This window comes from Dasypus novemcinctus, chromosome 5 (assembly GCF_030445035.2).
Source record: "Dasypus novemcinctus isolate mDasNov1 chromosome 5, mDasNov1.1.hap2, whole genome shotgun sequence".
Classification (NCBI taxonomy): domain Eukaryota; kingdom Metazoa; phylum Chordata; class Mammalia; order Cingulata; family Dasypodidae; genus Dasypus; species Dasypus novemcinctus.
The window spans coordinates 53,570,404-54,147,119 of NC_080677.1; the positions used below are offsets into that span (position 1 = coordinate 53,570,404).

The window sequence follows — 576,716 nt, forward strand, 5'->3', positions numbered from 1 at the left end:
GGGTTTTTAAAACTGAGCTTTCTGGACTGATAAAAATGTTCTAAAATTGACTGTGGTCATGGTTGTACAACTCTGTAAATACACTAAAAGTCATTGGATTATACACTTTAAATAGGTGAACTGTATGGGAATTATATCTGAATAAAGCCATTTCCAAAAAAAAAAAAAAAAAAAGAAACAGGGAAGAAGTGGCAGGGGAGCTAACTATATGCATTCAGATTCAAATGCTGGTGGGACATCCAGGTGCAGAAGCTGAGCTGTTTAGAAGGGAGGCCAGCGGTGGAGACCTAGCACTATAAATCATTAGCGTAAAGGATTCATTTGACAGACAGCAAGACACACTATTCGTTTAGTCTACATTACTGAAGTTGGATAGCTCAAGGGATGATTTCAAGCACGGCACCGTCAATATTTAATAGCACTCATCTGTCAGGGGTTAACACAGAATTAATGACTGAACCTTTTCTTTGTCATCCAAGACATTGTATTACTGAGACTGATGTCTCTCATATTTTAAACTAATTTTCTTCACCTCCTATAATAAAATATTTTGCAATAAGTGGCTATGGCAATGGCCCTTGAGTAATAGCAGAGTATTTCTGAATGACAAGTTGAAATTTAAGATTCTATCAATTTAAAATAAATATTGTTTTGTATACTTACAATCTAAATGGACTGGGAAGTCACTTACTTCCTCACTAAAGTGAAGATCAAGCCATGAAACCTAACTGGCTGTACAGGTCATCACCGTTCTGCATCCTGCTCTATCCTACACTTGTCATATTTCTCCCCAGCCTCCCCCAACATTACTTGGGAGTGAACAGGAATTCCATAATATGGATAATGACAGTCGAAAGGAAGAGACTAAGGAGACAGGAAGCTTTAGCTTCTGCAACAGAAAAAGAGCATTAAAGGAAAAACTGATGAACTCTGAATCTCTAAAGTTTGTAGTTTAGTTAATAGTGATATAATATTGTTGATTTTAACAAATTACCAGGATAATATAAGATTATAGCATTAAGGGAGACAGCAGTTGGGAAAGATGTATATAAAAACTGTAAACCTAAAATACTCCAAAATTAAAAATACTTTAAAAACAACAATCTCCAGAGGCTCCCTACCAACTAGATCAAGTCTACATTTCTACTGTTTGAAACCCTTCATGGTCTAACAATATCTCACCTCAGTCTCAAATCCTGTTCTCTTAAAGCTACCTTACAGCCACCCAGTCTGTCATTCCCAGAGCACATACCATTTAAGACCTCGTTATTTGCTCTGATTGGAATGTGTGCATCCGTGCCCAAAGGACAACTTTCGCTAAGCATTGCGTAACTTAGGTAAGTATAGTTAATTGGTCATTTTATGTTCTCATATTCCTTTTCTCATACCTCTCATCACACTTAACTTGCTAATAACCGTTTTTGTATATGTGTGGCAAAGGAGAGATTAAAAATACTTTTTCAATTTTTCATACACTACAAAAATCAGAAAGGAAAGTTCCCAGTGTCTCCCCAGAGACACTGGTATGGTTTGGTGTATAGCTTTCCAGAATTTTATCTACAAAAGATAATCTAGTTGTAGGACCTTAATATACTGTTATGCAACATGCTTTCCCCCCTTTAACATGCCTTGCCAATTGACATACAGAGCTATCTCATCCTCTCTAATTATTACAAAATATACCACTGTACCAGTGTTCCCTAATTTATTTTATTGGTGTTCTAGTCTTCCCTACTAAGCTGAGATTCTTGTAGGTGAGGGACCTGTACAGAAAAAAAAACCTGTCTTATTGGTATTCCAAGTGCCTAGCATAGTGCACAAATAAGTTAATCCCTCCAGCCTTATTTGAGAAGCTACAAAGCCGGGAGGAGAAGTGATGAAAGCCCTAAGCCATAATGGTGGCTGTGGCAAGGAATTCAGGATATATTATTAGTTCACTCGGACTCTCGTGATGCTAGGTACTAGACAGAATGAGAGCCTAGAATGAGGTCAGGTGGTGGTTATGAAACAACACAAATAAGAAGCTGGTAACCTCTTTGGTGAAGATGTCCAAAAGGTATTTGGAAATGGAGGACCAAACAGATTTGAGATATGAGAGACACTGCTAAAAGAAATACTTAAAGTAGAATTTAAGAAATCTATCTTCCATTATAGGCAATTTTGAAATGAATTGAGAACCAGAAGCTTATTCCTATATTTGGGGTAAAACTCCTTTGGCAACAAAACCTGACAAGAATCAATACAAGGTTATTATCTCACTTAGGATAATATTCATATGTTTCACTGCAAAAATATGTTTGATTACAGGGACTACCCCTCTCTCCATGAGGGATGTTGCATAATGCACTATGACCTTTTCTAAAATCCCCAAATTCTGAATTCTGAAGTACATTTGGCCCCAAGAATTCAAGTAAGGGATTGTGTTCCTGAATCAAAGGACACAGAGCATACAGAGTGAGACAACCTAGAGCCAACAACAGCACTTTTGTGGGCATGCTCTTTTAAGGAGCAAGTGTGGAAGAGAGACGAATGGGATGAGGAAGGCTAATCATTGAGTCAGGAGGGGAATCCTAACGTCTGGCACCTAGTAAACCCTCAATTAATTTTTTGACTGAAAGAATATGAAAGGCAAAAAAGAGTTTCAGGAAGTAGTCACAATGTTGAAAGCTCAGAGAACAAAGAAGATAAGATTAAGGATTAAACACTGATCATATTAATTTATATGGGGGGAGGGGGAAAATAGTAATTTGTGGTGTTCTTCAAATGATCATTTTTATTTTCATCTGACAAAAACAATTAAAATCTAACACTGGGAGGATCTCTTCACAGAATTATTTAAATGCCCTGAGTGATAAACTAGTATTATTATATGGCAATTTAATTTATAGAATTTTGATGATATCTTTTTAAGGAATTAATTTAATATTAGGTTGAATTATGACATTCAATAAAATTTTGTGTCAAATGCTAGAGATTCATGTTATAAACATGAACTCTGGTTTCTGAAATCTTAATATATGGCAGTTTAGCATAATCTTACTATTTCTCTTTTACTAGATTTGTAATATTTAATAGGTGTAAAGTTTCAAAGAAATCTGCTGTATTTAAGAACAGCCAAGTTCTGTCGGTTCCGTTTAGGGGAACTCCAATTTGGCTTCTTTATTTAATTTAGAGAGAATTTGATTCTGATCTGTTGCTGAAAGAATATTAATAATTCTGGCACCACAAGTTATCTTGCCTATGAGAAGATGAAGCTAAATTTAAAAGCATAATAAACCATGTGTTTTAAGTTACTTTCTAATAGTGAGGTTGGTTTTATGACCCCATTTGACCTATAGTATGGGGTTTTGAGATGACTAATCAAAACCAGAGGTGTAAAGCAGCTGGACTCCAAAGGATCCATTTAGAATGGGAGAGGAAACGTGGCTGAACTGCAAGAAGCAAGGAGACATATGAACTGACCAGCCTGTGTTGAGAAACTCATGTCTCTGAAATGTGGAATTTTCTTTTGCCTGAACTGCATTTCTAATTGGAAATAATGTGAGGGGAGTCCTTGAATCATCTTTGAGTTCCCTTTCACACACACAAAAACACACATACCCAAAACAGAGGTGTAGTCTATGAACAATTTATAATGTAACTTATCTTGACTGTAAGGATTAAAATTGTAATTGGCATGCCATTGTTTATTCTTTAAATATTACAGAATGACAGCAACAGGGCACCATGATCTGTAGTATTTCTTCATTTTTTTAAAAAGTTTGGACTGAAATACAGAGCCTTTGGGGTATGAAAATGCTTTCTCACCATGATTTTTTAATGCAAGTGGGTAGATAAAGAACAGCAATCTCCATGGTGTCTATATAATGCAATCAGTATTCAAGATGCAAGATTCAGGAAACTTTGAAAGAGGAATAAAATATGGATTAGAGTGGACTTACTGGTATTCTACTATAGAACTATTGTGACTCTAGCAATTGAAGAAACTATATCATTGATGTAGAAACTGTGGCCTCGGTAGTTGCTGAGGGCAGGGAGAGGGAAAAAGAGACGTGATGTGGGGGCATTTTTGGGACTTGTAGTTGTTCTAAATGATATTGCAGAGACAGATGTTGGACATTATACATCCTGGCATAACCCACTGAATGGACTGGGGAAGAGTGTAAACTATAATGTAAACTATAATCCATGCGGTACAGCAGTGCTCCAAAATGTATTCACCAAATGCAATGAATGTGCTACAATGATGAAAGAGTTGTTGATGTGGGAGGAGTGGGGTGGGGTGTGGGGTATATGGAAACCTCATTTTTTTTATGTAATATTTTTTGTGATCTATGTATCTTTAAAAGAAAAAAGGCAATTAAATTTTTAAAAATGAAAAAACAAAAACAGTCTCTTGGACATACACCTTCCAATTCTAGTACTAATTATAGGTTCAAATAGAAGAACAGAAGAGCTATGTGTAGGGAAACTACAACTGCATCCAATTCTGTCACCCTGGGGAGCATAAATTCCAAAGTAGGGCCCACTAGCAAGGCACCAAACTCCTGAGCTATCTGCCCCGACTATAGTGTCTGAATGTCTCTAGAGCCTTCAGGAGCCCACTATTTTGGGTAGTATGTACTTTGGCAGTCAGTGAGATCCTGCTGAGATGTAACCTCTGGAAATGACCTCCCAACTTACTTTGAAGTCTCTTAGCTATATAAATTCTTTTGTCTTTACGTTTTCCCCGTTTTGGTCAAAGTCTCTTCTTGTGCCAGTTGGGCCTCGAATATCACAGAGTTGTGACACCTACTCTCCAGTTCATTGGTCTCACCAGGACAACCAACAAGGAGGTGATGATGGACAACTACCATACCAAAGAACCAAGAGTCTACAACTGCAAGCAAGGGAGTCCCATTCATCAGCCCTATTGGATTGCAGCCCCCTCTCAATTAGAGGTGGAGTGTACATCACCGTCCCAGAATTCTCAGGATTGGAGAATCAACTATGGACTAAAGTTGACTTACTGATATTCTACTATAGACTTATTGTGATTCTAGCAATGGAAGAAATTATATCATTGATGTGGAGGCAGTGGCCACTGGAGGTTCTGAGGGCAAGGAGAGGGAAAAACAGGTGTAATGCAGGAGTATTTTTGGGACTTGGGAATTGTCCTGAATGACATTGCAACAACAGCTACAGGCCATTATATGTCTTACCATAACCTTCAGAATTGGGTGGGAGAGAGTGTAAACTACAAGGTAAACTTTAATCCATGCTTAGTGGTGATGCTCCAAAATGTGCTCATGAATTGCAATGAATGTACCACTCATGTGGGAAAATGTGGGAAGTGTGGGGAGCAGGGCATATAGGAATCCCCTATATTTTTTATGTAAAATTTATGTAACCTAAGTATCTTAAAAAAAAAAAAAATAGGTGTAATATGGTGGCTTTTTCCGGACATTGGAATTGTCCTGAATGATGTTGCAGTGATGGATACAGGCCATTATATATCTTGTCATAACTTACAAAAATGTGTGTTGGGGGGAGAGTTTAAACTATAATGTAGACTATAATTCACATTTAGTGGCAATGCTCCAGTATGTGTTCATCAATTGTAACAAAAGTACCACACTAATAAAGGATGTTAATGTGGGAAAGTGTTGGAGGGCTAGGGAGCAGGCATATGGTAATCACCTATATTTTTTATGTGGCATTTATGTAATCTAAGTATCTTTTTAAAAAGAATAACAAAAAGAAAAAAAAAAAAAAAAAACAGTGAGTGCCATAAGTTGGAAGAAAGGAAACATACGTGCGGTGCAAAAGTTTTAGGCAATGCCATAGATGACACTGTGACTTAATTTGCCCCTTTTTCTGAATGATTATTCATTTCTCACAGGAGTTTGAAATATTATCCAGGAAGATAAGGCATTTATTTTGGCTATGACTCTCTCGCTATAAAATATGTTAATATAATACAGTTTCTTTAGTCCTATGTTCAAATGAATGGTGTCATTGAAAGATCTTGGTATCTTGTCACCTTGAACCTTGAATAGTAATCAGCAGGGAGAAATTCTTCTATTGAATAATCACTAAGTATAAGATAATATTGCATTTACCTTAAAAAACTCACTTGGGAAATAAATATTACTTAGACCTTAATGTTTATTTTCATTAATTCAACTTCATTTAATATATAACGATTATTTAAAGCCAAATTGTGTCAAGTAAATTATTTAGTATAACCTCACAGAAAATTAGAAACAGTGCAATCTTTTACTTAAACATTTTAATATGTTTTCCTTAGCTTTTAAGAAGTTTTAAGTATTAATAAAAACATTGGGCCTGATAAGAGGATAGGATATTCTTGTCTCATTTTGAGAGATGCATCTATTTTTAAGTGATCAAGGTCGTACTTAGTCAATTATTTCTTCTACATGGTGCAGAAATGTCAAGGTCTTAGTTGGTTATATATTTGACCTTTTATGAGAGGCAGACAGTGGACCAGGGCTTGCCTCATTTTGGAATCTCCTCAGAAATGACTAAATGCTTTCCAGATGAACATACTGTGGCCCCAAGGAGGAGCTAGGAATTGGAATGCATTGCCTCCAAACTAGGGGAATGCCTGGACTTCTTTTGCTGTTGGAGCCTGGTGACTTGAAGGAATTGACCCACTGGGCAATTCCCCTCATTCTCAGCAGTATGACCTAGTCATGAAAAGAACTCAGGATGAGATAAATTATTTGTTTATTTCTACCTTGCTTGTTTCCAAAAAAGAATTTAAGACAGCTGCAAAGACTTCTATCCTTTCCCTGTTCTCTCATCATAAATTCATATAGATTGACTTTCCCAAATGTAAACTTGAGTTACCTATAGAGTTGGAATAGGGACAGTCAACTGATTACTGTCATTTGTCACAGGAACACTCATCTGCTAAAATTGGCACTAATGTCCTATTTTATCTCTCTTTAATGAAAATAAAAATAGTATTTCAAACCTAATAAAATATGCACTAAGTTGCTTTTTTTTTTTTTTTTTTACTCCTCCCCGCCTCCCCTCCCCTTGTCTGTCTGCTTGTTGTCTACTGTCTTCCTCAGGATGCATCAGGAACCAAACCCAGCACCTCCCAGATGAATGCCCAACTGCTTGAGCTACTTATGCTCAGGGCTTGTTGTGACCTGTTACACTCATCTTCTCTAGCAGGCACCCGGAACCAAACCTGGGACCTCCCATGGAGAGGCAGGTGCCTAATTGCTTGAGCCACATCTGTTCCCTGCTAAGTAGTTGCCTCTCTTTTATCCTCTATCTCATAGTCTAAAATATTAGAGGGACAAATTTAAGTATACATTTTAAGCATCACAGGGAGAATATACTATCCTATGTGAATACCCAAACTATACATAAACAATATTCGTAAGATTGCTTATTTAAATAAAAATATTGCTTCTCTCTTTAATCCACATTCAAGGTTGAGTCCTGTTAATATTTTTAAAAGGAATTATAAGCCAAAAAAAAAAAAAAAGACCTAGAAACATGGGTAAATTTCATCTAAAATAATTGGTAAAAAGCATTAATGATTCATTTATTGAAGGACTGGAAAGGATTTTAAGGAACCACATGCTTCTATGTATAACTGCCTAAACATCCTTGAATACATGACATTTGGCTTCTATAATTTTTAAAAACAGGATCTAGAGATAAGTCATTGGAAAAATTATCTCTGGAAATAAGGTAAGGAAACTGCTTGGATTTTGGGAAATAAAACAACAAAACAACCATTTCAAAAAACAGAATACTTTGAAATATTTTTCTAAAGTACATCTCAGGAATGGATGACTTGTTTTGATGCATTTGAACTTTTAAAAAATTTATGAGCTAAAATCATTAAATTCAATGACATTTAGAAACAGTAATGCTGCCTTCTGTGTTCTCAACAGATTCTAAATTCAGTTACATGTGTCTTGTGATCACAAGATATGGTTACAAATAGCAATAATTGTTGCAAAGCAAATTACTTGGTGGCACAGGAAAACATTCCCCCTCCAACAGAGAGGGGAATGGATTACCTCACTTACATAGTCTGCAGGTTATGTAATGAATATTACAAGTTTTAAAATGAAAAAGGAATCCATGCTAAAACAGAAAAATGACTTCATGAAAATATAAAGACAGATTTATTTGTCTAACTAGGAAAAAACATCTTTAGATGATTGAAGAGAAATTTTAAGTACAAATATTTAAGTGTTTATGAGCTATGAAAAACATTAAAATGAATTTATTCATTTTCATAGCTTCATAGAAATGAAATTATGAAAATAATACTTTTATCCATATACTTCTTGAATATGTTACAACTTGGAAGTGAATAATTTCTACTTAACAGGAGTCAGTAAAGAATAAGAATACACAAATTCGAGCCACATTTCCCTCCTGCCCCTATAATTCTGACTGAAATCTGTACACAGACAAAAGTATTGCTGTTAGTTTTAACCTATTTGTTTTAGTAAGCAGTGGCAAAAGCTTACTAAATTTGAACTACTTTAGGATACATTTTCATATAAGTAACCTCTAGGTAGGTTGCAACATTACGGATGGTTATTGCAATAGAGATTTTATTTCATGTCTGGCAGTTTATTCTCTTAACTCAGTGTTTTTCAATCATTTTAAACATACCTTTGATAAATATTAAATCTAATGGCTGAAACTTCCCAGCCCAGATTTCTGAAATGCCCCTTTACCTCAACTCCATCAAGAATCACTGATAATGAGAAGACAAGGTATACTATTTACTTATTGGAATTTCTTGCTTGTCTGCTTCTCCAACATACTGCAAATTCTAGGAGGGCAGGGATAGGATGGAGCAAACTCAGAGACTGGGGTGAAAGGAAGACTTTTTACTTTGTTTCCTTTTCTACTTTGTGATTTGCAACCACAGTTTAAGTGTTTGAAGTTATTTTAACAGACCCAAAAAGAAAAGAGATTATGTTCTTAAAGTAATCTATTCTTATGTGTATGGTACCATTTGACTGCAATAAATTCAGCTGCAGGGCCTTTTATTAGATTACTTTGTAAGATTGCTTTAGGGATTTTGATCCGAATACGTCAGCGAGACATGACTCAGGTTGAGTTTCCACCCCCTCGCTGTGTCTGATATAAATGGAGACACAGAGAGAGACCCAGACAGAGAAAAAGGGAGCTTCACTATTTGATCCTGCAATGTGAGAGAAAGGACTCCAGTTTTGCCTTCAGCTGAGCTGCAAGGAGAGAAGGCCCTGAGAGGCTCAAAGAACTGAGGCCCAGGGAGAAATGAGCCATATGCCTTATGCCACTGAACTTAAGAAGAAAGCAGAAGCAGCCAAGACTGATAGAGGAGGCCCAGAGAAGACAAGCCCTATGCCTGGTTGCCCACAGCTAAGCACTGAGAGATGGAAGATTCTGAAGGGGAAGGCAGGGAACCTGGTAGAGTTTGGCAGCCATCTTGCTTTGCCACGTGCATGGACAACAGAATCAACAGTAGCTGACTTTGGTGAGAAAACACCTCTTATGGTGCCTCAATTTGGACTTTTCATGGTCTAGAAATGTAAGCTTTTACCCCAAATAAATCCCCTTTATAAAAGCCAACCCATTTCTGGTACATTGCATTGCCCTTTAAAACATGTAAATAAAGACCTATTCAAGATTTAAACAAAAATGTCTTCATGATGGAGATTTGTTTCTGAAAAGCTAAACCAGGGGAAAACAGGATGTATTTTTCATTTTGATTCATTCTAACGAAATTAACCAAGTCCAGTCACTTTGACCCATTTTTTCCAGAATATAAGGGTATCATCAAAACAGGGAACTGTACATATTTGTTATCCCTACATCCCTGATCCTACCTATAGTGAAAACCACTGAGAAAAAAAAGATGACTATGGAAACCCACAGTAAGTGGCAACAAAGATGACTGACTACAGTATGTTAAGTGATGATCTGAACCAAGATCATCAGAGACTTTTGCAGAACTATTTGTCCTCCTCACCCTAACTGGAATCTGTGTCTTGTTAACTGAAGTGATTTGTGTGGAGAATCTGGTTAAAAATTGGAAAGAAAGATGATTATCTTAAAAAATAAATATATATGTAAATAAAATTTTAAAAGCCCAGACACTTAAACTTGCTACTTATTTCAATGATAATAGATATTATTATATTATTATAAGCTATACTTACACTTTATCTCATTTATTGTATCATAACCCTCATTTTGGTGAGAAAATCAAGGCTTTGAAGTATTATATAATTTGGCTAAGGTGACTCTAACAGTTTTTAAGTTAATCCATTTCTATGATTGCATTAGATTCTGTTAAGGGAACTTGATTATATCATCTGATTAAAGCACTTTCGATTGGACTACATCAATGAGGAGTCATTCAGGTTGGGTCTCTGCTCTCTTGCTGGACCTTTTATTAATTAAAATACAGAGGAAGAGACACACAGATAAAGGAAGCTGATATTTTGACCTGGCCATGTGAGACAGGATTCAAGGATCACTATCAGCCAAAGCTGAAGCATGAAGTTACCAACAGCCTGGGTTCACAGAGCAGCTCAAGACTGAAGAGATGAGCCATATGCCTGATAGCCCACAGCTGAACATGGGAAGAAAGCAACACAGCCAAGACTGAGATGGGAGACCCAGGAAGAGACAAGCCCTTTGCTTGGTTGCCCAAAGGTGAGTTCCAGGAGATAGTAGATTCTGGAGGGGAAGGCAGAGACCTCTACTGAGGTCTCTTTGCCATGTGTCAGGACCCCAGGATCACTAGTAGCTGACTTTGGTGAGAAAGCATCTCTGCTGATGCCTTGATTTGGACATTTCATGGCCTTGGAACTGTAAACTTTTGCCCTAATTAAAATTCTCATTATAAAAACCAACCCATTTCTGGTATTTTGCACTGGCAGCATTTTGGCAAACTAAGGTTCAAACATAGCTATTAAGTAGTAGTCAAATCTATGACTGACTTCAAAGATGTCATTGTCTGTACTGTGACATACTGTGTCTCTTGACAAGGGTTTAGTTTAGGTAGCTGCTTTAATTCAATCAGTATTTGAATCTCCCCAAGAGATGCAGGATAAAAAGATAATAAGGGAAGGTTTTCATTTTGGAGGGGGGGGGGGGGGGGGTGAGGGACATGATAAGGGGCACATCAAATAGAGGAAGACTGGTATCATTTTTAAAGAACATTAAAGCCCTGCCAATGGAGAAGCAGATCAAATGTAATTTTGAAATTTGTGGGCAAAAGGATGATAAGGAGAGAATTACATCTAATTCAGATATTTCCAGGATTTGATATTTTTTCTTCAAAAGCAAACAGCATTAAGAATAAACAAGGAAATGAACAAGCAGCCACTATAAATAAACACAGAGTGAATAGACATTAAAAAAATCTATGTTTAACCTTACTCTGAATTGAATATATGTTAAAAAAAAAAAAAGATATCTTCAAGATTTTCACCTACTAGATAGCCATAATTCAAATTTTTATAATGCCCAATGTTGAAGATGGGAAATAGGACTCTCCTATACCATCTAGTTTGTAGGGAAATAGTTGGTTCAACTTTTGTAGGCTATTTATCCTACAATATCCTAGGCAATATCTATCAAAATGTAACATGCTCATATCTTGGCTCAACAATTCCATGACTGTAAATTATCAGACAGACATATTTGTTTATGAGGATGTTCCTGCAGCACTTTTTGTAGAAACAACAAACTGGGAATATCTTAACTTCCTATAAATAAGAGATATAATATATATAATCACATACCATGCATTTAGGTTTTAGAAAAAAAATTAGGCTTAAATTGCTTACAAAGAAAACTCTACAAGATACACTTTTAGGTTAAAAAAAGGAATGTGGAAGAGAGTTTATATAGTATGATTTTAATTATGCAAAGAGAAAGGCAATGATTGACAGAGATGCAGCTAGATGTGGTTTATGTATAGAGCATTTCCATATGTATATGAAAACTTTAAAGCAAGTGTTTTAGTTTGCTGAAAGGCTGCCAGTGCAAAGTACCAGAAATGAGTTGGCTTTTATAAAGGGGATTTATTTGGGGTAAAAGCTTACATTTCTAAGACCGTGAAAAGTCCAAATCGAGGCACCATAAGAGGTGCTTTCTCACCAAAGTCAGCTAGTGTTGATTCTGCTGTCCAGGCATGTGGCAAAGCAAGATGGCTGCTGATCTCTTCTGAGTTCTCAGCCTTCCCCTCTGGGCTCACTGTCTCCTCTTGAGCCCAGTCTTTTTAGGGGCTTCATGTTTAAGCAATCCTCTAATCATCTCTCATATGGCAGGATCGAAAATGGTGGCTTACTTTTCCTGTGTCTATCTGACAACAAAAAATGCTGACAAGGGTGCAGAGCCACAGGGACTCTGATGCAAAATGGCACAGCTACTTTTGTAGACAGTTTGGCAGTTTCTTACATAGCCAAACATAGGCTTACTATAGGACTCAGCAATCTTGCTATTAGGAATTTACCTAAAAGAATTGAAAACATAAACCTGTATCTGAATGTTTATGGCAGCTTTATTCATAATTGCCAAAAATTAGAAGGAATTGAGACATCCTTCAATAGACGAATAAACTGTAGTACATTCATATAATAGAATATTATTCCGTGATAAAAAATGAGCTGTCAAGTCATGAAAACACATGGAGGAATCTTAAATGCATATTGCTAACTGAAAGAAGCAGTCTGCAAAGGCTACATACTGTATGATTCCAACTATATGACATTCTGGAAAAGACAAAACGGTAAAAAGATCAGTGGTGCCAGGGATAGGGAGGTGAGAGGGATGAAAAGGTGGGGCACTGGGCATTTGTAGAGCAGTGAAACTGCTCTATATGATATTGTAATGAACACATGACATTATGCATTTGGCAAAACTCATAGAACTGAGTGATGTCATCAACATGGACATGTAAGACATTCCCCGGAAAAGTCTCCTCTCAGAATCAACTAATAAAAGGATAAATCTTAAGAGTTAACTCATCAAAATAATCAGATACCCAGACATCAGCAAAAATTTACAATCCATACTAAGAAACAAGAAGACAAAGCTACGTCAAGGAAACAAACTGAAACTTGGAAGAAGACAGAATTTAGGGCAACTAATTAAAGAAATCATTAAAGGAGTTGTAGGGAAATGTGGATATAGAGTTAAAGGATATAATGGAGATAATGTTTGAGCACAAAGAAAAATGTTTAAAAAGAAACAACAGAAGTTATGGGGATGAAAGCTACAATAATGGAGACTAACAATACACCAGAGGCCCCCAATGGTTGCTTGGAAAAGCCATCTTTGCATTGTTCCCTGGTCCAGCTCCCCACTTGCCACAGCAACCTCCACTGTGCACTGCAGCTGCAGACACTGGCAGTTTTACCACCAGAGTCCCTGAGCACTCACTTTCTTTTTAATCTGTTGCATAGGATCACTGGTGTGCCCACCATGTCAGATACAACCATGAATACCAGCTCCGAAATCACCACCAAGGACAAAGGAGAAGAAGGAAGTTGTGGAGCAGGTGGAGAATAGAAGAGGTGCACCTGCTAATGGGAATGCTAATGAAGATAACGGGGAACAGGAGGCTGATAATGAGGTAGACAAAGAAGAGGAAGAAGGTGGGAAGACAAGGAGAAAGAGGAAGGAGATGGTGAGAAAGAGGATGGAGATGAAGATGAAGAGGCTGGGGTAGCTATGGGCAAATGGGCAGCTGAAGATGATGAGGATGATGATGTGGATGCCAAAAGCAGAAGACCAAAAAGATGACTAGACAGCAAAAGAGGAAAAGTTAGACTTAAAAATAAAAAGTCTGCTGTAACCTATTCACCCTCCACTTCCTGTCTCGGAATCTAAATGTGGTCAACTTGGAGTAGAGAGGCCAACCTGCCCATCTACTCCGGGCAGCCTCCCCCCTCACACAGATGACATGCACTCTCCACCACCACCCAAACAAAACCACAACATGAATTTGCAACAGGGGAGGAAATAAGAACCAAAACTTCCCTGCTTTTTTTCTTAAGAGTACTTTAAAAAAGAAAAATTTGTATTTTTAATTTACATTTTATAATTTTGTACATATTGTTAGGGGTCAGCCATTTAAATGATCTTTGATGACCAAATCAGCCTTCAGAGCATTCTCTGTCCTACTTCTGACTTTACTTGTGGTATGACCATGTTCATTATAATCTCAAAGGAGAAAAATCTTTGTAAAATAAAAAAGCAGAAAACAACAACAAAATACAATCTTATTCCAAGCACTCTGGTCATTTTTCTGTGTGTAGGTACTTAGCTGTACTATAAGTAGTTGGTTTGTAGGAGATGATTAAAAAGGCCAAAGATACAGTTTTCCTTTTTTCTTTATTTCTGTCTATGAAGTTGTTGCGTTTTTTTTTTTTTTGCCTCTTTGATGTATGTGTGAAACAATGTTGTCCAACAATAAACCAGGATTTTATTTTGTTGAGTTGTCCTTAAAAAAAAAAAAATCAGAGGCATATAACACCTGATCTGAATAGGCAGAAGAAAGAAACAGTGAGCTAGAAGACAGGACAATTGAAATCATACAGTCAGAAGAAGAAAGAGAAAAGAATATAAAACATTGGGCAGTCTCTCAGGAATGAAGTGAAGAAACATACTTATCATGGGTGTCCAAGAGAAGAAAAGAAGGGAAAAGAGACCAAAAGAATATTTGAGAAAAGGGTGGCTGAAATTTTCACAACTCTTATGAAAGACATAAATATAGATGACTAGATAGTCGAACAGAATAAAATATAACAGGCCTACTCTGAGACACATTCTTTGTTTTTTCATTTAAAAACAATTTATTGAAGTACATCATTCATAATTAACATATGTAACAATAAGTATACAATAAAAATTGTGAACTTACAAAAGAAACATGCATAACACCATGTAGGGCTACCATTTATCACCCCACCACAAATACCTTGTTTTTGTGAAACATTTGTAACAAATTATGAAAGCACATCATCAAAGTACTACTACTAACTATAGTCCATATCTTACATTTGGTATTTTTTATTTTCTAATATATCTTTTATTACAGATGCAAGCTTACAAAACAATCATGCATAACATGCAGAATTCCCATACACCACCCTTCCACCAACAGCTTGCATTGTTTGTGGAACATTAGTTTTAGATTATGAAAAAACATCATCAAAATATTACTACTAGCCATGGTCCATAGCTTACATTTGGTAAGTTTTTCCATACATCCTCCTATTATTAGCACCATGTATTAGTAATGTACATTTACTATAGTTTATGAGAGAATGCTCTCATATTTGTAACATTTGCCACATTCCATTATATACCACACAGTTCATGGTGTTATACAGTCCCATGCTGTATACAATCCATCCAAAGTGTACATTCAGGGGCTCTCAGTTTCATCACAGAGTTGTGCAGTCATTGCCTCAGTAAATTTTTTAATGCTTTCTTTAGTTAAAAGAAAAAACCCCAAAACCCCTATTATTGACCCTTACCATTAATATAATAGCACTTTGACATTGAACTAAGAATATTACACTATTGGTGTTAACTGCACTCCATAAGATATATTCACTGAATTTTCCCCATGCATCACCATATTCTTACCACCTTGTAATAGTCACATAATTTGCTTTAGGTCAAAGAACATTCTTGTATTCTTGTACTATTAAGCACAATCATTATCACCACAGAATTCACTATATTAAACAGTCTCTAGATTATTTTCTAGCTTTCTTTCAATTAACATTTATGTCTCTATACTACCCCCTTCAGCGACAATCACTTTTTTAACAAATCAATTTTATTAATATTAATAAAGACAAATCATTCAAAGTGTATAATCAATGGTATTCTGTAAAATCATATGGTTGTGCGTTCATCACCCTAATCATTTTAGAGCATTTTCATTATTCCAGTAATAATAATAATGATACTAATACTAAAAAACAAAAACAAACCAAATAGGGAAGTGGATGTAGCTCAAGTGATTGGGCTCCCATCTAACATAGCGGAGGTCCAAGGTTTGATTCCTGGAGCCTCCTGGTAAAGGCAAGCTGGCCTGTGTGGTGAGCTGGCCTGAGAAGAGCACTGGCCTGTACAGGAGTGCTGGCCTGTGTGGTAAGCTGGCCCAAGCAAAGAGCTGGCACAGCAAGATGACGGAAAAAAAGAGACACAGAGACAGAGACAATAAGAGATGCAGCAGACCAGGGAGCTGAGGTAGCACAAAAGATTTGAGCACCTCTCTCCCATTCCAGAAGGTCCCAGGATTGATTCCCAGTGCCACCGAAAGAGAAGACAAGAAGACACAGAAGAACACACAGCGCATGGACACAGAAAGCAGACAATGAGGGGTGTGTGTGCGCGCATGTGCGCAGAAATAAATAAATAAATAAATAAATAAATAAATTTAAAACAAAATCCCAACAAACTAAATAAAACTCATCACCTCTCAATCTCTCTATGCTTCCCTTGTCATACAAAGCTGATATTCTGTTTCCTTCTCTCTAGTATATTTGTATTTATATTTTGTAAAAACAGCCTTATTTATGCAATATCAACATTTGATATATTTTCCCCCAAATGACCATATTATTTTTCTGTTCTATGAACCATATAATTTATCTAAAATGTATAATCAATGACATTTAGTAAAATCACCAAGTTGTACATTTTTCACTTCAATCAATATTAGAACATTTTCATTACCCAAAAATAAAAACAAAAACAAACCATCACCACAAAAAGCAAACCACTATCATATGAATATGTTAGCACTAATAATTATAAATCCTATGGCATGCTTTCACCATTTCTATTGATTTCCAAACATTTACAAAAAACATTTTACATTTCTGCACAGATTTAACCTCAGTTTTCCATTCTCTAGCCACATTCTATTCTCTGGTAACTTGTATTATAGCTATTAATTCCATGAGTTTGCTCACTGTATTTAGTTCCTAATAACATAGTCATACAATATTTGTCTTCTTGTGGCTGGCTTGCTTCACCCAACATAATGGTCTCCAGGTTCATCCATGTTATCATATGCATCACAACATTTCTTCTCACATCTGGATAATATTCCATTGTGTGTATGTGCCATAGTTTGTTTATCCATTAATCAGTTGATGGACACCTAGGCTGTTTCCTTCTTTTGGTAATTGTGAATAATGTCCCTATGAACATTGGCTTGCAGATGTCTGTTTGTGTCACTGCTCTCAGCTCTTCTGGTATAAACCTAGTAGTGGTATTGCTGGGTCACATGGTAGATCTATATCTAACAGCCTTAGGAACTGCCAAACAGACTTCCACAGTGGCTGTACCTTTCTACACTCCCACCAGTAGTGAATAAGCATTCCTATCTCTCTGTATTCTCTCCAATACGGTTTTGTATTGTATTTGTAATTTTCTGTTTCGTTAATAGTGGCCATTCTAGTGTGTGAAATAGCTCATTGTAGCTTTGATTTGCATTTCCCTTACAGCCAGATATGTCAAACATTTTTCATGTGTTTTTTCACCATTTGTATCTCTTTTTTAGAAAATGTCTATTCAGGTCTTTTGCCCATTGTTAAATTGGTTCATTTGTCTTTTTATTGTTGAATTGTAGGATCTCATTATATATCATGGATATTAGACCCTTGTCGGATGTGTGATTTCCAAATAATTTCTCCCATTAAATAGGCTGTCTATTTATCCTCTTTGCAAAGTCTTCTGAGGTGCAAAACTGTTAATTTTGAGGAGACCCCATTTCATTTATGTATTTTTTCTTTTGTTATGCATGTTTTGAGCAAAAGGTTTAAGAGACCTACATGTACTATAAGGTCTTGTAGATGCTTCCCTACATTAACTCTAGGAGATTTATGGTCCTGGCTTTTATGTTTAGGTCTTTGATCCATTTGGAGTTGATTCTTGTATAAGGAGTGAGATAGGGGTCCTCTTTCATTCTTTCGTTTATGGATATCCAGTTTTCAAGGCACCATTTGATGAAGAGACTGTTCTGTCCCAGAAAAGTGGACTTCCTAGGCTTATCAAAAATCAGTTGCCCACAGAGGTAAGGGTCTATTTCTGAACTCTGAATTCTATTTCATGAATCAATGTGTCTGTCTCTATGCAAATACCATGCTGTTTTCACCACAGTATACACTTCTGGGCCAGGCATGTGAGTTCTCTTCTTTTTAAAAAAATTTTTTTAAATTTTATTTTTAAAAGATGTTTACATTATATAAATGTTACACAAAAAATATAAGGGATTCCCATATGCCATGCTCCCCACACCATCCACATTTACCCCATTAACAACATCCTTCATTAGTGTGGTACGTTCATTGTAATTGACGAACACATTTGGAGCATTGCCACTAAGCATGGATTATAGTTTACATTGTAGTTGACATTCTCTCCCACATAATTCTGTAGGTGATGGCAAGATATATAATGGCCTGTATCTGTCATTGCAATACCATTCAGGTCAATTTCCAAGTCCCGAAAATGCCCCTGCATTGCACCTGTTTTCCCTTTCCCTGACCTCAGAACCTCAAGTGGCCACTGCCTCCACATCAATGACATACGTTCTTCCATTGCTAGAATCACAATAAGTCTATAGCAGAATACCAGTAAGTCCACTTTAGTTCATAGTTCATTCTTCAATCCTGAGGATTCTTTGATGGTGATGCCGACTCCACCTCTAATTGAGAGGGGGCTTCAATTCCATATGGCCAATGGATGGGACTCTCTTGCTCGCAGTTGTAGGCTCTCTAGGTTCCTTGGTATGGTGGTTGTACATTCTCATCTTGTTGTTAGTTGTCCTGGGTGAAACCAGTGAACTGGAGAGTAGGTGTTGCAACTCCATTGAGACTCAGGGCCCAGCTAGCCCATGGACAGTTAAAAGATTCAAGTCTCTTGGTGGTATACCTACAGGTTCGAATAGAAGGAACTGAAGATCCATGTGTAGGGAAAACACAACTGAGTCCAATTCTGTCACACTGTGGAGCACAAACCTCAAAGTAGGGCCCACTAACAAAGGACCAAACTCATGAGCTATCTACCTTGGCCATAGTGCATGGGTGTCTCCAGAGCCCTCAGGAGTCCCACTATTTGGAGTAGTGTCTTATTTGGCAATCAATGAAATCCTGCTTAGACGTGCATAAGCATAACCTCTGGAATGAACAACCTACTCACTTTGAAGACTCTTAGCCATATAAACTCACTTGTCTTACATTTTCCCCCCTTGGGCAAGGTCTTTTTTTCAGTTGCATTGCTAGTTGGTGCTTGGTAGTAATCCCTCAGTGCCAGGGAGGCACTGAGAGTCATGTCACACTGTAGGTGGAAGTTATTGCATTTATATGCAGAATTCAGCTTAGAGAGAGGTTGCATTCATTTGCTCTTCTTTTTGAGGATGTTTTTGCCTATTCAAGACCTCTTTCCATTCTAAATAAATTCATTGTTTGACTTTTTTTTTCTGTAAAGTAGACTGTTAAAATTGTGATTGGTATTGCATTGAATCTATAAATCAATTTGGGTAGAATTGACATCTTCATGATGTTTAGTCTTCCAATTTATGACCACAGAATGGCCTTCCATTGTTTAGGTCTTTGATTTCTTTTAGCAGTATTTTGTAGTTTTCTGAACACAGATCCTTTACATTCTCTGTTACATTTATTCCTAGACACTTGAGTCTTTTGATTACTATTTTAAATGGACTTTTTTTCCTTGATTTCCTCCTCTGATTGCTTATTACTGGTGTATAGAAACACTGATTTTTGCACGTTGAACTTGTATTTTGCCACTTTGCTGAACTCCTTTTTTATCTCTATTAGCTTTGTTGTAGATATTTCAGGGTTTCCTAAATATAGGATCATGTCATCTGTGAATAGTGAAAGTTTTACTTCCTCTTTTCTAATTTGAAAGCCTTTATATTTCTTTTTCTTGCCTAGTTGCACTAGCTAGAACTTCTAGCACAATGTTGAATAACAATGGTGACAGTGGGCCTCCTTGCCTTATTTCTGATCTTAGTGAGAAAACTTTCAACCTCTCCCCACTGAGTATGTTTGTTGTGAGATTTTCATATTATTTTGTGACATTTATTATTTTGAGGAACTTTCCTTTATCCCAATCTTTTAATGTATTTTTATCAAGAAAGGATGCCTGATTTTGTCAAATGTCTTTTCCGCATCAACTGAGATAATCATGTGGGTTTTTTCCCCCTTTCATTTGTTAATGTTGTGTATTATGTAAATTCACTTTCTTATGTTGAACCAGACTTTCATACCAGGAAAACCTACTTGATTGTGATATATAATTGTTTTTATATATTGTGAGATTCAATTTGCAAGTATTTTGTTGAGAATTTTTGCATCTTTGTTCATTGGAGAGATTGATCTGTAATTTTCTTTTCTTGTGGAATCTTTATCTGGCTTTGGTATTATGGTGATGTTGGCTTCATAAAATGTGCTGGGTAATTTTCCCTCCATTCCAATTTTTGGAAGAGGTTAAAGAAGAGTAGTATTAATTCTTCTCCAAAAGTTTGGTAGAATTCACCTATGAAGCCATCTGGTTTTGGACTTTTCTTTGTTGGAAGCTTTTTGATGATTGATATAATCTCTTATGAATGGTTTGTTGAGTTCCTGTATTTCTTGTAGAGGAATGTAGGTTGTGTATTTCCAGGAATTTGTCCATTCCACCTAATCTGTTGGCATATAATTTCTCATAATATCCTCTTATGATTGTTTTTATTTCTGTGGTTTCAGCCATATTGTCACCCCTTTCATTTCTGATTTTATTTATTTGCATCTTCTCTTTTTTACTTTGTTAGTCTACCTAAGGGTTTGTCAATTTTATTGACTTTCTCAAAGAATTGGCTTTTGTTTTTGTTCTCAATTTCATTGACTTCTGCTCTAATCTTTGTTATTTCTTTTTTCTTTTTTTTACTTGCTTTGGGATTCATTCACTGTTTTGTTTTGTTTTTTCTAGTTTCTCCAGTTGTTCAGTTAGATCTTTCATTTATTTAAAATATAGGTATTTATGGCTATAAATTTCCCTCTCAGCACTGCCTTCACTGTAAACCATAAGTTTTCATTAGTTGTATTCTTGTCATTTGTCTTGAGCTATCTACTGATTTCTTCTGCAATTTCTTCTTTGGCACACTCATTGTTTAGGAATGTGTTGTTTAGCCTCCATATATTTGCAAATTTCCCCCTTTCCCATGTATTATTGATTTCTAGCTTCATTTCATTATGATCAGAGAAGGCACTTTGTATAATTTCAGTCTCCCTAACTTATTGAGAGCTGTGTTGTGGCCCAAAATGTGGCCTATCCTTGAGAAAGATCCATGAGCACTTGAGAAGAATGTGTAACTGCTGATTTGGGGTACAATGTTCGGTATATATCTGTCAGGTCCAGCTCATTTATCATATTAAGTTCTCTGTTTCCTTGTTGATCTTCTGTTTAGTTGTACTATCTGATGATGTGAGTGGTGTTTTGAGTCTCACACTATTATTGTAGAGATGTCTATTTCTCCTTTCAGTTTTGCCAGTGTTTGTCTCATGTATTTTGGGGCACACTAGTTATGTGCAAAATTATTTTTGACTGTTATTCCTTTCTCGTGAGTTGTCCTTTTTAAAAATATATAATGGCCTTCTTCATATTTTATCACTTTTTTGCATTTAAAGTCTGTTTTGTCTGGTACCAGTACAGTGTTATACATTTGTGCAGCACCAAGCATAAACTATAATGTAAACTACAGACTTCTGTTAATAGCAGTGCTTCAATATTGGTTCATCATCTGTAACAAATGTACCATGTTAATGTAAGATGCTAATGATAGTGGAAACTGTGTGTGTGTGTGTGGTTTATATGGGAACTTCCTATACTTTCAGTGTAATTTTTCTGTAAATCTAAAACTTATCTAAAAATAAAGTTTATTATTATAAACAAAAGATGTCTAAAATCTCTGTATTATATAAGCCTTGCCTAATAAAAGAAAATAGGCCAATAAGCCAACCCTCACTCTTTAATGTTTGCACTTAAGAACTTTCTTTATACTTGATTATAATTAATGTCTAAGAGTTATCTCCTGAAAACCTCCTTGTTACTCAGATGTGGCCTCTCTCTAAGCCAGACTCTACAAATAAACTCACTACTTTCCCCTGACATGGGACATGACTTCCGGGGATGAGCCTCCTTGGCACTGAGGGATTATTACCAAATGTTAATCTGTGATGTATCTGAAAAAAGACCTGAACCAAAAGAGGGAAATATCAAATAAATTAGAGTTTTTATGGTTAAGAGATTTCAAAGTGAGTCAGGAGGTCATTCCAGAGGTTACACTTAGGCAAGTCTCAGGCAGGTTTCACAAACAAACAAAACCTTGAACAAAAGTGCTCCTGAGGGCTGCTCTAGGGACATCTGGACACCACAGGCAAGTCATACAGCCTGATGAAATCAATACCTGCTTGGCAGGCCCTATCTAAGGATATATGAAAATGTATATTCCCAGTATAACCTGGCTATACTTATTTATAATTCCCCTAACCATGATTCTTCTACTCCTTCTATTTGAACCTATAATTTTCAATTTACCTGTTAAGTATATTTCCCAGGGACTTAAATCTTTGGAGTGTTCATATGCTGTTTCAACTTTTTATACTCACCTCATCTGTGCCCTGTATTCCCTAAAGTGGTTTCAGCTAAATTAGTTAATATATAGGTTATTTTTTTTTTAAATCATGAAATTCCTTTACTAGCCTGAAACCCAGCAAAGTTGCAGCTAACTCCTGTTTTCCAGTCCTTTGGACTTGGCCCTGGACTACTAACAAAATGATGATAATGCAATAGTCCCATCCCCAAAGCAAGAAGTATCTTTAACTGCAAGCAAAACAATTCCTTTCCTCTGCCCCATATCTACATCCCTTCTCAGCATGAAGCAGAGTGGACATCAACCCAAATCCTTCAAGATTGAAAATGAACAAAAATACAGGGAGTGTAACCATGGGCCAACAAAGATTCATTGTTATTATAATTATTATCTTATGTTAATGGAAAAACTTGTAAAATTGGTATGAAAAATAACAAAAAACAAAATTAAAAAAAAAACACGATACTTGCATACAGATACATATATAGACCGATGGAATATTGAATTGAGATCTCAGAAATGACACATCTAGAAAAAATGTAGGGAAGCATCTTCAGGATCTCGTGTTAGGCCTTCCTAGACTTTACATCCAAAGCACAATTAACAAAAGAAAAAATAGATAAATGGGACCTTAGCAAAATTAAAAACTTTTGTGAAAACTTTTTTGACTTTACATACAAGTGAGAAGACAACCCACTCAATGGGAGAAAATATTTGGAAACCACATATCCAATAAGGGTTAAGATCCAGAATATATATAGAAATCCTACAACTCAACAATAAAAAAGGCAAACAACCCAATTTAAAAGTGAGTAAAAGACTTGAATAGACATTCTCCCAAAGAGTTTAGACAAATGGCTAAAAAGCGCATGAAAAGATATTAAAAATCATTAGCTATTAGGGAAATGCAAATAAAAACCACAGTGATATATACCATTATATACCCATTAGAATGGTTATTATTTTTTAAAAAAGAAAATTATAAGTGATGAAAAGGATTTGGAGAAATAGGAACACTCATTGATTGCTGTTGGGAATGTAAAATAGTGCAGTTGCTGGGTAAGACAGGTCGGCATTTCCTCAGAAAGTTAAGTATAGAATTACAAATGAACTGGCAATCCCTGTACTAGGTTTATATACCCAAAAGGATTAAAAGAACTTGAACAGATATTTGAATACTGATGTTCACAGGGGCATTATTCATAATTGCAAAAGATGGAAGCGATCTAAGTGTCCATCAATAGATGAATGGGCAAACAATGGAATATAATTCAACCATAAAAAGGAATGAAGTTTTGGTTCATGTGACAACCTTGAAGATATTATGTTGTGTTACCTTGAAGACATTATGTTGACTGAAATAATCCAGACAAAAGGACAAATATTGTATGATCTCACGGATCTGAAATAACTAGAATAAGCAAACTCATAAGAGTTCGAATCTAGAATATAGGTTAAAAGAGAATGAGGAGTTAATGCTTAATTTGTACAGAATTTCTCTTTGGGTTGCTCTTAAAGCTTTGGAAATGGATGATGGTGATGGTAGCACAACATTGTGAGTATAATTAACATCCCTGAATTACAGATGTGAATGTAGATAAAAGGGAAAATCTTAGGTCATATATGTCACTTGAATAAAAATGAAATGACAAAAACACAGAACTGTATATCACATGGAACCCTACTGTAAATGATGGACTGTGGTTGATAGCACAGTTATGAGTGTTCTTTCATGAATAATAACAAACGTACTACACTGTAGCAGGGTGATGATAACTGGATGGTAAACGGGGAAAAATACACCCTAATGTAAACTATGGACTCCAGGTAATAATACAATTGTAATATTCTTTCATCAACTGAAACAAAGGTATCACACTAATGCAAAGTATTAATAATAGGGGGGTGGTATATGCCAACATTGTATTTTTTTTATATGATTTCTATAAACCTACAATACTCTGTAATTAAAATAGTAAATAAATAAACTTACTACAAATATACAGGAAGCAAAACTGTGTTGTACTGGTACAAGGACAGACGAATAGATCAGTGCAATCGAATTGAGGGTCCAGAAATGAACCCATGCATCTATAGCTGGTTGATTTTGACAAGACTGTCAAGTCTTTTCAACAGGAAAAGAATAATCTCTGCAGTAAATATTGCTGGGGCTACAGGAAATCCACATGCAAAAGAGTTAACTTGGACCTCTACCTCCCACCATATATAAAAATTAACTAAAATGCATTAATACCCTAAATACAAAGAAATATGAATTGAGAAAAAACTATGACAGCTCTCCTTTATTGTTTAACCAGACTCTGCTCTGAAGAAAATGCACATGCACTTCTACTTGGTGACTAATACAATGAAGTTCAGTTAGTTGTCTTAATTCAGAGGTAGATTAAGAAGTTGTTCACATAAAATTCAGAGGAGGGCTGAGAGAGGAAACAATGAGGAAATATGAGGGAATCTACTAAAGAGTGTCATACTGGAAGATGAAAGTAGATGAAGGGGGAATTTAAGCTCCATTATGTGGATAACCCAGGTGCAGAGGGAGTTGCTAAAATAGTTCTGAGTTCCATTCTTTTCCTTGGGTGTATCACTTTACCAAAACTACTATATGTCACTTTTTTATAGGTCTAAGCAGACTTTCAATTCTCTCCCATCTGTTTTTAAAATGCACATCACCCAGACATGTAGATGATGGTCTTATCACCTCATTCGCATATCTACTTGCCAAAATATAAGAAGAATTTAACCAGAGTATCAAGCGTCAATCCAAAATGTCTAAATCTATCCTTTTTTCTCTAATAGAAATTCTTTGGCAACTTCATTGCTCACCACTTCATGCAAATTGCATTGTTTTGTACATTTACAAAGTTTCATACAATGTGACGTGGGAAGATAAAAAGGATGGGAAATTTGGGAATCTTAGTTCCATTTCTTCCATGCTTTCATCCTCAAGCTATGGTTTTGTGATGGTGGCTAAAAAGCAACAACAAAATTTAAACCAACCAGGTTTGACAGTGTGACTTAGGTGCCATTTCTGTTATTTTTAAAGCCATGATGTAATTATTTTATTTAAATGCTAATCGATTGTCCTAGCACAACCCTCTAGTGGCAGAATCAATTTCAGTAATGATGCTGATGCCTGCAAGATGATCAACAGAAGACTCTACCTCTTGGTACAAAAGGAATGGAAATGATAGACAGTTCATTAATCATTTATCCCAGAGATGAATGTGTTCCGTTGCTGATAGGGGACAGTAGGTGAATGCTGCGAAAATGAGAAATGTCAATTGTCAGGACTCATGCATACTAACTGTACAGCTATTTTTAAGCTCCTTTGAAAATTAAAGTTATGCCCTTTCTCAAAGCCTATTGTTCTGTCACATATGCTTGGCAATTTTGTTCTGTAGGAATTAATTTTCACTCTAGTCAGATGTGTCTGCTTCAAAAATGTATACAGTCAAGATCTAGCATATTGTAAGTTATTTAGAAACTGCAGAGGTCCATGTATTTGGTAGTGAACCCTAAAAGAATAGAGGAGTGAAAGTGGAAAACCAGGAAAGCTACTGTGTAAATTTTTGGTTAAAATTTCCCCCTGCATATATTTTATCAGCAAGGATGATACAAGTTAATTTCTCAGGTTCCCCCAAAACAGACATATTCTATAATTCATATTATATTTTCTGAAGATAGAGATAGCAGACTAAAAAAAATATTGTTCATCAAACTAGGTAAACAATGTTTCTAAGTAAGTAATTGTCCCAAATTGGCCTCGAGAATATCTAAATTTCAAGGTAAGAAATTATGTTAGGGCAACATGCTTTTCATAAATTGAATGATGAAAGTTTGTATGCACAGAATTATTATTATTGCTATTTCTGCCAATACAAATAATTCTTTAGCCCTGAAGTTATATTTTTAACACAGCATTTTAAAACACTGTACTATTAATAAATCAGTTACATTTTGAAAAATGTATAAATAACCTTTACAACTTCAAGTGATTTCTAATTATAAAGCCCAAAATTAGAAAGTTAAATAAAATATAGACATTTCTTTAGCTTGCAGAAGAGACAAGACTCTAAAATGATACTCTTTCCAGCAATTAAAAATATTAATCCGAATGGATTTGAGTATGCCCAAAACTATGCCTATGCCTAGCTCTTCTGTTAGACATATGAGCCCTCGAAGGAAAGTATGGTGTTACATCCTTTAATCTCAGCACCTTTTAACAGTGTCCAGCCCACCAAGGCATGCAAATGCTTGGTAGTTTGTTGGAAAAATGGACATGCAGGCATATTCAGAATTCATAGTTTAAACACAAATAACTTACTCATTGAAACAAGTTCAGTAAAATGCACTCCGGATTGCACTTGGACAAATCAAACATATTCTTTACACAGAGAACAGGTTTCCTGCCACTTGCCCAGGGCCAAAAAAGAATCAGAAAATCTTGTGAGGAAGATCTACCAGAGAGAAGATTGAAATAGTCATTAATTATGTATCTCAGGGAAATCAGAACTATTTTATAAATCCATTTCCCAATGTGCTAAATGGAGAGAAAAATGCACTCCCTATTTCCAAATGAGAGTGGTCCTTAGGAGAGAGGACTACATCTTATATTTATATACTGTAAAATATGGAATCTAGCAAAATGCTTTCCAATTAGATGTGAATGCTAATTTTCATATCTTGTTGCAGTTTCTTTACCTCACAGAATAATTCCCAATATTTGATGGCTCCATTAAGGTAGTAACAAGATACCAGATTATAGATAACTTTTATAAAAGTCAGTAACACACTTTGGATAGAATGGACAAGGCATGGGACTGTATAACACAGTGAACCATGTGACAGAAGATGGACTGTGGTTAACATTACAAATATGACAGTGTTCTCTCATCAACTATAACAAATATACAATACTAACACATAGTGTTAATAATAGGAGGAGTATGGAAAAAATGTAACAAGTGTATGCTATGGATCACAGTAAGTGGCAACAGTCTGATCATGTTGTTTCATAATCTGTAACAAATGTTCCACAACAATGTAAAATGATGGTGGGAAGGTGATACATGGGAATTCTGCACATTACGAATGATTATTTTGTAAACTCACAACTTCTCTACTAAAAATTTTTTAAAAAGTAACATACATGCATAATATGAATATACATTTATTCATACAAAGAATACACTATTATTGCAGAAAAAATAGAGATGAGCAAGCAGAAAAATAAGTTACTAAAAATCTCACTCCTTAGAGATGGCCACGTGAAAGCTTTCATAAATATTCAAGTTTACCATTCAAATATGCTATATATACTTTTGTAACTTGCCCTTTCCTCCACTTACCATATATCATGAATCTTCCTTGTCAATAATATGTACATTATATGAATAGTTTTTTTAGTATTCTACTTTATGTATGCATCACAATCCTTTACTTGCTTTCCCATTATGAACATTTGGGTTTCCAAATTCCTGTTATAAACATTACTTTGATAAACAATCTCATGGAAACAAACATCTTTGTGCACTTATCCAAACATTCTCTCCAAGAATATTTCCAGAAGTATACTAGGCCAAAGGGTATGAATCTTAAGACTTTTAATACATATTGCTCAACTGTTCTTAAGACTACTTGTACTGATTTATACCTTCACAAGCAGTTACCTGGGAATACTGCTTTCCCCCACATCCATGAAAATGTATATTATTATTCTTTATCTATACAGACAGGTGAACATTATTCTACTGTTGTAGAATAATACAGTTATCTGTTTGTTACTGAGTTAACATTACATATTTATTGGCTGTTTTAATTTCTACAAATCCTTGATTTTTTTCAATTATATATTTTCTTTATTGGTTTCAGAATGTTCTTTATGAATTAAGGATATTAAATCTGTCATACATGTGCTTTTTTGGGGACTGAATCAAGTCCCTACAAAAGGCATGTTCAGGCCTCAAAATCATGTGGGTGTAGACCCATTGTAAATAAGAGCTTTTGAATATGCTAGTTAATGTGTGAACCAACTGAATCATATTGGGCTTTAAATCTGGATTACTGGAAGTTAACAGAAATTGGAAGAGAAGGGAGAAGTCCCACTATATGCATTGCCATGTGACAACAAAGCCTAAGAAACCCCAAAGATTGCCAGCCAGGCAGAAGTACTGACTGGGGAATAGCAAGCCTTCTAGCTTCTAAAACCTTGAGCCAATAAATTCCTGTTGTTAAGCCAACCCATCATATGGTATTTGTTTTAGCAGCTAGGAAAGTAAAACATAATTTATCACAGTTTGCCTTTTAACTGTGTATGGTATTTCTCTCATGCCAAACTTTAATGACTTAGAAAAGAAACAAGAATATATTTCCTTCCATTTTCTTCTTCTGCATTGCTATGTGCAAGACTAGTGGTGACAAAAGCACCTCATCTTGCTCCTGTCCACAATGGAAATGATTTTAATATTTTCCCACTAGGCATGATGCCAGTTGTTTGAGACAGCTAGCAAAACAAGAAGAAAAACATTTCCTTTGTATAATAGAAACTAAATCTAAAAAAAAATTAGGAATCATTTTTTGAATTGTATCAAGTATCTTCTATATCCAAGGAACTATTGATATGGTTTTTCTCTTCTGATGTATTACTAAATATATTCTGATATATTCCTAAATATAATTAAAATATTTCATCCTCATATTCTTGGAATAAATTCATCATAGTAAATTATTCTCTCATATACAGCCCATAAAGCAATATATAGAACATAAAGTACTAATTACAAGGGCAGAGAGGGAGGTCAGACTATCAGATTTAAATCTTGGCTCTACCATTTACTAGCTATATAACCCAGGGCAAGTGATCTAACATCCCTATGCCTATTGGCTCATATATAGTATAAAAACAATAATGGTACACCTGCCTTATAGGGTTACTGTGAGAATTAAATGGGATAATGCACAAGGTACCTGGCAAATAATAAGCACTAATAGTAACTATTATTCTCATTAATATACTGATGGATTTAATACTAATTTTACTTGGGACTTTACCATGTATATTCCTAAATGAAACTGGCTCATTTGTTTTGGTAATCTATGTTAATTAGATATCTGGGTTAAGTTAGCATTTAAAAACATTTGGGAAACTTTCCTTCTGTCTCTACCTTCTGGAAAAATTATTATGACCAGTAAAATAACCTACAGAATTTTCAGGAGTAGAGAAAATAGGCAGCATGATGTAATGCAAGTAGCAATAGTGCAAAGGGGAGCTGTTATCTAGCTAATCCACTTCTACCATTGTCATGTGTATCACAAGCACTCAATACAATCATGCTGAACTAACACTCAGCACATCTCTCCCACCTCTGACTATCTATGCAGATATTAGGTATTGTGGGCATCCTTTCCAACTCTATACACTTGAAAAGAAAGAAAATGTCATAATATATCTAGATCTGGGTAAACAAGCTCTTGGAAAATTTTCATTGCTCAGACAAATGCTGATTCATTGTTCTAATTATAACACATTCATTTAAAAAGTACTGACACATGAGTAATCAAGATTAAAGTAATAATGACTAATAATCACTAATATTTATAGAGCACTTACCATGTGCACGATATAGCACTTTGTATTTATTTCTTGGCCTAATACTGTTCTCACAATTACCTTAATGAGGTAGGCATTTCTGGACCTTTCTTTTAACTGACAATGAAATTGAAGCTCAAAACGATTGTTAGTTGCCCAAGATACTGGTGCTGGGAATTTAACGGAAGTTTCAAAGCCCATACTTACTTTATTTTTATTTTTTAGGAGGCCCTGGGGGTTGAACCCAGAACCTTGTACATGGGAAGCAGGAGCTACATCTACTCCCCAATGAGTTTTCTTTGGTGGTTGTTTGTTTTTTTTTAGGAAGTACAGGGGATCGAACCTGAGACCTCATATATGGGAGGCACTATATGAGGAGCTCAACCACTTGACTTTCTTCTGTTCCCCAAAGCCCATACTTTCAATGTTAGTGCAATCAGATGAGAGACTGAAATTAAATTTAGTTATCCAATTAAATGCAGAAATAAATTCTAACTCCAATATTTACCAAGTGTAGCACTGACAATGGGAAGCTACTTTTTAAATACAGCATTGTAAACAATAACCAATTTGGAAAGTGTATTCAACTAAAAACAGCTTAAAAGAAATGTGACTTCTAAGTTTAAGCATCAGATTGTCCATAAAAATAAGTACCAGGGGGAGCAGATGTGGATCAAGCAATTGGGCACCCACCTCCCACACGGGTTCAGTTCCTGTTGCCTCCTGCGGAAGATGAGCAGACAGATGAGGGAGCCGTGTGTGTGTGTGTGTGGGATTAAAAAAATAGTATCAATATTACTTTATATGGATTATTTTTATAAGTAGTAGGTAATTTCTATATTAGACTTGACTTTAACCAAGATTTATTCAATGTTTTTTTTAAAAAAAGGTTATTAAACACTTGTATTGAACATGTTTAGGTAAAATGTCTTGTTCAGTTTATAAACCCAAATATCAGTGACCTAGTATTAAAAACAAGAAAATAATTGAATCTATTTTCATAGTCTACATACACTAAACTGCAGAACAAACAGACAACTTAAAAACTGCATGTCTGGATTTCACAAAATATACTAGGAGGTTGACATGCAGGCACAATCTTAAAAATATTACCCTATATATCTTGACTACAAATAAGCAGATTATTTATGTAATAGACTTTATATTCATATCTCATTATATGGTACTTACAAAAATTAGATATAACCCTATTCTAAATATGAACTCAATATTATTTAATCCTTTTTTAGCTAAGGAGAAATGAAAATGTATATGGTAGAGCTTGACAAATTTGAATTTTCATATTTAGAATATAATTATTTGAAGGAACACTTCAACTGAAGTATTTTTAAAGACTGGAAAAATGTCCCCTTAACAGCAATCTTTGTAAAAAATTATAAATATTTCCAATTCATTCATTTTAAAAGATTGTCATCTAATTAAGACCATTTTTAACAGTAGATACATAATACTTAAGTGTTTTCCTAAACAAGACTCTTCTGTGTCATTCTCAAGTAAAACAAAAAATTTAACCCACTTATATCAAAAATTTAGGATGCTTCAAAATAATCTAAAAATAGATCCTTGTTTTCATCATGTAAAACTACTAACAAGGAAGCTCTTAAAAATCTTTGACATATTTTTTCTTCTGAAATCTAGAAAATAAGTTTTATGTTTACTTTCTATTTTATTTATGATCACTTTGACTACGAAATCCTCAGACCTCTGCATATGGCACACTGATAAACATGCTACAAATCCTCTGTATTTCTCTCGCAACTATCTAGGTGAGAAAAAGTAAATGTTTAAAGTAAAGTCCCTGAATTGGCTCCAATAAACTTACTTTTAGAAACTTACATCTAAATAAAGTTGTTTCCAGAGTGGCCCTATTACACCAACATTCCCCAGTCTACCTTGGAAAAAAAAAGGTTATTCTCAAAAAGGTGGGGATTTGACAGTTAAGAGATACTGACAATTACACTGAATGGTAGGTCACATATAATCTTGCATAGACTTTGTATTTAGTAAAATGCTCCAAGATGATGAGAATAAGGTGATGGATTAATATAGAGGGAAATCATTGAAGACAAATCAGGACATTGGAAAGCAAAGGATTTAAACAGAAAATTTTACAGTTCCCTAAATGGTCCATTTTTTCTTTGGAAGAGAAAAATTTGTAAGGTACGCACCCAATTTTGGCTTTTCTAGGAAGATAATATGGTCTATGCCAAAATATTTTTTTTTTTGAGGTACTAGAGCTGAGAGTTGAACCTGGGACCGTGTATGTGGAAAGCTGGCACTCAACCACTGAGCCACATCAGTTCACCTGAGTTGGTTTTGTTTGTTTCCTTGTTTGTTTTTAGGAGGTACCAGGAACCAAACCTAGGACCTACTGTGTGGCAAGCAGGCACTCAATTGCTTCAGCCACATTCACTCCCAAGATCTCTTATCTTAAAATTAAAGTATATGAGGGAAGGGCTCCTTAAAAATATGTATTAACCATACATTGATAACATTTATTAGCCAGTTTGGGAGAGGCTCTCCAATCCTAAAAAGGAAAAAAATCCACAATCCTTAATTTTATCTGAAAGCTATCTAAGCATAGATGAGCTTAAACTATCATTTGAATCATTGAATTGATAAATTTATTCTATTTTTAAAGTGCACAGATTTTATTGAAAGATATCCAATTTCAGTTCTGAAGCTATATATAGATTGAAGGTTGGTTCATGCTTATCTCAGAAACTGCTTGTATGGTGTTCATAATTTCAACAAAACCCTACAAAGTTCTTCTAAAATGAACTTTTTCAACCTATTGAATAGAACTCTCGCCCACACCTTGATGTTCATTTCAGCAGCATTTGTCTCTGAAGCACATCAAAATCACTCAAACGTCAAATTGCTGATCTGAGAGAATGATTTATTTTCCTATTACAGGAAAGTCATGAGTGACTTGTTCCGAGGTATGTTTTTGAGCTATGAAGGATATCTATTAGAAAGCTCCTCACTTGAAGGTTCCTCTTAAGGTGATAACATTTTATGGCTGGACATTCTCTGCAGGTACCAAATTCCCTGTTGTATCTAACTGCATACATTTACATGTGCAAGCAGACACAGGACATTCTGCATGGTCCCTGAAAAAAAAAGTCAAACAGCAGTTAAAAATTCAAATGATAACAAATAGCTATATAAAGCACATCCAAAGATGCTCAATATCATTAGCCATTAGGGAAATGCAAATCAAAACCACAATGATATATCATTTCACATCCACTAGCATGGCTACTATTAAAATAATAGAAAATTACAAGTGTTGCAGAGTATGTGGAGAAATAAGAAGATTCACTAAAAGCTGGCACAGCTGCTGGGGAAGACAGTTTGGCAGTTCCTTAGAAAACTAAGTATAGAATTACCATATGACCTGGCAATCCCTGTAGTAAGTGTAATTAACAGTACTGAAAGTTCAATGTGGATAAAAGAGAAATTTTTAGGTTGGTATATATTTAGTAGCATAAAAATGAAAAGATAAAACATAGACTGTACAACACAGTGTAAACAAAGGACTACAGTTAATAGCACAATTATAAAAATGTTCTTCCATGAATTATAACAAATGTACCATATCAATGCAAGGTGTTAATAATAGGGTGGTATACTTAAAAATATTACACCCTAATGTGAACTGTGGACTATAGTTATTGTGTATTATAATAGTCTTTCATCGACTGTAATAAATGTACCACATTAATGCTAAGTATTAATAATATGGGGAGGAGGGTAATATAGAAATGCTGTACTTTTTAGATGATTTTTCCGTAAACATACAACTCCTATCATTAAAAAAAAAAAAAATCCACGTAACACATACACACATTGATACATATCATGCAGTTTTTCAAAATGATATTTAGAAAAATATAGGAACAAAACACAGAGACAAAAAGCATTAACAGCATTAAAGTTAGAAATAACTGCCAAGCTGAACTTGGGGAGAAAGTTACTGAAATATTAATGGCTTTATTTTCTAAATATATAAGCAGACATATCATTTAAAGTTACGAAAGTGACAGGGATATGTGCAGAGTTTAAATTACCGCCAATGAGACAAACTGGGCATAAAAGTTATAGCTATGAGAAGCACAGAGTCACCAGCATTGTTCAAAATAAAAGTTAAGTATTGTCTTAAGAGTCTCCATTGCATAAAGTGCTCACTTACATAAACTACTTAGAAGATAATGATATAGTAATTTCATATGTACCCTATCAACTTATAGTTCAATTTCATAATAAATTATAGGATAGTTATAAAAATCTGTAAACATATCCTTTTCCCAAATAAATAAAAGTTAATGCTATTTCAAACATTCAATACATATAAAATATTTAAAGTATTTCTTATATAACTATTAATTTTAGAGTTTAAGATTACATGGGACATCTAATGATGGAAATGTTGACACCATCTTTGTAAACTCAAGTGACAGTAGAAAAGAAATTCCATCTTTTGGCTATTTATTAATAGCTACCTATTTAAAAGGCTTTATTTCTGTTAAATACAAGTCTATTAAAGAAGGAAAGTACTGATTACCTGAACCAACTAAGCATATGTCCAGCATGTCCACCGTGCCTGCAATTGTGACACCATGTAAACCAGTTGTTAAATTGAGCTAATTTTTTGTCCTTGTTCAAGTCTACTTTTTCATCTGATTTGGATCCACCTATGGGGAAAAGAAAATGGCTTGCATTAACTATACTTGAATATTTTATCCACAGTTTGTTAAAAGGTATTTCTAAAATTTTGTTCAAAATATAAAACATATATCATTATTAAAATAGCAATTCTGATACTAGGGTCTAGTTTAGATTGAATGAATACTAAATGACAGGAGTTTCCCTATATTTTTTTAACAGTCAAAAAAGTAGAAAAAATTTAAAGATCAAAACCCACTTAGAAACAATCTGAATTAAAAACTTTAGAGAATCTATCCCCAGCTCTGTGGATAGCCCAACCCATCCCTTCAACCCCACTCACTCAAAATCCTCAAGTAATGAACAAATTTAAAGGAGGAATTCAACCATGGACTAAAGTAGACAATAGTATTGTAGTAATGGAAAGACTTGTAACATTGATATAAAAACAGTGGTTACTAGAGGTTCTGAGGGGAGGGAAGAATAGATGGAACATAGGGCAATTTTAGGGCACTGGAATAGTTCTGCATGATACTGCAATGATGGATACAGGCCATTACAAATTTTGTCAAAACCTATAAAAACGTAAGGTGAAAAGGGTAATCTATAGACCTTGATTAGTAGCAATGCTTCAATATCGGTTCATCAATTTTAACAAATGTACCACACTAATGTAAGATGTTATTAGGGGACAATGTGGGAAGGGGAGAGAATGGGGTATATGGGAATCTCCTATACTTCCAACGTTAACTTTTCTGTTATCTAAAAGTTCTTTAAAAATAAAGCTAAAGCAATCAGGAAGTAACGTATAAAATGAAACTCTGATTAAAATTTAAATAAAAAATAAAACATGTTGCAAAACATTACATATTTTCCTTTATTAAAAAAAAAGGGCAATCTGATTAAAAAATAGTCAGCCAAGGATATCAGCAAGTCTCTCATAGATGTTATTTTAACAATAAAACAGACTACTTTCATGAACGTTATAGAACTGAATCAAGAAAGTCAGAACTAGGAAGTATTTCCCAGTATAATACCTCATATTAAAGAGGGCTAAAATAACTCTCAATGTCAGAGTGAATGTTACAGAGCTATAACTACAACAAACACAATGACACTCTATCCAGTTCTTTATGCGTTACAGCAGGGTGCCAAGTACTCAAAATGTTATTAATTAAAATTTTTGCCACAGAAAATTTTCTAAGTTTTATAAGGAGCTAAAGTACTCCCAGTCGCAGTGTACATTATTTATATTCACTTTTCTTTCTTCTATTCTAACCTTTTTCCTTCTGTTGATTTACTACAAAGAGTAAAAACAATCCCAATATTTCTGACCACTAAAAAATACATTTATTAAGTAACTGAAAGATATAGCAGAAGCAGCACCAAAACATAGAAGTCAAGAGGCCAGTGTTTCAGGGAAATATTTTCCCTATGTACTTCATAGGTAGATTTTGAAAATGAAATGACAAGAAACATGGAAATGCTTTGAGAAATCATAAAGCCGTTTATGATAGCAAGTTAGAGAATCAACTCTCTAGGAATAAATTTAACACAGAAAATTATAAAACATTGCTAAAAGAAATCAAAGAAGTCATAAATAAATAGAACATTTTGTGTTCATGGACTGAAAGAATAAATATTGCTAAGACGTCAATTCTACCCAAAGTGATTACAGATTCCATACAAACCCAGTAAAAATTCCAACAGCCTCCTTTGCAGAAATAGAAAAGCTAATTATCAAATTTATATGAAGGGTAAGGGTCCCTGAACAGCCAAAACCATCTTGAAAAAGAACTAAGTTTGTGGACACACACTTTCCAATTTTAAAATTTATTACAATGCTACAGTAATCAAAAGAGTGTGCTATTGGCACAAGGACAGATATACAGAACACTGAGATAAAAGAGCTTCGAAATAAACCCTCACTTCTAGAGCAAATGATTTTTTACATGGCTGCAAAAGTCCACTCGATGGTGAAAGAATGGTCTCTTCAACAAATGGTGCTAGGAAATTATATGCAAAAGAATGAAGGTGAACCCCTACCTCATACCATATACAAAAATTACCTTCAAATGGGTCACACACCTAAATATAAAAACCAGGACTATAAAACTCCTAGAATAAAGTATAGGGAAGCATTTACAGGACCTTGTGTTAGGCAATGGTTTCTTAGATTATTATACCAAAAGCATGAGCAACAAAAGAAAAAATTGATAAATGAAACTTCATCAAAATTGAAAACTTTTGTATATCAAAGAACTTTATCATGAAAATAAAGACAACCTACAGAATGGGAGAAAATATTTGGAAACCACATAATTGATGAGGATTTACTATCCAGTGTATATATAAAGAAATCCTACAATTCAACTGCACAAAGACAAACAACCCAATTAAAAAATGGGCAAAAGACTTGAACATTTTCCAACTGAAGATATACAAATGGCCAATAAGCACATGAAAAGATGCTCAGCATCATTAGCCATTAGGAAAATGCAGATCAAAACCACAGTGAGACACTATTTCACACCCACTGGTAACTATTAAAAAAACAAAAAATAACAAGTGTTAGAGTGGATGTGGAGAAATAGGAACTCTTGTTCATTGTTGGTAGAAATGTAAAATGGTGTCATTGTTGTGGAAAGCAGTTTGGCACATCAGAAAGTTAAGTATAGAATTACCATAAGACGTGGTAATCCCACTTCTAGGCATATATAGATATATCTAAAAGAACTGAAAGCAGGAATTTGAAGAGATATTTATACCCCCGCTCATAGCGATAATATTCATAATTGTCAAAAGATGGATGCAACACATGTCTATCAACAGATGAATGGATAAACAGAATGTGGTAGGTATATATAATGGAATATTACTCATCTATGAAAGGAATGAAGTTCTGATACACATGTGACAACGTGGATGAACCCTGAAGACATGTTGAGTGAAATAAGACAGACATATACAAAACAAATACCATATGATTTCACTCATATGCAATAATTAGAATAAGCAAATGCATAGAGCCAGAACTAGAATTCAGGTTACTGGGACCCGGGGTGGGATAGGGAATGGGGAATTAATACTTAATTGGTACAGTTTCTGTTTGGAGTGATAGAAAAGTTTTGGTAATACATAGTGATGACTGAGGCACAACACTGTGCATTGAAATAACACCAATGAATTATATATTTGAATGTGCATAAAGGCAAAAAAATTAGGTTGTATATATGTTACTAGAACAAAAACTTAAAAAAACAACTAGGAACTGTGCAACAGTGAACCCTAATGCAAACTATAGACTATAGCTAATAGTATGATTATAATATTTATTCATCAATTGTAGCAAAGGTACTATATTAATACAAAGCTAATTATGAGGAAAACCCAGTGTGTAAGGGAATATATGGGAACTCTACTTTTTGCATGAATTTTCTGAATATCTACAACTTCTCAAAAAAAGTTATAAAGTTCTTTATAAAGAATATAAGGTATTTGTTATTAGATGAGGGTACACTGACTATTAAATATGATATCTGAGAGAACTTCTCTTGGCAGAAATGATGAAAAAAATGTTTAATTATAAGATTACTTAATATTTAAGCTTCTCCCACAAACCTTAAATTGGTCAGCAGCATTTGTGAGATTACCCAATGTATCATGGATATAGATTTTGCCTTTAATGTAGATATTTTATCAATTACAGGGAACACAAAAGGTTTCAAGCAGTAAATGTGCTTTTTCTTAGAAATAATACAAACTAAGCTATTATGTATTTTATTTATAACATTAAATCAATTACATAGGAACAATTCAGCTTAGAAAAGGATATTTTAGAATTATATCATACCAGGACAGCTAGAAACGGGTGTTCCCATATTAATGAGGCAAAGTGCACATCGAGGAAGGGGTTTTCGACAGCCTGGGCAACTTGTGACCTTAGATTTTGTTGGTGAGCCACTGACTCCATACTGACTAAAACCTCGGCCCTGATGAGGCACAGTTGAACAGCTGTAGGAGATAGACTTACCACAGAAATTACAACTCACAAACACCTACAAAACAAATGAAAGGAGGAATAAAATGTAATGCAAGTGTTATGAAATGATAAATAATTCAAAGTTTAAGCATAAGAAATTTAAAAGTAATTTTACTTTAAAGTTTAAAAGAACTTATGTGCTATGTTTGACTAGCTCTCATTTAAAATCTCCATGTAGCTGTTATATTATTTGGGTTCTTGCTTTCGGTTACCTTTGTTTAATTACATATTCTTTCTGCTACCAGTGATGTAGCAGAAACCAAGAGAAATTGAATTCCAATAATTTTGAGGTAACAAGGACTTTAAAGATCACAGTGGGACATTAAAAAATAGCCCAATATGACTTCTAATCAAAAGTTAATTGAAACCATATCAAACAAAGTTTTCTTGTAAAGAAACCACTCTTTTCCTTAGATAAAAAAGGAATTAAAGATTCTGTAAAGGCAAATATTTAAAACTTCAGAATAACAGCAATAGAAACTGCTCATTTTCTTTAATAATAAACACCTAGGCTCTTAATCACTAATAATATAGTAACAAATTTGTCATGTAATCCTATTATACTAACACAAGAGTTGTTTTAATAGACACACTAATTACTATATTTCTCAAAGTAAGAGAATAGCACCATCCAGTGCTGACACTTAGGATATACCCAACACTTAATGTTTAAGCTAAAACACCGAGATTGCATATCATGTCCCTTATGATACCTGATCTGTTTTTAAAATGCTAAAGGGAAAAATTTTCCATGTGTAATTAGACATATATATGTGTATATACTGGGAAATAAAACAAATCCTGCATTCTTACATATAAAGAGCATAGAAAAACTTTATACACAAATGGAATTTATGAAGTCTCATACAATAGTTTAGACCCTAAAAGGACTCAGAATATAGTAGAAAACCTCAGACAGTCCTAGGATTGAATTAAATTTGCCTAAGGTCATCTAGGCTTGCTGTTGTTTGCTCTTTTCTCAGACTAAAGCTTGAGTCATTGTGATGATTATTTGGAAGTGGCAGGACCAGAGAACAGGAAAGATCAAGGGTAAAGTGCAGTCTGGGAGAGATAAAGACATCAGTGGGAAGACTTTAGCAAAAGAATGAGCTGGTCATGATGTATTAAATTGAACTCTAAATTTATCCTATATAATATGTTATGGACACTTGGTTGCTTGGCTGAAATTATACGCACATGTTACAATCTGATTCTCTCCAAAACAATGTACTTACCTGTGCTAAAGGCTTGGAACTGGGATCCAACTTACTCCTGTGAATATCAAATTCAGCTCGTTTGTGCCAAAACCTCCAGGCATCTAATAAATTTCTATAATTCTCAATCCAGTACTGAACCCTTTCATCTTTAAGAACATCTAAAGGAGAACCCTAAGAAAAAAACATGAATTACCTCAATTATTTAAAAATGTCCCAGCTATGCCAGAGAATTCTGGGTAACATAATTTTGAGTCACATGGAAGAAATATGCCTCCTTTTTGCCAAAAGCTGGCTCCTAATGAGGATATACATAAAATAATTGATGGAGGCTTCATTGATTTATTTTAAGATGGCCTGTGTTAATGACATAAATAAGTACTATATATCATTATACCTGCCCAGGGAAGAATAATTCTTTATTTCTTATTTAAGTTTAAGGAGCCAGGAATAAACAATTTACCCTTCCTGGATGAATGCAGTAAAAAGTGATATGAATATCCTTTATTCCAAAAATTCACACCTCTGGATTTTCAAAATCAATTTACTATCTAATCCAAACACACACCAAAATTGCTCAATCATACTTAAAACAATATTAAGCCTAGTCCTTTGTATCTAGTAGTATTCTTTTTTTTTAAAAAAATGAGATACCAGGGATTGTTCCCAGGACCTCATACATGGAAAGCAGGTGCTCAACCACTAAGCTAAATCTGCTCCCAAATCAGAGTTGGCTTTTTCATTCATTTGTTTGTTTTTTGTTTTTAGGAGGTATTGGGGATTGAACCTGAGACATCATACATGGGAAGCAGGTGCTCAACCACTTGAGCTACATCCGCTCCCCAAGCAGTGCACTTTGAAATGAGATGCTGTTTTTGTATCCTATATCTAAGCTACACCTGTCTATTCTCTCTCTCTTGCTCTCAAGTAAAACATATATTTACCTCCTTAAAAATTAAAAAAATGAAAAATTAAAACAACAAAGCCAAAAATATTCTTAGTTTTTTTTGCTTGTAGGCCATAATGAAAATCAATAATTGGTTTCACGTAATTTTCACTTTCACCTATACTTGCTTTGTGTTTTCATCGAAGGCTTTTATCCCTGTCAAGGATATGTTCCTTAACTTGACATGTTAGAGAAAGTAAGGAAAATCTCTACCTCCAGTAATACTATGGTTATCATTTTAAAACTCGGTTTTCCCCAATCTTGGTTGAGGACAGACAGAAAAGCAAAATGTTACAGAGAACTTAGCATGAATCTTACTTATTAAAAAGAGGGAGAAACTTGTAACAGTTGAAGACAATCTACTTTTAAACATTCTATTAAAAACAGAAGGACCATGTATCTTCCAGTTATTAAATTTGCTGTTATTTTCAATAACTGGAGTTGAATTTGGTTAAAAGAATATGTGAAAAACTCTTAATTGACAATTTAATTTTTTAATTTTTTAAGAAACCCTAAGAACTTTTAAAAAGGTTTACAAATAAAATTCATAGAAAAATGAGAAATCTTCATACTCCATTCTTTCCCCTTGAGATGTGGATATTATATGGCAACTCCCTAGTAAGGATTAACTACTAAGAATAAACTTGGGGAGCAGATGTGGCTCAAGTGGTTGAGCTCTTGCTTCCCACAGATTCGGTTCCTGGTGCCTCCTGAAAAAACAAAAACAAACAAGCAAAATAAATGAAAAAATCAACTCAGGGAAGCCCATGTGGCTCAGTTGATGAGTGCAGGATTCCCAAATACGAGGTCCTGGGTTCAATCTCCAGCCCTGGTACCTCAAAAAAGAGAAGAAACTTTTTAAGTTTTCTCTAGACCTACTCAACAAAGCCTAAAATCAAGTCCCAACAAGACTGCCAGAGAGACAAGAGACAGTTCAGAGATTGAGTCCAGCCAAATTAAAAGGGCTTGAAAAATACCTCAGGTTTTCTACAGATTCATAGTAGCAAAATATAAAATGAAAGGTAATCTGCCATTAACTGAACTGCCCTGAAACAATAATCACCACTCTTTAGAATAAGGTTAAAAAACCCCAGATCTTTATAAGAATCACTAGCACACAAAGAAACTGGTAAATGTGACTTATATTAAAGAAAAAATACAGTCAACAGAAACTAAACCTAGGTGGTCCAGGTGTTAGGGTCAGCAAAGACTTCAAAGCAGCTATTACAAATATGTCCAAAGAATAAAAGAAAATGTGCTCAAAGACTTAAAGGAAAATAAAATTTTAATTAGGGTACAGATAGGGAATCTTAGCTGAAAAATGTAAACTATTTAAAAAGTTGAAGTTCTAGAACTGGAAAGCACAATAATTGAAATTAAGAGTTCCCTGGAAGGTGTAACAGCAGATAGGAGGTAGCAGAGGAGTTAAGACACAAATCAATAAACAATATATAATTTGAAGAACAGAGAAAAAAGGATGGAAGGAAAATGAACAGAACCTGAGGGACCTATGAAACAAAACAAAATAGTTTAATATATGTGTCATAAAAGTCCAAAGAGGAAAAGAGTATGATTTTATCAGAAAAAAATATTTAAAGAAATAACTTCCTGAATCTGATGGAAAACACTGATTTACAGATCCAAGAAGTGAAGTGCAGGATAAAAGAACCAGAAATAGGCACATCAAAGTCTAACTGGTAAAAACCAAGACAGAGATAATCTTTAAAGCAGCCCAAGGAAAAACGGACCATTACATACAAGGAAACAAGGATAAGAACTGATTTCTCATCAGAAACAATGGTGACCAGAAGAAACTACATCTTTGAATGCTGAAAGAAACACAAGGATGAAATAGATGTTTCCAGTTAAAAGTTTAAAATTAAGGAATTTGTTATCAGCAGACCTGTACTATAAGAAAAACTAAAGAGAAAGACCAGTACCAGATAAAACTTGGATTTATAGGAAGGAATAAACAGTACTAGGAATGGTAAATTAGTGGATAAATATCAAAGTCTATGTTTTCTTTTCATAGTTTACATAAAAAGACAACTGACTGTTTAAGCAAAAATAACACTGTAAGTTGGAGTTTATAATATATGCATAAGAAAAAATATGATAACAACAGGACAAAGGATGGGAGGGTGCATAAATGGAATTACACTGCCAAGATTTTCACATTTGTGAAGAGTGAAATATGAAGCAAAAGTGGAACGTGTCAGATGGGAGCTAAGAGAAGGACATGATGAGGTAGGAAGCATAATGTGTCAGATATGAAGTATGAAGTATAAGGATGTAAAATGTTGACTTTGATGAGTTAAGGGTGCATATTGTTAGACTTAGAGCAACAATGTAAAAATAATAATAAAAAGATAAAATGCAACAGAGTAAATAAAGTGAAATACTGAAATATCTGATTAACCCAAAGGCAGGCAGGAAAGAACAAAAGGAGGAAGGAAAAACAAAATGGGAAATAAACGGCAAGATGTTAGACTTAACCATGACACCATAAATAATTATATTAAATGTAAATGGATGAAACACCCCAGTTAAAAAGCAGATTGTCAAACTGTATTAAAAAAAGAAAAATAACCTCTAAGTTACTTACACTGTCTGCATTTTAAATGTATTTATAAATCCTGGTAACAGGTTACTAACCCATTTGTACTCTGTAGCCATATAGCTACAGTTTGATTTACTAGATGTAATCTCATTACAGGAAGAAAAAAATGATACGTTATGTTACAGAAGGTCACCTTTTCTTCCATGGATCTCATACCCTAGGGTAAGTTTACATTGTGGGTTCACAAGATGACAGGGTTTACATTGTAGTTCTCAAGATGGCAGGGTAAGGGAGTGGACATTATTTTACTATGCTCACCCAGTAAAAAGCATGCTATCATATTGTGTGAAAGGATGTGGGCAGGAGACAGAAAGAACGGACTCCGTGAAGGATAAAATTAGCTGAAAGGCTAGATGAAATCTCAGGAAAATACTCTGGATTTTCACATATTTCCACAAAAGTAAAGTAGAAGGCAGCCTCTGCCAGGAATCTGTCTTTAACCAATAGATAGTAAGCTCACACTGAGAGAAAAATAGATGAAATTGTTAAATTCCAATTTAGCCTACTAAAAATGAGAAAGGAAAGTTAGAGTTAAGAGAGTTGTTGTATAAGTTGCCACCTGCACTTCATATGAAACTACAATTCAGAGAGGATAAAGGGAAACTCTTGCAAAAGGTGTAATTCTGTCACCAACTGCCAAAACTGGAGCGGTTTCTCTGTTCAATTTGAGCTTTACATAAATTCAGACACAGTCAAGACTGACACTTTCCAGAATGAAAGGGAAAACTGGATAAATTAGAACAGTTATATAAGGAAAAAGCCCTCTATAGAACAAGTGATTAGGTTAAAGCTAAATGCTTTCTAAAGATCCTAAGCAAGCAAAAGTGCATACCTACTTTCAACTGAAGGGAGAAAATACAAAAAATGCCTAAGTTTTTTTTTTTAAGCTACTGTCACACTGTACTGACCTGTAACATGCAGTAACTTGCTGTTTGGACATCTCCAGTTCTATCAACATAACTCTCCATTAAGTCCACTCCATCTTTAGTAAGGCCTGTAAGCAGAATTCCTTCCAAATTTCCAGCTTCTTTCATTTCATTGGTCAACTTTTCGATATATCTATTTAACTGGAAGATTCAAAGTGATTTTCTGAAGAATCAGTTTCACAATATATTTTGTACTTCAAAACTTGTACATTTGGAAAAATTTTATTCCTAATGGAAAACAATTTAAAACAAAAGCACTTACTAAAATCTAGATATGTGATCTAAGAAGTCTGCATCTATTATAAATTACAATGCAGCATCCACAGTCATTAAAAATATTTTAAAACAAGGAATTTACCGTATCTTGATACTTATTCTGTAAAAGAACAATAAAGGGCTTACTATTTTAAATTTAAAGAGAATTGTTTCCATTACTCTGGAAAGTTCCTTTGTCCATTATAGCAAGATGTAGAAGAATCACAGAATCTAAATTGGAAGGGAACTTCAAGATCACCAAGACCAACCAACTCCCCTAAAGTCATCGCCGACTTCATTCTGCCCCAAACTTTAACCAGGAGTCCTCTATACTCCTCCAGCACTCTATTGTTATTATAGTACTTATTGCATGGTGTTACTGGTTTATGTGGATTTCTTCCTCATTATATATATACTAAGCACTTTTGCCATCTCCAGGAAGTAGTACTACACTCACTAATAAAAATGAAAGAATCCCTTTTATGGTATCACCAAGTGGTAGATTTAACATCTCTATTTACTGATCAATCTCATTTCCCCAAACATAAGTGAACTAAAATATTAACTCAGCATACTAAAAGTAAATTTAGTTATGATAGACATGTCTACAATATTCTGATCTAATAAGGAAATTATAACTTCAGGCTTTAGAATTTACACATAAACTCATATATATTTATTCACGAATTTTAGTTTCCTAAAATAATTCAGACAGTGGATATTAATTATTTCAAGTACAGAATTAAGTAAGTTCTTACCTGAGTATCACTAAGGAATTTACAAGCAAATGCTACTCTGTCACGTACTGCAACTTTGTTTTCATACTGGAAAGAGAATAAGTAAGGAATTACTTTTAGTGATATGAGTTTTACATTTTGGCAGACTAAATATTTCATATACATAAGTTTATTTTCAAATGTATTAATAAGTTATTACCCTATGTATATTCGGGCAGAGCCACTGGTGGCCTAAGAAGCATTTTCTAAAAATTTATTTATTTTTTATTTATTTCTCTCCCCTGCCCCCATTGTCTGCTCTCTGTGTCCATTCGCTGTGTGCTTCTGTATCTGCTTGCATTCTTGTCAGCGGCACTGGGAATCTGTGTCTCTTTTTGTTGTGTCAGCTCTCTGTGTGTGTGGCACCACTCTTGGGTAGGTTATGCTTTTTTCGCATGGAGTGGCTCTCCTTGTGGGGCGCACTCCTTGCGCATGGGGCTCCCCTACGCGGGGGACACCCCTGCGTGGTAAGGCACTCTTTGCGCGCATCAGTACTGTGTGTGGGCCAGCTCGCCACACAGGTCAGGAGGCCCTGGGTTTGAACCCTGGACCTCCCATGTGGTAGGCAGCTGCTCTGTCAGTTGAGCCAAATCCGCTTCCCTAAGATGCCTATCTTGATGTAACTCTCAGGAACCTCAGTAATAAAGTTTTTTCTTTCAAAGTATATAATTATTTCTCCCTTAAACACTGTGCAAAAACAGTTTTTAAAAATTCCAGTTTGGCCTTATATAACTCCAACATATAATATAAGCAATGATAGCAATGATAAACAGTGTATCAAATTTAAGATGCTATGCAATTCTTCCATTATAGAAATTAACTTGGGATAAAAAGAAGATCTTCCCTATGCTGCTAAGCTAACAAACAAGTTTAGGAAATCTGTGAATTGGTTATACTAACAAAGAACAGAAAAAATAATTATACAAGTTTCTAAATACAGTGACAAGTTTTAAAAACACACCCTATTTTAATGGTCTATTCAATAAATAAATAGACTTTTGGGCTCAAGTAAAATGTGATTATATAGGTAGTTGGTTGCAGAATTTTCAGAGGCATCATGATAGTTTAAATTTTTGTATATCTGTCAATATCAAAAAGCAATATTTGGAAAAAAGTTTACTGTAAACATAGAAAGGTACCATTAATTCTGTAATTAGTAAAAAATATTTTAAAGGTGGAATAACAAGATCCAATTTCCATTGAAGTCATTCTAGGAAATATAGTTTTCTTCCATTCAGATCACTTTACTTGATACCTATTTTAAAGTATTTTCTCAATTATAAAATATGGTTCTGACCCAGGGAGTAACAAGTTTGGTGTAAATTTGATCTGGAAAAGGTTATAAATACTATCTCTCCATTTTACAGCTGAGAAAACTAAAACCCAAAACAGTTAACTAACTGGTTAAACTAACTGCGGCAGAGACAGGGCTCATGCTTTTATCTTCTGACTTCCGAATTTAGTACTTTTCACTATATTACTGCAACTTAACACTTTTAAAAAGAGGACATTAATTGTAATTATACATAAATTATAATGAGATATTTAATATATTCTTGGAACTTCCTACTTAGAGATCCCTTACATGATAACTCAAATTTAAGTATAAAAAAAGAAAGATGCTTATAATAGACAATTTAAATTAGATACTGAAATTTAATATTTAGCCAATGTACTTCTCTAGCTATCAATTCAAAAGTTAAAGGAATCTACTTGTTTTTCTACTCTCCATCATTCCTATTTCCTAAAAGTATCCTTTTATCTCTTCAAGATGTACCTCAAAGTCTCCAGCTTAATAAAAACGAGTAATAATAGTAAAAAAACCCACAAAAAACCAATCTTGGATATTAATTTGAAGTGGTTAGAAAAGTTCAACAGTAATTTATTAATAGCAATGGAAAGAATACATACAACATGGAAATTGTCAAAATGGACACTAAAACATTTATTAAAATTGTCACTGAAGTATCTCAATAAAATAAAATCTAATAAAATCAATAAAATCTAAAAAAAAAAGATTCTTAGGGACTGAAAAGCAATGCATATTTTATGAGACATTCTAGAATGGCAAACACAGATATAATCCTCATGTTAGAAAACTCTTCTCGGTGCTTGATTGAAGTCCACCACAAAAATTGTGGTATTGGGAGCAAATGTAGCTCAAGTGGTTGAGTGCCTGCTTCCCATGCACGAGGCCCTGGGTTGGATCCCTGGTACCTCCTAAAAACAAACAAACAAACAAACAAACAAACAAACACAAACAAACAAACAAAAACAGCTCTCACTGGGGAGCAGATACAGCTCAGTGGTTGAATGCCTATTTCCCATGTACGAAGTCCTGGGTTCAACCCCCAGTACCTCCTTAAAAAAAAAAATTGTTACTAAATAAAGCTTAAAACCCAATAACTGACATTGATAAACAAATCTCATTTCATTCTTTCTTTCTCCACAGTGCGTTAAAGAACCTACCTGGTAATGCTGGCGAAGAAAATCAGCAATGATAAGACTAAATAATGAAAAAGTAAACTAGTTCATGGTAAGTAGAATGATTGTATAATTTAGCTTTCCGAACTGGGACATATCTGAGAGTGACAAATGCTAATTCAGATAAGATGTATGATCATCCTGACCATAACTGATCATAAGTTGATTCACTTAAATATGAGAATATATTTTTATGTTTATATAGCTATATAGTTCTAGAGCTCAGTTCTTAAGCTAAAGGACACAATCCTTATTCTTTCTATGTTTGTAATAAACTATATTATTAAAACCATAAAAATCAAATTCAGTTTGATATCAGGTAGGTAACTCAAGGCTGGAAATCATATTCCAGAAGAGCTGCTCAAAAAAGTTTAAGATCTTTTAGTTTAAATTAAATAGCATGCCTCAAAATGTAACAACACTTTAAGGACTTGAAAACTTTAACGAAGTTAGATAAAAATTCCTATCCTAATTAAAAGGAGGGTGAAAGAGAAATTAGCTTACCAAAACTCCATCATAAGACCCTGTTTCACTTGTCAGAAAAGCAAACATGACACACAGGTATGGGTTGTTTAACTGTAATCGTAGAGTGCTGCACATTTCTCTCCAAAGGGAGTTCTTCTCATCCGTATAGCCAGATAAAGCCATTGCTACCACATTGAGATTCAGATCTCCTGCATATTAAAAAGTCAGCTAAACAAAGTGTTCAAAGCTTAATATCCCCTTCTTCCACATTTCTTAAACCATAAACAAATAATGCTAAGATGGTGGCTTTTACCCCAGAAAAATGAGCCTACTAGGATAAGGGTTTTAATTTCAGAATGAAAAACTTGCTTAGGACCACAAGCAGAAATTTCCATTATTATAAAACTCTTGCCCATATCTGAAATCCCTTGAAGGTCTCATTCTAGGCAAGATGGTTATTGCTTAGTACCTAAAGGAAGAAAAGTGAAGCAAACCTACCAGAATCACTGCCAATTTCATCAACACTCTCCTTTTATCTTGACATATTTCAAAGCACTGATAGGAAATATTTTATTTCAGGACTGCAATTTTTCAAAATCATTTTGTTTTCCTAATCCTAAATATATAATGCTGTGTGTATTAAAAATGATAGATATATATGTCTTATATATTTTCAAATGAAATATTTCTGAGAAGAAAAACCCTGTAACTTTTTGAATTAAAATTTCTCTGAGTTTTCTATGGCAAAGTGCTAGAGTTAAAAACTTTACATCAGTTTCTTCCTTTCCTTCCTTTTTTTTCCCTACAGACCTAAACCAAGGTATAAACAAAAAGGATGAGCTAGTATTTGCTTCTTTAGATACAGTATTGAGCTAATTTCTCTTTCAACAAAAAACTACATAAAAATACTAATTTTATTTTATTTTTAAAAATTATCAGCATCCTTTCTTTAAATGATTCTAGGAATTGCCAAAATCTTAGAATATAACTTAATACCTTTTTCTGAAGATGCCCCTTCGTTCAGAATTTGAATTGCTCGTCGAATATCCAGGTTGAACAATGCCACAGCAGCAGCTCTCTCCCATTCCCCTTCTTGTACAAGGGAGTTCACAAATGGCCCTACATCTACATCTGTTCCTTTCTTTATCCATCCACAAAGCTGTAAAGCTAAGATTCTTTCTTCACTTAAATTCTGATTATCAGTTTGCTTATCCAACCCACTCCAACTATGTCTGCTGCTTTCCACCATTCCTAAAAAAGAGAAAAGATTTTTAATGTTAACTGCTTTATTATTTTGAAATATATTTAGAAAATAAGTCAGTTTTATAGAGAAATATTTCAACAACATATTTTGAATACTTAACTCCTCAATTTTATGCTAGCATAAAGATGAAATATGCCACAATTAAAACCTATTTTATATGTTTCTAAATACAAGTTTCTTGAATTATCAAAGATGAGCTATTAGAAGAAGGGAGAATGTACTGGATAGACTAAACTGAGTCACTGCTTTAGAGAAGTCTTTCTGACCACCTAATCTAAAACAGATGCCAATATATTATTCTCTAACCCATTGTTTCCTATAGTTCCTTTAGCACTTAAAATATACTACTATATTTTATTCATTAATTTTTATTTCAGTCTTATCTCCCTCCCACTAGAACATAAGCTCCAAGAGGGCAGGGACCTTGTCTGTTTTATTTACAAGGTATCCCCAGTGCCTGAGATCCACTAACTCTTTCTCCCTCCCTCCTCCCACTTCCCTTTGTACACAGATAAGAAAAGATCCAAAAAAAAAAAAAAAGATAGTAGACATCACAGTACTTTCAAAGTTTAAGGAAAATAGTAAAGTTAAAATACAATAGGAATGCTCTGATGGTCTTTTTACCCTTACTAAATCAGGAGACCTCATTCCTATTCTCTTTTCATAATGAAAGTTTAATATTCTTGTAAGCATTATTTAGATGGCAGTCAAAGCAGTTGATCCTAATAGGTAATAGGAAGATAAACTTCACTTTGGATGATACTTGGTACCAAATAAAAGTAAAACTTATGGACTCTACTAATTGCAACTCAAATTCTTAAATGTTCTAGGAAGTTTTACCTTTGAAATGATCATTATATAATTATCAGTTATATAAACAAAAAGGACTTTCAAAATAAACTGAACTGAATTTAGCAGCAGAATGTCCAACATTATAAACTTTTTTAGTTACTGTAGTAATTTACATTTGTAATTTATACATAAAATGCATAATACAGTAATCATACATTTTAAAATATTGGAACAATAGCAAATAGATTCTGAGAGTTCTTAATTCAACCTGTTATGGAAACCATGATTCTCATCTCCTGGGACCCACACCCTCATATAAACCCCTCCCCTAGAGTTCAGGCAGAACTTCTGACTTGCTCCTAAACAACAGAATATAGCAAAGGCAAAAAGTATTGTGCAGATGTGATTAAGGTCCTAACTCTGTAGATTCTGAGTTAATCAAAAGGGAGATAATCCTATGGGGGCCTAATCTATTCAGATGAGTCCTTTAAAACAGGTTCTAGAGGCAAGAGGGAGAAGCAGAACAAAGAGTCTCCTCCTGGTTTTCAAGAAGTAAAAGCTGCCACACAGTGAGGTCTGTGAAGATGCCAAGTGGCAAGAAAATATGAGTAGTCTCTTGGAGCTGAGGGTGGTCCTAGCTGACGGCAACACAAAAAAGGTACCAGTCTTACAACCACAAGGAACCAAATTCTGGCCAACTATGGGAGGTAAGAAGAGGATTCCAATTTCCAGAGAGGAACACAGACTGGCTGACACCTTCATTTTAGCTTTGTGAGGCCCTGATGAGAGAAACTAGTTAAGCTGTGACCATACTCCTGACCCATGCAAACAGTAAAATAAATAAATGAATGCTGTTTTAAGCTGCTAAGTCTGTAGTGATTTATTAACACATCACAGAAAACGAATGCATTGTCCAAAGCTGACTTTAGCTATATTCAGCCTGGTCAAGGCATCAAAGTCATAAACACAAGCAAAAATAGGAAAACATTAAAAATTTAATGAATTGTCATTTGCAAGTCAAATATATATATAAAATAGAAAGCATTACTTATTAGAAATCATTTAATCTAAATACTTGGAAAGAATAAAAATGTGCATAGCCAAAGTCTAAATTCTCCATCATATATAATTTTGTGACAAAAGTCTAAAATACTACCCATGTTAGTATATATTTTAAACCATTTATCACTGCTTTTTGAAAAAGTTTTAAGATAAGTTGTTTTTACCAATTTTTGAAATTTAAAAAAGTTTAATGATTTACACTTGAAATTACTTATTTTAAAAATACTGAATTACCAATTCAGATCAGAGAGTTATGAGAAGGCTTCTGAAAGGAAGTTTTATTTTAAGAGGGATCCACTTCCTACCCACAGAAAAGAGGAAGCATGCTGCCTTACATGCAACCATAAAGGAAGCCAGTTGAAAGACAAAATCATGTTTAGTATGAATTTTTAAAGACTATAATGAGAAAACTTTAAAAATTACTTTTCTGAATCTATGAATTTAAAGTGTCCATTTAGGTAGAATGTAGTCAGTAGAATGTAGTCAGTAAATTTCATGTAGAACTAGCTGTAGATGCACATAGAAGGAGTTTATTTTTATCCCTTTCCTATAAATATTGGATTCAATGCTGGTATTTAATTAAAGGTAAGAATAACAGTTTTAAACAGGCAAACATAAAGCAGCAATATATTTTTCAAATTATTTCTTACAGTTTAATAATATTCCAATTTCATAGAATTTTATAGAAATTGTTCCATGGAATAGAATAGAAATGAATATATTCATGAATGCAAAGCACTCATTGCCAAGGGTGAAAATATATCTATCCCATCAAGTCAAGTGCATGGATAATGTATAATGCACTTTAGCTGCTCAGAGACCTTTATACTGCTTGATAACTGTTATAGGTAATTAAGGTTATCAAATAAGTAACATAATACTACTATGGGCTTTTGAGTGTAGAGCCATGTTATGATTCTTAGTATATATGAATTTGTAATATGATTTTGAACATATCCCTGAAAAATAATTTAAATCTTTTTATGCATGTATAGCAATATTAAAGTAAAAAAATTATATCTCCTAAATTTGAGACTGCCCTATAAATATTTATTAGTATGAATGTTTTATTGACAGTTGCAATAGAAACAAGTTCACTTAAATCAGGGGTTCTTAACTTTTTTTGTTTCATGGATCCCCTTTGCCTCTCAGGTGAAAACCATGGACCCATTCTCAGAAAGTAGCAGCAGGTTAGCATCGGGCTAACCATAATTTCCAAGTATGGGTGAGTGCAAGTGATATTCTGAGGCATGCAACAACTGTAATGTGATATGCAATGAACACTTACTGTAATTTATTGCATACATTCATATGTGAAGGAAATGCAATATTTCAGTTAGAGGTCAGAAAAATAAAGATAATAAGTTGATTTTTTTTCAATTCGAGCTCATGGACCCCCTGAAATCTTTCCACAGACCTGTGGTTATGAATCCCTGACTTAAATATTAAAAATATTTTTTTAAAACTTTGTTTCATGGGAGCAGATGTAAGCTCAGTGGTACATCTGCATGAAGTCCTTGCTTCCAACCCCTGGTACCTCCTAAAAAAAAAGTTTCAAACACTACATCAAAAAATCAGATATTATGTTATCTGTAGATACTGACCCATTGCACTTTTATATCTATATAATAACAAAGATAATTTCTTAAGAAAACCCTAAAATCACAGTTATTTTGCCCCCTGAAGTCATTCTGAAAGAGAAGTTCTCTAGAGGAAAGAATATTTTCTTGGCTGGAAAGTAAACACCATTTATTATAGAATTTTCTGCCATTTTAAAAGGTAGGAATTAGACCTATTGACACAGATTCCCTCAGTGTCCTTATCCTGGTTGACTTCAACTTTTTCAACATTTAGTTCATCTAATAAACTAACCTCTCAGTTGCTTTAGTTCTTTATTTCCAATGATTTTCACTTCCAAGACTTTAACTACTTCTTTCATGACACTCTCCAAATTGTTTCTCCTCCAAGAGCCCTATTCTAACCACAACCTCCTAGCCTTCCAGGAATCCACTTTCTCTATATTCTTCAACCTCACAGTCTTGAGTACTCTAATTTTTCACTTATCCGTCTTGTCTTCATTTTCCTCCCAATCTATATTAGATCCCAAGTGCCAAAAGGTAATCGCTCTCTTGCCCCACCGTCCTATATTCTACTGGTTAAAAAAAAAGTTAACCTGCAATCCTTCCACGTTTCTCAAAACAGCTCTCTTCTCCCTAACTTCTTCCTACAACCTCCCTGCTTGTTTAAAACAAGCAAACCTTCTACTACACTGAGAAAATAGGACCATCAGATGGAAAACTCCTAAGTTTCTAGTCACTGAACTTTATTCACCCTGCACAATGCCTTCACCTTTCTTTTCCTCTTTCCTTTTGGCTAATATAGAGGTGTAATGCCCTTTATCTAAAGCAAATCCTTTCACCTGTGCTCTGGATTCCATTCTTTCCCATCCCTAGGAACTTGGCTCTATTCCCCCTTTTCTCCTGAATCTTTAACCTCTTTCTACAGGCTTCCTCTAACAGCATTTAAGATTGCTTAACTTAATCCCATCTTGACAACAAAAGCAAGACAAAAACCCTTATTTGATCCCAGATTCACCTCCTACTACTACTGAATAATACTCAAAGAATTATTTGTTTTTGATTACTTTACTTTCTCAATCTACTCTAAATTTTAACCAACTATATTTGGCTTCTACCCCCACCATTGGCACCCTTTCTCTTGGTGCCTAGTAGCTGCCCTATTCCTAAACCCAAAGAGCACTTTCCACACCTTGTCTTATTTGACTGGATGTGAAGCAAAGTGCACGTGACAACTGACTTCTCTTCCCTTTTCCTCATGAACATATGGTTCTCCTTATCTTTTTCCTATCTGACTACTCCTCCTCAGTCTACTGTAAGCCTTTCTTCCTTAAGTCATTCTGAACACCTTTCACTCCTATGATATCAAATACTTATCTCTAGTTATATTACTCTCTGGAGCTTCGGATTCATATCCCATTGCCCACTGGACATCTCTGCCTAGCTATCTCAAATTTAACTTGCTCCAAAATAAACTCCACTTTCTTCTCAAGTGCATTCTTATGATATTTCTAAGTAAATGGTAACAACATTAACCCAGTTTCCCAAATACATGTGTGTAATCTTTTCCTTCTCCTACATCTCCTTCTTCCATTTATCATTACATTTTGTCCCACTCTCTAAATTATCCATGTTTCTCTAGCTCCTCTGCCACTAACCTTGGTAAGGCCAACATTATTTCTTCCTTGATTACTGTATACTTCCAGCTGATATCCCTGCTATCAATCTTCATTCCTCCAATTCATTCCACACACAAGAGTAAGAGTTCTAAAATACAAATCTATGTCTGTCACTACCCTTTAATATCCTTCCTTAGTTTCCCCTTGTTGCAGGATGATAAACTCCCTAAAAATTTTTTTTAAAGATTTATTTTGCTTCATTTATTTATTCTCCCCCACTCTTGTTTGCGCTGTCTGCTCTCAGCATTCCATGATGGTGCGGGCCAGCTTGCCTTCACCAGGAGGCCCCAGGAATTGAACACAGGACCTCCCATATGGCAGACAGGGGCCCAATCACCTGAGCCAACTCCACCTCCCCCTAAATTTTTAACATGATTTTTAAGCCCTTCCTGAATTAGCCAATTGCTTACCTTTCTAGCCTCCATTTTACTTCACTTCCTTTTTCACACTGTACTCTAAGCCATACTTTGCTCTTTCTCCTCTGGGCTCATCACATATGCTGCTCCCTGTTTGGACCTTGCCTTTGCCTTTACCTCCTCAAGGAAACCTCTAATCACTAAAACTAGAATGGGAATCCTTCCTATGTACAATGTTTTGTTCTGCTTCACATTGTGACTGCCTCTTTATTTGTCCGTATTCTGAACTAAAATGTAAACTCCCCCAAAGCTGGAATGGTATCATTCTTTTTCAAGCTCTGTGAGAGAACACATTTGTCTAGCTTATTCATAGTTAGGTCTCCAGTTCCTAGGGAAATTACTGGCACATTCCAAGCATGTAATATTTATTTACCTTATACTGCAGGTGTAATAAACAAACATGGGAAATGCAACTGACATCATGACTAATTCATAATAAGCACTCAAAATGTATTAATTATTTCTCACTAATGTTAATGTTTAGCTGTGTATGCTAATCAACTTGTGCATTAGATTACCATGGATAAGAGGTCTCAATGTGTTGACTCACTATGTGTTGAATTATTAGACATAGAATGAGAGAAAGAGGTATTGCCAGAAAAAATAAAAGGTTGAAACCTAGGAGTGCCATTTTTGACAGCACTTTTTCTACTTTCTATATTTGGGTAGTAGAAAGAAAACTTTCCAAACCAAACTTAACAAAAGGCTGAAAATCTAGCAATGAGGAAATGAGGACTTCTTTCCAACAGTGGTCTCTCTTCAGTCTGAGACGTAAGACATCCCTGTCTCCTGTCCTATTGGTTGATCCTAGAGAGAGTTTTCAAGTCTGAGTCAAAAGACTACTCTTGACTCAGAGGTGAGATATTCAAAGTTTTGTTCCTGTTGCACCATAAACTTTAAGATATTTCATTTTTCTCCTATGCTTTTGCTCAAAGGTAGTTTGTTACTTTTCCTCAAAATATATCAAAATACAATAAAAACAATAATCAACCTCAGAATAATTAAGAGTACAATGTGGCCTGATCTACTGCTAAAATACTTTAAATACTATAGACAATGTTTAATTCTTTGCATAGTGGTTCTAAAATCATGAAACACGGTCCTCGGGTTCATTTATGGGGTAATACACTATGTTTACCCTTTTATCTAAGTTAATAAAAACAACAGCCTGAAAGTTTCTAATTAAACTAATTTATTTTATTACTTAAAGTACAGGCAACATTTGTGGTGAAAGGCCAATGGAAGAACACTAAAATTAAATAGATAATTGGTCTATTTTAGCTCTCAACAATGTGAACCAAAATAATTTGAACATCTTTAAAAAGAAAAACCACAATAATTAAGTTTAAATGCTTAACCCATTCATTTTTAAAAAATGAGCATATTAATCTGTGAGTACTGATGAAAGTGCTATAAAAAACCAAGTTGGATTTATTACTTCTACTACTGTTCTTAGACTAGGTAATGTAAACTACTTTTCTAACGGCTTAACTTAGATCCAAATATGATTGCTATGAAAAGCTAAAATCTGAATCTTAGGTTAGAGAGATACTTATAACCCAAAATTCAATTTCAGTAAAATGAATAAGAACAACTGTTTAAAGCAGCCAATGAAAAAAATAAGTTTGGCTCTTTTTTCAACTTTATTTTATTCTTAGTTTGTCAATTTTAATCTTACATTAATTAATACATAAAGGAATATTTCAAGTATGGCTCCTTCAGGTAAGGTCGTACTTTGAGTCATAGCCATAGTCCTTGTCATTAGATGGCTAAATGAAAGTGTTTAAAAAATGTGGCAGTTTGAAATTATTTTATGAATCCCCAAAAGAGAAGCAGTATGTTTATAAATGAATTTATTCCTCTGGGTGTAGTACCCTTTGATTGCATCAAACTTAGCTGAGGGGCCTTTGATTAGATTATACAATAAGTTCATTTCAGAGCTTTTGATTGGGCTATTTCAGTGAGGTTCAGGATGAGTCTCTACCCTACTGCTTGTTCTGATACAAACAGAAATACAAAGACTCAGACAGACACAGGGAGAGAGAGCTCTGCCATTTTTGATCTTGCTATGTGAAAGAAAGGAGAGGCTCAAACAGCTGAGGCCCCAGGGAGAGATAAGCCATTTGCCTTGCCTGATAGCGTACAGCTGAACTTGGGAAAAAACAGACCAGCCAAGACTAATATAGGAGGCATGGAAACAAACAAGCCCTATGCCAGGAGAGCAAGGCTACAGGATTGCTTAAGCACAAAGCCCCAAGAGACTGGGCCCATGGAGAAACTCAAGAGGAAAGGGTGAGCCAGGAGGGGAAGGCTGATACCTGGGCAAAGATCAGTGGCCATCTTGCTTCACCACATGGCAACATGCCCAGATCACCAATAGCTGACTTTGGTAAGAAATTATATCTGATGGTACCTTGGTTTGGACTTTTCAAGGCCTTGGAACTGTACGCTTTTACCCCAAACAAATACCCTTTATAAAAGCCAACACATTTCTGGTACTTTTTATCAGCACCCCTTTGGCAAACTAAACAGGCAGCAACATAAAAAGTTGTCAATTAGACAACTTTTTAGTTTTTAAAAAGCAAAATATTGTGATTAATATCCTGTCAGCATTCTATAAACCACCTAAAGTAATGCTTCTGAAAATGGGTCTTCAAAAGAATAGTATTAAATAAATGATTGAATAAATTGAGAAAATCAGTATCATTTCAAAGAACCAACACTCCCTCCAGAAGGATTTTGGATATAATTACAAATAAGCATTTAATCCAACAATTCACTAAAATATCTAACTAGAAAAAGGAAAAAGAAAAAGAATACTTATGCACGCTATCCTGAAATAATTAGATAACTTCTGCCAGATGAGGAGGGAAAATTAAGAATACAAAGCTTAAAACCATAATGCAGAAAATAAAATGGAGTTTTCTTACCCAAAGATGATTTTACAATTGATTTAATTCCTGCATAAACCAATGATCCTTTGTTGCCTGGAGATTTCTGATCCATATCTTCTGTATGTTGCTTCATAAGTATTTAAATGCATAGGAAATACTAGAGATGATGCATAATAAAATATTTCAAAGCTAAATTCGTTTTCATTTGGAGCCAATTCATAATAAGCATCAGAGAAGATGGTTCTAGTCTATTGAAGAGATATACTTTTCTACCTCCTACACAATCTGCAAAGCAGTATTTCAAGTTCAAGAATTTTATAACACTTTTACACTGTAATTTTAGTAAAGGCAACTTGTATTTGCATATAAAACATTCAGCATATTTACAGACTAACCTTTTAACAAACATTAAAACTATTTTTACCTGATCTCATCAAATTGACAATACAAAGGATATAATGCAGAGTATACCAGAGTGACTTGAGCTGTGGATCTTCATTTCCTGCTAAAATGTGGTTTCTCCAAACCTGCTCGGTATCAAGTCCATACCTTGATAAAGCCCGAAGCCGCATCTTTGTTGCTATATCTTTTTCTAAAGAATTGTCATTTTCTTCTTCTGCACATTCGTAGAGATGACGACCACAAGCCCACATTAAAGATGTAATTGGACTCCAGGCAAGCGATATCCTTTCAAAAACCGTGAAGTCAGACATGGTTCGGTTGGGAGTTACAACTATCATTCGATTTTGACTTGATGGGTGCCAAGCAAAGGATGCAATGTAATTGTCACAAGGCTGCACACTTCTTTCAATTATTGTGGGTTCAGTTTCATCTCCAATGGGAGTGGGTGTATGCTGCATATCATACAATCTAATAATATTACTATCTCTTGTTAAAGTGGCAAGGAGACCAGTTCTAGTTGGACACCATGCTACTTTTGTTAAGGGTTTTGGTTGCTCAGTCAAAGTTAAAACTGGCTTTTCAAATTTTCTAAGATCCCATATTGCAACCTGACCTTCATAGAAGGAAGCAACACGATCATGGAAGTATGGGTCTACCGTGACCCCCTGAACAGCTTTTGTATTTACAAACATCTTTTGGCTTGTATTCCGAAGATCAAATATGGCTAGGTTACGATGCATACCAGCAAGGAGAAGTTTCTGGTCTCGTGGAAGCCAACAGAGAGAGAGACAGGCATCATTTTGTCCTAATTCATAAAGTGGTTTTGTTACTAACAATGTTGTTTCAGTTTCACCTGCTGAAAGTCTCACTTTCTCCATGGGAACTATATCAGGAGTATATTTGCTACAGATATCCCATATTAGCACTGAAAAATCAGCTCTATGTTTATCTAGACCAGCAGCAAGCCAGTTATTATCCAGTGGATTCCATGCAAGGGTATTGCATTGTCGTGCATGCTTTGGCACAAATTCTTTTCCTATCAAATCTTTGAATTTTGAGTTATGATCTTGACCAAGACTTGTAAGGACTACTCGACCATTTGCTTGTCCGACTGCCAGAAGACATTCAGGGTCATAATTGAGATACCAGGCAACACATTTCATATAGGGTGTATCTGAATTTATTGATAGTAATGTAGCTGCAGAGTCTTCAGATAAACGTAAAGATCCAGCTTTGAGTTCCGAATTCACAGTAGATTCCACATGATAAAGGCTCAGTTCTGAGTCACATACAACAAATCTATCAACCTGGTGTGGTGCCCACAAAATATCAGGTTTGGTACCACTCATGTTTATTGACGATCTCAATGAATACAGTCAATTCCATTCACTGAAAATCTGTAAAAAAATGAAAAGTTTTATTAAATATAATTCTTAAGTTGAATAAATGACTCAGAAAGCCAGGTAAGTCTCTAAACAGGTACCCTGTTTTTCAATATACTTCTTCTATCAATCTACTATGAATTGACAAGACAGTATTTCTTGAACAAAAACAAAGAAAAATCAACAACCACTTTCTCCAGCAAGATGTATTCGTAGGAATCTGAGAATCTTATCTTGGCTTCAATTCCTTTGATCACTTATCTTAATTGCATGTAACTGGTACCTTCCATTTAACCTGAAAGGTTAAGATAACATCAGTGTGGTGAGCAAATTAATAAGTATCATCTCTTTGAAAGGGGTAAAACTTTAAAATGTTATGACTCATGATCCTAAGCAATAGTTTAGAATAGCACTGTCTGCAGGGATAGAAATGTTCTATATCAGTGCTGTCCAATATGGTAGCCACTAGCCATGAGGATACTACTGAGCACTAGAAATGTAACTAGGACACATTTTAAATTTTATTTAACTTTAATATAAATAGACACATGCAGCTACAATAATGAATAATGCAATTTTAAAGTACAATGCCACTAATAATAGGTCTTTTCTTCAACTTTTTGATAAGAAAAAGACCTACCTGGCAGAATAAACAATGGAATGTATTGAGCAAACCTGAGTTCTATTTTTTGGTACGTAAGTCCACTTTTTACTTTACGGGTTCTAAAATGCAATTGGATAAAAGTAATTATAAATTTATGGTTTTGGACATAGATATATAACGTATAAAGATATAATCTGCAACAAATACAACAAAAAGGTGGGGGGATGGAGGGGTTTAAGAATGGTGTTTGTATATATACTGAAGTTAAACTGGTTATCAAATCAAAGATATTGTAAAAATTTAGGATATTAAATTTAAGCCCCACAGTAACCAAACTGAAATATATGAAAGAAATATAAAGAAGGAAATGAGAAGGGACTCAAAATGGTATACTACAAAAAATTAAAAAAAAAAATAAAAATAAAAGCAGGTATTAACAGAAGAATTGAAGGATGCAAAGGTCTAAGAATTATAAAGAACAAATGGGGAAGAGGATTTGGCCCAACGAATAGGGCATCTGCCTACTGCATGGGAGGTCCAAGGTTCAAACCCAGGGCCTCCAGACCCATGTGGTGAGCTGGCCCACGCACAGTGCTGATGCAGGCAAGGAGTGCTGTGCCATACAGGGGTGTCCCCTGCGTAGGGGAGCCCCATGTGCAAGGAATGTGCCCCGTAAGAGCTGTCCAGCACGAGAAATGTGCAGCCTGCCCAGGAGTGGTGCCACACACACACGGAGAGCTGACGTAGCAAGATGACGCAAGAAAATGAGACACAGATTACTGGTGCTGATGAGAATACAAGCGGACACAGAAGAACACACAGGGAATAGAAACACAGAGCAGACAACTGCGGGAGCAGGGAAGGGGAGAGAGAAATTTTTTAAAAAGGGTTATAAGAGAATACTATGAACAATCATATGCCCAAAAAAAAGAATAGCAAATGTGCAGAAGAAAGTTCTGCATTATCAGTAGTTAATTTAAATATAAATGGATTAAGCTCTCCGGTTAAAATGAAGAAATTGGCAGAACGGGTTTAAAAAGGCACACCCAATCTATATGCTGTTTACAAGAGACTCAACTCAAATTCAAAGACACAATTAGTTTGAAAGTTAAGGGACAGAAAAAAACATTCAATGCAAATAGTAAGCAAAAGAGAGCTGGAGTAGCTATACTAATATCAGATAAAATTGAGTAAGTAAAAAACGGACAAAGGAAAATACTATTTACTGAAAAGGGGGTCAATCCAAGAAAAAGAGATAACAATTATAAACAAAATATACACTTAAAGAGCTCCAAAATGTCTATGAAACAAATAGTGACAGATTTGGAAGGAGAAATAGATGGTTCTACATTAATAGCAGGAGACGTCAAAACACCACTTTCAATAATGGATAGAACATCCATAAAACTCAACAACACAATGAACCCTCATGTGAATTATGGACTAAAGATTATAATTATAATACTATTTTTCATCAATTATAACAAAGGTACCACACCACCGCAAAGTATTAATAGAGAAAAGTGTTTGTGAGGGGGGTTAAATGGGAAGTCTGTGTTCTCTACATGATTTTTTGTTAAACCTATAATTTCTCTAATTTAAAATAATGTTTTAAAAAACATGATATAAAAACCTGATGCTATATGGAAAAATCTTCCTTACAAAACACAAATAGAAAGTGTTACTGTAATTTTTAAAATTATTTGACCCTACATGATTCTCAATGGAGAATCACCAGAATTTCTGATATTAAACACTTAAAATATTTATATTATCATGTACAAAATTTGATCATAGTAACTTACACAGAATCACAGAACTAAAGTTAGAGATTGGCACATCTTTATTTCATGTAGGAGTAAAGTGAAACCCAGATATTTTGGTTCTTGTCCAAGATATCCTGACTCCCATTCATACTATTGCATAGAGATAGGATCAACTATATAATGTGCAGGACCCACTAAAAATGAAAATGCAGGGCTCCCTTGTTAGATCAAGAATTTCAAGATGCTAACAGCAGAGCATTAAATCAAGCACGGTGCCCTTCAAAGCGTGAGACCCTATGGGACTGTTCAGGCTGCACACCATAAAGCTAGCACCATGTAAAGAGGTGAGTCTATAACCATTCTCTCAAGAAATGTATTTCTTCATGATCCAGTACACAGTATGGATGGCTCTTCACTCATGTACACTGACAACTAGGGAACTTTAAACTTCAAGACCATAAAACAGAACTTTTCTTCCATCCATGTCAGAATGGTGACAATCAAATGAAATGAGTTCCTCACATCACACAGATGTTACCAAATAAGTTATTGTTTTCAAATGTTGAAGATATTGAAAAATTGGGGGTCGAGGAGGTAGAATTTACAATAATCAGGACTTTATTAATTTTTTTAAAGAAGCTTTATATTACATAAATGTTACATACAAAATATAAGGGATTCCCATATGCCCCACCCCATCCCCCTTCCACACTTTCCCACATTAACAACATCCTTCATTAGTGTGGTACATTTGTTACAATTGATGAATACATATTGGAGCATTGCTACTAATCAGTTTACATTATAGTTTATACTGTATCCCACACAATTTTGTAAGTTATGACAAAATATACAAAGGCCTGTATCCGTCACTGCAATGTCATATAGGACAAATCCAATGAACCCCAAATCAAGGCTTATATTTAGATCCTCACCTTCCAAGTTTAACAAGTGCTCACTTCCCCTCAATAGTTTCTAAGCAAAGGAAAGTCATGTTGATTCTGTGGTCTTCACCAGAACATCTATAACATGTATGCAACAAAAATATGGTGTGAGTCATATAATTTAAAATTTTCCAATACCCACTTTAAAAAAGCAAAAATAAATAAAATTCATTTAAAAACATATTTTATTTAACCCAATATATCAAAAGTATTATTCTTTCAGTATGTAATCAATACAAACATTAATGAGAATTTTTACAGTTTTTTTTTTTTTTTTTTTTTTGGTTACCAAGTCTTGGAAAGTACCCAAGCACTCAGCCCCAAGCGGCTATGAAGATCTATAACACTAAGTGTGTAAGTTAATCAATCACCCTTTCACATCCTATTTTGTCTTCCAACTTTCTTACCAGGGCATATTACAACGGTTGCAATTTCAAATTCTCATCGTTACCATCTTCAAGTAGATGTACTATATAAAAACAACTTTCTCTTAAAATATATTTATACAAAACGCCTGCAAGTGCAATCATTTGTTAGGAAATTTAGCAATGCCCATGACATAAGTGAGTGGCTTTATTCATCCTCTTAAGGAATCTTAATTACTCTTATTTGAAGAGATCAGAACTAAATGTCCAGGTGGCAGGCCCTTTAAGAAGTATCTAACACTGCACAACTGGAGCAGGGCTTGTTGCTATTCGGGTAAACCAAGAATCTGCAGGCGACTCCCACGTTCCAGACACCTGGCTGAGTCTCCCGTCAAAGGCGGAGACGCGGTTCTGGCGGAAGGTGAAGCGCGGCCCCGGCGCCGGCAAGGAGGGTCCCGCGCGCCCTCCGGCCGCTCGCAGCCCCGGGGCTCCCGCCGAGGCCCAGCGTGGCTCTCCCGCACAGGGGAACGCGAGTCTCCGCGCCTCGGCTCCGGGAAAGCGCAAGCGCCCGGCGCCCAGGGCCGTTCAACTGGGTTTCTCCAGACCCCTCGCGGGGCCCCCAGCGCTCGCGAGCTTTCTCCCCGGGCCTCACCCGCCGGAAGAGTGGAGACGCGGCCCGGGCCGCACTCACTGACCTGAGGTGGCAGCGCGGCCGCTGCACAGCCACTTCCGGCCTGGTTGCCACCCCTCCCGTCGCAGGAGCCGGCACGCGGGCAAGATGGCGGCGGCGCGGCCTGTAACCCGGGCGACTGGGCCAGGGTCCTCGACCCCAGGGCCGCACGTCGGGGACGCACCTACCGTGCCTAGGCCACCGAAGGTGAGCTCCCGATGCGCGAGCCCCGCCCTTCCCTCGGCCGGAGTCGCCCCGCCCCGGGGCGGGGCCACTGCGGGGAGGCCCCGCCTTCTGAGCGCGCGCTCCCGCTCACTCTTCAGGCCCCGCCCCTCTCCCGTCCCGTCGGCGTGAGGTGGGGGTCTTGGACTTGGACTGCTCAGAGCCCCTTAATAGATTTCAAAGCATGTTCATACATTTCAGTTAATTCACCTAATTTTCATTAATAATTTATTGTGGGTGATGTGGTAGAAAGTCCGAGATATTTGATTCATTACTTGGACACTCATTTATTCATTCCACAAGCATGTCATGAGCATCTGTTATGTACCAGGCTGTACTGCTGCGGATACTAGAGAAAACAAAAAAGGCGTGGTCCGGGCAGGAAACTGATCATTTGAGCGATGCCTTGTTAGGACCCCTGTGTTGGATGGTTAGGAAAGCTTTAGGGCACAGCTAGGCTGAGACAGAAGGGATGAATATGGGATCAATCGGGAAAAGCGGGAGGGCAGAGGGGGTTGGAGAGAATTTCCTAGCAGGAGGAAGAACAAGTGCAGAGCCTGGAAAGTATAGCAGTTGGGAAGCATGAGAGAATGTTTGGAGGTTAGAGAGGTTAGAGGGAGCAGAGAAAGTGAAGAGGGGGGGAATTAAGATGCTGCATCTAGAAGGCATTTGGTTTAGGTGTTCGAATGGACTTTAGGGCGTTTGACTGGACTTTTTCCAAGGGCGATATACTGGCATTATTGAAGGTTTTAAACTAAACAAGTATGGCATAATCAGTTTGGCTGGGGTGGATGGAGAAGAATAGGATAATGTGAATGAGAGATGAGGGTGGCCGGTACTAGTCAGGATGAAGAGAATTGGGTGGCATAGGAAATATTTAGAAAGCAGAATCAACGAGAGTTTGATGACTGAGGGAGAAAAAGGAGTCTAGGATCATGCCCAGGTTCTGGTTAACTGAGATACTGGTGCTTCCTTAAGGGCTACAAAACTGATGCAGGCTTTTTTTAGATGTCTGCAATCTGCTTATCGGTTCATCCTTAAAAGTGGGTGCTCTTGGGCTTCTTTTGATGACTAATGTAAACAGTCCTGATGAACTTCAAGGCAGATAGTGTTGCTGAGAAGATGAATTAGGGGAGAGTATTCCCTGAGTATCTGAAGCTCCTTTTCTATCCTGCCATTGGAGGAGTGGAGGCTGAAGAAAGTACTGTATTGAGGGGAAATACCCACAGGGTTTGCCATTTCAAACACTTTCTTGCCAATTTTCTCAATGGTTTTGGCTCTGGCCCCAAACCACCACCAAAATCTCAGATCAATACAAGACTCTGCCTTACTCACTCATACTATACATGCCTGAGCAAAACTTTTCCCCCTGAAACTCAGATCACTTCAGAAATAAAATTAAGAGTATTAGGCAGGCATTTCCATATTCTCCTCCTGTTTTCTCTTTCCTTCCTCCAATATATTACCTTTTTCTAGCTGACACAGAGGAAGAATAGGTACTGCATATGTTTCCCCTCTGCTGGGACCTTTTGCCGTCAATTTTCTCCTCTTCTATGTGTCTTCAGTCTCTCCATTTTTACTAGTTATTTCCCTTCAAAATATAAACATGGGGAAACGGACTTTGGCCCAGTGGTTAGGGCGTCCGTCTACCACATGGGAGGTCCGCGGTTCAAACCCCGGGCCTCCTTGACCCGTGTGGAGCAGGCCATGCGCAGTGCTGATGCGCGCAAGGAGTGCCGTGCCACGCAAGGGTGTCCCCCGCGTGGGGGAGCCCCACGCGCAAGGAGTGCGCCCGTGAGGAAAGCCGCCCAGCGTGAAAAGAAAGAGCAGCCTGCCCAGGAATGGTGCCGCCCACACTTCCCGTGCCGCTGACGACAACAGAAGCGGACAAAGAAACAAGACGCAGCAAATAGATACCAAGAACAGACAACCAGGAGAGGGGGGGGAATTAAATAAATAAATAAATCTTTAAAAATATATATATATATAAACATGTTCAAGTCACTCCCATTTTTCTCCTCAAAGGACCAGACTTGTTCTCTTTAATCCTATTTCCTATCTCTCCTAAACTCATTTCACCCAAGCTTTCATATCCATTGCTCCACAAAACTGCTCTTGGCAAGGTCACCAATAACTTCTATGCTGCCAATTCCATTGGCCAAGGCTTCACCCTTGCAGGTTTTGAAACTCTTGACCACTTCTCTCGAAATATTTTCTTCACTTAGTTCCATACCATCAATCTCCTTCTCTCCCTATGACTTTGTTATTTCTTGAACATGGCAGGTGTGCTCTTGCTTCAGGGCTGCTGCACTGGCTGCTCTTTCTGGCTGGAATGCCTTTCACTAGAAATCTGCATACTCTCACTTCATTGGATTTGGTTTAGTTGTCACTGACTATGTAAAAATTAACTCCTCTGTTTCTCTGGCTTAATTTTTTTCAAAACATTTATCACAACCTCACATACATATTCATCTCTTTCTTTGCCTGTAGCTGTCTTCTCCTTCTCGAATATATGCTCCATATTCCCAGGTTCCATTCTTTTCTTTTTCCTTTTAGTAATAGAACGTATCTCCACCTCCAAGTTCTAGCAGGATCACTTGGTGATCCAGATAGGGGCTACATTCCTTGGCCTCCCGTTTGGCTAGGCATGGCCATGTAAAAAAAAATCGTGACCAATAAGTTGTGGGTAGAACTCCTAGATCATATCCTTTAAAAAGGAAGCTGCTTGTCATCTGCTTCCTCTTCTCCCTTCATGTAGCCTGGAAAATGGCAAAACAAAACAGACCATGGACCAGTGATAAAAACCATTTACTGAGTGAGAATATATTGTATTTGTTGGAAAACAACTTAACAGACAGTTCTGTTATACTGGTTGCCTTTATCCAACACCTATTATGTAATGGATGTCAGAGTGGCTGTAGTTAAGTCTTAGTGTTGTCTTTTTTAATGAAAACTTTTGAGTTCCTAACATGATGTTATTCTTCTTAAGATCCTTTATTTATGTTAAGGAGTAGGGGATTTTGTTTTTGTTTTAAACCTGTAAAGGATTTTGAAGAAGGAGTCGAAGAACCACAGCAATTCATTTACTGCTGGAATATTCTGTGAAGTCTATGACTGGTTAATTCCAACTATCATTACTTCCACCTAGAAAAAATCAGTCTATACCTGAGAGTAAGTTTTATTCTTAGGTGAGGACTGAGTAGGCATCAAACTAAAATCAAAACCCTGTAAACATGTAACTGACTTTGGTAGTTGTGGTACATAGAATTGTGAACTCCAGCAAAAGATATATTCTTAATCTTAATCCGTGTTCCTTTGTTGTCAACCCATTTGTAAATGAGAACTTTCAAAAATGTTATTATCAGTTAAGTTGTGGCCACATTGAATCAGGGTAGGTCCTACTCTATATTATTGGAGGCCTTATAAAGAGAGGAAATTCAGATGCAGTCCATCAGAGAAATCCAAAGGAAGAAGCCAGAAGTCAGTGGAGACCAGAAGGCAGACACAAAAAGACAGAGATCACCATATGACAGGAGAAAGAGATGCAAGTCAAGGAAATCTAGTGATTGTAACAAGCCAGCCCCAGGACACTATAGACCTTGGGGTGAAAGCACGGTCTTGCTGACACCTTCATTTTGGACTCCTAGCCTGCAAAACTGTGGGATAATATACATACTTATTGTTTAAGCCAGCCTACTGACTTATTTGTAATAGTAGCCCTGGCAAGCTAAGGCAGTAATCTTTTTAAAAAGCTTGAGGATGAGAAGATCTGAGTGGTCTTAAAAGAGTGGTCTTTACAAATTTTTCTAGTGTAGCCCCAAATAAATTTTGTAAATCAATGCATTTTTTCTTACATTTTTAAGATTATATCTAACATTATTCATAAGTTTACATACTAAATTGTTGCTATTTAAATTTGTAAATCAATAGTTGCATCACACTTTAAATGTGTAAGAAGGAATTTAAATACCATAGGGAGTGACTTCCACTATCCATTTAAAAATTTGAATGAGCTATTCTTTTATTATCAGAAAGTTTACATTATTCTTCTAATTTTTCTTCTTGAATTTGTGTTTCCATTCTATTTTCTCCCACTGAATTATTTTTGTTTATTTGTTTAACAGACAATTATATAGCATCTACTATGTACCAGAGAACTATAATATAAACTTATTTAACAGTCTTTCTCAGGTTGGGTTTCCTGGGAACTAGACTCAAAGATGGCAATTGGGATGTAGAGTGTTTATCAGGGAGTGTGCTTGGGATCGACACTTTGTGGAAGGAGGGAGAGGAAGCAGGATTGAGCACAGGGAGAAGTTGAGCTGTGATGCAATTCTAGGAAAGGTCTTAGCCAACCCATCAGAAGCTCTGGAGCTGGATTCACCTTCAGTGTTGTCCTGAGTTGGGGCAAGAGACCCAGGCCTTTATTACCTCATTGATGTGGATGTGCCATGGAATTTATTACCTCATTGATGTGGATGTGCCCTTGAAGAAGGTGTGACTTTGAGTGAGGCAATTTTCTCAGTTAAGGTATTCCCCAAAGAACACTGACAACTGAGGGCTATCTGCTGGCAGCACTTCCAGAAATGGAAGGAATAAGTCTTTCATTCCTACAGGCGAATCTGGGAAGTACATCACGTAGTCTACCACATCTTCATCACAACTTTATGAAGAAGATACTACTAACTATCATTTCCCCATTTTACAGTTGAAAAACTGAGGCACAGAGAGGTTAAATAAATTGTCCAAGATCACACCTTTTTTGTGTGTGTTGGAGCTGGGATATGATTCCTGGTAATCTGGCTCTAGAGCCTGTAATTTTAACCATTGGATCATGCACTAGCAAATGGAACAGATATTTAACCTAATTTTATGCAGCCATTACAAATAATCTTTTAAAACAGAGTTGGAAAACTTCCTATAAAAGATCAGAGAGTTGGGAAGCAGATGTGGCTCAAATGATTGAGCTCCCACCTACCACTAGGAAGGTCTGCGGTTTGGCTCCTAGTACCTCCTAAAAAAGACAGTGAGCTGGTACGACAGGCAGGAGTGGCAAGCTGACACAACAAGAGACATGACAAGAGACACAAGAAGAAAAACATAATGAGAGACACAGCAAAGCAGGGAATGGTGGTGCCTCAAGCAATTAAGCACCTCCTTCCCACATCATAGGTCCCAGGTTCAGTTCCCAGTGCCTCCTAAAGATACAAAAAAGATGAACAGACTTAGCAAGTGTAAACAATGGGGGTGGGGGGTAGGGAGAAATAATAAAATAAATATAAAAAAAAGAGATCAGAGAGTGAAAATTTTCAGTTTTTCAGGCTATACCTCCTCTATCACAATTACTCACCACTGTCATTGTAGCACAAAAGCAGCTATAGGCCACACATAAAGAAGTAGGCATGACAGTGTTCCAAAAAACTTTATTTTCAGAAATGGGTGGTGGGCCAAATTAGTTTCCTGGATACTTTTCTAGAAACATATTTAAAGAGAAAGGAAATGCTCTCATGGTTTATTGTTACAAAAATAAAATAGTACTAAATGGAATAAACATAATGAATATAACTTTATTTTTTAAAGACTAGAGGAACTTACACCAAAAGTTTAACAGTTGATATTTCTGTGTGGTAAGTTTAAAAGTGAACATTATTTTCTTCATATACTTTTCTGTATTTTCTAAAATAAAGATGTAAAATTTGTGTAATGAGCAAAAGATCAATAACAATGAATGTTATTTTAAAGAACAGAATTGGAGAGATTAGGATACTAAATTCCATAGTAATAGACACATCATAATCCTACAGACTTAAGTCAGAAATAATAAAGTTCAACCAACATATAAGGTGCTTTATTATCTAGGCAGTTTTAGGATGATAACTGCAACATGTGTGATGCTAACATTTCCTTTTTTGCTCACTGCAGGGTAACTTAGCTCATCATCTCTTTGGAACTGAAACAGCCATCAAAATTAATGTCAAGCAGTTAAATCATAGTCATAGCGCCATAGTCCAGGGTTGAAACCCTGGGCCTCCTGACCTGTGTGGAGCTGGCCCATGTGCAGTGCTGATGCATGCAAGGAGTGCTGTGCCACGCAGGGGTGTCCCCCGTGTAGGGGAGCCCCATGTGCAAGGAGTGTGCCCCGCCAGGAGAGTCACCCCATGCAAAAAAAAGCGCAGCCTGCCCAAGAGAGGCACCGCACACACACACAGCTGATGCAGCAAGGTGATGCAACAAAAAGAGACAGAGATTCCTGGTGCTGTTCACAAGAATGCAAGTGGACACAGAAGAACACACAGCGAATGGACACAGAGAGCATACAGCTGAGGGAGGGGGACGAAGAGGAGAGAAATAAATAAAAAATAAATCTTAAAAAAAAAAATCAAAGCATATCTCATTGGCCTGAGTCAATAATTTGGGCTTTTTCTGATGTAATGAACAGTGTGTAGTATGAAGCATTTAAACGAATAAGAGATTTGTTTCTTGTCTTCTAAATCTTTGACCATTAGCAGTGTATTTGAGAAGCTAACTCTGATTTTCTTAGCTAAGTATAATTGTTACCCCAGGAAGAAAAAGAAGATGTAAGAAATCTGGAGCAAAAAGAGAATCGCAATTAGAATAAAAACAGGAATTGTGATTAAACAAATTTAATTCTAAAGCTTTAGCCTTTTGTAACACTTATACTAGTTTTATAAATGTTGCACTGTTGAGTATATTTTCTCTTCTTTTGTAAAACATTTAAAAGATTCTGCTATTTTAAACTTGGGAAGAGGGATTCAATTTTCAATACCATTTAAGAGTTTGGAGAAATATAACTTAAGTGAGTGTAATTTCAACTAGTTGTTACTGATTTTATCTAGGTTCTTGAGTATGCTGCAGAAATGAATTTCAAGAGCACGTTGGGTGAGTTAGGCCAGTAATTTACTAAGGTAGGGAGGGAAAAGAAATGGGGGAAAATAACAGATCATGGGGCCCAGGTAGAGAGGAAGGCCTGAAAAGTGATAAAGCAGGCAGATTTACAGACTACGATTTCCCATTTTAAATTACAAATGCCCTGGTTTTACTTGTGTGTTGATGCATGTTGGGGGAGAATGTGGCCAGATTCAGGGTCCGAAGGCAAGAGTATTCAGGCCCTGCACCTGCTTTTTGAATTGCTAATTATTCCATCCCTTTGCTAATGGCAGGGGAGGAGTTACAGCTGTTTGCTGTTTTGATTGATTATCCTACCTGTCAATCCCCTATGAGGGCCCAATGATAAAGTCCTTGGGGGAATATCCAGGACTTCTCCTGGCTTCCGGAGGAAATCTTTTTCTGAATTGTGGAATCCTGGGGGTGGGTGGGTGGGGGATATCTTTCAGCATCCATCTTGGGGTTATTGATGTCCATGTGGACTTCTTGCCAGTTTCCAGATCTATCTATTGATTCCTTATCTTACTAGTCGGCTTCATTCCCCTCAGAGAATTTATACCTTTATTCTTAAAATGGTGCTGAAGGACGATGATCATTCTTCTGTATCTACTTCCTGCTGGTTAGGGGCAGTAGGCCATACCTGACAAGGGTAAAACCCTCCTGCTAGTCTATCTCAGTTGGCGGAAGATGTGCAAAGCTGGATGAAGTTCTCATATGACCAACAAGATGTTGATTCTGGAAGAAATAAACTTGATTAGAATTTTGAGAATATATGGTCCCACTAAGAGGATACTGGAGCACAAAAGTAGACAAGACCAGGTGCATGCAAAGGCTGCATTTTCCTGAAGTTGGTGGGAAACAGTATTCTTCCTTTATTTATTTTATGCTGTTGGTTAATTCCAGGGAAAGATTGCAATGGGCAATGGGGTTAGGTATAAATTGCTAATCCTAGCTCTTATGGTAGGAGAGAGGAATGGGAAAAGGCATTGTCCTTTTTAGTTAAGTTACAGAAGATGATAACAGACAAAATTTTTAAAAGGGGTATCTGGTTTGCCTTCCCCCTAGCAATAGACATTTAGGCTAGAGTTAGAAGGAACAGCTGACTTTGACAATGACACTGCTTAGCTTTGTCTCTTGAAGAGGTATTTCAGGCCATCCAATGACTGGCATTTGTGTGTCCTGTCAGGTACTTCTTGTGAGCTGGTACTTTCTTGGGCAGCTGACTTCATTCGGGATTAGTGCACCAAGCTGGAAATTCCTTTAACTTTAATAGTTGTGGGAGTGATCAGAACTACAGTGTAAAGTTCCTTCCATTTTGGCTCTAATTGAGAGCAAGACTTGTGTTCTTGCCAAGTTTTGATCAGAACTTGGTTTGCAGGTCCTGGGTGAGGAAAGGTTGTCTATGGACCATCTCAAAGGGCCTAAGTTGAAGTGGGTCCTAGCCACCTTGTTTACTGTTTCCCTTCTGGTGGGAAAATGCTTAGTCCTGGTAGGATGGCATGTGGATCTGCCAATCCTCCCCAGGGTATGAGTGGGTCAGGTTCTGGAATAAGGGCTAGGGGGAGACATGGGCTAAGCGTATCTTCCACCTGGTATGGGATAAAGATGGAAAGGTCACCCTCAAGTTAACTTGGTAGCTTTTTAAATTAAAAGGGCTGTGGCCCCCACTGCTCTCAGGCAAGGTGGCCATTCCTTTATCTTATAGGTACGTTCATTAACTACTTAGAAAATGAATTTTACCAGGACTTTTAACATGTTTAGTATTTCTCTGCATATGATATAAAATAGAAAAGATATCACCATAATCGTCAGAGATATATCTAGAATAGGAGAAATATAGGTACAGTACTTAATACTAATTAATGCATTACCCAATGCCTAAGTTTCTCTTTGAGCTGCAATTAATAGATTTAAGTTCCAGGTTTGTAATATCTTACACAGTATCTCTCCATGGGAGCAGGCCATAAAGCCAATTGTATTTAAGTTCTATTCACAGTACTTTGGTGATCATTGCTCCACTTGTTATGTCCTTCACATAGCCAGCAAGCTGCAACACCATTGACCCTACAGAGAAGCTAGGAAGGTAGTTTCCAGTATTCCACCAGCCTGGTGCATAGTGCCCTTTGGCACTATGAAACAGTGCCAGTCTGGAGATGATATCCATTGTACATTTGGTTATATTGAGCCATTGTTAGCTTCTGCAGGAGTTTGAAACTGCAATGTAGTCTCCATCAACTTCAGGAGCACAATCAGTGATGTAGTAGATACATTTATTGTTTTAGGGGTAAGTGACCAACCTAGCCAAAAACTCAAATGGAGAGGCAACCTGTAGTGTAGTGAAGGCCTGGTTTGAATGTGCAAGAGAGTTTGACAATGCTGAAGTCTAGCTCTCCATTTTTAACACTTTTTAAACACTTTCAATACAATGTGTAACATTATTTCAGTTATTATCTTCTACTGTTTTATAATATAAAGATATCTATAAATGATCTTAATTCTTAGTTATAGTTTCTAGTAAGTTTTTACTTTAAGTTGAATTGGGTACCCTTATTAAGTAAGCCACAAGAATTTTATTAGGAACAACTTTGCAAAGTTTTTCTGCTTTTCCAGCAGTTGAATGAATTCCAGTTGTGATTTATACATTAAATCCACTTGCAAGACAGTATTAACATTTAAAGATTCATTTTTAGGTTATCTTTTACCATTATGCAACTTGTAACAGGTGAACCCCAAATCTGATTTCCTGGGCACAAGCAAACTGACAAAGTTAAAGGCAGATTTCAAAGTCAAACACAAAGTTAAGCATAGATTGAAACAGAAGAGAGAATTTTATACCTTCAGCATTTCTAGGGACTCTTTGATCTTAATTGATAGCACATAAGATTTCTTATTTTCCAGAAAAGATTTAGTAACTGATCTGGATCTTGATTTCTATTCACACCTTTTACAGACACAAATGAGTTTAAACTGAGAAGGCTGTTTCCAAAAGGGAGTTATTCAAAGTTTGAGGTTTATTTCCTCATTTCTTTAAAGAGACATGACATGAGGTTTCTGGGCCTCAGATCTATCTGTCCTCTTTTCTTACACTGGTTTAACTGGAATTCAGACTTCTATACAGAGGCTGCTCTTGGCTATACAGTGTCCACATGGACTAGTAGTAGGCAAATTTTCCTGATTCTTGAGAAGACAGTCCTATGGGACGTTTGCTGGTATGCTAGAGGTTGTGCCCATTATTCTAGAAAGAATGAAGAAACACTTTTTAGTCGACTGATCTGGCATCCCAGAGTCCAAGTCTGAGTAAAACATTCATCACTCCACATAATTTGGAGCTGATACTCTGCTCTCAGCATTTTGAGAATTTAATCCAGAGCACTGTCCATGGGTCTTCCTGTGGCTGACTTAGGTTTTGGGGAATGCCTGAAAACTCCAAAGTTCAGGCCAAAGTGCCCAAGACTGATTGGTGGGAGATATTCTGAACAGTTACCTTAAATCAAAGCACCTGAGATAAATCTCAGGGAATATTTGGCTGCCCTCTGAATGGAAGGGCCCAAGGAATGGAGGCCATTCAGAGTTTACTGCTCTGGTTCTCAGCACCCCGACATTTCAGGGCCTGTGACTGAATGCACTGTTTTCCAAACAGAAACTCCTGAGCTAAATCTCAGAGAATGTTTGGCTGCTTTCTGAATTGAAGTGCCCAAGCCTTCAAGTCTTGGGGGACATTCAGAGTTACTTCTCTGGTTCCCACCACCCTGGGAATCATAGAGACCCTGCTGCTGGTTGTTTCTGTTCTGGACTTGGAAGTCAGACCAAATAGATTGGATACTGTAGCAGTTTGATATGGTTATGAATTCCAAAAATGGATATTGGATTATGTTTGTAATCTGGTCTGTATCTGGGCATGATTGAGTTATGATGAGGGCTTTGATTCAGATAAAAGGCATGGCAAAGGACAGAGTTGAGGGTTTTTGATGTTGGAGTTTTAATGTAGGAGTTTGATGCTGAAACTGGAGTCCCAGGAAGTAAGCTCACAGAGGAAAGAGAAGCCAGTCCCAGGAAGAAAGAAATCTTGAATCCAGAGAGAAGCAAGACCCTGGAAGGGAGGCACTCAGGAAGCCTGAACCCTCACAGCCATTGGCAGCCATCTTGTTTCAACACGTGAAAATAGACTTTGGTGAGGGAAGTAGCTTATGCTTTATGGCCTGGTATCTGTAGTCTCCTACCCCAAATAAATACCCTTTATAAAAACCAACCAATTTCTGGTATTTTGCATCAGCACTGCTTTGACTGACTAATACAGATGGCTTTCAAGCCAAATATTGCTTCTTCCTGGAGAAGGGGCAGAAAGCTTCTTCCTCCTATTCTTCCAGACATCTTAGATGCAGTCCTAGTTTTATGACTTCACTGTCTGGTAGTTTCCCAGTTAGACCATCCATTAAAAGGCCATTAAGTGACTAGAGATCAATTGTTCTAGCTAAATGGCCTTGGGACACTGAGGCAAGCACTTCCTTGCTAGCAAAGGCATTTTCAGTTTTATAGTTTTAAGACATTCCAAAGCATTTTTTTCATTTTTAAAAAATGTATTGAAGTATGTCACTCATACATAAACAAACATAAACAATAAGTGTATAATTGTTGTGAACTTATGAAACATATATAACATCACACTCTCATAATTCACCCTACTACCAACAACTTACATTGTTGTTAAGTCTTTTTAACTAATGATTAAAGAGCATTGTCAAATTATTACTACTAAACAAAGTATTTTCCCCCCACCAATCCTATTATTATTATCTTTATATCATTTATATATGAACATACATAAACAATTAAGTGTACGGTAAAAGTTGTGAACCTACAAACAAACATGCATAACATCATACAGGGGCCCCACACATCTCCCTCCACCAACACTTTGCATTGTCATGAGACGTTTATTACAAATTGTGAAAGAATATTGTCAAAATCTTACTACTCATCATATTCCTTATCTTACATTTGGTGTGTTTTTCCCCAACCCACCCTATTATTATTTTTCAAATGTATTTTTTTATGACAGAAGTTATAAACTTATAAAACAATCATGCACATGTGCAGAATCCCCAAACAACACCCCTCCATCAACACACCACAATGTGGTGTGTCATTTGCTACAGATAAAATAATATTATCTGATTGTTACCATGCCCATAGTGTACCACTGACTCACAATTTCCATAATGCCTCAGTATCAACACAGTGCACCTTTTGCATAGATGCAAGAATATTACATAACTACTACTAACCACAATCCATAGGTCACTGCAGCCTCATTTTTCCCATGCTTCTCCACATTCTCAACACCCAGCAGTAGTGATATACATCTGCTCCAGCTAACAAAGGACACTCTTACATCTGTACCATCAACCACAATTCTCATCTACCTCCTGGTTCACTGTGCTACCCAGTTCCTAGATTATTCTCCAGCATTCTGTCAATTGGCATTTATATAACTAGACTACCATTTTCAGTCACATCCCCATTTATAAACCAGCTGTTACTCACTGTGTGTTACCATCCACTCTATACAATTTCCACACTTTTACAGTAAAGCTAATTAAAACTTCTACATACATTAAACATCAGTAGTCCACTGAGTCCTCCTCTTATCTCTTTTAAGAATCTATTACCTACCACCAGGTCTTGAAGATATTGTCCAATAATTGCTTCTAGAAGTTTTATGGTTCTTGCTTTCATTTTTAGTTTTTGATCCACTTTGAGTTAGTTTTTGGATAAAGTATGAGATAGGGGTCCTCTTTCCTTCTTTCAGCTATGGATATCCAATTCTTTCAGCACCCTTTGTTGAATGGATTGTTTTGCCCGCACTATGTAAGTTTGACAGGCTAGTCAAAAACCACTTGACCATACAAGTGAGGGTCTGTTTCTGAACCATAAATTTGGTTCCATTGGTCTACTGTGTCTGTCTTTAGGGTAGAACCATGCTGTTTTTACCACTATAGGTAGGTATTATGATTTAAAGTCTGGAGATTAGGGTTCACTTTTCCTTTTTATGATGTTTCTGGCAATTCAGAACTCCTTACCCTTCCAAATAAATGTGATGATCATGTTTTCAATTTTTTCTTTAATGCTGGTAGAATTTTTTATCAGGATTGCATTAAATCTGTACATTGATTTGAGTAGAATTGATATCTTCATGATATTTAGTCTTTCAATCCATGAACATGGAATGTTCTTCCAGATATTTAGGACTTTTTTGGTTTGTTTTAATATTTAGTTGCCATTTTCTGAATACAAGTGCTTTACATCATTGGTTAAGTTTATTCCTGACTATTTGAGTTTTATCTGTCATATTTTATTTTCACTGCTCTCTTTTGACACTTTTAGTTACTTTTATTGATATAATCTTCATTTCTAGACTCTCTTCCAGGCCCCTCTCTCCTGTCTTTTCTTTTCAGGCTCTAGCACACCCTTTAGTATTTCCTGAAAATCTGGTCTCTTGCTTAGACATTCTCTCAGTTTCTGTTTATCTGTGAATATTCTAAGTTTGCCCTCATTTTGGATATAAGATCCTTGGCTGGAAGTTTTCCTCTTGTAGTATCTCAGATATATCGGACCACTGTCTTCTTGCCTCCATAGTCTCTGGTGTGAAATCAGCACTTAATCTTATTGGATATCTTTAAATGTTATGCATTGCTTTTTTCTTGCTGCTCTCAGAATTCTCTCTTTGTCTTTAGCATTTGACATTCTGATGAGTGTGTGTCTCGGAGTTGGTCTTTTCGGGTTTTTTTTTGGATGGGAGTACGTTGTGCTTCTTGGACATGTATATCTATGTCCTTCAAAAGGGTTGGGAAAATTTCCACCATTATTTCTTCAAATATTCCTTCTGCCCCTTTTCCCTTCTCTTCTTCTTCTGGGACACCCATGACACATATGTCTGCACATCTCTGGCTGTTGTTTAGTTCCCTGAGACCTCATTCAATTTTTTCTATTCTTTTCTTCATCTGTTCTTTTGTATGTTCACTTTCAGAGGCCATTTCTTCAAACTATCCAATCCTTTCTTCTATTCCTCAAGTCTGATATTATATGATTCCAATGTTTTTAAAATTTAATTTATTGCATCTTTCATTCCTGTAAGATCTGCTATTTTTCTATGTATGCTTTCAAATTCTTTGTGCTCATGCAGAGTCTTCTTAATATCCTTAATCTTTTTAGCCATCTCAGTGAATTTATTAAGTCATCTGGATGCTTATCTTGTTCCTTTAACTAGGTCATAACTGCCTGTTTCTTGGTGTGGATTGTAATTTTTTTGTTGGTGTCTTCACATCTGGCTTACTAGAGTATATCTTCTGGGTGCAGTTTTTCTCTTTAATTTAGGGCTTCCTATCCTTTCTCCCTTGCTGGTTGAGCAGTAGGAGCCAAGAATGTAGTTGTTGCTGTAAGCTTTGGAGGTTCAAGCTGCTCTCATTGCACCAGGGACCAATGAAATTTCCGACTTTCTCCTTTGCCAGGGTAAGGGGCAGAGTCACAGCTGTGTGGAATAATCCAAGTGTAGGCCTAGACTATAGTTGCCCAGAGAGACTGATGATGCTTCACATCCCTTTCTCCCCTGCCTGGGGCATGGATAGAGGTGCAGGTATGGGTAGCCATTTATGCAATGTGGCTCCAAGATGACCGCAGTTGCCCTGGCAGTCTTCTGATTTTCAGTCTATGCCAGCCAAAGTTACCTTCAGTGACCTGTATAGACTGGTGCAGGGCTCCACAGCCTCCTCCCTGCCAGAGACAGGACTGAAGCCTAAGCTAGGGCTGCAAACTGATCTGCTTGAAAGAAACTGGTTTCTGCTGACACTGAGAGTTTCAGTCAGCCCAGCTTCCCCTCAGGCCTAGGGTGGAGTAAAATGGTGGCTACTGGCCTCTTTCTGACGTGGGCTGGTTCACAACCCAGTTGTTAGTTACCAGGGTTATATCTTAGCCAGCCAAGTCTACCAATCAGTAGCTGAAATCGGCAGCCAACTGTCTCCTCCTCCTCTGTTTCTGGGAAATGGAGCTTCTTATTCCAGCCACAGAAAACCTCCTGGAGTGACTCATGCCACGAGAGTAGGATAATCATTGACCTCCACAGCTTGGCTGGTAATTTCCCGGAGAAGCCAGAGTGGGTTCCCACAGCTTCTTCCCTGCTGGAGGTGGCACTGGGGCCTAGGCTAGAGCTGCAATATGATCTGGATGGAAAGAAGCTGGTCCCCACCAGCACTGGGATTTTCAGTCCGCCCCGCTTCCCCTCGTGCCATGCATGGAGTTAAGATGGTGGCTCCAAGCCTCTTCCTGACTTGGACACATTCAAACTTTAGTTCTTCTCTGGATTATACTGTAGCCTGCTGAATTTACTCATCAATAGCTGAAATTGGTGCCCAACCATCTCTTCCTGTTTTGGGAAGTGGAGCTTTCAATTCCAGCCATGGAACAACTCCCAAGGCGGCTTGTGCCTCCAGTGGAGGATGGGCATGGGCCTCCAGGGTGTGGAGTGCTCTACTTAAGAGTCTTCTTTGCAGATGGAAAGCCTCCTCTTTCCATTCCTTCAAGGATATTGCAGGATGCTCTTCTGGTTTCCTGGAGCCCCCAAACAGGTGCTTCAGCTAGCTCCAGAGAGCTCTGGGTGTTTGCTAACTGCCCTGTAGCAGGAGCTGACTGTAGGAGCTCCTTATTCTGCTGCCATCTTGCTGCACTCCAAAGCAGTATAACACAAACCTGTAATGAGAGATTCAGGAGCAAGAAGTAGGAAGGTAAAAACATGGAAAAAGTTAACTATACAAGGGTATCCTGGTGTGTGACCCTCCTGGGGAAGGAAACTCCCATAGCATCCCTCTTTGGCCCTGCCCACCACCTTCCTACCACAGGTGTGGTGGATAAAATGTTGGGCCAGCAAAGGCATGGACCTGTGAAACCCCTGGTTCTCTGGCTCTCCTTCACTAATGTGCAGCCCTGTAGGGGAAAGGGTGGGAGAAGGTAATGGCCGTTGGCCCTGAGGGCCGAGCCAATAGCTGTTAAAAGGGTTTGAAAGAGCAGAGCTGTGAACTCCTGCCCTGTACCCCAACCCTCCCTGCTGGGGTCAGATTTTATAAGCCTGGGCATGCTGCATGGATGCAGAGACTTCCCACTCCCTGGCCCCTTCCGTCCCAGGATTACATCCTGTGGGGGCTCATAGGGCCAACCCATTTAAAATGGAGAACCAAAGGAAGGCATTAAACAGGCTGTAGGCCATAGTTGCACTCACCAATAAGCTCCTGGCTGGCTCGCCAAATATGTTATCAATTTTGTTTAGAATCTTGACTATGCTGCAGAAATGAATTTCAAGAGCATGTTGGGTGAGTTAGGTCAGTAATAATTAAGGTGGGGAGGGAAGATAAATGGGAGAAAATAACAGATCATGGGGCCCAGGTAGAGAGGAAGGGGCTGAAAAGTGATAAAGCAGGCAGATTTATAGACTACAATTTCCCATTTTAGATTATAAATGCCCAGATTTTACTTACATGTTGATCCATGCAGGGGGGAGAAGTGGCCAGATTCGGGGTCCAAAGGCAAGAGTGTTCAGGCCCTGCACCTACTTTTTGAACTGCTAATTATTCCACCCTTTTGCTAATTGCAGGGGAGGAGTTCCAGCTGTTTGCTGTTTTAATTGATTACCCCACCCGTCAATCCCCCATGAGAGCCCACTGATAAAGTCTTTGGGGGAATATCGGGGGCTTCTCCTGGCTTCTGGATGGAATCTTGTTCTGAATGGAAGAATCTTGTGGGGTGGGGGGAGAAGGTCTTCCAGCAGCCATCTTGGGGTTATTGATGTTCACCTGGACCTCTTGCCAGGTTCCATATCTATCTATTGATTCCCTATCTTACAAGCTGGCTTCAATATTGGTAATATGACTAAGACAAATATTTATAGATATGTTAATTATTTAAGGATTGATAAATTGGCCATTAAGCAAATTACATATACTAGTGAACATTCTCCTCTATGTGACATGTACAAAAGCATACGGGATGTTTAAAAAAAGTTATCAGCATGAGATTCTCCCCATTTTAGCCCAGTATGTCTTTCCTAGTTGATCTTCCACATGATCCCTTAACCCACACTAGATCCAGCCCTACTGAAATGTTCATAATTACTTTTATAAAGCACTTTCTCTGTAACAGGTCTTTGTTCCATTGTTTATTAGAACACACTCTTTATAGACTTAGAAAAATTAAATTGTTACATCTGTGGTGGATGGAATTATGCACTTCAATTTAGGCATTTCTTAATCTTAGTTCACATTTCTGTTGATCTGAATCCATTGTAAATAGGATCTCTTGAAGATGTTATTTTTAGTTAAGATGTGGCCCAACTGAATGAGATTGGGTCTTAATCTGAATTACTGGAGTTCTTTATAAGCAGAAAAAATTCAGACACAGATAAAAAGCCAGGGGGATGAGTGGAAGCCAGAACTCAATGGAACCCAGAAGAAAAAGGAAAGGTCATTGCCGAGTCAAGGATACAAGATAAGAAACTTCAAGGATTGCCAGCCGCCAACACCAGAATGTTACAGACTTTGGAGAGAAAGCATCAACTTGCTAAAGCTTCAATTATAGACTTCTCTTAGCCTCAAAATTATGGGCCAATAAATTCCCATTGTTTAGGCCAACCCGTTGTGTGGTATTACCATAATAGTAAACTAAGGCACCATTCCTCAAGATAAATCTCAAACCCAACCCCTCCTTAAAGTCCCCCATATCTGGAAGTTACATCTGCCTTTTTGGACTTCCTGGCACCTTGTCTGCTGCACCTCTCTCAGAGTTTTAGTCTCTTTACCTATTTTATATATCCAATATTGTATTTTATAGTAATACTATTATCTATTACATTATAATAGACTATTAGAGTTTTACTGTGAATTCCTTGAGGGTGAGACACATGTTAAGGTCTTCATTGTTCCCCTGATTACTTGTTGAATCAAAACAATAACTGCGTAATTAAAAAACTATAGAAATACATGAACTATCCCTTTTCAACTCAAAATTTAAAAATATTATTGTTAAAGCAATAGTGAAAGGAATTTCTTAAAATTCAGAGATTCCTATAATGCACAGCTCCTTTCATTTCTCTGTGCTTCTCAGGATTTTTCCATACATTTACAGCATATTTGTTTATATAATAGAATGTTAAAAATAGGATTTGTTATCTCTAGTTTTGGCTAAAGCCACATGAGGCAGAAAATAGAACAATAGGTAATAAACACTCTCATATTCCAAAATTACCATCTATACAAAGCTGGAAAAGTAGGTTTTACAGCCTAAAGACCCACTACCCGAAGGGTGTAAACAGTCTGGGAGAAAGAGTTTTTGGAGAAATTCATTTGTTGTGAGTCTCATTCTTAAGTGAGTGAGAAAAGGCTGGGATGTGTTTTTCCCTGCAGACCGTTTGATCTGCGCACCTTAAAACAGGAATGGGGAATAGGGGATATGATGCACTGGGGTCTGACAGGCCTGAAAACCCCAAAGGGCAAGGCACTGTGGTTGGCAAGTTCTGAAGTCAGAGAGGTGATTGACATCCATTTTGAGGATAACCTCCATTCCCAGAGTTTGTCAGAGCATGCCCTGCAAACCAGATGTGGGCCACATGGGCAGGAGTGTCAGCCTGGAACAGTCAGCAAGAGCGCTTTTTATCAGGAGTGAAGTGGCCTCTGCAGAGATGCTGGAGGCGTCCCACTGGGTACAGGCTGGTATGGGAGTAGAGTGGAGATGGGGTGGAGGGAGGTTGTAATGGACATCTGCCAGAGGAAAGACCTTTTGGCCTTAGGAAAACTTGAAATGAGAGATTCCAAGTGGAGTGGAGTCTCCAAAGAACACATAAGATCCCCACAGGGAGAACGAGAGCAAGGTAGTAACCAGAAGATCCAGGTAAGTAGATCTTCTTTGCCCTTCTTGGATGAATCAGAAACTGCTATTCATGAATTTGGGGAAGCCAAAGAGGCATAAAGTAGGGAATGGAAAAGATGACCATGCTTCCTTTCCAACTGCAGGCTTCCAGCCTGAAGCAAGCCTGAACTGGGGAAAAGAGAAGCTTTAAGTTCAAGATTTTAGCTACTACATGGGAACAGACATTTAAATTCTTGTAATGAGATAGTTTTATGACCTAACTTTTTTTTTTTTGCCTCAAGACACCTGTTTATTGGGGACATGACTGCGACAGGGATCATACCAAAAATAGCAATATCTACAGGGCCCCTGATGGGGCTGGAAGAGTACAGTGCCCCCCACCCTCACCCCTTGTACAAAAATAAACTCTCATGCCTATGGACCAGCAAAGACTGGCAGAGCGGCTCCTCTACAGGGACACGACTCTCTCTGCCTGCCCTGAGACCTCATTCTGTGACCCTCACCCCTGCCACTTCTAAGGCATTGTGACTCTCCCCTGGGCTGGGTGGGTACCACCCTTCCACCCTTCTATGCCCGCCGCCCCCTCCACCTCTGGTCCTTGCGGGGCTGGGATATGGGTCCCACGCTGTCCCCTGCTGGCTTCTCTACCCAACTACCTCTAGTGTCCCCCCAAACCCCCCACTCCAGCAGGCTAAGCTCACCAAACTAAAGGCCCCTAAGAGGGCTCCCTACTGTTCTTGCCCTCCCTGTCCTGCCTCTCCAAATCTTGACAGCCAGGGGCCCTCCTCCCCTTCCTGCAGAAAATTAGGAGTGGTCTCCCTTGATGGGGCTTGGGTACAGGGCAGGGACGTGTCTGCCTGAGGTGGCCAGTGCCTTGAGCCAAGCGACTGTGGTGCACTTGCAAATGCAAGGCAATAGCTCAGGGGCTCCAGTGGTGAAGGGACAGAAGAGGCAACTGTGACATGAAAAAGTGATTTTTTCCTTTTTTGGCATCAAAGACTGACTCAAAGATTCATGACACCTGCCTGAGATTTCCTCCAGTGGCAAGGAAAATGCTGCCCTGAAGAACATATAAAAAGGCAGTAGGGAAAAATAAAATTGTTTTACATTGCATTCTATGAAGTTCTGATCTTTAAATGTAATGGTGACATTTTGGCTGCAATCAGAATTTACAAACAATTTTATTCAGCTTTTTACAGAGTTTGATAAATATAAGGAAAATTACAAAATTTAATATTAAGTATAGAACTTGTGGTAACTCTAGACAAAGATACTACTTGCATAAACAATGTGATGTTACACAGGGCCGAGGCTTACGCTTTTGGAAGTTGTATGCTAAACACCTCCAGAGAGGGCCTTTTGGACCATAGTTTTTTTTCACAGTCATTGCGCAGCAAATATCTTGAGGAAAGGACACTTTTCTAATATGGAGTAGTAAGAGGAATGCTGCTGTGCTTCATTAGGAGGATTGACAAACGGTGTATAAATTAACCAAACGTGGGAAGCAGATTTGGCTCAATGGATAGAGCATCCACTTACCATATGGGAGGTCCACAGTTCAAACCCAGGGTCTCCTGACCATGTGGAGCTGGCCTATGCGCAGTGCTGATGTACATAAGGAGTGCCCTGCCATGCAGGGGTGTCCCCCATGTAGGGGAGCCCCACGTGCAAGGAGGGCGCCCCACCAGGAGAGCCACCCTTCATGAAAAAAGCATAACCTGCCCAGGAGTGGCACTGAGCACACGGAGAGCTGATGTAGCAAGATGATGCAACAAAAAGAGACACAGATTCTCGGTGCCACTGACCAGAATGCAAGCAGACACAGAAGAACACACAGCAAATGGACACAGAGAACAGATAATGGGGGAGGAAGGAGGGGAGAGAAATAAATAAATAAATCTTTTAAAAAAATTAACCAAAAGCTCAAACAATTAAAAATGTTATGTGATGATAGATGCTTATGGAGTCAGTTCAAAGATAATCTGCTCCCCAGCAAGCAGCTTAGTTTTTATAAAATTGAATAAGAAGCACCCTTATATTTATTTAATGGCTTAAAAGTTAAAATTCAGATTCCTTTTTTTTATTTTTAAATCACACCAGCCAAGGGAATACATATCTGTCATATTGGCTCCTTGGCAAATATGCCCAAAATAAGCACATTGTGTATAAATTGAAAAGCTCCAAGAGAATTAATTGAACTGAAAAAAGGCCATTTTCAGTAGGAAGACACTCAATTATGTTTTTTTTAAAAAACTTATTTTATTTATTTCTCTCCCTTCCCCCTCCCCGCATTGTCTGCTCTCTGTGTCCCTTCACTGTGTGTTCTTTCTGTGTCTGCTTGCATTCTCGGCAGCACTGGAATCTGTGTTTCTTTTTGTTGCCTTGTCTAGCTTCATCAGCTCTCCATGTTTGCTGTATCACTCCTGGGTGGGCTGCACTTTTGTTGCGTGGGGTGGCTCAATGCAAGGTGCACTCTTTGCACCTGAGGCTCCCCTATGCACCCCTGCATGGCAGAGCACTCCTTGTGCATGGCAGCGCTGCATGTGGGCCAGCTTACCACACAGGCCAGGAGGTTCTGGGTTTGAACCAAGGCCAGGAAGACCTGGGTTTGAACCCTGGACCTCCCATATGGTAGGCGGACGCTCTATCAGTTGAGCCACGTCCACTTCCCTCAATTATCTTTTGTGAGCAAATTTAATCCCATCTCCCTTTTATTTTATTATCAAGACTGAATGTAATGTGAAACAGTGGAAACTACAATGTAAACTATTATCCATGTGGTGCAGCAGTGCTCCAAAATGTATTCGCCAAATGCAATGAATGTGCCACAATGATGAGGGAGGTTGTTAATGTGGGAGGAGTATATGGGGAGGTATATGGGAATCTCATATTTTTTAATGTAATTTTTTTAATGATCTATGTATTTTCAAAAACATACAATTAAAAAAACCAAGATGAGGTAAATTTTGGAAAATAAAGTTAGTTATGCTTTGGTACATGAGTTTTGGTATGTAAATTTTGATAGTCCCACCCCTTTCCCTGCAAACACATATAAATTATATATATCTCTGATGGAAGCTCTCAGCCATTCTCTGTTCACATAGAAATAATTCCTTATCGTATAAACTCCTGCAAATGTTAAGTTATTGTACCTGGATTTTCTTTCCTTTGCATTTATTTTGCAAGGTAAATTTTGAGGAGTACAGAGTATAAAAAGAATAAAGTAAAATTTAGTCACTTTTAATTATAATTAATTTAAATTATATATATTAACATATATACAGGGATATAGGTTTAAGGGTGATAATTATTCACAACATTCTTCCTTTGGGTTTGGAATTAATTGAGAAATACAGCAGATAGGGAGACATGGAAATCAAAACATCCGCATTATCACCAGTAAAGCTGGGTGTGCTTGGATCTACAATCCCATTCAAACTTCCTGGTACCCGCACCCATATTTAGATTCTGGGCTTTCTCATCCAACAGACTCTTCTAGCTCTAAAGGGCATCACTCACTGCTTTCCATCCTGGACCCTGAAAAGTATGGAGGGGACGAAGTCATATATGCATTCGACTTTTAACACATTTACTTTTCAAAAAACATGAACTAGTGGATATTAGACTATCACTGTCACCATTTAGAATAACTCACTCCTCCTCCATGTGGAGTTGTGAATAAGATTAGAAAGAGATGCCAAAAGTTGTACACTAGCAGAAGTATCATAGAGAAATGAAGGTAGTGACATAGAGTTCTCCTCACATACTTTGTGGATTTTACAAGATTAAGTTTTTAAAATATTTGGAAAGATAAACTTATTTAGGAGATATTTATAAAATGCTATAATAATTTCAAATGGTTACTCTTTCCCCAGATATTGAAGACTGACCACACATACAAAAGAATTTAAAAACACAAAATCTTGCCCTTAATTTAGTGAAAGCAATAATATTTAAGTATTATTTTGAAATATGAAATATTTGTATCTCAGTACAAAATAGTATTTTATTAAGTTTTGTTAGCTGAGTAGTACCATGAATGGTTGGAAGAATTCAGAGGGAGCAGTCTCTGTATGCTTGCATGCTGGTTAAGAAGCTTTGAGTTTAAGTCAATGCAATCTGGCTTAAACAGTAAAGGAGGAATTTTGCTCATGTTACTGTGAGTCCAGAGAAAGAATGAGCTTCAAGTTTGCTTTGAATCTGTGGTTCAGTAAGGACCGGGTTTCTTTTTCTCTGCTCAGGTTAGCATCATCAAAAAAGACCTTAATGAAAACAGAATAGCAGCTATGTATGACAGGGGAAAGCATAGAGAGATTGAGAGGTGATGAATTTTGTTTGTTTGTTTTTGTTTTTTAGTGTTATTATTATTACTGGAATAATGAAAAAGCTCTAAAAATGGTTGAAGTAATGAATGTACAACTATGTGATTATACCAAATAAATACCATTTTTTAAAAAAAGATTTATTTATTTATTTCTCTCCCCTTCCCCCCCACCCTGGTTGTCTGCTCTCTGTGCCTATTTGCTGCATCTTCTTTGTCCACTTCTGTTGTGGTCAGCGGCATGGGAATCGGTGTTTCTTTTTGTTGTGTTATCTTGTGTCAGTTCTCTGTGTGCAGCGCCATTCCTGGGCAGGCTGTACTTTCTTTCCCGCTGGATGGCTCTCGTACGGGGTGCACTCCTTGCACGTGGGGCTCCCCTACGCGGGGGACACCCCTGCGTGGCAGGGCACTCCTTGCGTGCATTAGCACCGCGCATGGGCCAGCTCCACACGGGTCAAGGAGTCCCGGGGTTTGAACCGTGGACCTCCCATGTGGTAGATGGACGCCCTAACCACTGGGCCAAGTCTGCTGCCTGAATAAATACCATTGATTGTATGCTTTGAATGGATTTATGCTTTTTAACATGTAGCAATAAAATTGATTTTTTATAACAAAAACAAAACCAAAAAAACACCTTGTCACAAAATGGCTGTCTTTAACTACAGAGAAAGATTTTCTGAAAACTCAGAAAAGTAAGACACCTTCTTTCTCAAAACCTCCAGCAAACACCTCTACAGTCTCACTGACCTGAATGGGGTCATATGTCTACCTCTAAATGAATAACGAAGACATGGAATTCCTCGATTGATTTGGGTTTTGAAGCACAAGCCATATGAACCAAATTTACCTGGAAATTGAGTTACCAGCCACTTAGGAGATGTGTTGACATCTGAACAAATATCTGGGTAATAGTCAGGAAATGGTCAGGGTTAGGGTTGACAGAGTTAGCAAACAAAACAAAATAAAACAGCAGCAACGAAACTATTCATTGTTTATCTGAAATTCTAATTTACCTCTGTGTCCTGTATATTATCTTAGTCAGGGTTAGTGAATCACAACCACAATGTCCACTTAATATAGAAATATTGGGGAAGCTATTGTGCAGAAGATGGGACATATATGAGCATTGATGTGTGGATAAGATGTAGATAGGAAGAAAGGGCAGAGGCAATATTCAGGAGGGAAACACAGTCTAAGGGAGGTTGGGTACAAGTATGGTAGAAATAGAGAAGACATTGTCTGATGAGGACAGGATGGTCAGATTTAGAAAAGGGTAGACTGACCATAGATTGTAAATAGTTTTGAATGTCATGTCAAACAGTTTGAACTTTATTTTGGAGGTCAGGGGTGGTGAACTTTTTCTGTGAAAGTCCAGATAGTGAACATATTTTCAACTTCAAAGGTCATAATGTCTCTGTCGCAATTACTCAGCTCTTCCTTTGCAGCTAAAACACAGCCATCAACAATAAGTATGAGTGGATGTGGCTGTGTTCCAATAAAGTTTTATTTACAAAACCAGCAGTAGGCTATATTTGGCCATAGTGTGTAGTCTGCTGACCCCTGTTGTAGGTAATACTGTTTTTGTCTGCTAAGTACTCCTCTTCCCTTTGGGAATTGCCCTTCTCTGCATTCTGTGGTTCTGATGAGGCTATCATTTTGGATACTCCAACCTCAAGGATGGACATGTGATCCACAGCTGGCCACTCAAAGAACCCCATTCATCTGGCTAGAGTGATTGATTCAGGGATGGACACATGATCCTGAGACTCACCTGTCAGATCTAGCAAGGAAGACAGTGTCTTGCCATTATAGGGGTTCCTAGTCCTGGAGAGATGGGAAGGTGGGGCCCTCAGTGGACGTCTCTCTTCCTATTTGGAGGAAGATTGACTGTTGTCAGAGAGAACAAGGTCAATACAAGAGAGCAGGGCTGAGAAATGGACTGGCAAAAAATGTTGTCCAAATTGGTTATGCCCTAGATTCAGTTCTAGGTATTTGCTACTCAAAATGTGGTGCTGGGATCAGTAGCATCAAGGTTACCTGGGAATTTGTTAGGCTCACAGAATCTTGGGCCTCATCTCAGACTTACTCAATCAGAATCTGCATTTTGGCGAGATTCTTGGTTTATCAGATGTGCTCTGAAATTTCAGAAGCTACTGATCTAGGTTGTAACCCATTTTTCCCATCCAATAATTTTGCCCTCCCTTGTTTGTTTGTTTGTTGGATTTCTGTATTTAGAGTTGAAAGAATCCTGGCTAAGACATGATAATATAGGATGAGAAAGGGACATAGTGAAAGCATTCTACCTTGGTCAGATGAATTTGATGTTCAGGATGGATTGTGGAGGGCTTGGGTAATGGACAACTAGGAATAAGAAATCCAGTTAGGATGTAATCTAGAACCTAAAGTGTGTCCTTTGCTGAGATTTCTACATGTTTGGATATGTCTAATGAGTTGGTTGGGTGGCCCAACATAACTTTATTTACTTTCATTCATTTGTTCTATGAATACTTAAGTGATCTATTTTTTAAAAAATATTTATTTATTTATTTATTCCCCTCCTTCCCTTCCTCCCTCCCTGCTATTTTTACTCTCTGTGTTGTCTTCTCTTCTCATTTTCTCTCCTCTAGAATTCACCAGGATTTGATCTTGGAGACCTCTGATGGGGAGAAAGGTTCCCTATTAATTATGCCACCTCAGTTCCTGGTTTCTGCTGCGATTTACCTTGACTCTCCCCTTGTCTCTCTTTTGATACATCATCATCTTGCTGCATGACTCACTTGTGTAGGGCACTGGCTCACCATGCAGGCACTCATCTGGGCACTGGCTTGCTGCACAGGTACCCTTGCTCTTCTTCTTTTTCACCAGGAGGCCCCAAGGATCAAACATAGGATCTCCCATATGGTAAGTGGAAGCTCTATCACTCGAGCCACATATGCTTCCCATTAAGTGATCTATTGTATTCAATATTCTGGATGTTAGTGATCTAGACTAGAGGTTGGCAAACTATGGCTTATGGACCAAATCTGGCCTACCACTTATTTTTATAAATCCCATTTTACTGGAACACAACCACACTCATTGTTTACTGTCACTGGCTGCTTTTGTACTACAATGACAGAGTTGAATGGTTGTGAAAGAGACCATAGGGCCTTCAAACCCTAAAATATTTACTGTCCCTTTAACAGTTGACCCTTGAACTAGATGGACAAGATTCCTGTTTTCAAAGGAAAAGACAAAAAATTAACACATAAACAAATAAAATTGTTTCAGTTAGTGATATAAGGCAATGTGATAAAGAATTACTGGCAGGGGAGAGATGTAAATAGGCAAGGAGGTCCTCTTTGAGTACTGAAGAGCTGAATAAGGAGCCACCCTTGCAATGATCTGTAAAGCATTTGGGGCAGCAGAAACGGTCAGACCAAAGGTCCCAAGGTGGGAATAGGTTTTATGGGCTAAGAAAGAGTACGGCCAAGTGGCTGGAGAAAACAGAGCAAAGGGGTGAATGGTTTGGAGCGTTGAATTCTTGGGGCATTTGAATTTTAAGTATAGTGGGAAACCACAGAGGCTATTCACCCTGCAAAGAAAGAACCAGGCATGAGGAGCTTGCCTTGGGATTAGATAGGAGAGCGACTGAGTAGGGTGTGGGGTTGGTCACTTGGACTTCCGTTAGTCCATTTCTCATGGATCAAGATTTGAGTCCTAAAGAGAAAGGGGGTGGGGAGCTTGTCATAGAGCTATTTCACTATAATCTCTGTAAAGTACAATATAGCTTTGGTACCTGTATCAGTCAGGAAAGGCTGGACTTTAATAACAACTCCAAGCTTTAGCTTACAACAAAAATTTATTACTGTGCTCATATTACGTTATCTATCATGAGTTGGCTGCTCTTCTCCTTTTTGTATTCCCTCTGGGATCCAGGGTGGGACCAAACTATCAGGAACATGGCTGATTTTTAGGACAGAGGGAAAAGAGAGCAAGATATTTCCTCTAAAGTTTCTGCTTGAAGCAACAAATATAATTTTCACTCAGATTTGTTTACTAAAGCAAGTCACATGAACATGTCTGACTTCCACGTGGCAGGGATGTATATAATCTTTCTACAGAGAGGGACTCTGAAAGAGGGGACCACATGTGGGTGGACAGTAATACAATCTATGACAATACTTCTCTCCAGACTGTAACAAAGAGGGGACCAGTGCATTCTTCTCCACTTTGTATAGAACATTAATGGCCTTGATAGCTCGGAGGCTCCAGCGCGTGGGAGTGGTGTTTGGCAGACACCTGGCTGTCTGGTGGAGAGACTGGGCACCTAGTCGGAGACAGTGGCTCCCAGCAGGGTCGGTAGGAGATGCAGTGTCTAACCAATAGAGGAAGGGGGAAGACCGAAGTAGAGGTAGGAAGGAAATGAATGATGTCAAATGGTAACTGATGAATTTTTGTATGAGTATATATAAGATGTCTACTGGGTACTTCTAGGGATACTTGGAGGGTGGGTACTGGCAGGAGCTAGGGACACAGGTTATTGAAGTGATGGAAGATCTGGTGGAAAGCTATAGGTATCTATGAAAGATGCTGCAAAATAAGAATCAACAGGACCTCCTGACTCAAGGAGTAGAGAGTTCAAGATGACTGATAAATGTGTGACTGGGATGCTATCAATTCTGTTTTAATTAATGCTGGTAAGTAGAAAGATTGAAAGGTTTTAAAAGTATTCTTTATTATTAAAAGCTTCAAAAGAATACATAAGGAATAATATGACAAATATCCGTGTATCAACCACCAGAATTTAAAAGCTTTAGATCTTTTTCTTTCTTTTTTTGTTTGAACAAATCATTAGCTATGGAGTTGAAATTCTTTTTTTATCCATTCCCAGTTCTATTCTCTTTTTCTCTTTTCTCATTGGCAGCCACTATCAGGAAGTTGGTGCTTAGTCTTTCTCTCTCTATTTGTTATACATTTACAACATATTAATATATATATAATAGCTAATAGTTTTATGCTTTTTAAAACTTTATAGAAGAGGTATCATACTTTTATATCATTATGCAACTTTCTTTTTTATTTAACATTATATTTTTGAGACATATTCCCAATGTTACATATTTATCTGTTCTATGCATTTTGATTGTTTCTTTTTTTTTTTTATCATGTGTGAATACTACATTATACTAGAATGTAAGATGCAGGAGGTCAAGAATTTTGTATTTTTACTTCATTGCTATTATTCTTGTGCCTAGAACAAAGTTGGTATTCAATATATATTGGATGAATAAATAAATGAATGTAATTATGCCACATATTATTGGTCCATCCTCCCACTGATGAACATTTAGGCTGTTTCCAATGTTTCTATAATAAACAATTCTCATGTATTTCTTTTGAATAGATATGCTAGAATTTTTTTAGGATTTATTCCTAGAAGTGAAAAAAAATATACATTTTCATCTGTACTAGATAATGCCAAATTGCTCTCCAATGTGGTTTTACCAAATCAATTCCCACTATTTTTGTTGCATTTCCTAACACATGTGGTAAACTCTTGCTATCGTTATTCTGAAAACTTGCCTATTTGTTGGAAGAGGTGTTATGATAGCTCAGTGTTGTTTAGTTTGCATTTCCATGATTACTAATAAGGTTGGACATTTTTTCATATGACTATGACTTAGATTTATTTTCTATAAATTACTTTTCATATCCCTTGCCTATTTTGTTATCGTTTTTATTTGCAGATGTGGAAACCGAAGCTTCAAGTGGGTATCTGTCTAGGGTCATAAAGCTAGTAGGTGGCAGGACCAATTCTTAGATCTATGTTCTGGACTCTTTTCAGGAGACAGGAGGGCACCACCCCTCCTAGAGTTTAGGTGCAATCACTGGTGTACTGGAGTCGGCTTGTGCCCCCCAATTATTAAATTTTCAGGAATTTTGTGAGCTGATTGCTAAAGACAGGTATATACATTAACTTGTATAAATTCAAAATCAAATAAATTATGTTAAAATAACAGAAATACTCAAAATTGATCACATCTTAATTATTATTATTTTTTAAAGATTTATTTATTTATTTATTTATTTATTTATTTATTTATTTATTTATTTATTTATTTCTCTTCCCTGCCCCCCAACCCAGTTGTCTGCTCTGTGTCTATTTGCTGCGTCTTCTCTGTTCACTTCTATTGTTGTCAGCGGCACAGGAATCTGTTTCTTTTTGTTGTGTCATCTTGTTGTGTCAGTTCTCCGTGTGTGAGGCACCATTCCTGGGCAGGCTGCACTTTCTTTTGCGCTGGGCGGCTCTCCTTACTGGGAGCACTCCTTGCACATGGGGCTCCCCTACGCAGGGACACCCCTGCGTGGCAGGGCACTCCTTGCGTGCATCAGCACTGCACGTGGGCCAGCTGCACATGGGTCAAGGAGGCCCGGGGTTTGAACCTTGGACCTCCCATGTGGTAGACGGACGCTCTAACCACTGGGCCAAGTCCACCGCCATATCTTAATTATTGTACTACATTTTACTATTGTCTATTCTCTTGAAACTATTTGCAGCCATTATACCTGTATGGAAGAAATCCTGTATAATAGTGCGCTGCTATATAAAGTCATAACTCTTCCCAACTCTGTGTTCAGTGATGTCACATTATAGTTTGAAGTCAGTCACATTTTGAGTATTTATATAACACGAACCTGCTACACATTAGGTCTTGAATTATTGTTTTGTTGATTGTTTAGACTTAAGAAACTGATGGATAAAATGTCAATGCAGATTATATCCAGAAGTGTATTATATCTGTAGTAATTGAGTAACACAAAAATTGAAGAAATATTCTTCTGTATTAAAAAATTTCTAATTCAGTAAAGAAGCTATTTCATTGACAAACAAGTGAAGTTTCTACATACATATATCTTTCTGTTTCACTTTTGTTTTACATATTAAAGTAAATGAAAACGTCAATCAATATTCCTGTCGGAACTATACACATTTGTCAATTGCAACCATAAGTTGGTTAAGGATACAAAAGTTTGGCAAAAGACAATGAACATATTCCGAGAGAATGAATTATTATAAATATGGAATTTTCAATAGAGAGTAATGTATTTTTATATTATTTATAAATTGTATACTACACATCCTTTATATCAGTACATTGATAATAAACTTATGTACTTGTATACACACACATACTTTTTTTTCTTTTAATCAGAGAGCCAGTTGTTAATACTTATCAGCAAAGCACTGGGTACAGTTTTCTTCCTTGTTCACTGTGACTTTGTGAGAAATTAGGTACTAAGCCCATTGATTCTGCCTTCTAAATATTTTTCAGAATTATTCACTTCTTTCCATTCCTACTGCTGGCATGTTGAAGCTCTATGTCTCACTGGCATTATAGTAAGTCTCTAAATAGGTCTCTCAGTCTCCATGCTTGCTTTCTTCCAATTAATTCCTCACACAGCTACCAGAGTGATTTTCCTAAAATAAGAATATGATCATGTCACTCTCTTGCTTAAAAATTTTCAGTGCTCCCCATTGTTTTAAATATAAAGTCTAGGGAAGTGAACGTGGCTCGACCAGTTGGGCGCCTGCCTACCACATGGGAGGTCCTAGGTTCGGGTCCTGGTGCCTCCGAAAAGAAGAGGAGCAGATGTGCTGCCTCCCACTACAACAAGCCAGCAGATGCCGCAGCCCGTGGGGAGCAGATGTGGCTCAGGCCATTGGGCACTCGCTTCTTATGTGGGAGGTCCCAGGTCTGGTCCCAGTGCCCCTGGAGAAGGCGAGCAAACAGTGAGCAGACAGACGAGAGAACCATCTGGGGGAGAGGGGATAAACAAAGAAAAATAAAGTAAAATAAGTAAGTCTTTAAAAAAAAGTCTAAACCTTTTAATATAGCAAAAAATAAGTCCCTTCTTATCCTCTCTGCTCCCTGACCTTCCAACCCCTGTGTCATTCTGGGTCCAGGTGCCCTCTTTGCATGACTCTCTCTCTTTTTTTTTAAAGATTTATTTTATTTATTTATTCCTCCCTCCCTTGTTGTTTTGCCGTTGCTGCCTGCTCTCTGTGTCCATTCGCTGTGTGCTCTCTCTGTCTGCTTGTCTTCTCTTCTCATCTTCCCTTTAGGAGGCACAGGGAACTGATCCTGAGACCTCCAATGTGGAAGAGAGACCTCAACTGCTTGAGCCACCTCAGCTCCCAGGTTTGTTGTGTCTCTCATTGTGTCTCTTCTTTGTTTCTTTTTTTGCACCAGCTTTCCGCGTGGGCCAGCTCGCCGCACTGGCCAGCTCGTTGCACGGACCAGCTTGCCTTTACCAGGATGCCCTGGGAAATGATCTCCCATAAGGTGGATGGGAGCCAAATTTCTTGAGCCACATCTGCTTCCTGCATGTCTCTTTTATAGATATTATCACACTGGATTGCCATTGCCTTTTTTGTCCAACATTTTCTTATGAAAGTTTTCAAATATGCAGAAAAGTTGACAGAATTGTACAGTGAACAAGTATATACACACCATCCAGATTCTACAGTTAACACATTTGTTTTATTAGATATTCATTCACCTACCTATCCCTCTATCCATCTTATTTTTTTATTATGCATTTCAAAGTAAGTCGCACACAGCAATACACTTTACTCCAAACACATCAGTATGGTATCATTAATAGAATTTAAATTTGACTATTTTGTGTTTTTTTTTGGTAAAATTTGCCATTGCCCTTTATATGACTAGCTCCTCCACTGGGCTGAAGTGACAGTGTCTATCCAAAACTTAACATATGATAGGATCTTAATGGTTGTTAAATAAATGAATTTAACATTTTATCAGATATTAACTAGAATTTCTTGATTCATATATAAAAGTAGTTTTGTCACACCTTTACTTAGTGAAGTTGTTGAAGGCAGCTTATATTTCACCAGTTCAGCATCATAGCCCATTGAGAAATTTAATCTGTTGATAGTAGACAGTTGATCACCACCCTGTCTTTCTACAAAGCTCCACAAGGTGGTGCCCAAATATCTTTTCTTTTTTTATTTTTTTCAAACAGTAATCCCTCAAGACCCAGTCCTCCTGAATTTGTGTTAGCATTTGGCATTTCTGAATTGGCCGATTAGCATAATAGAAAAATATATAAGAAGCAAAAAAGTTCTTACATTAAATAAAATTATGCATATGTATTTCCATAATCTGTAGTTTTGGATATAAACAATGAATAATGACTATAATAGTTCCTTATATTCATGAATATTTTTTACCTTATTAAAAGTTTTTCACATTCCCAAATAGTAAACGTATTAATTCACCTTAAGTCTCTTTTACCGTAAACTTTGTCATTCAATAATTTGCTCTTAGTATAGAATTTGAAAGGACAGAAAACTGTAGCACACTATTATACAGGAGAAACTATATAATTTAGATGTAAATTGAAAAAAACAGTTGACTGTTACCTTAACTAGGGACAAGGTTGTGCAAATCAAAGTTGTAGTCCGTTGACATAGGGTAATATGTTGCTTAATATTCTCAGAATGCTTTTGTTCCAGGGATTCAATAGTTATGTTAAAACTTTGTTGAATATTCTTATTAAATCCCAAATGGATGGACCAGAAAACTCAAATGGGTGTTGTCCTTATTTGTGCAGACGATGATATTTACTGGCTGTATTTTGATAAAGTCTGGATAATATGGGCCAAGGATCACTGAAATCAGTTTAACAATCCCCAGCTACTCAAGCAAACCTGCCCAAACTTGGAGGGAAAGTATTTGAGCTCAGGGTTCTAAAAAGTGGTGTTCCATGCCCTTAGTGGCCAGGCATTAAAATTTACACAATGAGATGTGAGACTCATTATGTGCTGGAATTTAGCCCATGAGAATTTGTCCTGAGCCTTTTGCCACTAAAGTTAAATCCACATTTTCCAAACATATATTGTTGACCATAAACCAGCCTCCTTTTTCTCCTCCTCTGGCACAAGCCTGAGTGATACAAAAGCCTAGAAACCTCCTGCAGTATCTAGGGGTGATGAAAGATGGACAGTTAAAACACAAAGATCTAAAATTTATTCCCTCATTAACTCATGGTATGACTGTGGGTAGTCTCAATACCTGCCCTCTGTCTTATCATCTGTGAAATGGAAGAATTGGATAAATGTGGCCTCTTATGATTCCTCCCAGTTCTGAGATACACAGTGCTATTATCTATCTCCCATACAAGAAAAGTTTAAATACCCTCTAGTGGGGAAGCCCAAGAATTCACCAAGATATGGTACAACATGCTCTATAATATCCTAGAGTAAAATCAACTGAATTAATAATAGGAAATATTATTCCCTTTAAAAGCAGGGTTTGGTGGAGGCTTACGTAGGTCTGGTCTTTCTTTTGGTGGGCTCTGTGTATAGACGTTGACTGCTCTATTCACTAGTGGAAGGGAATGGTTTTAAAAAATATCAAGCATTCAAACCTATAATAAAATTTGATTTATCCATTTTCTTTGGAAAGGAAATTTGTGTATTTTTTAAAATAACAGTCTGATTTCTAATTTGTTTGGTGTAAAATAATGTGCTTTTACTTAGGAATAAGCATGGAAAAGATAAATATCATTATTACAGTAAATTTTTAACTAAATATTCTAATACTGGTATAATGGAAGTTTCTGCTGTCACTGTGGTCTGGGAAGCATTATATGTTGTATATGTGGTGTGGTTACTTAAGCTGGTGACCAAATGACACACGAGGAAGCAAACTATATCAGGGAGTAAACAATAAAAAAAGATAGTTGAGTAGAGGGAATGTGGAAGGGTCAACTTGATTAGAATTTGGTGGGGGGAGCAGGGCTGGAGTCACTCTGCTCTAGACTTTAGCAATGCTACATTTCCTACATTTCCTTAACCATTTTATTACCAATGATAACTTGCATTCTCCTATTGTACTTGAATGCTTTTCATCTTTACCTTAGTTGGTTAATAGGACCAACAGTACTATTTTAGTGTTCCTCTAATTCACTGACAAAAGGCATGAGGGTGTGTCCAAGTCTTATTCTTGGTTCCAAGAAGGATAACAAAGTCCAGACACTTCAAAGTTTTGGGGCAGGAGTTAGTGATTCTACATATCAAGAGTGTACATGGGGAGGACTAATGCCATCAAAAAAGAGGGAACTGTATCTCTTGAGAGAAAGGGTGGCTCCCAGGGCATTGGGGCAGTTGAGCAAGTCAGGCCCTGAACACTGTTGCAAGTGTCTCTGGACGTGGCTCCTCGGGAAGTGGAGATTGGCTGTCACTGTGGGCCCCAAGGGGAGGGGAAAATGGATGTTGAATGGATGGAACCAAGGTAAATGTGGGGGTAAGAGAGGAGTTTCGCGAGAGTACACAAGGATAGATATAAAACATGTAATATTACACCAAAAACATATAGGGGACGACAGACTAATAATGTAAACCATAATGTAAAACATAGGATAACTAAAAATTTAGAAAACTGTATCTCCTAAAGTATGGACCACAATGTAAGCACAGATGTCACCTTGTTTGAAAGCTATTGTCTCAGAGTCTGTACATCAGTTTAAGTAAATATGATATGAATAAGTTATAAGAATACCGCTGTGGAAGGGAAAAGGTTTTATGGTGGATGTGTGGGAGTACTGTATATTGTATATATGAATTACTGTGATCTAAGGCTCTTGTGAAGAGAAGCTCAATAATTAGGAAAAAAGAAAAGAAAAAGATAGGATGTAGAATTTTTCCAAATCAATACGTATTCTATATCTAACCTTTAAACCCATCGCTATATTCCATTTTACTAGTAAGGGGTCCTGACATTATATTGGGCTTCACTTTTCAGTAAGTTTTGGATCACAGAGTGGTTCAACAATGGCAGCGGAGGAATACTGGTATAGGATGTTATTGACAGGTGATATATGGTTGACAGGCAGTTATACAGGGCATATGTCCAGGGTGCATGGTAATGTTTGGATATACTCATAGTGGCAACAATTAAAAACAACAGCTGGGGGGGGATACTGGGTTCCTGGCCGGGGGTGCTCTGTCATGGTCCCTAGGGGAGCAGCGGCAGTCCCCCAGGTGCAATGGTAAGGACCAGGAAGGAATGAGGGTCCAGTAGTAAGCCCCTGATACTAATGACTATGCTTGTGAGCCTATACGCCTGAAATAAGAACAAGGCCTAGAGCAGCACTGTGCCTGGGAGTTTCCTCCTGACAGCCTTCATGTTACTCAAATGTGGCCAGTCTCAAAGCCAAACTCAGCATGTAAATGCAATGCCTTCCCCCCAGCGTGGGACATGACACCCGGGGATGAGCCTCCCTGGCACCAAGGGATCACTACCAAGTATCAGCTGATGATGTAACTAGAAAATGACCTTGAATTAAAGGTTCAACGCGGACCAGCAGAATATCCCTGTCTACATATAATAACAGGAGTTTATTTATTTATTTTTTTTCCAAAGAGAAAGGTAACTTACTGAGTGTTTATTGCTTTTCAGCATTTCCCATTTGGGTCTGAGGTAATATGCTGCGGGCACGGAGTTCTCATCTCGACAGTACCACTCTTCCAGTAATTTGGTATCCAGCTTTGCCTCTACTGCAGCATCTAGAATCATTTCAAATTCTGAGGCTTCCACTTCTCCAGGGATTTGGATGTTTCCATATTTTTCACCTAATAGTCCCTCTGAAGCACCATCCAGGGCAGCTCCATGTCCCGAAGACGCCTCCACCTCTCATCTCTTCCTGCCTTTCCCCATACCCTTTGTCCATTATGTCCACTTTTCCCAATCCAATGCCACCTCTTCTATGTGGACACTGGATTGGTTGTGTCCATTGCACCTTTATGTCAAGAGGAGGCTCAGATTCCACCTGGATGCTGGATGCAATCCTCCCATTTTCAGTTGTAATCACTCTAGGCTCCATGGTGTGGTGGTTGTCCTTCTTCACCTCCATCTTAGCTGAGTGTGGTAAGTCCAATAAATCAGATTGTAGGTGCTGGAGTCTGTTGAGGCTCAGGATCTGGCTATCACATTGTCAGTCCAGAGATTCAAATCCCCTAAATATATCTTAAACCCCAACATTAACTGCACCTCCAGCACATTAGCATGAAAGTCTTATGAAGGGAGATCCCATCTGAGTCCAGATTCATCACACATAAACACCATTTCCAAAGAGGGGCCATCTGCCCTGGTAGTTAACCCCATCGGCCATGACCATAACTCCCATGGGTCTCTTTAGCCCTCAAAGGAACCAATATCTGGGGGTTGTATCTGCTTTATCTGTCTCTCTGACTCTGCTCAGTTGTGCATGAGGGCAAACCTTCTGCCAGCCTCCAGACTCTTTTTTAGAAACTCGTAGCCATATAAACTCATTTCTCCTTTCCATTTCCCCCTTACTTTAGGTCAAACAGCATTTTAAAGTCATGGTATTTTATGTAGACATGGATATTCTGCTGATCCGCATTGAACCTTCCGTATAAGGTCATTTTCCAGTTGCATCATCAGTTGGTAGTTGATAGTGGTCCCTCGTTGCCAGGGAGGCTCATCCCCGGGTGTCATGTCCCACGCTGGGGGGAAGGCATTGCATTTACATGCTGAGTTTGGCTTCGAGACTGGCCACATTTGAGTAACATGAAGGCTGACAGAAGGAAATTCCCAGGCACAAAGTTGCTCTAGGCCTTGTTATTATTTTGGGTTTATCAGCTCACAAGCATAGTCATTAGTATCAGGGGCTCACTGTTGAACCCTCACTCCCTCCCGGTCCCCACCACTGTACCTGGGAGACTGTCGCTGCTCCCCTAGGGACCACGACAGAGCACCACTGGCCAGGAACCCAGTACCCCCCCTACTGTTGTTTTTAATTGTTGCCACTATGAGTATATCCAAACATTACCATGCACCCTGGACATATGAATAACAGGAGTTTAAAATGCTGTTTGACCTAATGTAAGGGGGAAATGGAAAGGAGAAATGAGTTTATATGGCTGTGAGTCTCTAAAAAAGAGTCTGGAGGTTGTCAGAAGGATTGCCCTTATGTACACCTGAGCAGAGTCTCAGAGACAGATAAAGTAGATACAACCCCAGGTATTGGTTCTTTTGAGGGCTAAAGAGACCCACAGATTCTATGGTCATGGCAGATGGGGTTCACTGCCATGTCAGTTGGCCCTTCTTTGGAGCTGGTGTTTCTGCGTGATGGAACTGGACTCAGATGGATCTCTTTTCACAAGCCTTTCATGCTACTTGACTGGAATTGTAGTTGGTGCTGGGGTTTAAGATATATCTAGGGGATTTGACTCTCTGGACTGACAATATGATACAGGTCCTGAGCCTCAACAGACTTCACCCCCCTCAGCTAACATAGAGTTGAAGAATGTCAACCACCACACCATGGAGCCTAGAGTGCCTACAACTGAAAGCAGGAGGATTGCATCCAGTATCCATGTGGAATCTAAGCCTCCTCTTGACATAGATGTGCAATGGACACAACCAATCCAAGGTCCACAGAGAAAATGTGGCATTGGTGTGGGAAAAGTGGCCATGGTGGCTGCTGGGTGCAGGGAATGGGAGGAAGAGATGAGATGTGGAGGCGTTTTCGGGACTTGGAGTTGTCCTAGGTGGTGCTTCAGGGACAATTACGGGACATTGTAGATCCTCCCAGGGCCCACTGGATGGAACGTGGGAGAGTATGGGCTATTATGTGGACCATTGACCATGAGGTGCAGCGATGCCCAGAGATGTACTTACCAAATGCAATGGATGTGTTATGATGATGGGAGAGAGTGTTGCTATGGGGGGAGTGGGGGGGGTGGGGGCGGTGGGGTTGAATGGGACTTCATATTTTTTGAATGTAATATTTTTAAAAAATGAATAAAAAAATTAAAAAGACTGTATATGGAAAAAAAAATAGAAGGGGAATTCTAAGAATAAATTTCCCCAAATTTGGTAGGAAGGACATTGACTTGTCCTTTCTTAGTTGCTAGTATTCCTTTCTACTCCCAATCAGCATTATGAGGTGACTGAAATTTGGAAAGATTGTGAACCTTTGCACTGTACCTTAGTCTTGATCCAGATGTACATGAGTGTACTCCAGAAATCATGTTCTTAAAGCTAATCCATTCCTGTGGGTATAAACCTATTGTAAATAGGACCTTTTGATGAGGTTACTTCAGTTAAGATATGGCCCAGGGTGGATCTTAATTCTCTTACTGGAGTTCTTTGTAAGAGAATGATATTCAGACAAAGGGAGAAAAAGCCACAGAAACAAAAAGCTAAAAACAACAAAACCTAGAAGTGAAGGAGAGACTAGCAGACACCACCATGTGTCTTGCCATGTGGCAGAGGACCCAAGGATCACTGGCAGCTGGACTTTGGGAAGAAAGAATCACCTTGCTGCCTTGATTTGGACATTCTCATGGCCTCAAACTGTAAGCTAATAAATTTCTATTGCTTGAGGGAATTTAGTTTGCTTTGAGAAGCCTAGCAAACTAAAACTAGAAGTTTGAGCTTATATATTACTATTATCTCATATTTCTGAGATATACCAAGTTATACCAAACTTTGATTCCTTTGAAATGATCCTAAGATGACAAAATACCACCACTCCTGAAATGAGGATCTTGGTACAGGTACTAAGACTAATAAAACCAATGCAGATACTATGGTAAAGTATTAATAAATAATTGAAATGTTGAAAATGATTTCCTTGTAGCAGTGCTCTAGAGGAGAGCAATCTGTTGTATCATGGTACTCAGGTGATTGATGAACACTAAAAAATTACTTGTAATAATCATTCATTCAACAGTTACTTGTTGAGTGTTGACTCTGGGCTACCTACAGCAGTAATGATAAAAATAGTGTGCTTTCTCCTACAAAGATTTTGCTACACGACAACTTTTGGAAGGGCATGGACTCCAAGTTGCCTTTTTCTAGTCATCATGGTGATTCCTGTTCTCTTATTCAGTCTGGTGTATGTACAATTTCACATGAATTCAAGACCATCGGTTACGACTAAGACAGTGTTGTTTCAGTGCAAGGCTAATTGCCTTATTAAATTGATAGATCTCAAGATTTTCTTTTGAGTCCTCTACCCAATCATCTTAGTGCTAACTGCCATACCTGGGACTGAGAGGTGACCGATCTGGAGTTGGGTTATCCTATTTGCGATTGGCCTATGAGGGAGGAAATGAATGAGTAGGTAGGACTCCAACTCCCCACCAACTTACAACAGAACAGAACAATCAGAATAACTCCAAAGCAGGACAGCTTTAGTCCATTTCTTCTCTCCAGGAGTCAATGGATTGCTTCTTAGGCACCGTTATTCAAAATGTTGCTCATCTGTCCCAGGAAAAAGAGAGTTGGCTTTCTGAGGAAATGCTACTTCCTCGTCCCATGATTCTCATCTCCACTAAAGGGAAAAGTGGGACTAACATCCTGAGACCATTAGGTAACTGGTTGTTCCCTGGTAAATTCCACTCTTTCACTCCTGCAGTATACCTACCCTTTCTTCTATTACCAAGCCCCTCAAAATTTCCTCCATTCCTCAAAAACTGCATTGTGACAACAAACCTGGAACATTCACTTGCACACTTAGTTCGTTAAAACAACAGTTGTCAAAAAAGAGGCTCCAACTGAAATATAGATTTCAATGTGCTTAAAGGGGGCATGTTAGATTGTATATAAAGTAACTGAATAAAAATTAAAAAAAGAACAAAACCTGTGGAATTTCACTAGATGGCTTAGATATGTTAAACTATAGACTGTAGTTAATAACACATTTATAAAAATGTACTATCTTCCATTGTAATATTCCACACCAATACAAAGGCTAATAGGATAGTATATGGCAAATTCTGTATTTTATGTATGATTGTTCTGTAAACCTACAACCCTCTAATAAAGGAAAGCATCTCATTTTGTTCATAAAAAAAAAAAAAAGAGGCTCCAGGACCATGTAGACCTGGGTTAAAATTGTGATCTGGCTTTCTCTACCTTGAGTATGACGGTGGGCAAGTTATTGAATTCCTCTCTGCCTCAATGTCTCATCTGAAAAATGTAAAATCTTATAGTTCCTGCTCTAAATAGGTAGTTGTGATTGTGCAGGACTAAATGAAATAATGTGCATGAGGCATTTAGCATAGTGCCTAGCACCTGGTAACTGTTCATGAATGGAGGCTGTTATTGTTACAGTAAGGAAATCTATAAACATTAAAATGCCTTTCTAAGACAGCTAGTTTCAAACAATTATACCATTAGCGTTTATGTTGATTTCTCCTAGCATCTGGCTATTCTTTTTCTCAGAGGCAGTCCTTAGGGAACCCTGTCTGTCAGCTGTCAAGGAGTCAAGCGACGTCTTGGCGATATGTTTTACACTCATAAGCATTGACTTAATATGGGCTATAACCACAAGGTAGAAAATAGGACAAAAATACAGTGGGATATAATGACCTCCTTTCCTGTGCACAGGCTGCAGAATCTTGGCCATTGTGAACATACCTATCATGTTACAGTTCGACAGGATCTTAAGAAATAATTAAATCTACTACCTCATTTTATAAGTGGGGAACTGAGGCCCCATAGAAGTTAGGGGCAGAACCAAGACTACCCTCAGATCACGCTTTCACTCCATGTTTTATAAACTTACAACAATTTTTAAATGTCACAGAAGTAGGAAGATTAGAAGAATAAGGACCCATATACTCATCACTTGACTTCACTAATTATCAACCTGTTGTTTCTCTCGGAAAAACCAGTCTTGAATCTGCCTGTAGTGTCATTTATAGTTTTTCCCAGGGATGTTCAGAGCCAATATCTTACAGCTCATCCCCCAGGTAAAGAAATGAAGGAATAATAAAAGGAGGACATAGCATGAGAAAAAAAGGCAGGCTGTAAGTACTAAAATGAAGGACATTCACTCAAGGTGTTTTTACAGGAGTCTAGAAAACACAGACTTGCTCCTAAAGGACACTGTTTCTTTAAATTACTTACTGATCCCACCCAGATCTTGCACCCTGGCCAAATGCCTGACCACTCTTGCTTTAACTTAGTCTAATAAACATGAATAAAAGCAAAAGACCCAAAAGCAAAGACAATTTTTATTTCTAACAGAACAGAAGAATATCAAATAATAGCCCACTCTATCCTCAACAATAGTCTTTGCTGTTGGCATTTGTTTAACCGTCTTTAATTCCTGTTTGGCAGACTTTGTAAGGTAAGACATATCTGCTTTGTTTTCATCCCTTGAAATCAGATAGGACCATCTAGGAATTGTAGGAGAATAAGTGGCTTGCATACTGATTATGTGAAGAAAATTTGTCAAAATTTTTTATCCTTTGTTTTACTTTAAGTTACTAGGAAAATAATAATAACTTAAAATATAGAAATTCTAATTTTATTTTAAAGTAATTTTTTAATTGATTTTTAATCTGCAATCTATTACATAGCATTACAATAATGTTAATATCTTTTGGGACAGCTATTTCTTAATTTGGAACAGGTTTTTATAATTTAGGATTAATTGCAGAATACTTAATAATTTGGCTAGTTTGGCAATTTGAATAGTCTCCTTTTTCCTATCATTTTATCTTTAGAAACAGTAGTATACAAACATTGTGAATAAAATTGGTAAATTCTGCTGATGATTTTATTTTGAAAATTCATAAAATGGAAAGTCTTTTATATTTATTGATGCTTATATTCACCCAAAATAAATTTTAGTCAATCAAGTAAAAACACTGCATTTGATTAAAGATAATCATTGTTTCTGCATTTATAAAATAAACCGATAGTAAGCAAGAGTTTTTATATTTCTTTCATTTACCTAATAGCATTCTGTTCTGAAACCTTTTTTGTTTCTGTGACATCTGAGAGAGAGAAAACTAAGGATCAATAAAAAGCAAAGCAAAATAAAATACGGCAAAAGTGATTAGAAAGTAGGTGGGCTTTTGAGTTGCCAAACTAATGAAGAAGAAAGACTTCAGGAAGTCAGGAGATCTAAAAAACTAGAAAGAAAAGTAGAAAGGTGTAAACATGACCTCTGGATAATATATGGAAACAGAAATGAATATCAAAACTTTGGTTTGGGAGAGCTAGGTAAAAAAGCTCAGGACAAGTATTAATCAAATATGAAATACTGTGAATATTATTAATGGATAAAGTATATTTGTGAACACTGTATATGCTAATACAGAGATTCAGTTATGAATTCATGATTACATATCAAGCAAACTGTATGTGGAAGTGCTCAGGGAAAGATAAGACTTTATACTTAAAGCCAGTTTTTTTCAAAGCCCAAATGAGGCCTGAAAATGAGAAGAAAGTGATCTTTTTCCTTAGGATCCTACATTGAAATCACCTTCTTAAGATTTTTGAAGAGTTCTCTTGATCCCATCGCTTGTAAAATCTCTCGTTCTCAATGAAAATCAAATCTCTACCTCCTACTTTCAGAACTTCTGAGAAGTTCCTGATGGTATGGGCTCAACCAACGAGAAGAGTCATATGTAATACCAGAGACATAGTGTTATTCCTTTTCCCCTCTGAAAATGCAATAGCAGCTGTGTTTTTCTACATAGCCTTATCTTTATACTAATATTCAGATTAAACTTCAATATCCTCTATTCTTCTCTTTGGTGAGTAAGGGGATTACTTGGGGAGTCATGTTGGTTGTGTGTTCTATTTCCTTAGCACACCTCTTCTGTTTTGTTTTGTTTTGTTTTGTTTTTTTAATACCCAGCTGTTTTCACATCTTAGCATACCTTTGAAGAGCAGTTGGTATTTGGCCAATTGCACTTACACTTGTCAGTGGAGGAACTCAGCCATACTGATCTAAAGCTGCTTAATAAACGTGCTGCTGGACAATTCTATATGAGGAGCCGTTTATGGCATGGAGTCCTCTATTTGTCCATCCCCAACCCAACAGCTTTGCTTCACTTTGGAATTTATCCATTTGGCATTTATGGAAGAATTAAGTTTCCTATCTCACTCCTCACTGCTTTTGCATATATTTCTACCCCCTATTCAGAGTCTAGAAAAATCATGCTCATGATTTCTCAGTTCCCATTCCCTGAAGGCATAGTACCAAAGAAGGAATATGTGATTCTTTTTCCAGAGCTCCTAAAATCGGTGGAGTTTAAGCAGGCAAATATTTCCAAACCATGCCAAATATTGGTTCAAATAAGTTTTTTTGTTCCCATTCTCTTGGGTATACTGAACTAACAACACATGAGTCTTCTCTTGCCACGGGAGCTTGTGTGTTTAAACGTCATTTGGTCATTTGTATTTCCTCTTTGGCAAATATCTGTTCTTTTGCCCATTTTTAAATTGGATTGCTTGTCTTTTATTTTTTTTAATTTTGAAAAATTAAAATTTCTTATTCATTTGTTCCCTTATTTACTGTCTGTTTTCTCCCCTAGAGTAAGGGTTGGCAAATTAAGACCCATAGGTCAAATCTGGGCCCCCATCTATTTTTTTAGTATTAAAAAATTTTATTGAAGTATGTCACTCATATGTGAATATACATAAGCAATTTGTATATAGTAAAAGTTGTGAACTTACAGAAACAAACATGCATATCATTATACGGGTTCCCTTACATCACCCTACCACCAATACCTTGTATTGTGAAATATTTGTTACAAACTATGAAAGAGCATTGTCAAAAAACTACTAAATATAGCCCATACCTTATATTTGATGTATTTCCCCTCCACCTACCCTATTATTAACACCTTGTTTATTATTATATATTTGTTACAGTTCATGAGAGACTGAACTATACAGTATTTACTGTGTTTTACAGTCCCATGCTTTGTACAGTCCATTCGAAGTGTATACTCAGTGCTCTTATTTTCACAGAGTTGTGGTGTTATCACCTCAGTCAATTTTAGAACATTTTCATTATTCCAGAAGGAAAAATCTCATATCCTCCTATACCCCACTTTTGTTGACCCTTAGAACTGATAAATCTTTTTTTGCCATTGCTGCAAAAATATTTCAATATTACTGTTACTATTATCTCTAAGTTACATTATAGTTATGTTATAATTTTCCCATGTATCACCATATTCTTAACATGCTGTAAAAGAAGAACATTCTCATATTTATACTTATATTTATGCTGATAACCACAAACTTCATCCACCTCTGAAATTACTGTTATACCAGTCCCTAGATTATTTTCTACCTCCCTTTCAATTGACATTTATATCCTTAGACTACCCCTTTCATCCACAATCACATAGTATAACTAAATCAGCAATATTAGTTATATTTACTATAATGTGTTACAATCAAATCTATTCATTTTCACACTTTTTCAATAAACATTATAGAAAATTCTCCGTACATTAAGGATCAGCTCCCATTCTCAACCCATATTCTATCTCCTAGTAACCTATATTCTAGAGCAGGGGTTCTTAACAAGTGGTCCATGAGCTTGAATTGAAGTTCAAAAAACCTTTATTCTTGTGGGGATGTGTTGATGCAGATATGATATATTTATTAAATACACAGTATAGTGTGGACTTAGTATGGGATACATGGAACAAAAAAGATTGAGAACCCCTGCTCTAGAATTTGCCTTCATGGAGTTTACTCAACATATTTAGTTCGTATTAGTGAGACCATACAATATTTGTCCTTTTGTATCTGGCTTATTTCAGGAAGGTTTATCCAGGTTGTCATATGCATCCTGATTTCGTTTCTTCTTACAGCTGAATAGTACCCCATTGTATGTATATGCCACATTTTGTTTATCCATTCATTGGTTGATGGACACTTGGGTTGTTTCCATATTTTAGCAATTGTGAATAATGCTGTGTCTTTTTGTTGTTGAGTTGTGTGATCTCATTATATAATATGGAAATCAAAACCCTATTGTGTGGAGGGGATGTGGCTTAAGCAATTGAGCTCCCACTTCACACCTGGGAGGTCCTGGATGCAGTTCCCCCGTGCCTTCTGAAAACAAAACAAAACAAACAAAACAAAACAACAAACAACAAGCAAAACAAACGAAAACAATTTAGGGAATCCAATGTGACTCTGTTGTTGAGTTCCAGCTTCCCGCATGCGAGGTCGTGGTTTCAATCCCTGGACCCCGGTACCTAAACAAAACAAAACAAAACAAAACACCTTAAAACCTTATCAGGTATATAGTTTCCAAAAATTTTCTCCCATTGAGCAAATTGCCTTTTCACATTCTTAACAAAGTCATTTGAAGCACAAAGTGTTTAATACTGAGGAGGTCCCATTTATCTATTTTTTTTTCTTTCATTGCTTGTGTTTTGGCTGTAAGGTACAAGAAATTGCCACCTAACATAAGATCTTGAAGATTTTCCCCTACATTTTCCTCTAGGAGTTTTATGGTTCTAGCTTTTATATTTAGGCCCTTCATCCATTTTGAGTTAATTAAAAAAAAATAGGGAAGCTGATGTGGCTCAACTGATAGCATATCCACCTACCATATAGGAGGTCCAGGGTTCGAACTCAGGGCCTCCCGGCCCATGTGATGAGCTGGCCCACACGCAGTGATGCTGCACACAAGGAGTGCCATGCCATGCAGGGGTGTTTCCCACGTAGGGGAGGCCCATGTGCAAGGAGTGCACCCCACAAGGAGAGCTACCCTGTGTGAAAAAAGCACAGCCTGCCCAGGAGTGGCGCCACACACACGGAGAGCTTATGCAGCAAGATGATGCAACAAAAAGAGACACAGATTCTCGGTGCCACTGAGAATACAAGTGGACACAGAAGATACACAGTGAATGGATACGAGAGAGAAGACAACAGTGGGGGAGGGGGGCAGGAAGGGGAGAGAAATAAATAAAATATAAAATCTTAAAAAAATAAATAAATAAGGTGAGAGATAGGGATCGTCTTTCTTTCTTTTAGATATGGATATCCTGTTTTCCCAGCACCATTTGTTGAGTAGACTAAAAAGAACATGAAAAAATGCTCAATATCACTAGCTATTAGAGAAATGCAGATCAAAACTACATTGAGATACCATTTCATGCCTTACAGAATGGCCATTATTAAAAAAACAGAAAACTACAAGTGCTGGAGAGGATGTGGAGAAATAGTAACACTCTTTCAGTGTTGGTGGGAATGTAAAATGGTTTAGTCTTTGTAGAAGACAGTTTGGCAGTTCCTCAGGAAGCTAAATAGAGAACTGGTGTATGATTTGGCAATCCCGCTGCTAGAAATATATTCAGAAAGATCTGAAAGCAAGGATGCAAATAGATATTTGCACATGCATGTTCATAATGGCATTATTCAAAATTGCTAAAAGGTGGAAACAATTTAAGTGCCTGTCAACCGGTGAATGGATAAACAAAACGTGGTATATACATACAATGGAATACTATTCAGCTGTAAGAATAAATGAACTGGGAAAGTACATGACACATAGATGAACCTTGAGGACATTATGTTGAGTGAAATAAGACAGACAAAATAAGGAATATTGTATGGTCTTATTAATATGAACTAAATACGATGAACAAACTCGTGGAGTCATACTATAGAGTATAGGTTAGTAGGAGACAGATGTAGGTTGAAAAGGGGAGCTGATAGTGAATGTATGTAGAATTTTTAATAAGGTTCATTGTAAATGTGTGGAAATGGATAGAGTTGATGGTGGCATGTTATAATGAATACAACTATACAGCTGATTTTTAAATGTGACTGAATAGGGTAGTTTAGGAAAGTTAATGTTGATTGAAGACAGCTAGAGGATACTCTAGGGACTGAGTAATAGAGTGATTTTGGTTGCAGATGAGGATTGTAGTTAATAATGTAAATACAAGAATGTTCCTCTATTACATGGTGTTAAGAATATGCTGATACATGGGAAAAATACAACTAATGTAATTTAGAGACTATAGTTAACAGTTATAATGTAATACTTTTGTAGCAAAAGCAAAGAAGGTACTATATCAATGCTAAAGGTAAAAAAAATGATGGGATTTAATTTTATGAGATATGAATATAATCAAGCATTTTTTCCTCATTTTCTTTATTAACAAGGATACCTCTTTCTAAAAACTGGAGAAAAAATTGAGTTTGCTTTTAGGATTAAATAAGATAAATGTTCCTGGATAGAATTTTTTAAAAGTAATTCTTCCATAATTTGTTAAGCTGCCTTTTGTCTGTTGTTGTTGTTGTTTTTTAAGAGTTATTATTTATTTTTTTCTCCCTACCCCCTTGTTGTTTGCACTTGCTGTGTGCTGGGTCTTAAGGAGGTACCAGGAACTGAAGCCAGGACCTCTGATGTGGGAGGGAGGCACCTAATTGCTTGAGTCACCTTTATTCCCTCCTTTGTTGTGCCTCTCATTACGTTTTTTCTTGTGTCTCTTGTTGTGTCAGCTTCCCATTATCTGCCTGTCCTGTCAGCTCGCTGTCTTGCTCATTTTTTTCTTTAGGAGGCACCAGGATCTCTGCTCCCTGCTTAGTTGTGTCTCTCATTGTGTTTTTCTTCTTGTGTCTCTTGTTGCGTCAACTTGTTGAGTCAGCTTGCCGCCCCTGCCCATCACACCAGTTCCCTGTCTTCTTTAGGAAGCACCAGAAACAGAACCATGTGGTAAGTGGGAGTTCAGTCCCCTATTCCACATCCACTTCCCTGTTATTTTTTGAAGTTGAAATAAAGTTTACTTTTTAAAATATTTAAAAAAAAACTTCATTTGATGGATACTTGTATTCGTGGGCATATTGATTGATGAAGCTGACTGAGGATTTTATTTTATCGACAAGAATTAGATTTTTAAATAGTTAATCTATACAGAAAAATAGTTGTACAGGACTGTTTGGAGGAGATGCTTCTTGTCTTGAAGTCCTATCTTGATCCAAGTTCTTCCAGCTACACTGGAAGAACAATGCTGCTTTTAAGTAAATCTGTCTGGTTTTTTGTTTTTTTTCTTTCTTTCACTTTTGATTCATTAACTATTGCAGTCACAGGTGCAGTTTGGAACCCCCATGGAGACAAAATTTCTAAAGTAATTATAGAAAGTAGCAATGGGGGATTTAAGGAAACAGATGAGCTGTTTGATTTTTTTTTTTTTTAAGATTTATTTATTTATTTAAATTTCCCCCTCCCCCGGTTGTCTGTTCTCTGTGTCTGTTTGCTGCGTCTTGTTTCTTTGTCCGCTTCTGTGGTCAGTGGCACGGGAAGTGTGGGCGGCGCCATTCCTGGGCAGGCTGAACTTTCTTCGCACTGGGCGGCTCTCCTTACGGGCGCACTCCTTGCGCGTGGGGCTCCCCTACACAGGGGACACCCCTGCGTGGGGTGGCACTCCTTGAGCGCATCAGCACTGCGCATGGGCCAGCTCCACATGGGTCAAGGAGGCCCGGGGTTTGAACCGCGGACCTCCCATGTGGTAGACGGACGCCCTAACCACTGGGCCAAGCCCATTTCCCGAGCTGTTTGACTTTTAACTTGGTCTTTGCATTCAATGTAGTTGTGTGTGTAATATTAACAATGAAATGGTGGTGATTCTCTACAACCCTGTAAAAATAGTGGATTTGTTATGAGTCAGTTATAAAGGAAACAAATAAATTGACTATCCAATAAACTGAGTACACCCTGAAGAATCTGGAAATGTCAAAGCAGATCCTTGTGATTGAACTACTGTTATCCATATAGGGTGCTACTGAAATGTTTTTCAATGGGTCAGCCTTTCCCTGACTCCCCATGATGTAATGGGATATTAAGAATACTTGGATATAATTCTTTGAATATAGTTTAGAGAAATATTCACTAATAATTGGTTGTTGTACTATGATTTATGTGGATTAGAAACTTCTAAAATCTCAATGTAGGTGTTTTTCTAGAAATTTGAATGAAAACTTTCTCTACTCAGGCCACTTTTCAAATCTGCTGGCTTGAAATTCTAATATAGCAAATACCATATCTTATTAAAATATTTGTAACTAATTTTTCTTTTAAAGGTGCTGCAAGACAAATGACTTTTCATCATATGCCATAATGTGGAATAGATACTTTTTCTTCTGTCTCCTGCTTTTGTCAGCTTTAATGAGTCAAACAGCTAATGGACAAAGAAAGAGAGGACAAAAGTCAAATTCATCTGCAAGGAAAAATTACCTCCAGGGTAAGAGAATGCTCTGCTTTGTTTCTAATTATTATTAGTAACTTGTTAAGACACTCCCATGGATTTTTCTAAGTAGAATTACAAGTAAATAGCAAATCATATATGTATTATATATAAGTATATATGTAACATTCTATTTAGATACAATTTTGATATTACAATATCAACATAACTTTCTTCTAAGGTTTATTTTTTATTTATCTTACCTCTCCCCCCCAGTTGTCTGCTCTCTGTGTCCATTCGCTGTGTGTTCTTCTGTGACGGCTTCTATCCTTATGAGCGGCACCGGGAATCTGTGTTTCTTTTTGTTGCGTCATCTTGTTGTGTCAGCTCTCCATGTGTGTGGTGCCATTCCTGGGCAGGTTGTGCTTTCTTTCGCGCTGGGTGGTTCTCCTTACGGGTCGCACTCTTTGCGCATGGGGTTCCCATACGGGGGCTGGGGGGGACACCCCTGTGTGGCAGGGCACTCATTGTGCACATCAGCACTGCACATGGGCCAGCTCCACAGGGGTCAAAGAGGTCCGGGGTTTGAATCACGGACCTCCCATGTGGTAGGCAGTTGCCCTATCCATTGGGCCAAGTCTGCTTCCCACAATATCAATATAACTTACACACTTATATTACATCACAGTTTTCAGAGCATGTATATATTTATTGTCTCATTTGAGCCTTGCAGTAACCTGGTGAAGTAGGCAGGCCAGAGATTGCTACTCATAAATAAATTGAGGTTCAGAGACGTTAAGTGGCATGCCCAAGGGCATAGGCAAATCAACTGGTAAGACACAGAGCTAGGACTCAGACTTAAGTCTGCTTTTAAGTTAGGTTTTTTTCGCTCCCATTGTTGCTATACTGTGAAGTATATAGTAATTTTCTCCCTTGATTGCAAGAAAGTTAAAAAAAAAGTGTGAACTAACCAATATGACACACCTGAGAATTAGGTAGCATATTTACATCTAGACTACCTTGCCCAGTGCTTTTTGAATTTTTAAAATATGATGCATTCTTCTTCCCTTTGACCCTAAGCAGGTTTTACATTGAGAAGGTGTTCAGAATATATGGGATTTTGCTTCTTTGCTTTTGATTTGCATGATTTCACATAGGGCAACATAATTTATAGAGATCGAATTCTTTACAATCTAGGCCTGATCTCCAAGGTGTTTCTATTATTCATCTCCCTCACCCCTCAAAAACAAAACAAAACAAAACAAAATCAAGCACAACTCCTTATGTAAAGTTGTTTCATGAGTAGGGATAATTATTATGCCTTACCTGTTCTATTTCAGGCTCCACTTGCCTCATAGATGTTATCTTCATTGTGGACAGTTCTGAAAGTTCTAAAATTGACCTCTTTGATAAACAGAAAGATTTTGTGTATAACTTGAGTGATAAGATTTTCCAAATGACCCCAGCCTTCTTAAAATATGACATTAAACTGGCAGCCCTTCAGTTCAGCAGCTCTGTCCAAATTGATCAACCTTTTTCTTCTTGGAAGGATCTGCAGACTTTTAAGCAGCAGGTCAAGTTGATGAAACTTATTGGACAAGGTACTTTCTCTTATTATGCCATCTCCAATGCCACTAAGCAATTTAAGACAGAAGGGCGTAATGGTGTTCAAGTGGCTTTGCTCATGACTGATGGCATTGATCATCCAAAGAATCCAGATGTTCAAACGATTTCTGAACAAGCCAAAGCTTCAGGAATATCATTTATTCCTATTGGACTTTCCACTGTGGTCAATGAAGCCAAACTTCGTTTAATATCTGGGGATTCATCTGGAGCATCCATTCTACTGCTGAGTGACTTTAACCTTGAAGATAAAATTAGGGATCGCCTGGTAGGTACTGAATGGGTTGGTTATGTATATGTTTTTTCTTATTATAATGCTGATATCTTGGCCACAAATTCTGTAATGTTAGATACCAGATCAAAAAGTTGGAAAAAAAATTAAAGAGAATTACCTTCGGGAATGGAAAAAAGAAGAGACTTATCTGAAGTTTTTCTCCACTTCCTTGGTAATTTACACCAGAGAAGTGGGAGTATAACAGGCTCATTGCCCGGAATTGCATTCTTAGGTTTACTGCTAGGTAATACGAAGGATTTTGGAAGGATTACTTTCCAATCATATATCTAATCTTCCTGTTTATATATTTATATATGAAAACTGCTAACATATATTCAATTTGTGGTCAACTTGTGGTCTGTTTTGTTTGTATTATGTTGGTCTTTTCACACTCCATATCTGCAGGACTATTTTTTTTTTAAGAACATTTTTTTTTAAAATTTTTAGCCCCCCTGCCTTGTGGCTTTTTGCTTACTGTCTGCTCTCTGTATCCAATTCACTGCGTGTTCTTCTGTGTCTGTACTTATTTATTTATTCCCCACCCCCCTTGCGGCTTGCTTGTTGTCTGCTCTCTGTGTCCATTTGCTGTGCGCTCTTGTGTTTCTTTTGCTTGTCTCCCTCTTTTTGTTGCGTCACCTTGCTGAGTCAGCTCTCCATAGCGCTGGCAGGCCGGCAGCACTCTGTGGCACCTGGGCCAGCAGCTCTCTGCAGCATGTGGGCGAGCTTGCTTTCACAAGGAAGTCCAGGGACATGAACCCAGGGCCTCCCATATGGTAGATGGGAGCCCACCTGATTGAGCCACAGCCACTTCCCTACAGGACTATTTTTTATTCTATTTTACCTAGTGAGATAGTATGGCTACTAAAGCAAAGTTACAGATTCCCATTTCTTTATTATCTCCTTGTTTCTTAGGTGTTAATAAGCCCACTCAGTTTAAAATCAATTTAACATCAGCCAAAGCTTTCTCCCATTAGATCAACAAGTCTCACTTGATTATTCCAATTGGTTGTATCAGTGCTTTTCTTACTGACTAATCAACTATGTATGAGAGACATTCCTTGCTGCTTTGAAATACAAGGTAAAGGAATAAAAATGAAATCCTTCTTTACTACATTCCTTAGAGAGAAAACTCCTGGAGATAAATTCGTTGATTTGTTAACTGTTAAAATTTATTTTCTTTAAAATCCTGATTTTCTTTGATTTCTTAAGAAGAAGGCAAAGGTGACCTTCAGGTACCAAGCATTTGTTGTAAAGAAAACTCAGGCCCCATTTGGGTAGAGCTCCTACCCAACTGAGAACATAGGTTCTTGGCAGTGGACTTGAAGCAGAACTGTTTGTCTGTTTCTGGAAAACCAGAAAATAGCCAAGAGTTCCAGTGACGCTACTCTTCCTTACCATCCTGTGATTTTGGCTTTTGATTTGTATGATTTGTTCTCATGGAAGCTGTCTGACAAAACCACTTCTTGGAAGGAGGGCTGCTTTCTGACCACTTCCAGAATCCAAAAGTCTCCTTATGCTCTTCAAAGAAATGTATAGCAGAGTTGAATGTTTCGAATTGTCACCTTGTAGGAGGCAGAACTTGACTCTTGAGCAGACTATTGAAAGATTCTTCATCTAATTGAAATTAAAAATTTCTGTTTTGAAATAATTACATAGTTAACTTAAAAAAAAAGTTAAATAGGTATAATTTACACACAAAAACTGCACAATTCCAAGTTTTGACAGATGTATACACACATGAAACCACCAACCCAATCAGGATATAGAACATATCCATTACCTCCAAAAGTTTCCTCATGCCTTTTTGCAATAAATCCCCTCTCCCCTTGCTCCTAAGCAACTAATCTGACTTTTGTCACTCTAGGTTAGTGAATATTTTCTAGAATTTTATGTAACTAAACTCATACAGTATGTTCTTTTTTTGTGTTAGCTTCTTTTACCTGTAATGATTTTGAAATTCATCTGGGTTGTTTTTTGTGTCAGGATTTTATTTCTTTTTATTGCAGAGTAGACTTTAGTTGAATTTAATAGATATGAGCATCCAGAATGAATAGATTTTATAGGAGTCAAGAAAAATCAAGGAATCCTTGTACATTCCTTAACACTTCTAGCAGGAAGTATCATGTAAGAAACCAATTAAAACATTTCAGTTATGAATTATCCTATAAAGACCTGATGATTCCAAATTACAGAGGATATGTAAAATGTTTTTAGTGCCATTTTATTATGATTTACATAACAGATTTGAAACCTAAGAACCAAATCCAACCCAGTAAGAGATAGTATATGGAGATTTATGAATCTTTCCTATCACCTTTGATGTTAAATATTAACAAATCCTTTATGGTAATAAGGGTTGTGGCAAGTTGACCTCTCTCTCTGATGATTCTTAAGAAAAACAAATTTAGCATACCCCCTCCTTCACACATCAAGAAGGGAGCAACTTGACAATTTCTGTATCATCTTTAGAATTTTGTGCTTTATTAATGTACTACTTTTGTAGTTCAGTTCCCATTTTCCAAGATCTCCTTTGTTCAGAGCCTTATTTCTGCTCTCTTTTTGAGATTTTAGAGCTAGTATCTTGCTATTATTAAGCTGAAAAATGTTTGTCATAGAGTGTGTTACCCTTGCCTACCAAGTTTTTTACTCTCATCCTACCTTCTGTCCCCTTCTCATGGCCTTGACCTCAAACTCACAAAATTGGCAAATCCATCCTTGCTTTTTCCTTTCACATATATGCCATCATAAAAATCTTACTCCATTAGTAAAATTCACCTTCTTTTGCTCTAGTGAGGGTTTTTCTCTGCTTATCCTTTTAATATAAACTTTAGTACACACAGAGAAGCGAATTGAACATGCCTTCCCTCTGGCTTTGGCTATGTTCTCTTAGCTCTCAGTTTCTCAAATTGTCTGCCTTACATGAAAGTCTTCCATGCTTCCCAAGGCTTACAGCTCTGTCCTCATGGGCCCTTTTGTCCACTCTTTTCAAATGTCCCTACTCACTGCTTCCTTTGTCTTACTGCCCACGCTGGCCTCTATGACTCTTTTTTTCCTCATAAACTTTGACATATAGAACAGCATACCATCAAAAAGTTGGTTCCTTGCATTCCTCTCTATAAACCCACCTATTCCAAGAAGCCATCTTGTTTCCTCCAGTCTAGGATCTCCTTCCCACGCTGCTTTTTGCGTGCTGTCTGTTCTCTGGTCACTATAGTGCCCTTAAGCCTGGCCTATTATTCTTTGTTCGAAACAATCTTATCTATTGTGCAATTTTGTTTCCATAGAAATATAAAATTCCAATAAACACAAAACTACATGAGTTCCAAAAATAATTATTTGTGTTGCTATGGTTTTAAAACTTATTGCACATGTTTTAAAAGAGCAATGTGGCAAAGCAGAAATTGAGTTTTGAAAGGAAGAGTGGGAAAAAAGTGCAAAAGTACACATCAGGCATCAGGCTCAGTAATTCGTCACATGGGCTACTAGTTCTTAAAACTCCAAATATCTAATCTGCTTTCAACCTGGATTTACATTGACTAGCAATTGAAAATCATTAGTTGTGGTCGGGGTAGTGATAGGTAAGGCTCTGAATTTTGTAAATGGGGTCAGTGGCCAGAATTTGATAGCTCTGGAGACCAGATCATCAAACCTTCTAATTTTATGTATGGGAAAAATGATCTAGAAGGATTACATGACTTACCCAAAACCACATAGCTAATTAATGGTAGAAACAAGATGGAAACCCAGGATGACACTTAATCTCCCCCATTAAATCATTTAAGCCACTTAAAGCATTTTTCTGTCTCTTCACTCAAAATTAATAGTTTATATGGAAATAAAAAAGTAAAAAACAAGACTAATAAGGTGCAGAGTCCTTTTTAGAGGTTCATATCTTATCTTTAACTTTTTAATTAAATCCTTCATTTTTAATACCTTGCAATAAATATTCCAGTGCTTTTTCCTTCAATATTCTATTTTATCATATGTAGATTACCCTTTAAGATTCAATCATAGAGAGCCCATGTGGCTCAAGCAGTTGAGTGTCTACCTCCCACATGGGAGGTCCTGGTTCAGTTCCCAGTGCCTTCTAAAGAAAAAGCAAACAAATAATCAACAAACAACAAGCACACAATGAACAAAAAATGAGCAGGGAATGGATGTGGCTCAAGTAGTTGAGTACCTGCTTCTCACATGGTTGGTCCCAGGTTTGGTTCCCAGTGCCTCCTAAAGAAAAACAGAAACAGACAACGAGCAAAAACAATGAGCAAAAACAACCAGCAGACAACATGCAAAAACAGCAAGTAGACAACAAACAAAAATCAAGCAAACAATTAGCAAACAAGAGAAACAATGATAGACTCAAGTTTGACAGAATAATTCCTACCTTTAGAAAGTAATGATTACATTTGTAAACATAAGTCAATTTCTTATCAGTATTTAACTTCAGACATGGCCTTTGGTGCACTTATGAAGTAAATATGGTAGTGAGACCCAGATGTTGGACAAAAACTGAATTATGACATTTCTCTAAAATTATGAATCGAAATAGGTTTGAAAAACATTCTGGCTAATTCATCCTTTGCCTGAGTGGGTAAGTATGGAGTGTTACTAGATGGCCAGGGGGCCTATCCCTATCCCTGGCTCTCCCAAGTGTGTGATCTTGAGTGTAAGTCACACCACTGTGGACCCAAGTCTTCTCAGGGCAAAAGGAAAGATTGGATGTGATTGACTTCTAAGGTCCATTAATATTTCCTGAAGTTACAATTCTAAAATGAATATTCAATGCTGAGAGATAAATGCATGAATAGGGCTGGAAAAATAGAAGAAGGGAAAATCCACAATTATGTTATCTGCCTAAGTCTTTCTAGGTAAAAGTGAAAAATGTCTAATTATGACAGATTAATCTGGCCACCAAATTATGGAGATTATTGGGCTGGTAAAGGAAACAAACAATAAAACAAGTGACATCTGTAATACAATAAAGTTCCTAGGAAACAAAGAATAATTTTTAATATTACTGCCCCCTTCATGTTTCCTATTATTACATGGCTCAGAATGCTCCTTGTGGGGTTGGCTGGTAGGTTTCATTGCTTTTACAAGGTTGAAAAGTCTGAATTGCTATTCTTCTTGGAAAGTGCATATCCTAGAAGGAATAATTAAGACTAATAAGATGCTGGAAGTAGAACCATGAATCAAATTAATGTTTCATTCTTTTTTCTCTCCTAGGACACCTTATTTAAAGAAAAGGTAAGTACCACACATTTTGATTACTATGAATTACTGTAAAAGCTTGCATTACTGAATCAGCATTAGATGATAATTCACATTAGATGATAAGGTGTAACTAAATAAAAATGCTTAATTCTTTTAAAACTGAGTCAGTCTCTTTTGAGGCAGCCATCTGATTTCTCTTATGCCATCATATCTATGGTAGGTTAGAAATTTAGAAAAAGTAGGAAATAATATGACTTTAGAGAGTCAGAAATCAGTGATAACCCAACAGCATAGTTATTGCTTATTCTGATCTGGCTTCCTTTACTCTAAGCATGTCTCTCACAGCAGCTGCTGTGGGGGTCCTGCCCTTTGGTGGTGTGCTTGGTGTTGGCCCAGGTTGAGCGGGTGTTCCTGGTTAAGAGCCTGAGCTCTGAGGGCCCCTGCTGCCTGCAGGATTGACTTTATGCACATTCTCCTTCCTTTTGTGAAGAAAAGGGAGCCCTGTCATAGAAACCAGCATTCCAGGCAAAGAAAGCTGGTCAATATCAGTTGGATAGGACTTTGGGCAATAGAGGACTATCAACTTGCTGAGGACTCCTGTATGTGCCTTTTTAGAAGCATTTCTTTCTAAAAACTGTGGAAACCTGAACTTTGTTAGATATGCTGCTTATTGAACATCAGGAAATTTGCAAATATCATTGCATAAAATAATAGGGGCCAATCAAACCATGTATAGTACCACATTTCATGAATTATACATGGTCAAATACACCATTATTGTGTACTATTAAGAAAGTGAAGCACCGTCCTAATTAAACTATGATAGAGTACTTTCTTATCAATTAGAATTTTAACTTACACTTATTAAAAGAGTCCTTGTAGATTTACTTAGACACAGATTTTTAAAATCTTGTCTCACTTTTGTGCATACATGTAAGAAATAATGTAAACAAAGTAAACTGGTTATTTCTAAAGCTTGTTCACATTCAGAGTTTAACTCTTATAAGCCACTTTTTGACCCATAGTCTTTGATGTCCTTGCTTTTCTACACAATACTGGCTTCTGTGCCCCCAAAAGCATTAGTGAGTCAGTATTTCTTAAAAGAATGCTCTAAAAGTGTCTCTGGAATTTTCTTCCCAGCCACTGATACTCATTCTGTAGGTTTTAAAGTTCATGTGCAGAAAATAACTTCATCATGACTGGGTCTGGTCAACAGCTATTATAAGACTCTTCCTAATTTCAGAAATGTTAAAATGAGGAAAAACATTGGATCGGAGAATTGATAAAATACGGTATACGTCAAATATTTCTTTGTTGAATAAAGCAGTATTTGATATTTTGTATATCACTGCACTTTGATGTATCATATAAAGAAGAGAAGCAGCAGAAATTCCAAATGTCCTCTGAAAATGTTTTTCTCCCTTTTAACTGTCAATTATATGTTACTTTTTTTTTTTTGGTGGGAAGTCTATTTTACTTAACCACAACAAAGTTTAATGTTATTTTATTAGCTGGTTCCTAATAAGCTAGATTTTGGCTAGAATAATTTCACAGGGAGAGTAAAATCTCCATAAATTGATAAAATGTCTTAAAGGAGAGTTCCATTTAGTTATGATCGAACAAAATTTGAAATACTGTATTTTACTGTGTGTTAATAATGTATTTCATTATCGATACAGTGTGGAAACAAGATTTGTGAATGTCAGAAAGGAGATGCCGGTTCTCCAGGGCTTCCTGTGAGTATATTTCTACTTTGGAGTTAAGGTCAAGTTAGAAAATCCTAGCAATGATAGCTCTACTCACACTTGAAAAGCACTGGGGCTATTTTGTGCTGTCAAAAAGTCATTGTAGAAGAGATGTGATGTGGGGCATTTTGGGGATTTTGAGTTGTCCTAAATGATATTTCAGGGTCAGATGCTGGACTTTATATATCCTGCCATAACCCACTGAATGTACTGGGGGAGAGTGCAAACTACAGGATAAACTGTTATCTATGCAGGGCAGCAGTGTCCCAAAAGGTGCTCACTGAGTGCGATGAGTGTGCCACAATGATGGGGGAGGTTGTTGGTGTGGGGGATGGGGGTATACAGGAACCTCTTTTATTTTTTAATGTAATATTTTTTGTACGATGTATATATCTTCAAATATATATAATTTACAAAAATGATGTTGTGAGGAGGTGGGGAGTGGGTTATATGGGACCTCATGCTTTTTTCTTTTTTCTTATGTTTTTAATGTAACGTTCCTTGTGATCTATTAACTTTAACTAAAAAAAAATACAAGCAATAAAAAAAAAAGCCATTGCAGGGAAGCAGATGTGGCTTGAGCATTTGGGTGTCTGCCTACCACGTGGGAGGTCCTGATTTGATTCCCTGTGCCTCCTAAAGACGAGCAAGAGAGCGAGCTGGTATGGCAAGCTGATGCAACAAGCTGATGCATTGAAGAGACACAACAAGGAAACATAATGAGAGACACAACAAGCGGGAGCGGAGTTGACTCAAGCCTTTGGGTCCCTCCCTCCCACGTGGGAGGTCCTGTGTTTGGTTCCTGGTGCCTCCTAAAAAGAAGACAAGCACACAACAGGCAGCAAGTACAAACAACAAATATGCAAATAGCTGCAAAAGTGGAAATACTGTTTCTTTCTTTTATTCCTAAAGGGACACATCTGTCCTCAGAGATAAGCCTGAGATTTTAGTGACCTGAATTGAGGGTAGATTTGGTTTCATATGATGAAATTCTTCCCACAAAGTACATTTCGGTATCACTTTTTATGTGGTATTTTGGGCAGATATTTCCCAATACTGAAGTGAAAATGTAGAACAAGAAATAATACAAATCATCAGTGCTTTAGGCAAAAATTTATCCCACTGCACTTAGAAACAAGTGACTCCGACCTCTCAGGTTAACTGCTGTCATTACACTTATCATGCAGCGTAGCAGCAAAAGGTGTGCTTCAAGGAGAGGAAAAAGGTGTGCTTCATGGAGAGGAAGCTGGTCAGGAAGATTTGGGAGATTAGGGGAAATTCTGTGAAATGGAAGTGACCCCTTGACAATCAAAGGTAAAATGAAGGATTTACTACAATAAAGCAATGTTTAACAAAATAATCCAAAAAGGAGTGGTTCCTTCCCACAGGGCCCTTTATATTTTGGCCCGATGTCTGGTAGGTGCCACTTCTGTACTTCGAAGGCATTTGAAGTGACGTTGAAATGGCTGAAGATTCTGAACATTTCTCTAATACATCATCTGAAAGCATCCATGCTGCTCATTCAATATTCCATTTATTTATATGATTCCAAACATTTTCCTTAGAGTTCAGAGGCCCAGTAGAGATGTACAGATATTTTTTATTTCTTTGGATTGTTTCACCAACCACACGGATGAAGTTCCTGAACTAATGCTTGTATTTGGGGGAGGGGAAGTGTAGGGGAATGTGTACTATGATTGTAATGGAAGATGACCATTTTATCCTGAGACTTGGGTCCAAAGCCTTCTGTTTTTCAAACCATTCCAGGAAAGAAGCCATTAGAAATGGGGGATGTTTATTTAATTGTCTTTTTTGGTTTTTCAAAATGCAAAATTTGATCCATTACATGATAATGTGGCAGCCAGTTGAAGGTGACTTTGGCTAAAGCAAAGGTTAAGCCTTCCTGTCCTCTAAAATCCTAGCTGGACTTTTTACACTCAACGACTGCCAGGGGAAGGTTTATTTGGGGTATTCAATTATAATTTAGAACAAACAATAAGAAAGCTTACATTTGCTGAGTTAATCTGGCCATTTCAATCACTCAGTATTATCAGAGGAGATTACTGTACATGTTTTAATAGGGTTAAGCAATAGAACTAGGTTGTTTAATATTTATTGAGTAACCCCTCCAAAAAAAGCCCCCAGTTCTCAGAAAAGCAAGGTTTTTGGTGGCTTGACAATAGGAAACAAAAAGCCTTTCTAAAAAGTATTGGAGAACTCTTTTCTCCCATCTTTGAGAATGTCCTCTGTGTATCAGAACCTCTTTGACCATAGGCAAGTAAGCAGGCTGGGTTAATTTGAAAAGTGACTGAGGGATGGAAAGTAGCAGTGGTCCAGGATGAAGAGAGAACACATACAACTCCACCCTCCTTTCTGTCACAGACACGCTTCTATACCTTCTTTGTTTGAGTGTAAGTTGATTTGCAAAACTGCTGAGAATTAATTTGTTTGGGGAAGAAGTAAATGATGGGAAGAAAGAGAGAGACCTTATCTCCTTTTGAGCAAATCTAGAGATCTACCTACTCAAGACAATGTGGTTTTTCTCATGTGTAGTAACAGGGAGAATAGAGCTGAATCTCTGCCTGGTAGGTAAATTTATTTTTGTAATCCTCCCTCATTTTAAGTGAAAAAGCTAATCAAAATTATTATAAGGTATAGGAAACTAATAGAATTTCTGCTCAAAATAATTTTTTCCCCCATTGTCTTTAGGGTACACATGGAAACCCAGGTATCAAAGGTGAGCGTGGACCAAAAGGAAACCTGGTAAATGAATAAACAGATTTCTTTTAAACCAATAGAGCTTCCTCTAGATTTAATTAAAGAACAAAAATTAAGAAAGCAAAGAGCATTGTAGTATGTTGATGGCAAAAATCTGATCATTTTTGTGAAGAATATAGGAGTGCTCACTTCCTACATTATCTAACTAGTTTGTTCTTGCTTGCATTTTACATCTCTGAGTAACGTGAACATTTTAGTGAGGAAGTTTAGGAAACCTATGGACACTGAATAAATAGAAATTTGTACTTAAATAGTAGTGGCCCATTAATTAGTATAATGCTTCACGAACTATTAATATGGATTGACATAACCACTTTCATTTCTTATGGATCCTCTTTTTGAATAACTGACCTATAGTAGTAATAGAAAGAACACCAAATGGTCTCTTACTCTAAGTTTATATACAGGTTTTTCCCCAATTCTTTTCTTTGTGTACCCATCATGAAAATGTCCCAGACTTTAAAAAAAAATTGCCTATTCAGATCTTTGTTGAGATGATGGTGTTCCAAGTTCAAGAGTGACTGCAGGAATCACAAGGAGAAAGACCAGCAGATATAACTATGCAAAATCATAAGGGCAAAAACTCTGCAGAGCGGATTATAATTAAAATAGAGTGGAAGACTCATAGGGAAATGCTTGCAGCAAATAAATTTGATGGGTTAATTTCTATAGAACATTGGGTTAATTTCTATCGTACATAATGACCTTATAAAACTGATGAGAAAAATATCAAGCTTCTAATAATTAAATGGGCAAAGGACACAAACATTCAATTTTCAAAAGAGGAAATAGAACTATAAAAGTAAATAAAGAAAGAGAAAATGCTTAATTTCACAGGAAATGAAAGAAATTTAAATGGAGACAATGGAGTACCATTTAACACTAATTATTTACATTTTAGAAACTTTGGAGCCCAGAGGTTTTTCCTTTTGTTTTCGTTTTTATGGAAGCAATTATCTAGTTCACAGAGTTTGTTTTTTGTGTGTATTTCAGACTTGAAAAAACATTCTTTTTCGTATAGCAATCAATGCAGCCTTATTAAAATAATAATTATGATAGCTATGTTGTGATAAAACTGGTTTGTTCTTCATTGTCTGGAGGTAGACAGGATGCACTTGGCACAAACATTTTAGAAAGCAATTAGGCAATATGTGAGGCATTTACATATTCAAAATTTTAACCTAATAACCCCCTTTCTGACATTTTTTGGAATGTAATAAAAATTTAATAAGTTATACACATTCAAGTATTCCTCGCAATAGTGTGTTTGTCAAGGAAAGGGAATGTAAAGCATCTTTGGGTCACCTTACAGTACATACATGCACACCCTTAGATTCACTCGCCTTAGATAGGTCTGCCCTGATGTTGTCATGACTTCCTTTAGTTTTGTTAAATACCTGTTTTAACTCTATGTTCACATTTCATTTATTTGGCTTATAATTTTGAACCATATAATATACTTTCCTTAGTCTGGCTGAAATCAAGCAATCACTCTTGAGGACATTTTGGAAAACATTCCAAAGCCGTTTAGAGAAAAGCCAGTGTGGCTCTAAGTCAGTACAATGTTATATTTCAGAACAAAGGTCCTGTTGTTAAGCTGGTGTACAAAACTCAGCCTCAACTGTGAAAATGTACCTGGAGTCTGTACCCTACACATCTGGCTTCACTCCAAAGGGCAAAGGTTATCTCCGCTGCTATTTTCTTTCCTAGATTGCTTGGTGGAAATGTCAATGGTAAATTCTGAAGGTCCTTGCCTCGCCTTGGGTTAGTTTATTACTCTGGGAGTTCTGAATAATGTATTTTATTGAACAATCCGTCACTCTACAGGGCTGTGGAATTTTGACTGAGTTCTTTGTTTGTGACAGGGGGATGCTCAAAAAGGAGAACCCGGAGAAAGAGGCCCAGGGGTATGTACACAACTGGAACTTCTTCCTGAAAAGTAATCCCAGGACACTAAGATTCTGTAACTGAGCGTTTTCACCCTGCAGTGAAAGCACAAAAATGATTCATATCTACCTGTGCTCGGGGGATGTGAGGAGAAAATATACTCTGCTCCACAAGTGTCATGATGGCACCAGGGGTGGTCAACCCCACGACATTCCCTGAAGCTTGGTTTGAGATTTGTAACAGGCTCAAATGAGGGAAGTATTTTGTTTAATTCTTTACTCATTTTTCACAATAAAGAATCAGTTAGAATTTCAGGAACATGAGAATTATATAGTCTAAACTGCATTTTTGTAAATCCTTTTCTGCAAACAAACAAACAAAATCATTCTAATTGAGTTAGAAGAGATCAGAGATTGCCCGAGAATAATTACGGTGAATTTCTTCTTTTGTAAGTGAGTACAACAAATAGCAGGAAAGTGCTGTCTGAACAAAAAGGAGGCCATGTTACATAGCTCCTTCTTGCTCATCCCTTGGACATAAGCCAAGGACTCATGAAAACCTGTTCTCTTCATGCTTTTAATAAACTTCATGAAAAACTGTGATGGAAAGTTTGATAATGTCAATGGAAATGCTTTTAGAAATTTGAGTCATTCAGGATACATTTTTAAAATATCTTTTACATATAAGGCATACTATTGTGTGAAAATAAAATCAAGACAAAATTCTTATCTTTAAAAAAGCTTATTGTCTCACAGAACAGATAAGATATTCAAAATAGCTATAAAAGGAAGCAGAGTGCAAAAATACTTTAAGAATGGCATGAGCAAAGGGGTTTGCATGAGCCTTCTGAGGAGATTGGTGCCATCAGGGCAGGTTTTATGGGGTGAGTCTTTGAGAAGAGGTAGAATTGTACAGGAAAGGACTGGGAAGGGAGGTGGAAGGGGTCAAGCATTCAGATGAAGAGAATGCTGTAGGCTGCAACCTGAGAGAAAGCAGTGTGTTGGGGCGTGGACACAGTGGGTGCCTAAAGAGGAGGGTTTTCAGGAGTGACTTGATAGGTGGCTTGGGGTCCAAGTGGGTGTTCAGCACCAGCTGCAGGGTCTGGGCTTTACCATGTGTTCGGCAGCACCCAAGATTTTAGATGAGGTACATGACCCAGTCAGAGCTGTATTTAAGGAAGAGTAATATGGCAGTGCTCTATGAGAGTAACTGAAGTAGGATCAAGGAAGGAAGACTTGGAAGAAGGTTTGTTGTAGCCCATATGAAAAGTGACAAGGTCATTGGCTAGAGCTGTACTGGCCATTGAGCAAGCCACTAGCCACATGTGGCTTCTGAGCACTTGAAAGATGGCTAGTCTGAATTGAGATGTGCTGTAGGTACAAAATATATACCAAACTCGAAGCCTTAGTACAAAAAAATAATGTAAAATATCTCATTAATAATTTATTATTATTAATTAATGTTGAAATGAATTCTTTTTGATATATTGAGTTAAATAAAATATATTGTTAAAGTTAACTTCACCTGTTTCTTTTTACTATTTTTACTGTGGCTATGAGAGAATTTAAAATTACTTGTGTGGCTTGCATTTGTGGCTCACATTATGGACAACGTTTGACTCAAGTGATAACAAAATAGGAAGGAAGAGAACATTGTGAGAATCCTTGAAAGAGTAGAAATGATAGGATGTGGTGACTAACTCCTATATTTAACAAATGTTTGCTGAGCACTTACTATGTACTAGGCACTGTTTAGGTGCTGGGAATTCAAGAGTGAGCAAGACAGATGAGTCCCCATCTAATAAAGTGACAAAGAAATAAATAAGATAATGTAAGTCAGCGAGAAGGCTGTGAAAATAAAAATTGAGGTAATGAGAGTCTTCTAGGCAGAGGCAACAGCAGGTACAAAGGCTCTGAGTTGGGAACAAGCTCAGCTGGCTTGAGAAATGGAAAGAAAGTCATAACTCATTGATGAAGAGAGATGGGAGACCAGGCTCTAGGGGAAGGCAGGGCTAGATCACATAGGGCCTTCTTGGCCAGTATAAGGAGAGTAGATTTTACGTTAAGTGTAGTAAGAGACCCCTAGGGAATTTTAAACATTGAGTTAAAGGAATAGAAGATGTAAATAGAAGAGAGAGAAAACTAAGATGATTCCAAAATTTTTAGCCATGTAACGTGAAATGTGATGGGACCATTCGAGGAAATATGAAAGTGAGAAACAAAATTTAACAGAGACTGCAGTTTTGCACATTTTAAATTTTAGTTTTTTAAAATTAGTAATTAAGATATGAAGGAAGGAAGGAAGAAAAGAGGGAGGGAGGGAGGAAGGAAGAAGGAAGGAAAGAGGAATGGAGGGAAGGAGGGAGGGAGGAGATGCTGATAACATCCAAACAACAACTAGACCAGGAATTTCATAAAGAAAGGCAGAAGGAAAAAAAAACCTTTGAAAAGTAATATCCCTTTATTTTTATAAAATCATGTTGGCTCACCCCTAAATACATTTGTAACTCTTTTCAACATAAAGTAGCAACAGAATTTTAAATATTGTAAGTATCGTGGGTATTGTAAGGGGTGGAAGGTGCCCCAAGATCCTTGAGATTAGAAGCTTAGCCTTTTTTAGTATTTCAAACATGAATTATTTTAATAGAGAACCCCAATTTGACTGTCTATTATGTGGCCTTTAATTTTAAGCAATAGTAAAGATAAAACCATTTTATATGTGTGAATATTTTAAAAATGGATTAAATTGTAATGTAATAACTTTTGTCTTCTATTCTTCAGTGACCTCTCATTTGGAGACAGTACATTTCCTTAATGAAGTTGCCCTTTTACTTTTTGTAAAAAGCCAAATATAGAACAGAATTCTGTAGTCTGATGCACATGTAACTGCAATAATAGTTTTTTTATTTCGTTGGTTTCTCCAGTTCACTTTAAATATGTCATAACAATTCTATTTTCATACCCTGAAACATATAGTTGTATGAAAAAGACATGTATATCCCATTTGAAAAAAGACTTTCTGTTGCTTAGAGTTCATAATTTCCTAGTCTATTTGATATTTGGAATTGTAGTACTTAAAGGGCTTTTGGACAGCAGCACAATGGAGGAGGTTGTGCAGGATTCCCAAGAATGACACAGAAGACAGCACTGGTGCTGGCCCCTTATTTAGCAAGAGATAAATAAAGTAACTTAAAGGTCACTGTCTCATTAGGGTTGATAAAGGAACCATTCATTTCCTTAATGTTACATATTCTAGACCAAATCTGAAAGGAGCCCCATAATGGATACAAATATTTATGTATATTTTAAAGGCAGTTATGCCAGCTCATTTTCAAAGCCCATTTCTCTAAGAATCTCTGTGAAACATTTTCAGCTGCAATAATTCATAGTTTAAAAGTCAATACAACAATTTTGAAAGGAGCATTATAGGTCATCACTTCTACAATGCGTTTCAGTCAACATTTGCTTACCTTTGGCCAAAGGGTAAGAAAGTTGGCTTGAAAACATACCTGGGAATGAGAATGGAAAGTAATAAAGAGAAAAATAAGCTTCTTTTCTTCTTCCTAGTAAATGCACATTCCCCAAGAGCGAAGAGAAGCAGAATAGCTTACATTTACATGTTCTTATTTTCCAAGACTGTACAGATGTGTTTTCATTATACTTTATAAATGAAAAATACCTTACCCTCCTTCAACTATGTCTTCTAATATCACATTTTACTTTTTCTTTTCTTCTCTCTCTCTCTTTTAATTAGGGCAGTCCTGGGTACAAGGGTGACAAGGTAAGTTGATAACAAATAATGATAGACTGGGAGATTTTGGAAAGAAAAACAGAAACAGAAATATGCTTATTTACTTTTTAAAATTATTTTCCTTTATTTTTATAAAAAAGATTCCCTCATTCCTAAATATACTCTATTTATATAAAATAACAATAGACTATTAGATGGTGGATGATGGTGTAAAAGGTAGAGGGCATCCTAAGTGCCCTAAGATTAGAATCCAGTCTCTCTTATCTATGCAAATGTGAATTCTTTTAGTAGAGAATGCCTGTTTAACAAACCATGCAGCACAGGTAACCAGACTAAAAGTTTCTGTATATAAACAGATGCAGCAATACCATAATTAGGTTGTTCCCTCAGTGCCCAACTTTCTATGAAGACTTAAAACATTGAACATCTGTCACAGGGGAAAAGGGGGTGCGTTCTGACTAAGCCTGAAAGAACCACTGACTGCATTCAGTCAGGTGCCTGGGTAGTGCTTGCAGGAGTAAATTTGACAAACAAATAAAATGTATGGGTTGGTAGATTATTTTATAATTATTTGCAAATTGCAAGTTAGGAAATCAAACTGATGCAAGAGAAATGACCAAGTTGAACTGCAGCTCTGGAACCTCTGGGAATGTGTTTCAATGGTTCATTGATAAGACTATGCTATAGTTCTCTATTGTTAGATTTTCTGTCTGAAATGAGAACATATCCCTATCAGCCATTCCGTCCTACAGGTGATATCACCCTCAGACCTGGACAAAAGGTGCTTTCATTAGAGAGTCATGCTCTGGCTTTTCTTTAGTCTTCCAACTTCCCATGGAGCAAAGAGTCTGCAGGGCAAGAAACCTGTGCCATCTTCTTGTAGACCGTACTTTGTGTACCTAAGATACCAGAAGTCCCAAGCCTGTTTCTAGGGCGTTATCAAACCTCTCTCTAGGACTAGGAAACCAATTTGTAGTTGTTTTAGGGCAGGAGGGGGCCATGGACGGATCTTTGCTGTGCTTCCGGGGTGTCTCTGTGTGTGTACTCATGGCTACTCTTGCAGTGGAAGAAGCTGGAGGTGAGAAGAGAAGAGGCTAGGCCAAGGTCAAAGGCCAAGGGTATGCTTTGGCATGGATCTCTGAGGAATTCACAAATTCTAAGTTCTTCTGAAGTTACATTTTTCAAGGAAGGGAGATAGATTTTTCATTACTTTAATTGTCTCAATTTATAATTTTTAACTCCTTAGACACAGGGTATGTAGGATCCACTGGCATTCTTTTCCCAGGCCCTGCAAATATTAAGCATTAGCCTATACATATAGGCAGATAAATATATCCTCAATCACTGGAAATGTTAGGCTTAAAAGGGAAGAGAATAAGAAATCCCATGATTCTATACTTAATACCATAGGAAACTTGAGCAACTCAACATCTAGGACGGTCAGTTTCTTCACCTCTATCAACCTGGATTAATACAGGGTGATTGGAGGAGCAGATGGAATAATGGATGTGACAGTCTACTCTAAACTGGTGCTCTATAAATGTGAGGTGCTGTCATGAAGAGGCGAAGAACAAATGATGAGATGGGAAAGTTATGAAAAGTTCATGATTGTCCTATGTAAGTGAAACTGTCCTGTGTGTAGCTGAGGAAAATTATGGATGCCCTCCAAACTTACCTTATTCAACACTAGGAAACTTTATATGTTTTTGAAGAAATTCATTAACCTTCTGGGGAATGATAGATTCATTGGAGTAGTTCTCATTTGGAAAATACAAGCTGTCCGAGAAAAGTGACCCCAAACCATTGACATTCAAACCAGAATTGCACCAAGAGTAGAAGCAGCAGCAACCAGAGACCAGGAACAGAGCTGATCTGTTCATAGCTTTCTGAAGCACTTGCTTTCTGGAAGTGTGTAATTGTGGCAATTCCTCAGGGATTAATGAACCCACCAAAAAAGAAAACGCCTTTGCAGAGGCAAGTAACATGAGTACAATCTTCTCATTCACAGAAATCTTCCCCCAAAACAAATGCTGTTCCTCAGGACCCTATAACTAACAAATCTGTCTGGACAAATGGAATGTGAATTCTGGCCAAAAACTTTTGAAAGTATTTATGGGGATTTTCTGTTTTATATTTTGGTGGTTGACTCATTTTATTCCTACCCAACATTATTAAATTAAGTACTTTCTAATTGATTCTTCAAGAGCGATTTTCCATTTGTATTCAGAAATAAATGCTTAACTTGTTCTAAGTGAAAGCTCAGTTTTTCCTGGGTCAGTTCGACTTACAATATGATATGAAGAGGGAACAGATCGCTTTTGAATGGAAGCATAGCTGGCTCTAAGGATTGTTTGCCTCCCTCTTTCTTACTCTGATGCCAGCAATACTCCAGACAGTACCCCAGGCAGAAGTGACAGGTTAGTGAGAAATAACCTGCAGAATATTTCAGTGTGCCTTGTTCAGCTTTGGGTGGTTGATAAAGAACATGGTCTTGGGAGGATAGCAGACTTTAGCTTATGGCCATGAGCAAGCTGCTTAATTTCTCTGAGCCTTATTTTTCTCATTTATGATATGTATACCTTGCGAGGCTGTTGTGGGGATTAGCGGTAATGTGAAGGACCTTGTACATACTTCACATCCATAATTAGTGGCCAAAATTAAGATTTCTCTCCTTAGAGGAATGTTACTCAGAGTGTGGTCTCCAGACCGGCAATCAGCCTGGGAACTGTTTGCTGCTATTCTGCAATGAGACAAAGCTGGTACCAGAATATAAATCAACTACACCACAAAATACACTGTTTAGTTCAGTTGACAATTCTTCTTCATAGCAAATTTTCCTTGACGAAGGAAGCAGTGCATTAATTTACATTCTAGCACAGATTCCCATGTCACTGCGTTGGAGCACTTTGAGTAGCGTGCCCCAGAGCAGCACATGGATAAATAGTAAAGCAGCAGAAACAGCAGAAATTAGTAGTGAGGGCTCTAGACTGGACTGGGAGTCAGAGACCTTGCTCTGCCATAGACCACCATGTACATGGAAGTGAGTCATTTAACTTCTCCAACTGGATTTGCTTAAAAATAAGAATTGCTTTGAGGCTCAGAATAAATAATCTATGTGAAAGCCCTTTGAAAAATCTTAAGTGCTTTATAAGCAAGAGATACTATTATTATGATGATAAAACTTTAATAATTTTTCTGATTGACTTGGTTATTTCTTAGTTATAAATATTAGAAATCTTAAAAGTTTGATATAATGTATTAGTATTCAAAGGTCCCAATTCTCACTCTACCTGAGCAAATTACTTAACCTTTTGGAATCACATTCTTCTGTTATGGTTGAATATAATTTGGAATCATATTTTTCAGTCTGACTGAATAATAATATCTATCTGAGACAGCTAATGTTGGATTAACTGAGATAATATATGTAAAATGTCATTAATAAACTGTAAAGCATGGTTGAAATATTGGTATTTTTCATCACTACTTCAGGGAAGACTGGGCAGTAGAGTGTGCTGATGGCAAATCCATAGTATGATTGCCTTCATGCCACACTCTCTCCCACAGCAGACCTTCCTTATTCATCACAGCACTCCTTCCCCCCAAATCTCAACACTGTCTCGGAAACTTTTTCTCAAGTTCTCTAGGCAAACACTACAAATGGTCAAAGTTGGTACTAGTGTTGGAGCATGCAATAGTGGAAAAATAGGAAAGAGTAGACTATTCAGACCTTGGTTCTTCTACTTACCAGTTACATGATCGAGGTAAGCTGTTGAGCTTACATTTTCTTGCTCATAAATGAGAATTACAAACTGGATTTCATTGGGCTATTATGTGGATTCAGTGAAATCATATATGTAAAGATGGTCTAATATATGGTAGGTACTCAGTAAACCTTAGCTCCTTTCCTTCCAATATCATCCATCTCTTGAAGTTGTTAATCCTCATTTGCTGGTATCACTGATTTGATCCTCACAGGTAAAGGATGACTCATGAATAAGAATTCTCAGAGTTCACTGTCTCTGCAACTAACAGTATTGAGGATAAAATGGCGTAGAAACCATCAGAATGTTTATAACATAAGATTCTGCTGTGAATCTTAAAACAAAACAAAACCCTAACACCTTAATATTGAATGACCACAAATGTCCTCTTTATTTTATTTATATTTTAGGGTGAACGTGGAGAATGTGGTAAACCAGGAATAAAAGGTGACAAAGTAAGGAACATGTTTTAAAGTACTAACAGCTGTGATCCATTTTGGGGGGCTGAGTTTCCTTAAGAGGAAATTCCTGGAATGAATTATGTTGCTCTCACTACTGGTTGAAGAGTCAATGGTTCAATTTTCACATCTGTAAAACATGAAGTAGACAAAAAAGCAATACCTAACTTTAGTTAATGGATCCCCAAATGCCTTTCTTATGGACCATTAAGACTTTGTTTCTTGACACCCTAACCTTTGAGGGGAGGCCTACTGAGTGTTATTTTGAAAAGAATAATTTAACCAGCAAAGGCAATTCAAGCTCCAATCAGGTCAGAGTAGAATTGCTTTCCAGATGTAAACTCCAAGAACATTTCTAAAATAGAGTGAAGAATTCTATGAAATAGGATAATGAAGTAGTTATAAACAATGTGACAAAACCAGACATAGTGGTTTGAAATTTTGAAAATACAGCAAGTCACAGACAATTGGGTAGATATTTGCCTTTGGTTAAAATGTAAATATGGATAAACTAAACTGGGAACAATATTGAGTATGTTAAGGTGTTCCTTAATGGACCAGAAATATGTATAGAAGTACATCTGAAACATAGGGATAAGGGGTTAAAAAAAGTATAGATTAAAAGTAAATAATTTTCATTATAGTTAAAAACTATTAGTAAGTCACCAAGATGCTATACCTCTTCAATGTCTATATTGTGATTACGGGAGGGAGTGAAATAGAGAAAAATGAAGCAGAAAGTGAAAAGAAGGAGATAAATAATGGAACTGGCTAAGTAACTACATACTTTAAATAGATTCTCTGAAAGTTAAAGGTCAGGTATAGCTCTAAAATGTAGGCTAGGGAAATAGCTCTGAGCAAAATGAAAAGTGTGATAATGAGTGAGCTCTTCCTGGAGCATAATTAAAAAGGGTAGATGGAAGTGGATACTTGGAAGCTTCAGAAGAGGAGTCAAATACAAAATAGAATTAAATGAAAGCCAAATAATAACTGGGAAAACTATTTGAAATAAATATGACTAAAAGAGTTAAGATTCTATTATATTTCTTTATATAAGACATCAAGGATTGTTAAATGAACCAATATTTTTTGTACCAAAAAGAAAGAAAAGAACATTATCAATTACATATTTAAGATGCAATTGATTTAAGATGTATCCCAGTGACAGAGATGTAAAAATGTAAAAAATGTGTCTTAGAGATAATAAATTATAGTGTTCTTGACAAGGGGAGTTCACACAAACTTAAGAAATCAAGAAAAGCTTGAAAAGAACATAGAGACACTAAGGGAAATAAAAATGGCTAAATGAGAAAAATATCCACACATTAGCAACCAGAGAAGTAAAATTAAAACATTAAAATATCTTACCTATCAAAATCACAAACACTGAAGTAATATATGATAATTTGTGCTGACAGGGATGCTGTAAGATGAAGATAAGGTCTCTCATACTCAGGTAGTAGTAATGGAAATCTGAATAAACTTTATGTTGGGAAGATTCTCTCTCTCTTTCCATATATGGTGGGAGAAAAAACAGTAGAGTGAGAGAGAGCCTTAGATGTGCTCGAGTCTCTAATTCAGTCATCTTCTTCCAGGAACTACCCTTAGGAAGTAATTAGAATTGGCAAAGATTTGTACACAAAGATGTTCATTATAATATTATTTTAAAAAGTAATCAGAAAATATTTAAACATCAAAACTTGGAGAAATGACTAAATTATGATAGATTCTTATTTTTGAATATTATCCCATTTATGAAGAGTTTTTAATGACATGGAAAAAGATTTTTGGTACAACGGAAGGCAAAAAAGTATGATACAAAATTGGCTTATACTTTGTTCAAATCTTGGAAGAAAATATCTATTGGGAATAAGACTGGATGAAAATATGCCTAAAATTTTAGTAGCAGTTGCTTCTGCATGAAATTTTTTTCTGATTCTTTACCGTTTTTCTGTAATTTAACACTCATGAATAGGCTACATTTTTGGAAAGCAGAAAAAAGTGGGAATCTGTGCAAAGAGAGAACAGACTATCTTATATTCTCATAAAAATAAATTCAAAAGCGTTTTCTAGTAATAGAACATAATTGAAATATTTTCTACTAGAAGAGTATTCAGTATAAAGTGTTTTGCCAAGTTCTACATGGTAGAAGGTAGATGAAAGAGTGATTTGGACATCATGGAAACTCACTAAATATTAATTTAACTGACATTGCCCTTTTTGAAGTAAATGGCATTCCACCAAGTTTACTGCTTTCTAAGGAATCTTGTGAAATAAATCCATTAACCTGATCAAAATCTTAACATGTAGGCCACAATTGTACTTTAGTGGAATTTGTTTCCTAAAGGAAGATTTGACTTCCAGTTGGCTTGCTTTTTGTTTTTTATATTTTTATTGATGTATATCATTCATACATGAACACACATAAATAATAAGTGTATAGTAAAAATTGTGAACTAACAAAATAAACATGTATAACATCATATAAGTGTCCCATATGTCACCCCTCCATCAACATCTTGCTTTTGTGATACATTTTTTACAAACTATGCAAGAGCATCATCAAAATATTACTACTAACTATAGTCCATATATTACATTTGGTGTGTTTTCCCCCCAACCCACCCTATTTTTTTTAAACAAATCAATTTTATTGATACATATTAATAGAGCATACAATCCCTCCAAAATATACAATTAATGGTATTTGGCATACTCTAATAGTTGTGCATTCATTACTTCAACAAAAATTAAAGCATTTTCATTATTTCAACAACAACAACAACAACAATAATAATAAACAAAAAACCAAAGAAACAAGGAAATTCCCCCTCCCCCAATCTCTCTGCTTACCCTGCTGTACATAGCAGCTATTTCTGGCTATTCTTGCACATTATTTATTTGTTTATTAAGCAGTTTTATTGAGATATATTCATGCACCATGTGTTCTATCCAAAGTGTATAATCAATGATTTTCTTTTAGCTGTTAAAAAGAGTTTTGTTGTAAAATTGTAAAATAAATAGAAGAAATTATAAATTTTAAAAGAGAGTGCAAGGCCAGGTTAGATTTAATATAATCAATTATAAGAAATAGATAGTATAGCAACAAACGTTTTAAAATGTAAATAATAATTGTAATATAATAGAAATTAATTATAATGTAATTCTAATTTTTATATTACAATTCTAACTATTGGACATAATAATCTCTAAGAATAAAATAATTCCATTTTGTTCAGTTATTTAATTTCCATTTTGGCCATAATTCTTTCTGGATAATCAAATTCCTATTTGGGAATTCTTCTCATCTTATTTGAATGAATTACAGCAGATAACAATATGCCAACTCATAATTTCATGAGGCAGAAAAGCTCAAAATTTTTTCAACAGTAGTCATACTAAGTCATTATTGATCCAGATGGATTATTTTAATTAACAAGTATATATAAGAAAGGTTCAAAGAAAAATGAAGTATCCAAAAAAATATCTCTTCTCTAGTCCTCCTCAGTTAAAAGCAAGTGTTTATTTTGTATGAAGAAATTTACAGAATACTGATCACAAGAACAATTTGCTAGTTGCACTAAGTAATTATTGTTCATATACTATAATATTGTTTATTTTACATTTATCTGGTCTACTCCAGCCCTTTTTTGGTTACTATTTGCATGGAATACCTTTTTCCATCCTTTCACTTTTAACCTGGTTGTGTCCTTACATCTGAGAAGGGTCTCTTGTAGACCACATATAGATGGCTCATGTTTCTTACCCATTATATTAGTCTATGTCTTTTGATTGCAGAGTTCAATCCATTAACATTCAGTGTTATTTCTGTAAAAGTATTACTTACTTCATCCATTTCATCATTTGACTCTCTGTCATACTGCTTGTTAATTATGATCATTTCATTAACAATGAATTTGCTGGCTTTGATGTATGAATAACTGGAGAAGACTGGCCTTTAACCAAAACACACTCCTTCCCTTCCACCTAAAATCACTGCATTTTAAAGACGGCTATTAGAGCAGCTCACCGTACTTTTTGTTGCACAGGGACCCCGAGGGCCAGATGGACCAAATGGACCCAGAGGAATTCAGGTAAGAAGGCTAAAACCAAATCTAAGTCTGAGATTGTGGGATAGCAAAAACAAAGGGGGACAGAGAATATATTTTGGGGTTTAAAACCTCAAAATTGTGTAGTCAGAGTGGACAGAACAGCCATTTTTTCTTCCCAGCATTGGATCCTCCAGCATCTCTATCTGATGATAATTTGTCCTTTGCTTGCTTGTCTCCAGGGTCTAGCTTTTTCTGTCAGTAGAGTTCTCAGGTTTATCAGTGCCTAAGTAATTATTAAATAAAGCCCTGGCTTTCAGAATTAAAAATTTGTAATCTCTTTTCTGCATTATAATAAATGGAAAAATATGTGGCTATACTAACTTAGTGGAAGCAGATTCTAGGAAATTCATTAAATATTAGGCAATGGCAGTGAGCCTTTAATGCATTAAATCTATTTAGAGTAGATTCAGTAAGCAGAAATAGCATGTTCATTTTTTCACATATATAAAAATAATTATTTTTAATGAAGCTTTAGATTACACAAACATTACGTAAAAAATATAGGGGATTCTCACATGCCCCATCTCCTCCCCCTTCTAGCATGTTCATTTAATTTTTGCTTCTAAAAATAGCCAGGGTTTAAGAATGATTTCCTTAATTTTTCCGCTCAATATACCTTACCAATTTTTAAATTTGTACTAATAATATACTCTGTCACATCTCTGGCATCTAAAATTTGTGTCATAAAGTCTATTGTACAAAATGTAGAAAAATAAGTTAAGATTTATTTTGATAACCTCAAACCCTAAGATAACAAATAAAATTTTAGTGTATTTAAACAAAATACAACTGACTAGAATTCTAAAATATTACCAATTAATTGAAGCATATTACTCTTTCTTTCTTATTGCTCTTTATTAGCAGGAAGTATTCACTTTTTTTCAGTATTACATTTCTGGACATTTTGTTTGCACTATATAGCCTGCATTTATTATGTTTAGGTGCTAGATGAACTCTAACATTGATGAGTAATTTTATCCAAAATAGTGGTTTCTGAACTTTGCTGCATATTAGAAACACTTTGGGGAGCTTTTTAAAAATCCCTTTGTCCAGATGTACCCCCTACCAATTAAATCAGTGCCTAGGGATGGGAGCCAGACATCAATATTTTTATCAGTAAATCTGTAGGTAATTCCAATATGCAGGAAAGTTTGGGAACCAATGACCGAATATTTTGACAAATTGACTCAAGCTTCCCTAAAGTAGGTGCAAACAGGTAAGTCTACCTAATACATAGATGAGGTGACAAAAGATAAAATAATAGAGTCTGGAAAGATGGATGAAGTTCAAAGTAGTTAAAAACAGAAAGCAACTTTTTGCACTGCCACTATAAATATACCTGGAAGAGCTATACATATTATCTAAATGACACTATTTGTATTGTTCCATCACTGCAAGTAGTTAATGTGCAATAATATGGAATGATACTTGGAGGTACTTATTTTCTGTCCCATAGATAATTTTGAATCATGTTTTTCTAGGCTGGGGTCTTATCTCTTCTAAAATTGTAAGGGGGAAGGTGAAGAGTTAATTTCAATATTAAAAAAGTCTACTGAAAATCATATTTTACTGAAGATTTCTTGGTCAGCACCTAGTTAACTACCAACTTTGGCCTGGAATTCTGTCAGGGCAGGGCAGGAACTCTGATTATTACAGGTTTTTGGAAGCTCTAACCTTCAGCTACGAATGCTTGAGATACATTAAAAAAAAAAAGTTAAGTTGACAATCTTTTAAAAATAATAATGGGTCCAGCACAGGAATGAGGTTGGAAGACACAGGTGTAGGACACAAAAACCTCATTAATAAATGTTCGCTCCCAGTTTAAGTGCTATTTTAGAAGCTGCTTGTTTGACACAAGAAATTTTATCTCATCTCATCCTGTTTTTCAATCTTATGAAATGCCAGTTTAACCCTGAGTTATAATCTGATTTCTAACCCATCATCTCTGGATAGTGTAGAGAATGATCCATTCCTGGTTGGCCTTTTGTACATAGAACTAATTTTTGGTTTTTATTTTGGAACAGGGTATTAGTGGACCTCCAGGGAAACCAGGCCCAAAGGGATTTCAAGGCAATAAGGTAAGGTTATTTTTGGTTAAAGTCAGGCAGAATGCCTTTCCCCTAGTGAACTAGAGTAATGCAAAATTTTCAGGCAGAAATCAATGGACTCTGCGGAAGTATCTTTGGAAACTTTTCTGCATTTTATACACAGAATCATGTTCAAATACATGCAAGTTATCAGGGGCTTAGCTTTAGTATTTACTATTATGTATTATTCAGGGGACACTATTAAACATATGTTATTATGTAGAATCTTAGCTCTGTTTCTACTCACTCCTAAACTGAACAGCAGTAATAAGTAGCAAAACTCAAATCATTCTATTTCCCGCATGTAATAATGCCCCTTTAATATAAAGTTTATAAGGCAAGGGAATGTATTACGGTCATACCAACAGATATCAAGTGCTTTTTTTTCAATTTTTAAAAATTTATTAAAGTAGATCACTCATAGATAAACAAACATAAACAATAGGTATATAGTAATTGTTGTGAACTTACAAAACAAACATACATAACATCATACAGGGCTCTCATACCTCACCCCACCACCAACACCTTACATTGTTATGGAACATTTTTAACTAATGATTAAAGAGTATCCTCAAAATACTACTACTGATCAAAGTATCTTCCCCAACCCACCCTATTATTATTATTATATCATTTATACATGAACATGCATAAATAATTAAGTGCATAGTAAAAGTTGTGAACTTACAAAGCAAACATATAGGGGGTCCCATATATCAACCAGCCACCAACACCTTGCATTGTGAGACATTTACTACAAATTATGAAAGAAAATCGTTAAGATCTTACTATAAACTATAGTTCTTACCTTATTTTGGTGTATTTTCCCCCCAACCCATGCTATTATTATTTTTTACATATATTTTTATGACAGAAGTTGTAAACTTACAAAACAATCATGCACATGTGCAGAATTCCCATATAGCACCCCTCTATCAACACAACACACCATGGTAGAACATTAGTTACAGATTATGAGATAATATCATCAGACTATTACCAGGAGAATAGCATACATTTGGCACACTTTTTTTCATACTCCCCCATTATCAACACATTACATCTTTGGCATAGAAACATATATATTACATTATTACTTCTAACCACAGTCCATAGGTCACTCCAGTTGTATTTTTCCCATGCTTCTCCACATTCCCACCACCCTGCAATAGTGATGTACATCTGCTCTAGTTCACAAAGGACACTCCTGCATCTGTACCATCAACCACAATTCTCAACCACCACTGGGTTTACTGTATTACTCAGACCCTAGATTATTCTCTAGCTTTTTGTCAACTGACATTTACATCCCTAGACCACCCTTTTCAGCCATATTCCCATTTATCAACCAGCTGTTACTCACTGTAATGTGTGACCATCCACTCTATACATTTTCACACTTTTACAATAAGGTTAATTAAAACTCCCACATACATTAAACATCTGTAGTCCATTTCAGTCTCCCCTTACCTCCTTTAAGAATCCACCACCTACCACCAGGTCTTGAAGATATTTTCATACATTTTCTTCTAGAAGTTTTATGGTTCTTGCTTTTATATTTAGGTTTTTGATCCATTTTAAGTTAATTTTTGTATAAGGTATGAGATAGGGGTCTTTTTTCCTTCTTTTGGCTATGAATATCTAGTTGCTCAGGACTGTTTGTTGACTGGGCTGTTTTGCCTGAACTGGGTTGGTTTGACAGGCTAATCAAAAATCATTTGACCATAGATGTGAGGATCTGTTCCTGAACCATCGGTTCAGTTCCATTGGTCTATGTGCCTGTCTTTTTGCTAGTACTATGCTATTTTTACCACTGTAGCTAGGTAATATGGTTTAAAGTCTGGAAGTGAGAGTCCTCCAACTTCAATTTTCCTTTTTATGATGTTTCTGGTTATTCAGGACCCCTTACCCTTCCAAATAAATTTTTTTTTAAAAGATTTATTTATTTATTTCTCTCCCCTTCCCCCTCCCACCCCCCTGGTTGTCTGTTCTCTGTGTCTATATGCTGCATGTTCTTCTTTGTCCTCTTCTGTTGTTGTCAGCGGCACAGGAATCTGTGTTTCTTTTTGTTGTGCCATCTTTCCATGTGGGTGGCACCATTCCTGGGCAGGCTGCACTTTCTTTCAGGCTGGGTAGCTCTCCTTACAGGGCACACTCCTTGCATGTGGGACTCCCCTACGCGGGAGACACCCCTGCGTGGCAGGGCACTCCTTGCGTGCATCAGCACTGCGCATGGGCCAGCTCCACATGGGTCAAGGAGGCCCGGAGTTTGAACCGCAGACCTCCCATGCAGTAGACGGACGCCCTAACCCCTGGACCAAGTCCGCTGCCCAAATAAATTTGTTAATCATGTTTTCCATTTATTTGAAAAATGCTGGTGGAATTTTTGTCAGGATTGCATTGAATTTGTATATCAATTTGAGTATAATTAACATCTTAATGATATTTAGTCTTACACTCTGTGAGCATGGGATGTTTTTCCAATTATTTAGGTCTTTTAAAATTTATTTTAACAATGAATTGTAGTTTTCTGAATATAAGCACTTTACATAATTGGTTAAGTTTATTCCTAAATATTTGGGTTTTATCTATCATATTTTATTTTCACCACTCTTTTGACACTTTTAGTTACTTTTAAAAAATATATTCTCCATTTCTAGACTCTCTTCCAGGTCTCTGTCTCCTGTCTTTTCTTTTCAGACTCTAGGACACCCTTTAGTATTTCCTGCAAAGCTGTTCTCTTGGTTACAAACTCTATGTTTCTGTTTATCTGTGAATATTCTGAACTTGCCCAAATTTTGAAAGACAATTTTGCTATATATAAGATTCTTGGCTACAAGTTTTTTTCTTGCAGTATCTTAAATATATCATACCACTGTCTTCTTGCCTCCATGGTTTCTGATGAGAAATTGGCACTTAATCTTATTGGTATTCCTTATATGTTATGCATTGCTTTTCTCTTGTGCTCTCAGAATTCTCTCTTTTTGGCATTTGACATTGTCATTAGTATGTGTCTTGGGGTTGGTCTATTCAGATTTACTCAGATGGGAGTATGTTCTGCTTCTTGGACATGGAGATCTATGTCCTTCAATGGGGTTGGAAAATTTTCTACCATTATTTCTTCAAATATTCCTTCTGCCCCTTTTCTCTTCTCTTCTCCTTCTTGGACACCCATGACATGTATGTTTGCATGTCTCTTGCTGTCGTTTAGTTCCCTGAAACCTTGTTCAAATTTTTTCCATTTTTTCTTCATATGTTCTTTTGTGTGTTTGCTTTCAGAGGCCATTTCTTCAAGCTCACCAGTTCTTTCTTTTGCCTCCTCAAATCTGCTATTATATGAGTCCAGTGTATTTTTTTAATGCCCCCTTTGCAACTTTTTGCATGCTGTCTGCTTTCTGTGTCCATTTGCTGTGTGTTCTTCTGTGTCTGTATTTATTTTTATTTATTTCCCCCTCTTTTGAGGTTTGTTTTTTGCTGTCTGCTTTCTGTGTCCATTCACTATGCACTCTTCTGCATTTTTGCTTGTCTCCCTTTTTTGTTGTGTCATCTTGCTGAGTCGGTTCTCTGTGGCACTAGCGGGCTGGTGGTTCTCTGCAGCATGTAGGTGAACCTGCCTTCACAAGGAGGCCCTGGGACAAGAACCCAGGGCCTCCCATATGGTAGAGGGGAGCCCATCTGATTGAGCCACAGCTGCTTCCCAGTCCAGTGTATTTTTAATTTCATTTATTGTACCTTTCATTCCCATAAGATCTGCTATTTTTCTACGTATGCTTTCAAGTTCTTTGTGCTCATCCAATGTTTTCTCAATATCCTTAATCTCTTTAACTATCTCATTGAATTTATTAAGGAGATTTGTTTGGGCATCTATGATTAGTTGTCTCAACTCCTTTATGTCATCTGGAGGCTTATCCTGTTCCTTTAACTGGGCTATACTTCCTGTTTCTTGATGTGGATTGTAATTTTTTGTTGGTGTCTTCATATTTGGCTTACTAGAGTATGTTTTCTTGGTGCAGTTTTTCTCTTTAATTTAGGGCTTCTTATCCTTTTTCCCTTGCTGGTTGTGCAGTAGGAGCCGGGCATGTAGTTGGTGCTGTAAGCTGTGGAGGGTCAAACTGCCCTCATTGCCCTAGGGACCAATGAAGCTTCCCCCAACTTTTTCCTTTGCCAGGGGGTAGGGACAGAGCCAAAGCTGTGTATAATAATCCAAGTGTAGGCCTAGACTGTAGTTGCCCATAGAGACTGATGAAGCTTCATGCCCCTTTCTCCCCTGCCTGCAGCAGGGATGGAGCTGCAGGAGCAGACAGCATTCTTTGCTGTGTGGGTCCCTAGATGACCACTGTTGTCATGGTAGACTTCTGACTATTCAGTCTGTGCCAGTCAAATATACCTGAAGTCACCAGAGAGGCTGGTGGAGGGTCTGTCAGCTTCCTCCCTGCTAGAAGTAGGGCCAAAGCCTAGGCTAGGGCTATAGGCTGATCTGGATGAAAGAAGCCGGTGCCTACTGTCACTGTGATTTTCAGTCAGCTCAGCGTCCCCTCATGCTGGGGGTGGAGTCAAATGGCGGCTACCAGCCTCTTTCTGACTTGGACAGGTTCGACTTTAGCTGTTCTTAGAGTTATACTTTAGCCAGGTGAATTTACTGATCAGTAGATGAAATCAGTGATCAGTTGTCTCTTCCTCCCCTGTTTTTGGGAAATGGAGCTTCTACTTCCAGCCACAGAACAGGTCCTGAGGTGGCTTGCACCTCCAGGGTAGGATCATCACCAGCCTCCACAGTGTGGCTGGTATTTTCCTGGAGAGGCTGGCGCAGGCCTCCCCAGCTTCTTCCCTGCCTGAGGTGGGACTGGGACTTACACTGTAGCTGCAGTCTGATCTGGATGGAAAGAAACCAGTCCCTACTAGCACTGTGTTTTTAGTCATCCCTGCTTTCTCTCGTGCCAGGGGTGGAGTTAAAATGGAGGCTACCAGCCTCTTTCTGACTTGGACAGTTTTGTACTTTAGCTGTTCTTAGTGTTATGCTTTAGCCCGCTGAATTTACTAATCAGTGGCTGAAGTTGGTGCCCACCTGTCTCTTCCTCCCCCATTTTTGGAAAGTGGAGTTTCCAATTCCAGCCGTGGAATAGCTCCTGAGGTAGCTTGTGCCTCCAGTGGAAGATGGGCACTGGCCTCCATGGCGTGGAGTGCTCTACTTATGAATCTTCTCTGCAGATGGGCAGTCTCCTCCTTCTGTTCTCTCAAAAATGTAGCATGGTGCTCTTCTGGTCTCCTGGAGTCCCAAAACAAGTGCTTTAGATAGCTCTGAGTAATTACCAACTGCCCTACAGGGCTTGAGCTCACTCTAAGAGCTTCTTACTCTCCTGCCACCTTGCTGGTTGTCCTATATATCAAACTTTTTGATTTGACAGGGGTGTCATCTCAAGCACCAGTGCCGTGCTTGTAATTTCATTTCACAAATAAACAGGCAAGACAGGTAGGGAAGGTTGAATAAGAACCAAAAGATGCTAAGAAAAGGGAGCTTTAAAGACCTGATTATAAGACTCCATTTTGCAAAGAAAGTGGTCATTAGTTTGCTGAAAATATGCTTTTCAGTTCCTTTTTAACTCCTTTAAATATTTTGTAATTTTGTAGATACAGTAAATACCCAATAAGTGGTATTGACTCTGAAATTTGTGGCACTAGTAACAGCAGATGGCGATGTTCCCCACTGACCCTATATAAAGCCAATCTCTTAAGGGTGCTGTTTTAGTTAGCCAAGGCCTACTAAGGCAATATAATGGAAATATGTTAGCTTTTAAACTGGGAATTTATTAGACTAAAAGCTTACAGTTCTGAGGCTATGAAAGTGTCCAAGGTTGTGGAAGTGTACAAATCAAGGAATCATCAAGAGATGCTGTCTCACCAAGTTGCAGCTGTGGGCCTTCAGGCACTTGGTGGCATTTCTAAAGATGCTTTCTCAGGAATGGATGTGGCTGAAGTGGTTGAGTGCCTGCTTCCCACATGGGAGGTCCCGGTTTTGGTTTCATGCCTCCTCGAAAAACAAAAAGAAACAACAAGCAAAACAAACGAAAAAACCAAAGTCAGAGGAGCCAATGTGGCTCAGTGGTTGAACATTGAGTTTCCACATATAAGGTCATGGCTCAATCCCTGGTCCTTGGTACCTCAAAAAAAAAAAAGAGAGAAGCTCAGCTTTGAGCAATCAAGCATATGGCAGGCAAAATGCTGGTCCATTCATCTCTCCACTCTCTTCTGAGCCTCATCTCCTCAGCTTCGCTGCTCTGTGTGCTTCTTCCTGTGTCTCTGTGTTCTACTGATTCCAGCCTCTGGCCTACTTCTCCTTCTGTCTCTGAGGCTTTTTGCTGTATCTGCTTTCAGCTCTCTGTTTATAAAGGACTCAAGCAAGAGGACCAAGACTAGGTCACACCTCACTAAAGCAATCCAATCAAAGTCCCCCCAACTGAATCAAATCCAACCAAAGCGTCCCACACCCACAGGAATGGTTTAGTTTAAAGAACATGATCTTTTCTCCAATTCACAAAATCTTCAAATTGGGCCATGTGCTATTAAATTTAAGTTGTGGGGAGCAGTTTTGCTACTTGAGTGTTCTTTTTCCAGGGAGATGAAGTGACAAATATAGTACTTTTAATGAGATCATGGCAATGTATGATTTCCCAGGCAACTTTGAATGGGCAAATTAAAATTGAATAGGCTTCTCACACTGGATTATGCTTAAGCTTCATCTCGGGAAGCAGCTTTTTCCATTCCTTGCCCATGATTAATTCTCTCTGGAGCAAAGAAATGGCCTCTTTGAATATTAAATAGTAGTTTCCATAAAATTGCTTTGGCTATAGGTAAAATCCTGTAGCAAGAAAAATATATTTTGACACTTCACACATTTTTCTAGGATTCTTTGTTTACATAAGAAGGTAATTTTTATATATTTGAGAAAATGAGAGATTTAGAATGAGTGGTCCAGGTTGGGGTTTGCAAAATAGAAGAATACAGAATATTTGAGACATAGGGATGGTAGAGATTACATTTGCCCAGTGTTATTTGCAACCCCATGAACTCATGAGTTACCATGCTACAATACACATACACACATATTCCTTTTCATTTTAGGAATTGATTGATGAGGCCTGGAGATCAAATGACTTGCCTGAGGCAAAGGCATAGCTAGACTCTATCAGCTCTGGAGGACTGGCATGGGGATAAGACCAGCCTCTTTGGGTGATGGTACTAGTTGCAATGTGTGTGTGTGTATTTCCATTAGAAGGTGCCATTATTACCATTGTTTTGTTAGGTTTCATAGCCTGGCCACTTAGGTTTTTTTTTTTTTTTCACTTTGAAATATTTTCGAACTTACATTACAGTTACAAAAATACAAATCCTATAGAAAGAACTCTAACATACCCCTTCCCTCCCAGATACCCAGATTCACCAATCTTATTTTTTTGCTACATTTTCTGTATCATTCTATCTATCCATCTATTTATCTATTTATCAGTCCATTTTCTGAACACTTGAGCATAGGTTGTATACACCATGCTCCTTGGACATTTAAAATTGTCATGCACATTTCCTAAGAATGAGGATATTCACTTGTATAATCACCTTAAGTGAAGTAATCAAGTTCAAGAAATTTAACACTGATACAAAGCTTATAGTCTATATTCCAATTTTTTCATAGCTCCCAATAATATTCTTTTGAGCCTTTCCTCCTCACCTGCTAGATCTCATCCAAGATCATGTATTGCCTTTAATTGTCATTGTCTGTTTAGATGCTTTCTTTCTTTTTTAAAAAAATATTGAGACATAAATGCAACGTAAACTCTCCCATCTCAATCACTCCCAAGCATACCATTCAATGGGATTAATCACAGTCACAGCATTGCAGTATTCTCATCACCTTCCACTATTAAAATTTTCCCATCTCCCCAAACAGAAATCTTACCCCATTATGTATTAACTCCCCATTCCCCCTTCTCCTTTCCCCTGGCAATAGATACTCTAATTTTTTTCTCTATGGGCTTGCATAGTTTCTGCTATTTTCTTTGTAGTTACCATGGTGCTTAAATTTAACATATTAAATATGTAACAGTCTTGTTTGCTTTGATACCAGCTTCACTTCAATGGTATACACAAACCATTCCTTCACCTTTATGTAGTTCTTATCAAAACCACATTTTTATACATCATGAGTCCAAAGCCACTGATTTATCATTACTTTAATGCCTTTTAGATCCTGTAGGAAGTAAAAAGTGGAATTACAAACCAAAAATACAAGAGTACTGGCATTTATATTTACCCATGTTGTTACCCTCACTGGAAATCTTTATTTCTTCATGTCGCTTTAATCTCTTATCTATTATTTTTTCCTTTCTACCTGCAGAATTCTCTTAGCATCTCTTGTACGGCTGATTTAGTGATAAAGAACTCCCTTACCTTTTGTTTATCTGGGAATGGCTTAGTCTCCCCTTCATTTTTGAAAGACAGTTTTCCCAGGTATAGAATTCTTGGTTGACAATTTTTCACTTTCAACACTTTAATTCTGTTCTCTCTGCCTCCTTGCTTCCATTGTTTCCAATGAGAAATCAGCATTTAATCTTATTGAGGCTCCCTTGTATGTGACACGTTGCTTCTCTCTTGAGGCTTCCAGAATTCTCTCTTTTCTTTTTTTTTTTTAATATTTAAAAAAATTTCTCTCCCCTTCCCCACCCCAGTTGTCTGCTGTCTGTGTCCATTCGCTGTGTGTTAGTCTGTGTCCTCTTGTATTCTTGTCAGTGGCACCCGGAATCTGTGTCTCTTTTTGTTGCATCATCTTGCTGCGTCAGCTCTCTGTGTGTGCAGCGCCATTCCTGGGCAGGCTGCACTTTCTTTTGCGCTGAGTGGCTTTCCTTAAGGGGCGCACTCCTTGCACATGGGGCTCCTCTATGCGGGAGACACTCCTGCGTGGAATGTCAATCCTTGTGCACATTAGCACTGCGCTTGGGCCAGCTCATCACATGGATCAGGAGGCCCTGGGTTTGAACCTTGGACCTCCCATGTGGTAGGCAGATGCCCTATTCATTGGGCCAAATCTGTTTCCCTAAAATTCTTTCTTTATCTTTGGCATTGGACAGTTTGATTTCAATTTGCTGTACCATGAGTCTATTGGGTTTATACTCTTTGGAGTTCATTCAGCATCTTGGATGTATATATTCATGTCTTTTGTTAAATTTGAGAAGGTTTTAGCCATTATTTCTTTGAATATCATCCTCTGTCTCTTTCTATTTCCTCTTTCTCTGGGACTTCTACAATGTGTATATTGGTACAGGCAATGGTATTCCACAGATTCCTCAGCTCTGTTCACTTTTCTTCTTTCTTCTTTCTGCTCCACAGAGTTATTTCAATTGTCTTATCTTCAAGTTTACTAATTCTTTCTTCTGCTAACTCTAATTGCTATTGACCCCCACGAGCCCAGAAAATTTTAATTTCTGTTAATATGCTCTTCAGCTCTCTTTGGTTCCTTTTCATAATTGCCATTTCTCTATTGATATTCTCTTTGTGTTCATCTCTCACTTTTTTGATTTTCTTTAGTTCTTTGTTCATATTTCCCTTCAATTCTTTGAGCCTATTTAGGACCATTTTTAAGTCTTTGTCTGGTATGATCAAATCTGGTCTTCCTCATTCATGGTTTTTAATGCTTTAATCTTCTCCTTTCCTGAGCCATCATTTCCTGCTTCTTTGTATGTTTTGTAAACTTTTGTTGAAACCTAGATGTTTTAATATTTTAATGTGTTATCCCTGAAGTTTAGACTCTGAGGCATCTCATGCCTTAAGTTTGAATCCAACTAGTTTTATCACAGAGTTTTCCATGAATGCCAAGAATGAACAACAACAACAACAACAACAAAATATGAAAAAAAAGAGAATTTTCCAAGTCTTTGCAGATTGACCTGTAAAAGTGCTGTCTTTCAGGGTTTACCCCTTCAGGGAGTTTAAAGAAAAGTTCCAAGCCAAAGAATAGGGGCCTTCATGATCATATTTGCATGCACATGTGACCCTAGGAATTCCCTTGTTCACACCATTCTGCATGTTCCCTCTTCCCTAGGAAGTTTCCCCAAGGATTTAGGCACTGTACTATATTCCTACAGCCAGCAAGCTCTTGCCTCAGGCAGTGTGAGTTGACTGCTCTCCCACAGCACCTTGTAGGAGTGGTTGGTGAGCTGCCTCAGACACCCAAGGCAAGTTCTGGGACAGCGAGTCTCTCAGGCCACAATCAGACAGATAGAACCATACATACATGCTCCTAGTACATGCACAAAGATTACCCAGTCCCTCTAGAAACAGGATCAGGAATCTGCACTGGGAGTGTCAAGCTGGGAGGGATGGGAAGGAATCCAGCCAGGGTGTCATGAGATTCAATTGTTTTTAAGTAGCCTCTTTCTTGATTCAGGCTTCACCCTGTTTTTGCAGTCCTTTAACTATTTTCTGGACCTTTGAGAAAGATGTTTCTGCTGGTTCTCCTTTCTGCTCCATAGAAAGTGGTTTTAGCCACTTTGAGAATGTTGGGGGCTTAGGGGGAGGGGGTGAGGTGGGAGTGAGTGTCCCCTATTCCCTCTGTTATATTTCTGGTTTAAGGTCACGTGTTTAGTGGTCTCTTGACTCTACTTTGAGGCTTTTACTAATCCTAGATAATTTCTACTTCCCTTTGTATCTGTCAGCAAGGGATCCATATTGCATTGGTCACTAACTACATTATTTTTCATTTTATATATTTATTAGTGTATTGTCTTTCAAGTCAGGTTCTAGGGAATGATTTCATCTTGCCTCCCAGAGTGTTCTTCTCAAATATGAAGACATGAGAAACTATTTTGTTCTTCAGTCTGGAAAAAATGTTGGGTGACTTATTTTTTTCATCCTTTATCATTTTGTTAGAAAATGTTTTTAAGATATTGCTATTGCAATTTGTGAACAAAAAACCCTCTAAAATCCATTCATTCTATATTTTCTACTTAGGCACAAGGAGCATTATTTATTTTGAAATTTCTATCATAATAACTAACAATTACTTTTTATTTATGTACTATATACACATTCAGTTCTTAACACTCATTTAATACTATAACTTTTCGGGCACGATCTGTTCTTAACCCCATCGTACAGATGTGTCTGAGGCACAGAGAGTTTAAGCAACATGTCCAAGTGTGTATAGCTAATAAAAGACATAGCCAGGATTCAGACCCAGCCAATCTGTTCTTAATTACCATATGATAGCTATTCTGAGAGGAAAAACACACTGAATTTTCTGGATATTTGGCATGAGATAAATGTATTTTTTTCTCCCAGAGGTTCCAGGGGTTGAACTCAGGACCTTGTTCATGGGAAGCAGGCCCTCAACCACTGAGCTATATCCATTCCCCAGTGAGAATTGTTTTTTTTTCATTTGTTTGTTTATTTTTAGGACCAGGGGTTGAATCCAGGACCTTGTCCATGGGAAGCAGGTGCTCAACTGCTTAAGCTAAATCCGCTCCCCATTTCTTTTGAAGAGTATGGGAATTGCCTTCATTTCCCCTTCTAGTGTATTCTGGCTGGGAACAACAGTGTGTTGAAATAAATATAATTTCTATTTGATTATATTTCTTAATGCAAGAAAAGAAGGAAATGAATCATGGTGAAAAAGAAAATTGTGATGCTAATTGTTGTGTTTTCAAAAAGCATGTCTCATATGGGACTTTAAAATAAAACCTTGCAACATTTGCAAAGATTCCATGAGTTTCTAAATGGGGTCTGCCTATGTTTTTGAATTTATGAATGGTCTCTCTCATAAACTATAAGCACTTTTTTGTTGTTGCTTTAGTGGTTGGGTTTTCTTCTTCAAAGCATATGTAGAAAAAGTGGCCAAAGAACAGTAGGGAAAAATAGCATGAGTTATATCAAGGAAAAAGTGAGTCTGGCCAAATTTATCAAATCAGTTCTGTTTAATATTTTCCACTTATATAGTAGCTCCTTTTCTGTCCTGGATGCCTTTGCCTTAGAAACAAAACATAGATGTTTCTCAGACAGCCAATCTCTCCCATATAAGAGTGCCATGTAGCAGCATTCTGAAGAACAGCACATCTGCCTCTCAAATCCTTAAAATGTAACCAGTCAAGTTTCCAAGAAACATTATTCTTAGGACCAAACCAAGATGCAACTCAGGACAGAGGACATTGCTATGTGTGAGTAAAGCTTGAGTCCCCAAGAGACCTCTGCCAAGCCCTATGAGGTTGCTGTGTGGCTCAGGTTGTCACATCTGTCTGTGGACTGGAACCTCTAATAACTACAAAGGAGGCCTCAAGGTCAGCCACTCTTTCAAATTGTGGAAATAAGTTTCCAAAATTAGATTTGAACAAATAAACATAGTAGAACACTGGGTGTGCCAAGCCCATATTAAGTCATTTTTGCCATTTCCTCATGTCTTTCTGACACTATATCTGAAGGGTATTTCCTTCTCAAATATCAGGCAAATCCCCTTGTTCCAAGACTCTCTGTGCCTCTGGGAAAAGGGCCTGCTCCTATGGCATGTGCGAGAGACAGCTGAAGACTCTTTGAAGTATCCTGGCACTAAAACTTTGGTCCTAGGACCAAACACACATGAGGAAATATCCCTGATGTGTCATTTATTAATCCTCAATTCTAAAATATTGTGATTTTTATTTAATTCATCTTAATAAATGAATTGCCTTCTTTCTTCTAACTTCTCCATTGTTCTCTTGAATGATGATCATAATATTTCCTGCAGGTATTTTGCCTAGGTGTTTTCTCCTTGCTCTACTCTCAAGTGTAAGAAACTCAGAATCCTTTTACATATAGGAATTGCTTTTACTTTATGTTCAGTTTACTTTCTGAGACATTAAGAAACCCCACAGAGAAAATGGAGATGCTCCAGTGAATTAAACATCCATCCTATTTATAAGCAAATGACCCCATATAAATGAATAAACTGAAACTACGTTTCAAGAGGAGTTAGTGGGGATAAATTAAATATTTAGGCCCCCCCCTCAAAAGTTCTGCACCACCCTACAATTCTTGGATACCATACCAATGTGTCCTTAACTTACTCGCCTCACCTCATTTTTTGAGGTTTCCAAGTAAAGGAGATATTTTATAAATAGCTAGTATGCTGATGAAGGGATTAGATAAGCAATAGCTAAACGTATGTACTCTAGAATTAGAGTTGTGGACATAGTAAAATCCCTACACAACATCCTGTTTCCTTCAAAATACTCTTTTTAAAGAGATTAGTTTCAGCAAGAGAGCTGCTTGCCAACCTTTGTCATATGGTGTAAGGTGTGCGTGTATAGGTACTTGTTACTGGCAATATGCAAATCGAGTTTATGTCTTATTATCTCCCATGTGTTATACCTTTAAATGCTGCTAACCTTCTTTCAGATATGAATTACTGGCAAGAGAATTGAACAGGTGTTTGCAGGTCCATCACTGATCCAAAGCAGAAGACCTAGTGAGAGGGGATCTGGAACACCATTCTCATATCTGAGAGACCAAAATTATTATATGCACATGCATTCACACACAATTTAAGATAAGCAGCAAATAAATATTTGTTGAATGAATGAATGAACAGATAAAAGTGTAAATGGAATGAATGTTCAACAATATCATACTTCAGACAAGTTAAACAGGTAGGAGTCTAAGAAGGGGCCACTTAATTTGGCAACTTGAAGGTCACTGGAAACCTTTGAGGGAGCAGTTTCAATAGAGACATTGAGGAGATGGCCACGGGTTGTGGAGGAATCAAAGAGAAAGGAGCAGCAGCCAGGAATATCGACCATTTTTTCTAAGATATTTGGGTAATAAAGAGAAAAGGACAGTGTTACCATAACTCATCAAAAGCTTCTTGTGCATTAATATTTAATGTGTTATTTATACTTGAGCCTTTTTCTAAGAGCGGCATGAATACTTGGGACTTTTAAAAATTACAGTTTCATATGTATAACTTAGAATCTCATGTTTTCTGTAATGTTAATATTTCACTGGAATAGAATAATCACTACTAAATATTTAGTATTTTTTGAACACATTCTTGTTTTGGTCCTTATTTAAATGCTTCATTTGGCTCAAAGGTCTACCTACTAAGCATAATATTTCTACTGGGGTTTGGAAGTAGTTCAACAGTGCAAATACATACTATAAAAAATTTAAACCTTCTGTACAAACAAGTGTCTTGTGTAGCTTTAATTCATATCTCAACTTTTTAGTTATTAAGTATTTTTATACTAAAAATATCATACCCTCCCGATGTTGCTTCCATAATTTATAACTAGGTAAAGTTCCTTATAACTTGAAGTGAATTAAATCAGGTTATATATATGTGAACGTCTATAATTCCTAGTAAAGAGTAATTAATCAAACAAACAATTTTAAGTTCACAACTCTCTTAACAAAGTGACTATGTTCTTGGCTTCATATAAAGTATTTTAAGTATAGGATGCTTGGAGAACATGTCAGCTTTCCTATTTGTCCAAAGACAATGATATACTTTCTAGTTGTCCTGGCAGGCTAAAAACTTTGAACAAGATTGTAACTGCTCAGTGTATAGGAATAATCCCTTTATAATTTTAATTGTAAATATCTGTTCAGTGAAGAAACAGAGGCAAACTGCCAAACTACGTGAATGTTTTTCATTCAGAGATGTCAAAGACTAATACTATTTCTGTTCTGGACCTAATTAGAGGGAAAGATTGATTAATAATCCAGTGATTCTTGTTGTGGAAAGAGCTTTGCCCTACATGCACATCTGCCTACCAGAACACAAAATGAGCTCATTAACTCATTTGACATGAGACAGCTGATAGTGACAACTTGAAGTGGCTGCCAGAACATGTGGGATGTCAGCCAGTGTTTCAAGGTAGATGATTTCCATTCCCCAAACTCTGATACATGTATCTCAGCAGATGGGGTATGCTATGGTGTGTGTGTGTGTTTAGAGACTTGCCAAGGAGAAAGCCCTGATGAACCAGAGAATCCAAAATACTGCCAACATTTCCCATAAAGTTGCTGGGTCTAACCCACATGCCCAGCCAAACTGAGCACTAATGTGGAACAGAGTCAGCCACTGCCATATCTCAAGAGAGATGCCAACTTCTTGCTTATTACATCAGTCCTTTATTATTTTAAGTAGCAACATTACAACAGGGAAAATTAAATTTATTCTAATGATTAAGTTAAGACACATATCACACTGTTATATCAGCCCGTTTCTTCTCATTAATTGATGTTCTAGGTCTCTTGTTTATGGGGAGAGACCACCTGAATATTTCCAGCTATTCATTTTGGACTGTAGGAGCCCAGACCGTATCCTCTGGAGCTGTGATTATGCTCAAAGTCCCTACTGCTGGACTGGTTTTTCCTTTTAGGGGAAATAGCACACAATTCCGTAGACTTTATTATATATGATGAAACATGACTGTCCTATTGGATTGAGCCATATGAGATTGCCATTTTTGTAGGTCAAACATGGTTAAATATTGTCAATTTCAATGGACCTAATAACTATGTTTAAACTAATAATAGTCTAGGAAGTGAGTTGTTAAGAGTTATTTAAATCTGGTACAATTACAGTTTTCATTACATTTTTCAATTTGTTATGGTTTTTTTTCTTCTTTGGAAAGCACAAATAGGTAAAGTATGTGGACTTTGGCCTTTTTCTCTTACCTAAGAAGATGGTACTCAAAAAGTTTTTAATTGGAGATTTAAAATAATGGTGGTTCCAAACTGAGTGCAGTTTAATAACTAGTTTATGCATAGAGTCACATTGTGTGATCACAATACTGCCAATTATAATTTATATCACCTTTACCACTAATTCAGTGACAACACTGATCCAGGTAGAATTTGTGCCTGAAATGGCATGTAGATCAATTTGCAAAAGTAATATTTCCTCTTCTTGGCTTACATTTTTTATTGGGGGCTCTTTAACTTCATATGATGGATCTTCAACTTGGGTGGGTTTTAATTATATGACTTTCATGTTTTTCATCCAGTAACAAAGTTGCAAATTTAGATCGTAATCAAACGATTTTTTAATACCTTAAGAAAGGAATTGAGAAGTCCCAAGAAGCAGTTTGGCATAGAGGTTGAGAACACAGACTCGACTCAGACTGCTGGGGCTGACACTCAGTCCTACATTTTATTAGCTGTGTGATTTGGGCAAATCACTGTGCCTGTGCCTCAGGTTTCTGACCTGTTTAATGGGTTAAAAATAGGACTTACCTCTTAGAGTTGTTGAGAAGATTAAATGCGTTAATATATGGAAAGTGCTTAGACGCGCTTGTCACATTGTAAGTGTATATGTGTTGGGATTATTATTCAGCAGTTAAGCATTTTGAAAACTCTCTTTATACTAATATAGACTAAGTCTAGCCTAATATGCATTACAAGAAAAAAGAGACTTTTTAAAATTACAGAACACGTCCTCTGAAACAAGAGAAATTAGGTACTAAAATAGAGCTTGATTTGGCAAGTATTTGATATTCCTTCTCCCACTCTTTGTACTTTGAAGTAGAGGCTTTTCTTGACTTTTCTCTCAAGACCCTGTGTATAGTCATCAGGCCACTGAGTTGTAGCTGAGAATGCATCCTGGCATGCTTGTACCGTTCTGCACCTACACAATCTCATTCAACATTTTCTTCCCTTTGGAACAGCTGAGACTATTTGCCACAGGACTTAATATATTAAAGTTGGCTCTAGACATACCTGGGAAATAATTAAAAGGAGTTTCTAAAAGATCTTTCTAATGTTAAAAAGAGCCCAAGGTATGATTAAATTGTTCATAATTGTATTATTTAAAATCAGGAAAATGTCTGTCTTCATGCAATTCAAAGATTCCTGAGCTCTCATCCATTATTTATTGTCTATGTCTTGGGGAAAGAAAGGATGTGGATCTTGGCTAGAACCAGTGCCAGGAATGAAGAATGTCAATGTCAATACTCTCTTGAGCTGAGCTTAAGGGAACCTTAGGCCATCTATTGTGCTTTCATTACTCCATTAGCTGAAAAAAAATTGGTTGTGTGTGTCTGTGTGGTTGTGTAGGAGAAGGTATGTAATAGGTGCTGATGTTACTATACTAATTTATATATAGTTGTTCCTGGTTGAAAACCCAAATGAGCCAAGGGGAACTCCAGGGGATTGTTGTGAGATTCCCACTCTCTTAACTAGACCAGGTTTCCTGTTTTGTTCAATTCCAGCAGCTAACACAGCTCCTACTCCTTCATCTCTGTTCAGTAAATATTTGACTCATGGAGGGCTGATTGAATGACAGTAATTAGCTAAGCACTGAGAATGTAAAGATGAGTAAAGTCCCATGGCATCATCCTCATGGTCTGGGGGAAAGACAAATTAACACACTAGGAAATGCAAACTTGCAACTGTAGTGAATGCTCAAAAAAAAGAGGAAAATGGTGCTATCAGTGCCTGGAATAGGGATTTGACCTGATCAGACAAGCCTCTACCACTTTGCTTAAAATAAGATCCAAAGTAAGAATTAACTAGAAAAAGAGGGAGCTAAAAGTATCCCAGACAGAGGGAAAAATATGATCCTGTGGTAAGAGGGAGGGAAGGATGGTAAGTTCAAGGAACTCAACAAAGACAAATGATGCTAGAGCAGCCAGTGAAGAAGTGACTGATGAGAGAGGCCACAGGGCCACACCACACAGGGTTTTGCAAGTCTTGTAAGGAGCTCTATCATTATCCTAAGAGCAAAAAGAAGGGCCCTGAAGGATTTTACTCAAGGAATGACATTTCACATTTGCATTTTAAAAGATATTTCTGGCAGCCATGGAGGAAAAAATTAGAAGGCTCTCTAATGGATGGAGATGGAGTACTAAGGACTTTGTCATAGTCCAAGAAAGAGACAATAGTAATTTGGTGTGTACTCTAAGGGTCTGATAGAAGATTGGAGTGGTGGATGGCTCTGAGAGATGCTGAAAGCATATTGTGATGAATTACACATGGTGAGGGAGGGAGTAGGAGCTGTCAAGAATGACTTTCTTTCTGGCTGAGCCGTGAGGGACGAGAGTACCCTTCTCATCTCATAAGAAAGAATACTGGAGGATGACTGGCTCTGGAGGGGTAAGAATATGATGAAGAGTTCCCTTTGATACTCTCTTCTTCCTAACTTGTTTACAATACCTTTGTCAGTTCCCATTTCATTTTCTCTGCCTCTGTCTTTCCCAAAATGCCTCTGTGTACTCCCACCCCACTTAAATCTTGATCTTCTCTACAATTCTGACCTGAACCTCCAGCAGCTTCACTAATCATTCGAAGCCTTTCCTGCCCAATAAGATCACCACATGTGGCTTTTGAGCACTTGGAATGTCGCTAGTCCAAACTGAGATGTGCTTGTAAGTGTGAAATACCATTGGATTCTAAACATGTAGTATGAAGAAAGAATGTAAAATGTACCAAGACTTTGAAAATATTGATTATATATGTATGGAGTACTGGGGATTGAACCCCTGTCCTTGTACATATGAAGCAGGTGCTCAACCACTGAGAGTTCCTTGATTATATTTTAAAGTGATAATATTTAATACTGGGTTAAGTAAAATATATTATTAAATTTAATTTCACTTATTTATTTTTACTTTTTTTAATATGGCTGCTAAAAAATGAAATACACATGTATCATTGTATATTTCTGTTGAGCCGTGCTTCTCCAGGCAGCGATATTGTTGTGTCCTCGTTCTTGGTCACTCAGACCCATAGCTCACTGTTTCCAGAACATTTTGCATCATTTTTTACCTCACACTGTTTCCTCCTCCTGAACATCCCTTCTTCTCCTTTTCTACCTAATTAGATATGATTCCTACTTCTTTGTTCAGATCAAATATTTCCTCTATTCTGAAACTTTCCAGATTTCTGAGGGCAGAATTAAACATTTCTCCTCTGAGTTCTCAAATGTTCTGTCAATAGCTTTGTTAAAACTAATTCTTGTACTTTGTATTTTGTTTTATATTCATCTGTCTCACTAGCTGGATTATAACTTTCTACAAAGTGCAAGTGCAATTTAATTTATCTCTATAATTATAAAACATAGTATGTAATTCCAGGTTGGTGCTCAATAAAAGCTGGTGAATAATGAATTTACACATATTAAGCACTCACTGTGTGATTAGTTATGACATAAATGTTTTACGGATATTATCTTGAATCCTTTAAAGCACCCCACAAGAGAGATATAATTATTCTCATTTTGCTTGTGGGGTACGTGCAAAAGCTCAAATTTTTAGTGAGTTATAGAGCCAGGATTCAAATCTAGACTGACTACAAAGTCATGTTTTTGTTTTTTTGTTCTCTCTGTGTTTCCATGCATGCTGAAAAATAAATTAAAAAAATGGAGATTATATTCCTAGACCATAAAATGGAAAAATAATATCTATTTCCAAGAGTTGTTAAAAGAGTAAATGAGGTAGTGTATATAAAATATAAAACAGCACTTGGAAACAGTAGGCTTTATTAAACATTGACTTCCTTCCCCCTGAGGACACAGGCCGAGGGCCTTAATTTCTGAGGATGGCCACAGTAGCCTTCCTAGCCTCCTCCTGCCCTCCACATGCTCATACTCACATTCACACACGTTTACACCCATCAAAAAAGATCAAAAAACCAGACCCCTTCTGGGGCAATCCACTTTAACCCAGGCCTCTTTGTTACACCCCGCCCTTGGTGTATGGCTCTGACCATTGGAGAGAGTCAAGTAGGGGAGTAATCAGTGGTACCATGAACCTTCAGTCTGTGTGTGTGTGTGTGTGTGTGTGTGTGTTGGTGGAGGTTGGGGCAGGAAGATCAGTCAGGGCTGGAGTCTTACCAGGACACTGTGACCTTGGTGGATTCCCAGAAAATCATCCCAAGCAGAGTATGCCTCTTCTCTCTGTTCTGCCTCCCCCAGATATATTTCTCCATCAGGATCAGCTTCTTTACTACCGTGGAATCTTTGTAAGAAAGGAGAAAGGGCAGGGGAGAAGGGGAGGGAACGAACAATTCATGTAGGACAACACTGGTCTGTGGGTCATACATTGAGGAGCCTGGCTCCTGAGAAATGAATTTAAGCAAGTTAAATGTGAAGCTATATTGTTCAGGGCTATGTTCAGGGAAGAGAAAGCAGTCCCTCTGTAATTTACAGGTCCCTATGATTCCCCTTGAAAAAGCAATTTTAAGATATAGCTCAGTTACTATTGGTGCTTAAAAAAGGCTGAAGAGGGCTCATGGGCTCTAGAGTAAGATGATTGTTTCTCCTCTTGATTCTCCTGAGTCGTACTTTTCAAGATAACAACTGAACCAATGTCCGGACTGTAGATAGAGAAAACCTTCTTCCCAATCTGTTTTAAGTAAGGCAGAGCCTCAACTACACAAAAACCTCTGATTCTCCACCAAATATAGAATTTAAAAGTCTTCCCACCCATTATGGATTCAAAGCTACATATAAAGGGTACAGGAAAAGAATACATATCCTTAGGACCTTTATTATTATTATTATTATTATTATTATTTTGTGGTATATTTTAGCTCCTTAAGTTTAGAGATCAGGTCTTAACCTTTTCTGAATTTACTTCACTGCCTTTCACATAAAAGTACTTGGTATTCATTTATTGAGTGATGGAAACAGTCACACAATGCAGTGTAACTGGCAAGGAAATTCCAACTTGAGTGGAGAGCACAGCAGGTTGCAAGGAAAAGGTTCTTAGAGGTGAAAATTTGGAATCTCTTGGAAATTTAATGTTCTCTAGCACTCAAACTTTGAGATTAAGAAAGCAACTTTAAATTTAAGGAAAACTTTTATGTCTGATTTTCAAAGAGAGAGAAATTCCATGCGCGGGAACATGGAACATAAGAATGGTATTACCTGTCTGCTCCAGCAAATTTAATTTACATAGAAAATTATGTATAACCTTAGAATTTTAAAGGGCAAAATTCAGGTTATTTTTATATGCCAGATTGACTTGTAGTCAAAAGAATGAAGGGTAGGTACATTTGAATTCAATCCATTTAAATATCCAAAGCACCATAAACACTGATAATCAACTGATTTTGAGGCAGTCCTTTGATTTGATTAATTTTGAAGCTGGAAATATCTTTCAGAGGAACTGATTTGAATTTGTCTTTTCTTTTTGTCCCGTCTCTTTCCCCATTGTGACTGGTCCAATTCAACAAACTTCTTTAAAGTGATGACTGCTCTGTTCACAGAACTCTGCTCTAGTTACCAGGTGCCCTCTCCCAAACCACAAACCTCTAGAGTGATTTGAGACTTTAACATTAGTGAAAATGCCTTTATTCCCATCGATCTGGAGGAGGACTGGTCTTATCTTCCTGTTCATTTTACTGTTAGTACAAGACTAAAAAGAAAAATTCCAAGTTGAACAAAATTTTAAATAGTACACATTTGTTGTCACAGAGTATTCAGAAATCTTCCTTAACACAAATTAAAGGTACAGGTGTATATAGAAAAAAGACTGGAAGGAAACACAAGAAATTAACTGTAGTTACAGTAGTTTTTTATATGTGTGCTTTTATATATAATATATAATAAATTTTCTACAGTGAAGATGCATTATTTTTATAATCATAAAAAGTTAGCATTTAAAATAAAACAATTACTATCAATAGTACTCTCTATCCCCCTGTCATCATGCCACAGGGCCAGAAGCTGGAGAGAACTGAAGAGCCATCTCTCTGGGTAATACTGAGACGTGAGTTTGGGCAGGCCAAGTAACTTCTCTGGTACTCCTGTTCCTCACCACTGAAATTTAGGGGTTTGATGCAATGGTCTTGCCTAGTTCTATAATATCCCAATTTTGAGATGGGCCTGCAGCATAGTAGGCTGTCATAATCAGAAATGCTTCTGACTTCAATTAACAGAAATCTTGACTAACAGTGGCTTGAACTGTAAGAACCCTTACTGACTTAAAAGAACGTTTGAAACTAGGTCACCCAGAAATGAATGAGCAACTCAGAGATGTTATCAAGGAAACAGGTTCTTTTACATTTTTTCTGTGTTACCATCTTCAGCTGTCGATGTGTCATCCTAGAGCTTGTTGCCTTACAGTCTCATCTCCATGCATCACATAGTGTCCCACACAGGAAAGAAGTGGCAGAGGCCAAAAGATTTCTCCTTTGTATCCATTGTTGCACTGAAAAGAAAATGGACAGACTTTTAAAAGGGCATAGTCAAGTGTTCTGAGCTAAGGTAACATTATGCCGAACAGCACCAAAAGAGGTTTCTGCTCAAAAGGCTGAGGTGGGAAAGCGGCTTATATGGTTACTTGAGATAAAGGGAGTGTGTGGAGAATTGGGGAGGGGCGAGGGAGATGTGGGTTGTGAGGGGGGCGTGAGTTGCCAGGGGCAGGATATTCTTGGATCCCAGTCTATTAATCAGCAAACTGTACAAGCAGGATGTTGGTGCAAGATTGTGGCCATCTGGTGAAGATGAGGAGACTCGCTAGCCTCAATTGATTAGTTTGTTACAGTTGCTCTTTTTGAGCAGGCGCAGGGGTCTTTATCAGCACCGCAAAGGATCATTGGTATGTCAGGCTGCTTCAGGTAGCCTCCATTTCTTCTTGTAATTCCCTGGATAAAATGGAAGCTCAAGCAAATTAAGATGGTTGGTAAAATTATATATCGTCCCCACTTCACACAAGTATGGTCCCTCACATTGCATTTGTCAGAACTAAGCCACACGATCACCTATACAATCAATGGCAAAGGGAAATGAGATTCCAATCTTGCTTTCAACCACCTGTCATTCATCCTATATTCTCTGAGACAAGGAATATTTACCAATTTACCTGAACAGATTAGAGTTCTATTAGCAGGGAAGGAGAGAGGAGGGAAAAGGTCATAGGATAGGAAACAAAATATGTCTGCTTAAAGCACTTAAAGATTTGTCGAGTAAATGAGTGAGGACTGTGTTATGACTTTTGTGGAGGCTTTGTGGATCCTTTTGTAGGCCCCTTCCTCCATAAAAAATATTTAAAAATATATTTACAACTGAGTAGGTATAAAGACAAATAAAGTCCAGGCTGGATTCATTATTACATGTTCATTATTATTATGTTTATTTTACTCTGATACAAAAATTAAAATTGAAATATTTTTGTGGACCCCGAAAAGAATTGTGAGCCCTATAGGTCGAGCTTATCATGCCTAGTGGATGTCACCCTGGATCTACTTTATCTTGCTGATTGAAGTGTAGACAATTGAGGGCAAAGACTATGTCCTAGGTTTCCTCATTTCCCTTGTTTCTCTCAACTATAAGGAGAGTTATTAGGATAAATAAAATGTATGTAATACATACATACATATATACATACAATGGAATATTATTCAGGCCTAAAAAGGAAAGAAGTTATGATACATGCAACAACATGGATGAAACTTGAGGGCACCATGTTGAGTGAATTAAGACAGATACAAAAGGACAAATATTGTCTGATCTCACTGATATAAAACACGTAGAAGATGCAAATTCATAGACTCAGAATCTGGGTCATAGGTTGCCAGGCCTGGGGTGAGGGTAGGGAATGGGAAGTTAATGCTTGATTTGTACAGAGTTTCTCCTTGGGTTGATTGCAATGTTTTGGTAATGGATGGTGGTGATGGCAGCACAACATTGTGAATGTACTTACCAGCACTGAAATATATATATGAATGTATTAAAAAGGGGGAAATATTAGGTTGATGTATGTTTCTTGAATAAAAAATTTTAAAAAGGGGGAAGCAGAGATTGAGAGGTGATAAGGTTTTTTTGTTTGTCTGCTTTATTATTATTAGAATAATAAAAATAATAATGATTGAAGTGATGAATGCACAAATATGTGATTATACCAAATACCATTGATTATACACTTTGGAAAGACTGTATGCTTTATTAATATGTATCAATAAAATTGATTTAAAATTTAAAAAATAGGACTGTACAACACAGTGAACCCTATTGTAAATGATGGACTATAGTTAATAGAATTACAAAAACGTTCTTTCATGAATTGTAACAAATATCCCACACTAGTGAAATGTGTTAATAATAGGGTAGTATATGGAAACTCTATATTTTATATATTCTATACATGACTTTTCTGTAAACCTACAACTTCTCTAATTAAAAAGCCAATTAACCGTAAAAATTATAATTTCCCATTAAGATAATATCTAAATTTCATAAATAAAAAGTGAGTACACACACACACATTCTATCGAGTTGACCTAACATATAACTGTTTCTTTTTCTAGGGTGAGCCTGGTCTTCCTGGTGTTTCTGGTCCTCCAGGACCACCTGGACTTGGACATCAAGGGATGAAGGTAAAGATACTTGTCTCTTTGGCCATTGTTGGCTATTGAATTTATTTAGGTCCAGGGGAGCTCTGGTAGGAACTCTACTCAGCCAAACCCTCGTATACATAAGGAGACTGCCTGCCAAAGATACAGTTTGAATGCTTGGATACTGCAATGCCCTGGTAAGGGTCAGTTACCACAAAGAATAAGCAATATAATTTCTCAGCCTGTTGAAATGAAAAACTTGCTTGCCTCCATCTACCCACCCTCTTGCCAATGTATATATGGTTATGTTGAGATTTCATATACTTGAAGTGTAAACATGGAAAAACGTTATTGGGACATGCAATACCTTAATTTCCACCGTGCTCGTGTGAAATAAGGACAAGGAGGCAACCCAGAAGGACCAAGTAAATAGGTGTTAACGAAATAGCTTGTAGGGAACTAAGACTGGCTAGAACAGCCAACACCTTACGGTGCTCTACATCACCCAGCATGTAATAGAGCAGAAGTGCCTATTTTAAATGGATTTTCTGTGTTGTTGGGACAATAAAATTTTGGTACAGAATGAAAATAGAGAACAGTATCAAACAGTGCACTTTGAAGGTAATCAAGTGTTGACATGTATGGCATTTTGACAATAAACACATTGAGACTTAAGGGAAGATGGAGTTTATTTTGGCAGAATTATTGGAGAAGGGATCCGGAGGAGTGTGAAACAGAGCTTAAGGAGAGGGGAAGTGAAACAGAAACATGATGAGAAAGGGGCAGCTTTCCAGGCTGGTGGTAGGCGACAGGGAGAAGCACAGACATTGTTAGCTTGACCATCTCAGTAACCAAAGTGAATTGCCACACTGTCCATCCTGCCAATGACTACTTAGTACTTTGTGGAAGCTGAAAGCACTGTATTGCATTTAGAGAAGAAGAGATGATGGACTGTTTAATACTTTTACAGTTAAATTCACTTAAATTTTTATGGTTTCAACCCCTCTAGAGTTTATCTTATGAATATGAAAAGCCTGACTATTTTGCTATTTATCTTCGTTGAAATTCCCATAGTATCTTGTGCTGTTTATTTTGTCTTAACCTATTTTCTCTTGTGTGTTGAGTAGTAGTGTGCTTGAGTGATTTTTAAAATTCGACAATTTTTTTCTTTTTTACATATAAATTTTAGGATTTCTTCATTTAAAAACTCAAACTTTCATTCTATTGTTTTTTGTCTTAGGGAGAAAGAGGCCAAGAAGGAAGAACAGGAGCTCCTGGACCTATTGGAGTTGGTGAGCCAGGACAGCCAGTAAGTCCCAATAAATATTAGATAGAACAAAAAGGACAAATATATATTTTGGGTGCTCTTTCTGCTTGGAATAAATAGTTAAATTAAGCCACTTTATTTTTCACCACACTTGAAAGAGAGCTAAATATACATGATTTGTACTATTATCTCTTTTTTACTGACAACCAAAAGATTAATTGACTTACCCAAGAAGAAAAGTGTTCTCATGTGCAAAATTTCCTAGGAGATAAGAGATTAGATTCAGGCCTAATTTCTGTATTTTGTTATTGCCTTTCTTGTAAATATGAGAAAAAAACTGGGAATGAGGATCTTGCTCATTACCTAATTCATGAATATACTCTAAAGCTAGGGTTGATGATTAGCTTCTACCTTATGGAGCTTTGAAATATATTATTGTTGGGGAAAAAAAGAAAAATATGTTTCTATCAAAACAGAACTGGAGAGGAAAGGAATAAAACATGGCAATTCTAGTATAAGAAACTTCTTAACTTTTCAAGCAATAATTTTTCTCCTAGAAAAGAACTGTAGCTGATTTGTTGACATACAAATAAAAATAACTGATTGTGAAATAGTTGATTTCTCCATTTGGTTTTGCATTGTATAGGTCCTCACATATAAATATTAGCAGAAATATGTGCTTCCTTGCTGTGATCTGAGTGAAATGACAACATATTGTTTGAGGATTAGGCTTATCATAAAATCTAGATGCACTAATTTAAAAAAAGAAAGCATTGCATAGAGGGGGGAAAAACTCCACTGTCAATTATCCATAGGTCAGTGGTCTAGTCTAAATTTCCACTAACTAGGTAGTGACCTTAAAGCAAATTACTAACTTCTTTGGGTACTTGTTTTGGTTATGTATTGCTGTGTAACAAACTTTCTCAAGATTTAGTGTCTTGGAGCAACAGAAATTTATTATTTCTCATGATTCTGTGAGTTGATTGCATAGTACCACAAAACAGATACTGGCTGGGGCATTGGAATGGCTGGAATGCTAAAAAATGATATCACTCACATGGCTGGCAGTTGGTACTAGCTGTTGGCTGGGTGCTCAGTTGGGGCTCCTGCCCGAGGAACCTCAGTTCTTCTTCACATGCACCTCTGCATGTGACTTTTTGGACTTCTTCAGTGTGGCTGCTGGGTTCCAAGATGGAGTATGGAACTCAAGTAGCCACAGGTCTCTTCAGGCTCAGCCTCAGAGTTATGCAGCATTACTTCTGTCATGAAATTGGCTAAAATGAGTCCTAGAGTCAGGCCAGATTTGAGCAGAGGGGAAATGGACTCCATGTCTCTATGAGAAAATTGCAAATCATTTGTGAGATCTTCAATATACCATAGTCTTGATTTTAACTTTTATCAAATTAAAACATTGAGTTCTCTCTAGTTCTATAATTTTCAGAGGAAACATGGAGTAAAAATTCTGAAAATATCTGGTAAATAGTTGCAACTTTCAACTTTTTAATATAAATTGATGCTTATCTTGTTCAGATTGAATGTTGTGCTTTGTTATTATTTACACTTTCCAAATTCAGCAAAAGATTTAAGATTGAGTTTCACTTATTCATTCTAGTTCTTTTTAAATTATTCTTTTTATTTTTAAAGATGTTTTAGATTGTACAAATGTTACATAAAAAATATAAGGAATTCCCAGATGCCCCACTCCCTCCCCTTCCCATGCTTTCCCCCATTAACAACATCCTTCTTAGTGTGGCATATTTGTTACTCAACTGATGAACACATATTGAAGCGTTGCTACTAACCATGAACTATAGTTTACGTTATAGCTTATACTCTGTCCTGTGTAATTTTGTAGGTTATGACAAAATATATAACGACCTGTGTCCATCATTGCAATGTCATGCAGGACAATTCCAATGTCCCGGAAATGCCCCCATATTACTCTTCTACAGACTTATTACTATTCTAGCAATGGGAAAACTCTTATCATTGATATAAAGGCAATGGCCACCAGAGGTCCTGAGGGATACTAGGGAAGGATAGGTGTAATATGGGGACATTCTAATTCTTAAAATGTTTTTCTTTTCAATTAAGGAAATATTTTAAGTATACTGAAAAGCACAGAATAATTTAGCAAACCTCCTTTAGGTAGACAAATCTTAATATTTGGCCACATTTGCTTTAGCTTTTCTTTAAAAAACAAACAAAAAATAATGGATATGGTAAAGCTATACAGTTTCTTCCAGAAAATAGAAGAGGGAGGATCACTTACCAAATCATTTTATAAGGTCAGTTTTGCCCTGATACCAAAACCAGACAGTGGCAATACATCAGAAGAAAACTACAGGCTAATATTCCTCATGAATTTAGAACATAAGCCTCCTTAAGAAAATGGTAAGTTGCTTACAGTTCTTTACTATTACAAAGAGTGCTGCAATGACTATGTCTCAGGAACAGTTGTTAATTTCTCTTGGGTATTCTCTTTCAAACCTTTCACCATGGTCCAATTATTTTTATATGTATATATAATCTCTGTGTATAAATGGCAATGCCTATAATTTTCCTTTTTTCTACTGTCTCTAACCAATTTGATTATTGAGATTTTATTTGCCTCACAAAATAAGTTTATTAACATTCCTTCTTTTAAGATTTCCTGGAAAGTGTGCTAAATGTTTGGATTATCTGTTTCTTGAATTTCTGGAAGTATTTGTCTATAAACCTGTTTAGGCCTTTTTTGGGTTGGTGGTGGCAGTAGATTTCTAGCAAATGATTCAATTTATTTGATTGTCATAGGTCTATTCATGTTTTTAATTCTTGGTGAGTCAGTTTTGGTAAGCCATATTTTTCTAGGAAATTCCCCATTTTGTCTAAGACATTGCTCTCCAATAGAAATATATGAGCCACATAGGTCTTTGAAAATCTTTTGGTAGTCACATTAAGAAAAGTAAAAAGAAATAGGTGTGATTACATTTAATATGTTTTATTTAACCCAGTATATCAAAATATTATTTCATATGTAATCAATATAAATTTATTAATATATTTTATGTTCTTTTTTCATATTAAGGCTTCAAAATCCAGTGTGTCCTTTATACTTACAGCACATTTTAATTTATACTACCTATATTTCAAGCACTCTAACCACATGTGGCTACTGACTTTCACGTTGAAAAGTAAAAATTTTTTGATTTGAAGTTTCTCATGTAAGTTTTTTTATGATTAAAACATTCTACAGTGGGAAGTAGATGTGGCTCAACTGATAGAGAGTCAGCCTACAATGTAGGAGGTCCAGGGTTCGAACCCAGGGCCTCCTGGCCTGTTTGGTGAGCTGGCCCACGCACAGTGCTGCTGTGCGCAAGGAGTGCCATGCCACACAGGGATGCCCCTGCGTAGGGGTGTCCCACATGCAAGGAGTGTGCCCTGCAAGGAGAGCCACCCCATGCAAAAAAAAGCTCAGCCCACCCAGGAGTGGCGCCGCACACAGAGAGCTGACGCAGCAAGATGACACAACGAAAAGAGAGACAAAGATTCCTGGTGGTGCCAAGAATGCAAGAGGACACAGAACACACAGCGAATGGACACAAGAGAGCAGACAATGGGGGGGGGGGGGAGTGCTTGGTGAGAGAAATAAATAAATAAATAAACCTTTAAAAGCAAAACAAAAACAAAACAAAACAAAACATTCTAACAGTGACCATGTTACATTTTACATTTTTAATATTGATTATTTGCACCCTCCCCCTTTATTTTCTTTATAAGTCTGTCCAGGGTTTTGTCTGTTTTTTGCAGGTTCAGGATTTGGTTTTGTTCAACCTTCTGATTGTTTCTTTGTATTTATTTTATTAATTTCTGTTTTTATAGTTACTATGTTCTTCTTTTATCTTTTCTTAGGTTGACTTAGTTGTTCTTGGTTTAAATTCTTTTTCTGTTTTTTGTTTTTTTTGAGGTAATGGGGCCAGGAATTGAACCCTAGACCTAATATGTGGGAAGCTGGTGCTCAATCACTGAGCCACTTCGGCTCTCCTGAGTTGATTTTTTCATTTGTTTCCTTGTTATTTGTTTTTTTGTTTGTTTGTTTGTTTCTGGAGGAACTGGGGACTGAACCTAGACATCCCATGTGGGAAGCAGGCACTCAACCACTTGAGCCACATCTGCTCCCTTGCACTTGCTGTCTGCTCTTTGTGCCCATTTCGCTGTGCATTCTTCTGTGTCTGCTTGTCTTCTCTTCTTGTCTTTAGGAGGCACTGGGAACCAATCCTTGGACCTCAGACACTGGAGAGAAGTACTCAATCACTTGAGGCACCTCAGCTCCCTGGTTTGTTGTGTCTCCCATCGTCTTTCCTCTGTGTCTATTTTTTGTTGTGTTATCTTGTGTCTGCTTGTGGTGCGTGTCAGCTTGCCTTCACCAGGAGACCCAGGGAACTGAGCCTGGAACCCCCCATATTGTAGACAGGAGCCCAGTTGCTTGAGCCATATCCGCTTCCTGATAATGCTTATTATGTGGTCTAAGATGTGGTTACTTTTTGTAAATTTCCTAAGTGTATTTGGAAAAAATAGTTATTATCTAAGGCAGTAACCCGCAAATTTTTCTGTAAAGGACCAGATAGTAAATATTTTAGACCTTGCAGGCCACATATGGTCTCTTTTGTATATTCTCTTTCTCCTCCTCCTATTTTTCTTTTTTTCTTCCTTTTTGACCACACTTTATACAATTAAAAACCATTCTTCACTCCTGGGCAGTAGAAAAATAGGCCATATTTTGCCCTGCTCTAAGAGGTTAACAGCAGTGTTAATTGTATGTTTGTTTTTTTTAGATCAAGCTTTTAAATTGTGCTTTTCTTCTTAGCAATTGTTTATAGGCTTGCTCTATAAATTATTGGGAAATGAAAGTTGAAATTTCCTACTCTGGTTTCAAATTTGTCAATTTTTATTTTTATTTCTTTCAATTTTTACTTCATATTTGGTATATGCCAGTTCAAAATTGTTATATTGTCCTAGTGATTTGTTCCTTTTATCACTATGTATTCACTTTTTGACTTAAAGTCAATTTCATCTGATACTAATTGATACTTGTATTAATTTCATCTTTTTGTTGTCTAATATTTGCATGATATACCCCCCACATACACACCTACACACACTAAAAACAAAAAGAAATAAAACGTGCAACTCCAAATATATACATTTTTGTATATATTTTTCTGCTAATAGAATGTGAATGTATCAGATTAAAAAATATATATATATACTATTAAAATATATATGCTTGGAGTTGTATTTTCTATTTCTACTTTTCATTGGTTCCTGATTTTTACATGTATTACAAGTTTGAAATGTCATCAATATTGCCACGCACTCATGAAAAATATGTGACTATAATAGGATTTTACTCCAATCTTCTCTCTTCCACTTTCAGAGTATTAGTCTTTTTTACTTAGTGTTACCTTTTTTCTTTTTCTTAATCCCCCCCTTGTGGCTTTTTGTGTGTGCTGTCTGCTCTCTGTGTCCATTTGCTGTGCGTTCTTCTGTGTCTGTATTTATTTATTTAATTTCCTCTCCCCACTTGTGGCTTGCTTGCTGTCTCTCTGTGTCTGTTTGCTCTCTCCTCTCTGTGTCTGTTTGCCGTGCTCTCTTCTGTGTTTTTGCTTGTCTCCCTTTTTTTGTTGCATCACCTTGCTGAATTGGCTCTCCGCAGCACTTGCAGGCTAGGAGGCACTCTGTGGTACCTGTGGGCCAGGTGGCTTTCTACAGCCCACAGGTGAGGCTGCCTTCACGAGGAGGTCCCAGGATGCGAACCCAGGGCCTCCTATGTGGTAGACGAGAGCTCAACTGATTGAGCCACAGCTGCTTCCCATACCTTTGTTTTAATATCACCAAGTTACTTATTATTATTGTTGTTGTAGTAGTTTTTTCAGTCAGTATTTGTTTAGTTGTATTTACACATTTCTTGGCTCACCCTGACTTCTCAAAATTTCCTTTTTTCCTTTTTGGTTAACTTCTTTATTCAAGAAGTACTTTTGTAAGTTTGTTTTTATTGACAGTATGTTAGAAATAAACTCTTTCAGTCTTTGGGTGAAAATGTCTTTATTTTGTATTCTGTATAATAGGTTAGCTGGTATAGAAATCTGCATTAAGTATTAATTCCATTCACTACCGACATTCATTATTCCAGTTGAGATATCTGCAGTCAGTTTGATTATCATTCTTAGTAATTTATATTTTATCTCAGGCTACATGTGCAATTTTTTTTTCTTATCATTTTGATTCTTACAGAGTCATAATGTACATAAGTATGTTTATATTTCCATTTGTACTGTTTCAGGGAAATGTATTTAATCAATCTGAGGTTTCAACAATTTTTGAATATTCTTAGCTATTAGCTTTTTAAATATTTTCTTTCCACATTCTATTTATTTAGAAGTCCTATTAGATATTTATTAAAATATCTTGTATTTTTTTTCTTTCATGTTTTACCATTTCTTAAAACCTCAATTGGTTGCATTTGATAGTTTCCTAAAATCTAGTTTATAGCCAAAGATTTATCTTCATCTTGTTATAAAATGTCCTTTAACTCATCCATTGTATTTCTGATTCAGTGAATGTTTGTAAATTTCTTGAAGTTTTTAAAAATCTGCTTGTTTCTTTTTACTATACTGTTCTCTTTGCTTCCTGTAGTTTCTACCTTTTTCCTTTAAGCCACCAAGTATTTCAAGTATACTCTCCCCCTCCCCCACTTTCTTTTTCTTCATTTATTATTTTTAGGCTGTATCATATTCTGAAGTTCTTCAGGGCATTTATGTTTGCTGATTTTTACTTGTTAGGAATTGTTTTCTTGTATGTATGTGCTTTAAATCTACCTGAATTAATCATATATTGGCCTTTGTAGTTGAGATAGATAACTATGATTATCACCATTCTGATGAGGGTGATGAACTTTCGAGAGATTAAATTACTTGTTTAAGCCCACACTGCTAATATGTAGCAGAGCTGGGACTTGAACCCCAGTCAATATGACACCAAAGTCTGCTTTAACTATCTTGCAAAATTGTAAACTCCATGAGAGCAGAGAGCATGTCTGTCTGCTGTTCCTAGAACCCAGTACAGTGCCTACTGGGTATAATTGTTGAATGAATGAAAAATTGGAACGAACTGGAAAAAATTCTTCTTTTGTTCATTTTCCATTGTTATATCATTAGGGAAGAAGAATAATTTGTCAATATTTTCTTTGTTGAAGTATCTGATTTTTAGCTTGGCACTTGTCTATTTAGTTTTTAATCTGGCATTCATATTGATATTTATTTTTCTCCTAGGCAGTTGTTCTGTCATTGGAGTACGCTGTCATAGATATTAGCACTTTGATTAAATTCTTGGAGTCTTAAAAGCTAAGCTTCTTATAAACATAGAGATTTAACTTTTATTCAAATTAAATGTTAACTTTTCCTCTTAATTATGCTAAAAATTAAAATCTTTCCTCAATTGGCTATGAATAAATACTAAGGAAAACTCTCTTTTAAATAATATTAGGGAAAGGCAAAAAAAAAAAAAAATCAAACACTGGGATAAAGTTAGATTTCTTTCTTCTGAATCCATAATCATGACCAGTCATTGACGAACAAGTTCTGAATCCCAAATCTGGTTCCATGCTTGAGCAGAAAGCATATCTGAAATCAATGGATTACTGTACCCAAAGCCAAAGATTGTAAGTGAGGGTTAAGAATTAACAAATAATTATGATTACTGAATCATTATATAAATGCTTTTTTTTCCTTACTTTTCATGTATATTATAGAATATTCAAAAGTTAATAGCTGAAATTAGTGAAACTGGCTAGACTCATCTCACCCTTGTTTATGATTATTCCATAATCTACTTGCTCTTGAGATGGTAATAACCACTCTACCCTCCCCTTAGGCCCATAGGCCATCTGATCTCCTTGCTATGTGCTAGTAATAAAGACTGTCTTTGAAAATCTGATGTCTCAGGAATAGGTCATTTGAAGCACATTGGACAGAAAAACCCACACTTGCTCAGTAACAAGATCATCCAGTATTCTGCAGTGTGCTGCCTTTGGTGCTTATGGACTACTTGATAGACCTTGTTCCATCACAGGTTTACCTCCCTGGCAAGCAAAACCTAATTATTATTATTATTTTTTCATATTACAATATCTATATTTGACTAGGAATAATAGTATTTCTATGGAACATTTACAAAATTATATTTAAAAAAAAACAATAAAAAGTAAACATTTTGCAGGGTTGACATTGGGGTGGGGAGGAGTTTTGGGGAAGCCAGAGGAGGTGTGCATGTGCAGGTGGCTAAGACAGCCGTCCTGGGGGCTCTTCTCCACTCCCAGGGTACTTGTCAGTTTGTGTTCTTTCCTGTTTCCTTGGGAAACCAGGAAGAGATCCCTGCTCACCAGGTGCTTGTGTGGCCTCTCTGGGCTTGCAAACAGGGCTGAGGGCTCAGGGAGGCCATGGGATCGCTGGCCTGAGCAGAGATAGTCTCTGCCACCTCCCCAAAGCATTCACACCTGCCTAATTATCTATTTAGATCCCTTAGAAGAAAAGTTCCAGTTTGTGTTTCTAAAATTCTTATTAAGTCCCTTTTCTATTTTTCTAGTCTTCTGGCTATGAAGAAAAGGAAGGAAAATTTGTAACCTTTAAAATTCCTGGTTTTAATGAAAATCTTGCGATTGCACTTTGATAGTTTTTTTCTAATTTGTTTTGTTTTCTGCCAGTCCACTTCAAGGTCTGAAACTGTCTTGTTTTTCTTTACTTACATGAGAAATCATCTTCTTTCCAAGTGTCTTTTTGACCAATTATTATAAGAATTACTTAAAAAATCATGTTTCCCCTTAATGAGGATTATATCAAGATTTCTCTTTGTTCCTAAACCTCCAGTGGATTCAATTAATTCTTGAAAGAATTCAGGTATTAGTCCAAGCTTGTCAGATCAGAAATTAAAATGCATGTAAATAGCATCCAATACCTTAAAACAGCTATACATTGATTTCTTCCCATGGCTTCCCTGATAATTAAATTATTAAGACACTCTGCATTCCTCTCCAGGTCACACAATCCCAGACTTTCAGGCTTTCTTCACAGGGTTTATTTCTTAATCCTTTCTGAGAAACATTATGTTTGCCATTTTCCTCTTATTTGAGGATACCAGAATATCTGTGCCAGTCACATAGAACCAGTCCCCAATCCCACTGATACAGTATGGAGCCAACAGAAGGATGCTCACGAGTAACTAAAATAGGACTCTATCATTGCCAAGTCCTTGTGAACTGAAATATGACCATTTCTCTCTCTTCCCCTCTTTTGCCTTCTCTTTCCTTCACCTCCCCTTCCTTCTCCTTTCCCACACTGAACTCCCTCCTACCCTTCCCAGGGTCCCCGTGGTCCTGAAGGAGCACCAGGAGAGAGGGGCTTACCAGGAGAAGGAGTCCCAGGACCAAAGGTGACTTCTGCACTAGGAAAGAGAGCGTTGTCCTGCTTGTTTATGAGCTGCAAATTTTAAAAATGTGTCCCTGCCAATTATTAGACATCAGGTATTTTCCTGACCATCTTTGCCTTACTAAAATGAAGGAGTATCTACATTTTCCTTAACATGCAAATGCAATGAAATTCACAGTTGCTAAGTTAACCAATTATATACATTTGAGATTATAAATAAGTAATCAACAGACTTCCCCCTCATGTAATTACCAGTCATGAAATTAGAAAATTTCTAGAAGTATTTTGTAGTCATGAAAGCCTCTGTGATAAATAACAATTTTATATCCAGAAGTTAAGATATTGAGTGTAGCTATAGCAAAAGCTTTATGCACAGCTTTGTTTTGTGAACCAAAGATAAGAAACAGTCTAATAAATCAAGTTGTAATACTATTGCCACTGATATAATAAAAAGGAAATATGGGTGAAAGAGGGAACTGGAATTTACCATTAGGAGCAGAATGTTATCAAAGGCCAAACTTTTACTTGAGAATTTAAGCTTTTCCACTGCTTCTCCCTTATAAGTCTTGGAGCTCAAGTTTCTCTAGACCAGGGGCTGGCAAACTTTCTGTAAAAGGCCAGATAATAAATATTTTAGTCTTCACAAGTCATATGTTTCCTGCAACTACATAACTCTGCTGTTATAGCATGAAAGCAACCGTAAATAATACACAAATGAATGTAGCTGGGTTCCAATAAAAATTTATTTAAGTGGGCTGGATTGGGCCCATAGCTGTAGTTTGCTGACCTCTGGTTTAGGCTGTTTACCCACAACCAATGGCACATTTACCAAAGGCCACACAGGAGACAATTTTCCAAGATATTTTGGGTAGCATGAACAAATTTCAGAGTAAATGAAGAAAATCTTTGGAGTCCTTCTTCCTTCTTTTCTAAAGCCTTCCCCAAAACACATACATGCATCCACACACACTGCCCATGGGACCACATGTTGCTTTGCAAGTGTCTAAGACTTCCCACTTCAATTATTCAGCAAGGTCACCCAAATTTTACTTCCTCAGTAAGACCTCATGCTCAAAAATTGCATCTTATTCCTTCTAGGCTTTCTCCACCATAACTAATACTCAATTACTTATGAGAAAACTGAATTACAGATAGAGGGAAAGCAGTTAACCACAAGAAATAATTCATACAATATTGTGAGTGACTGCTAGGTTGAATTTTTAAAACACAAATTTTCATTTGTCGTAATCAATGGAAATATGCTGGGGAAGGGAGATATTACTACTGTGTTTGGTTAACCAAAGTATCACTATTGGAAGACAGAGGACAGCACTTTGTCACTACATTTCAGAAAGTTTTGCTATAAATAGTTTCCTGATTTTTTTTGTCATATATTAAATTTCTATTTATGTGTAGCTTAAAAAATCTGGAAATTTCAAATAGCCAGAACTATTCCTTTCTTCTCTTTATAATCTGTGTTTTTTTTTTTTTTTTACTTTAAAGATAAAGAAACAAATGAGAAATGAATGAAGCATATTCCAGGGCATGTCTTAGGGACAGTTTCAACATACTCTGATATTGTGTAAAGTAAGATATAATGATTTGCTCTTGTTTATAATAACCCAAGGGCACTGCATTGCCTTCCATCTCATCAAAGAAAGAATGCATTGTATATTTGGTGTTATTTCAGGGTATAGTGAATGTGATTATACTCTGTGGTAATAATCAAGAACCCTTCATTCAGAATACTTTTTTCCCCAGTCAGCCAGACAATGGGAGTTCTTTATTTGTGCTACTTGCTGCTGCTTGCAATGATGTAGGGAAAAAATGAATAAATTATGGCTTTGAAGGCATGGATAGGTAAATTTTCCTGTTTCCTAAGTTTCTAGAAAATGATCTTTGATTTTTCTGTTTCTGATAAATTCATAAAGTGAATGCCATTTCTGATTACATGGTTTATTTTTAATACAAATGCCTAAAGTGTTATGACTTCATTGACTTTATATTAATATCAGAGCTGTTTATGTAGCTTGTGTTACTATTGAAGCATATCCAAAAGGTTTTCCATGAATTATTTTAAACCTAAATTTTCAATAAATATTTCTAAATTTGAATTAAAAAAACACTTAAATAAATAATTCAGTCTTAGCAGGTATTAGTTCACATACTAATACGAGAGACAAATTTTCACTGTGTGATGAATCCAGTTTCAGCAATATTGAGGAAAGGGAAGATTGATTCAGTTACTTCGTACTATGTGATTAATTAGGTCCATTATTTCTAGGTATTTCTGGTTAGATTTTTTCCAACTTCATTGATGATACATATGTGTGCTGCTTAGACAGATTCCTTCTTGTTCAAGAATGTTTTAACTAATGTTTTTTGAAAATTACAAATCCTGGAGTCAGAATTATCCATTTGCAATGAACAGTGAGTTTGGATGCTTAAAGAAGTAGGTTTAAAGCATAATTTGTAGTAATTATAATATAAGGTAAACTGTTTTAAAATCCTGATTTTTAGTAGCACACTGATATCCTTTCCATGTACTTTCAGGGTGAAAAAGGTTCTGAGGGACCAATTGGCCCACAAGGATTACAAGGCCTGTCAATCAAAGGAGACAAGGTATATAGGGTATAAACAGAAAAAACGCCAATAACACTTTCTGTCATTGCTCTTTATGTATGTATACTACATTTATGAACTGTATGCAGCATGACAACCATGTCATATGGGTGTCTGGTTGATTATAAATTCAGAGTATTTATTAGGTATATTAGGTATATTATTACTATGCAGGATGAATTATGATCTAAGAAACCCATCATGTATATTTATAGTAATGTCTCACTTATTTGGTTTCTGACTTCCAGTGACCTAAACCATCAGCAAAGCTGCTTTGAAGCCAGGCATTTACAAAAGAGACCTCTTCTTAGTAAAGAAAATAGTTGTTACAAAAATATTGACTTGATTCCATTATAGGAGCATATACGTATCCTTAGAACCTCACTCAAAAATATTGCCTTAAAATGGGGTTCCCAAAAGGGAACTCATTTAAGAAAAATAGTGTTGATGTCCTCTAGCAAGAACCAATAGGAACACACCTGTAGTGGAACAAAGTTGGGGTTTTTGACTCATTGCAGTAAGGGAGACCACATACTATGGGAAACCAGCAGTAGTTCAATAAGAGGATGTAAGATAATACTTACAGGATTTGAGCTTCTGTTAGATAATTTGCGGATGGGTTCAAGGAAGCAGGGGTTGGCTCTGAACTGGAGGCTTAAGAAGTGAGGGGTAATTTTATGTTTGAATATTTTTATGAATCTTATTGAGGAGAGGTGTTTCTTGTTTTTGTCTGTGCCCAGATATTATTACAGTGTGATCTTGCTTATGTTTTAGTTCCTCATGGTCACAGAGTGGCACTGTCTGATACTGGTCTTCAGTGAAATTGTTTATGTTCAGCAAGAGAATGCCATGGCCTAGCTCTTAGGGTCTGCCTTTCTCTTTCTCACTATTTACTTGTTTTCTTTAAAATAACTACAGATTATGCTCAGACTGGGAAGAAGGAGGGGTAAAATGAGGCTGGTGATAGAAGCTACCAGAGGGTAATAAAGCCCTAGAGAGTAGTGGCAAGTGACAGCTGCCAGAGGGGGAGGAGGCATAGAAATGTGTGAAAAACAAAGACCTCATATTGACTTGGAGTCATTTATATGCCAAACTCTAAACCTATCTTTACATTATATATTATATTAGAATTAGAATTGATATTTATGATTCATCTAGGTGTTAGGTTTCAATTTTGAATTGCATACTCCTTTTATTGACTAGTTGTCTTTTCTGGGTATCTGTATTTAAATAGTAGAAATAGTGGCAAATAGTGAGTTACATAAAATTTAGAGGTCATATAATTCTTGGTTCAAACAGCTCACTTCTAGTTGTAGCTACAATTCTAAAATACTCAAAAAATAGGAACTTTAATACATAATGGTTAGTTCATAATTTTATAATTTTGAAAGGAAATATTCCTTTCAAAATGGTTATACTAAAAACATTTTTGTTTTAGTGTAAATTATCTGGAAAATTCGTTTATTTGAAACACTCACTCTTTCAACAAATATTGGAGTGCCTAGGCTATGCTGTACACTTTTCCAAGTACTAGAATATTGGATTTCTGGGGACTGGTAGATAATTTACACACACAAACAAACATGTATCATATCTGCTAGAGCATATCTGCCAGATCGTTTAGTTGATTTATCATTTTTTCCTTGGTTCTTTTTTGTGTGTGTGTTATATAGATAAGGAAGGTATAATTAATAGAATTTTAGGTAATAAACAAATGGAAACATAAAAGTGACTACCACACATGCTCAAACATTGTTGTTAGATTGGGATTTGAAATGTAAAAATTGATGTTAACAAAAAACAGTGAAAGGATCATGTTAGGTTCTTTGGAGAGCTTAGGAACCTGAAAAAATGCTCTTTCTTTCTCCCTTTGGAGCAGTGAGAACTGTGTACAACAGAACCATTGTTTTGCGAGTTTGGTAATTAACTTTTTCAACTGTTGTAACATGGAGTTTGTGTTTTTTCACCTGGAGCTCATGCTAAGAAAACACATGGAACTATTGAGTCATTATCACATAGAAAGTACAGAGCTTTTATTCTGCTATTCCCTTACCAACTCAACACCACCTTCCCTCCTCTTCCCTTTTTTGTTCTTCCTTTCTGATCCTTTTCTCTTTAACTTTAGGTCCAGAAACTTTGGTTTCTGTGATTCAGGTGATAAGATAAATACCCCTATGGTAAGGGCTCTCAAATACATATAATTAGTACCAAAAAAGGAAGTAGTTCTGAGACAGATACTTAAAGGTAAATAACACTGGAATCTCTCTACTGTGCTTACGGAATTTTTGAAGACTGGTGCTCATGAGTTGGGGTCTGGAGTCAGAGAGAGTGATCTTGAATCTTGCCTCTGCCCTCTAACAGTTGTTTTTTTTTAAATTAAATTTTATTTTATTAAAAAATGTAAAGATATCTAGATTATTTTATTTTCTTAAAAATTTTTAAAGATACTTACATTTATTTTATTTTATTTAAAAATTTTTTTAAAAAATACTTAGATGACATCATTGACATAGATGACAAAAATATAGGGGATTCCCATATGCCCCACTATTTACCCCTCCCACTCTTTCTCATATTAACAACATCCCTCATTAGTGTGGTGCATTTGTTACAATTGATGTACACATATTGGAGCATTGCCACTAAGTGTGGAAGTTTACATTATAGTTTAAACTGTCTCCCCTACAATTTTGTAAGTTATGACAAAATATATAATGGCCTGTATCTGTCATTGCATTGTCATTCAGAACAAGTCCAATGTCCCAAAAAAGTCCCCATATTACACCTATTTTTCACCTCTCCTTCCCCTCAGAACCTCTGGTGGCCACTGCCTCCACGTCAGTGATAAAAATTCTTCTGCTGCTAGAATCACTTTAAGTCTATAGTAGAAAAAAGTAAGTTCCTCTAGGCCATTATTCATTCCCCCATCCTGAGGATTCTGGGATGGTGATGCCTACCTACCTCTAATTGAGAAGGGTCTTATCTGGAAAAATGGGGATGCCTATTTTAGAGGGTTGTTGTGAAGATTAAATGAGAAAAAAATGTGAAAAACAGTATAGCAACTGCCACATAAAACCATGAAAAACATTTAGTATAGCAACTGCCACATAAAAAGCAATCAAGTTCTGATAGAGAACAACCAATCCAGTTCTGAATCAGAACTTGACTCCATTCTCATTTTCTTTGCATGGCGTTTATTTAGACTAGGGATTGAGACACATGGAACCATATTCTAGGGCAGTATTAGTGAAAGTTTCAACAAACTTTCAAATTCCCTAAAGTCTGATGTAATGATACACTCTTATTCATAATAACATATTTATTTAGGCCAGGGGTTGGCAAGCTATAAGGCTGGCTTCTTGTTTTGTAAATAAAATTTTATTAGAACACAACCACACCATTTGTTTACCTGTTATCTATGGCTGCTTTTGCACTATAAAAGCAGCAATGAATAGTTGCAAAAGAGACTTTCTGCCCCTGAGCCTAAAATCTACTATCAAACTGTTCTAGGAAAAGTTTGCCCATCCTGATGTAGTCTAAAGACAATTGCCATTGAAATGAGCGTACTTCTCCATGTTGCTAAATCCAGTGATGGATTCTCAGATGTCAACTTTTTTGGCCTATCAGTAGCATTTGACAGACTGATCCCTCACCTGCTTGGAATACTCTCTTGACTTGGGTTCCAGGATACCACACTTGGCTGGTTTTCCTCCTCTCTCTTTGGCCCCTTCTTCTCAGTCTCTTCTTCTGGTTCTTCTTCCTCTTCCTGACCTCTAATCATTGGAGAGCCCAAAGGGCTCAGTTTTTGGACCTTCTCTCTTCCCAGTCTGCCTGTTAAACTCACTCACTCAGGCCTTGAAACACCATCTATAGCCTGAGACCTCCCTGAGCGATGTCTTCAGCCCAGACCTCTCCTACCTCCTTATATCTCCACTATGATATCTAGTTTAAACATCTCAAACTTAACATGTCCACACTTGAGCTCCTGATGTGACTTAAATCTTGCTTCTCTTTCAGACTTCTCAGTCAATAACTAGATTCTTTCCCAAACCTCAGAAATATCCTTGATTCCTTTCTCTATCTCTTTTTCAAACTTTTACATCCAATCTACAGTTAGTCCTATCAGTTCTACCTTCAAAATACACCCAGGATCTGAGTGCTCCCTACCACCTCTACTGTCACCCCCCAGTCCCTGCCACCATCCCCTCTCATGTCCCTTCAATACAGCATCCTGATTTGGGTCTTTCGAAACTAAGATCATTCACTACTCTGCTCAGAATCCTCCAGTGGCTCCTCATCTCACTCAGAGAAGAGCCAAAGTCCTTAAAACGGCCTAGGAGGCCCTGTTGCTCCTTCTTGCAACTTCACTGCCATATTTTCTGGCATAACCTTCTACACTCTCCCTCATGCACATACACTCCAGACACACTGCCCCCTCGCTTTTCCTTACACTGGCTGTTTGCTCTGGTGGGAATGCCTTTCCTCCAGGTTTCCCATGGCTCGTTCCCTTTCCTTAGTGAGGCCCTCTCTGGCCACCTTCTTCAACATGGCAACAGCCTCCCCTCTCCCCTGACTGATTTTTCTTCTCAGCACTTATCACTACTCAAAAAAACCTATCTATTTTATTTATTTGTCTTGTTTATTGTTTAATGTTTCTCTCTCTAGAATTTGAGCTCTATAAGGACAGAGACTTTTGGCTATTTTGGTCACTGGCACATAATGGGCACTCAACAAATATTTGTTGAAAGACAGAGAGAGTGAATGAAATGTTATTGCATTTCCTATGGGTAACTATCACTTCCTTTCCCAAACTTCTTTCAAGGAGGATGATGGTAGGACCCTTTAACTTTGTTGCATTTACCTCAAATAGTCTCTTTTTTTTTTTTTTTTAAAGATTTATTTATTTATTTAATTTCCCCCCCTCCCCCGGTTGTCTGTTCTTGGTGTCTATTTGCTGCGTCTTGTTTCTTTGTCCGCTTCTGTTGTCATCAGCGGTACAGGAAGTGTGGGCGGCGCCATTCCTCGGCAGGCTGCTCTTTCTTTTCACGCTGGGCGGCTTTCCTCACGGGCGCACTCCTTGCGCGTGGGGCTCCCCCACGTGGGGGACACCCTTGCGTGGCATGGCACTCCTTGCGCGCATCAGCACTGCGCATGGCCAGCTCCACACGGGTCAAGGAGGCCCGGGGTTTGAACCGCGGACCTCCCATATGGTAGACGGACGCCCTAACCACTGGGCCAAAGTCCGTTTCCCTCAAATAGTCTCTTAATTTTCAAAGTGCATACTTAATAAGATTTGGAGGGAAAAGGTATTTAGAAAATTTTAATACGTTTTTCTTGATTTTGTCTCTCAAGTCTTGGTTTTCTTGCAACCTATGAATTTTATGCTTTTAAATATTTCTATTATGTACCTAACAGAAAGCATTGCACCATTTTAATAACCATACAGACATTTTTGGTCCTTGTGAGGAAAATGGCAATAAAAACTGATGTAAATGTTCACCAATTTAGACTAATAGAAAAAAATATCATTTTCTGTTTTTGGTTAACTTGAACTATAAACTGTTCTAAAGAAATAGAGTTTTATAACTCTTCGGTGCAAACAAGTAGCATTCTTTGGTGAACTTTCTTTTTTTAAATTAATGTTCTATGATTAACACTTGAATTGCTTAGCATAGTTGGATATTTCATTGTTTGTTCATTATTTATACCTCTTCTAGTAATTAGGAGAAGCAGATGAATAGGAACCTCTAGCTTTGTATGATTTGTAAAACCACTTAAAGTCTATTTTCTTACATAAATTAAGCAACCCTGAATTGTTTACCCAATTAATTTCCTTTTGGACTTTTATTGTAGTATATAGATAAGTTTTTAATCCAGCTGAATTCCAAATTAGCAAAGTATGTAAGAATGAGATTTTATTGTATTGTTACATTTCTGATTTATTTTTGGTACAGGGAGATTTGGGACCTGTGGGACCCCAAGGACCGATAGGTATACCTGGAATTGGCAGTCAAGGTGAACAGGTAATCAATGCTTCTTTCTTTTCCCTTTGGTACAGAATATTCTGGCCCAATCTTTGTGTTAATTGGAGGTCAGTCCTGCAGACATCACCGAGTATAACTATCCGTGAAGTTGCACTGGCATGTTTGTCCAAAAGTGAATGTAGAGAAGGACAAGATGGATTCATGAGAAGATTCTATTCTTTAGAATTTCCAAAGACTTAAAAAATAAAATGTGTTCCTTGTTGCTGCGACTTTTAAAATTAAAGCCTAATTAATAGGGTGAGAGTTTTGTGGTAATATTTTTTTTATTTTGTAGTTTCCTTTGGGAGCAATGGTTTATTTGTCTGTTGCTTTATGTATTTTTTTTTTCCTCTTGAGCTTTTGTGAATGATTAAATTATTCTGTTTTCCAATGTTAGTAGAGGAGTCATCCCCAACCCCTAGCTACATACCAATCTGAAAAAGCATTAGATTTAAAACAGGGACCAGAATCAGAGGAACTGCTTAATTTAAGGGACACCCTTCTTGAACAGAGGCGCACCACAGGTAGGGTTTTAAAATGATGACTAACCTCTCTTGGTCAGAAGAAAGGAAAACCTCTGAGGATATCTCTACATTCATTATTGAAATTGCTTCCAGAATACTTTGACCCTAACTTTTGAAAAACCTGGGCAATCATCTTAGATACAAACAATGTGAAGATAATAGTATTGTCCACTTGTTGTTTACCATATGCTTTTCCTCTATAATCTCAGTTGATAAAAGTGATCACTGAATACAGATTTATGCCTCCTCTGTAAAAAACCACAAATCAATTTAATTAAAATTTATGATTAAGGTTTGACTTATTCTGTTGCCTGGAGAATGAACAGTGCCCCATTTATCTAGAGTAGTGGAGAAGAGAAGGACAAAAAAATGGGATAACTTCAAATTAACTTTGAGTTTCTTTCTAAACATCTGCAAATTAATTAGTATTTTGTTGTTGTTAACTCAAGTGCCAGCAATGTTGGATATTATTCCTTTTCCCATTTCCGTCCCCTTGGCAGAAGTCCTAGTGTAATACGTGGGAGGATGAAGGTTCAGGAAAAGTCAAGATAAATCTGTAAATAAATAATTTGGATAATAATTAAGAGCCAGATATTTTGACTATTCAAGGATCATGGCTGGGCTATGGCTTCAGTGCATTCTCAGGCATTGTAGTTTATTTGCTGGTTTCAGCAGGGCCTGCAATCTGATCCTGGAAGTGGCTGGCAGTGCTGTCATATTGTGGGACGTGTGGTGCCATGGTGTTCAGTCACCACTATACCAATGAAAATGAGGTGTAAAGAAAGCTACTTCTATCCAGATGGACTGTGTACCCTAGACTGCCCACCTTTGACTTTTTATTTCCTTTAATGCTGGTTTTTGGTGGAGGTTATTGTTCTTCAGCCTAAAAAAATTCCCTTTCACGTCTTTCATTCATCACTTCCTTCTCTTCTTTTCCAAGAGAAAAAAATTTCTGGTAGACGTGGCCATTTATGGAGCTGACCCTTTATGGATAGGAGATTAAATGGAATGTACTATTTTTAATCTGCATTGACTAGAAAATAATCTGTTTACCTTTTAAGACAAATGATTCAAATTTTACTTAAATTTAACCTCTGCTTATGCAGTTATTAATTTTTCTTTTATCCTCAATTTAATGTTTTTACCCACTAAATTCCTGTTATTATTAGATGTTCTTATTTCTTTTATAGAAATGAACTTTCCCACTCATCTGTTAATGAGAGAACTTATGTTTCCAGCCCTCTAGTGGCCTGAAGATTTACTAAATATTTGGAGCATTGACCACTTCTAATGTTTTATCAAATAAAGTGGAATAGAAATAACCACATATACACATGTGCACCTGCATATGCACACATTTCATGGAGTTTTTTGGTTCTTTGTCTCATTGCCTGCTATTTGTGGACTGCTGTGTGAGTAAGGAAGGATTACTTCTTGTAACTGTTCAATATTTATAGTGTTGCAATCTTTACTTCCCTAAATTGTTTAGATTGCTTTATCAACCAGAGAAAAGAGGAATAATCTTTGGAATTTAAAAATAACAAGCAATTGCATCCATCTCATTAGAGAAAAGGGGTTTATGACACTTGTAATAACATTATAACTTACATGTCACAATTATTTGAACAACCATGACTTGTGGGATATAAGCAAAACAGCATTTTGGTTTTTTTTCTCTCATCATCCCTTTAAATTTTTTTCAGTGGGGGAAGATTTCTTCCTGTTACAGAAAGAAATTTCTAGCAGGCTTTAGACTTTTCTGGTTACTTTTAGGTAACAGAAAGTTGTAGCATCATTATATGTTGCAAATCATTTCGATTCTGTAATTGAAAGTATTCAATCCTTATGTTATTCATCCTTTGAATCTTCATTTACCTGATATGAGCTGCAGAGAGAACTTGAGGTCCGGGAGAGGGAGTGTTTCTCGTGCTGCCAGGCTGAACCAAGGATGGGGGGAGAGGGGGAGGACAAGGAGTCTTTTCCGTGGTTGATGCTGTTGTCAGAGGCGCTGGGCGGAGGTTTGAGGCTGACCTTCCTTGTGGGTTCCTCCACTGGCCCCTCTGCTCCTCTCGGGACAAGTTTGAAGGACTCTCTTCCTCCAGCTGCCTCTCCCCACCAGCCTCTGTTTTTTCCTGGTGTTTACTGCACTCTTACTCTCTCTGTTGAAGTGCCATTACCCTTCCTGATCAGGGTAGGAGTCAAAAAAGTTCTGGGTTCTGCATTTTAGGTATGCATTTTCTGTAAAGCTGCAAGTTCTCCAGCAAAAACAGAGATAATTAACAAAAACAGTTCAAGGCCAGCTATGCCTTGCATCTAGAGTACATCTGGTCTACAGAAAAAACTCACATTGCCTTTGCCCTGAAAGACTGTGGGTGCAGTGGCTGCTTCCCCACCACAGCCCTGGCTTGGATACCACAGGCCATTTGAACTTTCTCAGCCACGAGTCAGGCATCGGGCCCTTGTGACCCCAAAACAAAAATCAGCGTCTTCAAATGATTTCTAGTCTGGGATGAAGAAAGAAATAACCCAAACTCCTTTCATTTTCTCAAAATAAAACTGTTTATAAGGCCACTTTCTCCAAAGAAGCACTTTATAAATGACGTCCTTTCCTTTTTATACCCGCAGCGTGGGTGAAGGTCTCAGGAGTCATGCAACTAGTTCTCGTTTGAACGTTCTTCAGTTTGGTGCCTGCTGGTTCTTGCTTCTTAGAGCCTTGGTCACATCTCCGATTTTACTTCCTGATACCCAGCTATCGGTACCGCTAGGATAGAGGTTTCCCTGTCAGTGACAGAGATGTGAAATGAGTTAACAAGATGGAATTTTCTCTCTTATTCACAAGTCCGAGCTGGCGCAGTACCTCTCTTCACCAGTGCCATCAGGGTTTCGGGTTTCTTCCTTCTTGCTGGTCTGCTTGGCCATGGGTGATGTCCTCATCTGCGTGCTCCAGGAGGACTAGCCAATGGGGAGGAGAGGCAGGCCCACCTCCTTTTATAGTGCGAGCCAGAAATTGCACACAGTCACTTCTGTTCACATCCCATTGGTCAGAACCTAGTCCCATGGCCACATCTGGCTGCAGTGGGCACTGGGAAATGTGATCTTTATTCAAAGCAGCTTTCAGGGCCAGATAAAATTTCTATTACTATGGGAGAAGGAGAGAATACATATTATGGTTCAATTAGCATCCCATCCCATTCAGCAAACATCTATTGTGTATAGTAATCTATTTGGGAGTATGAATTTAACTTTTACTTTAGAGGAAGTGAAATTACTCTTATACAGATATGTTCTTAATCTCACTAATACAAATTTTATTTTATTTTAAAGGGAATCCAAGGTCCTATTGGTCCAACTGGCCCTCAGGGGCCCCCAGGACAGGGCTCGCCTGGCCCCAAGGTAATTTTCTCAATGAGAGCGGAGTCTGATGTGACTGTTTTCTGGTCAGCGGCCAATTCATTTAAAAAACAACACATGAAATAATTTAGAAATCAGAAATCTCTACTTAACATAAAATGTGATGGCTATTCCTAAAAGTTGGGAAAAGGAATATCTATTTCTGGCTTTAAGAAGTGACCTCCACATTCCTCCTCACTATTTTCTTTGTTATTTTCGCTTTTGAGTCTATCTTAGCAACTCAAGCAGGAATATCAGTAGATCAGTCTGCATGCCTCCCTGGGTTGGTTCGTTTTTATTCTCACCTCCACGGTAGATCCAATTACTAAAATATTTAGTTGAAGAAATGGAGTCAGAAATGACCTAACATGAAATTTCTTTATGAAATTGGGAATCAAATCATCTCCTTCAATGGAACTATGACTTATCCCTTGGAGTGAGGCATGGCATTTATTATTTGGCTAGTTGTCTTTAACGTTGCTCTGTGTTAATGGTTAAAATATTTCTTCGAGACACCTCACTTTGAGCACACTCTTTAGAGCTGCCCATGTGAGAAGCAGCTCAATAGAATATAGTTACTCTTCTTGTGATTTCGATTTGGGGCTCATAATTGGAAGGTCATTTGTGTTCTCTTATTATGTTGTCATTCTTGATCAGCATTCACCATGGCTTCTCATGACTCAGTTTAATGGTTCTGGAAGATGAGCAATTGCCTGTCTATTTTAGGTGCCCTGTACAGAGACTCCTTAAAATCAATATTGAGTAAGCCATATAGCCTATATTTTAAAGTCAGACTATTCCATATATATATCTGTATCTATATATGTATTTCAAATTTGGCGAACGTCCATCCACTTGCTTTCATCTGTGGTGATTTCAGGCTAATAGAAAAACTAATTACATGTGTATGTGTATGAATTAAGCACTGAAACTCAGTTTAACACTTTGTTGGTATAAGATGCTTTTATGAAGTTCGGAAGCAGGTATATATTATTTTTCTTTTGTTGCCACGTTCAAACAATCTTTCCTTTCTAGGGAGAAGTAGGCCATATGGGATCTACAGGCCCTAGAGGACCAGTGGGAATTGGAGTCCAAGGTCCAAAGGTAAATTGACTCTGCTGCTTAACGTATTCAGATAATTGACATCATAGATTGTAAGTTTAAACTTATATTTAAAGGCAATCCTGTCATCTATTATTACGCCAGAGTAGAAAACTTATTCAGAAAAGCATCTAATGCTCAATAAGAACTCTTATTGTTTAAGAAGAACCAAATCTTAGTTAATGCTAATGATTCCCATTCATTTGGTAATTTTAAAAAGTCCTTTACTTATTAGATTCAGAACCCCTCCTTTGGCACACAGTCATTCTGTATAAACATTAAATACCTGTCTGATCATGAAAAATTAAAGCACCCACCTAGGGAGCAGTTGTAGCTCAGGGGTTGAATGCCTGCTTCCCACGTACGAGGCCCTGGGTTCAATCACTGATACCTCCTAAAAAAAACAAAACAGGAAAACGGATGTGGCTCAGCTAATTGGGCTCCCATCTACCATATAGAAGGTTTGGGTTCGATGCCCAGGGCCTCCTGGTGAGGGCAAGCTGGCCCACATGGTGAGCTAGCCCAAGCGAATTGCCGGCCCATGTGGGAATGCCACCTGGTGAGGGAGTGCCACCCTGTGTGGCTGCCCAGTACAGGAAAGCTGCCCTGTGCAGGAGTGTCAGCCTAAATGGAGAGCTGGCACAGCAAGATGATGCAACAAGAGACACAGAGGAGAGAAAATAAGAAGACATAGCAGAACAGGGAGTTGAGATGGCACAAGAGAATAATCGCCTCTCTCTCACTCTGGAAGGTCCCAGGATTGGTTCCTGGTGCTGCCTAATGAGAATACAAGCAGACACAGGAGAACACACAGCGAATTGATACAGAGAGCAGACAATGGGGGAATGGGGGGAGAAATAAATAAAAAATAAATCTTAAGAAAACAAAACAAAAAAAGGCTAGTGGCTGGTACATATGGAATTTCAGTAAAAGTTACTTTCATTCTTCCATTTTGTGGCTGGCTCCTTCTCATACATCAGCTCTCAGCTCTAAAGCTACCTCCTCAGAAATTCATTCCCTAAGTCTGAAGTATGTCCACCCTGTCCCTCCTCTTACCCACATATATTTTATATCTCAGCATGCCGTTTCCCTCTGCTTATGCCACTTAACATAATTTGCATGTTTTAAAAATCCTTTTACATCTTACTATAACCTCTATAACTACACTGTTCAATATAGCAGCTACTAGCCACATGTGACAATTGAGCACAATTACCACACAAGGTGCTAAGTGCTAAGTATAATATATATAAACACACCACGCAATATACACTTAAATGTGTGTATGTCAATTTTAGGGAGGCAATACAGAGTAGTGAGGCTTAGCATTTTCACTACCTAAGTTCAAATCCCTGCGGTGCTGCTAATTAGACGTGTAATCTTAAACTTCTCTCACTTAAGAAAATGAAAAACTTCAAATATACTCAGTGGTCTAAAGAATTATAACAAAGAATATCCATGTATTCCACAATCAGCTTTACCAAATATTAACATTTTGCCACATTTGTGCTAGAGATTTTTTAGAAGAAGAGAATGGTGGATATAGCTGTAGTCCACTGCCTGCCTGCCTCCTTTCCCTCCCCAGACATAGTCACTATCATGAATTTGGTGTTTATCATTACTTCATAGTTTTTATACTTTTTCCACATGTGTTTATATCCATAAACCATATATTGCTTTTTAAAAATCTTTTTATAATGTACCAGTATGCAAAATATTTTTTATTCTACTTTATGTTTTGTTTGCACTATTATATGCCTCTAATTCATTCATATTAATAGCTCTATAGTATTTATTATATAAAAATACCAAATTTTATAGTTATCTATCTTTCTGTTCATGGATATTTATTGCTTCCCATTTTTCCCTTTTACCAACAATGCTGCCATAAACATTTTATGGGTTTCCTTTTGTATAATTCAGTTTCTCTAACTTATAGAAGATAAATACTTAGAAATCAAATGGGATTATCACAGGGTATGCAAGTCTTCAATTTTGATATTGCCAAATTCCTTTCCAAAATGTTTTGCCAGTTTTCTCTTCTGCCAGCAATGTGTGACGATGTTCCTTTCTTTATGTCCTTGCCAGTGTGAGATGTATGAAAGCATATTTCATTGTTTTAATTTTTATTTGTCATAACTAGTGAGTTTGAACAATTTCAAAGCTTTTTTCTTTTGTGAATTGTTGCAGACATTCATTTTCTTTTTAGGGCAGTTTGTCCCTTTATTATTAATTAATAGAAGTTTGTTATATATCTGTGTAGTAATTCTTTATTATTTGTGTTGCAAATACCTTCTCCCAGATGGTGGCTTGTCTTTTTCTCTTTACTTAAGGTATTGTTACCGGATTTTGTCTAGGTTTTTGACTATGCTGCAGAAATGAATTTCAAGAGCTCATGGGGTGAGTTAGGCCAGTAATTTATTAAAGTAGGGAGGGAAGAGAAATGGAAGAAAATAACAGATCATGGGTCCCAGGTAGAGAGGAAGGGGCTAAAAAGTGATAAAGCAGGCTGGTTTACAGACTACAGTTCCCCATTATAGATTATAAATGCCTAGGTTTTACTTGCTTGTTTATCCATGCAGGCGGAGAAGGTGGCCAGAATCAGGATTCAAAGATGAGAGAGCAAATTTAGGCCTTGTGCCTGCTTTTTGAACTGTTAATTATTCCAACCCTTTGCTAATAGCATAGGAGGAGTTTCAGCAGTTCACTGTTTTGATTGATTACCCCACCCATCAATCCTCTAGGATGGTCCAATGACAAAGTCTTTGGGAATCTCCAGGGCTTCTCCTTGCTTCTAGAGGAAATCTTGTTCTGAATGGCAGAATCTTGTGTGGGGGGCTCTTCCAGCAGCCATCTTGGCCTTTTTGATGTCCACATGGACTTCTTGCCAGGTTCCAGGTCCATTTATTTATTCCCTGTCTTATTAGCCAGTTTCAGTATCTTTTAGTGTAAAGAGGTTTTAATTTTAATGTATTCCATTCCTTTATTATTTGTGCTTTTTGGATATTATTTAAGAAAAATTTATTGACTGTAAATTCATAAAGATATTCTTCTGCATTTTCTCTTGAAATTTTAGCATTTTGCTTTTCTTATTTAGGTCTTTAATCCACTTGGAATTAATTTTTGTGTATGAGGCAATGTCTGGATGTGTTTTAGTTTGCTAAGTTGCTCAAAGCAGATGCCATAAAATGGGTTGGATTTTTTTTTTTTTTTTGTATTTTAACTTTCTATTTTCCTTTTTAAAGAACCTTTAGATTATATAAATGTTACATACAAAATATAGGGGATACCCACATGCTCCACCCCCTCTCCCTCCCCACTTTTCCACATTAACAACATCCTTTATTAGTGTGGTACATTTGTTACAGTGATGAACACATATCGAAACATTACTACTAATTGTGGATTATAGCTTACATTATAGTTTACTATCTCTCCCGCACAGTTTTGTAAGTTATGACAAGATATATAACTTGTCATGCAGGACAATTCCAATGTCCCCAAAATGCCCCCATGTTATATCTATTCTTCCCTCTCCCTCCCCTCAGAACCTCTGGTGGCCACTGCCATTTTATGAATGATAAAAGTTCTTCCATTGTTAGAATAATAATGTCTACTTTGGTCCATTTTGTTCATTCCCCAATCTTGAGGATTTGGGGATGATGATGCCTAATTAGAAACAGAGTTTCTAATTGAGAGGGGGATTAGGTCCCATGGGGCAGATGGATGGAACTATCTTGCTTGTAGTTGCAAACACTCTGTTCCTTGGGATGGGCATTGTCCATCATCATCATCATCTCCTTGTTAGTTGTCCTGGGTTAGTCCAATGAACCGGAGAGTAGGCATTGCAACTCTGTTGAGATTCAGTGCTCAACTGGCACATGAATGGACTAATGACTTAAGTCTCTGAGACATATAGTTAACAAGTATAGTGCTAATTATAGTTTCAAATAAAAGGGAAAAAGACCAGAAAAAAAATCAGGAAAAAGACCTTGACTGAAAGGGGAAAATATTAAAACAAATGAGTTTTTATGGCTGAGAGATTTCAAAGTCCAGTTGGGAGGTCATTCCAGAAGTTATGTTTATACATGGCCCAGCAGGATCTCATTGAGTGACCCAGTAAACAGTACCTCAAACAGTGGGGATACTGCAGGTTCTAGAGATATCCAGAGATTTCAAAGTCCAGTTGGGAGGTCATTCCAGAAGTTATGCTTATGCATGGCCCAGCAGGATCTCATTGAGTGACCCAGTAAACAGTACCTCAAACAGTGGGGATACTGCAGGTTCTAGAGACATCCAGACACTATAAGCAAGGCAAACAAATCAGGAATTTGTCACCCTGTCACTGGGCCTTACTCTGGAATTTATGCTCCCCTGTAACAGAGATAGAATCATTTATAGTTTCCCTACACATGGGTTGGTTTTTAACAACGGGGGTTTATTAGCTTACAAACTTACAGTTTTGAGACTAAGAAAATTGTCCAAATCAAGGCATCATCATGTTATGCTTTCTCCCTGAAAACTAGCTCCTGGCAATGTGGGACTCCTCTGTCACATGGCAAGGCACATGGTGGCATCTGCTGCTCTCTCCCTTCTCTTCTGGGTTTCATTGCTTTCAGCTTGTAGAACCATGGCTTTCTCTCTTCACACACACATACTCTCCCTCTTTCTTTCTCTCTCTTATTCTTGCTCTCTCTCTCTCTCCATGTTCATCCCATTTATAAAAGACTCCAGTAGAAGGATTAAGACCTACCCTGGGCCACCCCTTAAGAGGTAACCTAATCAAAAGGTCCTACTAAAAATAGATTTACATGCACAGGAATGGATTAGCTGTTTTTCTGGAGTCCATATAGCTTCAAACCATCACAGTCATATATCACATTTCTATACTTGTAAGGATCACTTTTGAGCTCTCTGTTCTACTCCATTTGCCTATTTATCCCTCTCCGTGCTATTCTCTCCCTGCCTTGATTATGATATATTTACAATAAGTTTTGACATCCAGTAGCAAAAATACTTTCATCTTACTCTTCTTCATTCTTAATTTTTCTTGAATCTAACATATACATTTTAGGTTTGGCTTGTCAAATTCAACAAAAATTCCATTGGTATTGTGCAGGATATCACATTGAACCTATAGATTAAATATTTTCTTTCAAGTTATACACATAGTAAAATTCTCCAGTTTTTCCGGAAAATGTCATTTTCTCCATCAATGACTTGTACTTCTTTAGTTAACTTTATTGCCAGGTACCTTAGATAATTTTTTTGCAGTTGTGAATTTTCACTTTTTCTACATCTCCTAGTTATTATAAACTTGTTGGAAATATATTGGTTTTTTTTTTTTGCATGGCTATGTTTAAAATTGAGCAAACAATGTAATCTCTTATTTCAGATTGTTTTAGAGTCTCTTGATTTTTTTTGCCACCATATGCAGAATCACAGCATCTGAAAATAAAAGCAGTTTTGTCTATTCTTTTTTTTCAGTTTTTATTTCTTTTCATCATTGTGCAGTTATAATTTCCAGGACAAATGATCAAAAGATATGACTTCAAAGGAAAAGCTTTTAAAATTTAATTTTGTGTGACATTTGCTATACATTTTTTATATATACCCTCTCCGAATTTAAGGAACTAATTCTCTTTTAATTCAATAGTATCAAAAATTGTTGATTAAGCATAATTGAGTGTTGAATTTTATAAGATTCTGCATCTGTTGAGATAATTATGTTTTTCCCCTTTAGCCCATTAATATAATGTGTTACATTTATAGTTTTTAGATGTTGAATCATCATTGCATTCCCAAGATAAACACAACTGAGAATGATATATGCTTTATTTTACAATAATTCAATTAACTACTTTTTATTCAATTTTAGCATCTATTTTTAATAGCTCTAATGAGGTATGATTGACCTACAATAAAGGCATGTTTAAAATATATAATTTGATAAGTTTTGACATTATGTTTATGCTCTCGAAACCATCACCACAACCAAGATAATGAAGATATCATCGCCCTTAACGTTTCCTAGTGCCCTTTGTAATTGCATCCTTCCATCCTTCATTAACCCCTCCTATTTCCATTAATCTGCTAGCAACTAATCTAGTTTCTGCCATTATCGATTAGTTTGTCTTTACTAGAAGTTTGTATACAATATGTCTCATTTTTTCTGTCTTCTTTAACAAAGCAAAATTATTTTGAGATCCATGTTGTAGTGTAGTGGAATATGTTTTTCCTTTTTCTTGGTGAATAGTTTTCTATTCACTTGTTTGTAGACATTTCAGTTGTTTCCAGGTTTTTAATATTACAAACAAAGCTTCTTTGAACATTCATGCACAAGTGTTTGTACTAAGATATGTTTTCATTTCTCCTGTGTAAATACCTAGGAGTGGAATGGCTAGGTCATGTGGTAGGCATACATTTACCTTTTCAAAAAATTGCTAAATTCTTGTTTCAATAAAAAGTCAGTATTTTGCCTTCATACTAATTGGGTATAAAATTCTAGGTTGAAAAGTTTTTTTTTCCCTTTCAGTATTTAAGATGTTGCTTTACTGTCTTCTCACTTGCATTGGTTCTGATGAAAAATCTGTGTCTTAGTCTTTTGTATATAACATGTCTTTATTCTCTGGCTGTTTTTGAAATATTTTCTATATGACTGATTTTGAACCACTTGATTGTAATGTACCTTGGTTTAGTTTTCTTCATATTTTTTTTGTGCTTAGAGTTCATTTCTCTTCTTGGATCTGTGGGTTTATAGTTTTCATCAAATTTGAAAAAAAAATTGGCTATTTATTTCTTCAAATAGTTTTTGCCTTCTTTTCCGGGACTCCAATTTCACTTATATTCTATTGAGGTTATCTCAGAGTTAATTGATCCTGTACTTATCCTTTTTCAGTATTTTTTCTGTTTTACGTTTTGGGTAGTTTTTATTGCTATGACTTTCAGTTTACTAATCTGTGTGTATGTGTGTGTTGTGTCTAATCACTGTTAATCCTATCCATGTAATTTTCATCTCACACATTTTAGTTTTAATCTCTCGAAGTTCAGTTTGGGTCTTTATTGTATTACTCATGTCTCTTTCTAACATGTTTCAATTACCTTTTAGTTTCTTCATTTTTTTTAGGTACTGGAGACCTCATAAGTGGGAAACTAGCACTCAAACACTGAGCCACATTGGCTTCACTGAGTTGTTTTTTTTGTTTGCTTTGCTTGTTGTTTGTTTTTGTTTTTAAGAGGCATTGGGAACTGTACCTGGGGCCTCCCATGTGGGAAGCAGGCGCTCAACAGCTTGAGCCACATCTGCTCCCCCCTTTAAGTTTCTTGAACATGTGGAACACAGTAATAATAACTATTTCAACATCCTTATCTATTAATTCTGTTGTCTGTGTTTTGGGGTCAGTTTGTATTGGTTTATATTGGCTCACAAAGGACTGTATTTTCCAGATTTTTACCTGTCTAGTAATGTTTTTGTTGGATACCAGGTATTATGAATTCTAACTTTTTATGTGCTAGATATTCTTGTATTCCTAAAAAATCTTCTTGTGCTTTGTTGTTGATTGCCTTTAAGTTACTTGGGAGCAGTTTGAGTTTTTTAAGTCTTGCTCTTAAGTTTTGTTAAGTAGGAGCAGAGCAGCATTTAGTTTTTATTTAGTTTTTCTCCTCTGTGGAGGCAAGATCTTCTTAGTACTCTAACTTATTTCCCTGAATTATGCAGTTTTTTTCTTGCCATTAGGAGCAATAGCTATTCCCAACCCTGTCTCTGTTCTAGTCCTTTGAGTTGGGCTTTTCCCCTGTGCTTCATACTCCTGTGCTCATTTGTACTATCTAGATATTTCCTTCCTCTATGATAATCTGCCCTGTAAACCCTTGCCACCTTGGTTTACCCAGATTCCCACCTTTAGCTCCTCAAATTAGGGATACTGCTGGACTTTGCTGGTCTTTCATCTTCCTGCTCTGTGGCCTGGAAATTTTCTCCAGAAAATCTAGAGCACTTGTAGGCTCTCTGGTATCACTGTCCTTCATTGTCTATTGTCTAATGTCTGAAGAGACATTGTTTCATATATTCTTTTTGGTCTTTTAGTTGTATCAGGTGGAGGGAAAATCTGGTTCCTGTTACTCCAACTTTTTCACATTAGACTGGCCTGTAATTTTTAAAAAATCTTATCATTGTGTGATTTTGCACCAAGATTTTATTAGCCTTATGAAATAATTGCATAGACTTCCCTTATTTTTTCTATTTTTTCAGAACTGTTTGTGGGAGATAGGGAATAGCTGTTCCATAAGGCTAAAAGGTTTGTAAAACCAACTAGACCTGAGAGCTTGGAGACTTTTGGTTATTGATTTAATTTATTTAATGACATTGATTTATTGAGGTTGTCCATTTTATCTTGTCATTTATATATATTTTTAAAGATTTTTCCATTTTGTTGTTTCCCAATATATTTGTTTGAAATTACAATAGAATTTTAAAAATAACTTTTGAGAATTTTATGATTTTTTTGAAATCTATTATGTCTATTTTATATCTCCCTTTTACTCCTAATATTGTTATTTGTGACTTTTCTTTTAAAATATTAATCAATCCTACTAGGAATTTTTATTAGTTTTTTTTAAAGTATCATCTTTTAATTTTGCTACTATTATATTTTATTTCAAATTTATTATTTTCTACTCTCATCTTTATTATTTCCTTCTATTATTTTAGGTTTACTATGTTTTTTTAAAACTATTTTTTGGTTAAGCATGATAGCCAAATATTTTCAGTATTTTTTGTTCTTAATGAATATATGTAAAGCTATAAATTTACTTCTAAATTCTTCTTAAAAGACAGTTCTCAAGTTATAATAAGTAGTACTTTCACTGCTATTTAATTTAAAATAATTTGTTATTTTGATTTCCTCTTTAGCCCAAAGAATTATTTATAAGTTTAAGCTATTAAACACATACATTTTAAAAATTATTTTTGCTTGTTTACTTCTTTTTTTTTAAATTTTTTAATTTTTTATTGACTTTGTAATAATATTACATTAAAAATATATATGTGAGGTCCCATTCAAACCCATCCCCCCACCCCCCCCCTCCCTCCCCCAACAACGCTCATTCCCATCATCATGACACATCCATTGGATTTGGTAAGTACATCTTTGGGCACCTCTGCACCTCATATACATTGGTTCACATCATAGCCCATACTCTCCTCCATTCCATCCAGTGGGCCCTGAGAGGATTTACAATGTCCGGTGATTGCCTCTGAAGTACCATCCAGGGCAGCTCCATGTCCCAAAGACGCCTCCACCTCTCATCTCTTCCTGCCTTTCCCCATACCCTTCGTCCACCATGTCCACTTTCCCATTCCAATGCCACCTCTTCTATGTGGACATTGGATTGGTTGTGTCCATTGCACCTCTATGTCAAGAGGAGGGTCAGATTCCACCTGGATGCTGGATGCAATCCTCCCATTTTCAGTTGTAATCACTCTAGGCTCCATGGTGTGGTGGTTGTCCTTCTTCAACTCCATCTTAGCTGAGTGTGGTAAGTCCAATAAATCAGATTGTAGGTGCTGGAGTCTGTTGAGGCTCAGGATCTGGCTATCACATTGTCAGTCCAGAGATTCAAATCCCCTAAATACATCTTTTTTTTTTTTTGATTTTTTTTTTATTGACTTTGTAATAATATTACATTAAAAATATATATGTGAGGTCCCATTCAACCCCACCCCCCCACCCCCCCTCTCCCCCCCCAACAACACTCGTTCCCATCATCATGACACATCCATTGGATTTGGTAAGTACATCTTTGGGCACCTCTGCACCTCATAGACAATGGTCCACATCATGGCCCATACTCTCCTCCATTCCATCCAGTGGGCCCTGTGAGGATCCACGATGTCCGGTGATCACCCCCGAGGCGCCATCCAGGGCAGCTCCACGTCCCAAATACGCCCCCACCTCTCATCTCTTCCTGCCCTTCCCCATACCCATCGTCCACCATGTCCACTTTTCCCAATCCAATGCCACCTCTTCTATGTGGACATTGGATTGGTTGTGTCCATTGCACCTCTATGTCAAGAGGAGGCTCAGATTCCACATGGATGCTGGATGCAATCCTCCCATTTTCAGTTGTAATCACTCTAGGCTCCATGGTGTGGTGGTTGTCCTTCTTCAACTCCATCTTAGCTGAGTGTGGTAAGTCCAATAGATCAGATTGTAGGTGCTGGAGTCTGTTGAGGCTCAGGACCTGGCTATCACATTGTCAGTCCAGAGATTCAAATCCCCTAAATATATCTTAAACCCCAACATTAACTGCACCTCCAGCACATTGGCAGGAAGGTCTTATGAAGGGAGATCCCATCTGAGTCCAGATTCATCACACATAAACACCATTTCCAAAGAGGGGCCATCTGCCCTGGTAGTTAACCCCATCGGCCATGACCATAACTCCCATGGGTCTCTTTAGCCCTCAAAGGAACCAATATCTGGGGGTTGTATCTGCTTTATCTGTCTCTCTGACTCTGCTCAGTTGTGCATGAGGGCAAACCTTCTGCCAGCCTCCAGACTCTTTTTTAGAAACTCGTAGCCATATAAACTCATTTCTCCTTTCCATTTCCCCCTTACTTTAGGTCAAACAGCATTTTAAAGTCATGGTATTTTATGTAGACATGGATATTCTGCTGATCCGCATTGAACCTTCCGTATAAGGTCATTTTCCAGTTGCATCATCAGTTGGTAGTTGATAGTGGTCCCTCGTTGCCAGGGAGGCTCATCCCCGGGTGTCATGTCCCACGCTGGGGGGAAGGCATTGCATTTACATGCTGAGTTTGGCTTCGAGACTGGCCACATTTGAGTAACATGAAGGCTGACAGGAGGAAATTCCCAGGCACAAAGTTGTTCTAGGCCTTGTTCTTATTTTGGGTTTATCAGCTCACAAGCATAGTCATTAGCATCAGGGGCTCACTGTTGAACCCTCACTCCCTCCCGGTCCCCGCCACTGTACCTGGGAGACTGTCGCTGCTCCCCTAGGGACCACGACAGAGCACCACTGGCCAGGAACCCAGTACCCCCCCTGCTGTGGTTTTTAATTGTTGCCACTATGAGTATATCCAAACATTACCATGCACCCTGGACATATGTTCTGTACAGCTCCCTGTCAGCCATATATCACCTGTCATTGGTACCCCATACCAGTATCCCTCCATTGCCATTGTTGCTTGTTTACTTCTAAGTGAACTGAAAGTGGTAAAAGAGTGGGGCCTCTATAACACCAATTCTTTAAAAGTTTTTTAAATTCATGAATTTTCATCTGGGGATTTTAAAAAATTATTGTTTTTTGAGTTAGTGCTTCTTTGATAAAGCAGTTTTCATTCATCTATTTCAATCCATCTATATAATCTAGCATCTGTATCTCTCTCTCTCCCCACTCATCTCATCATCATTGTCTATTTATCTAAGCTATTATTTTGGATTCTGTTCCCAGGTAGGCATATTTAATCAGGTAGAGATTTTTAAAAAACCTTTTATGATGAAATAATTATAGACTCACAAGAAGTGGCAAATATAGTACCAAATATAGCACCAAGAGTCCCATGTACCCTTTACCACGGGTACATGGTATACCATCTCTATAGTTATGTTATGTTAAGAATGCTGTATAAATGGAAGCCTACAGTATGTAACATTTTTTCCTGGGGATTGAACCAGGACCTCATACCTGACACATGGGAAGCAGCTGCTCAACCACTGAGCTACATCTGCTCCCCAGTGAGAGTTGGTTTTTCCGTTTGTTTGTTTTGTTTTCAGGAGGTACTGGGGATTGAATCCAAGACCTCAAACTTGGGAATTGGGTGCTCAACCACCTGAGCTACATCTGCTCCCCAGTATGTAATATTTTGAGACTGACTTTTTTCAATAAGCATAATGCATTGAGGTTCATCCTCAATGTTGTGTGTATGAATAGTTCATTCCTTTTTATTGCTGAATATAGTCCATTGTGTGGATGTATTAGTCACTTATTTTTAAAAGTGTTGTGTTGTTTTCGTATAGTCTTCTCTACTACCTTGGAGATAGATGGATTTTTAAAATCCAGTTTAAAAATGTCTATATTTTAATAGTCAATTTTGTGTCTTCTGTTTTTCAGTATTTCCCTTGGCTTATTTTTCTCTTTCCCTCAGTTGGATTCATAAAGTTTTCTAGATTTTCTTTCTTCCTCTGCTATTTGTGGAGACTAATTTAAAAATACATACATAATTACGCATTTTTCTAACAATGTCTAAAATGATTCAGTATTTCTCATACACGTTTCTTATATAAGTATAATCTAAAGTCTAAAATTGGCAAGCTTGGATTTACTGTACTGACTGGTACTTGGAGGCTACTTTGGATCTGAGGAGTCATGGCTTTTAATCCTGAAAAATTCTCTACCATTATCTCTTCAATTTCTTCCATTATATTCTTTTATAATACCTAATATACAATTATTTTTAGTCTTTTTATTTTCTTCTTAAACTTTAGATTACATACATGTTACATAAAAAAATGTAGGGTATTTCTGTATACTTCACCCCTCCCCCTCCCACATTTTCCCCTTTAACAACATCTTTTATTAGTATGGTACATTTGTACCAATTGATGAACACATATTGAAGTATTTCTACTAACCATGGTCTATAGTTTACATTATGGTTTACACTTTGTCCCCTACAATTTTATAGGTTTTGACAAAATGTATAAAGGTCTGTATTAGTCATTGCAATGTCATGCAGAACAATTCAGTCAATGTTGCAAGTTCTTCCATTACTAGAAAAATAAGTTCTCTTTAGTCCATTGTTGCATTCCCCCTTATGTCTGTTTATTCCTCAATCTTGAAGATTTTGGCATGGTAATGCCCACTCTGCTTCTGACTGAAAGGGGGATTAGAGCCCATGGGGCAGATGGGTGGAGCTGTCTTGCTTGCAGTTGTAGATACTTTATGTTTTGGGGAGATGGGTGTTGTCCTTCATCATCCTTTTGTTAGTTGTCCTGAGTAAGTCTGATGAACTGGAGAGTAGGTGTTGACCTCAACTCTCCTGAGATTCAGGACTCAACCAGCATGAGAACAGCCGGGATTTTTAAGTCTTTAGGACACATATTTAATGAGTATAGTACTAATTATAGGTTCAAATAAAAGGGGCATAAGGAACATGTGTAGAAAAATCGTATATGAGTCTAACTCCAATAAATTGGGGGGATAGGTTATCATATATTCCAAAGTAAGTTCTACTTTTTTGTCTTTTAAATATACTTTCATATATTTCAAATTTCTTTATATTCTGGGTTAATTTATCACTACTTTCTCCCAGGTCATTAGTTTACTTCTCTATTATGTGGAGTCTAGAGTTTATCCCTGTTGGTTAAATATTTTATTTCAATGATTCTTTTCTCACTTCTTTGATTTCAAATTAATAATTTTCATATTTGCCTGTTTTTGTTTCATTTCTGTTTTTGCTTCATAATTTTGTTCAATGAAAATTATGCTTTTTTTCTTATGTTTTTATAGTTCCTGTCATACTTTAATAAAACTGATTTTATTTGAAATAGATTTCTTTTCTATGTTAAAAAAAGATTTGTTGGTTCTCTTCCTTAATATCATAGATTTATAATCTATGATTAAATTTCTTTTTAAGGAAAAAGTCAATCCACTGTCCTCCAAATCAGAAGCAGGTTTGCCTCTGTGGTGGTATTAGGGATAGCATAGATACATTCTCCAAGCCAGCAGAGGACTCAACTCACTTTCTAGGGAAGAGATGGCTGTATCTCGGTCCTTTCATCTTCTAGTTTGAAACTTAAAGTGATAGCACAACTTGAGGGTCACAGAAATGTTTCTCAGCCCCCTTGCCCAAGCCTGTTCCTCTCTGCTATGCCTCTCTCCCACTTCCACCATGGCTTATTCCAGTCAACCTTGCTTCAGTCAACCTTGTGCTTCTCTTCCATTTCTGCTCTTACTGAGATATTTGTCTAACATTTGAGTCCAACTCTCACTTCTTTCCTAGAGAATGTATTATCTTTATTTTTTACTCAAAACTCATTGGTATGAGTTGAAAATAGATATGGTGAGTCAAAGCATAAATGCACTGTGTCATGTTGTCTGGAATCTCCCTCCTCTCATTTAGCCTCATCAAGCCTCAGTATCTTAAGCTGTAAAATAGAAACTTTAAGTGGATTAAAAGAGCCTGGCAATAAAGAATGATAGTGACTATTATTAATAAAAATATTGTAGCCAAAAAAGGAAAATGAAATTAAGTGTTTTGTCTATGATATAAAGCTAGGAAGTGTCTTTTTTTATGGTTTTATTTATTTATTTTTAAAATGTTACATTCAAAAAATATGAGGTCCCTATATACGCCCACCCCCCTCACCCCACTCCTCCCACATCAACAACCTCTTTCACATCGTGGGACATTCATTCCATTTGGTGAATATATTTTGGAGCACTGCTGCACCGCATGGATAATGGTTTACATTGTACTTTACACTCTCCCCTAGTCCACCCAGTGGGCCATGGCAGGACACACAATATGCAGCATTTGTCCCTGCAGAACCACCCAGGACAACTTAGGAAGTGTCTTAAATGGGATTTGAACTAGGTTTGTTTGTTTCTAGGATCCATGTTGTTATTTTACATACTATTCTTTAAAGCAGATAATAAAAGGAAATTAATTGAAAGAAGCCAATTTTTCATGTTAAAAAACATGTATATAAACTGAGTTAAAGAAAAATGCTAACTAGCTATCATTAGGACGTATATGAATAGGAATTTATGGCTAAAATAGATAATAATGTTTAAAAATATAAGTAAGTTAGGAATTTTTTATTTTATAAAAGATATTTTATCGAAAGAATACTTTAAATGAAGTGTGTCCCTAATTAATATAATGTGATTCTATTTACCAAATTTAATAATGTAAGTATGACTTTTAAATACAGTAAGGAAAATTTTATATTGTTTGAAAATGGCATGAATTTTCTCTTAATTTAAGTGAATTATTATTCTGAATTATAAATTAACCCGAAAGCAAGTAGAGTTACTGCATATTAGAACTGAAAGTAATGTTAAGGTCCCAATTTTTCATTTCACCTTTAATCCAAAACTGAGATTCAGTGAGGGTAGGTAACTTGCTCCAGTTAAAATGACTTAATTACTATTAATTACTAATCAGATTTCTTAGCGCAGGAGACTTTTCTGAAACAACATAAGATACACCCAATTGCAAGTATCTCAAAATCAGGATGCATAATAAATATGAAATAAAATCTTTCTCTGTCCACCAGGGAGAGCCAGGCTCAATAGGGCTCCCAGGACCTCCAGGAGCACCAGGAGAAGATGGAGCTGCTGGGAAGAAGGTAACACTAATTTTCATATTACTGGATTGAAAACTATTGAATCAAATTGATATCTAAGTTCTGTAGCAGTTCAGATTAAATCATCTAAGCTAAATGTAGTCTCACTGAGGAAAAAGACAACCCTACCATTCTAAATTTCCTCTTTAATTTACCACAGATAGAAAGAACACCAATTCCAAGGCTGAAGTAGTGTCCCTTGTTCTTTGCATTCTCTCTGGTGTTTTGGACAATTGTTCTCCAGCGACCTGGTTCCTTCAGGATTTCTAAAAAGCATTTTAATTTAACCTTGGAGAAAAACACATTTTTTCCTCCCTAAAGGAGAGCCTATAAATGGATTCAGGAAGTAAGGCCATTATAATGATTTCCTTAGGTATTTTGAGTTATTAGAAATACTCATTTTTCAATATAAGTAGTGAAAAATAGCACATGGAAAGGCTGAAGGTCTTGTTAAAAAAAGAAATCCATGAAATGTAAATGAAGAGCCAAAGGCAAGTATGCTTATTACGTTTGGAAATTGGCTGAGAAATTGGACAAGCTCATGCCTTTTCATATTTCAGTTGCTCTGAGTGAAACTGGAGTTGATGCTAATTAATTCACATTGGTAAACTTTCAAATTAATTTTAAGGCTGGAGTGAAGATCTGACCTGGTTTGAAGAGTCTCAGCCTAATCCACTGGCAAGAAGAGAGGGACAGTGTGGATTTAATACATACTTTCTAAGGAGGGTCAGATAAGCGATCACTTTAATTTTCTTTAGGGAGAAGCAGGGTTTCCTGGAGCTAGAGGCATAGAAGGACCACCTGGAAGAGGACAACCTGGCCCCAAGGTATGGCATTGTCAGAGTATGGAGCAAGCAACCTGCCTTTGTTCTGGTCTTGATACTAAGGAGCCAACTTAGAAGAAGTTTGTTATTCTTCTGTCAAATGTGTTTATACCTTGCTCAGAATTTTGGATACTAGCTTGTGAGTTTTTGGAAAATAGCAAGAATGTATTATGTATTTTTATTTTTCTAATATCTATCATAATACTTGGCCTATAGGAAGAGTTCAAAACATATTTTTTCAGTAGTCAGATTAACATTTAAAAGACACAGAGCAATGGAAGAAATTATATCATTGATGTGGAGACAATGGCCACTGGAATTGCTGAAGGCAGGGAGAGGGAAAAGGAGGTGTGAAATGGGGGCATTTTCGGGACTTGGAGTTTCCTGAATGATATTGCAGGGACAGATGCAGGACATTACATATCCTGACATAACCCACTGAATGAATTGGGAGAGAGTGTAAACTACAATGTAAACTATAATCCATGCTGTGCAGCAGTGCTCCAAAATGTATTCATCAAATGCAGTGAATGTACCACACTAAAGAAAGAAGTTTTGATGTGGGAAAAGTGGGGGGTGTGGTGAGTGGGGCATATGGGAACCTCCTATATTTTTTAATGTAACGTTTTGTCTGATGTATCTTTTAAAGAGAATAAAAAATATATTTAAGAAAAGATATATAGGAAGGAAAAAGAAACCTTGAGATACATTATTGAGACTTGACAGTCCATAAATTTGTTCTAATATTTATGGAATCCCACACAATAAGAAGAAATATTCCACTTTTAAATAGCAATTTCACTTCCACAATGTGGTGTAAAGTTATTTTACACACTGTAGTAATGCTAGGTAAAAAACGTCTTTGTATGTCAAGATGAGAAAATCCAGATTCATCAATAAGACCGACAGTGACATAATCCATAACTTACAGCCTCTAAGTTGACAAATACCTGTAATTGTTACAGATAGTAATCAGTGACCATATAAAGATTCTGGTTTATTATATGAGTAAAGTAAAAATTAAGTCTGTGTACTCATTTATGTTCAATATACAATTTTATTAAAATAATAATTAATAGCATAAGGAGTCCATATCTTGTGAAAACGTTGGCTAAAATTAAGTCCTTATCTTAAAAATGAGAATATGACATTTAAATATATTTACAGAATTTTAAGCATATTTATTTATTGGCTTACCAGTATACCATGGGGTCCTTTTTGGAGGGGGTAGGGGGCAAAGAACACCTTTCTAACATCATGTGAAATATACTTTTAGAAACTAGTATTTTCTAGAATAATACTTTGAGAAAATTAGATAGTTGGCATTAATAATTGAAGAACTAAGAAGGAATGGTATCTCTGATAGAGAGCTGAGATAGCCAGAGAAGGAGCATTCAGAAGAGCATGAAGATAAACAGAATAGTACCATATCAGGAAAACCAAGGAGAAAGGGGTTCAAGATGAAGGTAATGGATGGTGTCAAATGGTACCTATAGAGCAAGGAGAAGATGCATTAGCAAGCGAAGCCCCTGGATTTGTAGGTTTCAGGTAATTTGTGGCTTATGGAAGGCTGTTGGATAAGAGTGGCAGGTATACGCCACAAGACCCAGATAAACCACGGTTCAGTGTTGGCACTTTCTTACATCTATTTGAGTTCCTGTTGTGTTCTGGGGTGTCTTAGGTCAATGTATTAAATTTGATAGTGAATGGAAGAAAATAAACCATTGTGATTAGGTTTTGCCTATATTAAAAAATGATAAAATAAGTGGTATTTGGACATTCAACTGTTTGCTGTTTTTTAAAAAAATAATCTATGTCACTACTACTCTTTATTAGCATGGACCATGAGAAGTTAATTACATTTCCGTAGAGATGGAAACTCTGTAGCTGGTAGCCCTAAATTATTACTTCTTTGTTGAGCTGGGCTCATAGCTGGAAATGGTGACTTGCAGATGACCCTAGTTAAGGTTAGTTTTTGTAATGCTCTGAAGCTTTTGTGTGACCGTAACAAGATTAATTCTTTTTTTGAGAGAGTATTGCTATACACAGCCATGTTGGAGAATAGCCTGTAGGCAGTTTCCAGCTTTGCCCCAGGTTAATGCTCGAGCTTTCTATCCATAGAATTTTATTGGCCCACTTTGGGAGAGAGAAGTAGCCTCCCTACAGAGGAAGAAATGAGGCTGGATTTGGAAAATGTCTTATTTTATGTTTTAACACTGAAATAACATGAAAGCTGAAAAACAGCATGAAAAAGTGTACAATAGCTCTTTTCTGAAATAGTGAATATCTCAGAACTATCTGTTAATAGATCCAGGATGAAAAAAGAAGTTCCCAAAAGAAAAATACTGAATTTAGATAATAAAAAAAAAAAGTAAAATCATGTTTAATAAATGGGGAGGCCAGAGACATGAGCCTGAGCAATTCTGAAGTCATCCAGTCTGCTCAACAACACTGACTAACACTGTACCAGTGAGATGTGCTTGGTGCTCTTCACTTAACAACTGACGTTAGCTGAGAATCTGACTTTGATACTGGTTGTTATTCGGTTGGGGAGGGTCAGTTAATACAACTTGTATATTTTATAACTATTTTGTCAGGGTGATGAAGGACAAAAAGGGAGCAAAGGAAATCAAGGACAGAGAGGATTTCCAGGGCCTGAAGGGCCAAAGGTATGTTTGTTATATTCTCATTTATGATTTGCAGATATTGTAATTGTGTCTGGTTTTAATAGAATATCAGATTTCCACTGAAAATCTGATTCTCTCTTTCTTTCCCAACAAATATAAAGCACAAGAACCTGAAATAAAAAAGCCCTTAGAAAACATACTATCCCCAGACAGTAATAGAATGGAATAAAGAGAATGCACAAACTTTGTAACTTTCATAGTAATATTTATGGATATAAGAGAGCAAAGGGGTGGAATAATTAAAAGTTCAAAAAGCAGGCACAAGGTGTGAACTTGCTCGCTCTGGCCTTTGGACCCCTGTTCCTGCCCTCTGCACCTCCTCTTGCTGTTTGTCCTTTGCCACGATGGCCACACAAGTAAAACCTGGGCATTTATAATCTATAATGGGAAATTGCAGTCTGTAAATCTGCCTGCTTTATCACTTTTCATCCCCTTCCTCTTCACCTGGACCCATGATCTGTTATTTTCTACCATTTCTCGTCCCTCCCTGCCTGAATAAATTACTGGCCTAACTAAAAAAAGAGAGAGAGAGAGAGAGAGAAACTGTATGCCAATCCTCTTGATTACTAACTATTTAGAAGTTGTTCTGTTTTACCCTGAAGCTCTTGGAGCCTGTCACTTCGATTACAAAAAGAAGATAATGCTGTTACCTAATTCGCATACTTGTTGTGAAGACTGTAAGAGTTAATATAGCACTTAACACAGTTTCTGGCACATAGTAAGTGTTCAATACCTGGACGTGTTCAGAAAGAAAAAATCAGTACTGTGAAATGGAAAGTAGGGCATATATGTCCTGATAAACTGTCAAGAACTTAATTACTGGCGAGTAGTTAAGTATTGTCCTGATTTAGCAGGAGAGAGTATTGAGGTTATTTGGAGATGTTAGGAAACAGAAACTACAAACCTAAGAGGGTTTGTGCCTTTAGAAAGTTGCTGTGAAGAAAGAGACAAGGTATATGTTTAAGGTCAGATTATTAAAGAACATATTTTAAAAATAGTACATGGAAGATAAGAGCAGGTTCAAATAAAGCATCACCTTGGTCAAGTGACTCTTAAACTTCAGTCTATTCGTATCAGCTGGGGAGCTTGTTGAACATCCAGATTTCTTGGCCCCATTCCCAGAGATCTTTATTCAGTAGGGGTCTGGGGTGGGAGAGGTCCCAGGAATCTGCATTTTAAAATAAGTGTCCTCTGACTCAGGTAATGCAAAGAGAACATTATGAAAAATGTTGCTACATAAGAAATTTATTGTATTAGTTCTCATTCAGTGGTAATTCTTTATGTCTTTAGTATTCAAAATAAATATTATTCTGTATTTTGAAATAAAGCTGGCTAAATGAAGAATTGCCATATTTTAAAGCACAACCACACCTCAATACAGGGTCTATAAGAAAATTGTATACTTTTTTATAATACTTTTTATATTTTAAAGCAATTTTTTAAAAAAAGCAACTGGCTTCCTTTTAAAACTATAAGTAGGACAGATTACATCTCAAACCATAATTTTGCTTAACCCCTGGTTTTCATGAAGAATTTTCACAGGTTAGTGTTTTGTTCCTTTGCCATGAGATGGAATAGGATGGTTAATTCTGTTGCCAGGATCCTGGCTGCATCATGGGTCATTGCCTTACAGGTTTGGATTTAAGGACTGGCATATGCATGTCTTGGCATGAATGGGGCTCCATAGGCTGGGTGAGCCATCTGAGGGCCATATTGGGTAATCAGCATGGCGGGGGCCGTGGGTGTGAAGATGGGCATGGCTCTGGCAACATTCATGGGTCATTACCGGTCATTAGGGGTGAATCTTGTTGAAGAAATCCCTCCCAGAGGACGCAGGCAGACACATGAAATGGTAGGTCATACTACTGAGTTTTTCAGCGGTCCTGTGTTAGGCAGAGGTGGAATTAGTCAGCCATCTGTGATCCCAGAGGGTCAAGTTCAAACATAGCCTAGAAATAATTCATTTTCTAGAGCAGGGGCCAACTAATTTTTTTTTGGTAAAGGGCCAGCTGGTCAATATTTTAAAATTCAAGGTATTGTTTAGAAGCCAAGAGACAAAATAGAGGATATTTAACCGTTTAAAAATATAAAAACCGTTCTTAGTCCACAGGCTGTACAAAACCAGGTGGCAGGCCAAATTTGGCCTCCAGGTAGTAATTTGCTGACCTTAACTCTAGAGCAGTAATTTTCAAACTCCTTTGACAGCAAACCCCTATCTGTAAAAAAAAAAAAAAAGCAAAAACATTTAGCCATGCTCTAATATACATTTGTCTGCTTCTTTATTTCTAATTGTAGTTTTCATGCCTATGCTCTTACACAAATATGTTATAGAATTTACATAAATAATTAAAAGTTCAAAGGATGTGATAAAATATATAGAGAAGTCCTAAGATTTTCTTCTAATATCTAATAGCCTTACTTTGAGTACCTCATGGGGTGTGTGTATCCCGTTTTGATGATAATTGCTTTGGAATAGTGCTTTTCAAAGTGTGGTCCTGCTGTCTACATAAGAATCACCAGGGGAGCTGCATAAAAAATTTATATTCCTCCCCAGCCCCTAGAGATACTGAATCAGAATCTCTGGAGCTAAAACCCAGGACTCTGCATTATACCAAACTCCTGTAATGATTCCTCTACTCCCTAAAATGTGCAAATTACTGGTCTAGATCCAGGTAGGACAGACTGATTTTATTGAGACTCAATATTGTTTCCTAGAGCTGCTGTAACAAAGTACCACAAGCAGGTGGCTTAAAACAACAGAAATGTTTTCCCTCACGTGTCTGGAGGGCAGAAGTCAACCTCAATGTGTCGAGAGGGCCGTGCCTCCTCTGAAGGCTCTAGGGAACAACCCTTCCCTGCCTCGTAGAGCCTCCGGCGGCCCCAGATGTTCCTCGGCTTGCGGCAGCATCACTTTAATCTCTGCCCCATTTTTACACGGCCTTCTCCCCTGTGGCCACCCCCCCTTGTCTCTCTGCCTCCACATCTTCCTTTCCTTGTGATGACACCAGTCATTGGATTTAAGGCCTGCCCTGATCCAACATGACCTCATCCAAATTTGGTTACATGTCCAAATAAGGCATATTTTTAGGTAACAGGGGTTAGAACTTCAACATATCTTTTTGGGGTATAGACCTATAACAGATTTTTTAAAAATGAGAAATGTTTTAATTTTTCTCTTCAAAATTTCATTTTTACCATAGACTCTCTATTTCTAAAAAAAATTTAAGGATGTCAGAATATAATGGGAGACTGACATAGGATGAGCCATTAAAACAAAACAGTAAAGAATTATGAACTACAAGGTAGAGGTTGAACATTACTACCTACCATTATCCAAAAACTTACATGGAAGATTTGTTTGAATTAAACAACAACAACAAATTTCATAATTTTTCTTAGCTAGTAAAAGAATGCACAAGAGATAAAAATTTCCTAATATTTGGGAATTAATTGAACGCATTTATTTAAAGTCTCTGAAATCTGTGGTTTGACAAAGATGTTCAAGTATTTTCTCATTGGTCTTTGAAATGGATAAAGGTTGTGACATCAATTTAAAATGCTGCAAAGACATTTCTATGGCTTTCCTAATATAGTCCCCCATATATGATCTCTCTGTTTGAAATGTATGAGTGTTTTGTCCTTTTTGTAGGGTGAGCAGGGCATTATTGGACCTATTGGAATACCTGGAGCATCAATTCCTGGACCACTTGGGGCAAAGGTATATTTTCTTAGAAATAAATTTTTCTTTTACTTGTATGAAAAGAAATTTGGAATTTGGAGAAGAAAAATATACCTTTCATACGAAGGAACTGGAATTTTAGTTTTGGAAGAGCCCCAAGGAATTATTTAATTCAACCCTGGTATTTTACAGATAAGTAAACTAAAGGGCAGTGGCAGAATCAGGACTAGAACCCAGGACTTATGCTCCTGGGCGAGTGCTGTTCATCACCCTGCACTACCTCCCCCCAATTCTAGGTCCCAATGCAGGTGAATTTATTGTTCTTATTTAGAAAATTCTGCTATTATTCATAATCAGAAAGTCTGGCAGAAAATAAATGTACTCAGATTTATAGAGCATTCCCTGCCATTCTACATAAGGCTAAATATTTGAGTCTGGAGAGCCACCTATTATTTCAGTGGACTTTCTAGAAACAGCTGTAGCAGTCTTTACTGACAGGTTTTATTTGTTTAGGATTTTAAATTCATCTTGAATATATTAGAAGAATCTGCTGTCTCAAGTTGTGAGACTAATAGATCAAGCTCTTTACAAATTGGCCAATTTCTTTTATGCCCCGTGCTTTTATGGTTTCTCATGTAACCTATAGCCTGAAACTGTGAATGTTATTTGAAATGTACAGGGAGATAGAGGAGGACCTGGGGTGCCTGGACCTAAAGGAGAACCTGGACTTGCTATTCGAGGACCAAAGGTACACTTTATTCATGTTCTTTTTCTTTTTTCTGTATGTGAGAGAAGTGAGTATAGATTTAATGCCTAATAAATTGATAGTCTACTTGCAAAGTTTTTATATTGACGAACTCAAATATAAGAATACAGATATTATCTTTTCTAAAAAATCAAGCAGAGTGTTTATTTTTCATAAATGTGGGGTCAGTAACTTTTGCAGTTAAAATTCTGTTGATTAAATGATAGTTTGAAAATGTTCTTTTTGCAATGTCTGTGATACAAGGGATTCTATGGCCTCTAGCCCCTTTCATTCACTTTTCTATGCAAAACAACACAAAATATTGTCCCAAAAGTTTGGGTTTGGAAACTTTATTGAATCAAATTTCTCCTGCTTTGATTATCCATCCTTCAGAGTTATTTTTAATGAAAATGCAAACAATTATCGGAGAAAGTAGTGTTAAGTAACCATGTCTATTTTTCAATGGCAATGAAACACCATTTCTCTTTTCACACAAAGCCCAGCATCACGGCAAAATTTAACTTTCCTAGGTGGCAAAAGCACATGTCTGTTTATGAGAACAGGCTTGATGGACCCATAATCAGCACCTATTAGATTGACAGCATGTTTTTATGTAGCTTTGGAGCTGGCTAATGTGCTTTCCTATCAAATTGTCTTTTCTAGATGAAAGGGCTCAGGAAATTTCAACAGAGATTTTCAAACTTGGAGCCATCTTTTAAATACAATATAATGCAAAGCCTATTATATAAAACTGATGGAAGTTGGAGTGGTTCTTGTCGAAGGGGCAGGGAGGATCCTGAGCCTCCACTGCTCTTGATTACTTTAACAATCCGCCCCCCCTAGGGTGACATCTGTCTTGGATTGTCTGGGACTGAGCAGATTCCCCGGACCTGGGACTTTGAGGCCTAAAACTGGGATGAGTTGGTCTCCTTACTCTCTGGACCATGAGGCACATGGGAACCCAAGCTTTGTAGAGAACTCTCTGTGGGAATCCAGGTTACATAGATGATTCAAGGAGAAAATTCCAAATTTCCTAATGCAAAAACTAGAGATGATAATTTCATATTGTTTAATAACTTCCTGAATTTGTGTACTCACAATTCTATGACTTATAGTTATCCCTGCCTACTTATACTGTTCTTTACAATAGGAATAAATCAATTCCATGTGCTACTAGAGTTTATAAGACCTGCCTGTTTCCCCTTGATCATTACTGGGTGTTGTTGGTGATGATATTTATAGTTATTTTCCCCTTCATGCTGAGCATTTTCCTGATCCTTTGGGCTCTTTCTGCCATTCTTCTGTAATTCAATGGTTCTTAAATTTTTGAAGGGTCTATACCCCTTTGAATGACTGATGGAAATTGTGATGCATTAATTCAATTTCATGTACTATTTTGGGAAACTTACCAGGCATCCCCCCTCCCCAAAGTGCATTTCAAAACACCAAATTAAGATTTTTACCCCATTTTCTGTTGAATGAGCTACTTCAAATGAATTTAGTCGAGAAATACCCAATGGCAAAATTCCATCTATAAAAATATTGTGAGGAAGCCAAAACAAAAATCTGAGAGAACAATTCACTTACCCCTGTCCCCTGATATTTTCTGTTAACATTAGAAGTAACAGGCTAGCTAAAAATTTTGCAGGAGAGAGGATGAAGATCTCTGGGAAAAACATGTTTTCCTGTGAGTGTACTGATCCCCCCCACCCCACATTCCCACCCCTGACCCCCACACACCCCAGTATTCCTCATCCCCTAACCCCCACCCCCCACCATGGACGCTGGAGTTTAAAGAGGAACAGCTGCTGATAATATGTTAAAGGCTTGGAACTTCAAAATAAAAACTGAAAAATGAATTTGGATTCCAATTGCCTTTTTCTTTCAGCATAACAAGAGAGCAGTTACGCTTTGGTTTTTGTTTGTTTGTTTTTGTTTTTTCCTTGGCCCTTTCCTTGTGTAGGAATGGAGAGAAATGGGTATCATATTTGGGGATGAGTTCCATAGTGAATGTTTAGAGTTTTAGTCGTAAATTTAGTTGGAATAGCATAAGAGTGCTTCTGAGAAGTTGCCAGTTCCCTGTAGTTGGGAATATACCAAAATTTGCCTTTCTAGAAGGTCTTCTCTCACTCTTGTCACACTTTAAGAAATCATCTTAGGTTTTTTTTTATAATAAATATTGCTTTAATTTTTACAAGTGACCACATGTTTTCTGAAGATGATCATTCTTAAGATGAGTGACCACAAAATGCCAGACTTTTAGGTTTAATAGGGAAAAACAGCTGTTGCATTTATGGTTTTCAAAATAATTTTAACTATTTTATTGCTCCAAGGCTATGGAGTCTTTGGTTTAAACAGTCATTCATTCATTGGAGTAGAATTGGGAGCTGGATTTTGGGCAACTTTTTGGCTTGGAATAATAATGGAAGTTTGATCTTAGTACTTACTTGCATGTAAGGAAAGTACCAGAAGTCCTGCTCCCTTTTCCAACCTCAGAACACTAAGGTCTGATGGTTATTAGAGTTTATTCTAATGTGAAAAAACTATAAATATTTAAAAATGTGAGCAGCTCTTTACCAAAATAAGCAATGTACTTTGGCAAGGGTCTTTGTGAAAGTTATCACAGTAACAGAATGGAATATTACACTTACGTTTAGGAAATATTTCCTAAAAGTGTCTTCCTCATTTTTTCCTTCCGTTTTCTCCATTTTCCTTTAGCAAGCAATTTCTTTGATTTCCATTGGGAGCAGTGTTACACACGTCAGAAAACTGTTGTCCAATGGGACAATAATCACTTTTTTACCCTCTATCTAACAGGCTAAAGATTGCTCTGAAAAGTTTTTGATATCTAAGGTTATCACTGGAAAGCAATATTTCTAACTGTATCTAGGTTCCAAGATATAAACCACAAACACTCAACATTCTATCTCTTCATAATTAATGCTATTATTTTTATTTGGGCTTATTTACTCCTCACATAATTGGATGAAGACAATAAATTTACTGTAACAATTGGTAGCAGACAGTTTTCTTATTCCACAGTAAATTTAAAAATTGCTATATATTTGTTGCTGGTCTTCCTTTCACACCTATGCTCACTAAATATTCTCATTTTTATATTTCTCCCTGATTTAGATGCACTAAAAATTTGTGACTTTAAAAATTAAAACATTAGCAATAAGCCATTTTCTAATCCCTGTGAAGTATGTTTCCTATAGAAGACTTTGTATTGGTCCAAATATATTCTTTACATTCATTCTATATGCCCCATTGTACTGAAATAGATAAGACTTAGGAAGAGGTAATGAGTACCCTATATGGTAGGATTTCCTCTAAAAATTTTTAAAATCATTCCTTTGCAGTTACCTAATTCACCTTTGGTATATTGAGTTGTTGTGCTTAAGTTTTGCCTGATGTTTCATAGTTTAGTCTCACAATATCACCTGGTGTTGGAATTTATCCAGGGTGCCCAAGGCCCGCAGGGACCAGTGGGTGCCCCAGGAATCAAAGGCGATGGTTATCCAGGTGTGACTGTAAGTGTGGGCATTGATTTTCTCCCTCCCATCCCCTCCCCTCCCCTCCTCTCCTCCTCTTCCCTTCCCATTACCTTCTCCTCTCCCTTTCTTTCCTGGTGACTTTTCATACAACACAGATGCTCACCTCCTCCTTTATTTTGCCGTCTTAGGGACCTCGTGGATTGCCAGGACCCCCTGGACCAATGGGTTTACGTGGAGTGGGAGACACTGGAGCAAAGGTAAGATTTTAAAGTAGACAACATACTAGCTTCTAAAATTGTACCTAGGTAAATGACTCTAATAGAGGTGAAATTTTTCATCAGAAAAGGTACAAAAGTAGAGGGTCTGAAACAATTGATAGGGTTATTTATCCTCCTAATGGACCTCCTGGGGAATTTGCAATAATTTCAGCATTTAGATTCCCTTTGTGGCTTTTCTTCTACTTCTTCTAGCAACAGCTCTCCTGCTTCTTTGCTGCTTCCTCTTCTCTAGCGAGATCCAAGTTCCGTTCTGAGCCCTCCTCTCTCTTCTATTCACACTCTTTCCCTAGTGCTCATCCAGTCCCCTGGCTTTAACTACTACCATATTCTGGTAGCTTCCACATTTCTTTTTTTTAATGTTCAAACTTTATTTCAAATTGAAAAAATAAAACAACATGCAAAAGGTAACTCAAGAAGTTAGGGAAGTATTACTCCTAAAAAATTCTGTTCAGGCACTCTTTATTTTTAGGTACTGGGGATTGAACCCAGGACCTTGTAAATGGGAAGCAGGTGCTCAACCCATTGAGCTACACCTGCTCCCCTGTTCAGGTACCTTTATCTCATTTAATCCCAACAGCAACCTCAGTTGTTCCTCAAGTATTCAGAAAAATACACAGATGAACACAAATTAGTTAAATGACATAGTCAAGGTCTCCTTGTTAATGAAAAAAAAACGAGGAAGAGAAAAAATGCTTAATCATATTCATATCTCACAAAACCAGACTCCATATTCTTTTTTTTTACCTTTAGCATTAATATACTACCTTCTTTGCTTTTGCTATAAAAACATTACAATCTTGTTAATATAGTCTTTATGTTACATTAGTTATTATATATTTTTCCCACGTATCATCCACATTCTTAACACCTTGTAGTGGAAGAACATTCCTGTATTTATGTTATAATCATAACCCTTGTCTACAGCCATAGTCACTATTATACATTCCCTGTATTATCTTCCAGCTGTCCTCCAACTAACATTAACCTGCCCAGAATACTCGTTTCAGCCACAATCACATTGGATTCCACATTTCTATCTTCTGACCTGACTTTTCTTTCCCCTAAACCCCAACTCACATATCTAGTTTCTTACCTTTGGATATATCCAAAATAGAGCCCTTGGTCCCTGCACTCCCTAAGCCTGTAAAGGGCACACTCACCTCCCCTCGCTCAAACCAGAAAACCTAAAAGTCTTCCTTGGAACCGTCCCTTCCTTTTCCTCCCTCTAGGTTTAATCCTTCAGTAAATTCTATCAGTTCTACCTTCAAGATGTATCTTTTTTTTTTTTTTTAATTGACTTTGTAATAATATTACATTAAAAATATATATGTGAGGTCCCATTCAGCCCCACCCCCCACCCCCCCTCTCCCCCCCCAACAACACTCGTTCCCATCATCATGACACATCCATTGGATTTGGTAAGTACATCTTTGGGTACCTCTGCACCTCATAGTCAATGGTCCACATCATGGCCCATACTCTCCTCCATTCCATCCAGTGGGCCCTGTGAGGATTTACAATGTCCGGTGATTACCTCTGAAGCACCATCCAGGGCAGCTCCATGTCCCAAAGACGCCTCCACCTCTCATCTCTTCCTGCCTTTCCCCATACCCATCGTCCACCATGTCCACTTTTCCCAATCCAATACCACCTCTTCTATGTGGACATTGGATTGGTTGTGTCCATTGCACCTCTATGTCAAGAGGAGGCTCAGATTCCACATGGATGCTGGATGCAATCCTCCCATTTTCAGTTGTAATCACTCTAGGCTCCATGGTGTGGTGGTTGTCCTTCTTCAACTCCATTCAAGATGTATCTTGACTTTGGCTCCTTCTGTCCTTCTGCTTCCAACTGTGCACATCACCATCATTTCTTGCCTGGGCTATTAAAATACCCTTTTTCCTGGTCTTCCTTTTTCTACTTTTGCTATCCTATAACCTAGCAGACAGAGTGGTCTTTTAAAACCATAAATCAGATCATCTCCCTGTCCACCTTAAAATCATTCTGTTCTGGTGGCTTCTCTTTGCACTTAGAATAAACGTCACCAGTTTCCATAGTGACAAGGCTCTTGAAGACCTAACCTCAGCTCCTGCCCCTCTTTCCCTGGCTGCCTCCTCCAGCCACCCAGGCCTCCACTTTTCCAGCTCACTTCTATTTTAGGACTTTGGCTTGCCAGATTGGCTCATTCTTAAGGCTTCAGCGCAAATCTCACCTCCCTGACCACTCATTCAGAAAACAATCCTCCTTCTCCCACCACTGTCACTTCACCCTGTATATACCCTATCTTGCATGTATCACTTTCTGAAATCATCTTGCTTAGTTCTTACTCTGCCTATTCTACTAGAGTGTAAGTTTTCCTGAAGGCAGGTTTTTTTTTTTTTTTCTGTCTGGTTCACTGCTGAATTCCTGGCACCCAACAGAAACTCCAAACATCTGTTGAATGAATGGATAATAATTAAATGATCAATATTCTCTTAAAGAGAGAACTTTTCCTTAGAAATGGATCTAAATCCTTGTTTTCTCCAATGCTTCCAGGTCATTAGAGAGAGATGTTTATGTGCTCTTTGCCAGCTTCTTATCTTGATTCTTTGGTCTCTGTCACTGCCCTTGGGAGGGATGACACGTTGAAACTGCTCCTGCCCCAGGGCAGGTACCCTTTTGCCCTCTTCCTTGAGATGAAAAGATTGAGGATCCATTGTACTAAATATCATCACTAAAAAGAGGTGTTAATACTGGCTGTGTCTGTGTCTTGGGATAATTTTAAGAGTTGAGTGAAAGGCCGCATCAGAAGATGCCGTGGAACTAAAGAGGAAACAAATCTGAGGTGCTTTTATCAAGGTGCAGGGTTGGTCTGACTCAGAACTGATCAGATCCTCTACTATGCCTCCATCGAGTCATGTAAACCATACTGAATTTGCATAGTAAAGTCTTGTTTTTTGTTTAAGGTATAGTATCTGTAAAAAATGTTAAAATTAAAATATAGACGCTCAGTACATAAACCTCGGTATTTTCTGCTTTGAGTGAAACATTGGTAAAAACTTTAAACTTGTGTTTTTACCAATGTAGATTTTCAGATATATGTAATGTAAATAAATATTATACGATTGTTTTACCACTTTGCATTAGCAATAATAAAAAAGATATTTAGGCACAGATAAAGAATATTTTTCAATTTCTTCCTTCTTACCACTCAGATTTTTAAAGATACATACTACAAAATTTACTAAATGATTTCATGTACTACTTTTTTCCAATAGTCCTTTGTATTTGCTTTCATATTCATTTTAGGGAAACATATCAAGAAAAAGGGTGTTCCTTGCAAAATCATATCCTGCCTTTTTTTTTTTAAGTAGCCAATATGTTGCCAGAAGAGGTGGTAAGTGAAACTCATAATCTTTGTTAGCTCAGGTACTGTGCAGCAGTACTGTACAGTTGCACCCACCTCTCTCTCAGATGCCTTTTCTTTCTTTGCATTAGTCTCTTTTCTCTTTGTGTGGGTGCTGTGAACGCATGTTATCTAGGATATCTCCTGTTCCCGAAAGAAATGGCAGGAGTATGAGCTGGTCTTCTTGAATCAAAGGAACTTGAACCATAAACTTGAAAGTAAAAGAAATTCTAAAAGCAAATACTAGCTTTTAAATAACTTTCAAAATCCTCTCCTTTGTAGAAGCCTTAAAGTCTCTATGTGAACTTTTTTCTTGGGAATACTTTTAACCACACACACACAGACAAAAACTGGCAAATCATGGGAAAGACTTTGTAAACTCTAGCTCCAGGTAACTTTGTTCTTGTGGCTTGGTAAAGAGAAAGTGAGACCCAAAATACTGAAAGTTGGCAATGGTAGCAAAGACACAAGACCCAAATGTGTGCAAAATTCCTCCACTTCCATTTTGAGTTAAATTGCAGACAAATACTAAGTATGTGGGGCTATGTGGGAGTGTGTGTGTGTGCTATTTATATATATATATATACACACACACACATACACACACTGATATGTTTTTCATTTAAACTCTGTGTAGTCACTTCAGATCTTGGCCTTAGGGCATTAACTTGCAGAATGAATGTGTTTTGAAATGAGGAAACCATTAAGGTTGACTATTAATTTATGGTGGGTTTTGTGATATTTAGTTAAAGTCACATGTGTTTAGCATATGACAAAGACATTAGAATCAAAGCACCTATGATTCAAAACATATAAAAAGTAGTTCCTGACATCTAGCACCCTTGTGGTATTTGACAGCTTTTTTCCAAATGGAGAAAAATTCCATATGATATTATAGTCCTTCTATATACAGTTACCTTGAATTTAATTCTAATTTCAATAAGGACTTCTGAGAGTTCTCTAAAATTCTTGTAAAAACTACAACTTCCAAGGAGGTAGCAGATATAATTTTAAAAGCCACTTTTCAGACATGCTGGGAAATAGAACTGACAATTTAGACTCTTGCTAAATGGCAAGGGCTCGTTTAACACCCTGACTCCTAGACCCAGATTTTCAGTTTGTTGATGAGTAAGGCAAGCTCAAGGACCCTGCCTAACACTGCCTGCGTTTCTTCACTGAGCTCTCTAGAGACTAGGAGGACCCCTTCTGATTTGAGGACATCATTATGTAAATCTCACCACCCTTTGAGAAGCTGCCGATAGCTCTTTGCTCCTGTATTTTCATTGCCAAAGGAGCATAAGGCCATATAACCCAGGGGACGGATTCCCTGGTGCTCCTGAGGGTGAGAGTTCCTTCCTGGCCTCAGAGAAGATACATGGGGGCTCTCCTGAGCTCCGTAAGGGCAGGTACATCCTGTTACACATCTCTTTAGCTCTCTCAGCCCTCTCAGCATGCTAGCTCATAGAAGGAAAAACCTTAGGCTTTTTGTAAATTCTTGGACCAACTGGGTTCAGGTAATGCTTGCACAGAGGAAATCTGTTCTGGCTTTATGGACTCTCATGGGACCTCTTAACCACCTGCAGTTGAAATAAGGTCTGTGGGCAGAAAAGACTTGTTGGATGTGTTGTTGATGTTATTGTAATTATTATCTACTACCCAAAAATTTCCAGAATATTGTAGAATTTTGAATGACATCCTTTTTATATAGATAAGGAAATCAAGGACCCCTTTACAATGTGTCTTTGATATGATTTGTATTTGTGTATAAGGAGATCTGAATATGGATGAATGAATGAATGGATGACTAAATGGATGAATAGATCAGAGCAGAATGAATGATTTGACCTGATTCACAGATGCTCAATCTCCAGTGCTGTCAGCACGGTTTAGAGTATGGTTAAATTCAGTTTCTCTTTCCATCCTAGTTTTCCCAGTGTAGAAACTTAAATTTTAATGTAACCATTAAAGAGAAACATGAACCCCAAACCCAAAAGAGTTAACCATTTCTCAAAAGCTTTATATGTTTCAATATTGTAAATACTTGCTTTATTTGACAAAAAATGGCCCATAGTCATAAATTAAAATTCTGTGTGAAATTCCACTGAGTATCATTATTCTAGAAATGTTCCCAGCATCTGAATCGCCCCTCTGTTCTCTGCGATGGCTCACATATGTGCACACCACCAACAGGCAGTGGTGGAACAGAGGCTCAATTCACAGAGATTCATTAGGAATTTGGGGATTGCATTGGTGGATATGGACGGGACAAGGAACTCCATTTTGAACAGTGCCTGACAAGTAGGGTGGGCCTAGGACACAGGACTTAACGATAATGAAGTTAAGGGTGTGCCATTCCAAAGTGGAGTTGAAGAAACTCACCTCCCCATAAAACAACTGCAAAATTGCTTCAGGTGGGACAATTAGCTCAAAACATGGCAAATTAAAGCCAGACCCATATAAAGTTTGAAACTCTCAAGCTCCACAAAAGGTCACGTTCAAGACCAGGAAAATTGACTAGGTGACTTTTCAAGGTTACCCCCCAATTCAGTTCTATGCATGATCTCTGAAATCAGTGGGGGGCTCCCGTCTGTCCTATCACTTTCAATGGTGCTTTCCTCTCTCCTCTTCTGTTTTTCTAGCTCTGCATTTCTCTTCCCAGAAGTGCATACATACCTTCTCTTCAGCTTTGAATGCACACACCAAATCCCTCTGACTTTCACCTCCCACATAACCATCAACACATTTGTATTTCTAATCATGCAGACTGGAGGAAATTTCCCCCAGTGGAAAATTACATTCAATATCAGCACAAGAGAACCTGCTTTTCTCCCCATCTTTAGGGGCACTTTCAGTGTTTCTATTTTCCAGATAAGAAGAAACTCTCACTCTCCAATGAAATATTCTTGGTACAGGGGAGTCATTACTTATCTTTGATGAAGTGATTTTGAGAAAAAGGAAGAAATGATCAACAACAAATCTCCCTAAGTTGTAAAGCTGATTTTTAAATTATCGCAGACTATGAGATACTGCTATTTTGGCAGGTCAGTATTAAAGTTCTGGGAGATAAATTGATTTGAAGAATTGAAAGTATTTCAAATATTTTGAAATTTATAGCTGGAAAAACACCTGAAAGGAAATGTTATAGTAATTGGAGTAATTTGTTTTCTAGCATCTTCATCTTTTTTTTCACTTCTTGATCATTTCCTTATCCCCTTGGTAATCATGCTGCTAATTATTACTGTCTCCCTTTTCATGTTAAAGGGTGTCAGTGAGGAGTGTCTGAGTGATTTGGCAATGGCCAATCAATGATCAATACACATTATCAGTATCTGGGAAGGGTTGTTAGTCCATAAGCTTAGAATAAGGGCTTTAAAATTTCCACTGACATTCTGGCAACCATAAGCGAAGTAGACAAGAGTTACTAGACCAAGTTTGTGGTATTTGGAGGTTTAGTAGTTATATTCTTAATTTAAAAGCCATAAAGAAGCATTAAACAGCTGCTGATCATCACTTTGACTTCTACCTTATTCTAAAAGTCAGTCATTCCTTGGTGTCATCACTTTGTAGAATCTTTGGAGTACTATACTTTGGAAAAAGTATAAAAGGCTTATTCTTTCCACAATGAATTCAACTTGTTTTTTTATTGTACCCAAAGTAGAAAAGCATGAAATCACTTCTAGAACAACTGTAATCTGCTTCCATGGTCCTCTCAAAGAGTGGCAGGTACTTAATTGACACCAACAAAGGGAGAGATTGTGATTAAAGCCTCATGTGTGATTTGTGGGGAGAAGGGGATAGTCTAATGTGTTGTATTTTCTTTTAGAGGACTATTTGCTCAAATATTGTATTTAAACTTAGTAAATGTGTAAAGTGTAATAGGTTGCTTCTTTCTCATAACTCCACCTTGAAACCTCTGCTACTTACTATCTGTGTGACCTTAGCTAGTCATTTAATCTCCCTGAGCCTTCATGAGCCTTAGTGTCTTCATCTGTGATTTGGGATAATAGTACCTACTTCACAGAATATTCTGAGGAATAAGTGAAATAATATGAATAAAACATATTTATGAATTCTAACCTACAAAAGCATTGTAGTAGCAGTAGTTATGGTGAGGCAGGCTAATTTAGGCAGTAAAAAGATGTATCTCGGGAAGTGCACTTGACCCAGTGGTTAAGGGCGTCTGTCTACCACATGGGAGGTCCACGGTTCAAACCCTGGGCCTCCTTGACCCGTGTGGAGCTGGCCCACGCGCAGTGCTGATGTACGCAAGGAGTGTCCTGCCACGCAGGGGTGTCCCCACGTAGGGGAGCCCCATGCGCAAGGAGCACGCTCTGTAAGGAGAGCCGCCCAGTGCGAAAGAAGGTGCAGCCTGCCCAGGAATGGCGCCACACACACGGAGAGCTGACACAACAAGATGATGCAACAAAAAGAAACACAGATTCCTGGTGCTGCTGATAAGGATAGAAACAGTCACAGAAGAACACACAGTGAATGGACACAGAGAGCGGACAGCTGGGGAGCGGGGGGGAGGGGGAGAAGGGGAGAGGGGAAAAAAAGATGAATCTGGGACCTTGCAGAAAACCACGGCCGTGAAACACATGGCCTTGGAATCCTACCCGGAAATCCTCTGAGAGAAAGACCTCCCCACTCCCTAGGAAGCTTCTGGAAGAACCCATGAGAATTTTCCTTGATCATCTGGGATCAGAGAAAAGCCCTGGGTATTCTCAAGGGGCCTTATCGGTGGGGCCCTGAGAGGAAATTGACAGGTGGAGTAATCAATCAAAGCAGCAAACAACTGGAACCCCTACCCTGAACATTAGCAAGTGGGAGGAACAATTAGTGGTATAAAAAGCAAGTGCAGGGGCAAAATCACCCTTTTTCTATTCTCTGCCAGCACCAGCCTGCAAGTATACCTGGGACCCATAATCCATTATTTTCTCCAATTTCTGTTCTCTTGTCTCATTTCCTTAATAAACTACTAGCCTAACTAAAGCAACATGTTCTTAAATTCTTTTCTATGACATAGCTAAGAACCTAGAGGGAATCTGGCAACAATGGTATGCATTACTCTGCCAAATCAAGTACATTTTAGGATGGATGGGTGAAATGAGAGTTTAAGAATTTGTGTAGGTAGTAGCTCTGGAATGAGACCAATTAAAACACTGGAATAAACCACAAAACTGAGGAATGGCAATGCAAGGAGAAAGGTGAAAAGGGAAGCTTTAGACAGTTGGGTACTTGTTCAGGTCATGTGGGAATCTGAGGACTCTTATAACCCAGGATGCTTGCCTTCTTCTCCTTGAAAGAGTGTGATTGACTCAACATAAGTAAGTGACTTTCAGAGCCACACAGCCATTGTCTTTTATTAAATGGCAGCTGGATGAAAATCCATGACATTAATATCGTACAAGTAGTCCTGTCCCACAACGAGATGCAAGGTGGGCTCTGAGTCAGACCTGGGTTTGAATTACTTCAGGCTAGGTGGCCTTTAACAAGTCATGTATCCTCTCTCCCTGCAATTTCCTTAACCATAAAATGGAGTAACTTGATGTTGATAGGATCAAATAAGATAATGAATGTGAAAAGTTCCTGCCACATAATAAACTTAACAAATGCTATTATTTATGTTGTTAATTGTAATGGTTTTAACATGAGCCAAAGCAAAGATTTACTAATAAGAAAATTAATGAATGTGATAGTGTGAATGCCCTCTCATTTTTCTTTTTTCAAGTGAAAAGTTCAATGAATGATTACTAGGTCCATTATAATATTATGTATGTTTGTAAAGGGGTTAAAATGAGCTACTTTGCAAGAGTATGGTCTTAAGTAAAACCTTCACTGCATCATTTGTTAAGTTCACATGTACAAGTTCTGCTGATAGACCTAAACTTGGCCATTTCCCATGAAATTCAAAGGAGTATTTCCTGTCTAGAATTCCCTTTATGGGCCAGGAGGAAACAGTAGGCAATTTAAATAGCTATTCTGTTTTGAAAGAGTGGGGGCTGGAGGTAGGGGTAGGGCTTAGGTTGTGTGCGATTTTAGGAAATAGATGTAGGTAAAAATGGCCACTAGAATTTGCTTCAGTCCTGTTAGTTGTCTCCTAGTGCAAGAGCTCCCTCTGCAGGCTTCAACAACCCTCAGCTCCTGTGCGGGAATCTAGGTCCAGCTAAGCAACTATCTATATGTGTGAATGTTGCTCTGTCCAATGCCAGTAAAACTGCATACCATGTGTAAGAGCACTTCTTCTTATGTGTTGATGGTTCTACTTTATGGTAGAACTGGTGTTACTGGGTGGCGAAGTGAGTCCTGGCCTCAGGCCTCTTGTTCCTATTCAACAGGTGTGGCGGCCTGGCATGGACACATGGCCCATGGAAAAACAAAAAGTGTGATGCTTTTTCAGTGCCCCTATACTGGTGGACAGACCCTATCTCTGGATTCACACAGCTAAGTGTAGTGTCTAATAGTCCCAAGTATTGAAGGTATGGTGCAGATACACTGAAACAATCCTAACACTACGTGGTAGACCAACTCTAATATCTGCAAAAAATGTGTAGATAAGATTTGATTTAAAATCTATCAGATTAACAAGAATATGTATTAGATTCCATTCACATAGATTGAAAGATACGTAGATTGTTTTGACAGACAAAATATGGTCATATGTCAACAACTATAAGAAGAATGATGGATGACTTGGTTGAGGTCAATATCACAGCTGACATGGGATCACACCCTTAAAGCTCATGGGCCAAGGCTCAGAAATGGAAAAGACAAAAAGATGTCTGCAGGATCAGCTCTTCTACTGCACTTAGCTTTCAGACAGTCCTAAATGGTGAAGGTTTGGGGGAAGTGAATAAAAGAGAATATTAAGGAGAAAATGAAGAGCACTGACAAGCTTGATCTAAAGTAAACCCAAATCTGTTTGAACAGTTGTGCTCCCTTGTTTTCCTGTCTGGTGTACGTACATATGTGTGTGTTAGCACAATTAATACTAATTAATTGAAAAGGAGATGGTAACTAAAATCATCACAAGAAAAATATCACTATTAAAAAGTAGCAAATGGAATTCTTTTTTTAGTAGAAGTACTACTTTATAAAAAAAGAAATCTTCTGCCTTCTCTCTAAATTCATAATTTAAAAATATCCTGTAAGATTTGGAACGTACCAAGAATATATGAAACACATACATTTTACTAATGATGTTGAATCTACCTGTGTGCTCCTCCACTTTGCCCACTTTTCCATTCTTTAAATCTTGTATTCCTCTCCATATTAAGGGTAAACCACATAGCATCATTTCCTCACTCTCACTGGCAAGATTTTTGTGAGGTTTTGTTCATTTATTCATATGTTATAAAAAACATATTATTATGAAAATCATTGAGCATATGCAAAAGTAGGAATGATAGTATAGTGAAGTCCCATTTATCCATCACACTTCTTCAACAATTATCAACACATTGTCAAGCTTATTTTCTCTGTATTCCCCATGACTTGTCTTCCTCCACTACTGGATTATTCTGAAGCAAACACCACACGTCATTGCTATAAAGCTTCAGTATTTGTCCCTCAGATATACTCCTCCCCGCAGGAGTGGATGTGGCTCAAGCATTTGAGAGGTCCAGAGCTCAGTTACCAGTGCCTCCTAAAAACAAAAAAAAACAAGCAAACAAATGAAAAACAACAGATCAGAGAGCTGATGAGACTCAGTGGTTGAGTGCCAGCTTCCCACAAATGAGGTCCTGGGTTCAATCCCAGGCCCCCAGTACCTTAAAATATATATATGTATGTGTGTATATATATATATATATATATATATATACACCCCCTTTTTAAAAAACATAACTACAGTACATTTATCATACTTAAAAAATATTAACACCAATTCCTTAAGATCAAATATTTGGTATTCAAATCCCCCAGATTGTCTTTTAAATTTGCTACAGTTGTTTGAATCAGTAAACACTGTCCACAAATTGCAGTTGATTGAGGTGTCTCTTAAATCTCTTTTTTTTTTTTTTTAAAGATTTATTTATTTATTTAATTTTCCCCCCTCCCCTGGTTGTCTGTTCTTGGTGTCTATTTGCTGCGTCTTGTTTCTTTGTCCGCTTCTGTTGTCGTCAGCGGCATGGGAAGTGTGGGCGGCGCCATTCCTGGGCAGGCTGCTCTTTCTTTTTTTTTTTTTTTTTTTTTTTTTTTTAAATCACCAGAGCTCTGGGATCTTTTTTTTTTTTTTTTTTAAAGATTTATTTATTTATTTAATTTTCCCCCCTCCCCTGGTTGTCTGTTCTTGGTGTCTATTTGCTGCGTCTTGTTTCTTTGTCCGCTTCTGTTGTCGTCAGCGGCACGGGAAGTGTGGGCGGCGCCATTCCTGGGCAGGCTGCTCTTTCTTTTCACGCTGGGCGGCTCTCCTCACGGGCGCACTCCTTGCGCGTGGGGCTCCCCCACACGGGGGACACCCGTGTAGCACCGCACTCCTTGCGCGCATCAGCGCTGCGCATGGCCAGCTCCACACGGGTCAAGGAGGCCCGGGGTTTGAACCGCGGACCTCCCATATGGTAGATGGACGCCCTAACCACTGGGCCAAAGTCCGTTCCCTTAAATCTCTTTAAACTGAAAGTTTTTCTCCCTTATTTTCACTTTGTGCTTTATTATTTGTGGATGAGTTATTTGTCCATGAGGATTTTTCTGAATACATCCTCATCATGTTGTTTACGATGTTCCTCTATCCTCAGTTTTTCTGGCCAGGATACATTATAAGTGGGGTGTGTATTTCTTATCATAGCACATCAGGAGGCACATGGGGTCTAGCTATTTCTAACTTCTTTCTCTCACCATGGAAGGCAGAGGTGAGCAGAAACACAAGAGTGGAGCTATTGTATCTGGGGTGAGATTGAGGGTGTTGGGCAAATAAGACTATTTTTAATAAAATATTTAATGATTCTGGGTCAAACCTGTTTACTTATATTTAACTCTGTCCTGCTTTGTTGAAGAGTATTAAAGTGGAAGGGAAAAACCATGTGCCTTTTAAGAATTAGCTTGGGTGTGGATCAGTTGGGTGTAACTGGAAGCCCTCACATGGTGAACTTATGGGCATTTTCTTTAAAGGTACTTCAGAGGCACTCAAGCAAGGAGAAGTAATAGAAATGTGTATAATTCTGTTTTCTACTTGCTGGAGCTCTTGCTGGTAGGAGTGATTATTTAAGCTGAGAGAAACCTGGGGTTACTTAAGAGGTGGGAGTCAGTAGGGGAGAGGCATTAAAGGGATAATTAGTACCTGTATTCTCAAAAGCAGCTAAGTACTAAAGGGAACAGATGAAGACGGGACACTAAAATCACAAAAGTGGCCTGGAAGCAGAAGAAAAATGCATAATTATGAAAGTAGAGATTAGAAGAATTGTCAGTAATAAAGCATAGCTTTTAAGAGTTTACCCCCTAGAGTAGACTTAATATTATTCTATTATTTTTTTTAAAGATTTGTTTAATTTATTTCCCCCCTCCTTGCAGCTTGCTTGCTGTCTGTGTCCATCCTCTGTGCCTTCTTCTGTGTCTGCTTGTCTCCCTTTGTTGCGTCATCTTTCTGCACCAGCTCTCCACGGGTGCAGGCTGTCAGCTCTCCACGGGTGCAGGCTCTCAGCTCTCCATGGGCGCAGGCTGTCAGCTCTCCGCAGGCGCAGGCTGTCAGCTCTCCACAGGCATGGCCCAGCTTGCCTTCACAAGGAGGCCTTGGGATGCAAACCCAGAGCCTCCCATATGGTAGACAGGAGCACAATCGATTGAGCCACAGCCGCTTCCCAATATTATTCTATTATAGACATTATTATTATAGCAATGGAAGAACTTCTATCATTGATATAAAGGTAGTGGCCACCAGAGGTTCAGAGGGGAGAGGGAAGAATAGGTGCAATGTGGGAGCATTTTTGGAACACTGGAATTGTCCTTCCTGACATTGCAATGATGGATACAGGCCATTGTATATTTTGCCATAACCTACAAAATTGTGCAGGGCAGAGTATAAACCATAATGTAAATTATAGTCCACAGTTAGTGGCAATGCTTCAATATGTGTTCACCAATTGGAACAAATGTACCACGATAATGAAGAATGTTGTTAATGTGGAAAGTGGAGAGGGAGAGGGAGTGGGGCATATGGATATCCCCTATATTTTTTCTATGTAACATTTATGCAATCTAAAGCTTCTTTAAAATATAGTTTTTTTAAAAATCAGGTAAGGTCTTTAAAAAAAGGGTTTTCCCCATTCTTTTTTTTTTTAATAAGTAGAGATATTTCAGAATATGTAAGCAGAAGTAAAATTAATTAAAAGATGAGCTGTTTTTCCAAATAAACAATTTTACTCTTTCTTATAATGCATGATTTTTGTACTGTTGAATGTTGCCACCTGTTTTGTTCATAAAAGGACTTGGGCAAAACTGGACCTCGGGCAGAAAGCAAGGGAGATCTGAGTGAAAGCCTGGCCCTACCTCTCTTCCTTTTTTTTTTTTTTTCCTTTATAACTTTATTGAGGTATATTTTATATATCATAGAATTCACCCATTTCAAATATATAATTTATTAATTTTTAAAGTAAGTCCACCAAGAGTTCTCACTATAAATCAGCTTTAGAACATTTTCACCACCACAGTGAAAGCCCTCATACCCATTTACAGTTAATCTGCATTCCTATCCCTGGCCCCAGGCAACCAATAATCTACTTTCTTTCTCTATAGATTTGCCTTTTCCAGACATTTTTTGGAAATGCAATCCTGCAATATGTGGCCCCTTGCATCTAGCTTCTTTCATTTAGCATAATGTTTTGGGAGTTCATATATATGTTAGCATATATAGAACTTCATTCCTTTTTATTGCTAAATAGTATTTTATTTTATGGCTATACCACATTTTTTTCTATCCATTAGCCAGTTGATAGATGTTTAGGTTGTTCCCAGTTTTGGGTGATTATGAATAATGCTACTAAAAAACTTTTGCGCACAAGTCTTTGTGTGGGCATGTGTTTTCATTTCTCTTGGGTAGACACTTAGGAGTGGAATTGATGGATGATGTGGTAAATTTTATCTTGAATGTTTTAAGAAACTCCCAAACTTTTCCAAAATGGTTGCAACAGTAATGTATGAGATAATCTCCACTTCCTCCTGGCCCTGCCTCCTAATAGCTATGCAGCATTGGGCAAACTTTGATTTTCTCTTTAATAAAACAGTTGGTATGGGGAGCTAGCATTTACTAGGTGCCACTCCATACTAGCCACTCTGATAGGAACACTTACCTGCTACCATCAAGCTTCATTCTTACTTTTTTTCGCTGATTAGAAATTCAATATTTTAATGAGGTCAGGTTTCCCCTGGAATATCAACAGATTCAAAACAATCTCAATAAAGATTCACAGTATTCATAAGCTATCATTCTAAATTTTAAAGTGTATAAGGAATTTTAAAATGTGTAGGCTAGTAATAGTCAATGAAAATTTTGTTCTTTATTAGAGAAGTTGTGAGTTTATAGAACAATGATGCGTAAAATATGGGATTCCCATACACCACCCCACTACTAACACCTTCTATTGGTGGTCCCACTTCATTCCTATCCCCTTGAAATGTAACTACAGTTTCTTGCATATCTGGTGATTTTACTGACTTTCAGAGAAGTTAAGTAAATTACTCATCATTGTAATGCAGGATTGTTGTGAATATTCAATTGTATCAAGCAACATACACAAATATTCCTAGCCAGCGTTGGAAACATGAAGGTGATTGATAAAGATTTTATTTCTCTACCTCTTCCCATCATCCACATCTCAGATAGGTCTAACCACAGGGCCTGACCGTCCCTAATCAAATCCTACCATTTTTCTGGTGGTTATTCTCTGCTGTGAAATTGCCATGTCTTGGAGAAACCAAAACAAACAAACAAACAAACAAAAACACATAACAGAGCTTACCCTGCCCCTCTAGTAGCAGAAATATCATAGAGCCCACCCCTAACACACTAGCATATTCTTTGTTGCATAAATTAACAAAAACAGCCTAGTTCAGATGTGGTTATCTCCTTTTCTAGCTCTTCTCTGTTTGGGGATGAAATTCTCAAAGGTGGTAACTATTTTTACAAATTCCAGAGAGGGGAATTATGAAAAAAAATTAAGGTTGCTGGATTCATCAGTGTTCTCCATAAAAAACAAATCTGGCAGGATATTTATTATAGGAATTGACTCATACAACCATAGGGATTGGCAGGTACGAATTCCTTACGGCAGGCTGCTAGTTGGGAACTCTGATGAAGGTTTCAGTGAACTCTCCAGGAGAAGCTGGCTGGCTTGGCTGAAATAGAGATACAAATTCTTTCTGTGGTCTAAAATCCTGAGTTTCCCCTTTAAGGACTCTCAAATGGCTGGATGAGGAAACTTGTTTCGTTGCTAGTAGATATCCTCTGTTGATGGTAGATATGACTAGATACAGATGCAATCAACTGACTAAATCCAGGAAATACCCTCACAGAGACAATCAGGCCAGTGCTTGCTTGACCAAATAGCTGTACACCATAACCTAGCCAAGCTACACAGGAAATTAGCCATCATAATTTCCAAGAAGTGAATTGATTTGATTGATTTGATATCAAGTGGTTTGAAGATTACTTAACTGGCAGTAAAAAAAATTAAAACAAAGGGTGATTGCACAGTGTCAAGTGTAAGAAAGGGATTTGGGAGAAAAGGGCTCAATATCTTAGTCAAATTCAAGGGTTTTTATATAAAATATATTTTTGGAGATATATTTTAATATGAAATATTATATAACATAAAGGTAAAAAAAGTAAGTAACTTGTCAGTCACTGTGTCTTTTCAGGGAGAGCCTGGTGCCAGAGGACTTCCTGGCCCCTCTGGGCCTCGGGGAATAGGAACCCAAGGGCCAAAGGTGAGTCTCAGTTCTAAAATGCTCTGTGCAAGGGTCAGATCCCATCAAGTGACAGCCAAGTCAATATTAACATCACAATGAGAGTTTATTTCTGTGCTGACTTATTTTTCCTTGATTACTGGTAAAAAGTCTAATTTTGTCATATCATGGAACCTTGAGTAAAATAGAAAATTTTTGAAATTTATGAAGCTATTAGTTTCCCTAAAAGAAATGAAAAGCTTTGTCTTTCTTTTAAAAGTAGTTGCAAAGTGCCCAAAATATTGTCAGGTTTCTTTGAAGCTGGGCCATCATTAAGAAGCACATCTTTACTTTGGTCAGAGGTGCCTGCAGTGGCCCTTGAACAGGTCACCAGCTAATGTATCTACCCTGCCATATGTTTGTCTGCTGTCAGGGCCCCTGTGCAAAGGTCTGGTTTTATTGTCCCTGTAGAATATAAGAGGAATTTCCTTTTGTTCCCCTCTGCTCTCATTTCTATTTTTCTTCCTTTTACCATGTTCAATTTGGTGATTATTCATCTTTTTATTATTTTAATCCAGTGTTTCTCATTGAGGACAATTTTGCCCTTCTCTCCCTGGAGACATTTTTGGGTGTCACCATTGGGGAAGTGGGGTAGAGGTCAGGGATGATGCTAAACATCTTACAATGCACAGGGCAGCCTCCAATAACAAATAATTATCCAGCTCAAAATGTCAATTGTGTTAAGAGAAACCTTCTGTTTTAATTGTTTAAATCACTTGTTAAACAAATAGATCTTTGGTTTATTTGAAGAGTAAGATCAAGAATTATCAGGCATGTTCATGAGAAAAACAGGTGTCAATGAGTCATCCATCACAAATTCCAAACCCAAATACGTTTATTTGCACCCAGAATGTATAGAAAGTTATTAGTACCACATTATGATAGAAGGGAAAAAGTTTAAGGATTTTACTGAAGGTCCTAGAATTACCAAGATTCTCAATTTATCTTTTATTTTGTCCATCAACTCTATCTTGGCAGTAGGCTATTTTTAAACTTATAGATCACTTTATATGAATGGAAATCTCCCAAAATGTTAGTAGTAGTTATCACTGGATGATGGGAAAATGGGTATATTTTATTTTATTTGTTGGTATCTTCATTTCTGATTTTTTTTTTCAGTGATCAGGTATTCTACTTACAGTCAGAAAAAAAAACAAAGCTTTTTTTAAATACTGGAAAGAGAACAGATGGACTGATACAGGAACTTATATTAACCCAGCCTTGCCCTAAAGCTTATTCCATCAAATGTTAATTTGGGAACTTCTTAGTTAAATAAAGTTAAAGTAATTTTCTCTATTGTGGAACTTCTTAGAGGCTTCAATGTCTTAATGTTCAAGGGGAGGTACAGACTAGAGTGTAGACCATTTTCCAATCTTATTTGACCACAGACATCAAAGGTTACATTGGAAAAACACTTACTGGGGAATTCTACATTAGCCTATTGCATCTACAGATAGTCTTAAAAATTCTAACCAGACCGACCCACATCAACAAGCACTAAATCTTTAAACCCAACCCCAGTGAATTTGCATAAAATTTGCTATTTAAATGGGGCAACATAGTAAAGCCTATGAAGAATTGTGTGTCAGTGGTTTTCAGACTTGGTGCTATGCGGCCCTGGTTTTCCATGAGGCTCCTGGACCTCCACTCCTGCTTACACCAAGCAGCTCTGACTTGCCTCTTTATTTATATTTGGATTATAGATAAGGTTTTATTTTCGAAGGGTTGATTTGTTCTGTGACTTAAAAATATTTGAAAAACACTGCTTTATTTAAAACATGATTAGCTCATAGGGAGTGCCGGTGAAGGTCCTGATCAGACCGAAGTTGGGACAAAGCTGAGAGTAGTAATACTTTGGTGTTTGCTTCCTAAATCCTCTTAAGCTTTCTCTTCAACTTCTCCCCATCTTCCAACAGGGTAACATGGGACAGAAAGGCTTGCCTGGCCCTCCTGGTCCCCCTGGCCAGGGCGCTCAAGGAATTAAAGTAAGTGACATGAACTTTCTAGAGTCACGTCTCTATTCACTAGGGTGCTGATGAGAAGAGGTTGTGCATAATACAAAATGTGGCTATCCGGAACTGGATTTAATGTAAACTGAGCAGTTAAAAGGGCATCCAATATTTGGAGACATCATCCAGAACTGTACAGATGATATAAGTACAATAGTTTCATAAACACTAAACATTACGTAAATTGCTTGATGAAAAATTTAATCCTAACAGTGGTTGTCACTCTTGGTGGTTTCAAGCTGAGCTGCCTGGAGAATTTCTGCTGGGCTGCATGTTCTCTGTCTTACCTTCCTCATCTGTATCTTCCCGCCTTAGTCCAGGGCATCTCAATCCTAGTTCACAATGAAATCACCTGAGGAGCACTTAAGTAATACTGACGCCTAGACCCCACCCCAGAGGAAGAGAATCGGAATCTTTGGGGGGTAGATTTTGAGTACTGTAATTTTAAAGACTGTGCAGGTGATTCTCATGAGCAGCCTGGGTGAGAGCCGTTGCTCTAGGCCCCGAGTCAGAGTACTGGACTTTCGCAGCCATCAACATTCGACTTTATTTTTGCTTCAACAGTGGCAAGCCCATTTAGCAAGGTAGGACTCCAAGGGTCTCCCATATCTCAGTAAAAAAATGTGGTGTCAGTACGTTATCACATATTTTTTTTTTCAAAGATTTATTTATTTATTCTCTCCCCTTCTCCCCCCTGCCCCAGTTGTCTGTTCTCTGTGTCTATTTTGCTGTGTGTTCTTTGTCCACTTCTGTTGTTGTCAGCAGCACGGGAATCTGTGTTTCTTTTTGTTGCATCATCTTTTTGTTTCAGCTCTCCATGTGTGCGGTGCCATTCCTGGGCAGGGTGAGCTTTCTTTCGCGCTGGGCGGCTCTCCTTACAGGGCTCACTCCTTGCGCAGGGGGCACCCCTGCGTGGCCCGGCACTCCTTGAGCACATCAGCACTGTGCATGGGCCAGCTCCACATGGGTCAAGGAGGCCCAGGGTTTGAACCGCAGACCTCCCATATGGTAGATGGACGCCCTAACCACTGGGCCAAGTCTGCTTCCCACCATGTATTTTCAAACAATTCTCTCTTCTATTTCTAATATGTTGATTTTTTTTTTTTTTACTGACTCACTCTCATTTTATTTTTTGTCCAAAAATAGACTTATTTATTTATTTATTTATTACCACCATTACACTTAGAAAAGGAGTAATTCATCCCTGGATAATAAAGATTGGCTCTAAAAGTGTGGAAACATTCAAAATAAACTCCTTTTCAAATAGCAGAACTTCTTAGTGAGTAGGAGACAGTAGCAGCTTAAGAGAATAAATGTGAAAATCTTGTGTTGAAATTAAACTGCCTACTCCTGTGAAGAGAGAGTGAGGTTATTCAAGAGCAAAACTCCTGGAATGTGTGTTAAGCCTTCCAGTCTGTCACACAAAGTCTAGGGCTTCCACAGCAGGCCTTTTAAATAACGGTCATTCATCTGTCTGGCTGGGTATTTCAGCAAAGACCAGACAGTTGACATATTGCCAACAGCGAACTTGGCCTGGAAAATGCAGCAAAGACCTGCTTCCTTATAAACCCCATCATTCTCACACTCAGTCTTTAAATTCTACAGCTAAAGGAGGGATGCACATGGTTTTGAATGTGTTTGCTTTAGCAAGATCACCGGTCTTGTCACCAACATGAGCTCAATCCACATGTGCCGTTAGTTCAGTCCCTCCATCTCTTTAAACTGGTGCCAGTTTTCTGCTCTTTCTTGTCTCAGAAATACTTTCCTTTTCAGAAAGGAACACCCTGGGTTGCTTTTAATTAGTCCTCACCAGCTGTGACTCACTTGGCTTCCTGCCCTTCCACAGGCCCTCATGTTCAAACTCCATCCTGAGTGAAACTAGGTCGTAAAGGCTCCCATCATAGGGAAAGAACCAAAATGAAGGCTGCCACAAATCCAGTCCAGCAGACATGAGATAAGCTTTTCCTCTATTCAGGGTTGTGGCCTGATAAAGCTTGGCAGTGAGCCTTGACCAAGTCTGACTCATAAAAGCAATATAAGAAACAGCAGGACAGAAGTAGTTCTCTAAGGACTAATTCTTCATTTTCTTGTCCTGTGCTTGTACCAGCACTGCAGAAGGGATGCAGCCATCACAGTGCTAAAACATTTGGATGACTGTGTTCTTCTTGAGTAAATTTAAGGCTATATGATCAGTGGAATTTCATGTCTTACATTCATTCATTAACTTATTTCTCACCCCTTTCTAAAAAACATTTGAATCAGTAAAACTTGCTTCTGTTGATCTGTCTGCTTAGTAGGTTTCGAGGGAAGTCCTTCTCGTGATGAAATCCCTTTAACATTAGAGCCTGAAGTGGACTGTCTCTCTACCTACACCATCACAACCATGGGGAAAATAAAGGCTTCGGCTGCAATTGCAGAAGTGGTTTGTTTCAATGTCCACCTAACTTTGTTACTGGTATATTGGTTCTTCAGTTATTCATTCATTCATTCAACCAATTAACCAACAAATACTGATTGAGCATCTTCTATGTCAGGTAAATAAGTGTTGGGTATAAAATGGTAAGTGGAAATATATATGAACCTAGCCCATATGGAGTTTAACAGGTTATGAAACAATTCCACTTTGAGCTCCAGAGAGTATGGAGAAAGATACAATAGAATGAAGTGGGGCTACTGAGTAGGCAGGGCTCCTGCAAGATCCCATAGCTACAGTAATGAGTTTCGTCTTAATCCTAAGAACAACTGGAAGTTAGAGAAGGGGTGACATGATCAGGCAGGTATTTAGAAAAAACTCCCTGGCTGCCAACTATAGAATGGATGGGGGTGTCTGTAATGAAAGAGGGGAGCTTCCTTTCTCATGCCCCTTTGTGTTCTCCTGATCCTCCATGTGAGAGAGCGTCGTCTATATAGAAGCCCCTCTACCTGCCTTTCTTGGTGTTCTGGGACCACCTGGGGTCACTGCTGTGGCAGTATTGGTTCTGGGCAATCCTGAAAGCTTGGTGAACTCACCTCCTGTGGTACCACATCAGCTTCCTGCACTTCTTGGCCCTGTGGCTCAGCTGGCTTTGCATTATGGAGGAGCTCCAGCTCCTCCAGAGGCCTCAGTGCTTTTTCCCAACCACACGTGTCTGTTGAGTGGATGGGTGAATGTGGGACTATGGTTCCATGGCCTCAAAGCAGCCTTGGTTTTCCAGGTTCCCGGTTCCTGATTTGGTGTAGGTCAGGAAGTTGTACGCCTCCATCTTGTCTCACCATAAGACTCCAGCACTACCTAGCTCCTAGATATAAATTCTAGATATACCAGCAATCTCCCAGGCTAAAATCAGGAGGGAGAATGGAGAGGGTTGAATTTCCTGATAGGCCAGCTAGCCCCTGAGGGGCCAGAAGAGTCATAATGAGTGGGTAGGCCAGTCCAGTTAAAAGAGCCAAATATGGGGATAGACAGAAATGGCTTCTCCCCCCAGTCTTCAGACCTACTCAGAGCAGTGCTAGTCTCCCTCTCACCATCTTTGTTCAAGTCAATTCCAGTGCCCTGGTCAGTCTTGAAATCCCCTTAGTACTCTCTCAGAGGATCAGGAAGTCCTTATATAAATAAGATTCCTGGTGTTTGGTCTTGACTTTCAGGAGTTTCTAAGGTGGATTTGTGGACCTCTCTCTATTGTAATTCTTACTATACACAAACCATTTACTCATTAAAAGAATAACGTCCATGCCACTGGCTTCAGTTCTTCCTTTAAGACTGAACAAGACTGATCCAACTCTGGCTGATGGGCTAAGAATTTGTGCCTCACCAGTTTGTTATCAGTGTTAAAAAAAAAAAAAAAGCGGTGACATGCTGGGGGAACCCGGTGAATACTGTCCAACAGAAATTCCATTATCTTCAAAGCTGAATAAAAAATGGTGATGACTGCGGAGACCACGTGGTCCCAGAGCTAACAGATCAACCAATGAGACATCAGGGGTCTAGAAATGGAGGGAAATTTAGCCTATGTGGCCCCTCCCTCTTTCTGCATTCCGAAACGTATGTAGTGGTGTAGTGGAAAGAGAATGGGCTTTGATGTCACTCAGACCTTGTCCTGAATCCTGGCTCTGATTCTTTCTAGTGTGTAACGTTGGATAAATCATTTATCTTTGTTGGGCCTCAACTTACTCCTCTTTAAAACTGGGATAATTAAGTAAATTTTGTAAGGTGTGGTGAAGATAACATTATATAGAATGCTGCATACTTAGTACAAAAATGCCTAGCTTGGGCTGAATCAACAGATATGAATCATGGCCTCTCCACTTCCTGAGTATTAGATCTCTGTGCCTTAGTTTCGACACTTGAATAGTACTATTTCCTAAAATTGTTGCGAGGAATAAGTGAAATTAAATGAGGTAGTATGTGCAATGCATTTAGCAAAGGCTCAGCACATGGTTACATATGCAGTGAATGTTTGATTTATTCACATTACTATCCCTTCCTACTTCCCTTCCCTTTCTGCAAGTCCCTTTTGTATTTTCTGGGAACATTCTGGAATATCATAATTCTGAGAGTCAAGTGATTTAATGTTATAAAACATAGAAATTGGTTGTGTTATTAGTGTAGGCCTGGCTACAATAACAAATAGACTCCAAAATATATAATGGCTCAAACACAATAAAGGGTTTTGCTCACGTAACAATTCTATGTGAGCATTCCTGGTTGGTAGGCAATTTTCTTCCACATAGGATTTCAGAGAACCTGGTCTTCCATTTGTGGTTCCTCCATCTCTTGGACGCCTTAATCACTTTCAACCAGTGGGCAGAAAAGGAGACTGTGGAAGAGGCACATCTACTTCTTAAAAGTCTTGGCTAGTAGATGACACACATCACTTCTGCCCACATCTTACTGGTAAGAGCTAGTCACATTGTTACACTTAATCGCAAGAGAGGTTGGGAAAGATGGTCTGGCTGTGTGCGCAGGAAGAAGAGGAACCAGAGGATTGGTGAACAGCTGGAAGTTACCACACCATGTAATTTAATCTGTTTCTAGGAAAGATGGAAATTTTAAAATTATTGTTCTGAAGTATGTTGGTACTTCCATAATTAATGCCAGACTGGATCTTTGCCATTTTGGGCTTAGTCTGATTCCTGAAATCAAAACTTCTCACATAATGTGAGCATTTTGCCTTCGAAGGTTTACAACAGAAGAGGCAACGAAAATAAGCACGGTCCCCATGGCAACTTCTAGAGTGCCTGTCACTGTCTGCTGGGTTTACAAGGACTGGGTTCAGCCCCATCATGTGTTTTATTCCATCTTAAAAAGAAAGCCTTAGAGCCTTCATATATTCTTACTTAGTGCAAGCAACATCAGGAGTATCAGAGGATGACTTAGAAATTGAGTAGACAGAGTCAGAAAAGGAATAGGGGATGCGTACTCAGGTAATCAAGAGCCAGAGGGTGAGGGGCACTGGAAACCTTGTAGATAGCTGTGGTTCAAGCTGCGGAGAGATGGGCAGGGCACCAGAGGAGGGGGACGAAACTGGCATGAAGAACCCAATTTCAGGAGACAAAGAGGAGCCAGCAATTAGTCACAGGCAGAGAATAAGGAAAGGGTTAGTGTCATGGGAGTTACCTGGGATACCAGTAGGAATTGCCACCTGTAAGGTGTGCTGGCGGGTGGGTCAGTACAGCTGGCAGGGTCTGGCATGGGGGCTGCTAGAAAGTGGCTTCTCTGATTTGAGAATTCAGGGAAGAACTCAAAGCTTTATAAGATTTTCCTCCCAGTGTTTAAGGTTAATGTCATTCCTTAGGTAGATTTCTTTTTGTTTGTTTAACTTGTGCCAAAGTAACTGTGTTTCCATAAACTCCAAGCACAATCTTAATATTGCAGGTATTTTGACACCTTCTGGTTCCCCTCACTAGAAGAGCTAAAGAATTAAAGAATGTCAGGATTCTGTAGTGGAAATCTCACACGGAGTCTGTCAGTCTTCTGTTTGCTTCCCAATTGTGATCTGACGACTTTGAAAGTGTTTCCAGAATCCTTTTGACTAGATTGTGGTTAGAGGGTGCCTATTACAGCATGGAAAACTGTTACCCTTAAAGACCAAATAGAAATGATTTATTCGTTGAAATGTAGTTGATGTAAGGAGCCAAAGGGTCCCAGTTTTAAAAACTCAGGGGTCAGTTTGATATACACTAAGTGGCAAATACCTGTAGAGGGATTAATAAATAGTGACATTAGGAAGTTTTATGTCCTTACGTTGTTCTTGGTCAAATTAAAAAGAAAACTGATAGGATTTTATTTTCTAAACTCATAACCATCCTGTATAATGGGGCTAATATTACCAAGATAGCAATATATATGATATTTATATATATGTTAGCTTTCTGGTATTTAAAATTTTCTTGTCCATGTACACTGAAAGTATTGTGTCCAAGGGGCATGGTATACAAACTACTTCCAAATGTTTAAAAAATGGATAGATAGATAGATAGATAGACAGTCAGACAGACTGATATAACAAAGATGAAAATTGATGGTTTGGGGTTTCTGGGAGTTAGGGGGCATGTATTGGAGTTTTCTGAATGGGTTTTGTATTATTTTTGCAACTGTCCTGTCAGTTTGAAAGTATTTTAAAAAAAAGTTTAAGGCAAAACTTTTTTTTTTCTTTTCCCCTTTTGATTACAAGCAAACAGCAGCAGCAACAAAGATAGAAAGCAGAATGAACCTTGGTAATCGCACACTCGCTGAATTCTGCTTGCACAGGTCTGAGACGCTAAACTGGGACGACAGGCAGCAGAGTTAACAGCATGGCATGGACTGTGTGTGCTCATGCCAGAAACCATGGTGGAATTGACTACTGAAATTCCCGGGTTGTGTTTTTTTCGGATACCCACAATGATTCCTCCCAATAAAAAAAGGAGAAATTGAAACCATGTGAGGGGTTTAAACGTTTACATAGTTAGGTGTTCTGAGATAACACGGTCAAAATGCCTGTGGCAGGGGAAAGCTAGGACTAAAAATGGATCCTGGCCATCAAATCCACCCACCTAATTTTAGTCATTCAAGGCACTCCCATACCTTGCCTTTTTATATTTTTAAATCAAACTGAAAACAGTTGTATGGGTTAAAAAACGAAACTGAATGTGCTGAATCCACAGTATTCTCTGTACAGGTTGTACAAGTCAGGAAAAGTTAGTATTTATTAACTGGGGCTGACTCTGAGACCCTTTGTATTTCTCACTTCCTGGCTCCCACTTGCATTTACATCCTGTTCGAATGGTTCTCATTCCTTTAAGCCAATTAGGAGAAAGGTACTTTTTTAGCTTCTTCCTGAATCTGAAACTGAAGATATTATAGGGTGTTTTCCTCTCTCAATCTTTTATTATTAAATTTACTTTTTAAAATATCCAATTCTTCAAATCAGAACTGAAGTGAAAACTGTAGGCTCTCAAATTAGTGGGGTTTGAATCAACATTAATTATCACCAACTTATATTTATTGTTTCTTTACCATGAAAAAGTCCCTGGGCAATGGCCAATGACCATCATAGAAATTTGCTGAACTCTCACCACACTCCTTATGCTGCCACTAGCCTAAAAGGAAATTAAAATTTCTAAATAATTTTCTCCAAAGTGAATATTGTACCCTATCCCAAAGTTTACTATGGTTTCCCCAATTCCAGAAAGAAACTCAAAGACAATGTCCAATCTGTGTGCCAAATATTTTTTTTAAAAGGATTTAAAATAAAATATCTCCAAAAGTTAGAAAAGTTATACGAAAGATTTCATTTGAGTGATTACATACTAAAACTACTCACGGTGCTATAATAGGACATAATTTATCACTATAGTAAGCATGCTGTCAACTTTAATTGGTCTAACTCTTCTGCCTCCATTCCGTCACTCCTTCCTTCCTGCCTTCCTTTCTCCTACCCACCCATTCATATCTGTCTAATATAGAAAGATGCAAATACTATATATTTATTCCTCTTCACTCTTATAACAGATATTGTACAGATTAAACCAAGTCAAGGATATGGGTAAATTACTCTTAGCTGCTGTTAACATCTTTATAGCCTGGGAATATCACTGTTGAAAATTTGTAAAAGCCTTTTTGTCTTTCTCCCACCTATCAATGCTTAATCTCAAAAGTAAATTACTAGTATTTGTTTTCCCTCTTCTCTTTTCAGCAAGGTAAGAGGTACCTTCACTACACAGAACCTTGAGATACTGAAGCTAATTAGGATCATTGACATGCTTAAACACACTTTTTTTCATTGAAAATTCTTGAATATTTAAAATAAATTTTTATTAAAATAAAATAATGTACATGTATTATCTTAACCAAGCCTCACCATCCTATGAAGTAGGCCCTGGGAAACTAAGGCACAGAGATGCTAAGTAACAATGCACAGTGCCAGTCAGCTAGGAAGTATTTGAGCAGGATTTGAATCTGAGTAGTCTGTTATCAGAGCCCAGGCTCACAGTCAATCTTTCACACAGCCTTCCTGAACTAATCATGTCTTGGAATTCCAAGTTAGGGTAGATGTCAGAAAGGGAAGACCAATCATTTTAAGGTTTTACAAAATAAATGTCACTCAAAATTTTTATTTGGGAAAGTGAACTTGGCCCAGTGGTTAGGGCGTCCGCCTACCACATGGGAGGTCTGCAGTTCAAACCCGGGGCCTCCTTGACCCGTGTGGAGCTGGCCCACGCGCAGTGCTGATGCGCGCAAGGAGTCCCGGGCCACGCAGGGGTGTCCCCGCGCAGGGGAGCCCCACGCGCAAGGAGTGCGCCCCATAAGAAGAGCTGCCCAGCGCGAAAGAAAGTTCAGCCTGCCCAGGAATGGCACCACACACACACGGAGAGCTGACACACCAAGATGACGCAACAGAAAGAAACAGAGCTTCCCGTGCTGCTGACAACAACAGACGCAGACAAAGAACACACAGCAAATAGACACAGAGAACAGACAACTGGGGCGGGGGGGTGGAGAAGGGGAGAGAAATAAATAAATAAATCTTTAAAAACAAACAAACAAAAAAATTTTTTATTTGTATCTTGAAATTAAAAGTCAGCATTTTCAGGTATGAGATATATGCTATGAGGTATTTTCTCCTGATAGTCTAATATTTTGAAAAGGAAGAAGTATAAAAAGCAATTCTTTTTCCCCAACTGCAGTTCTGTCAGAAGACACGGGTTGGTCTTAGTGACCTTTCGAAATCAGTGCTAGGCTCACAACTAGTAATTCTGGTAGGATCCAAATGGGTAGGATCCAATGGGGTATAATAACCCCTATGTCTGTCATATGTTCAAAAGCTACTAAATCCTCTCAGGTTTTGCTGGTTGAAGGGCATCCTCTTTTGTACTGCAGTCCTCAGTGACAAGACAACTTCTCTAAACTGATTTTTATTATTCTTATAAACATTTCAAGAGCTTTACAATTAGTAGATTTTATTCTCTGCACATTTCCTTATCTAATTAAAATGATGTCTTCTTCTCATCTCCAATATAAGAGATGAGGGAAAATGGGGGTAAAATGACCTCTTCAAAGTCTCTCAGAATTTCTAACAAAGCCATGATTATAAGGTTCTGTAGTATTTGTCACTCAAACTGACAGGCCCTGAAGATAGCCTCAGAATAATCTTTCTTTCATCCTGTGAAAAATTCTTCTGTTAGTAATTCTTCAGAATGGCTTCTCATGTTACTGGGGTGAGACTCATGGGCCAAAATCCAACAAGGAATTAGTCTTAATTATGCCCTAAGAAAGCTAAACCAAAGGAGAAAAGCAAAGAGTACCAAAATGGAGAGAAACAGAGACAGGGAACTAAGGAGAAAAAAGAATGGGAAGTAAAAGAAAGAGGAGGAAATCAATTTGAGAATTTTGGTAGAGCATTATGTATAGGAATACTTCTGGCCTTAAAGTCTTTTTATTATCTGAAATTAATATATTTGTGTCTTTTGGTTAAATTTTACTGGTGTTCTATTTCCATACTTTTACCTCAGTCTTTTATTTTATACATTTCTTTTAAACAACATGTATTTGGATTTTTAAAAACACAGTTTGACAATCTGTGTCTTTTGCTAGGAGCATTCAGTTTGTTTACATTTAGTGTAATTGGTGAAATATTTTGATTTATTTCTCCCATCTAATTTTGGGCTATTTATCTCTACTGTTCTATGTTTCTTTTTTCCCACTTTCTTCCTATCTTGAGTTAGTTTGATTTGTTTTTTTTAGAAATCTTTCATCATTAAGTCATTTCATCTTTTTCAGATTGAGCATAATTTACAGAAGTAAATTATAATTTACTATAAATTATAATTTATAGACAACTTTTTACTGAACATTAATATTTAGCAATTTTGTTTGGCTGAAATTGTTTATCAGTTGCAAAAACTCACTTCAGTTATGAAAAAATAATCGGAAACCTTACTGGATTTAATCTGCTTTTACAAATGTCCTAAGAAGTCTTAACTAAATAATATTTTAAGTAAGAAAAAAACCACCAATTTTTAAGCAGTTTGGTATATAATTTCTGTGGTTTATGTACATATATTAATTGATCTCTTTTATGGGAAACCCTAACTAGAAGTCTATCTCTTGTACATTAAGTATTGTAAAATAAAGGCGAAGCTAATCTTTTAATGAAAATACTCTCATATGTAACAATTCCAAGTATTAAAGGTATTATTTAGTGGTTGATAATTATATACTACAAAATAATAAATAAAATATATTTACTGAATTGTTTTTCAGGTTGCAGCTTGTTCTGGCATTTTCCAGAAACAAAAGCTGTAGTGTAATTCACTTGGAGGTTATTTTATGTCAATAATTTCCCCCCCTTTATTTTGTATTTTCCCAGTCATCCCCCACACCCTGCAATGGCCCCATATAATTAAAAACATTTTGATTAATTTTTAACTCATATTTTTCCTCTTCTAGTTTGTAAGCTACACATTCTTTTTTCTTATTTTTTAGGTTTACTCTTTAAATTAAAACATTCACATTTATCTTATGAAAATCTAAAGATTATCAATAGCTTTCCTAAATTCCTGGTTACACAATAATTTAGAACACTTTAGTTCCTTTTACCTTAAACCCTGATACTAGTGTTGTTTTGTATTTTAATCAATTTTAACCCCTCAAGGCATTATTTTATTTTTCTACAATCACTGTTTGTTCATAAATATACCCACATATTTGCTACTCTCTGATCTTTAATCCATTTTGCATCTCAGATTGAAACTACTTTCCTTCTGCTTGAATATCTTGAAATTCTTCAGAATTTCCTTTGGTGAGAATCTCCTAGAGCTGCGTTATTAACTAGGGGCCCATGGAACCCCAAAGGATCTGAGAAGAGATTTCAGGGGTCCATGAACTTGAATTGAAAAAAGTCAACTTATCATCTTTATTTTCTCTGACCTCCAGTGTTGAATGTCATAAAACTATCTACTGCTACATTCTGAGAAGGGGTCTGTGGTTTTCACCTGACTGGCAAAGGGGTCTGTGGAACAAAAAAGGTTAAGAACCCCTGTCCTAGAGTAACCTCTCTTCCTTTTTATTTGTCTGAAAATATCTTTATTTCTCCTTCATTCTTAAGAGGTAATTTTCAGAGTATAGAATTCTAGGTTAATCATTTTTCCTTGCAGTGCATGGAAACTTTTCTCATCATTTGGCTTTCATTATTGTTCTTGGGAAGTTACCTGTTGGTCTAACTATTCCTTTGATGGTAATTTATCCTTTTTCTGTAGCTTTATGGCTTTCTGTTTTTATTTGGCATTTTGTAGTTTCACTATAATATGTCTTTACGTGATTTGTTTTTATTTGTTAGAAGATTGTTTAAGAATTATTATTTGTTAGAATTCCTGATTCTGTGGACTGGTAATTTTTATCATCTCTGGAAAATTCTGCAACTTATCTCTTTAAAGATTGCTTCTGACCCAGTCTTCTGCTTTCTCTCTTTATCTGGAACTCCAGAAACTTTTAATTGTTTCCTCTCTCTGTATCTTTGTCATATATATATATATATATATATATATATATATATATATATATATATATATATATATTTTTTTTTTTAAACTCTTCTTATTTTTCTGGCTACATTATGGCTTATTTTTTTTTTTTTTGTGCTCTAATTTCCAGGCCACTAAATCATGCTTTGGCTGTGTCTAATCTGTTGTTTAACCAGTCCATTGAATTTTTAGCTTTTTTTTTTTTTTTCATTTTTAGAGTTCTACTTGATGTTTTAAAAATTTACATGGCTATACTATATGGTTACAGAGTATTCTTTAGAAAAAGAATTCAGAATATATAACTTCCTTGCTAATAAAGAATTAAAATTCTTCCTATAATATTTAAAAATAATGGACAACATTGTGAACATAATTAATAGCACTGAGTTATATATTTGGTTATATATGTGGTTAAAAAGGGAAATTTTAGGTTGTATATATGTGTTACTAGGGTAAAATTTTTTAAAAGACCCATAGAACTGTACAACACAATGAACCCTAATGTATATCACTAGTAGTACAATTATAAAAATGTGCTTTCATCAGCTGGAACAAATGTACCACATTAATGCAAGGTGTTAATAATAGGAGCAATATGGGAACTCTGTATTTTCTGCATGATTTTTCTGTAAACCTACAATTTCTCTAATTTAAAAAACAAAACAAAACTGCTACAAGGCTGTTTATGATCTGGATGCTGCCCACCTCTCTGACTTTATTTTGCATCTCTCTTTATGTCTCTCAATTTAATCCAGGAACAGTGGTTTTCTTCCTTTTGCTAAAAAACAAAGATGATTCCTTCTGTAGGGCCTTTGTACTTGTTTCTGCTACTTGACATGTCACATGGCTGGTTTCTTATCATCATTTAAGTCTTAATTCAGTTGTCATATCCTTAGAGAGGCCATCCCTTACTACATGACCCCATCCCTACCCAATTCTGTCATTCTATTATATGATCTTTTTGTATTTTCAGAGCACTACCACAATCTGAAAATATTTTTCTTTGTTTACTTGTTCATTGTGTATCTTCATAGTAAAAAGAAGCTCTGTGAGAAGAGGGACTTTGTTTCCTTTATCCATCTCAAATTTCCTAACACCTAGCAGAATGTCTGGCATATAGTAGGTGCTTAATAAATTTTTGTGGAATAAATTTAAAAAATTAATGAATAATTGAATGAATGCATGGAGGTTGCATGGCGGGTTATGACAAAATTATACCTGCAACCATATTGTTCAGTCTGAAAAAGGATTCATTCATATATACTTTCATTCAACACATGATTATTGAATTCATCATTAAAGAGAACCTTAAACTTATGAAATGATTAATTCTTTTCAAAACATTGTGTTTCATGGTGGAAGTGCTTCATTCTTACAGGTTGATAAACTTGGTTGTCCTGAAAGATAGAAATTTACTTGGAAAAGTAAATTTCTTGGCTGTAGAGCTGTGTCATCTTGGCTTTAGAGCTGTGTAATCAAATTAGCTATTACCACATTACCACAGGATCACAATGGAAACCGTAAAATTGAATATATTCATTTGATATGAATAAACTTGAGGGAATTGTGTCTGATGATTCTTTCATTGTTTACTTGGTCAGGCCCTGTGATAGGTTATGCTCAATAAATTCCTGATTGACTGACTGAGGTCCTAATTTCAAAGACTTGTATTAATGAGTGAAAGAGCTAAGGGGGAGAAACCTTAGTCTATCATTACCTTTCATTACATCAGCCAGTCATGATGCACTGCTGTTACATTTTCATAGTTCTCTTTGGTTAATAATTGAATTAGAAGTAAATAAAAGACCCAGTGCTACCTAAATGTTCACAGCTTTGTAGTTTTTACCTGGTAGTTTCTGCCTTGAAAATTGACAGGCATTTCTGTGGATTCATATTAGTTGAGAAGACATGTAAAGAGTAATACTTGAATATTCATTGTCAATTCTTAGTCATTGGCATAAAGATAGTAAGCTTTTATAAGACTTTTTTTTTTAGAAATACCAAGGATTGAACCCAGGACCTTGTACATGGAAAGCAGGCCTCAACTACTGAGCTATAGCCACTCCCCAGTGAGAGTTGTTTTTTTCATTTGTTTGTTTTTAGGAGGTACCGGGGATTGAACCCAGGACCTTGTATATGGGAAGCAGGTGCTCAACCACTTGAACTACATCCACTCCCCTTATAAGACTTTTTGGCATATATGATTATGTCTTTAAATAGTGGCTCTTAAATTTCAAAGCAGAAAATAGATTGTTAATCCATTAGAGTACTAGTCTTCTGAAAAATTTCCAACTGGCTTTTGTGGGTTTTAAAAAATGAAATTTGATGAGTCAGTTGTTCCCACTGTGGTTCTTATGCCAGGTTTAGAAAGAAATAAATCTTCCACAGACCTCAATCTGTCGTTTACTTCTTAAATTACCTTACTGTGGTGATTTTGTAAAATAAACCATCATATTTGCTATGTTTTCCTACAAAGTATATACTTATGTAAGAGTGCACACACAGCCTTTGCTGGAATTTTGAGATGAATAATACTAATGTGCCTTTCAAAATAGAATCTGCTCTTGTTTTGTATATAGGAAAATAAGCTTATTTACAACTCTTTAAATCTGATCTTTTTGCTCAAAATGAAGGATACCAACTGCAATGTTCATTCTTGGCTAGTTGTACACAATTCTATTTCAGCAGTTCATTCAATAAATATTTATTGAGCAAATATAAATATTCCAGGCCCTTTTCTAGGTGCTTGAGATGTATTATGAACACAAGAGACAAAAAGCCCCACCTTTATGGCAACTGCATTACATTGGCAGTAAATGTAATAAATAAGTTATAATATGCTTAAAGATGAAAATTGCTATAGCAAATAAAGAAAGAGCAGGATAAGGGGGATGAAGGGGTGCAATGCAGTTTTAAATGGGATGGTCATGGAAGACCTCATGAGAAGATAGCATTTGGGCAGAAACCTAAAGGAGGTGAGGGAGGGAACCGAGGGACTTCTGGGAGAAGAGCACCCAAGGCAGATGAAAGAGCTCATGCAAAGGCCCTGAGGTAGTGGGAGGGTGCCTGGAAGGAACTTTCAAAGAAAAGCAGAGTGCCTAGCATGGCTGGAGATGAGGTCAAAGAGGTAACAGGGATGAGGTGGGGGAAGGGCTAGATCACAGATGGCCAGATAGGCCCTCCTTGAGAGTGAAATGGGGGGGCTATTTTCAGGGTTTTTACCAAAGGCATGATATGGGCTGACTTACTTTCTAAAAGAATTACTGTGACTCCTGATTGAGAATAGATTGTAGCAGGGCCAGGATTGAATCAGGGAGGCTGTTGCAGGAATCTAGGCAATTGCAAATGGCATTTTAAAATCCAAATTTTATAATCTAGTCCACATAAATTTAACTCCCTGGGAAAGGATTTATATATAGTAGCCTGTATCAGAAAGCAGACACTTGTAATAGAAAACATCCCATAATGACAAAATTAAAGCCAGATATATAAATTGGATGCCATATCTACTGACTGAATTTTAGGCTGTTGAGCCAAACTGAACTCAATTTTCTATCTGGACTGTGGCACAAAAACAAGAGGATCCAATCCTAGATGCATATTTTCATTAGGCATTTGGAGAGAGCGAAGGTAGAATCCCTCCTTTTCCCTCCCTCCTTAATCTGGTTTATTGTATGCTCAGACATAAGTGAGATTACAGGGCTGAGTGCAAATGCATCATAGAAAGGCCACTCATCCTTGCCTAACAACCCCGCCATGGTTCAGTGAAAGAGTTGTCTGTCTTCTACTGTCCTTTAAAAACATTCTGAAATGTATCGCTTAAGAAACTAAACCCTTATTATAGTAAACCCTAATCATTTTATCTAAAGCCTATTGTACAATTTTAAAAATTTTATGTATTTATCAAGAAAACAAATCTAAAGAATGTTTTAATGTGTACCTGAAGAGATCAACTTCAAAAATTAGTAAAGTCTTGTGAAATCTGAGCACCCCATCCCCAAGTCTTCTCAACCCTCAGCTCTCCCTAAAAGTCTTTCCGTTCACCTGAACGCCATATTCCCTGGCCCCAGTGTTTTTTGCATATGCTGGTATCTCTGCTTATAGAGTCTCCCCACCCCACTTCCACAGGCTCCCTCTTGCACATATATCATGGCTCATATTAGACAGCACTTCCTCCAGAAGCCTTGCCTGTCTCCTTGCTTAGTGTTTTTGTTTTGTTTTCTTTTCTTTATTTTTGTTTTAGGAAGTATTGGCAATTGAAACCAGGACCTTGTGCAAGAGAAGCAGTTGCTCAACTACCTAAACTACATCTGCTGCCCTTGCTTAGTCTTGTTTTTTTTTTTTTTTTTTAAGATTTATTTTCTTTATTTCTCTCCCCTTCCCCCCCATTGTCTGCTCTCTGTGTCCATTCACTGTGTGTTCTTCTGTGTCCACTTGCATTATCAGGCAGTACTGGGACACTGCGTCTCTTTTTTGTTGTGTCATCTTGCTGCAGCAGCTCTCCATCTAGGCAGTACCACTCCTGGGCAGGCTGTGCTTTTCTTCATGCGGGGTGGCTCTTCTTGCATGTGGGGCAGCCCAACTTGGTGGCACCCCTGTGTGACATGACACTCCTTGCACACAGCAGCACTGCGCATGGGCCAGCTTACCACACAGGTCAGGAGGCCCTGAGTATTGAACCCTGGACCTTCTATATGGTAGGCAGACACTCTATTAGTTGAGCCACATCAGCTTCCCCCTTGCTTAGTGTTTTGACACAATATTTTTAAAACTCCATATAGAACTGGTTCTGACATTTTCCAAATCACAGTGTAAACTGCAGTCTATATAGTTTGATTTCTTAAACATCTGTACGAAGCAGTTTTCTTTAAATCTGAGACAGATGCTATAAATATTCTTTTATAGGCTCTTGAAAACTGTGTTTTTTTGGTAAAAGTCTTGCTATATGAGGTAGATGAGAAGAAATCCAGAACCAGAAAAACTGAATCCGTATACCACATACCAAAATGAGCCCATTCCATTGAACCACAGAATATGTGTAATTATAACTTATCACTTCTCATGTCATAAAATGGTGGGATTGCAACCAACCTCGACAAAAAGAAGCAAAATGTACTGAAGTGCACTTTGGCACTTTGTTGATTAAATCTGAACTGGAACTAATGTCAACCCTAAAAACTTACGTGGAAAACAAAGTTTCCCATTGTAACCAATTGTATTGATGGTAGATTTTAAAGTATGAATTAAAGAAACAAAAGATTTGGCATCACCTCTTCCACTGGGAAGAACCCATTACTGTATGCTTTTGCTTGGATTTTGTCAAGTCCATTCCCTTATCAGCAACATCTCTTGTCCTTCTTCACTCTGCATTCCTGGCCCTTGACATTCGTGCAACATGTTTAAAAGTAGGGTAGAAGTTCAGGCAGAGGGTAGGAAGAACTTGGGGGAGAAGTGTACAGTTCCTAAATGGGGATTTGAAATAAGACCCTACCCTTGGCGTGTCTGAACAGCAATAAAAGAATGGCTAGAATGCAGTAAGCCATGGTATGAGATGAGAAGCCACTGAAGGGCTTTATGCAGAAGAGTTACCTGATATAAATCATGTTTTAAAAGAATGGTTCTGGCAGCAGGTGGCAAATAGACAGTAGGATGGCCAAAGATATGTAAAGAGATGATATAGGAAGCTGTTTCAAAGTACAGGTGAGAAACGGTGATGGTCATAGTGGAAGGGGTGTTTGGATTCTGGATCTCTTTTGCACATAGATGTGATAGGTTGACTGTGGAGTGTAAGATAAATAGAAGAATCAAGGATGACTAAGGTTTTTGGCCTGAACACTGAAAGTATGGAGTTGCCATTTTCTGAGATGTAAAAGACTATAGACAGAACAGGGGTGCCTAAATGTGGAAGAAATCGGAACTTGGACATGTTAAGCTAAATCTTCCAAAGGAGATATTAAATAAGTATTCAGGGATAGAAATCTAGAGTGCAGGGGGGAAGTCAGGACAAGAGGTAGAATTTGATTTAACAAATATGTTAAATCACATGGTGAGAACACCAACCAGTTTCAAGGAGTGAGTGTGACTAGAAAAGAGAAGCGGTCCAAGACTGAGCTTTGGGCACTCCAGCATTTAGAGGTTGGTATGGTGAGGAGAACCCCACCAAGGGTCTAAGAGCAACCAGTCAGTGAGATAGGAAGAGAACTTGGAAAGAATGGTGTCCTGGAAGCCGAGAGGAGTATCTCAAGAAGGAGGGCATGATCATCTGATTTAAATGCAGATGGTGGATAAGAACTATCTCAGTAGATTTGAAGACAAAGAAGTCATTGGCAAGCTTGACAAGAGCTATGTCAGATATATACACTGACACACACACTGGGACACACAGAAACACAGAAAGACAGAGACAGAGAGGAGAAAAACAAATATGGAAAACTCAATTGGTGAGAGGGATATGAGAAATATTTGTATTATTCTTCCAAGTTTTCTCCTGGAATTTTGAAATAAATATTTTAAAGAAACCTTAGATTACATAAATGTTACATAAAAAATATAAGGGGTTCCTAAATGCCCCACTTCCTAAACTTTCCCACATTAACAACATCCTACATTAGTGTGGTACATTTGTTACAACTGATGAACATGTATTGAAGCATTGCCACTAACCATGGATTATAGTTGACGTTATAGTTTACACCCTGTCCACACAAATTTGTAAGTTATGGCAAAATATATAATGGCCTGTATCTGTTATTACAATGTCATACAGCACAATCCCAGTGTCCTGAAAATGCCCCCATATTACACCTATTTTTCCCTCTCCCTCCCGTCTGAACCTCCAGGGTCCCCTGACTCCACATCAATGGTAAAAGTCCTTCCTTTGCTAGAATAACAATAAGTCTATAGTAGAATAACACTAAGTTTACTTTAATCCATTGTTCATTCCCCTATCTTGAGGATTGTGGGGTGACGCCCACTCTGCCTCTAATTGAGAGGGGGCTTATATCCCATGGGGCAGATGGAAGGAACTGTCTTGCTTGCAGTTGCAGACTCTCTCTGTTCCTTGGGATGGGCATTGTCCATCATCATCACCTTGTTAGTTGTCCTGGGTGAGTCCAATGAACTGGAGGGCAGGTGTTTCAACTCTGCTAAGATTCAGGGCCCAAGCTGGCACATGGATGGGCTAAAGATTTAAGTCTTGTGGACATACACCTATCAAGTACAATACTAACTGTAGATTCAAATAACGGCAGAAGGGCCATGTGTAGTGAAACCACAAATGAGTCCAATTCTTTCACATTGGAAAGCATAAATTCCAGTGGGTAAGGCCCACTGGCAGGGCACCAAACTCCTAAGCTCTCTGCTCTACCTGTAGTCTGGATGTCTCTAGAGCTCTCAGGAGCCCTGCTATTTGTGGCTATATTTACTGTGGCAGTCAATGAGATCCTGCTGAGATGCACATAGCGTAACTCCTGGAATGACCTCCTGACTCACTTTGTTTTTGTTTTTAAAGATTTATTTATTTATTTATTTCTCTCCCCTTCCCCCCCGCCCCTTTCCCCTCACCTGGTTGTCTGTTCTCTGAGTCTATTTGCTGTGTCTTCTTCTTTGTCCGCTTCTGTTGTTGTCAGTGGCATGGGAATCTCCGTTTCTTTTTGTTGCGTCATCTTGTTGTGTCAGCTCCCCATATGTGTGGCACCATTCCTGGGCAGGCTGTAGTTTCTTTCACGCTGGATGGCTCTCCTTATGGGGCGCACTCCTTGCGGGTGGGGCTCCCCTATGCGGCGGACACCCCTGCGTGGCAGGGCACTCCTTGCACGAAACAGCACTGCACATGGGCCAGCTCCACACGGGTCAAGGAGGCCCGGGGTTTGAACTGTGGACCTCCCATGTGGTAGACAGACGCCCTAACCACTGGGTCAAGTCCACTTCCCTCCTGACTCACTTTGAAATCAATGAAAAGAAGAGAGAATGGGCAGAAAGTAAGGGAAATGGAAGCAGTACAGGCAGCACTTTTAAAAGGGGAGAATAAAAATAAAACAATAGAAGGAGATATATGTGTGATTAAGGATTTTTTATAAAGATCTGCAATATTATAGTTTGTTTTATGCTGATGGGAATAATCTATTAAACAGGGAAAGTTCATGATGCCAAAGAGAAAGGTGACAGTTGCTGAAAGGATATCCTTGATCTGTAGAATTAGAGGGGGCTTCTTCTAATTCACCTCATACCCAGCACAAGAATGAATTCTAGGGGAGCGGATGTGGCACAAGTAGTTGAGCATCTGCTTCCCACATGGGAGTTGCTGGGTTTGATCTCTGGTGCTCCCTAAAAACAAATAAAACAAACAAAAAAACTAACTCAGGGGAGCTGATGTGGCTCAGTGGTTGTACACCGGCTTTCCCACATACGAGGTCCCAGGTTCAATCCCCTGCTCTAGTACCTCAAAAAACAAAAAAACAAAAAAAAAAACAAAAAAAAAAAAAGAAAGAAAGAAAGAAAGAAGAAAAGACAATTGTTTAAAGGGCATCAGAACATCTGACCATCTAGATTCTGCTGGACACTCCAAGGAGTGGAAGTTATCTCCCTTTATTGTATGTTCTAGTATCATCTTGTAACATATTCCAGAAGCTTTGTTACTTTTTAAATGAAACAATGTTTATTTGTATCAAATACAGATACCTCAGAACTATGAGTAGTTGTAAAGTTTCCTTTCTCCCTTTCCATCCTACCCCGTAGAGGATGCCACTGTTCAGAGTTTAGTGTATAGCTTCCGTTCTTTTGACTAGATGCACATATGCATGCATATATAACACCCTTTGAAATCAGCCTATGCATAATTTCCCCAACTTACCTTTTCCTCCAGTTAATATATAGTATGGACAGCCATCCAAGTAAATATATATTCATTGCCTTCTTTTCAGCATTGAGGATGAGTCCAGGCTTATAAAAATTTGTGAATACAATTTCATTAGACACATTTTTTTCTTTTACTGTTAAATTTTTCACTTGTGTGTTTTCTTGCTTTATCATTGACATTGATGCAAGCATAATACAATTAAAACCTGAATTAACTTTAATAACTGAATTTATAGGAGATTGACTCTCTGTGGGTATTTTTACATTGCTTCTTTCTATTTCTTGGCATCAGATGTGCTACCCAGTAAGTGCTTCCTATAGTAAGACCAACTCAGGTTGTTATTAATTAGCTTATAAAGACAATCTAGAAGGGTTTTGCTGGGAAAATAAAGAGAAAAGTTTCCATATGTGAGTAAGGTCTGCTCATCTGAACCTGGCATTTGGGTAGTGCTTATCCTGTTAAGTCGGAATCAATGAGAAAGGAAAGCTGGGCTTATTCATGGATGTGGAAGCATTAACCAGAAGGCTCTATCATACTTCTGTTTAAAGATTTCATAGGATTTTATAAATATTACTTCTTTAATCCCCATAACATAAGAAAGAGGTGTATAAAGAGCTTACATTGTGAATGCTTTGATGAAAGACATTCTCTGAGGTAATTAATTGGTAGTCTTTTTTAGGCTGTTAATTCCTTGTGGAGAGCCAACAGTTTATAGAATGCTACTGTCTTTCAAAGTTAAAATCCTTTTTGACCAATGATAAAACTAAGAGAATAATTTGGAAGCACTGTTTCCTATAATTCACATCTCAAATACAACATTTAAAAGCAACGTGTTTCCATTTTGGCCTTTTGATGTCAGTGTCAATCACGCCTTGAGAATTCCTGCATGGGAGGCGCAGCACTTTAGGTGCCAAGATAACTGGGGCCTGATCTGGAAGCTGTGTTGGCATAGAAGGCACGCTGCTTAAAGTGGGCTCGAGGTCACTGGTGTATAAGTACACACCTGTAACGGAAGGAATAAAGCATGGGAGTAATCCACCTTGGTCTGCTGTTTATTGCACAACTTAACATGCCTCACCAAACTTGCTGACAGGAAATAACTTAGGCCCAAGGGAAGATCTGACTGACTAAATATCATGCTGGAATATCCTTTTTTTTTTTTAAGTTTTGCATTTTTTAAGTTATCTCTTTTTTATTTTTAAAGATACATAGTCACATACAATGTTACATTAAAAAATATAAGAGGTTCCCATACACCCCACTCCCCACCCCACCTCACTCCTCCCACATCAACCACCTCTTTCATCAGTTTGGCACATTCATTGCATTTGATGAATACATTTTGGAGCACTGCTACACAGCCTGGATTATAGTTTACATTGTAGTTTACACTCTCTCCCAGTCCATTCGGTGGGTTATGGCAGGATATATAATGTCCTACATCTGTCCCTGCAGTATCATTCAGGACAATATGAATTAGAGTGGACTTAACTGGTATTCTACTATAGAAATATTGTGACTCTAGTAATGGAAGAAATTGTTAATGTGGACAGTGGCCATGGGAGTTGCTGAGAGCAGGCAGAGGGAAGAAGAGGCGTGATATGGGGGCATTTTCAGGACTTGGAATGTTCTCTTTTATTATAATTATAACACGTAACATATGATCAAAACAAGTTTCCTTTTATCCCAGGATCATATGGTGATGATATAAAGTAAATATCATTTTTACCAACCTTCATACCTACAAGCCTGACAGTCAGGACACATTCATTCTGACACCTGGAGCTGCTACCTTAAGCTCGTGTGTAAAGCTGCCTGCTGTTACTTTTCTGTTCATCTTAGTATGTACCAGTCTCTCACCATACCAGCAAGAGAAGCTTGTTATTTCTGAGGTTTATGAAGACCAAGTCTAGTTAGCTGTTGTTAGAATCTTCTGTTAAGCCATGTATCCAAGGCTTTATGGCTTATATATTTTGATGCATTTGGAATTTCTAGGTTTATTCCTCATGAATATTGTTGGGCTTTTCCATTACTTTTTCTTCATGGTCCATATCTCAGGGATTTGAACAACAGCTATGATTAGCACCAGCTTTTTCAAGAAGCAGCTACCTGTTTTGTGAAATGATAGGGTACTGCGGTAGCCCATACCTATTCAATGGTTCAAAAACATTAGTTGAACATCTGCTGGGCCAGGCACTGGGCTAGACAATGGGAATAAGTAATTGCCCAATATATGACCTGAAAGTATGGTGGAACTAGACTAGACGATTACGAATTAGGATGGAGGGTGAGAGAAGCTGCTGTAATAAATTACCACAAGTGAAGCAGGCTGTCAAAATGGGCAGAGCCAAATTGTGAAGGGTCTTTTTGTCCAAGCTGTAGAGCTTCAGCTTTATCCTCTTGATCAGAGGTTCTCAAAGTGAGGTCCCCAGATTAGCTCTATCAGCGTCACCTGGGAATTTGTTTGAAATGAAAATTCTGGAGCCCCACCCTTGACCTAATGAATCAGTAACTCTGAGGGTGGAGCCCAGTCATCTTTAACAGGTACTACAGGTGTTTCTCATGTACACTAACATGTGAGAGCCATTGCTCCGATGACGGGGAGCCCTGGAAGGGTTTGTTGTTTAAAACAGTTTTATTGTGATATAATTCACATATCATACAAGTCACCTACTTAAAGTACACAATTCAATGATTTTTAGTATATTCATGAAGTTGTACACCCATTACCACAGTATAATTTTAGATGTTTTCATCACTTCAAGAACAAATACCCTGGGGAGTAGCTGTAGCGCAATGGTTTAGTGCCTGCTTCCCATGTATGAGGTTCTGGGTTCAATCTCTGTTACTTCCTTAAAAAAAAAAAAGCCATATTCATTTGCAGTCACTTCCCATTCCCTTCCTAGTACATCACCCAGGAATCTACTCTCTATCTCTGTAGGTTTACCTATTCTGGACATTGTGTATAAAGAGTGTTACATAATATGTGGTCCCTTGTGACTGACTTCTTTCACTTAGCATAATATTTTCAAGGTTCATGCATGTTGTAGCATGTATCAGTACTTCATTCCTTTTTATGGTCAAATATAATATTGTGTGGATATACTACATATTATTTATTCATTCACCAGCTGATGGACATTTTCAAAATGTAAATATGAATAAATTATAGAGATGGAAATAGATTATCAGTTATGTGTGGTGGGAGAAGGATAGAAAGATTGAGAGGTGACTGCTAAGGGGTAGGGTTTTTTTTTCTTTCTGCTTGTTTTAGTTTTTTGTTCTTGTTTTTTTTCTTTTCTCTTTTTTTGTGGAGTAATTGAAATAGTCTAATATTGATGGAAGTGATGAATGCCTAACTGTGATTATAGCAAATGCCATTGATTATACTCTTTAGATGGATTGTATGGTTATCAATACGTTTTCAGTTAAATTGATAAAAATTAAATCCTTATATTGTACATTTCATGAGAATATATTTTTTTCAATATATCTTTATGCATTTCTGAAATTTTAAAAATAAACAGTGAATGATGGGAAAAAAAAAAAAAAAGAAAAGATCCTTTTCCTTTGAAGGTCATATTCCCATGGTCCAGGGATTAGGACCGGGATCACTTTGGGGGCAACGATTCAGGCTACCACAGTATCAAATCAGCATGAAGGAGCTGCCCTTTTCACTGCTTCTGAGTCTGTTCTTGGCTGTTAATGCACTGATACAATGGGAGAGAGGAGAGTAATTTGAAAAGGATTTCATGGAATTCTTTCATCCAACAAAGCTCTGCACAGGGATTGACTACTGTGTGCCAGGAGTCTCCTGAGCAGGCAGCCCGTTTCCTGCTGCTATGGCTGTGGTCAGCAGCCTCACTGTTCTTGTGTCCTGGCAGCACTTCTCAAGTGGCCTGTGCAGTCAGCAGAATGGTTCTTACAGGAGCTGCTCCTGTGTTCTGGCTTGTGGTAAACCCCATACCTGCTTGGGTCAAATGTCTCAGAGGCCAGTGCTGTAGGAGCTTTTATTTATTTATTTTTTGTCTTCATTTTTTTAATGTTACATTAAAAAAATATGAGGTCCCCATATACCCCCCACCCCCCTCACCCCACTCCTCCCATAACAACAACCTCCTCCATCATTATGGGACATTCACTGTGCTTGGTGAATACATCTCTGAGCACTACTGCATCACATGGTCAATGGTCCACATTATAGTTTACACTCTCCCCCAATCCACCCAGTAGGTCATAGGAGGACATAAAATGTCCGGTAACTGTCCCTGCAGTACCACCCAGGACAGCTCCAAGTCCTGAAAATGTCCCCACATCACATCTCTTCTTTCCACTCCCTACCCTCAGCAGCTACCATGGCCACTTTCCCCAAATCAATGCTTCATTTTCTTCGATTACTAATCACAATAGTTCATGAATAGAATATTAGTAAGTCCACTCTAATCCATATTCTATTTCTCCATCCTGTGGACCCTGGAATGGTTGTGTCCACTCCACATCTATATCAAGAGGGAGCTTAGATTCCACATGGATGATGGATGCAATACTCCTGCTTTCAGTTGTAGGCACTCTTGGCTCCCTGGTGTGGTGGTTGACCTTCTTCACCTCCATGTTGGCTGAGTGGGGTAAGTCCAATAAACCAGAGTGTAGGAGTTTCAAGTCTGTTGAGGCTCAGGGCCTGGCTATCACATGGACAGTCCAGAGATTCAGGTCCCTTGGGTATACACTAAACCCCAGCACCAACGACAGGTCCAGTAAAGTAACAGGAGAGGCTTGTGAACAAAGATCACATCTGAGTCCAGCTCCATCACACAGAAACACAGACTCCAAAGTAGGGCCAACTGATATGGCATTGAACTCCATCTGCCATGACCCTAGAAGGTGTGGGTCTCTGTAGCACTCAGAATAACCAGCACCTGGGGTTGTATCTACATTATCTGTCTCTGGGACTCTGCTGAGGTGTGCATAAAGGTGGACCCTCTGATAACCTCCCGGCTCTTTTTTGGAGACTCATAGCCATATAAACTCATTTGTCCTTTCCATTTCCCCCTTTTATTCAGGTCAAAAAGCATTTTTAACTCCTGATATTATATGTAGGCTGAGAAATTCTTCTGGTCTGAGTTGACCCTTTTATTCAAGGTCATTTTCTAGTTACATCATCAGCTAGTAGTTGGTAGTAATCCCTTGGTGTCAGGGAAGCTCATCCTCGGGAGTCATGTCCCACGCTGGGGGGGAAGGCAATGCATTTACATGCTGAGTTTGGCTTCGAGACTGGCCACATTTGAGCAACATGGAGGCTCTCAGGAGGTAACTCTTAGGCACCCTGTAGCTCTAGGCCTTGTTCTTATTTCAGGCGCACAGGCTCACAAGCACAGTCATTAGTATCAAGCTTTGGTCTTTGCTGTTGCACTTGGGGGATTGTTGCTGCTTGTAGGGCTTTTAATAACGTGGTCCTGGTTTCAGCTCTAGCCTCCAGCTGCAGAGAACCTGGTTGTAACTCTTTCCCTGGTTTCCCTGGTTGACCTGTGTGATGAATTTTCTGCTGAGCACTTTTCCATAATTCCCCATTTATCATCCCCTTTTCAACCGATTCCTCAAAGATTAGCATGAAATTTGCCTTGAATTAAGCTACCATGTATCTGGAATGTCCCTTATTTCACCGGTGATAGGTTACTCCTGTCATCCCTCAGGGGTGAATTCAGATAGCAGTTGTTGAAGCACATGCCTCTGAAGTGTGGATCACTGAATATGGAATTTCAAGTGTTAACCAAGCACCTCTATGAGCGTAAATTAAGTGGCACTGGGAATCTGTGTTTCTTTTTTTTGTTGCATCATCTTGCTGTGTCAACTCTCTGTGTGTGCAGTGCCATTCCTGGGCAGGCTGCACTTTCTTTCGCCCTGGGCAGCTCTCCTTATGGGGTGCACTCCTTGTGCACGGGGCTCCCCTACGTGGGGGACTCCCCTGGGTGGCACGGCACTCCTTGCGTGCATCAGCACTGCATTTGGGCCAGCTCCACACGGGTCAAGAAGGTGCGGGGTTTGAACCGCGGACCTCCCATGTGGTAGACGGGCGCCCTAACCACTGGGCCAAGTCCGCTTCCCCACACATTCTTGATAGTGTCTAAACTGAAGCATACAAAGGCAAATTACAGATAATCTGAAAAATTATCTTATGAATGAAAAGGGCAAAGGCCATAGTAGCAGGCTAAATAAATAGCCCACAAGGATGTCTAGATAATATTATCTTATATGGCAAAAGAGACTTTGCAGGTGTGGTTAAGTTAAGAAACTTGAGATGGGGAGATATCCTGGATTTTCCAGCTGGGCCCTAAATATAATTACAAAAATCCCTATAAAAGAGAGACAGTAGGAGATTAGGTTACAGGGGAGGAAAAGGCAGCATGATGATGGAAACAGAGATTAGGGTGATGTGCTTTAAGAATGGAGGAAAGGTCACAAGCCATGGAGTACAGATGATCACTAGAAAGTGAAAAAGTGAGGAAATGGATTCTCCCCTCAGAGCCTCCAGGAGGCATGCAGCACTGCCAACATGTTGACATTAGCCCCATAAAACTCCTTTCGGACTTCTGGTCTCCAGAACGATAAAAGAATACATTTCTGTTGTTTTAAGACACTAAGCTGGTGGTAACTTGTTACAGAAGCCACCAGTATTAATGTCAGCAGTATCATGGTCCAGTCCGTGGACGTTCCCATGGGTGCTGGTTGGAAAACCCTTGATGCACACATCTAACAGTTTTCAGACTATTAACTGAGTCCCCATTGAGGACCATGGGGAGAGGTGGAGAGGTACAAATGGTCCAGGTTTTAAACGTTTTGAAGAAACAGACTCAACCTCAGCCAATGGATCTGCAAAAAGTAAACCATTTTCCTGCCTTTCATTGGATACAATGGGACTAGATCACCATTTGAATGGATATCAGATGTAATGAGGCCATGTTGTTGTCCACTGAGCCCACGAGGGCAGGATTCTGGCCAGCTTCCAGGAGAGTCAGGGCTATGCTTCAGTAATGGCTCACCTGATAACAATGGCTCATTGATTCTGTTCCGAACCAAATGGGCTGTGTTAGAGAATGTTAACGTATCAAAATGGAGCATCGAATTCGTTTCCTAGGGCTACCATGACAAAATAGCACAAATTGGGTGACTTCAAACAACAGAAATTTATTCTGTCACAGGACAGGAGGCCAGAAGTCTGAATCAAGGTGTCAGCAAGGTTGGCTTCTTCATAGGTGTTTAGAGGGAGAGGCCGTTCCATGCCTCTCTCTTAGCTTCTGGAGGTTGCCAGTATCCTTGGCATTTCTTGACTTGTGGCAATGAAGCTCCGATCTCTGCCTCTTTTGTCACATGGCATTCTCTCAATGTGTTTCTGTATCAAAATTTCCTTCTTATAAAGGTACCATTCATTGAATTAGGGCCCACCCTTATACTGTGTGACCTCATCTTAACTTGATTATACTGTAAAGGCCATATTTCCAAATAAGGTCACATTCACAAGTACCAGGGACTTCAACAGGTCTTTGGGGACACACAAGTCAACCCACAATGGAAAGTAAGTTTGAGGATTCATTTCCATAAAATAAAAAGTTTTTAAGAAATGGGAAGATATTGATTGTCAAGTGGGAGGTAGGAAAACTGTCTGGCTTCTACTCTATGCCAAGATAGTTTGAGAAATGGAAATCTCAGAGCCACTGTCTGGAGGAACTGTCAGCTTTGCCTTTGGGGATAGAGTAGCAATTCAAAGCATTACTGTGAAATAAGATACAATTGGAGATAATAGGGAATAATTGCTAGAGCCTTGGTTTTATCACGTATGTACTTGCTTCCAGGGTTATTATAGAAATTAAATAAACATATACATTTAGTTCTACTATTTCCTAGCTCAGTCCTTAGCACAATAAATGGCAGTTGTGAGTTATAACCAGACATAATGGGGGAAAGAAATAAATGCCCAAAAGACTTTTGGGTGTTGTAGAGGTTGCTGGATAAGCACCTTCTATCAACTTGTACAACTGTATGTGCTGTGAATGCCACCGGGAAAGTACCAATTTCCTTCTGAAGTTAATTATCCATGTCCATGAAGCACAATAAAATAATTCTTTTCAATAAAAGGCACTTCCTGGATTCCAGACCAAATATTAATACTAGATGACTATTCGGGCAGGTCAGGGCATCTTGGTAACTCTACCATTTAACCGCTAAGTCAACATCTTAATAAGACTACTGGCTTCCCATTTTCAAAATTTATACCTCCCCCCCAACCACAACCCCTACCCCACCCTCCCCACATTTCAGAAATAATAAAAGGGCAAACAAGAAGAGAGGTGGAGGAAAGAATGATACATTACTTATTCTAGGATAATTTAAGGGTCATTAAAAAGTGATGAGGATAGGTTTAGAGTTTAAAATACATTTGTATGATTTGGCATCCCAGCAAAGAAAACTCTATACAAGGTAGCCGATGTAGTTAAAGTGGTTGAGTGCCTGTTTCCCCTTGTATGAGGTCTTGGATTCAATCCCCATTATCTCCTAATAAAAACAAACAAGCAAACAAACAAAGAAACCAACTTTCATTGGGGAGCAAATGTGGCACAGGTTGAGCCCCTGCTTCCCATATACAAGATCATGGGTTCAATCCCTGGTACCTCTTAACAAACAAACAAACAAACAACAACAACAACAAAAATAACTCTACACAAAAGTAATATTTCCCAATGTAGTAGAGCTTCTACCCCTAGAGGGTTCTGGGTGATCTCTGACTGAAAGTTAACTAGAGGTTTCATTTGTTTTCAATACCTAACAAGGCCTCTGCATTTTCTCAGACAGAACTGAAAATTTTGATGGAAGAGAAACACAAGCTTCTGATTGAGTTGGAAATATTGGATACCTTTCATAATTATTTACTTTAGCCCCCTCCTTTTTCAGGAGGTACTGGGGATTGAACCCAGGACTTCATACATGGGAAATAGGCACTCAACCACTAAGCTACATCCGCTTCCCTAGCCCTTTTTATTTTAGCAAAAGATGGAGAGTAATAAGGAAGAAAGCAACTTAGCAGTAAAATGAAAAGGATGTGGTGATAAAAAGTAAAATTGCAAAGTGGTTTTATTGAACGGAACCTGATTTTGAGCCAAGGTCTTATTCAGGTACTATCATAGGGTATTTTCTCTTACCTTCTGCATTTCCGTCTCAGGTAATGAGTGCTGAAATCTCAGAACAACTCTTTTCTTTTTTCCCTTAGTAGTGGAGCTCTGAGTACCCTTTCATAAATGTGAAACGAGCATCTCTTCTAAGAAATAAGTATCTCTATGTTATAAATAATTATGTCTCTTATTACCTAGGAGATACAGAGGTAACTTGGGAGGCATTGACTTAAAAAGAGAAAATAGTAGTTGAGGACTCCTTATCTTGCTGTCCAGCCCCGTGTCCCACTTTCTCTACTAGCTTTTATATTAGCCTGATGTAGATGAAAGTCCCAAGTAAAAGGGTTGGACAATAGCACCCAGGTTAAAAATTGGCTGTGTTCAAGTGGGACAGTGCCACTGCTTGGTGGCTTGAACACAAGTTGTTGAGAATGTAAATCCTGGGGAAATATAAAGGTTTTTGGTAACAGTGTAATCCTTCTGAATTCAAAGAGAAGATGTTTCTAAGTAGGAGGAAATCCACACCTGAGCAAGCACTTTATTTTGGATCTCTTGGTGCTTTTATTTTTTTTCAGGAGCTACTGGGAGTTGAACCTGGGACCTTGTGTATAGGTAGCAGGTGCTCAACTACTGAGCTACTTTTGCTTCCCTCTTGGTGCTCTTTTAGCCCATGGGTTTCCAAACTTAGGGTAGATAAAGTACCTTATAATCACATTCTTCAGCTGCTGTAGTATTGATAGCTGACATTTTTGCAACCATTTGATTCATTTGTTCGTTTGCTTACACATTCATTTTATATATTATTTTAACTTTTAACTTTTTATTTTGCAATAATTTCAGATTTACAAAAAAGTTGGAAAAGTAATACAAAACTTTCCATTTACCCAGAATTTCCATTACCCAGATTCCCCAAATGTTAATACTACCACATTTGTTTTGCTTTTATCAGACTGTGTGTATTTGTGTGCATGTATATATTAATATATGTACAAAATATATATAGGTGTGTATACACACATTATTATTTTTCTGAAACACTTGAGAGTAAGTTGCAGATGTTTTGCCCCTTTGGCCCTAGATTTTTCAAATGTTTCTCCCACAGACATAGCATAGTACAAATGTAAAATTCAGAAAATCATCATTGATAAATACTATCTGATCATGGACTTTATTCAAATTTTTCTAAGTGTTTCATTAATTCTTTTTAGTTTTAAAAGATTTCCCCCCACATATTTGTAAAATGTAATTTACACACAGGAAAATTCACCCTTTTAAGTTATAGTTCTAGGAGTTCCAGCAAATGCATAGTCATGTAACCCCTGCCATAATCAAGATATTAAACAGGTTCTATCACCCATAAGAAATTCCCCCATACTACCTAAAATCAATCGCTTCTCACAACCCAGGCTCTGGGAACCACTGATATGACTTTTTGTCCCTAGAGTTTTGCTTTTTACAGAATGTCACATCAATGGAACCATAATAGTGTGTGGTCTTTTGAATCAAAGAAACTTGATGCATTTGAGATTCAGTCATTTTGCATGTATTGGTAGTTCCTTTCTTTCATTGTTGAGTACTAGTCCATTGTATGGCTTTTCCTCACGTTTTTTATCCATTTCCCAGTTGAGGGACATTTGGGTTGTTCTCAGTTTGGGGTGATTACAAATAAAGCCACCACAAACACTTATCTTCAGGTTTTTTATGAACATAAGGTTTCATATCTCTTGGGTAAATACTTAGGAGTGATATTGCTAAGTCATATGGTAAGAGTATATTTAACTTTAAAGAAACTGCCAGACTCTTTTTCAAAGAAACTGCTAAACATTTTGGCAAAATCCTTTTCATTTCAGTCAACACTGTATGAAATTTCTAGATGCTTTGCACCTCAACAACAGTTGGTATTGCCACTAAAAAAATTTTTTTTAGTCAATTTAATTGATACTCAGTGAGATCTCACTGAGGTTTTAGTTTGTATTTCCCTTATTTGCCATCTACAAATCTTATTTGATGAAGTGTTCATATTTTTTGCCCATTTTTTAATTGGGTTGTTTATTTTGTTTTAAATTGCATTTATAAATTCTGGATACAAGTCCTTTATCAATCAGGTGATTGACAAATATTTTCCCAGTCTATAGCTTGTCCTCTCATTCTCTTAACTTCATTGAAGTTCTTAATTTCAATGAAGTCCAATTTATTATTATTTTCTTTTTTGGATTGTGCTTTTGATGTCACACCTAAGAAATCTTGGCCCAACACAAGGTTAAAAATATTTTATGCTGTGTTCTTCTAGAAGTTTTATAGTTAGAGATTATATATTTAGTTTTATGATCCATTTTTAGTTAATTTTTCTATAAAGTATGAGGTATGGATCAAGGTTCATTGTTTTTTGCATGTGATGATCCAGTTGTTCCAACATCACTATAGTTTCTCCATCATATTGCCTGTGCACCTTTGTCAAAAATCAATTGACCATGTATGTATGGGTATATTTATAGGCACTCTATTCTGTTCCATCTATCTGTATTGCTTTCTCAGGTACTATACTATCTTAATGACTGCAACTTTATAGTTAGATTTGAAATCAGGTAGAGTAAATTCTCCAACTTCAGTCTTCTTTTTTGGAATTGGTTTGGTTCCTTTGGAGCATTTGCCTTTCCTTATAAATTTTAGAATTAGCTTGTTGATTTCTAAGAAAAATTATCTACTATGATTTTGACTGAAATTGCATTACTTTTATGGGTCAGTTAGGGGAAAATTGATGTCTTAAAAATCTTGAGACTTCCAATACCCAATTGTGGTCTATCTTTTATTTTATTTACGTCTTCTTTGATTTTATCATATAGATCTTGCACATACGTTGTAAGCTTTATACCTAAGTATTTAATTATTTTTACTTATATTGTAAATGGTACTTTAACAAATTGCAATTGCAATTGTTCCAGAATATTGTTGAATATGAGTAGAGAAAGCAGACATCTTTGTCTTGTTCCCAATTTTGTGGAAGACCATTCAATCTTCCAACATTAAGTATGATGTTGGTTAAAGTTCTTTTGTGTAGATGCCCTTTATCAGGTTGGGGAAGTTCCCATCTATTCCAAGTTTGTTGAGAATATTTCTCATGAAAACGTATTGGATTTTGTCAAAGACTTTTTTCTGCATCTCCCGAAGGGGTCATATGGCTTTTCTTTTTCAACTGTTGATTTTGCTAATTTTCAAATGTTAAACAATCTTGTGTATCTTATTTCTTTTCTTCTTCATCAGTCTGACTAGATATTTATCCATTTTAATGATTTTAAAAAAACAGATTTTGCTCTCATTGATTTTTTCCTATTATTTTTATGTTTGCACTTTGGCAATTGGTTTTGAAAATTTAGCTGAGTTCTTACCAGATTATATGACATCTACTATCTACTTCAGTTAAGCTCATGTCTTGTGTCTCCTTGGTGAAGTCTGTGTTTCCTTAGATTTCAAGCTAGGTGGTTGCTCTGTGTTTTACTTTCCTAGACTGCTTAAGCAAATACCATGAAATGGGTCAGGTTAGATAATGGAAATTTAATAGCTCATGGTTTTGAGGCTGGGAAAATGTCCAAATCAAGACATCATTAAGGTTATGTGTTCTCCCCAGAATTGTGGCATTGAGGCTGGCTGCTGGCAACCCTCAGTCCTTTGCTTGTCATCTGGCAAGGCACATGGCAGCATCTCCTGGTCTCTTCATTTTCTTCTGGGTTCCTTTTTAGCTTCTTGCTTCATGTGGCTTTCTCTCTCTTTCTCTGAATTTCATTCTCCTATAAAAGACTTCAGTTATAGGATTAAGACTTATCCTGATTGAGGTGGATTATACCTTAACTGATGAACCTCATCAAATGGTCCTACTTACAATAGGTTCACACAGGAATGGATTAACTTTAAAAACATTTTTGGGGGTACATACAGTTCCAAACCATCATACCCTGCAACACATTGCTAAGATGGACTTAAGAAAAGGGATTTTACAAATTAGTTAGCACTTTTCTTGTTCTTTTAAGAAAGAGAACAATATTCTTACTTGCTTTCTATACCCTAAGTAAAAAGCTAGAAGTCCATTTTACATTTTTTGATCATCTATGAATTTTTTTTCTTACTGTACCTTACTTGAAAAAAACATTTGTAAAGAAAAACTGTCATTTCCTAACATATCAGCAAGGCCAGACATCTATTAAAATATTCAAGTAGTACATTCTCCTTAGAAATTTCATTCCAGAGAACAAGCAATCATCTGAAAAAATTAAAATGACCACATTGTTAACAGGACAGATCTAAGAATTTAGCAGCTGGGTTTGAAATTTGGATTTAATTATACCTTCAGATAGACAAGTTCTTTCCTGCAGTTACTTCTGATGAGTACTGAAATCATTGTCTATCATTTTCCTGACACTTAGAAAAAATTCTGGCTGGATAGCATTCACCTCTGCCAAGTTAAATATGGACTTATTACAGGCTTTTAGCTAGATAGATGGCTCTGAAAGTTTTACAAAGCCTTCAAGTAATTTGAAGGAAAACAAGAGATTAAAATGTATATATGTGTATATATATATATATATATAAAATTTGCTTTTATTATATATATAGAGAGATATATATAATTTGCCTTTATTATAGGGAAATTAAGCTGTCTAGAGTGGCTATGGTACTAATAATTATGTATAAAATGTCTATATGGTGGGAGGTTATGTTTCAGAAAGGGCAATAAGGAGGGAGAAGAAGGAAGAGAAAGGGCTCAGTGCCTCCCTGCCAGGTGGTGGACCAGAGTGGCAGCTTTGGCAGGCAGGGAGGAGCGCTGAGGACCTGGAGAAGACATCCTCCCTATTGCCATGGCACAGCCCCAGGGCATCAGTCCCTCAAAACCAGCATTGAGAGGTAGCTACTGTGGATGAGGCTCCTGGCAGAGAGACTGGACTGAACTTGAGGGACCTTGGATTGTCTGAATTAAAATTGGGCAGATTAATCAACTAGTAGACAGTCTACTTCCTGGGTTTTGTAAAGGCAGAAACGTTTCTTCCCTTCGACATACATCTCCAGTCTCTGCACAGCTCTTCTGTGAAAATAAATATGGTTCCTTAGATGTATTTACTACTTTACATTCCTTTTGCTTATACAGACAGCACCCAAGAACTTCTCAAAGCATTTGTTCAGATCTTCTGTATTGGCCAGTTTTTATACAGTCTTGGGGTTTTAAAACTTTGAAAACAAGGACATGGTGTCTACAGACCACTTTTGAAAGATTAGCAGAAATGCAGCATATAACACTGTCTTTTGTGAAGAGGTTTCTTTTGCATGACAGGGGCTCTGACGTTGAGAGTTTGAACAAACTCATGAAAACCGAAAACATACCTGAAGGTCACCAAGATGCATTTAAAACTTGTTTTACAGGGGGTTTTCTGAAAGCTCAAGCCCTAACAGAAAAAAAGCAAAGATTCCCTAAGACAAACTTGACTGTTTCTCCTTGTTCTGCTGCTTGGCATTTATGAACTCAAAAAACCCACATTTTTGTCTGTCTACTTCCAGACAAGTGGGGTTTGATTCTGCAGTAGATGCTGTCCAGATGAAAAATGTCACATTTGACCATATTAAAGGAGTGAACAAACTAAACAACAATTACAGGATGCTGCAATCAGCTCACAATAGGTTGGCTCGAAGGGAAGGCGATGCAGAACTTAATGAAATAAAAGAATAGAGAGAGAGACACAAGAGAGAAGATAAAGATGGGACCAGGGGACTCAGCTTCTGGAACTGAGAACTTCGACCCTAGTTTCCACCTTGTATTTATTGGAAACTACCAAGCGGCTGTTTGCTATTAGAACTGCAACATCATCTATAATAGGGAACAACTGCAACATCTACAATTGAACAGGTGTAACATTTACAATAAGGAACAGGTAAGCCAGTTTCCTACAACAGGAAGTTGTTGAATTCTTGAAAAGTCCACAAAAATTTACTGTGCTTGGAGGCAAGCTTCTAAAAGGAGTTCTTTTAATTGGACCACCAGGCATGGGAAATGACACTTCTTGCTGAGCTGTGGCTGGAGAAATTGATGTAGCTTTTTATTCTGTTTCTGGATCAGAATTTGATGAGACGTTTGTTGGTGTGGGAACCAGCTGCAACAGAAATCTTTTTAGGGAAGGAAAAGCAAATGCTTCTTGTGTTGTATTTATTGTCAAATTACATTCTGTTGGTGGGAAACCTTATAAATCAACTTCTTGCTGAAATAATGGTTTTAAGCCCAATGAAGGAGTTATCACAGGAGCTACAAACTTCCAAGAGGCATTAGAATCTAATGCCTAATCTAATGTTTAGGTGATACCTTAATATGTCCTTGTTGTTTTGATATGCAGGTTACAGTTCTAAGTCCAGACATGAAAGGTTGAGCAGAAATTTTGAAATAGTGTCTCAATAAAATAAAGTATGAACAGTCTGTTGAGCCAGAAATCATAGCTTGGGGTACAGTTGACTTTTCTAGAGCAAGTTGGAGAATCCTGTGAACCAACCTGTGTTAAAGCAACTGTTGATGGAAAAGAAATGTTACTTTGAAAGAACTAGAGTTTTCAAAAGATGAAATTAAATTTTAGTGGGGCTTGAACATAAAAGCATGGAAATTGATTAATAAAACAAACAAAAACAAAACCATCAGGAAGCGGCTGTGGCTCAATCAGTTGGGCTCCTATCTACCATATGGGTGGCCCTGGGTTTGCATCCTGGTACCTCCTTGTGCGGACTGCTGCCCGGCCTGCAGATGCCGTGGTGTACTGCCCAGCCCTCAAGCGCCATGGAGTTCCAACTCAGCAAGGTGACACAACAAAAAAGAGAGACAAGCAAGAACACAGAGGAGTGCGCAGCAAATGGACACAGAGAGCAGACAGCAAGCAAGTCACAAGGGGGGAGGAAAAATAGAATAAATAAATATAGACACAAAGAATGCACAGTGAATGGACACAGAGAGCAGACAGCATGCAAAAAGCCACAAAGTGGGGGGGGCGGTGGGGATTAAAAAAACAAAAAACCACAAAACTATCACAGCATATCATGAATCTGGTCATACTATCATTACATATTACACTAAAAAAGCAATGCCTATCACCTAAGCTACAATCATACCATGAGGGTCAGGACTTGGACATGTGTCCCTGTTGCCTGAAAATGACAGGTGGAATGAAACTACAGCCCAGCTACTTGCACAAATGGATGTTAGTATGGGAGGAAGAGCAGCAAAGGAGCTTATATTTGGAACTGACCATATTACAACAGGTGCTTCCAGTGATTATGATAATGCAACTAAAATTGCAAAGCAGAAAGTTACCAAATCTGGAATGCATGAAAAGCTTGGCATTATGACCGACAATGATGCAGGAAAACTGAGTCCCAAAAATCAATGTGCTGTTGAACAAGAAATAAGAATCCTTCTAAGGGACTCATATGAAAGAGCAGAACACATCTTTTTTTTTTTTTTCTTTTTAGGAGGTCCCGGGGCTTGAACGTGGGACCTTGTACATGTGCTGCAAAAGAGCATAAGAGTCTAGCAGAAGGTTTATTGACCTATAAGACTTTGGATACCAAAGAGAATCAAATTGTTCTTGAGGAGAAGAAATTGGAAGTGAGATGTTAACTCCCTTCATATAAATGTTTAGCTGGTTTTATTGCAAGAATATAAGTAGCACTGCAGTAATCTTCATACACAAAGCTCCTCCCACCCTTGATTTGGTAAAATTCAACGTTGTGAAACACTTTGTCAGATTTGGTCACATTTATCTAATTTTGGTTATTATTATTGACATCTAGTGCAAATTAGCAACACATAGCAAATATGTTAAAGAAAATAAAGAGTTATCAGGAAAATAAACTAACAGCTTGTTTGAGAAATATCAATCAGTTATTACATTGAAAATAATGATTTTTATGGTTGATTACTATTAGATATGAATAAAAATTGGACCTTTAAAAAATGTCTGTCTGGTGAAGTATGCAAAATATATTCTTGAATATGGAGCTGATTCTAACATGATATTTGGCTACTCTGCAGTTCTTCCTTGGGGGCATGGCAATGAATCCACACCAGCTTGTAACTGTTAGAAAATTCTGTCATTTCTTAATGACAGCTAGTTAGTCTTAAACACTTATTGGGCATCTTCTGTTTTAGCTGTGGTTGGAACTTAAAAGGTTAGAAAAGAAATAATTATTCCGAAAAATTGTCGGAAAGGTATCAAGTTCTTTCTGGACCCACTTTGCCTAAATACCTAATTCCCAATGATAATTCACCATTGCACCCAAGTCCCAGGTCCTTAATTTGGGGAACAGAGCACACCATGGATTTCCTGTTAGTGTTTTTCGGTGAGCCTTCAATTTCCCCTGTACCTGGACCCAAACCCTCCTAACTCCCCAGTTAGGTACCTGTGGTACCCGACTACCCAAAGTTACCTTTCAGTCATGCCTGACTGAATGAAAATGCCCTCATTCACCTCTACAAAAAATCTGAGAAAGCTACTTTATACCGAAGCATCACTTATTAAGACACTTTTCTTAAGAGGATATCTTTCTTATAATATTTGTTTTTTATTTCTTTGTAATTAGAGGAGAGAATCTCAGATGTGTATCTCCCCAGGGCCCTTCATATCACTCTGTGGGAAGGTCACCTAATCTGTATGCAGGGAGAGCCTTTATCCTTCACATTCCAAGATGAAGCTGTAGACTCACTCCTAATAGAACTCATCTTCACTAAGTGTAATGAGGTTGATCTTCATTTTCCACATACTCCCACCTATTCCTCTTTGTGGCACCTGTGTTAGGAGTGTCATCTTTGGAAACAGAACTGATTTTTCTCCTCTCCTTTCATTCTTGAATCCCTAGCTTGGAATCTGAGCTTGATTTACCATGGAGGACCCATATAACTGGTGTTTATCTTATTCTGTATAATTTTTGTATGTGTGAAATATTTCATACAACTAGTTTAAAAAGAAAGGACTCTGTTGGTTTTTTAAAACCTTGAAAAAATGAGCTAGGACACAGAGACATGCTGAAATAATCAAAATTAGTGTCCCCCAAGCATGCCTCTGTGGCCCCTTCCAGGAGTTAACTTGTAGAGCCCATCATACCTTCTGGAGTAGTGGCTCTCAAGCTTTAGCATCCTTATGGTAAAATGGATAATTTCCCCTACCAGCATCCTTGATTCTCACATAGTTCGTCTGAAGTTGGGCCTGGGATTTGGAATTTTTATCAAGCGTAACAGTGATTCTAGTGGGGGTGGTCAGGGTACCTTTGAGAAATGCTGCCCAAGGTAAGCAAATCAAACCCTAGAGTCCACGTCCTTCGAATCTTTGCCACAGTCTGGTTGTTACTAATGATCCAGACTTAAGTAGGGATGGAGTGTTGGAATACAGGCAGTATCAGCACCATGACTTTGTATTCTTGTTAGTAATTATTCCTATTTCATGCTTAACAATCACAAAAACCCTCAAAATGTGTAATTGTTGGGGGGCAAGAGATAATGTTAAATTATTATGGGCAAGGTTAAAAACAAGTAGTGAAATGAAAACATTTCAACTTTCTGAATGAAGCAAGGTTAACTTTAGATTTATAGATTCATATTGCTACAAATTACCAAGGATGGAACTAAGAGTCCATGGTGAATTATAAAAGCATCTCTTTTTCTGATTCCTTGGCATTAATTAGGGAGAGATAGTATTATAGACCCTTTTCCCCATTATTAAGAAAATGCATACTTTTAGCATAGCAGAAAATATAGAAAAATATTAAAACATAGTCAAATCACCATTAACATCACAATAGAAGTAACAGCTATTTATTTGTGATCGGGATGATACCATGTATAAGCCCCCCATGAGGGCAATATAGCCAGGAGCCAATCACCATCGGACAGCAACCCCTAACCCCCTAAGAGAATCAAATCGCCCAGGTGAGCTCCCCTGATTTGTCTCAAATAAGCCAATCAGTATAGACCCTGGAGTCCTGTACCTCCCCCCACCAAAAAACAAAACAAAACAGGACACCAAGGCAGAAATTGCCCACCTTATACTCTAAAGGCATATTTCTGTTCTTCTTGGTGTACCCATCCCTACCCCCAATAAATCCTGTGCTTGCCTAATTAATTTATGGCTTAAATTCTTTCTTTCTATGAAGTAAGAACCTAGACACGGTCTCTGTTCCTGACATCAGGGCCCTACCCCAGAGTCAGTCATTAAACATTGACTTGTAAACCATTGGGCCCATCTATTCCACCCCCCCAAATTTAGTTAATAAGCTAATGCAGAGTTGAAACCACAAGTATGTTTCTGACCCACAGCACATTCTGTGTTATCTTGGGAATTTAACATGAGTATCCCTGTCTCCTGTGTAGGGGGAGCAAGGACCTCAAGGCATTCCAGGTACCAAGGGCACAATGGGCCGTGGCCTCCCAGGCCAGAAGGTAAGAATTTCAGGGCCCTAGAGAGATGTGTAGGCTTTGGGTCTCAGTGTCTTTAACGTTTGAAGAGCTCTCATATAGTTGCCACTCTGTTCCTTACAACTCTCAAGGGGAAAAGATTCCATCTGAAAGTGAGTTCATTTGCCTTTTCTACCTACAGATACGCCTAACTGAAAAATCCCATTTTTGCCATTCTCAAACATCAGCTAATACAGAAATAAATACAACCCATCATGTAGGAAATACCAGATAACTGGTAGAATTATATAAGACTTGAACTTCCTGAAGGCAGTGAGCTGATTAGATGGTTTCCTGAGGTCTCTAGAGCTTTGAGATCTCTGGTGCATCATGAATTAGATAATGGTGGTTGGGGAAATTTACATGAACTGCCCCAAAGTTTTTTCTTTTTTTCTCATGAGTATATTATACCAATAAGAACCAGAGATACCAGTTGTGAATATACCACGTATTAGAATTTTTCTTGTTTGTCTTTACTATTCTCATTCTGAACTTATCTTTTGCTATGTCATAAAGGGAGAGCATGGAGAACGGGGCGATGTGGGAAAGAAAGGTGATAAAGGGGAACTTGGAGACCCTGGCTCACCAGGAAAACAGGTGAGAAGTGATTTTTGAAGACTTGCTGTAATTTTATATATTCCTGGTTCCAGCGGGTATTGACTGTTACTCTTCTTCCACTAAGTAGGGGTTACAAGGACCAAAGGGAGACGAGGGACTCACAGTGAGTATCAGGGTCATTGAGGGGTTTGTGTTAGGCAAAATTACTGCTTTAGATTTATGAATTCTTTTGATGCAGAATTCCAGTTGCTATTGAAATAGTAGCAACCCACAAGCCCAGTGTTGACTTGGACGCATGAGGTAATAGAATATGAATGTTAGGGGAGAAATGAAACCTGGCAGCCTGTGTTCAGCCTGGAGGAAGTGTGTGGCTACTCCCCTCTGACCACTGGTAGCGTTGGTAACATTGATATTATTGGTAACAAAGAGATGAGCTGTCTACAAGAAGTCAAATGACCAAGTTATTATTATTTTTTTACCAATATTTTTTATTTTACATGGTTCTTGGCATTTCAGAATGGGGGCTCTTTTTTTTTAACTGAACTAGTTCCTTTAGGAAGTGCTCTGAGGAGAACAATCCCAAAACTAGGTCTACTTTCATGTATTTGTTCACTCTTTCAACAAATATTTGTTAAGCACCTATAAAGTCTTTCCTATTCTTCCCACACCTGGGAAAACAAAAGGCAGTTTCTTTCTGTTCCTACGGGGTGGGAAAGTTCCTGGATTTCTATAACCAGGTCTAATTCTTCCCTTTTGATTCAAAAGCATTATATCGCCTGGGGCTGGAGAGAGAAAGGAGACCTTGTCTTTCTCCCCTTTTGATATTTTAGAGTGTCTGGGGATGCTGACCCAGTGGACTGTGCCCAGCAAATCCAGGTGTGAGGGATGGGGGAGTTCAGGTGGTGAGGGCCGGAGCAGAGCACCGGGTGTGTGACAAACAGAACTGCACACATTTGTTATGGCCCATCTGCCTTCTTTCTCTTTGTTGTTCCCCAACACATCAGACCCTTACAGAGGCCTCCAATACACGAAGCAGCTACATATGTAGCAATTCCTCCCCCCAAAGTAGGGAAGAGTGTACCTAAAATGATCAGAGGCAAGTTTCCCAGAGGTTTATACCAGCCCTTCACTCCCGACATGGGGAGCAGGACTGGTTTCTTTCCTTCCTTCCTTTGTTCATTTATTCATTCACTTCACCATTTATTGAGTCAGGCTCTGAGTCAGGCACTGAGGACGTAGTAATCAATAAGAGAATAGGTCCCTACTCTCAAGCAGCTCACAGTCTAGTTGGAGGAAAGACAAGTAAATGATGCTCGCCTATGCGTGATAAAGTCCATGATATGGATATGAGAAATGAGGTTGGGTAAATCTTGGGGTCAAGGTAGACTTTTACTTCCTGAGCTGAAAGTCGAAACCAAGAGGCAGAAATCTTTGGAAATGGGGTCATGATCCACTGTCCTTAGCATTCTGTATTCTAGAAAAAAGGACTAACAGGAAGGGAAGTATGATGAGAAAGAGAATACACATTAAAAGAGCATCTAGTATGTGCACTGTGTTAGTCTCTTTCACATCTGTACCATCGTTAGCCAGTACTGCATGGCTAAATGTGGGTCCATGATTTGAGGCCCCACTCTGGACCTCTAAGCCTTTTTCAGCTGTGTGCACTTACCCTGGGATGGGGAGTCCTTGGGCCTTGGATCATGCCCAGCCTGAACACATGGCCCCTCTTCTATACCACATTCTGGATACCTGAGTCTCCTAATTCCCTGCTAAATGGCCCTAAGTTTGAAGAGGTGACAGCACTGGCTCATATGGATGGGTTCACCCAACTGGTAGCCAAAGAGCAGCTATTTTCAGAGCTGAACAGAGCTTGGAAGTGAGGACTGGGTTCTCGGCATGAATGCTGGCCCAGGCCCCACGTGGCGTAGGACTGGTTGGGATGAGATGCAAAAAGAAGGAGGAGGCTGCAGCCACGGCCCTCTTTTTCCCAAGACTCTACATTTAATCCTCATGATAGCTACATGAGGTAGGTAGTATTATGACCATTTCAAAATGAGAACATGTTAAGTCAGGGAGAAAGGATGAACTAGTTACCTGACTAGCAACTAGTAGAGCCCTTAGAGTTGAAGTTGTTTTCTCTGATGCCAGTCCCTGGTTACTCCTGTGTGAAAGCTGTACTGTTCCAAACAGCTATTAATTGCAGATTCTTTCCAGACTGACAAACTCCTCTTTTAAGAGTTAAATGTTTTAATAATTGACACCAAATTATTTCAATAAAGCCTTCTTTCTCCACCTGTTCCTGAAATGGTGGCATTTCCCAGTCTCTGTCCTCCATCTTCTCTTCCCTGCCTTGATACTCTCAGGAAGGGACAGCCATTTAAGGTAGTTTGAAAAAGCTAATTTAATATCACAATAAAATTTCATAAGAAATGAAGAGATATTGTTTTTCTATTATAAACATAGAAAAGAATATGTTTATCAGACTGGGAGAGGGAGAGGAATGGTTTTTAAAAGGCTAAGAAACTCCAGGCAATCTCATTTGTGATCCCGACATCAACAGCCCATTTTGCCGGCATTTCTTAAACCTGCTTGCAGCTTGGACTCTTCCCCTGAGCACGAGTCCCTATTACATAAGGCTGCCTATGAGACAGCTCCAACAGGCTGTGCTGTAGATGCCTCAGACACAGTAAGGCCCAGCTGAGCTCATGATCTCCGCTGGCTCCCAACCTGCCTCTGTTCCACTTCTTCCCATCCCACAGTGTGGCATCACCACCATTTACCACATGCTAGGATCCTTCTTTCCCTCGTTCTTTCTTCCAGTTACTCACCAACCCCCTCATTCTCCCTCTGAAATGTCCCTCCAGGCCAGTCCTTCCCTTCCATCACTACCATTACTGCCTTCTGGTCTCATTATTCATAGCTGATGAATACTTAGCAAACTCAAATCCCCCATTTGCTGCTGCGATCATCTATTTTAAATGCTCATGTGATCAGATCTCTTCTCTCCTTGGGGATCATATATCTTCCCACTGCTGTGAATAAAGTCCACACTCTTCATCGTGATACAAAGACCTGCCGTAAGCTGTCTGTCTTCCAAATTTCCTGTTGTTCTTCCTGCTGTGTACTCTGAGTCATCATTCCACTCAAATATTGCAGTGCAATGTTCTCCCACCTGGAATACTCCCCGCACCCTGCAGCACACCTGGCACTGGGGACACATGCAGCCACTTCTAAGTATATGACAGCAGGCAGGGCACCAGCAGATTTATTTCCAATATCCAGCTAATCTCAGCCTTTCTGATGGAGCCGATGGGCAGCAGGGAAGGGATGGTTCGGGAACATGGGGACATTTCATGGAAGAGCCAAAGTGAGGGTATTAGGAAACTGGGGAGGGGATTCAAAAAATCAGGGATTAGTACAGAAAGAGAGGAGGGACAATGGCATAGAATGAATTCTCGTTCTGGTTCTTGTCTTGGTCCCTCATCAGATGTGGTTTAAATCATCTCTCTGAAGGCACACACTAAACCACATCATTGTAGGTGGTGCTGAGTGGTGCCAGACCCTGAGCTAAGAGTTCTGTGTGTTGCTGTGGTGTGGATTAAAACCCTAAAATATAGATAGTGTCAGTTTCCTAATGCTGAAGGCCACACAGCTGGTAAATCCTAGAGCCACAAAAGTTTAAGCTATTAAGTTTCATAACTCAAAATAATTTCAGATATGCTATGTTATATCCAACATAAAATTCTGGGCTATTTTATTTTCTGCAGTGGAGGGATTAAATCAAATGATCCAATGCTGATTGTAATAAGACATATCCTTTATGATTATAAGAAAAAATATTAACATCTTACAGTTAATATTAATATATTTATTTCCTTCCCCCCCAGAGAGAAGACATTATTAAAATTATTATTGAAATATGTGGTAAGATTTGACTATCAAGGGAAAACCATCACTTTAAAGTACTGACCCCACTGTGCTAACACTGGGTTAATCAAGATATGTGTATATTTTATAGCCAGTGGGAATGTTGGAAGCTCATTTGAAAAGTCAGTGGGAGACTGAATGGAAGCAGTGAGAGGGACTGTAGGAATACTGATGAAAGAAATGAAAATCATCTTCCCTAGCTGATTAGAGAGGATAAAGGCACAAGCCTCCAGTCTGTGAGCATCCAGGCCCTTTGTAAGCACAGTGCTTACTTGTATTCAGTGACATTTACCTGAGTTCTGTGCTTTGGAAGAAAAGCACAGTGAAGGAAATAGGATTCAAAGGACCCAACTGATATTTGAGCCTCGCTAGTTAGCAATTATAATTTCCACATTTTTCCTAAAGTCTTTGAGTTTTGAGTATTATTTCAAGAGCTATACTCTACTCCCACAGGCAGGAAGATGCAGCCAGGAGTTCAGCTTGCCTCACAACTATATCCAAAAGGCTTCCATGGCTAAACACCTTAGGTTTAAAATAGAGTTACCAGAAAGAGGAAGGAAAGAAAGGAGATTAGCCAAAAGGCAAAAGATTAATGGAATAATGAAGTGAAGAGAAACTTTATTGTTTAAACTGGACAGTTGTAGGGGTATCATTTCCTTTCATATGGAGAATTCCAGAAAAGGCTTGTCTCCCAAAAGTCTCTGGGCCTTAGGGAGCAGATATGGCCCAGGAGTTGAGCACCCGCCTCCCACATGGGAGGTCCTGGGTTCAATTCCTTGTGTTTTCTGGAAAAACAAAACAAAACAAAACAAAACAACAAGCAAAACAAATGAAAAAGCCAATTCAGGGAAGCCGATGTGGCTCAGTGGTTGAATGCCAGCTTCCCAATACAAGGTCCTGAGTTCAGTTCCTGGTCCCTGGTTGACTCTGGGCCTTAGGAACCAGCATAGGATTCAAACTCTATGGTAAAAGGCCAATTTAGACATGGCTTCTGAGTTCTAGAAGCCCTGTAATAAGAACATGGTGGTTTCCTGACGAGTTCCTGTAGTATGGTTATTGAGCAACATGAGGATATGAATAAACAAATGGAACTCTGATAAGTATTATTGCCAGATGACTCTGGCAACTTCTTTGAATGGTAAACTCTATAGAGAAGTTGTTTGTTGATCAGTGTTCTCTGGAATTACTCCCCTCAAAAGTTTTCCTAGGATGGATGGACCCAGGCCTCCTTAATAGTAAGAGAACTGCTATAGTTGCCATTGTGGTGACTGGCCATCCCTAGAGTAGCTAAGGGAAGCACCTCTTGCCCACAGTTGGGAGCCCCAGTCCTTCCCCACATTAAAAGATTTCCATCCCTTTACTCCACCCATTGGCCATGCAACGAGCAACTCTCCATTTTCATATAAGGATATAGTAAAGACAGAAATATCAGCTTTCAGATTCAGATTAAATATAAATGGCAGCATGATAAAGAGCAAATACAGGATAGTGGTTACTTCTTGAGGAAAGGGAGGGAATGTAATTGGGAAGGCATAAACATTTTTTAATCTGAGAAATGGGCATATGGGTGTTTATTATTTTATCCATTAGAGTGTTTTCCATATTTCTGCACTATATTTGAAAAAGAGTCCAATATAGAAATCAGAAGGGAAACGGTTGTCAGCTGTTCATAAAGGGAGGTAATAATCCAGGTCTCAGTTTCACCCTTGTCCCTCTCTCCCCATCCCTCACTGATCTGATGCCCCTCCCTTATGCTTTGACTTTCATGCCTGCAATGTTTCTGTCTCAACATTCGCCCTTTAGGATGCGGGCGCAAATGCAAAGAGATTCCCGTGGAGCTTGTGTTTGTGATTGACAGCTCAGAAAGCGTGGGGCTAGAGAACTTCCAGATCATCAAAGATTTTGTGAAAGCTCTCACTGACAGGATTGCTGGGGACCTTTCCACAGCCCGCATAGGTGTGATCAACTACAGCCATAAGGTGGAGGTGGTGTCTGATTTGAAGCTCTTCTCTGGCAAGGACAACTTGAAGTTGGCTGTGGACAGCATGCAGTATCTGGGGGAAGGCACCTACACAGGCCTCGCCCTCCAAAAAGCCAACCTCATGTTCCAGGATGCAAGGTCAGGAGTAAAGAAGGTGGCCTTGGTCATCACTGATGGACAGACAAATGACCAAGATAAACAGTTCCTGGCAGAAGAGGTGAAGAAATCCAGTGACATTAGTGTTGAAACATTTGTGATTGGGGTGGTGAAGAAAAATGATCCCAATATTGCTGTTTTCCGCAAAGAAATAAATCTAATTGCTACTGACCCAGATAGTGAGCATGTCTATGAATTAGATAACTTCTTTGCTCTGCAAGGTAAGGCTGTCTGCCTCAGAGGGTCAGAATTGATCTTGTTTTTCCAAAGCCCACATCACTGGATTATCCTGGCCAAAAGTGGAAATCGGAGGCTAGTGAGGCTTGTGCCCAAATATACATTAAATTGTAACACATAAACTCCAGAGGCATGAAAAATTTAGTATCATCCAGTTTGGAGTTAATCCAGTTTGTCATCCCTTGTCTCTATTCATTCATAATAATTGTTGAGTTGACTTTGGAGTTGTTCCACTGGAGTATTTAAGGTCAAGGATGTTGATGAAGAGAAAAAATAGGACTTGGGGATATAACTAAGACTGGGTAATGTTCAGAAAGTTACCTTGCTTGTATAAGGGATGGATCCAGCTGGCAGCCAGGCAGAAAATTACCATAGAATCAATATGAATGAAGAACATTTTAAATTTTAAAAAAAAGGATGGTAATTAAAACAATGAAAAATGCCAAGTAGCTGGGATTATTTAAACAATATATTCTATTCTCTGCTTTTATGAAAACAGATAATGATGAGCAAAAAGACTGATATCAGGAATTTATCTTAGAGATCAAACTTTTGGCCATTCATCCTACAATGCTATGCTAATCTTATGGACTTCCCTATGTTACATTTCCTCTCTCACATGATCTGGTATTTTCTAATCAGGCACCCTATGGCCCTGACGTATCTATGGGTTAATTTTGGTCATTATCACTTTATAGTGAATCAGGTTCCAATTATTTGGAAACTGTTAACTCATTCAGGCAGGGCCCACACTGGGCAAGCTTGGGAAGCAGGTAAAAGTTATGCTTAATTTAGTTCTAGCCTTCAGTCTGGCTCTAACCTTTGTCCTCCGCCGACCTGCGAATGGGTCTGATGTGGCCTGCCATGGGCCTCCATGCCTCCTGCTGCTTCCTACCCCCTCTGGGTACTAGCACAGCCGGCCATAGGATAGCATCCCATGCTCAGAATCTTTCCATGTTCTATTTCCCCCTTTCTCTAGAGTTTTCTAACCTCGAGTCCCATTTCCACAAAACCCTGCTGTGAAACTGGTGGGTTTGTCTGATATATTCAATCTTACTGGCTGTTAATGGGTCAGAATGCCTGAAAATATTATACTGTTCAGAAACAAGTTATAGTTTAATAAATGATGATCATTGTCATGTCATCCAAAAAAGTCAGTAATTGGTTACAGCCAGTGAGGGATATAGTTTTGGACTGGCAGAACTTTTGCTATCCCTAAAGTCAGAGGTAATGCCTATTCAACTTCTTAAGCTGTGGCTTGTCCCTTGTATATAATAGTTCACAGTATGACACAGTTAAATAAGCACTTACAGTCATTCCTTTGCCTATTTGGATCATCGTGTAGTATTGAATTAAGTACAATTATTTTAGCTAACCTTTTATACAAAAGGTAAAATTGCTTTATAACTTAGTTCACTTCACAGTTGCTTTCTAGTGATGGGGAATTATCTGCTTATTTTTACAGTGCAGATCTCTCTATACAGGTTTTCAATAATATCTCATTGCTTTTATTTTCTCTTTTCATCCTTCTCTTTTAAAAGAAACCCTGAAGGATAAATTGTTTAAAGAAATTTGTGAGGATTTTGATTCCTATTTCCTTCACGTTTTTGGTTCATCGTCGCCTCAGTCTGGACTTGGTATGCCAGGGGGAGAATTTGATGAATTCACTCCAGAGCCCGAGAAACAAATTTTTGAGTCAGTAAGTAACTGTCGTGCTTAATCTGAGAGCTTAAAATTGCATGTTCTGTCTCTTCTATGTAAAAGGCCATCTTGTCCTGTACTGTGAAGAATCACCTGAGGTATTTGTATGTTCAGGCCCTTGGATTTAAAGGAAATTTCCAGATTTCCAGTTCTGAAACAGCTCTGGGGCCCAGGAAGATGAATATAGTGTTTTTAAAAATTCCAGATTTTAAAAGTAATTGTTAAATTATGCAAATAATATTTTGCTATAGCCCTGCACCACCACAGTAATCATGTACACTGAAACAGATGAACACTATACTATTTGAATCCACCCACTTCGCGCGCCTTGCAGATCCTTTCATATGCAACCATCTGTGCATCTATACTCCACTTTGCACCCTCTCAAGTTTCTTCAAAGTATGTATACCCCAACTTGACTCTTTCCCACACTCCAAGCCTCATTCTTGTTCCTTTATCTTGCACCTCCAGTGCTTGGAGTAGGATGGGGAGGTAGGCAATACCGGCATATGGTGTGAGGGTGGATGCAGAGCTCCCAACCCTGTGTACACGAGAATTACCTCCTGAATGTGTCAAGACAAATGTGCCTCTCTTCATAACAAGCTTCTGCGAAATGACCTGGGTCTTTCAGGTTCTTTTAGGTGAAAATGGGAAGCCTTCCCTAGTTACTGGTGAATGAGTGCTCTAGTCACTTTGCCACCAAATTACATCTAAAGCAAGTCTAGACCAATCCTTAGTACACATTTTGATATCCATCAGCAAGCAAGCACACAGCAGACATGTACCTGTTCTGTAAGCTTAGTGGACTCCCTGCTGTGTCCTTTTATGAAAGATTCACTATCAGCAAGTGCAACGATTCTCTAACATCAGGATTCAGCTAACACTCTTGATGGACTCAGGCCTTGAGAAACCTCCAGATCAGCAAGTGGTCCCAGAACCATTGGGGCCACAGATTACAGGGCTCACTAAATTTTTATATCCTGTTCAAAGAAGAGTAGGAGCTTCTCCCATATTTCTATTTGATTAAATACTAATCAACTCTGAAATTTGTACTTTGCATTAGGGCAATGAACTGCCCTTACAGTCCATTGAAATTAACACGCTCATTTATACCACATGTTTTACACCATGGTCACCAAACTCTTTTTCTAAAGGGCCATGTAGTAAATATTTTCGGTTTTGGGAACCATTTGATTTTTTAAAAAATTTCTCTCCCCTTCCACCTCCCCCTCCCCCCCGTTGTCTGCTCTCTGTGTCCATTCGCTGTGTGTTCTTCTGTGACCGCTTCTATCCTTATCAGCGGCACCAGGAATCTGTGTTTCTTTTTGTTGCAGCATATTGCTGTGTCAGCTCTCCATGTGTGTGGCGCCATTCTTGGGCAGGCTGCACTTTCTTTCTCTCTGGAGAACTATAGCAGTTCTCTGTTTCCAGCAGATAGAACATGTGGGCAAAGGGGAATTAAAAAGCAGCATGGCATTTCAAGTAACTAGGGAAAGTTCAGTCAAACTGTATAGCCTAGGGTATGCGTGGTGAGAATTAAAGCCAGACAGGGAATTTGAGGACCAATGATAAATGGTTTCATTTGTCAAGCTAAGGAGCTTGAACTTCATCCATAGGCCTGCAGCCAGGAAATAGCAGAGGAATTTTTAAAGCCAGGGCCATATTTGGTTCACGGCTCGTATTTGGTTCGTGGCCACGTTTGGTTCATAGGAAGAATAGCTCCGTCTGCAGGGTGAACGTTAAACAGGAGGAGGAGGAGAGGAGGCTGGAAGTGGGATTGAGGAGCTATCACCAGGTGAGAGATAATGAGGTCCTACTAAGGCAGAGGCGCATACTGGAAAGATAATTCCAGGATAGAATTAACAGGATTTAGTGGTTGAATGGTTTGGAGGTTAGGGAAGAGAAGAGGGGGTCTTAGGATGACTATTGATTTTCTAGTATCTAGAAAGGTAGATTGAAACAACGTATACTGAGATGGAGAAGATAGAAGGCAGGTTGGATTTTTTGGAAAGGAAAATAATGAGTTTAGTTCACACCATGTAAAGTGGTAGAGACATCTGACAGATATCCAAGATAGATGAAATGGCTAATATCACGCATCAGCTTTGCCAGGATATGGTATCCAGTTCTTCGGTCAAACACTAGCCTAAATGTTGCTAGGGAGGTATTTTGTAGATGGGATTACTTTCTACAATCTACCCTAACCCTAACCCTAACTAATTTTTTATGGCAGTGGCTCTTCCAGCAGTTTCAGTGGCATGTTGGAGGCAGAAGCCTGACTTCAGGGGATTTCCCAAATGAATGGGAAGTAAGGAAGTGGGGGGGTGGGGGGTGGGGAACAGAGAGGGAAAGAGAGAGAGAAAGAGGAAGAGAAAGAGAGGAAGGAAGGAAGGAAGGAAGGAAGCAGAGATTAGTCTGATGAATAATTTGATTATATTATAGACTCCTTCCCTGTGATCAGTAAATAGGTTCAGATATTCACACTTTAAAAAATCCTCCTAACCTCTCTTGATTCACATGTCCTCTTGCTACTATCCTATCTCTATCTTTTTATAATCAAATTAATTTGATGTTCCAAAGCTGCTCCTCTGGATTTCCTAACTAGGGGTATAGCCCCACCAACCAGCCTGAGCAGGAAACCCAGGGTGCCTCCATGACCTCATTTTTACCTTACCTTCTGTCCACACTAGTTGGTGCTGTCTTCATTGGTCTGTTCTTTTTTTTTTTTTTTTTGTAATAATATTACATTAAAAATATATATGTAAGGTCCCATTCAACACCCCCCCACCTCTCCCCCCCCCCCCCCCAGCAACACTCGTTCCCATCATCATGACACATCCATTGGATTTGGTAAGTACATCTTTGGGCACCACTGCACCTCATAGTCAATGGTCCACATCATGGCCCATACTCTCCTCCATTCCATCCAGTGGGCCCTGTGAGGATTTACAATGTCCGGTGATTGCCTCTGAAGCACCATCCAGGGCAGCTCCATGTCCCAAAGACGCCTCCACCTCTCATCTCTTCCTGCCTTTCCCCATACCCATCAGCCACCATGTCCACTTTTCCCAATCCAATGCCACCTCTTCTATGTGGACATCGGATTGGTTGTGTTATTGGTCTGTTCTTAACATCCCTCTATCCACTAGTCAACTCCTTTCTCCTCATCCACACCTCTACTGTCCTACATCAGGGCCCCATCATTTCTTGTGTATGTAAGTATTGTCTCATAACTCATATTCTCTCTCTCCTTTCTACATCCTCTTCACTTTATCCATTTTCTGTTGATAATGTCATTTTAATTTTTATTACTCTTTTTAAAAATGATATCATTGAATTATATCCTTCAAATAGATTTCCATTTTGGCTGAATTTTCTTAAAAACCTGTCTATTATATTATAGCACATATTTTAATTTGGTGCTAAGCCTCCAGGACAGTAGAGCAAGAGAAAAAAAACACAAATATTTCAGTGCATCCATATTTTTTTCTAATGTCCTATTCAAGTAAAATTTTGTAGGTTGCTCCAACATGTTAAACTGATTACTAAATGCAGTAGCCTATCCAAAAGCCATAATCAATGCTATTGAAACTTTCAAAAGGCAAGGGTCAAGTTCAGTGTTTAGTTTACTTTAGTTTCTCCACTGACAAGAGAATTGAGCTGATTTCCTGACATCCATCCTAATCTTTCAAAAGACAAGGGTCAAGTCCAGTGTTTAGTTTACTTTAGTTTTTCCACTGACAGGAGAATTGAGTTGATTTCCTGAATTCTGTCTTAATTATTTATTTAAGTGGCCTTGCTTAAGCCACTTAAAACGACATATTTATATTGGTCACTATAGTAATTAATGCTCTCATTAAAATTAATGTTTTGTCATTGTGGTAGTCAAAAATTCAAATTCTTCTTGATAAAACCCTGTTTAATATAAATAATTATTGGTATTGTCTTATGAAATTGCCTGGAAAGCATCATATATTGTTATTGCAAGATTTAATACCCTTAGAATATAAGATTTTCCATTATATGGAGGAAAATAAACATATGGCAAACTGATCTAGAAGAAATACCCCAGTCCTGGAAGGTAGGAAGACTGGGTTGTAGTCTCAGTGCCAAAGCTAAATACATTATTTCCTTGAGTCCAAAGTTTACATTTCCTCTGTCTTATTATTTAGGAAACCGGGCATGCAACTCTTTAATGCGTTGTGACCTTTCTTTTTAGACTGTTAAATTTATGGTATATCTCACAATCAATAGCATCTTGGAAACGAAGAAAGGTGATAGGCAAATCACCTTTTTCTAGAGGTCTCAGTTTCCTCATTTGTAAAATAAAGGATTAGTACTAGAATATTTTCCCTGTTGCAAAATTATATAATTAGAGCATGCAAAAAGATTTACTGAGTAAAGCCAGAATGGAGGGCATTATCCTAATATAAGAATGATTCCGTGGAATAAAATCCCATTCCTCCCTTTAAAAAATCTGCAGTCAATCTGGGGAAGGGAAGCCTAAGCTCAGGGTGTTCCAGAAGGCCCTGAGCAAACTTAAAATGCAAAGAAAGAGCATTAGCTTTAAGTATGTGGGTGCTGAGAGATGTAGTGTTACACTGAGAAGAGCCAATCAAGGAAGTTTCCTGAGCAGCCAGATTCCTGGAAGGCGCTGGCTGTGGGGCCAGCTGGCAGCCAACAGGTAGAAATTTTGACCAGCAGTTTCCCAGAGTTTAGCACACGGGTAATGCTGATGATCATTAGCAATCATCCAGAGCAGCCAGGAGCTCAAATTTGACGAGTTTGCCTGCAATATATGCATGATTCTAGGTAATGAATTACAAGGAAAAATCTGTGGAAATAAGAAAGCAAAGGACCTTTTGAAATCACATGGTTAATAGTCAGACATCCTCTTTTGCATATGCATTCATGTTCTATAGATGCTGCACTTTTAAAAAAAATTTTCAGGTCACTATTATTTTTCTTTATTAGAGAAGTTGCGAGTTTATAGAAAAACCATGCATAAAATACAGGATTCCCACACACCACCTCACCACATTTGTTACAACTGATGATAGGTTATTCTTATAATTTTATTATTCATAAAGTACATGGTTTAATTTAGGGTTCATGATTTGTGTGATGTAGTCCCATAGATTTTAAAAATAAATTTATTGTTACCATATATACAATCTAATACTTCCCTTCTAATCATATTCAGATATATATTAATATTTTAGCATTGTTAATTGCATTCACAATGTTGTGCTACCATCACCACCATCTATTATCAAAACATTTACATCATTCCAAATAGGAATCCTGTACATGTTAAGCCTTAACTTCCATTCCCTAACCTACCCATCCCCTGATTTCCTATATTTTAGCTCCTGACTCTATGAGTTTGCTTATTCTAATTATTTCAAATAAGTGAGATCTTAAAATATTTGGCCTTTTGTGTCTGGCTTATTTCACTCAGGATGATGTCTTCAAGGTTCATTTATGTTGTCACATGTATTGGGACTTCATTCTTTTTTGTAGCTGAATAATATTCTTTTGCATGTATATACCACATTGTATTTATCCAATGATCAGTGACAGAGACTTGGATTGCTTACAGCCTTTAGCAGTTGTGAATAATGCTGCTATTAACATCAGTGTGCAAATATCTGTTTGAGTCCTGGCTATCAACTCTTTCGGGTTATATACCTAGTAGTGGGACTGCTGGGTCATTTGGTAGTCCTTTACTTAGTTTTCTGAGGAACTGCCAAACTATTTCCACAATGGCTGCAGCATTTTAAATTGCCACCAGTAATGAATGAGTGTTCCTATTTCTCTGCATCCTCTTGAACACTTGTTATTTTCCATGTTTTTTTTTTTTAAAGAAACCATTCAAATGAGTGTGAAAGGCATCTTATTGTGGATTTGATTTGCATTTCCCTAATGGCTAATGATGCTGAGCATCTTTTCATGTTTTTTTTGTTGTTGTTCATTGTTTTGCCATTTGTATACCTTCTTGGGAGAGATGTCCATTCAAATCTTTTCCTTATTTTTCAATTGGATTGTTTGTCTTTTTGTTAAGTTGAAGGATTTCTTTATATATACTGGATAGTAAACCTTTATCAGATATATGGCTTCCAAATATTTTCTCCCATTGCATAGGTTGTCTTTTTACTTTCATGATAAAGTCCTTTGAGAAACAAAAGTTTAAAAAATTTATTTTGAGGTCCCATTTATCTATTTATTTGTTTTGTTGCTTGTGCTTTGGGTGTTAAGTCTAAGAAACCATTGTCCAACACAAGATCCTGAAGATGCTTCCCTACATTTTCATCTAGGAGTTTGATAGTTCTATCTTATATTTAGGATTTTGATCCATTTTGAGTTGACTTTTTATATATGGTATGAATATGCAAATAGAGATCCAGTTTTCCCAGCACCAATTCTTTCCCAATTGAGTGGTGTTTGCCACCTTGTCAAAAATCAGTTGGCCATAAATGTGAGAGCTGATTTTTTTTTTAAGATTTATTTATTTATTTATTTATCTCCCCCCCCCGCCCCCGCCCCAGTTATCTGTTCTCTGTGTCTATTTGCTGCGTCTTCTTTGTCCGCTTCTGTTGTTATCAGCAGCGTGGCAATCTGTGTGGCTTTTTGTTGCGTCATCTTGCTGCGTCAGTTCTCTGTGTGGGTGGTGCCATCCTTAGGCAAGCTGCATTTTCTTTCACGCTGGGCGGCTCTCCTTACAGGGTGCACTCCTTGCGCAGGGGGGTGGGGGGGGAACGACGACTCCCCTACGCAGGGGACACTCCTGCATGGCATGGCACTCCTTGTGCGCATCAGCACTGCACATGGGCCAGCTCCACATGGGTCAAGGAGGCCCAGGGTTTGAACCATGGACCTCCCATATGGTAGACAGATGCCCTAACCACTGGGCCAAGTCCGCTTCCCAAGAGCTGATTTCTGAGCTCTCAATTCTATTCTATTGATCTATATGTCTTTGTGCCAGTACTGTGCTATTTTGATTCTGTGGCTTCATAAAGTTTTAAGACTGGGAAGTATGAGTCCTCCAACTTCATTCTTCTTTTTCAAGATAGCTTTAGCTATTTAGGGACCCTTACCCTTCCATTTAAATTTTATGATTGGCAAATAAGGTCATTGGAATATATTTTGGGATTGCATCGAAACTATAAATTGTTTTCTGTATTTTTATCCTCTTCCTTTGGATGGGATATCATTTCCTGTTTTTTTGTTTTGTACTCTTTTGTTGCAAAGTATGCATTCTAACCAGTTGCAAACTGGTTCGAAGAGTGTGTACCCTAGAAAATCATGTTCTTAAAGCTGATCCATTCCTGTATATGGTCCCATTATAAGTAGGACCTTTTTAATAGGTGGCTTCAGATGGGGTGTGGCCCAAGGTGGGTCTTAATATTCTTACTGGAGCCCTTTATAAATGGGATGAATAGAGAGAGAGGGCAAAAAATTCATGGAAGCAATAGGCTGAAAGCAAGGAAACCCAGAAGAGAAGGGAGAAACTAGCAGATACCACCATGTGCCTTGCCACATGACAGAGGAGTCCAGGATGGCTGGCAGCCTCTCCTCAGGAAGAAAGCATTGTCCTGATGATGCCTTGATTTGGACAATTTTTTCTCGGCCTCAAAACTGTAAGCTTATAAGCTAAAAAATTCCCCAGAATTTATGCTGTGCTCATAAGTTGTTTTCCTCCCATTGAACATCAGCCTAAGGCTGAAAGGCAATGAGAACTTATCTGTTTGTCCAGCTCTACTGAGCAGTCTTGACTCCTGGTTGGCCCCTCACATGCCCCCATCACTCCTTTTTTGTGTCATTTTCTATGGAGAGCCTCTGCTTGAGGCTGGAGCCATTCCTCTCCAAGGCAGGAGTAGAAATGTGGCAGAACTTACAGACAGGCTTTTGTTTAGGTCTAAGATATGTAAAAAAGAACACAGTATACATTAAACAAACACCTGAATTCCACCTTCTAGAATTAACCGATGTGTCCATTTGGTCACTCACTCTTGCTTCAGATCAAGTTAAAACCCTTACTTATTTTCCTCCAGAATCTCTTTCTCTTCCTTCACCCTCAAAAGACAACCATTACCATGAATTTGGTGTGTATTCTGCCACTAAAGTTGGGGCTGCTTATATTCCATATTTAGAGTTGGAATGTATGTTAGGGCCTAATTTTATTTTTTAAAACAATGATATTAAAGCCTAGAGGATTGAAAAATTAGTTCAAAGTTGCTCTTTCTACTTTGTGCCTTTTTGCATGTCCCTATTACGTTCAGCTCATAGCTTAGTGTAACAGAAAGACTCTAACCTATTCAGAATGTATTCAGTGACTACTATGTGCCTATAGACATTTTAAAAATGTATATATATATATTTTTTAAATTTATAAAGATATTTTAGAATATATTACTAAGTTCTCTAGTGTTAGAAAATGGAGAGAAAAAGGCCATGAAAAAAAGTTAAAGAAATGAATGGTTACTTTTCATCCTTTTATCTGTGATTAAGAAAATAACGAAAATAAAACCTTCCCAACCTCGCATCTTTCCCACCTGCTTGTGGATCTCTCTGGAAGGCCCAGCACAAAAGCATAACTGGAGGTGGGAAAGTGTATGGATGTATGGATACATACCTACACCCATATGAAACAGTGGGAAAATCCTCAAGTTAGGTATTCTGGGGCACATGACATGGAGGAGAGCCATCATTTCCTATGATATGGGGGCTCCATTTATAAAATTGAGCTTTAATTAATATTGGAGTATTGGGTAGAAGAAGCAATGCTGAAATTTGCTTTAAATTTTCCCCAGAGCAAACTAGCTTTTTTGACTTCACTTTATCAGAAACAAAAATGTGACTTTTTGTGTGTGTAGTTCACTGTCTCCAGAGATCAGAATGAAAAGAATGAGCCTCCAGAGCCTACCCGGGCTGACCGCCTGGTCACCCCACACTCACCCGATGCTGCCATCATCCAGAGGCCATTGCCCAGCCCCCCTGAGCGTGGGGCAGAGCATCTGGAAACCAGAACTCCAAGTCCTGGTTTGGTTTTACAGCCAGAAAAATTGGTGCATAAAGGTAAGAAATCTGTGTCAATCAGCTGCTGCATCTGTATCCACAATATGAGGAAGGTAGATGAGATGGCCCAAATCTTACCTTACCCTGTGACCAGTCTAAACACGGAGTACCAAGGATATTTTTCAGTGGATTACATAGTTTGAAAACTGGCTTCCTTTGGAACAAATTTGGTCTATAAATTTTTTTAGACCATCATATTATTATTATTACTATTATTATTTTTCATCTGAATGCCTTTAGAAAGGATTGTGCTCTCCTGTTTTTCTATAGTCCCTGCTGTCTTACGTGTGGCCTTTGTCATGCATTTAGGCTTTTGAGTTTTTGACCCCTGGATTGTTAGAATAAAAAGAAAGAAGTCAAAGGGCTAGATTCTGATTTATCACATATTTTCTATGGGCTTGAGATCTATAGAGAATTATATATATATATAAGAATTATATATATATATAATTCTTTTTCTTCAGAATTTGCAAAAGAGACTATGACCTCACCTAAAAGAAGCTTTTAGGTTGGCTTGAAAATAAGTTAAACAATGTACATTTTTTACTTTTTGTTTTTAAGAATGGAGGAAGTGACTTCTTTCCATTTTGTCTAAGAGTTCTTCATGGGAGAGAGAGAAAAATAAATTAATCCAGACATACTCCAACTCTGGTGAAATGATTATGGGAGGAAGAGAGAGGGCTGTTTTCTCTCTCTGCTATTAAAAAACGAGGCATGTGATTGTAGTGGCACTTTCTATGAACAAACTGGGAGAAAATGTGTACAGAAGGTCAAAATAATTTTCACTGCAAATATTAGTTTGATTTTTAAATCCAATCCACAGTAGGGAGAAGTCATATCTTCCTTTGCCTTGTCAACTCATCCCCACATAAGTATTAGACAATGAAAGCTTACAGTGTTATATTTTCAGAAATAAATACATTTTAATGGGGTTTCATTAAGATAAAAAACCTTTGTTTTCCAAGGAATGAATACCTAATGGTGGAATTTCAGATGATGACAGAAATACTTTGGGTTTTAGGAAACACTTCTTTCATTAACTTAGAACCATAATTTTAGTCTGTTAGTGTGCATGGAGAAGAGTTGATTTATATAAGAACTTCATAAAGCTTTTACTTTTAATCTCTTCAGTGGAAAAACAACCTATAATAATGCATGATCCTTTTCTGCCCCTAGATCCTAGATGCTTTGAAGCCCTCAAACCTGGAAACTGTAGCAAACATGTGGTTCGATGGTATTATGACAAGCAGGTCAACTCTTGTGCCCGATTTTGGTTCAGTGGCTGTAATGGCTCAGGCAACAGATTCAACAGTGAAAAGGAATGTCAAGAAACCTGCAGTCAGGAATGAGCAAGTACATGAACCTGTAAAGAGTCTCTATAAACCTATGTCTCTATAAACAAGCACAGAGAAAACCTCTATAATTTCGACACTTTCACCCAATACAAATAAAGTACCATATTTGAGTGTGTATTGAATATTTACAGTTCATAAACAATCAAATCCTCACAACAACCCCAAGATGTAGGTTTTATTTTCCTCTTTTCCAGAAGAGGAAGCTGAGGCTCTGAGAAGTTTGGTAACTTGTCTCTGGTCACCCAACTAATAAGTTGGGGGTTTAGACTCAAAACTATGTAACTTCTATCTACTTTACAACTTGCAATGTGGTTCTGATTTCTGCTAATTCCTATTCCACATGTTATATAGAATTAACTTCTCCCCCATCCCCTAGTGGCATAAGGGTGATGGTGGGAAGGAGTTTGATTTGGAAATTAGTCATGATGGGAATATGTTTATGCAAGAAAGTTGGTGGGATGAGAGAGATATTGTGCTTAGGAAATTTCTGCAAGATGCAATATGGTTCTGAGAGATGAGGGTTGCTGGAATGGGGGTGGAGTTGATGAGGGTCATTAGATTTTTGCCTCACTTACCCTGAAAGTGATAATAGAAATCAATGTGAATTTGATTTAGTTGACTCAAATTCATTATCAACTGTCACTCCCTATTTCTCCAACATGTGTGCTCACAAAGCCTTTATTATATGTTTAAACTATATATTTAAAACAAAAGTCGTAATTTAAACAAAGTTTTTACACTCTTCTTTTGAAATATTTAAATGGAACTTTCAATTTATTGGAGTGGAATGAGAAGGCACTTGCCAGTCAAGAACCACTTGAAGCCATATCCACTTTTGAGCAGGTTACGTTAAAGAGAGAAGTCATACTGAGAAATGAGTCACCAAATAGAAATATGACCCAATAATGTAATTGAGAATGGCTTTGTCACTTTATAATAATGTTGCAACATCTAGCCTGGGAGGATCATTAGCTCTGAGCTGAGCTCAGGCAACATCTGTATATATCATCTCCTTCTTTCTTCTTCTTTCAGGCCTACTGCCCCCTTCAGGCTGAGCAATGCACCAAAGCACTCGAGGACGATGAGTACGGAAGAACAGCCACGTTAGAAAAAATATGAAAAAATTCTTGTGGTTCAATTAGAATTTTATTATGTAACATTTGATATGACAAAATATATGCAACATACATGTCAGTTAAAGAGACATGATTATAATATGAACACCAGTGAACACATCGCCCAGAGTTTGAACCAGACACTACCAATTCTGTTGAAGCTTTCTATGTGGCCTTCCACCATCCTAGGCCCCTGCTCTGTACCCAGAGTACTCCATCTTCAAGTTTGTGATTGGTATTTCAGTTTGCTATTGTTTTGGTATGTAATTTAACATGCAAAATTTCATATCTCTGTATATGTCTCTAAATAATACTTATTTAGTCTTGCTTATTTTAGAATTTCATGAAAATGACATCATACTCTAGCCTTCTCCAATTTGCTATTTTCATTCATTATAATTCATCCACGTCTTACCACTTATAAATATATTCCTAAATAATTTATTAGTTGTTTTTTAAGCTTTAGAAAATTTGTGTCATAATAGGTAATTCTCTGCAACTTGCCAAATTATCCCATTGTAATTCATATACATTTATTTTCACTGTTGTATAATATTTGTGTAATATACCATAATATATTCAACCATTGCTTTGTCTGCAATCATTTAAATTGTTTCCATTTTATTCTTGTGCTATTCCATCAATGTCGCAGCTTTTGTGCATGTCTGTGTGTGCATGTGTGTGAGTGTGTTCCTAGGGTTTATATCTAATAGTGGAATTGCTGTGTTGCAGGGTGTGTGAACATTCAATAAGACTCCATAATGCCAATTTATTTTGCAAAGTGTCTGAACCAATTTATTATACACTCCCACCAGTTGTATATGCTTGTTGCCATTGCTTGATATTCTTGCCAACAACACTTAGTATTGTCAAGACTTCTTAATTTTGCTAATATAATAGGTATAAAATACTATCTTGTGCCTTTCTCTGTGACATCTTTTCATGTTTATTCATCTGTGCTTCTTCTGTGAAATGCCTGTTTATAATTGAGGAAGATTTTTCTGTTGGATTGTTTGTCTTTTCATTATTGAATATTAAAAATTCCTTATATATTCTGGAATCTAATTCTTTGCTCATTATATGTGTTGCTATTAATAATATCTTTTCTGGCTTGTCTTTTAATTTTTCACAGTTTTTTCTTTTTCTTTTAGTGAATAGAGGTTCTCGGTTTTAATGCAAATTTATCCATCTTTCTTCTTGTTGCTAACACTTTTTTTTTAGATTTTTTTAAAATTTCTCTCCCCTTTCCCCCAATCCCCCTGGTTGTCTGCTGTGTCCATTTGCTGTGTGTTCTTCTGTGACCACTTCTATCCTTATCAGTGGCACCGGGAATCTGTGTTTCTTTTCGTTGTATCATCTTGTGTCAGCTCTCCCTGTGTGCGGCACCATTCTTAGGCAGGCTGCACTTTCTTTTGCGCTGGGCGGCTCTCCTTGCTGGGCGCACTCCTTGTGCGTGGGGCTCCCCTACGCGGGGGACACCCCTGCGTGGCAGGGCACTCCTTGTGTGCATCAGCACTGCACATGGGCCAGCTCCACATGGGTCAAGGAGGCCTGGGGTTTGAACCATGGACCTCCCATGTGGTAGGTGGATGCCCTATCCACTGGGCCAAGTCTGCTTCCCTGCTAACATTTTTTGATCCTTGCTTATGCTGTTTAGTCTCTCAACTACTTTTCTTGTGTGAGAAACTTCTCAAGGACAAAAACTGCTCTGAGCACTGGCCTTACAGCTCTAGATTCTCATCTTCACCCAGATAGTAATTCCATAAGTTTCTTTTACCTCTCTGGTGTCCATAGGAGGATGTGGCCTGCGCTACTTAGGTGGCCATTACCATATTAATTGTTGTTGTGGGATGGAGGGATTTGGGTCTTTTCTTATTTCCTGGAAATCCAGTGAGGCAATTAAAAACACATATTAGTCTCACATGGTTGTTGGGAAGTAGAAGGACCTTTCAGAGTATCCAGCCTGCTATTTTGCCAGAAGCAGAAGTACTTACATTCCTTTTTCAAGCGATTCACAACTTTGCCCCCATAGAAAATTGATATACCATCATATTGTAACGTTGACTTGGAGGTTTGCTCCTTAGTTTGGAACATTTTTCTTCTTCTCTGACTCACCAAATCCTAATACTTTAAGGACAACTCACAGGCCTCTTCCTCTGTGGTGCCTTCGCAGCCCCAATAACCGGGCCACACCCAAGCTGTCGTGAGCCCTTGGTTTATGCCTCCATTCTGCACTGGCCACCTCTGGGCTGCTTTGCACTTAGTGGAGGGCATCTATATTATTTTCCTACTGTTGCCATAACAAATTACTACAGATTTGGTGGCTTAAACAATATAAATGTATTACCTTTCAGTTCTATGGTCAGAAGTCCAATTGGGCCTCATTGGGCTAAGAGCAAGGTGTCAACAGGGCTGTATTCCTTCTGGAGGCTGTGTAGGAGAATCTGTTGCCTTGCCTTTTCAAGCTTCTAGAGGCTGCCCTCATTCCTTTGCAGGTGGCCCCCTTCCTCTATCGTCAAAGCTAGCAATGGCAGGTTGTCCTTCTCATGTGGCCATCTCTCTGGTTCTCTTGACTACACACAAGAAAGGTTCTCAGCTTTTAAGGGCTCATGTGATTATATTGGGCCCATCTGAATAAACCATATTACATTCCTGTCTAAAGGTCCTTAACCTTAATTGCATCTATCAAGGCTCTTTTGCCAAATGAGGTAGCATATTCACAGGTTCTGGAAATTAGAAAATGGAATCTTTGGGAAGTGGAATCTTTGGGAAGCCATTATTCTGTCTCTGAAGCATCTGTATTCATGCCTTGTTTATCTCTGTCTCACTAGTTCCTTGCACATCGAAAGAACTCAAATTAAAAAAATAAATAAATTGCACTCATTTTATAGATATCATTACAGAAATAATTAACTACTGGCAAAAGAAGAGTAGAAAAAATGTTAGAAAAATATTCCACCAGTTTAAAGGAGAATAAGAGAAGAGTGATATGTCAATGATTGAAAATTATTACACACCTACCCACTTTGAATTCAGGACCTGCTTACCCATCCCATGTTAACTATGCAAGGGGAAAGTCAGAGGGAGTGGTGTTTAGGATCAAAGGTACTGAGCTGAACAATCAGATTTAATTCTGGAAAAGATAATTATGATTCATATTCTGATTTTAAGCTAGTTTAGAAACCAATAGAGATGGGGGAGGGAAATGACATTTTTTCCTCCATTCTTGGAATAAGGGGGAAAAAACTGTGCACACAATGTGCTAAAAACAAGAATATGTATCTAAAGAAGTCTCCCTTTTATTTATTTTTTTAAATTAAGATATTGGAAAATGTTTAGGAATTTTAATGAGAAAATCTATTGTTATATTAAAATATCTTAGATGGTCATTTCGATAATTTTTGAAAAAATTTGAAACCTCAGCTTTTCTGACAGCAAGAAATACTTTAATCAGAAGTTTGAAAAGCATGCTAAACTTATAAAATGAAAATTAGGCATGGCAATTTAGTCTTAATGCTTTTCATAAACACAACAGAGTAAATGAGACAATGAGACAAAAATATTTGGAACACATATAACAGAGAATTGTTTAGCATCTCTAATAAACCAAGAGCTCCTATAAGTCAAAAGGAAAAAAACTGAAAAATAGGGAAAGAATAGAGATGAGCAATTCAGAGAACATGAGTAGCAAATGGCCAATAAACATACGATGAGATGTTCATTAATTGTCAGAGAAGTGCACAACAGAGAGATGAGAGAGCAGGTTTGCCCATCATTTGCCAAATCTTAGAGACTAATATCAACCACTATTGGCTAGAGTGTAAGGAAATAAGCATTCAGACACTACTGGGGAAATTAACTGACAAATTTAAAATTAAATATACATGCTCTTTGAACCAGTGACCCACTATCTAGATACCTAAAAGTATAGCTCGTAATAGCAAAAAATGGAAAACAACCTTTACTGCCTATCCAAGGGAGACAGATCAGTAAATGTTGTGCATTCATATTATCGAATATTAAGCAGCTATTATACAGAATGAAGGCTATGTAAATGAATTGACATCCCAAGCTGTGTATGCAACAAATAGTTTAGTGAGGAAAAATAAATTGTGAGCAATAATCTGCAATATGATTGCATCTTTATGAAACAAACACAACTAAAAATAGTAACATATTTGTATAAGCATTGGAAAAATTTATGTAAGGATGTATACAAAATTGATAACATTAGTTATCTAAGAAGAAGTGAATTAAAAACAAATCACAATATCATACTAATTTATAGTTTGAAGAAATATTAGATTTAGTCTAATATGATCAAAATGATTGTTTTTGATGAGTGTTGTTTTACTCATTTAACATCAGTTATCTGGATTTTTAATTCTATGACCATATTTCATTTCTACATTTTTAATGGTTAATGTATTGGGGTGATTTGAACCTGTAGGTACCCCAGAAAAACATGTTCTTAAATTTAATCTATTTCTAGGGGTGTAAATCCATTGTAAGTAGGACGTTTTGATGAGGTTACGTCAGTTAAAATGTGGCCTGCCTCAGTCAGGATGGGTCTTAATCCTTTTACTGGAGTCCTTTATAAGAGAACAAAATTCAGACATGGATAGAAAAAGCCGCAGAAGACAAGAACCTGAACCCAGAAGAGAAGGAAGAGGCCAGGAGATGCTACCATGTGCCTTGCCACGTGACAAACCTAGGACCAAGGTCACCGGTATCCAGCCCCAGAAGGCCACTGTCCTGGGGAAAAAGCATTGATGATGCCTTGATTTGGACTTGCTTTTAGCGTCCAAACTGTAAGCTCATAAATTCCAATTGTTTGAGCTGAGCAATTTCATGGTATTCGCAGAGCAGCTTAGGAAACTAAATCATGCATTTATGGTTTCTGTAGAGAAAAAACATTTTTGTGGCTACAGATTATATATATATACACATTATAACTTATGCTTATTGTGTTGTCAGGTTATAAATGAATGCTGAATGAGGCTGTCTTATGCTCAAACATCTAGGAAATACTAGAAAAATGGACTAATATGATAAAATGCTTCTCCAAAAGTTTTACTAAAGTAGGATTTGAAATTATGGGTGGATATTGCTAATAAATTGGCTATCCTATAATTAGAAGTAACAAAAACCCTACTATGCTTCTGATCAAGGAACTTAGAAAGCATACCAAAAAATGAGAAAGATCAGTATAGCTGTTCAGATGTATTCATCAAAGTGACCAGCTTAGGACGTTTGTATAGATACCACAAGCATCAAACAATGTGAAAATACAAAAGCAACATAACAAAAACCAAAAGACCATGATAGACACTTGCAGTATAATTTCTTACCCAGATGTATTTATCAAAATCACATGTGGGGGAGCAGATGTGGCTCAAGCAGTTGAGTGCCCACCTCCCACGTGGAAGGTCCTGGATTTGGTTCCCTGTGCCTCCTAAAATCAAACAAAAACAAACAATGAGCAAAGTAAATGATAAAACCAATTCAGGGAAGCCGATGTGGCTCAGTGGCTGAGCACTGACTTCCTACATAGGAGGTTCTGGCTTTAATCCCTGGTCCCTGGTACCTAAAAAAAAAAAAAAAACAAAACACATGTGGTTTTTTATTTATTGCAAGTGCCTGTCTTCCATCTGTAGTATCCTATTCAGCAGGTCTGGAATGGAGCTGGGGCATGATTATAAAGAGCCACAGGTGATTCTGCCGAGCAACCCTTGTGAGAACCATCTAAGGGGATACCTGAATTATACTAACCTTAAGAGAAAGTCTAATTTTTGAGTTGGAATATTAGGAAAGTTTTCTCTACAAATCTATACTTCAATGTCCTTAGAGAATAGCAATGCAAATATAGGTTAATGCTGCTGAAGTGTCCAAGATTTTTTCTCCTTATATTATCTTTATGTGAAATATCACTGAAATAAGACATTTTAGAATACCATGGAAATGTGTATACGTGTGTGCTTGTTAAAGAAAGAACAGCCCCAAAGCATACTCTCTCTATATATTTATGGAATTTGTCCTTTATAAAATATTGAATTGATTCTATTTCTAAAAGCAGTCATTATTTTTTCTTTTTACATAATTAATAATCGTTGAATCCTTCATTTAAATGGGTAAATTTCTTTAAAGTCATTTCAGATTCTAAAAATCAGTAATTTTTAAATGTTGGTTGAATCAGTTTATAAACATATGGGTTCTTAGACTCATAAAGGATCCTTAGAATTTTCTAGTCAGGTGTCTGCTTTAATGCTTATGTCCTGGGAAGTGGATGTGGCTCAAGTGATTGGGCTCCCATCTACCATATAAGAGATGCAGGGTTTGATTCCCAGGACCTCCTGGGGAAAGCAAGCTGGCCGGTGCGGAGAGCCGGCCTGAGTGGAGTACTGACCTGTGAGTCTGCGCAGGAGTGCTGCCTGTGTGGAGAGCTGGGCAGCCAGATGATGCAACAAAAAAAGACACAGAGGAGAGACAAGAAGAGATGCAGCAGACCAGGGAGGTGAGGTGGTGCAAGAGATTGAGTGCCTCTCTCCCACTTCAGAAGGTCCCAGGATTGGTTCCCAGTGCTGCCTAAAAAGAAGACAAGCGAACACAGAAAACAGACAGTGAGCGCAAAACAAGGGGGGCGCGGATAAATAAATAAATCTTTTTTAAAAATTGCTTATATCCTTTGATAGATTCTAAGTGACTGGGTATTCTTGGGGTGAACATTTCCAATAGGATAATAATTTGCTCCTGAGGTCCATTCATTAGATAATACCAACTCTGTCGCTGCAACCTCCTATGAACTCGTACTCTGACCTTGTGGAGCCATTCAGAGTGATTATTGTATCATTTTAAGACAGCTGATATACCCCCCCAATCTTTTAGGCTGCTTCAGCAGCTTCTCCAATTTCTGTAACCCTTTTACTATCCTCTCCTCCAATTCTAAACATGCCCTTCAGCTGTGAGAATGCTCTAGGTATCTAGAGTAGAGGAGCAAACCAGCAAGTCCTCGGTTCTAAATATTATATTTCTATGGATTCCACCTCATATGGTAGCCACATCAATAGAAGACACAGGAAAACTTCCCTCTGTCTTGGAAGCAAAAAGAAACAGAGGAATTACATAGTAGAAATTCTATTGAGTAAATCAGGGCTTGCAGTTTACAAAGGCAGCAAAGACTTCTCTCCTTTGTTCTCTCTGAAATTGACTGGAGGCTTCAATTTTATTTCTGTTATCCTTCAAATTTGCCCGTATATTCCACACTCAAAGTTTCTTGACATTATTTTTAAATACTAATGTAATTCTCCAGTTATTTCCTTCCTGGTATATTAGCATTACATTAAATTTATCATCTGACCATTTTCCGTATCTCTCATCTTAATGAAGAGTGTTAAAGTTTTGCCAGTTTGAGTTTTTTTCAAATGGATTCTATTATGAATAAATCACTGCTCAGACTTGCTCCCAGCTGTTTTAAACAACAACAAAATATGACTCTGCTGGAAAAAAACAAAACTTCCCTTGCCTTTATGTAATCATCTCATCTATAATCTTTAATAAATAAATTTTGGATTGTATAGATTTTTCCCTCTAAAATGTGCTACATACTATGTTATTAGAACAATATCGACAAATAGATTACCATCAATTGAAATTGTGTCTCTTCAAATTGTGGAGTGTTACCTGATGTTCTGAATTGAATCATATCCCCCACAAAAGGCATGTTCAGGTCCTTACCCCTAGTCTTGTAGGTGTGAACCACTTGTAAATAGGGCCTTTGAAGACGTGATTAGTTAAAGTGAGTCTAAACTGAGTGAGGGATGGGCCTTAATCCATCAGGGCTGAAGTTCTTGAAACAGGAGAAGCCGCAGTGAGCAGCCAGAAGCTGGGAGTGAGCGAATCCCAGAAGTGAAAAGAGGAGACATGGCCATATGCATTGCCATATGATGGAAAAGCCAAGGAACTCCAAAGATTGCCAGCTAGTCAGAAGATATGCACCCTGGGAGGAAGCTAGCCTTCTAGCCTCTGGAACTATGAGCCAATACATTCCAAAGTCAACCCATTTGATGACATTTGTTTTAGTAGTTGAGAAACTAAAACACCTGAGCTTTTCTGATACTGAAAGTTAGAGGCTAAGTCTGTTGAATTTGCTTCCTACTGTCTTCCACCCCCACCGCAAACCAGCTGTCTGTCTGTATTTCCATTTCTATGTGAATGGTCCAGTCATCCAGCATGACCCCATAGGCACCTGGGAAGCATCCCAGACCCTTCCCTCACCCTAGCTCCTTATGTCCAATGGCTCATGAGATCAAGTTCCTCTCATTTCTTCCTGCTTCTCTTCACCCTTAGGCTTATATTGCTTCTGGCTTCCAAATTGGCCTCTTCCAATCTTATTCCTCACCTCCGACCTCTATCCACCCAGTGCTGTGGAGTTACAGTAAATCTGACCTCATTACCCTTAAAATGCTTCCAGGGCTCTCCATGTTTTTCAAGATAGAAGACAAACCTTTTAGCAGAGTATTCAAGGCTCGTTGGGACCTGTCTCCTGCTTATATTTCCAGTTTCTCTCCCTCCAGGTCTTTATACATGTTTTTCAATTCAGCCATATTAATTACTTTTTTGTTAGCATCATTCATTTCTCTTTGGAATTTTCCTTTCCTTCCTCATTACCCTCCCTCCTTCCCTTCTTTGCTGCCTCCCTCCCTTCCTCCCTACGTTTTTCCCCTTCCATTCTTCTTTCTTGCAATTATTTTAAAGTTATTTATTTACTTTCAAATAGCTAATATATGCCTTCCATATACCTTTCACCCTGTCTTTAAAAGACTCTCTCTTAACTACTTTCTTAGGTATTCTTCCAGGGATACATATAATAAATGCTAACATATTTTGCACATTGGTCTGTCTTTACTTTTTTATTTTGTGCTTTACCTTAAGGAATTCATTTCCTATTATACATAAAGAGCTATCTTGTACTTTTTAAGGGCTTCATTTTTGGTGGACATTTAGATGCCGTCTATCTTTTGTTATTACAACCAAAGCATCAGTGAATATCATTATACACATTGATCTTTGTGCAGATATACCTATAGAATATATTCATAAGGGAAAAGTGCCAGGACAGAGACAATGTGCTATTGATAGGTATGTCAAATAGTCTTCCTTAAAGATTGTACCAATCTACATTCCCCCCAACTCATGAGCATGCCTGCTCATCCACATCTTCACTGTCACTGCGTGTTATCAAGTTATTTGATCTTTTCCCATCTGATGAATTGATATGTAAAAAAGAATGTATATTACATATAAGTTTTTTCAATGTAAAATAACCATACAAAAACCTGTACACCTACGACCCAGCTTAAGAAATAGAAACTTAGCAATGCCATTGAAGGCCGCTTTAAGTTTACTCCCAAATGGACAAAGCCAACTTGAAAACAAGTGGTCCTGGTGATTTGGGGTGCCCATGGATATATGATATTAATTTCCATGGTTGCTATGCCCAAGGGTACTCTATGAGAATCCTCAGATGTTACTATGCCCAACTATAAGCTACATGGATCCCCAGAGTTTGCTCTTGGACAGAGTTCAAAACAAGATGATCTGGCGTAGCTAATCTAATACTACCTCCAGATATTGATACTAAGAATCCAAAGGCCAACAGCTCCATATAAAGCTCTGCTGGAGCCTAACCCAGCCGTTGGGGCTCACATGGATGCAATGTTAAATTTCAAACACCATCAGATGCCTTACCCAGTGAGGGAGTCTTCATCTTCTCATCTGGTATTGATTTTCTTACTTTCACTCAGTATACCTAGACTATGACAGGGGTAAAAACTGGGGTGAGTTTATGGAAGGTATTCATTTGGTATTATACCCAGAACCAGGTCCTGTTCCAAATCCCAGTTTCTTATGTTCACAAGTTAAGGAACATATATGTACAGGAAACAATAGCAAAGGAAAGCAAAGATCCACTTTGCTTTTTGTTCTTGAGCCAAGTGCCAGGACTGAGCTCTCTGACAAGCATGACTGTACCATAGTTACCATTTTTGATCCTAGGCACCTAATCATAGCCAATCTAGCACATTCCTTAGTGCCCTGAGAAAGTAAGCAAAGACATTCATTCATTCATTTGACAGATATTTACTGCTTACTCTGTGCCAGGCATTGCCCTATATTTATGAATCTTATTTTCTAGTGGAGGAAAGACAGATAATTACATAAATAAATGCTGACTTAAACTAATCTGTGAAATTACTATAATGTGTTCAATATTATAAAGAGAAATCCATGGTGTTGATAGAGCACATGGTAGAGAAAATATAGCAGAAGAGAACAAGCCTTCAATACTGCAAGAAATTGTATTGTTTGTTCATAATTATTCTTTCCTTCTTTATCCTTGCCCTGCTCCCTGTAGGTAGAGTGTTCTTTTCCACACATTTGACTTTGGTCTTGGCTAGTGACTAGCTTTGGCCAATGGAATGTGTACAGATGTGACAGATGCCGTGAGTGAGCAGAAGCTTTAAATGTGTTTGCATAGTTTAGCTCTGTGCCTCTAGCTCTGGCCCTCCACCAAGAAAATAGAATGCCCTCATCCTTGGTTCTGGAATGGGAAGATGTGTGGAGCTGAACTGAGCCTCTGCAAGTCCAGTTGAACCAAGCCACTTTAGCAGAGCCCAGAAGAACTTCAGCCAAGTGAAAACTTCATGTAATGTGAAGAAGAAATAAATGTACTATAAGTCACTTAGGCTTCTGGATTGTTTGTTACAACAGTAAATGTTGACAAACATAAATGCCTATTCCCTTGCTTAGGCTGTGGCTAAGAGGCAGTACCCCCTGCCCTGGCTGACATGTGAGAAAAGAGTGAATCCTTAGGAGGTGGCCGGGTCTCTTCCCATGTAGGGAAACTACTGTTGTAGCCTCTTGTAAGAAGAGAGAAAAGGAGAGAGGTGGACACTTAGGCTTCAACCAAGATGGAGTAACAGGGACTGGATTTACCCTCATACCTGAAATAACCTAAACAACAACAATAGACAAAATATATTTACAGTGTGTTTTGCAAGACACTGTAAATCATTCAAGGAAAAACAGTGATTACCCAAGAGACAGGAAAAACACGAGAAGAGCCCTATGACTGCCCCAGCTAACTGACTTGAAAGAGTTTCCAGGCCACAATGCAGAGTGGGGAAACCAAGACTGAGTCCAGCAGACTCTCTTGGAGGAGAAAGAGCTGGAATCTGGAAATAACAAGGCAATGAGAATTCTGAGGACACAGCACCAGAAAGCAGAGAAGTTCATACAGAGAGAACTTGGGAGATCTGCCGAGGATTCCCCCTTAGTTATTCCGCTGAGTCCTTATGAGGGAATGCATGTGAGGAATCTCTCCAAGGCTGGGAATAGAACCAGCTGTAAGGATTAGAGAGAAGAGTACCAGCTGCTAACACAGGGCCAGGAATAGTGACTGTTCACACGAGACATACTGGCAAACTTCAAGATTAATGGGGTACTGGGTAGAGTACCTACTCTGGGCTATAAAATAAGTTGTGCTAAGTCTGAAAGAATTCAAATAATGCAAAGTTTGTTCTCTTACCACAATGGCATTAAATTAGACATCAGAAACAAGAATATATTTGGAAAATTCTCAAGTAGTTCAAAGCTATATAAAACATTACTAGATCCATAGGTCAAAGAATAAATTAAAGAAGAAATTAGGAGGTAATTTAAACTGAATGAAAAGAAAAACACAACATTTCAAAATTTGGGTGATTCTGCTAAAGCAGTACTTAGAAGGAACTTATAGCATTATCTATTAGAAAAAAAAAAGAAAGATCTCAAATCAATTACCTCAGCATCAACCTTAAGAAACTAGAAAAGAAGAGCAAATTAAATCCAAAATAAGTAGAAGAAAGGAAATAATAAAAAATCAGAGTGGAAAATAATGAAACAGAAAGCAAAATAAAACGAGCATAGACAAATGTCAAAACTCATCAAATTGCATACTTTAAATACATGCGGTTTATTGTACATCACATACACCTTTATAAAGCTGTTAATTTTTAAAGGAACCTCATAGGAAAAAGAGAAAGAGCTGGCCCTTCTGCAGCCTGAGAGAGAGCTAGAACTCGCCAAAGACTAGAGACGCTGCCTAGCAGTAAATGGAGCTCTACTGGTAACCTGAATCTGGTCAATTCTTCATGCTTAGTGAGAAGAGCTGGAGATCTGAGAGAGGAATGGAGGGAGACCTTAACCTCCCCCTTACACTAACCAATAAAGCAGCTGTGATAATTCCAAGTTCTTCTGAACCCCAGCTTTACTCCTGGTGTCCCCTTCTCAGCTAACAGCATCACCATGTGGCCAATCTCCCAGGCTTACACTCAGTTCTTACCTTCCTCTTCCATTCCATAAATCACCGAGTCCTTTCAATTAGATCTCAGAAATCTTTCTCAGATCTAGCTCCTTCTCTACATGCAAACTACCATTATCTTTAAATGTTCCCCTTACTTTTATTAGTTGTCATGTCAATTAATGTTTCCTAGAAACTTCAGAAATATTTTTCCTAAAATACAAATCAGATTATTTTAAAAAACATTACCCCCTCATTACCTGCAGGTAAATGCTAAACTTCTTAGCTGGGCACATAATTTGCTTCACAATCCAACTTTCATCCAGTTCCATCACTCCCTCCCCACTCAAAGCACCAGTCGTTCTGCTTAATTATCCCAAATGTACTAGGTTGGGTTTGCTTGTGGTGTTTTTGCCTTCGTTTCTATGCAGCTGCTGTTTCCTCTAGTTTTTCTCTACATATTCTATAAGCCTTAATTAAGACATTATACCTTGCTGAGGCCTTTCTGAATTCCCCAGAAAAATGGCTCCCTTCTTTTTGACCCTAAAATTGTATTGCCCTCATGGCACAAGTAAGACACTGGCTAAGGGCAAGGTGGAGCAGTGAACTTGAAACCGCACAGTAATTTGGGCTGGAAGAACTCACTGAAATGCTAGTGTAAAAAGGAAGTAGCAGGAAGAGAGAGCAATTGCTTAGGACTGAGGTTGCAGTAACCTCTTCTGGGAGTCTCTTAAAGTCTAAGAAAATTTTTAGATATGTAGCACTAAAATATGAAAAGCCATATTCTTAGAAAAAAAGAGTTGTGTTCTGGGCATTTAAGAGCTTGCAGTTGTTAACCCCACCTGCAGGGAAAGAAAGAAAGTGCTTACAGAGTTAGCCATGTTATTCCAATGGAGACTGTAACAAGGCGTTTTAAGTGGGAACTCATGAATCAGGGACAAGACCAGTCATTTCCTTACACTGGCCAGCGCTAACTAAAAGCCCATGAACGTTCTTTTGTTTTTTTTTTTGTTTTTTTTTTTAAAGGTTTATTTTTATTTATTTAATTCCCCTCCCCTCCCCCAGTTGTCTGTTTTCTGTGTCTTTTTGCTGCGTCTTGTTTCTCTGTCCGCTTCTGTTGTCGTCAGCGGCACGGGAAGTGTGGGCAGCGCCATTCCTGGGCAGGCTGCTCCCTCCTTCGCGCTGGGCGGCTCTTCTTATGGGTGCACTCCTTGCGTGTGGGGCTCCCCTACGCGGGGGACACCCCTGCGTGGCAGGGCACTCCTTGCGCTCATCAGCACTGCGCATGGGCCAGCTCCACACGGGTCAAGGAGGCCCGGGGCTTGAACCGCGGACCTCCCATGTGGTAGACGGACGCCCTAACCACTGGGCCAAAGTCCGTTTCCCCATGAACGTTCTTTTGTGCTGGTGTGGACATTATGGTCCATTTTAATGAGCATCCATCACTGTGTGAGATAAACAACCTGGTATAAAGAAGTTTGAAAATGGTGTCTGGAGAACTGGATAGCCATATGTAGAAGAATGAAAGAGGATTACCATCTCACACCTTATACAAAGATCAACTCAAGATGGATCAAAGACCTAAATATAAGAGCCAAGACCATAAAAACCTTAGAAAGCTGTGTAGGGAAACATCTACAGGACCTTGTAATAGGTAATGGATTTATGAATATCTCACCAAAAGCACGAGCAGCAAAAGAACTAATAGATAAATGGGACTTCCTCAAAATTAAAGCCTTCTGCACCTCAAAGGAGTTTGTCAAGAAAGTAAAAAGGGAGCCCACACAGTGGGAGAAAATATTTGGCAATCATATATCTGATAAGAAACTTATAACTTGCATATATAAAGAACTCCTACATCTTGAAAATAAAAAGATAAACAATCCATTTAAAAAATGGGAAAAAGACTTAAACAGACACTTCTCCGAAGAAGAAATACAAATGGCAAGAAAGCACATGAAAAAATGCTCCAAATCTCTAGCTATCAGGGAAATGCAAATCAAAACCACAATGAGATACCATCTTACACCCATAAGATTGGCAGCTATGAAAAAAACAGAAGAATACAAGTGCTGGAGAGGATGTGAAGGAAGGGGAACACTCATCCACTGCTGGTGGGAATGCAGAAGGATCCAACCATTCTGGAGAACAGTATGGCGGTTTCTCAAACAACTAGCCATAGATTTGCCATATGACCCAGCAATACCACTGCTGGGAATATACCCAGCAGAACTGAAAACAAGAACACAAACCAATATATGTACACCAATGTTCATAGCAGCATTGTTCACTATTGCCAAAAGTTGGAATCAACCCAAATGCCCATCAACAGACGAGTGGATCAATAAAATGTGGTATATACACACAATGGAATACTACTCGGCTGTAAGAACAAACACACTACAAACACATGTGATAACATGGATGAATCTTGAGAACCTTATGTTGAGTGAAGCAACCCAGACATTGAAGGACAAATACTACATGACCTCAATGATATGAAATAAACAAGCTGCCCTAGATAGCAAGAGACTGAACGATAGGCTTGCAGGAAATCGGAGGGTGGAGGAAGGATATGAGCCGATGTCTGCAGGGGTGGAATTTAAGACGAGATGGTGGTAAGTATGAACACAAAGAAGAGATAAAAGGGGGGCAAGGGGTTGCCTTTGCTTGGGGCTTTGCGGGTTTGAGGGTGGCTGGGGAGGGACGGGTGGGTAACGTTGCCCAAAAGTGGGGGGAGGGAGGGGTAGCATACGAACCAGGAGAGGGTCAGGTGTTGGTGGAGAGTAAAATGCCGAGAAAATCATATCAAAATATAATAAAGAGGGTTACCTGTTTAGAATGCTCGGAGGGGAGGGTCCGATGCAGGACGGGCTCCTGGGGAATGTCTAAATGCTCATTCTGCCAGAGTGGGTGACACCATGGGGTAGAAACCCAAGTAGTGAGAGTGGGGGTGGACCCACATCCTGGGGAGGACTAATGCCATCCAATAGAGGGAACTGTATCCCTCGAGAGAAAGGGTGGCTCCCAGGGCATTGGGGCAGTTGAGCAAGTTAGGCCCTGAACACTATTCCATCTATCTCTGGAAGTGGCTCCTCAGGAAACGGAGGTTGGCTATCACTGAGGGCACTAAGGTGGAAGGGAAAATGGACGTTAAATGTGTGGAACCAAAGTAAATGGGGGGTAAGAGAGGAGTTTCTTGAGAGTACACAAGGATGGATATAAAACATGTAATATTACACCATAACATATAGGAGATGACAGACTGATAATGTAAACCATAATGTAAAACATAGGATAACTAAAAATGTAAAGAACTGTGTATCCTAAAGTATGCACCATAATGTAAATACAGATGTCACCTTGTTAGAAAGCTAATGTCTCAGACTCTGTACATCACTTTAAGTAAATATGATATGAATAGGGCGTAAGAGTATCACTGTGGAAGGGAAAAGGTTTTCTGGTGGATGTGTGGGAGTGCTGTATATTATATATATACATTGCTGTGGTCTAGGACTCCTGTGAAGAAAAGCTGAATAATTAGGGGGGGGGGGGAAATAGGATGTGGAATTTTTTCAAGTCAACATTCTTTATCTAAGTTCTTTATCTAACTTTATCCAAGTTCTTTATCTATCCTTTAAACTCATCGCTATATGCCATTCCCTAGTAAGGGACCATGACATTATATTGGGCTTCAAATTTCGGGGAGTTCTGGATCACAGAGTGTTTCAACAATGGCAATGGAGGGATACTGGTATGGGATACCAATGACAGATGATATATGACTGACAGGGAGCTGTACAGAACATATGTCCAGGGTGCATGGTAATGTTTGGATATACTCATAGTGGCAACAATTAAAAACCACAGTAGGGGGGGTACTGGGTTCCCGGCCAGTGGTGCTCTGTCGTGGTCCCTAGGGGAGCAGCGACAGTCTCCCAGGTACAGTGGTGGGGACCGGGAGGGAGTGAGGGTTCAACAGTGAGCCCCTGATACTAATGACTATGCTTGTGAGCTGATAAACCCAAAATAATAACAAGGCCTAGAGCAACTTTGTGCCTGGGAATTCCCTTCTGTCAGCCTTCATGTTACTCAAATGTGGCCAGTCTCGAAGCCAAACTCAGCATGTAAATGCAATGCCTTCCCCCCAGCGTGGGACATGACACCCGGGGATGAGCCTCCCTGGCAACGAGGGACCACTATCAACTACCAACTGATGATGCAACTGGAAAATGACCTTATATGGAAGGTTCAATGCGGATCAGCAGAATATCCATGTCTACATAAAATACCATGACTTTAAAATGCTGTTTGACCTAAAGTAAGGGGGAAATGGAAAGGAGAAATGAGTTTATATGGCTACGAGTTTCTAAAAAAGAGTCTGGAGGCTGGCAGAAGGTTTGCCCTCATGCACAACTGAGCAGAGTCAGAGAGACAGATAAAGCAGATACAACCCCCAGATATTGGTTCCTTTGAGGGCTAAAGAGACCCATGGGAGTTATGGTCATGGCCGATGGGGTTAACTACCAGGGCAGATGGCCCCTCTTTGGAAATGGTGTTTATGTGTGATGAATCTGGACTCAGATGGGATCTCCCTTCATAAGACTTTCATGCTAATGTGCTGGAGGTGCAGTTAATGTTGGGGTTTAAGATATATTTAGGGGATTTGAATCTCTGGACTGACAATGTGATAGCCAGATCCTGAGCCTCAACAGACTCCAGCACCTACAATCTGATTTATTGGACTTACCACACTCAGCTAAGATGGAGGTGAAGAAGGACAACCACCACACCATGGAGCCTAGAGTGATTACAACTGAAAATGGGAGGATTGCATCCAGCATCCAGGTGGAATCTGAGCCTCCTCTTGACATAAAGGTGCAATGGACACAACCAATCCAGTGTCCACATAGAAGAGGTGGCATTGGATTGGGAAAAGTGGACATAATGGACAAAGGGTATGGGGAAAGGCAGGAAGAGATGAGAGGTGGAGGCGTCTTCGGGACATGGAGCTGCCCTGGATGGTGCTTCAGAGGTAATCACCGGACATTGTAAATCCTCACAGGGCCTACATGATGGAATAGAGGAGAGTATGGGCCATGATGTGAACCAATGTATATGAGGTGCAGAGGTGCCCAAAGATGTACTTACCAAATCCAATGGATGTGTCATGATGATGGGAACGAGTGTTGTTGGGGGGGGGGAGAGGGGGGGTGGGGGGGTGGGGTTGAATGGGACCTCACATATATATTTTTAATGTAATATTATTACAAATTCAATAAAAAATAAAAAAATTAAAAAAAAAAAAAAAAAAAAAAAAAAAAAAAAAAAGAAGTTTGAGTTAGGAGACTGGGTTCTTATCTCGGCTCTGCTAAGAAATATTTGCAACTGCTTTATCTCATTTGTTCGATAAAGAAAAACGATTTTAAGTATCTTAAGATAATGACACTTTTAAACTTAACTATAAAGATGATTACATTTCTAGTATCAAAAGGTCTGGCAAATAATTCTTAAGTGGCATTTTGGCATAAGGAGGTGGAAAGTTTTCCCCATGATAAATATGTTATCTGCTTTTTCTCAGAACTTTGGTCTCAAATTAATCAATCTCTCTGTTAAACCTCTTTTCCCAGTATAAATCCTGCCCTCCAGGTCATCTTGTTTTACATAAAGTTTAAATGAACTTGCAAAATGATTTTTCATTCTTTTAATTTGAGAGAAGTTTCTCACATTAATTAGAACAGGATATTGGACATTATCATTTGATTTCCTGAAACTTTGACTACAAAATAGATATGAACAGGGAAGTCGATTTGGCTCAATGGATAGAGCATCCACCTACCACATGGGACGTCCAAGGTTTAAACCCAGGGCCTCCTGACCCATGTGGTGAAGCTGGCCCACGTGCAGTGCTGATGTGTGGAAGGAGTGCCCTGCCATACAGGGGTGTCCCCCGCATAAGGGATCCCCACGCAGAAGGAGTGCACCCTGTAAGGAGAGCCACTCTGCACGAAAGAAGTGCCGCCTGCCCAGAAGTGGAGCCACACACATGGAGAGTTGATGCAGTAAGATGACACAACAAAAAGAGACACAGATTCCCGGTGCTGCTGACAAGAATACAAGTGGACACAGAAGAACACACAGTGAATAGACACAGAGAGCAGACAACTGGGCGGGGGGGGGAGGGGGCCGCGAGGAAGGGGAGAGAAGTTTTTAAAAAAAATAGACACGAACATATTAAAAACCTTGAATAGAATTCCAGTACTTCATGTATGCTCTCTTTAGTTTCCACTACCACAATAAGAAATAATTTTCTTTCCAATTCAAATATCACTGTGTCCTTTAAGAGGGAGAGCTTTTTAATTCCCTAGATTTTCATCAATTTAGAAATAATGTATGTATGTGATTCTCTTAACATATTCAAGAGACATATAATGGCTTGAAGAAAAATTTTGGCATTATAACCTATGTAAATATAACATATATAATGAAAGTGTAATATATATATATATCCTTACAAAAAATGTAGGGATATAAATGAAATTATATTCTATGCAAAGTTTCCATTTTTCATCTAAGGCAATTCGCTATTAAGTATAAGTAGATTGAGATAAGCTAAAGATGTATATTAGACCAAGCACCAAAAGATAATGCAAAGAAATATAACTAATAAATCAGCAGTAGAATTACAATGGAATACTAAAAAAGCATTAACACAAAAGAAGTCAAGAAAAGAAGAAAAATGAATAAAAATCATATAAAACAAGTAGAAAACAAATATCAAAATGACAGTCATACATCCAAACATATGAACAATTACATTAAATATAAGTAGACCAAATATTCCAACCAAAAGGCAAAGAATGTCAGATTGGATAAAAAAGCAATACTCAATTATATGTCATATATAATTGGTACACTTTAAAGATATACAATGCAAACATTAAGCATAAGAAAATGGAAATTGTTATATTAACATATACTATAGTCTATATCATGATTTGTCAAAACTCATAAAACTATGTACTTGAAATGTGTGCATTTTATCGTATATAAATGATACCTCAATAAATTTGATTTTAAGATGTGACAGATAAACAGATTATATGAAGTTAGAGAAAAGTGGAAGATAATTCAGAAGACATTCTCTCTCATGCAGCAAGAGGAAAGACGACAACTAAAAATATGAAGGAAGGGTTAGGAGGCATGGAAGATAAAGTCAGAAGTCTAACATGAGGTTAATTGAGGTTTTAGAGACATGAGGCAGAGACAATATCTGGAATGATAACAGCTGAGAATTTTCCAGAACTGATAAAGGATAGCAATTTAAAAATTCAAGAATCCCAGTGAATATCAAGTGGGAAAAAGAAATATATGCTTTGATACATTCCACAAAACTGCAGAAAACCAAAGAAAAGAGAAAATTTTAATCTCAGGCAAAGATTACTTCAAAGCTGCAGAAGTCACATACAATTCACTTTTCAATAGAATTAGTGAAACCAGAGGACAGCAAAGTCATCTCTTTCATGTTCTGGAAGAAAATAATTGCCAACTTAGAATTATATTTCCCCACATGAGAGTAAAATAGACATTTACTAATGAGACATAAATTCATCTCTAGCAGACCCTAGTTAAATTATAAAAAGTACACTTCAGGCAGGAGGAAAATGGTCCTCAGGAGAAAATCTGACATATAAGGAGGAATTAAGAACAAAGAAAGTGATAAATATGTAGGTAAATCTAAATGAACAGTACCTGCATAAGATGATATTAATAACAATACCTTGTAACTTGACAATCAAGCAGAACACAGAAACAATACATGAGAAAAGAAAGAGAGCTCCATAGACAGGGAAGAGGACTTTGATTCTGTGGCCCCATGGAGAGAGATGAGCCATTCACCTAATAGTTTGCAGCTGAAGAGACCAGAGCACTGAGCAGCTGAGCAGGCCCAGAAAGAAAAGAGTCCTCCAGCCTACAACTGAGATTGGAAGAAGCTGGGCCCAATGGGCCTCGAGAGGAAGGAGGAAGTCTGAACCCTCACAGGGTTCTAACAGGCTGACTAATAAAATACCTAATTACATGTCTTCAAAATATATAAAGCAAAACCCACTGGATTATTAGGAGGAACAAAACAACGCAAAGTCATAGAGAGTGATGTCTCTCTGTAACTGATAGAATAATCATATAACAAACCACAGTAAGTCATTTGAAGATTTGGATAATAAGGCTAAAGTAATTTGACAAAATGGAAGTATATAGAGCATTGTACCTGACAACTGCAGAACACAGATTCTTTTCAGATATAAATGAAAATTTACAAAATCTGATGATTAACTGGGCCATAAAACAAGTTTCAACAAATTTCAAACTTAAAGCATATTCTCTGACAGCAATGTGATTAAACCAGAAATCAACAACAGAAATGGTCACTGTATTGACTAGTCAGCCAAAGGGATGCTGATGCAAAATACCAGAAATCTGTTGGCTTTTATAAAAGGGCATTTATTTGGGGTAACAGCTTACAGTCATAAGGCCATAAAGCATAAGTTAAATCCCTCACCAAAGTCTGTTGCCACATTTTGAGCAAGATGGCTGCTGATGTCTGCCAGGACCTAGCCTTTCTCTTCTTAAGACTTCATGGTCCCAGCTTCTTCTAATATCAGCTGTAGGCTGGGATAAGTCTCATCTTTCTCCTGGGGCTAGTTTCTCTCCAGGCTCAGTTGCTCTGCTCACTCCCAAAGGCAAGATGTAAACTATCAGGTGAAAGGTTCTTCTCACTTGTTTTCTCTGTGACTCTCCATCCACCAAGGGGACAGGAACTCAATATCCTACTGACGTGGCTCAATCAAGGCCTTAACCATTATTTAATCAAGTAAAAGTGAAACCTCTGAATCCAATCCAATTTAATACTAATATGCCCAGAATAACAGACCAGTTCACAAACATAATCAAATATCTATTTTTGGAATTCATAAGCAATAGCAAACTGCTACAGTCACTAAAGTATCCCCAAAAATAAATGAACAAATGACTTCTAAGCAATGCATGGGCTATTGTAAAATTAGAAATTTAGAAAATATTTTAAAATAAAAGATACAAAAAATATATACTAATACCTAGAGAGATGTAACCAAAGCAGAGCTTAAAAGGACAATTTTAGCCATATATTTGTGTATTAGAAAAGAAGAAAGGATAAAAATTAATGAGATTAGGAAAGTATCAGGAAAAATGTCTCCAAAAAGTCAAAGAAAGAAAATAAAAGCAGAACTGAATGAAATAGAAAACAAAGATACAGTAGATACGACCAACAAAGTTTTTTTTTGGAAAAAACTAATAGAATCGACACATCTCTGGTAATGTTGATCTAGGAGAAAAAGAGAGAAGTCACATAAAATTAATATCAAATATAAAATAGATATCCCTATAGATCCTAGACTTTGAAAATCTAATATTGTAAGACTGTTCACCTAAGCATGTGTGACTGAGAAAATTTGGAAATAATGGTGGAATGCCTCATGGGTACTAGTCCATCTGTACTGTGGTGCACTTCAGAAAGACACTCACGTGAATGTTCAGATCATCTGCTCCTTGGTGCTGCTGGCTGACCCCACCTTGTTCAAGATTTCTAAATCTCATACTCTCTATGCAAGGGATCAACATTTTAAAGTCATATTTCCCCAAATATACCCACCAATTTTGGTTGTCACTTTTACACAATATAGTAACTGACAGAAAAATTTAAAATATAGATTTATATCCCTCCTTTACTCCAAAAAGGTCTTCAGGCTATAGAATATTGGATTAAAAATGCCCTCATACTTCAGGATTAGTTTTGAGGACTGGCAAAAAGGAGAAAGAACTAAGACTAGAAGGGCAAGTTCAAAGGCCTCTGATAGAGGATAAAGGCAACACCACCCTTACACCCATGTTAGAGGGAACCTATCCTGGGCCCCATACTTTAGAAGGCCCCACTCTGGTCTTTCTCCAGTCATGACCCTACCCATGGGATCATATGTCCAGAATCCAAGGGAATGGGCCACTTAGAAGCATAGTCCCCTTTTGCATCATGTTTTAGGTACTCTGGGCCCTGAAATTCCCTGTCCAAATGGCCCAAAGCCTATTTCTGAAGCCTCTTTCCTGTATCCACACTCCCTTGGGTGGCCAAATGGCTCTGTTGTAAGGGCTGTGGATAGCACATAGACATGATGGCTACCTACTTGTACAAGTCCTTTTGTCATGCAGTACAGAGATGAGCAAGAAAAAGAAGGGACTGGCCTTGGGCTAGAGTTGGGATCAACTCTCCCCATGTGGCCACATTCTGCTGGGGAACTCCAAAGAGTCCAAGAATTCTAAATTCAAATCTGGTCTTCCAGATAACTATAAAGGTATATTTACCAATGTAGGAGTTTGGTCCATGTAGTATGAGAGTCTACATTTTTACTTTTCCCCTAGTCTCCTAAATGATTAGGGGTGGGACAAAAGAAAGAACAGGGCCCAGGCTGAAATTCAGGCATGAGCCTAAAAGACAGAGAATGGAGAGCAAGCAGGATCTTAACTAGAGATGAAAAAGATGAGGGACAATTATTATTATAAGTCTAAATGAAAATCAGCAGCAAGACAGTCAGTGAAGAGCCCTTGAACTATCTGCCTGAAATGCCATCATTCCCTGCCCAGGAGGCTACATATTCTCACGAGGGAAGTAGCCTAAGCTAGGGAGGCTGCCATGGCTGGGAAAGGAGTCAAGATAGACAATGCCACCATAAACTGGAGAATCAAGAAATTAAAAATAGGAGTATTAGGTGTCTCAAGAATTTCATTTAGGTTGAAGTATACTCCTGAACATCAGTTTAGCAGTTTCCACTGTATTCCAGTCATTTAATTTACCAGGAACTTTGGAAAGTTCAAGCAGGAGCATGCTTGATATGGTTTTCACAAATATTGGTACAATAATTTTAAAATTTTTAATTTATTACAAAAAGCAATTATGGAATTATCAAATATTCTACAAACCAGCATTTATGCAGGATTTCCAAATTATTTCTCTTAACTAAATGTTTCCTTTCAGAGTTTCCTGAAATGAACAAATGTTATTCCCAGTCATGACAATCATTGCAGAAAAAATTCTGCAAGATTTAAAAAGGTACCTAATTTCAACAAACCAAGAAAAAAATAATTTAATTTGCTCACATTTTATTTAATGTGTTATTTCTCAACCATACCTAAAGTAGTTAAATTTGGTTAACAAAATTGTATGTTGATTCTCCTGTGGTCATTAAGTAATGTGTTTTTTTCTTTTTTTACTAAACATCAAATTGTAAAATAAGTGTCAGTTTTATGAAAGAAAATGAGGGAAAGGTGAGAAAAAGAGGCTGACCTCTTGATAGGAGTCTTTTTGCAAGGTATACAAGTAGGGATGAGAATTGGGGCCATTTTTGCAATCAGTCTACTACATAGGATGAAAGTTCTTGTTTTTGTTTGTTTGTTTGTTTGTTTTTAGGAGGTACCAGGGATTAAACCCAGGACCTCAAGGACTTCATACATGGGAAGCAGGTGCTCAATCACTGAGCTACATTTGCTCTCTTGGTTCTATTTTTAATGAAAAATGCTTGATTATATTAAAATGATGGTGGAAAGGAGGCAGTAGAAAGGAGGGAGGGGGTTAAAGATATGAGAGAAATGGTTGAAAGAAGAAAGTTCCTGAGATGGAGAAAGAGCATATAGTCTATAGCACAAGTGAACGGGTTAGTCAGGGACACCACATCCATTGTAACTCATGGGAAAGAGGAGAAGATGGGTACAGAAGCAGAGCATTGCATTGATTTGGTAGGAGAAAGTTGAATGAATAGTTGTCTGATGGCTCCTTTTCATGGAGGAGGCAAAATAATTTGTCAAAAGTGGGAGGAGAGTTTGAGGGGTTGGAGGTTTGCACAGAATGGAAAAGGCTTAAAGAGCTCCTGTATATAACAGGAAAGAGATCTAAGTAGGGAAATGGTAGTGCTGCTTGAGATTTGAGAACTTTAAAGTTTCACCAGTTAGCATGGTTTTGTGATATCCTCTAACCACATTCAGCTGCCTACATGCAGACATGAACTGGATAGAGTGTTATATTCAACCACAGCTGAAATTTTGCTAGGTCAATGAACTGGAAAGTAGTGGAAGGAAGGTGGTAGATGGTTTATGGAATCCAAGTTGGACTGAAAGAAAAGAACATATGAAAGGAGCGGTGGTTGGGAAGTGAAGGGATTCTGTGATTGTGGCTTTGTTGAAGTCAAGTAACCATTATCATGGAGTGGGTAAAAGAGAATTGGAAGAACAAAAGTTTGTGATTATAGAGTGGATAACTGAATTTATTACTTCAGAAGAGCAGTTGCTCTTCAGGTTATGACAAAGTTTAAGACAAGGGTATGAGTGGATAGGTGAAGAGGAGAGGAGTGGTCATGAACTCAAGAGGCCAGGATTCTGCAGGGGTTTTCCCCATGGAAAACAAATGTTACTCAGGTTGAGGTAGTACTTGGGGTGGAAGGTACTGGTAACAGAGGCAGGAGTCAGGAGGGCTGTAAGGTGTAAGAGAATTAGTTCTTGGAGTCCTTTAATGAATGTAGGGACACAGAGGCTCTCTTTCCAGAGGGAATTTGGAGAGGTAATATATAAAGTAGATGGAGAAAAAAAAAAAAAGTAAAGTAAATGGGGAAATTCTCATCACTCTGGAAATAGTCAACTTCAGAATGACTTGAATGTGAGGACACAAGGGAGAGGCCCGGAGCTCAGGGCTCCTGGCTGGCAGGCTTTGTGGGTGTTGGAGGTCCTCTGGGGTCAGGAATTTGTAAGACGGTTGTGATGCTAGTGGAATGGATAGCAGAATAGGGGTGAGATCTTCATGTTCTGCTCTTTGAACTGGATCCAGTTTGTAACATATTATTCCTAACTATACCTTTCTTATCAACACACAGCCATAGAAGGCAATGAATAAAGACTGAAAAATTGGGAAAATGAATGTTACTCTCCATGTTGTTATATCCCATATTTAGAATCCTGCTCTATAGATTTACCTTCCTGATGCCTTGTTACTATGGTTACCATGTTTTCCAAACCAAATTCCTGAGACACATAGGTTGGCAATAGGACAGAAATTCAAAATCATGAATCCTGGTTCTTTGTTCTAATTAGTTATGATAATAGTATATATCAAGTGAATGCATATTATGTGCCAAATCCTATTCTAAACCTGTATAATTTATTTCATCTGCATAACAACCTATCTTTTTTATTGATTTTTATGTGTTATATATTTTAGATTTGAGTCAGTTATCTGTATTGCAAAAAATCCTCATCCTTTCGGTAAACTACCTGTTCACTCTCTTACTAGTGCCTTTCATGTTCTTAATCCTATATTATAGTCCTATTTATCTTATAATCCTATTTATCAATTTTTTTCTCTGTTGAAGTACATTTTGTATTCTTTGACATTTTTGCTTATTCTAAGGTAATGAAGATGTTCTCCTATATTTTATTCTAAAATATTTGATTGTTTTGCACTTCACATTTAGACCTGCAAGCCGTTTGGAATTGACTTTTAGGTATGATGCAAAATAGGGATCAAAAGCCATTTTCTATGGGAGGATTGCATCCAGCATCCAGGTGGAATCTGAGCCTCCTCTTGACATTGAGGTGCAATGGACACAACCAATCCAATGTCCACATAGAAGAGGTGTCATTGGATTGGGAAAAGTGGACATAATGGACAAAGGGTATGGGGAAAGGCAGGAAGAGATGAGAGGTGGAGGCGTCTTCGGGACATGGAGCTGCCCGGGATGGTGCTTCAGAGGTTATCACCGGACATTGTAAATCCTCACAGGGCCCACTTGATGGAATAGAGGAGAGTATGGGCCATGATGTGAACCAATGTATACGAGGTGCAGAGGTGCCCAAAGATGTACTTACCAAATCCAATGGATGTGTCATGATGATGGGAACGAGTGTTGTTGGGGGGGGAGAGGGGGGGGTGGGGGGGTGGGGTTGAATGGGACCTCACATATATATTTTTAATGTAATATTATTACAAAGTCAATAAAAAATAAAAAAATTAAAAAAAAAAAAAAAAAAAAGCCAAAAAGCCATTTTCTTTCCCACATGGATATCAGTTATTGAAGGGAACATCCTGTCCCTACTGCACTGCAATGTCACCTTTATTGTTAATCAGGTAAGCAGATATGGGTGATAGGTTTTTGGAGCCTCTATTTTGTTCCATTGGTTTATTTGTTGTTATGAAGGCACTATGAAGCTAACTTTACCAATAAGAAAAATTTTGGCTTGGAGAGATTAAGTAATTACCCTAGGTCACATAACTGGCAAGTCCACCCTGATACTCATATGATACATGTATCTTAAGGGAAAATTTACCACAAATTACTATATCTTCCTAAGGAGGCCCTTGAATTGCTTCTTCCAAAGAATATTCCTCTAACTTGGGAAATGGTATTAGGAATTAATGGAAGGAGGTTCAAGATTGACATATGTTGGTTTTAATCACCATTCTAACATTCAATAGCATAAGAATACAGACAATTAAACTCTCTGAAATGTTTCATTATTTGTAAAATGAGAAAAGAAATGCCCATATTTCTTTTTTGTATCAGACAACCTATATATGACCCAGCACATAGCACTTAATAATGGTCTTTGTTTCCTAATCCCTTGACAAAAATGCTTAAACCTGAAGAAATTTAAAGACGGATTTTGCTAACACAATATATTCTGAGCAATTTTGGTGTGTTTAGTTTATTATCATTTGGTTTCATTTTGGGGTGGTCTGTTTAAGTGGAAATCAAGTTTTGAGTCTTCCTAAGAAAAGTTTATGGACAGTTGTCCATACCTAATGGTAAAGAGAAAATGTGTAGGGCAAAGAGTTGAGAACAAAACAACTAGTAGTTTTGGCTGGATATCATCTTGGCTAGTCATGTCTTTATTTTCATTCTACTCTGCAAATATTAGTTATTTTGGGATTATGAATGAAAGACATACAGAAAGAGAGCCTAAAATTAGTTATATTAATCTAGGATTAGAAATCATGGCTTGTTCCTCAGCTCAGACACTTTTCTAGCCTAACTTGCATTGGAGATCTATCACCAAGGTAGACTGGGAGACTAATTTTACCTCCAACAAAAACAGGTCTTTTAAAAAAAAGATTCCTTCCCTTTCTTGACTTTCACTTTCTTGCCCCTCAGGCATTCCTTCTAATCCCAGTTTTTTAATATACCTGCACCTCCCTCCAGCCTAAAGTAAGTCTACTACCTGCGTCAATCTCAAGCATCATTTAGGAAAGGAGCTGATACTGAACCAGAGTGAAGCACTTGTACAGCAACCCAATCTAATTCACAATGGCTTTGCAAAACTATCTTGATTTGAGAGACAGTGCATAATTCTCAACATATTTGCAAAACAAAATTATTTTAAACTTACCCTAAAACTGCATATTGTGGTACCCATCCTGTCCTGGGCACACCAGGACACCCCATCTGGTACCCGGATACACCCCTGTGGTGGGCAAATGCATTAGTCTGTCACAGACTGATAGCAACAAACATTTCCATCATCCCTCCAAGATTTCTTGCTCTGATTCAGGGCTCTTGTTTTCTCCTGATTGTGAATTCCCATGAGATGTGCTTATGGGAGAGATGGAACTGGCATAAGTTGCCTGCTATCTACCTAGTAAAGGATTTCTTAATTTCAGTAATTATTTAAAATACCTGAACTGATGTAATCCCTCTGAGGAGCAGAAAGAACAAAACATAGGAAAAGAAGCCCAAATGATTTCCCCTGGAGTCACATTCCAAGCTAATGGGTAATATTCAGAAGTCATCTAAATGGAAGAAACCTTTGATTTCAGAATATGTAAAGATTCCAGGAAGACCCTTTTAAAAAGTGGGAAAACAAGTCTTATGTTAACCAGTTTTCTTCTACTTGCAGAATTAGAGACTGTTTCATAGCTTTATTAAATGGTATATGCCTCAGGCTTTGCTTCTTAATAGTTCCATTTTCCCTGGAACTCTCTGAAACGTAATGGGATCTAATGGTACACTGGAATTTTAAGCATGTGAGGAGGATAATTGGAAACTTAGGTTCTGTTTCCTTCCCCCAATATTTAAGAACGCAATTACAGACATGTCTGGCACCATCTAAAATGCAGAGCTTTACCCACTTTGGGCAGAAGCAGGATTTCTCAGGCTGTGTCCTGGCCTGAAACACAGGCTCATTCCTGGGAGCAAATTGAATATGGAAAGAGGCATGGTGGGAGGCTGTCTTAGTTTCTCAGGGCTGTCATAACAGAGTGCCACAGTCTGGGTGGCTAAAACAACAGGAGTTTGTTGTCCCAGTTCTGGAGGCTAGAAGTTTGAAGTCAAGGTGTGGGCAGGCCATGCCTCCTCTGAGGCCTGTAGGAAGAATCTGTTCTGTACCTCTGTCCTGCCTGCTGATGGTGGCTTGCCAGCAATCCTTGGCATTCTCTGCCTCAGTCTTCACATGGTATTCTCAACTGCATATCTGTCTTTGTCTTCTTTCCCCTTATAAGGACACTGGTCATATTGGATTAAGGGCCACTACCCCAGTATGACCTCATTTTGTAATTGCCTAATTCCATCTGTTACAACCCTATTTCCAAACAAGGTCACATTCACAGGACGCAGGATTGTGTCTTTTTGGAGACACATTACTACCCATAACAGAGTCTTTCAAGCTGGAGAGAGCAAGACCTCTCAGGCCTGAAAGGGGTGGAACTGATGATAGCTTTCTTCATCCCCTTTATGAGTCTAGAACACAGAACTAGAAAAATAAAAGGTACTGTCTGTGGCCTAGAACTGAACAGCTCTGAAAGTTCCAGTCTCTGCTCATGAGCCTCCACCTCCACACCAGGTCCTGCTGTCAATGAGCAAGGGAAGCCTTCCAGAACCACACGTAAATACTCACACTTTCAGAAAGGATGCTTGCTGCCATGCCAGTTCCTAGAACTCACTTTGTGTGTTGGCAGTGTTTCTCAACATTATCTTCAGGCTCAGTGAAAAGTCTGGGCTTGTTTAACACCTCACTGGCTCAGAGGCGCCTGTGCCAGAGCTGCATAATCAAATCCTGGTGCCACCGTGGGAAAGCAAGTTTCATCTCGGCCTCAGGGCCACAGGCCAGCACACAGGTCTGCTGCATTCCCAAACGCAACTCTACCAACCAGAGTAGCTAGAAAGTCTATTTTCAAATCTGGAGCTGAATTTACATAAAGTTGGAAGAGAAATGTAAAGTTGCGAGCAGAAATAAGGAGAGACTGCCACTGAGGTAATTGTATCTCCATGCAACAAGTTTTACTTAGGAATTAAATTTATTTAACTGAGCGTGTGTTGAGGTGATAGGGGCATGATGATGTGTTTACACACCCTAGGTCACAGGTCCTCAGACTCAATTCCAGGAGAAATGAAATTTCTCTTTATTATACCATAAGTACGTGTATACCTCATAGAGAAAGCAGAAAGCACATTTATGCCAGTTAAACTTTTACTTCCTCTGTTCACCTAGTGCAACTCAGAGCAGTAACCCTGTAGCACGTCAATAGCTTTCATGTTCTTCACCACCCACACTCAGACTCCTTGAGGGTCAGAAACCATGCATCCTTTGCTATGTATCCTGAGCACCCATATATATAGTAGTTAGGGAGAGAACGAAGAAAATTTGAAGTAGGATTCAGTGGGAGGAGGAAGTGAAATACCGGAAGACCACTTTCCTCTCTAAAATTAGAAAAATCAACAACATGGGAACTATTTATTGTTTGTGGAATACTTAAAGTGACAAAAGAAATTGGAGACATTTCAGAAGATAACTGCAATGGTCAAAATACTATTTTTTGCTTTGTATCTAAAAGCTACCTTTTGAGAACATAATTGTAAAGACAAAAAAAAATCCTTCGAACTGATTTAGCAATTGCCGAGATCAAGATCTAACAATGAATATGCTCCTGAAATGCTGATCCTACAAGAACCAGTTCTAAGAGAAGATGTGGGAGGTGCCTGAATATTTAATCTCACAGAGGGAGTGCACGTGAGAATCCTGATGTTATGACTCTGGATCTCATTTTTAGCCACTGACCTTCTTTAAGGGGAAAGGTCAGATGTATACTACACTTAGTTTACTGACAGATTAGCTAGTAAGGCAAAAGTGGCATTTAATCAGAGGGACATTGTCCAAACAAGTAGCAATACCCTTTTATTTTCCCAACTGCCTAGATTCAGTCAGTAATTAAATTTTTGTTGAATGCTAACTATATTTGGAGTATTGAATTAGGTGTTGTTGGGACTGAAAGAGAAGTAAAAAGACATTGTACTACCATTGAGCCTACATATTAAAGGAGTCAGTATATATGCATCTAAGAAAAGAAAAAAAGAAAAACAAAATTAAAAAGAGCACATCCACATGCAGACAGCAAATCAATTATAATATATTTCATATAACCATCATCGTCAAGGAAAGTCAGGTGCTACCCAAACTTAACTTTTCTCATAATTTAAATGTTTCATCCAATACTGACATTTTATTCCAACTTTTAAAAAACAATACTGGGAAGGTGGGTATGGCTCAAGCAGTTGGGCACCTGCCTACCACACAGGAGGTCCTGGGTTTGGTTCCTGGTGCCTCCTAAAGAAGAGGAGCAAGACAGAGGGCTGATGCAATGAACTGGTACAACAAGCTGACACAACGATGATGCTACGAGATGATGCAACTAAGAGACACAATAAGGAAATACAATGAGAGACACAAGTGGAAGCAGAGGTGGAGCCTCCCTCCCACATGAGAGGTCCTGGGTTCAATTCCCAGTGTCTCCAAAAAACAATAAAAAATACTGGGTTTTCATGATGTGTGTATATTATACATTGTAGAGGAAATCTGGTAAGGTTGCTAGATCAGTTAATCATCTTGTAACTCCAAGATTGACTTAATGAAATCATTTGGGAAATACCTTAGAAAGTTCTAAATGGGCTATAACTAGACTTCTAATACTTATATCCTAAGTTGTATAAAGTTCATGTTGTTTCTTATCACAAATTTTAATAGTTTATAGTTCACTTGTTAATACTGAGTCCAAGGCCTTCGATTTTAAAATGCCAGAAATCACTTTCTAGGAGGTAGAATGATTTTTTACAGTCACTTAGCTAGTTACTTTAGCTAGTTACTCCAGCCACTTTCAAATCTTGTTATATAGTAAAGTTATTGCTCATCACCAATTCTCTTATCTCTAAGAAATGTGTTATTATTGCTTTAACTGATCATGGTGCTCTTAGGGTGTCTGGTGATGGGGCAACTGGCCTACTAGTAGTCCTTCACACTGAGCCCACTCCCAAAGGCGGTCCGGTCCTCTTCCTACCTCGGGGTGCTTTCCATGCTATGGTTTGTTGTACAGGCTTTGATTTTGAGGGTGAAGAAATAATTTCTAGCCTTTCTGGTTCTGGATCATTTCTGGGTTATCAAGAAGGGTGGATCAGCTCTGAGTCAGACCTGACTCTGGGCAGCCCAATTACTGTAAGAGAAACCCAACTTCTTTTCTGCACAGGTCATATATGAAACACATTAGAAGTAAAGACAGCAGTAACTGCTTACAACTCTGCCTGTGGATTGGTAACAGAGTACCTCCTAAAGCTGAGTTGAAATTGAACAGTCATGCGAGAAATCTCTCAAATGTATAACCTAGACTTTGAGTGTAACCTAAACCCAAGTGTCTTCGAATTTTAATCTACACTTAACCAAACTCCTAACCCCCTTCCTCCTAATAACAAGATGCAAATAGACCCTTATCAGTCCTCCATGCTCGGGGAGCAGACTATGGTTTAAGAAGTACGCAGGACAAACTTTATTAAGATTTATACCCATTTCCATGCATGCTACTCTATTGTTTTGCTTGTTTTGCAATTACCATTGACTTTTATTTTTAAAGCACCAGTTCCTCTTTATGTTAATATTGAAATCTCATCTGTAATGTTTGCAGTGAAAGTTCTTCTAATTCAGTAACTCCAGACCCTTAAGAATTAGGTTAGAGGGAAGCGCTCCAATATTGGGGGCGGGGTGGGGGGTGTGATACTTCTCAGTTCTCAGATGGAATCCAAAAGCCTTAAAAGTAATATAATTGGTGTTATGTGTCCCACACCTTTTGGTTGCAGAATGAAGGGCCAAAAGCTTGCACTGTGTGTGTGTTCGGGGGGAGGGGTGGCTGGGAGGGACAGGGGTTAGTTAAATGTTGCTTGAGAACAAGATACAAGGAACTACCATGGAACAAGATCAGGCTTGGTCCCCTGAAATATCATAAACTCTTTATTAGTGTTTTCTCTGGTGTGGGGCTGGTCTTCAAGTGAGTCCGGGTGCTCATCCTGTTGATTAACTTGCCTCTCAGGACACTGCTCAGCCCTGGGTTCTTTGTTTTCCACTGGGAAGGCCACGTGTACAGAGGTCTACACAGGTCTTTTCTCCCCACCTGGTACACAGGTCTCCTTGCTCTCAGTCCTGTGCCCTTTACACACTGCCTTTATGCACCCCACTGCCATTCACATGTCGCTACTTCAGAGACCCAAATGAGAAGAGAATAAAATGACTCTTAACACATTAAAAAATGTGTACAATTCTATCATATATAGGCAATACATTGAAACACATTATTCCTGCTTTCTCATGCAAAAGCATATTCATGTTTCTTTTTTTAAAATAAAGCTTAGTGTTTATTTATTTCTCCCCCCTCCCCTTGTCTGCTCTCTGTGTCTATTTGCTGTGTGTTTTTCTTTGTCCATTTGCATTCTTGTCAGTGGCACCAGGAATCTATGTCTCTTTTTATTGCATCATCTTGCTGCATCAGCTCTCCGTGTGTGCGGCACCACTCCTGGGCAGGCTGCACTTTTTTCACACAGGGCAGATCTCCTTGAGGGCACACTCCTTGTGAGTGGGGCTCCCCTATGCGGGGGACACCCCTGTGTGGCACAGCACTCCTTGTGCACATCAGCACTGAGCATGGGCCAGCTCCACACGGGTCAGGGGGCCCGGGGTTTGAACCCTGGACCTCCCATGTGGTAGGCAGATGCTCGACCAGTTGAACCAAATCTGCTTCCCTCATGTTTCTTTTGAATTTGTTTTTATTTTATCCATGTGCCTTCCTTTCCCAATTCTCTCACATCCCTTCCAGTTATAAGTCATAAACTTAAGTCTTTTCAGAAACAAACTAACAAGTAACTACAACCCCCAAATTTCTACTTCCTCCTATATCCTACAGAAAAGAACTTACCTCTTTGGATCAGATAGTCCCTTTCCTCCCCACATCTAGAGACGTGATTTAGCAACATTTTGGTGGTTTGGTTCCTGGCCTTGTAAAGAGCAAGACAGGTGTGCTTGCTTCTGCTGAATCTGTTCTTTTAAATAATATTATCAGTGAGACTCTTTTGGGTAGCAAGGTAGATGCTCACCAGTATAATTCAGATGATGGTGTCCATGCGGAAGGCAGATACTGAGGAAGCCATCTCTCAGCCACAAGTGCCCTGCTTCAATCTCAGCACTTCTGAGGCTAGGAAGTTCAAGTCAGAGTGGGAGCAGAAGCCTTGTCATTCAAAGTATAGGAATTGTGCCTGTGGTCCAGATGTGGTACTATCAACCTATTCACTTTCTATGATTGTTTACGTACTCTTATGTTTTCAGGCTGAAGGCTGAAAGCAGTTAGCATCTAAAAAGTGATTATGAAGAAATGAGGCTTTCACAAGCTACAGGTCCTCACATATTATATATATGTGAAATGAAGGTCACAGTTTAGACCTGATTTTCATGCTTGCCTTGAGAATTCTAGGATCTCAGGACCAGCTGTGAGTCCAATTTGCATGAGGACAGTCTTGGGTTTCTGGGAGAAATACAAAAGCAACTTCAGATCTGAGGGTTGGATTCCTGGGTGTGGTATAACTCAACTGGGCAGAGAATGCAAACAAGGCAGTTGCCAAGCGCTTCTCACAGGGAACTAAGGGTCAGTGAAGGATCTGGAGCTGGAGGTAAATTCTGCAGGGGCAAAGAGAGGAACAGACCAAGCAAATCAGAGGTCATTAGGAAAAGCTGAGTTTCATATGTAGGCAGCACCATCCTCACTCCAAGGACACAAGTCAGGGCCACAGAGTCATGGGTCACAATCACACTGGGTCAGATTGGAAGTAGGGTTGGACAAAGTGAAGGGATATGGTAATGACTGAGGTAACTCCAGGGTGTTTGTGGTTAGCAGGAAAGTAGTAGGTGACTTGGTTAGAGAGACTCAAAGAATAGAGGCAGAACAGCCCAATAAGGGAACAATGAAGATCTTCACCATGTGGCGGTGGTAATGTAGTAGCAGAGAGAAGTCGTGTGTATGCAGGATTGGAGGTGGATGCGAGAAGTCTGAGAAGGAAGATGATTTATTTCGACTGGCTGGACTTGGGGGACTCTTGTCCTGATAAAAACCAAGCTCCAAATAGAATTTTTGGGTCCCTTTTATACAGAAGATATAAAGGTGGGGAGTCAAATGGTGCTTGTATGCAAAAGGACTTATTGTTAGTTTCTTCAAGTGTTTTATCTGAGTGTTAGATAGGTTATTTCCTCCAGATAAACTTGATTTAACACATATCCCCCACATATCAGGTAAGCTTTTAGCATGAACCCCCCATATTCCAGGTAAGCTTGAATTAACACATATCCCCAACATTCCAGGTAAGTTTGAGTTAATACATATTCCCTACATTCCAGGTAAGCTTGACACATTTGGCTTGCATCCTCCCTGAATATCCAAAGCCTACAGAGTTTATACTTCTCAATTGGCTTTCTAGGCATATTTGAATATAAAATAAGTTTGAATTTATGCACAGGCTATATTATATCCCCCCTTTGATGCCTGCTTAAGGTTATTAAGCTTCGGCATCACTATTGTCAGAGTCTCTCTGGACTGACTGGTATGTATATAGAGCCATGAGATGGGCAGCTGTCTGTGTTTTTACTTTACTCTTTATTAGGGTGTGCATTCTGTTTACAGTGAAAGGGAGAGGGCAAGGAAATATGGTGCATCCTCCTATGATGAAGGCAATTATTTCCAGTATTGTTTACTATTGACTGCCAGCTTCAAAGGGATTACTTGAATTCCAACCATTCCAGGTCTGCACTGGAATATGAGCAATTTTTACCATTTAGCTTGTAATTTTGTTAATAACCTTTCCAGTGCTGTTTAGTTCAAGGCAGCAGCAGTTAGAGAAATTGAATTTTTCACAAATTCCCCCTTCAGCTGTCAGGAGATAGTTTAGGGTGAGACAGTTTTGATAGATGGCATTTCTGAATTTAGTTTGCTGTTGGGCTTGTAAGTTTAGAGCATGGGCAGTTTTATTAGTTATTATTTCTACCACAGCTTATAAGCAGATGATTCAGTTTCGCATATAGATAGAGGTTCAATAACCCCACATGCCATCCTCTGCCCAAGTTGCTGGCCCACAGTACTGGATTACATGCTCAGGGGAACATTTTTTACCTCCCCAGGTAACAACAGCCCTTTTTTCTTTTATGTTTTGATACACTGGCTGGCTTAGCTCTTTCCCTTTTGCTATAGGAATGAGGAAGAAAGGGAGTTAGTTTTATTATACCAAGCATAGAAGTACTACACCAGTTTTGGGGAATTTCTCGGAATACAACTTTCCCACAAATCCAGTACAGACCATTTGGGGTAGTAAAGGGGCCTTTTGTGGTAAAGTTCCACACTGTGATTAATTTGGGGAAAGTACAATTTATGAGAATGAGGTCAGATTCATTCTATGTTCCCCAAGGCTTTGTTGTATTGGTGGTATAATTTTGGAATTTTACCCATGTGCATGTTAGGTTTCCAACAGATATAGAGGAGTTCATGCAGGCTCTTGAAGCACAATATTTTCCTATGACAGAAGTTTGCAAGGGCCACATACTATCTTGGGGGACAGCCAGGAGGCCAGTTTCATTATATGGTTGGTTGTAATTGTATTCTTTAGCTTCCTAGGGCCATTGGTTTCCCATATCAGTACCTCCACATACATAGCAGGAGGAGACATTTAAGGCTGCCCCTATTACTTAAGCTAGGTTTATGAAGAGGTTTTTTGCTGCTTGTAGAATGGAAATAGGTTTTTCCATTTTTTCATAGAAGGAGTGGAACACAGAGTGGGCTTTACTTGAGAGTGGGTATTCCCGATATCTCACCCAGATGTAGGCTCCTGGGTTTATTCCTCTACCATCAATGCAGAGGCCCATTTTGACTCCCTGAGTTTGCCAGGATTCAGGTTTAAGGATGGTGAGGTTTAAGGGGTTACATTGACCGCATGGACAGTTAGCCGGGGCCAGATCTTTGGTGAGGATGGCTGTTTGTTTAGTGGTGTCTGTGTTCCAGGTGGCCCAGATGACACAGGCCCAGTAGGGGTAGTAGTATGCACCTATGTATTTGCACCAGAAGCCCCCACCTTGGGCTGCACTTTTCATTTCTGGAGCAAACATAATTGTTGTTATGAGTATATTTTTGCTCCCAGCTGAGCCTTCCACAGTTGGTGTTCCATGGTATCCCAGAGTCTATAACTTGACATGTGTCAAATAGGAGGGACACTGGTTGGTTCCGGCTAGTGACTGGGGTAGAGTTAAGTAGCTCCCCATTTTGATTAAGCACTCTTATTTCCCATTTACGGAAGACTGTTGGAGGCTTGGGGTCATAGCATAGCAGGTTATTTGGCCAGATACGTTACAGACACTGTAGGAGAGTCCCTGAAACTGGCAGGTGGTTATATGGCCCTTGCAGGTGTAATGGCTATGATATATTAATGTGGTATTGACATGCACCCCCGTTTGCACCTTTTGAATGCATGACTCACACTCTGTGGTCCCAACCTGGGACCAGGGGACGATCATGGGTAGGAGTAGGGAAAATAACCGAAGGAGCATTGTAACTGGAAATAAACCAGATTCCTATTCTTCAGCTGTATGTAGACCAATCAGCTTCCAGGTTGTGATTGGAGCAGGGCTTGGTGTTTTGTTTTTTTGCAAGATGAGTTTGGTTGAGCTGTGGGTATCTGGAATACAGGTCCAGGACTCTGGGGCAGCTTACTTGACCCGGCTATGGTGTATTCACAGGGTGATTTCAGCTACTTCAGCTGCACTGGGAGTGATAAAATGACAAGATAGGGTCCTTGTCATCAAGGGGTTAGTGGAGCTGATTTCCAGTCTTTGACCCAGACTGCACCTCCCAGTTTGTACGGGTGTGTGGAGCTGCTTACGCTAATGCGGGCCCTTTCTTTGACTCAGTGGTGCAGGCTTTGTAGGGTTTTTCCTAAGCTGATCATTTGCTGAGCTAATGATAAGTCTCCTCTTTTTCTGAGATCCCCTTCTATATTTCAGATTAAGAGAGGAGGGGGGAGTTCCCAAAGAGGATTTCATAAGGAGTTAGACTTAGCTTTCAGCTTGGGCTGGCCTGAACTTGGAGGAGAGCACTCGGAAGTACTTGCACCCATGTTTACCCAGTTTCTTGGCAAATTTTGGCAATATAAGTTTTTATTGTACAGTTCATTCGCTTTACTTTCTTTGAGATTTGAGCATGGTAACCAGTGTGCAGTTTCCGTCGGATGCTAAGTACTTTGGCCGTCTTTTGAGTGATTTCGGAGATGAAGGCAGGTCCATTGTCAGAGCCAATTGAGAGTGGGTAGCCCATATCGAGGATTGATTTCCCTGAGGAGAACTTTGGCTACTTCTTCAGCTTTTTCTGTTTGAGTGGGAAAGGCTTCCACCCAGTCAGAAAAGATGCAGACGAGGAGTAGGAGATACTTATAGTTTCTGGATCATGGCATTTCAGTGAAATCAACTACTAGATTTTCAAGAGGCATACTGCCAGTTTTTTGGACTCCTGGGGCTCCCATGGGCCCCTGGTGAGGGTTATTTTTTGCACATGTCATGCACCACTGGCATGTGGCATGGGTGATAGCAGTTAGACTTGGGATATAGAAGAACCTATCTAACACTTTCTTAAAATGGGTTTTTCCCAAGTGTGTGTTCTCATGGTATTCTTGAACTACAGTTGCGGCTAATGATTGTAGCACAACCATTCTGTGATCGGGCAATGCCCACCAGCTGTTTGCTCCTTGTGTCCCGTTCTCAGAGAGTATCCACTCTCTCTCGGCTTGACCATATTGCAGTTCCTGGTGACTCAGAGGCTGCGGGAGGAGAGCAGGCAGTGTATACTGGAGTTTCTGATAACTAGAGGTTGAGGAATGAGAGCAGCAGCCAGGTTTTCAGATAGAGATCCTTCCTGTGCCACTCTTTTTGCTTCAGCCTTTGTCTTCTGATTTCCCCAGGTGACGGGGCTATGGCTTGTCTGGTGTCCCTTGCAGTGCATTACAGCCACTTTGATAGGTTTCCAAACTGCTTCTAGTAGTTCTAGAATCTGTGTGCCATATTTAATGCTCTTTCCTCCTGAGTTAATGGGTCCTTTTTGTTTGTATAAGGCTCCATGTGTGTGCAGGGTAAGGAAGGCATATTTAGAGTCTGTGGAGATGTTAACCTGGGCCCCAGCCACAAGTTGCTCGGGTGAGGGCAATGAGTTTGGCTTTCTATGCTGATATGTTATCTGGGAGGTGCTGGGCCTCTACTGTGGTCTCAGATGTTACTACTGTGTATTTCACTGACTGATTGCTGCCCTGCATAAAGCTACTCCCATCCGTGAAGAACTCCATGTCAGGATTTGCCAGTGGCTCATCTTGGAGGTCTGGCTGGCTGGAATATACTTCTCGCAATGTTTCCAGGCAGTTATGGGCTGGAACCCCTGGCTCCACGGGTAGCAAGGTGGCAGGATTTAGGGATTTTACAAGTTCCAGTTGGATGGATGGATTTTCAACATAATAGGGATTGATATTTAACCTGGCGGGTGTTAGCTAGCCAGTGGTTCCTTTGGCTTCTAAGATTGTGATCACTGCTTGCAGAACCCGGACAATTATAGGCTGCCCAAGTGTTAATTTTATGGCTTCTACGGTTAGCATTGCTGCAGCTGCTACAGCTTGCAGGCCTGAGGGACATCCCTGGGCTACAGTGTCCAGTTGTTTGGAGGGCTAAGCTACAAGTCTTTGCCAGAAACTGAGGTATCGAGTGAGTACTCCTACTGCGAAGCTTTAGTGGTTATGAACTTAGAGGTAGAATGGTTTACTGAGATCTGGAAGTCCGCGGCTTGGTGCTTCCTTTAGAATTTGTGTGAAAGCAGTAAAAGTGTTTTTCTGTGGGCTTTCCCACAGCAGGGGATCACAATCTTCCCCCTTTTGTGGCTTTATATAAAGGGTGCATGAGGACCCCAAAACTGGGGATCCAATTGCGGCAGAATCCAGCCACTCCGAGGAACTCTCACAGCCTCCGGTGGGTGTTGGCCTCAGGGAGACTACAGATAGCCTTTTTTCTTTCTTTCAACTTTCAATTCATGGCACCCCTGCGTTATTTTATAACCTAGATATTTAATCTGAGGTAGGCAGATTTGGGTTTTTTTATTAGACACCTGATAGCCTTTTTGCTATAGATGCTTTAAAAGGGCATAGGTTCCACCAGCGCAGTCTTGGTAGGTGGGACTTCCAAGGATGAGGTCATCTACATATTGGAGGAGAAAACAGTTATGGCTTTCTGGTTTAAAGGATTTCAGATCACTGGCCAGGGCTTGTTAAATAATAGTGGGTGCATTTTTAAATCCCTGAGGCAATCGCATCCTTGTTAGCTGCTGCTTTTCACCTGAGTAGGATCTTCCCATGTAAAGGCAAAAATCATTTGGCTCCGGGGCGCTACCCAAATGCAGAAGAAGGCATCTTAAGATTTAAGCATGAAAAGTAGATTGCCGATGAGGGTATTAAGTTGAGAAGAGTATATGGATTAGAAAGGAGGGTTATTACTGCCGAATTAACTGCTTGTAAATCCTGGACCAGGCGGTAATCTCCATCAGCTTTTTTAACTGGAAGGAGTGGGGTATTCCATGGAGACTGGCACGGCTTTAATATGCCTTCATTCAGTAATCTCTGAATATGTAGCTGGACCTTTCCTTGCACTTCTCGGGGAAATGGATATTGTTTTATGCTTACTAGACTGGCTGTGGGCTTTATTTCAATAATAATTAGAGGAATGTCATGTGTCATCCCCATTGGGTTACCTCTGCCCATACTTCAGGCACATCTTCAAAGGGGAGCTGCGTGGCTGTGGAATGGCCAGTTTCACTGAGGCAAAACAGTTTCCATTCCTCCTGCAGAGGAAGGGTTAGCACTATTTTTGGAGGGTCTTGTGGTCCCAGTGTCAGTGGGATTGCCCCGTGGTGTTAAAGGTACCTTGAGCCTGTAGTTTAGACAGCAGGTCTCAACCCAGGAGGGGGACTGGGCACTCTGGAAGATAAAGGAATTCGTGAGTGACCTCCTTACCCCCAATGTTGCAGGTCCTGGCTTGGAGGAAGGGCCGTTGGGTACTTTTGCCGGTTGCCCCTACGATAGTGCTTATCTTTTTGACAGAGGCCCAACTGGCTTGGTCATTACAGAATGTTGAGCCCCAGTGACAACCATCGTATGTATGGTGTGGCCCCCAATTTGGACTCCAACCATAGGCTCTGTGGGGCCGAGAGAATAGAGCCCTGTCTGTCCCAACAATCTCTATCAGAATCTTCTATTCCTGTCAGTCCAATGATCTGATTTGTCGTTTTTTTCCCTGAATTTTCATGAACTCAGGGTTTGGTTTGTCATGCCCTGCTAGCTTTCCTGGCTAATGTTTTGGCTCCAGTGATGGGTTGTGTGGCCAGCCGGGACACTCTCACTTCCAATGCCCATCCTCCTTGCAGTACACCCCTGATTTCACCCTGGGGCGGGCCCTTTCCTCTCATTGGGGCAAGGGCTTCCCAGTTTACTCTCCTTGATACAGGATTGGATTTTTCAACTATTGCCACTGCCAGAAGATCTGCCTTTTTTTTCATTTTCCAATTTTTTTCCCCTCCTTGTTTCTACATCTCAGTTGACATAAACCTTAGTGGCTATTTGCATGAGCTGAGAGATATTTACACCAGCGAACCCATCCAACTTCTTCACCTTTCTTCAGATGTCAGCCTGTGATTGGGCAACAAACACTTCATTGACTATTGTTTGGTTCTCGGGAGCATCTGGGTTAAAGGCGTATATACACAGAATGCTTTGCACAGTTTCTCATAGAATTGAACTGGACTCTCAATGAGAGCCTGTAGGATTTGGGTGGTTTTTGTTATGTTTACTGCTTTTCAGCTTCCCACCCTGAATCCTTCAACTAAGGCCCTGTGAAAGGTTTTTAGTTGGTTGAGCCCAGTTGTGTTATTTAGATCTCATTGGGGATCTTCATCTGGGAGCTGTGAGTGGCGTATTGGTCACTGTCCAGAGTTCCCTCAGGTGGGTGCTCTCTAAGCCAGGTTAGAGCCCCCTGCATAACACACATTTTTTCTTTAAAGTTGAATAAAGTCATTGTAAGTTGTTTACAATCAGCCCAGGTGGGCTTGTGGGTATGTATGATGGACTGGAAAAGGTCTGTTATGGCTTGAGGTTTCTCCAAGAATGGTGGGGTGTGGCTTTTCCAGTTAAGGAGATCCGTTGTAGTAAAGGGCTGGTAGATGAATGTTTGGTCTCCCTCCTGAATCTGATCATCTGCATTGTAATAAATTGGGGCCCGGACTTCATGGAGGGGTAACTAGAAGGCAGCCTCTTTCTCTGCTACCTCTGCCCCTGTGGTCTGAGTTACTGTTTTTCAGCGACTTTTTCCTGCTTGATGATCGGTGCTGTGTTGCCAGGGGCAACCGGCTGTGAAAGCAGCTGGTCTGCATTTTTTGGTGCAGAAGGTGCCAAAGACAGCTGCAGGTACAGTGTAGGTGCTCTCCTGATGCGGATGGTGATAAAAGCAGCTGCAGGGACAGTGTAGGTGCCCTCTCTGGTGCAGATGGTGATAAAAGCAACTGCGGGGATGGTGTGGGCATCGTACTTCCCCACGCAGATGACGACGATGGAGCGCTGCTTAGGGAAACTTGCTCATTCTCATTTTTTAGCACTGCCACTGTAGGAGCAATCTCATAAGGCAGCAGGAGGCCATTTTTGTTTGGCCCTTCTAAAATGGGTGGGTTGGTATTGGGCGCACTTTCTCTGGACTTTTTGCATGGTGTATGTTTGGTCTGATCCCTGGGACAGCACTCCTTAGTTTTCATATTAGGCAAATCCTGGCTTCTTCATGCACTTCCTTACCAGCATGGGCTTTGACTCACAGTGTTTTCCCAGGTGTCAATGTAGGGGAACTGGTCTGGGTGCCCTGGTTTTCCAGTTACTACGTTGTGGACTTTACAGATGACCCAGGGATCTAAAGTGCCCTCCTGGGGCCAGCCCACACCAAAGTTGGCCATTCTAATTCACAAAGCATTCTAAGCTTTCCTGGCTGAAACTTTATGCCATGGAATGCACAGGGGAAGTTTTTCAGTAATAACTTAATGGGGTCCTACTTTGTGTGTTTCCCATGTTTCCACCCTGTGCAGAGGCTGCATAACACTCACTCAAGACTCATGCTTCATCTGTTTTCAGCCATGTCTCTCGCGGGAGATTTCAGCACTTCTTGCCCTTAGCAGATCGGTATAAACCCCCCGACTTGAAAGAGGGTTCCTTTGCAGGGAGGCCCCACACACCACCCTTGGTCATATGAGGTCACCATGTAACCGTGGATCAGGACTCCACACTCGCCCCGCAGAAGTGATTTTCTGCATCTCACTCAGTTTCCACAATCATATGCACACAACCCCCCCTTTTCCTCTCCTCGGACCTAGAGAGAAGGCAGCTTCCTCCTGTAGTCTCAGGAGTACTGGGGCCTCCTCCTTTAGAGAGCTGATCGGGCTCCCTCCTAAACTTAGAATTAGGCTTTTCCTGTGCTATGCCTGTGGGGGTCTTCTCCGTCTGGCATGCAGTGCTCCTTGCTTCGTTCTCAGGGTCTCTTAAACCTTCCGGTGTCCCCTGTTCCTCCAGGAGGGCTCTGGCAAAGTCCAACCTCCTTCTAGACTAAAAGGGGAGTCCAGGAATGCCCAGGGCTGGGTTTTGCCCAGGCCCTCCCAACCTCCTCAGAGAGGTCCGGGAGGGGCAAACAACATTGCCGCCTTTGACCTTCTCAGCGTACTCCCAGAAGAGCCCCCAGAAATGTAGCAGCAGAGAGAAGTCGGGTGTACACGGTATCGAAGGACAGGACATGAGAATTTTGAGAAGGAAGATGATTTATTTCGACTGGCTGGACTCGGTGGACCCTTGCCCTGATAAAAACCAAGCCCCAAATAGAATTTTTGGGTCCCTTTTATACAGAGGGTATAAGAGTGGGGAGTCAAACAGTGCTTGTATGCAAAAGGACTTTTTTTTAGTTTCTTCAAGAGTTTTATCTAAGTATTAGATAAGTTATTTCGTCCAGGTAAGTGTGATTTAACAGTAATGACCTTCAAATGCCATCTGACCTAAGTTCTGGGATGTTTTTGCCAAGGGAAATTTCTCTAATCATATAGTCCCTAGTCCTCTACCCCAGGATAGTCTTTGCAGCAGCTAGCCAGCAGGTGGCAGCAATAGGAGGAGGGAAAAGGTGAAGGCACAGATGTCAGCAGGGGCTGCCAGGAAATTGATGAACGATGGTGAGAATGTGCTGGCACGCCCCCAGCAGAAAATATGCAAGGACTACCAAAGAAAATCCAGCACCACTGAGATCTTTGGGAACTGAAGGCAGTGGAGGTGGAGAGGTCTGGGTGATTGGGGTGGAAACCTTGCATGCTTCCTCAAGCCTTGATTCTCCCCTCTGCTATTATGATCCTGGGACATCCCTTAGTCTCCTTGATCATTTTTTTTTTTTTTTAAGATTTATTTTTATTTAATTCCCCTCCCCTCCCCCGGTTGTCTGTTCTCTGTGTCCATTTGCTGCGTCTTGTTTCTTTGTCCGCTTCTGTTGTCATCAGCGGCACAGGAAGTGTGGGCAGCGCCATTCCTCGGCAGGCTGCTCCCTCCTTCGCGCTGGGCGGCTCTCCTTATGGATGCACTCCTTGCGCGTGGGGCTCCCCTACGTGGGGGACACCCCTGTGTGGCATGGCACTCCTTGCACGCATCAGCACTGCGCATGGGCCAGCTCCACACGGGTCAAGGAGGCCCGGGGCTTGAACCGCGGACCTCCCATGTGGTAGACGGACGCCCTAACCACTGGGCCAAAGTCCGTTTCCCTCCTTGATCATTCTTAACTCTCTCCCTTCCACCCCCAACATACAGAACATTCTCTTATGGTCTCACTGTGGTCTTTGTTAACGTAGATCACCTGGAGTCACTCTCCTGCAGTGACTCCTTCCTTGGCCTCTCATTATACCTATACTACAGGGCCCAGTGATCTGGTTCCTGCTGCTCACCTAACTCTCCCACACTTCCCACGAACTCTAGCCACATTGGTGTACTCTCTGCTCTTCCACAAACAAGGCCCTTTCCCATCTCAGAGCATTTGTACTTGCAGCTTCCTCAGCCTGGGGGGTACCACCATCCAGCTCTTTGCATGCCTGGTTATCTACATCTCTCTGGTCTGAGCTCAAGTGTTGTAGTCTTCCTGAACTGCCTAATGTAGATTCGTCCCTTTCCCCCAGAAACTCTTTATTGTCTTTGTTAAACTGTTTATTTCCTCACACTGCTTATTTGTTTACTTTTTATTATCTCTCCTCGGGGTGAATATCCCCACTACCCAGAACAGTGTCTTGTGCAAAACATCTGCTCCAATAATTATGCATTTGTTGAATGGATGAATGAAAGAATTCTCAGAAGGTGAGAGATAAGAGAAGTAGTAGGACCAGCAGGTCCATGCTTTACTGAAATATTTCTGCACCATCATGTCTATGCTCTCCTCCCCATAGGAGACTTTCGTTCCTCCCTCACATTGGCTCTAGTCCCTTTACCTATTCTCTGAGCCAGCTGAAAGTACCAAGGGAGGCAGCAGCTGGTGCTGGTTTTAAGCATAGCTAGAGCATGTTCCAAAGTGATGTAAGATGAGAGGGTTGGGAAGTCACTGCAGACCCTAAAATATCTAGTCTGTGGTATTTGGAGGTTATTTTATGAATTCCAAAAAGAGACAGATAGTGTTTGTAAACTAATCTTTTCCTCATACCCTTTGATTGTATTAAATTCAGTTGAGGTGGGAAGCTCAAGTGATAGAGCTTCTTCCTACCATATGGGAGGACCTGGGTTCTATCCCTGGGGCCTCCTGGTGAAAAAGAAGAGAAAGCGTACCTGCACAGCAAGCCGGTGCCTGCACGAATGCCCACCTGGTGAGCCAGTGCCCCATGCAAGTAAGTCACACAGCAAGGTGATGACGCATCAAAAGAGAGACAAGGGGAGAGTCTAGGTGAAGCACAGCAGAAACCAGGAACTGAGGTGGTGCAGTTGACATGGAACCTCTCTCACATCAGGAGTCTCCGGGACTGAATCCCACTTAATCCTAGAGGAGAGAAAATGTGAAGAGAAGACAGCACAGACAGCAAAAACAGCAGGGTGGGAGGAGGGGAGAGGGAAAATAAGTAAGTAAGTAAATAAATAAATAAATACACAAACCTTTAAAAAAAATTCAGCTGAGGTGTCTTTGATTAAATTACCTGTTTGGATTAGGGCTTTTTTGATTCTACCATGTCAGTAAGGCATGCCTCAGGTTGAGTCAGCCCCCTTAGTGGGTCTGATATAAACGGACACTCACACAAATAGGCACAAAAAGAGAAACAAAGGAGAGAATTTAGTAATATCTGATCTTTTTTCTGCAATGTGACAGAAAGGAGAAGGCTCAAAAGCCAAAGCCTGGGGAGAGATGGACCATTTTCCTCATAGCTTACAGCTGATGCTGAGACTGATATAGGAAGCGCTGAGAGAGAAGCCCTAGGCTAGTTTGCAGCTGAAATCAGGAAAGAGCTGGGACATGGAACCTCAAGAGAAAGAAGAAGCCCAGAGGGCAAGGCTGAAACCCAGCAGAGATCACCTGCCATCTTGCTTCAACATATGGCAGCTGAATTGGTGGGAAAGTACCTCTTATGGTACCTTGAGTTGGGCTTTCCATGGCCTTTGGACTGTAAGCTTTTACCTCAAATAAATACCCTTTATTAACAAGCCAGCAGATTTCTGGTAGTTTGCATTGGCAGCCCTTTGACATACTGATACATAGTCCATCTACCTGCCACATTGCCTGAAATCCCTCCATTAGTATCACAGAACCATATCTTTGAGCTAAAATTTTGCCCCCTGGGTCTCTCCCTTTTTCCATGTTTAAACAGCCCTGTGCACAATAACATGAAAAGTTGCCACCAGCTCCCTGCCATCAACTGTAAGGAGAATACTCCCAAGCTGCCCAGTTCCATGGACCACATGATGCTTCTTGCGATGAAGCATAACCAGGCAGCTCCCTTTATCACATAAAGAAAGTCCCAAGAACACAACCAATCCAGTGTCCACATAGAAGAGGTGGCATTGGATTGGGAAAAGTGGACATAATGGACAAAGGGTATGGGGAAAGGCAGGAAGAGATGAGAGGTGGAGGCGTCTTCGGGACATGGAGCTGCCCTGGATGGTGCTTCAGAGGTAATCACCGGACATTGTAAATCCTCACAGGGCCTACATGATGGAATAGAGGAGAGTATGGGCCATGATGTGAACCAATGTATATGAGGTGCAGAGGTGCCCAAAGATGTACTTACCAAATCCAATGGATGTGTCATGATGATGGGAACGAGTGTTGTTGGGGGGGGGGAGAGGGGGGGTGGGGGGGTGGGGTTGAATGGGACCTCACATATATATTTTTAATGTAATATTATTACAAAGTCAATAAAAAATAAAAAAATTAAAAAAAAAAAAAAAAAAAAGAAAGTCCCAAGAGATCATCACTCCCAAATCTATCTCCAACAAGAAGAAACCAGTTATGCTACATAATCATCATTAAAAACAAAGATAGCTGAGGGTGCAAAGAACCTTCATGGGTGACACAAAGCAGTGAGCCTTACTTAGAAGTGAGGGGACCACTGCTGCTTTTAGCCTTGGCAGAGCAGCTGAGGAGGAGGAATCTACACAGAACTGGACCCCAGGCAGGGTGGTCTGCTGGTGGGGAGAGACTCTTTCAAGGCCCAAGAAGGCAGGACTGGGCTGGGGAGCAAAGGTGACACCCAGTAACCTAAATAGCTGGTGGCCAGGCTGTCTAGTATAAAGAGATCCCTGGAGTCTTGCCTGTGCTGATTCCTTCAGGACTGGCTGAAGGGAAATTCCTGTCCCCACCCTTAAAACATGTGAAGCACAGTGGTAAGTAGACTCCACCTGAAACTCAAACAGAGCTCAGAGCCAGCTCAATCACAAATCTGCTTGACTGGGCCCCCAAACTGGTAGTACCACGACTTAAGAATTCAGCCTCACCTAACTTTTCTTGGAGACCTCCTGCTCTGCAAGTAAAAGAATGAAAGGATTCGATAAGATGATAGCCCTGTACCTGCCCAGCCAGCCCTGCAAGGTATTTATGAAGATGGAATGAGATAAAGGCTGTCCTGAGTTATGCAAATGTGAGGACCATACCTAGGGCTGTTTCTTCCTTGTCTCAAACTGCTTTAGAGAGTTTCCTACAGGAAAACCACTCAGCCCTGGATGGACACAACCCTTGGATGCAGCACATTCCATGTTGGTGGTTTAGATGTAACTATCAGTTTGCAAATGACATGCTAAAAGTCACTCTCTCCAAGAAGTAACACTCTCCATCCCTCCTGCTCTTGGGTTTTCCATTTCTCCTGTTTGACCTACCCCTATCCCCTCAATACACAAACATGCATACACCCATGCATGCACACACCCGCACATTTCCTCTGATTGACTTCCAAACTGAGCCCCACTGACCTAAAGCATCTGTCTGAACTAGGGAGCCAGATCCCACTGAGGTTGACCTACATGATCCTGTTCATTTCTGCAAAGAAGGCTGGTAGAATTTTCTTTGGGATTGCATTCAATCTGTAAATTGCTTTGGGTAGAATTGACAACCTATCAATATTTCATCTTCTGAACCATGAACATGGAATATCCTTCCATTTACTTAGGTCTTCTTTGCTTTCTTTTAGCAATGTTTTGTAGTTTTCCATGTGTAGGTCCTTTACATCCTTGGTTAAATTTATTCCTAGATATTTGATTCTTTCAGTTGCTATTGTAGGTGGAAATTTTTTCTTGATTTCCTCCTCAGATTGTTCATTACTAGTGTACAGAAACAGTACAAATTTTGCATATTGATTTTGCACGCTATCACTTTGCTGAATTTATCAGCTCTGGTAGCTTTGTTGTAGATTTTTTTCAGGATTTTCTGTAGATAGAATCATGTTATCTGCAAATAGGGAAAGTTTTGCTTCTTCTGTTTCAGTCTGGATGCCTCTTATTTATATTTCTTGCCTAAACGCTCTGGCTAGAACTTCCAATATAATGTTGAATAATTGTGATGACAGTGGACAATCTTGCCTTGCTCCTGACCTTAGAGGGAAAATTTTCAGTCTCTCACCACTGAGTATGAGGTTACCTATGGACAGAATGAGCCTTTTAACATGTAAATCAGGTTATGTCTTTTGCATAAAACTGGCCAGTAACTTACAAGATCTACATTATCCTTTCTAACGACATCTTCATTTTTTTCCTTGTTCATACTTTCCTAGCCACCTTCACCTGTGTGCCATTTCTTAAACACATCTGGCATATTCCTGCCACAAAGACTTCATGCTTGCTGTTCCTGCTTCCTGGAATGCCTTGTCCTCAAGTTTCCACACTACCCATCCTCTAGCTGACTGAGGTCTCTGCTCAAATGTCATCTCCTCAAGGGGACCTTCCCTTCAGGCCTGGTCTCTGTTGCTCTCCATCCTCTTACTCTGCCTTATTTTATTTTCATCGCACCTATCACCACCTGACATTATGGCATATATTTGTTTGTTTTGGAAAGCAGGGATTTAGTTTTTTTCCAATGCTTTGTCCCTTTACCTTCCACATACATAGCAGGTACTCAGTGAATATTTGTTGAATGAAGGAGTGAATTATAACTGAGAAAAAAATAAACCCTTTAGGAGATATTAATCATAAAATATCATTTGTCTTTCTGAGGGAGGCTCACAAGGGGATTTAGAAACATTATTAGTCCACAAAGGCATCCCAAGAGATAGTCAGATAAAGCTGGCAATATCCTAATAGGAATCCTCTGATGAAAGACACATGTGCCTTATTAGGTTAGCACTAATCCATCCTAGTTACTAAGAAGCACTTATGACTTTCAACAATATAATCCCTGTCTAGCAGGTTATGGAAATTCTGAAAAGAGGAATATGAAAGTGATGCTTTGTCTTCAAAACTGCATTGAAAATAGAACCCAAGTCTAAGCCCAAGAAACATGAGAAAAGATGACACTCCGGTCTGTTGAGACTGCTGCTGGCCTCAAATATTAGGAGCTGGGTTCCTAACATCAAACCATCCCATCGAAAATCTAGCAGATGGGGTAAAAAATACCACAAACTTCCAGACCAAGCACCTTTTGAACAGAGATTCAGGGTGATTGTAAGTAGGTTACATGTAAAGAATAAAATACAGTGTATTTGTGTGCCAAAGTGAAAAATTAAGGGCTGGCCAGGACTGCCTCAGTCGCCTTTGCTGCCTTAGACAGATAAAAACCAACAAGAAATCCCAACATATTTTAGTGATGAACCACCAGAAGTTTCAATGAAAGATCACCTACAGCAGCAACCAGGCATGTTGACCTGTGTGACTGGGGGGGATCTTCAGTGTTAACAAATGGGGCAATTGGTGCCACATTGGTGGTGAGGTGGAAAGAGTCTGGAAGTGACCAAAACAGCTGTTACAACTGTGTCTTCATGGCAATAGGCTGGTGAATGGGGGAGTGTCTGCTGCTGCGGCTGGAAGGAGTCACAGCTGTTGGGTCAGCTGTTGTTAAAAAAGGGCCTATAATAGGAAAGACAAAAGACAAATCTGATGGAAATATGGAGATACACTTGATCTCCACAGCATTATGGTGCCATTGGCACTGAATTACTAAATTATGAACTACAACCAAGGCACCCATTTTGGACGTTTCTCTTCTAATCTCCTGTGTTGAAATTATTGATGACTGGCATTTGTCTAAAAAGAAGAGACCAATACTAGCTCAGTGTATGAAGGTTTCTTATTTAAATTCCAGCTTATTACCTGGTAAAATGTTACACTTATTCAGTTGTAACTGAAGATATGGTGTGTTTGAATATTCACTCTACATATGTTTCAGTTTGACTAAAAATGTGGACATGAATTTAGTGAATGATTTTTATAGTTTCATATGTATGATGTACCATGTAGCTGAACCTTAAACTACTGAACAACATAACCTGGGCCTTTAATGTGCCTAATAATTTCAGATGTCTTAGGTTTTTATAACTATAGTTGATTACGAAAAGAGGCCATCTCCTTTTTTTTTTTGTTTTTTAATTTAAGCTGGCAAAAGTAGCAAGAGCTAGAAAGGTTTAAAATAAAAGATAAATGGTTTTACCATACAAAGTGTTAGCAATCTTTTGTTAAATATGCGTTCTATTCATGTAATCATTGATGCCTTACAAAAGAAAACATCTTTTCTAATACTCTAAATATGTGCAATTCTTAGAATAGCTATGGAATCTTTTAAAGATTGTCTGAAATTAATTTTCCCTCTTTAGACAAGAATCTCAGGAGTAGATAGGGTAAAGGCATTTCTTGAAGTCAACAGATAGGATAGTGCTTATTAACTGTTGTAGTTATAATCAAATTGTACTGTTACTGGATGACTCTGAGTTTCTGGACTTTTATGTCCTATAAAAGAATTTAAGGACATGCCATAAGGTAGGCAAGGGAGTAAAGAGTTTACTAAGAAATAAGAAAATGAGAAAAGTACAGAGTCTGAAGCACAGACCTCAACTGAGCTGCAGAGTGAGACACATATGTAGGGTCCCAGGTCAGGGCTTTTTAAAGTCTTACCTCCCTCCCCTTCATCATGTTGGGGTGGGGCCCTAGCTTTTGCTGTTCTGATTGGTTTCCCCACCTGTCATTTCTCAGGGGGGCCAATGGTGAGGAGGTTTGAGGGTATCTGGGGCTTTCCCTTGACCCCCAATGGGATTCTCATTCCAAAGGAGATTCTAGTGGCTGGGATCTCTGGGATCCCGTAGGAGGTTTCTGGAAGGGTCTCAACCATATTGTCTGCCGGCCATGATGTCTGCCAGGCTTCAGGTGTGATCCAAGTCTTACCTTTCCCTTTACAAACCTGCCTTAATACTCTTCACTCAAGCGATACTCTTTAACCTGGTTTCATATTCCATTGTTAATACAATTCACAATGCCTAAGGAACATTTCTTTATTCACCAGCTTTGTTGGAAGAATTTCATATTTGGGATGAACAAATATTTAACAATTAATTTTAAGTTCTTAAGAATGAACGCATCTAAGATGTTGAAAAAATCCTTCACACCTGTTTTATCTGAAGAATGGTTTAAATTACTTGCTGTACCCCCTTTTAAAAACATGGTAAAAGCAACCACAGAATATGAGGATTGTTTTAAATGTAATTAAATGGGCTTCATAGATTAGTTGTCAATATAAAATAAGTACAAATGTTTTCAAAAGATTTTAAAGGGCTTTTAAAATGTAAGATATCTTACAGTCCTTAAAAGTAGCTGTAGATTTTGTACCAGTTTTTCAAGTCAATTTCAGACAGGGAATTGAAGTTTCTGATTATGGTTCATCAGTGTGTCATGTCTTAACACATCTCATCATGTCTCATTCATTCTCCGAGAGTATGGCTTAGCTGGAATTCTTTTTTTTTTCTTCTTTTTTTTTCATGTTCTGTTTCATAAAAAATTAACAATTGGCATATGTATTTGGCATTTTTCTTAACTAAGGGTTAAAATCGGGCCTGAAAAATCTCAGGAGTTTGCATTTGGGTTTTTCCCCTCATTTTAGAGACTTGTTTTTTGGTGGTAATGGGAGTGAGAGGGGATGATCTTAGAGTAAATAAGTCAAAACAGCATCCCTGAGGACTTGAAACAGGTCCCTCTCACACCCGAAGCTTAAATGTTTGCTTGTAAACCACTTAGAGTTTTACATTAATAATTTGGATCAATAAATAGATAATATAACTTAATAGTGAAAAGCCTTTGTAAATATAAGCAGGAATTTTAAGGAAATCTTCAAAAGTTTTAGATCTTTCTGCTGTATTCAAAACTGAAAAGTCATTAAGGAGTTTGTACAATTCATCAGGCATTAAATAGTTATTTGTTTCATAGAATATGATTTAAAGTACATTTGTTAGTATATATTCTCAAATGCTATCATTAGCAAAGAGGATTAAAAAAAAAAACCCAAATAATAGAAGAACACTAAATAATGGTATTGGAGAACTTGTTTCCTGCTATTTGAAGAAAATATTACTTCATTGCTAATATATATTTCTAACTTATCTTCTATAGTCATAGACTCTGCTGTGCTCTGTATCTGAATTTCTAAGTGTAAACTTTACTCTATGCTTGCATATTTATTTTCAGCTTTGCTTGTCTTTAAAATTATCTGAGTAAAAATGGTTGTAATTAATTCAGCTGCAGAAAAGCCACCTGTTAAATTTTATCTCATCAAGTTTATTTTAAATTCTAAACTATATCTTTGTTCAGGAGGGGCTTTTGTGATGATAGCAGAGTACTGGACAAATGCATGGTTAGCTATAGTGGCTCCTATCAAAATGAACTTACCATTCGATATGTACAGCTGCACATTTGAGTCTTTTCTGGGTTATTTACATAGACTAGTAATTTGACCTGCTAAACTGGACTAATTAACTTCGAGAAACTAAGGTGTTTATATATACCTGGAGTCCTCTATTATTCAACTCATCTTTTGAGTGGGCATTTGGTACAGGATAAACTGGTGTGACCCACTTAAATGACTAATCTAATAATGTTGACATTATGAATCCTGTACTTAGTGAAATGTCAGATGAAAATTAATGACTGAATAAAATTTTTTGTATTAAGGAAATGGGAAAAGAACCCATTATGAAGCACTATGATCTGCGAAAGATGAAATGTGGTTTTAAAGATCCAAAGAAATGAAGAGGGAAGTAAGAGCAATTAACCAGATGGAAGTGGTTCAAGTAAACCTAGAAATGTCAGTAATCCATAGCAAGTGAGGACCTCAATGACAGTGAAAAAAAAAATACTTAGGTGTAAGAGAAAAGTGCTGATAAAAAATATATAACATTAATTATTGTTAACTCAGCAGCAAATAATAACTCTTAAAGCTTAGTTCAGGTTGCTCAAGATGGCATTTTCAAACATAAAAGTGCTAAAGGAAATCATGAAATGATGTTTTTAATTATTATTTTAGAGCAACAAATCTCTTTTTTTCTTCCCTTCCCCTTCCCCCTCTCCCGCCCTGCTCTTTTTGCTGTCTGTATCCATTCGCTGTGTGATCTTCTGTATCTATTTCTTTTTGTCTTTTCTTGTCTTTCTCCTCTAGGATTCACCTACCAATCCCAGAGGTAGCAAAATTATAAAATAAAGCTGCTTTCAGTGGACTGTCCAGTAGTTTTAAAAGTAATTCTCTTACTGTGAGCTGTCTCCTTTTCTTATCTCTATCAAAAACATTTCCAGTGAGAAATCTACTGTATTCCCAAAGCCTCAAGCTTTCAGTTGTCTTTAGAGAAAGAGAATATACCTTGGTTCATAAAGCCAATTATTCATCTCTGTTTTTAAAATAATTTTTACTTCTGAGTTCCCATGAAGCTGGCCTGGCAGCAAATTCTACTTCAACTATTACGGGGTACCTGGATGATGTCAAGTTTCCATGTAGCAGCACAGAGGGGGCTGTGTAAATTTTGGTTCATCAGCTTTCTGTCCAGAAAAGAAATGCTGGCCATCATCAATTTTCCCTGTGGGTGAGGCTGCTTCAGGCCTGGACCATCCCTTTACTTCTAATCCACTCTAATGCAACAGGAATCTTTTTGGTGGTACGGCTTGGAATCCCAGGGATATGGCTTCTTCTGCCCAGACCTGCAACACAGCCATACTTGCCTGAGGTCTCATCACCTTCTAAGGACACCACCCTGAAGCAAGGCCAAGACCCACAGACCTCCTTTCTCCTCAAGCCAAAAGGTATTACTTCTCAGTCATTCTCCCCACAATGGCCCTGCCACTTTCCTTCCAGTCCTAACTTACTCAATTGGCTTAAGCACCTAAGAAAACAAAATTCAGGAAGTTATCAAGTTTCCTCATACCTTTTCTTGGGCAATGGAGTACAGAACCTGTTACCTGCAGGGATGGGGTAGAGGAAAAAGGAGTAGAGAAAAACATGGGAAGAGTAAGAAATATGCAATTAATACACCAAAATATGTCCCAACCCAGTTCTGTTCCTGTGCTCTATTTTCTCAGTGCTTAAATCATCTTGATGTGTAGGGTGACTCTCACATTTTGACACCAACGCAAGTTTCTTGGGAAGTATCATCTGCCGGCAAATGACTTCATGCAAGATTGCTTTATATGTCAATCTTAGTGCAAATAATGTTCCAAAGAGGATGGTGAGAAGTAAGGAAACCCCGCTTTTAATACTCCTTCTTTGTGCCCAAGGTCTGGAAGTTAGTCTCCAAATCTATCTACTTTACAGCTTTCTCTTTGGTTGGATGCACAAGGCATTTAATAGTAAAATAATTGGACATGAGTAGATTACCAGTTAATGTAGCTTAAATGCTCCTTTTACACCCTTTCAGCTTGCCTGACTGCTGTCTTTCTTGGCTCAGGATGGAATTTATTAATGAATAGGCAGGTTGTAGCATCCTCTATTTGTGTGCTTTCACTCAAATAATAGAACAGCTTCTCTATCTGCCTGGCATTGCTATATGCAATTATTTCCTTTGTAACAAGCAATCTCTTTGGGATAACTAATGTGTCCTTTTAAAAATGCAAATAGGGAAGCGGACTTGGCCCAATGGATAGGGCGTCAGCCTACCACATGGGAAGTCCGCAGTTCAAACCCTGGGCCTCCTTGACCCATGTGGAGCTGGCCCATGTACAGTGCTGACGTGCGCAAGGAGTGCTGTGCCACACAGGGGTGTCCCCCACATAGGGGAACCCCATGCGCAAGGAGTGTGCCCCATAAGGAGAGCCACCCAGAGCAAAAGAAAGTGGAGCCTGCCCAGGAATGGTGCCGCACACATGGAGAGCTGTTACAGCAAGACAATGCAACAAAAAGAAACACAGTTTCCCGGCGCCGCTGATAAGGATAGAAGCAGTCACAGAAGAACACACAGTGAATGGACACAGAGAGTAGACTACTGGGGGGGGGGGGGGGGGTGGTGAGGGGGAAGGGGAGAGAAATAAATAAAAAATAAATCTTTAAAAAAAAAGCAAATACTCTCTTTCAAAAAGAAGGCACTTTTATGTGATATGACTTTATCTAATTGCTTTCAATTTTAAAGAAAAAGCTATTACCCTGGCTCTGCTAAAGCCCTGGAGAATACAGATGGTGAATACTGGGAAAATGGTCTTGACAAGCCTATGACTACCAAAGAACACCACTTTTTAAAAGTGCCCATAATTCAATAACATAGAATCTTCATCCCTAAGATCTCACAAAACCTATTTTTCTACTGGGTTTACCTCCCAAAAGTGATCCCTGGAAATCACTGAGGAATATTTACCTAGTTCACAGATTCTTCCTCACAGTTGCTTGTCATCTGTGTCATCTACCATCCTCTGAGATGCTGCTGCATCAGGACTCAGAAGTCATATCTTGCTTTTGTAAGTTGTGGTTGTTGTTCTTCCTTCTTCCCTTCTTCCATTCTTCCCTTCCTCCCTTCCTCCCTTCCTCTCTTCCTCCCTTCCTCCCTTCCTTTCATCCTTTTTTCCTCCCTCCCTTCCTTCCTCCCTTCCTTCCACTTTTCTTCACATGTGGCCCCTTGGCTAACAACCCAAAATTGGGCCAAAAATAGGCTGAGAGCATGAAAGACTTTACTGAAGACTTGAGGACAACAGTAAGGAATTATAGCCCAAAAAAGAAAACTTACTGTACCTGGACTATTGCTGTTCCCATCCCGCCAAAGGAAGTGTACCCCTAATAACTGTCTCTCTCCTGTCTCTCCCACTGTAGAAGTTGTAAAGCAACAACTTTACCTTCCACCAATAGGAGAGCCATTCACCATGCCCAGCCTACTGTCAGCCTCCACCATCACCACAAAATCATCTCCAGAAGATGGTTCAGCTCCCCACAACTCAACACACCAGCAAATCAGACTTATTAGTTCATTCCCTGAATATTCCTGATGCTTTCCCATGTCCATCATTCCCTTGGCTCTTCTTTCCTTACCCTCACTTGATCAATCTTATCCAATTTATTTAATGCCTCATCTCAAATGTCACTTTTTCTATGAAGCCTTCCAGTCCTCCAAGTGGAAGTGATCTTTCCTCTGAACTCCTAACTTTACAAGTTAGAAAAAAATCATCTCCAGAATTTCAACTTGACCCTTCTTTAAAAGAATCTGCCAAATTATTATGAATAGCTGTTCAGAATCTCATCTGTTAGATGAAATGGACAAATTCCAAGAAAGACATAAATTACCCAATCAGACTCATGAAGGACTGGAAAATCTGAAAGACTTATATTGACTTCCCCAAAATAAATCAGCAATTGAAAGCTTTCTGCAAAGAAAAGTCTAATCCCAAGGGGCTTTTCTGGTGAATTCTATTTAAGGGATAGTTAAGGAATAAATAACATTTAGGAAAATATTTAAGGACTAAATAATACCAGTACTATACAAACTCTTTTTAAAAATAAAGGAAAGAACAATTCCATATTCATTTAATGAGGTTAGTATTACCCTGATGCCAAGGCCAGATAAATGGATCACAAGAAAAGAAAACTAGGCCCATGACATAGGTGCAAAAATCCTTAACAAAATATTAGCAAAATGAATCTCTTATAGCAAAACATAAAAGGAATTATACATCAAAACTATCCCTGAATGCAAGGTTGACTTAACATCCAAAACTCAATTAATGTAATATAGTATCTTAATAGAACAAAGGAAAGAATAAATATAATCCTCCCAATAGACATAGATAAATCATTTGACAAAATCCAATACTCATCATGATTGAAAAGCAAACAAACAACAACAAGACAACTTTTAACACACTAGGAATAAAAGAAAACCTTAACCTGATAAACGGTATCCATGCAAAACCTACATCATACATAATATAAAAGATTGAATGCTTTTCCTCTAATATGAGGAACAAGGTAAAGATACCCATTCTAACCACTTCTATTCAACATTCTACTAGTGATTCTAGCCAGGGCAATAAGGTAAGAAATAGATCATAAAGGTATATAGATTGGAATGTAAAAGCATACAGATTGGAAAGGAGAAAGTAAATTGAGTGTATTAACAAATGACATAATCTTGTATGTAGAAAATCCTAAGGAATCTACAAAAACCTTTGAGAAGTACTTAATTTAACAATGTCACAATATACAAGATGAATTACTACATCAGTTGTACTTTACACTATATATAATAGAAAAAATCAGAAGATAGACAATAGCATAAAATAAGTAATATCTAGGAATAAATATAACCAAAGAAATGCAGGGTCTGTACAATGAAGACTATATAGCATTGCTGAAAAAAATTGAAACCTATATAAAAAGAAAGATATATAATGTCCACAGAAGACCCTATACTGTTAAGATAGCAATTCATATCAAATTGATCTATAGATTCAACACAATCTGAATCAAAATCCCAACAGCCTTTTTTGTTTTAGAAATTGATAAACTGGTCAAGACCCAAAATATAAAGGGTCTAGAATAGTCCAAATAATTTTAAGAACAAAGCTGAAGGATATAAACTACCTAATTTCAAAACTTACTGTAAAGTTACAGTAATCAAGACAATATGATATGGACATAAGGGTAAATAGATAGATCAACAGCACAGAACAGAGTTTGGAAGTAAACTCACACATTAATGGTAAATTTAAACTTTAAAAGATGCCAAGGAAATTCAGTGTTGAAAGGACAATCTTTCTAACCCTTTGTACTAAAGCAAATGGATATCTACACATATGTACATACACACAGACACAAAGAAATAAGGCTCTTACCTCTCACTTTACATGGAAATTAACTCACTATGGATCATAGACTTAAATGTAAGAGCTAAAACTATACAACTTTTAGCAGCTAAAAATGCAGAAAACCCTTCATGACCTTGAGTTGGGCAAAGATTTCTTATCTAATAAATCTAGTATCATACAGAAAATGTAATCCATAAAAGAAAAAATTAATAAATTATATTTCTTCAAATTAAAACATTTTCTTTCTCAAAAGGAACCATTAAGAGAATGAAGAAATAAGACTTATAAACAAATCACGTATTTGATAATGGACTTGTTTCCAGTATAAAAGAACTCTTAGAACTTTATAATAAGACAATTATTTATAAAATGAGCAAAAATATTGAAAAGACATTTAACCAAGAAAATATACATATGGATAAAAAGCAAATGGAAAATATTCAACATTACTAGTCATTAGGAAAGGCAAATTAAATTCACAATGAGAACCCACTACACATCCATTAGATTTGCTATAATCAAAAAGACTTTCAATACCAAGTGTTGGTGAGGATGTAAAGAAATTGGAACCTTCATTCATTACTGTAAGAATGTAAAATGGTATAATCTACTTTGGAAAACAATCTGGCAATCTTATAAAGTGCACTATAGACTTACCATATGACCCTCCAATTGCACTCCTAGCTCTCTACCCAAAGGAAATGAAAACTTACGTCCTTGGAAATACTTGGATATGAATGTTCATAAAAGTATTATTCATAATAGCCAAAAACTGGAAGGAATCAAATGTCCCAGTACCTGGTGAATGTAAAAATGAACAATGGTACATCCATGCATGGAATAACTCAGAGATAAAAAGAAACAAACTACTGATACTTTCAGTAACAAGGATGAACTTCAAAAACATTAAGCTAAATAAAAGAAGCCACACACAAATGACTACATATTGTAAATGATTCCATTTACCTGAAATTTCTAGAAAAGGCAAAATAATAAAGACAGAAAGCAGATGGAGAAGGGAATGCAGCCAAAGCTTAATCCAGAGCAAGCCTCAACTCTCTTCAATTCCATGAAGGCTGAGAGAGGTGAGGAAGCTGCAGAAAAATGTTTGAAGCTAGCAGAGGTTGGTTCATGAGGTGTAAGAAAAGAAGCCATCTCCATAACATAAACATGTAAGTTGAAGTAACAAGTGCTGACGCAGTAGCTGCAAGTTATCCAGAAGATCCAGCTAAGATCACTGATGAAGGAGGCTATGGTAAGCAACAGATTTCCAATGTAGATAAAATAGCTTTCTATTGGAAGACAGTGCCGCCTAGGATTTTCATAGCTAGAGTGGAGAAGTCAATATCTGGTTTCAAGGCTTCAAAGAACGGCTGACTCTCTTATTAGGGATTAATGCAGCTGGTGACTTTGAGTTGAAGCCAATGCTTATTTACCATTCTAAAAATCTTACAGCCTTTAAGAATTATGTTAAATCTATTCTGTCTGTGCTCCATAAACAGAACAACAAAGCCTGGATGACATCTATTTACAGCATGGTTTACTGAATTTTAAGCCCCATGTTGAGACTTATTGCTCAGAAAAAAATTATTCCTTTCAAAATACTATTGCTCATTCACAATGCACCTGTTCACCCAAGAGTTCTGATGGAGATGTACAATGAGATTAATGTTGTTTTCATGCTTGCTACTACAACATCCATTCTTCAGTCCATGGATCAAGGAGTAATTTCAACTTTCAAGTCTTTTTATTTAAAAAATACATCTCATAAGACTATACCTGCCATAAAGGGAGTGATTCCCCTGATGGATCTGGGCAACGTCAATTGAAAACCTTCTGGAAAGGATTCACCATTCTAGATGTCATTAAAATACCGTGATCCACGAGAGAAGGTCCAAATATCAACATTAACAGGAGTTTGGAAGAAGTCAATTCCAATCCTCATAGATGACTTGGAAGGGTTCAAGACTTCAGTGGAGGAAGTAACTGCAAATGTGGTAGAAACAGCAAGAGAACTAGGATTAGAAATGGAGCCTGAAGATGTGACTGAATTGCTGCAATCTCATGATAAAACTTTAATGGACGAAGAGTCGCTTCTTATGGATGAGCAAAGAAAGTGGTTTTCTGAGATGGAATCTACTCCTGATGAAGATGCTATGAACATTTTTGAAATGATATCAAAGGATTTAGAATATTACATCAACTCTGTTGATAAAGCAGCAGTAGGTTTTGAGAGGATTGACTCCAATTTTGAAAGAAGTTCTCCTGTGGGTAAAATGCTATCAAATAGCATTGCACACAGCAAAGAAATCTTTCATGAAAGGAAGAGTCAGTCGATGCAGCAAACTTCATTGTCTTATTTTAAGAAGTTGCCACAGCCACCCCAACCTTCAGCAACCACAACCCTGATCAGTCAGCAGCTATCAACAACAAGGCAAACCTCCACAAACAAAGAGATTACAACTTGTGCAAGGTTCAGATGATACTTAGCGTTTTTTAGCAATAAAGTATTTGTACATTGTTTTTTTTCAGACATAATGCTATTGCATATGTAATAAACTACATTATAGTATAAATAAAACTTTTACAATGGCATATTATGCAGCTGTAAGAAGAAATGAAGTAATAAAGCATATGACAATGCCATGGATGAACCTGGAGGAACTTATGTTGAGTGATGCAAGTCAGACACAAAAGGACAAATACTGTATGACTGTGTTACTATGAACTAAATATATTGTGTAACATATTGTATGATTCCATTTATATAAAATATAAATATAAATCAATTTATAAAGGTGAAATTAGATTAATGGTCATGTAGGGCTAGGGAAGGAATGTTAAGGGGTGTAGAGTTTTTCTTTTTTGGAGTAATGAAATGGATCTAAAATTTTTTGTGATGATGAATGCCCAACATTGTGATTACACTAAGAGCCATTGATTATACACTTTGGATAGATTGTGTGGTAAGTGAATGTATCTCAATAAAACTGCTTAATAAATAAACAAAAAATCGTGCAAGAATAGCCAGAAATAGCAGCTATGTACGACAGGAGAAACAGAGATTGAGAGGTGAGGAATTTTCTTGTTTGTCTATTTTTTGTTTAGTATGATTGAAATAATGAAAATGCTCTAATAATGATTGAAGTGATGAATGCACAACTATGTGATTATACTAGATACCATTGATAGTACACTTTGGATGAATTGTATGCTTCATCAAAAAGTATCAATAAAATTTATTTGTTTTAAAAAAAACTTTTATGCTCTGGGAAACCAAAAAAATGGTGTGGCTTACTTTATTGCTATGTTCACTTTATTGTGGTGGTCTAGAACTGAACCCACAATATCTCCAAGGTATGCCTGTAATTTGAAAGGTTGTTTTAATAGAAAAAACAGGATAAGTAAACAATGTTTTCCTGGAAGAGTGACAATTCTAAGTTTTTAGCAAAGCTGGAGTTGAAGGGGTGGGAAGAGAAAGAAATATACTAAAAGGACAGATCTTCAGCATGGACTGATGGAAGGAACTGATTGTAAACCAATATTGGCATCAGACCCTAAAAACCTTGGCGTAATAAATTTATAGTAATGTTCCTTAAAACAAGGTGCCATCCTAAATCTCTACAATGGATAGGTATTACGTATAGTCATGATAGCAAGTTATTTAAAATACCCAAGAAAGCAGTTATATCTAGATAAGCAACAAAGAAAAAGCCCAGAAAATCCTGTCAATAAGTTACCATCTCTGATTCTGTTCCAAAAAACTAAGAATTAATTTTTTGAACAAGTATTCACGATAATCATCATATAGAGAGAAAGCTAATATACCAAAATGGTTTATTCATTAAGAAAAAATTAATTCCATGCACACAAAAAAGCAGTTTTAGAAATAGAGAGTCTTCAGCTGGCTTCTCTACTCTGTGCTAAGATACTATAACCACCCTGGAAACACTTAACTGTTTGGACAAGAAAGAGAAAATCCTGCACACACTTATCATTCATGGTCTTGATTTTAAACGGCACCCTTGATTTTCTTGGCACCTGGATCTACCAAGCTTCCAAGCCCTTAGGCCATGGTCTTTGATCTTTCGTTTTTGTTTTTCTCTTTTCTTTTCTTCACTTGACATGAATCTTGGCTCTATTCAGTTTCCTGGGTAAGATCATTAGTTCCTCTTCAGAAGGATGTTACCTCTGGCTGTGCCAGCAAACAGCCTTCAAGGTCGGTCTGACCCTGAACCATCCTTCCTCATGGCTGATGGGCCGGGCATGTGCTTGCCTATGAACAAGAGCAGGTCTAGATAGTAAACAACATAACTTTGATTTGAAGAAACTGTCAAGGAAGCAGACTTGGCCCAGTGGTTAGGGTGTCCATCTACCACATGCCAGGCCCACGGTTCAAACCGCGGGCCTCCCTGACCCATGTGGAGCTGGTCCACGCTCAGTGCTGATGCGTGCAAGGAGTGCCCTGCCATGCAGGGGTGTCCCCCACGTAGGGGAGCCCCACGCACAAGTAGTGCGCCCTGTAAGGAGAGCTGCCCAGCACAAAAGAAAGTTCAGCCTGACCAGGAATGGCGCTGCACACACGGAGAGCTGACACAACATGATGCAACAAAAAGAAACACAGATTCCCGTGCCACTGACAACGACAGAAGCGGACAAAGAAGAACACACAGCAAATAGACACAGAGAACAGACAACAGGGGCAGGGGGAGGGGAGAGAAATAAATGGAAAAAAAAAAAAGAAACTGTTCCAGGGAACTTCACGGGAGAAGAGTGAAGATGTTTTATATTAAATTAAGTTAATTATACTAAAATATACAAAATATACAGAAATATTCCTTGGCATGAAACTCAGCCACAGATGTCATGCAGTTTTGGGTGGTATGAGCTTTTAGAAAGCAAAGGACATTTAAAGGTCACCTAGTTGATAATGGAACAGTCACCACCCACCAACTACCCACACTCAAATCTCCTTCTAAAAGAAATTGCTTGCCCTACAGCCTTGCTGCTTTAATGGCCATGTTTGCACATTATTTCCCTGACTTTCTTAGCCACAGCTAATTGGGCCACTAATAAGTATTGAACTCAAGGTGACCAAATTCCCAGGCTGCCCTGGCATAAAAAGGTAAGCTGGGTCAACCAAATTTTCAGTCGTGGGGATATGAACTATGAAACACAGAACAGACCAGTCTGCAGCAGAGTTCAAAGTAAAATGATGTGATGAGTTTGAATCAGAGCCATGGTAACCTTAAGTCATGTGCAAACAGGAGTTATTAGGCTAGTGAAAAGTAATTGTGGTTTTACATTGTTGAAATTTGCCTTTTGATATTGGCATACATTCTTAAATAAATGTGGTTATGTTATACATAATGTTCATTTCTTGCTTTATGCTTTTTTGCTAATGACATCACTTGCTGTTTATTTTATATTTATTTTAGACTATGGAAATGATGTTAGACAAAAAGCAAATTCAAGCGATTTTCTTGAGTTCAGAATGGATCATAAAGCAGCAGAGACAACTCACAACATCAACAATGCATTTGGCTAGGAACTGCTAATGAAAGTACAGGGCAGTGGTGGCTCGAGAAGTTTTGCAAAGGAGACAAGAGCCTTGAAGATAAGGAGCATAGTGGCCGGCCATCAGAAGTTGACAACGACCAATTGAGAGCGCTCCTCGAAGCTGATCCTCTTACAACTACACGAGAGAAGTTGCTGAAGAACTCAATGTCAACCATTCTACCATCCTTCGGCATTTGAAGCAAATTGGAAGGTGAAAAAGCTCACTAAATGGGTGCCTCATGAGGTGACCAAAAATTTAAATAATCGTCGTTTTGAAGCATTGTCTTCTCTTATTCTGTGCAACAACAATGAACCATTTCTCAATCAGATTGTGACGTGTGATGAAAAGCGGATTTTATATGACAACTGGCAACAACCAGCTCAGTGGTTGGACCAAGAAGAAGCTCCAAAGCTCTTCCCAAAGTCAAACTTGCACCCAAAAAAGGTCTTGGTCACTGTTTGGTGGTCTGCTATGGGTCTGATCCACTACAGCTTTCTGAATCCCAGCAAAACCATTACATCTGAGAAGAATGCTCAGCAAATCGATGAGATGCAAGGAAAAATGCAATGCCTGCAGCTGGTATTGTTCAACAGAAAGGATCCAATTCTTCTCCATGACAATGCCCAGCTGCATGTCGCACAACCAGTGCTTCAAAAGTTTAAAGTTTTTGATCATCTGCCATATTCACCTGACCTCTTGCCAACTGACTACAAGAGAAGTTGCTGAAGAACTCAATGTCAACCATTACAAAAGGAAACTGCAATTCCTTTTGCACTCACCTAATGTTTGGGAGCAGAGAAGATGCAGGGTGGAAGCCAGCAGCATTATATGAAACCCTCTCTTCTTAAGATAATTGCTCAATTTGTTCCTTGCAACTACACAAGCTAAAATAAAAAGAGTATAAAGAGGGTCTTCTTTCTAGAGATGAGGGAACAGACGACCTGAGAGAAGCTACGACTCCAGCCCAGTGTTCTGGCTGCCAGGGTGGCCTTCTTTCCATGAACGTCAGTTTCTTCTTGGGAGCCAGGTAACCGGGAAAGCGTCCATCTCGACCTCCCTATCAGAGTACAGATTACCCGCAGGCCACCAGGAACATGCCGTTTTTCTTTTAAGGAGGTCCAGGCCTGCCTAGAAGGTGTAATGGTAGAACAATAGCTACCTTTCTAGTGTGATTCCTGGATTCCAGGCCAAACCCTAGGGGGCCACGCCATAGGTTAGAGTACACTGCTATTTACCCACTCTTCCTACCTCATGAATACCTGGCATGGGGCCTGGAATAGGCCAGAATGCCTTGCTCAAGAGCTGCTCTTTGCACTTTTTTTTTTTTAAGATTTATTTATTTACTTCTCCCCCCTCCCCATTGTCTGCTCTCTGTCCATTCACTGTGTTCTTCTCTGATGGCTTCCATCCTTATCAGTAGCACCGGGAATCTGTGTTTCTTTTTGTTGCGTCATCTTGTTGTGTCAGCTCTCCCTGTGTGCAGCGCCATTCCTGGGCAGGCTGCACTTTCTTTCGTGCTGGGCGGCTCTCCTTACAGAGCGCACTCCTTACATGTGGGGCCTCCTACGTGGGGGACACCCCTGTGTGGCATAGCACTCCTTGCGTGCATCAGCACTGCGCATGGGCCAGCTCCACATGGGTCCAGGAGATCCGGGGTTTGAACTGTAGACCTCCCATGTGGTAGGCGAACGCCCTTTCCGTTGGGCCAAGTCCACTTCCCATCTTTGGGCTTTTAAACCTGGCATTGCCTTGACCTGATCTCTCCTCTGGCTGGGACAGAACTGAGTTCCATAATTTCCTTGCACCAGTGGTCCAACTCTCAGAGCCCTTGAAAGGAAGACAGGGGAGAGGAGAGGACAGAGGAAGGGATTTATTCTGGAATTACAATACAATCCACCCTCACTTGTTCCCCACTTTCTGCCAACCCCAATAAAAGTTTCCTGTAAGCTTAAAATACTTTGTTGTTCCAGGAAAATACAATAGCTTATTTAGAACTTCCTTACACAGTTTCAACTCTGACTGTTTGAATGACTGATTAACCCAGCGGTTTTATTTTGAATTTAAATACCAGTTAAGAGGAACACCCAGTTTGGTAGTCAGAGAAGTGGCTTCTGGTTTTGCTCTGCTAAGCCTTGGGGTTTCCAGCAAGGTATTTTCTCTGACAAATGAGAATGTAGAAGCAGGAGCTCTTGTAGGTTCCTTGTACATTTTCTGACCTATGCCTTCCTGGGAACTGACCTGGTCCCTGTGATCCACCGCTCAGGTTTGATCACTCTTAAACGCACAGGTTTGGAGAAAGGGAGGGAATTTACAAGATCTGGAGAAGGGGAGGGAATTTATAAGGTGTGAGTGCTGGATCATCTCCAGGGATGTGTTGACATTCATGGCAGATTATCTCATTTAATCCTCAAAACCACCCCAAAAGATGGGTTTTAAAAATGAGGAACTAGAGCATCAGAGAGGTTAAGGAGATTTCTGCTTCTTGAATTTCGGGTTGAACAGGAAATATGGGGAGATAAATATCACTCTGAACTTTTTATTTGCAGTAGTCTTTTTTTCCTTTTAGAAGGGACAAGGAAGTTAAAAAAAAAAGTAGTGTAACCTTGAAATACAAAAAGTTCAATATCAGCTAACAAATGTTATTAAAATAAATAGTTGATATTAATGTAGGGAAATATTTATGTCAGAATATCACATCAAAAAAGCCAAATGCAAAATGCAAAATTCCAAATATATTATCTCAGTTTGGCAATTCCCCTTAAAACTAGCAAACCCAAGCAAACAAAAATTGAACCACCCATTCCTAAATCTGGAGGTAATATACCAACAGATTTTAAAGTGGCTAGGGTCTGATTAGTCCTTCCTACCTTTCTATATTGCCCTAACTTTCTAAAATAAACAATATATCTGCAATGAAACAAACGCCTTATAAAGATTTAATGGATGCCATGGCCTCCAGAGTTGTGGCTTCAGAGAACAGTGTCTTGCGCCGGAGTGAGGCAGAGAAAGGGGCCATTTCCCGACTCCCACGCCCATGCTGCAGTCTGAGAAAGTGCGGCACAGTGATCACCTCCAGTTTCCTGGTATCTCTCCCCACAGGGAATGCAGTCACCGCTGCTGCTGGTGGAGAAGGAAGCAGTCGAAGCAGCCATTTCTCTCCCCTCAGTCATCCAACCATAAGGAACACCAACTCTGTCTCAGGCACCCTGCACAAAATGGTAAATAAGCCTGCATCCTTCTCCCCGGAAGCCACAGTGCAGTGGAGAGAATGGTTAATTTCAGAACAGTGGGGCCAGGGTTGGTAAAAAAGGGACCAGGGCTCGGTGGAAGCAGGGATAGCCACGCCTAAACCGGCCAAGGTATGGGAGGACTTCCCAGAACCCTCAGTACCTGGGCCGAGATCCTGGGCCAGGTTCCCGGTTCACATTCACCCTGGGCACAGTGTGCTACGGAACCATTTTGTCCACCTCTCAACACCTAAGGAAAAACCTGTTCAGGATGAGTGCGTATCAGCTGAGCATGGGGAGAGATGGGGAAAGAAAAGGGGAGCAAACGCCAGGCTGTGGGATCAGCCCATGCAGAAGCCCTGTGGTAAAGGTTGTCTATTTAGGGGCCTGCAAGTAGTCTTGTGTGGCTAGAACACAGGAGGGTTCCATTCCGAGGGCTCCAGGAAACCACTGAAAGTTTTAAACCAGGGTGACGTTAAGTTTGGATGGTATTTTTAGAAGACAATGTGGACAATGGGAGTCCAGAACTCGAGTGAGGAGATGGATTTGTGGCAGTTATAAAGATGCGTGGAGCAGTCTTTACACTGGTCCAGTAAATCAAGCTTTTTCATCATGCCACCAGCACACCATGGTGTCCCAGAGCACTGCTCCCAGTCCAGGGTGCTGCACAGTGGTTTGTGTCTGGTGGCGGTGGTGGTGGTGGTGGGGAGCTGGGCAGCATTTCCAGGGTTTGTATGTGTATTACCCATGGAGGCTTCTTCCTGGGGCGAGATGCCTGCTGCTGGTGGCTGGCCGTCCTGAGTCTGCCTCTACGCAGTTCCCTGGGGCTTCTTTTCCCATCGTCCCTCCATCCATTCTTCAGGCCATTCTAATTTTCCTAGTCTCTGCAAGAAACCATTTATCAGTGTGTATCTGAAGTCTTCTCTGTTTTGAAGTCAGATGGTGAATGTTGAGTAGAATAGGAAGAGGCTGCATGGGAGAGATACTTTGTGATATATTAGAAACAATTTCTTGAGAGCAGAGGAGGGGATAAACATCCAGACACTCAGATTACTAATTAGAGAGGCTATCTTCCCACACAGGCAAGAGATAATGAGGCCTAAAGAAAAGTAGGGCAGCGAGGATGGAGAGGAGGGAGACTGCAGAAATAGGTATTTCCTCTATTCAAAGGTACTCTTTTCTTTTAAGATTTATTATTTATTTATTTCTCTCCCCTTCCCCGCTCCTCCCCCTCTCCCCCCATTGTCTGCTCTTTGTGTCCATTCACTGTTCTTCTGTGTCTGCTTGTATTCTTGTCAGCGGCACAGGGAATCTGTGTCTCATTTTGTTGCATCATCTTGCTCTGTTAGCTCTCCGTGTGTGTGGTGCCATTCCTGGGCAGGAAGCACTTTTTTCGCACTGGGGTGGCTCTCCTTATGGGGTGCACTCCTTGTGCGTGGGGCTCCCCTATGCAGGGGACACCCCTGTGTGGCAGGGCACTCCTTGCGCACATCAGCACTGTGCAGGGGCCAATTCATCACACGGGTCAAGGAGGCCCAGGGTTTGAACCTTGGACCTCCTATGTGGTAGGCGAATGCCCTGTCCATTGGGCCAAATCCACTTCCCCAAAGGTACTCTTTTTACACTCTGATATCCTGAAGTTGAGATGCATCCCCTTGTCAATCACATACTTAGTATAATGCTGCTTCTCTCTCCCCATCACTTAGAGGCCCCAAATGCCAAGAGCTCCCTCATTCCAAAGCAAGGTAGTAGAAGGCCTGTGGAGGGCATGTGAAGAGACTGTGAAATGGGTTTTGCCAGCATTAGCCTATCCCCTATCTCCAGTTTAAAAGAGAAGGTGAAGAATCATTGGGAGGATTTCTTTGAAGAGAGTTATTGGTGTGTCCCCCAAAATGGGAGTTGTGGGGGTATTTCCTCCTTGTCTTAACACAATGAGAGGAGCTTAGAGAAAACCACATTTGGCGAGTGTGAACTTGTATCTTGATGTTTGAGAGTCATTACAACAGCCATCTGCCTCCTTCCAGGGAAAGTCTAAGGCCAGGAAGCTGTGGTGGGAGCTGGCCCCGTTTGGCAGCAGCAGGAGGCGAGCTGGTTGCCCAGGAATGATCTGTACTTTTTGAGTTTGGCATGGCAACAGTGATTCGGTGTATCCTGTGTCCTCTGTGGACCACTGAGAGGCAGCTGGATCGGGTCATATTGAGAGAGATACCATCCAAATAGACGGCCTGGTAGGGGGCTAGGAGGTGGGGAATGATTCCAACAATGGAGTGAACTGCTCTCTGGTAACCTGGAGCTGGGCAGAAACTCATCAGAAGACACCTGGTGAAAGTACTTGCATCCAGAAACTCTCATGTGAGAGCCTCCCAGTGAGGGAGGATCACCAAAGAACCCACAGAAGCGCTGATGAGGCGAGGAGTGGGCTCTGGCTTTTAGCAGGCCCAGCAGCACAGATAGATATTATAGCTGCACTTATCAAGTTAAATATTCTGTGCCCACTCCCTGGAATCACAGTCCTTTGGTGCTACATTCCTGCAGGGGCCCCAAACATTGCACAATAGAGGAGATGAGGTAGAACAAAAACTAAAGAATCCTTCCTACTGCCATGTTTCTCAGCCTGGCCCAGATAAGGAAGGGAGCAGAGGTGAGAGGGAGATATTACACTAAAATGCATTTTGTCAGGAAGCAGATGTGGCCCAATGGATAGGGCGTCCGCCTACCACATGGGAGGTCCGTGGTTCAAACCCCGTGCCTCCTTGACCCATGTGGAGCTGGCCCATGTGCAGTGCTGATGAGCGCAAAGAGTGCCGTGCCACACAGGGGTGTTCCCTGCGTAGGGGAGCCCCAAATGCAAGGAGTGCGCCCTGTAAGAGAGCCGCCCAGCGCGAAAGATAAGTGCAGCCTGCCCAAGAATGGCGCCGCACACACAGAGGGCTGACACAACAAGATGATGCAACAGAAAGAAACACAGATTCCTGTGCCACTGACAACAGCAGAAGCGGACAAAGAAGACGCAGCAAATAGACACAGAGAACAGACAACCAGGGTGGGGGGGGAAGGGGAGAGAAATAAATCTTTAAAAAAGTGTCACACGGGGGTGTCCCCCACATAGGAGAGCCCCATGCGTAAGGAGTGCGCCCCAGAAGGAGAGCTGCCCAGCACGAAAACAAAGGGCAGCCTGCCCAAGAATGGTGCTGCACAAATGGAGAGCTGACACAACAAGATTGACACAACAAGATGACACAACAGGTTCCCAGGGCCGCTGATAAGGACAGAAGCAGTCACAGAAGAACACACAGCAAATGGACACAGAGAGCAGACAACTGTGGGGATTGGTGGGGGAGGGGAGAGAAATAAATCTTAAAAAAAATTTTTTTTTAATGCGTTTTGTCTTTTGAACTATGTGAATATATTATCTGCTCTGAAAAAAAAAGGTATAAAAGTAGCATATAAAACCTTAGATTTATTGACTCAGAAAAAAGTCTTTCCGTATTTGCTCGTGGCCTTTTGCCAAAAATTCTCTTATATCATTTTTTCTGGATTCCTTTTTGCAAAGGACTAGAGTGTTCTTTTAAGTTATGAGTGAGACCTTTGATGTTAGACAGATCAGAGCTGAGAGCTGACTGACCAACTCCTGGTGGTGGCAACTTAGGCAGGCTGCCTTATCTGATCTCAGATAATGGAAACAGGACCACCCTTCATAGGGCTTACTGCAAAGATTGTATCAGAAAAACATATGTAAAGTGCTTGGAAAAGTCTTTTGATACAGACTAAATGTCCAATAAATGATCACTATTTATTACTATTATGATGGATAATTTAATAATTAATTTTTGCTTGGCCATGTTGAGTCAAGAATATAGTGAGCGGACTTTAGGCTTAATCAGACCTAGACCCATGTAGTCATTTTCACCTGTTAGGTCCTTTTTGGTAAATACCAGCACCTCTAAAGATGAGAACTGTTGAGAGCTGTAGGTAGTTGTACAGTGTTAGTTATCTATTGCTGCATAGTAAATTACTCCAAAATGTAGCAACTTAAAGAAAAAATTTATATACTTGCACAGTTTCTGAGATTTAGGGATCTGGGAGTCACTTAGCTGGGTGATTCCAAGCTCAGGGTCTCTGACAGGATTGCAGACAAGGTGTTGGCTGGAGCTGTAGTCATTTAAGGGCTTGGCTGGGGCTGGAGGATCCAATTCTAAAATGGGCCATTCCCTTGGCTGTTGGCTGGAGGCCTCAGTTCCTTACCACCTGGGCCCCTCCACAGGGTTGAGTGAGTGTCCTCATAACATGGCAGTTGGCTTGCCCCAGAGTTAGTGATCCAAGAGAGAGCAAGGACTAAATTTTAGGGTTGTGTTTTTTTTTTAAAGATTTATTTTTTATTTATTTCTCTCCCCTTCCTCCACCCCCCACAGTTGTCTACTCTCTGTGTCCATTTGCTGTGTGTTCTTCTGTGATTGCTTCTATCCTTATCAGTGGCACAGGGAATCTGTATTTATTTTCTTTTTTTTTTTTGCATCATCTTGTTGTGTCACCTCTCCATGTGCGGTGCCATTCTGGGCAGGTTGCATTTTCTTTCGCGCTGGGCAGCTCTCCTTACGGGGCACACTCCTTGTGCATGGGGCTCCCCTACATGGGGGACACCCTTGCTGGCATAGCACTCCTTGTGTGCATCAACACTGTGCGTGGGCCAGCTCAAGGAGGCCCAGGATTTGAACCGTGGACCTCCCATGTGGTTGACAGATGCCCTATCCATTGGGCCAAGTCTGCTTCCCTAAGGTTGTTTTTTTTTATGACCTAGTCTCCACAGTCCTACACCATCACTTCTACATTCTCCTGTTCCTTACAAGCCAGTCACTAAGTCCAGCCTATTCTCAAGTGGCACGGAATTAGACTCCATTTCTTGAAGGGAAGATTATCAATGAATTTGTGGACACACACACACACACACATTGAACTTTTTACTGTAGTAGCATATATACAGCTAAAACTTTCCCATTTTAACCACTTTCAAGTGTACAATTCAGTGGCATTGACTACATTCACAATATTGTGTTACCATCACCAATATCCATTACCACAACTTTTTCATCACCCCAAACAGAAACTTTGTATCCATTAAAAAATGACTCCCTCTTCCTCACCATCCCTGGCTTCTGATAACCTATAAATCTGCTATGAAATTTGCTTATTCTAGGTATTCCATATATCTGAGGTCACCCAATATTTGTCTTCTTGTGTCTGGCTTATTTCACTCAACATGATGTCTTCCAGGTTATCCACATTGTTGCAAATATCAGAACTTCATTCCTTTTTAAGGATATTACATTGTGGATATATACCACATTTTTTTACCCATTCATTAGTTGATGGACACTTGGGTTGCTTCTACCTTTTGGCTATTGTGAAAAATGCTGCTATAAACATGGGCATACAAATATCTGTTTGAGTTCCAGTTTACAATTCTTCTGGCTATATATCAAGAAGTGGGATTTCCAGGTGTATTAGCCAAAGGGGTGCTGATGCAAAATACCAGAAATTGGTTGGTTTCTATAAAGGGTATTGGGGTAGGAACTTACAGATACCAGGCCATAAAGCATAAGTTACTTCCCTCACCAAAGTCTATTTCCATGTGTTGGAGCAGGGTGGCTGCCGACATCTGTGATGGTTCAGGCTTCCTGGGTTCCTCTGGACTCAGCTCCTCTGTTTTCTCCACAAAGTCAGCTATAGACCATGAGCCTCTCTAGACTTTGCCTCTCTCCACAAGGCCAGCTGTAGACTCTCAAGTGGCCAGCTCTCTCTCTCTCCCTGGGGTTTCTGCTATGTCTAAGGGGCCATCTCTATTCCTCTGTGTTCTTCTCCTGGCTCAGGTCCTTTCTTCCCCGGGCTTGCTTCTCTTTCCTCTGTGTGCTGACTTCCTGGGGCTCTGGCTTAAGACTTCAGCATCAAATTTCAACATAAAAACTTGAACATCAAAACCCTCAACTCTGTCCTTTTCCATGCCTTTTATCTGTGAGTCCCCACTCACCAAGGGGTGGGGACTCAACGCCCTAATGATGTGGCCCAATCAAAACCCTAATCATAATTCAATCATACCCGGGTACAGACCAGATTACAAACATAATCCATTTCTATTTTTGGAATTCATAACCATACCAAAGATCCTATGGAAATTCTATTTTCAACTTTTTGAAGAACTACCAAATTGATTTCCACAGTGTTTGTATCATTTTATAATGCCACCAAAAATGCATAAGCATTCCAATTTCCCTGCATTCATGTCAACCCTTATTATTATTATTATTAAATAATTGCCTTCCTAGTGGGTATGGACGTATTTTAAAACTATCACAAGAATAAACATATAATTTTTCAGTAAAACCCGATACTTTTTAAGAGTTAAAGGCAATGCTATAAGTAATCAAAATGGGACAATTAGATCTAAACTGGGACTATCCCAGGCAAACCAGGATATATGGTCACCAAGCTATAGGTCTCTCTGTAACTTATCATAAAAATAAATGATAGGTCAAAGCACAGGTACAAATATCTACTACAAGAAGTCTCCCGAACAGTCATATTCCTTGGTCTGTAAGCTCAATGAAGTCCTGTCTTGCCAATCATTTAAGAACTCCAAAAAACATTTCACCTGCAAGGATAACTGCCAGGTAAATTGAGAAAAATGTCTAGCTGAAAGGTCAGCTAACTTTTTGATTGGATCAGAGAAGAAAATCCTTCATTAAAGGAAGAAATGCAGGACAAATTTCTAAATCTAGGAGCCTTTTCCTAAGATGTTAGGCTGATAGAAGCCTCAGTTTCTCATACACTGTTGTTTCAAGGTTGACAGGATCAGTGCAATATTTCTTGCAAACCCTCAAAACTTGAACATAATCCATGTCATCTTTGCAAATTGGTCTTATACTATCTGTCTTAGTTTCCAGGTTGCTATGACAAATACCACATAGGGGGTGTTTTAGATGTTACGTGGGTGAAGAGGTACACAGAAAGTCAGAGAGGTAGGCATCCAAGAATGCAAAATAGGACAGCCTTTTCAGATCAAAGAGCCTGGAGAAGCAGACGGGTGAATGAGAGTGACAGAGGGACCCACGGCTTACCTAACCCAGCCTCCCGTGGAGGTCTTTAGAAGAGGTGTGGTCCCTGGCACTGGCCTTTATTGTGACCCAGAGGGGAGAAGTAGGGCTTTCCCACAGATACTAGGGATTTGGCAGTTTTAAACTATATGGCACAAAAAGCAGAGGTGGCAAAGGCTATTGAGACAATCTGAGGGCAACTCTTATCATTCAAGCCACACAGTGTTACATGCCTCACTATTAAATTTTGCGGTGTGAAAGGGCAGAGGTGGCAAGGGCCATCCGAAGAAGCAGCAAGGCCCTTAGGAGAAGCTAAGGACAGCTCTTATCATCAAAACCATATGGAGGTGCGTGCCTTGCTGGTTGGTTACAATCAGAGCAGGGCTAAAGGGGAATTTATGCCTAGGTAAAATGATGAGACCATTCTTTTAAGCCGTTACAATGGGCTGGCTTAAACAAAGGGAATTTGTTTGCCACAGTTTCAAAGGCTAAAAGACTTGCTTCCTCCCAGGATCACTAGTGTCTGGCTGGCTGGCAATCCTTGAGTTCCTTGGCTTTCCCATCACATAGTGTTATAGTTTACTAATGACTACCAAGGCAATATCCCGAAAGTGGGTTGGCTTTTACGATGGAGATTTATTAACTTATAAGCTAACAGTTCTATGTAGGGGGCCACCCACTGTGAGACCTATTTACAGCCTCCCACAACATGGCGGATCTCACAACATGGCGAATCTCACAACATGGCGGAGTTCACAAATCTGCCCTGTCATTTCCTTATTCTTCTTCCTCCCTGCTTCTTTGTTCTACCCTTCCCGCTGCAACTCAGGTGACCACAGCAATATGCATGCACAAGGCGCGAAACTCTGCAGACCCGGCACGAACTTTCAGCCAATCCCCACCTTGGACGTCTGCCACCCGCAAAACCAGCCTATCACCTATGTACACGTTCCCTTCCCTCTCTATATATCCCCGTGTTTTACCCCCAATAAACGAGGCTTGATCAGAATCCTGTCTTGCCTCCATTCTTCGTGTCTCTTGTCCCCGTTTCTGTGTCGTCTGCTTTGTTTCTAGATTCACCGAACTTGGTGGGACAGGAGACGTCCTGTCGTGTTGGCCTGGCCCGTGGGCGGACCGGGTCAGTTCTAAGGCTGTGGAAGTGTCCAAATCAAGACATCATCAGGAGATACTTTCTCCCCGAGCTGCAACTGCAGGCCATCAGGCACATGATGCTTATAAAGGACTCTAGCATTCCAGATGTCTCAGGCACATGATGCCTCTCCTCTCTCCTCTGGGTCTCACTGCTTTCAACTTCTGGCTTCAGTGGCCTGCTCTAGGCTTCTGTGTCCTATTGATTCCAGTTTTGGCTTCTGGTGCCTACCTCTCTCAACTTCTAGGAGTTTTTCTCTGTGCCACTTCATGTTTCTTCTATTTATAAAGGACTCCAGTAAGAGGATTATGACACACCCAGGGTCCTGCAATCTATTGAAAGGCCCTTAACTGAAGTAATTTAATCAAAATTTCCCACCTGCAATAGATTTACATGCACAGGAATGGATTAGCTCTAGGGATATGATCTCCCGGGGTCCAACCAGCTTCCATCTGTGGCAATCCATGGCAATGTCCTCTCCCTTCTCATCCAGATCCCCACTGGATCCTCCCCATGGCATTCTCTGACTATGCCTGACTTGCTTCTGTTTATAAAGGACTCTAGCAATGCAGATTAAGACCCAATCTCATTTGGTTGGGCCACACTTTAACTCAAAAGTAACATCTTTCAAGAGATCCTATTTACAATGGGTTCATACTCACAGGAATGTGGATTAAGATTAAGACAATGCCTAAATTGTGGTACATAACTCAATATACCACACTACCCCTTTAAAAAACCTTCAAGTATGGACTCAGAGAACAATTTTTCAAGATTTTGTGTAAATATTTTCCAGAGTATGGCATCTTTCACATGTTACCCATATTTTTAGTGTAGATTTCTGAATATAATACTTCTGAAGTTAACTAACATCTCTGTGTATAGATTAAAACGAATTTTAGCAGACACCTATATATTATACTATCTATGCTGAAGTATTTAAAGTAAATTACAGACAATATAAAACTCAGTAACTGGGTTCCTAAGCAACCTTAGGTTTTTAACAATTCTATTTAAAAACTATCATTTTCAGTGGAAAATCAAAGTTATAGGCTATAGAGATTCAGACTTGTATTAATAGATATTGCCCATTCAGAAATTTTCATGATAAAGTATTTTCTTTAATAGTATGGAGCTATAAAGATTAAACCCAGCATATCTGGTGCTTGATTACTTCTAGTTTTTCTTTAGAGTAACTGCTTTTCCTTTTACTTATCAGTGCAGTACTATTATTATCACATCATCATTTTTATCATTCATTGCTATTATGAATAAAACCCAAAGCTGCCCACTCAAACAGAGCAGCTGTGTGGTATGCATACCAACACTTATACAACCTTTGTCCTTGTACCCAATTACTAGCCTGTAGACAAATACTGTAAACCACACATATACCTTAAATTTTTCTAATAGACATATTAAAAAAGTAAAAAGAGGGAGGGTCCAAAGATGACATTGCAGGAAATGGCAGGCTGTTCTCTTACTCTAGAAACTGTGGGAAGGTAGGCAGAATTGCTGGGCATAAGGGAGGGGGTGATCACAGGGGTGATAAGAGAGGGCAGTTGGAGAGGGAGGGGTCTCAGCTGGGCCTCAAAGGAAAGGGGAGCCACCCAGCCCACCCTGGAGAAGAAGGGAGTGGACCAGCCCCAGCTGGCCCAGGAGAAGAGGAAAACTGCCCAGCCAGCCCTGGGGAGATGAGGAGCTGCTGAGGAGTGATCCCAAGGTGAGCCTGTGCCCGGCCTGCTTAGGGTAGGGGAGAGCTGATGGAACTTAACTGGAGGTTTTGTTTGTTTTTCCCTCTCCTATTTCCTTTTTATTTTTCCTTCCTCTGGGTACAGGATGAGAGGCTGACTGTGGGGTGATTGATAGGCAGGTACAAGCAGCTGGAGAGAATAGACTAGTGAGTTACTAGTGGTCTGAGAGGAAGGCCTGTTTTTTTAATTTCTCAGTGTGTGTGTGTGGTGTGATCAATTGGCCACGACAGGCAGCCTGAGAGGAAGAGCCCAGCTGATCCTGGTGACCTGAGAGGGAGACCCAGGCTTTTGTTTCCTTTTGTTTTATTTGTTTGTTTTTTTCTTCTGCTCCTCACTATTTCCATTCCATCTGCACCTGTTCTTTTTTCTTTATTCTCTTTCCATTTCTCTTGTCTTTTTATTTTTTCTCATTATTTTCTGTTTTCCTCCATGTTTACATTTCCTTATTATTATTACTTTACCCTCTTTTTTCCCTGTTCCTTCCTCTTTTTATTTTATCTTTCTTTTTTCCTTTCTTTTATTTGTTTCCCTTCTTCTTTTCTTCCTTCCTTTCTGCCTTTCACTGTTTTGTCTTTCTTCTCACTTATCTGGCCTTTTATTTTATTTTATTTTATTTTATTTTATTTTTTCTGTTTCTTTTTTTTAACCTTTTAAAACACATGTGTTTATTATTTTCCCTTCTATTATTCTTTTCTCTCTTTTTTCTGTTTTTTCCTCATTTTTATTTATTTCTTTTTTCTTTTTCTCTTCTTTCTTTTTTTATGGATCTAATATTTTTATGTTAAACATGGGCAACTACAATGATATAGAATAAGTGGAATCAAGTGATGAAGAAGACTCGTAACAGCAACCAAGCAAAAATAAAACCCTAGACTAGAAAGAGAAACTAACCAACTGAATAAGTCCATCAACACAAACAGATGCCTAGACATCAGCAAAAATATTACAAGCCATACTAAGAAATAGGAAGTTGTTGTCCAGTCTAATGAACAAACTAAAAAGTAGGAGGAGACTCACAATGTGGAGCAATTAATCAAGTATGTCCAAAGAAATAACCTTAATCAACTCAATGAAATGAAGGAAGAGATAGAGGATATCTAGAAGACACTTGGGGAACATATGAAGAAATTGTAAACATATTAAAAAAATAACAGATCTTACAGCAGTGAACGACACAATACAAGAAGTTAAAATGCACTAGAAGCACATAACAGAAGATTTGAACAAACAGGAAAGAATTAGCGAAGTTGAAATTAGAATATCTGAAATCACACAGATAGCAGAGCAGATAGACACACATCACACACACACACACACAAACAAAGAAAAAATTCAGCAGGACCCAGGGAATTGAATGACAATATGAAATGCACAAATATACATATTATGGGGATCTCAGAGGAAGAAGAGAGGGTAAGGGGTCAGAAGGAGTGTTTGAGGAAATAATGGCCCCCAAATTTCCCAACCCTTATGAGGAACATGGATATATGTGTCCAGGAAGCACATCATACTCGAAGCACAATAAATGCTAGAAGACATAGCCTGAGACACATACTTATCAGGTTGTCAAAGGCTTAAGACAAAGACTGAATTCTTTAAGCAGAAAGAGAAAAGATCCATCACTTATAAGGGAAGCTCAATAAGATTAAGTGCTGACTTCTCATCTGAAACCAGAGGTGAGAAGACAATGGTATAATAGAGATAAGTGAAAAAAAGAAAAAAAAAAGTCCTGAAAGAAAGAAAGGAAAAAAACCTGCCAGCAAAGATTTCTGTATCCAGCAAAACTGTTATTCAAAAATGAGGGAGAGTTCAAGATATTCACAGATAAACAGAAATTGAGAGTATTTGTTAATGAGTCCTGCCTGTCAAGGAATACTAAAGGGAGTTCTTCAGGTTGAAAGGAATAAAAAAACAACAGGAGAGAGAGGGTTGGAGTAGAGTGTAGAAAGGAAGATTACTGGAAGGAGTAACTAAAAGGATGAAAAATGAAATAAAAATAAAATACGACATATATAGCGCTGAAGAAAAAATGGCTAAATTAAGTACAGTCTTTACAGTAATAACATTGAATGTTAATTGATTAAACTTTCCAATCAAGACACAGATTGGCAGAATGGATAAGGAAATATGACCCATTTATATGCTGTTTACAAGAAACTCACCTTAGATCTAGGGATATAAATAGGTTGCAAGTGAAATGTTGGAAAATGATTTTACACAAATGGTAACCCAAAAAGGGCAGGACTAGCTATACTAATATTGGACAAAAAACTTTAAATACAAAAGCTGTTGTAAGAGACAAAGAAGGGCACTATATATTAATAAAAGGGGACACTACTGAAAAGAAAAAACAATCTTAAAGATTTATGCACCTAACCAGGGAGCCCCAAAATACTTGAGGCCAACACTGGCAAAACTAAGGGGAGAAATAGATGCCCCTGCAGCCATAATGGAGGACGTCAATACACCACTATCACTGTTAGTCAGAACATCTCGACAATGGCTCAATAAAGAAACAGAGACCTTGAATAATGCTTTAATGCTAATGGACTTACCCAGACCATTACACCCCAAAGCAGCAGAAGGTACATTCTTCTTGAGTACTCATGGGTCATTCTTCAGCATAGACTACATGCTAGGTCATAGAACAAGTCTCAGTGAATTTAGAAAGACTGAAATTACACAAAGCACTTTCTCAGACCACAGTGGAATGAAGCTAGAAATCAATAAAGGATGGAGAACTGGAACAGACACAAATATATGGAAATTAAACACACAGTCATAAAAAAACCACTGGGTCAAGGAGGAAATTGCCAGAGAAAGCAGTAACTATCTTTAAACAAATGAAAATGAGAACACAACATATCAAAATTTATGGGATGCAGCTAAATCAGTGCTGAGAGGGAACTCTATAGTCCTAAATGCCTACATAAAAAAGAAGAGCAAAGCAGGCATAGCTAAGTGGTTCACTGCCTCCTTTGCCTATATGAGGTCCTGTGTTCAAACCCAGATAAGAAGAAGAATAAGGGGGAAGTGGAGGGGAAGGAAGGGAAGAGGAAGAGGAGAGGAGGAGGAGGAGGAGGTGAAGGAGGTGAAGAAGGTGAGGTAGCAGCAGCAGCAACTGCAGCAGCTAAAATCAAAGCCCTAAGTACACACCTGAAGGAATTAGGAAAAGAACAATAAACTAATCCCAGAGTAAGCAGAAGGAAGAAAATAACAAAGATTAGAGCAGAATTAAGTGAAACTGAGAATTTAAAAAAAAAAACACCAAAAAAAAAAAAAAAACCAATAGAATTAACCAAACCAAAAGCTGCTTCTTTGAGAAGATTAATAAAATTGACAAACCCTTAGCTAGACTAACAAAGAAATAAGAGATAAGATGCAAATAAATAAATCAGAAATGAGAGAGGGTATATCACCACTGACCCCACAGAAATAAAGAGTATCATAAGAGGTTACTTTGAAAAATTGCACACCAACAGGATGCAAATTTAGATGAAATGGATGGATTTCTAGAAACACATCAACAACTTACATTGATGAAAGAAGAATAGAAGAACTCAACAGACCAATTACAAGAACTAAGATTGAACTGGTTATTAAAAAAACCTCCTGGGAAGCGGACTTGGCCCAGTGGTTAGGGCACCCGTCTACCACATGGGAGGTCCGCGGTTCAAACCCCGGGCCTCCTTGACCTGTGTGGAGCTGGCACATGCGCAGTGCTGATGCACGCAAGGAGTGCCCTGCCATGCAGGGGTGTCCCTTGCATAGGGGAGCCCATGCGCAAGAAGTGCGACCCGTAAGGAGAGCCGCCCAGCGTGAAAGAAAGTGCAGCCTGCCCAAGAATGTCGTTGCACACATGGAGAGCTGACACAACAAGATGAAGCAACAAAAAAAGAAACAACAGATTCCCATGCCACTGACAACAGCAGAAACGGACAAAGAACAACACGCAGCAAATAGACACAGAGAACAGACAACTGGGGTGGGGGTGGGAGAAGGGGAGGGAGAGAAAAAAAAAAGACAAGAGGATTAAAAAAATAAAAAAAATTAAAAAAACCTCCCAATCAATAAAAGCTCAGGACCAGATGACATCACAGGTGAATTCTACCAATCATTCTGTAAAGAAATAATACCCATCCTGCTCAAACTCTTCCAAAAAAATTGAAGAGGTGGGAACATTACCTAACTCATTCTATGATACCAACATCACCCTAATACCAAAGCCACATAAAAAGACTATAAGAAAACTACAGACCAATCTCTCTAATGAACTTAGATGTAAAAATCCTCAACAAAATACTTGCTAAAGAATCCAGCAACACATCAATTGAATTATACAGCATGATCACTTGGGTTTTATCCCAGATATGCAAGGATGGTTCAATATAAGAAAATCAATTAATGTAATACACCACATTAACAGATCAAAGGGGAAAAAATCACATGATTATCTCTATTGATACAGAGAAGGTATCTGGCAAAATACGAAATCCTTTTCTTGAAAAAACCACTCCAAAAGAAAGGATTAGAAGGAAACTTCCTTAACATGATAAAGGGCCTATATGAAACCACAGCTAACACCATACGGTGAGAAGCTAACAGTTTTTCCTCTAAGATCTGGACCAAGACAAAAATGCCCACTGTCACTACTCTTACTTAACATTGTATTGGAAGTACTTGTTTTAGCACTTAGGCAGTAAAAAGAAATAAAAGGCATCCAAACTGGAACGGAAGAAGTAAAACTTTCAGATTTGCAGAGGACATGTTCTTATACATAGAAAGTCCTGAAAAATCTACAACAAAGCTTCTAGAGCTGATAAACTAGTTCAGTAAAGTGGCAGGATATAAGATCAACATGTAAAAAATCAGTAGTGTTTCTGTACAGTAATAATGAGCAATCTGAGGAGGAGATCAAGAAAAAATTCCATTTACAATAGCAATGAAGAGAATCAAATACCTAGGAATAAACTTAACTGAGGATGTAAAGGATTTTACATAGAATACTACACAACATTGTTTAAAGATCAAAGAAGACCTAAATAAATGAAGGAATATTTCATGTTCATGGACTGGAAGACTAAATATCATTAAGATGTCTATCCTACCCAAACTGATACAAATTCAATGCAATCCCAATAAAAATTCCAGAAGCACTTTTTCCTGAACTGGAAAAGCAAATTATCAAATTTCTTTGGAATGGAAAGGGGCCCCAAATGCAAAAAACCTTGAAAAGGAAAAATGAAATTGGAGGAATCATGCTACCTGACTTTAAAGCATACTACAAAATTACAGTGATCAAAACTGCATGGTATGGGGACAAGGATAGATATACTGACCAATAGAACTGAACAGAGAGTTTGGATACAGACCTGTGCATATTTGGCCAACTGGTAATTGACAGAGTATCCAAGCACACTCAACTGGGACAGAATAGTCTCTTTAACAAATGGTGCTTTAAGGATTGTATAACCATATCAAAAAGAATGAAAAAGAGCACCATCTCAAGCCCTATATAAAAATTAACTCAAGATCGGTCAAAGATCTAAATAGAAGAGCTAAGACCATAAAGCTCCTGGAAGATAATATGAGAAAGCTTTTATGAGATATGGTAGTAGGAAATGGTTTCATAAATTTTGTGCCAAAAGCACACACAACAAGAGGAAAAAATAGATAAATGGGGCCTCCTCAGAATTAAAAATTTTGTGCTTCAAAGGAGTTTGCCAAGAAAATGAAAAGGCAGCCAACTCAATGGGAGAAAATATTTGGGAACCAACTATCTGATAAGGGCCTAAGATCCAGCATATACAAAGACATCTTACGTCTCAAAAATAAAAAGACAACTCACGTAAAAAATGGGCAAGAGATTTGAATAGACATTTTATCAAAGAGGAAATACAAATGGCCAAAAATCACACGAAAGGATACTCAACGTCACTAGCTATTAGGGAAATGCAAATCAAAACCACAATGAGATATCATCTTACACCTAGTAGACTGGCTGCTATTAAAAATATAACAAAACTACAAGTGTTGGAGAGGATATAGAGGAATGGGAACACTCATCCACTGCTGGTGGGAATATAGAATGGTGAAGCCATTGTGAAGGATGGTTCTTCAGGAAGCTAACTATAGACTTGCCATATGATACAACAATCCTACTGCTGCAAAGAAGAATTGAAAGCAGGGATACTTAACAGATATATGCACACCAATGTTCACAGTGGCATTGTTCACTGTTGCCAAAAGTTTGAAGCAACCCAAATGTCCATCAATGGAAGAATGGATAAGCTAAGTATGGTGTATACATAGAATGGAATATCACTCTGCTGTAAGAGGAATGAAGTATTGACACACGCAAAAACATGGATGGATCTTAAAGACCTTATGTGAGTGAAGTCAGTCAGTCACTAAAGGACAAATATTGGTATAAATAGAGTGGTTACCAGAGGATCTGAAGGGAGGAAGAGGGAAAAATAGGGCATTAGAATTATTCTGCATGATATTGCACAACAGATAGAGGGAGTTATACATTTTGTCAAAAACCATTTAAAATTGTGTAAAGTATAAACTATAATGTAAACTATAGACCATGGTTAGTAGCAATGCTTCAATATTTTTCCATCAACTGTAACAAATGTACCACACTAAATTAAGAAGTTATTAATAGGGGAAAATTTAAAAGGGAGAGGGGGGTGGATATATGGGAATTCTTTATATTTTCAATGTAATCTAAAACTTTTCTGCAATCTAAAACTTCTTTAAAAATAAAGTTAAGGGAAACAGGTGTAGCTCAGTTGGTTGAATGTCTGCTTCCCATGTTGGAGGTCCTAGTTTCAATCCCCAGTGTCTCCTAAAAAAACTTAAAAATTGAAAAATGAAGTTAAAAAGTATTTTTTAATTAATTAATTATTTATTTATTTATTTATTCCAGTACTTTATTAAAGTAGGAAGGGAAGAGAAATGAGAGCATGGGTCCCAGGTAGAGAGGAAAGGGCTGAAAAGTGATAAAGAAGGCCGATTTACAGACTACAATTCCTCATTATAGATTATAAATGCTCAGATTTTACTTGCATGTTTTTCTATTTCAGGGGTGATACGGGGAGAGCAGGGCATAGAAGGCAAGAACAGAGCGCTGAAAGCAAAAGCAGAAACAGGGCAGGAACAGGCATAGGGTCACGGCTGGTTTGCTTTCCTGCTTGCTTTTAAACCATTAATTATTCTGTCCTGTTGCTAATGGCAGGGGAGGTGTTCTAGCTGTTTGCTGTCTTGATTGGTTACCCCACCCATCAATCCTCTAGGAGGGCTCAATGAAAAGGTTCCTGGAGAATATCCCGACTTCTCTTGGCTTCAGGAGGAAATCTTGTTCCAAATAGGAGTTCCCAAGACAGTCTTCCAGCAGCCATCTTGGGGTTATTGATGCCCACATGGAGTTCTTGCCAGGTTCCAGATCAGTCTATTGATTCCCTATTTTACTAGCCTGCTTCATTCTCCCCTCAGAGAGTTTACACCTGTATTCTTAAAGGGGTGCTACAGGACAATGGTTATTCTTCTGTAGTTACTTCCTTCTGGTTAGGGGCAGGAAGCCCTACCTTACAAGGTGTAAAACCCTCCTGCTATTCTATCATGGTTGGAGGAAGATGGATCTGGCCTCCTGGGTGAAGCTGGATGAAGTTCCCATATGACTAACAAAATGTTGATTCTGGAAGAATTAAGTTGAATTAGAATTTTGAGGATATATGGTCCCACTAAGAGGATACTGGACCACAAAAGTGGAAAAGGCCAGGTGCCTGCAAACACTTTTTAATTAAAAAAATAAATAAAAAGCAAAAAGAAACAGGTAAAGTTCATTTATTTATATTTTATTTAATCTAATACATCCAAGGTATTATTGTTTCAATATATAATCAACATAAAGTATTAATGCGATATTTTATATTTTTTTATTAAGTGTTTGAAATCAGGTATATGTCTTACCTTTACAGCACAATTTAAAGTAGTCACATTTCAAGTGCTCAGTAATCATATCTAGCTGGTGGCTACCATATTGGAGAGTACAGACTAGCTTTCCATTACCTGGATCCCTAAAGTTCCATCAACCACACCACTCATTCTTTCCTGAAAACACTACAGGATTTCCTGTCTCAATGGCTGGATGCTTCCTCTTCCCTAATTTTTAGAATTTTCTTTTTTAATCTCAGTCTTTTGAATTCTGCCTACCCTCCCAGGTCATTTCAACTACATGACAATACTCTCCCACGTGAACAGATGTCCTCACTCATTTATCTTACTCTACCATGGAGTATCATAATTTATGCACATAAATTGCAAGCAAATATCTTGAGAGAAAGTATTGAGACTTATTTTTGTTTTTCTTCTCAAGCCAAACAGATTGCCTTGCATGTATATATACTCAATAAGCATTTGTTGCATTGAAGTGGATTGCACTGAATTCACTGCAAAGGAAAGGAAGCTATCTGTTGAAAATGGAGCAAAACGTTTGCTACCATAACATGTTTTCTACCTACAGAGAAACCAGAAGCTTGTGGAATTAGTCACTTTGTAAAGCAACAGTTAATTATATGGAAAGTACTTACATTGAGTGGTAGTTTTTAAAAGTCTTCATCATAAAGTTGATTATATTTTATTCCGCTATTATCACTTTTAGACTACAGGGTTCTCCCTCCCCTTTTGGTATATTGTCCATTAATTCAGCTATAATAGCCTGTGTCATTTATTGGAAAACAGACATTTAGCCTGCATCAGGCACTGAGAATTGTTGAAAGAGATTGAAAGAAATGTTACCTGCTTTGAATAAGTATTTATAAACTGGTGAATTCTCCCTGGGACCATTCTATCTGAAAACAGAATTCCAACTGTCCTAGGAAAAGTAGTGAAGTAGTGAAGTAGCACTGTAGTACTACAGTCTGTCTGTCTGCCTGAGGTCTGTCTTTCCCCTCTGCTTGTTTCTGACTGCTCTGAGGCTACAAAAAGCACAAGCCTGCCTTCCTTATAGGAGCCCCAGACCTGAGGATTATTTGAGTTTCTTCTCCCCAGTCCAAGAATATGACAAATTATCTATAACCTATTAATAAGGGACTACTTATTATTAGAATCTAAAGTCGTTGTTATCCTAGATGGTTGTGTTATATTTATTTTGACAATTGGCATGAAGTCCTTACCCTTTAAGGGTCACACCCTTTAGACTCCTCTGTGTGTATGAAGATAAGGCTTCTCATCCACCATCAGTACTGGACTTTGCAGAATGGGGGAACTTTCAAGTATGATGAGAATTTTCCATGTTAAGAACTTGGACTCTAGCATAAAAGCCCCTTGGTTAAAATCCTGGATTAACCATTCACTGGCTGTAAGATATTAAGCAAGTTAATGAACTTCTCTGAGCTTCATAGTTTTGTGGTTAATAATACTCCTGGCTCATAAAAACATGGGGAGAGTTAAATCAATAAGGTAAGGTGTCTTATGTAAAGTGGCTGGTTCATAGTAAGCACCCAATAAATATGAGATATTATTATCTTCCCTTGAGAAAAAGACAACTCATTTCCAAAACAATAGTAGTCTTATTAATGCTCTTGATAGTCCAAACCCTGTGCTAAGCTTTTTACACAGATCATTTAAATTAATTCTTACAAGAGCAGAATAAAGCAGAAAAGCCTTTTCCAGGTCATGACGCACAAAGTAAATGGTAATAATTGCTTGGCACACTCTGGTAAACAGGCTAGTCTGCTCAGTGCCAGAGGTGATCAGTGCAGGGGCATATTCGTGGGACACCAAGGTGCCTCTGCACATTAGTTGGAAGTTGTGCTATGAAATATTACTGTCTTCTACTATAGTGGTGCTGGGATTTATTCTTAAATAATTGCAGAGCTTTTGTGTCAATTCTTTTTTAATTACACTTTTAATTTTGAGGTAACTGTAGATTTAATACAGTTGTTAGAAGTAATACAAAGAGATTCATGTACCCTATACCTAGTTTCCCCCAGTGATATCATCTTGCAAACCTGTAGTACAAGATCACAACAAGGATATTCACATTGTTGCCATCAAGATCTAGACTATTTCTATCACCACCAGGATCGCTCATATTGCCATTTTATAGCTACACTAATTCCCTCCCACCCCTACTTCTTCCAAAATAAATTCTAAAATTTTATTTTGAATATGTTATATAATTGAATCATATGGGTTTCTTGTTGCTTTGGACTGTAGGGGAATGACTCCAAGCATGTACGTATGTTCTTTAATTGAACTATAAATATGAGTATATGGAGACTGGAAGGCTATGAAGCTAGAGATGTGGAAAAGGGCCAGATCATATACATCTTATGAAATAATTAAGACATTATTCTATAGGCTGTGGAAAACTGTTGGGGGTTTTTAATGAGGAAAGTAATTATTTCAGATTTGTGATTTATAAAGAGCTCATGCTGACAACCATGTACTGGATTAGTCTAGGATGGAAGCATGAGGAATAATCAGAACATAGTTTCAGTAGTCCACATAAGAGATTATAAAGAACTAATCCTGGAAACAGACATGGGCCAATGGATAGGGCATCTGCTACCATATGAAAAGTCCGCTGTTCAAACCCAGGGCCTCCTTGATCCGTGTGGAGCTGGCCCATGCGCAGTGCTGATGCGCACAAGGAGTGCCGTGCCATGCAGGGGTTTCCCAGCGTACGGGAGCCCCATGTACAAGGAGAGCCACCCAGCACAAAAGAAAGTGCAGCCTGCCCAAGAATGGCGCCACACACACGGAGAGCTGATACAACAAGATGACACAACTAAAAGAAATACAGACTCCTGGTGCTGCTGATAAGGATAGAAGCTGTCACAGAAGAACATACAACAAATGGACACAGAAAGCAGACAACTGGGATCAGGGAGGGGGGTAAGGGGAGAGAAAAATAAGTAAATAAATAAATCTTTAAAAAAAAAAAGAGGTGATCCTTATAAGCAGTGGCAGTAAGAGGAGGAGGTAACATGTAAAGAAGATATTAAAGAGAAAATATGCAGAGGGAATGACTTGAGACAGAGGGTGGAAGCCCAGGACTCTGGTTTGGGTGACTGCTTAAGTAGCAGGGCCATTTAGGACAACTAAAGGACAAATAAAGGACAAGACAGGTGTTAAGAGAATGCGCTCAGCTTTCAAATACTAATTTCAAGGTACTTGTGGGACATCTATGGACAATGTCCAGAAGATATGTGAGCCTTGCATTCTAAAAAGTGTCTAGGCTGAAGATAATGATTTGTTGGTTTTCCCCACACATGTAAGAAATAAAGGAATCCATAGTTAAAGTGAATTTCCCATGGGGACCTTGCATACAGAGAGAGGGCCCTGAGCAAGACAAATCACTTCATTTCTATTTTCCTATCTGCAAGTTGGGTTTAATCATAACTATCCAGCACCATAATAGAGCAGGAATAGTATTTGTGATGTTACTAAACATTAAAGAACTTTACAAATTCAAGGTATTACTATTGCAAGAAAGATAATCTTAAAATGTACACCTATAATGAAATGTCCAGCAAATTTTTATTCTATTTTTCGTTTTAGAAGTATGCACTTTCTTAACCTTCCCCAAACATAAGTTGTGCTCTTATTTTGAAGATCTCAGAAAGGGAGACATATAATTATAGTGATATTTCAAGTAGCTGTTCAAGCATAAACAGCAGCTTCAACAGCCAGAATCTTAGGATTAGAGGCAAGTCCTTGGCCACAGCTCCAGAAGTGGGATGGGACGGAGTAAAGTACCAAAGGGTCAGGTTCTCACTGAAAAAGTAAAAAAAGCAACATCTGAATGTATCCTTTCCTCCTCTGACACATCCATCTCTATATTTTCCATTTGTTTATTGTTCTAAATACCTTTTGTCGACACGAAGTTGACAGAAGAGGAGAAACAGTCACATGGGAGAGACCCCTTTTGCAAATCATTTTGAGTTATTACAGAAGAAAATCTCTCCTCCCTTGCATTCCCACCACCATCCCTAGCTTCAGCCTAACCAGTGGTGCCCTCTTTCCTCCACTTTAAGTCGTTATTGTTTCTTTGTTTTTGTTTGTTTGTTTGTTTGTTTTAACACGAAAAATTTGAGGATACTATAGTGAAAAGCACAGGAGAGAAAGGTGCCAAACTGGCTAAAAAGAAGATGCCCAGGTGTATCTAACAGTGTGGTGGTTAATTTTATGTGTCAAGTTTGCTGGGTTATGGTATCCAGTTGTTTTGTAAAACACTGGCCTACGTGTTCCTGCAGACGTACTTTGTAGATGGGATTAGCATCTGCAATCAGTTGACTTTAAGTAAAGGAGATAAGCCTTGATAATATGGGTGGGTCCCATCCAATCAGTTGGAAATTCTAAGAGCAAAGAACTTCTTAAGGTTCCAGAGGAAGAAGGAATTCTGCCTCAAGGCTATACCCTCTGCTTCTCTCGGAATTTCCAACTGCTGACCTCCCCTATTGATTTTGGAATCCAGACTTCAGCATCATCAGTATTACCAGAATTTCCAGCCTGCCAGTCTTCCCTATGGATATTGGACTTGCCCACCCCTACAATCACGTAAGCCATTTCCTTAAAATAAATCTCTTTATAAGCACACATGCATCCTTTTGTTTCTGTTTCTCTGGAGAACTCTGATTAATGTGCTGTGCATAAAATTTAATGCTAAATCATAATATACTATAAGTATCTTGGAAATGAAATCTCAGATTTCCAAATATTCATGAGAATTCACAAATTCCATGAAAAATATGCATGTGTTCAGTGGACTGTTCCTTCCTTCATTCATTAATCAATTCCCTACCTGGAGGAGAAGGCCGATGCCCACCATTGGTGAGACTGAGTTTGGCATGGGTAGAGGGAATCCTTTTAAGGGCTGGTGTTGGGACTTAACATGGACAAAACAGATCCTTTGCAGGTCAAGGAATAGAAATAGGTGGTGTTGGGAACAGGGAAAAGGTGGAGAGGACACAAGAATGATTCTCTGCTTTTACTTGAATTCATGAGTTCTTAATGCTTCTAAATCCAGAATGAGCTGTTGCAGGCTGACTGACTCTTCATCTCTCCGATAATGAAAGTGAGTTGGAATACTGGCCAGTTTAATTTGCCATTCGCTCAACAAATATTGATTGTGAACCTGCTGTATTGTAGACTATTTCAGTATCTGGGGAGATAGCAGTGAAAAGACAAGGAGCTCATATTCTGGAGTGGGACAGGATGAGAGGATAAACATTACAAATGGTAAAAGGGTAGCATTCTAGTAGCACTGATCATCCCAGTGCCCTGGATGTATTCAATGTTTTGCTCTTCTGCATGTCTTTGGCCTCTCAGCCATGTGCTCTGCCAACACCTGGCCATCAGCAGACAAGAAGCCACTCACTCTCGACTCCCCCCTACCCCACCTCTATGCTCAGTTCAGACAAACTGTACTTGTTTTCTTATTCCTTTTCACGGCCTCACTTTCTGCCTCATTCATTCCTATGCAGTTTCTGCACCAGAAGCACAACAAGCAGTGTTAGAAAGAAGGTGCTCCTGTAAGAAAACAAAGGCTCACCTGATTGTGGAGGAGGAAAGAATTTTATTAAAGATCTTGCAAGAGCGGGCACCCGACCTGGATAAAATGGCTTGTGTGCCAAACAGCAAGAAAGACTGACATTTATACCCTAAACCTAAGAGGCAGGTCCCTCCCCTGTTCCCCATCGATTGGGTACTTTAGGGGTTACAGACTATCCAAATCATCTAAGCTCCGAATTCCCCCTCTCAGTCACTGCTCCTGTTTCTCTACACTCTGGCTGGCTGGGCTGGCTCAGCCCTGCTTTCATTCCTGGTGCCCTTTTCAAACTTGGCTCTGTTTTGCTATTGACCCCACCCTCACTTCTCACCATTGGCCCCCTTGCTTTGGCCCCACCCCCACTCCTCACATTGGCCCCCTCACTTTGGACCCACCCCAGCACTCACCATTGGCCCCCCTTCATTTTGGTGCCACTTTTCAAACTCCTGGTGCACCAAAGCCACTAGAACCCCTTTCTCTCCCTCCTGGAACAGTAGAGCTGGCCCTGGCTTCCCCTTTGTGAAAATTAAACTTAACCCTTTCCCACAAGTGGTTTTTAGGATTTACCTAAAACCTGAGGCCTGAGGTTCCCACCCCTTACTTTTCACTTTCAAAGACTTCCTGGCCTAAACATACCACCTGCTTTTGCATGCTCCCCTTTCTGTGTTTACTGGTGTATACACTGATATCCGCACTCGCAGTTATAGCCAACCCACAAATGGCTCTCAGCACACTTAACACTTTGGTACACACTACCCATTCTGGTGCTGAGAAACCACAGTATTTGTCCTCCTTCCCATCCACAGCCAGCTGTACTGCCCTGCTAGGCTCCCAGTGGGAGTGCCACCATGCTCAAGACATCTCTCATGCTTGGTGGAATTAGTCTCATGTGGACAAATGCCCTTCATATAAAAACCCAGAATAACCATCAGTTCTCTGAGACTTGGGTCTAAGCACCCCAGGCAGAGTGGCAGAGTGGAAGCGAAAACCCCTGACTCTTGTACTTGGGGATGGACTGAGTGAAACAAGCTTGAGATTGCACCTTGGGCTGGGACGTGCGCAGCATATTTCTCTGCTACACCTCTAGTTTGTTATTAGCATCTGAGGATATTGATTAGGCATCACATATCTTTATGAGAAGCATTGCTATTTGCGTATTTGATCATTTTACCCCAAGGGTAAAGTGACTAAAGTTGGTTGTTGATTAGTTCTGCTTGGTGCTAAGAGATGTTACAACCAGAGAGGTAAAGGCTTCCCACCTAACACCACTTCCTTCCCCCGTTTGGGGACAGGTATTATGGACTGTCTGAGTCTTCTTAACTTCTTCCCCTCCCTTCCTTCTATTCTCCACTTGATAGTTTAGGTAGGTTACTAGTCTGCAGGAGGGTTTGGGGTGGAAACACTGCTATAAAGCATTATGCTTTAAACTAATCAGAGGCATGGCCCCTGACTTTAAGATGCTTCGATCTACTGGAGATATCTGATAGATTCACAAACTAAAAAAGGGAGTCATGTAAAGCAGCATAACAAACAAAAGCAAATCAAAATCTCACTAATAAGGATATAAATTCTACAGCAACCTGGGTTGAGTTGTAAAATAGAAATGACCAGTAAAAGTAGGCTGCTAGAAATAGATGCCTCTCAGGATGGTGGGTATGGTACCTACTGGCAGTCTGCACCATTACAGCACCAGGCAGGAGGAAAAACGACCAGGGATGCTAGAGAAAAATCCAATTTTTTCTGCAACAGGCTGTCAGAGAGTCATTAGCATTCCCCTGACCATGTAGAAACTCAGATTTGAAGGTCTTGCCTGATCAAACACACATTCCGGGTAATGAAGTATTGAGCCAACCCTTGGAAAGAAAAATCTGTAAGTCTTCTTGGAACTACACTGCCATTTGGAACGTGTTCTTCTCTTGCTTGTAGAATCATCTGCTGAGGATGAGTCCCTATTGGCTCCATTTTCTTTCTTATATGCCAACTATTAAAATGGAAGAAAACTATTTACCTTTTTTAAGGTGGAGTTGACATCTGATCCATGTTCTTTCTTTCAACCTGAGTAGCAAAGGTGTTGGTAATTCTGATATAGTAATAGTACTAGGTTGACTTAATATAGTTCTGAATAAGAAATACCTGTATGTGATTCAGAATAATGTGATTCTGGAATAGGTAGTTAAAGTTGAATTGATAATTTTTTCTTACCTTTTAAAAATTAATTAATTAATTAATTTATTTCTCTCCCCTTCCCCCCACCCCAGTTGTCTGCTCTCTGTGTCCATTCACTGTGTGTTCTTCTGTGACTGCTTCTATCCTTATCAGCAGCACCGGGAACCTGTATTTCTTTTTGTTGTGTCATCTTGTTGAGTCAGCTCTCCCTGTGTGCGGTGCCTTTCTTGGGCAGGCTGCACTTTCTTTTGTGCTGGGTAGCTCTCCTTACAGGGTGCACTCCTTGTGAGTGGGGCTCCCCTACACGGGCACACCCCTGCGTGGCACGGCACTCCTTGCACACATCAGCACTGCGCATGAGCCAGCTCCACACAGGCCAAGGAGGCACGGGGTTTGAACCAGGGACCTCCCATGTGGTAGACGGATGCCCTATCCATTGGGCCAAGTCCACTTCCCAGTTTTTTCTTACTTTCATCATCTATGTTTTATGTACATACTTGAAGTATATTTGGTTTTTATTTGAATTTCAGAAATACAAATCTTTAAATTTGTCCAGCTTCTAAAAGGCATATTATTTTTTTCCATTTAAAAACAATTTATTGAAGTATATCATTCATATATGAACATACATAATAAGTATAGAGTAAAAGTTGTGAATGTCGAAAACAAACATGCATAACATCATATAGGGTTCCCACACATCACTCCACCACCAATATCTTGCAATTTTGTGACATATTTGTAACAAATTATGAAAGAGTATTGTCAAAGTATTGCTACTAACTATAGTCCATATCTTACATTTGGTATGTTTTTCCCTCAACCAAACTTATTATTTTTGTCTGTTGTTCATAAATCATACAATTTATCTAAAGTGTACAATCAATTGTGTATTCATCAATGAATATTAGAGCATTTTCATTACTCCAAAAAAAAAAAAAAGGGAAAAACATACCACTATCATACCGATATGATGTTAGCACTACTAATTACAAATCCTATGATGTGGTTTCATTTTTTCTATTCATTTCCAAACAACTTTTTACAAATTCTTCACAGATTAAATCTCAGATTTCCATTCTCTAACCACATTCTATTTCTTGGTGACTTATATTCCAGTTATTAATTCCATGAGTTAGCTCATTATATTTAGTTCCTAATAGCATTGTCCTTTTGTGCCTGGTTTGCTTGACTGAACATAATGTACTACAGGTTCATCAATGTTGTCGTATGCGTCCCAATTCCATTACTTCTTACAGCTGATAATATTCCATTGTGTATCTATACCCATTCATCAATTGATGGACACCTGGGATGCTTCCATTCTTTGGCAATTGTGAATAATGCCTCAGTGAACATTGGTGTGTAGATGTCTGTTCATGTACCTGCTCTCAGATCTTTTGGGTATATACCTAGTAGGTTTGCGGTCTTTTATTTCTTCAAGGGTCAGTGTAAGTTGTTCTTACATTCCCAGAAATTTTTCCATTTCATCTACATTGTCTAGTTTGTTGGTGTATAGTTGTTCATAGTACCCTCTTATGATTTCTTTTATTTCTGTGGGATCAGTAATAATGTTTCCATTTTTATCTTTTATTTTATTTATTTTCATCTCTTTTTTTCTTTGTTAGTCTAGCTAAGGATTTGTCAATTTTGTTGATCTCAAAGAACCAGCTTTTGGTTTTGTTGATTTTCTCTATTTGGTTGTTGTTGTTGTTGTTGTTATTGTTGTTCTCAATTTCATTTATTTCTGCTCTAATCTTTGTTATTTCTTTCTTCTTGCTTTGGGATTGGTTTGCTCTTCTTTTGCAAACAGGGGTTCAGTTAGGTCTTTGATTTTAGCTCTTTCTTCTTTTTAATGTAAGCATTTGCTATAAATTTCCCTCTCAGCACCATCTGCACTATATCCCATAAATTTTGATAAGTTGTGTTCTCCTTGTTATTTGTCTCAAGATATCTTCTAATTTCTCCTGCAATTTCTTCTTTGACCCACTGATTGTTTAGGAGCGTGTTGTTAAGCCTCCATGTATTTGAAAAATTTCCCCTTTCCAACCTGTTATTGATTTCCAGCTTCATTCCATTCTGATAATAGAAGGTGCTTTGTATAATTTCAATCTCCTTGAATTTATTGAGAACTGTGTTGTGGTCTAATATATGACCTACCCAGGAAAAAGAGCCATGAGCACTTGAGAAGAATATATAACCTGCTAATATAGGGTGCAATTTTTTGTATATGTCTGTCAGGTTCAGCTCATTTATCATATTGTTCAAGTTCTCTGTTTCCTTGTTGATCTTCTGCCTAGTTGTTTTATCTGTTGATGTGAGTAGATGATGACATCTCCAACTATTATTGTAGAGGCATCTATTTCTCCTTTTACTTTTGCCAGAATTTGCCTCATGTATTTTGGGGAACCCTGGTTAGGTATATGGATATTTATAACTGTTACTCCTTCCTGGTAGATTGTCCCTTTTGTCCATATATAATGGCCTTCTGCATCTCTTACCACTTTTGCATTTAAAGTCTGTTTTGGGGAAGTGGATGTGGCTCAAGTGACAAGGCCTCCACCTACCATATGGGAAGACCTGTGTGCAATACCTGGGGCCTCCTGGTGAAAATGAAGAAGAGAAAGCATGCCTGCGTGGCAAGCCAGTGCCTGCATGGTAAGCCAAGTGCCCACGTGGTGAGCTGAGTGTCCATGTGGGTGCCTGTGCAGAGAGCTGAGTGCCCAACTGGTAAGTCTAGTGCTCATGTGGGTGCCCAGACAGCGAGCCAAGTACCAGGCGGTGAGCCGAGTGCCCACGTGGGTGTCACATGGTGAGCCAGTGACTGCATGGCTAGCCAGTGCCCATGTGGTGAGCTGAGTACCCACATGAGTATCTGCATGGTGAGCCAGTGCCCACATGGCAAGCCGAGTGCCCACACAGCAAGCCGAGTGTCCACACAGTGAGCTAGTGCCTGTGCGAGTGAGTCACACAGCAAGATGATGATGTAGCAAAAGAGAGACGAAGCAGAGACCAGGAACTGAGGTGGCGCAGTTGACAGGGAACCTCTCTCTACATCAGATTTCCCCAGGATGGAATCCCAGTGAATCCTAGAGGAGAAAGATGAGACAAGAAGACAAAAAGAGAAATAGATACAGAAGATCACACAGCGAATGGACTCAGATAGCAAAAACAGCAGGGTGGGGGAGGGAGAGGGGAAGATAATAAAATAAAATTATAATAAACAAACAAACAAACAAAGTCTGTTTTACCTGACACTGGTATAGCCCTTGCTCTCTTATGAAATATCTTTTCCAACATTTTACTTCCAGTCTGTTTGCATCCTTGGGTATTAAGGTGAGTCTCTGGAGAAATCATATGGATAGCTCATGTTTTATCATCCATTCTGTCAACCTATGTTTTTTGTTTGGGGATTTTAATTCATTATCATTCAAGATTATTACTGTAAAGGCAGAACTTACCTCAACCATTTTATCCTTTGGCTTTCATATCACATATCTTTTTTTAAAAACTTACTTTATTGAAGTTTTTAACAAACATACCTAAACAATAAGTGTATAGTAATAGTTGTATATGTTACAAAATATATATAAGTATATGTTACAAAACAAACATATATAACATCATACAAGACTCTCATAACTTACCCTACCACTAATACCTTGCATTGTTGTTAAACCTTTTTAACTAATGATTAAAAAACATTGTCAAAATATTACTACTAACCAAAGCATTTTCCCCCAACCCACCCTATTATTATTATCTATATATTATTTATATATGAACTTAAATAAATGATTAAGTGTATAGTAAAAGTTGTGAACTTACAAAACAAATATGCGTAACATCATAGATTTTTCCAGCCAGTTGAGTTTTTTCCTTCACCCCTCTTCCGGATGGTGTCTAAGCCTTCCCTTGATTTCCTAAGCCCTAGAATAATTTTCCAGATAGTTTCTGCCTGTCCTCTAACTATTTTTCTGAGAATGAAGTGAGCCCTCTCCCTCTCCAATCCTCCATCTTCCCAGAATTCCATACTACACATATTAATGTTATACTGTATATATATACAGCCATACCTTGGTACTTGAATATTGTGAAACTCATCAAATTTGGTACTCTGTGCATTTTGATGCGACAATTTTGTCCCAGTACTTGTTGTTTGTTTGGTGCTCACTGCACAAGCTAGAACTTGTTCTTGTCAATTGCCTCAAGACTCACTACCCTTTCCAGTTGAAACCAAGGGTCACACATTAGTCACATGGTAGCTCTTGCCCTATGCATATCTCACTGCAGTCTTATCCTAGCTTCTGTGATCATTTTGTGTATTTTTGCATTTTTTTCCTCATCATGTGTCCTAAGAAAATGGGCAGTGATAGCACTGAGCAGAAAAGAAAAATTACTTCACACCACCTTTGAGCAAAAAAAAAAAAAAGAAACAATATGTAAATATGAGAGCGGTATTCACATTACTGATCTTGCTAGGGAATATGGTATGCCTAGAACAATGGTGTCCACCATCATTAAGAATAAAGAAGCAATAAAAAAGGCTGATGTTGCAAAAGGAGTTAAAGCAGTAACAAAACAGTGTTCCCAAACATTCTCGGAAGTTGAAAAGCTGTTTTTAATTGGGGTAAACGAGAAGCAGTTAGGGAGTGACAGTGTATTAGAAGCCATGTTATGTGAAAAAGCATTAATGTTGCATGCCAATATTTTGAAAAACAAACTGGAACCGAATGATGGGAGTGTTGAAGTTTTTATGGCCAGTCATGACTGGGTTGATAATTTTAGAAAGAGGACGGGCATCCGTAGTTTCGTGAGGCATGGTGAGGCAGCGAGTGCTGATAAAAAGGCTGCTGATGAATTTGTCAGTGAATTTCAAGACTACATAGAGGCTGAGGGTTTTATTCCTCACCAAGGTTTTAACTGTGATGAGACCGGAGTTATTTGGAAAAAATACCAAGTAGAACCTACATCACAAAAGAGGAGAAGGCATTACCAGACCAGAATGTGTGCCCAGAAGCTGTGACTCAGAGAGACTTTGAAGCGTTTGAGACTGACCCAAGCCTGCAGGTACAGAGGGTACTGTTGTGCAGGATATTGTATCTGTGGGCCAATCCATTGGTCTGGAAGTTGATTATGCTGATGTTGAGGAGTTAGTGAGGAACATCCTGAAGAGCTCAGCACTGAGTTGCTGCAGCAATTACAGAAGAAGCAGCAACAAGAGATGGCTAAAGAGATTTCTTCAGGTGAGGAGGAGATAAGGGAGAATGTCCCCAGTTCCTTGATAAAAGAAATGTGTGCAAAATGGGCAAAAGTTCAAAACTTTGTGGAGAAGTACCATCTGGACAATGTTCTGACAAGCAGAAATGTGAATTTATTGAAAAGAAATTCTGAAAAGAAGACAGAAGCAGTCCTCATTGGATAAGTTTTGGTGAAAGTGAGAAAGAGTGTGTCAGAGCCTGTGGTGCAAGTTGAAAAAGGCAGAAAAGAGAAAGAACACCTGAAGTGCAAGTGCCAGTGTTCTACTGGAGGGGGACTCTCCTTCCAAGCAACACTCCATGTAACCTCTCATCACCACTCTCCCCCCATCATCCCATTAGGCCATGGACTCTTCTCAGTATAGGTAAAGTGAAGTTTCTATTTTATTTAATCTAAGAATTTATTAATTTTTAGGTTTATATCTCATGTAAAGTAATGATATCTTTTTACATATTGCCTTAAAAATGTGCATTGTCCTTGGTTTGGGAACACATTAAATTTATTTACATTATTCCTTATGGGAAAAATTTGTTTGGTACTCACAGTTTTTGGTATTCATTGTGTCTCCCAGAACCAATTAATGATAAGTACTGAGGTACCACTGTACTATAATTTCTTAAAGGAAGTCCCTTGGAATTATGTCCTATGTTCATCCTTGTTGCATTATCAAAAATAGACACAAATTTTACCTAAGTTAAGTTGAATCTATAAAACAGCATAATTTAGGGATCAGAACAAGTGGGTTGCCTGCTGTTCCATTCTTGGGAGTCTGGGATTAATTCTCCATAACCCACCTAGGGTGTATATCCTTAGGATTTGTCTAGACAATAAAGTGTTTATTAAGGACCCCACAGTGTGAATAACATTTTTGCAAGTGTGTTTCTCATCCAGGTAATATTTTTGATTTCTAAGGAGTTACACCCACACTCCAAAAGCTTCAAGGAGAGCAGAACCACCTTTAGGTATCTTTAAGACTATGATTACCCGTGGGTTCAAAGACTTAAAGGTTTATTACACAGTGGCTCTTCCCTAAGTAGACTTAGGTTCCTGAAAACACCCAAGGAAGTACTATTTGAGGTTATAGAAAAAATGGGAAGACTTGGGAGATTATTTGTAACTAAATGTAGAAATATAATAACAAAGAGCGTTGAATAGAAATGACACTCATATTATTTTACTCATTTTACATACACAATTATGAGTAGTGTACGGTTCATTTCTATTTATCATTCCTTTCTCACTGGACTTTTACTGGCTGTCCCTCCCTCACCATTTCATCAAGAGGCATCTAATTTAGTTTTATTTTGTTACAAATAATATCTACAGAAGAAGTATCATTTTTCTTACCGGCAGGTCTCTTCCCAAATATATCATAGTCTATTTGAAATGCATTGTGCTTCAAAAAAAATGCAGTGGCTTAACACATTCATCAAAGAATTGTGTTCCTTCCACCTTTAGCTTCTTCTGTCCTTAGTTGTGTGGTTTCTTCACCGTGGTTGCAAGATGGCTACATCTGCAATCATCAAGACTACTCACAAGGTAGGAAGAAAGAGAATGAGAACAGGGAAATAGAAAATTTCTTTTCTTCCTTGGATTTGTCTTTCCCTGGGGAAGGAAAAACTTCTCTGGGGATATTTGCCTACATCTCATTGGTGTCATAAGGCATCCTTAGCTGAAAAGGAGTCTAGGAAGGTAAGGTTTTCATCTGACATTTCCACCCTAAACAAATATGCATTTTGTTACTTCTGAAGAAGGATAACATGTAATCCAGTAAATAACTATCCATATTTCCTACAACTATCTTTCTGAATTTGTAACTGAGGCTATACAGAGGAACCCTTTGTCTCCTTTCTCCAGTTTCTGCCCTTCAGTACCTCTCTCTACTCATAGAGTGCAGCAGAATTCAGTTCTTAGGCTTGAGGATATTTTCAAGTATTATCTTTGATCTTTCCAGGATTTCATTGTAGAAGTCTCTATTCCTTCCATGATGCTCTCTCTGCCTCCTTTTTCCATTCCTATTACTTTGCTCCTTTCCCCCCCAAAGTATCCCAATAGGAGTTGCTTCTTATCCAAAATTCTTCTGTTTGCCAAAACTGTACCCTGAAGTAAACTCATGTGTCCTCTCCTACACCTCTCATTAAACATCAGACATTAGTCAGACATTTTTCTATCTGTAAAGCTTTATATCCGTAAAATTAGGATGTCCTTGCTGAGAGTTCCTCTCATGAGGGATGAGACCCAAGTAGGTCTTTGTTATTGGTTGAGGAGCATGAGCTTAGGTGACCCGAGGTAACATTCTTGGGCCATAGAAGTAAATCATAGTTGAAACTGGTAAACCGAAGTGTAGACTCTCTGAGACTCTGGCAGGAACAAGGCAGTCTGGGGCCTGGAAAGGGTTATATAAGGGACTTGCCTTTGCAGCATTTGTAAACATCCTACAACACTGATGATTTATTGATAAAATTGTGAAAAGAGAACGTACACATCCAATACTGAATCTACTTTGAGCACTTGCTAGAGGTAGGAAGGAGCAGTTGGCTGAGATGCTCAAGTGGGCAGCCAGACTCACCCAGACACATACAGAAATGAAAATATAGAGTCAGCAGATAGAAACTTCACTACCATCTACAGTAGTTGAGGCGGTCTGGGAGAATTCTTTGCTTCCAAGAGGCAAACTCACATATCCCAGGTGAACAAATTGGGACATTGGGAGGTGTCAATTTAAAATTCTCTCTTCTTGAGAGAAGTAGACTGTATGGGGCAGCAAAACTGACTTTGAATGTGGACAGTCTTTCTAATTGCACAACTCTAGTAGTGTACCCTTTAATAAAATACTATATTTGTAAGGATTTTACACTCTATCTGTATCCTTTCATGGCAGAGACCTTGAAAATGGATCTGGTGCCCCATTGGAGTGTGAGAAGATGTAATAGCTGGACAAGAGGCATAGTAAGGAGAGAGAAAGGTTGATATTTCAGGTGCAGAATCTGCCATTTTCAAATAAGATTAATTGCCACTGAAGAAGAAAAGGGGACTGTCACTGGCAAATGGATGTACAGGGGGTGCCAACTGGCAAAACTTTGGGGGAAAATAAAAAGACACTGAGCTAATACATGGGACATAAGCCAGCAGAGCTTTCAAGATCCAATAGCTCAAAAGATGCCTACTTGGAATGATTTTATATTTAACGTGCTTTTACAATTTAGACATAGTTACTACATTTGTTTTCTATCAGCAGAAGTGATTATGTAATGTCATAGTTTTTTCAAGTTGCTCCTTAACACACATTATAGCCCATCAAATCCTCTAATACATGGTGGAAAATGAAAAGCAAATGGATGCCTTTGTACCTTCATTAGATTTCACTTACATTTCGACCCGGCAGCCGGCTCTGTGCGGCGCTGCTGCTGCGGAACATAAATACCAGGTCTTTGGAAGGCTGTGCTGACAGTTTGGATCTAGAAACCTGGTCCTTAACCTTATGGCAACTTGAATCCTTTTGTTCTCAAAATATGCTCTTACGCCATGCCTTATAAATCTCTGAGCTAGGATAATACATTTTTAGATAATTATAGCTATAGAATGAAAATATAATGAGAGATTATTATAATCTCGCATTAGTGATAACACCTTAAAATTATGACCATATGAAAACAACAGTCTTCTGTAGTTTTTGTTCAAAGATATTAGAGAAATACTTTAAAACAACTGCATTAATGTTATCATCAGTTTCTAGTCCTTGTTTTGGTGGATAAAAGTAAGAAAAATATAAAATCATATAATCTCCACTACTGCCTTTGCCGTTTGTAGGATATTTAGGCAAGTTCACCCAGAATTTCCAAGCTTATATATATATGTATAGATAATAAACTGTCATAATTAAATATAATATTTTATATAAATGACTATAATTCATGGAATCAAGATTTTTTAAAAATGACACCAGTATCCTCCTTTTTGTTTTTTTAATTCAGGGAAAAAATATCTATGAAGCGAGTCACTTAGCCATCACAAATATATTGTCATGGGGAGCGGACTTGGCCCAGTGGTTAGGGCGTCTGTCTACCTTGACCTGGGTGGAGCTGGCCCATGTGCAGTGCTGATGCGCGCAAGGAGTGCCCTGCCACTCCGGGTGTCGCCACGTAGGGAGCCCCACGTGCAAGGAGTGCGCCCCGTAAGAATAGCCGCCCAGAACAAAAGAAAGTTTAGCCTGCCCAGGAATGGTGCCCCGTACACAGAGAGCTGACACAACAAGATGACGCAACAAAAAGAAACATAGATTCCCTGTGCCGCTGACAGCAACAGAAGTGGGACAAAGAGGAACACGCAGCAAATAGACACAGAGAACAGACAACTGGGCAGGGAAGGGGAGAGAACAAACAAACAAACAAAAAAACAAATACATTGTCACATCAATTATAATGGTCATTTCCTTATTTTCTTAAACTGTTTCTCCAAGGAAAGGGAAGTTATTTAACGTGCTTTATTCCAACTACAAGTTTCCTTATAAAAGAAATAATTTCTCTCTGGCCATATCATGTTCTTAGTAGATCACTATTTAGATGAGTTAATTGTGTTCATTTTTATGTTTGAATACAGCTACTAGGTGTAAGATAAACTTTATATTTTTTAAATAGTCAACTGAAGTATTATTACTTTGGTTGTAATTAAGAAATTTTTTTTCTCATGGCTTTCAAAATAAGTATAACAGCATTGCATATTTAACTTACACTATAACTGAGTTGTATATAATTCCTTTACTTTTAACTATCAATATAATGGGCTTCCCCTTGACCCCAAGTAATGGGGGAAAATCCTCAACTTTCAGTCCTATTTGGTTGAAATCTTAGTTCAAACAAATAAAGGAAACAATCCCTTCAGATAATATTCAGACTTTTGGGAGAGCAAAACAAAACAAAACAGAAATAGCTTCCAGATTTCTTATCTTGCCTGTCCTGGATTCCTCTCTAAGATGACTTCTGAGGATGTGGAGGGGTAGATGTGGTTCTCAGGACTCCTGTAGGAGGGGAAGATTCTTGAGCATGGTGGTCTTTAGAGTGATGGATCTAGTTCACCTGGTTGATACTTGCCCAGCTAACACTCGTGGATAAAGTCTGCAGCTACTTTGCTATGTAGAGGGCCCTCAAAGTCCCTGGGTATTCTGCTTCGCCACCCAGGTTTGAACTTTCTTCATATTCTTCTGGATCTCTTCTTCAGTGTCATGGCAAGAAATCATTAAAGCAGTCCTGGGGAGCTGTTTTTATGTCACCTGTTGTCAAGGCAAAGGCTCATTAGAAGTACTTTGGGTCACTCTGTCATCTGCCTTTGTTTGACTGACTCAGTCCACCTTGTTTCCTCAGGGATTACAGGCACTTCTGAGCCTGCCTGGTGACCTGCTCTTTGACCCTCTCTGTGGAGCCTCCCAGCTCACTATAGCAACTCCTCTGGTAAGCTATTTCCACAGACTCAGTGATTCCCAGATCCCATACCACATGGGAACCAAGGCCACTGGGGGAAACCACAACCTCATCCTGACCTTCTGTGCTGCTAAGTGATGTGGATGCCCTCCAGGTTGGTGTGGAGCAGCCTGTGGGGGCAATTCCTCCTAGTCCTAAGTGGAGAGTTGAGGCAAGAACCCTTCTCTGTTTCTGAGTTTTCCTCACTTATCTAAGCTGGCGTGTTGGGGGTGGGAGAAGTTTGGACATACATCTCTTTAACTTTGCTTTCCTAGTCGTTTGTCTCCATCCTGCTTCATTTTTCCCTCCAGAAAGAAAATGGATGGATTTTTTTTTTTTCTCCTAATGTTGTATTTTCTACCATTCATAAGCAGGTCTTGGGGATATGCTGTCATAGTTTGACATAGAAAAGGTTTCTTCTCTGGCCCAAGGAGAACTCCATAAGCTTGCTCCTCCAGGTTGGGACTCTGATACATTAAAGAGGGGAGATAACAGTATTTGGAAAATTCTCTGTCAAGCAATAGCCTGACTTGGGATTTTTTTTCCTTCCATAATCTTATTTTCCATGCAAGAATCTGAATAATAAAAAATTTTTTTTTCATTCCTTCTGATTCTAAATCCCAAAGTCCACTGCTCCACCCCTCCACCCTCAATTAAATGGACAGTCAGGACAACTGGAGATGGCCACCCTCTCAGAAAGGGCATCAGATAGAGCCCTTTACTAATTTTCATAATTTTACTGTCAGAAAATAAACACATTGTGGTAGGAGTTACCTCATTTCTATATGGAAATGGATGATGTGCTGGCTACCCATTCTTTTACAAAAATCACAGAAGAGGCAAAGGTTTGGTTTTTATCTCCTGGTGTAGTTTTTGTCACTATATAAAGAAGACATTTCGCAATGAAATGTACTGGATACATATAATTTTTTTTTCAAATCACACAATATGTTACACAATATAATTGGTTCATAGTATAACATGCTGTATGATTTAAAAAAAGATCTTTTTTTTTTTTGCAGTCATATTTCTTGCAGCAAGTACATGAGAGTGCAGTATACAGATAAGCTACTCCTTTCTTTCCACAGGCAACAAAGCTTGAAATTTTACCAAGCGTAGCAGGGGGCACCATCAGTACAAATTGGACCACTTTCATCAAGCATTAGCTAGTGGTTCAAAAAGAAATCTCTAATGAGATTGAACATATAGATTCCTTTCATAGTTAACAGAAGCCATTCACAAAAGAATTCATCTACACTCTCTCTCCAAAATACATATACCCTCTCTCTCTGCAAAAATACCAATCACTAACAACAGCCACTAACCTCCCCTGACTTGTGCAGCTGAATATCAACTTTAAAAGGGATAGTCCTAAATTAAACCATGGACTTTAATTAATAGTACCATTATCAATTATAACAAATGTCCCATACCAATGAAAGGTTTTGGTGGTGCGGTGGTATATTGGAATCCTGTATTTTATGCATGATTATTCTGTAAACCTACAACTTCTCAAAAAGGAATATGCTTTGCATTTTCTATAACTTACTCCAAGATATACTGGCTTATCACATGAAATTTAGAACAGATCTTATAACTAGACAAGAGGACCTGCAGAAGCATCTTCAGTACATCGCCTTTCCTTACTTTTTTTTTTTTTTTTAACATTTCCAATGCATAGAAAGTTACCCATTGGAGGGCCTTCTTTTCTTTCTTTTTTTTAAAGATTTATTTATTTATTTATTTCTCTCCCCTCTCCCCCCTCCCCCCATTGTCTGTTCTCTGTGTCTATTTGCTGCGTCTTCTTTGTCCGCTTCTGTTGTTGTCAGTGGCACGCGAATCTGTGTTTCTTTTTTTGTTGTGTCAGCTCTCCGTGTGTGCAGCACCACTCCTGGGCAGGCTGCACTTTCTTTTGCGCTGGGAGGCTCTCCTTATGGGGTGCACTCCTTGCACGTGGGGCTCCCCTATGCGGGGACACCCCTGCATGGCAGGGCACTCCTTGTGCACATCAGCACTGCGCATGGGCCAGCTCCACACGGGTCAAGGAGGCCCAGGGTTTGAACCGCGGACCTCTCATGTGGCAGACAGATGTCCTAACCACTGGGCCAAGTCCGCCACCCCTTCTTTTCTTTAGCACATGAACTTTCTACTTGAAAGTATGTTTGTATCTAGAGCTTCTCAAGTCACAGAAACCCAAATGTCCTCAAGATTTGTTATGATCAAATCACTCCTTGTGCATTCAAGGTAATAAGGTGTGTCTTCTTACTTAATATTAATGTTCTTCAAACAATTTTAGTATTTGAAACCATGAGGTGTGCAGTACACTTTGCAGTCATTGAGTGCCATCTCTCCCTGATGAGCAAGTGAAGTTGAAGGGATCTTCTGGTTCTATTTGTATCCATGTGACACAGAACAAAATAAATGAACAAAAATATGTAATTCTCTCAAAGAACAAACTGTAATTGACATATTAACAGTTAATGGTTAGCTACTCAAAGAAAGCTGTCCATGCTGCTGTTATGTCATTATCAAGAAATACTCCACAACGTGGCAAGACAGATGAAGTCACAGTGCAACCAGTTTATATAAGGAGTCGACTTACCACTACACACATTATTACTGACATTTGTTTTCTTGTATTTTAATTAGTAGCAGAGTTACGCTTGTCATGAATTGAGCACTAACAAGATGTGAGGTCAAGAATTGCACTGTAAGCACTAAATTTGTGTTCTTGATGGTGAAATCAGGCATGTCTTCCTCTTTGAGAAAGGACACCTTTCAGCCCCAGTTTATGAGCACGCAGTTTTTCATCTCTTTCCATCCCCTAAGTGAGTCTATTATTCAAATACAAAGAAGACTGGATCTTGTATTTTGAAATTGAGATTCAGGCTAAATTTCACCACTCAGTTCTGCTTCACTTGTTCTTACTCTGAGCCACTTGACCTCTGAACACCAGTTTTCCATTTGGTAAATTTGTTTGAAGATTTGTCCAAGTAGTCTAAGAGGGTCTAAGTACAATAAGACAGGGCTAACAGACTGTGAGAATTTCCGATGGAAAAAACATCAATTGTCACGGTTATTTAAAGATATCAGAAATAGTTGGTCACAGTTTATTTCCTTATGATCCTAAGGAAATATAGATTTCCATTATCGCCCCAACTCTTGTTTCTGTTTCTGCTTTCAAAATTTTGATATTTTAAAGAGGATGAAGACTGCTTGGGAAGTAGCCATTTTTAAATTAAAGGGGCAGGAGTTCAGTGACATTTGAAAGCACATTCTGTTAAGTTTCAAGGCTGATCAGAATAACAAGGTGATCATGGTTGAGACGGGATTTAAGAAATATTTGAACTTTAATGCAGAGATACTAAAAAGGAACAGAATTGTGCCTGGTACAGCTTCACTTGGATTTGGCAGTTGCTGTCCTATATGTGATTTATTTTAGAACAAGTAACAAAGACTTAGTGAAAAATACTCATATCAGACATTGGGTGATTTTCTTATTGGACCATGAATCCAGACCATACTTCTCTGGGTGAAGACAAAATATCTTCTGAAGAGAGTAAGTGCTTTCACTGTCAGTGTTTCAGGGGAGAAAAGTTCTCCAGTAAGAAGTGAGGAGTTGAGAGAAACTTGAGACTGCAGTAAAAGGAACTCTTCTCGTTTCTCTTAGGGAAGATACCAATTTGGCTCAGACTCTAAAGAGGTGGTCATGTCTGGACTGCTTTGAGTGGTAATAGATGAGCAACTTTTGGTGCCTTGGAAACATGAGGCAAAGAGGCAAACAGCCAGCCTGGTGAGGGGTGAGAGGATCCTACTGCATGGCTGGATGACTTTTGAACTATTCTCAGGACTATATCTTCCACTATTCCTGAATATTTAGTAAAGTCTGGTCTCTGCTGTGCAGTGAGTGATCAGAAAAAGGACAAGACCCTTCCCCAAGGCTAAACAACATGGTAGGAGGGAAGCTATTAGCAGAAGATGGCAGTGTCCAGGAGAGCACCCATGCCACAGGAGACAACACCCAGCAGCCTAGGAGATATTAAGAGGGCAACCCATGAGTGTAGACCCTGGGAACCTCTCAGGAAAATTCAAATAACATTTTTAGGGTAGCAATAATGCTTTTTCTGGCCATAATGCTGAAAAGTGTTCATGGTATAACACCAAAATTTATAGTAGAATCAAACATATTATGTGTTTGAAATTTTAGTAGGTGATTCACTCTGTCAGATATTACAAAGTATGAATCTAAAATCATTAAAACAATATGCTCCTGGAGAGGAAATAGGCAGATAAACAGATCAGAATAGTTGAGACATAAACCCAAACTCATTAAAATTTAGTATACCATAAAGGTGATTTAAAATAAATATTTCAAAAAATGGATTATCAGTTATTTTCCTACCTCACTACATATGAGAAAATAAATTCTGGATGTATCAAAAAAATAAATATGGGGAGCAGATGTAGCTCAAGTGGTTGAGTGCCTGCTTCCTCCTACCTCCTAAAAAAATATATATATACATATATATATAAAATGAAATTATAAAATAGAAGAAACCATAAGAATATTTATTTATAATTTTTGTGTGAGCAAGACAGAAAATTCAGAAGCCCTAAGGAAAAGATTGATAAATTTGTCCATATGAAAATTAAAAACTTTTTCACAGAAAAAAATCATAATATTTGCAATATACATGATAGAAAATGGGCCAACTTCCAAAGAGTTTACAAAAATAAAAATAAATAACAATTCAATAGAAAAAAATAAGTAAAAATATTACTATTGAAAATGAAATACAAAGTGCCAATCAGCATATGAAAAATTAATCACTTAAAATTTTAGAAAGCACAAATCAACATAATTTTCACATATCAGTACAGTGATATAACAGAATGACAAAAATTTTAAAGATTGATCATTAAAAATTTTGGTAAAAGGGGCAAGGAAATATACTCTAAATGGTGAGTGGTAGTATAAAACAGTACACATTTTTAAAAGGCAATTTTGAATTATGTATGGGAATTTAAATGTATATACTCTTTAACTTAGCTTTCCACTGCCAGAAATTTACCCTATGGATATACTCACAAGATATCAAGGGTGTTCAAAAGTAGCAGTATCTTTGCTAGCAAAGGTCTGTAATCAAACTGATTATCTACTTCATCATTTAGGGGAATAGTTACATAGATTACAGCACACCCATACAGAGATCTATTTAACCATTTAAAATAACAATCTCCAAGTTATTAAGCAACAGGTTAAAAAATAAAGGTAAGGAGCAGAATGATGTGTATGTATAGTTCATAAATTTTAAAACTTATATAAATACACCCCCACTCCCACCCCAGAAGGATACACAAAAGTCCCGTTTATGTTGGGAGAAAGGGACTGCTGGTCAAAGGCAACGGAGAAGACTATTGCTTTTCATGTTACATCATTTATTTTAACAGGTACATATGTTACCTTTATATAAAAACACTGAAACTTTTTAATGGAAAAATGATCATTCCCAAATGATATAAGAATACCCTATTTGAATACATTTGTTTACGATTTAAGGAAGGCAAATTCAGGAATATAGGAATAATTGAGAAGGCAACCTAAAAACAAGCCAGGTAAGGGAATGGCTCTGGGACTAGGAGAAAATGGCACATTGACTGCACTTGGGGAAAAATTGGGAATTCTTCTGAACCAAAAGAATACACTTAACCTTTTGACAATATTATAAATTTTTCCCATGAATTTGAACCAGCACTTTATTCTTTAATATCTAGTTCAAATGTCACCTTTTCTTTGAAACTTCCCAACCCCTAATCACTTCCCTCCTCCCACAGCTCTTTGCAAATACCTCTAGCATAGCATGCATCCTACTGTAGTGAGGCTATCGGCAAATTTGTATGTCAATCCCCAAGCAGAATGTGAGGCCTTCAAGCAGCCATAACCACAGGCTGGGTCATCTTTTTTCTTTTAAACTTGGCAGACCAAGTGCTCAGTAAAATTTGTTGTTGAAGAGATGAATTAAGGAGCCAATCAATGAATTAATGTCTGGAGGGAATAAAAGAGCTGTTGCTTTACTGAATTTTAGAAACCTTTTGTAATAGTTTAGAGATAGCATGCAAAATCTGTGATTTAAAATAGAAATTTTGATGATCTCTACATGTTGTTTTCTCCACACTGTATCCCCTAACCAGTGTTCATGACCATCTTAGGAAACACCTCCTAGTGGCAGGGACTGGACCATTTTTTCATTAAAAAAAAAAAAAATGAAACTGCTACTATGTCCCAGGCACAACAAGAAACAAGATAAACATAATTTCTATTCTCACAACATCTTATAGTCCAGCAAAAGAAACAGATAATTTAAAAAGCAATTATAAAAAATTGTGCTAAGTGTTGAAAAGGGAAGTACAGAGTAGGAGGAGGTAAATTGGTAAATGCTTCTAAAAGGAAGTGATGTTTAATCTGTCATTTAAAGGATACGTACATAGGTGGTTAGCTTGGTAAAGGGGGATTCCAAGACTGAAAAGAAGAAAAGTACAAGAAGCACACCACACACTCATTTTACTGAATGTTCTTTATAATTCTCAAGGACTTTGGATACCTTCATGTTGAATGTCTTCAGAGCCACTTTCCAGGTCTGTGGCAAAGGACATGGAATCTAATCTCTTTGAGCTTCCATTTCCTGACCCATAAAATGAGGCAATTAGTACTGTTGTAATGATTAGAGAAAACCTAAGTATACGGCCTAATCTGTGCCTGGTAATTATTATTATTGTAGCTTGAAAGTATTTACAAAGGGAGGGAAAATGCAAAGACTACATGTAATTGAGTTTTATTATATCAAGTTGTAAAAAGTAGACAGTTAAGCCTATTAAGAATGATGAGGATTGCAATTTAGCACAAAGATCACTGACTTGAGAGTTAGGAAAACTGAGTTCCTTTGCCAGATCTGTACTAGTTAACTGTCATCTTGGGAAATTATCTTAATCTCTCTGCAACCTTGGTTTCTTGATCTTTAAGACAAAGGGTTTGAATAGTCTTAAGCTCTAGAAATCAGTAGACCTATATTTTTATGTGGGAAAAGATCCATCGTTTACCTTGTCCATGAATGGAAAAAGAAGAGAATAAGCTTAAGTCAGATATGAGATTTAAGAAAGATAAAAAAATAATTTCCAACTCAAAACCTTGAAGAATAAACATAATAACTTCTGAGCGCACTTTATCTTTGGACTAGATGGAAGGGAGATGTTAGGATGGGTCCTGGTGATAATATTTGTATGTCTATTTATTTGTCATTCTTCGGTGTAAATACTTTCATCCTCATCTACTCTCACTATGAATTAGTTCCTCAGTCTTTATACCTGCTACTGAAAAAAGTAATTCTTTATGGCAAGAGAAAGAAAAACCATTTGAGCTCTGAGGTCCTTCCTACTCACATATATACCTGCCTATCTCTTGCCTACCTGAGAAATTGCTTAAGAATGGAATCTAAAACATTGCAGACATCTGTATCACTGGTGATAAAAATCCCAGTGGCCGAGGGTCAGTAGCTTTTCTTTCTTTTAATTTTTCAATTATAGAAAATAACACATGTATATGATTTTAAAAGTTTAGAAAAGTTTTCCAAATTATTATGTATTTTATTTCTAATGTTTACTATTTCTTTTTCCTATTATTGAATTTGGCAATATATTAGGCTTCATTTTTGAAGAAATTTTGGATCACAGAGGGGTTCAACTATGGCAGGGGAGGAGCATTGGTGTGGGGTGTCATTGATGGGGGATACATGGGAAGGAGTTTGCCTGGGCATGTATTTAGGGTATATAGATATGTACAGATGTTCATTGGGTATTGACACAGTGGGTAGAGATTTCAATGACAACTGAGGGAGTGTTGGGTTCCCATCCTGGGGAGCTCTGTTGCATTCTCCTATGGAACAGCAACAATCCCCCAAGTGCAAGAGCAATGACCAGTGAAGAAGGATGGCCCAACGATGGGCTCCTAATACTGATGACTATGCTTATGAGTCTGTTGAACTTGAAATTTTAACTTGGCCTAGTGTTGCAGGGTGCCTAAGAGTTACCTCCTGAGAGCCTCCATGTTGCTCAAATGTGGCCACTCTCTAAGCCAAACTCAGCATATAAATGCATTACCTTCCCCCCAGTGTGGGACTCCCAGGGATGAGCCTCCCTGGTGCCAAGGGATTACTACCACGCACTGTCTGGTCATGCAACTGGAAAAAGACCTTGAATAAAAGGGGGAAATGGTAAGACAAATGAGTTTATATGGTTAAGAGACTTCAAAATGAGTTGGGAGGTCATCAGAGGGGTCATGCTTATGCACGTTTCAGCAGGATCTCATAGACAGCCAAAGTAGATACAACCCCAAGTATTGGTGCTACGGAGGGCTACAGACACCCAGGTCCTAAGGTCATGGCAGATGGCTCCAGAGTTCAGTGCCTTGCCAGTGGGCCCTAATTTGGAATTTGTGCTCCTGACTGTGATGGAGTTGGACTCAGATGTGACTTCTCTACAAATGCCTCTTCTGTCCCTTTTATTGAAATTGTGGTTGGCGCTGGGGTTGATGTATGCCCAGGAAACTTCAATCTCTGGGCTGACCATGTGCCAGCTGGGCCCTGAACCTCAATGGTGTTGCAGCACCTACTCTCCAGTTCATTGGATTTACCCAGGTCAGCAGACAGGGAGGTGAGAATGGACAACCACCATACCAAGGAAGCAAGAGAGTCTATAGCTGTGGGCACAAGAGTCCCATCCACCAGCTGTGTGGGAGTGAAGCCCCCTCTCAATTGAGAGATGGAGTGGGCATTGTCAACCCAGGGCCCGCAGGATGGAGGAATAAAATATGGATTAGAGTAGATTTACTAGTATTCAACTATAGAATATTGTGACTCTAGCAATGGAAGAAATTATGTCATTGATGTGGAAAGAGTGGCCATGGGTATTGCTGAAGGCAGGGAAAGGGAAAAGGAGGTATGTTTTGGGAGCATTTTAGGGACTTGGAGTTGTCCTGAATGTTATTGCAGGGATAGATGAGGACATTATATATCCTGCCATAACCCACCGAATGGACTGGTAGAGAGTGTACACTATAATGTAAACTATAATCCATGCTGTGTAGCAGTGCTCCAAAATGTATTCATCAAATGCAATGAATATACCACACTAATGAAAGAAGTCGTCAATGTGGGAAAATGGGGGATGTGGGGAGTAGGGCATATGGAAAACTCATTTATTTTTAATGTAACATTTTGTGTGATCTATGTGTCTTTTAAAAATAAATTAAAAATATGTTTAAAAAAAAATAAGGTAAGCCTGAAGGAGAAGGCAGAGATTGGCAGACCTGCCATTTTGCCTTACCATATGTTATGACTCTTGGATCTGCATTGATTTGAATATTTTCACAGCCATTGAATTGTAAGCTTTTACCCTAATAAATCCCCATTATCAAATCCAAAACAAAACAAAACAGTTTAGAAAGGAATACACTGAATAGGGAATCTCCCTCCAATTCTCATCCCACTCCTCAGAGGTAATCCCTGCCTACATTTCTTCATATATCCATATATTTCTAAGTTAATCACATTTATACTTATTGATACAATAGATATGTTTGGTCTTAATTCTGAGATCTTACTTTATGTTACTATTTTAAATTCTTTTTCTTTTGCTATAGGACCTGGTTTACATTTTGTTTAATTTTGTGTTTCTATTTTGATAATTTGAAGGTTTAAAATATTTTAAATTATTTTGGTGATTATCTTTATAACTATATCCAGAATATTACATTCTTATTTCTTTTTTTTTAGGTACTGGGACCGGGGATTAAACCCTGGACCTTGTATGTGGGAAGACAGTGCTCAACCACTGAGTCACATGGGCTCCCCCTATTTCTTCACGTATCAACTTTACAAAATATTTATTAACTTCTCACTCTGGAAAATAAAAAATTTAAGACATGTATATTACTTCCTACCTCCCCTTCCACTTTCTATTTTCTAATTCGTTAATCTTTTTTTTTTAAAGATTTGTTTATTTATCCCCAACCCCCCCTTGCGGCGTGTTCCTTTTCTTTTGCTGTCTCTTCTCTGTCCATTCCCTGCGTATTTTTTCTGTATCTGCTTGTCTCCCTTTTGTTGCATCATCTTGCTGCACCAGCTCTCTGCAGTGCACGGGCCAGCTTTTCCTTCACAGGGAGGCCCTGGGATGTGAACCCAGAGACAGGAGCCCAACTGATTGAGCCAGAGCTGCTTCCCTTAATCATTTTTTTAAACACTGTAGATTTACAACATTTAAATATGCTTTTATAACTATATTATAAAACTGTTCCTTATCCTTTATGGGGTCCAGTGGACCCCAGCTCTGGCTTCCCTGCCCTAAGGGAAACTCAGCCTCCGGTAAGCAGGTGCTTGCATGCCCCAGGACACAAGTTAAAATGTAACAAACCTCCTCATAGGAGAACAATACAGATTGCAACATAGACTGATGTTCTCCTGCTGTACAATTCCTTCTTACAGTACATGTAACTCTGTTATGAAATGTCTTTGTTCTGAGACTACATATTGCCCCTCACTTTTCGGCCCCTCTGCCGAGTGCCATTTTCATTCTCTGGAGTGCCGCCACCAGAATGAATCTCTCCAGTCTGTAAGTCCCAATAAATAAAGCTCACCTTACTGAGTGCTTCTTTGGTCTGGCCAATGCCCCAACTACTGCCCTTCAGGAGCTTGGCTGCAACACCTTAAATATATATTTAAATAATTCAGTGCTCACCACCTGTCCTTTGCCCAATGATAGTTTAATTCATTGCTTGCTTTAGATGGATTTCATCATTTGATTTTTCAGGGACTCACCAATGCCTTTGTCAAGACTCCTCTCTTGCCTTTATACTTCAAATCCAGTTTTGCTTTTATTCTCTGAAAAATTTGCAGGCTTTGCTTCACTCTCCTTTGGCACTGAATTTTGTTATGGAGTAGCCTAAGTCAGCCTATTCCTCTTCTCTCCCCACCCGCTTTGAAGTGACTTCAATCTATTTCTGTGGCTTAGATGCTATTCTCCGCCATTCGCACCTACCAGAACAGTTTGTAGATTCAGGCTAGTTTCACACAAAAAACTATATTTAAAAAATATATATATTTATAATGTTAAAATTAGCACATATTTTATGATCTTACCTTTTGTTGTGTAATAAAGAACTTGGTTTAAATTTGTCCCTAGTTCCGGGAAGATGCTCTGTAAATCTTTGGAATTTCCCAAAGATAGGAGTATCTTTTATTATTTGTGGTGGGCCCCAAACTACACCTGATACTTTATGCTAACTAGATGGCTCAGCGTGGGGGTCAGCCACACCACCAGTTTTAGGTAGGGGGCTGGCCTTGCTAGACAGACCATGTGCTTAGGTGATTGGTACTTTGAGCCACTTCATAACAGCCAGACCTCTGGAGAAAGGACTGAAGCACGGTGATTCTATCAATCATGCCTATGTAACAAATTGCCAATCAAAACTCCCGACACTTGAAGCTCCAGAGGGCTTCCCTGATTGGTAACAAACCCCTAGATGTGCCTGAGATACTTTCTGACCCCAAGGGAAAGGACAAGGAAGCTTCCTGTGCAACCCTCCTTCTTTGGCTTACTTGTGTCCTTTTCTTTGGCTTATTTGTATCCTTTCCTGCTATAAGAAAATTATAGCTCTTAAGTATAGTGTTTATTGAATTCATTTTGAGTTGTTTCAGTGAAAATATTGAGCCTGAGGGGATGGGGGGAATCCTTGAATTTGTGGCCAGTTGGTCAGAAGTATGGGTGGCCCAGGATTCCCTGACTTTGGTGTCTGAAGTGACAGCGGTCTTGTGGGGACAGTGCTCAGTTAATTGTCCTAACTCCTGGAATAGTCAGAATTGCATTGCAGTTGATGTATGAAGTTACACCTTCATAAAACGATTTCAAGTTATCTATTTAGCTAACTACCCAACCTGTATATATGCACAAGTAGAAGTCTGGAATTATTTGGGGGAAGGGGGCTGGTAGGGCCTGGGGTGCTTATTAAAGTTGAATCTTTGTACTTTATGCAATGTTTGAATTCTTTATAATGAATCTCATTACTTTTACTAAATTAAGTAATTTTCCACCCCCCATCTACCCAAAAAAAGATGGCACTAAATATGCCAAGACATAATATTAATTCAGGATGGTGAATTTTCTTCTTTGTACTTCTTTGTATGATATGAAGGAAAACAACCCACAAAGGCATTTGAAGTGTTTCATGTATTTAAAAAGATACAATTTCTTAATCACCTCTTCCCAATTGAGAACTTGAGTAGGTTAATGGGTTTGTGTCAAAGACCTGGCATTATTTTTCCTGGCAAAGGAAACTTGGCAAATGAAAAATAAACCAGATTTCATGGCAATATGAAACTACAGGGCAAAAGACATTGAATGTTTTAGATGGAAATTTTTATATAGCTATGGCTAGATATGAGAATGAGATTCTTTAGAGATGGCGCCTATCAAGACCTCTTGGTTCATGTTCTATTCTTTCTCTTGTATCACCTCTGGTTCTTAAAGTTCCTTTTTCTTACCAAAGTGCCTCAAATAAAATATTCAGTTCTGATATCTAACATTTGGGATTCTTCATTATCATCTCCAATTTAGGCATTCAAGTTGCCACTTAAGGGAAATATGTCACACAATGTATTTTCAAAATGTTCAACTGACTTTTTATCAAATTATAAATCCTGAAGCTTCAATGTCTAATGTACCAAACAGATCTTTTCTCATTCCTACAGAAATTTATGGGTTGTTTCTGCTCAATTATTTGTAACTATAGTTCTACAAAACGATTTCTCTTTTGTATTCTGGGGTACTCTGGGAAGGACTTCATTATGGCATTCAGCTATTAGGCATTTGAGGCTATGTAAAATGGTAAGAGAAACCACCCCAGGGGACACTAAAACATGCAAACATTAACTAAAGTCTTAGGCAATTTGTGTACTTTAGATGCAACCAAAACTCCGTAGAGATGGGAATCCCCAAGTGTTTTGATTGTACATACTTTGAGTAAAATGTTGTTGATCATGTACCCCCAATATGAGTACAACTGTACCAGTATTATACTTATAAAAACCATATGGAAAAAGAGGATGAAATACAAAAGGTAAAAGCTGGTAATCTCTCCTCATTAATAGTGGAGTGTTTCACGCACTTCACTTTGGAGATCAATGCTATTTAGTTGAGAAGGAAATCATTCCTAGCTGTGGTGACCTCGGACATCCTTAAGGAAGAAGTACTGAATAATCAAACTTTTATTAACAAGATTCTGACAGGTCAAAAGGGTAAGTCTGACATCATTCTGTGTGAAAGAACTTAATTGGGGAGGTAGACATTGGCAAAAAGACAAAGACAAGGGAAGTGAAAGTTAGGATCATTCTTTTTCCTGTTTCTTTTTCATTGTTTTCTAAATCTTGTAGTATAGAATAGTGATTAAGAACAGAGTCTAGAGTAAGAAAGACCTAATTCACATATTGATTCTGCTACTTATCATTAACGTGGCCTTTGGTAAATAGTTTCAACTGCAAAATGGGGATAATAGTAGTGTTCTCACCAGAATGCAATACGGATTAAACAGGAAAATGCAAGGCAAAAGTTTGTACCCTGCCTGACAGAATGAATGCACAATTCTACTGCACCCAAGCTTTCTGCACCTCCTTATAGAAGGTGGGTTCTTTGAAAGCAACAAATAAGTGCCGTTATATCCCTATTTTCTAGCTCAATTACTTTACTTGTACTAGGCACTCAAATATTGATTAAATGTTAGATTAGTAGCTAAATTTGTCTGGAGTTAAAAGTTCACGAAAGGAGTAGCAATACCCAGAAAGGGTCAGGCTGTAGAAGGTCACAAAGTCTGAGGAATGTGCATTTTATTCAAAAGGTAATGGGGTGGCGGACTTGGCCCAGTGGTTAGGGCGACCGTCTACCACATGGGAGGCCCGCGGTTCAAACCCCAGGCCTCCTTGACCCTGGTGGAGCTGGCCCATGTGCAGTGCTGATGCGTGCAAGGAGTGCCCTGGCACACAGGGGTGTCCCCTGCGTAGGGGAGTCCCACGCACAAGGAGTGCACCCCGTAAGGAGAGCCATCCAGCGCAAAACAAAGTGCAGCCTGCCCAGGAATGGCGCCACCCACATGGAGAACTTACGCAGCAAGATGACACAACTAGAAGAGACAAAGATTCCTGTGCCGCTGACAACAAAGTGGACAAAGAAGATGCAGCAAATAGACACAGAGAACAGACAAGTGGGGGGGGGATAAATAAATAAATCTTAAAAACAAAAAGGTAATGGGGGAGATCGGGTGTGGCTCTACCACACGGGAGGTCCTGGGTTCAGTTCCCTGCACCTCCTAAAGCAGAAGATGAACAAGACAGTGAACTGATGTGGTGAAAGACACAACAAGCAGGGAGCAGATGTGGCTCAAGTGATTGGGCACTTCCTTCCCATACATTTCTGACATCCTGGGTTCCCAGTGCCTCCTAAAAAAAGAAAAAAAGACAAGGAGACACAGAGAGCACACAATGAACGGATAGAAAGAGAAGGCAGTGCAAACCACAAGGGGGCGGGTATTAAATAAATCTTTAAAATAAAGAAAAAGGTAATGGGAACATTTTTAAGAAGTGAGAGAAGATTTCAATTAGAATATGGAAATAAATCTTTCGTCAACAAAGATAAGTTTTTCTCCCCAAATTAAGGTAAGTTAGAGTATATGAATATTTTTGTCATGTTTCATTCTTTGAAACAATTTCCATTTCCCTTTTCTCTGGTTATTACTTGTTAGATTTAAGAATCCTGAAGATTAAATACCTAACTTGCTCCACAATGACCGGGGTCCAGTCATTCAGTTCATAATCAAGTACATTGATTTCATATTTAACAAGGATAGGAATTTGCTATCTACTTTAAAATAATGAATCTAAATCAATTGAATAAATACACTTATCTCATGGCCAATGACCATTAGACTAACGTTATGAGGTCTGCAATCTTTTTTTCTTTTTTTTTTTTTGAGATACTGGGGATTGAACCCAGGACCTTGTATGTGGGACACAGGTGCTCAACCACCGAGGTACATCAAGTCCCCGAGGATTATGTTTTTGTTGTTGTTTTTAGGAGGTATTGGGGATTGAACCTGGGACCTCACAAATGGGAAGCAGGCACTCAAACCAATGAGCCACACCTGCTCCCTGAAATATATTTTTAAAACATTACTCACAATTGCCAAAAGATGGAAGCAACCCAAGAGTCCACCAACCTATGAATGCATTAAAAAATGTATATACAGACAATGGAGTATTATTTAGCTGTGAAAAAGTATGAAGTTCAGATACATGTGACAACATAGATGAACCTTTAAGATATCATGCTGAGTGAAATAAGCCAGACACAAAAGGACAAATATTGCATGATTTCACTGACATGAAATAATTAAAATAAGCAAATTTATAGTCAGAAACAATATACAGGTTACCAGGGGCCAGGAAATGGGGAGTTAATTCTTAATTGGTGCAAAGTTTCTGTTGGGGATGATGGAAAAATTTTGGTAATATACAGTGGTGATGGTAACACAACATGGTGAATGTAATTAGCACTCTGAATTATATATCCAAATGTAGTTAAAAGGGGACATTTTAGATGGTATGTATGTTGCTAGACTAAAAATTAAAACAAAAAACAGGACTGTACATCACAGTGAGCCCTAATGGAAACTATGTACTATAGGTAATAGTATAATATTCAGTCATGAATTTAAACAAAAATACCAAGGTGTTCTCAAGAACCCCACCTTCTATTTGCTATATAACTGGTCTGAACCTCACCTCCAGCAAACAAGTAGAGGATCCCGTCTCACTGTTACAAAGTGGAAAAACACTTGTCATTCTGTTCTGCTCTACAATGAGTGACATTCAAAAGCACTATTTTTACCAGATAAGATGTCATCAATTTGGGGTTAAAAAATTTAAAAAAAAAAAAGGCAAATTGTTACTGTTTTCAATCACTTAAACATCCATAGTTTTTGTTGGGCAGGTTCTAGAAGGAAACATATTTCCTTAGGGAAAAGGATATTCTAGGAGTATGTTGGCATATATTCTCAGTCCTGTCTCTTCCTCCTTTTTCAGTTTCTCTTAGGGAAGTTTCTAAATGAGAGGGAAGTTCACAAAGGAATATACTTTTTTTCAAAAAAACTTTAAAACACATCTTCAGATAGAAAATGAGGACAATCGAAAGTCTTGAGGGATTAAAGAATTGTTGCTGAAGATGAAATGAAAAGAAGAGAAAAAAGGAAAAAAAAGAAGCATGGAGTGATAGAAAATTAGGGAAAGGTTCAAAGGAGAGCCAGAATCAAGGCAAAAGTGAGGAGGAAATTCAATCAGGTAAGTATAAAAATTTTCCCTGTTTTATAAATCATAAGTGGTCTCTGTGCCCAATTATTCTAAGTACATAGTTATCTTCATCTCACTGAATAAAACTGATTACAGTAATCGAATCAGCATGAAAAAGCAATACATTTTAATATTTTAAAGAAAAAATCAAGTATTAAAATATAACTATACTTTTCTCTTTATAAATGTTTGTCTCTCCTTATCTATCTTACATATATACACAGCAATGAATAGTACAAAAACTAGGAAGACAGTCTTATATAGAACTAAACAAAAAGTTTAATCATTACTTCTCCTTTTGCAGTACTTTTTGGTTTTTCTTATCACCTCTCTACACTACAACAAAATTAATAGAAAGTAAAATTGAATCTAAATGCTACCAAGAGTATGATTCTAGTGTTACAAGAATAGGAGGGGAGTTACTACAGCTTAAAGTGAAGTACTGAATGTCTTTTAAAGAAAAAAGAGTATCTAATAATTGCTAAGTAAGCCCTGTTTTATTCAACTGCACAACACAGGAAAATATAAATGCCCTTTTTTCCGTTCATAGAAAAAAGCAGAAAATACCAATAATAAAACAGGGGGGAAACCAGCACAAACAACTCATAGTTCTTTTGGCAGGAGAAATGATGCAACACAGAAATAGTTTTAAGAACCACAGTGGTTAAAGTTCTAGGCAGGCATACTAAATTTATAATTAGTAACAAATCAAATTCATGGCAAAACAAAGTCCACTTCCATGTTTTACTAATACTTACAAATTTACCTGGAGAATGCTGATGCTGTTAAACTTTAGTTATAAAATATTCATTCAGTCTTAAATTAATCACTAAGGAAATTTTACATTGGACCGATATACATTGTCAGCATTATTTGATCTGATGCAAAATGTTTCAAGTGGACCTCTTCCCTTTAGCAAGGAGTAAAACTCAGCAATAATCTTCCTGTGTCCTTTTTCTAGTACTACAATGCTACACTTTTGGAAAACTTAAAATAGGAAGCAAATCTATAGATATTTAGGTAAATAAACCAATGACTTATCAGTTAGGAGTTCACTGGAATAGGTGATAAATGGAAAATATGATTACTATTTAATTGTACAACTATGCTACTATGTTGGAAAATTTGAGAGAGGTTCAATTATTTGTGTAGAGAGGCCAGGACTCAGGAATGATTTTGAGAAAGAAAATGGTTTATTGACTGCCGGAGGGGCTCGGGAGCTCTTTCAATCCCCAGCACCAAACAAGATTTTTGAGTCCCTTTTATACAGAGAGGAAAGGCCAAATGGTTTCTTTCAGTTCTCAATAGGCTTGAATTAGCATATTATCTTCTACATCCTAGGTAAGCTTTTAGCATGGACTTCTTACATTCTAGGTCAGCTTTTAGCCCATTTGGGTTGCATTTCCCCTGAATATTCAAAGTCTATAGAGTTTGCATTGATAAACTGTTTCCTGGGACTGGAGTCGTTGCCATGGTTACCAAGGGCAGGACTGCAGCCCCCCCATCATGCCACACCCACAACTCAGGACAGACAGCCTAGGTTAAGGTTATCTCCGAAGAGACAAAGAGCCTCCACCCATAGCCCACATCAACTAAACCAGTATGAAGTGGCATGTACATCTTTCTATAATTTTTTAAAGCTGCCAAATGCAAATGACAGTGTCTGTGTATGTATGTTTATATATATCCATATTCATACACATACATATGTGTGCTTATAAGCAACATATTGGATAGCAGGTTATTGAAAATTAAGGCAGTTAGGCCTCATAAGAGTCTTATTAACATTTGCAATGGTTTGCCTCCAAAGAGACAATTACTAGGCTAATTTTTTTTTTTTCCATATCCTAAGTCCCAGGCAGATCTAATATTAATAGACATGAGCTCTGGATGAAACATTGGCCTTAGACTGGATTTCAGTTAGCCTTCACATATGTTCAAAAGTATGAGTAAGCAAAGGTGGAAGCATCAGTTTTTTACATACTTAGGAGCAAAGAATTGCATATATATAACTCCTGAAGTACATAAAATGTTTCTTGTTCAGGTCTCAGCTTAAATGTTGCCTCCTCCTAAGTCTTCCTTGACTCCCTATCTAGAAAATTGTTTTATCACGTCATTCTGCTTCATATTCCTACCAACGATCTGTTTTAATTCATCTTTTGTTCACTGTCCATCCTCCAGCTCTAGAATTAAAATTCCATGAGAAGAGGGATCCTATATGTCTTGCTTACCACTATATTTCTAGCAGAAGCTTGGCACAATTTGTGGAATAAACAAATTTCTCAGTGAACACGACAAAATCAAAATACACCAAAAAACAGAAAACCAATCTCTCTCTATACACACACTATATATATATATTCATATATCTATCTATACACTCTTTTGTATTTTTCTGCACTAGAGGTGTTTAATTTTTAAAGAGCATATTCTTCTAAATCAGAGGTGTGATATTCTGTTGCTTTAAAGTAAATAATGCACATTGCAGTAAAAATCACTTAATCCTGTTCAAATTGAAGAGCTTTGATGGGAACACAATTTAAATGAATATTTTTGGGAAAATAACACAAAAACTATCCATACAAGAAAGTTTTCTCTGCAAACTTTACATCAGTTAAAAATAATCAGATGAAACAACTTTAAAGATGGTAATTTATTTTTATGCATTTGTTTAAATCCATTATTCAAAAATGTTCAAAAGGCACTTTTAAAAACATATTTAAAAATACACTTTTCTGACTTAAAGAAGGTGATCACTTAAAATAAGCAAGTCACCAAGTATCTTTTAAACCATTCATGACACTATCACCTTACATGATTTTTAAATTTGAAAACACAACAATCACTGCATAATACAACACACTGCTTAGCAGTAAAAGATTAGTCTCCCTCTAATAATATAGTTCACATGGGTTATTAATTTGCAAGGCCCTGCAAAGTTATTTAAATGTATCTAATATAAACTGAATACTAGTGAGGTAAGGGAGCTGAAATAAAGCACAATTCAATTCTAAAAATAATTTGTAAAATTTCTTATTCCAATCTGGGCTAAAATCTCTATTTCAACTGTGACATATAAACATGTCATTTTTTTTTTGTCAAGAGAGGGTACATTTAAGCATAAAATAAACTACAGATTGTCCTGTCCCAGATTTCTTAAAAATATTTCTGACATGCCTAGTAAAGAAGTAGAGAAATCAAGCAAATGAGATTTTGTTGTTGTTGTCGTTTGAAAGAGAAAGGGTGGGGGAGGGGGGAAATAAGAGGTACGGAATCCAAACAACTAAATTTAATATCTTTTCTTCATTTAATAATCGTATATCTAGAATTAGTTTTAAAATTGTAGATTTTTAGGTGGGACAAGTATTCTGCAAGCTAGCAGGCTTTATTTTTAGACTTTTACTTTCAATCTTATAAAGAAATCTCAAGATAGTAGGTATAAAACTACCAGTAAGTGATATAAACTGCAATCACTAATAGCCAAATTAACTTTGTGAAAGCAGTATTAAGGGGAGCTAGAAAGTGGAATTTAGTTAGGAAGAAAATAAAGTAATAAACACAAAGCAGAAACTGTCAAAGACAGAATAATAGTCTAAGAAACTGAAAATTTAAGCTAGACATGAGAAAATCTAGTCAAGCAAGGAATTTTTTTCAAGTACAATAGTGTCTCATTCTGGTACTAATATAATTTATAGGTCAGAAGAAATGAAAAATTAATATTCCTGAAACAATTATGAAAATAACCAGCAAATTTAATGCTGAAATCCAGTTAGTGTATTACAAAACATATTGAAAAGTAGTCACTGATTTTATTTTTTTTTTGAGGTACTGGGACTAGGGATTGAACCTGGGACCTCATATGTGGGAAGCTGGTGCTCAACCTCTCAGCCACATCCACTTCCCTGATATATTTTTGATTCTTATTACATGAACAAAAACTCATCCTCTGAAACTTAAGGGATTTGAAAGCAACTAGTCTAACTCTGAGACAAAAACCTGCTTTACAAATAAGGACTTCCTACTAGAAAATATAAGTGTATTGTTATATAAAACAGCAAAAACCTTATGCCTTGAGACCATGCTAAATCATTTATCCAAATGTCAAAAGATCTTAATCTAAAAGATGAGTAAATCATTGCCATCATGAAATTTGGTTTTATGTTCTCTATCAATGACCTGAAGAATTTTTTGTGTTATTAGGTCATATATGAGAGTCAACCAATTCTTGAAAGTAATAAGGTTTTAAATGATAGTACGAATTAGAAGGAAAATATTCTGGATATCATGAAACAGCATTTTACAATCTCAATTTAAAATTTTTACTAATTATAGACATTTTTTGATGACATACATTAATGTATGCTTTACATAATTTAGTAAGTACTTTGTACTTAAAGAACCTTCTTGCCCCGAAGTAAAATTACTAAGCTTGGAGAATTACATATTTTATTCCAGGCCCTGGTATTAATCACACTGGAGAAGTTAAAGAATTTTGGCAAAATGAATGATCCATTGTTCCTTTAAAGTCATTTACATTTAATATAGTGTGACTGTGGACTTCAATGACATAAAACATGCTTTACCTAAATTTGAAAAATACCTTACTGATAGGGCAGTAATCCTCAGTGTGCTCCAATGACCATTTACATCAGAATCATACAGGTCCTTAGGCAATGGGCCTCAAGCCTTAGGATGAATGAGAGTCAGCTGGGGCTTGCTAAATCAGTCTCTTATTCAGTAGGTCTGGGATGGAACCCAAGAAGTTGTAACTGCAAGATTCCAGGTGATGCTGTGCTGTTAGTTGGGACCACACACACTTTAAGAACCACTGCCCTTTATTAGCTGGTAAGGGTTAATACTCTTGGACCCTGTATTAGAATCAGAATTCCTGGAATTGGGGTCTTGAGATATGTTAAAAACAAGCTCCCCAGCAAAAGTGTGAGAACCATAATTTGAGAACCACTATGAAAATTTGGCAAGTAAATTTAGCCAAGGAATCAGATGTCTCATGTAAGTGAAAATGGAAATAATCCTAAATGATTAACCCCAAGCCTGGCATGGTGCAAAGAAAACATGAGGTTTTAGGGTACAAATTCTAGCTCTGTTATTATACTTACTAGCTTTGTGACACTAGGAAAGTTGACTTCCATTCTCTAAGCCTCAGTTTCTTCATCTATAATATGGGCATAACAAACAATTATGAGGATTAATGCTAATGTACACAGAGTACCTAGGCATAATAGCTGGCATACAGTAGGCAGCAGATAAATACTATCACTTAATATTAATATTTTAAGAAATGTATGAAATATTCCTTCAGTAACAGGATTAATCAAAGTAGTTTTTCATTCAATTAAAGGAAATATTTACACCCAAAGGTAATAGAATAATAAAACCTTATATTTAATGCTTCCTATTCTGGGCCAGACAGTGTCCTAAGAATCTTATATATATTACTCATTTAATCCTCATAAAATTCCTGTGAGGTAGGTAGTATTATCTCTAATTTACAAATGAGGAAATTGAGGCACAGGGAGATTAAGTAAACTGCTCAAGGTTTACAAAGGTAGTAAACGATGCAACAGAAATTTAAGCCCAGGAAGTCTAACTCCAGAGCCCGGATGTCATCACAACGTTCATTTCCTATGAGCAAATTTTAAGGATTTTTGATAACTACCATAAATAGGAAAGTAGTGTGTATGGATTGCAAGAAAATTCACAACCACAGACAGGAAAAGAATTGCTCAAAAAATGGAATGAGTTCCTTGAAATTGTGGCAGATGACACCACCATAGAAACAACATAAAAATTTAATAGGTATATATTGGGTAGTGTTTTCAGTAGGTGGAGAGAATAATCCACAATTAGCAACTAAGACAAACATCCTCTCAAATATTCCATCCAAAGAGGTCAAGGTTTTGACAGCTATTGGCACAATAAATATAAGTCACTTAGCTAAGCAGCAGAGTAAATGGCATGACAGCCAGGTAAAATTATCATAACGATAAACATGACAGATGTAAATCATTTATAAAACTAAAGATAATCTTAAAGAAAGTCTGTAAAATATTTTATGATACACTCAGACTATTGCTAAAGCCAATGAGAATAAAAATTTTTCTTTCCTTCTAGAAACTCTTCAGAGGGTTACTAAAATTAGAATGAGATATTTATGAATGTGTTTTTGAAGACAGTCTTAAATGGATATTCTATTTGCTGGTATTACCCACTGGCAAAATTTTATCAACCTAAGGTAGTAAAAGTCAGCAATCAACTTCGGATTGTTACGCATAAATTAAGTATTTGGTCCTTTAATATATGACATCTTTTAGTTTATTTAAACACTCGGAATTTTCTAACCTTTTCACAATTATCTCTGGCCAAAATTTTACAGTCAAACTATTCTGTAGCCTAAGAACCACCTCAGATTCTAAAACTGAGAATTTTACAACTGTTTTAAACAAACAAGTTATAAAAGGCACAAACAAGTTCTTCATCTTTCAACAGGATAAGAATGGAAGGAACTATAATTATGTAGTTGGAAGGAGTTCTAAATAATTAAAAATGTTATTTAGTAATTCCTGAGTATGGCATCAATATAAGAAAAGAATCCCTAAAGAACATTAAATTTTTGATTAGCTATCCATAATTAAAAATGGGTAAATTTGGCTACAAAATATTTAAGAATGCATGATTAAAGAATGCTGTTAATGTTTTGAGAGCACATAAATATTAATAGTGGAGAATGTTATTCAAGAGTGATTAAACATCTTTAGAAAAGAGACAATAGGAACTTGTCTATTCATCTTAGTAAAAAATTAGCTACTACTTAGAACCAAGTATGTAATATAGTCAAGGCCCATGATAATTTCAAAGTATGGTTTTATTAATGCACTTTAGGACAAGTGCTATCTGTTTGCCACTTTTTTCTAAAAGAAATACTACCAATTATAAATAATCACAGGAAAATTTTCATTAGACAAACTGTGTGTGGGGGGGTGGGGGGTTTGTTTCATTAATATCACACTGCAAATACAAACTCACATCTTGAGCTTACAAACAATGAGTGACAATATTTCCTTCTCAAATTTCCTTTAAGGCAGATTTTTTTTTTTAGCACTGTGTTTCTAATATGGTGCAGTATAGTTTTATCAAATTTAACTGTTTTAGTATCTCAGGGACAATAATACATGTGGTCAGGAACAGGCAAAAAAAATCTCGTTTCTAGTCCCTCTACCTGGCCACCATTTTAAAAACAAATTCATATATATATATTACTGTAGTAAAAACACATTTTAACAGATTTCACAGCTCATTTAAAGCTTCGTGTTACAGTCATTCATATGAAAGAGTTCTAATATGGAATGTTCATTTAGAAAAAATTCCTCACTGGGATTCCAGTGTTCTAGATCAGAAACGCAGAAGTCCTTCTTCAGTGCAATGTCAGACATTTAACCTCTGTTCATTTGTTTTTTTCACTCAAGACTTTTTATTTTACTTTTGGATCATCATTTGTGTATTTTTCACTTATTTCCTTTAATACATTCTCAGGTAAGGTAGGTTGATATCTGTATAAATAACCATATGGGCGAAGATGATAAACGAGGTATTCTAATTCATACATAGTTAGAGGGTCAACGTAATGAAAAGAAATTGCAAGATCAGAACAGCATCCAGGACCCTAAAAAAGTAAAGGAAAAAGACATTATTAATAAATACACATTAACATAAAATATTCACATAATGATAAAGGAAACACTACTTGAAAAAGATTCAAACATTAAAGCTGGCAAAGTAGAGCACAGTTCTTGGAGGTCCTACTTCAGTGTTTAGCAGAAAAAGTTCTGAAGATTTCTTCAGATGAAAGGGGGGCAGTTTTAGAAAGGATAAGGCTCATATTTCCAGGTTTTCCTTTCTCTTTATAATCTCATTAAATCTTTGCTTGGCCCAGCCTCACAGACACTCCTCTGGAGCATTCAATGACTACAAAGCTTTGCCTATTTCGTGACTGCAGCCTAACACTTTATCTATACAATAAACCAAACTGTATAGTGTTTAAGAGAAGAATCTGGAGTCAGATCTGGGTTTGAATTCAAATTGTGCCTCAGGTGTATGACCCTGAGCATGTTATGTAACTCTCTACAAGCTTCAATTTCCCCATTTGCAAAAATAGTTACTTATAAGAGATAATGTATACAAATTGCTTGGGAGCATGATTTACTACTAATACACGTTATTATTAACTAAATAATCATATTCAGATGGCCCTCAGCTGAGTAGATAAGATTTAAACTTATGTCCAGTTAAAGAGTTCTCATAGATTCCTAATATGGTTGATATAAGAACCAGTTTAAAACCAAACAAAATAGCAAGAAAATAAAAGAAAAAAGTCAGCCTGTTTCCAGAATTAAACAGTCACAAGATCAATCTGGGACTCTGAATTGGTGTCCAGAGAATGTTAAACCCAGAGAACTTTTTTAGGAGCGCTAGGGATTGAATGCAGGACCTCATACATGGGAAGCAGTTGCTTAGCCTGTTCCCCCTGCCTGTCCCCACCCCTTTTTTTTTTTGGCTACAAGAAGCTTTACTGTTTACACTTGGTTCGTGATCTATTAAGATGGCTACAAATGGGGTTAAAGAAACTGAAGACTAGCATCTTTGCAAGTTCCCAGAGAAGATTCATGTTGACCTAGGAAACATTTAACAACTTATATTTGGAAGTGTGTAGTTTATTTACAATGATTAAAAATTATCAGGAAATTGTCCATTATACATTCTCTGCCCTCCTCTCTCATCTTTTCTTTGAAACAAACTGGATTATGTGGAACCCTAGAACAACCCCATAGGCACTGGAAAATTATCTGGTGCCTACTTCTTATTCCTTTAAGCAATAATATTAGAATATAAACAAATATGAATAGTAAATAGGTGAGGGTTGCCCAGTCATGACTGCAGACTCTACCTCCCACCCCCCAGGAACTTTGAACAACCAGCCAGAACTGGCAGGAACAATTTTCTCAAAGCACCAGAAGACAGTTTAACGGAGCACAGAATTGGGCAAGGGCTGAATCAACAAAAAAGATCACTTAAAAGCAGTGGGGCACTGGCTGATCCCTTCCAAACCCTTCATTGGTGGGGAACAGGCCTGCACTCTCAGTGAGGAGCTCTAGTCCTAAAGGGAGCAGAGGAACCCTCAGGCACAAACTAGAAGAATATGAGTCTGATCCAATCAGCCTGGTGGTAGCCTGAGGGTCTCAGAACTTGCCCTGCTTATAGAAGGAAGTGCAATGAACTCTCCTATAGCGCCTTGTGAAAGAGCAGTCACGTTGTGCTGCCTGTGGCAAGGAATTGTTGGCTGGAGGACACACATTGCAAGCCCAGGACGATGAGGAAACTGCTTCTTAGAGAAGGGGGGACATTTAAAACCATGTAAATAGGGGATCTCTAGGGCCACATGCCCATGCCTAAGACAAGAGGCTTGTGCAGAAAGGATCAGGGTTGCCCCTTAACTTTGACCTGGAGCTATTCTCTAAACCCATTGTATGGATAAGCCAGCAGAGGTCAATCTGCAAGGACTTGGAAAGATGGTTTCTTTCTTTCTTCTACTTTGTTGTTGTTGTTAGCCACTATTATTCAAGGAAAGCTCTGTGATAATATTTCTGTGGTGGTTTGAAGCTCCATACACCCAAGAAAAAAACATTCTTAAATTTAATCCATTCCTGTGAGTGTGAACCCATTTTAAGTAGGACCTTTTGATGAGGTTACTTCAGTTGAGAAAGTGTAGCCCCTTCCAATTATGATAGGTCATAATCCTATTACTGGAGTCCTACTTAAGGGGAGAGAAATTCAGAAAGAGGGAGAGAATGCCACAGAAGAAAGAAGCTGAAATCAACGAAACCAAGAAGAAAAGGGAGAGACCAGCAGACACTGTGATGTGACAGAAAAGCCATGGATCACTGGCAGCCAGGCCCAGAATGCCAAACTTCAGGAAGAAAGCATTGACTTGATGCCAATTTGGACTTTCTTTTAGCTCCAAAACTATAAACCCTAAATCCCCATTAAGTCAACCATTTTGTGGTATTTGATTGAGCAGCCCAGGAACTAAAACAACTAGCTAGGTACAAGCTTAAATAACAGATACCTCACACTCTTAATTCCAGCATATACAACTGGCTTGAAATGGATCAAAGACCTACACATAAAAGCTAGAACTATAAAATTCCTAGAAGAAAATGTTGGAAAGCATCTTCAGAACCTTGTGTTAGGCAGTGGTTTCTTAAGACTTTATACCCAAGGCACAAGCAACAAAACAAATAGATAAATGGGACCTCATCAAAATTAAAAACTTTTCTGCAAAGGATTTTATCATGGAAGTAAAATCACAACCTACACAATGAGAGAAAATATTTGGCAACCACCTTTTCAATAAGGGTCTAATATCCAGAATAGATAAATCCTTCATGGGAAATGGACTTGGCCCAGTGGTTAGGGCGTCCGTCTACCACATGGGAGGTCCGCGGTTCAAACCCCGGGTGGAGCTGGCCCATGCGCAGTGCTGATGCGCTCAAGGAGTGCCGTGCCACGCAGGGGTGTCCCCCACGTAGGGGAGCCCCTCGCGCAAGGAGTGCTCCCCATAAGGAGAGCCACCCAGTGCAAAAGAAAGTGCAGCCTGCCCAGGAATGGCGCCGCCCACAGTTCCCGTGCCGCTGACGACAACAGAAGCGGACAAAAGAAACAAGACGCAGCAAATAGACACAAAGAACAGACAACCGGGGGAGGGGGGGTGGGGGGAATTAAATTAAAAAAAAAAAAAAAAAATCCTTCAACTCCACAACAGAAAGAGAAACAATCCAATTAAAAAAAAAAAAAACATAGCAAAAGACTTGAATAGTCATCTCACCAGACATAAAAATAGTCAGAAAGCACATGAAAAGATGCTCAACATCATTAGCCATTAGGGAAATGCAAATCAAAACCACAGTGAGATACTATTTCATACCCACTAGACTGGCTAAAATTTTAAAAAACAAAAAACAAAACCAGAACACTGTAAGTGTTAGAGAGGATTTAGAGCAATAGAAACTCTCAATTCACTGCTGGTGGCAATGTAAAAATGGTGCAGCCACTGGGGAAGACAGTTTAGCAGTTTCTCATAAATTTAAGTACAGAATTACCATATGACCCACCATGGGTATGTACCCAAAAGAAATGAAAGCAGAGACTTGAACAGATATCTCCTCACCAATGTTCAAAGCAAACTTTTTCACAATTGTCAAAAGATGGATGCAACCCGAGTGCCCATCAATGGATGAATGGATAAACAAGGGTACATATACACAATGGAATAGTATTCAGCCCCAAAAAGGAATGATGTTGATACATGCAACAACATGTTTGAAACATGACATCATGTTGAATGAAATAAGACAAAAATGGACAAATATTTTATGATTTCACTGACACAAAATAATTAATTATGCAAACCCACAGAGTTAGAATCTAGAATAGGTTTCCAGGGTATAGGATGGAGGTAGGAAATAAGGAATTAAGGCTTAAAATGTACAGTTTCTATTTGGAATGATGGAAAAGTTTTGGTAATGGGTGGTGGTGATGATAGTTCAACATTGTGAATGTAATTAACACAGCACTAAATTATGTATTTGAATGCAGCTAAAAGAGGAAATTTTAGGTTGTGTATAAGTTACTAGAATTTTTTTTAAATCCATGGAATTGTACACCACCAACTGTGAACTCTAAGTTAAACCCTGGACTATAGTTAATAGTGCAATTACAAAAATGTGCTTTTATCAATTCTAACAAATGTATTACACCAATGCAAGGTATAAATAGGATGGTATATGGGAACCCCGGATTTTATGCATCATTTTTCTGTCTATCCACTGTAGCAGTTTCATATTATTGATGAATTCCAAAAAGAAATATTGGATTATGTTTGTAAACTGGTCTTTTCCTCTGGATATATTAGAGTATATTGGATTCAGAGGTTTTACTTGATTAAATAATGATTAAGGCTTTGATTGGGCCATGTCAGTAGGATGTTGAATCCCCACCTCTTAATGGGAAGGGACTCACAGAGAAACAGCACCTCAGAGAAGGGAGTTGGAGTCTTGAGCTGGAGCCCCGGGAAGTAAGCAAACAGAGGATCTTGGTCATAAGGAAAGAGAGAAGGCCCCAGGAAGAGAAACAAACCAGTCACCTAATAGTCTACAGTTAGCTTTGTAGAGATAACAGCACAGCTGAGCCTGGAGAGAATCAAGCCCCAGGAAAAGAGGAACAAAGGAAGCCTGAACCCTTACAGCATGCCATCTTGCTCCAACACGTAGCAATATACTTTGGTGAAAGAGGTTTTATAAAAACCAACCAATACCTGGTATTTTGCACCAGCACCCCTTAGGCTGACTAATATAGCAAAAGGTTACAAAACATACAAACAGGAAGTGATGGTCCAGGCAAAGGAGAAGATTAAAGCATTAGAAATCATCACTGAGTTAGAAAAGAGGGACACACCAGGTAAACACTTTTTTAAAAAAATGGTTCCAGGGGAATGGAGGTAGCTGAAGCAACTGAGCGCCTGCTTTCCTCATGGGAGGTCCTGGGTTTGGTTCCCGGCACCTCCTAAAAATAAAAAAATTTAAAAAAAACAACATTGGGGTTTCATATGGACCAGAGCAGATCCCTCACTGTGATCTACTGAAAGTTGGCCCTGGACACAAGGGTTTGTAAAAATTTTTTAAATACAAAAAACAATAAGCAAACTAACGGGAGCCAATATGGCTCAGTATCTGAGTGCCAGCTTCCCACATATGAGGTCCCATTACCTCAAAAAAAAAGGTTCCAATTAGGCTTACAGAGCTAAAGGAAAACATAGACAAAGAACTAAAGGACATCAGAAAAATGACTGATAAATAGAAAAAATATCAATAGATGGAAATTATGAAAAGGAAACAGAGCTGAAAGACCATAGTAACAGAAATTAAAACCTCTCTCTAGAAGAGTTCCACAGCAGACTGGAGCTAGCAGAAATCAGAATCAGTAAATCTGAAGATAAGACAAATGCAATAATTTAATCTGAGGTGCAGAAAGAATAAAGAATGAAGGAAAGTGAATAGTGCCTGATACACATTTTGGGAATCCCAGGAAAAGAAGAGAAAGGGCAGAGAGAATATTCAAAGAAATAATGGCTGAAAACTTCCCCAAATTTAGCAAAAGAAATGAATATACAAATCTAAGATGCTCAATGAACTTCAAACAATATAAAACCAAATAGACTGTTCTATAAATTTGAATGCATTTTGAATTTAAGTGTTTTTTTAAAAAAGCAAATCAGTTAACTTATGCTTATCTAAATCATCTGTCTGATATAAATGCCACGTAATAGTCTTATATATTCTAGTAGCCACATTTAAAAAAAGTAAAAACAGATGAATTTTTATATAATAAATCCATATTTTTGTTTCAACATGCTATCAATATTTTAAAGATTATTAATAAAATCACTCTTTTTAATTGTGCTATGTCTTTGAAGTCATGTATTTTATACTTAACAGTGTATCTCAATTTGGACTAGACACATTTCAAAAGCTCAACAGCCATATGTGGCTAGTGGCTACTATATAGGATAGTGCATATTAAACTAAAGGACTAGAACAGTTAATTTAAAATTGATGATGGTATAAGAGAACTCTAGGCAGTGGACTTGGCCCAGTGGTTAGGGCGTCTGTCTACCACACAGGAGGTCCGTGGTTTAAACCCCGGGCCTCCTTGACCCATGTGGAACTGGCCCACACGCAGTGCTGATGCGCACAAGGAGTGCCCTGCCACGCAGGGGTGTCCCCCGCATAGGGGAGCCCCAAGCGCAAAGAGTGCACCCCATAAGGAAAGCCGCCCAGCGCGAAAGAAAGTGCAGCCTGCCCAGGAATGACGCCGCACACACGGAGAGCTGATACAGCAAGATGACGCAACAAAAAGAGACACAGATTCCTGTGCCACTAACAGCAACAGAAGCAGACAAAGAAAAACATGCAGCAAATAGACACAGAGAACAGATAACTGGGGGTGGAGGGAGAGAAATAAAAAAAACAAAAAAACAAAAAACACAATATGGTGTTGGGCCCAAACCAAATAAAATAACAGAACAAAACTGAAATCCCAGATACAGATCCTACTATAAGTAATGATAAAATATATGATAAAGAAGGCATTTGAAATCAGTAATGAACATAAGGTTCTTAATTTAGTGCTAGAAAAATCAGTCAATAATTTGGAAATATCAGTGTGGGCAGGCCTTGAAGAGGAAGGAAGGGTATTTTATTGGTTACAAAATGATGACAATTTTGATGTCTTTTGTTATTATTTTATGTGTACCCAATATAAAATACACTTAGTATGGACAAAATTCATTAAGAAAGATTTATATATATTTTAAAAAAGGGAAGTAGATGTGGCTCAAGTGATAGAGCTTCCTCCTACCATATGGGAGGACCTGGGTTCAATCTCTGGGGCCTTCTGGTGAAAAGAAGAAGAGAAAGCATGCCCATGAGGTGAGCCAGTGCCCATACGAGTGCCCGCATTGTGAGCCAGCACCCACATAAGTACCCGCATGGTGAGCGCAAGTGCCCGTGGTGATCTAGTGCCCCGTGCAAGTGAGTCACACAGCAAGATGTTGACACAACAAAAGACAGACAAGCGGAGAGTCAACATAAAGCGCATCAGAAACTAGGAACTGAGATGGCACAATTGGCAGGGAACCTCTGTCCACATAAGTCTCCAGGATCGAATCCTGGTGAATCCTAGAGGAGAGAAAATGATTGGCAGGGAACCTCTGTCCACATAAGTCTCCAGGATCGAATCCTGGTGAATCCTAGAGGAGAGAAAATGAGAAGACAACAACAGCAAAATCAGCAGGGCAGGGGGAAAATAAATAAATAAATAAATCTTAAAAAACAAAACAAAAAACATCCAAAATACTACCACACAAAAACAAAGCAATACCAAATATAGACTATGAAAAGGCAGTCTTGAGGAATGTATCTGTTTTACAGTCAAAGAAATTACACAGAACTGAACATAAATGTTTGCTTTTTAAAGTAGAATTCTACCCCAACAACTTAATACTTACTCTAAGATATGTCCCCCATCCCTTCTTTTTTATTTCATTAATCTTAGAGGAGCACAGTGGCAGGTGCTCAGGGGCAGTATAAGAGAGATAACAGTTTTTGAAATCAGAGTGGTTTATAACACTGCCTATACTGTTTACACCATGATGGACAAGTAACTTAATTTTTCTGAGCCTCAGTTTTGTCACCTATTAAATGCAGGATTAATATAAGGATTGGCTCTTATGTCTGTAGAAGTACAAAGAACACATTGGTTGATAATAGGAAGCAGTAATGATTTACTTCAAAATTTCCTTTAAAAGCAGATTTACCTAAAGCTTGGGTCAGATGTTCTAGGTTAGGGCCTCTCAACTTGACATTACTGACATTTCGTTGTCAGGGGCTGTCCTACGCACAGTAGAATGTTTGGCAGCACCCCTGGCCTCAACCTACTAGACATCAGTAGTGGGGCAACAAAAAATGTTTTCAGACATTGCATATCCCCTGGGGGTCAAAACCGTTCTCCGCTTAAGAACCACTGTTCTAAAGAATGATTTGAAAATACTGGCTTGTGACTAAGAGAATGGTAGCACTAAGCCATGAAGTATATTATTTATATCTTAGGATCAGAGAAATGAAAGCATAGAGAGCTAATAGTTGCCTAAACACATTATTAATCAGTAACAGAGCTGGGTCTAAAAGCTAGGTTTTGTGATTCTTGGTCTCATTCAATCATTCATTGAAGCAAAGCTTTAAACACTGAAAAACTGGAAATAACCTACTAAATATTTATCAATAGGAGAAAATGTATAATTTACAGTATATTCGTTTATTGGATTATTACACACCAGTTTAAGTTAATGAAACAACTATATTTTTAATGATAAATCTCAATAGTGTATGAAAAGGGCAAAATTGTAGGATACATATGGTATATAATTCCACTTATTTAAAGTTTAAAAACCTGCCAACTAGGGAAGTGGATTTGGCCCAATGGATAGGGCATCCGCCTTCCACATGGGCAGTCAGCTGTTCAAACCCAGAGCCTCCTGACCCATGTGATGAGCTGGTCCAAGCACAGTGCTGATGCGTGCAAGGAGTGCCGTGCCACTCAGGGGTGTCCCTGTGTAGGGGAGCCCCACGCACAAGTCGTGAGCCCCGTAAGGAGAGCTGCCTAGCATGAAGAAAAGTGCAGCCTGCCCAGGAATGGCGCTGCACACACGAAGAGCTGACACAGCAAGATGACGCAACAAAATGAGACACAGATTCCGGGTGCCGCTGACAAGAATACAAGTGGACACAAAAACACACAGTGAATGGATACAGAAAGTGGAAAATGGGGCGGGGAAGGGGAGAGAAGTAAATGAAAAATAAATCTTTAAAAAAAATAAAAACAAAAAACCTGCCAACTAATATATACTTTTTATGGATACACAGACTCTCGGAAAAAGGTGTAAAAACATGCATGGTAATGATAAATACTAAATTCATGACAGTGGATAACTCTGGGGAAGGAAGTAAGGGAATTAGTTTAGAGAGGGTACACAGCCTCTACCATATAACATTTTTTTCTTTTAAAAAACCTGAAAGAAATGTGGTCAAAGATTAATATTTAATATATCTGGATGGTAGGTACAAGGTAATATATTATTCTCAAATATTTGTCTGTAAACCTTAAATATTTCATAAAATACTGTACTCTACATAAAATTCTCAGGAATGTAAACTATGGTATCAAACAAGGACTAAGGTTTATTAAGTACTTCCTGTGTAACAGGTAGTGTACCGCACTGTAATCACAACTGAGTGAGAGAGTAAATCATGCCCATTTTACAAGTGATGAAACAAGCTAAGGATATTCTGTCCATCCAAGTCATTCCCCTATTAAGTAGGAGAGCAACGATTTGAACCTAGGTCTTTCTGAACCTCAAAGTCTTTTTACGTACTGCACCTGATGAGTAGGAGACTCTTGACGCAGGTCTTCACACTGTCTGCTCTCTCTATTCTCACTCAGGTTTCTGTTCAAAAGTCACCCCCTTAGGGGGTGGGGTTGAATGGGACCTCACATATATATTTTTAATGTAATATTATTACAAAGTCAATAAAAAATAAAAAAATTAAAAAAAAAAATCAACATGATTAGGGAGGCATTGTTAGCATTTTGGTGCATTTACATTTAATCTTTTTTTGATACATCTATATGGCGTATTTGCCTGGGATATATGAGTATATGCATATATAAATATATATAGACAACTTTGTACTCTTCTAAATAAACTTAAATTGTCAAAAAAACCAAAAAAAAAAAAAAAAAAAAAAAAAAAAAAAAAAAGTCACCCCCTTATAGAGGCCTTCCTTAACCACCTAAACCAAACCAGTGAACCTCACCCCACTCTAAGTCACTCTCTATCCCTTAACCTGCCTTTTTTTTTTTTCTTCAGGGCACTTGCCACTACCTGAAATTGTATTATATCTTGATTATCTACCTGCTTATTGTATGTCCTAAACTACAATATAAGGTTCATCAAGAACTGGAACTTGACCTTATTTAATACTATATTCTGGCATATAAGTACTATCAATAGATATCTGTCTTCATCTACTTTGCTGTACTGCCATTCTAAATAAAAAGTCAAAGGGAGACAGCGGATTTGGCCCAGCAGTTAGGGAGTCCGTCTACCACATGGGAGGTCCACGGTTCAAACCCCGGGCCTCCTTGACCGGTGTGGAGCTGGCCCATGTGCAGTGCTGATGTGCGCAAGGAGTGCCCTGCCATGCAGGGGTGTCCCCCGCGTAGGGGAGCCCCACGTGCAAGGAGCGCACCCCGTAAGGAGAGTAGCCCAGTGCAAAAGAAAGTGCAGCCTGCCCAGGAATGGTCGCACACACGGAGAGCTGACACAACAAGATAATGCAGCAAAAAGAAACAGAGATTTCCGTGCCACTGACAACAACAGAAGCGGACAAAGACGACGCAGCAAATGGACATAGAGAACAAACAACCGACAACCAGGGTGGTGGGGGAGAAATAAATAAATAAATAAATCTTTAAAAAAAAAAGTCAAAGGGAAATTCCTAGTCAATGGTATTAAAGAAATATACACACTTTAGTTGGTTACAAAAAAAATAAATAAATCTATATCAAACTAAGTATTTACAGAGTAATAAAACTTCTAAACTCACCTCTACAGTAGGATAATAGTTGTAATTCCAGTACCAAAAGGTTTTGGGTAGATAACCTTTGATTAAGTGGTGTTCAGGTACAAAGGGATGAAAAGTTTCCTTTCCAGTGGTATCTCTGGAATCTCCCGCCTCTACATTCATAATTTCCATGCATCTCCCCAGTGCTAAGTCTTCAATGGAGGAACTGTGTGTGCATTTCTCCGTTTTAAATGCATCCACAAATCTCTTCAAGGCTTCCTTGCTCAATACATATCCAGCTCCTCCACTCATGTAGCCCTGCTTTACAAAGGGCTTAAATCTTCTCCCAAAGTAAATGGGGTTTTGAGGATCATATTTTGAAAGAAGCCATCTCAAATTGTCTAGTATGACATATGTATCATCATCTGCTTTCATAAACCAATCAGCATCTTCTAAATAATGGTCATAAACATACTGAAAAGCTTTAATTGTTTTCCAGTATAGTTGGTCTCTGCCTTCTTTGGTTTTTAATCCCACAGTAGGGAAGTCTTTATTTTCTTCTGAACTCATAAACAAAACTTTATTACAACGTTGGGCCCATGTGGCTTTGACGTGTTTGGCCTTTTTCTCTAGATTTTGAGGTCCTGTCATAACCCAGCAAAGAATTTTAACCTTCTGATAGAGTTTCTCAGCGATGTCTGTGTCCTCATCTATTAAACAAAAATTTTTTTAAAAAAAATTATATTTACACATAAATAAAATTGAAATAGATTATATTTAAGGAGGTTTTCTTAAACCATTTCAAAGACCTCTTCTTTCTATTTACCCATTTATCAATAGTGATTTAGCTTGGGCGGACAGGGGGAGGAACAAAATCAATGTAATGGAAATTGACATTCTGATTTATTGGTTTCAAGTCAATCTTATCCAGAAGATCACAGGAGATAACAAGAGCTGTCACTAGAACTCAAATTCCTACTATTCAAACTGTGGTTCACTGACCAAACAGCACTGGCATCACCTGGGGGTTTGTTAGAAAAGCAGAATCTCAGGCCCCTACCCCAGACCTACAGACTCATCATCTACATTTTAACAAGTTCTCCTCTCCTCAGAGATTTGTATGCTTAATTGCACTGCCTTAAATAGTCTCTGTTTTTTCACTTCAAGCCAAAAAGAAAGCCTCAGCTGGTTCTCAACAGTACATTGAAAGGAATTTCTCACTGCTCTGAAAGAGTTTCTGAAGGATAAGAGAAGCATGCTGCTGAAGTGGCAGTGGTTATCTATTTCATCATTTTAAAGCTCAAGAGACCACTGTTACAAATTTCTATAAGTATCCCGAGGTGGCCTTAAACATTTTCATGATTACGTCAGTTTGAAGAAAAGTGTAAGGCTGGGTTGAGATGACTTTTGATAGTAACAGACCTCATTCCAATATGCAAATCTACCAATCAGAAATGGAACAGAACTAAGGATTAGAGAAGTGTCCTTTCCAAAATTGTCTAGAGCAGTATTAGTCAAAATACAGTTTGCAAAGAATTAAGAGGTTTATGCCAGAATATAAAGCAACTCCCACAGGATTTGATGACATCACTCAGGCAAAGAGAGAACCAAAGGACAGAAACTTGGAGAAAACCAATATTTAAGGGCACTTATAGGTCTCAGGTGAGAAAATCAGGTTAGAGACAGTAGGCCAGGGGGAAATGGAGTCATTTTAACATATCCCTAGCTTTCTACTTTTGTCGTTCCTTATGCCATTCAAAATGATAAAAGATTGTTTAGAATAACTAATTAAAAATATGATGATAAAATTACACAAAGAAAAAAATTTTAGAAACAAATCTAATCTGTAAAGTTTTTCTTTCCCTAATTCAGTTTCTAAATTGTTTCTACTTAAAAATAACTTCGAAATCAATGTCTTATTCCCTAGGCATTCTAGGTTCTAGCAATTTTCTTCTTCTGAGGCAAACATTTAATGTCTGGAATACAGAGCTCATTTTCATCAACAGATATTGACAGCGATAAAACAAAATTCATATTCATAACTTTTCAATCCCTCCAACAGTTAAAAAGATGGAATTATTGTTGTTTATTTCCTAATAAAGTAAACCATACCTTTATGTTGGTTGACATCTGCATTGAAGTTCATCTGTCCTTCTAGATGATGCTGTCCATTATCATCAGAATGTCTAGCATGAGGATCATTATGAAGAATATTAGGCTGGGTATCACTTTGTTCTTCCAACAAAGTACTAAAAAGCTGAGAACATAAAAAAAACCCTACTGCTGATCCACAAAGGAATATTAAAACATTCAGCCAAGATTTAGAGGCCATTTCCCGAAAGTGTATTTCTGTAAGAATAAAATGAGCAGATGTTATAAAATAATAAAGCAATATACATACCAAGGGTTTAATAACTGTTAGCTATACTGGGAGTTAATTCCTTCTGAGACAGGAGAGAATAGGGACCCAAGTAGGAAGGGGGCATAAAACCTAATAAGCTTGGTAAGAAAAACTGAGGCAGAGGCCTGCTGGCTAGCATTAACCTCCTGAGTCACACAAGCAAGTAAAGAGGCAGCTTACAAGCACACACCTTAGCCTGCAAGCACACACACCCAAAGGCTGTGTTATCAGAAGGCAGCCAGCAAAGAGGGAAGGGGCGAGAGGGGCATCACCACCATCCTACCCACCTACCTAGCTTCAGGTTATTTCAGACCTTGTGGACAGTGTGACCAGAAGCTAATCAGCACTGGTCAACAGGCCCTGCAGAGGTCACAGACAGCAATCAGAAGCCAACTGCCACCCCACATCCCTAGGTACCGCGTACCCCTAAACACTTGCTTGTCAGCACAGATGCTGGAGTTCTATACCCCCATAAAACAGGGGACCCCAGGGCAGAACTTCACATTTTCTCCCTTGAAAAAGCCCACCTTTAACTCTAAAAGGTATACTTTCCGTTCCTCACTTTAATCCTAAATAAATTCTCTGTTTAAGTGATTTATAGCTCATCTTTGAATTCTTTCTTGTGGTAAAGCCACAAACCTGGACACCTGGACACTGTCTCCAATAGCATTTCCATGTAGAAGAACATTTCTAATAGCACTTGACTTTGGATTAGAAGTTTCTCCCTCTATGTGCTGCTAAAACAGCACATTATGGACAATTAAGTAAAAGATGTGAATAATAGCTAGGATAATCATTGTTGGGAGTATTCTTCACCACCAGGATCTTTAGTGGATCCATGACTGCTTGGGATGTTCTTTTTCTTTCTCTGCTGTTGACTCTTTGAGTATATACACCCGCCTTCTTTTCTCCTATGGTAGTAATTACAACCCACTCTACTCTCTAACCCAAGGGCTAGCAAACTTTTCTGTAAAGGACTAGAAATACAATATTTTAGGCTTTGCAGGCCATACATGGTTTCTACTGTGTATTCTTCTTTGTTTTTTGTTTTGTTTTGCTAATAACATTTTAGAAATGTCTAAGTCAGAAGAAAATTATGAACTCAACTAGTTTAATAGCAGATTAAGCATTGCTGAAGAGAAAATTAGTAGACTGAAATCTAGGTCAGAAGTATAAAAATACAAAAAGGACAGAAAAGAAATAAATATAAGAAATAAAGGGAATAGAGTAGACAGGTTTAATACATGTGTTAACCAGAACTTATGAAGTAAAGGAGACAAATAATTGAACAAGAGTGATATTTGAAGAAAAAATGACTGGCATTTTCCAAAATCGACAAAAGACTGCTAACTCACAGATTCAAGAGAATATATGAATCCCAAGAAAAATAACAAAAGAAAGTGATACCTCAGAACACATTAGTAAAACTGCTGTAAACTAAAGGCAAAGAAATAACCTAAAAAAGGAATAGTAAGAATGATAGCAAGTTTCTCACTAGAAAAAATGGAATCAAGGCTAAGAGTGGAGTAATATTTTTCAAGTGCTTAAACTATAAACCTAGCCCTCTATAACCAACAAAAATACCCTTCAAAAATGAACCTGAAAAAAGATTTTCAGACAGAAAATCTGATAAAATTTGTTACCAGCAGCCTTAAAAGAAATACAAAGAGGTTTTCTTCAGAATTCTAGATGAAAACTCAGAGATATAAAAGAGAATCAGAGAGAGTATATATTTGAATAGCCCAAATAAATACTGGCTATATAAAACAAAAATTTTAAATCCCACAAGATTTTCATTAAAACAAATGACAAAAAAAAAAAAAAGAGAGGATGTGAGTGCCTGCTTCCTATATGGGAGGTTCCAAGTTCAGTTCCTGATGTCTCTAAAAAACAAAAACAGCAACAACAGTGACAAACAATAAGCAAACAAATGAAAAAACCGACTTAGGTGAGCCAATGTGGCTCAGTGATTGAGTGCCAGCTTCCCACATATTAGGTCCTGCCTGGGTTCAATCCCCAGCACTGGCACCTAAATTTTAAAAAGGCACAAAAAGTATGAGGGGGATACAATGAGTTTAACTGTTCTAAAATTATTATTTTCCAGAAGTGGTAAAATTAGACTTTAAAAGACAAAGTGTTAAGCTTGAATTATGTTCCTATAAAGGTTTGTCAAAAACTTCTACAACTTTCATGACATTTCTGACACCAACAGCAAATATTACAGTAACTCAATTAAATTAGATTCTGACTTTACCTGGAGTAGGACCAGACTCCACAGGTTAAGTTCAAACCTTTACAAAAATGCCCTTCAGACATTCCTGTACTGATTGTGATTTTCCTCATATAGATACCAGATACTAAGGATCACTGGCAGCCAGCCCCAGAATGCCACCACATTTAGAGAGAAAGAGTCACATGCTGTTGCACTGATTCTGGACTTTTCATGCCTCAAAACTGTGAGCCAATAAACTTCTGTTGTTTAAGCTAATACAAAGTATGGTGTTTGTTGCAGCAGCTGGGAAAACAACTATTTTAATTTTAGGGCCGTATCTATTGATTTCTTTTTTTTTTTTTTCTGTTTTATTTTTTTACTTTTATTTTTTCTCCATCTCAATGCTACACTTACTTCCATTACTAATCACAATAGTTCCAGAATAGAATATCAGTAAGTCCACTCTAATCCATACTCTTCCTTCATCCTGTGGACCCTGGAATGGTTATGTCTGCTCAATCTCTGTATTGAGAGGGTGCTTAGATTCCACTTGGATGATGGATGTAATTCTCCTGTTTGCAATTGTAGGCACTGTTGGCTCCCTGGTGTGGTGGTTGACCTTCTTCACCTCCCTGTTAGCTGGCTGGGGTAAGTCCAATAAACCAGAGTGTAGTAGTTGCAAGTCTGTTGAGGCTCAGGGCCTGGCTATCACATGGACAGTCCAGAGATTCAGGTCCCCTGAGTATACACTAAACCTCAGTGCCAACCACAGGTCCGGTAAAAGTAACAGGAGAGGCTTGTGAACAAAGATCACATCTGAGTCCAACTCCATCACACTCAGGAACACAAACTCCAAAGTAAGGCCAACTGACTTGGCACTGAACTCCATCTGCCATGACCATGGAATCTGTGGGTCTCTGTAGCCCTCAGAAGAACCAATACTGGAGATGTATCTACTTTAGCTGTCTCTGGAACTCTGCTGAGGTGTGTGTAAGGGTGACCCCTCTGATGACCTCCTGGCTCTTTTTTGGAGACTCATAGCCATACAAACTCATTTGTCCTTTCCATTTCCCCCTTTCATCCCAGGTCAAAAAGCATTTTTAACTCCTGCTATTACATGTAGGCTGAGATATTCTGCTGGTCTGAGTTGACCCTTTTATTCAAAGTCATTCTCCAGCCACATCATCATCTCGTACTTGGTACTAATCCCTCGGTGCCAGGGAGGCTCCCCCCCGGGAGTCATGTCCCATGTTGGGGAGAAGGCAATGCATTTACATGCTGAGTTTGGCTTCAAGACTGGCCACATCTGAGCAAAATGGAGGCTCTCAGGAGGTAACTCTTAGGCAACCTGCAGCTCTAGGCCTAGTTCTTATTTCAGGCACACAGGCTCACAAGCATAGTCATTAGCATCAAGGGCTCATTGTTGAACCATCCTTCCTTATTGGTCTTATCCATTGCATTTGGGGGATTGTTGCTGTTCCGTCTACTGATTTCTTATTGACTGTGAGAAATGTAGATATTAGTGTGTGTGTGTATACTCTTCTCCCCCTAGCCCCATAGCCAAAGCTTTGTAGTTATTTTTATTCTATAAAAATTTATGTAGTTAACATCTGTAAATTATATACTCTAATTCCCATGACTGTTTAGTCTTGGTCTATATTAAACTGATTCTGTGCTCACCGTCAGTCCTTTTATCATAGCTTCTCTAAATTTGAGTTCTTCATTAATACTCTACTCTCTATTGGATGAATTCAGCAAGTAGTTCTTGTAATGGCTTCTAAGTCCTAGCATGCCTGAGAATGTTACTGCCTTTATATACGAAGCACAACTTGACCAATTACAAACTTTGAGGGCCCCACTTTCTTCTTTTTATAACTTTGTAAATATTATTCTATGGCCTTCTCACAATAATGTCAGAGAAGTTTGGAGGCAGGCAAATCTTTTACTCTTGTAGACAGAATGTTCTTCACTTATGCCTGGTTTCCAGTCACTCTATCAGTTCAATGACATTGTCTCACTAAGCCTATATGTCCTTTACCCTGAGAGCACATCTTCCTTAAGTTTTTAAACATTCAGAATTCAGAAAGTCAGTGGGATTCACAAAAAAGTCCTAAAAATCCTAAGCTTTCAGTGTTGTCTTATTTTCTTTTGTTTTTTTAAATGTTGGCACTTGATACCATGACCTCTAGGGGTTATCAATCTAGTATTTACTTTTCTTCTGGCTTATGGTATTCATTTACTACATGCACATATTCAAAATATATTTTTCTCTTCAAACCACATTAAAAATTTTTTGATACATATTTTTTCCCAAAAGATTTCCCTTATAAAATTGGGATGAATCATATATAACAACACATCTTATAATGCTCATAAATACAGTACATGTGAGATACTGTGATAGAAACTTTTATTTTCTTTCATCCTCACAAAAATTTTAAAACATGACAGTAATATCCCCATATTACAGATGAGGAAACTGTTGATTAATAGAGGTTAATAAAATGGATTCAAACCATATAGCCAACATGGTGAGCTGGGATTCGAATCTGCATTTAATTTAATGTTTGTGGATTTGTCCATTATAACACACTCTCATCTATAGTCACCCACTAATTTTCTATATTCTCTACCTTTATTTCTATAATTATCTTTATATGGAAGAGGAAAAGAAAAATGTTACCAGTAGGTTTAACAAGAAACCATCTTTGCTCTATTTATAAATCATAAGATGGTCAAAAAATGACAAAAATGAAAAGTCTGTAGACTCAAAGAATGGACTGTGAAAAATTAATGTTGCTGAGAAAGTGAAACTGGTTTCAGATTAAACTTTCATGACTACGTTCCTTCCTATGGTAGTCTTGCTTATAAAAATTCAGATTTTTAAATACAAATTCTTAAACAAAAAGGGCACATTCCTAAAAATCCATATCTTGTTTCCAATATATTTCTTATGAAATAAAAACTATTAAACAGAAAAAAATTTTCTTTGTAGTAACATCCCAATTAGTTTTCCTCTAACATAATATTTAAGAAGTATTTCCACTGATTTGGTTTCTTTCCAATTCCAGGTTATAAAGTGAGTTGAATTACCAAGCCTAGATACTATGTGTGAGTTCTTAAAAGTCACTTACAAATATACATCACTGAGTTAGGTATACTTGGAGAAGCTAAAAAAACAAAGTATCTTCCCCTGCTGTCATGGAGCTTACAGTCCTGTTCATTATACAGACAAGTAAAAAATCACACAGTAATATAAGAGGAAAATTTACTGCACTAAATTAGAAATAGTCTCAAATCAATTATCTAAGCTCCTACATCAAGAATTAAGAAAAAAGAGTAAAATAAACCCAAAGGAAGCAGAAGGAGCAAAATAATAAAAAGCAGAAATCAATTAAATTGAAAACAGAAAAACAATGGAGAAAATCAATGAAACAAAAGGCTGGCTTTTTCAAAAGATCAATAAACGGGACATGCTCTCTTCAACTCCCATCCTTAGACAAACTTAAAGAGTAATGTTTAAAGCAAGGAAGCAAGCTTTTTCCTTAGTTCAGTGCTCTTCCATCTGGTTCAGGTTCAATTCTCTTTTGGTTACTGGTTCGTACACCCAGGCTTGGAAATTCCCATTTGAGTGTTAGCTCCTAAGAAGCACTTCTGAAGTGAAATTTGTATGGCACTCTCTTTTCCCTCCTCCATTCGTTTTGATATGAAAAAGCAGTTTAACACCCTACTAAACAAAAAAATATTTGTGGACTCATGGAACAAAAGGGTATTCTCATCTTTTGATTTTCTGAGTCTGAAATTAATGGAAACATTTTTTTTTAAAAATGAGAATTACAGTTTGAGATTTACAAAACTTTAACTTGTGAGATTTTATATATTCTTTGGAAGATGCTACCGATTGATCACCTTTCCATGTATTAAATACTATCCTAAGACATATGAATATAGCCATTGCATATTTCCTCCTGTTTATAGAGTGTAAAATCCCAGATGACAAAATATAATGTCTTTGCCTATCCAAGTTCATCATGATGCTTTTTACCAGATACTAGAGTACAGTAAATATCAGCTGACCTGAAATGAGAAGGCAAAACATCTCATTTTATTCACCACTCCTCCCCACCAAATCCTATCATTATCTCCATATATATCTATTTTGCCACTCTGTGATAATACTTTTCTCCCGCCACTCCTTGATCATTTGTCCCTGAGCTCAGCTCTTTCACTTCTTGCAACACCATCATATAGATTCCACAAAGCAGTCTTGTTTAAAAAACATTAATAATACTTTCTAATGCCATAGGATAAAGTCCATACTGCTTGCTTAACGTGGAACAAAAGATCTGGCTTTAGTTCACTTTTCTGACCTCTTATTTCTGGTAACAGTGAACACTAAAGCCTACATTTCAACCATTCGATAAGTGTGTCATGGCCTTTCATAAGGAGTTTGGCTATGCTATTCTTTCTGTCTGGAGTGTCCTCCCCCTTTTTGTTAACTGGATGGATGCATAATTATCTTTTGAGATTACCTTAGCTTCTGTAGCTTTCTATGACATTCCTCTCTAACTCCCACAGCCAAATTAACTGTTTTCCCACCAAGTGTTTCCTTGTTTCTTCATTCATACCCCTATAATCCACTGATCACACTGCATTATAGTAAGTATATGTATATTTCTCACTCTGCTCAAGAACAATAGCTATAGTTCATCTAACTCTATAGTCCCAGTACTCAGTACCCTGCCTGACTTGTAAAAGACATTTTAAAAAGAAGGAGCTTTTTTATTTTTGAAAGGGGGAGGAACCACAGCTGAAATGATTTTTCCAATAGTTAGTTATTGGAAAAATATACTGCCTAATTTGTGTTTAGACACATGACCCATAATAGAAGTACATATAAATTCAGACATAGAGGTTAAAAATATTTTGTCACTAATTCATTACGACTATGAAAACGGAAAAAAAATTAACAGTCTTTCACCCAGTGAGCCTGAAATACTTTACAAACAATACAGTTACACAACCTTAGCATCAAAAAGGAACTTGGAATCTTAGGGATCATGAAAAAGTATGTAATGAAAATAAATTAATAAACTTTACAATGAGTAAATTTCACTATCAAATTAAAATTAAGTTGTATAAATCTCAAATTGTAATTCTTTTAAAATGTTCCCACCAATTTCAGGTTCCTTTTTGTTACTGTCCCAAGAGTCCACACATATTTTCTTGCATCCATCCTCAACTGTTTCTATAACTAAAGTTAAGGGAACATCATACTGCTTTATAATATTGAAAAAGATCCTAGCAGCATCTTTCTTTCTGTCTTCATTAATCCTCCACCTACCCTAGGTTGAAACTCTATCCATTTCATGGCTAGGAAGACCACTAGACATACCTGGTGGTAGATTATTCTTGAAACGTTTATCTTTTTTGGCCTTTCTGGCTCATGACCCATCTGTCCCTATTTCTGTTTTCCTAAGAAGCAAGCATCTGTTTACAAGCTTCCTAGAAAGCATCCATCTTTAAAGCTCAAGGAAATTGTCACTGTTATCTGAGGATATCTTCTTCCCTTCCTATATTAATAATATCTATTAAATGAGACACCAAAATTGTAGAACACAAATCAACATTATCAGTTATTTTCGATGCATCAGTTTCCTTAGAAGGTTTCCTATTAAAGTAAGTACAAAGGTGAAGGCAATCACCATCATTATTTAATGCTGAACTGGGAAAACTAGCCAAAGCAACTAGATATGCAAATAAGAGGTATAAATATTTTAAATGAGGTGGCAAAATCATCATATGCAAATAATATGACAGTCTTTGGGAAAAAATTGAAACATCATTAGGAAAATATAAAACTCATTAAAGTCTGCTGTTTACAAAATTAACATGTGAAATCAATCACTTTTTTATGTACAGATAATAACAATAATGGAGACCATGTTGTAAAAGCAAACAAAAAATATAGGTAACAAGGAATAAACATAACTAGAAATGTATAGGCTCTACATAAAGAGAAAAAAAAATACCTAATTCCACTGAATGGTTAAAAGAGTACCTGTATAAATGGAAAGACAAGATATACTTTGGGATCTAAAAACTCAATATAGTAAAGATGTCGATTTTTTTCAAGTTAACCTACATATGTAATGTGATCCCAACCAAAATACAAAAAGGATTTTAAAAACTAAATTAGGGAAGTGGATGTGGCTCAAGTGATTGGGCTCTGCCGGCCTCATGGGCGGTCCTGAATACAGTTCCCAGTGCCTTCTGGTGCCTCCTTGAGAAGGCAATTTGGGGAGGCAGGCAGCAGGCTGAGACAACAAAAGAGATACAAAGAGGAAAGACAGTGTGAGACACAACAAACCAGGGAGATGGGATGGCTGGGGTGACTGAGTGCCTCTCTTTCACATAGGAGGTCCCAGGTTTGGTTCCAGGTGCCTCCTAAAAAGAAGACAAGCAGACACAGAGAGCACACAGCAACTGCAAACAATGAGGAGGGCAGTGGGGGATAAATAAATAAATCTTAAAAAATAAAATATAAGAATGTTTTAAAAAAACTAAATTACTTGGTAAAAATTATTTTAACTGTTGTTCAGAAAAATAAACATGTATGTATAAACGAAAAATTCTGGAAAAGGCCATTGGGGATATGGGTATACTAAGCCTACCAGATTATGAAACATATTAGATACAATAAACAGAGTTAGAGTAATTAAAATAATTTCATACTGAAACTAAACAGACCAATGTATCTGTGAAGAAAAATGCTTCTGTTAATTAATACTAAAGACAGGTGAGAAAATTTGTTCTCTACAACCACAGACTGTCACAACATGCCCTTTGAAACCTTATCAGTGAGCACTGAACTCTTGGATGGATATGAAACATGGATTAATAAGAAACCGAAGCTGCCTCAATTTCCAACTTGGAGCTACAGATAAGGGGTTTCCAGTCACAACATTCCACGTTTATCTTAACTCTGTAATCTCCAAAAACACAGGACCCTGAGTTGACTTCTCTGCCCAGGCCTGATATTAAACCCCTTGACATAGTCTTGTTTTGCTTGTAAACCTATCAAATATTGCTTCATTTAAATTTTGCCTAAACTCCGCCCTTCTCTAAAATGCTATATCAACTGTGTTCTTTTTTTCATTTGGTGAAAATGCTGGTAGCTTCTCTGGTGTCCAATCGCCCTCACAGCAGCAAATTAACTTTCTCAGACTAAGGCTGTGTCCCTGGTGATCTTTATTGAATGAACTTTATCAAAAGGATTATCAGATGTTAATAGTCTATGCAAAAAATAAATACATATGGAAATTTTAGGCACAGTATTTCAAGTCTGAAATATAAAGATGGCTTATTCAATTGGTGGTATTGAAATAATTAGTTACCCTTTCGGGGGGGGGGGGGGGAAAGCAACCAGCTAGATGGGTCCCTACCTTTCTCCTTAAAACAATTCCAAGTAGTTCCAAAGTTTCTATATTAAAAAACAGAAATTAAAACAACTAGAAGTCCATCTAGACTCTCTCCAAGTTTCCAGCCTCATCTTTTACTATTTCAAGTCTTATCATTTATGCTTCAGCAATCCTGATCCTTAAACATCTCAATGCTGTGGTTGCTATTGTCTTCTCTGTCTACAATGCCCTCTTTCCTCTACCATTTATGCCCCAACCTTTGTAAATCTCATTAAGGGTTTCTCAGCTTTTGCACTACTGACATTTTGAGCTGGATAATTCTTTGTTGTGTTCTGTCTATTCTAAGATGTTTACCAGCAGCCCAGGCCTCCTAACTATTAGATGCCTGTAGCAACCCCACCCCACCTAGCTGTGACAACCAAAAATGTCTCCAAACATTGTCAAATGTCCCCTGTGAGGCAAAATTGGTTCCAGCTGAAAAGCACTCCACTAACCTGTTAAAACGTAGTTTATCACATACACATATCTCAGGAAGAATACAGAGACTAGTTAAAATAGTAGTTGCCTTTGAGGAGGGAAACTGGGTAACTGAGGGAAAAACTTACTTTTTACTATGAATACATATCCTGTATGTGTTTTTAGTCTTGTACCTCTCTACTGATACCACCCTGTTACTAGCCACCACTTTCTCTTCTCAGTCATTGCAACAGCATCCTAAACAAGTTTTTCCCTTCCTTTATTCTTCTTCAGTTTATTTTGACCACCAGCCAGAATGTTCCTTTTTAAAACTTAAATCCGATCTTGCCACTCATTTGCTCAAAACCCTCATTTTTCCATCTCAGAAACTTAAAACCTTAAGATCACTTTCACACAATCTGCTATCCTACTCCCATCCCTTTCTTTCTCATCTCTCTTCCTAATATCTGGTGTTTTTCTAGGTCAAAAATGGACAGCAGCAATTCCTTGCTGTGTAACTCTGGTCTCTTTGCTATTCCTCAAACATGCCACGGTCTTCGAACCTGTTATTTTCTGTTGGGAAGTCGTCTTACCCAGAGACTTACATGGTTCACTCACTCAACTCCTTCAGGTCTCTACCTATGGTGGTGGGGAAGTGGAGTCCTTCACTGGCCACTCTGTTCTTCACAGCACTTATCAATACCTAATGTTTTATATTTTACTGTCTCTCTTCTCCTTCAGGATCAGTGGCTTATTGCCTCTCTTCTCCATCAATGGTTCTCATACCTAAGTCTGCATCACAATCACCTGGTAGGCCTATTAAACAGTTTCTAATTCACAAAGTCTGGGGGGGATACTTAGCGTTTTCAACAAATTTCTAGGTGATGCTGATGCTGTGGATCCAGAGACCACATTTTGAGAACCAGTGCTTTAGAATATAAACTCCATGAGGACAGAAGATATTTTTGCCCATTCGTTTACTGCTTGTACATAACAGATATTCAAATACGTGAACGAATAGAGATGCCCTTTACTTTGCTCCCAATGTACCCTCTAATTTGATAATATAATGCTTGACATTTGTGGAAAACTGTGTAACATAAATTAAACTATATGCCAATGACTAAACCAAGCTGCATATAATTTCAAATATCCTATTATCCAGCTTCCATTGGTTTAAAAAATACTTTAATATATAGCAGATCATATTATAGGTGATACTCAAATTTTCTTTTTGGTTTCTTTCACCGTCGTATAGACTTTCCCAGCTCTCATACACAAGCTTCTTTACATTTTCTTCTGGAAAGGACGCTTTCTATTTTTACACATCATACTTCTGACAGGGGATTCTCCCTTTGGATATTTGAATTAGTTACAAAGTATAAATTTAAGTACACATTAGAGTTCCTCTCTAACCAGGTTTTAAGATAAACCCCTAAATCCCCTTTTAATGGAACATTCTTCAATTTTCCCCTTCTTTTAAAGAATGACCTGATTCCAATGCATTTAGGGTAAAAAGAATTTTTCTTTTAATCTTGTTATATATAGTCTGTAAACCAGTCTCTTTATACAAAGCTCAACAAATCTTCCTCAAGTAATATGGCTGTTTTGGGAAGCTTAAAATTTTTCAGAGTATCTGAACTGATTTTCAGCAATGAGTTGTTCATTTTCTATTTAATGTTTACTTATAGCTGCCCTGTCACAAGAATTCCAATCAGTAATTTCACAACGACTATACTTCGTTACTATGGTTTATCAAGTTTCTAAGCTGTAGAAAGCAATTTCTGTTAACTAAGCACAAATCAATATGCAAATAGGAGATAATATGCCCAGTGACACACTTTTGTATTTCTATGACTAGGCGAACATGAATTAGTTACATGTACTACTAAATAAGTTTGCAATAAAATTCTAAGAATTTCTGATTTTGAATTTAGTCAGAAATATATACTAGTATAAAGAAAAGCATAGCCATGTTTACATGGATAATAACCACAGAATATTTTTAAATGCTGTATCCTACGTAAAAAGATACAGAAAAACACGAATTCCAGGCAAATTTAAAGAAGCATTTAATAGTTCTCCACTAGCATCTAAGAGTTGTCCACTAGCACTGTATTTTCCTATCAAGAATTTTAAATGTCATACTTTTCTTATTGAATCCCTATTACTTAACATACAATGAAATAGTTAACTGGTAACTTAAAACCTTGCAGTCACTTAAGTTGTACATCACTATATATGAAGGCTTGTAGAAAATAAATATAATTTACTATACACAATACTTAGTATACAAGTATCATCTGCCTAAGGTTCACCTGACATTTATTAGATAAAGGAAAGTTGTTATCTAAATACTTCTAAAAATTCTCCCAGTCTAAACTTGCACTATACTAAAACAACTTGAAATGATGGCGAAACACTTTTTCCTTGCAGCCAAGGAGAGCTAATCTATGTTCTATACCCAATTTTTAGTAGGTAAACATTTTCTGTCCCTTACATACTGGCCTACTGACTCACTCGGATGGACTAAAGTTCTATCTTTTTAACTTTTTAATTCATACTGAAATCTATTCATGGTTAGCATAAAAGTTTTCAATTTTAAAAGCGTTAAAAGAAAGTGTTCAATATTTATAATGAATTTAGAGAACTAGACTATGAATCTGGTCAACTTTTCCAGTGCATGTACACTGTTGCTTTCTTTCTTTCTTTTTTTCTTTACAATAGGGGAAGTGGGTAATGGCTAAAGAAGGCTAAATTCCCCCTAATTACCGTTATCATTTAAGAGTATAAAATTTACCCAAATTTAAAGCCGTACTGACAGCTTGTCAGCACCTACTAAAATGCCATCGCACTTTACTGGGGGCGAGGAAAGAGGAAAAGGTGTGAGGTGAAAGAAAACTCTTCCTCTTCCTCCAAGCAGTAAGTGCCCCAAACACACCTGGCTTGCTCATTCTAAATGTTTTTAGAAAGTCAGGTACAGGCAAACCTGATGATCCAAGCACGCCGCGAGCGAGTCTCCGGGCACTTCTGGAAGTCGCCCGCTCGCTGGGCGTTCGGGCGGCGCGGCAGCCGGGGGCTCTGGGGACGCTGCCGGCACCTGAGCTCCGAGTCCCGCCTGACCCCCAACTCGGGAGGGGTCGGCAGGACCGAAGTGGCGGGCCGGGCCCAGAGGTACAGGACCGCTAAAAGGTCCGGCACGAGCACAGCTGCACACTGTGCGCCTCACCGCCGTTGTCCGACACCAGGCAGCGCGCCAGGCGGCGGCGAGGGGCACGAGATGCGAGAAGGGGAAGACCCACCGCGCAGAACATGCGACATGTCAACAGAATAGCGGCCGCACGGCGCGCGGCCCCTACGGCGCTCGGCCGGGCGCCGGGAGCAGGAAGTGTCGGCGCCTCGCTCAGAAGCCCGGACGCCCCTCCATCTCACCCCGCCCGGGCCACGACCCCGAGACACCTGTTTGGCCGAGCGGGAGGTCTGGTTCCACCCGCCACGCTCCAGCCCCCACACGTTCAGAAAGGGGGGGTGGCGAGCGGAGCCGAGACCCTGGACCCGCAGCCTGAGGGCGCCTCCGCCGGTCGTACCTGACATCAGCAGCGGCTCCCTCTCGCCCCTCCAGGGGGACTGAGAGGGGGACGACACGGAGCCAGAGACCGTTCCTCCTTTCGGTGGCCGCAGAAGTGACTCAGGGCCGCTAGCCGGGGCCACCCGCTGCCGCCCAGATCATTCCGGGGCAGCGGCGGCGGCCGAGGCGGGCCCAGAGCGCGCGCCCGCCCGCTCGCTCCGCCCCTCCCCGCAGAGCGTCTAGGCTTGTGGCCCGCCTACGGCGCAGCCGCCACCCAGGGGTCTCCTAGAGCAGACGTCGCAGCCGCCGCACCAGCCCCAGGGATGGGCGGGGAGGGAGGGGCAGGGAGGGGCGGGGCTACGGCGACGTGCGGACGCGGGGATTGGTCGCCGAGAGCACGCTCCGCCCTTCTGCGTTGGGGTCTGGGAAGTCGGGGTCTTCTAAGAGCTGTAGGTTTAGTTGCAACCCGCTAGCGGTTGCTGCTTTCCGGTCACTTCCTCTCAGTTTCTGCTGTACTCTCTTACACTAGATCCCGGATCTTGAGGGGGACTAATGCAGGGAAGCATCCAGAACCGAGACTGGAGGTGCCTTAGGAAGCTTTGCCTGAGGAACAGGGGCTAATCCTGCAGGAGTCCCTTGGCCTCCAGCCTGCTCTAAACCCGTTCAGTTTTTGCTGTTCTTTTCCCTCCGGCAAGATGAGATGTGCAAACAGAAGCAGAGAAAACAGATGTGTGAATCAGAGAAGACTGAAAATCTAAGTATTGGTAAAAGCTACCAGTAGGTACATGTGGTCTTCAGTTCTGTCAGTATGCCAGGCACTGGAAGAACTACTTCAGGGTTTTAGAATAGGGGAAGGTAACCCACTAAGGCAATCCCACGCCTGTCAGAAGAGGCGGAGAAGGTCTAGGCCTTAGGCATTAACCATCATCTTGCCAGGCCAGCCTTTTTTTTTTTTCTAATAATGCTTTCATCAGGCAGTTCTTTAGTGGACTATAGCGTGGGAGTTAAGTGTGGCCTCTGAGGTTAGACAACACATGTTATTGTTACTGTTATTTTTCCTTTAATTTGCTTAGGTTTCTTTCTTGTATGGTTTGCCAGGACATGCTATCAGTAGATCCAAAAAGACCTAAAATTCCAAGACAATTTTAAAGTACATCTAATGACTCTAATCCAAAGCTCTTTTTTTCAGATGAGAAAACAGGCCCAGAAAGATAAACTAATATGCCCACGCTGGAAGTGCAGGTATCCTGATGTTCAGGTTAGAGCTCTTTCCGAGGCCCTTGCCTGGAGACTTCTCTCCCTTGCATACTTACCTCCATTTGCCTTTCTTGTCCCCAACCTGTGTACAATTTGCCCACCTTGACCCTCTTCCCTTTCACAGCCACTTCAAAACCGGAAAAGGAGACCCTTTCAGAGGTGGTGCTCCAAATAGAAAATAAAACAGAAAACTCAGAATGTCTTATCTCATTTTAACTTTGTTGAAAGTAAGATGTTCAATTAGTTGTTTAAATAAACAAATAAAGTAGAGTATATCTTTTTCACTTTAAAGGATAACATACAGTGCTGGTATATCTTTATTCCTGGCTCCTGCATTATAGAAGGATTTTCTGGCATCATAGAGAGATCAATTGTGAATTTCACTGTGCTCTGGACATTGACAGTCCTGGAAATAACATAGTAAATAGAGCAATGGGATTCCTGAGACTTGAATTCTGCTTCCAGTATAATCACTGATTACCTGGGTAACGTCTGGCAAGTCACTTAATCTCTCTAAATCTCAATTTCCCTCTTCATAAAGTATGGACAATAATCCCAACCTGCCTCAAAAGGCAGTCAGTGAGATTGTATGTGACAGTGTAGTTGTAAAGCATTAGCATTCTTTTAATTACATTAGGCTCACCAAGGTCTATCCTATTTTATTTTTAAACAATTAAGCGTTAAATATTTTAGATGTGAACACTGTGAAGTTTTTTCTTTCAAGTGGTGACAAGGTATTTACTGATTTTACTCTGTACCTTTGTAAAATATTAGCATCATTCATAGCAGTTGGATTTAAGAGTATGGCAGGATGGTAAGTTATTATATGTCAGCTCTCATTTTATTAGCCTGTTGTAAGTTTATTACACTTTAAAAAGTATACGTAATTATAAGCAGCTCCTTTTTCTTTTCACGAATTAATTTGTAATGGTGGCTGGGTGCCTGCCCCTCTTTATAGTGACAGTGGTAGTTAAATCTACTTAGTAATAAACATATATTTTTTAGAGTTCATCCTAGAGCAAAATTGCACCAAACAGCAAGAAAATAAATGGTCAAATACATGTCTTTTTTTAGAGAGCTGGACTTGGGGCACAGGGGTGTGCTTTTTCTAATTGAATGTCAGAGGTAGGGATTATGCAGTTATTGACAATGCACAATTTTCTGGCATGGCCAACGCCAGAGATAAATATGTGAGGCTGATAAAATGTGAGATAAATATATCTTAGCTTAAGATTCAAGTCCTGATTATGTAGTCGATGGCTATCCAATCCTCTTGATTTTTTTCATTGTATGGTTGTTTCTTGCCTTTCCTCTTCATCCCTGACACCAAATTCTTTTGAAACTACTGCCTTATTGGATTTTCTGTGGTTATAGATGACCTCTTACTACCCATCCTTTTATTAACCTGAATAGGAAGAACAACCCTAGAAAAAAATGGACAAAGCTTAAAGTGCTCCATTTCTCAATAACAATAGGAAGTAAGTGAAAAATGTATGGGGACAGTGTGTTTTTCAGTAGAGCATTTTATCTCAAACTGAAAATATCTGTCAGGTGGAGCAGTTGTAGCTCAGAGTCTGAGTGCCTGCTTCCCATGTATGACATCCCAGGTTCAATCCCCGGTACATCCAAAAGAAAGAGAGAGGAAGGGAGGGAGGGAGGGAGGAAGGAAGGAAGGAAGGAAGAAAATACCTATTAGGATAAAGTAATTTCACCCTGTAGAACTTAAGAAGGCATTTTCCTCCAAACAGTTTTTATTTCTTCTAGCTACATCTTCACAAAATCTGTCAAGATTTTGAAAAAGTTGGAAAGGCTGATGTTTTCTGAATTAACTGACACATGAAGAGGTAAAAGTGGAGAACAGAACAGAGGAGGAGGTAAAGGAAAAAAAAAATCTAGGAAATAATTTTAGCCTCAAGGGAAGAGGCCTCAGCATTGACTCACCACGTATTAGCTTGAAAGCAGAGATTGCCACGTGTGTGCTGAGGAACTTGTGTCATCTAGAGAAATTTTCTCACTTGAGGAGGTTGGGCTCCTCGGAGTTACTCTGTGTTCTTCCAGTTCTCTGGAATATGAATCAGAATATTCCTTAATTGTTTCCCCTAGTGGCTCAACAAAAACAGAAAACATTTGCTATAAATGGAATAGGTGAAGCTTGCTTTTGTTTAAAATCCTGAAGCAGTAAATTATTTATAAATGTGTATGCTGCCTCTGTTAGTGTAAAGATCTAAGTGACTGATAATTTTAGTGGCATAACGTGGCCTAATATTTTTTTCTTCTTTCTTTTAAGCTGTTATTTCTAAATCCTGAAAGATGGATACCTTTTGGGATTGTGTCCATTTTGCAGTGAGATGCACCCTTTCCTTGTCTCCTCTCCCCTCCTCTCATCTTGAGGTTCGGTCCCTTTAGCCATGTTTGTACGAGAGGACCCTTTCCCTTCCTGGCCATAGCTGATTGGACAAGGATAGGTCTCTGAAGGAAGCTGAGTCAATCAGACTCTCTCCTCTGGGATTTTTGAATTGGAAAAGAGAGGCCTTAGTCACTGTCTGGTGAGCACTGAAACTCTAACCCAAACATGTAAACCCAAGGTAAATATAATAATGATAACAAATGGACTGACCAAAATTTTTTTAAGGAATTATTGTTTCAAGCAGTACTTAATCATTTATTGCTACATTTTTTAGTCCTATAGTAGCAAATGTTCATTATCAAACATAAAGATAGTCACTATAAGATGTTTGTACTGAAAAGTGTGTGCTTTTCATCCAAGGACCTGGACTAGGTAATTTCTAAGATTCTTTACAACTGTTAAAACCTCATGAGTCCATAGATTAAGATGACCCTGTAAAAACAGAAGCAACTGTTTCTGGGAATTTGAGTCTCTCTCTAATGAGGGTAACTGCGTGTCAACAGAGCTTTTTTTAGTCAAGTTCTCTTGACTAATAGTCTGCTTGCAAATAATTCAGTCTCTTAATCTATTATGCCATTGTTTGTGCAAAATACCTGTCATTACGGAAGTAGTTAGGAACAATAAAATTATTATAAAAATGGGCTTCACTGTCCATTATGTTAACCTAGCTTTACAGTTGCACAAACTCTAAATTGACTATGTTTTATGGCTCATTATTTTTCTCTCATTATGAATTACTTCTGCTGGTGAGTATTGTCTTCTTATACAGGGAAAGTTCTGCCCACACAGAAAAGGCAAGTTTGGCTTTCCCTCTGTCTTCTGTTAGCATTATTCCCAGGGAATACTTGCTCAGATGTACTTCCTACAGCTACTTCACTCCTTAGACATGTACTTGGATACATGCCTTCCATTTCATCTTTTGTACTGTAGGAATCAGTTACACGTATACGTACAACCTTTAGAACCAATTTAAAATTAAACCTTACTTCTACTTTATTACCTTTATTCCACTTATTACTGAGTGGATCCAGCCCAGACTATCAGGCACCTTTATTTCCATTTCCCCTCTGTTAAATATCTGTCTCTACATCCATCTTCCAATTTCCTGCATAAGAAAATGAATTTAGCCTCCTTTCGCAAAAGAAATGGGGTAGCATTTTTGTCTCTCTCCCTGCTCTATTTCAACTGTTGTCAATCAAGATAACCATTGCTTGACCCCTATACATCAGACTTTTGTCAAGGATAGAGGTGGAGGTGGGAAGTAGAGGTTGAGCAGGAAAGTAACTCTCTATAGTTAAAGCCAAAAAAAAGCTAGATGGAAGATGAAGTCTGCAGAAACAGAGAGAAAGAAACTTCCAGCGTGCATAAGGACCAGCAATTCAGTTCCGTGAGAAAGACTGGAATTTGTGCTTAATAAAAAGTGGAGAAGTACAAGGGGCAAGAAAGACACACATGTGGGGCATGAAAGAGTTGAGTGAGGGAATGAGGATCAGAAAATTAGCTAGTTTTGCTTTTCATGTACAAATGGCCATTTATGGTATTGTTGCCTTTTATCTTTGAAGTACAGAAACATCCCCACTGTGTAAACATGGATGAGTACAATGGTCCCTGGGGTATGAGAAAGGAAATGAGAGGAGCTGCTGTGCCCCAGTTTACCAAGCTCCCCACTGATAGCTGAAGGGCCACTTCCCTTTTCTTCCATTACTTGCTATGTTTTTATGAACTTTTGTAATATTGTTGGTAACACAGTTTCTATAGGAAAATGCAAATTGGATCACCTTTTAAAATGAACTTCTGGAACACAGCTCACATGAAAACAGGGACCCTTTTTACTTTATTATTAGTTATCTAGAGATTGCATGTAAAGAATATTTAGGTAGAAAAACAATGCCTCTGCCAAAAAATATAGTCAGATTAAGCTAAAATTAGAATTTCAAGCACGGTCATTAAGTTTATAGAAATTCTTTGTTTATAGGACCTTTAATGAGCCTTTGCCTACAGGAGATTATTTGGAGGAAGGGAATCAAACCCCTCTATTAGTCCAACAAAATGACTTTCTTTTCTTTTTCTTCTGCTTTGCGGTTCTATTTCTGCTTTCTTTGCATATCTATTTCTTCCTCCTCCTTTTCCTTTTTTTTTATCCTTTTTTTTTTTTCTTCTTGATCTTTAACTGTTCTTAGGATTTGGCCTTCCTCTTTCCAATCTTGTCATTTTTATTTTTTATTTCTAGATTTTATTCCTGTTCCTCCTAGTAGAGAATAGAATATTATTGTTTCTGTCATTAAAAAAAAAAGTTTAAATTCTTAACTTTTTTGGGCAGGTGCCAAGCATTGTGAAAAAAGAAAATTACATAGATAATTTCTGACCTCCAAAAGTATACAATCTATTGTGAGTGCCAGCTGTGCTCTTATAACACTGTCATGATTCTTGTCTTTATTTTTGTTCTCCAGTCCCATTAAAAATCTGCTGAGAGCAATGAATTGGCTTCACCCAAAATGCCTAACAAACATACCCAGTTTGTATGCAATTTCAGAAAGTTCAGAAACTCCCTGAACTCGTTAGGAGTTTATCACCTCAGATTAAGGACCCTTCTGGTTGTTTCAATACATTTCACAGATGTCACACAGTTTGAGATGGGAGGAGTGTCTTAAAACATTCTTACAACAATCAATTTTAATTTATTTTGTTAAGAAAACTCATAGGCCATATAATAGCCCTTTTTTCCACATGTGTGGTTGGGAAGGAAAAAGGGAAAGAAATGTTATCAAAGTAAGTTCAAATATTATCCTAAAGAGAACAAACATTTACTGAACACCTGTTATGTGCTAGTTTTATATATGTGTGTATACATGTTCATATATATAAATCTTCACATATTACCATCTTCATATATATATACCATCACAGCATCTGCATTGTGTAATTATACTCAGATGTAGAAATTGAGGCTCAGAGAGATCAAATAGCTACCTCCAGTCACCTACTGGTGAACAGCAGAATCAGGATTCTAACCCACATTCTAACTAACTCCAAAGCCTATTTGCTATTCACCACCCCATGCCCTTTCAGAAGATGATTTCTTATTTATCTTTTCTACTTAACATAAAATTAGTGCGTAGGAGGTATTTGTGGAATGTTGATGTAAGTTAATCGAACAGGGTCACCTACGGAACCCTGTAGTATATCACTGGAAACTAGAGACCACCTCTTTTCACTCCAAGCCACATTTGGTTTCTTTTTTTTAGAGAAAAAAGAGCAGCATTCTAATAGGTTCCAAAGAGTAGAGAGGACCATACAAAAATGCAGAGTGACACAACAATTTTACTTTATTCATCAGAGAAATATATGAGTTCTAGCAGTGTGGGGGTAACAGGCTTGAATATGCCAACTTTTATTTGGAAGGAATGTATTGCAAAATTAATGTAATATTAACTTGAGGGAACCATTTTAGATTTAGCAAATACTGCGAACATTAAAAGAGGCATTCTAACTGAGGCTTCTGAAATAAAAAGAACAATTTGAAACAAGCCTAGGAGGAAACTATAGCAATTTTTGCATAAGGACAGCTATCAAGTCTGAGGAAAAGAACCTCACTGATTGAATAAAATGTTCAGAATGTTATGTATATACCCCAACTGAAGCTAGCTAATGAAAGAGGCTGTAATTTGAAAGGGGCTGGTAAGGAAAATGAAAGCAACTCTGAGGTAGAGGCTGATGATACTTCATTTTTTTGTAAGTAACTATATTTTGTAAGTAACTATAATCTTAGAAGCCAGCCAGGACAATGTCGTGATGCAGAATCGGTGTTTGTGGTGCCTTTATTGACAGGTTTGTGGTTTAAAAATAAACCTATCTTGACTTTGGGTGAGGGTGATGCATACAGTTTTTTAAATTATTATTATTATTTTTTCTCTTGTGATGCATAGTTTTTTAATCTCCCTAAATCCCTTCCTAAAAAATCACTGAAGTTTACAGTAGGAAAAGGAAACTTTTATTTACAGCATCCTCCAGAAAACCAACTGACAAGACATTCCTCTGAGAACCTAATTCCATTTAACTTACTGGGTTTTGCCCCACCCAAACCACAGACAATAGCAGGACCCATTCAGGACATAGCTAGGTTTAGCAGCATGCAGAGGCAGTGCAGGGGAGAGTGTATTCTGGTGCCACTACGAATACTGCAATGAGGAAATTGCCAACATATACTCAAAAAGAGGACCCCAGTCTGAGTGCAATTCTCAGCAAGTGAATAGTATGAAAATAATAGTGAAAATAAGTCTCCAGGCTCCAATTTATGGGTGATAGAATAAAAACATCATAGCTGCACACTAAGGAACCATAGAAAGATTAGAAGGTAATGGGTCAGCTTAAGTGCTCCAAAAACTCAGAGATATCCAACAACATTCCTTTCCTGAGGAAAATGCTGCTGTGAAGAGAATTCTAATTGAGCAGGACAGGAACTCAGAGGGTAAAGGAGAGAAAGGGATCAAACACTGGGAGGAGAGGGCAGACTCCAGAGGGGACAGATGTTAGAACAATGGATATGACTACACAGAGAGGCTACCTATACCTACACCTACATCTACACCTACACCTATTTACTCTGTGATAATAGGAGGGAACCCTCAAGCAGTGATACTAGGAAAGCTACCATGGCCCATCCCAATCCCCTATGTGGGAACCTCAATCTAAAAGCACAGAACACCTGATTTTATTTATGTAAGAGCAATAGAAAAGGATAATATTCAAATACCAAACAAATACACTATTAGGAAAAATAATAATGAAACAATGGATAATGAGTTCATTACAGAATATATGTGACAAAGAAGCACACTAAAATTAAGTCATATGACAAAATTATCTAAAAGTAATTAGTGGGAAGTGGATTTGGCCCAAAGGATAGGGTATCTGCCTACCACATGGGAGGTCCAAGGTTCAAACCCAGGGCCTCCTGACCCATGTGATGAGCTGGGCCACGTGCAGTGCTGATGCGCGCAAGGAGTGCTGGGCCACGCAGGGGTGTCCCCTGCATAGGGGAGCCCCATGTGCAAGGAGTGTGCCCATAAGGAGAGTCACCCAGGGAGAAAAAAGTGCAGCCTGCCCAGGAATGGCACCGCACACACAGAGAGCTGATGCAACAAGATGAAGCAACAAAAAAAGACACAGTTTCTGGGTGCCACTGACAAGAATACAAGGAGACACAGAAGAATACACAGTGAATGGACACAGAGAGCAGACAACTGGAGGGGGAAGGGAGGGAGAGAAATAAATAAAAAATAAATCTTAAAAAATAAAATAAAAGCAATTAGTAAAACAATGCAAGCTCTAAAAGAACAGTATATATTAAAACTACAAAACTCAAATAACTCAATATAAATCAGGGATTGACTGATAAGATCACAACTGGCCTTCAGTCAGTGTAAGGGTTGGCCTATTTCCTTTAACCCTTATGTTTAAAGTGTGTCTCTTCTGGACCCTAGTTGAAAGCTGAGGTTGTTCTCAAGATCCCTCCTCCTTGTATGGCTCTGAACCCCAATTTTCTATCAAAAGGTCAGCTCAAATCTCATTCTTTCAGCTTCTCTTTTCAAGTAGGCAAATGCTTTAAGGCTAAGTGCAAAGCCAAATGCCAGGCCCTGCTTTCTGGATTCCTTTTTCTTCTTGATTGTGGTGCCACAGTTCCCTACTGTCAAAATGGCTCTCCAATACCTTGACATTGTTCTAAAACAACCTAGTCAGACACTGTCATAAATAGACTTCAAAAATACAGTTTAGAAAGGAAGAAAATACAAAAATAAAAATAAATAAAAAGTATTCAAGAGGAAAATGATACAGGTGATAGAAAAAGAAGATCCATTATGGGTGTAATTTGTGTTGGAAGAAGAAAATCAAAGCAATGGAACAGAGCAAATTAAAAATTCCATAATGCAAGAATATTTTCTTGAAATTAAAAAAATACTTCTTTTACATCAGTAAGGCTGGGTAATTAAAAAAAAAAAAAAACTCTTTGGGCATCCAAATACAAAGACCAATTCATTAATAAGTGGAAAATAAAATCATATTTACATTTTGAGTTCTCCACAGTGTAAGACAATGAAGTGAAAATGTAAGATAGCAAAGTACTTCTGGGAAGACTGCGGACTGCAAAGACATGGGACTCTTTTCTCTCCCAAAAAAATAGTTAGAGGACAGGCAGAGACAGTCTGGAAAAAAGATGTTCTACGGTTTAGGAACATGGGGGAAGATTGGATACTGCCCAGAAGGGTAAAGGGAAAGAATCACAATGGAAAAACTGTCATTAAAAGCTGCAGCTCCAACTGCCAGCAGCCTGTCCCACCCTATTGACATTTTTGAATTCTCAGGCCAGAGCCAGCGGCTACAGACAAAGGTGAGTCCACTTCCCTAGGAGAGGGGAGAGAGAGCAACATACCCTAAGGTTGACTCAGCTTTTGACCCACAAATTTGGTTTGCTGTGTCCCATGAATCCTTCCAGGTTGGGTAGGGCAGAGGACTAAAGGAATCTGACCCTCTCAATATCTTTTTCTACTGACCAGGACTTATTGAAGACTCAGAAAAGAGTGGAATTATTTCCTACCTGGGAAAAGGGAGGGGGCTGCCAACAAAGGTTGGAAAACTTCCTCTGTTTGAATTGTGAGACTCTAGCCTCCAGGCAGGATCTTCTTTCACAATGATCCCGTCCCTGTTGCAGTTCACTCACTCTGACCAGGCTTAGAACTGAGAGGCTGCTAACAAATGCCATCTTCTGGCAGACCAAGGAAGTGCATGTGAGGAAATTAAGAGTAAAAATATAGAAGAGGCTTTTTCCAGCCATTACAGCCTCTCTTCCCAAGGTCCTTGGAAGCAGGTCTGCAACCCATTACTGGGTCCATGACCCAAGTTTGAGCAGGGACAATCCTAAAGACCCAGAACAGGGCCTTTACACCAAAATCAAAGAACAGGAGTAACACAGCCTTCTGCCACTAAATCCCTATGAGAGAGAAAACAAGCATCTGAGTAAACTCACCATCATAATCAAACCTCAATATTGGCAAAAAATTACAAGTCATATTAAAAAACTGTAAGAAATGGCCCAAGCAACAGAAAATATCAAAGCCCCAGAAAAGACACAGGATTTGAGACAACTAATCAATGAGATTCACACAAATTACCAATATCTAATTAATGAGTTGAAAGACAATTTGGATAAAAAGATAGAGGAAATCAAGAAGACACTGAGTGAGCACAAAGAAGAATTTGAAAACATGAATAGAAAGCCAGCAGAGCTCATGGGAATGAAAGACATGATAGGTGAGATCAAAAACACATTAGAAGCATACAACAGCAGGCTTGAAATGGTAGAAGAAAGAATAAGTGATACTAAAAACAGAACAGCTGAAATTGAAGAGAGAAAACAACACAGAAAAGAATTGAAAAAATTAAGCTGGGGCTCAGGGAGTAGATGATAACATGAAATGCAACAATATATGTGTTATGGAAGTTTCAGAAGAAAATGAGAAGGGAAAAGGGGCAGAAAGAGTATTAGAAGAAATAATGGCTGAAAATTTCCCAACTCTCATCAAGGAAATAAACTTAATATCAAAGAAGCACAGCATACACAATCAGAATAAATCTGAATAGACCTACTTCAAGACACATACAACTCAGAATGTCAAATGTCAAAGATTAAGGGAAAATTCTGAGAGAAGTAAGGGAGAAGCAAACCATCACATACAAAGGGCACCTAGTAAGGCTTAGTATGGATTTCTCATCTGAAACCATGGAGGTGAAAAGATAGTGGTATGTTATAATTGGTATACTGAAAGAGAAAACCTGCCAGCTGAGAATTCTTCATCCAACAAAATTGTCCTTCAAATATGAAGGTGAGTTTAAAATATTCACAAACAAAGAGAAACTAAGAGAGTTTGTTTCATAGTAACATAATGATAGTAATGCAATCATACAGTATTGGTCCTTTTGTGTCTGATTTGCTTCACTCAACTAATGTCCCCCAGGTTCATCCGTGTTGTCATATACTTCACAACTTAATTTATTATTACAGTTGCATAATATTCCATCATGTGTATATACCACAGACTGTTTATCCATTTATCAGTGGATGGATGCTTGGGTTGTTTCCATCCTTTGGCAATCATGAATAACACCACTATGAACATTGGTGTGCAGATGTCTGTTAGCGTCACTGCTATCAGTTCCTCTGGGTATACACCCAGTAGTGGTATAGCCAGGTCATGTGGCAAACCTATATTTATCTTCTTCAGGATCTGCCAAACAGAATGGCTGTACCATTCTACATTCCCTCCAACAGTGAATAAGTGTTCTTATTCTGCACATCTTTCCAACACTTGTAGTTCTGTCTTTTTAATAGTGGCCATTCTAATAGGTATGAAATGATATCTCATTGTAGCTTTGATTTGCATTTCCCTAATCACTAGTGATGTTGAACATTTTTTCAAGTGGTTTTTTTTTTTTTTTTTTTTTTGCCATTTGTATTTCTTCTGTGGACAAATGTCTATTCAAGTCTTTTGCCCATTTTTAAATTGGGTTGTTTGTCTTTTATTGCTGAGTTGTAACATCTCTTTATATATCCTGTATATTAAACCCTTATCTGACATGTGATTTCCAAATATTTTCTCCCATTGAGTGGGCTGCCTTTTCATTCTTTTGACAAAGTCCTGAGAGGTGCAAAAGTGTTTAATTTTGAGGAGGTCCCATTTATCTATTTTTTCTGTTGTTGTGCATGTTTTGGGTGTAAGGTCCAAGAAATCACCACCTACTACATGGCCTTTAAGATGTTTCCCTACATTTTCTTCCAGTAGATTTATGGTCCTGGGTTTTATATTTAGGTCTTTGATCCATTTTGAGTTGATTCTTGTATAGGGAGTGAGATAGGTGTACTCTTTCATTCCTTTGGTTATTGATATCCAATTGTCCCAGCACCATTTGTTGAAAAGACTGCTTTGTCCCATTAACATTGACTTGGTAGGTTTGTAAAAAACTGGTATAGGTGAAGGTTTATTTCTGGGTTCTCAATTCTGATCTACTGATTGATGTGTCTATCTTTATGCCAGTACCATGCTGTTTTGACCACTAGAACTTTGTAATATGTTTCAAGTTTAGGCAGTGAAATTCTTCCTACGTCACTCTTTTTTTGTAGAATGCTTTTGGCTATTCAGGTGTACTTTCTCTTCCAAATGAATTTGGTAATTGCCTTTTCTAATTCTGTAAAGTAAGCTGTTGGGATTTTGATTGGTATTGCATTGAATTTATAAATCAGTTTGGGTAAGATTGACATCTTCACAATATTTATTCTTCCAATCCATGAACATGGAATATCTTCCCTTTGTTTAGGTCTTTTTAAATTGTTTTGTAGTTTTCTGCATATAGTCCCTGTACTTCTTTGGTTAAATTAATTCCGAGGTATTTGAGTCTTTTTGTCACTATTCAAAATGGACTTTTCTCTGATTTCCTCCTCAGATTGTTCAGTGTAGAAAAACATTGCTGATTTTTGCATGTTGATCTTGTATCCTGCCACTTTGCTGAATTCATTTATTAGCTCAAGTAGCTTTGTCATGGATATTTCAGGCAAAGTACAGTATCATTCACCTGTTTTTGTACAAAATAAGTTAAGAATTGTTTTTACATGGTTAAATGTTTGAAAAAAATAATAGAATTTTTTATGACATGTGAGAATTATGTGAAATTCAGATCTCAGTGTGCATAAATAAAGTTTTATTGGAACACTGTAGGCTCATTTATTTATGTCTTGTTTATGGCTGCTTTTGTGCTGCAGCAGCAAAGTTGAGCGGTTGAGACAGAGACCGTATGGTCCACAAAGCCTACAATATCTACTATATGGTCTTTGTCAGAAAATGTTTGTTAACCCCTGATCTGAGTTGTAGCTGTTCAGCTCTATGGTTCTGTGCAATAGCTCTGGCACTGTGGGTGTGTATGTGTATGTTAGGATGGGGGTTAAGTAGGGAGTGTCACACAGCTCTGACTGACTTTTTAGTTTCTGTGACAGTTTGAATTTATTTTATGAATCTCAAAAAGAAAAGGATTATGTTCTTAAACTAATCTATTCTTATGGGTATGAGATGCTTTGACTGCACTGTCAATAAAGCATGAGCCAGGTTGGGTCTCTGCTGGGTCTGATATAAATGGAGACACAGAGAGGGAGAGCGTGCGCATGAGAGAGACAGATACAGATAAAGGAAGCCGACATATTTGATCCTGCAATGTGAGTGAGAACTCCAGTTTTGCCCATAACTGAACTGCAAGGAGAGAAGCCCCTGAGATGCTCAGAAAGACCTGAGGCCCGGGGAGAGATGAGTCATATACCTGATAGCTTGTAGCTGAACTCGGGAAGAAGGCAGAACAGCCAAGGCTGATAGAGGAGGCCCAGAAAGAGACAAGCCCTATGCTTGGTTGCCCATAGCTGAGCTCTGGGAGATGGTAGATTCTAGAGGGGAAGGCACAGACCTTGGCACAGATCTGCAGCCATTTTGCTTCACCACATGTCTGAACAACAGGATCAACAGTAGCTGACTTTCCTCTATTTTGTGACTGGGATTAGCATCTATAATAAGTGGACTTTAAGTAAAGGAGATTACCCTCAATAATGTGGGTGAGCTTCACCCAATCAGTTAGAGGTCTTAAGAGCAAAGGGTGATTTCTTAATTCTACCTCAAGACTATACCTATTACTTGTCTCTCAATCCCAACCTACCAGCTCCACCTCAGAAATTTGGACTCAATATTTCAGCATCACTCTTATCAGGATTTCCAGCCTCTAGTTTGTCTATAAATACACATGCAGACCTATACCCTATATCCTGTTGGTTCTATTTTTCTAGAGAATCCTGTCTGATATACCTCCACAAGGAAAATAAAATTTTAAAAATTAAGAAATAAATTAGAAAATGAAGATGGACATGTCAAAAGGAGCTGTAATAGAGAAAAGCTATAGCAACACAAAACCAAGAAGCAACTTAAGAGATAACTTTAAGATGATCAACTATAATATAGTACACCAACAGAGATAGAAGTTATTTAAATAAAAGGCAAAAAAGAAACTGTTTTAGTTTGCCAGAGGGCTACCAATACCAAGTACCAGAAATTGGTTGGCTTTTATAAAGGGGATTTATTTGGGGTAAAAGCTTACAGTTCCGAGGCTGTCAAATATCTGAGTCACGGGACCATCAGAGGTGCTTTCTCACCATAAAATTAACCATCACAGGGGGGAATTAGAGTTTGAATATATTTTGGTTTATATAGCAGAGTGAAGCTTTTGAATATTAGAATTGTGAAATCCTGAAGAAGCAGCTCTCTCTGACTATATACAGGCATAAATGTTAACCACGTAAGCATTAAAAGACAAGAGAATAAAAAGAATCCTGAAACAGACCAGAAGGGGAAGTATAGGAGATACAATACTAGCTTTCACTTATTGCATGTTATGCTGGTTTCACATGTTTTAACTCCTCGTGACAATTCTATGAGGTAGGTATTTGGATTAGTTATCTATTGCTGCATAACAAACTAACCCATAGTTTGGCAACTTGAAACAAAAAGACTGGCTTCCATCTTGGGTGCTCTCTGTCTCTTTCTCTCTTGGATCAGCAGTTTCTATATTGAGAGGACAGACAGCTACAGTGAGGCCTACTGAGCAGGAGTCAAGGCTTGGAAAGACTTGGAAATTGTGCTGTTTGAGTCTTTTGTGGACCCCAGAAAAGCCTGTTCTTAAAGCGAACCCATTCCTGTACCTGTAAGCCCATTGTAGACGGAACTTTTGATTACATTCAGTTAAGGAACCTTTAAATTAGATCACTTCAGTTAAGGGCCTTTGATTAGGTTGCAGGATCCAGGGTGGATCTTAATCCTTTTACTGGATTCCTTTAAAAACAGAAGACAAAAAGTTGCAGACACAGGAAAAATACCTGGCATAAAGTAGATACCCCCAACTGTTTTCACCTACATTTTGTATATTTGAATTTGTGTGAGTTCAGATTTTTTCCTTTCCTTTCCTTTCTTTTTTACTATCGCCATTCAAAAGTTGCAACAGAGATATGCAGACATGATTTCAAGTATGTTTTAATACCATGTTTGAATAGCAGAGAATTATTTTATTGCTAGTAATGTATCGTTATCATATTAGATGAGTCTCTTAGCTCCTTTTTGCCCTTCCTTAAGTAATTGCTTTTGTATGTACTCAACCTTGACCTGCTTTATGATTTTATTACTTAACGATTACCTTGTTTGATTACCTTTAATAAAATGTTATTGATGCCTGAACATGGAGATACCCTTGTTTCTTTTCTGCCAGGTTCCACCTTTGCTGATTGTGACAATTTCGAGAACTCATTTTGCACTTTGTAAATAAATGTGGTACTTCTGTCTCTATATTTCCCTCAGAGGAAGTGCCAGTTAAAAATATGTTTTAGCTAAATGAACCTTTTCATAATAGTATCTATTTTTAGAAACAGGAATTATTTTTTCTTAATTAGAAAAAATCCCATTTCCTTGTAATTCCGTAATCTTGTAGCATTCAATTACCATGAACTTCAAGAAACAGCATACTCTATGTCACTGGAAGCCTCAGCTACACTGCTCTGACCCAGCTATGTAATTTATAATTGGTTAAAGATGGTCTTCCCCGTTATCCCTTAGACCCTTGGTCAAAAGCAAAATCTTTTCTCATTGTTGTCTTTATGGAAAAACCTGATTCAGCTAATATCACCTTGACTTCCAGCACCATTTCAGTTTTCCCCAGTGTTCAGGTAACTGGATTAGCAAGGTGGTGACACACTAAAGAGGGGAGGGACAGGTGATTCCTGGAAGAGGAAATGAAAGGTACTCACACACACTCTCAAGGTCTTTGTGTTTCAAATTCCAAGCTCTTTTATCACCACCATACCTCCCTCCACCCCCCCACCCCCTACCGCCTCCTCCTTCCCCCACAGCAAGGGATAATAGACCGGTTTCTAAGTTCTGGGCAAAGACAGTTGAAGTCTATTTTCAGAGAAACATAAGAAGCTTTTTGTGCCCAAGGGTTTAAAGGAGAGTAGGTGAGATCTAGGGGATTAGTATAAAGTCCAGGAAATGTCAGGATCTGTGCCCAGGGAAAAGAATGCGTATTGCTGCAGTACCTGGTGTGGTGGCGGGATGCGGAGGCCCACCAGCTTCAGCAATCCTGGAGTCACTTGGGATCAGAGGATGACTCCACCAGGCAGGCTACCATTCTGGTCTCCCTAATTCCTAGGCACCACATAAGGAGGACCCTCAAAAGTTTTATGTTTCCGTCAAAGGTGCCTCTGCAGTTCCACTGGTCCCTGTTACCTGTCACATCTTGACGTGCTCTCCAGCAAACACCCTGCAGACTCAGACTCACTAGGAATTAGTGACAGCTCAGGTGGTCATTCAACAAAGATTTATTGGGTGTCTACTCTGTGCCAGGTCTTAGGCTCTGGGGATATACCTTTGGTAGGGAAGGCCAAAAATTCTTACCGTCATAAAGCTTAAATTGTAGTGGAGAGGAATCCCCTGAAAAACAAACAACAAACAGACAAAATGTTTAAGATATCAGCAATAATTGCAATGAAGAAAATAAAGCAAAGAGAGGGGATAGGAGTGCTGGGATAGGAAGTTGTAACATTAAATGGTGTGATGACTGAGAAGGGAACATTTAGCAAAGACTTAAAGGAGTTTACATAGCAAAACATGTGATTATCTCAGGAAGAACTTTCCTAATAGAGGGAACAGCAAGCACAACGGCCCTGAGGTAGGGACATGCCCTGTGTTTTGGGGGAGCAGCAGGCTGAATGAGGCTGCAGCTGAGTGAGAGAGGAATCAACTAGAAGATAAGGTACCTGAGGATCTGTTAGGGCCTTGCAGACCTGAGAAAGGACTTTGGCTTTGCTCTGAGTGAGATGGGGAGCCTTTGGAGGGTTTTAGGGTGAGGAGTGACATTCTATGACTCTGTAGCAGGGAGTTCTGTTAGGAGGTTGTGGTAAATGGTAAGATGACTTAGACCAGGGTGGTTCCAGAGGAAGTGATGAAAAGTCGTCAAATTCTATACACATTTTAAGTCAAAGCCATCATGGTTTGGTGATAGATTAGATGTAGGGTATGGAAGAGTAGGAGACATCGAAGATGACTCTAAAGTTTTTGACCTGAATAACTGAAGGAATGTGATTTTGTTTTTTACTGGGATGGGAAACTGAGGAAGGAGCCCATTTGGATGAAGCTTAGAAGTTTGTTTTAGGGCATGTTAGGTTGAGGCGGCTTTTAGACATGCAGCTGATGATGTCAAGCAGGTGAATCTGGAGTTCAGGGATAATAAGCTTATCCTAGGAACATCAGTCGGGAGCAATCAACAAATAGATGGTAAAAGCTATCTGAAGGGACAAAGTTCTTTCTTTCATGGAACTGACACTCCAGGGGGACTTTGGGGCAGAGTAGGGCACATTGTTACACATCAGACGGGATGGCAGGGAAAGGGCACCTGCCTGATATCAAAACTGCTTTAGTATAATCAAATACTTAAATAAACTTCAATAATTCCTAGGAGAAAATGACAAGCATACCACTTACTGGAATCTCAGTTTTCATCAGGGCTGCTCCAATGCCTAAAGGCCTAAACAAAAATAATGTTGAATATGATGCTTATGCAGAATCCAAGCTCAGAAATGGTGGACAATTTAAGAAGTTCTGAGACCCCCCTGCTAAACCAGAATGAGGGTGGGAACTACCACCCAGAATAGCCACTGCCCAGGATACGAGACCCAAGAGGAACAGTGTGCAGAGCGGACACTGCAACAGCCAAACTCTCAAGCCAGAAAGAGAGGAAACTGGTCTGTGACACACAGGCCTGAACCAGCCTCTTCCCTCTACTGCGAACCAACACAATACACTTGGACGAGGTCTTTCCAACCTTTTCTCACCTAGGTAAGAAATAAAGCTGATCATAAGATTGAGGAAAATGTTCATAATTAGAAAGCAGCCTAGACTTGAATGTTTGTTCTAATTTTTAGTTGACCTTAAAAGATCAACTTGTACCTTAGAAACAGTCAGGTCCAATGAGGAAAGTAATTGCCTCAGTGAGAGAACAATTATAATTTTATTAAGCCTCTCTGAGGCCTAGGTTATGAAACTACGTGATGTTTTGAAAGCAAATGAACTTTTTAAGCAAGTGATATTTTTTGTTTGTTTTTAGTATTATGGTAATAAGATCAGATTCTGTAGCAGATGTGACTGAAACTTTCCCAATAATAAGGGACAACAGAGTCAGATATGAAAGAAAAAAAGACTTATTGATGACAAAAACAGAAATGGATATAGATTGTAATTGGTTGATAGAAGGGTACCATCAAGTATACCAGTTCAGCCATGTAGAACAACAATAGAAATGGGCAGCATCTTTATGACCCCAAATGCAATCTGATAAACTTCACCAGAAAACAAGTAGCCTGTTGATGGGTATTAACCAAAGAGAGTCAGCACCAACAAAATCTTTTGCACATTACTGCCAGGAAGCTGATGTAGCAGTTTCTCTAGAAGTGCTACCAAATTAATTGTTTCCTGGAAATGAAAGAGTTCTGTGGGCTTGGATGTCCAAGTATTTGAATACAGTGTTATACCAATAATGCTGCAATTTCTAATAAAAGCCAAGAAATTTGTGGATCTGAATCAGTAATCTATTCACCCAGCAACATATTTTATGAGTACCTTATCAAGCACCAAGATGACTGTATTAGTCAAGGTTCTCTAGGGAAACAGAGTCAACAAGAGATACCTGTCTATAGTAAGAGATTTTATCAGTCTCTCACATGATCATGGGGATGCACAAGTCCAGGTTCCACAGGCAGGTGCAACCAGGGGCTCCAATGAAAGTCCAATGAAGGTCCTTGATGAGTTCTGGGAGATGTCCAAAGATGAGCTGGGAAATTCTCACTCAATGCTGGAAGACTTCCCCTTCATTCAACTGATTGGATAAAGCGTCACTCATTGCTGATGACACTCTCCCTGATTGATATAATTGTAATCAGCTATCTATGATTTACCACTGCAGTAGAGTCAATGGTGACTAAAGTCCATAAATGTCCTTGTTTTACAGTTAGCCCAGTGTTTGCTTGACCAAACAACTGGGCACAATTAACTGGTCGAGTTGACACATTACCCTAACTATTACAATGACCATTTGAAATTTTGTTAGATTATTAGTTGCCACTATTATTCTAACATCATATCTGCCCCGTCCTCTGTTCCCCCACTCTTCATATGCTTCGCATCTCCATCCAAGCTGTTTCTTGCTATTCAAACATGCCAAGTCCATTCTCACCTCATGGCAGGACTCACGACATAATTTTCAGGACCCATTGCAAAATGAAAATATGGGGCCTCTGCCTCAAAAATTATGAAGAATTTCAAGATGGTGCCTGCAGAGTATTAAACCTCTTAGCACAGGGCCTTTTATAACCGCACAGGTTGTAGGCCCATGAAGTTGCCCTGCCTCTTGGCCATTGAACTTGGCATGTCCTCTGCCTGGATGCTTTTTCATCAGACAACCACAGGGCTCCCTCATTTTATTCAGGTCTCTGCTCACATGTTACCACATCAGAAGGCCTTCCCTGAATACCCTCTCCAATGATGTTTATAACCTCTCCCCTCCATTATTTATCTTGAGTCACCTTTTTTCATGGCACTGCATCACCACCTGACATTTTGTTTACCATCTGTTTCCCTGCTTCAGAATTCAAGTCCAAGCAAGTGGGAAGTTTGTCTAGTTTATTGCCGTCTCTTCAGTGTCTAAAACAGTGCCTGGCATGTGTTTTGCGTTACATAAATATTTGCCAACTAAATGAGAGAATGAATCCCATTGTGTTGGTCAATAAAAGTCAAGCTTGTCTTGTATATTATTTTATCTTGCTTTTCTAAAAATACTCTTATACTTGTTATACCTAAAATATATATTGCCTTACACCACCTGTTTTTCTGCCTCTTTTGTAAAAAGTTCTTAGCATGCTGCATCATTTATATTCTACTGTCCTGAGAAATGAACACGTGAGTACAAAAGGAACACTGTAAACCTTGTCGTCTTCAGTCTTATAGAAACTTGTAGAGCCAATTGTTTTATGAAAGTTCATTTTATGAAAGAGCCATTTGTTTTTATAATCTCCTTTGATTTGTACTTAAAATTTAAAGCAGAGGAAAAAAGACCAGTTTCTACATGGAAAACAACCTTTCTTCTTTTGCTTGTTGTTATTATATATGGTAGGAATGAAAAAGCAGTAGCTTCAGAAGGTTACACCCCCCTCTCGCCTTTTCCACTGCTGTCACTCAGACCCTTCTCTTATGTCCCCTCCTTCGTCTGATGGAGAGAAGAAGGGAAAAACAAAGGAGAAGCACACAGTAGGTTGCAGAAAGAGAACAGGATTCTCTCATCTTTGCCAATGAAATTTGAGACACATCCTTTTCCATTTCAACAGCAGTTATTTATTAATTTTCAAATAAAGCCTTCAACTGAAATGTCAAAAAAGGTAATTATTTAGACAACCAGAGTGACCGTGTCTGTGACTTTTCTTTCATCAGATATCAACCACAGGCTTATTCACCTTATCTCGCATGATCTTCTTTTAATAAAATCTGTGCTAATAGGTTTCTAATCTTTCATCATTTAGTGCTTACATAATGATTTCTTTATAGTGTTCTTGAACTTTAATTTGAAAACTGACATTAGCTTTTTAGCATGCTGGCATTTTCTTTTGACTCTCTTACAGAGATCAGTCATTTTCTGGGTTTTGCTCATTGGGTGGTCCTCTTGACTGGATTTATAATGCTTTAGTATTTTATGCTATGCTTTAGTATTTTACCTAGACTTTTCTTCTTCCTGTAGTAGTCCTTTATAAACACTGTTTGATGGAATCTGCCTTTTCCAAAAAGGTTAATACAGCATTCTTGATAAATGAGAAAATTGCACAAGTGATATTTTTAATGCTCAAATTCTATTGACTTTTTAACTTGTTTTTCCTTTTCCAACTTCTCAGGTGTCTTTGTATTTTGTTTGTTTGCTGGTTTTGTATTTTTTAAAAATCCAAAAAGTAAATGTTGGGTGGAAATTTTATCATGTACAGTATAGACGTGCCTACCTCTGACCCTACTTTTTTTCATTTAAGCGTTGCCTTACCATTGCATTTCCCTATTCCTTATTTGTATGATTAATGGTGAATATTCACCAAGCATTCATTACATGTGAGGTACTAAGATAAGCATAGTACTCATGTCCTCTCACCTGAGCCTCACCAAAGCCCTATGAGATGGGTACTCTTCTTAGGCTCACATTTCAGATGAGAAAATTGAGACTTGAAGAGCATCTCTTAACCAGTCAGTACACTATAATGGTTCTATGATTCATGCCTTGGACAATTATCCCTTTCCAAGTCTTCAGTTTTTAATCCTGTCTTCACTGCAGTTATTTACACTTTCTCTAAGGCAGTCAAGCCTGGGAGTTTAGAGCACAGGCTCTGGAGCTGGATGAAGTCCTCAGCATGTAATCTTGAACGAATGATTTAGTCTTTTGTGCCTCAAATTCCTAATCCGAGAATTGGGAATAGTAGTGCTTACCTAGGGTTGTAAAACTTAAGTAAATCAGTACATATAAACTGCTTAGAACAGTCCCTGATTTATAGGAAGTGCCCAATAAATAGGTAATATTAGCATTCACTTATTAGTTCAACATACATGATTGCTGAGTGCTTCACTCTGTGACTAGTGCCAGGTATCATGCTAAACTCTGGATAGAGAGAGATATGGTGGGTCATAAAAGCAAGTGCTCATAAGAGGAGACACCCCATACTTAGAAAGGCAGTCCAGATATTGGGTAGTTAATCTGATTTCACTACCTTTAGAGAAAAAATCTTTAATGAGTGGTGGAGGAAGACTCTGAGGCTAAGGGTGTAGCTCTCCCAGACTAGTGCTTCCCACCAGAGTAGATCATATTTAAAGATGGCTACAACAACCCCACCTACTCCACTTGCCCTTTCACAATGTGACTTTTGCACTCAACCTATCAGAGGTAGAGTCTATTTCCTGTGCTTTAGTCTGGGCTGACACTGTGACTCCTGCTTTGACCACTAGAATGCAGTGAAAAAGTCGCCGTGCAATTTGCAAGCCTAGGCCTTAAAGGGTTCCTTTTATGGTCTTGTGGAGCCAGCCTCCATGTAAAAAAAAACCTGAAGCTCAGTTACTGCATGAGGGGAGACCAAGTGAAGAGAGAGAAACCCAGCCAGTCCCCAGCCATATCAGTCACCCAGCTGGGGTGCCAGGCATGTGCGTGAACCATCCTGGATCCTGGAGCCTTCATCCAGCTGCCCTCATACAACAGAGGCAGATTGTCTCTTCCAATTCCTGCACCAATTGCAGACACATGAGCACGTAAATTGTTGCATTGTTTTAACTGCTAAATTTTAGGGAGGTTTGTTTCACAGTGGTAGATATCTGGAACACAAGAGGCCTACTGCTCCCATTTTCAGACTCTTAGAGGCCAGTTACCAGGTAAAACGCTCGGGTAGTATTATGGAATGATGAGGGACCATGAAGAGACTGAGGTGCCAGCCTCACGTCCTTCCCTGCCAGAGCCCCAGACATGTGGATGAAGCCACCTTAGCCCCAGTAGCCCAGCCAGCCACTGGCTGAAAGCAGCTGCATAAGGGCACCCAGCAAGGCCAGCAGAACCACCCAGACAATCCACAGGCTTATGCCTGTTGTTTTATGCCAGGGCAGTTGGGGGTAATTTGTTACACAAGTAGTAGATAATTGAAACATCCATTACATACCATTGCTTCCCAAGGGTATAGGGGTCCTTAGCTGATAATTTGCTTGGGGAATAATAATTTTCACCATTAATCAAGGACTTTCCATGTGCTTGGCCCTTCATACACATTTTTTGTTTCATCCTCATGACAACCCTGTAAGGTGGGTAATTTGGCAGATTAGAAAGCAAAGTGTCAGACACAGTAAGTAACTTGCCCACAGGTAGTAAGGTATCTTACAGCAGAATGGTAAAGTGTAATCATGAGAAAAATATATATATATATTTTTCTCTACCTCCCCTCACCCTGCTGTTTTGCTGTCTGTGTCCATTTGCTGTGTGATCTTCTGTTTCTGTTTCTTTTTGTCTTCTCTCCTCATTTTCTCCCTAGGCTTCACCAGAATTCAATCCAGCAGACTCCCGATTGGGAGAGAGGTTCCCTGTTCCTTGCGTGACCTCAGTTCCTGGCTTCTGTTGCGACTCACCTTGACTCTCCCCCACATCTCTCTTTTGTTGTGCCATCATCTTGCTGTGTTGCTTGGTGCGCGGGCACACCTGTACCAGGAGGCCCTCAGGATCAAACCCGGGTCCTCCCATATGGTAGACGGAAGCCCAATCACTTGAGCCACATCCACTTCAAAGTGTAATCTTAAAGTCTCACTTCAGGCTTTCTTTAACTTTATTTTCTCTATTAATTGGTCTTTTTTTTTTCTTTTGATTTATATTTACATTTTATATAAATGAAATCATACAATATGTTACATAATATATTTACTTCATAGTAGTGCAATCAAACAATATTTGTCCTTTTGTGTCGGCTTACTTTATTCAACATTATGCCCTCCAGATTCATCCATGCTGTCATATGCTTTACAACCTCATTTTTTCTTACGGCTGCATAATATTCCATTGTGTGAGTACACCACAGTTTTGTTTATCCATTCATTGGTTGGTGGACACCTGGGTTGTTTCCATCTTTTGGCAATTGTGAATAATGCCGCTATGAACATAGGTGTGCAGATGTCTGTTTGTGTCACTACTTTCAGTTTTTCTTCTCCCAGTTGTGGTATTGCAGGATAACATGGCAAATTTATATTCACCTTATTTAGGAACTGCCAAACAGTCCTCCACAGTGGCTATACCATTCTGCATTCCCAGCAACTGTGAATAAATGTTCTTATCTCTCCACATCCTCTCCTATACTTGTAGTTTTCTGTCTTTTCAATAGTGGTCATCCTGATAGGTGTGAAATGATATCTCATTGTGGTTTTGATTTGCATTTCCCCAATCACTAGTGATGTTGAACATTTTTTCATGTGTTATTTTGCCATTTGTATTTCTTCTTTGTAGAAATATCTATTCAAGTCTTTCGCTTTTTTTTTTTTTTTTTTTTGAGGTACTGGAGCTAAGGATTGAACCTGGGGCCTTGTATGCGAGAAAGCTGGCATGCAATGCTGAGCCACATTGGCTCCTCCGAGTTGATTTTTTTGCCTGTTTGCTTGTTGTTGTTTTGTTTTTTAGGAGGCACTGGTGACCAAACCCAAGATCTCCCATGTGGGAAGCAGGCACTCAACCACTTGAGCCACACCTGTTCTCCTTTTGCCCAGTTTTGTTTGTCTTTTTATTGTTGAGTTTTAACATCTCTTTATATATCATGAATATTAAACCCTTATTGGACATGTGATTGCCAAATATTTTCTCCCGTTGAGTGGGCTGCCTTTTGACAAAGTCCTGTGAGACACAAAGCATTTAATTTTGAAGAGTCCCATTTATATTTTTCTTTTGTTGTGCATGATTTGGGTGTAAGGTCCAAGAGACCACCACCTACCACAAGGTCTTTAAGAGGTTTCCCTACATTTTCTTCTAGTAGTTTTATGATCCTGGCTTCTATATTTAGGTTTTTGATCCATTTTGAGTTGATTCTTATATAGGGAGTGAGATAGGGTTCCTCTTTAATCTTTTGGTTACAAATATGCAGTTTTCCCAGCACCATTTGTTGAAGAGACTGTTTTGTCCTGTTAACATGGACTTGGTAGGTTTGTCAAAAACCAACTGACCATAGAGGTAAGGGTTTATTTCTAGACTCTCAAATTCTATCCCATTGATCAATGTGTCTATCTTTATCTATGGCATGGTCTTCTAACTCGTCTCACTGCTTCTAATCCTGTATTCCTCCAAGATATCTAATCAATCCTCCCTACTTTAGCCAGGGTTATAAAATGTTTGTGGAGTCCTTGAACTCACCTAAATAATAGTGAATTAATGCTCCACTGTCTATAGGATAAAACCCATGGCATACAAAACCTCCCTTCTTGCTTCTCCAGCCACATCACGCATTACCTCCTTTACTTACCTTGTAACCACATGGAGCCACTTGCAATTCCTCAAACTCCTCTTGTGTCATCCTTCCATGCTGCTGCACAGATCCCTCAGCCAGGAATGCCCTGCTCGCCATTCCCCTCGCAGTACATCCACTTATCCACCAAGACTTAGCTCATGCATTTCCTGTTCTCCCCCTGGCACAGTTGATCACTCCACACTTGTGCCACCACTGAAATTGTGCACATTCCTAGTAGAGCATTAGGAACAACTTGCTGTTTCTAGATCAGTTTTCATCAACCAGACTGTGAGTGCCTTAATTATTTATTTATCCTGTGTTCCCAACATTTAGCCTGGGTTGTTCCTTAATGAAAGAAATGCTACAGGAAAGGAGAGAAGGGAGACTCAGAAAGGGTCAGGCCAAATTGTCAAGGTTCTTGAATGCCAAGCTAGTATAATCCAAGCCTCTGCCACCTGATGTCTTCAAGTACCCCAGACTCCTAGAGTCACCCTTTCCTCTAATATCCAAAGTTTTTAAAATTCTCCAACCACCATTCCATTTTCTATGGAAAGCCCAATATTACCATTTCCTTCCCTGACCCCTCCCCTCCTTGGAGTTTCAAGGAAGGGGGTGTTTAATCAGGGCTCTCAGTTCTCTTACTCACCTCTTGCTCCCCTCTCCCACTTGTGCTGACATCATTTTGCCTGTGGCTATGTACACTTTTCATACTCTTTTGCTTATGGTCGACTCTGCCACTGTTCTGTAATTTCAAAGCAGCTTAAAACAAGCCTATGGTGGCTGGAAGGCTTTTTCTTGGAGTTTTCAATAGGTAATATATTTGCATGGTTTAAAAATCAATATAAAAGTGTCTATAGTGAAAATTCACTCTAATCATCTCCTCCTCTGCCCTATTTCCCCCTTTCCCCACCTGAAGTAGTTATATTACTAGCTTCTTTGGTGTCCCTCTAGGATTTATTTATACAGATATAATTAAGTGAAAATACAGAAAGATTTTTTTTTTCTACTGATAAACATTGCTGGCAAAGGCCATGAAAATATGCTACCTGGACCCTCGTTCAATTATGTACTGTCTGCTCTTGGTGGGACCTTCCCTGTTACACAGAAAAATCCTGTCTTTTCTACTTTTCCTAAGGGATGATTTCTACAGTGACAATAATTTTTTTTAATTGGGATGTTAGGTCTGAGAAGTACAAGTAGATTATTGTAAAATTATGGCACCAGATCATGGGCCTACCCTGGAAAATATGAAACCAAGGTTGCTGTGGCTGTTCTAAACCTCCCTAACCCTAAAGGCCACAGGATGTTCATTTCTCTGAGGTAGCAAGCTCTTACTATTGCTTAGTCTGACAAACTACAGTTCAGAAAGGAACAGACAATGATTAGAAATTAAATACTATTGAATTAAATACCTGACACAGGTGCTGTATCACTGGCCACCCTTCTCCCTAGGGCTCCTGCCAGCTCTTCCTCTGTGCAGACCCTCTCCTTTCTTGTTTTATTTTTCTTCCAAGTCCTGGGACTCTTACTGCTGCCTCCCTGCTCCCAGGATGCCCCTGAAATCCCCCAGATTTTTGTTTAATAACTAGAGCAACTCATCTCTGGGGAGACATATGTGTGGCACTCTTTTGGGAACACCCAGAAATAATGGGGAACTCTGGGGCAGCATTGAATTTTAGCAATCAAGCCATGGTATAATAATGGTGATATAACATAAGAAGGCATCAGGGTGCCCCCTCATTAAATTAATGTTATCAGATTCCCATTGATTTATCATCTCACAAACATTCTAACCTTTTGGGGTTGTATATTTTATCACATGTATTCCCAGTATAGTTTTTATGGCAGAGACAGTTAATGCTCCCCAAATATTCCAGGTGTTCTCCTATATTGTCTAGCTTCACTTGCAGTTAGGTTAGGGCCAGGTGATTTGAGTTATGAGCAGAAGTGGTGTGTGTCTCCTCTGGACTGAGTCAGTATGCCTTCTCTATCTCTCCCTTTACCTGCAGCAGTGACCTCAGAGCCCTAGTACTCCAGATGGCATAGCTACATGCTGTGCCAGGTGCAGCTACATGCTTCAGGGGAGCCATCTGAACCACATGGAACTGTGATGTAAGCAAGCAAGAAATTTTTATTGTGATAAACCCCTGAAACTTTTGACATGTTAGCATTAATTTTCAATTGCATATCTCTGCAATACTGAGCCAATGTTTTTGGAATTTGAGCAAACTGAAATCTCAACAACAGGAAGAGTTTGTGTGATTTTGTATGTATCTTAGTTAGGATATGCAAATATCTCCAAAATTGATAATTTACAATTTGAAAATCTTTGTATTTGTTTATATGTGTGGAGGTCCCATGGATATATAAGTGAATGCCAATAAAAGTATCCTAGTATCTTAGCACTCTTATCCTGAAAGCACTCATCCTCAAAACCTAAGAACATTAAATATTAAACATAAGTTTATACTTTCTTATCGTTTCAGTTATTCCTAGTTCTATGCATTCAGATATAGGCAAACTTCCTGTACAAACTTCCTGTTTGGCCCACATCCAGATTTCTACAGTCCCTTCCAGGAATAAGTATTTACAATTCTGTCTTATAGTTTGTTTTTCAGGTCTTTCACTTAAGTTCGTTAATCCTTTTCTGTTGTGAGGAAAGTGGAATTAATTTAGAAGTTCCAACTTAACACCTTGACTAAAGATCTCTAATGATCAACCCAATTTTCTATCATCCAAAATGGAAAAATACCAGGCCCTGCTCTGGCTGCTACTCCTTTTCTTCTCTCAGCAGCAAAGTTGCTCTCTCACACAGCACTTACTTCTATTGAAATTTCACTCATACTTCCATGGCTGTCACATAGATGTTCATGTTTGCAGTGTCAAACATAAAAGTAATGGTTAATAGCAAAGGCCTTAGAATCAGACTCATTTGTGTTGAAATCTCATTTTCTGCCTGTGCTGGTTAAATTCATGTGTCAATTTGGCTAGGTTATGGTGTCCAATTGTTCGGTCAAGCAAGTACTTGCCTGATTGTTACTGAAAGTGTGTTTTGTGGATTTAAATCATTAGTCAATTGATTGCATCAGTGGTTGATTATGTCTACAGTCAACAAAAGAGATGACCTTCAGCAATGAGCAAAATCACCTCATCCTATCAGTTGGAGGTCTTAAAGGGAGAACTGAGAATTTCAGCAGAAAGAAAGAAGAATCTCTATCTCTACTTCAGAGAGCCAGTTTCTACCAGGGAATTCATCATCATCTTCATTGGAGTTCCCAACTTGCCACAGGGTGGGTATTTGGATTTGACAATCCCCACGGTTGTATGAACCAATTCCTATAATTAATCTAATATTTCACCTCTCTCTGTGTGTGTATGTGTGTGTGTGTGTGTGTGCGTGTGTCTCCTGTTCTCTTTTTCTGGAGAACACTGACCAATATACTGCCATTTGAACCTAAATTTATCTCTAAAATGGGGTCAATAATTATTACCTTATAGGGTTGTTGTGATCACTAAAAAATAGATGTGTAAAACAAAACTAGAGGGGGATTCCTTCAACTTTGACCATAGCCTCATAGGCCAAATATATCTAAATGCAATGAACCTCTGCAATCTAAAGTGAGTTGCTAGCCACCTGTGCAAGACATCCTTAGAGAGTATGAAACTGTTAGGGCTGGCTTATGCAATAACCTATCTACCAATGTGACAATTTGAAGTTCTTTTGTGACTTCTAGAAGATCATGTTCTTAGAAATAATCCATTCCCTTGGTTATAGGGCCCTTTGATTGGACTATGTCAGTGAGACGTGACATCTCTTGCTGGGGTTTTGTATACACTGAGAACTGAAAGCAGAAACACAGAGAAAGACAGCTGCCATTTTTTTCCTACCATGTGGAAGAGGACTCCAGGATCAGCTACAGTTGAGAGAGAGGTCAAGAGAAGCCCTGAGAGGCTGAAAGAGAAGCCAGAGGCTGGAATCAGTGGAGCACAGAGGCACTGAAAGAGGTCTAAGAGGCTAGGACAAGGGAGCAGTTCAAAGCTGTAGAAACAAGCCATGCCATTTGCTTGGTGGCCTACAGCTGAGCCTCAGGAGAAAGTGGCCTAGAGGCAGAGACTCAGAGAGCCGCCATTTTGCCTTGCCACATGGCAGGACTCCAGGATCTGCCAGCAGCCAGTCTCTGGTGAAACAGCATCTCTGCTGATGCCTGGATTTGGACTATAAAAAAAGGTAAGTTTTTATCCTCATGAATTCCCATTATCAAAGTCAATCCATTTTCTAGTGTTCTTACATTGACAGGCTTTGGCAAACTAAGACAAGCAATAAAGGAGTCAAGACTGATGAGGCCAGAAGAGAGGAATTTTCAAAAGAAAGATTTGTTTTTTCTGTTTCACATGCCAAAGAGGAGGGGGAATGCTTCTTCATTGCCTCAAGTCTGTGAGAAGAACTTCAAAGAACCCTTCAAAGAGCTTGAGGGATGCAGGAACAGTGTTTGACTAAAACCAAAGAAGACTAAAAGCACAAGGCTATGGCTGGAATTGCCTTCCCGGTGGCTGCAGGGACACAGATTCCCTCCCATTGACAGCAGAGCAGTAAAGGCAGTGAAGCCCCAGAATTCCCATGTGCCCAGTGGGCCTGCACATTGGAACTAGCCAGGAGTCATTTTGAAATGACTGCCCAAGGGGGCTTCCTGAGAAGATATTTCTCTGCAAAAAGAAGCTGGAGTATACCATTGAATGCAAAAACTGAGGGGGGATTTATCATCAGTCAGCCCAGAAATCAGATGCAGTTGCAAAAGCTACAGTGAGATCCATAGCCTTGGGAATCTACCCCACTCAGGGGGTTCTGATACCAAATTACATCAAGACCAGCTTAGAGACTTTTCCCCCTACTTTTATCTCTTCTCAAGCGCACTCCAATCCCAGAGATGTCTAGAGGCAGCCTAGTAGAGAATGAGGGTGTAAGAGAGAGAAGGGAAACAGAGAATGCCCTTAAAGAGAAACAGCATAGAAGCCAAATATGTCCTCCTTAATGCCAGGCTTTCAAGCCTAAATGAAAATCAAGATGGGGATGCATATAAGCTTTAAACTCCATGAGAACATAGTGTTATATGACTGATAATGACGCTGGCCTGGACATTTTAATGAATGAAGAGATCATTCTTGGGACTGAAGTGAATTGGAAGACTTTTTATGATCTAAAAGTGACTAAAAACGTGATAAGACCTACTTCATTTCATTCATGGAGTTAAGGGTCAAATCTACTTATATAGTTTGAGGTGGGTGAGAGAAGAATAAAGCTGTCCTTTGCATACACCTTATTGAGTTCAGACTGGAAGAAAGTCAGTACTTGCCAAAAGTTGCTGTTAATCTGATGATGCTGGTAATTGTTTTCCTTACCATTAAAGCCTAAAGAGCCTCACATTATCTTTCATGGTGATGTCAGTGTGTAGTTCCAGGGAAACAGAGATCACACCAGCAATTATAAATATAAGGGGATTTGTTTTAGTTTCCTTATTGCTAAAGCAAATACCGTGCAATGGGTTGGCTTAAACAATGGGAATTTATTGGCTCTCAAAGTTTGGAAACTAGGAGAAGTCCAAATCAAGGTGTTATCAAGGCAACACTTTCTTCCCGAAGACTGGCCTTTTGGGGCTTGTTGCCTGATATCCTTGGTCTTGACTTTTCTGACACAGGGCAATGCACATGGAGGCCTCTCCCTTCTCTTCTGGTTCTGTTGACCTTCAGCTTCTGGCTGCTTCCTTTGGCTTTTCTTTTTCTGACATTCATTCTGCTTATAAAGGACTCCAGTAATCTAGATTAAATCCACCCTGATTCATTTAGGCCACACCTTAACTGAAGTAACATTTTGAAGATATCTTTTTTTACAATGTGTCCACACCCACAGGAATGGATTAAGTTTAAGATTTTGTTTTTCTGGGGGTATATAGATCTAAACCAACACATGATTTTATATAAGTGCTTGCAAAAGCATTGGTGAGCAGGTTTCTAAACTGACCCTTCAGAAATAATTCCCAAGAGAGAACCACCAAACTGATTAGTCAGGAGAGCTGCAGCTCTTGCCCCAGGCAGAAATGTTTGAACTCAAGAAGCTGCCAAGGAAACTTTTAAAAATTCAAGAACACACTGCCATAGTTGCAATCTGGGATTGGGAAGCCGCTGTCATCCTGGCAGCAACAAATTCATGGCACTGATGATGCTGGACAGTAGCTAGAGGAATGCCACTGCAGAAAACCCCAACACCTGCATGACCCCATAGGACAGCAGCAACAAACATGACATCAGGTAGATGGCCCTGGCCACATTTCTGCCTTCCAAATCTCTCAAGTGTATTTAATCAGAGGTATTTAACTTAGAGCCAGAAGGTTAACTATGGGGCAGTCAGAGAAATGTAACTTTGAGCTTTTCTTTTTAGCTTCTGTAGTATGGGGAGATACCATAAAAGGAATCAGAATGGATATTGTCATTGTTTCTTATCCACCGTGATGATCTCAGGCATATGAAAAGACACATTATACTAGTGTCCCCAACCTCTGTCGAGGGAATCAAATATTGGATTCTTCTGGGTTTTTAAAATCAACTTTATTGAGTTAGAATTTATATACAATTAAACGTACCCATGTAAGTATACAGTTCAATGAGTCTTGACAAATATAATGTAAATGTGGTCACCATCCATAATTAAGATATTAAATCTTTCTATCACTCAAAGTGTTCCTTTGTGTCCCTTTGCAGTCAATATCCTCATCCCCTCCACACCAAGCAACCAGTGATCTGCTTTCTGTCACTATAGGTTCGTTTTCCCTATTCTCAAATTTCATATAAATGAAATCATAGAGTTGGATATTTTTAATATTTGCTAATAGTTTTTTTTTGTTTTGTTTATTTGTTTGTTTGCTAAGAGTCCACCATGACATTGTGGAATAAACAGGGTTTTTGAAGTGATACCAAATCAAAGTTGAATCCCAAATCACCTACCTACCAGCTTTTTGGGCAAGATGAATTTACTGAGTCTCAGATTTTTAAATCTGTAAAATAGTAATTTAAAACAAAAACATCTGTGAATATTAGAGTTAATGTATGGAAAGCATACAATTGGCAGTCCATGACAGGTAACTATTGTTCTTGATGATGGCCTACCATTTTCTATTTATGCTAGTTTTCTAGTCAATTGTACCTAAACTAGTATTTCTGTGGAGTATTTTATCCCTGACTTTCACATGTGATCGCCATAACAATGGCTAAAGCTATTCTTAGCACTACCAGATTGCTTAGGTTCACATCTGGATTCTACCACTTGTTGTGTGACTTAGTGGAAATTCTGCATTTTTCAATGCCCCAGTTTCCTCTTCTGTAATATGGGAATAACACCTAACATTGTTGTGTGAATTAAGTGAGATAATACATATTGACCTTAATAAATGTTCAATAAAGTTTAGCTATATTATCATTATTTCATTTTAAAGTATTCCCAAAATTGCTTAGAGTGGATTCTGTCTCTATATATTTCCCCAAGCTATTTCCCTCAACAGAAGTGCCTCTCTCATTCTTTTCTGGCCAATTACATTTTCCCACTTTTCCCCCTCCTATAAGATACATCTGTACACTTATCCTAGACTTCATGTTATCACTGGGCTAAAGATGATTTCTCTAACAAGAGTAAATAAACACTACTCAGACCTGTCAAAATACAATCACAGGGAAGCAGATGTAGCTCAAGCAGTTGGGTGCCTGTCTACCACATGGGAGGTCCTGGGTTTGGTTTCTGGTGCCTCCTAAAGAATATGAGCAAGAGAGTGAGCTGATGCAACAGGCTGGCATAGTGAGCTGACACAACAAGATGATGCAAAGAAGAGACTCAATGAGAGAAACAGTGGGAGTGGAGGTGGCTCAAGCCATTGGGTGCCTCCCTCCTACATGGGAAGTCCTGGGTTCCGCTCCTGGTGCCTCCTAAAAAGGAAGACAAGCACACAAGGAACAAACACAGAGAGCAGACAGCAAGCACATACAATGAGGGAGAGGTGAAGTAAAGAAATAAAGAATCTTAAAATATTAAATATATGTATATATATAAAATCACAAAGCTTATCAGGAAAATCATCTGAAAGTGAGATACACATATTACACATTGTGAAACAGCACATGAGGAACAGATTTTATGTGGTGAATGTAAATTCATGAAGTCGTCGTGGTACCAGTTTGCTTAGTGACTAACCTTGCATTTATGACTGCCATATAACTGCAAAGAAAAGACTTTTATCACCAGTTCAATCCTTGAGTTTCAATGTTATCTTTAGCCCAGTAAAATAAAAGCCTTTCCACTACACCCACAGAATGCAAATACAACTGGATAAAAAGCAAAAGGCAGGCAGGAAAACCACTGTCATACTTACGTGAAAAACACCAGTTATACAGCTTCTCTAGGGCTGAGAAATTAAAAGCATTATCTGACAATTATACCTATGTCCACATGCTGCTTTGGATTGAATGAGGAAGTTCATTATTTATATTCTGGGACAGAGGAAGGAGAGAGAAGGAGCATGAAAAATTTGGGGGAGATAATTCCTTTTATGAAAAGAAAGTTAAAAAGAGCAACATCTTCTCACATTCCAAAACGCTGTGTGTCAGGGGTCCCAAAGACCACTCTCAGGGTCCTACTGGAAGGACCCAGAGGACTCACAAAGAGTTGTACTTAGGGCTAAGATTTATTACAGAGAAAAGATAAAGGGGAAAATCAGAAAAAGGGAAAAGCACATGGGGCAAAGTCAGGAGGAAACCAGTGCATGAGCTTGGAAGAGTCCTCTCCCAGGGGTAGTGTAATTCCTCCAACAGTGAGTGGTGACAGCACATGCAATGTATTGTCCACTGTGGTCCATCCATGTCCAAGGATTTTAGTGTGGGCTGGTCACATATGCTCCCTCTGACTGCCATGTACCAACATTCCAAACTCGCAGAAGGAAAGCAGGTATTCAGCATAAACTATATTGTTTGCACAAACAATTTGGCAATAGTGAACCACACTTCTCATTTAAGGAAAGTTTTTTATTTTTATTTTTAAAGAAGCTTTAGATTATGTTGGAGAAAATACGGCTCTTACTGGGACATGGAGACTGAAAAGACTATAGACAAAGAAAGATTTATTGAGAAGCTTTCCCAACAGAGGGGGTCTGGAAGGGGGTGACTTGAATTTATACAGAACTTTCCTAGGCAGGGAAATGGTATTGGTGGGAGGGGGTTGAGGGTCTGAGTGAAGTGCAGGGACCAATAGAAAGCCCTAGAGATGAAAACTTTCTCTGATAGTTACTAGAAGATAGTGGGTTAGGGAGTTATGGTTCCTCGGAATGCTGCAGGAGCAGATGTTTCTTTGTTCTGTAGGAATTTTATCTCCCTCTGATATGTAGGAAGGGAAGGTTTCCATTTCCCTTTACTCCTGTCTCTATGTGGTTTCTTTATTTAACCTGTGGGGAAGTGCCATGCCCTTGGACACTAAGGCTTATGGGGGATGGGGTTAGCCTTTCCCCAGTGCATATCAGGGGAAACTGAGCTACAGCTTGTTAATTATTGCAAACCTCTAACAGATTACATAAATGTTTTATCAAAAATATAGGAGATTCCATGCACCCCACCCCCTTGCCCTCCCATACTTTTCCACATTCACAACATCTTTCATTAGTGTGGTATATTTGTTAGAATTGTTGAACACATATTGAAGCATTGCTACTAACCATGGTCAATAATTTACATTATAGTTTACACTTTGCCCCACAGAATTTTATAGATTTTGGCAAAATATTTAATGGTGCAGCAGTTTGATAATATTGATGAATTTTAAAAGGAAATATTGGATTATGTTTGTGAACTGGTCTTATCCTGTGGGCATATGCGATTATATTGGATTCGGAGGTTTGCTTGATTACTTAATCAAGTAAATCTCTTGTGTCAGTAGGGTATTGAGTCCCCCCCTTGGTGGGTGGGGACTTGCAGATGAAAGACATGGCAAATGACAGAGTGGAGGGTTTTTGATGTTGGAGTTTGATGCTGAAGCTTTAAGCTAGAGCTCAGGGAAGTAAGCTCACAGAGGAAACAGAGACAAGCCCCAGGAAGACAGGAGCCCTGAGCCCAGGAAGAAGCAAGGCCTGGGAAGAGAGAAACCCTGAACCCTGAGAGAACCAAGACCCTGGAAGAGAGGAATCCAGGAAGCCTGAATCCTGGCCTACATCAGCAGTCATCTTGCTCCAACATGTGAAAATAGACTTCGGCGAGGGAAGTAATTTATGCTTTATGGCCTGGTATCTGTAAGCTCCTACCCCAAATAAATACCCTTTATAAAAACAAACCAATTTCTATTATTTTGCATCAGCACCCCTTTAGCTGATTAATACAGAATTTGGTACCAAGGAGTGGAGAAGTGCTTTTGTGATTACTGAAATGCTGGAATGGTTTTATAAATGGGTAAGGGGAATTTTTTGGAGGAATTGTGAGATACTTGGAAGAAAAGACCTACAGTGCTTTGAAGAGACTGTTGATAGCAATATAGATGCTAAAGAGACTTTTTATGATGCCTTAGAAGTAAATGATGAAACTATTATTGGAAACTGGAGGAAAGGCGATTCATGTTTTAAAGTTGCAGAGAACTTAGAAAGATTAACTCCTGGTGTTTTATGGAAGGCAGAATTTGAAAAGGGCAAGCCTGGGCATTTAGCTGAAGAAATTTACAAAGTAAACCTGGTGAATGTGGCTTTTCTTCTGCTTGCAGCTTATAGCAAGATGCTAGACAAGAGAGATATACTGAGGACTGAACTGTCAGGCACAAAGAAAACAGAAACTAATTCTGGAAATTCCAAGCCTCTGGAAATCAAGCTCCCAAATGAAAGCGCTCCACTGAGGGACTTAACTAAACTTGGCACTTGTAAATCTGGATTGAAGATGCAGTTATCTCAGAAAGACTTGTGGAAAGTCTTACTGTCTGAAGGCTTGGACTTCTGCTTCTTGCATGCTAAACCAACAGACTTTTTGAGAGAGCTGTATGAACAAAACCACTGTCAGCCTGGAATAAAAGGGACATGGAAAGGAGAGATCAAAGGGGAAATGACTTCAAGAGGAAAACCATGGAAGCTGAAAGCTGGAATTACGACATCACCTTGAGCCAAGAAAGGAACCCCACCCATGTGTACAAAGAGGGTGAGTTTGCCCCAGCAATTGAAGAGGGTGGATGTTCCTGTACAATGTTCTGGGAGAATTTTGCTGCCCCAGGGCATAGAGAGGGTGGAGCTCATTCCCTAAAGGATTATGGCAGTTAAGGTCAGCACCCCACAGGTCTGAGAGGGGTGGACTTGTCCCCCAAAGGTTAGGGAAGGCCAGGTGGTCAACTCATTGCTCTGAGAAGGTCAAACCTGTATGCCAAAGGCTAGGGGGAATGTTGTCTTCACATCACTGTACTAGGGGGGTTAAGACTCTAACCCAAAGCCTGGGTAAGGTGTGGCAATCACCCCAACACTCTTGGAGGGAGAGGTCTGGAGTTTGGTTGATATCCCAGATGCTTGATGAAGGTGGAAGCAAGAAAATGACCATTGGGCAAGTCTGTGGAAAGAGTAAGTTCCCATAAGGCCCCAAGGAGAAGAAAACATCATCTTAAGTGTGACTCTCAAACTTTGAAATCAAATAAAGGATGTCCTGCAGGTCTACTAAACTGCAGAGAAACCATGACTCATGTTTCGCTCCCTATTTCTCCTTATTGTAATGAAAATATTTATGCTTTTTCTACCCCTTTGTATATTGGAAGTAGATAAATTGTTTTGTAATTTCAGAGCTCTATAGCAGATGGATTTTGCCCCAGGACAAATTGTATTTTGTTAAATTGATTGTGATATGATTTAGTACTTGCATTGTAACTGATTTAAGGTGTTTTGTGTTTTTTTAATGTTGTAATGTCTTTTTGGAATTCAGAGGGTGGAGAGTAGCAGTTTGATATTATTGAAGAATTCCAAAAGGAAATATTGGATTATGTTTATAAACTGGGCAAATGAGAATATATTGGATTCAGAGATTTCTTGATTAAGTAGGGCATTGAGTCCCTACCTCTTGGTGAGTGGGGACTTGCAGACAAAAGAAATGGCAAAGGATAGAGTGGAAGGTTTTTTTTTTTTTTTTTTTTTTTTTTTTTTTTTTAATTTTTTTTTTTTTAAATTTTTTAATTTTTTATTGACTTTGTAATAATATTACATTAAAAATATATATGTGAGGTCCCATTCAACCCCACCCCCCCACCCCCCCTCTCCCCCCCCCCAACAACACTCGTTCCCATCATCATGACACATCCATTGGATTTGGTAAGTACATCTTTGGGCACCTCTGCACCTCATATACATTGGTTCACATCATGGCCCATACTCTCCTCTATTCCATCATGTAGGCCCTGTGAGGATTTACAATGTCCGGTGATTACCTCTGAAGCACCATCCAGGGCAGCTCCATGTCCCGAAGACGCCTCCACCTCTCATCTCTTCCTGCCTTTCCCCATACCCTTTGTCCATTATGTCCACTTTTCCCAATCCAATGCCACCTCTTCTATGTGGACACTGGATTGGTTGTGTCCATTGCACCTTTATGTCAAGAGGAGGCTCAGATTCCACCTGGATGCTGGATGCAATCCTCCCATTTTCAGTTGTAATCACTCTAGGCTCCATGGTGTGGTGGTTGTCCTTCTTCACCTCCATCTTAGCTGAGTGTGGTAAGTCCAATAAATCAGAATGTAGGTGCTGGAGTCTGTTGAGGCTCAGGATCTGGCTATCACATTGTCAGTCCAGAGATTCAAATCCCCTAAATATATCTTAAACCCCAACATTAACTGCACCTCCAGCACATTAGCATGAAAGTCTTATGAAGGGAGATCCCATCTGAGTCCAGATTCATCACACATAAACACCATTTCCAAAGAGGGGCCATCTGCCCTGGTAGTTAACCCCATCGGCCATGACCATAACTCCCATGGGTCTCTTTAGCCCTCAAAGGAACCAATATCTGGGGGTTGTATCTGCTTTATCTGTCTCTCTGACTCTGCTCAGTTGTGCATGAGGGCAAACCTTCTGCCAGCCTCCAGACTCTTTTTTAGAAACTCGCAGCCATATAAACTCATTTCTCCTTTCCATTTCCCCCTTACTTTAGGTCAAACAGCATTTTAAAGTCATGGTATTTTATGTAGACATGGATATTCTGCTGATCCGCATTGAACCTTCCGTATAAGGTCATTTTCCAGTTGCATCATCAGTTGGTAGTTGATAGTGGTCCCTCGTTGCCAGGGAGGCTCATCCCCGGGTGTCATGTCCCACGCTGGGGGGAAGGCATTGCATTTACATGCTGAGTTTGGCTTCGAGACTGGCCACATTGAGTAACATGAAGGCTGACAGAAGGAGATTCCCAGGCACAAAGTTGCTCTAGGCCTTGTTATTATTTTGGGTTTATCAGCTCACAAGCATAGTCATTAGTATCAGGGGCTCACTGTTGAACCCTCACTCCCTCCCGGTCCCCACCACTGTACCTGGGAGACTGTCGCTGCTCCCCTAGGGACCACGACAGAGCACCACTGGCCAGGAACCCAGTACCCCCCCTACTGTGGTTATTAATTGTTGCCACTATGAGTATAGAGTGGAAGGTTTTTGATGTTGGAGTTTGATGCTGAAGACTTAAGCTGGAGCCCTGGAAAGTAAGCTCACAGGGGAAAGAGAAGCAAACACCAGGAAGAAAGAAACCCTGTGCCCAGGAAGAAGCAAGCCCTGGGAAGAGAAAAACCCCGAACCCCGAGAAAAGCAAAACCCTGGAAGAGAAGAATCCAGGAAGCCTGAACTCTCACAGACATGGGCAGACATCTTGCTTCAACACATGAAAATAGAGTTTGGTGAGGGAAGTAAGTAATGCTTTATGGCCTGGTATCTGTAAGCTTCTACCCCATATTATTTCCCTTTATAAAAACCAACCAATTTCTATTATTTTGCATCAGCCCCCCCCCCCCTTTGGCTGACTAATACAGATGGCCTGTAACTGTCATTGCAATATCATGCAGGACAATTTCTCTGCCTCAAAAATGCCCTTATGTTATACCTATTCTTTCCTCTCCTTTCTCTCAGAAGCTCTGGTGGCCACTACCTTTATAGCAATGATACAAGTTCTTCCATTGCTAGAATAATAAGTCTATAATAGAATAATGAGTAGTCTACTTTTATTTTAGTCCACTGTTCATTCCCCAGTCTTGAGGATTTTAGGGCTGGTGATGTCCCCTCTCTTTCTGATTGAGAGGGGCTTAGATCCCATGGGGCAGATGGATGGAACTGTCTTGCTTGCAGTTGTAGAAACTCTCTGTTTTTTGGGATGAGTGTTTTTGATCATCATCCTCCCGTGATTTGTCCTGGGTGAGTCTGATGAACTGGAGAGTAAGTGTTGGCTGCAACTCTGCTGAGATTCAGGGCTCAACCAGCATATGAACAGACCAAAGATATAAGTCTTTGGGACATATAATTTTAAAATATAGTGCTAATTATAGTTCAAATTAAAGGAGCAGAAGAGCCTTGTGTAGGGAAATTATAAATGAGTCTAACTGATACACTGGGGAACATATATTCCAAAGTAAGGCCCACTGACAGGGTGCTGAATTCCTGAGATTGTCTGCCCTGCATATAGTTTCTAGATGTCTCTAGAGCCTTCAGGAGCCTCACTGTTTGAGGCCCTGTTTACTGTGGCAATCAATGAAATCCTGTGGGACATGCGTGTCACCTCTGGAATGACCCCTGACTCACTCTGAAGTAAACACTCATTTGTATTCATTATTTCCCCCTTTTGGTCAAGGTCTTTTTTCCAGATGCATTGCTAGTTAGTGCTTGGTAATAATCCCTCGGTGACAGGGAGGCTCATTTCTGGGAGTCATGTCCCATATCGGGGGAAGGTAGTGTGTTTATATGCTGAATGTGGCTTAGAGAGAGGCCACATTTGTGCAACACGGAGGCTTTCAGGAGGTAACTCTTATGCAATATATAATACTAAGCTAAGTTTCAATTTCACAAGAACAGGTTCTTCGGTATAATCATCGATATCAAGGGCCTAGTGTAATGGTCTGTCCTCCTTCACTAGGACTGCCCATGTACTTGGGGGATTCTTACCACTCTATTAGAAAATGTCGCAGGACTTCCCAGGATGGGAATTCAATATCCTTTCAGTTACTGTGTGGGTCCCCACCCACCGAGACAATGCCCCATGACCATTTGAACATATTAATCTTAGAGGCATGCTCTAGGTGCATCCCTTCCCACACATACCCCTATTACTGACATCCCATACCAGTGATCTTCCCTTGCCACAGTTGTGACCCTTATGTGAACCAAAACCTCCCCAAAAACAAAGCAAAAAAAACAAAGAAAATTAATAAAAGAAAATTAAAAAAATATTTTATATCAGTGTAGGAACAGTTTACTAATCAAGTACCCAGATATTAACCAAGGACCAATCTTATAAGAAACTTTCCTAAGGATGGCAGTCTCAGGCCTACTATGTTAACTCTCTTCTGCACATGCTATTTTCTCAATTCAAGCATGCATGGAGACATAAGAAGGATAGCTATCATTTCACTGATAAGTAAAGTGTAGCATAGCACAGACAGGTTGAATGGCTTGTCTAAAGTCAAATCTAGTTAGATGGCTGGGATGACTCAACTGAAACCACATAGCTGGGAACTCAGTTCTGGTTGGTTAGTTGGGTTCCTGTTTTAGTCAGCCAAATTCTGACTAATACCAGAAGCCTGTTGGCATTTATAAAGGGTATTTATTTGGGGTAGGAGCTCACAGATACCAGGCCATAAAGCATAGGTTACTTCCCTCAGCAAAGTCTATTTCCACATGTTGGAGCAAGATGGTTGCCAACATCTACCAGGGTTCAGGCTTCCTGGATTCCTCTAGGCTCCACTCCTCTGTTTTCTCTACAAGATCAGCAATAGACTATGAGGCTCTTTAGACTTGCCTCTCTCCACAAGGTCAGCTGTAGACTATCAGGTAAATGGCTCCAGCTTAAGATTTCACATCAAACTCCAACATCAAAACTCTAACATTAAAAGTCCTCTACTCTGTCCTTTGCCATGTCATTTATCTGTGAGTCCTCACTGACCAAGGGGTGGGGACCCAATGCCCTAATGATGTGGCCCAATCAAAGTCCAAGTCATAACTCAATCACACCCAGGTACAGACCAGATTACAAACATAATCCAGCATTTCTTTTTGGAATTCACCAATAATATCAAACTGCTAAAATTCCTAAGTTCTACATTACTCCTGCTGAGGCTATCAAGATGTCTTCTTCACCTACACATTTGGTGCCTTGGCTGGGATGGCTGGAACAGCTTGTCTGCACTCTGTGCATACTTACTACATGACTAATTTTGGCTTCCTCACAGCCTCGTATTCTCAGTTACTTGGACTTCTTACATGGCTGCTGGCTTTCCTTAGAGTATATGTTCTAAAAGGTCTAGGTGGCAGTCCTCGAACATCACTTCTGTCACATTGTATTAATTAAGCAAGTCCCTAAGGCCAGTCCAGATCTAGGTGAAGGGAATTAGACTCCAACTTTGGTTAGTAGGATTAGCAAAGAATTTGCTGCCGTATTTACTACATCATAGTAAATAATTTATCTGGAAATCTTAACACATACCCATGTCCATTATAGTTATTTGCTCTGCAAATATGAGATATGTGTTATTTCTCCCACTGGAATACAAGTTCCTTGAGGGCAGGAACTCAGTCTGTGTCAGTTTTCAGCTCCCTATAATGTTTAGTAGCACTTTATTAAGTAATTATTTGTTGAAAAAAATGAGTGCTATTAAATGCATATCATGTGGCAAGCACTATACTAAGCTCATATTATCTTATATAATCCTTGTGCATTAGGCATTATTATTATTATTCTCAGTTTTTAGAAGAAAAAGGAAGAAACTGCAATACAGAGTGGTTATTTGCTTAAGGGCACATAGCTAGTCCTGGAATTTGAACTCAGACTGACTCCAGAACATGTGCTAAATCACCACACTCTATGTTTTTATCCTGGTTGGGTTGTGCCTGAAAAGAAATCCTCAAAGAATATAAATTACAAAGAAATTCAGTTTAATTCTGTCTCAGTTATAGCACAGTACAGTACGGAGCTGTGCAAAAAGTTAGAGATGTCTTAGGAGTGTGTGGCCTTTTATTTAATTCCTTTTCCTATTTTATTGGACAAATGGAGAAGGAAGGATGAAGAAGACAAAGAATGGCAATAGGCTTCAAAGGTATTCTAATTGGCAAAACTGTTAGGTAATTTGAATTTCAAGTAATGTTGAGATATTTATAAGATTGAAAAATTGTTATTTTCACATGCAATATGAACACAAAGGGTGAGATAAAGAAAATAACTGATGAATGGGAAGCTTTCCTATGCTGTATTGTAAGTGCTTTGACTTTTTTTTTTAAGATTTATTTTGTTTCTCTCCCCTTCCTCCCCATTGTCTGCTCTTTGTGTCCATTTGCTGTGTTCTTCTGTGTCTGCTTGCATTCGTGTCATGCAGGACTGGGAAACTGTGTCACTTTTTTGTTGTGTCATCATGCTGCATCAGCTCTGTGTGTGTGCAGCACCACTCCTGGGTGGGCTGCGCTTTTTTACCACAGGGCAACTCTCCTTGTTGGGCACACTCCTTGCACGTGGGGCTCCCCTATGCAGGGACACCCCTGCATGGCTCGGCAATCCTTATGCGTGGCAGCACTGCGCACGGGCCAGCTCACCACATGGGTCAGGAGGCTCTGGGTATCGAACCCTGGACCCTCCATATGGTAGGCGGACGCTCTATCAATTGAGTCACAACTGTTTCCCATAAGTGCTTTGAACAAGTCATCATTTTTATTTTTAAAATCATATATGCTAAGACATAGAGTCTAAAGGTAAAATGTCTGAGTTTTGGTAAATCTTTTGTTAAAAAATAGTTAAGTTTAGAGACTTTTTCTGTGAAATAGTAAAGGTAAGTGATTAAATTGCCACCAAGGCACCCATGTCATAGAAGATGCTTCTTCTCTCAGAGAGTGGATGTTTCTGATTGGAAATGATTGAAGGAGAGTGAAAAGTATATGAATGTAGAGGGCAGAAGGGGCAGGAAAGAATTCTGTACTACAAAAGAGGAAAGTGTGAGCAAGAGTGAGGTTAAATAATGAGAGCTTTTCGTGGAATAGTTTTCTCTGGGACGCTGACTGGGCTTTCAAACTCTCAGTTAGGATAGGTGTTGCTGCAAATAACAAACACCTAACATAATAGTCATTGACACAAGTTGGAAATTTATTTCTCACCGGCATAAAAACACATCTGGAGGAAAGCTCTATGATAGTTCCATGGGCTTCAGGAGCTCTGGATCTTTCTATCTTGTTGCTCTGTACTATGAACTAAGTGCAAACCAGTGTTGTCACACATAATTTTTAGGATCTTTTTTGGTAGGTAACTATAGGTGGTTTAAAGTCAAAGTATTAGCTGTTCCCCCAACCTTGTTACCAGGCTATTTAGACAGTAAGTCTCAGCACAAGTTCTGTCACAAAAGCAGATATTTATTAACTAAACATTTATTTACAAGCAAATATAAAGGTAGTTTATATAATCTTTGCTGTAAATTCAATGAAGTCCTAGCTCTCTCTCCTTTTAGATGCCCTAATCACACTTGGCATGAAAAATTCAATCAAGGCAGGCATGAGAACGTTACAGAAGCAGGAATCTAATCTATGTAGTCAGCTCCAAAACCCCCAAAGCCAATGGCTGGATCTGGGACCATTTAGATATTAAGCTTTGGACCATTCCTAAAGGTATGGGCTAAAGGCAGGTCTGACTTAGTCTTTTGTCTTTTACTGTATTCATGAAAAGGTGGGGAGTGTTTCGAAAAGATTTTAGCCAACATTATATCTTAAATAATTTTTTATTTATTTTTAATTAAATTTTTTTTTACAGTACCAGGGGCCAAGGATTAAACCCAGGACCTCATGTGTGGGAGGGAAGCTGGTGCTCGATCACTGAGCCTCATCAACTTCTCTGAGTTGTTTTTTCTCTATTTATTTTGTTTTGTTTTCATTTGTTTGCTTGTTGTTTTTATCTTTGTTTCTAGTTGGCACTGGGGACCGAACCTGGGACCTCCCATGTTAGAAGCAGGCACTCAACCACTTGAGCCATATCTACTCTCAATACCTTTTTTTTAATCCTCCCTCCCCATGGCTTTTTGCGTGCTGTCTGCTCTCTGTGTCCATTCACTGCGCACTCTTCTGCATTTTTGCTTGTCTCCCTTTTTGTTGCATCATCTTGCTGCATCAGCTCTCTGAGGCATGTGGGCAAGCCTGCCTTCACAAGGAGGCCCCAGGATGCAAACCCAGGGCCTCCCATATGGTAGACAGGAGCCCAACTGATTGAGCCACAGCTGCTTCCCTCTCAATACTTAAAAAAAAAATATTCATGGGGGAAGCAGCTGTGGCTCAAGTGATTGCACTCCTGCCTATCACATGGGAGGTCCCAGATTCAGTAACTGGTGCCTCCTAGAGAGAACAAGCTAGACAGCAAATTGACGTGACAGGCTGGTACAATGAGGTGACACAAAATGATGCAACAAGAGATACAAGAAGGAAAAACACAATGAGAGACCCAACAAAGCAGGGATGGGAGGTGACTCAAGTGATTGGGCGCCTCCCTCCCACATAGGAGGTCCCAGGTTCAGTTCTCGGTGCCTCCTAAAAAAAGGAAGATATACAAACAATGAGGGTGTGGGGAGAAATAAAAATAAATAAATCTTAAAAAAAGATATTCATGGATAGACATACTTTAATTCAATGTCTACATAAATGAGTTGATGTGGAACAGTAAAAGGTTTCTCCAAAGGACAAACTTTGTTTATTAAACAATAGAACTTGGTCCTGCCCTTCAGTTTATCTCTGATTCAGTTGACTGACATATTATTAGTAGAACCCTTTCACTAATAATTTTTACCACACACAAAATCTAAATTTCTTCAGATGGCGCTTTTCATTACTCTGGAAATCTCTTAAATTTCAGTTACAATACAGCAAAGTTTTTGTTTGCTCATACCCACTCCATTGGAGGCACAAGCATCCCTCAATTCTACTGTTTAAATTTGCAAACAGAATACAAATATATTACAGACCTCAATGTTAACATACACATATATAAAAGTACAATTTCCATATGCTCCAATAATCTAGGATTAAAATTTTTTTAAGTAAAATTTAATTGAAGTATATCATTGATATATGAACATACATAAATGGTAAATGTATAGTATAATTTGTGAATTTACAAAACATGCGTGAGTATCATCATACAAAACTCCCGTACATCTCCCCACCACCAAAACCTTTTATTAAAGAATTATTTTTATTACCTTGCCACAAAGAAGCCATAAAAATATTTATTAAAAACTGGAAAAAGCAGTTTAAAATCCCACATGAAACACTGTAGAATATAAATTATTATATATCTTGATTTTCAAATAAGGATAAAATGTTAAATTCTACAAGTTAGAATTTCTGAATGATATTCATAGGAATTGAAGGAACTAGAACATCAAACCTTAAGTATTTTCTATTTCAACCTGAATTAGGTTTTGAAAAGTGGACTAACATAGTCCACTTAATAACGTGATGTCACAACTAAAGATGAGATTAATTGGAAGGGTAGATATTTGCATGCTAGTCCTGCCAGGCTCTTCCATGAAACTGATTGAAGTAGTATTCTCTTATTTCTTGCCTCTATGTTTTAAATACAATTAAATATATACATGATAAAAATTGTAAGTAGTACAGAAAGGTCAAAAATAAAATGTACATGCCCTTTTGTCCCATAAACCATCAAATTTGATGTTTTCAAAATCATTAAAATGCAATTTCCAGGAAGATGACAGATTAGAGAGACATGGGAATCTCTTCTATTCATGGGAATAGCTAGAGGACAGGTAGAAAAGACCTGTAATAACAGTTCTAGGGCTTAGGATACCAGGGGAATACTGGACACTGCCCAGAAGAGAGAGGGGCGCAGGAAAAAAATCTTGATGGAAAGACCATGAGCAGAAGCTGCAGCTGAAGCTGCTGGTGCCCTTCCTCCACCCTACAGGCAGATAATTTTGAATTCTCTGGCCTTGGGCTGGTGGCTGTGGACAGAGCAGGCTGCAGGGATCCACCTCCCCAGGAAATGGGAGAAAGAAGGATGCAACCTAAGGCTGATTCAGCTTTTGGCCAACAAATTCAGTCTGCTGTATCCCACAAGCACTTCCAGGCTGAGAGGGACCTTGGAAGCTGGCATGGGACTAAAGAGATCCATCCCTCTCGATCACTCTCCTTACTAACCTAGACTACTTACTGAGGATGCAGAGGGGAGTGGAATTATTTCCTACCTGTGGAAAAGGAGGGGACTGCCAGCAAATGTTGGAGAACAGCCTCTCAGAAAGTTTGAATGGCTAGGCTCTGAATAGTGCCAAGGTAGGATTCTCTGTCAGACTGACCCAGGAATATTGTAGCAAACACACTCTGACAAGGTTTTGAAATAAGAGGGCTACCAAAGAGTGCCAAGGGAGTACATGAGAGAAAACAAAAAGTAAATAAGTTAAGAGATACTTTTGCCACCATTTACAGTCTCCCTCCCCAAGGCCCTTGGAAGTGGTTCTGCAACTCATTACTGTGTCCATGACCCAGGTTTGAGCAATAGGGACAATCCTAAAGACCTAGAACACATTGAACCAAGAATCAAAGAAGGGTAATAACACACAGCCTCCTGCCATTAAATCCCTAAGAAAGAGAGAAATTGGGCATCTGAGTAAACTCACCATCCTAATCAGATGCCTAGATTTCAGCAAAAAATTACAAGCCATACTAAGAAAATGAAAGAAATGGCCCAAGCAAAGGAATATATCAAAGCCCCAGAAAAGACACAGGATTTGAGACAACTAATTAATGAGATTCACACAAATTACTAATATCAAATTAATGAAAGACAATATGAATAGACAAAGAACATTAAGGAGACACTGCGTGAGCACAAAGAAGAATTTGAAAACCTGAATAGAAAAATAAGAGAGCTTATGGGAATGAAAGGTGCAATAGGTGGGATAAAAAAACACATTAGAAGGAGTGGATGTGGCTCAAGCAGTTGAGTACCTGCTTCCTACATGGGAGGTCCTGGTTTCAGTCCCTAGTACCTACTAAAAACAAAAGGCGAAACAACAAATAAATAAATGAGAAAGCCAACTCAGGGGACCCAATGTGGCTCAGTGGTTGAATGACAGCTTTCCACATGCAGGGTCTGCGGTGCAATCCCTGGCCCTGGTACCTCAAAAACAAAACAAAACCAAACAAACTTAGAGGCATACTACAGCAGGTTCAAAATGGTAGAAGAAAGAATAAGTGCTACTGAAGACAGAACAGCTGAAATTGAAGAGAAAAAACAACACAGAGAGAAGAGAATGGAAAAAACTGAGCTGGGTCTCAGGAAGTTGAATGATAACATGAAACACACAACATATGTATCCATGGGAGTTACAGAAGGAAAAGAAAAGGGAAAAGGTGAAGAAAGAGTATTTGAGGAAATAATGGCTAAAAAGTTCCCAACTCTCATGAAAGAAATTAATTTACATGTCCAAGAAGCACAGCATGCCCTAATCAGAATAAATCTGAAGAGACCTACTCTAAGACACATACTACTCAGGATGTCAAACGTCAGATATAAGAAGAAAGTTCTGAGAGATGCATGGGAGAGGCAAGCCATCATAAACAAGGGACACCCAGTAAAACTTAGTGTGAATTTCTCATCAGAAACCATGGAGGCAAAAAGACAGTGACATGATACAATTAGGATACTGAAAGAGAAAAATTGCCAGCTGAGAATTCTTTATCTGGCAAAATTGTCCTTCAAATATGGAGGTGAATTTAAAATATTCACAAATAAACAGAAACTGTATTTGTAAGAGAGTTTGTAAAAAAGAATCCACCTTTGCAGGAAGTATTAAACAGAGTCTTATAGTCTGAAAGAAAAAGACAGGAGAGAGAGGCTTGGAGGAGAGTGTAAAAGGCAAGATTAGCAGAAAAGATAACCAAAAGAGCAAAAAGATCGTTGAAAATAAGATATGACATACAAAAACCAAAGAATTAAATGGTGGAAGTAAATAATGCAAAACAGTAATATCACTAAATGTGATGCATTAAACTACCCAATCAAAAGATGTAAGCTGACAGAATGGATTAAAAAAAGATGAGCCATCCATATGCTGCTTACAAGAGACTCACATTAGACACAGGGATACAAACTGACTGAAAGTGAAAGGTCAGAAAAAGATATCTCTACACAAACAGAAACCAAAAAAGAGCAGGGTTAGCTATATTGATACTGAACAGAACAGACTTTAAATGCAAAATCGTTAAAACAGTCATGAACAATTTGCAAATTGAAGTCAACCTTGGGGTCTCTCTATCTGAAAATATTCTGACGTCTTTTGAGTTATGTTAGTTGCCTCATATATTACCTCTGTTGCAGAGGAAATACACACAATCTTCTCTTTAAACACACACACACATAAACAAGCAAAGCAACATGCACATGCTGCTCAGAGACAGCTAAGTCCAAGCAGCTCTCAGACCCTGCAGATCTGGTCATGGCTCTAGGGAGAGTCTCTATCTTCCAGAGACACTGGCAGCAGGAGCTCAGCCAAGTCCTTCTTGAATGGCTTGGTTCCTCCTGGACAGTTGCACATCGTTTGGGTAAAGAGCAATGCCTTGGGAATATAAAGAAAAGAGGTAGATGTCCTTAAAGAGATGAAGTAGAAATGTTTCCACAACCTCTTGTAAGGCCAGAGGGCTTGGCCTTGTCAATTGAAGTCCATACAAAGAGAGAATTTAGCACATATTTCTCTTACTAGGAAGCTGAAGGACAGTTTCCTTATGAATAAATCTGAGCTTTTGGATCGCCTTCAGATTCCGACATTTCAGCTGACCAAGTCAAAGAAAGGAGGTGCCTGGCCACAGGATCCTGGAGGTGGCACTGATGGGGCACCTAATCAGCGCCTGTGGCTTGGGTGGTACAGGCCGGTGGCCGGTTGCTGAGGGGTCCTGGTGCCCAGGTCCAAGCCAGTCATCTGGGCCCCGCTCCTCCAGGTAAGGCTCCTTCTGGACTTCGGGGGGCAAAAGGTGGCGTCTTGGGGAGGCCCAGAGAACACACTGGCAGCATGCTTAGAAGGAGCCAATCAGCCCCAAATCCTAATTCAAATCAGTAAATACCTTTAATTTAACCAACAGGAGCTCCTTTCTAACATTCATTATGCTAGTTAGTAAGCTGCTAATTTCATCCTTGCAAACACAGTTCTGAATTCTGGATCCAGTGTTGATTCAGATACAGACAACAGAAACAGAGTAGTCGCTTCTGGGATATGGTCTTTCTGATTAGCAGATTACCTTTGGAGTATGCACTTTCAATTAAAATGTTAGCTAACAGCACCTGGGTTGTAGCTTAATCTATTTTAAGACAGATAAAATATCTCAAGTTCATTTAATTGCCATCCTTAACTAACATGTGGCTTGTACTGAATGGTCTAGAATGACTACTTGAGTGCCAGCATTGAAATCTATGTTCCAGTAATTTGGAAGGAAGAAGTAAAGAAAGACAGTCCTCTTTATAAGACATTTTCTTTGAGTCACACAATTTCTACTCAGATCCCATTGGCTGGAACTTGACAACATTGTCGCATCCATCAACAAGGGAGTCTGGGAAATGTAGCTTTTAGGAAGTCTTGTGCTGGGGTAACAATCGCAGGTGTTACTATCAAGGGAGAAGAGCAGAGCAGTTACTTTCATACTCAGGGTATAAACTCTGGAAGGTTTTCCGTGCAGAGATGGGCCTCAGCATAGTTGCTCAATATTTTCACTTGCATTGCACTAAATCAGTCCTTACCCCACCCTCAGACTGTGGGAAAATTTCCAGGTATGAGAAATAGTTGCATGTCTTCCCAGAAATGCATCAGGATTATGGCGATGGTTCAATGGCAGATTGATGTGTGGAGGCAAAAATTTCTTCCATCAGTTCTCCTATGATTCAGGTTTTGTAACTGTGTGTCCATGGACTGGAAGCTTCAGCATTAAACTTGTTAAACAGGCAGACTCTGGAAAAGTCTTGGCAATGAATGATGGAGATGAAGGCACAACTTTGTTTAGGTAATTAACACCACTGAATTGTATACATGAAAAATGAGGGGAAAAGGAAATTTTAGGTTGTATATGTTACCACACATGCACAAAATCCTATAGAACTGTAAAACACAATGTAAACAGTAAGTTAAAGTCAATAGTGTAATTATGACAATATTATTTCATGAACTGTAACGAAGATACCAAACTATTGCAAAATGTTAATAGTAGGGAAAGTTGTTTGTAAAAGAACTATATGTGGGAACTCTGTACTTGATGTATATGATGGTCCTGTAAACCTACAACTGCTCTAATAAAAATAAATAAATAAATAAATAAAATAATAATATATCAAAGTGGATCTTTTTGGATGATGAGGTATTGAATAATTTCTTTTTCCAACTTTGTCATATTTTCCATAATTTTCTTTAATGAAAATGTTATTTTAAAGTGGAAAGAACTTTCAATTAAGTTGTTTGATGGTGATATGAAAATACTCATTATAGCTATAGCAATCAATTTAATAGCTGAATAAAAAATAAATCTCTAATTGGTTTGGAAGATAACAGTTATGGCATGGAATCATTATAAATCCATCCAAGACAAGTTTCTGGAGTTGTCAAAACAAACTGCTTATTTAGAGGAAATAGGGTGTGCTTCTTCTTTTGGAATATTATTTTTCTTTTTTTTTCTTTCTTAATTTGTTTTGTTTGTAAATTACTTTTAATTGCTGACTTTTGCAACTCAAAAACTTTAATGTTATTTCCAAACTTTGCTTTAAAAGCAAATTTCATATTGAAACTTGGCACAGAAGTTTGATAAAATTTTCTTTTGGCAATTGAAATAATGAAATTCAACTACAGTTATTGGACAACTTGAAGGTTACACAACTCTGAACCTATTTTCTTTCTTTCTTCTTTTCTTTTTGGAGGGAAAATAAAAAGTAGCGAAAAGAGGGGAGTGGATGTGGTTCAGGCTGTTTGGCATTCGCTTCCCATGTGGGGGGTCTTGGGTTCGGTTCCCAGTGCCTCCTGGAGAAAGGTGAGCAAACAATGACCAGACAGATGAGAATCATCTGCCGGAGGGGTGGGAGATAAATTAAAATAAATAATTAAAATAAATAAAGTAAAAAATTCCTTAAAAAAAAGTAATGAAAAGATACGGCCTCTACACTTGGGAGCTTACTTTGAAGGACTATTGTAAGATTATTTCATAACTCCCTTTCGAAATCTTATTAAGATTTGTTAAGTGTGCTTAAATAATTTTATTCTGGTTGGATTTTTTGTAACTCTATACACTCTTTCTAAAACCCACGATATATCTGATCTATTTGATGTAAAAAGAAACTTTCATTTCAAAGCTCAAGATGCATATAGAGGACAATATTGCAATAAGACATCATTTCACAATAGCACATATGGAAACACACTGAAGGCATTGTGTCTTTCTCCTACCGAAGCAAGGTAAACAAAGGGAGCAGAGCATTGTGTCTGCCTACACCGCCGTTAGTAGGAAATTTTACAAAGAGCTTGCAATGGTAAACTTTACACCTGATCTTTCACTTTTGAAATCACAAAAACTGAATTTCCCCAGAAGAAATTTTTACTCAAGTTAAAATTCCACCACTAATAACAGTCAAGGACCAGTGAGGAAGACTTCATATTCTACAAGAGGATATTTTTTAACTTCTAGTTTCCTGTCATTTAAATTTGTGTAGTGATTGGTATAGAAGTTAATTTTTCTACACAGCTTTGTTGATAAAGACTTTTATCTTTAAAAAAAACAACAGGAAGTTAAAAATGATACCGTTAAGGCTTTCTTTTTGTTTTCAAAGAGTAGAAACACCCCCAAAGTAGCTCAGCTAGAAAGGAAGATATGTTTCAGTGTTAAAACATATTTTACAGAATTCTGTGCAATTGGGCCTCACACAGACTAGACATCTGTTCAGAACCAAGATAAATTCTTTCCTTTTCTTTCTCTTTTTTTTTTAATTAGGAAAGTTGTGGATTTATGGAATCATTTATAAAATGGAAAGCTTATGACTATATGTAATATTGAAAAGCTGAAAGATATGAAAAAAGAAAAAAGAAATAGACATGCTCCATAAGTAATACATTACAATTTAAAATTAATATTAAATTGTCTAAAGAACTCCAGTTCAAGAAGCACAACCAAAGGAATGAGAGGGATCACTAGTAAACAACAGATTTCAACAAATTTCTGGAAGATGCCAAACAGATGGATGAATATTGATGACAAAGCATAGTAGAAGAAGCCTTAGGCAAGAAAACACTTGCGAAACTGACCTGTTTTGCAGACCCCTATGAAGCTCCAGACTTTGGCATAGCAGATCCAATGGGGGATGAAACTGAGAAATTGGACTTAAAGGACTGTAGACAGCCATTTAGTCCCAGGCCAAGAATTCGAGAATTTAAGTAATCTTTAGAAACTGTCTAGGAAAAACAAGGCTAGCTATCTGGGAAAAATATACTCAGAGCAAATATTCTTTATTCTGACATTTAAGAATTCCCAGAGTAATAGATGGCTTTGGGCCTGCACATACTCTGTTGAGGTCTGCCTTTGTAGCCTGCCATATATAAACCTGAATATATCCATATGTTCCCATGGAGTCCTCCCATTGTCCTGTTTAACTTTGTATTTTGACATAATTTCAGACTTACCAGAAAAAGTTAAATAGTACAAAGAATTCTCATTCACTATACCAGTTTCCTTAAATATTAACCTTTTAACAATTTACATTTTCCTTTTCCCTCTCTTCATCATTTTATTATACAACACATATACATTTTACTGTTTACTGAACCACATGAATGTCAGTGGCAGACACGTTGTCCCTTCATGCCTACTTCAGTGTGTATTTCTTCAAAATATTTTCTTACATAATTACAGAAAAGTTATCAAAATCAGGAAATTAGCATTGATACAATACTATGATCAAATTACAGATTTTTTTTTTCAATTATTAAAAAGATTTCCTTTTTCACAAAAGAACATTTCAGATCATATTGCAGTCAGTGGTCATGTTGCCTTAGTCCCTAATGGGGACCTATCCCTCAGGTTTTGTGGTTCATGAAATTGACATTTAAGATTAGTGATCAGTTGCTTTGTAGGAAGTCTCTCGGTTTGTTTGCCTGATGTTTCCTCCTGATTAAAATCAGGTTATATACTTTTGGCACAGATACTTCAAAGGTCAGGTGTTTTTCTCAGTGTACCTTATCAGGAGGTACATGATGTCAGTTTGTCCCATTATTACCTCATTCTTATGTGAACAGCAACAGAAGAACAACAAATATCTGATGAAAGTCTCTGAAATGTAAAGCAAAATACAGGAAATACAAAATACAAAATACAGGAAAAAAAATACAATAAAGGAAAGAAATAATTCAAGGAATAGATGAATACTTCCGAATAGGAGAAACTTTCTAATCTGTAGCTTCGGAGATTTGAAAAACTACTGCACACATAAAGCGAAAAAAATTATGCTATGGAAAAGGAATAATCTGAGAATAAGGAAGAACTCTTAGAAAATAATGTAATTGCTGAATTAAAAAAGAATTAGAAAGTTTTAAAGAGGATGTTAAGAAACTCTCAGGAAATAAAACAGAGAGATGGGAAAGACAAAAAACATTGCTGATTAGGGTAGGAATTTTATGTATTATGATCAGATTCGGCTGCATATAATAGAAAACTGCAAAATAATTGAAGATTGATAGATTACAAGCTTTTCACTTATATATTAAAAAGTAGGCTGTTCGGGGTGATTTCAGTGAGTCACGATTTTCATTCTCCACTTTATGGCCAGGACAACTTTTGTTTTTGCTTTTTTTAAAGATTTAATTTTTATTTATTTCTCTCCCCTTCACACCCCACCCCCCACCCAGTTGTCTGCTCTCTGTGTCCATTCGCTGTGTGTTCTTCTGTGTCCACTTGGATTCTTGTCAGTGGCACTGGGAATCTGTGACGCTTTTTGTTGCGTCATCTTGCTGCATCAGCTCTCTGTATGTGCAGCACCACTCCTAGGCAGGCTGCACTTTTTTCACACTGGGCGGCTCTCATGGAGTGCACTCCTTGTGCATGGGGCTCCCTTATGTGGCACGGCACTCCTTGTGCACATCAGCACTGCACGTGGGCCAGCTCATCACACAGGTCAGGAGGCCCTGGGTTTGAACCCTGGACCTCTCATGTGGTAGGTAGACGCTCTGTTAAGCCAAATTCGCTTCCTGGCCAGGACAGCTTTTGGAACTTCAATTATTAAATCTGAATCCTGGCAGGAAAATGAAGTAAAATGAAAAGAACAAAAAAAGGACCTTCCAAGTTGTGGCAACTATCTTTAAGCAGCTTTCCAGTAATTATGCTTACATCTCATTGGCCAAACCTAACTTCAAGGGAAGCTGGGCATGTAGTGCTTTATTAAGGGCAGCTATATGATCAGTTAAAAGTCAGGGTATGGGGGTGGGGGTGGATATTTTAAAAATTCCATACACAGGCATACCCTAAAATATATCAAAAACTTCTAAAAAAATTTTATTGGGGTAATATATATAACACAAAATTTCTGTATACATCTTTTTAAGTGTACAATTCAGTGGCAATAATTACACTCATAATGTTCTGCTATCATCATTACCATCTATTACCAACACTTTTTCATAACCTCAAACAGGAACTCTATACCTATTAAGCCCTAACTCCTGATTCCTCCTTCCCCATGACCCCCAGTAACTTCTAGTCTACTTTTTTTCTTTATGAATTTGCTTATTCTCACTATTTCATGTAAGTGTAATCATGCAGTATTTGTCCTTTTATGTATGACTTATTTCACTTAAGATGATGCCTTCAAGGTTCATCCATGTCGTATCATGTACCAGAGCTTCATTCCTTTGTATGGCTGAGTAATATTCCATTGTGTCTATATACCACAATTTGTTTATCCATATATCTGTCAGTGAACACATAGGCTGATCCCACCTTTCAGTGAATAAAGCTGCTATGAACATTGGTGTACAAATATCTGTTTAAGTCCCTTAAATTCAATTCTTTCAATTTTGGGGGGTTTTATGTTTAACTTTCTGGGGAATGGCCAAATTGTTTTCCACAGTGGCTGCATCTTTATAATCCCCTCAACAATGTAAAAGCATTTGTTTCCCTACATCTTAGCCGATACTTATTTTCTGTGTTTTTAAATAATAGTCATCCTAGTGGTATCTCATTATGGTTTTGATTAGCATTCCCTTAATGGCTAATCATGTTAAGCATCTTTTCATGTGCTTATTAGACATTTGTATACCTTCTTTGGAGAAATGTCTATTCAATGTCTTTCCCCATTTTAATTGGGTTGTTTGTGTTTTTGTTGTTGAGTTGTAAGAATTCTTTCTATATTCTGGATATTAAACTCTTACCAGATATCTGATTTACAACTATTTTCTCCCATTCTGTAGGTTATCTTTCACTTTCCTGATAAAAACACAAATGTTTTTAATTTTGATGAAGCCCGACTTATCTAATTTTTCTTACGTTGTTTGTGCTTTTGGTGTCATATCTAAGACACCATTGTCTCATCCAAGGTCACGAGGCTATTCCCCTGTTTTCTTCCAAGAGTTTTATGGTTTTAGCTTTTATATTTGGGGCATTGATTCATTTTGAGTTAATTTTTGTATATTTTATGAGGTAAGGATTATTCATCTTTGTGTTTTTTGCTCATGAACAGTGTCCCCAGCACTGTTTGTTGAAGAAACGATTTTTCTTTCCATTTAATGTAGTTTGCACTCCTGCTGAAAATCAGTTGACTGTAAATGTGTGGGTTTATTTCTGGACTGTTCTTACTAAAAAGTGGGATATATTTTATTGAGTTAGCAACTAGCTGTCTCTGTAACATGGTTTATTATGCAACACGGTTTTCAGAAAGAAGGGAACTACAGATATTAAATAAAAAATATCTATCAAATCCCTATCATATTTTTATAAGTATACACATAGTTTAAAATTTTAGAAGTCTATGGATAAACAAAAAGATGGTGCAGTTTCCTACAAAACATGTTTAACAAATGTATAGAAGATGTTCAACCTTGTTAAAAAGTGAATGAAATTGACAGAAAGGGAGAGATTTTTCAGTATAAACTTGGAAAAAAGAAAGATTTTGAAAATATCCCATGTTTATAAAGGTTTTGAGAAAGAATTTTCTCATTAACTATTAAGTATGAATACATTCAACCTTTTTGGAAGAAACTTGAGCAGGATTTATCAAAATACATATTTTATGTATAGTTTTCTATTACTACTGTAAAAAATTACCATGCATTTTTTTAGTGGCTTAAAACAACAAAAATTAGAAATAAAAAACAATACATTTATTATCTTACAGTCTGTAGGTCAGATGTCTGGTTTGGGTCTCAGATTAAAATCAAGGTGCCATCAGGGCTGCCTTCCTTTCTGGAGGTTCCAGGGAGAATCTGCTTCCCACTCATTTGGGTTGTTGGCACAATTCATTTCTTTGCAGTTGTAGGACCTGGGTCCTTGTTTTCTTGCTAGCTGTCAGTTGAGGGCATTCTAGAGACCATCTGCATTCCTTGAAATGTATCTTCAAGGCCAACAATGGCAGGTTGAGTCCCACTCATGCTTCAAATCTCTCCTTCTTCTTCCTTCTCAATGTTCTGACTCAGCTGGGAAAGGGTCTCCACTTTTAAGAACTCATGTGATTCGATTGGGCCCACCTGAATAGTCCAGGATCATTTCCCCATTTTAAGGTCCATAACCTTAATCATGTCTACAAATTCTTTTTTGCCATGAGAGATCTGTTCATAAATTCCTAGGTTTAAGGCAAGGACATCTTTGGGGGGAACTGTTTATTCTACTAACCACTATAAAATATATACTCCCTTTAATTCAGCAATTACACACACAAACACAACTCACTCTGAAAATTGAGAGAGAACAGAAGATGTACAAAGGGTGATTACCATCAAACTGCATCAAACTTCTGTCAGCATCACTAGATGCTAAAAAAAATTGGGGCAAGATTTTTAAGGTTCTAGGAAGAAATAATTTTAAATCCAGATTGCTTTGCTCAGCCAAACTATCAATTGAGGATGGATTTCAGCAGTAAGAGAGAGTAATCTAAAAGGAAGGTGGGGAGCACACAAAGTAGTCAATCCAAGCCAGGAAACCACTGGAGTAAAGTTCCGGGATGATTGCTGGGAAGTAGCCTAAAGAGTAACCAGTCCAAATTGGAGCAGGAAGATTGATGATTAGATGTGGGAACTGTTTGGAAAAATACTGGAAAGCATCAGACTGGTTCAATATGGAGAGCCTGGAAAAACTTGAGGATATAATAAAGACGTGGAATACATAGTCCAAAATTAAGGCAATAGGTCCTCTTTTAAGCAATAGGTGAAGCATTTTTTGTTTGTTTTTTTTTAAACAAACAGATTTTTTGAAGCATTATGCTAAGTGAAAGAAACCAGACACAGTGTTACATATTGTTTGGTTCCATATATATTAAATGTAAATATAAATAAATGGATAAAGACAGAATTAGATTAGCAGTTTTATACTGCAGGGAAAGGATAGAGGGATTGAGAGGTAACTGCTAAGGGGTGGGGAGATTTTCTTTTTGGAGTAATGAAAGTGCTCTGCGGTTATTGTGGTGATGAATGCACAACTCTGTGATCATACTAAAAGCTAATGATTGTACACTTTGTATGGATTGTATGGTATGGGAATATACCTCAATAAAATTGCTTTATTAAAAACATTTTTTGAATGCTGAGCAATGAACGCTCTCACTTGCAAAATATTGTAGTCGTAGCACTAAAACTGTGGAGCACAGATCAAGGCCTCTACAAATTATACCTTTAAGCCTAGTCATACCCTGGACAAGCTTATATGTAACTACTTTGCGTGGGAAACTATCTGGAATGCTTTGAACCACAATGTTAATAGTGATTGTAGTTAGAGATAGGATTTTGAGTAATTTTTTCTTTTTTGATTATCTGTATTTTTGATGTTTTCTAAAGTGATCATATATCATTAGCTGCAAAATTTATAGAATGTCAATGACATTAAAAGCAGGCTGAAGAAAATTGTGACATTATTTGGGTAGGGGTGGGTACCTTGAGCTTTGGAGGTAAAAGATGGCTTCAAATTCTGGCTTTAGTACTTACAAGTTAACTGGGACAGTCGGTTACTCTGTTTGCCTTCAATACCTAGCAGAACCAGCCAGGAAGCCAAAGACATTAAAATGTCCCTCAGGGCATTATTCAAATTTGCTCGGCTCTAATGTGCCAAGCAAATGCCAGGCATGGGAGACTGAGAGGTCAACAAGAGCTAGTCCCTGTCCTGAAGATACTCTGAGTCAGAGGGAAGCAGACCAGGAAAGTTTTAGTGAAATCACAGAGCAGCGAGGGCTCTGTGTAATATGACCATGGAGTGTTCCGGGACCCCAGGAAAGCGACAGACCCTCTACCCTAGGGAGGTCCAATGAGGCCTCTCAGAGGGTGTGGCATAAGTTGCCTCCTGAAAGCCAATAGGAATAAGCCAGATGGAGACCATGGGAAGGGCGTTCAGGCGGGGCCAAGCTGTATAGGGGGGGCTGAAAGGTCACAGCCGTCCAGCAGCTGCCAGCGGCCTTGAGCGCCTGGAGACTCAGGGGCGTGTGATCCTGGGGCAGTGAGTCAGAGTGGATCCTGTAGAGCTTGTGAGCTCTGCTGAGGAGTCCACTTTCACAAACATCACACTGGTAGTTGCATAGGGAATGATTTAGAGGGGAATTACACTGAGATTACTTATGCTACTGAGAGTTTTAGAAAGAAATTGTGTGATCCTCCAAGAAGTCTTTCCCACCATCTCTATCATCTAGTTAGTTTCTTCTCTCTTCCCTTATTCTCTCTCATTACACCCTGTTGTTTTTATCTTAGCATTTATATTTAGGATGATAAGAAGTGATTATAGGGAAGCAGGTATAGCTCAGTGGTTGAGCACCTGCTTCCCATGTACGAGGTCCTGGGTTCAATCCCAGGTATCTCCAAAAAGTAAAATAAAATTATAAGCTTATTTGCTCATTTACTGGACCCACAGCAGCTGCAAGCCAGTCACTTGCAGTTCCTTGACCAAACCAAGCTCTTCTGCCTTCGTACTTGGGGCAGACTCAGTCCCCCTGGAAGAACTTTTCTCTTCTCCTTCACTGGGATTATCCATTTCACCATCTAGGAGCCCTCCTAGGAGCCTTGCCATAACAAAACCCAAAGGCTGAAAGGGTATATCTTGTCTTCAGAATCCCCAGGACCCAATCAAGTAAGGAAACAAAATGCAAACAGTTTGTCTTCAAATTACGTGTAAATTCTGAAGGAAAACACATTTACTATTAATTTGTAACATATTAGTTAGCAACAAAGTTTGTTTCATTCAGTAGTTTCTCAGTATTCCTGAGCCTCTAATCACTTTCAGTAGTTTAACAGGCAGCTAGCAGTTATCAGAAGATAAACCGCAGCCCAAGTTTTTTCCGTATACTACATGCTTGCCTTCCCACTTCCATACTAGCAGTCAGAACGATGCCCCCTGGTTATTGCCAAGAGATTAGAAATTGTGTACTATTGGACCTATTTTTATAGGTTCAAGTTACTAAAAGCATGAAGAAAATTTATAGGGCAAAAGATTACTATCGCAAAGTTTTTCAAGGTTCAAAAGGATACAGGGAAACTCAAATAACCCATATCCTCCACTCCTCCTAAATAAAACACATCATTAAGTATTGTTAAAGTACAGACAGCCCTCCACAAGTGTAAATATTGGTCAAGGTGATAAACACATAGGGTAGTGATAAATGAGAGGCACAAATATTTGTTATTGGTTTTCAGTGCTAGAATCTTGCCCCCGAGAAGAGGAAGAATGGAAGCCACGTGGCACCTCTCAGGAGGGGCAGCAGAGAACTGGCTGGGTGCACTGAGCAGAGTTGCTAAATGAAGGAAGTGGGATGCAGTTAAAGAGGTGGGTCGGCAGGGGCCAGATTACAGAGGGTCCTGTATGCTACTTCTATGCTACCCTTACCCTTTTCTAGTCTCCTTCTTTCATTGCATTCTGCACACTGATTTCCAAAGTGTATATCTGATCATTTGTCTTCTCACTTAAAAAAAAAAATGTCTCTAGCTCCTTATTGCCCAGTTACTGAAGATCAAATTCTTCAAGCTCCCCCAGTCTGGTTTAGAGGCTTCTCTCCTGCTTCTTTCTCATACTAACCTTATTCTTTGGCTAATATTGTCATTTGCCAAATGTTCCTTACTCTTCCCCACCATCCTTTTTTGATTATGCCATTTCTTTTTTCTAGAATGCCCATTCACCATTTCTTCTTATAAAGATTTGTCCATTTTGGGGGACCTAATTGAAATATGATTTCTTTCATCCAGTTGCACTCATGCTGAGTGGAAGTGACTTTTATTTACACTTGGCTAGAGTTTAGTTTTTAAAAACTTTGATTGAAATAAGATTTACATACAGAAAAGGACAGAAATGTAAGTGTATGGGTTGAGGTTTCATGACTGAACCCCCTTGGGCATCCAAGAACGAGGACAGTACCAGCACCCCCAGAAATCTCTTCACAGTCACTGCACCACCCAAGAATAACTATGCTTCAGTCTTCTAGAGCAGAGATTCATTTTGAATTTTATAAAAGTGGAATCACCCTATAAGTACTCTTTTGTGTATGGCTTCTTTCCCCTAACAGTGTGCTTGTGAGATACATCACATTGTTGCATGTCTTTGTGAATGATTTGTTCTTGTGGCTGTATAGAATTCCTTTGTGTGAATATACCACAATCTGTTCCACGGTTGATTAGTCTTTTGCAGCTTTGAACTTTCCACTTTATGTCTTTTTGTGAAAGTATGTATGCATTTTTTTGTTTGTACAGGAATCCTTTAATTTTCTTTACTTCCACACATTAAAAAATGAAACACACTGTACTAATGGTTTTTCATAGCAGATTACGTGCGGGTCCACTCCGATTTGCTCTCAAAGTGCTGCTAACATTTTACGTGCTGCCTAAGTATGACAGCTGTTAGACATGTAGCCAGTGTATGGATTTAAAAGCATAAGCATGCAGCCCTTAGCATGGAAGGTTCAGTTCCCCTTTGTTCGTTCTTGTAGATGGCGTTGGTGTCCATATTTACAGACTTGAAATGTATCAACCCTAAGCAGTTCCGATGTAAATCTGAGAGTAGCTGATGAGAGTTCTAAAAAGGGAGGCCCAAGAGGCAGCAGGTTGCCTGCTATGAACTTGAGGTGTTTTCATTCTTTCCATCATGAACTACTTGCTGAGGGTCACAAAGTCAGACCCTCCAAGTAATGTACGCATTTTCCTTTTGTACATACATAGGAGTAGAATTGTTTGGTCATGGAGTATGCCTTTGTAGATACTGCCAAACAATTTTCCTAAGTGATTGAATCAATTTATACTCCCACCAGCAGCGGACCAGCATGAGATTGCTTCACATCCTCACCGTTTCTTGGTTTTTCCCATCTATTTTATTTTTGCCATTCTGGTGGTATTGAATTGTGGTTTTAATTTGCATTTCTCTGATGGTGACTTAGAGTCCTTTTTTTAATTAAACATTCATGAAACTTTTATTATTCTACATTGTGTTATATTGTATCTATTTATGTACCTATTTTATATCTGAAGGCAGGGCCCAATTCTTGAATATGTTTGTATACCTCAGGTCACCTAATCTTTTGTCAATAAATATTTATTAAATGAATGTATAATCATTACTAACTCTAATTGAGTACCTGTTTTGTACTAGGTACATGAACATTTTACATGTATCATCTTACTTGTTTCACACCAGAACCTATCTAGATAGCTAAAAGTATTCCCATTTTATAGATGAGGAAATTCAGGCTCAGAGAGTTTAAGTGATTGCCTTGGTCCTCCTACTCGGTCTTTCAGCCGGTGGTTGATAGGGTTGGAATTTGTTTCACTCCAAATCTTAAGCTCATAACTATTAAGCAAAAGAGGAGAGTGAAAGATTAATGACTTCATTTTAAATAAGTTTATGTTTGCAATTAGCTGAAACCAATTTGAAATGACCTAAGAAAAGATAGGAGAATTTATTATGAGAATTTAAGGGCCACAGGAAAGAGCTAGTCATTGGGCCACAGGAAAGGACTAGAACCAGGATTGGAAAACCATTAAGAATCTAGGATATAATCTCTCTCCATCTTTGATCTTTGCATTTCTCTGTCACCGTCTCATTGTTTTACCCTTGCTTCAACTTTCCTGCCCATCTGCTCTTATGATAGAATATGGCAGCCCACAGTTCTCAAGTATAAAAATTGTGGTTTCAGCCACACATAGAGACAGAGACATTTTGTTTCCAATCAGCAATATGCAGATAGGTAGGAAGTTACAGACTAAGGATGGGAATGCCATTTTCAGAGGAAGGAGGATGACTCATGGGTTGAATAGACCCTCCAAAAGGAATTGACCTCAGAGTTCCTTTTCTCCACCCATTCCAAGCTACACAGAGACCCAGAGCAATGGAGAAAGTAGGGCAGTTCCTTTCCCCAACCCTCCTGCTTTGTGGATTTTTTTGTTTCTTTTTGTTTTAGAACACACTATCTGAGAAATACAATATCTTACTGATTTTAAAAATTAGGAGAGCCCAGGGAAACTTCCAAATTGTGGGTTTAATTTGCATTTCTCTGATGGTGATATTCTATATCTTAGTGTGAAGGTTACATGGGTGTATATGTATGCAGAATTTTAAAAATCAAGGGAACATCAACAAATTGGGCCTCTTACTCCATTCCTATCCCAACACGGAGTGTGAAAAAGAGACTTGTATGTAGTAATATTTTTTTTATTGATTTTGTAAAAATATTACATTAAAAAAATATGAGGTCCCATTCGACCCCACTACCCCCACCGCACCCCTCCCCCCCCCCCCCCCCCCCAGCAACACTCACTCCCATCATCATGACACATCCATTGCATTTGGTAAGTACATCTCTGGGCACCTCTGCACCTCATGGTCATTGGTCCACATCATGGCCCACACTCTCCACCATTCCATCCAGTGGGCCCTGTGAGGATTTACAGTGTCTGGTGATTGCCCCTGAAGCACCATCCAGGGCAACTCCAAGTCCCAAAAACGCCTCCACATCTCATCTCTTCCTGCCATTCCCCATACCCATCAGCCACCATGTCCACTTTTCCCACTCCATTGCCACCTTTTCTCTGAGGTCCTTGTATGAACACACATTCAGAATAGATTCTTCCCAGGCAGGGAGTAGACTAATGAATTGGATGTAGCCCAGCCTGGAGGTCCTCAGAGGAGCAAATTTCCCACTCGTGACATGGGGTCTTTTTTTCTGCCTTAAATCTCAGTCTAGGTTTATTTCATGAGAAGAGGCCTTCTTGGGAAGAGAGGGACCAGGGTGCATTTTCTTCCAAAGGCAAAGATCTGAATGAAGAGGTGGTCCTGGTAGGTGAGGCTTTCCTCTTATTCAGAAGTGTAGGAAGGACAACAGGGTCTCAATTACCACTGCAGAAGGAAGTTAGAATCTGTAGATTAGGGATCAGGACCATAAGAATTTTGTGAAACCTTTGTAACTTAGCTCTGTTATTACTTTTACGGGACTCCTTCCCACTTTTTCTGTCCTTTCTGGAAGACTCAGAAGAAACACCGAAACTCTGCTAGCACAGTCATGTTCTGCTCTGGGAGGTACTCAAAGAGATAGATCTGTTTGTCTTGCAGATGTTTCACTATGAGTATCTGAAGGATCAAAAACTTGGTCCAAGTTCTAGGAGACGGAGGGAAGTGGTGAGAGGGCGAACAGAGCCTGAGGGGTGAAAAGGTACCGAGAATCTTATGAGAGGGGAAGAGAAAGGGAGACCTGACAAAGGTAGGATTCATTTGAAGTTATTTCTGAAGGTTTGACAGGTGCCTTAATTGGAAAAACAAACTGATTTGCACATTCTCAGGACTTTGTGAGTGTTAATGATCATTCACAAGTAATATTTTATTTCTAGAATTTACTTTCATCCTTTTGAGGTGTTGCTAGCCTAAAGAAGAGCTTTCCAACCCTTGCCACGTGTGCTTATCCTTGGAATATCAAAGGGAACCAAGTGGGAGATTGGTGTGACCACATTTGCCTTGCCAAGGGACAGAGAAAACGCTAAGTGAGACAACAAGGCAACTTCTTAGATGGGAAGAAAGTAGGCCAAGTTCTGGGGACAACTGCGAAGAACAACCCATGTTTGAGATGTGACTTTCTAGACACCTAGAATTCTTTTCCTCATATTTCATTGTAAATCTCTTTTGTCCTCTCTCTATCTTCAGGGTCCATGTAGCAGTCATCCAATAAAAAGTCGTTGAGGGAAAAGATGTGGCTCAAGGAATTAAGCTCCCATTTACCACATGGAAGGTCCGTGGTTCGGTTCCCGGTGCCTCCTAAAGAAGGCAGCGAGCTGGCGTGATGAGCAGGCATGGCAAGCTGACACACAATGACGCAACAAGAGATGCAAGAAGAAAAACATAATGAGAGACAAAAACAAAAACAAAAAACAGGGAACAGAAGTGGCTCAAGTGATTAGGCACCTCCTTTCCACATTGGAGGTTCTGGGTTCAGTTCTCATCCCAGTGCCTCCTAAAGAAATAAGGAAGACAAATAGACAGCAAGTGCAAAACAATGAGGGGGTAGGGAGAAATAAACAAATAAATAATAAATCTTTTAAAAATGTTGTTGAATGAATGAGCTCTCTTTAACTTTCTGGTTAGTTTATCAGTTTTCCCTCAAATTCCATATTTATGCTTTGTTCATTCCATTGTATTGGATACTCTGAGACCTAGAGGTTAGGAATGAAATAAAGACAGATCTAGAAGTCTTTAAAAATTGATGCACTGCAGTGTCAGTATTAGTGTTTGCCTTAAAGCAATGCTGCCACCTATTGGTAGAGATCGAGAATTCTATCGTCCTGTTTTGTCTGTAAGCCTTAATCGGGATGCCTAGGAAAGCGCCACTTACCCATGGGTCAAATAAAGCTGATGTTAATTCAATTCTCATCTTGCCCCTCACCCAATCTTTCTCAAAAAGATTTTTAAAAATATACTATAAAATCAAATAGACGACAGGGTATTACAATTCCCTCCAAAGAGCTGTGTTCATTGCCTTCTACATTTGCTTGAAACTTCCATTTTCATTGTTCATGGAGTTGGCAAGATTTTAAGGTCAAAAACATTTTTTCCCTTTCTTTGTGGTAGTAAATTCTCCCAGTAAATCTCATAATTAATAGAAGAAGAATGTGTTCCCACTGTGTGTTGCTTAAAGATATATTTATTTGGCAACTATAAACTGTATTCATTAACTTCTGTTATTATATTATATTATTTTTTATGGCTGGACATGATAAAATTTCATTTTACTATACAACTAAATGTTTTTACAAATCACAACTGTGGGAAAAATGATATTTTTTTCTGAAAGATATTAAATAATACTAATTATATATGAAAGAAGCCATAAAATAAAAATAACACCACCAAATGTTTTCTGTAGCCATAAAAAATTCAGCAATTTGTTTTTAGTGCATATTTTTCTTATTTATTTGTTCATTAATTTACACGCATTTATTAGGAACCTACCACATACCAGCACTATGCTAGCAGCTAAAAATACAAAGACAAACAATGCATAGTCCCTGCCTGTTGAGTGGACGGTAACCTCTTCTGAAAAGGGATAGAGAATAAATATTTCTGGCCTTGCAAGCCATGTGGTTTCTATCGCAACCACGCAACTTTGCGGCTGTAGCCTGAAAACAGCTATAGACAATACAGCATGCCTGTATTCCAGTAAACTTTATTTACAAAGATAGGTGGCAGCAGGCCATAGTTTGTCAACTCCTGGATGGGGTATTTTAGGTCAAGGGATGGACTGTCAAGTTGAGATGAAACTGAGCAGGTCTGGAGACACTAGAAGAGGGGCCCAAGGAGAGGAAGAGGTTGAAGGTAAAGAGAAACAGTTTAAAGATGGATGAAGTCACTTCCCAAGGGATCAGGCAGGCGATGGGCAAGGCCTCTGGTGGAGGGGAGAGGAGGAGGAACACCTTGCCTGCTGACACTTGGGCAGAGGAGGCAGACAAGTTTGTAGGGTGTACAAGAGGGATGAGGTAGGGCACTGATTGTGCCATCAGTGCCCATTTGGTAAATAAAGGAGACTAGTTAACCAACAGCCTTTGTGAAGATGGGGTGAAGAAGCTGAGCAAAGACAGGTAGAAAGATTGCTAAACAATGTCCAGGGACAAATTAAAGTCAGAAACTACAAATTAATTGATGGTGTAGTCAGTTCGTTTCATGGGGCGATTGTACCAGCAACGCCAGGATTAAGCATCAGAGGAGGCAGACTGTAGCATTGATCCTTTGGTTTTGATTTTTCTGGTGAGAGAGCAGTTTAGGACAAATCCTGGGCTGGGGAGTGAAAGAAGAAAGCCTTGTTAGACCGTAAGGAATGAAAGAGTCAAAGAATTACAGATACAATCAGTGTGAAGCTAGAGAGAGCAGAAGGGATAGGAGGTGGTAATCTGAGAATACATAAGGATTTCTGGGTCAGTAGATGACAGTAATGAAGAGGAGTAGAGGAGGTTTGTCTGGATGGCCTGTGCATTAAGAAGAGAAGGTAAGAGCAATAGCACTCATTCCAGGCCCTCTGACTGCCTGGTGGCCCTGCTGAGCAAGCGCGCCTCCGTTGCCAAGGAGACTGGTTCATCATTATCTGCACTTATAATGCAGGCTGGGGCTGGCTGTTCAAGATACGGAGGAGTCTGCTGTTTACAGCTAACCCTCCCCATCACCCATGCAAATCCTGCTGTGAGCTTTCACTTGCTCTCCCATGACGTAGTCCAGTCAGGAGAAAGGATGGCCGCCTTCTCTGCCTGCACATTGGCTGCCTGCTTCTTTTTGTTCATCTCTGATTCTGTTCATGTTGGAGCTCCAGCCAATAACCCTCTCTCTCCCACTGGCAAGTGGAGAGGTGAGCACAGTGTCTTTCCATATGGGTCCAGGACCCATGGAAGAGAGCCAGGGTCTTCATATATGACTGTGCCGTACCCTGCAGGGGCTAGACGAACTGGTATTGGCAAAATTCATTTAGAATCTCCTGTAAGGAACTGAGCAAGTTGTGAACAGTGAGTGACCACTCTTCCCCCAGCTCTGTCCTGTGACAGGCCTTGGACCAGGACTATTCAACTGGAGATTTCAGGGTAATATCTGAAGAGAACCATAATAATGGACTTAATGAAACAAGACAAATGTACTCTGTGAAGCTTATCTAAATTGCATGTAGAGGGGACAGGTTGTGGCTTGACTGATAGAGCGTCTGCCTACCATATGGAGGGTCCAGGGTTTGATATCCAGGACCTCTTGGCCCATGTGGTGAGCTGGCCCACGCACAGTGCTGCTGCCTGCAAGGAGTGCCCTGCCACGCAGGGGTGTCCCAGGTGAAGGGGTGCCCCACGAGCAAGGAGTGTGCACCCTGCGCAAAAAAAAGCTCAGCCCGCCCAGGAGTGGCACCGCACATGTGGAGAGGTGATGTAGCAAAATAACGCAACAACAAAAAAAGCGACAGTTTCCTGGTGCCACATGACAAGAATGCAAGCAGACACAGAAGAACACACAGCAAATGGACACAGAGAGCAGACAAGGGGAGGAAGGGGAGAGAAACAAATAAAGTAAATCTTGAAAAAAGTAAAAAGTAAAAAAGAAAATTACATGTAGAATCATTTTCACAGCATTGTTAACCATTCTGTTCAGTTTAATAAATGCCCTTTTTCCCAGGAAATGGAAGCTGAAGCTGTTACTCTTTGCTTTAGCACCAAGTATAAGCTAACCCTTATGGCTCAAAGAGAGGGACAAGCGACAGACAGGAGTTAATACTGAATGTGCCTGAACCGGAACTGAGCTATGCCATTATCTCTTGAGTCTCAGAAACAGAAGCTGAGTCGGCACTCGTTCCTCAGCAGGGGAGTTTCCGGGTCACACATTTAAAAAGCAGCAGCTATGAAAGGAGTCTTGCTCTCCTTGCAACTCCCTCTGCATGTATTAGGCATCAGCAGATCCCAAGGCTGGCATTTGTTCCCTCACGTAAGAGCTAAACTCCATCTCTCTCCAGACAGGAATCTGAAAATAGTCCCTGTCCTGGCAAATTCCCTGCAAGTGGGAGGGGCAAGTCAGAGAATGCCAAGCCTTCCAGATCCTTAGGGCAGGAGTGCACTGGCACACATCCTCAGGGGACAGCCAGTTTTTATCTTTCAGCTAAGGAAAGAAGTGGGGAGAACATTCACCCCTGGTCCTCACTTGAGACAGAAGGCTATCCTTGTGGAGTTACCACTTGCCTTGTTGTTTTAACAAGTCTCAAACCTATCCACCCAACATACCTCCATCCAACATATCTCATTTCACTTCCAATTTACATTCATCTGGTAATACTTACATAGAGATCTTATGGTATATTTAGACAAGAGAAGAGAACAAACAGCTAAGAAATTGCTCCATTTTTTATTTACTACTATGCAGTCTCTGCAATGTGGAGAAAATGCTGAGGGAGGGACAAGCAACAGACAGGAGTTAATACCGAATGTGCCTGTTTGGTTTTCAACCTAAAGATGTGATTTGTAAACCTGATATGTAAGAATCACCTGGGAGCTTTTAAAAAAAGTCCTGGGGGGGTGGGGGCGGTGGGGTTGAATGGGACCTCATATTTTTTTAATGTAATTTTTAAAAATAAATAAATAATTTTAAAAAAAAAAGAAGAACACACAGTGAAAGGACACAGAGAGCAGACAACTGGGTGGGGGCGAAGGGGAGAGAAATAAAAAAAATGTATATAAAAAAAATTTCAAATACTCTTATGTTATAATGTTAAGTAGTTAAAAGCAGGATATTGCATTGAACTTGAGATAAGATGGAATATAAAAATAAATACAACAAAGTGAAAAAAAAAAAAAAAGTCCTGATGCTCAGGTCACTCCTTAAGAGTAATTACATCAGAAATCTATAGGGGTGGGCATCAGGCATCAGTATATTTAGATTCCCCAGGTGATTCCCATGTACAACCAAGGCAGAGAACCACTGAAGAGTGCCATTCACCCGAGTGATGACAGGGCATCTATTAATTCAATTCATTGTGTGTTCATTCATGAGCACTCTGACAGGTGATGCGGCTGTAGTGATGATATTTAGGGAACCCAATAAAATCATAATCCCTGGGGTGCAAGCAGGGACAGAGCCAGGTGGGAAGCAAAGGGTTAGTGAACCACAGGGGAAATTTTGTCAGTTATCAGAACTGAAGGAAGCCACAGCATCTATCAGAGACAGAGTTACTGGACCCTGAATCCAGAGAACTTCAGGATGGCAGCAAAAGCAGTGGTTCTTGTATAAGTGTAGAGCATGCCAGGGAAGTTTCCTGGAATTTTTCTTAGCAACTGGATCCTATAGGCCTGAGGTAGTAGGCTACTTCGGTGAGCCTGCTCTGTTTAAAGGGACAGGAACACAGTGAAAAGACCCACAAATTCTCTAGTCTTTAAGATGATGACAGGATGCATTGGTTTTTTTTTCTAGTTGAGAGATTCCTTTATTGTATTTTGTCAACAAAACAACCACATTCATTCATCAAATACATGTTGCATGCCTTTTCTGTGCTAGATATACCACCAATAGCTAGCGATAGAAAGATTAAATTGGGACACACTCTATGCCTTTTAGCATGCAACCCTAGATAGAGAAATGGATGCATAACTTTCAAACATTTAATAAAATGTGGAATAAAGTTATGCTAGATTGGGATAAAGTTCTCTGAGTCCAGTTTTAACCCTAGTGACATCCACCTTCATTCTGATTTCATTGCCCTTCCCCCCCGCTGTACCCAGAACTTAGTATTTTTTTTTTAATAATGAAAATGAATACAGTGATTCTTCTGTTGGTTTGTCCTGTTTTTCTCACTTGGGAGAAAAAGGAACGCTATTAAGGAGCATGTAACTTAGACTATTATGATCAAGTGGTACAGTTAAAAAAGGCTGCCCTGCATGGACTTCCTGGTTGACGGTCCTCCACGCTCCTTCCTTTAAGTCACTTGACTTCCTTCAGAAGACTTGAGTTTGCCTGTCAACTTATAACAGTAGCAAAATTTGGGACTTCATTCTTGAAAAATCCAGAATCCCACTTACCTGAAAGACTTATCTTTTTCACATTTTTAAATTGTCACCTGCTCTGAATTTCTGGATTCATTGCTCCTATTAACAAGGGCTTTGCACAGTTTTACCTAAATACTGCTAAGACTGCTCAGAGTCCTCTCCAAAAGTGAGTGTGTACTTTTGCTAAACATTAACTCAGATACAGTCCCTTCTTGAGCCATGGAAAAGTATAGCTCATCTCCCTAAGTTGTGAACTTTAGTTTCCTAGGTTTTCCATCTAAAAAGCATGCTTATTTCTTCTTTGATAAATCATGTGTCCTGGCCTCTCAGTTCAGTATGGAGCAGGTGGGCTTACAGCATAGTTATTTTGCTATTGACTGTCATCAATAAATGTATCACTCTGTGAGGGAACTTATGCAACATTTTAAAAATTTTGTCTTGATGGTTCCTTACTTTTTTTTTTTAAAGATTTATTTCTTTCTCTCCCCTTCCCCACCCCCCACCCCCACCCCACCCCCGTTGCCTGTTCTCTGTGTCTATTTGCTGCGTCTTCTTCTTTGTCCGCTTCTGTTGTTGTCAGCGGCACGGGAATCTGTTTCTTTTTGTTGCGTCATCTTCTTGTGTCAGCTCTCGGTGTGTGTGGCACCATTCTTGGGCAGGCTGTACGTTCTTTCGCGCTGGGCGGCTCTCCTTACGGGGTGCACTCCTTGCGCGTGGGGCTCCCCTACATGGGGGACACCCCTGCATGGCACGGCACTCCTTGCACACATCAGCACTGCACATTGGCTGGCTCCACATGGGTCAAGGAGGCCCGGGGTTTGAACTGTGGAAGTTTGAACCGTGGACCTCCCATGTGGTAGATGGACACCCTAACCACTGGGCCCAGTCTGCTTCCCTCTCTTCCTTACTTCTTGACTCAATAGTTGGGAACCAACTGTGGGCTAATTTATAGAGCTCAATATAGACTTCTACTGTCCTGATTAGTATTGGTAGAAATGTTTTTTTTACAAATCAAATACATGTTAATTTTGAGTTGGTAAATGAGCAAAAAGAGATTTGCCCTTTCTTCCCTTGAGCATTTGAACCAAATATACAGACATTGTGGTCAGTCAATATGGAATGTTTGAACAGAATGGTCCCATTGAGTTGAGATTGAGGAGCCATTTTTGCCATGTGCACTGAGTAGAAAACTTGCTTTCTAAAAGAAGCTGAAGAGTGGGGCAGATGTGCAGAGGTGAGCAGAAGAGTCAACACAGTTCCAGACAGAAAGGAAAAACTTCCTTGTAGCTCGCTCTAGTTTTCCAGTTTTCGTGAGGCCAGGTTGTACTTTTGATTCTGGGAAATTCTCAGTATTTTTTCAGTGAAGCCCTTTGTGTTTGCATTTATGCAAATGGATTTCTGTTTCATTGCTAAAACAGACCCAAGCCCAAAATAAAACCTGTTGTTTCATTGCACCTCCATCGTTCAGATCTCTTATGTTCTTTGCAGTTTTCTCAGACATCAGTTTCCTGAGGCTTTTCCCATGGTCTCCTCTCTCTGCTCTCTTCTTTCCTTGGACAAAGCAATCCAGTTGCATTTTTTTTTTTAAGATTTATTTTATTTTTATTTATTTCTCCCCTCAATTGTTTGTGCTTGTTGTCTTCTCTCCATGTCTGTTTGCTGTGTGCTGTGTCTGCTTGTCTTCTTTGTAGGAAGCACCCGGAACCAAACCTGGGACCTCCCTTGTGGGAGGGAGGTGCCCAATTGATTAAACCACCTCTGTACCCTGCTTGTTGTGTCTCTCATTGTGTTTCCTCATTGTGTCATCTTGTTGCCTCATCTTGTTGCTTCAGCTCATCGTGCCAGCCCATCAAATCAGCTTGCTGTCTTGCTCGTCTTCTTTAGGAGGCACTGGGAACTGAAACCAGGACCTCCCATTTGGTTGGCGTTGCCCAACTGCTTGAATCACATCCGCTTCCCTCCAGTTGCGTTTTGACCCAACAGAAAGTGTTTGGGCTTTCCATTTAATACTGGAGCCATCTGGCACTGGTAAGTCATTTTGGGGTCAGGCAGAGCTGCTGCTAGTCCATGCAATACCTTTGTGTGTATTTTTAAAAGGCTTTCTTGCTCCGTATGGACTAAGGTCCAAGCTTGGGCACAGGACTTGGCCCAAGAGCACAGGCTGGATTTCAGCCACACCTCCTCTTTGGCTAGGCTCCTGCGTGCAGGGCACAGTCGTCACAACCTTATGCCATAGCACCAAGTCACAGCCACATACATAGCTTCTAGGTAGTTGAGGAGGAAAAAAAAAACACTAATCAAAGAAACAGAAAACCCAATTTGAAACTAACAAAAGCTATCTATATTCTCCTTCTTACCTTAACTGCTCTCTCTGACTGGCCTTTAAAAGTTTTTCACTTGTTTCTAACAATGAAAATCTTAAAAATAAAAAAAGGAAGAAGAAAATAACTATCTATAACCCCATCATATACAGACATTTTAAATACAGCAGTTACGAGCAAATCTTCAATGACAAAAGATACAGCCCAAATGCATTCAAATGGAAAAACAATATTAAAAAAAACCTGATTCCCAGGTAACATTTCCAGTCTTTTTCTTTGTACTACTCATTCTGCTATTTTGTTTCAAAGGTTCTAATTTTAAGTTTCTCTATTTCCACTCAAGTTTGCCTTCTGTATCCTCCATATTCATTCATTTTTGTAGTGAATAATATCCTTGTTTATTCCTTTGAGTTTAGAACTATTTGGAAGATACATGTAGGGATCCCACATACAGAAACCAAAATATCACCTGAGTAGGAACAGCTCTTGGATTTCAAGCTGTATGGGCTTGCAAGTACCCAATGCACCAGGTTTAGGGATAGCCCATCCCAGAGGGAGGTCGAGTCATTACTTCACATCCATTGAGAAAGTGAGAGTTTGCCCCCACTACTTACAGGTGTTGTTTGTTTGTTTTAATAAATTAGCAGCAGACAATGAGCAAAGAGTTTTATTCAGGTATAAGTATTAAAAAATCTGAGCCTTGCCTGGATTATTTGAGGAGAGGATAGTTAGTAAAAGAATGAATCCTGGGGAGTGGATGTTGCTCAAGTAGTTGAGCACCTGCTTCCCCCATGGAAGGTTCCAGGGTTCAGTTCCTGGTGCCTCCTAAAAGGAAAAAAGTGAAAACAAATAACAAGCAAACAGGTGAGGATAGGCAACTCAGGGTAGCCAATGTGGCTTGGTATTTGAATACCAGCTTCCTCATACAAGGTCCCAGGTTCAATCTCTGGTCTCCAGTACCTAAAAAAAGAAAGAAAGAAAGGAAAAAAAAGAATGCATCCAATCTATCTGATCTGGCAGGCAGGATTTCAGGGTCATTGTAATTAGGGGATTAAAGGATAAGTGGCAAGCACAGGAGAAATGATCCATGGAAGAAACTTATGAAGGGTAAATGATTGATATTAAAGAAACATTTGCATCTATAACAGAAGTTGAAATTATCACAAAATATAAAACAGACAGCACATGGATAAACTATATAAACAGATTATTGCATAAAAACAACTCTAGGAATGTGTTTGGTTCTTTTATCATATATACTGAAAATATCTTTATTTTGAGATATTACAAAATAAAGTTATAGGGAATTATATTTTAAAAATCTTATGAAACCACCACACTGCTTTATTATATCTCATGTATAAACATTTTAAGATATAGTTTAAATATAAAACATGGTGTGGCAGTTGGAAGCTATTTGTGCCCCAGAAAAACATGTTCCTAAATTTAATCCATTACTGTGGACCTTTCGATGATGCTACTTCAGTTAAGGTGTGGCCCAGCTCATTAAGACGGTCTTAATCCTCTTACTGGAGTCTTTTATAAATGGAACGAATACAGAGAGAGGAAAGAGTGACACAGAAGTAAGAAACTGAAAAAGACAAAACCTGAAAGAGAAGGGAGAGACCAGCAGATGCCACCATGTGACGTGCCATGTGACAGAGGAACCAAGGCTCAAAGGCAACTGTTCTTTGGGAGGAAAGCATCATCTTGATGATGCCTTGATTTGGACATTCTCATGACCTCAAACTGTAAACTAATAAATTCCCTTTGTTTAAAGCCAACACATTTCTTGATATTTTGCTTGAAGCAGCCTAGGAACTAAAAAACATGGTTGACACTTTTTTCACCCCCAAATATCTATCGACATCTCAAAGGTACTTAATGTCCCTCAAAACACAGTTCGAGGATCAAGAACATTGTGCTATGCGTGGACAGCTTCTAGGATGGGCTCCAGTGATCACTGCCTCCTGGAATTGACATACCTGCATAGCTTCCTGGCCTTGAGGGTGGGTTCAACTTAGTGACTTCCTTCTTATGAATGGGGATGATGGCAAAAGTGTAGGGATGTCACTTCTGAGACTTCTGTGGCTCCCATCCTGGGTACTCTCTCACTGACTGGCTTGCTCACTCTGAGGAAAACAGACATCATTTTGCGAGCTGCCCCATAATGATGACATGGGAGGAACTGAGGGAGACCCATGTCCCCTTGGCCAATAGGCAAAGAGGAAGGGAATCCTGCCAACAATCACGTGAGTGAGTTGAGAGCAGATCCTCCCTCATTTGAGCCTTTAGATGAGAGAACAAGACCTTGATTACAGCCTGGTTGGAGACCTTGAGGCAGAGGCACCCTGCTAAAATGTGCCTAGAAACTGCCAATTAATAAGTGTTTGTTGTTGAAAGTTACTAAGTTTTTGGGTAACTTGTTAAACAGCAATAGATAACTAATACAGGAAATCATGCATGAAATGGTTCTCAGAAACATGGGTAAGCCAGGAAGGATGTGACTCAATCATAGGAATGTCAAGCCAAGAAGACACATCAAAAGCATATCCATTTTAGCAGGTTTTAAATACTGTGTTAAAAAGGGTAATAACTCCTTTGTTGTGGTTATCAAATAAAGTTCTATAAAGTCCTTGTTGCTCTACTCAGCACATGGTAAGCTCAAAATTGAACTACTGTGATAGTGCTTGAAATGTTTATCTAAGAGAAGCTCAATTATGAACAAGTTTGACGTGAGGGTATGAATGGAAGAAGAGGTAGAGTATTTGGTAACTGTGGGGCATCTAGAGTCTGGTCCCATTGCATTTACATTCTACCACTTGTCTACCTCTCACAAACCTGAGCTCCAGTACACAAATTGTTCTACAACACACCAGAACATTCCCAACACATCGCTACTGCTGATGTTTTTCCTTCTGTCTGGAACTTCCCTCCCTTCTGTGACTGTCTAGAAAACTGGCACTCATCAAGTAGCAGTGCCATGTTAGTACTTTAGTGCTTTCCAAACCTAACTGGACATGAAAAATCACTGGAGGTGCTTTCAATGCCATACTAACTAAACCCACACCCACACCCACCACACACATTATTTGACATCTGATTAAGCAGGTCTGTAAGATCCTAGAAGGTGTATTTTTTACATGCTTCCAAGGTAAATCTTATGATCAGCTGGTTTTTTGTTTTTATTTTAAAACTATTATTGTCCTAGAAGTCACTTTGCCCTTCGTTTGAGTCTCATCCCAGATATCTAGCTGAACTGTTGTATCTAAGCTATGGGATGTTTGGCATATAATTTCACCTTTCTGAGCCACAGCTTCTCAACTGATGGATGGGGATAAAAATGCTGACTTTATGGCATGAGTACCATCATTAGAAATAATATGTGTAAACTATCTGAAATATATTAGATGCTCCATAAATTATAGCTATAATTATTATTATCCTCCAAGATTTAGCTCAAATGGTTTCTGCTCCATGAAACCTTCCCTGTCCCTCTCAGTTACTTCATTATTATCTCTCCTAAAATGAAAATATTCTCGTACTTTTTTTTACAGAATAGAGGATATATGCTTTATATTCAAAACTGCAGTATATTAAAATAGTTATATTATTGTTTTCCTCTAAATCAAATGAATTTCTTCTGAACCCTAGGGCTGGTGGGAAGTTCAAACCTAGATATGATTTGGTGGGTCCTTCCCCTTCGCTAGGCTTCGAGAGCCCACATGGTCCCATGTTCTGGAGGGAATCCCTCGTGCTAGGGTCACAAGTGGGCATTGTTCCAGCCTACATTGTCCCTGTAAAGCAAATGATTTTATGGCCTCCGTGCCCGCCTGAGTACTCGAAACTGGAATGGTTTCCAGTCATTCTGGGAGAGCCTGGGATGGGCCTTTCCCATCTGGGATCCTGTCACTTTCTGAGGTGCTATAAGCAGTGGGGATTTTTGCTAACCCAGGAAACCCCAGCAACCCTTCTCCAAGCCCCCTTAGTCCCACCCCAGGGCGCCAGAGAAGTTCTAAAGCTCTGAGCTGTCCTTCCTCCCTAAGGTTTGTCATCTTTGTTCTCTCAGCTCTTGGAGGTGTCCTTCCTCCCTGGACTAATAAGAATTTTAATAGGGCTGTGGACAGGAAGTGACTTCTATGTGTCTGACAACCTTATAATTTTGACTGACAAAAGCTGTTAACAAATACCCTGAGTCAAGGTATTTTGGGGAAAGGAGGAGAGAAGAGTACCTACTGCAATGAAAGCAATAAACAATTGAATATTCCCGACATATTTTTTTGTTCTTGCATTAGTTATTTTACATTCTAGTTATTCATATCTTTCACTGCACAATGAATTTAATTAATGAGCTTTAGTTTTGGGGTGTATGTGTTTTATATACCCAGACTAGCCTAGCTCTCTGCATTGATTAGATATCTGATAAATGATAGTTGAACAAATGAATAAAGAAATGGAGGTGTGAATCCCTATTATATGACTTATTTGGTTCTATAAAATATGACTCTACAGAACTTTTTAAAAATGTATTGCTTTTTTTTTGGAAAAAATATAATTGGTGTGACCTATGGGCTGTGGTTAACAGCAATACTATAATATTGTATTATTTATATTCAAAACTGGTAATAATCTGATGATATTCTCTCATAATCTGTGACAAACATTCTACCATTGTGTGGTGTGTTGGTGAAGGGGTGTTGTATGGGAATTCTATGCGTGTGCGTGGTGATTGTTTTGTAAGTTCACAACCTCTGTAATAAAAATATATTTTTTAAAAATAGGACAAGTTTGGGGAAAAATACACCAAATTTAAGATAGGGACTAGAGTTAGTAGTAATATTTTGATGATGCTCTTATATAGTTTGTAATAAATGTTTCACAACAATACAGGGTATTGGCAAAGGGGGGATATATGGGACCCCTGTATGATGTAAGCATGCTTGGTTTGTAAGTTCACAACCTTTACTATACATTTACTGTGTATGCATGTTCATGTATGAATGATACAATTCAATAAAAAATATATTTTAAAAATATTGCTTTTTAAAAAAATGTTAAAAGATTGATGATCTAAGGGTGGGGGTGGTAGTACGTGCTCAAGTTCTCTGTATGGGTTTTATGTTTTTGCAACTGTCCTGTGAGTTTGAGATTGTGTGTATATGTGGAAAAGGCCAGATAAGCATTTGCCATTTCTTTTTGGTTGGTTGCTTTTTACTTTTTGTTTTGAAGTGATTTCAGGCTTGCAGGAAGGTTGCAAACATGATACAGAAAAAATAGAGAGCTCTCATATGCCCCCTATCTGGATGCCCAGATTTACCAACATTTGCTATTCTTGTCATTATTCTTATTTAATGGGGTTTTGAGAGGAAACATTATTAAATGCATATGTTCATGCTTTTATGTTTTACCAGAAGTTTTTTTTTCAGCCTTTTACTGAATTGAAAAGGAATATTGCTGATGAACAACATATACCTTATACAACTGAAAATATGTATTACTTTTTTGGACTTTACATGCTGGTATTAAGTCAAACAATATAGAGGTGTATGAATTAAAAAGATAACATTTTATGATTATGTCAGTAGTGCTTTCTTGTTTTATATGGCAGGAAGATGAGCCAGAGAAACTAAAAACTGGTTCAAGGGTAACAAAACAAATTAGTACCAAGGTTTTACCCAGTATCTGAAACTTTTTAGAACTTCTTCAAGTTTCCATGCTGCAGTTAATAAACAGGAAGAAATTTGTAAAACCATGAGAAAAGTCTGACAGGGATTATAGAAGTAAAAATCTAATGTTCTGTACCTCTGTATTATATTTCAGTGCATGCCAGGGTGAGGGAGTAGGGAATACTATGAATTCCGGATTCCAAAGACAGAAACAGCTGAGAAATTGTTGATGACAGGTCCTTTATATTTTTGGAAATTTTCTAACTGGTTAGGAATCTAATCAGGGATCTTAAAACTCTAGCCTTCCAGTCAAATCCAGCCTATTGCCTATTTTTGCACAGAAGTTCTTTGGAACACAGTCATGTCTATTTTTTTTAACACATTGTCTATGGCTTTGATGGCAAAGCCAAGTCTTTTCAACAGATATATGACCTAGCAAAGTCTAATATAGTTGCTATCTGGTCCTTAACAAGAAAATGTTTTCTGACTCCTCTAAGTCATTGCTCTCTTGACCACGGATTCCTGTGAACCTATGGTGTTATTTAAAATACCTGCAAATCTGTATATTCTCTAAGCTTTGACTGTACAGTGAATATATCTGGCTGAGCTAAATTTTCAAATGCGTGTTGTGATTAAGAAAATACAATTTCATTTCAAAGCATTAGTGAATTTATGGTAGTTTTCTCTTTATGCATTTTTTTCAATATTGGGATATTAAAGGTACAATTTATATCATGTAGCGAGGTCTGTGAAAGTTCAGGTTTCGAGAAAAGGGCTTCTTACAATGTTGAAACATATGAAAATGATATTTGTGTAGGTCAAAATGGTCACAAATTGACGATTTCATATGATTCAACCTAAAACTTCCAGTCCTCAAGTTCTATGCACTAAGTCAGCAGTTCTCAAAAAACACACGTAGTTTGAAGGGAAAAAAAATAGGACACTTCCCACAACACATAAATACACACAGCACAACTATTACAAATGAGAAAACAGATACCAAATGAATCACTTGCAAATGATACACCTCCCAGTCTATCTGAATTCAGAGCCTATATTCTTCCCACCATAATCCTTCACTTTTATAGAGGATGCCTGCTTGGAAACCATTGATCTATTATGTTGGTCAAGAAGATTGCCTTAAAGAAACATAAAATTCTTAATCAATTAAGTATTTGAGACTAATTCTACCAAGTGTGTGGTCATTGGTACCAAGAACCCAACTCTATTTTGAAATAATTATGGGTGGCAAATAATAGCTTGAGGACTTCAAGATGCAATAACAACAACAACAACAATAATAAAATAGTATTTCCTGAGCACTTACCTTGTACCAGTCACTGTTCCAAGTGCTTTTCATGAATTAACTCATTTGTTCATCACAACAAATCATGAGGTATTGTCAAAACATAAACAAAGCTGTATGCTATTTTCAGATATAGAAACTATCATTAACACTTTAATTTCCTTGTAGTTCGTTAAAATTCGTCTTATTAGCTTTTGTAAAAGGGAGCTTATTAATCTCGGTAATCTCAGGAAAAAAACACAACTCTGTTCTCTCATGATAACTTTTTGAAGAACAAAGAATGAAAAGTAAAAGAAAAAAACTTTAAAAATACCATTTATACCTTTAATTTTAAAAAATAACTTTAATATATTCTATAAATTAGTGGAATTTGACAATGGAAGAGTTCTCCTATTTTTAGAAGAAAAGAGGGAAATTAAAGAAGAAGAAATTGGGGAAGTAGCTGTGGCTCAAGCAATTGAGCTCCCGTTTACCACATGGAGGACCTGGGTTCAATCTCCAGGGACATCCTTGTGAAAAAAAGAAAAAAGATGTCCCAGACCTGTGTGGAGAGTCGCAGGCCCCCACGAGGCTAAGTGACACACCAAAAAGATGATGATGCAGCCAGATAGGAAAAAAAAAAAGAAAAAGAAATTGGCCATAAGTTACATAGAACAGTTGCATTATTAATTTTATTCTTATTGGAGTCTCGCTTTTACTTAATCAGATCTTTGTTTAGTTTCCATTTCCTCAGTGCTCAAAATAACAGAAACCATAGCAAAAAAAGTATCTAAAGGTTCAAGAAGATCATGTTTTCATCTTCAATGTTCCTTGTCTCAGCTGATTATTTTTTAACTAAGAATGGGGGAATAAGAGAAATGTAATTTTTTAGTTTCACATTTTCCTTTAAGAAAAGCAAGGTATGTTTTTAGATTTCACAATAGTTACTGATAATACCTTTTTTTTTTTTTTAAAAAAAAGACATATTTATTTATTCCCCCATTGTTTGTAGTCACTGTCTGTGCTCTGTGTCCCTTTGCTGTGCATTCTCTGTGTCTGCTCATCTTCTCCTTGGGAGGCACTGGGAACCAAACCTGGGTCTTCCATGTGGGAGAGAGACGCTCAATTACTTGAGCCACCTCAGCTCCCTGGTTTGTTGTGTCTCTCATGGCTTTTCCTCTTTGTCTCCTTGTTGCATCTTCTTGCTGCGCCACTCACTGTGCCAGCTTTCCTTTTCCAGGAGGCATGGGGAACTGAAACTGGGACCTCCCGTGTGGTTGGCGGGAACTCAATCGCTTGAGCCGCATCTGCTTCCCTACTGATAATATCTTAATTTTTCAGAAAGTGAGAAACTGAGGTGGGAGGCAGAGTAGCTTGTGCAAAGTTACACAGTCACCAAGTCAGTAGTTGAAATCAGACCACACTCTTAATTCACCACCTATGCTGCCTCTCATAATGCATAGAAGGGTTTTATTCTCATCCCTTGATGTTTCAATTAAGAGATTTCATATGTCAGCACTTGGATTTCAGTCTTGGAATGGGGGTAAAGTCAAGACGACATGTTTCATAGTAAATGGTACAACTGAAATTAAATTGCACTTGCATCCAGCAGTAAAAATAGAGAATATGAATTGTTATCCATCCTCTTCTTGGCCACTTATCCTTCAGTCATTCTTTCTAGGCTAATCAACCTTGTTGGCCACTCTTTCTCTGCAAGAGTGAAAGATTATGGTGGGAAGAATATAGGCTCTGAATTCAGATAGAATGGGATAGGGTGGTCCTGGATCCACACTTAATACTTGTGTATCATTTGCAAGTGATTCATTTGGTATCTGTTTTCTCATTTGTAATAGTTGTGTTGTGTGTATTTATGTGTTATGAGAAGTGTCCTTTTTTCACTTCTTCTCAAACTACATGTGTTTATTGAGAATACTGATTTAATGCACAGAACTTGAGAACTGGAAGTTTTGGGCTGATTCATATGAAATAGTCAATTTGTGACCATTTGACCCCCACAAATATCATTTTCCTATGGTTCAACATCTTACCTTTGGGAAATACAAAAGAAGGTGGCTATGTCAAAGGTCATAAAACTAGTTAATTATAAATTGCACATCAACTTATTGCCCTTGGTTCTTAGCTAACACTTTTTTCCATTTTCTAGAGAAGGTGAGCCTTGGCAGCAATTAAGTACCAATAAGATATTACATTGAATATTTGCAAGCTTGCTTAATGCCAGCCCCCTGTACTGTGTATCAGTGGACTCAAAGGTGAAGAAGAGCTTGCAGCTGTGTAAGTTCACAGAAATGAGCTCAGCTACCATATTTCAGGACTGAGATAGCTCTGCTAGATGTTCTGAGTGCTATGGGTACAATTAGGAGGAAGGGATTAATTTGCCTGAGAAAAATGGGAAGGACTGATCCTTTCTGCTTTATATGTGACAAAATAAGCCCATCTCTTCTGGCTATGCCTTTCTATCATGTATCCCATTCAGCCAATATTTATGGAGCATCAACTATATGTAAAGCACATTGTGCCAATGTTGAGAGTGGACAGATAAAAATGAACACTTACCAAATACTTAAACTGTGCCAGGTACTATTCTATGGATTTCACAGGTATTAACTAATTTAATATTCAAAACCCTAAATCTCGTTATTGTCATCATATCAGTTTTACAGATGAGGAACTAAGATTAAGTGACTTGCCCAATATTCCACAGCTAGTAAGTGGTAAAGGTGAGGTGTGAGCCTGGGAAGCCTGCCTCTACAGCGTGTACTCCTCTTAACTATGTTATACAGTCTGTTACTTAAAGAGGTAAATAATGTCATCCTCAAAGTATATACAGATGAGAGAGATACATTAAATGAGAATCTGGCAGAAAGCCTTAAGCTCCACTTCCTTCTAGAGGAGAGAAAGTATGAGCCCAGCAACTGCCAGCAATCTACACTTTTCTGTTTCCAAAGAAACTGGGGACAGGCTTGGCCCAGTGAGGCCCACACACCCTATCTCATCACACAGGAACAAGGAAGGATATTCCACCCATGGCCAGGGCTCGATAGAATTGCGGAGGGTTCCAAGGACATTCTTGGGATGTAGCGTTTTTAGCAACAGTCTTGTAGCTTCTTCCTCTAGACCCTAAGAACCCCCATTTCCCTCTCATTTATTTTTTTCTATCTGGTCTCCAATCAGAGGGATTTTTCCCATCCAAAACCACATCAATAAGTGTCCATGAAATGTGTAATTTATGTTTTCTAGATTCAGTGCATAAAAATGCTGAAACAAAACAGTACAAGGTTTAAAAATTACTCAAAATCCCATTTAAAAGCCAACTGTAGTCATTTTTTCTATATATCTTGTAGCCCTTAACCAAATTAATACACAGTTTTACAATATTTATAAGAGAATAAATCAGTGGCTCGTCCTCTCACTACCCATTAGAATGTGCAGGGGTTCCTTTAAAATATCCAGATGTCCCAGTTTCTAAAAAAGATAGAATTACCATATGACTCAGCAACTCCACTCCTAGGTATATACCAAAGAGAAATGAAAACATATGGACACACAAAAACTTGTACATAAATGTTCATTGCAACATTATTCATAATAGTCAAATAGTGGAAACAACCCAAATTTCCATCAACTGATGAATGGACAAATAAATTGTGGTATAGTCACACAATGGAATATTATTCTGACATAAAAGGAAATGAAATATTAATCCATGTTCCAACAAAGATGAATCATTGCCAGGGGCAATGAGATTCCTTTTGAGGGTTGTTTTAGTTTCCTTGGCTGCTCAAGCAAATACCATGCAATGGGTTGGCTTAAATAATGGGAATTTATTAGCTCATGGTTTTGAGGCTAAGAGAAAGTCCAAATCAAAGTGTCATCAAGGTGATGCTTTCTTCCTGAAGACTGGCTTTCTAGGGCTGTCTGCTAGAGATCACTGGTCCTTGGCTCCTCTGTCACTTGGCAGTGCACATGGGCAGCCTCTCCTGGCCTCTCTGTTCTCTTCAAGGTTCCGTTGAACTTCAGTTTCTGGCTTCCCATGGCTCTCTCTCCTATCTGTCTGAATTTTATTCCAATTATAAAGGACTCCAGCAATTAAGACCCATCCTGATAGAGGTTGGTCACACCTTAACTGAAGTAACCTCATCAAAAAGTCCTACTTACAATGGGTTCACAACCACAGGACTGGATTAAGTCTAAAATCAAGTTTTTCTGGGGTGTACACCACTCCAAACCACCACAGGGGTGATGAAAATGTTTTAAAATAGATTGTAGAGATGTTTGAGCAACTCTGTGCCTATACTAAAATCTATATAGATTTTACAAATATGTCTGTAATATCCATATAGTTGTTATAAAGTGTTCTAAATAGAATGGTATACTTTAAATGGGTGAATTGTACGGTACTTGAAGTATATGTTAATAAAGATGTTTTTGGTTTTGTTTTGTTTTGTTTTTGAAGATACCAAAAGTAGCAATAAACACACACCAGCACATGTCTTTCCAGATGCCTGGGATGCTGCAGAGCTGTGGATTCCTAAAATATGGAGGTGTATTTAAGAATCATTGCCAAGGATGAGAACCACAAAAGTATGTAATATTTTCAATTTGAAGGTCCAGATTTTGCTCTAGCCTCCCCTAAACTTAATAAATATTCATATTTTTGAGTGGCAAATGCAATCAGTAGTAAAAATTGAAAAAAAAAAAACAATTTAAAAGTAGTTGTAACCATTTCCTTTAAATTTAAACCTTCCCATCCCATCCCAAGCCCTGTGAGGTTAAAATGGTAGAAAATCTCTGTAAGCAGGAGAGAAGCATCTGACCCTATTCCTCACCTTTACAGATATGGGCTGGGCAGTGTCAGGTCCACCTGGGCCCGCATGATAAGCCCTTAGGTGCAGAGAGCTGACTTAATTTTATTTCTCAGTTCAACACACCTTATCACTGTATGTCCATGGGAAGTGCCTGTCTTATTTTATTTCATTATTCCTATTTTTCCTCAATTACCCCATATGCAACCATTCTAAAGTGTTTAATGTCTATATTTTTTAATGTGCTTTTGCATCATGTGTATTGTTTTGTCTGCAAAAGTTTTTTTTTTTTAAAGATTTATTTATTTATTTAATTCCCCCTCCTCCCCCGGTTGTCGTCCCCCACCCCCCCCACCCCGGCCCCGGTTGTCTGTTCTCTGTGTCTATTTGCTGCGTCTTGTTTCTTTGTCCGCTTCTGTTGTCGTCAGTGGCACGGGAAGGGTGGGTGGCGCTATTCCTGGGCAGGCTGCACTTTCTTTTGTGCTGGGCGGTTCTCCTTACAGGTGCACTCCTTGCGCGTGGGGCTGCCCTACGCGGGGGACACCCCTGCGTGGCACGGCACTCCTTGCGCGCATCAGCACTGCCTGTGCGCCAGCTCCACACTGGTCAAGGAGGCCCGGGGTTTGACGGACGCCCTAACCACTGGGCCAAGTTCGTTTCCCTGCAAAAGTTTTAATTTATGTAAATTTATGTCATTGTTATCAAGTTATCTATTGCATGCTGTTCTTTACTTATGTGCTGTTTTGCCATTTTGGAAGGAAATGGGAAACCCAGAGCCCTGCCATGAATACTCTTTTATCACATTGTTTATGGAATGCCAATCTCTCTAGCATGATTAAGAGCTCTAGATCTTGTTCAGAATGCTGGGGCTCAAATTCCAGCTCTTTTATCTAGTATAGTAAAGGATATTTTACTTAACTTCTTTGCCTTTCAGTTTGCTCACTTGTAAAGTGGCGACACTGATAGCACATAACTCATAGGTTATTGTAAGGATTAAGAGAGATAAGCACGTCTGGGCTGTCCTTCTAATTGGAGAAAAGTCCCAATGCAGATTGTACTGCAAACCATTTATGACTTCCACATTGTTCTGGAATGTTCAGTGGTCCCCTTTATTGTAGTTACTTAAATCCTTTCCAGTGGTTCCTTCCTGCTTTTCCCAGATCCTCAAAACACATCCTCCCCAGTAACCTCACACTCAGCAGAAAACCTCCTCATATTTCTTAAAGAAAATAGAGCTACTGAGGTAGAACCTTTGATGTATCATCCCTCCTTCCAAGTGAAGCTCCTCTACTTTATGCTTTCTTATCCCAGAGAAGTAGAAAGTTTGCCTCTCCAATCTTAAGTCCTCCACCTTCCCTAGAGAGTCAAGGTCTCTGCCCTTGAGGAGGTGGCATACAGAGGTGGGGAGACAGGCAGTAAGCAATCCATAAAGAAAATAATTTCAGCTAACCACAATGCTTCAAAGATAACATAGGGAGACTTTAATTTGGTAGAAAGGGAAGACCTTTCTAAGGAGGTGACATTGATGCAGAGACCAAGCTCATCCTATAAAGGACACTGAGCAAAAAGCAGAGACAGAGAGAACAATCTGTACAAAGACTCTCAGGGGAGAAGGAGCTAGACCTGCACTAGCTGCAGAAGGTCGAACAACGATGTTAAAGTACAGTAAGCAAGGGAGAGTATAGGGGAAGAGCAGGTCACAGCAGCACTGTCCTACCCAACTTCTGTGTTGTTGAAAATGTTTTTTATCCATGCTTTCCAATATGGTAACCACGAACTACATGTTGCTATATAAATTTGTTAGTACAAATTAAATTTAAAGATTCAGTTTTTCAGTTGCAATAGCCACATTTCAGATGCTCAGTAGTCATATGTGGATAGTGGCTACTGTGTTGGTCAGGATGGAGTCAGAGGGTAAGCAGGGACCAGCTCAGTGGGTCTTTGCCCACTAAGCTAAGTAATTTGGGTTATTTTTCTAAGTGTCATGGAAAGCCATTGGAGGGTTTGAAGGAGGGGACTGCTGTGATTGATTTACAAGTTAAGAGATCTCTGGGACTTCTAGGGAGGAGGCAATCTAGAGAGGCAAGAGAGGAAAAGGAGAGACCAATTATAGCCATTGTAGTTGCCCAGGAGAAAGACCAGGGTAGCTTGGTCTGGGGTGGTAGCAGTAGAGGAAAGAAACGGATGGATTCAGGATTTGTTTTGGTGATAGATCCATCAGAAGTAGTTGTTGAATTAGATGTGAGATGTGATGGAAAGAAAGGTTTTTGCTTTGAGCAAAATTTTTCTGCTACGTGTATAAATGCAATTAACGAGGCTCTTCTGTTTTTCAAGTAGATCACATTCTCTCTCCCTTCCAATTATTGATCCATTTTAATGATCACACTTACAGTATTTCAGGACTGCTTCATGTTGCTAGTGGACTCTTCCTCTCCCTTCCCAACTTCATTGACACTGCTGTTTTCCAGGTCACTAGTGACTTTCTCATTGTCAAATAAATTAACTAATTTTTAGATTCAATCCTGCTTTATCACTGTGATGTGTGTAGCTGTTAACCCACTCCCTTTCTCCATTGACTTCCAGGCCACCCTCTCTGATTCTCTTCCTGCCTTTCACCTGTGCCTTCTCAGCTCCTTTCAGTCATTGACCTCCCCAGGAACAAGTCCTGTGTTTTTTCCCTTATACAATCTTGGTAATCAGATCCACTGTCTTTGTTACATCTACCATCTATATTCTGCAGGCTCAGACTTATAAAATAATGGTAACAGCCTTTTCTATGAGCTAGGAACTTTGCTAATTGGCTTACATACATTATCTCATTTAATCCTTTCCCAAGCTCTTGTGGGCAGATATGACTAGCCTAATTTTCACATGAGGAAAGTAAGTGTCAATAAGTACAAGACTTTATTAAAACTCACAGAGTTAAAAGTGGCAGAGCTTAGATTTAAAACCAGGTCCAAGCGGGGGGGAAAATACACCAAATATAAGAACGAACTATAGTTAGTAATATTTTGATGATGCTTTTTAATAATTTATAACAAATGTTTCACAACAATACAAGCTGTTGGTGGTAGGATAATGCACAGAAGCTCTGTATGATGTTATATATGTTTTGTAAATTCACAACTTTTACCCTTAACTATACAATTATTGTTTTTGTATGTTCATGTATGAAGGCTAGGATATACTAAACAACATTTTTTAAATGAAAAAAAAGAAGAAAAAAAAAACAGGGCCAAGCGGCTCCTGAGTTATTGTCATAACCACTATAATTACTGCTTTCTGTAGCCCCAACTGAGATCTCCATATTTCTAGAGCTATACTTTGAGCCACCTAATGGACAACACATGCATGTACCTCAAGCATTTGAACATAGGCATACAATTAAATTTATCACTTGTTCCTCACTTTCTACCAGCCCCACAAATAAACATTAACAAACCTGAAACACCTCCTCTCCTTATATTTCTTATTTGGTTTCATGGTACAACAATCAACCCAGTCTGTACTTGTCTTTTACTTCTCTACTTTCCCATATTCAGATGGTTTCCAAGTCCTCCAGTTTATACCTCAGAGGTGCCCTTTACCTAAAGGAACCATAGTTCTTAAGTTTGAGCACCATTCTAGTCTAAATCAGGATCACCTGGAAGGCTTGTTGAAATCCATATCACTGGTAAATAACTAACATCAGAAATGAAAAGGGGGACATTACTACTGACCCCGCTGAAATAAAAAGGACTATAAGAAGATCTCTGAATCTAAACTAACTAAACTAGATAACCTAAATAAAATGGACAAATTCTTATAAACACCCACACTACACACATTTTCTCAAGAAGAAATAAATGATCACAACAAACCAATTACTAGTAAAGAAATTGAATCAGTAATCAATTCCTCCCAACAAATAAAGGTCCTGGGCCAGATAGCTTCATAAGGGGATGCTGTCAAACATTTCAAGAAGACTTAATTCTAATTCTGCTCAAAGTCTTCTAAAAATTTAAAAAGGAGGTGAGGGAAGTAGGCTCAGTGGATAGGGTGTCCATATACCACATGGGAGGTCCATGGTTCAAACCCCTGGGCCTCCTTGACCCGTGTGCAGCTGGCCCATGCGCAGTGCTGATGTGCGCAGGGAGTGCTGTGCCACGCAGGGGTGTCCAGGTAGGGGAGCCCCACACACAAGGAATGTGCCCTGTAAGGAGAACCGCCTAGCATGAAAGAAAGTGCAGCCTGCCCAGGAATGGTGCCGCACACACAGAGAGCTGACGCAGCAAGATGACTCAACAAAAAGAGACACAGATTCCTGTGCTGCTGACAACAGCAGAAGTGGACAAAGAACACGCAGCAAATGGACTCAGAGAACAGACAACCAGGGCGGGGGGCGGGGGGGTGGCGGGAAGGGGAGAGAAATAAATAAAATAAATCTTTAAAATAAATAAATAAGTAAAAATAAAAAGGAGGTGACACTCCCTAAACCATCCTATGAAGCCAACATCGCCCTCATACAAAAGCCAGAAAAAGATGCCAAAAGAAAAGAAAATACAGGCAAGTATCTCTTATGAAAATCCTCAACAAAATACTAGCAACCCAAATCCAACAGCATGTTAAAAGAATTCTATACCATGATGCAGAGGGATTCGTCCCTGGCATGCAAACTTGGTTCAACACAAGGCAATCAATTCATGTTGTACATTTCATTAACAGAACAAAGGGGGAAAAAACCCACATGGTCATCTCAATCAACACAGAAAAGGCGTTCAACAAAATCCACCACCCTTTCTTGATAAAAATGCTTAGAACACTAGGAATTGAAGGAAACTTCATCAACACAAGAAAGGGCATATATGAAAAGCCCACAACAGATATTTCAACTTAACGTTGAAAGGCTGAAAGCTTACCCTCAAAGATCAGTAATAAGACAAGGATGCCCACTGTCACCACTGTCAAGCAGCACTGTACTGAGCGTTCTTTCCAGAGAAATTAGTCAAGAAAAATAAATAAAAGGCATCCAAATTAATAAGGAAGAAGTAAAACTTTCTATGTTTGCAGATGATCAGATCTGATGTACAGAAAATCCTGAAAAATTCACAATAAAGATCCTAGAGCTAATAAATATATTCAGCCAAGTGGTGTGGTACAAGATCAATACTCAGAGATCAGTAGTGCTTCTACATAGAAGCAGTGAACAATCAGAAAAATAAATCAAGAAAAAATTTTCATTCTCAATTACAACTAAAAGAATCAAATATCTAGGAATAAATCTAACCAAGGACTTGTACACAGAAAAATATGAAACATTGCTAAAATAAATTAAAAATGACCTAAATAAATGAAAGGATATTCTGTTTTCATGGATTGGAATGCAATCCCAATCAAAAGTCCAGCAATCTTCTTCAAAGAAATGGACAAACCAATCATAAAATTTGTATGGAAAGGTAAGAGACCCTGAATAGCTACAGCCATCTTGAAAAAGAAGAATGAAGTTGAATGCAATTAATGGCACTGAAATATTTATCTGAATATGATTGAAAGGCAAAATGTTAGATTGCATAAGGAAATAAAAATAAGTAAATCCATATCACTGGATCCTACCCCCAGAGTTCTAATTAAGTGGGTATGGGCTGAGACCCATGGAGTCTAACAATTTCCTCTATGAGGCTCCAGGGACCATATTTTCAGAACCGATGAATAGAGCAAGTCATGGGTCTTAACAGCACGAAGCACAGTGCAACACAGCTGGGATAGTGCCAAGTAGAGCAGAAACACAGAGGAGGTAAGGATTCCTTTTGCCTGGGTAATAAACAGGAAGCCTTTTGGAAGCCTATTATAGATGTTGATGAGAGCATTCTGCTATTCTGGTTCTTCCAGTTAGCCTCACCATTCATTAATTTAAAAAATTCAATTTGTGAAATGAAAATTCTAACTTTTGACTATGCAGGATTTCACATTTGAAAACAAGTATGGTTTATAATTAAGGGAGTGGGAGGAATAAGATGCAGAAGGGAGTAAGAGTGGCAATAGTTGGTATTTTCCCTAAAAGAGATGTAAATAAATATAGAAGTCCCCATATTTACAAAGGAAGACCAGGCAACCACCAGATGGCTGGGAATGGGGGCTCTTTGTCTCTCTGAGAAACAGACTCTATTAGCCAATACCTCCATTATTCAGACTATTTCTTTCCTTATTTCTCTCCTGGCTGTTAACACCTCATCCCCCTCTCCATTGTCTCCTCCCCGACTCCCAGCAGTTAGTCTAAGCTAGAATCTGCCCAGCAACCTCAGAATCCACACCCATTTTCATAGGTCCTTGCAAAAATGATGAAATGTCTAGTCTACATTCAAATTGCCAGAGAGAGGGCACAAGAGGACAGAGAGAATGACGAGGAGAGCAGCACACGCCGGCAGTGTCAGCTGCCTCTGCCCCTCCTGTCCCTCAGGGCCTTACCCTGCTCCAGTAAAGGCAGAGCCCTGTAAACTGTGGCTGCTGCCCCCTGGGAAGGATACGTCACTCCTGGTTGTGGGAGGATGCTTAGCTGTGGGTTGAAACTAATTAAAGTAGCACAGGATGGAGAGGAGCCAGAGGGCACCATGAGGTTCTTGTTTATTTTCTCACTTCATAGCTTCTGTCACTCTTGCCACACTCGAGACCTACAAGTAAATTCTTTTTCCAGAAAATGAGCAACAAGAACAACAACATGAGTGAGAGCACAGAGAAGTGTAGTACACAGTATTTTTTTAAAATTTTTTATTTAATTCTTTTTTTTTTTTTAATTTACATTAAAAAACATGAGGTCCCATTCAACCCCACCGCCCACAGCAACACTCTCTCCCATCATCATGACACATCCATTGCACCTGGTAAGTACATCTCTGGGCATCACTGCACCCCATAGTCAATGGTCCACATCATAGCCCACACTCTCCCACATTCCATCCAGTGGGCCCTGGGGGGATCTACAATGTCCCGTAGTTGTCCGTGAAGCACCACCCAGGACAACTCCAAGTCCCGAAAACGCCTCCCCATCCCATCTCTTCCTCCCATTCCCCACACCCAGCAGCCACCATGGCCACCCTTCCCACACCCATGCCACATTTTCTCTGTGGACATTGGATTGGTTGTGTCCATTGCACATCTATGTCGAGTGGGGGCTTATATTCCACATGGATACTGGATGCACTCCTCCTGCTTTCAGTTGTAGACACTCTAGGCTCCATGGTGTGGTGGTTGACCTTCTTCAACTCCATGTTAGCTGAGTGGGGTAAGTCCAATACACAGTATTTTAATAATTGCACAAAATAACAGTGTAAGAATAAAACTGACAATGATAAAGGGAAAAAAAACCAACCCTATCACCTCACCATTTTGTGCCCATTAAACTACAGGTACTTTTCAAGAAATGGGGCCTCTAGTCCTTGTTCTTCTATTTGTTACCAGCATGTTGATCAAAGATCCTCAACCCTGGCTGCCTGTGGCTGGCCAGGTCCTCTAGGGTTGGGGCTCAGGCAACAGTGCCTGTATTTTTTTAACTTTTTATTGAAGTAAACCTATTGTTGTAGAAGTCGAGAGAGGTTCAATTATTTGCGTATAGAAAGGCCAGGACTCAGGAATGATTTTGAGAAGGAAAAATGATTTATTGACGGCTGGCGGGACTCAGGAGCTTCCTGTTTCAAACCTGAGCCTGGAACAAGATTTTTCAAGTTTCTATTATACTGGGTGGGGAGTCAAATGGTGCTTTTATCAAAGAAAACTACTTTTCTTTGTTAGTTAAATGTTTGCCTGAGTACCAGGTAGGTTTTGAATTAACATATCGCCCACATTTCAGGTGAGCTTGAATTAGCATCTTGTTTACATTCATCTGGATGCAACTTTGAATACACATTTAGCCTTACATTCTTTCTGAACATTCAAACCTCTATCACTTAACTGGATTTCTAGAGACTAGGCACACTTGGATAGAGAATTAGATGATTTTGAATTTATGCACAGGTTATATTATATTTCCCATTCGAGGCCAAGTCCAAGTTTCCTTAAGCTTTGGCATGACCACCATCAGAGTTTCCCTGGACTGACTGGTATGTAGAGAGTTTGCATTGCTAAATGGCCTTCCAGGACTGGAGTCATTGCCATGGTCACCAAAGGCAGGACAGCAACCTTTCACTATCCCACACCCACAAGTCAGGACACAAAGGGACAAAGAGCCTCCCACCCATAGCCCACATCTTCGTCTCTTCGGAGATAACCTTAACCTAGGCTGTCTGTCCTGATTTGTGGGTGTGGGATGGTGAGAGGCTGCAGCCCTGCCCTTGGTAACCATGGCAACGACTCCAGTCCCAGGAAACAATTTATCAATGCAAACTCTATAAACTTTAAATATTCAGGGAAAATGCAAACCAAATGTGCTAAAAGCTTATCTAGAATGTATGAAGTCCATGCTAAAAGCTTACCTAGGATGTGGAAGATATATGTGCTAATTCAAGCCTATTGAGCACTGAAACAAAGAACGATTTAGACCTTCCTCTGTATAAAAGGAACTCAAAATTCTTGTCCGAGGCTCGGGTTTGAAACAGAAAGCTCCCGAGTCCACCCGGCCGTCAATAAACCATTTTTCCTTCTCAAAATCATTCCTGAGTCCTGGCCTTTCTATACGCAAATAATTGAACCTCTCTCAAATTCTACAACACTCTCACATCATAAATGTAAGTAAAGCTCAGTGAATTTTCACAGACTCGAGTAACCAGCACTCATAAGGATGAACAGATTATGACCAACAACTCGAGAGCGCCTTTGGTTCCAGTTAGCACAACCCACTGAAAGTTGTCAATATCCTGACTTCTAGCATCATGGATTAGTTATGTTTGTTTTTGTAATTAAAAAAAAGTAATTATAACAATATGTGTATTTGTGTGTAGCTTCTTTACCTCAATGTTCTGTAAGATTCATTTATATTGTTGCATGTAGTTGCAATTTATTCATTCGCATTGCTGGACAGTATGTTTTTTTATCCATTTTATTACTGATGGGTCCTTAGGAAGTTCATTATTTTTAGATTGGGACATAACAAAATTAAGAACTTCCATTAAACAAGCCAGCATTAAGAGAATGAGATGTGGAAAAAATATTATCAATACATTTATAGAATAATGGCCTTGTACCCTTGTTGCCAGAGTTTCTCTAGGTTCTTGGCTCAGCTACAAAAAACAAATTTTAAGTGCAAGCCAGTTTAGGTAGGCCAGTAATTTATTAAGGAAGGGAGGGAAAAGAAATGGGAGAAAATAACAGATTCTGAGTCCCAGGTAGAGAGGAAATAAGCTGAAAATTCCCCATTACAGATTACAAATGTGCAGGTTTTACTTGTATGCTGTTTCAGGCAGGGAGAAGGCTGCAAGAGCAGCAGGGGAGTACTTCGGCCCTTGCAAGTGCTTTTTAAACCATGAATTACTCCACCCCTTTGCTAATGTCAGGGGAGGAGTCCTGGTTGTTTGCTGTTTTGATTGGTTATCCCTCCCATCAATCACCCGGGAGGGCCCAATGATAAGGCCCCTGGAGAATGTCCAGGGCTTCTCCTGGCTTCTGGAGGAAATCTCCTTCTGAATGGGAGTTCTCACAAAGTCTACCAGAATCCATCTTGTGAGGTATTGTGGCCATATGTTCAACAGTGGCAGTTTTCTGCCAGGTTCCAGATCCATTTATTGATTCCTAATCTACTAACCTGCCTCAACTTAAATATGTACAAACTCATACATATTAAGTAAAAAATACATTCTGGGTATGAAAAACAACTCAATTAAAAAAAGACTTGACACATAACAAAAGAAAATACCCAAATGACCAACTTAAACACATGCTCAGAGTCATTAGTGATTTGGGAAATGAAAATTAAAACACACACAGGAATGGTTATAATTAAAAAGAAATAAATGATAAGGATGTGGAACGATGGGAAGTCTCATACATTGCTGGTGTGAGTGTAAATTTGCACAACCACATTGGAAGACACTTTGGTGGTCTCTACTAAAGCTGATCACATGTATATTCTATGACAGCAATTTATTTCAGATATATACCTCTCAGGAGTGGGTACATAGGTGCACCAAAAGACAAGTACAAGATGTCCATAGTAGCAGATTCATAAAGGCCCCAAACAGGTATCTGTATGCTCAAGATGCTCTCCAGTAATTCTCAGATGAATCAAGGCTGAGAACCATAACAGAAAATGCAATTTTGAAAGAATTTAAACTTAAAGTTTCAGTTGGTGTGTGACTTAATAGAATAATAAGAAACCATTAGGGTGGGAAGCAGATATGGCTCAATGGATAAAGCTTCTGCCTACCATATAAGAGGTCCAGGGTTCGATACCCAGGGCCTCCTGGCCCACGTGGAGTGTGGCCCGTGCAAGGAGTGTGACCCCGCGCAAGGAGTGCAGCCCCTGCGCAGGAAAGCAAACCTCCCAGGAATGGTGCTGCCCACATGGAGAGCTGACACAGCAAGATGACACAACAGAAAAGAGACACAGAGAAGAGACAATATGAGACTCAGTGAACTAGGGAGCTGAGGTGGAACAAAAGAATGATCACTTCTCTCCCACTCTGGAAGGTCCCAGGATGGGTTCCCAGAGCCGCCTAATGAGAATACAACCAACACAGAAGTACATACAGCAAATGGACACAGAGAGCAGACAATGGAGGACGGGGAGAGAGGAGGAATGAGGAAGAAAAAAGAAACCATTAGGGGAGTGGATGTAGCTCAGTGATTGAGGGCGTGTTTCCCATGTAAGAGGTCCTGGGTTCAATCCCCAGGACTTTTTGCAAGACATAAAGACTAAGTGATGGAAAGGGCTAAAAGGGCTATAAATTACTAAGTTTTTTTAAAATTTTTAAATGCTAAATATTTTTTCATATAATTATTTTTCTCATTCCATAGGATTTTAAGATGACTTTGGCCCTTAGAGTAGGATCTATTATGGGAAGGTGTTAAAGTTAGGAAAATAATAATAGTTCTGTAATAACTCTGTACTGAAAGATGACACAATGATTCCTGAAATTCAAAAGGAGGTGGGAAAATCTTTCCCCTCCTAGTGAAGCCACCTGTTCTTCAGGCAACATCAACCAGGGCAATTGCCAATCTCTTACTAGAGAGGCACCAAGAGCAAGCCAGGCTTTCTGCTAGGTCTCTAGTCTTCTAGTTATTCTAAGCCTTTTGATTGCCTTGGGTTATTTTACTGCAGTTTTTCACTCTGGAGTTGAGACTCAGAGAGGCAAGTTCACCTCTAAGAAGGTCACATAGCCTGCAGATTATAGAGCCAGATGCACCTGAGGAGACAGATGTTTCTGGTGCCTTTAATGGAGAAATATTTATATAGGACTTTCTATCCACTGGGCTCTGGGCTAAGTATTAGGTTATATCAGTGGATCTTGGAGGAATGAAGACCTGGAAGTTGGCAGAGGGGGACATTGTCATTTTCGGAAAGGGACTTGTAGCTGTTTGACATAGTTATGAATTCCAAAAATAGATACTGGATTATGTTTGTAATCTGGTCTGAACCTGGGCATGATTAAGTTATGATGAGGGTTTTAATTGGGCCACATCATTAGGGCACATCGTTAGTCCCCACCAAGGGATGGGGACTCACAGATAAAAGTCATGGCAAAGGACAGAGTTGAGGGCTTTTGATGTTGGAGTTTGATGCTGAAGGCTTAAGCTGGAGCCCCAGGAAGTAAGGCCACAGAGGAAAGAGAAGCAAGCGCCAAGAAGAGAGGAAACCTGAGCCCAGGAAGAAGCAAGCCCCAGGAAAAGAGGAACCACAAACCCAGAGAGAAGCAAGACCCTGGAAAAGAGGAACCCAGGAAGCCTGAACCCTTGCAGATGTCAGCAGCCATCTTGCTCCAACACGTGAAAACAGACTTTAGTGAGGGATGTAACTTAGGCTTTATGGCCTGGTATCTGTAAGTGCCTACCCCAAATAAATACCCTTTATAAAAACCAACCAATTTCTGGTGTTTTGCATCAGCACCCCTTTGACTGACTAATACAGGGCTGTATATTCAGAAGATGGCAGCCATGGTGTCTGTAGAGTGTGACGCAAAAGGACAAAAGTTTATTCACCTTTTCTGGTTGTGATTGGGCACTGGGTGGGAGAAGAATATGCCCAGCTTTGACATTTGCCTGGTGCTCTGCAAAATAAGGATACACACTGGAGTGAAGGTTGTAGTATAGGTGGCCAGTAGTCCAAGAAAGTGGAGCATCTCTTTGCTAAACAGTATAATGGAGGCTAGTACTTTTTTCAGGTGGGAGGTTCAGGGGACAAACTAGGGTCAATATGGTGAGGGATGTTGGGCATGATGTTCTAGTCTTCCAGGGCATTTGGAATGAAGAGTGGTGTGGCAAGCCTGGACCACCCAGGCTAACTTGTCTAAGAGGTGGTGTCAAGTAGTGTTGTGCTAAAGAGACGGGTGTCAGGTCCATAAATTGACAGTAGTGGCCTTGACTGCAGGCTGTACGTTTACTTGTCCTGATAAATCCTTCTCATCTCCCTACCCCTCCTCCCTGCAGTACCATACCTAGAACTTCTTAGCGATGTGCTGGTTCTCAGACAGATGATGTGTCCTTCTCTACCTGTGCTGGTGCCTGATGGCAGACACATCTAACTCCTAAGTCTGATTGGTGGATTGGGCCAACAAGATGTTATCAGACCTTGGTACAAGGCATCAAATCTCAACTCAAGTGTGAAGCTGTGGAGGGCAACCACTAAATAATGGTGACTTTCTGCCATTTATTGAAAACCTGTCCTGTGCTTAGTACTGTAATTCATGCTTTACAGGTGCCTTATTTCACCTCTACCTCTCACAACACTTTTTCCATATGAATATTTTAATTCCATTTAACAGTTGGGACACTTATGATAAAAGAGGTAAAGATGCTTGCTTAAGGTCCTACAACATTTATTTATTTATTCCCCCCCCGTCTCCACAGTTGTCTGCTCTGTGTCCATCCGCTGTGTGTTCTTCTGTGACCACTTCTACCCTTACCAGCGGCACTGGAATCTGTGTTTCTTTTTGTTGCATCGTCTTGTTGTGTCAGCTCTCCAAGTGTGCAGTGCCATTCTTGGGCAGGCTGCACTTTCTTTCGTGCTGGGCGGCTCTCCTTACAGGACACACTCCTTGTGCGTGGGGCTCCCCTATGCGGGGGACACTCCTGCGTGGCATGGCACTCCTTGTGTGCATCAGCACTGCACATGGGTCAGCTCCACACGGGTCAAGGAGGCCCAGGGTTTGAACTGCGGACCTCCCATGTGGTAGGCGGACACCCTATCCATTGGGCCAAGTCCGCTTCCCCCTGCAACATTTAAGTGACAGCTGGTTTTTAACTTGGTTATTGTGATACTAGATAGCATGTCCTCCCTACAGTACAGCATGGCCTGGCAAAGTCAGGCTGGAGAAACATGTTCAAGCATGTGGTCAGTGCTCTAGCCTGGGACCTAGGGGTTTGGAATGAGCAAATACAAGATCTAGACCATTCATATTCAATGGGGGGTAATATCACCAAAATGCAGGCAAAAATTGGTTCTTGGTAGGTGGCAAAATTCTTAAGTATTATAATGGTATGTGGCCCTAAAGGGTCACAGTACACAAATAGATACACAATGTATCTGTGGTATTAAAATTTCATGGAGTGTAGTGATAGCGATTATGGGAGAATGTCTAAAAAAGGTCCCAGAGGTGGGTGATAATTTTTTAAAAGTTGAGTAGTCCTTCCCAGTCCATGTCCTAATTTTGATATGAGATCCTGAAAAGTTGAGGGCTCGATTTGTATGTAATTCAGCCATTCACAGAATTAAACTTTGTGTTTAGTTTTCAGAACTCTTTGCCCTGTGGTACAGAAGATCCTTATCTTTCAGAGCAGTCATAAATCCTCAGATTCAGTGTGGGGTCCAGTAGGTCCCAGGCCCTGGATCCCCCTCCTTAAGGGAAACTCTTCAGGCAGCTTGTGCCACCTGTGTGCCTCAGGACACAAATTAAAATGTAACAGATCTCCCCACAGAGAAACAATGTGCAGATGGTATCATAGACTAATTTTCTCCAGGCTGTACAGTTCCTTCCTACAATAGCATCACCAGGCCCCGTTTATGTGCTTCATGTGACCATAGCAGAAACTCTATTATGAAATGTCTTTGTTCTGAGACTCTTTATATTGCCCCTCACTTTGCCGCCTCTTTGCAAAGCCCTGTCTTCACTCTCTGGCCTGCCGCCACTGGAGAATCTCTCCTGTACATAAGCCCCAATAAATAAAGCATACGTCTGAGCCCTGTGCCAGGTGTGTTCTTTAGTCTTGCAGCCACCCTGACCTGCACCCTTCAAGAGCTTGGTTGGAACTCTCATCATTTTCTTTCCTCACATTTCCAGCACACTTAGAAGTAACCACTCGATCCCATAGTACTCCCTTATTTTCACTAAAATGTTCCTTGGTAGCAATCAGTTCACGCAAATCCTTGCTTCTGTAGGCACTTTGTAACAGATGTCTACAGGTGATAATTCAGGTCACTCTTTTGCATGCCATGACTTACCAATGTCCCTTGTACTACTGGTTCTTTAATTATATCAGTGAACCAACTCCACATAATCCAAGCTAATCTAGAGAACCATACTTAAGTTTCTGTTCCCATGGAACTACCTCTGGTACCAATTTCTAGAACAGGTTCAGTCAGGGAAACAACCACTATGATATGACATGATATGATGTGATATGGAATAGGGGATATTTTTATAGGCTTTAGACCTTATGTGATTGTGGGAGGCCATGAAGAAGTCTATGGAAAGCTCTTGCCTACAGGCCTGGTGGTAGGCCTAAGGTCACTGAAGACAGCAGAGTCAGGAGTTGGGAAGAAAAGCTGAGTATGAAGCAGTAGAGAGCTGGGACTAACTGGAAGGGTGCCTGTCTCTCAGTGCCTCCAACCATGACTATGCCAGTGATCTTACCCCAAGAGCTACAAGCACCTGGGTCAGGCCGAGGAGAGGCTGGAGGAGATCTGGTGGTAGCCATAGGAGCTTTGGGACCAGCTGCTGCCCCCACGCCAATGGGGTGAGCCAGTAGATCAGTGGCAGTATGAGGGAGCTGCAGCAGAGCCTGGTACCCTGCATGACCCTGAGACCGTAACAGCTGCTGCCTTACTTCCTTGGTCTAAATTTCCTGTACATTTCCTTGGTGGCTAACTGTAACTAGCAATCTCACTGGGAAATGTAGTTTCAACTTAACTAAATTACCTCCATTCAAAGCCACCACAGAAGGGGCTGGACTTGAGATTGATTTTGGAGGTAGAACCAACAGCAGTTGTTGATGAATTGGATTTGGTAGGTAAGATAAAGAGGATTACTTGTACTTTTCTAGTTTGAACCCATTTTTTTCCTTTTCGCCATGTCAATAGCATTGATTATGTTCTCTTTATTTTTTTGTTTAAGTATTTTTTTTTCTCTTTTTGAAAGTACCATGGCCAGGGATTGAACCCGGGACCTCATATGTGAGAAGCCGGTGCTCAACCACTGAGCTACACTGGCTCCCTGTTCTCTTAATTTTAAATCCAGATTGCTTTCTCTTTCTTCTAACTATATAATGATTTTGCTAATTAGCCTTTCAGGGCTCTAGAAGTACCTGAATATTGTCCTAGGATGTTGCCATTATTGTCACATAATGCTTAGTCACCAGCCTCCTGAATCATTTCAAGTTTTTATAATGATGACCCACTTTCACCTCTCCTGATTCCTCTCTTGCCTTCTTAGCCTCATTTGCCTGCCTCTTCTTTGGCTGTTTTTCTAGTATTGGCGTCCTTTTATTTTTCTCTTTGCTCTTCAAGGATGCTAAATTTAAATATCCTGGAGGATGATACTAATACCCTGGTGGCTTGAATCTACATAGTAATTACACCTGTAATTTGTTGAGCAACTACCACATGCCATATATATATATATATATATATACACACACACATATACATATACATATATATTATATTATGTTATATTATATATATTAGCAATTTTTTAAAATCCTGAGACCCTATAATATTTTGTTAAGAAAACCCTTGATGTAGGTATTAATTATCCCAGTTTTGAAATGAGAGCTTTATAACATTCAGGATTTTGCTTGAGTCATTTAGTAAGTGAATTTTTTTTTTTGGTTTTGCTAATGCTTTATTTTTTTTTTACACTTTTTTCAAATTAAAGTTACTAGATCATACAGAATGTTACATTGAAAAACATAAATTATTTCCATATAACCCATTCCCCCCCCCCCATCATTTTTGTAAATTGTATTTTTTTGAAGATATATACCTCACAAAAAAATGTTACATTAAAAAACATAAGAGGTTCCTGTATACTTCCCATCCCTCCAGTAAATGAATTGAACCCAGGCCTGTCTGGCTTCTAAGCTGTTGTCAAGATGACTAGAGTTTACTGACTAAAGTTCCAGCTCAGATCTCTTCATTATCAGACCTAAATACCCAGCACTGTGCCCAAGGAATTGAACGTGGATATAACTTTATCATTTCAAACTTAATTATGTAATGCCATGCTTAATATTATTAACCTTACCAACCATTCCACCACTCCAACCCCCATCCCCACCTAAAATAAACAACCCAACATAACATATCACCTCTGGTATTCCTTACTCTTTTCAAGGTTCTGTTCTCCAACACTTTTAAGTCTAGACACATCTTTGGGCACTCCATCTCCTGTATGGCCCACACCCAGATGCTCACCAAGTCCTCCAGTGGAGGAGTGAGAGGCAGCTCTGCATCACTGTGGCTTCCACCATCATCTCCTGCCTCCTCCCTGATCTCCTGTCTATTTCCTCATCCTGTTTGTTTCTCTACACTGCTGCCAAAATTATATTTTGGAAAAAAAAATCAATCTGATCCTGCCACTTTGCTTTAAAACCTTCCTTGACTCCATTTGCCCACAGAATAAATATCAATCCCCTTGATATGCCACCCAAAGTCCTTGGCAATTGGCCCAGCCTATCTTGCAGTCAGCTATTTTTTATACATATAGGCATGATTATTTTTTGGGTGGCTACAGATGATGTTGAAAAGCAGAAAATTCAAACTTATCTCAAAACTTGACTGAATTCATTTAGACTTTTTAATCATATCTTTCTCAATCAATAAATGCTAAAAGGGGAAAGCTATTATTATGAGGGGTTGCAATTTTATGTTGGTAGGAATGGTATTCACATAATATAAACACTGGGAACCAACTGGATCAGATTTTCATGAAATGTTTCTTCCAAGTTTCAGAGTTTATTTCAAATAACTTTCTCATCCAAAGCACTTTCAAGTGTAAGGACTCTAAGTTCAAGGTTGTGCCTAATGTGGTTTTGTATGTGTGTTTGGAAAGGAGAGGATAAGTTTTAATGTATGGTAGTAGTGGGATAACTGCCACCAGGCCTGTGTAAAGCAGAGAAAGGTTTTATTCTTCATTCTTAATACTGCAAATAAAACAATTTTTAAAGTCCTCTGGCTCTTTTAATAGAGAAAGACGTCATTTAGCAATACTGTAATGTCAAGTTATGCAATTCTGTCTCCTATTATGAACTGTGAAAAAAGAAAGGATGAAAGGACGAAAACTATTTTCCATCCTAATGATGGAAATGCTGCCAGTTCTTCAGGCAGCATCACCTGGACACCACCTAGTATTGGGCAGTCTCTCATGAGAGAAGCAATGCACAGAGGTTAGAGAGAGTGGATTATGGATTCCAGCAGATTTGGATTCAGTTCCTGGTTGGACTCTCAGTAACTGACTTTGAATAAATCAAACCTTTGAGACTCTATTTTTCATTCTTCAAATGGGAATAAAATGCATATGTGAAACTTACGATGAGGCTTAAATGAAGTAAGGTTGATCTGAAGGAAATTTACACAGGTTCACCTGCTTTTCCAGTGCCATGCTCCCAAATGCCTTGTATATGCTTATGTTTCAATCTCTGTGACATGAAGTACCCTTGTGGATTATCTGCAGTTATATCATAAAGGAATTGCTGGAGTAGGAATCTACCTTATAGCTTTACCCTTTCTAGTATTGATTTCATTCTAAGTGGTGAGGAAATCAGATACCAGTCAAGGAGCATTGAGAAAGAAAATTGGCTTGGATGTAGCAAAAATTCAGTAGCCTCCTCATTGCAGGGGCTGTACCAGGAGCTGGTGAGTAAAACAGTCCCTTTACCTGTTGCGTTAGTGGCCTGGTGAGAGACAGACTCATCCCAATGATCTAGATGCCTTGTTAGGCTGCTGCAAGTGCAGCGCCAAGCACTGCCTACCCAGAGGAAGGGGGGGATGCGTTCTGCCTGGCGACAGAGGACAGGCTTCCTGAAGCCTGTGGCGCTTTGCCTGTGGAAAGCAGTCAGTTTACCACCTCACCATTCATTAGTTTAACACAAATATGTGTAGCAACAAGTCTGTGCCAGGTATCCTGTTCTACTGGATCTGAAAATACGAGGAATAACATACTGAATAGTGTACAGTCACAGAGGGAAGACAGGGAATAAGATGCAGAGGAAAATGAAAACAACTCTTGGCAATAATTTTCTCTAAAAGAGACATAAAAGCAGAAGCAGCTTATTAACAGTGCAGCAAAGCAGGCAGTCTCTGAAGAGCTGGTGTGGAACTCTGTTCTCTGTGGATATTCTTTAGTTATTCAGTCACTTTTCTTTTCTGACAGCCAGGTGCATAGATGCAGCTTTACTCCTTTCCCTCTTCCTGCTTCTCTGTGTTTTCCTTCACTACTCTGCACAATTCCCACCTTTGCCTTCTAGCTTCTGGTCTGCAGTAGAATCTGCCTAGGAGCAGCAGAGGTGTCACCGCTCCTTTGAAGCCTTGTGAGGCCACCACAGGAATGAGGTCATGTCAGTCTTCTTTAACATATCCAGACACGCAGAAACCAGGTGGGGCAGAAGGACGGTTGAGAACAGCAGAGGGCTGCCCGCAGCCTCGTTGGTGCAGGTCTGTATCTAGCTCTGCATCATATCCTTTGTACAATTTTGAATTATTTGTTAACAGAGAGTAAGTCAGTGGTGCTCAACCTTGACTCCTCAGACTCCTCAAGAGAGCTTTTAAAACATTGACCAGTCATGCATGGCCCTCAAAGACCCACAGAAGTGGAATTATTTGGTTGGAGAGCAAGTCTGAGGATGGCTTATGAAAGTCCACAAGTATTTCTTCTGATGAGAGGGCAGGGCTGAGAATCACAGAAGTTAATTCAATTTCATGTAGACTTTTCATTGAAAAGATATGGGAAGATGACAAGTTAGCTCCTTTCAGGATAGAAACGTTCTGCTGCAGGATGGTAAATGGCTTAGAGAATTGCAATTTCAAAAATAAAAAATAATTTCTTATAGTTTTGGTATTTCCCCTCTTAAGTTTTTGGGAAGCTTATGGGAACAGTTGGGAAGTGCCCTGCTATGTTTCTCAGGACTGGAGGGATGGGAAGTGTATTCTGGCTCAGGCATTAGATCTCATATTTATAATTGTGGTGGTGCCTGGATGTCAAATATTAACATATGTCCAGTAATGATAATAATAATGGCTGACATTTTAAAACACATACCGTGTGCCAGATGCTCTGCTAGATCCCACTAATCCTCTGATTACCTCCAAATCCCACAATACTCCTGAAAGTTTGTTATATTGACAAGTGTAGGGAGACAAAGGCTTAACATCACACGACTTCTAAGTGATGAAGCCAGGATTCCAAAATGGATCTCTCTGATTCCAAAGTCCAGATTCTCAACATGAGAGCTTGTAAGAGTGTGAAGTTTGGTGGAAAGAGCTGGCCAATCATGATGTAAAAGGATACTTGGGCCCAAGGTACAGCACTAAGGACTCTGGAACAGGGGAAGGGAAGGTGGATCGGATAATTGCTGAGATATGGTATGGTTATACTTAGCTTTTTATCTGATCACATTCTCTTTCCCTTTGGCAGAGTCATTTTGCCTCAAGGTGAGCCTTGACCTGTGATCTGGTGATTACAAATGGAGAGGGGAAGGTTGACTCAGTTATAGTAGCATTCCACTGAGATGCCAATAGTCTGCCACTAGGGCAGGAGAGAGGGGTGGAGGACGTGCATAGATTTTCTAACTTTTCTTGGCCTGCCAGAGGATTTCTAAAAAAAATCCTTAGAAGATCTTGGAGCATCTAAGTTGACTAACGACCTTTCCTTCATCAGAACTTTTTTTTTTTTTAAACATCTTCATACACCAGGAAGTCAGCTAAGCATTGGGTTGTGGCAATTGGATCAGGACATATGGGTCCTGGGAGATGGTAGAGAGGAAACTATAGTTTTTGGGCTAGAGGGTGTTCTGTATGAAGGAAGGTGGTGATTACATGTAGGGACATTCCATGGGGGCTGGGTAAGCAGTGGATCCATGCTGTCAGATACCTGTCTAAAGAGGGTATGGCAAAAGAGCACCTGGCTGCAGCGGGGCACTGGGTGGCAAATGATAATTGGGATAACATGGCAGCTGGAAATAGAAGCCTGGGGGACTGGGTTTCCATGAAATTGGAAGATCTTGCTAGTGGTACTGATGAGGGAGTAGTGTTGGAGACAAATTAGGTTGAATATGGCAGACAAACTGGCTAAAATGAAGACCATGGTCAGTTTTTCCAAGGGATATTTGGGGCTAGAAGTTGTGAAACATACCCTTAGGCTGCCTGATGTTAGGAGTCCAGGGCCGCTGTTGAGATGAGACTCATTATGGATGTGTTATCACCAAATATCCCTGCAAACTGGATCCAGAGACACACCGGGACAGCAGTGGTCTCTGCAGGGTCCTGAGGGGGTCTAGTGGTCTGCTTTTGCTTGCCAGCTATACACACTTTTCCCTAGAAAAACCCTGCAGGCCCTTCCCCTTTCCCAGGATGCACCCAGATGCCCAAGATCTCTGCCAGGACTGCTGAAAGAAAGCATTCTTCTACTTCCTGTGCTGGACCATGTTACTGCCAAGTTTTTGGACTGGAAGGTTTCCTGGGCTGGGTAATTTCTGCTAGGCCAGTTTGAATGCTGAGAACATAGCAAATGAATTTAAACTATCTGAAGAGGGTGGCCCCTAATGTCCTAAATCAGTGTCGAATATTAGAATCACCTGGGGAGCTTGTAAACCTATGTACACCTTGGCCCACTGTCTCAAATTTTGATTTAATTGGTTTGGGGTGGGACCTGGTTTCAAACTTTTTAAAAGGGCCCTCCAGTTGATCATAATATACAACCAGGGTTGAGAATTACTACCTATTCTAGTTCAGGTTCTCCTGGAAGCAGACTCCAGGCCAAGCATTTGCAGGTAATGTATTAAGGTACATACACAGGAGAAATTAGTAGAGGAGTGGGGGGGAGCAGGACAAGGAAAGGGACGAAGCCAGGCAAGGGCTCCATTTCAGGGCAAGATCAGCCTTGGCACGATCTTGCTGGAAGCTCAGGAGCCTAAATTATACTCCAGAGTTTGTCTTGCCTTGAGGAAAAGGAGCAAGGCTCTCCTACTCTCATTTCAGTCAGTCATTGACCATAAGCTTCCTGGCGAGAAACATAAACTCCCAGCCACTTCCTGCCCTCTGTATAAGCGAGGTAACTCTAGTACCCATGGTCAATCCTCTGAAGAAGGTCACAGGCATGAGCAGTTAACAGTACAGCCCACAGAAACTGGAGGTTACTGCATGAGTTCCAAAAAGGAATCCCAAGGAGATTTTAATGGAGCACTAAGTTTCCCCTACACTGATTGTAGTTATTGCTATTTCCAGGTCTGTCTTAGTTGTGGTCTCAGTGAAGCCATCAGGGGAGCCCATTATATAAAGTTTCTGCTTCTAGGACTTGAAGGCAGTCTTGATTGCCAATAATACTTGGAAAAAGTAAAGAACTATGAAGGGTGTGAAATTTTTCCCCCTACTTGCAAACTAACAAGATAACTTGCCTGTCTCATGGATGCTGGCAAAATACATAAGACTCCTGGATCCAAGAAAAGGACTTAATTACTCACAGAAAGAGCAGTAGCCCAGGGTATTAACATCTTCTTGCCTCGGTTCCCTAAGCCCAAATTCCCACAGGGCAATGCAAAGAGGGCTAGGTAAACAAGTGCACAGGCGGTGGGTTGTGTTACAGAGAAGAACCCTGAGCTGAAAGAACTTGAATCTTTTATCACCAGCAGGAACTAAATCTCAAGGCAGTAACTTTGCTCTGGAGGGAGACACTATCTTTATCTTTCAAGAACATTCTCTATACAAACATTCTTGAAAAGATACTTTGGAACAAAGACAGTCAGCATCTCTGCTTGCTAGATGTGCAGAAACACAAGGGACTTACAGAGAATTGTCTACTCACAGCAAGTCGGTATAGGAGTGCAGAGATCTTTGGTAGTTAAACTTGCTTTCATGATTTGGCCCCCATAACGTTGGGAGCCTTAGTTTTGAAATGTAAGATTGGGCTGGGTCAGGGCTGGCCAGGATTGGGAAAGAGGTATCACAAGACTACCATGGGACAAACCTCTTACTTATCCTTCATGTGGAATTTGTCATTAGGGCCATTAGGCAGGGGACGTAAGAGAGGTATTGGTCCTCTCCAGCAAGCCTTAGGATTCACCAGATATCTGTGTCCTGGTGTCTTTCATTATGAGGCTGCTGACCCTTTGCTAGCATCAATGAATATCCCAACCCATAATTTCCCAGAGAGAAGACCCAAAGAATTCGCACCAATTCTTAATATTCAATATTAATAAGTTATTAGCTCACTGCAGCTTATTGTTATCTCATTTGAAGCTCTTGAAATCATAAATATCCTCCTCCAAAATCCCCATTTCATCTGTGACTTCTTCTGCCTTATCCACCCCAACTCGTCTAACATTTTGAGACTTATATTTGCTCAACCCTTCATATTCCCTCAATCTATTAGCCTGCCTGCCTGTAGTTTTACTTTCTCCCCTTTCTAGCTTAACTTCTCTGGCCCATAATTTCAATAACTCTCCTCCAAAAATCTTTATTTTTCTTGCCCTTTCGTTCTTCCATATATGTGCAACAAACTACAACCTTATATCAATAAGCCATCTGCTTTCTTCATTTTTGGTTCTGACTGTAAAGTGTTTTGGAGAAAATCCTCTCCCTGATGCACATTTGTGGATTGTTTTTTTTCATCTCTGCTCAACTCAATGATTTTTAGCTGCTTTTGTAATCTTTTTTCCCATTTGCCTTTGTGGTTATTCCACATATTGCCATTGCATGGTATAATGACAGGCTCTTACATAACCTCTTTCAATTTCCAATTCTGTAAAGTCAGGTAGTCTAAATAAGCTCTACAATCCCTTCAGGCATAGAGCTCACATAAACATATGTGAGATATTTGGGAACATGGTACTTTCAGTAATGATAATAGGAAGAGAAAAATATATTAATACCCACAATAACAATTTGATTTCATTTAAACTCATTATAATATTGCAAGATGTATCTTTTTTTCCCAGGTAAATGGAGTCTCAAAGAAGTGACTTGCTCAAGGCCACACAGTTACCAAGAGTGTTCCCAGGATTAGAACTTAAATCTGTTTGAATCCAGAGTCCATTCTCTCCAATGGCCATGTACTTCTTCTATATGGAAGACTGGTCAATACAAGATGGGGATGCCACTTGAAGAATTGGTAGCTTCACTACCATGGAAAACTGTTCACATCCTCCCCCTTTATTACAGGACATGAGGGGAGCCTAAATTGTACAGTAAATCATCCTGTATTATAAATGAGTTGACTTTATCCCAAATCCCTTATTGAAACCTGCTAAAGGAGCCAGAGTAACTTTATTTGAATTGCTGAGAATGAAATATAAAATCTTGCCCTGTTTATACAGGCTCTGGGGCTAATCTCCTTTCTACACCTACCTTTACCCACACTATATACACACACTCGCAATAATACAACCCAAAATTATTTTTCAGCCCATGTATGCCCTTGTTCTCAGCATCCACATTCTGGAAATGACACTGGAAATTATTTTTTTTTCAAAGTTTAGCATGATTACAAACTGAAATTTGGAAAAAGTAATTTTAAAAAATGTAAATCTAGTTGGTTTCCAACTTTTAAAGTATGAGAATCTCTTTTGTTTAACATCATAAAATTCAACCTCCACACAACATAGCTATATTTTTTTATTCTGTTGATCGAAAAATACATGAATAAAACCAGTATAAAATTCAGTAAAGCTTTGAAGTGAGTTTATATTTTCTTCATCTCAACAACATCTATATCTTTTTGAAAAATGACCACTCATGTATGTGCAAGAAATAGCTAACTGCAAGGGAGGCTGGGCCAATTGTCAAGGGCCTTGGTGGACATATCAAGAAAACTGAAATTTATTTTGTAGGCAAAATGGAGTCACGAGAGGTTTTAAGTGAAGTGGCAGACACTGATTGGCTTTTTCTGAAAATAATTTTGGCAGCAGTGTGGAGAGCGAATGATATATGGAAAGACTAGTAGCAGAAGGTCAATTAGGAGGCAGAACATGATGTCAGGAGCTACAATAATTCAGACCTACCTCTGATCCTACCCAGCATTGGAGGACTTGGTGACCAGCTAGATGTGGGGCAGGCCAGAGAGCATACAGCCAAGGATATTTCTAAATTTGGAAACCATGTTGGGAGATGGTACCATGAGAAGAATAAAGAATCTGAGAAGATGTGGCATTTTATAGATTTGGGGTGGGGAGAAGAGAGTTGAAATACAGTTAAGAGATAGACAAAATTGAGTTGGATTACATATATATATTTGAAAAATGACATGTGGGCTACAATCCGATGATGTCCATTAGGCAGATGTACATATGGGTCTTAAACTGAGGCAAAATGTGCTTCATATAGCAGTAAATAAATTTTCCATTGATAACACAAGTAGAGACCTAAGGAAAGCTTGGTTTATTCCCAGGGAAAGGATTTATTTTTAACCCCTTTTGTGCGGAGAATAAACTTACTTCTAGTATGTGCCCATCTTGACCCTTGTTGATAAAGCGGAAACGTCTGGAGATTCTGCATGTTATTCCAGGCATATTTTTACACAAGATTATAAGAATAAAAGGTCTAGAGGAGATGTGGTTTTAGTTTCAACATTTTTGTTTGTATTATCCTAGAAGAGACTGAGACAAGGATTCCAGTACAAGCAAATTATTTGGAAAGCTCAGAAAACACTGGTCTGAAATGAAGAAATGGAACAGGGAAGGAAAGACAGCCAAAAAAATCTGTAATATCAAACCAGCTACCATAGTGGGAGATTAGTGCTTAATCTCACAAGGACCTTTGGGGAGGTGATGCAAAATACATGTCCAAGGGGTGCAGCAGCTGGAGTATATTCTTTCTTGGTGGAAAAAAAAGTCTTCAGGCACCAAAAGGCAGGTTCTGGTAATTGGAAATCATTTGGAGAACACCAAAAGGTCTGAGGTATATGGGAGGGCACTGACTTTGTCTACTACACCCAGTCTGAGGGAAAAAGTTGTATACAGGCAGGAGTAAGGCACTTTAGACTTCCAAGAGATTAACTAAGATCAACAGGAAACACAGAAACAATATAATCTTAATTGAGCACAAAGGGAAAATAGCACTGTATTGGATTGGTTTGGACTAATGTGTTTAAAGGAAGCTAGAATGTTTATCATAGAAACACAAGCCTGGAAAAGTTGCAAAATAGACTGGAGCCGCATTGCTCTGGACCCTGAGTGCTATTATTGGAAAAGTCAGTTATCCAGTCCCTTCTATAATATCAGTATTTTAGAGCAGAGGTGAGCAAACCTTTTCTGAAAAGGACCATGTAATATTTTATGCTTTGTGGGCTGTATGGCCACTGCTGCAACTGCTCAACGCTGCCACTGTAACATGAAGTGGGCATGCCTGGGTTCTGACAAAACTATCTGTGGACAATGAAATTTGAATTTCATAACGATTTCATATGTAATGAAATATTAATTTTCTTTTGATAACCATTTAAAATGTAAAAAAAAAAAAACAAAGCAAAAAACCATTGTTTGACATAGAGACCGTAAAAAAACAGGGGGTAGTTCAGATTTGGCTCATGAGCCATACTTTGCTGACCCCTGTTGTAGAGATAAAGGCAGAGGAGTGTCTCATTCTATGGTAACTTGATGCCGGTAGCCATTTAAATATTCAGCTCACTCAGTGGTCTTAGCTAGTGCTCAGCAAACAACATTCTTACATACAATGTCATCGAATCTCAGACAAATTGATGATGATGCTTTCTTAATCTTACCAGAAAGTATCAACAGGAGGATTTTACACTTTTGATTTTGTTTATTTCAGTTTTGACAGATGATTTTATGACTATTTTTTGTTAATTCCTTTTTTTGTATTGTGACATAATTCACATATACTAACCTTCACCCTTTTAAAACAAAAGTGAACAATTCAGTGATTTTCAATATATTCACATTATGCAACCATCACCACTAATTCCAGAAAATTTTTCTAAAAGAACCCTTAGATCCATTAGCAGGCACTCCCATTTCCCGTCTCCAACTTGTGTCAACCACTAATGTACTTTCTGTCTCCATGCATTTGCCTATTCTGGACATTTAATATAAATGGAATCATACAATATGTGACGTTTGCGAATGGCTTTTTTCAGTTAGCATGCTTTCAATGTTTATCTATATTATAGAATGAATTAGTTCTTTATTCCTTTTTGTGCCTGAATAATATTCCATTTTATTTATCCATTCATCAATTGATGACTATTTGGGTTGTTTCTACTTTTTGGCTATTATAAATAATACTGCTATGAACATTCATGTACAAATTCTCTTGGGTATATACCTAGGAGTGGAATTGCTGGGTCATATTGCCATATGGTTTTAAATTTACTGCATCATGACTGCCATCTGGCTCACAGTGATTATAAAACACAATTGACTGTAAGAAGCATTCTGTTTTGGAGTGGTTAAAATGTGAAAAATAAACTATATCTTTGGGTTGATGTAACGGGATATAAGGTATTTGACTTCTAATGCACTTTTACACTTGAGGAAAAAAGCAATGGTAAAATTTTGTGACTACAAGCATTCTAGTCCACAAAGAAGGTAATATTTCTTATTGTAAACCAATTTATTGGGATTCCATTTTACATACCAGAATGAGTTTGATCACCATGAGTCTACTTATGGACTTCATAACCTCTAGCTCTTAGAAAGATACAATTTTTGGATGCAAAAGCGAAGGTCAAAATTTCAGATTGTAAAATCTTCAAGAAATAACACCTTCCTTAAGGCCGTATTTGGGTAACTGCCCAGTCAGCAAAGCTCAAATCTCACCTTCCTACCTTTCTGTGCCTTTACACTGTCTTCCTGTTTGAGAGGTGAAGAGGGAACAATGAAATGGAGACAATATATATAGACTACTCTTTCTAAATTTTGGAAGTGATGGCAGGTAGAAATAGTGAATATATCCCTAAAATGGCTGACTGCCAAGATAACAATGAGTCCAGGAAGGTATGTGGAGGATGGACTAAGTAGTTGCCAGCCTTAATGGGAGAGAGTGGTCTGGGTTTGTTGTAGAATTTGAGAGAAGTTCAATTATTTGAGTATAGAGAGGCCAGGACTCAGGAATGATTTTGAGAAGGAAAAATGGTTTATTGACGGCCCGCTGGACTCGGGAACTTTCTGTTTCAATCCCAAACCCTGAACAAGATTTTTCAGTCCCTTTTATATAGAGAGGAAAGGCCAAATGGTCCTTTTGTTTCAGTTCTCAATAGCCTTGAATTAGCATATATTTCCACATCTTAGGTAAGCTTTTAGCATGGATCTCAGGCATTCGATAAGCTTTTAGCATATTTGGTTTGCATTTCCCCTGAATACTTAAAGTTTATAGACCTTGCATTGTTAAACTGTTTCCTGCTCACCAAGGGCAGGACTGCAGCCTTTTATCATCCCACACCCACAAGTCAGATAGTTTAGGTTATGTGTGAAGAGACAAAGAGTCTCCCACCCATAGCCCACATCAGGTTGGGGAGAGCAGTGTTTGCCACGGAAGAATCAATGGAGTGGAGTAGCTGAATCAATGATATTTGATTTTGAAGGCATTAAAGAATATGCAAATATACCCTGTCTGAACTGTTGTGAGCTTTGGGAAGGAGAGACTGATAGAGTATCTTTGAACTGTTCTCCAAATCTGAAATGAATATTGAGATTGAATAGTGAAGACTAGGTGATTGTGTAGCTGGATTTTCTCTAGATTCTTGGCTAAGCTACGAGAAATGAGTTTCGGGAGCAAACCAGGTTAGTTAGGCCAGTAATTTATTAAGGAATGGTGAGAAGACAAATGGGAGAAAATAACAGATCATGATTCCAGATAGAGAGGAAGGGGACGAAGAGTGATAAAGAGGGCTGGCTTACAGACTAAAATTCCCCAATATAGATTATAAATCCCCAGGTCTGCTTGCAAGTTCATCATGGCAGGGATGGGGGTGTTGCGGGGGAAGGTGAGAGCAGGGTTCAAAAGGAAGGAGAGAGGGCCAGTTCAGCCTTTGGACTTGCATTTTGTACCATTAATTATTCTGCCTCTTTGCTAATGACAGGGAGGAGCTCCAGCTGTTTGCTGTTTTGATTGATTACCCCACCCCTCAATCCCCCAGGAGGTCCAATGATAAGGCCCCTGGAGAATATCTGGGGCTGATCCTGGCTTCTGGAGGATGTCTCATCCCAAATGGGGAATCTCACAGGAGTCTTCCAGAAGCTATCTTAGGGGTACTGAAGTCCACGTGTTAATGGTGGCAGTTTTTCTGCCAGGTTCCAGATCCATCTATTGACTACCTAACTAACTTTCTTCAGTTGGTCAGACTAGAAGGATGGAAACTATCTTTCAGGTACAGAGTTGTGGTAATTAATTCTAAAGGTGACAAAGTAGGAGAAATTCTGAGGTGAGTGTGGCTGGGTGATTGCTGAAATGAAGGTCTATGGTTCCCAATGACAATCAGGAGTCAAGATTAGAGAGGCAGAACTTTGGAATCCTGGGAATATCCTTGTCAGGAATGTAGGTGCCTCAGGTAATGATATTCTGGAAATTTCTTTCTTAGATGTGGTGCGACAGGTCTATTTGGAGGCATGATTAGTGTTCTGATTACTAAGGCTGTGTAACAAATCACCCCAAACCTTACTGGTTTAAGACCTTTTACTCACTAATATGCAATTTCGGCAGTGCTCCTCTCTATTCTAGTTGATGTTAGCTGGGGCAGCTTGAAGGCTCTCTCACTCACATATTTGGCAGCTGATGCTAGGAAAGCTCAAACAGCTGGGAGGTACAAACAGCTTGGGCTTCTTGGACAGGTCTGTCCATCTCTATGTGCTCTCTACATGAAGGAGGTTTCTCCCGCATTGCTAGAACATGTGAAATGAAATATATTTTGGCGCAGCCATTTTTAGAAAAAACAATTTTCCACAAGTATAGAGTTGCTCTGGCTGCAGTTTACACATTTGCTTTTCTGGATAACATCCTCTCAACCCTTGTCAGCCTGGGGCTGCTGCAGAGCACCTGCATCTCAGCCACTTGCTCCTGAGTGATCAGTCCTTCCTTCTGCTCCCTACTCTTGAACTACCTATACTTGATGTCTATACCATTTCTGGGGATGGGTCTGCCGTTGCTCTTTCTGGAGGTCCAGCTTCAAAGTTAGGGTGTATTTCTTACCGTTTTGGCTTCTGAACACTAAGCAGATGGTGGAGATGCATCTTTGAGCTGCTGCTATGATAAGTTCATTTCACTAATGTTTTGAGTATCTGCATACACCAAGCACTATAGCATAGAGGTAGGGTGTTGGCATAATGATTAAGAGTTCATTCTCTTTCTTTTTCTTTCCCTTTCTTCCTTCCTCCCTTCCTTACCACAGGTTGCCCAGGTTTGACTATCTCAGCTCCTCTTTTCTAGCTATATGGACCTGGTTAAATTCCTTAACCACTCTCTGATTACTTTTTTCTAAATGTGTAAAATGATCATGATATTATTGGCCTCATGGGGATGTATAATCCTAATGACCTCATGAGGATTAAATGAAAAAAAAACCATTAAACTACTAGAATAATGCATGGCACATACAAAGAATTCAATTAAAGAACAAGCTGGTGTGAATTAAAGGGGGATGAGCAAGGGTGGATCAAAGTTTAATAAGACCTAAATACTTTGCCATTTAGGGAGCCCTCTTTTGTAAAAAAAATTAAAAACAGCTTTATATGTATAAGAAACAGAAAGAATATCAATGTAGCTGAAGTGTAGGAACCAAGAGAGAAATGGGATGAGGCAAGGTCAGGAATGGGCCATATTGAATCCTAGTGACGTAGTTTGGATTTTGATCCAAGTGCAATGATGTGTCACTGGAAGGCTTAAAACAGTGGACTGCCAGGCTCTGATTCATGTTTTTTAAAAAGCACCCTATTTTTAGTGAGTCAATGGAGAATGAATACTGTAGGAGGAAGTGGGGAGGTAGAAGACTGTTGAGGTGCTGGTGACACAGGGCAGATGAGGGCGGTAACCAAAGAGAGCAAGCAGAAAAGTAAATGAATTAGCACTTTATTTTTGAAATGTAATCAATAGGAGTTCTTAATGGATTTAATTTGAAAAATTAAATTGAGTGAAAAAAATAAAGGCAACACAGGTTTTAGCTTGACCCAAATTATGCCCACAGAAGAGCTAATGCTCTTACTTAGGCTCTTTCTAGTTTTAATCCAGATTGCATTCTGTCTTGTGATTTTCATCCATTTTTATAATTAAGCTTCCAGAGTCCTACAAGTGCTAATTCTAAACCTGCACACTTTGTCTATCTTCATGGAACTCCCCTAACTGCTGTTTTTCCAGTTCCTTCCTCTGGCCAAACCCAAAGGTTAAATTTTCTTTCCTGTCCTCCTTAATTATTGTAAAATATGATGCCACTGATTCATTCTCCTGCTTGTTGAAAAGTTTCCCCCATCAACCTCCAGCTCACTACCCTCCCTAATTTTGCCCTGCCTCTCTAGCTGCTCCTCTTCAGTCTCTTTTGCCCACCCTTCCTCCGCTGGCTTCTCTGGTGCTGGCCCTCTGGGTCATTGTCTTTGATTCTCTTTCACCCTCCAGCACCACACCCCTAGCAACACCCCCATCTGTGCTGTGATGACTTATACATCATATGATGATAGCAGCACCTACCACTATTGTTGTCTGGTCCTTAGCTAATTGCTGTACCTATTATTTCATTAATCCATTTCTCAAACCCTGTGAGGAATACCCTCCTATCAATATTTTCAAATGAAGAAACTGATTCACTAAGGTTAAAGATCTTGCCCAGGCTCTCACAGCTAGTAAGTGTTAAAACTGGGGTTGTAACCCAGTCCTGGATGATTCATGAACTGTTATTATAACCACTATAATTGGCAGCCTCTGAGCTCCAGCTCATTTCTAGACCCATATATCCAGCTGCTTAATGGAAACATGTATGCCAGGCACTTCAAACAGATATCATAATGATCTCCCCAGCCTGTCCCTACGACAATAAGTTAAAGGATCCTTTGGGTTCTGCCTTATATCCAGTCTTCAAAGTTATAAGCATCTGTGTCTCTTCCTTCTCCCTCACCCCATTCCTTGTACTTCCTTAGCCTCCAGGGCCTACCTTGAGTGTTTACCTCAGCTCTCTCTTTTTTAAAAAATATATTTTTAATTTTTTAAACAGATACTTCAATTACATAAAATGTTACACACAAAAAAAAAATTAGGGATTCCCATATGCCGCATTCCCCACCCTTCCCACCCTTCCCCATATTAACAACTTCTTTCATTTGTGAACCTCAACTCTCTTTCTGCATCACCACAGTCATTACCTCATTTTTTGACTCCTACCTCATCACCTGTCACTGGACTTTCCTCAAATTACAGTCCTGCTCTCCAATTTCAAAGTCATGTTTTGAAAAAATAAATCCTGCCACTTTGCTTAAAGATCCCTTCTTGAGTAAGTCACCCAAACCTCTTTATATCCCAGCCTGTCCCCAGAAAAGATGTTTTGGCCACATGTATATGATTATTTTTCAGGTACATGTAGATGTGATTATGATGAAGGAAATACAATTTTATTTAGAGGTTTACTTAATTCATAGTGGATTTTCATTATCTATTTTCTCAATTAATGATTTACTGAAAGTACCATTACTTGTGACAATGCTTAAAATCTTTTGATGTCATAAGAAGGAGTCTCATATCTGAAATCTATATATCAACTAAATTAACCTTTTATTAAAAAAAATAGTTTGGATTCAGAACTTCAGAACTTCTTTAGCAACTACTATTCCATGGCTATGAATCCTGAGAACAAAGATATAGTCTTTTGTATAGTAGTTTGGGTTTGTGTGGGCATATACGGTGGCACAAGTGGGGAAGGAGATATATAGTAGGGACTGATTTCATTCCCAGGAGCTCAATTCAAAGAATTTCGGTCCTAATAAGGTAATGGGGTAGAAGTCAGGAAAAAAAAGATATTTAATGATAACACTATACTGTTAATACATTACAATTTGTTTTTTCATTGTGTCCTGAACTGGCTTCTATCATAGTAAAAACAAAAATACCTATATAGGTTACCTATCTATACAGCCACCTATATAGGTCAGTCTCATACCACATGGGCAATATATTGGACTTAGAAGCAAGGAGACTTGGGTTCAAATGCTGGATAAACTGACCAACTCTTACCTTGGACAGATTGTATCTTTGAGCCTCAATTCCCTCACTTGAAAAAAAAGAATGGAATGTAGTACTTTAAAAAAAAAAAAAAGGATATGAGACGTTTGGTCTTTGATGATTCATAAATACTAATTTTCCTGCTTAAAGTGTCATGCCTCAATACCTCTCATCTGTTTAGTGCTTAAAATTCTAGGAGGACAGGAGTCTTAGAGTATACTTAGTTCAAATTCCCCAGAAAGGCGTGTGACTTGCTGATGGTCATGTCATAACTCAACTGTGTGACAGGGGCTTGATCTCAGGGGTCTTACTTCATATCCTAGCTGTGTTTCTAGTCTAGAGATGGGGAATTTAGCTGGTAACTAAATACTAATGAAAAATCAACATTGAATTGAGTTGAACAAATATTTGAGAGTCTTCTTAATGCTGGGGAATGCAATGCCCCATAAACTAGTTGCTTTATCCTTATGTGGTGGAAACAAAGACCTCATCTCAACAAACCTTGCTGCAGCTAGGCTGAGCTAGCAGCAGAAATAGAAGCCTGGGCATGCAAAGGGAGGGTGGACTTGATTTTGCCTGTAGACAAAAGGGAAAGCTTCACTAAATCTGTTATATGCATAATGAAACCTGTCTACTATTCTAGCCATTCTCTTTGGCCTCACCATTCATCCATTCCCCAAATGCTTCAAAAAAAGTATTTATCAGATACTGTGTTTATTTTGATCAGTGGAAAAGAAAGCAAATAATGTGCCTAAGAGTTTACAACCAAGGGGGGTGGGATGCATAAGAGAAGGTAATAGCCTGATAGGTGCTAATTTCCTCATTAGCATGTCAGCTCTTGGCCAGGGATTGTTGTCTGTTTTGCAATGCTTTATCATCAGAACTGAGAAGAGTTCCTAAGACATAGTAATGTCTGAGTAAATGTTTGTTGAATGAATGAATTTCCCCCCAAATATGCAAACAAATATGAAAGGCATGGGTATTTACAGAGAAGTAATTTAGGTAACTGCCAAATAGAAAAAGGCACTCACTCTTTAATCTCTGTGGAAATGAGAGACCAGCAGCCAATACTTCCTCCACGGTTCAGTTAAATTTATTTTCTGACAGCCTGGTGCACAGCTCTAGCTTTAACACACCCACCTCTCACCCCTCCTTTCTCCCAGCCTGTCAGAATTTAAGGTGGAATTTTGCCTAGCGGCAACAGATGTTTCAGATCCCTTTTCATTGCTGGTAGGTCCTTGCAGAAATGATGTAATTTCCAGTCTGCATTAAAATATCCAGACTTGGGAGACTGAGAAGAGCAGTGTATGTCCTGTGCATCTGCTGGCAGCTGGAAGAGGGAGGCTGCTTGCCTGTGGCTCGCAACTGGACAGAGTGGGATATGGTAGAGAGGCTAGGCAGTGCCACATGAGTCATGTTTGCGTCCTCTCCTGCTTACATATTTGCTTACATATACTCCCTGTTCCCTTCTGCTTGTCTTCTACACAGGTTTCCAACTGGATGCTTCTTTCCAGAAGCACATGAATCAGAACCTGCAGATAAATGTAAATGATATAATTGTGTTTATTTTTCACATACCATAACAACAATAATGGAAATACTCAAAGGAAACATTTTCCCTTTGAAACCACCATCTGGTGGACTGTGGTGGTTTGATGCTGTATGTAGCCCAGAAAGACCTATTCTTAAATTCAATCCATTCCTGTGGATGTGAACCCATTGTAAGTAGAACCTTCCACAAAGCTACTTCAGTTAAGGTGTGACCCACCTCAATGGCGACAGGCCTTAATCCTCTTACTGGAGAATGAAATTCAGACAGAGAGAGAGAAAAAAAACCATGAAGCAAAAAGTTGAAAGCAAAGATACCCAAAAGAGAAGGGAGAGAAAGCAGGCACTGCCATGTGCTTCGCCATGTGGCAGGGGAACCAAGGATCACTGGCAGCCATTCCTTGGGAAGAAAGTGTTGCCTTGGTTTGGACATTTTCTCAGCCTTAAAGTATAAGCTAGTAAATTCCCATTGTTGAAGCCAACCCATGCTTAAAGCATGATCTGCATTAAGCAGTCTGAGAAATTAAACAACTACTATCGTTTCCACATGCTACCTACCGCTTCAGCATGTTTGCACAGTTTTGAGGTATTTGCGCTCTGAGAGGCGTAGGTAGCATCCCCTGCTGGCTGTCCTTCAGAGTCGTCAGGGGAGCTCTCAAAGATGTGAGCCCACACCAGACCACGCCATCATTTCTGAGTGGAGGCTCTGGCATCTGCGTGATGTTTTTAAAAATCACCGTGGGAAATCCTGAAATGCAGGCACAGTTGAGAACCCCTGCAATAGATTCAGTTTTGTGTGGACTTTAGATTTAAAAGTCCATAGATATAATTATAAGAACCAAAAACTATAAAACTCTTAGAAGAAAACATAGGAAAGCATCTTCAGGGTCTTGTGTTGGGCAATGATTTCTTAGACTTTAGACCAAAAGCACGAGCAACAAAAGAAAAAAAATAGATAAATGGCACCTCATCAAAATTAAAAACTTTTGTGCAAAGGACTTTTCCATGGGAAAAAAAAGGCAACATACAGAATGAGAGAAAATATTTGGAAACCCTATATCTAATAAGAGTTTAATATCCAGAGCATTAAAGAAACCCTACAACTCAACCACAAAAAGACAAAAAACTGTGTGAGTGTGTGTGGATGGTGGTATATAGGAACTCTACTTTCTGCATGATTTTTGTGTAAACCTACAACTTCTCTAATAAAATTGAGAGGAAAAAAGTCCATTCTCTGGGCTAGCATTATCATAACATCATTGCCTTTCACATTTTTATGCGATAGTGCACGGAGCGGGACATATTTAACCTTTAAAATAAGATTTACATACATTTCCAAGGGGACAGAGAAAGAAATTGCAATTACTAATTTTCTAAAGTAAATATTGAAAGAAAAGGAAGGGGAGGAAATCTCCCATTTTGTACCAGGGAAAATTAATTCTTTTTTTCCTTTCTTTTCTTGATTTGTATTTACCTTTAAAGTATACACAAGAATGAGGTCAAACTGAAGAGACTGGAGGACATGATGTCACCAAAGCCCTCACAGGCTGTGTTCAGAGCCACAGATGGAGAGCCTTGTTGGGGGAAGGGACTCACACTTGGTTGTAGGCGGTTATATGGCCTTGGGAAGCCCTTCTGGCTTCATCAACCTAGGGCTGCCTGCTTCCTCTAACCCCACTAAATATCTTCCAGGGTCCCCAGAGGAGAGATGGTTTGCTGCTGCCTAACATGTGGCCCTGTGACTGCACTTTCTCAGCCGAAAAGCATTCCTGGAGGTGCAGCCTCTGTTACTTGGGGGTCCAGCTTCACAGACAGGGAGACTAGCAATTTTGGCTGTTGAACACCTAGCAATGGTGAAATTAAACCACATGAAAAAGAAAGGTTTAATAAGTTATACCTATTGTTGTGATGTTTAGATCTGAGTTGCCTTAGTTGTTCTAGGCGAAGGTGGTGTTAAAAGAAAAACTTTTCATACAATTTAGGATCTTACCACTTTATTGAGCAATTCATGAACTGAGCAGCATCTGATTCAGAACATAGAAGGGGGAAGCGGTTGTGGCTCAACTGATAGAGCATCTGCCTACCATATGGAGGGTGCAGGGTCGATACCCAGGGCCTCATGATATGTGTGGTGAGCTGGCCCATGCGCAGAGCTGCTTGCACTCAAGGTATGCCATGCCACACAGGGGTGTCCCCTGCATAGAGGTGCCCCACACACAAGGAGTGCACCCCGCAAGGAGGGCCGCCCCACACAAAAAAAGCGCAGCCCACCCAGGTGTGCTGCCACACACTTGGAGAACTGATGCAACAAGATGACGCAACAAAAAGAGACACAGGAAAATGGATTTGGTTCAACTGATAGAGCATCCGCCTACCATATGGGAGGTCCAGGGTTCAAACCCAGGGCCTCCTGACCCATGTGGTGAGCTGGCCCACACACACAGTGCTAATATGCACAAGGAGTGCCATGCCACGCAGGAGTGTCCCTCACATAGGGGACCCCCCCACACACAAGGAGTGCACCCTGCAAGGAGATCCACCCCACATGAAAAAAGCACAACCTGCCCAGGAATGGCCCTACACACACAGAGAGCTGACACAGCAAGATGACGCAACAAAAAGAGACACAGATTCCCAGTGCTGCTGAGAAGAATGCAAGCAGACACAGAAGAACACACAGCAAGTGGATACAGAGAGCAGATAACAGTGGGGAAGGGAAGAGAAGTAAATTGAATAAATCTTAAAAAAAAAAAAAAAAAAAAAGAATGAGAAGGGATTCCCACTGAGAGGGTGGAAAAGGGGAGCTTATATAGGCAAACATGGAAACAAGTGAAGAAATATTCTGATTGGTTGATGAAAGTAGGGAAGAGATATCATATATTAGTATGGTATGCTTGTCCATATGTAAGCTACCTCTACTGGAATGAAACAGGTTTATCACCAAACCTTGCTTATCTGGTTTTCTCAGAAAACCCCTGTAGGTCAATTGCTTTTGTCTTCTAGAAAATTCCTTCTCAGAAAGGAGGGCCTCCTGGAAATGCCCAATACTGGTGGCCATTTTGTTTTACTTAACAGTGGTTAAAACCAAAAACATCTACAGACATATCTCAGAGATAATGCAGGTTCATTTCCAGACCACTACAATAAAGTGACTATCATAATAAAGTAAGTCACACAGATTTTTTGGTTCCCCAGTGCATAAAATGTTATGTTTGCACTATACTATTGCCTATAAAGTGTGCAATAGCATTATGTCTAAAACAATGTACCTACCTTAATTAAAATATGACAGAGACATGAAGTGAGCACATGCTGTTGGAAAAATGGTGCCAATAGCCTTTCTTGACACAGGGTTGCCACAAACCTTCAATTTGTAAAATATGCAATATCTGCAAAACACGATAAAGCTTTCTATTCCACTGTCTTTATTAGCATTTCGTTACTTTTTCTGAAGGCTCCTACTGAGGCAAATGGTTTCATTTTCCATTATTAGAGATTCTAGAAAGACCTTGTAGTAGACAGAAGATACCCATGTCCTAATTCCCAGAACCTGTGAATATGTTACTTTGCATGGCAAAAGAGACTGCAGAAATATTACCCGAAGGATGTTGAGAAAGGGAGATTGTCCTGGATTATCTGAGGGGGCCCAAAATAAGCACAATGGTCCTTATAAGAGGGAGGCAGGAGAATTGGAGAAAAAGTAGGTGTGAGATGATGTAAGCCAAGGTCATAATGATAGAATGAAAAGGCCATGAGCCAAGGAGTACAAGTGATTTCTGGAAACTGGGAAATGCAAGGAAATATTTTCTCCCCTTAAGGCTCCAGAAAGAATACAACCCTGCTAAGACCCTGATTTTAGGACTTGTAACTCCAGAACTTTAAGAGAATAAATTTCTATTGTTTTAATTCAATAATTGTGTTATTTGTTAGAGGAGCAATAAGAAACTAATACAAACCTATCAGCTCTTCAATGGAAAGCATCAAGACAGTTTGTACCCTAAGATTATTTGAAACCCATGCCTCAAAATCCTTGCCTTGCTGTCTTCTCCAATCCTGGACTGTTTTATCATGATCCTTACCCAATCCTATTCACCCCATCCCCTCCCAGCCTCTAAAGATTTGCCGTCAATCAAACTTCTAATTTTCAATGAGTTCTGACCTTGCCTTCTCCCTCTCCAAGAAACTGCCAAATGGGAATGGATGTGGCTCAAGCAGTTGAGCGCTCACCTCCCACATAGGAGGTCCTGGTTTGGTTCCTGGTGCGTTCTGAAAAAAAAACAACAAAACAAACAACCAGCAAAACAAAGATAAAATGAACTCAGAGAAGCCAATGTGGCTTCCCATATATGAAATCCCAGGTTCAATCCCCAGCCCCTGGTACCTGAAAAAAAAAAAAAAAGAAACTGCCAGAGCTCTGCTGAGGTGGTAGTCTCCCTATGGTCTCACAGTAAACAATAAACTCAGCTTTCTCAACAGGTTGTGCTTGGTGGTATTTAGGGAGACAGCATTTGGCAGTTGTCTGAGTACAGCCATCACCACAGGCTAGTTTCTTAAGGTACTGCTTTTAAGGCTTAACTGCAGCTTTGGCTCAAAATAACCCTTGGTTCCAACCAGTAGGTGTAGGACCGGAGATTACTGCTACTGCAACCTGCCGAAACATGCTCTCCCTACCGGCTATGAAGTGTAAGTCTCTGTTCTTTCTTGCAGGGACATCATTTGGGCAAAGGTGAATAGGATCATGAGCTGCTACAGGGCTGCCCTTGTGCCTGGGAACCAGGCAGACTCCTTCCCCATGGACAGGAGGTTCTCATCAGGGTGGTCAGGACAGAGAGGCCGTGTTTACATGGGTAACCCTCAATGATAAATAAATAAAACAGATTCAAAGGACGTGAGAGAAATAATTACCCCTCTTGTTTACTAAAATATTAAGATGGGCCAGGAACTACTCAAATCACTTTACATATCCTCATATCCTTTAACCCTTACAACTTAGCTAAATATTATTACCCACATTTGGCAGATGGGGCTCATCATTGTTCAAGGTCACTGCTAATAAAAGGCAAAACTGGAATTCAAACCTAGATTAAACTAACTACAAAACTGTGCTTTCACTCAACACCCTGTAAAGCCAAATGTTTTGCCAGCCCAGGTGTCTATCTTGAATTCAACTCATCATTCACATTGCACACTAGAAACACCTATGGATATTAAAAACAAAAACAAAATTAAAAAGACAACAATACTGCAGTTGTCTGTGCTCTAATCTAGTACAACATCTCAATAACCATCTCAGTGGGTGGAGTTATTTTGGAAAAACTCCACAAATATTAACCAGATACTGTGAAACACTTTTCTTGACCCCTATATCTGGCTCCGAAATGCCTCTCAAGAAACTTGAATACAACATGAACTAAAAAGAACTAATTATTTCCTCTCCAAACTTCTTCTCCCTCTGTTTTTCATATTTACTACTACTATCACTACAAATTTAGAAAGTGGGTATATTTTTCTGGGTCCAATCATGACAGAAAACCACTGCACTAATGGACAAGTAAGTATAAAGAACTATTAACTATAAAAGGGAATTGGAAGGAAGTGGACTTGGCCCAGTGTTTAGGGCGTCCATCTACCACATGGGAGGTCCCCGGTACAAACCCTGGGTCTCCTTGACCCGTGTGGAGCTGGCCCATGCACAGTGCTGATGCACGCAAGGAGTGCCCTGACACACAGGGGTGTCCCCACGTAGGGGAGCCCCATGCACAAGGAGTGTGCCCTGTAAGGAGAGCCACCCAGCGCAAAAGAAAGTGCAGCCTGCCCAGGAATGGTGCTGCCCACATGGAGAGCTGACACAGCAAGATGATGCAACAAAAAGAAACACAGATTCCCGTGCTGCTGACAACAACAGAAGCGGACAAAGAAGAAGATGCAGCAAATGGACACAGAACACACAACTGGGTGGGGGGGCAATAAATAAATAAATAAATCTTAAAAAAAAAAAAGGGAATTGGAATACCAAGAGATTGGCTAGGAAGAAGTGAATTCTAAAGAATCTAAGAATAGCAGATAAAAGGAGCAGCTGCTGTCTTCTGAGAGAGAGCACACAAGGAAGATCCATCCCTTGTTGGAGAGGGCATGGTTGTCACTCACTATTGCCATGTTGGTTTGCTTGGAACCTGCTGGAAATTAGCCCTCCTAGGTGTTGAGGAAAGCTGTTCACAGGGAGGTATCGCACTGGTGGCCCTCCACTGTCTGAGGGCGGTGACAAGGGAAGCTGTTGGCCACAGGGCACGGGGAAGCAGTGAGTGCTACAGGAGCCAGTGCTGGAGAAAGCGGAGCACCTGAGTACACTGGAACCAGGAGGCAAAACCTTTTCCTCCTCT

The 576,716-nt window shown here is 38.6% G+C and overlaps 3 protein-coding genes and 1 pseudogene across 12 annotated transcripts; 2 read left to right on the forward strand and 2 right to left on the reverse strand.

The window, feature by feature from the left end:
* Positions 1–24,957: 24,957 nt before the first annotated feature.
* MIOS (meiosis regulator for oocyte development) lies at positions 24,958–64,793 on the reverse strand. Of its 5 annotated transcripts, XR_011648813.1 has the most exons (14): positions 64,538–64,736; positions 63,469–63,555; positions 58,837–60,178; positions 58,416–58,514; positions 49,692–49,946; positions 48,735–48,904; positions 45,729–45,794; positions 44,698–44,856; positions 40,245–40,397; positions 38,821–39,025; positions 34,867–34,996; positions 33,287–33,412; positions 27,015–27,147; positions 24,958–25,949 (listed from the first exon to the last, which is right to left on the reverse strand). XR_011648813.1 is itself a non-coding variant. In XM_071215163.1 (12 exons), exons 3-12 carry the CDS (start codon positions 60,128–60,130, stop codon positions 33,316–33,318), a joined length of 2,628 nt encoding a protein of 875 aa, XP_071071264.1. In that variant the 5' UTR covers positions 60,131–60,178; positions 63,469–63,555; positions 64,701–64,759; the 3' UTR covers positions 30,572–33,315. The 5 variants fall into 5 exon arrangements, 4 of the variants coding, with proteins under 4 accessions (XP_071071264.1, XP_004470027.1, XP_071071266.1 ...); XM_071215163.1 differs by lacking the exons at positions 24,958–25,949; positions 27,015–27,147 and having other exon boundaries at positions 30,572–33,412; positions 64,701–64,759; XM_004469970.4 differs by lacking the exons at positions 24,958–25,949; positions 27,015–27,147 and having other exon boundaries at positions 30,572–33,412; positions 64,538–64,758.
* COL28A1 (collagen type XXVIII alpha 1 chain) lies at positions 64,142–297,303 on the forward strand. 4 transcript variants are annotated; one of them, XM_071215161.1, is made up of 36 exons: positions 64,142–64,719; positions 113,773–113,933; positions 115,217–115,767; positions 121,000–121,020; positions 122,667–122,723; positions 125,442–125,495; positions 127,376–127,417; positions 131,151–131,177; positions 135,322–135,366; positions 139,419–139,463; positions 141,506–141,559; positions 165,839–165,907; positions 167,106–167,174; positions 176,529–176,597; positions 179,147–179,215; positions 185,170–185,238; positions 189,087–189,155; positions 190,188–190,256; positions 205,559–205,630; positions 206,386–206,454; positions 209,049–209,120; positions 212,788–212,856; positions 213,497–213,565; positions 217,027–217,095; positions 217,248–217,316; positions 233,572–233,640; positions 235,575–235,643; positions 276,052–276,120; positions 276,652–276,732; positions 276,821–276,856; positions 280,581–280,617; positions 282,424–282,978; positions 284,536–284,693; positions 293,572–293,773; positions 294,950–295,126; positions 296,161–297,303. In XM_071215161.1, exons 2-35 carry the CDS (start codon positions 113,810–113,812, stop codon positions 295,120–295,122), a joined length of 3,441 nt encoding a protein of 1,146 aa, XP_071071262.1. In that variant the 5' UTR covers positions 64,142–64,719; positions 113,773–113,809; the 3' UTR covers positions 295,123–295,126; positions 296,161–297,303. The 4 variants fall into 4 exon arrangements, with proteins under 4 accessions (XP_071071262.1, XP_071071263.1, XP_071071261.1 ...); XM_071215160.1 differs by lacking the exon at positions 64,142–64,719 and adding an exon at positions 105,848–106,045; XM_058296959.2 differs by lacking the exon at positions 64,142–64,719 and adding an exon at positions 112,291–112,408 and having other exon boundaries at positions 294,950–295,138.
* On the forward strand, positions 241,059–273,306 carry LOC139438959 (ATP-dependent zinc metalloprotease YME1L1-like; annotated as a pseudogene).
* A 92,972-nt stretch (positions 297,304–390,275) lies between the features above and the next one.
* C1GALT1 (core 1 synthase, glycoprotein-N-acetylgalactosamine 3-beta-galactosyltransferase 1) lies at positions 390,276–454,037 on the reverse strand. 3 transcript variants are annotated; one of them, XM_071215166.1, is made up of 4 exons: positions 450,768–451,058; positions 436,803–437,039; positions 434,733–435,400; positions 390,276–392,368 (listed from the first exon to the last, which is right to left on the reverse strand). In XM_071215166.1, the coding sequence occupies exons 1-4, from the start codon at positions 450,772–450,774 to the stop codon at positions 392,336–392,338; spliced, it is 945 nt and encodes a 314-aa protein (XP_071071267.1). In that variant the 5' UTR covers positions 450,775–451,058; the 3' UTR covers positions 390,276–392,335. The 3 variants fall into 3 exon arrangements, with proteins under 3 accessions (XP_071071267.1, XP_023440601.1, XP_004479236.1); XM_023584833.3 differs by lacking the exons at positions 390,276–392,368; positions 450,768–451,058 and adding exons at positions 419,075–424,117; positions 453,947–454,037; XM_004479179.4 differs by lacking the exon at positions 390,276–392,368 and adding an exon at positions 419,075–424,117 and having other exon boundaries at positions 450,768–451,101.
* Positions 454,038–576,716: the final 122,679 nt, after the last annotated feature.

What these genes read in the sequence shown, in the direction of transcription:
- C1GALT1 (XM_004479179.4), bottom strand. An exon ending in AGATGTCAACCAACATAAAG is followed by an intron (nt 435,401 to 436,802) that starts GTATGGTTTACT and finishes TTTGTTTAATAG; the next exon opens with ATGAGGACACAGACATCGCT. An exon ending in ACTATTATCCTACTGTAGAG is followed by an intron (nt 424,118 to 434,732) that starts GTGAGTTTAGAA and finishes TTACTTTTTTAG; the next exon opens with GGTCCTGGATGCTGTTCTGA.
- COL28A1 (XM_058296959.2), top strand. An exon ending in TTGCTATTCGAGGACCAAAG is followed by an intron (nt 213,566 to 217,026) that starts GTACACTTTATT and finishes GAATTTATCCAG; the next exon opens with GGTGCCCAAGGCCCGCAGGG. An exon ending in AGAAACAAATTTTTGAGTCA is followed by an intron (nt 284,694 to 293,571) that starts GTAAGTAACTGT and finishes TTGTGTGTGTAG; the next exon opens with TTCACTGTCTCCAGAGATCA.
- MIOS (XM_071215164.1), bottom strand. Translation starts at nt 60,130, where the DNA reads ATGAGTGGTACCAAACCTGATATTTTGTGGGCACCACACCAGGTTGAT. An exon ending in GGTCTTATGATGGAGTTTTG is followed by an intron (nt 45,795 to 48,734) that starts GTAAGCTAATTT and finishes TTCTCTTTCCAG; the next exon opens with TATGAAAACAAAGTTGCAGT. An exon ending in GTTCCAAGCCTTTAGCACAG is followed by an intron (nt 39,026 to 40,244) that starts GTAAGTACATTG and finishes TTTGTTTTGTAG; the next exon opens with GTGTTTGTGAGTTGTAATTT.